This window comes from Rhinoraja longicauda, chromosome 3 (assembly GCF_053455715.1).
Source record: "Rhinoraja longicauda isolate Sanriku21f chromosome 3, sRhiLon1.1, whole genome shotgun sequence".
NCBI lineage: Eukaryota > Metazoa > Chordata > Chondrichthyes > Rajiformes > Arhynchobatidae > Rhinoraja > Rhinoraja longicauda.
In genome coordinates, this window is record NC_135955.1 from 84,049,483 (window position 1) to 84,626,198 (window position 576,716).

The window sequence follows — 576,716 nt, forward strand, 5'->3', positions numbered from 1 at the left end:
GAATACTGAAGTTCCTGGAGAAAACCCAAGTTGGTCATAGGGAGAAAGTACAAACTCCATGCAGACAGCACCCATAGTCAGGATCAAACCCAGGTCTCTGGCGCTGTAAGGCAGCAAGCCTACCACTGCGCCACCATGCCACATTTATTTAATCCGGAGTTGATACGCTATCATTATTTAAGAATCACACAGACAGACACAGGAACAGGGGGTATTTTGTAACTTTGTAATTGCCCATTATGGGCACTATTTGTATACCTTGGGTGTGCAAGCAAAGAATTTCATTGACTTGTCACATGTGACAATAATGTATTCAATTCAATTCAATTCTACCATCACCTGTGGCAGCACATTCAAGGCAAAGAATTTCATTGACTTGTCAAATGTGACAATAAAGTATTCAATTCAATTCAATTCTACCATCACCGTGGCAGCACATTCCAGGCACCTACCACCCTCTGTGAAAAACACGTGCATTGCAAATTGCCTTCACACTTTCCACCTCTCACATCAAAAGCCATGCCATTTGACATTTTATTCGAGGGAAAACTACTCCATCCACTCTCTCTCTCTCTGTGCCTTTCATAATCTTACAAACTTCTATCTCCTCACCCTCTTACACTACAGAGAAAACTATTCACATTTGTCCAAACTCTTCTTATGTCTGATACTGTCCGATCCAATCAAAATAGTGCTGAGCCTCTTCTGCACCCTCTCCAAATCCTCCACATCCTTCCCGTAGTGCGCCGACCAGAAGTGCACACAATAGTAGAATTGTGGCAGAGTTACATACGGATGCAACAGCACTTCCCGACTTTTATATTCAACGATAGACACAAAGTGCCGGAGTAACTCAACAAGTGAGGCAGCATCGCAGGAGAAAAAAAACATAGGTGATGATTCAGGTCAGGACCCTTCTTAAAACTCAGGGTCTGAAGAAGGGTCCTGACTTGAAACGTTACCTATCCTTTTTCTCCTGAGATTTTGCCTGACTCAGAGTTATTCCAGCACTTTGTGCCTATCTTTGGTATAAGCCAGCATCTGCAGGCCCTTCCTATTACATTTTATATTCAACACCCTGACTGAGGAAGGCAAGCATGCCATGTGCCTTCTTTACCACCCTGCGTACTTGTGTTGACACTTCCAGGGAACTATGGATTTGCACCTCACATCAACGGAGCCCCAGAGTTCAATCCTGACCTCCGGTGCTGCCAGTGTGGAGTTTGCATGTTCTCACTGTGACACTGTGGGTTTCCTCCAGGTCCTCTGGTTTCCTCCCACATCCCAAAGAAGTGCAGGTTTGTAGGTTAATTGGTCACTGCAAATTACCCCTAGTGTGTAGGGTGTGGATGCAACAGTGGGATTACAGAGCTACTGTGAATGGTTGATTGATGGTCGGCGTGGACTTGGTGAGTCGAAGGGCCTGTTTCCTTGCTGTAGCTCTTAGCCAAACTAAAGGAAGGAAGAACATTAATGTCAGACCAGCTGTGATTTATCAAAAACCCTTAGTTCATCGACAGGGATACAAAGCATGTGGTGATCCAGTGAATAAAGGAGAGGCAGTAATATGAAGTCCTGCTAAGATGTAATGAGACATTTGCAACAACCATACCAACCGGGATTTTGCTGAGTATGAAAGACCAATACCATTTTTTTTTAATCAAATGATCTGTAGAATGTGAATGATAATTAGAATATCCTATTTATTATAAGGGCATATTGGGAGAGACTTTGCAAATTCAAATAACACAATCAAAAGTTGTTTTTTGGGGGTTTTGTTATTATATTTCTTCACTGTATTTGCTGCAGGGAGATTTTCAGTAACATCTATAACTGTAATGAATAATAACTGCAATAAATGCAGCAACCTACTGTTGTTTTAATAGCACGTTAATGGCTGTTGACACACAGGGTTTCCAATGTTTAAAGGCTGGGCCTCAGCAGGGTAGTGCTGTGGGCTGTCCTTACAACAGTCTGGCACACGGCATTGACAAGCCTCCAGTTATCATCTCAGCTGGAAAAGTGAAACGGCAATGAGGCTATGGGAATGGAAAAAGAAATAGGGGAACGCATAGAATTGCCAAAGCCAAGATTCACTTTTGTATTCTCTGGAAAATGTTGAACTAGACACTTTGCCATTGCGGAAAACTTGAAACGACTGAAAATAACAAGTATACTGTGATTGAAACTGGATCACAGAGTTCACCACAGTAAATTGATTGTGTGAAATACTTTTGAGTTGGTTTTGTCAAAATGACAAAGCACAACATAAATGGAAGTTCTCTTTCCCGTTCTGGAGACCGATTTTACATCCAAAGTCTCCACGTGGCAAGTTCCAGTTCTCAACTAGCCTATTCTGGACAGAATCATTGAGTCATTGAGTCACTGCGCCATTGTTAGAAGCCAAATTCAGCCTAGGGTCCAGCAGTTTGTTAGGTATTCCACTCCATCCTGTTCCACTCTCTCCATCACCTTTCTTTCCCCATAACCCTGCGATTAGTTTTTCCTTCTAATCCCATCATGTTCCAATAGACAATATGGGCGGCACGGTAGCACAGCGGTAGAGTTGCTGCTTTACAGCGAATGCAGCGCCGGAGACTCAGGTTCGATCCTGACTACGGGTGCTGCACTGTAAGGAGTTTGTACGTTCTCCCCGTGACCTGCGTGGGTTTTCTCCGAGATTTTCAGTTTCCTCCCACACTCCAAAGACGTACAGGTATGTAGGTTAATTGGCTGGGTAAAATGTAAAAATTGTCCCTAGTGGGTGTAGGATAGTGTTAATGTACGGGGATCGCTGGGCGGCACGGACTTGGAGGGCCGAAAAGGCCTGTTTCCGGCTGTATATATATGATATGATATGATAATAGACAATAGGTGCAGGAGGAGGCCATTCGGCCCTTTGAGCCAGCACCGCCATTCAATGTGATCATGGCTGATCATTCTCAATCAGTACCCCGTTCCTGCCTTCTCCCCATACCCCCTGGCTCCGCTATCCTTAAGAGCTCTATCTAGCTCTCTCTTGAATGCATTCAGAGAATTGGCCTTTTGAAAGCCCTGTCAGACCATGTTTTCAGCACCTTTACAGGCAGTGATAACTGAGCTCACTACAACTCTCTGCATAACAAGAGGTTTTCACATATCCTATATATCATCTACCCATCACTTTAAATGTGTCACCTTTCTCTTGTCCCGAAATCTAATGGGAACAGCTTCTTGCTATTTACCCTACCTAAATGCATCATGAACTCATAGCCCTTTCCTTACAAACTTCCATTGCTGTGAGAAGAACAATCCAAGCTTCTCCAAACAAAAGACACAGAGCAGGAGTAAATCATCGGGTCAGGCAGCATCTCTGCAGAACATGGATAGGTGATGTTTCAAGTCTGGACCATTCTTCAGAAGAAGAAATGTCGCCGATTCATGTATTCCAGAGATGCTGCCTGACCCGCCGAGTTACTCCAGCATTTTGTTGTCTTTTTTTGTATGCCAGCAACTGCAATTCCTTATATCCCTATGCTTCAACCTCAATTTGTGGTTGAGATCTCTTATCCCTGCTGTGGTTCAAAGGAATTATGTGTGAATGGTATATCTCTCATAAATGAAAGGAAGAGGAAAGCAAATATCCACTCTGATTTGGTCAATGAACTTTGTTTTACCAATAAGCACAATAATTTTATTCCATGATTGCTACCAGATTGGAATGAAGGTCGATGTTTGGTGTAGTTTAGAGATACAGCATGGAAACAGGCCCTTCGGCCCAGAATCCGCACCGACCAGCAATCCCACACATTAACACTACCCTACACACACTAGGGACAATTTACATTTATACCAGCCAATTAACGTACGAACGTCTTTGGAGTGTGGGAAGAAACCGGAGATCTCGGAGAAAACCCACGCAGGTCACGGGAAGAACGGGGAAACTCCCTACAGACAAGCACCCATAGTCAGGATTGAACCCGGGCCCCTGGCGCTGTAAGGCAGCAACTCGACTGCTACGCCACTGTGTTCATCAACTGTATTGAGGCATTCATTTCAAAGATGAAATAGTAATGTTTGCCTTAGGGCAAAGGAAATCCAATAGTCTCCAACTTATCTGTATCTGTGTACACAGGTGAAGGGACCATTACTATGCATTGTGATTCCTGCCTCCTGTATTGAATAATGCTGTTGAACCTCTCTAGATGTACGCGTGACTCAGGACCCATAGCAATGGGGTGCACAATTAATTGCACTACAAACTGCTCTGGAAGCCCATTCAATTGCACTAAAACACAATAAGCACATGACTAGCTCATGACCCATCAGTCCATAAGACATAGGAGCAGAAGTAGGCCATTTGGCCCATCGAGGCTGCTTCACCATTCAAACATAGCCAATCTATGTTTCCCCTCAACACCATTCACCTGCCTTCTTCCTGTAACCTTTGATGCCCTTACTAATCAAGAACCGATCAAGCTCCGCTTTTAAAATACACATTTAAAAAAAGAACAATATATGATATAACAAAAATATATCAATCTCATTATATTTTTACTATACTCAAGGGAAAGGACCAGAATACAATCATTATTTGTGCAGAAAAAAATGTTCCCTGATTGTACTAAGAAGTGGCCCAGTTCTTATTTTCAGCAGAGAAGATAGTTAATCTTCAGTTAATCAGGAAGATTTATGATACCCCTTAGATGGAATCACTCTTCATTCTTCTAAAGACAATATAATACAATCAGGTTAAGGCAATCTTTCTTTTGTCAGCTTAACTCTTTAAGCCTGGACAATATTATGCACAGCAGCCACACCCCACATCTTAAAGCCAATATATCTTTCTGAGGGCTGCTCCCTACGATGTTCATCATGACAATTCAGGAGGGATTGTCTATATGAACAATGAGTTCTTTCCTTATTTATCCCAAATCTCATGTGATAAATGCCAGCATCCATTTGATTTCTTCTGGCAGCTTTTCACAAGCCTTTAGTGCTTTCTATCCAAGGATGCTTAAATCTCTTACCATGCACCAGGATTCAATCCTGACTATGGGTGCTGTCTGTATAGAGATTGTCCGTTCTCCCCCAGACCTGCATGGGTTTTCTCCAGGTGCACCGTTTTTCTCCCACACACCAAAGACCTACATGTTTGTAGGTTAATTGGTTTGGTAAAATTGTAAATTGACCCCAGTGTGTGTGTGGGGTAGCATCAGTGTGTGGGGATCGCTGGTCAGCACAGACAGTGGACCGAAGGGCCTGTTTCCATGCTGTATCTATAAACTAAGCTAAACTAAACTACATTTCCACAGTTTCTATTATTTCAGATAGGACACGTGTGGGCTTGCACCAGGATGGGTTTAATGATGATAAGTTAACTAAATAACTGAGAACTAAATTGACAACTTTGTGTTGGGAGAATATAAACACCAAAATCACACTAAGAGCACAAGAAACATGTTTGCCATATAACATATGAGTAATTGGAACATTGGAGTAAACGTTTGGCATGCTTGAAAGGAATATTCCACATGGATTTTCTACAGAAAATCAAGAGTGATTGCAATATCAATTATCCAAAACTTAATTCTCACATCATTAAAGTCACAGAATCATACCGCCCAGCAACAGGCCCTTCAGCCCAACTCATCCGCACCGAGCAACGTGTCCATCTGGTAGCTTTAAATCAGTCGTGTATGGGTTACATATTTCAATATACTTTGGCACTAAATGAGTAGAACGTCAAGTTAAATTCTGTTAACGTGCATTGATTTATAACAGTCTAGAGGAGACGAAGACAGTTTTTATTCTTGTCTCCTCTGTCATAATAATCAAAGTAGTTAATAAATCCTATCACTTCAGTTCAACTCCAATGACCCAAGAGCAGGAAAGTTTGTGCCCTCATTTGATCTTGAGAGATAAGTAAAATACATATAAATTATTAACAGAATAAAAGTGTCTTGACCAAACTAAAATAAAGTCACCCTCACTGTTTATAGAATGATGCACGTGAAGTTTGCATGATGCGATTGAGTGGGCTTTATGGCAAGCTAAGTTTTCGACGCATACGCCCTTTAATATGCTTCAGCGCTCTCACTTGAAGTTCACAATTGCAATATGTGTCCCAGCATGGAACTTTGCATTGAATAGTTGCAGGTTGTGCTGTTTAACAGCTGGACTTTGTTAGGCCGAATCTGCAATGATTTACCTGGAACCAGATCCAAAACCAATGCTGGGATTTCTAACTTCTTTCTTCCTCAGTCACCGCCGACAAGGCGATTACACACCTGTCTCGAACCAGCTCAGTTTCTCTTGTAGGGTGATCCTCTGGGAGCGCCACCAGTTTCTTCAAACACTTGGCGTTGCCAACTGGATTAGCATAGCCCACTGAAACAGACACAATTGATTGAAACATTATTAATTAAGACACAGTGATGCACCGCTTTGTCACCCAGAGAGGCGTTTTCCATCCTTTTTGATAGAGGGCATGGTAAGTGTGTATGTGTGGGTGCGCGTGCGCGTGTGTGCATGTCTGTGCATGTGTGCATTTGTGTGTGCGTGCACGTGAGGTGAGCATGTGTGTGCGCGTGTGTGCGCACATGTGTGAATATGTGTGCATATGTGTGTGCACGCACATGTGTTCATGCATGCATGTGGGTGTGCATGTGTGTGTGCCCGCAGGTGTATGTGCGCGCAAGTGTGCGTGCGCCAAGTGTGCACGCGCCCAAGTGTGCATGCGCGCAAGTGTGTGTGCGCGCAAGTGTGTGCATGTGTACATGGGTGTGCATCTTTGCATGTACACGCGTGCGCATGGGTGCTCGTGTGCATGGGTGCGCGTGCACATGTGTGTGTTGGGGTGGGGGGGCTGCTTCAATTTGTTCAGAGGAACACATTTGTCAGCTGCCTTTCATCGCCTGCAACTCATATTTCAGCACAATCATCCCCTCCAAGTTCATCAGCCAGCTCCAAGCGCTGGGCCTCTGCAAGTGGATTCTTGGCTTCACCATGGGCAGACCTCAATCAGTGTGGATCAGTGACATCCCCCCCGCACTGATCATCAATACAGGTGCACCTCAAGGCTGGGTGCTTAGCCCCTGCATTCCTCTCTATACACCCTTGACTGTGTGGCTGAGCACAGCTCCAATGCCATCTATAAATTTGCTGATACTACAGTTGTTGGCCAAATTAGGTGTGATGATGAATTAGTGTAAAGGAGGAGAGGTGGAACACCTGGTTCAGTGGTTCCACAACAACCTCCCGCTCAACATCAACAAAACCAAGGAACTAATCATTGGCTTCAGAATGAGTATGTCAGGAGACCATGTTTCAGTGTGTAGAAGGGTCCCGATCCAAAACGTCAGCCATCCTTTCCCTCCAGAGATACTGCCCGATCCACTGATTTACTCCAGCATTTTGTGTCTACCTTCAGTGTAAACCAGCATCTGTAGTTCTTTCCTACACCTAAACTTTCTTGAAAGTTTATGGATGTTCAGAATCTCATTGAATACTGTAACAAACCTCTACAGATGCAATATAGAAAGTATCCTGCTGGTGGCACCATGGACTGGTACTGCAATTCCATTGCTCAGGAATGCAGACTCAGTCCAGTCCAGTCCATTATGGACACACCCCACCCCTTCATGGAAAGCATCTATCTGCATGAGGCATGCTGCAAGAAGGCAACAGCTCTCATCAAGGAACGCCCACCATCTGCACCATGCCCTCTTCTTGCTGCTACCATCGGGTAGGAGGTACAGAAGCCTGAAGTCTCAGGCCAGAAAGTTTGAGAACAACTACTTTCCTACAACTGTCAGATTCTTGAAGAGACCTGCACAACCCAAAACTTGCCTCAGCCACAGAACACTGGGGACCACCTCTTGTTCTCTATTGTATTTTGCACTAAAGTCATATTTACTGCATTGTCATAAGGTCATAGGTAATAGAAGAATTAGGCCATTCAGCCCACCAAGTTTACTCCACCATTCAATCATGGCTAATCAATCTTTCCCTCCTAATCCAATTATCTGCCTTCTCCCCATAACCCCCGACAACCGTATCTTTTTTTATTTTCACTGCCTTGTATAATTTGTGTGGTATTTATATATAATTGTATGTTTTGTGTGTGTGGTCTGGATCTCCATGTGCCTGCGAAGTTCCTGCAAGTAAGATTTTCATTGTACCTGCATTTCGCCCCACTTGTGCAGACGACAGACAATAAAACTCGACTTGGCTTCATCAAAGGCTTTGCAATAACCACCATTACATTTGATTCACAAAATGCTGGAGTAACTCAGCAGGTCAGGCAGCATGTCGGGAGTTCACAAAATGCTGGAGTAACTCAGCAGGTCAGGCAGCATCTCGGGTACATTTGATTCATTCCCCTCCCCCGTGGGACAAAGCAGCGTGAGATTCCCACTGCGCAAAAATAAAACTGCTGGAGGAACTCAGCGGGCTGTTTGGTACCGAAGGAAATTTTCTCTCATCTATGCCAACAGCAAAAAATGTACATAGAGTCTATGTGGGGGAAACCATTTACTCTGTGATTCCGTACCCTCAGCGCCTCTCGCACTTTGCCAAGCTTTGCTATCATTTTTGAGCACTTGGGGCACAATAATTCTGTATAAACCATTTAAAGCAACTATATAACAAGAACGAATGCAGCGATCCTGTATGAAAAGGTACAAGAGGGTCCAGTGCAGCGGATTGCCCAACAGGGGGCAGTACACGCTAACCCGCCCACAGTAACCCCAGGACATGGTCTTAATCTAGTGAGCAAAAGGCAAACGAGGACTGATGTCCGATATATAAAACCAGCAGCGCCTGCCCCAGCTCACGCCCAATGAACCGCACCGGGGAGAAAACTTTCCTGACCGAATCTTGCGAGACTTTCAGTAACCAAGTTACACAAAGAAGCAGTTTTTCGTTTCAATGAGCCTTGCCTGTGCTGGAGTTTCTTATTAAAAGTCCTGTCCATTGCTTGCTGTCCTACGAGACGCTTGTTTTGTGTGCTCTTTTAATGTTGATTTGCATTCTAATGGGAATTTTACCCGCTTTCGCTGATCATTCACCCCCCATCCCCCTCCCCTCTTCCCTCCCCTTCAGAGTTGTGTAGATGTCAGAAAGACATTGTTACACAGAATGAGAGAGTTTTGAGAGAAACTGGACAGGGTTCCGAGTTTTTACTACATTTCCCCCAGATTATTACACACACGCTGAGTGTTAGCAGGCGAACTGATAATCGCATCCAAGTGAAGACGAGTACAAATGCTCGGAGCAACATTTATTTGCCCCTCAAATTTAAAAAAAACAAAACCTGCAATAATTTCCACAGCCAAACCCTGACGTCCGTGGGTGATGAGCGTCCAATTGATTCTAACTCTTGCAACTGAACTGGGTTTCCCTTCTCATCGCCAGCGCTTGCTAATTGTGGGTGGGCTGCGTCTGGGAAAAGTTTCCCGAATTCATGCTAAACAACGCTTTATTGTAGAATTTGATACCGTGCCCTGGTCGGTAAGTATCCTGTTGTAATCGCACATTTAATGAGCCTTAGAAGTAATGCTATATTGGATTCAAACTAAAGGGGTGGAGTGGGGGTAAAATCCGCCCAACAGTCTTTTGTTCATTGAGCCGCCCCCCAATTTGAACAAAAATGATTTATTTGAAACGGATTTCACTTTCGCATAATTTATTCTGTTCTAATTTCTGTTGCCACCAGGAACCCGCGTGTGCGCCAACAGAGATAGCCATTTGCCAAGATGACTTTAATAAGAGGTGTTTTATTCGCCCGTGTCCCCCCTGTATCCGAGGCGTGTCCCGAAAGTTAAACAATGCAGCTGTAGAGAAAGGAGCATTTTTTTTGTGTGTGTTGTCGGATCATCAATATAATTTGCTGTGAGAGGGTCTGCATGACCCGCTGAAAACATCTGCTTTAGTAGAGAGTTTTATCTTCCCGGATTCAACGCTCCTGCACCCATCAAGAGTTGCATTTGTATGTTCTCTCCCCTGCCCCCAAGTGACTCGACCAGTCTATGCTATCTAGGATCTTGCCTCGCCTCCGCGTCTACCGTCTCCTGCACAAGTAATGGATGCACTACTGCACACATGCAATGCAATGAACGAAACAATCCCAATCCTCGTTCTTCCTTCATACATTTCTGCACACAAATTACAGCGCTCCCTGTTAAAAGTCCCGTGCATCCATCCGCCCGCCACGGTCGCACACTCCACATACATGGATGCAAAACTTTTTTTTGTTTTTTTGTTCACCTATGCCCAAGCCGAGAAACATGCGCTCACTCAACCCACACTCACCTCATGCACTCGGAGCACACGCACGCATTCGCACCGCATGCATCAAATGCAAAGTTTCTCTCGCACCCCATAAATCTATTCGTTTCAGTCATACATTTTCAAACAGGACATGGTCAAAAGCGCGCGCACACACACACACACACACACAACCTTGTGCAACACACACGCCCTCACACTCTCTAAGAATCCCCGTCGCATTCACTCACAGAGCCCACGGTTCCTGCTTCTCACTTTCCTCATCCATACATTCGCGTTTTGCACCGATTAGTTGCCCCTTCTTTCCTTCACCAGTCCCTTCCCTGTCAGTCTGAGCCTTGTATTCCAATTCCCGTCTCTCACATCCCTTCTATTCATCCCCCCCCTTTAAATCCTTATCTCTTAACAACCTCTCAGCTTTCTGACATGCCTGGAAGTCTTTGTCAACCCTCTATTATAGAGGGGGTTGATTTTTTTTCTCACCAATTGCGCCAATTAAGCATAGACCGCAGTGCTGAAATTACTTTTAATAGGGTTATTCTAACAGAAAATCGACCTTACCTCTCAAGAGGTCGAGCACATGAGGCAGTCCTTTTTTTAATAAAAAAACGTGATTTATAGTCCCACGGCCAATATTGCGGTAGTTCCCGTCGAAACCAGTCGTTGAGAAGTCAAGAGTCGACTGACTGGAGCCCGGGCTCTGTTTCCCGGTGGCTCTTTAAAGACCCCTCCTGTTACAGCGTGTAACAGTGTCTGTTCTCAACCGGAGGGGAGAAAAGAAGAAAAATCTAGATTGCTGCAAGTTCAAATGCGAGATTTGACACCTATCATTATTCCGTCAGCATTCATAGAGGAGGAGCCCTCACGACTTCGGGGCTGGGTTGCCGGAAAAAAAAAAGGACATTTGAATCTCTGATGAATTACAGAGAGCCAATTGATGAAAAGACTCCCACGACTGCGTTTAACCCTTAAAAGGACAATGTCTACCAGATTGAAGTCTACTGTTTCTCAAACCGCTGAGCCACTTCGTCCCATAAAGTGACCTCTTTGATATATCTGGTCTTTGATGAAATGCATCTGGCCTATCGTTTCCTCAAAGATGTGCTTAAGTGAATGAAAAAAGGGGGGGGGCAGCATTTATAGGCATTGGTGGCTTGACGTGACAAGGCTGACTGCCCGGCAAATAGCCGGGAGTGCAGGTAACACAGGAAGCATTTGCTATTGCTTGGGTGCGTGGCTTCACTCAACATCTTGTGTGGGTTAGTGAGAATTTAGTATCAACTCCTCACACAGCCCCCCCCCCCCCCCCCCCGACTTCTCATTTCTGTTCAAAGGAGCAGGTACCTAGAGGGGCGGAAACCGGGCTATTCTCGAGTTATCGTCAAGAAGACCGAGAGCGTCGCGGTTTCCAAGTTAACTGGCCACAGCGGTGTAAAAACCGACGGCAGAACAATGGGGAGCCGAGCTTATGAAGTTAGCCTGTCTGCTAGGCATAATTGGCAAGCACAAGAAGACTGCTGATGCTGGAATCTGTGGCAAAAAAAAAAGAGGGGAGAGCGGGTGCAGAAACTTAAGAGCAGCATCTGTGGAGGAAAGTAGTCAATCGGCATTTCGGGTCGGGACCCTTCATCTAGATTGCTAATTGGCAGAGCATAATCGGCTAGTGTTTATAAGCGTTTCCTAGGAATAATTTACCTTAGGCGTTCTTTTTTGTTGAAAAAGCACGATATCCCAAATTACATGTGGCTTGGTTTAAACAATGAGAGTGGTTTCATTAAGGGGTTGGGAATAGTATTCCAGTTGCAGACTGGGTGTTGACAATGAAGAACAACGACCGGAGCTGATTTTTTTTTTCCCTGGAAGCACTAAACTATCACATAAGATTCGCTCCAGACTGAGGTGATAAACTATCAGCGCGCAGACCGCATTGGAATAAATCGCCCCACCAAATCTCGCAAACATCATTTTTGTCCCTTAAATTACTCCCAACATACGCTCGGGTTTCTTTAAACCGCAATAGTGTGCGCACTTTTTCAAGGAGGGTAAAAACGAAGAGAACCTTCTTCCCCAAAGAACTCCACACAATACATCAGCCACTGCTGCATACAAGCGCGCACACACACACACCTTCACATTCAGCTCCTGCTCCAAACTAATGGACTCCGGGGCGGAGATATAACGCTGAGATTCTGCACTCAAAACACATTGAAAATCATTCCCAGACAACTATATATATTAAAGCAAGGTCAACAGCACGTTTTTTCGACACGGGCTTCACTCTGGACAATCTGCAAAGGTTGCAAACTGCTCTTTAGCCCCTAGACCCAGCTCGCACCGCAACCTGACATGACGTCCGTTACTCGACTGTAACGATTCGGGAAAGATACACTGTACAAGCCGCATAACCGCAACCAATACCAGGGGTGGCACGGGGGGGGGCAATTACATTTGAAACGTCTTTTGGGAAAATAGCGCAATTTTAGCATATAAAGCCATATTGCTATCGATTTTATGCAATCATATAGTCAACGCCGATACTTCTGAGACAAGCGTTTGAATGGATTTGGGAGGTGTCACGGTTTATCGGGAACTGTGATCTGTGCTTGGAGATGATCCAAAACAGCAACCCCCCCCCCCCCCCCCCCCTTAGATTTAGAGTCGAAATAAGTGGGGAGGGATAGAAGCTGAACATAGTGGGTATCAAAGATAGAGACAAAATGCTGGAGTAACTCAGCGGGACAGGCAGCATCTCCGGAGAGAAGGAATCAGTAACGTTTCGGGTCGAGACCCCTTTTTTCAGAGATGCTGCCTGTCCCGCTGAGTTACTCCAGCATTTTGTGTCTATCTTCGGTTTAAACCAGCGTCTGTAGTTCCTTCCTATACGTAATGAGTATCATCTTGGTTTAAAGTTTTGAGGTGCGGAGAGAGTGATCTAGACTGGGCGTCGGGTTGGAGAGCGAGGTTTAGGGTTAACAGCGTTACGCTTTGGGTTTAGGGCGAAGCGAGTATAGTCTTTATTCCGGATTGGGTGGGTTGAAGAGAGTAGTGGTCGACAGAATTGGAAGGGACAGAGGAAGTGATTGCGGTTTGGGGGTGGGACGATTGGGAAAACGTTCTCCTTTTGGAGATGCGATAACGGGCACCGATCTCACGGTTGAAGAGGAAGGAACTGCAGATGCTGGTTGACACAAAATGCTGGAGTAACTCCGCTGGACAGGCAGCACCTATGGGCAGAAGAAATGGGCGACGAAGTCTGAAGAAGGGTCTCGACCATTCCTTCTGTCCACAGTCGCTGCTGGATTACTCCAGCATTTTGTATCTATCACCGATCTCACGATTGGATGGGGAGGTACCAGTCCTGGTTTCGAGTTGGAATGAAGCGGGGTGCGGAGTGGGTGGGGGGTAATTCTTGGTCAGGTATCGGGATGGGACTACGGGCGGTGCTGGCGCCTCGCAGCTCCAGCGACCGGGGTTGATCCTAACCTTCCCTGCTATCTGTGCGTGAGGTTTACGTGTTCTCCAGTGGGGTTTCCTTGTGGTGGTTTATGGGTTAATTGGCCATCTCGTGTGAGCCACGACGTAGGGAGAATCGGGGAAAGGGAAGTAATTACTGATCACCTGAGAAGGGAGTAGGTTACATGGAAGTGGGGTTGTTCTGAGACTTGGTGGGCCGAATGGCAAGAGGACTTGACTGTTCTCTGCTTGGGGTGATTGCGTGAAAGTAGGGATTGGGGTGAACTCGAGCTGATGTCGGTTTGGGACTGGGGTGAAAGAAGGAATGGCTTTGGTTTGCGAATGGGACCAGCGGTGTTATAAAACGAGAACGAAGGAACTGCTGATGCTGTTTTACACCGAAGATAAGACACAAAATGCTGCAGTAACTCAGCGGGACAGGCAGCATCTGTGTCTGTCTGCAGCATCGGCCTGACCCGCTGAGTCACTGCAGCATTTTGTGTCTTATCAGCCAGTTTCGCCACACATTGCTTGGACAAACATTTTATGAGCACCCTCTCTCGTTTCCCCTTTGTCCTTGAGGCTGGAGTCCACACGTACAACGTTCAGCTTTCTCGCAAACTTCACCCATTCGCCATTTTCACGTTTTAAGGATAGAAGTGTCCGAAGCAATCTTTGGTCCGAAGTAAAAGTATCAACTGGGGGAGGCATTTCCGAGGCAGGTGACGAATCGGAGCTGGGCTCGGGGAGTAAAGGAAGGATCCGTTGCCCCTCCTCTCTTGGCCGGCGAGGTCCCCCCTCCTTCGAATCAGGAGCCTTTGTGTCATTGAAAGCTTCATTCACTCTCCAGTGGTAGCTCGACTGTGATCTGTTCGAGCTTTTCCTCCGCGGTCGTTTCTCGCAACCCTGCGGTAAAATAATGAGCCTCCGTAAAGCAAGCAGACACACACATCACCGTGGCAAAATAAAATCTGCGATCTGAATATAATGCGCTCCAAACTGGAGCCCTGGTCAAATAAGTTTCAAACGCTACTGAGCTGCGCTCTCATTCCCCTGCACGAGTTCAGTTTCTGGAAGAGGGGGGAGGTGGAGGTGTCTTTAAGTTTAAGTTTTTCTGAGACCCGGGCCACAGTTTAAGAATAAGGCCATTTAGAACTGAGATGAGGAAAAGCTTGTTCAGTTAGAGAGTCATGAATCTGTGGAATTCCCTGCCTCAGAAGGCAGTGGGGGCCAATTCTCTGAATGCATTCAAGAGAGAGCTGGATAGAGCTCTTAAGGATAGCGGAGTCAGGGGGTATGGGGAGAAAGCAGGAACGGGGCACTGATTGAGAATGATCAGACATGATCACATTGAATGGCGGTGCTGGCTCGAAGGGCCGAATGGCCTCCTCCTGCACTTATTGTCTATTGAATGCAGGAAAAGTGCTCTAGTGAGAAATAGTGTCATATCTCGATTCATTTTGCAACCGTCGGTCAAAAGCACAAAAAAAGAAAGCTTTCAAATCGAGCAAGAGTGTGTGTGTGTTGGTGGAATACTCGGTACACTGGATCAAATTCCAAATTTCTCCCCGGCGCCGGGTTAACCTGCAATGGCTTTTTTTGTTAATGTTCCAAGTCATGGGGTATTGAGAATTGAGCTGAGTTTAAAAAAGAATAACGAAAGCTCTGCCGTGCGGTGTTGTCTTTCTCGCTTTAAGTACCATTTTGATTTGCAGATGCCTTTTCAAAAGAGTTTCCCAATTTCCTACGGACTTGCCCCTAACCAGCTGGAGAGGGGACGGGATATTCCACCGATTCGCGCTGATACCATTGCAACGTCGGAGCGTTTGATCTATGTTTTGAACATCTCCTTCGGGCTAAAGGAATCAAGGGATATGGGAAGAAAGCAGGAACGGGGGTACTGATCTTAGATGATCAGCCATGATCGTCTGGGTCTCGACCCGTAACGTCACCCATTCCTTCTCTCCTGAGATGCTGCCTGACCTGCTGAGTTACTCCAGCATTTTTGTGAAATAATAGCCATGATCATGTTGAATGGCGGGGTCGGTGCTGGCTCGAAGGGCCGAATGGCCTCCTCCTGCACCTATATTTCTCTGTTTGCTTGAACCCCCGCCCTTCGCTCAGGTTATTGGAGGTTATTGGAGGGACCGCTTTTTTCGCCTTTGTTTCAATTGTGCCAAGATTTCCTTTCCTGGGGCTAATTTCATCCAATTCCCGGAGTCGTGGGAGCAACGTCGACTTCCTACACAGTTTTTCAAATTTGTTTGCTTCCCCCTCCTAGCTCTGAGACCTTGTGAACTTCTGAGACGACAAAAAAAAGCATGTGGTTTTATGGGGGGGGGGGGGGGGCGGGGATGACGGGTCATTCAAGGCAAAGAGAATGTGTGCTTTTGTTGGTGCGCAGAGACAATGTTACCTTACACTTGTCGGTAAAGAACATTTTTGATGGGTAACCTGCTCTTTGATTTAATTTGAACCGGTGGTCGTGGGCGTTTGGTGGCGTTTGCTCATCCACAAGCCTCGGGATCTGGCGGCGTCCACAGTTGGTCTCCTTCTCGCAGTGCGGCTGATCAAGCGACGACTCCGCCAGTCCACGGGTCAAAATTTGGGTTCCAGTTTTAATCGAGTTATCATCATCTCCCCCCACCCGCCCCATTAACTGAGACTTGCAGTTGAGACTGCCGAGAGAGAGGGAGAAATGAACTGTGTTGAAAGGAAAAAAGAGGGGAAATGCACAGAACGACCTGAGAGGCAGAAGAATGAGCTGGATAGAACAATAAAGGGAAATTAGATGAAATGATGAAAAAACAAACTGGGTGGAAATTGGAACATCCAAACGTACTTCCAATGCTGCAGACACAAAGTGCTGGAGTAATTCAGCAGGTCAGGCAAAACCATCCTACCACAACCAGAGAGCAGTGCTGAACTACTATCTGTCTGAAGAAGGGTCTCGACCCGAAACGTCACCCATTCCTTCTCTCCCGAGATGCTGCCTGACCTGCTGAGTTACTCCAGCATTTTGTGAATAAATACCTTCGATTTGTACCAGCATCTGCAGTTATTTTCTTATACTATTTGAACTACTATCTACCTCTTTGGTGACCCTCAGACTATCCTTCGGGTAGGGTCCCTTCTTCAGACTGGGTCAAGTTATTTTACACATAGGTTTACTCACGGGTTATAAGTGCCTAGAACGCACTGCCAGGTCTGTTGGTGGAGGCAGATATGATAGTGGCATTTAAGAGACTTTTGGATAGGTACATGAACATGCCGGGAATGGAGGGATATGCATTATGTGAGGGTAGATAAGAGCAGGTCTTGGCATCATGTCCAGCACAGATATTATGGGCAGAAGGGTCTGTTCCTGTGTTGTACTGCTCCATGTTCTATGTAACAGTGCGAAAAGCTCTTCTGTAGAAACAGAAATAAACTGCAGGTGCTGGTTAATACACAAAAAGACACAATGCACTGAAGTAACTCAGCAGGTCAGGCAGCATCTCTGGGGAACATGGCACTCATGTTTCATGAAAATGTGAAATGGAGGTGCATTCCCGGCACAAACCATCTAGGGTTATTCCACTATTGGTTTATTTCATGCAGCAGGAATAAATATTTACCATGATAGAAGTCGTATTGTGCGGCTATAAAATTAGTTTTTTATACAACTTGGGAGTTAAATTTAGATGACCTGCTCATATTTTATTTGACTCTAGTTGCTGTGAATTCTGACTTCTAAAACGAACCAAAAATTACTACTTCTATGAATTTTGGATTTCCGACACTCATAAAAGGATAACTATAAGGTAATTGCCGCTATCCCAAATGTTTTGCAGCTGTTGTTATTTCCACATCTCATTTAACAACCATTACACATCCCAGAACTGTTCCAATAGTTCCAGTGCATACGTTTTTAATTGGATAGAAAGACCATTAGCTTTGTCATTCGAGCAGTTGCTGTGATTTATAGACAAATACCTGATGTAAATATACATCTTATTAAGCTGTGGGTGAGTTTATTCAGTGGAATAAATTTACATTTTTGCTCTCGTTCTATGTTTGAAAAAGTTACTGTTCAGAATTAATGAAGAAGGGAGAAATGAGGTAGAAATCAAAAGACTTAGGCTGGTGGTTGGATATGAGCCACGCCTCACTTTGCAGGTAATAATGTTATGTTATGTTGAAAGACTGGAGCGACTAGGCTTGTATACACTGGAATTTAGAAGGATGAGAGGAGATCTTATCGAAACGTATAAGATTATTAAGGGGTTGGACACGTTCGAGGCAGGAAACATGTTCCCAATGTTGGGGGAGTCCAGAACAAGGGGCCACGGTTTAAGAATAAGGGGTAGGCCATTTAGAACTGAGATGAGGAAAAACATTTTCAGTCGGGGAGTTGTGAATATGTGGAATTCTCTGCCTCAGAAGGCCGTGGAGGCCAATTCTCCGAATGCATTCAAGAGAGAGCTAGATACTCTTAAGGATAGCGGCGTCAGGGGGTATGGGGAGAAGGCAGGAACGGGGTCCTGATTGAGAATGATCAGCCATGATCACATTGAATGGCGGTGCTGGCTCAAAGGGCAGAATGTCCTCCTCCTGCACCTTTTGTCTATTGTCTATTGTTTATGCATCGCTGTTGTAAAAGGTGTAGATTGCTCTCACTATTGTTTCACACTCAGTTGTTCTCATTAGGACACAATGCATCACTGCTACAGGCCCTTCGGCCCACCATGTTTGTGGTGATCAAACTAAATGAATCTCTTCTGCCTGTACATAACCCATATTCCTATATTCCCTGCATATCCACGTGCCTATCTAAAAGCCTCTTAAACACAACTATCTGCCTCCACCAGCACCCTTGGCTGCACATCGTCTACGAACCTTACTTCTTTCACCTTAAAACTATGCCCTTGAATCTTTGACATTTCCCCCCTTTGGAATAGGTTCTGACTGTCTCCGCTATCTCTGCCACTCCTAATTTGATATACTTCTATGCAGCAAAAAATGTTCCCAATGTTGGGGGAGTCCAGAACCGGGGGCCACAATCTTAGAATAAAGGGGGGGCCATTTAAAACTGAGGTGAGAAGGAACTATTTCACCCAGAGAGTTGTGAATTTGTGGAATTCTCTGCCACAGAGGGCAGTGGAGGCCAAATCACTGGATGAATTTAAAAGAGAGTTAGATAGAGCTCTGGGGCCTAGTGGAATCAAGGGGTATGGGGAGAAGTTGGGCACAGGTTACTGATTGTGGATGATCAGCCATGATCATAATGAATGGCAGTGCTGGCTCGAATGGCCTCCTCCTGCACCTATTTTCTATGTTTCTATGTCTCCCCTCAGCCTCTGACATCCCAGTGAAAAGAATCCAAGTTTGTCTAAATTTTCCTTATAGCCAATACCCTCTAATCCAGGCAACAATCCAGGAAACTTCTTCTGTACCTTCTCCAAAGCCTTCATATCCTTCCTGCGATGGGGCAACCGGAAGTGTATGCAATGCTTCAAATGCGGCCAAACCAAAAGTCCTATAAAACTGCATCATGTCTTCCTGACTCTTATACTCAAAGCCCCAACCAATCAATACAAGCAATACAAGCATACCATGTTCATAAGTTACAGGGGCAGAATTAGGCCATTCAGCCCATCAAGTCTGCTCCACCATTCGATCATGGCTGATCTATCTTTCCCTCTCAACCCCATTCTCCTGCCTTCTCCCTGTAACTCCTGGCACCCATACTAAACAAAAATATGTCAATCTCCTCATTAAAAATATTCCCCTATCTGCTTGTGTTGCTATTTTCAAGGGACCCCACAAATCCTCTGTGCATTGATGCAAACATAATATTTTCCTCTCTTGCAGCAGTGAATCATCAGTATGCTCATTTAAACTGAATGATATTTTCTAGTGTTCCCTCCATTTCAAATTAACAATGTGGCTTTTCAGTTTAACAAGCATACATTTGAATTAAATTTTATAGCAGCCGTGTGATGTTCAGTGGTCTGCAGGATCAGATACACACAGAATTGGAGTGAAGATGGAGACCTTCCAATGTGCTGTCTCTTGGAGTTGAAATTCCCAGCAAAAATTTCCACTGAAGTATTTAGCCATTTCCCTTTTAATCGTTGTAAGTCATTGCATTTTTTTGTTCATTTGTCTCGCATTTGTTTTTTTTGTTAGGTTAGGCTGTCATTTTTTTTACTGACCTTTCTGTCCTTAGAAAGTATCACTGCTTAATCACTCTATCAAAACTTTTAATACATTAATCAAACTTTCTTTTCGTCTTCCCGGTGCCAAGAAACGCAAGTTCATCTTTCGCTTGGGCAGCTTACAACTCAGGAGTATGAACGTTGATTTCTCTAATTTAAAGTAACTCCTGCATTCCCTCCCCTCCTCTCTCTGCCCCCTCCACCACCCTAGTCGCCCTACCTGTCCAACTGGTCTCACCCTTGTGTCTCTCTTGTTATAACACCTCCCAGCCAACAATGGGCCAATGTGGCCTCTACATTCCTGAGGTCATCTGTTGCCGGCCTTGATTTGTCCTGTCCTGTCTTTTTCTCGCCTCCAGTTTATTTCTTCTCCCTCCCCCTCTATCTTCAGTCTGAAGAAGGGTTCCAACCCGACACGTCACCTACTCCTTTTTTCCGGAGATGCTGCCTGATCCACTCAGTTACTCCAGAATTTTGTGTCTATCTTCGGCGTAAACTAGCATCTGCAGTTCTTTCCAACGCAACGTGGCTTTCCAATTCAATCATTCAATTCAATTCAATTCAAACTTTTCAATGCAATGCAACGGGTTGCAGAGAGGAAAGCTCTTCAGCGGGTAGTCCATAGAGCTCAGAGGACCATCGGAACATAGCTACCAGCCTTGGAGGGCACCTACAACACACGATGCCTCAGAAAAGCCACCAGCATCCACAAAGACTCTTCACACCCCTGCAACAGTCTGTTCGAACTTCTACCATTGGGCAGATGATACAAGGCCTTCTACGCCCGCATCTCCAGACTCAGGAACAGCTTCATCCCCAGGGCCATAGCTGCTATGAACCGGTCCTGCTGAGCCGGATGGTCACATCGCACAGTGATCCGGCACAGATCTACTTGCACTTTATTCTGTTTTAAAACTGTTACAATTTGTTTCATTGGGTTGTTTAAATTAATACTGACTAGCTAATTAAATTATTGCATCGTATGGGAGGCGCATTCCCAATCTCGTTGTACCCCTGTACAATGACAATAAAGATATATTGTATTGTATTGTAAGTTTCTCAATCTGTCCATAAAACCTGTATCATTCACTGTGACTTCATTCATTCATTCAACCCAGATACTGGTCTAGTAAATCTCCTTTGCTCCATTTCAAGGAGTAACAAGTTTAAGCAACACAGGTACATGGATAGGACAGATTTAGAGAAATATGGGCCAAATGCAGGCAGGTGGGACTAGTGTAGATGGGAGCTGTTTGGCTGGTGTGGGCAAGTTAGGCCGAAGGTCCTGTTTCCTTGCTGTATGACTCTAAGTGATCTCATTGAAACATGCAGGATTCTCTGCAAGAGCAACATGAGGTATATGCTAAAAGGCTGTTTGTCAGGTTGGAACATCCTGTATTAGAGACAGTGTTAGCATAAGGGACAGTCTTTAATCCTGAGATGAGATTCACATTATAGTCTGGTTCAGTTTCAGATTAGAATGGAATGAAATAGCTGGCAGTAGAACAATGATTAGGTTAGGGACTGATCTTCACAATGGTGTGAGCAAATAGCCACTCATCCCATGGGCATCTGAGAGGTATTTTTGACACACAGAGAGTGATTGAAACCTGCAATGTCCTGACTGAGGAAGTGGTGGAGACTGAACACACACATTTAAGCATCCCCTATACCAGCATTTGGATCACCCAAGCATAAAAGCTTTTAATAGGAATCTGAGGGGTAATGTTTTCATGCAAAGGGTGGTGGGTGTATGGAACAAGCTGCCAGAGGACGTAGTTGAGGTAGGGACGATCCCAACGTTTAAAAAACAGTTAAGACAGGTGCATGGATAGGACAGGTTTGGAGGGATATGGACCAAACGCAGGCAGGTGATGCAGCTGGGACATGTTGGCCGGTGTGGGCAAGTTGGGCCGAAGGGTCTGTTTCCATGCTGTATCACTCTATGGCTCTATGTCTACGGGACAAATGCTGGGAAATGGCATTCGAGCCACAGAATGATACAGCTGAGAAACTGGCCATTCCGCCCATCTCATTCATGCAAATCATGGTGCCCAATTGAGCTAGTTTCTATGCTTGATCCTTATCCCTTTAAGGCATGTAACTATCCAAATGCCTTTTAAATGTTGTAGTTGCAGTAATCTGCCTCCACTGACTCCTCTGGCCACTCATTCCATATAGCTACCACTCTCTGAAAATGTTTTCCCTCATGTTCCCATTAAATCTTTCCCCTCTCACCTTAAAACTATGTCTGCTAGCTTTGGACTCCCCTACACTTTAATGCCCCTTATGATTTTATAAAACGTACATAAAATCAATTCTGATCCTCCTTCACTCCAGCGAAAATAGTCTCTACACTTCCTATACACTCACGACCCTACGGCCAAATTCAGCTATAATTCCATCTACAAGTTTTCAGATGACACCACTGAGGTGGGCCGGATCACCAACAACAATGGGACAGAGTACCAGAAGGAGTTAGCGAACCAACGCATCACTCATGAAACAGGGAGATTAGTTATTTTTCTTTCTGTCAGAGATACTTTTGAACTATTTGAAGCAGGGTCTTTCATTGCTTTAAGGCAGAAGTAGAAAGATACTTTTAAGTACGGAATAATCAGTGTTTCTACCTCACAGAACTACACTTAATTGCAAGGATTCTCAATAAATAGTTTTTCTTTGCTCTGCGCTAAGTAGCTCAATCTTTACTATGTGTTAAAGTTAACGTGAGCCCTACTCCTTGACCAAAAACGCAGTTTTATTTTCAATAATTTATGATTTTAACTTAACCGATAGTTTGGAATCTTAAAAATTATAGGGTCTCTCTGAGACTTTGTCTCCAATGTAAATATTCCCAACTTTTAGTATCATACCTTAAACCTCTAACGTCATGAGTATATTGATGTTCATGTCTCCATCTTCAGAACTAGGAGTTGCCTCGGAGTTTTCTTTGCATGGGTATTTGGCAACTCTTTGCCTTTAATCTAGCATTTCTTGTCAGTTGCACTGTTTAACTATCGATTACAGATCAGTGAAGTAATGTTAATGGAATCTTAGAATGTCAGAAGTAATCAATGGGATTTTGCTACTTTGTTGGACAACATTAAGGGCATGCATGCATCCCAGACTTCAACCTATGAAAAACCTGTAAGGAAATAAAATTAAATGTTCTGAAACCAATTCCCCTACATGACCTGCCACAAGGATACAGTTATGCACTTCATGGGACTTTGCACATCCCAAACAAATTGTTCTAATCGTCCAGCATGCTTTTTTTGTTCTGATGGACAAAGCCATGTGCTTTTGTTCCCAGAAGAACATGTCAATAGACAATAGACAATAAGTGCAGGAGGACGCCATTCGGTCTTTCGAGCCAGCACCGCCATTCAATGTGATCATGGCTGATCATTCTCAATCAGTACCCCGTTCCTGCCTTCTCCCCATAACCCCTGACTCCGCTATCCTTAAGAGCTCTATCTAGCTCGCTCTTGAATGTCAACATTGTGAGAAACCATACACAAGAGTTTATGCTCAAACTACTGAAACAATCTGCTTATGGTTTATCAGGACAATAAACAATATGAGAAAATAACTCTGCCCATCCTGAGAACCATGGAACTCCGCATGAAGATGGCCAAACTCTTCTGGCCAAACCTCCTTCAACTATCCATTTAAGATTCAAAATAATCCACAAAATGTTGGAGAAACTCAACAGGTCAGGCAGCATCTCTGGGGAACGTGGCCATGTGAGGACCCCTCAGATCAGGACCCCTTTCCAGACTGAGACATAGTCTGCAGAAGGGTCAAGACACAAAACATCACCTGTCCATGTTTTCCAGAGATGCTGCTGGTCCCACTGAGTTACTATAGCACTATATCTGCAGCTCCTTGTGTCTCTTGTGAATCCATTTAAGATACTGGTTCTGCCCATTAATATCCCGAAGAATGTGACACAACAACATTGTAAGCAGTTATACATGGACATTATGGGAAAACTATTAGCAGTCAACCTGTTTGAGGATTAGTTGGATATGAAATTGAAACCTGACCAAATCATGGTGCCTCTTGCATGTGGGCTCAGTGGACTATTTCTGTACTGGGCAGAATGGTGGTGCAGCAGTAGAGTTGCTGCCTTACAGCGCAAGCAGTGCCGGAGACTCGGGTTTGATCACGACTACGGGTACTGTCTGTATGGAGTCTGTGCGTTCTCCCTGTGACCGCGTGGGTTTTCTCGTATGTACGTAAATTGGCTTGTAAATGGAAAAAATCACTGCTAGATTGTGTGTACGATAGTGTTAATGTGCGGGGATCACTGGTCAGCGCGGACCCAGTGGGCCGAAGGGCCTGTTTCCGCGCTGTATCTCTAAACTAAACTAAACTAAATTGTTAATCGGGGATGGTGCGGCAATACTCTACTAGACCCTTTGTAAGAATATAATTTCACCGTGTATTTGCACTTCACAGATTTGTGACAATAATGCACCATTTTTGATTAATTGAACCATTGATTGATTGATTGATTGATTGATTGAACCCAACTGCCCACAGCCAATCTAAACCTAACTTGAGCCAACTCATTCACAACTTTTACTTACTTGACCCAGAGACCTGAGCGCTGACCCGGAATCAGATTTGATATCCACTCTCAACAGAGGTGCACCAAGCCTCGGTGATGTACTTTGGACACTCCATGTGCAAGATCATGGCTAATTTAAAACATGCTCCAAACTCAACAATGTTCCCCACCCATGCTCTTGCCAGATCTGGCGCCCTGCTACTTACACCAAGGCCACCTTGAAGCAGTTGACCAAGAATGAACTTTTCCAAGACTGTGCTAGATTCCCCCTTCTCTCCATCGCTGGGCGCCGAATAATACCACTGACCCTGCATTGGACACAAAAATTCAGCATCAAAGAAGAGCCAACATGGGCTGATCTGTTTCTCATTGGTCCGATAGATTTGTATTTCTCCTGTGCATGAAGTGCAGCAATGCAACAATAAATATTGGGAAAAGATGGAGGGGTAATGATATAGCCTTGTGTGACACAACTCCACATCAGGACTGGCTCTGTTATGCACCAAGATAGACACACAATGCTGGAGTAACTCAGCCGGTCAGGCAGTATCTCCGGAGAGAAGGAATGGGTGATGTTTCAGGTCGAGACCCTTCTTCAGATCCTTCTGAGGTTACTCCAGCATATTGTGTCTATCTTAGATTTAAACCAACATCTGCAGTTCCTTCCTACACATTTTGTCTGTTATGCAGCTGTTGGTTTGGATGATAGATTGCGCACCATCATAAAGCAAAGTAAGATTCATATTTATAAATTATAAGTAGGCCATTCGGCCCATCAAGTCTACTCCGCCATTTAATCATGGATGATCTATCTCTCCCTCTCAACCCCATTTTCCTGCCTTCTCCCCTTAACCCCTGACACCCGTACTAATCAAGAATCTATCAATCTCCATCTTAAAACTATCCATTGACTTGGCCTCCACAGCCTTCTGTGGCAATGAATTCCACAGATTCACCACCCTCTGACTAAAGAAACTCCTCCTCATCTCCTTTCTAGTGGAAACATCCTCTCCACATTCACACTATCCAGGCCTTTTATTTTGTCAGGCAGCTGAATTTGATCGGAACCTTCCCATTTGTGGAGTTAAAGGCATTATTTAGATCAAAAAGGTCCTGCGTGTGGTATTTGGTGCAGTGCCACTCATTTCTCATGGCACATGACAAAGATTGTATTGTTTATAGTACAGAAAGTGCTTAGGCTAAATATTTATCCCTCTTTCTACATTGTTATTTTTTGCATAGAAACAAAATGAGGCTTCATTTTTCAGCATTTCTTTTCATCTAAAAGAAAGGAATGCTACTTAATATCTATATACTAAAACTCTCGTTTGTTTGTTTGTTTGTTCCTGAACTACAGCCAAAGCGGGACACGCTGGCGTGACAATTTTAGGCCCACCTTACTCACCATCGTCCCTTTGGTGCTAATGGAAGAAGTTTCCCCGCTGTGGGACGAATAAAGGAATATATTATTATTATTTAATTGAAATCGGTGTTATATTTTTTAAGTTATTCATATTTTAAAGTTTAAATCTACCTCCTAGACATGGAGGGGAGGGAGGGGGGAGGAGGGAGGATAATGAGGGTTGAGTGGGATGGAGTGGGGGGGAGGAGAAGGAGGAGAGGGGGAGGGGGAGGGCGGGGAGTGGGGGGAGGGGAGGGTGCTGCACCAATGCAGGAGAGGTTTGGGCCCAACTTGGTCTAGTCTGCAAGATAGGTCCCTTTAAAACGTTCTAAGTTAATTTTATCAGTTTAATATATGATTGATATACAACATCACAAATCCTGACTTCCCCACTATTGAAGGGATTTGCAGGAGGCTTTGCCTCAAAAAGGCAACCAATATCACCAAGACTCATAACACCCTGGCCACGTCTTCATATCACTATTACATGAAATATTACGTATACTGGATAACACGCAACAAAAGCTTTTCACTGTACCTCGGGACACGTGACAATAATAATAAACTAAACATTGGGGAGAAGGTATAGGAACCTGCCAAACCGTGACCACCAAATTCAAGTACAGTTTCTCCCTCGCAACCATCAGGCTCCTGAACACCACAGAACACTAACATCAGCAACTATGAACTTTTGTCCAAAGATAGACACAAAAAGCTGGAGTAACTCAGTGGGACAGGCAGCATCTCTGGAGAGAAGGAATGGGTGACGTATCGGGTCAAGTCTCTTCTTCAGGCAGACCTTTGACTTTTTTTGGTTGGAGCTATGGACCTCAGCTGATGCACTATTATGGTTACCGAGTATTATGGTTATTAATGTCTTCTGATTATTATCTATTATTTGTGTGTTATTGTGTTTATATGTCTGTTAAGCTGCAGCAAGTAAGAATTTCATCGTTCTGTTGTTGGTGCATGTGGCAATTGACTCTTGACTCTCTTGACTCTTGAACATGAAGAATTGCCTGGCTGTGATTTGGGTATCTGCTTTAACTGTACAGATGATTGCTTTTATCCTTACTGGTAGCCACATATTATCTGAAGAGGTCTTGTGTTTTGTAAAGCCTCGAGGGTTATCTAGACTCCAACCAGGTGTAATTTAAGTTGCCTATAAATTAATTCTGAAACAATTTTATTCACTTCCACTTTGCCCACATATCTTGACCACAACTATTAGTTAAAATACTGCCAATTATTGAAATGATTTCAGCTCAGACGACTTGATGAATAGAATGGTGTTTCTTGCCCCGAGATTTGACTGAGCACTTTCTGTGCAAGATGGTGTGTATTTTGTACTTTAGCATATTTCATCAGCGCAGAATGATCGCCAAGCTTGCTCGACTTGGAGAGTTTCAAACATTTATCATGGTCAAGCCTCACTAAAAATGCAATTCGATAAGACGCCACTTGATTTTAGTGTTTTTATTTTAGTTTAGAGTTACAGTGCAGAAGCGGCCCTTCGACCTGCCGAGTCCGCGCTGACCAGCGATCCCCGCACACTAACACTATCCTGCACACACTAGGGACAATGTACAGTTTTACCAAGCCCATTAGCCTATAAACCTGTACATCTTTGCAGTATGGGTGGGAACCGGAGTTCCCGGAGAAATCCCACACGGGGAGAACGTGCAAACTCCGTACATACGGCACCCGTAGTCAGGATCGAAGCCGGGTCTCTGGCGCTGCGAGACAGCAACGCTACTGCTGTGCCACTGCGCCTTTTCGTTTGAGGTAAGTCACTTGGCAATTTCAGGGTATGTGAAACGCAGCAGTGACAGACACTGAACACAAGCCTGTAGTATCATAGTAAAGGGGCATGAGACCACCAGGAGCTATGGGGAAAGAGTGAGGGCGGTGATGGGTTTCTTGAAAAGTGAAACACTGTGAGGGAGTTAATGTGCATCGTTTTGAGATCGTGAATTGTTAAATGGGACGTTTTCTCTTCAGGATTCAGGATTCAGGATATCTTTATTTGTCATCCAAAAAAACAAGTTTTTTGGACGAGATTTCGTCACCCACAGTCCAACAATAAGAGCAATAAAATAAGTAAATTACACAACCCCAACCAACACAAAACACACAAAAAAGAAACATCCACCACAATGAGTCTCCTCCAGTCCCCTCCTCTCTGTGATGGAAGGCCAGAATGTCTTTTCTCTTCCCCTGCCGTCTTGTCCCGCGGTCAGGCTGTTGGAGTTGCCACGTTCCAGGCCGCGCCGGACGGTGAAAGGTCCGCAGCGGGCCACACCTTTCATTTGAGATAAAAAACAAAGTAGGTTCCCGACCCGAGACATCGTCTGTCCATTACCTACACAGTGGTTGCATTTTGTGTTTTGCTTGAGATCCCAGCATCTACAGATCCTTGTGCTCCCATTTAAACCCATTACTAGCCACTTCTCATTCTGCAAGGTGGGTGAACTCACCACTCTCCCAACCTTCAACAAGATGGCTTTGGAGCGCTAAACGACATACCATCATGATTTACTTGGGATCATATGTATTAACCCAGCAGGAATGCTGATGAATCAAACTTTGAGACTGACTGGAAAATTGTAGCTGAATCAAACCCCAAACTCCAATGAGTCTGAACAATAATAATAATATAATATTCATTTATTGTCATTGCAACGAGTACAACGAAATTAAAAAATAGCCAATCCTGACGGTGCGTACAAACATATATGCAATAAATGCAAAAACAAATAAATACATAAATACAATTAAATACAATTATATTAAGTACAAGATTTTTTAACGGTGTTGCCTAGTGCAAAGGTAGTGTTCAGTTCTCGTATGGCCCTGGGGTAAAAACTGTTCTTAAGTCTGTTTGTTCGGGATTTGATCGACCTGAAACGTCGACCAGAGGGCAGATGAACAAACAGACGGTGGCCGGGGCGGGATGGATCTTTTATTATTTTGCCTGCTCTACTGAGGCAGCGTAGGCTGAACAGGTGCTCCAGGGAGGGCAGTGAGCAGCCGATGATCTTCTGGGCCGTCGTGATGACCCGAAACGTCACCCATTCCTTCTCCCCTGAGATGCTGCCTGACCCGCTGAGTTACTCCAGCATTTTGTGATACCTTCGATTTGTGCCAGCATCTGCACGTTATTTTCCTACAAAGGTCCAACACAATATCAGCAATAGTTTAGTTTAGAGATACAGCATGAAAACAGTTCCTTTGGCCCACCGAGTCCGCGCCAACCAATGATCACCCATACATTAGTTCCATCCTACACACAAGGGACAATTAACCTGCAAACCCACACGTCTTTAGAATAAGGAGGAAACTGAGGCATCCGAAGAAACCCCACGCGGTTACAGGGAGAACGTGCAAATTCCATACATGCAGCACCCATAGTCAGGATCAAACCCGGGTCTCTGGCACTGTAAAGGCAGCAACTCTACCGCTGCACCAACGTGCCACCCTTTATTATTATTTATTGCAATATTTGTTTTACTATTTATTCCAATATTGGTTATGGAAAGCAATGTGTAGTGTAGTAAAGAGCTACAGATGCTGGTTTGCTCTGAAGATATATATACACAAAATGCTGAAGTAATTCAGCGGGACAGGCAGCATCTCTGGATAGAAGGAATGGGTGATGTTTTGGGTCGAGACCCTTCTTCAGACTCCGAAGAAGTGTCTCGACCCAAAATGTTACCCTTTCCTTCTCTCCAGAGATGCTGTCTGTCCCGCTGAGTTACTCCAGCATTTAATGAACTCTTATCGAACCTGTCCTCCAAAACGTACTTGCAGACCACCAATCTCCCAGATAAAAGGCAATGTGGGGCCTTGTTTGTCAAATAGAAATAAAGTGCTGGTTATTCATTGACTTCAACATTATTATTGTTGTCTGTGTCGTTTACATTAACATTACAAGAGTGACTGAATAATGTAGCTAATCAAAGCTCTTGTTTGCTTTAAGGTGCAGTTAGGTTCAAAATGTAACCTAGGCAAGGCAAAAGGTCATTGACCAATTCAATTATGGTTTAATGTGCGTGCAGGTGAATAATGTCCCGTATTGGAGTTAAAAGAAAGGGACTTTCAGTCCACCTGGTCACTTCCATTGTGTCTTCCTGACGGGATGTAAAGGTGAAGCTGAGTACAGGAAGCTCTTGAATGGGGTACTTCCTGCAACACGAGTTCGGTCCTTTGAAGTTCCCATTATTATTTCTTTTTGATCTCACAAGGATTTCCCTTGCATGAAGGCGTGCAGTTTGCATGCCAGTCATAACAAATGAAGTGTGCAGTGTTGCTAGTTTAGTAATAAGAACTCTGTTTGAGACGTTACATTAAGGGCAAGAAGCTTTTTTTTAAAATGACCATTCAAACCTCCAACATTCCCCCTCCCCCACCGGGTTCCATCTGCCCTCATCCCCTCTTCATCCGGTTCCAACTGTTATTTACCTCTGTTGTACCCCTCTTATTCATAGAAACATAGAAACATAGAAAATAGGTGCAGGAGGAGGCCATTCGGCCCTTCCAGCCAGCACCGCCATTCAGTGATCATGGCTGATCATCCACAATCAGTAACCTTTGCCCAACTTCTCCCCATATCCCCTGATTCCACTAGCCCCTAGAGCTCTATCTAACTCTCCCTTAAATTCATCCGGTGATTTGGCCTCCACTGCCCTCTGTGGCAGAGAATTCCATAAATTCACAACTCTCTGGGTGAATTCACTTCCATTTAGAGTTTAGTTTAGAGATAGTGTGGAAATAGGCCCTTTGGCCTAATGAGTCCAAGCCAACCATCAATCACCGATACACTAGTACTATATTATCCCACATTTGCATCCCGCACACTAGGGGCAACTTTAGAGGAGCCAACTAACCTACAAACCTGCAGGTCTTTGGAATGTGGGAGGAAACCGGAGCACCCGGAGGAAACCTACCCGATCACGGGGAGAATGTACAAACTCTGCACAGACAGCATCCGTCGTTAGGATCGAACGCAGGTCTCTGGTTCGGTGAGGCAGCAGCTCTACTGCTGGATATTTACCGGATATTTTCCCTCGGCACTCCCACTCCTGATGCAGGAACTCGACTGAAACATTGACTATAAGGAACTGCTGATGCTGGAACTTTAAATGAAACACAAAGTGCTGGAACAATTCAGCAGGTCAGGTAGGAGGGAATGGACCAGGGCCGTTTTTACAGCATTATGGGCCCCCGGGCAAAGAAGTGTACTCTCAGTGTACTACCGTTACTCTCCCCCACCCCCCTTTCCCTACCAGCCCCCCCCTGTCGTGCCGGCGAAAAGCACTTACCGAAAAGCACTTAGCGATGGTCTTAGGGTGCTACATTGTTGCGAAAAGCACTTACAGATCGCTGTGAGAAGCACTTAGGGACCGAAAATGTTGCGAAAAAAGCACTTATTGAACCTACATTTTTAAAGTAGTATTTATTTATTGCAAGTCACTTAACATACACAGATCAGCATGGGGCCCCTATGCTCGTGGGCCCCCGGGCAAGTGCCCATCAGGCCCATGCGTTAAGACGGCCCTGGAATGGACAGGTGGCATTTTAGGTCAGGACCCCTTTTCAGACCTTCCCTCAGCCTTCACAGATGCTGCTTGACTATCTGAGTTCTTGCAGCATCTAGTGTGGCTAATCTATTGAGTTTCCCTAAACATTTCACTCATCCTTTGTTTCCTTTTCAGTAAGTTTTATCTACAAGAGTAGAAAAGCTCAAAATTAATACAGTTGTGAACAATTGTGTCCAATGCACAAAGGTGTATACAAATTTCATAGGTATCTACAAGATTAATTATCAATTATTTCATCAACTCTTTGTCACTGGAAACAAGAGTATTAACATCAGAAACAAATAAAAATGTAGCTTTTAATCTTTGTCCCAGGTAGCGAATCTAAAACTAGAGGACACAGGCTTAAGATGAGAGGGGGGAGATTTAAGATGGACTTCAGGGGCATCTGTTTCTACACAGCGGGTAGTCAGTATCGGGAATGAGTTGCGAGAGGAAGTTTTGGAAGCAGATACAATTATGGCTTTTAAAAGATATTTGGATAAGATTATGGGTAGGAATGGTTCAGGGCAATGTGAGCCAAATGTAGGCAAATGGGACTCGCCCATTATTCCAAATTGGGCGGCATGGACACGATGGGCCAAAGGGCCTGTTTCCGTGCTGTATAGCTCTATGAATCTCTGGTCTGATAATAGCTTTAATATTCAACAGCGATCTATGGAATGTTATTTTTTGGAATTTGTCTGCCCTGTCCACTCCTCAGCGAAGTCATGAATATTTCGTAATGCTCACTGTCTCTTGACTGAATCTCACTCCCTGATAATGATGTAGCTCGAACAGATGCTATGATATCACCACAGCTGACCTTTCTACTCAAAACATCTGTATTCACACTGGGCATGAGGAACAGCTTATAAGGGAAGTTTCAAAATGGGAACAAGATCAGTTGAACCTTATCATTTAATGTGCAAATGGCACCCTTTCCTCGTATACATCATTCAATGAGAATTCTTCATTTCAATACAGCAAAGACCATACCAACCCAACAAATCTATGCCAACTCACAGAGCCATCCCATCCCCACTAGTTTCCCATAACCTATTCATCATCATCATCATATATATACAGCCGGAAACAGGCCTTTTCGGCCCTCCAAGTCCATGCCGCCCAGTGATCCCCGTACATTAACACTATCCTACACCCACTAGGGACAATTTTTACATTTACCCAGCCAATTAACCTACATACCTGTACGTCTTTGGAGTGTGGGAGGAAACCGAAGATCTCGGAGAAAACCCACGCAGGTCATGGGGAGAACGTACAAACTCCTTACAGTGCAGCACCCGTAGTCAGGATCGAACCTGAGTCTCCGGCGCTGCATTCGCTGTAAAGCAGCAACTCTACCGCTGCGCTACCGTGCCGCCCTTTTCTCCCCACACTCCCACTAACTAACCTTGCACCCTGACTCCAAACCCATTTCTATCACTATGTGTCGGAAGGAACTGCAGATGCCGGTTTACAACGAAGATAAACACCAAAGGCTGGAGTAACTCAGCGGGTCAGGCAGCATCTCTGGTGAAAAGGAATAGGTGACGTTTTGGGTTGAGATCCTTCTGAAGAAGTCTGTCCGAAGAAGGGTCTCGAGTCGAAACGTCACGTATTCCTCTTCTCCAGAGATGCTGCCTGGGTCAGCTGAGTTAAGTCAAGTCAAGTCAACTTTATTTGTCACATACATATACAAGATGTGCAGTGATATGAAAGTGGCAACGCCTGCAGATTGTGCTAAAACTACAAAACAGAATAGAATTTTTTTTTTAACACAAAAAATAAATTAATACAGTAAATTAAATTAGTACCTGGTGATATGAGAGTTAACAGGCCTGATGGCCTGTGAGAAGAAACTCCGTCTCATCCTCTCTGTTTTCACAGCGTGACAGCGGAGGCGTTTGCCTGACCGTAGCAGCTGGAGACGTCCATTGCTGGGGTGGTAGGGGTCCCCCATAAGTTACTCCAGCTTTATGTGTCCATTACTATCACTCATCGACACACCCAGGGCAATTGACGATAGACAATTAAGAACCAAACCACACGTCTTTAGAATGTGGAAGGAGACCAGAGGACCTTGTGGGGACTCATGTGGTCACAAGGAGAACTCTGTACAGACTCTGTACAGATAGCACCAGAGGTCAGGATTGAACCTGGGTTACTGAAGTTGTGAGGCAGCAGCTCAACTAGCTGCATGGCCATGATTGCCTCTGGAATAACTTGGATTGCCTTTCGTTGATTAAATCCATGTGGCTGTATTGTAGGCCCAATGCATTCTCAATAGTAGAATTTCCCACTTGAATCACCAAGTAAATTGTTTACCGAGAAATTGTACTCTGTAGCACCACATTTTAATGTTATCTATTGTGGTCCTTTGTGTGTTAAATGTGCTAACACATTGGCACAGTGGTAGATTTGATGCCTTACAGCACCAGAGACCTGGGATTGATCCTGACAATGGGTGCTGTCTGTACGGAGTTTGTACGTTCTCCCTGTGACTGCTTGGGTTTTCTCCTGATGCTCCGGTTTTCTCCCACCTTCCAAAGATGCGCAGGTGTGCAGGATAATTGGCTTCTGTAAATTGTTCCTAGTGTGCAGGATAGAACTAGTGTTTGGGTGATCGCTGGGCAGTGCGGACTCGGTGGGATGAAGGGCCTGTTACCAGGCTGTATCTCTGAACTAAACTGAAGCTAAACACATAAAGGACCTCAGATGGGACAGTGGAGCATCCTATCAAGCAAAGATAGACAAAAAAAGCTGGAGTAACTCAGCGGGACAGGCAACATAGAAACATAGAAAATAGGTGTAGGAGTAGGCCATTCAGCCCTTCGAGCCTGCACCGCCATTCAATATGATCATGGCTGATCATCCAGCTCAATAACCTGTACCTGCCTTCTCTCCATACCCCTGATCCCTTTAGCCATAAGGGCCACATCTAACTCCCTCTTATATATAGCCAATGAACTGGCCTCAACTACCTTCTGTGGCAGAGAATTCCACAGACTCACCACTCTCTGTGTGAAGAAATGTTTTCTCATCTCGGTCCTAAAAGACTTTCCCCTTATCCTTAAGCTGTGACCCATGGTTCTGGACTTCCCCAACATCGGGAACAATCTTCCCGCATCTAACCTCTCCAACGCCTTAAGAATTTTATATGTTTCAATAAGATCCCCCCTCAGTCTTCTAAATTCCAGCGAGTATAAGCCTAGTCTATCCAGTCTTTCTTCATATGAAAGTCCTGCCATCCCAGGGATCAATCTGGTGAACCTTCTCCGTATTCCCTCTAAGGCTAGAATGTCTTTCCTCAGATTAGGAGACATCTCTGGAGAGAAGGAATGGGCGACGTTTTGGGTCGAGACCTTCATAACAAGCAATGTGCATCTTGATGCCATTTCCATTATTTGTCAGCAACCCGTGCCTGGCCCACAGGCAGATGGATTCCTTTAGATGTGCGATTTAACAGTGCTGTAGTTTTCAAGGTGCCACCTTTCAGATGAATCATCAAATTGAAGCCCAATCTATTCATTCAGCTTGAAATAAAAGGTTCCAAAATTCAAAGAAGGGCAGGGGAAATTCCCCCAGTGGTCAATATTCGTCCATTAATTATCTACGAAACAAGTACTTGATGATTATCTTATCAATACGTATTTGCGCTTCCTATTAAAAGTCGCTGCAACATTATTTGTATTTGTATTTGGGCGGCACAGTGACGCAATTGGTAGAACTGCCACCTCATGGAACCAGAGACCCAGGTTCGATCCTGACCTCGGATGCTGTCTGTGCGGAGTTTGCACTTTCTCCCTGTGACCATCTGGATTTCCTCTGGGTGCTCCAGTTTCTTCACACATTCCAAAAAAGTGTAGGTTTGTAGGTTAATTAGCCTTTGTAAAACTGTCCCTAGTGTGTAGGGAGGCAAGGAGAAAGTGGGATTATATAAAACTAATGTGAATGCATGATCAGCGGTCGGCATGGACTCGATGGGCTGAATGGCCTATTCCCATCCTGTATCTCCAAAAATAAAAGTAAATTAAACAGCTTCCAAGTTTCAAAAGTGGTTCACTGACTGTTACTTGGTCATAGATATGACCAAGAGAATGAGAAAGATTTATATTACTGTCGTTACACCCGGAAACCGATGAAGTGAAAGTTTGTGTGAATTTGCAATATTTTAAAGGAATTTCATTTTCTCCCCTCTGCAACGTGAAGTCTGGCCAAAGGTTAAGTTTCATTATGGTTTTGTGTGCTGACTGCAGGATAATAATTCTGTCTGAAGAAGGGTCTCGACCCCGAAACGTCACCCATTTCTTCTCTCCAGTGATGCTGCCCGTCCCGCTGAGTTACTCCAGCATTTTGTGTCTATCTTCGGTTTAAACCAGCATCTGCAGTTCCTTCACACAGATAATCATCTGCATTAAACATCTTTCATCATATAATTGTTAAAATGTTATGATTTAAAAGGTTTAGAAATTAATGCCTGCTTTATCTGCTGCTCAAATAAACAGGTATTTAACATTTACAGGCAGTGACATCAGGCTGTTTGTTTAGTTAATTCTTGACAGTTGTTTTACATACAAGTGTTCCCATGTGGTCATTTACAATCCTTTTGCCCAGAGGGATTATAAAAGAACACCAAGTGGTGAAAGGGCTTTTATTTTCCCTTGCTAACCAAACCTATGAAGGTAATAACTAAGTCCCACCAAATTTATAATTGTGTAAACAAACCTGAATTTTATTTTCAATAGGAAACGAAATAATAACATGGAAGGGTAACCAGTATTCAGCCCTGGGAAGGGACTATAACTACATATCATTATCCAGGATAAAAACAAGGCAAAGATAGATACAAAATGCTGAAGTAACTCAGCGGGACAGGCAGCATCTCCCACAGAATTACTCCAGCATTTTGTATCTATCTTTGGTTTAAACCAGATTCTGCATTTCCTTCCTACGCATAGAAACAAGGCAATTAGCCAATTATCTATGTGCCAATTATCTAATATTGTCTACATACCTACCTTTTATCCCCAAATTGCTTTATATTTTTCTCCATTTCCCTTTACTCACCGTTGATTTGGTTTCCAGTGCTGTTTCATGTTGGAAACTGCACAATCTTCACAAAGATCTGCTTAAAAAGAATAGACCAACCTCTTTCATTGAATTGTGATGATTTTAAATTTAAGAGACCTAGTTATTAACTTAGTGATAGGAAGAGTCAGTAAGCCAAAATCAATATTTGGAACTTTGTGGCATTATTGCATGTAACAGAGTATTAATTATTCTTCTCATAGTCAGATATACCATGGAATAATTTGGAAGCTCTGATACCCTGGAATGGAAACCCTTGCTGCAGGTTGATTATAGCACGATTCTAGTTTTTTATAAAAAGCACACCAGAAATTTGGAGTGGCACAGTGGCGCAGCAGTAGAGTTGCTGCCTTGCAGTGCCAGAGACCCATGTTCAATCCTGACTACGGGTGATGTCTGTATGTAGTTTGTACGTTCTCCCCGTGGCCCTCGTGGGTTTTCTTTGGAATCTCCCGTTTCCCCCCAGAGTCCAAAGACCCACACTCCAAAGACGTACATGTTTGTAACTTTTGTAAATTGTCCCCAGTGAGTGTAGATTAGTGTTAATGTGCGGGGATCACTAGTCAGTGGGCCGAAGGGTTTGTTTCCGTGATGTATCTCTAAACTACGCTGCTGCCTCACAATGCCAGAGACACAGGTTTGATTCTGACCTCAGTGTGGAGTTTACATGTTCTCCCTGCGACTGCATGGGTTTCCGCTGGGTACTCTGGTTTCCTCTCATGCCCCAAAGGTATGTGTTTGTAGGTTAATTGGCCTCAGTAAATTGCCCCGATGTGTGGGCAGGGGATGGGAAAGTGGGATAACACTGAATAACATTGATAACATTGATTGATGACTGGTGTGAACGGTGGGCCAAATGGTCTGTTTCCATGCTGTATCTCTAAACTAAATTAATTCTGAACAAATCCATTTCTAAAACTTAAATACCATGGCAGCATAGTGGTGTAGCGGTAGAGCTACTGACTTACAGCGCCAGAGATCCGGGTTCGATCCTGACTACAGATGCTTATCTGTACGAAGTTTGTACGTTCTTTTTAGAGTTATATTTATATTTAGATTTAGAGATACAGCACGGAAACAGGCCCTTCGGCCCACCGGGTCCACGCCGCCCAGCGATCCCCGCACATTAACACTATCCTACACACACTACGGACAATTTTTTTTTTACATTTGCCCAGCCAATTAACCTACATACCTGTACGTCTTTGAAGTGTGGGAGGAAACCGAAGATCTCGGAGAAAACCCACGCAGGTCACGGGGAGAACGTACAAACTCCATACAGTCGGCGCCCCTAGTCAGGATCGAACCTGAGTCTCCGGCGCTGCATTCGCTGTAAGGCAGCAATTCTACCGCTGCGCCACCGTGCCGCGACTTTTCTGTGACTTGTGTGAGTTTTTTCCGAGATCTTTGGTTTCCTCCCACACTCCAAAGATATACAGGTTTGAAGATTAATTGGCTTGGTATAAATGTAAAAATCTGTCCCTGGTGTGTTTAGCATAGTGTTAATGTGTGTGGATCGCTGGTTGGTGCGGACTTGGTGGGCCGAATGGCCTGTTTCTGCGCTGTATCGCTAAACTAAACTGAACTAAGATATAAGCGATACACCATTGTGAAAGCTGTATTTAACACTAAGAACGATTTCAAAGCCAGTTTTAATAGACACTAGCCCACTGGCTTTGTTTAATATTCGTTTCAATATTGTCAAACAAATCTTGAACAGCAAGAAACTCTGCTGGATCAGTTGTGGTGTGGGTCAGCTGCTCATTTTAGAACAGTTTAGGGATCAAGGATATTGCTGAAAAAAATGTTGGATCCATTGGATATTCTAATCAGAAGAACTAAAATGACCTAAATTTCAACAGCGAGAACTTTATTTATTTTCTCAGCTTTTTGCATTCGTTATGATTTTCTACTTGCAGACATCAGATGTATAGCTGGATTATTAAATTTCAAATTAATGTGTATTTAACTGCTTGAGAAACACAAAAAGAGTATTGTTGCCACAGGTCTGTGACTGTTTTATTACCGCTGCAAATTGAACTCATGTTTCATGTTGAAAGAAATATGATCAGCCTCTATTTTAACCAGAAATTATTTTACAATAAAATAGAGTTACTAACTCTTCTTTGAATAAAAATGACACTATGTAGTTGAAATGGAAATGATGGATCTTGCAATTGGATCCGTATCCTTCACTTTACCTTTTCCGGCAAATGTCTGGAGCAGTCCCCTGCAAATCTGCATCAAATGGTTCATTTTAATTTTGGAGTTCAATTACTGTGTGCATTGCACTGTTGGACAGGGAAACCTGGATGGGCACAAAATGCTGGAGTAACTCAGCGGGACAGGCAGCGTCTCTGGAGAGAAGGAATGGGTGACGTTTCGGGTTGAGACCCTTCTTCTAAACTAAACTTCTAAATTGGAATAAACTTCTTCATGCCTGTCTGAAGAAGGGTCTCGGCCTGAAACGTCACCCATTCCTTCTCTCCGGAGATGCTGCCTGACCCGCTGAGTTACTCCAGCATTTTGTGTCTATCTTCGGTGTAAACCAGCATCTGTAGTTCCTTCCTACACACCTGTCTTTTCCAAATTGCTTTTCTCCATTGATGAACAGATAACTAGGACATGCAACACCCAGCTACATGATAGAGTATTATTTTTATTAAATATGAAAGCCTATTACCGAGGAAAATATATTTTCCAACGAGCAGAGGCATGGAATTTATCTTCTCGAGTAAAAATTGCAGTTACTGGAAATCTGAAATAAAATTAGACAGAAAATGCTGGAAACATTCAGCAAATCGTGCAGCAAGTACAGGAAGAGAAATGATGATTCAAGTCTAGGACCCTTTGGAGAATTTACATTCCCTGAGTTTTAGTTTCAGGGTAAGGATGCAGCATGGAAATAGGCTCTTCAGCACACCAAGTCCACACTGACCATCGATCATTAGTTTTCACAAGTTCTATGTTATCCCACTTTCGCGTCCACTCCTACAGAGTTGGGGCAATTTACAGAGGCCAATTAACCTACAAACCCTCACGTCTTTGGAATGTGGGAGGAAATAATGGAGCACTCGGAGAAAACCCACAGGGAAAACATGCAAAATTCACACAGAATGCACCCGAGGTGAGGATTGAACCCTGGGTCTCTGGCACTGTGAGATGGCAGCTCTATCAGCTGTGCCACTGTGATATCTATCAGCATTCTCCTGCAACTGTTCTACTCGACCACGCTCCACTTCCCCTCATCGACGTTTGACAACAGGCTCATCGAAAGGCGAAGTTGCCAAACCTTAAATGAACAGTCATTTCCACGAGACAACTTTTGATTTATCTTGTTCATGAATTCTATCTCATCAGCTTTCCCTTTCCACATTTTTAAAAACCTGGTTCCTTGACAAGATTTAAAAATCGACTCATATCTTATACCTCATTGGTGACCTTCTGACTATCTTTGTCCAGACTTTACCAGCTTTACCTTGGACTAAAAGTTATTCCTTTATCATGTATCTATCCATACTCTGTAAATGGCTTGATTGGAACCATGTGTTGTCTTTCCGCTGACTGGATAGCACGCAACAAAAGTTTTTCACTGTACCTCGGTACACGTGACAATAAACCAAACTGAACTAAACTGATATCTTTGTCAAAACAATAATCTATGTCTTCAATTGCTCTAAGCAAAAATCAAAAGAGTCACAACCTAAACCTTCTTCAAGTGAAGATGTTTTTTTTTAAATATATTCTTTCTTCCCAAATTTTGAAAACAGTTGCAATGGTTATGTTTTCACAAATATTTGGATATTTTTTACTGAATTCAATTTCTTACTCCAGAGCAAGATTTTCGACTGATTATTTGCTTTGATATGTCTAGCAGGGGAATGGATTAAGCCAGAAGAATATGAGGCAAAATTAGCCAAGGGCTTTGGCTCTGGCACCACAAATGGTGTGAAACTTGTATTGTGACAGCCAGTTTTGAACTCTCTCTGATGTATTTGTTTTGCTGAACACACTAACAAATGGTCTGATACCAGGATTGTCAACAAAGTATTGTAAGCAATAAACTTGATGGCTTGTAAGGCAGAGGGGGCAGTTGAATGAACAGCCCACGGCTTTTGAATGAATAGAAGCAGCAATAAACAAAACTCGTGGAGCCTGGAGAAACTGTGCTCCTTGGCAGGTCAATTGTATTTTCCTTTATCTGCAGACAGACACTTCCATGCTACCTGTCTTCATATATACATCAATATTGGTAACAAAACGTCCAAGCAAATATCAGTTGCACCCTCAATGACTCATTGAATTATGAAAACTGAGACTTGGAAATCTACTGTTGAGGTACTTAGTGTAAAATAATTAGTTTCAGGCACGTTTTATATCTGAAGGGTTTTAAACAAAAAAATACCAAAACAACTTTAAGTCCATTTAGATTACACAAAGATAAAGTAACACACAAGAATTGCTGAACTCTATCAACACCACATCATAGGAACACTTGACAGTCAATTGAAGCCCTTTGCAGATGATAGGAAGTGTGTGTACAAAGATATAGGACATAGAACATAGAACAGTAGTACATCACAGGAATGGGCCCCTTTGTCCACAATGTTTGCGCTGAATAAAATGCCAAGTTAAACTGATCTCATCTGCCTGTGCATGATCCATTTTCCATTTCCATGCACTTCCATGTGCCTATCTAAAAGCCTCTTAAACACCACTATCGTGGATGTCTGAAGAAGGGTCCCGATGCAAAACATCACTTTTCCTTTTCCTCCGGAGATGCTGCCTGACCCGTTGAGTTACTCCAGTACTTTGTATTTATCTTTAGTATAAACCTGCATCTGCAGTTCTTTGTTTCTACTATTGTATTTGCCTCCACCACCATCCCTGGCAACGCGTTCCAGGCCTCCACTACTCTATAGTGTAAATAAATCACTGACAATAAGCCAACACACATAAGGATCATTCTTTCATTTTATGAACCTTTTTCAGGTCAAGAATAAAACCAATTCATAACATCTTCAGTTCTAAACTCTTCTCCAAAAATGCTATTCTCCATTGTTTTGATTGATGGCTCAACTTACCTGATAATTAACAACTTCTTTGTTTCAGTTTGATTTGACCAGCAGTGAAAACATCAGGATCTTGCTTGTGTAAGAAAATAACTGCAGATGCTGGTACAAATTGAAGGTATTTATTCACAAAATGCTGGAGTAACTCAGCAGGCCAGGCAGCATCTCAGGAGAGAAGGAATGGGTGATATTTTGGGTCGAGACCCTTCTTCAGACTGCTTAGTTATTTGCCTGGTAGCTATCTATCACTATCTGAAGAAGGGTTTTGACCCAAAACGTCACCTATTCCTTCTCTCCAGAGATATTGTCTGACCCGCTGAGTTACCCCAGCTTATTGTGTCTATCACATTGAGACACAGTATATGTTAAGGAAAAGATTACTAAGTACATTGAGAAAAAGATTCAAGGATTTGCTCATTGCTTTCTTGAATAAAGCAACATCCCCACAGACTCCTGGAAATATCTATCCCAAGACCACTCAAAGTGGAGAAAGAACATTTGGAATGATTTTGGGAGCTTCAACTCAATGAATCACGAGCAGATGAAACCCTCTAAGTAATTAGCAGAAGAAAAGCCACTCGTAAACCAACCACTCGTCCGCCCTATCATACATAGAAACATAGAAACATGGAGAGTAGGTGCAGGAGTTGGCCATTCGGCCTTTCGAACCAACACCACCATTCAATATTCAATATGATAATGGCTGATCATCCAGAATCAGTATCCTGTTCCTGTTTTTTCCCCATATCCCTTGATTCCATTAGCGCTAAGATCTATATCTAACCCTCTCTTGAAAACATCCAGGCTTGTATACACTGGAATTTAGAAGGATGAGAGGGGATCTTATCGAAACGTATAAGATTATTAAGGGGTTGGACACGTTAGAGGCAGGAAACATGTTCCCAATGTTGGGGGAGTCCAGAACCAGGGGCCACAGTTTAAGAATAAGGGGTAGGCCATTTAGAACGGAGATGAGGTGAAACTTTTTCAGTCAGAGAGTTGTGAATCTGTGGAATTCTCTGCCTCAGAGGGCAGTGGAGGCCAATTCTCTGAATGCATTCAAGAGAGAGCATCCAATTTGCGGTGGGCCTCACTATGACAATGGAGGAGGCCCATGATAGAAAGGTCAGAGTGGGAGTGGGCGGGGGAGTTGAAGTGCTGAGCCACCGGGAGTCACCGGTAGTCGAGGCTGGGACTATCCCAACATTTAAGAAACAGTTAGACAGGTACATGGATCGGATAGATTTGGAGGGATATGGATCAAATGCTGGCAGGTGGGACTAGTGTAGCTGTGACATGATGGCCGGTGTGGGCAAGTTGGGCCGAAGGGCCTGTTTCCACACTGTATCACTCTATGACTCTGTCACAGTACTTCTTTTCTTTGCACTGTCTGCTGTACTTCTTTGGACTGTGGTTTTGTCTGCACTTCATACTTTGGTTTTGCAATATTATGGCTAGCTAGCATTACAGTTCTTAATTTATTGTGTTATTGATTATTATATGTTTATTTGTATGTTACTACATTGATGGGCTAGTTAAGCTGCAGCAAATAAGAATTTTATTGTTCTGTTGCCAATACATATGACAATTAAACGCTCTTGACTTGACTTTTGATACTTGTGCATGGATTGATTGTACTCATGTATAGTATGATTCGAAGATAGACACAAAAGGCTGGAATAGCTCAGCAGGACAGGCAGCATCTCTGGAGAGAAGGAATGGGTGACGTTTCGGCTTGAGACCCTTCTTCAGACTCAATCGTAGTAGGATTCGACTGGATGGAATGCAAACATGCACAGTATGTCAGTGCACGTGACAAAAATAAACCAAATCCAATACCAATATCAATACAGCAAACTCAATGTGTAGGAAGGAACTGAAGATGCTGGTTTAAACCGAAGATAAGACACAAAAACCTGGAGTAACTCAACGGGACAGGCAGCATCTCTGGAGAGAAGGAATGAGTGATGTTTCGGGTCGAGACCCTTCTTCAGGCTGAAAGGAATGGGTGACGTTTTTGGTCGAGACCCGAAACGTCACCCATTCCTTCTCTCCAGAGATACTGCCTGTCCTACTGAGTTACTCCAGATTTTTGTGTCTATCTTCCATACAGTGAACTGCAAGCCACAGAAGGAGGAGACATAAGAGTTGACAATCCCCTGGAGGGGTGTGACATTTGTATCGAGGAATAAGCCTGGAGCCTGATGTGCATTTCAACAACCTTCATGTTTCATGACAAGGGCTTTTGTAACCCTTGTCTTTGAAATTCCGCGCACAACTGACAGGTGAAAAGATTTCTTGCAAGGTGTGAAGCCTCACAGGCTAATGCCCCACACCCTATTTTGCATTAGCACAGCGTTGTGTGAAAGGCTGCGTCTGATTTTGGTGTTAATGCAGGGGTGAGGGGAGGAATTAGTCATTGATTTGGTGGTGCTGTTTGGGTCACATTTGTTCTCACGTCTTATACCTCCAGGCTACCATGGTCTAAAAATCGCACCCTGAGTGACTTCTGTGACACCCCGCTGTGTGAACCCAGATGAAGCACTTTGCCACAATGGCTCGAGGACATGTTCAAAGCAAGGGCTATTACCAAGTAATTGCAGTGCAGGGCAAATGAGTAGGACGGAACTAAGCGGCACCGGGAGCTTCGGTGGCGGTGGGGCCTTGCGGTCGATGAGCGAGAGGGGGGAGAGGAAGACACTGGGGACCTGGCGTGGGGGGACCGCTGTGATGAACAATGGGAGAACAAAGGGGGACCCATTGTGGGGGGGAGGGCACTCCTGTTTAGAATCCTCTGACAGGGGATAAGCCTGTGTTCGTTTGTTTGTTTGTACATTCATTCCGGTGAAGGCACTGTCCACACGGCAGGCAGCCAGCCACAGTCGCTTGTCTTTTTCTTTTTGTTTTCATTTTTAATTCCAAGTCTTTCGTGTACCTTGTGTGTTGTGACGGATATGCAGGAAAATAACTGCAGATGCTGGTTCAAATCGAAGGTAGACACAAAATGCTGGAGTAACTCAGCGCGTCAGGTAGCATCTCAGGAGAGAAGGAATGGGTGACGTTTCGGGTCGAGACCCTTCTTTTGTGACTGGCGGCAGACCAATTTCCCGTCGGGGATGAATAAAGTTTTATCGTATCGTATCGAATTGCAGATGCTGGTTTAAACCGAAGATGGGCACAAAAAACTGGAGTAGCTCCACGGGTCAGTAAGCATCTCTAGAGGAAGGAAATAGGTGACATTTCGGGTCGAGACCCTTCTTCAGACCGAGAGTCAGGGGAAAGGGAAACGAGAGATATAAAAGGTGAAATAGAGAGATAGAGAACAAATGAATAAAAGATATGCTAATTAGTAACGACGATAATGCAAACAGGCCATTCATTGTTAGCTGTGGGCTAGGGTGCAACTCGTTCTCCCTGACTCTCGGATTGAAGAAGGGTCTCGACTCGAAACATCGCCTATTCCTTTTCTTCAGAGATGCTGACTGACCCGCTGAGTTACTCCAGCTTTTTATGTCTATCTCCAGTGCAGGATAATGAATTTTCCAGCTTTTTGTATCTATCGTCGGTATAAACCAGCATCTGCAGTTCCTTCCTACACATTTTGTCTGCTCCACTCCCAAATCTCCTCGAGGTGTGCCTCCGTTGAAGAAGTTCTCCTCCTCCATCCGACGAGAGTTCTGTGACACCCTCTCTTGCTGCTCCCACTCTGTGATTCCTCCTGCTCTCTGACCCATCATTGCTTTTTGCATATCTTTCATTCGTCTGTTCTACGTACTTTCTATAATCTCTCATTTCCCTCTTCCCCGGCTCTCAGCCTGAAGAACGGTCACGACCAGAAACGTCACCTATTCCAGATGCCGCCTAATCCGCTGAGTAACTCCAGCTTTTTTTCCATCTATCTTCAATGCAGTTTTGTCGATGTTCCTCACAAATAATAATCCGCTTGTGACCTAAGCAGGTTATCAGTACGGCACTCATTTCTGCAGGAAAATATGCTGCTTGGTACTCTACATCAGTGATCAGGCCTGAGTTGGAGCAGTGAAGGCTTGTGGAGCATAGTGTGTGGGGATCACGTCAGTCTGGTGAAGAAGGGTCCTGATCTGAGAGTGATCAGCCATGATCGCATTGAATGGCGGTGCTGGCTCGAAGGGCTGAATGGCCTACTCCTGCACCTATTGTCTATTGTCTATTGTCTATTGATCTGAATCATTGACTATCCATTTCTTTCACAAATGCTGCATGATCCATTGAGTTAATTTATGTTTAGCTCAATGTTTCATAATGTTTGATAAAGTTTATAAAGTGCTTCATAAATATAGTTTAGTTTAGTTTCGAGATATAGCACAGAAGCAGGCCTTTAGCCCATCGAATCCGTGCTGTCCAGCGATCCCCGCATACTTACACTATCCTACACACTAGGGACAATTTGTAATTACGCCAAGCCAATTAACCTACAAACCTGTACATCTTTGGAGTATGGGAGGAAACCGGAGCTTCCTGGAGAAAACACATTTAGGTCATGGGGAGAACGTACAAACTCCATGCAGACAAGCACCCATAGTCAGGATCGAACCTCGGTCTCTGGCACTGTAAGGCAGCAACTCTACCGCTGCGCCACAGTGCTCCCTTTTAATTATCGACGGTTTGCATCATGGCCTGGCTCTGCAAACCGACTGCCCAGGAATGAAAAAGATTGTAACAAAGTGGTCAACACTGCCCTGTCCATCATGGTTACTGGCCTTCCCAACATCAGAGGGATCCACAGGAGTCACTGCCTCAAAAAGGCAGCCAGCATCACCAGAGACCCACACCCAAGCTCCGGTTTCCTCCCATACTCCAAAGATGTACAGGTTTGTAGGTTAATTGGCTTGGCGTAATTGTAAATTGTCCCTAGTGTGTAGGATAGTGTAAGTATGCGGGGATCGCTGGACAGCGCGGATACGATGGGCCACGCTCTCATTTCACTCTTGCCGTCGGGAAGAAGGTATAAGAGCCGGAAAACTAAACTAGTTTTCAATGACGTAATAAAAAACAGTGTTGTGCTCATGAATTTCTCAGGACAAAAGCTTCGTAAGCTTCTTCCAGGCTTGTAGCAAAAGGAATGTGTTATTTGCAGAACATTTCTTCGAATAACTATTTCAAGGGGACAAATACATCTCCTCCAGAGCAAGAAAAGATTCTGCAAAGGACAGAGTTCCCCTGGTCCTCACCTGCCACCCTACCAGCCTCATCATTCAACAAACCATCTTACTCAACGTCTGCCTGTGCCCACAAGGTTCCACCACCAAACACGTACATACCTCCATATCTGGGCTCTCTGTTGTCACGGGCTCCTGTCGTTTTCAGCATTTCATAGGGATCGGCCCCTTCATGATTCCCAAGTCAAGCTATGTTCTGCGTACAAGTATAGTGTGGCACAGGAAACAAAGAAAATCTTGCTTGCACCCAGCATCGCAGGCATTTAAACTCCGACAACACACAATAACATAAACCGTACGTAAATTACACATAAATTCTACAAGATAGTGAAAAGAAAAACAATACCGTGCAGAAGAAAACCAGACATCAGTACAAAATGCACTTGGAAAAAAGTCCATGGTGGTGAAAGACTGTTCCATTGCCATCGCTGAGGTAAGATTAAGGTTGTGCTGGTGGGCTCAGGAATCTGATAGTCGTTGGAAAGAGCTTTTCCAGCTTTTTTCTCCACCTCCCTCCCTCCCCACTATCAGTCTGAAGAAGGATCTTGACCCAAAACGTCACCTATCCATGTTCTCCAGGGATGCTGCCTGACCTGCTGAGTTACTCCAGCATTTTATATTGAATATAAAATCCTAAATATATCAAACTACTCTTTGAAATTGCTCCATCAGCTCTCTTCATTCTCCTCCAACTTTATCTCCTCATAAGTTCTAGGAGCAGAATTAGGCCATTCAGCCCATCAAGTCTACTCCACCATTCAATAATGGCTGATCTATCTTTCCCACTCAACTCCATTCTCCTGCCTTCTCCCCATAACCCTTGACACCCTTACCAATCAAGAATCTGTCAATTTCCACCTTAAAAATATCCCTTGACTTGGCCTCCACAGCCTTCTGTGGCAATGATCACAGATTCACCACCCTCGGACTAAATAAATTTCTCCTCATCACCTTTCTAAAGGTACGTCCTTTCATTCTGAGGCTATGGCCTCTGGTCCTAGACTCTCCCACTAGTGGAAACATCCTCTCCACATTCACTTTGTCCAGGCCTTTCAGATACATTTCAGCTTTGAGATTCCACCTTTTTGTGGACTACCCTCTGCGTGCCCCTCGTCTGAAAGGGCCTTTCATGGTCTCGGCCTGACTCACAGTATCTCTCTCGCTAAAACACCCTGCTGCTCTTTTTCTCTCTTCACCTTTAATGTACCTTCTCAAAATCTATCAAGCCAGCTTTCATTCACTCCTAATGTCTCTCTCTAAGGCTGGGGATCCATTCCCTTACTCATTCCTATTAATATTTTTCTTTCCACCCTTGACCTCGTGACCTTTTATATGTTAAAGAAACCATATGTAGGTGCAAGTTGCTGTTGATTTCCAGGGGGCAATTTTCCCCTGCCAGTGTCCAAAGGGCAATTGCTGCAAAATGCTAATGTACTAATAGCATTCAAACGTTCTTGGGTCAGCTTATTCAGCTAATTGTTCACAGCAGGGCAGGCAAAGTGGATCATGGTGAAAATGGAAAATTGTGTACACTTGAAACTTAGAGTGAAGAGAGGCAAGTAAAGTGGATTGTAACAATGGGAGACACACAAAACAAAATCTGAAAGGCTTTCAAAAAAAAGGGTCAAAGCACATTCTAACACATTTTCAGCCTTTGTCAAGACTGAAGAAGCACGGAATTAAAAAGTGACAGACAAAATTAAAGGGAAAGCAAGCAATACACATGTGTGGTCTTGACCCGAAACGTCACCCATTCCTTCTCTCCAGAGATGCTGCCTGTCCTGCTGAGATACTCCAGCTTTTTGTGTCGATAGAAACATAGAAACATAGAAAATAGGTGCAGGAGGAGGCCATTCGGTCCTTCGAGTCAGCACCGCCATTCATTGTGATCGTGGCTGATCGTCCCCAATCAATAACCCGTGCTTGCCTTCTCCCCATATCCCTTGATTCCACTAGCCCCTGGAGCTCTATCTAACTCTCTTAAATCCATCCAGTGATTTGGCTTCCACTGCCCTCTGTGGCAGAGAATTCCACAAATTCACAACTCTCTGGGTGAAAAAGGTTTTTTTCACCTCAGTTTTAAATGGCCTCCCTTTTATTCTAAGACTGTGGCCCCTGGTTCTGGACTCACCCAACATTGAGAACATTTTTCCTGCATCTAATCTAGCTTGTCCAGTCCTTTTATAATTTTATATGTTTCTATAAGATCCCCTCTCATCCTTCTAAACTCCAGTGAATACAAGCCCAGTCTTTTCAATCTTTCCTCATATGACATTCCCGCCATCCCAGGGATCAATTTCGTGAACCTATGCTGCACTGCCTCAATTACAAGGATGTCCTTCCTCAAATTAGGAGACCAAAACTGTACACAATACTCCAGATGTGGTCTTACCAGGGCCCTATACAACTGCATAAGAACCTCTTTACTCCTATACTGAAATCCTCGTGTAATGAAGGCCAACATTCCATTAGCTTTCTTCACTGCCTGCTGTACATGCACGCCAACTTTCAGTGACTGGTGTACAAGGACACCCAGGTCTCACTGCACCTCCCCCTTACCTAACCTAACACTATTAAGATAATAATCTGCCTCCTTGTTTTTGCCGCTCAAGTGGATAACCTCACATTTATCTATATTATACTGCATCTGCCACGCATCTTCCCACTCACTCAACCTGTCCAGGTCACCCTGCAACCTCCTAACATCCTCTTCACAGTTTACACTACCACCCAGCTTTGTGTCATCCTCAAACTTGTGAGTGTTGCTTTTAATTCCCTCTTCCAAATCATTAATATATATGGTAAACAGTTGCGGCCCCAACACCGAGCCTTGCGGCACTCCACTCGCCACTGCCTACCATTCTGAAAAAGACCTGTTTACTCCTACTCTTTGCTTCCTGTCTGCCAACAAATTTTCTATCCATGTCAACACCCTACCCCCAATACCATGTGCTCTCATTTTAGTCACCAATCTCCCGTGCGGGACCTTATCAAAGGCTTTCTGAAAGTCTAGATACACTACATCCACTGGCTCCCCTTCATCCATTTTACTTGTCACATCCTCACAAAATTCCAGAAGATTAGTCAAGCAGGATTTCCCTTTCATAAATCCATGCTGACTTGAACTTATCCTTTTACTGCTATCCAATCCAATGGTAAACCGATCTTCGGTTTAAACCAGCATCTGCAGTTCCATCCTGCACATGTGCAATCTTGAAGTTACAGACGATTGGTTTTTGTTACCGTTCTCACCAGTCCTCTGGAGCATATGTTTTTCCAGGACATAACAGATCTCCATATCTGTCTCTCTGTTGCCACTGGCTTCCGTCATTTTCAACAAATAAAGAAAATCAGCCCAGCTGCTCCATCTCTGCAAACACAGCCATTCCTTAGAAGTATTTGGTGACGTGCCGAATCTCTTTAAAATTTCTTAGAATTTAAACGCACGAGGTTGCAGAGATTTTGAGTTTCAGTTTTAGTTTACTGTTTACTTTAGTTTACTAGTTTAACTAGTTTAGTTTACTGAAAAGCTTTTGCTGTGTGCCAACCAGTCAGCGGAAAGACAATACATGATTACAATCGAGCCGTCCGCAGTGTACAGATCCATGATAAAGGGAATTAATGTGAATAACGTTTAGTGCATGTTAAAGTCCAGTAAAGTCCGATCAAAGATAGTCCAAGGGGCCCCAATGAAGTAGATAGTAGCTCAGGGCTGCTGCCTAGATTTTAGATTTTTTAGATTTAGAGATACAGCGCGGAAACAGGCCCTTCGGCCCACCGGGTCCGCGCCGCCCAGCGATCCTCGCACATTAACACTATCCTACACACACTAGGGACAATTTTTTTTACATTTACCCAGTCAATTAACCTACATACCTGTACGTCTTTGGAGTGTGGGAGGAAACCGAAGATCTCGGAGAAAACCCACACAGGTCACGGGGAGAACGTACAAACCCCGTACAAACTCCATAGTCAGGATCGAACCTGAGTCTCCGGCGCTGCATTCACTGTAAGGCAGCAACTCTACCGCTGCGCCACCGTGCCGCCCCGTCTAGTTGTTGTTAGGATAGTTGGTTCAGCCAGGTACATGGCGGGTACTGCCCTCCCCACCATCTAAAACATCTATGCAAGGCGCTGCCTCAAGACAGTATCATCAAGGATTCCCAACGTCCGGCCATGCCGTCTTCGCTGCTACCATCAGGCAGGGTTACAGAAACATGAAATCTGACACCATCAGCTTGTGGAACAGTTACTTTCCTACATCAATCAGGTTCTTGCGCTGACCTGCACAATTGTTGTACAGGGCCCTAGTGAGACCACACCTGGAGTACTGTGCGCAGTTTTGGTCTCCAAATTTGAGGAAGGACATTCTTGCTATTGAGGGAGTGCAGCGTAGGTTCACTAGGTTAATTCCCAGAATGGCGGGACTGCCTTATGTTGAAAGACTGGAGCGACTGGGCTTGTAATGTAGAAGTGTAAGTGTAAGAAAATAGCTGCAGATGCTGGTACAAATCGAAGGTATTTATTCACAAAATGCTGGAGTAACTCAGCAAGTCAGGCAGCATCTCAGGAGAGAAGGAATGGGTGACATTTCGGGTCGAGGCCCTTCTTCAGACCTGAAACGTCGCCCATTTCTTCTCTCCTGAGATGCTGCCTGACCTGCTGAGTTACTCCAGCATTTTATGAATAAATACCTGGAATTTAGAAAGATGAGAGGGGATCTTATCGAAACATATAAGATTATTAAGGGATTGGACACGTTAGAGGCAGGAAACGTGTTTCCAATGGTGGGGGAAGCCCAGAACCAGGGGCTTAAGTCAGAGAGTTGTAAATCTGTGGAATTCTCTGCCTCAGAAGGCAGTTGAGGCCAATGGATGCTTTCAAGAGAGAGTTAGGTAGAGCTCATAATGATAGGGGGTATGGGGAGAGAGCAAGAACTGATTGTGGATGATCAGCCATGATCACATTGAATGGCGGTGCTGGCTCGAATGGCTGAATGGCCTCCTCCTGCACCTATTGTCTGTTGTCTATTGTCTATTGTCTAATCCCACCTTGGAAATGGATACAATGGGCTCACTCTGTACCCATGACTGTGTAGCGGGACACAGTTCCAAATCCATCTTCAAATTCGCCAACTGGTGTTGGATGAATTACGGGTAATGAAAAGTCAGAGTACATTAGATTATTCGTCTAATTGAATGGTGCCATAACAGCAACCTTACACTCAATGTCAGTGAGACCAAGGAATTGATTGTTGACTTTAGAAGAGGGTGGCCAAGGACCCATGAAACTGGGTTCATCGGCGGGTCAAAGAGTCAAGTTTCTGAAGATCTGTCCTGGGCTCAGCACATCGATGCAGTTATAAAGAAAGCCCATCAATGCCTCTGGGGCAATCCGAGTATGCCCATCTCAGACTCTCTCGAATTTCTACAAGTGTACGTAAATAGTATATTGTCTGGTCGTATCACGCCAGCTCGAATGTCCAGGAATTAAGGAGATTACGGAAAGTGGTGGACACCGACTGTCCAGTTCATCACGTGTACTAACCTTCCCACCATCGAAGAGATCTAGAGGAAGAGTTGCCCTCAAAGCACAGCCAGCATCATCAAGGCCTCACACCAGCCTGACCATGTTCTCAACACATTTCTGCCTTTGGGAAGAAGGCATAGGAGTCTGAAAACTGTGACCACCAGGTTCAAGAACAGCTTCTTCCCAACAAATCAGGCTTTTGAACATTACAAACGCCAACTAAACTAAGAACCACAGATTGTCTTGGTTGCACTAAGGACTTTGGCATTTTTTTACATTAATATTGGAGTTTTTAAAAATTTACTGAACTTCTTTTGTTTATTATGTTATCTATAATACTGCATTTACATGGGAATGGGAGTTTCAGTGTGGGAATGGGAGGGGGAGGTCAGTGTGGGAATGGAAGGGGGGTTAGTGTGGAAATGGGAGGGGGAGGTTAGTGTGGGAATGGGAGGGGGAGGTCAGTGTGGGAATGGGAGGGGGAGGTTAGTGTGGGAATGGGAGGGGTGGTCAGTGTGGGAATGGGAGGGGGAAGTCAGTGTGGGAATGGGAGGGGGGTTAGTGTGGGAATGGGAGGGGGGGTTAGTGTGGGAATGGGAGGGGTGGTCAGTGTGGGAATGGGAGGGGGAGGTCAGTGTGGGAATGGGAGGGGGAGGTCAGTGTGGGAATGGGAGGGGGCGGTCAGTGTGGGAATGGGAGGGGGAGTTAAAGTGTTGTGTATTGAGTATTTTGCACTAATATCTTTTTACTTGCACATTCTTTTCTTTTCACTACTTTCTCGTATTGATGTATAATTTATGCATGAATTACATATAATTTATGCTTTTGTGTGTTGTCTGAGCCCATCGGTCTGTGATGCTGCAAGCAAGGATTGTCATTGTACCTGAACCTCACCGTACTAATGTATATGACAAAAAACTTGACTTGACTTTTAATCTTTGCCCTACAATGTTTAATAGGGAAAATATTTTTAAGTTGAGGCTCCTGACGGTGGCCACTAAATCATTTAAACAATCTTATGCAGACACCAGATCCCTGAAATAGGCAATAGGCAATCTATTATGAGCTCTGTCATAAGAAGAGGTTATAAAAAGAGATCATAAAAAGAGATTATAAAATGACCAGAGAGAAAGATTCAAGGATGTGCTCAAAGGGCTCCTTGGAAGAAATGCAATGTCCCCTCTCACTAGCGAGCGTTCAGAGACTCGTCCATCCATTGGGACCACATAGAAGCCCTGCCTGAGTGGCATACACCTCTTGGACTATCCACCCATTCTGTCATACATCACCTGCTCCATCTGCTGTCTGCAGTCTCCGACATTAATCACATTAGTCACCTCAGAATCCACAAAGGCAGAGTGAGGAATGCTGAGGAAATGCTTAGAAAGAAACAATAGGGAGTGGCTGGTAAGAAAGAATGGATGGCTATCAGCAAACAATACAATACAATACAATACAATATATCTTTATTGTCATTGTACAGGGGTACAACGAGATTGGGAATGCACCTCCCATACGATGCAATAAATCAATTAGCTAATCAGTATTAATTTAAACAACCCAATGAAACAAATTAGAACAGTTTTAAAACAGAATAAAGTGCAAGTAGGTCTGTGCCGGTTCACTGTGTGATGTGACCATCCGGCTCAGCAGGACCTAGCACTAGCCTACACACTGGGGACAATTTACAATATTATCGAAGCCAATTAACCTACAAACCTGTATGTCTGTGGAGTGTGAAAAGAAACCGGAACGGCTGGAGAAAACCCACGGAGGTCACGGGGAGCACATACGAACTCCATACAGACAGCACCCAGACAGGATCGAACCCGGGTGTCTGGCGCTGTAAGACAACTCCACCCCTGCGCACTGTGCCACCCTTTGATTTGAGGCAAATCTTGATAATTGATTATCAGACAGAAAGCAAAGAGTGGGGAAACGGATCCTTCTCAGTCTGGCAGGTTGTGAACGAGTGAGGTGCTGCAGGGAGTGTTCCTTGGACTCCAGCTTCCACGATTCATATAAATGACTTGGCTGAGAATTGTATTTCCAAGTTTGGTGATTATACAGACTAGGTGGGGAGGATGGAGTTAGAAATAAGCAAGGAAATGGCAAAGGCTGAATATTGTGTAAGAATTATGAAGTTATTTACTTTGATACACACCGACAGAAGAATGGTAGGTCAAAGGTTATACATCCTGCATTCAAAGGAATCGGGGGATATGGGGAAAAGCAGGAACAGGGTACTGGTTTTAGATAATCAGCCATGATCATAATGAATGGCAGTGCTGGCTCGAAGGGCCGAATGGCCTACTCCTGCACCCATTTTTCTATGTTTCTATGAATCTGTGAGCCCTAAGAGTTATATCTAACTCTCTCTTGAAAACATCCAGTGAATTGGCCTCCACTGCCTTCTGTGGCAGAGAATTCCACAGATTCACAACTCTCTGGGTGAAAAGTTTTTCCTCATCTCAGTCCTAAATGGCCTCCACCCTTATTCTTAAACTGTGACTTGAACCATAATGGAATACCTACTTGAACGAGTGCATCATGAACAATTATCAAGAAGGTTCAAAACTATCCACAACAAAGTGACTGTTTGCTTGGTACATCTCTCATCTCGAACGTTAACTCTTCCATTGTCAGGGCAGTATGGCCGTGGAGCGTATCATCGCTGATCCTTCAATTCAGTCAGTCAAGATTCTGGTGGTCCTTGAGCAAGATTCTGGTGGTCCTTGATAGATGAGATATATTCTGCATTTTTATGGTATCATCACACATACTGTTCCCCCAAAACACAGATTTCACTGCGAGAACCATAGCGGACGGCGGGCTTTGCCTACTAAAATGGCTCCTTTGCGTACTACACTTCAGTGTTGGCGATTTCAACGGAGTGGTCCATCTTGCTCCTCTAGTATCTCTGGTCAGGATCCTTCTTCAGACTGATGGAGCAGGGAGGTGAAATCTGGATAAGAGGGGTGGGAGGAGGTGGTGGGTCAATGTTCGGCAGGTAGGGAGGTAAGGTGTGGGTGTTGCTGGGCAAATACTGTAGATGGAGAGAGTGACAAAGGTCAGAGGCAAAAAGGAGACCAAAGGGTGTCAGATATGGAAAGAGTTGAGGAAGGGGACAGGAGAGAGGGGAACAAAGGGGGATAAAAGGGAAATGGGGAAGGTAGGGGTGGGAAATTAATATAGGGAGGAGGGTCAAGGAACAGGGTGATGTGGGTGTTGGGAGTTAATGTGTGCACCCTGGGGTAGGGGGGTGGGGAGAAAAGAAGTGAGGGTAGGGGGGTATTACTTGAAATGGTAGAATTCATTGTTCAGGTATTAACAATGTTATATTGTTATAGGCTACCCAAGCAGAATATGGAAGTCCTTACCTCTGATATGTACTCATCGGTCTGAAGAAGGGTCTCGACCCAAAACGTCACCCATTCCTTCTCTCCTGAGATGCTGCCTGACCTGCTGAGTTACTCCAGCATTTTGTGAATAAATACCTTCGATTTGTACCAGCATCTGCAGTTATTTTCTTACACTTCTTGTACTCATCGCCATCATCTCAGAGAACCCCCTTCAGGCATGAACATATTTGACAGCCAGTGTGTGCATGGTATAAAGTCACAGAGCGTAGAGTCATACAATGTGGAAACAGGACCTTCGGCCCAACTTGCCCACACCGGCCAACGTGTCCCATCTACACTAGTCCCACCTGCCTGTGTTTGGCATCTTCCCATTAGCTGGACATAACCATGATGCTGATTTGAGGGATAGATGTGGGAGCCGCTGTGAGGGATGGTGAGAGAACAAAGGGGGAGCCGGGGAGGGGGAGAGGGACACTCTAGTTTAGAATCCTCTGCCCAGGGGATACGTCTGTGTTTGTTTGTTCATTTACTCCGGTGAAGGCGCTGTGCACAAGGCAGCCAGCCAACAGTCACTTGTCTTTTTCGTTTTGTTTTCACTTTTAATTTCAAGTTTTCGTGTACCTTGTTGTGTGTTGTGACTGTTGGCAGACCAATTTTCCTCCGGGGATGAATAAAGTTTTATTGTATCGTATCGTATCGTATCTTACGTATATCAGGAAGGACACTCGAAAAACCTCCTTACTCTCCGCTAAAATAACGCCACGGAATCTTTTTGTATTCAGTTGAGAGGTCGGTAAGCAAGTTTAGCATCTCATCCAAACCAAAAGGGATCTGTCGTGGGGTAGCCACTGAGAGAATCAAGAGGGAACCAGCAATTGGGAGGTTGGGGGAGCTGAGAGAACAAAGAGGGGCCATTGGGGACTACATTGAACACTTTGTAACTTTGTCGGCGCCCTATACATGGTGACTCTATGCATACTTAGTTTATGGTGTGCATGTCCCATTGTGGCATGTCATAAAGTATCATTCATTCATTCATTCATCCAAAACATAGAACCTTCATCAGTACAGAATCCCTTCCACACTTCAATTAAATATTAGATCATCTCTCTGGTGTGGGATTTAGCCCATGATCTTCTGACTGTAATTGAGGATACATACATAGATAGATACATAGCAAATAGGTGCAGGAGAAGGCCATTTGGCCCTTCGAGCCAGCACCGCCATTCAATGTGATCATGGCTGATCATCCACAATCAGTACTATCCATTGAACCACAACTGACAATCCCTTGGCTGAGGCCATGAGGGCTGGTCACTGAGTTGGAACTCTGTCCCAGTCGCTTTGCTTACAGTCAAGCTTGCATTTGGATTCATGGGTCAGTGTACTCTGGATTGCTCCTGGCATTATCTCAAGCCCAGTAGATTATCAGAGAAGCTCTTTGTGAGTTTTTGATAATTGCGGAGTTGAGCAGACGCCACCCTTCATAGTTGATCTCTATCTAAACACAGAAAAGATTAGCAGATATCATCACCCTTATGCTTTCCCAGTTGTGAATGTTGTGCGATTAAAATTAGATTCTCTTGGCCAAGGGGCAGAAAGCATTTTATTCATGATACTGGAAATAAAATAGCATGCTAACAAATGTACTGTGCAACAGTTTTTAAGCCCGGTACAGGCTTGATTTTGTAGCAGACATAACCTTTGCATATATACATGGTAAGTGAGTCTGTACATGGTTAGGGTTAGCATCTTGCTGCAGGGTTCTGGCAGTCACAAATCTGCAATACCAAACTTCACCTGATGATGGCATCGTGAGGAGATTAGTTCCGAGCCCATGACATTGTGGATTAATAACAATACGTCTGCTTGCGTAGGAAATCAATTTTTCCACATCTTGGACACTTCTCGAGAAGGATATGTTATCCAAATTGGCTGCTTGATTTCACAAATTGTTAATGTTATAGCACTGAATTGCCTGAATACTGATGACCAGAATCTGGAGTTGGTCCATCCCTTTTAAAGAAGTTAGCTGTTTAACAGCTTCCAGACATGGTTGTACTCTTTGTGGTATCTGGCACCACTTTGACAGCAGTGAAGTTAATGACCCTCAGCACTATCTGCGCACAGAAAGGCATGGCAGCTTGAGGCGGGAGACAGATACAAGGTTTAATGCAGATATCCAAATGTTGCCATCATAAGGTCATAGGGAATAGGAGAAGAATTAGGCCATTCGGCCCATAAATCTACTCCACCATTCAATCATGGCTGATCTATCTCTCCCTCCTAACCCCATTCTCCTGCCTTCTCCCCCTAACCTCTGACACCTCGCTTTCCAAAAACACATGTTTGGCTCACTATTGAAATATATTGAATGGTATTTGGAAGCTGCATTTGTTTGGCACAAACGCTAAAATTCAAGCCATTTCTCCTTCAGACTGAATACCTATTGACTGACCCAATAAATGTTAAGGTGTGTAGAAAGGAACTGCAGATACTGGTTGTCTGAAGAAGGGTCTTGACCCGAAACGTCACCCATTCCTTCTCTCCTGAGATGCTACCTGACCCGCTGAGTTACTCCAGCATTTTGTGTCTACCTTCAATTTGAACCAGCATCTGCAGTTACTTTCCTGCAGATACTGGTTTATAGACACAAAGTGCTGGAGTAACTCAGAGGGGTTCAGGCAGCATCTCTGGAGAAAAAGGATGGGTGTCATTTTGGGCTGGGACCCTTCTTCGGACTGAAAGTAGAGTGGAGGGAACTGGAGGTGAGAAAAGGCCAGAACAAAGCAGGGTGGGTATCAGATGACCAAGGAAGGGTGGAGTCCATAATGGACCATTGCTGGCAATGTGTTAAGTCTATGTGCCAGTGATGCTGCTGCACATTATAATCTGAACCTCACTGAACTTGTGCATATGTCAATAAACTCCATTTGACCAGAATACGGAGTTTCACCTTTCTGGCACTAACAATGAACTATTGCAAGTGCCGAGTCACATCTTTTCAACTTCCAATTGTTGAGGAGTTCAAAAATGTCAAAATTAAATTTATTTTGTTCCTTTTCTTTCAATCCTTCCCCTCTTCAATTAAAGCTTTGCATCTTCAGCACCTAATTTCACAATGAGTTTCCCCACTCTCATTTGGACGTTAAGGATTCTGAAAATATTTATTGCTTGGATATTGCGAGTTTCTCCCAGAGTCCGAACCTGGGGAACGTTGTCCCAGGCTTAAAGGATGGACATTTGTCTGAAGAAGGGTCTCGACCTGAAACGTCACCCATTCCTTCTATCTGAAGATGCCGCCTGCCCCACTGAGTTATTCCAGCATTTTGCGTCTGTCTTGGGTGTGAACCGGCATCTCCAATTCCTTCGTACACATTTATGATAACATTTCTGAGGGATGTGAATCCATGGAATCCCCCATAGCAGAAAATTGTTCTAAGATCTCGGGGTTTTTGGAGAGATCAGGCGTGAAAGGAAATTGAGACTTGATCTTGAGATTCAGACTTGTTCATATCATATCATATCATATATCTACAGCCGGAAACAGGCCTTTTCGGCCCTCCAAGTCCGTGCCGCCCAGTGATCCCCGTACATTAACACTATCCTACACCCACTAGGGACAATTTTTACATTTACCCAGCCAATTAACCTACATACCTGTACGTCTTTGGAGTGTGGGAGGAAACCGAAGATCTCGGAGAAAACCCACGCAGGTCACGGGGAGAACGTACAAACTCCTTACAGTGCAGCACCCGTAGTCAGGATCGAACCTGTGTCTCCGGCGCTGCATTCGCTGTAAAGCAGCAACTCTACCGCTGCGCTACCGTGCCGCTTGTCAAATGATGGGGCAATTTGAAGGGTCAGATCATTTGCCCCTCCGCCCCTTTCGAGGAAAGAGCTTAAACTAACCAGTCTGGATAGACTGGATAGACTCGGCTTGTACTCGCTGGAATTTAGAAGATTGAGGGGGGATCTTATAGAAACTTACAAAATTCTTAAGGGGTTGGACAGGCTAGATGCAGGAAGATTGTTCCCGATGTTGGGGAAGTCCAGAACAAGGGGTCACAGTTTAAGGATACGGGGGAAGTCTTTTAGGACCGAGATGAGAAAGTTTTTTTTCACACAGAGAGTGGTGAATCTGTGGAATTCTCTGCCACAGAAGGTAGTTGAGGCCAGTTCATTGGCTATATTTAAGAGGGAGTTAGATGTGGCCCTTGTGGCTAAAGGGATCAGGGGGTATGGAGAGAAGGCAGGTACGGGATACTGAGTTGGATGATCAGCCATGATCATATTGAATGGCGGTGCAGGCTCGAAGGGCCGAATGGCCTACTCCTGCACCTATTTTCTATGTTTCTATGTCATCTACCAGCACAGGACGGTTTTCTTTGAAAAGCACAATAACCAAATTCCATTTTAGTTTGGGAATCTTTTCTCTATTTCTTGCCTCAAAAACAGCTGGGCTGTTCTGGGATCAAGAGTGACCAGGGTATTGCCTCCAGCACCTTCAAGGTCGGCTGCAGGAGGTGCCCCCAGGATACAAAGGCTGTTGGGTGTGGAGACGGACGTCGATTTGCTGGTTGAGGGCGATGGAGGAGGCCCTGCAGTGGCCTGGGGCTGACCTGGATCGGGAGCCGCTCCAGTACATTGAGCGTGTTGACCGGACTTTGGACTTCTTCTAAAGGGTGCCAAAATATCAGTTCAATTTAGTTTATTATCACATGTACCGAGGTACAGTAAAAAGCTTTATGGGGACCCATGCATGTGTGATCTATGCAAAATGAATTTCACGGTGCTGTACACGTGACAATAAAGCATTGAACCATTGAACCGTTTCTTGGTCCTTAGTGCAGTTCAATGGCAGCTTCTTGGAGCCCTTCGACTTACGCAGTGGCGTCAAACAAGGCTGCGTTCTCGCTCCCACACTCTTTGGGATTTTAATCGCTCTGCTCCTGAAACATGCCTTCGGCACCGCAACAGAGGGGATCTACCTGCGTATTAGATCAGACGGCAGGCTCTCCGAGCCAAGACGAAATTACGTGAAGCTCTCATCAGAGACATGTTGTTCGCCGATGACGCAGCAGTTGTGTCCCACACCCAGCAGCAACTAGTCACTGATGGACCGCTTCTATCAGGCTTGCAAGGACTTTGGGCTGACCATCAGCCTGAAGAAGATGAATGTCCTGGGGCAGGATACAGAGGCACCGCCTGTCATCACCATCGTCGATTACGAACTCGATGCCGTCCATCAGTTCGCGTACCTCGGCTCCACAATCACCGACAACCTCTCCTTGGACACAAAGATTGACAAGAGGATCGAGAAGGCAGCTACAACTCTCGCTCGCCTCACAACTCGAGTGTGGACCAACCCAAAGCTGACAGTGAAGACAAAGATAGCAGTCTACAACGCACGCTGCTGTACGGCAGTGAGACATGGACTACATATGCCAGATTGGAGAGAAGACTCAACACCTTCCACCTTAGAAGCATTCGCCATATCCTGGCTATATCCTGGCAAGACAGAGTGTCCAACGCTGAGATTCTGTCTCGCGCTGGCCTTCCCAGTATGTACACTCTACTCAGGCAGCACAGGCTGCGGTGGCTGGGCCATGTCCACCGCATGGAGGATGGCCGTATTCCAAAAGACGTCCTCTATGGAGAGCTGACATCAGGGAGGAGAACCATCGGCTGCTCCCAGCTACGTCACAAGGATGTCTGCAAGAGAGATATGAAGGCGCTCGACATCGATGTGGAGTCCTGGGAGAGCCTTGCAGCTGACCGCACGAGGTGGAGCGGTACCCTGAACCAACATCTCAAAACGGGGGAAGAGAAACTGATGAACGCAGCGGCAGACAAGCGGGCACGCAGAAAGGAGCGCAGCAACTTCAACAGACCAGAGACCACACACAAATGTGGTCCCATTTCTTCTCTCCCGAGATGCTGCCTGACCTGCTGAGTTACTCCAGCATTTTGTGAATAAATCGATTTGTACCAGTATCTGCAGTTATTTTCTTATACCACACACAAATGTGGCCTTTGCGACAGAGACTGTCACTCCCGCATTGGTCTCTTCAGCCACAAGCGACGCTGCTCTAGCCGAAGTTTGGAGCAAGCAGCCAACAACTTGGATGCATCACCCATGGTCAGCTATGACCGAGGGGGCCTAAGAAGAAGAAGAAAAGGATCTCTCATGCATACTGTCTCAGTCCTTACAGTGGTAATCTCTCAATGCATCAATCTGATGCCTTGAGGAGGCACAGTTTTCTTGCCCTGGTGAGTTTGGTGCCAGATGTCCACTTTCACTCGCTGTGATTTAATCAGCAACTTGGCACGCTCAACATTTAAAATCCAAACATCCATGGGCTAATCTAATGGAAGATTCCCCCCAGCAGAAAAATGTGGCCAATTATATTTTTCAACTCTACTGCTGTGTCTAATTCAGTGCCGGGCAAGGGGGAAGTGTAACTTATTTTCAAAAGTCTTATTACTCTCCTGTAATTCCAGTTACAGGAAAACCAGTATCCAATAACGTCTGGAGTCCATTTCAAAACTGAAGTCTTCAGCAAACATTGTAGTATTTATACAAGGAGATTGAAAGATCTGAAACAGCAAAGAGCCAAAATGTACGTGGGCTATCAATGGAAAAAAAGAAAAAGAGAGGGCCTGAATAAATGCAGACAGACAGCTTTTATGGACTTCCCCAACATCGGGAACAATCTCTGTACTCCCTCCATGGCAAGAATGTCTTTCCTCAGATTAGGAGACCAAAAATGTACGCAATACTCCAGGTGTGGTCTCACCAATGCCCTGTACAACTGCAGCAGAACCTCCCTGCTCCTATACTCAAATCCCCAGACAACCCGCTGAGTTACTCCAGCATTTTGTGTCTCTCTTCAATGTAAACCAGCATCAGTTCCTTCGGACACAACCTTCAAAGCATTGACAATATCTATGAGCTTTGGGTGTTTTGAACCCAACAAAATCAAATTATTTGCAAAAGTTCTACTTATCATTCCAATCCTAATATTTGTAATTGGAAGAATAAGTGGAACTTTTGCAAATAATTAGCAAATAAGAGCTCATAGATAGTTAGTACTGGTCTGCTCTGCAGCAGGGCTTTAGCTTTTGGATGACAGTGAAGGAAACAATGCATCTTTTCAAACAACTATGATCAATAGACTTGAGTTAATCATCACAGCACATTCAGAGGCCCCAGGAGTAAATTAATGTCAGTGCAGATATCTAGTCTGGTCAGTGCCAAAGATCATCAGATTGCGGAGATCAAAAGGACTATAACAATTAACAATGTTCAAACACAATGTCATCCATGTTTAGTTAAGGCTTTGCACTTAAATAGTCAGTTTGATAGTCACTCGTGGAAATGTTAGGTATTATAAAACATCAAGGCTGCTTATTGCATGATCTTCGACCACAAGCAGACTAAAAGCCAAATGCACAAGCTGAAGAGTATTAAGACATGGCTGCTCGCCACCTTTCAAACTAAGAATTAAGGGACACTCTGTCCTATATCTTCACAAAAAATGCCAAATTTAGGATCTTTTTCTGTTTTATAAAATAACGGTCATGCCTGCAAACTTTGCCTACAAGAGGTATCGAATATGCTGAAAATAAATGTTCCGTGTGGACATTTGCATTTTGTATAATTTTAGGTATCACAGCAAAAATGCTTGAAAAAATATCAATATGAATGCCAGTAAAATAATGAAGGGGTTTAAGCAAGTAATGATGTCAGAAAGACAATAGTCTGAAGAAGGGTCTCGACCCGAAACGTCACCCATTCCTTCTCTCCCGAGATGCTGCCTGACCTGCTGAGTTACTCCAGCATTTTGTGAATAAATCGATTTGTACCAGCATCTGCAGTTATTTTCTTATAAGACAATAGAACACTTTGTAACTTGAAGGTCAAATCTTTATGGTAATTTACAAAGACTGCCATTTTGACAGCACCAAGCTGGAAAACAAAAGTCACTGTTTTGTTGCATTACATAAACTTCTTAATTATACAATGAATATATACAGTGAATTATACAATTGATATTTCCAGTTATACAATTAATACAACTATTGTATACAAACATTTTCTAGAGTTTAATTTAGTTTAGTTAAGAGACACAGCGTGGAAACAGGACCGTCAGCCCAATGATCAGCGATCACCCTTACATTAGTTCTGTCCTCCACACCAGGGACAATTTGTAGAAGCCAAATAACCTTCAAACCTGCACGTCTTTGGAATGTGGGAGGAGACTGGAGCACTCAGAGAAATCCCACGTGGTCACAGGAAGAATGTACAAACTCTGTATAGACGGACCTGTGGTCAGGATCGAACCCGCGTCTCTGGCGCTATAAGGCAGCAACTCTACCTCTGCGCCACCGTGTCGCCCCCTATCTTCCATCAAGTCATATAACAAGTGAAGAGAAAGTTAAAGTATTTACTTTTGAAATAGCAGTAACAATTCACCATCCAATGAGGTATAGCGAAGTGAAATTAAAGATAAATGTACTAAACGTTAATTAAAATGAAAGCTCTGTGAAAGCTGCAAATCTGAAATTAAAAAACTGAAAGTGATTAATTTAGTTTAGTTTAGAGTCAGGCCCTTCGGCTCGCCGAGTCCATGCCGACCAGCGATCCCCGCACATTAACACTATCCTACACACATTAGGGACAATTTACATATATACCAAGCCAATTAAAAATCTATCTCTGCCTTAACAATATCCACTGACTTGGCCTCCACAGCCTCCTGTGGCAATGAATTTCACAGATTCACCATCCTCTGGCTAAAGAAAATTCTCCTCATCTCCTTCCTAGAAGAACGTCCTTTAATTCTGAGGCTATGACTTCTAGTCCTTGGCTCTCCCACTAGTGGAAACATCTGCAGTTTTCTTTTGAATTTCGTGGTGGCACAGAGGAATCTATTTTTAAACATTGGGTTTTCAGTTTCTCAAGTACTCTTGATTTGAGAGGAACATCTTTACATTGTTGGTGACCTTCATTCATTGTGCTCTTGAATAAAAAGTGCATTGCTGTATCTCTTATCAATATTGTACATCATGCTGCTTCTTTCTTTTCATGAAAATAACAAAGTTTTTCTGCCTTTTTTTCTCCCGTAAACCATTGTCAAACAATAACTTCGCATTTAGCCTTTTGATCACTTTACATGTTTTCAAATATATACCACGAAGGGAAAAGGATGATGAACAGCTTAAAAGCTAATTGTGAGCTAACAGTTAAAGCCAATTGTGTTCTAACAGTCACAGCAGATTTTGAACTGATTAAAAAAGGTGTTTGATAATCAATGAAAAGTGTCTCCTTTTAAATGATGTTCCTGTTAACAATACGATTGAATGCCATCAAGCCATGTACCATTTAGAGCGGCACGGTGGCACAGCTGTTGTCCTGCTGCTTCACAGCGCCAGAGACTTGGGTTCGATCCCAACTATGGGTGCTGTCTGTACGGAGTTTGTACATTCTCCCTGTGACCGCGTGGGTTTTCTCCGGTTTCCTCCCAAATTTCAAAAATGTGCAAATTTGTAGGTTGATTTGCTTCCGTAAATTGTCCCTTGTGTGTAGAATAGAACTAATGAATGGGTGATCAATGGTCGGCACGGGCTTGGCGGGCTGAAGGGCCTGTTTCCATGCTGTATCTCTAAAACCCAAAACTACAATTTGGCTGGATGGAGAACCTAGTTAAAAATGAGTACATCTCTCTGTTGGTAGCTTAGTAAGCTTGCAGCTGATCTTTTATCTCTCCAACACTTTCCTTGCTTCCCCTGATGTTCCATGATTTCCTTAAAATCTAAATATCTAGAGAAACAATGAACTGCAGATGTGGTTTACAAAAAAAAAGATACCAAGTGCTGGAGTAACTCAGCCGGACGGTCCCGACTCAAAACATCAACTATCCATTTTCACCAGGGATGCTGTCTGACCTGCTGAGTTACTCCAGCACTTTGTATCTTTTAAAAAAACCTAAGTATCAGTTTCTGCCATGAAGATATCAGTAACCAGGCTCCAATGCCCTCTTGCTTTGAATCTTCTCTCTACATTTCTTCTCATTTCTGCTGTGAACAGCCAACAATATTATGAGACGCCTAATTCTAGACACACCAGGCAGAGGAAAACCTCCACCCAACATTTATCCTGTCAAGCCCCAGAAGAGTTTTGTCTGTTTCAATGAGTGGCACGTGAACATGAATACATTGCTTTGTTGATGCAAAAAGGAATTATATCCCCATAGTGAGGGGGGGAAAGATTTAATATGAATCTGAGGGGTAACCTTCTTCACACAGAAGCTGGTGGGTGTGTGGAACGAGCTGCCGAAGGAGGTAGTGGAGGCAGGTAGTTTTGCAATGCTTAAGAAGTATTTGGACAGGTACATGGATAAGACAGGTTTAGAGGAATATGTAGGCCAAACGCATGCATGCAGGACTAGTGTACTTCTTCTTGCGTTTGAGGCAGCAGAAATTATGAAGCTGCTTCTGCTTCTGCTGTCTCTGTTTGTTGTCGTTTGCCTGACTGAGGTCAGTTGATAGGGCTCACCACGGGGAGGTCGACAACGTGAGCCCCAGGACTAGTGTAGAAGGGACATGTTTGGCGGTGTAGGCAAGTTGGGCCGAATGGCCAGTTCCCACACTGTATGACTCTTTGACTGTGGTGACTTGAGTTTTTTGAGTTTAGTTTATTGAATTTAGTAATAAAATATTAGCTGGCAAGCGAAATAGAAGCTCTAAAATTCTGAAAGAAAATTCTGAAAGGGCGGTACAGTTGTGCCAGAGACCTGGGTTCAATCCTGAATAGGGGTGTTTGTCTGTGCTGAGTTTGTACATTCTCCCCGTGACCTGCATGGGTTTTCTCCAAGATCTGCAGTTACCTCCCACACTCCAAAGTCGTACAGATTTATAGGTTAGTTAATTGGCTTGATATAAATGTAAAATTTTCCCTAGTGTATGTAGGGTAGTGTTAGTGTGCGAGGATCGCTGATTGGTGTGGATTCAGTGGGCCGAAGGGCCTGTTTCAATGCTGTACCTCTGAACTTAACTAAAAAAACTAAAACTGCATATTGGTGTTGATTTATTATTGTCATGTGTACTGCTTTTAAATTTATTTGAACAATACCGACACATGCCTTTGGCAGTCGTGAGTTGAACAGAGGCCAGGCTAGCACCCCTGGGAAGAGGGACATAAAGAGCTGGAGTAAGTCAGCGGGACAGGAGGCATCGCTGGAGAGAAGGAATGGGTGACGTTTTGGGTCTGGGAAGAGGCAGAGTGGGGGGGGGGATCCTGAACTGCTGCAGTTTATTGCAGCCATATCGGCCACCCAAAACATCACCTATCCATGTTCCCCAGGGATGCTGCCTGACCCGCTGAGTTACTCCAGCAGAAACCAGGAACTGCAGATCCTGGTTCACCAAGCAAAGGCACAAAGTTATGAGTGGGTCAGGCAACATCCCTGGACCCTCTCCAGTCTGAAGGAGGGTCCCGACCCAAACCGTCACCCATTACATTTGTCCAGAGATGCTGCCCGACCCACTGGGATACTCCAGCATTTTGTGTCTATCTCTGGAGGACATAGATAGGTGACGTATTGGGTCGAGATCCTTCTTCAGACTGATTGAAAGTCCTGTAGCACAAAGTACTCCAGCACTTTGTGACTTTTTCTGACCCAGGGCTCCAATGTGGGGAGCGGGTCAGTCTGAGTGGGATTTGGCTCAGTGATTGTGAGAGTGGTTCACAATGATATTATCAGTGGACCTTAATGTTGTGGATCCAAGTCACATTCCAAGCTGTGTACAGATAATGTCGACTGTGCTGAGAATACTGTTTTGTTGAAGGTGTGAGACTCTGAATGCTATACAAAGGCTAATTAGATTAATGTACTTGATGTACTCTTGATCTTGATCTGCTATAATTGGCTGTGGAATTTTGCCTGCATAACAAAAACTGCACTTAAAGAGCGATTAATTGACTGTGAAGTTCAATTCCTTCAGGATGAGATAATTTGCAACATCTTTCCTGGTTCAGTCTTTTTTCAAGGGTTTCCACAAGTCCATGTAAAATAACAACATAGTTTAGTTTGTACTGGACATCACATCAACAAACGAGAGCAGAAAAAACCCAAGTGCTAAATGTAAGTCATGAAGTCTGAAGGATGATCCCGATATGAAACACCATCTATCCACGTCCTCCAGGAATGAGCGGGTTCACCTATGATGAGCGTTTGTCAGCACTGGGCCTGTACTCGCTGGAGTTAAGAATGAGGGGGGACCTCATTGAAACGTACAGAATAGTGAAAGGCTTGGATAGAGTGGATATGGAGAGGATGTTTCCACCAGTGGGAGAGTCTAGGACTAGATGTCATAGACTCAGAATTAAAGGACGTTCATTTAGGAAGATGAGGAGAAATTTCTTTAGTCAGAGGGTGGTGAATCTGTGGAATTCTTCGCCACAGAAGGCTGTTGAGGCCAAGTCAGTGGATATTTTTAAGGCAGAGATAGATTCTTGATTAGTACAGGTGTCAGAGGTTATGGGGAGAAGGCAGGAGAATGGGGTTTGGAGAGAGAGATAGATCAGCCATAATTGAATAGAAAAATAGGTGTAAGAGTAGGCCATTCAACCCTTCGAGCCAGCACCATCATTCAATATAATCATGGCTGATCATCTAAAGTCAGTACCCTGTTCCTGCTTTTCCCCCATATCCCTTGATTCCTTTAGCCCTAAGAGCTAAATCTAACTCTCTCTTGAAAACATCCAGTGAATTCCAGATTCACAACTCCCTGGGTGCAAAAAATGTTTCCTCATCTCGGTCCTAAATGGCCTACCCCTTATCCTTAAACTGTGACCCCTGGTTTTGGACTCCCCAACATCGGGAACATTTTTCCTGCATCTAGCCTGTCCAATCCTTGAAGAATTTTATATGTTTCTATAAGATCCCCTCTGATCCTAAATTCCAGTGAAAACAAGCCCAGTCGACCCCTTCTTTCATCATATGTCGGTCCCGCCATCCCGGGAATTAACCTGGTGAACCTACGCTGCACTCCCGCAATAGCAATAATGTCCTTCCTCAAATTAGGAAACCAAAACTGCATACAATACTCCAGATGCGGTCTCACCAGGACCCTGTACAACTGCAGTAGGATCTCCTTGCTCCTAAATACAAATCCTCTCGCATTGAAGGCCAACATGCCATTAGCTTTCTTCACTGCCTGCTGTATCTGCATGCTTATTTTCAGTGACTGATCTACACGAACACCCAGATCTCGTTGTACTTCCACTTTTACTAACTTGACACCATTCAGATAATAATCTGCCTTCCTGTTCTTGCCACCAAAGTGGATAACCTCACATTTATCCACATTACACTGCATCTGCTATGCATCTGCCCACTCACCCAACCTGTCCAAGTCACCCTGCATCCTCATAGCATCCTCCTCACAGTTCACACTGTCATTCAGCTTTGTGTCATCTGCAAATTTGCTAATATTACTTTTAATCCCTTCATCTAAATCATTAATGTATATTGTAAATAGCTGCGGTTAGCTTAGAGGCTACTGATGGCAAGATCAATGAATGGATATTTGATCAGCTTAGTTAACAATTTTCATCCATTAATTAAGTTAGAGATTATTACTTATATTGAATGCATTAACTCCAATATCAAAAAAGGCAAGTCACAGACTCATAGCATCCTCCATACAGCATGGAAACAGGCCCATTGACCCAACTTGCCCTCATCGACCAACATGTCCCATCTACATTAGTCCCACCTGCCTGTGTTTGGCCTATATCTCACTAAACCTATCCTATCCTTCAGATAATAATCTGCCTTCCTGTTCTTGCCACCAAAGTTGATAACCTCACATTTATCCACATTAAACTGCATGTGCCATGCATCTGCTCACTCACCCAACCTATCCAAGTCACCCTACAGCCTCATAGCATCCTCCTCGCAGTTCACACTGCCACCCAACTTTGTGTCATCCGCAAACTTAGAGATGGCACATTTAATTCCCTCGTCAAAATCGTTAATATATATTGTAAATAACTGGGGTCCCAGCACCGAGCCTTGCGGGACCCCACTAGCCACTGCCTGCCATTCTGAAAAGGACCTGTTAATTCCTACTCTTTGCTTCCCGTCTGCCAACCAGTTCTCCATCTGTGTCAATACCCTACCCCCAATACCATGTGCTCTAATTTTGCACACTAATCTCTTGTGTGGGACCTTGTCAAAGGCTTTTTGAAAGTCCAGATACACCACATCCACTGGCTCTCCCTTATCCATTCTACTTGTTACATCCTCAAATATTCCAGAAGATTAGTCAAGCATGATTTCCCCTTTGACCGATCCTGTCACTGTTTTCCAAATGCGCTGGTATAACATCTTTAACAAATGATTTCTAGGGCCACCTCCTTGAGTACTCTGGGATGCAGACCACCAGGCCCTGGGGATTTATCTGCCTTCAGTCCCAACAGTTTATCAAACACCATTTCCTGACTAATGTGGATTCTCTTCAGTTCCTCCCTCCCACTCGATCCTCGGTCCCCTAGTATTTCTGGGAGATTGTTCGTATCTTCCTTAGTGAAGACAGCACCAAAGTACTCGTTTAACTGTCCTGCCATTTCTTTGTTTCCCATTATAAATTCACTGTCTCTGATTGTAAGGGACCTGCATTTGTCTTCACTAATCTTTTCCTTTTTACATATCCAAAGAAGCTTTTAGAGTCAGTTTTTATATTCCCCACAAGCTTTCTTTCATGCTCCTTTCCCCCCTCTTAACTAATTGGCAGAGTAGACTTGATGGGTCAAATGGCCTAATTCTATTCCTATCACTTATGAACTTACGACATGACCTCCAGCGACGCTGGCTGGCCCACTGAGACACTCCAGAACGTTTGGCCATGCTCTAAAGACAAAGAATGATTTTTACGTTTTGGGTCGCGACTCTTCTTCAGATGGGGCTGTGTTCCATAGCAGACCGTTCGAGTTGCTGGGCCAGGCTGGAATGGAATATTACTGGCAATGAGGAAGTATAAGAAAATAACTGCAGATGCTGGTTCAAATTGAAGGTAGACACAAAATGCTGGAGTAACTCAGCGGGCCAGGCAGCATCTCAGGAGAGAAGGAATGGGTTACGTTTCGGGTCGAGACCCTTCTTCAGTCTGAAGAAGGGTCTCGACCCAAAACGTCACCCATTCCTTCTCTCCAGAGATGCTGCCTGACCCGGTGAGTTACTCCAGCATTTTGTGTCTACCTTCGACTGGGATTGAGGAAAGTCGTTTCATGTCATGGCCCCATCTCCTTGTTTTCCATCCTCCTGTGAGTTCTTGCAAAATTATAGACATGTTTGGCTGGCACATCTGGGTGGTGGCGAATGGGTTGAAGGCAAAGTCTTATCTTAATGATCTATCCAAATACGTATTTGTAAAGGTTTGTCCAAGTTATCAGGTTGCCAAAGTGGCTGCTCAGTGAGAGTTGGTTTAGTTTAGAGATACAGCACGGAAACAGGCCCTTCGGCCCACCGGGTCCGCGCCGACCAACAATCCCCATACACTAATACTATCCTACACACACTCGGGACAATTTACAATTATACCAAGCCAATTAACCTACAAACCTGTATGTCTTTGGAGTGTGGGAGGGAACCGGATGTCACGGGGAGAACATACAATCTCCATGCAGACTGCACCCATAGTCAGGATCGAACCCGGGTCTCTGGCGCTTTTAAGGCAGCAACTCTACCGCTGCGTCACCTGGGTGTAGGATAGTGTTAATGTACGGGGATCACTGGGCGGCACGGACTTGGTGGGCCGAAAAGGCCTGTTTCCGGCTGTATATATATGATATGATATGAAAAAGCTGGAGTAACTTCAGTTTAATCTTCAGTTTAAACCAGCATCTGCAGTTCCTTCCTACAGTCTGGAAACATGTTGGGGTGTATGGAACGAGCTGCTGGAGGAGATATTTGAGGCTGGTACTATCGCAATGTTTAAGAAATATTTAGACAGATACATGGATAGGATAGGTTTAAAGGGCTATTGGCCAAATGCAGGCCAATGGGACTAGTGTCGATGGGACATGTGGTCGATGTGGACACGTTGTGTTGAAGGGCCGGGTTCCATACTGTGTGACTCTATGACCTTCACCTGGCCCCTTAACTGTCTGGGGATACAAGAGACTACAGATGTCAGAATTCTAAGCAGTAAAACAAACTTCAGAGGAACTCGGCGGGTCAGGCAGCATCTGTGAAGAGAAATGGTTACTGAACTGTAGAGAGTGGGGGTTTGGTGGGCAGTGGAAGTGGCTCAAATTGAAGCCTTGGTAAAACATGGTATCACCACGCACAGTTTACACCTGCTTGGTCCAAGTTACGGCTGCAAATTGGACAAAAGCAGTTCATAAAATCTATCCTAAATAAAGCATCTTCAATAAATAAAGCATCTTCAAGGACACCACTAAATCCTCTCTATGATAATAAACCCTTTCACATCAGCTCTTTCTCAAAACATGACATTCAATGCCATGCATTTTCTCAGGTCACTTTTATACTGATTAATGTCCATTTAATGGCTGCAGTAAGCATTGCAAATTGTACATGGAGTATTCTAAAAGTGGTCTTATCAATGAGTTATACGCTAACCTGCTTTGAGTTATAATTAAGCACCCATGATCCCAAGGTCTGAATGGCTGACATTTACTGTGCACATTTTCCATACAAAATTCTTGCTGCCAATCTTAATTTATTCCGACTCCTTACATTGCTACAAATCTCCCCTGCACCGGTTATCTTGGCACATAGCTTGAAGTCCACGACATCCTTTAAAGCTAGAAGTGCCTGCTTCCAGATTAACGCTCATAACATAAATATCAAGAAACCGTGAACAGATTCCCGTGGAATTAAGACCACCGAGGAATGCCGCTGTCATTTTCAAATGACAAATGATGCTATTCCCCCTACATTATATTTTGCATTTCATGTCAAATAAACTCTCACTGGAAGATAAAACCTTTAATGCAAAAATCCCCTCTGTGATATAATTAATTTTTCCCGGGTCCATAGATTTTTAATTTTTTCTTCTTTAGCGAATGAGCACAATGCATACAAAATATTTGTCTGTCAACAAATTCTAAAAGATAGAGGTTACTTGGTCAAAGAAGGCAATGATGTGTGGAATACCTACAGAATGAAGCCCAAGACCAGAAACTACTGTTCTCGAAAAACAATTACCGATTGGGTTACTAATAGATTTCAACTAATTACTGTGTTCTTTATGGATACTGGCCATATTACAATGTAAAGGTAAGTCTTTTTGCACACACACAAAAAAAAATTGAAAATAATTTTCTGGGAAATTTACAGATCCCGTAGAGTTTTCATGAATACAAATTAACACAAATACATATAATTTCTAGATTTTACATTAAACGGTTGATATTGGAAAATGTTATTTGTATTCAAATGTTAAATGTTATCTGTTATTTGCATTTTAGAATTAAATGCAGCTTCAGTCTGTCCTGTTTCCGGTTGTGAAAAAAAGAAGAGAATTCTTTGCATACAGTAAGTCCAAAATCTTTTTTAAAATACTAAAAAGTAGAAACGAAGAACTGCAGATGCTGGATTATCCCAAAGATGGACATGAGTGCTGGAGTAACTTAACGGGACAAGCAGCATCTCCGGAGAAAAAGGACAGGTGACACTTCGGGTCGGGAAATACTGTTGTAATAGATTAATATATAAAATGCAATTGTCTCAGTTGGCCTATCTGTCCTTTTGATCTTCACTGAGATCATGGCTGATCTTCTATCTCACTGCCATTTTCCAGCACAATCACCACATGTCTCGTAATTCCTTTAATATCCTGAAATCTATCAATCTGTTTCGAATGAATACAATGATTGAGCCACCACAGCCCTCAGTGCTAAGTAGCTTTTAGTTTAGAGATGCAGCGTGGAAACAGGCCCTTCGGCCCACACCGACCAGCGATCCTCGCACACTAACACTATCCTACACACACTAGGGACAATTTACATTTATACCAAGCCAATTAACCTACAAACGGCAGGAAACCTAAGATCCTGGAGAAAAATCTCGCAGGTCACGGGGAGAACGTACAAACTTGGAACAGACAAGCACCCATAGTCAGGATCGAACCCAGGTTTAGGGCGCTACAAGGCAGTAGCTCTACCGCTGCGCCACTGTGCCACCCAGACTGTATCCTCTGTTTCCTTTAATCCGAGTCAGTCAGTGGAAACATCCTCTCTGTACCTTACCCTTCCATTTCTTTAACATCTTTGTGAGTTTCAGTTGAATCAGTTGTACCATAAGGGTCTTCCATTTATCTTCAATCTACCATTTTCTATTATTGATTTCTGGAAAATATTTTGCCAAATTAAATAATCAATTTTGAAAATATCATCATTGAATAAATTTAAATTTATCCATTCAGCATTCTAAGCTCACACATATGTAGCTTTGAATTTTGATGGAAACCACTGTACAAGGAGGAAAATCACAAAATGATCCTTCTCCAAGTAATCACCCAGCAATCAAACCACCAGCTTTTTATCCCTCTTTAAAAAAAAAACATTTTTATGGACAGGATTAAAATTGGCGACATGGTTTATCAGTCTACTCACACTTTTCAGCTATTCTCAACGATAAATAATGGCCTTTGGCCAAAGTGCTAGAGAGTTCAAAATGAGCAAATACCACAAAAAGAAAAGAGGAACACACAAGGTTAGCAAAGAAAAATTGGTGAAAAAAAATCAAGAGGTCATGAATCTGACAGCCATATCTTCACCTGATACCCGACCCACTAATTCCATTATAATCTCACCACCTTGATGCAAGCTTTGGTATAGCTTTCAACCCCACCTCTTTAAGCTCAATGAAGATAAACATGAATGGAGAAGGGTCTTGATCCAAAATGTCACCTACTCTTTTTCTCCAGAGATGCTGCCTGACACGCTGAGTTACTCCAGCATTTTGTGTCTATCTCCAGATCTGACTGAACCTTATAAAGCAACATTGGACTTTGCTCTTGCCTTATTCCAGGATCATCCTCGATTGTTTCTTTCCTGTAATACGACCAGTCTTCTTAAACCTCTCTTCTGTGTCTTTCTCTTCACTTCTGGTTGTCAATGCAAGCAACATATGTGGTTCTTTTTGATCATGTATGGTCAGCTATTTTCTTTCCTACTCTGAGACCCATTAACCAAAACTTCTAAGATTCCCATCAGTCGTAGATCCAAAATTGCTCACACTTTCGTCACTCAATTCAGTTGACTCCTTGAAAGGAGGTCATCTTAATTCTGATAAAACATAGTGTTCTTTCAGTTTGTATCAAAATTGAACGGATATAACTGGAGAAAGACATGTTCCAAGATTGGTTTCTAAATTGCATTGATTACTTTAGCTTATTCTCATTGTTATATCTTACTGTTGGGATGACCGGAAAGGTAAATCACTTGGGTAAACACAAACTACTGGTAAGCCAAATCCCTTGCAGCAAAAGTAGACATGAAAGAAATTTCAGTAAGAGCATATCATGCCCGTTTATACAAATGTGTGCCTTGTTGATGGTAATTTGAGTATCATCACCAAGAAAAAGGATTGACTTTACTTTGGAACAATAGACAATAGGTGCAGGAGTAGGCCATTCGGCCCTTCGTGCCAGCACCACCATTCACTGTGTTCATGGCTGATCATCAACAATCAGTACCCCGTTCCTTCTCCCCATATCCCTTGACTCCGTTATCTTTAAGAGCTCTATCTAACTCTCTCTTGAAAGCATCCAGAGAATCGGCCTCCACTGCCTTCTGAGGCAGAGAATTCCACAGATTCACAACTCTCTGGGTGAAAAAGATTTTCTTCATCTCCATTCTAAATGGACTACCCTTATTCTTAAACTGTAGCCCATAGTTTTGCACTCCCCCAATATCGGGAACATGTTTCCTGCCTCTAGTGTGTCCAATCCCTTAATAATCTTATATGTTTCAATAAGATCCCCTCTCATCCTTTTAAATTCCAGTGTATACAAGCCCGGTCGCTCCAGTCTTTCAACATATGACAGTCCTGCCATCCCGTAAACCTACGCTGCACTCCCTCAATAGCAAGAATGTCCTTCCTGAAGTTTGGAGACCCAAAATTGCACACAATACTCCAGGTGTGGTCTCACCAGGGCCCTGTACAACTGCAGAAGGACCTCTTTGCTCCAATACTCAACTCCTCGTGTTATGAAGGCCAACATGCCATTAGCTTTCTTCATTGCCTGCTGTACCTGCATGCTTACTTTCAGTGACTGATGTTCAAGGACACCCAGATCTCGTTGTACTTCCCCTTTTCCTAATTTGACACCATTCAGATAATAATCTGCCTTCCTGTTCTTTCCACCAAAGTGGATAACCTCACATTTATCCACATTAAACTGCATCTGCCATGCATCTGCCCATTCACCCAACCTGTCCAAGTCACCCTGCATCCTCATAGCATCCTCCTCACAGTTTACACTGCCACCCAGCTTTGGTTCATCTGCTAATTTGCTAATGTTTCTTTTAATCCCTTCATCTAAATCATTAATGCATATTGTAATAGCTGTGGTTACCTTAGAGGCTACTGATGGCAAGATCAATGAATGAATATTTGATCAGCTTAGTTAACAATTTTCATCCAATAATTAAGATAGAGATTATTACATATTGAATGCGTTAACTCCAATATCAAAAAAGTCAAGTCACAGTCATGGAGTTTTCCAGCATGGAAACGGGCCCTTCCGCCCAACTTGCCCATACCAACCAATACGTCCCATCTACATTAGTCCCACCTGCCTGTGTCTGGCCTATATCTCGCTAAACCTGTCCCATCCATGTACCTGTCTAAATGTTTCTTAAAAATTGTGTGACAGCACCTGCAATTGCAAGTACCTGCAAAGTGTGTTTTTCCAAACATCAGCAACTGTAACAATTAATGTTAGCCAGCTTCCTGGAGTTAGAGATACTGATTGGGTACCAGAACATCTCTAAATTTAGACTTTGAAAAGGCTTGCGTACTGCATGAAGGTATGATGCACAAAGTAGGAAAAAGGTCCACAATAATAAACACATTAAGGTTGTGAGCATTTTCATATTATATGTGCCTGCATAAGAAGCCCTTTCAAAGGTGATCTGGTTTTCTTGCAAATCACTTCAGGCACAGTAGGGTGGCAAGACAATCATGGTGGAGCTAATTAGCGTGTGAAGCATAATGGGTGGAGAGAAAATAAATAGGGGGAATGGGATTGATGGATTTGGTCTGGAAGCCAACATGGATGAATGGGCCAAATAGCCTCGCCATGTGTGAGAAAATAAAAGCATGAAAGTGGTCCACTTAGGCACCCCTTAGGCCTGCTTCACCATTCAATAAGGTCCTAGCTGATCTGCGTGCAATTTCAACTATACATTCCTGTTAACTTGCAGTAACTTTTCAAATATTTTTGCATGTTGTGGGAGATAACATTAAGGGAATATGCGGAACAATTACATTAATTTAAAATTTTATTTAATATTAATTAAAATTTAATTAAAAAAAAAATCAAACCCAATAGAAAAGCTTAAATTGCATGGATTTTCTGGAGCACAAGTTTATAATGTGAGTCGCAAGTAACTACATTTGCCAGAGAATTAAGAGCTATGTATATCCATCATCGACAAAGTTACCTATTTTTTAAAAGTCTTGTATATTCAAAAATTGGACTATTGCACAATCTCAACCAGCTATATCAACTATTCCATAGCCTCTTCAAATACTGTCTGACCTGCCAAGTTCCTCCAGCAGCTTGTTTTTTTTTGGCTCCAGATTGCAGCCTCTTGCCTCCAAATGTTGCACGCCATCAAAATTTCCCATGTGTTTTTGTGAATATTGCCTGGTTTAGGTCATACGGTCATGTATTAGGCCATTCGGCCCATCGAGTCTACTCCGCCATTCAATCATGGCTGATTTATCTCTCCCTCCTGGCCCCATTCTCCTGCCTTCTCCCCATAACCTCTGACACTCGTACTAATCAAGAATCTATCTATCTGATTCTGCAAATGTGTCTGGCATGCCACTTATTGTATCTCACAGAATGGCTGCATTTTAAGATTGAGTTTGTAATTTAATGCATTTACTTTATTTGGATTTCCTTGTGCACATCATTCTTTTATAAAAGAAAAATAATTTAGATTTTGTCAAAAAGATTATCTGGCTCAACAGTGTTGGGTAAAGTTGACAATGATTCTTCTTGTTCTGCTTCACCCTGATTACCAGTTGATGATGCTGAACTCACAGGGCATGTCCTGCAAAATAATAAGAAATATGAATTATAAATCATTACAATTTTGGATGATTTTTGTATTTATTGCCAAATAATTGCCTCTCCTAAATAGTTAAAATTGTATTGATGTTCAATATTTGTTACTGAACTTTACAATATTATAGCATAAAAGCGTTCCTATTAAAGCAAAATTGCTAACTCTCAGGAAGTGTCTGGAATCTAAACAGTTTATTTATTCACTGAACCCTCATAAGCAATTTGATCGTACAGGTCCACCTTCAATTTTCCGGCCCTCTTGGTTCCAGAGCCTCTCTGGATTATCCATTTCGGAGGTCACGGCCTTCGGGAGGAGTCCGATGGTACCGGAACGGTCCACCTAGGCCGCCAGGGAGCCGAGATATCGACCCACAAAGTTTGCCTCAGGAGTTGGCTATGGGAGCGGATCTGCCAACTCTGGCCGGGCCAGAGTTCCAGAACCCCGACCGCAAGGGGATAATTCGACCTGTTGATAGGTGTGGAAGTCCCGATGAGGTCGAGGTTGGCCGCCTCAGCCGGGGAGGCCTCTGGGGGGAAAGGGGAATTTAATGTGTGCTCTAGTAATCTTGGCCCAATTAAAATAAGTGCCGGACCATCAGTTGCTGGTAAATTGCTGGTGGACCTGCCCCATAATAGCTCCATCAGCCACTTTTGATGCATTCGACGGAATTTGCTATCGAATCAACAGATGATTCCCAGATGGGTTGGGTGCATCGATGGAAGAGAGGTCTGATCCTGGACACACAGGCTCGTCACTCCCTTCAATCCAATCCAGTCCATTTTCTCCCTTCTACCTTCTGGAAGAAAATGCAGGAACTTGAAAGTCCGGATGCTCAGATTGAAGAACAATTCTTCCCCACTGCTATCAATCATTTATCTTACACCCCCAATTCCAGGAAGTGCTGCCATGTGCTCTTACCAGCCAACACCCACACACACTCACTTCACCCCTGCCATCGGGAAGAAGGTACAGGAAGGAGCCTGAAAACATCCAGGTTCTGGAGCAGCTTCTTCCCTACAGCTATTAAACACGACAACCTCCAAATAAGCTCTGAACTACATAGACTATTATTGTTATTATTGCACTATTATTTTTTTCTGTGTACGTAGGTGCGCGTGTGTGTCTATATACATATAAATAAATAAACACACACACACACACACACACACACACACACACACACACACACACACACACATATATATATATATAGATATCTATATATGCTGAACTTTTTTTCCATTTATATAAACATAGCACAAAAAGTAAGGAAATTTGTGTTTGGTAGATTATTTCTTTGTTGTAACAATGCTTCTTGGCAATAAATCTTATACCGTTGGAAAGCCTGTTTATTTCCCTTTTAAATGGTGCCACATTTGTAAGGAACATACATTTGTGGGATGAGCAGCAGAGCTGAGTATATGGGTTGCGCCCATGAAAAATTTGCCAAATCTTCTCTGCCAATGCCAAACAGCTTATTCTGCTGTTGCTATTGACTCTTGTTTTGAGCTTCTGGTACCCCCAGGTGCTGACAAGAATGGGATGCCATCCCACAACAGTGTGTGACCAGGCTGGTGACCTGCATGAGGAGGAGGTGCCAGGCTGTTGTGGCTGTGTATGGTTCTTCCACACGCTACTGTGGCTCCTGTTTATTAAATGAATAAATTGTTAAATTGCCAATATGTCTTGTTTCTTCAGACTTCAATCATCCAATCCACCAAACAACACCGAACAAGAGTCAATGGCAGAATAAGCTGTTTGGCATTGGCAGAGAAGATTTGGCAAATTTTTCATGGGCGCAACCCATATACTCAGCTCTGCTGCTCATCCCACAAATGCATGTTCCTTACAAATGTGGCACCATTTAAAAGGGAAATAAACAGGCTTTCCAACGGTATAAGATTTATTGCCAAGAAGCATTGTTACAACAAGGAAATAATCTACCAAACACAAATTTCCTTACTTTTTGTGCTATGTTTATATTATATAATGTAATATTACATAATAATATATAACCGGGAGCACCCGAAAAGCCAGTCGTCTGGCCATAACAATTTGGCCCTTGTCAAAGTCGCTCAGGTCTTTACTCCTGCCCATTTCTTCTGCATCCAACACATCAAGTTCAAAAACTGACTGTTCACTCGCTGCCTAATATATCCCACCCCTTGACAGGTGTCATTGTAACAAGATAACCAATGTTATTCAGTTCACCTGCCAGTGGTCATAATGTTTTGGCTGATTGGTGTACATACGTATGTAAAAACATAGCACAAAAAGTAAGGAAATTTGTGTTTGGTAGATTATTTCTTTGTTGTAACAATGCTTCTTGGCAATAAATCTTATACCGTTGGAAAGCCTGTTTATTTCCCTTTTAAATGGTGCCACATTTGTAAGGAACATGCATTTGTGGGATGAGCAGCAGAGCTGAGTATGTGGGTTGCGCCCATGAAACATCTGCCAAATCTTCGCTGCCAATGCCAAACAGCTTATTCTGCCATTGACTCTTGTTCGGTGTTGTTTGGTGGATTGGATGATTGAAGTCTGAAGAAACAAGACATATTGGCAATTTAACAATTTATTCATTTAATAAACAGGAGCCTCAGTAGCGTTTGGAAGAACCATACACAGCCACAACAGCCTGGCACCTCCTCCTCATGCTGGTCACCAGCCTGGTCACACACTGTTGTGGGATGGCATCCCATTCTTCAACCAGCATTTGTCGCAAGTCAGCCAACGTGGTTGCGTTGGTCACTCTGGCACGAACAGCACGCCCAAGCTGATCCCACAAGTGTTCAATGGGGTTGAGGTCAGGACTGCTGGCAGGCCATTCCATCCTTTCCACTCCCAAATTCTGGAGGTAGTCTCTGAGAAACCCTGCTCTGTGGGGGCGAACATTGTCATCTTGGAGGATAGATTTCGGTCCCAGACTGTGGAGATATGGGATTGCCACTGGTTGCAGAATCTCATCTCGATATCTCTCTGCATTGAGATTGCCTCCAATGATGACACGCTTCGTTTTTCCAGTGAGGGAGATGCCGCCCCACACCATCACACTGCCTCCACCAAAAGATGATACTCTATCGGTGCGGCAATCAGCATAGCGTTCTCCGCGTCTTCTCCACACTTTGACCCTATGATCCAACTGCCGTAGGCAGAATCTGGACTCATCGCTGAACATAACGTTCCTCCACATGTTCAGGTTCCGGTGCACGTGTTGCCGACACCAGCGCAAACGGGCCTGACGGTGAAGGGCAGTCATGGCAGGCCTCCTGGCAGCCCTATGAGACCGGAGATCGGCTGCGTGCAGTCTGTTCCGAATTGTCTGGGCAGAGAGCCGTCGGCCATATCGTCCTGCAAACCTTGACTGCAAATCTGTAGAAGACAGCCTACGGTTCCTAAGTGCTGACAGGGTGAGGAAACGGTCTTCTTCGGGTGTCCTCTTCTTGGGACGCCCACTTCGCGGCCTGTCTCTGACATCCCCCGTTATATGGAACTTGGCCTTCACTTTGGAGATGGTACTAGGGCTCACTCCAAATAATGCCGCAACTTGGTTTTGCGGAACACCAGCTTGAAGTTGCCCTATCCCACGGGCCCTATCCAGATCAGTCAAACGTGGCATGCCGATTCTTGGAGCAGACACCTACTGACCACTGTAGCAGGGCCCATGCTCACAGATGCTGCCAATCAGGTGCCAATCAGGCACCTGATTGTCAGCACCTGGGGGTACCAGAAGCTCAAAACAAGAGTCAATAGCAACAGCAGAATAAGCTGTTTGGCATTGGCAGAGATTTGGCAAATATTTCATGGGCGCAACCTATATACTCAGCTCTGCTGCTCATCCCACAAATGCATGTTCCTTACAAATGTGGCACCATTTAAAAGGGAAATAAACAGCTTTCTAACGGTATAAGATTTATTGCCAAGAAGCATTGTTACAACAAAGAAATAATCTACCAAACACAAATTTCCTTACTTTTTGTGCTATGTTTTTATATATGCTGAACGTTTTTTCCATTTATTATATTGTTTACCATATACTATGTTTACATATTCAGTTGTGCTGCTGCAAGTAAAAATGTCATTGTTCTATCTGGCACATATGACAATAAAACACTATTGAATCTTAACTAACTTATTTGGTTACTCCATAATAGCACTTTAGTCTTTTTTAACTACAGCAGATTGGTGTACAATCTTTACCTATTCTGTTGTTTTGTCCTTGTGTTTATTGTTGCATCTATCATTGCTGTGTATGCTTTTAAGCCTATGTGCTTCAAGCGAGCAAAGAATTTCTTTGCATGCTGGTGCATATGACAATAAACTCAGCAAGCTAGCATACATGGCTGTGTGCATCACAATGAAACCCAGATGAGGCGGGCAGATGTGTACTTACCAGCCAGGTGCTCCACAGTAAATTTAGTTTCATTCAGAACAAACTGGCGGTTTTTCATTCCGAACAATCAGTGGTTGTCTGCTCTTAGATGTTGTGCTTAAGGTTACAAAATCACAAGATGGCTTTGCACTATTTCAGCTGACAACCTCGAGGGAAATCTTGACTGCTACTCAGATACAACTCTCAAGAGTACATCAAAAGAGCAAAGCATGTAGCCATTGAACAGCATTAAGAAAGCAATGTGCTGCGAACTTCCTGTTCAAAATTCTCTGTTAACCAACAACATTTCTCGCTGCTAATCAACAACATTATAAGAACGAAAGGCCATATCAGAAGAGACAAACTGATTGAGGCTTTTAGTCAAAATAGACTGTGCAAATATACCTATAAACTTACAGTTATGTGTGTTCACAATCCAGATGTTCCCAACAGCCTGGGGCTACATAATTGACTGCATGTTGTGGGTTAGGTTCAAAGTTATGTATTGTGTTGAATAACACCGAAGAGAACACTTTGCTGTACTTGTAACGTCATGCACTGGGTTTGTAAAACAAATAAAACTGCAGATTCTGGACATTGAAATATAAAACAAAAGTGATGAAAAGAATTCAGCTTGTCGAGCAGCGTCTGAGAAAGGAGCACCCGGATAATGTTTCAGGTCAGCGGCCCTTTCTCAGAACTGGGCCGAGAGTGGAGGATTTACAGCTTTCAGTGCAGAGGCGGGAAGAGGCGCAAGGTGGATGAGGGGTGTTTCACACTCCCCTCCTCCTTCCAACTCTGCTTTGAACAACATGAACGACTGTCCATGCTGGATGGAGTAAGCCATGATCTTGTTGAGTTACGTGCAGGGCGGGACCGGGCGGGACCCGCCCCCTCCCCTCCCCTGACATCAGTCTGAAGAAGAGTCTCGACACGAAACGTCACCCATTCCTTCTCTCCTGAGATGCTGCCTGACCCGCTGAGTTACTCCAGCAATTTGTCTCTATTATGGCGAGTCTGGAGGCTCGTTCTTTGTCGAAGAAGTTTATTGCGACAGCAATATCCGATTACAAAGTTTTCTTAACGAGGTGACAGACAACCATTAAAACTAACTGTTCTCTTCGAAGACGTCTCACAACTGACTCTTTTCGGGCGCCAAAAGCGCACGTGACCACGCTGTCCAATCAGCGGTCTCGCTCTCTGGACCAATCCCTACGGTCGCACCCACACGTGACCGTGCTGGCCAATCTGAGGGTTCGACAACCAGGACCGCTCTCTATGGTCGCTACACTATCTTCGATTTAAACCAGCTTCCGTAGTTTTTTTTCCTACCTATTTTCTATGAATGGTGGAATCAATTTTAATGGCAGAATGGCCTTCTTCTAATCCTGTTTTGGTTAGTTTAGTTTAGTTTAGAGATGCAATGCGGAAACAGGCCCTTCGGCCCACCGAGCCCGCACCGACCAGCGATCCCTGTACATTAACACTCTCCTACACACACGAAGGGCAATCTGACATTCTTACCAAGCCAATTAACTTACAAATCTATACGTCTTTAATGTGTGGGAGGAAACCGAAGATCTCAGAGAAAACCCACGCGGTCACGGGGAGAATGTACAAACTCTGTGCAGACAGCATCTATCGTGGGGATCGAACCTGGGTCTCTGGCACTGTAAGCACTGTAAGGCAGCAATTCAAACTCTGCGCCACTGTTTCTATTATCAGTAATAGTTAAAGGCCGCACAGTGGCGCAGTTGGTAGAGCTACTGCCTCACAGTGGCAGAGACCCGGGTTCAATCCTGACCTCAGGTGCTGTCTGTGCGGGGTTTGCACGTTTTCCCTGTGACCCCATGGGTTTCCTCCGGGTGCTCTGGTTTCCTCCCACATCCCAAAGACGTGCAAGTTTTTATGTTAATTGGCACCTGTAAATTGTCCCTAGTGGAGGGAGTGAGTAGAACTAGTGTGTGCATCAAGGTGATCGATGGTCAATTTCCATGGTCCATCTCTGCACTAAACACAAATTTAAAAATATATAATATTTAAATTTATTTACACAACAATATTCGACTTAGCGAGGATGATCCTCCTGACCTAAAAAGTGGGATGTCTATTCCCTCCCCAGATGTTGCCTAGCTCACTGAGTTCCACCAGCTCTTTGTGTTTTGATTTAAAAAAACTATAGTTTGTTGTTCCATTTGGAAATTAAATGCAAAACATGACCTCAGCTCTAATTGGCCTACTGTTTGGAAAATGCGCATAGTGCAGATATAATCTGACTTGGATTGTGAGTTCCAAAAAAACAGTATCATAATGGTGTTTAAGCCCCTCAAGAAGAGAGCCTTATTCAGGATATCTTACTTTAGCTGCTGGGGACTCTTTGTTCGAATGCTGAACATCATAACCAAATACAGATTGTAAAACTAAACAAGCAATGGTGAAAAAAAATGAAAACATGACAAGTTAAGAAAAGTTCCTTTAGAATTGAGCCTTAATTCGGTATTTTTGCCTTTGACTAAAATGCAAAGAATAAGCTTTAAGATTATCAGTCCAGTACAAAACTAAGTCATTTTGCGTGTGTCTGCACATTCCTTACATTTTACATATATATAAAGGAACACAATGCTATAATTCTTGGTCACCATTCAATGTTAGCTAACTGAAAATGTATTAATTCACGCAATGAAACTAAACACCAGCCTAATTCATCAACTGTCATAAGTAAGGATTTGGTCGAGTGAAAGTTTGAAATGACAGCGTCAATCCGTACTCAATTAAAATTAAAATACCACTTCATTAAAATATTAAAAAGGTTGAGGGGGAAGGGAAATTATGCCTCAACTATTTATCAGCAGAATTGCTGACGGGAATCTCAGATAGCAATTGTTGAATTCAGGTACACTTTTGTAAAGAGGCTGTCATTCAAGGTTTCATGGTCAGTTTCTTGTCACATGTACCAATTAAGGTACAGTGAAATTCGAATTAAAAACTGGGGTACTTGAGAATGGTACTTGAGGCGACCTAGTGGCGCAGCTGGTAGGGCTGTTGCTCACAGCGCCGGATGTCCTCTATGTGGAGTTTGCACGTTCTCCCTGTAACCGCATGGGTTTCCTCCAGGTGTTCCGGTTTCCTCCCATATCCCAAAGATGTGGAGTTTGTAGGTTAATTGGGCTCTGTAAATTGTCCCTAGGGATGTTTAGGGAGTGGATGAGAAAGTGTGATAACGTAGAACTAGTGTGAACAGGTGGGATTTGTGGTCGGCGAGGACTCGGCAGGCTGAAGGGCCTGTTTCCATTCTGCATCTCTAAACTAAACCTCCTGCAGAGGGTGGTGAATAGGGTTGCCAACTGTCTCATATTAGCCGGGACATCCCGTATATTGGGCTAAATTGGTTTGTCCAGTACGGGACCGCCCTTAGGCCCGGGGGGGAGCTGTAGGCCCGGACACTGTAGCCCGGACACTGTCGGCTCGGGGGGAGCTGTAGGCCCAGACAGTGTGGATCGGAGGCCCGGGCGCCGCATTACGGAGGTCGCGTAGCACCCGCCTCCCGGCCTGGGCGGCCGCCATTGATCGAGCGGGAGCACCTGGCCGCTGGCTGGGTGAGGTCACGTGGGGCGTGGGGCGGTGACGTCACCCTTTGTCCCTTATTTGGGAGTGAGAAAGTTGACAACCCTAGTGGTGAACCTCTTAAATTCTCGTGCCTGAAGGATTGTGAAAGCTTAATAATTGGAAGTATTTAATGAATAGGTGGATACATTTCAAAAGATTTGGGAATTGAGGGCTGGCACAGAAGCGGAGGTGAAACCCAGGTACACCAGCCATGCGTATATTGAATGGTGACACAGACTTCAAGGGTCGAGTGGCCTATTCCTGTTCCTATTTTCTTAAGGGCAGCACAGTGGCGCAGTGATAGAGTTGCTGCCTTACAGCGCAAGAGACCTGGGTTCGATCCTGACCACGGGTGCTGCTTGTACACTCACAGAGTACGTTGTTGTACGTTGTACGGAGTTTGCATGTTCTCCCTGTGATCGGGTGGGTTTTCTCCGGGTGCTTCGGTTTCCTCACACACTCCAGAGGGAGTGGGAGGAAATTGCAGAGGTTATAAATGAAGTGGAAATCTTAGTTTACGGTTGATTAAGGTAGGAAGTTGGTTGGTGAAGGTAGTTTAAGGTTAACAACAACAACAACCTGATGCATATATTGCATTAGATTTTGACTTGTAGATTGACAAAATAGTCATGGAGGAAGATTATATTTTGTGATGAGCTAATGGCATTTGTGATTGGGCTAAAAAATGAAGCTTTGTTTTCCCAATGATTAAATTGCAGGTAATTCTGGCCTATCATAGACTGAGCTAGGGAATATACAAAGAAAATGGGCGGCACAGTGGCGCAACGGTAGAGTTGCTGCTTTACAGCGAATGCAGCGCCGGAGACTCAGGTTCGATCCTGACTACGGGTGCTGTACTGTAAGGAGTTTGTACGTTCTCCCAGCGACCTGCGTGGGTTTTCTCCGAGATCTTCGGTATCCTCCCACACTCCAAAGACGTACAGGTATGTAGGTTAATTGACTGGGTAAATGTAAAAATTGTCCCTAGTGTGTGTAGGATAGTGTTAATGTGCGGGGATCGCTGGGAGGCGCGGACTTGGAGGGCCGAAAAGGCCTGTTTCCGCGCTGTATCTGAAATATGAAATAAAAAATATAAAATATAAATATGAAAATTCTGATAGGGTCTTCAACCTGAACCGTTAGCTCTGTTTCTCTGTCCTGCCTGACCAGCTGAGTGTTCCCAGCATTTTCTGCTTTTATTGCAGATTTCCAAAAAAGAGGGTAATGTGATCAACATGTCAGAGGGTGGTGAATCTGTGGAATTCATTGCCACAGAAGGATGTGGAGGTCAAGTCAAAAGATATTTTTAAGGTGGAGATTGATAGATACTTGATTAGAAAGGGTGTCAGAGATTATGGAGAGAAGGCAGGAGAATGGACTTGAGAGGGAAAGATAGATCAGCCATGATTGAATGGCGGAGTAGACGATGAGTCGAATGGCCTAATTCTGCTCCTATAACTTATGATAGGAATGGTGCCTTCAGCTGCTTATCTCCTATGTTCTGGCTCTCAAAATATTCGGTGAGTTTAACCAGTCACAGGCGCTCAAAAAGGTCCCTGGGCCACGTAGACCCATGCCGAACCAGTGGCATACTGCACCCACAACACTGCTGGAGGATGTGGTCCAAAGGGACAATGACCAGTGAGCTCCATCTCATATACAGTATTTTCAAAAAATGCCTTGAAATAATTAAGAAACAAAGAACTGCAGATGCTGGAATCTTGAGCAAAACACAAGGTGCCGGTGTAATTCAGCAGGTTCGACCCGAACAAGTTCTCGTTTTAACCTGAAACGTCACCTAACAATTCCCTCCAGGTATATATATAAGAAAATAACTGCAGATGCTGGTACAAATCGATTTATTCACAAAATGCTGGAGTAACTCAGCAGGTCAGGCAGCATCTCGGGAGAGAAGGAATGGGTGACGTTTCGGGTCGAGACCCTTCTTCAGACTGATGTCGGGGGTGGGACAAAGGAAGGATATAGGTGGAGACAGGAAGATAGAGGGAGATCTGGGAAGGATGAGGGGAAGGGAGGGACAGAGGAGCTATCTGAAGTTGGAGAAGTCGACGTTCATACCCTCCAGGTATATGCCTGACCCACTGAGTGAGTTACTCCACACTTTGTGCTTTGATTTTGAAATAAGTCTATGAAAAGTCATACAAGCAGTCGGAGGGAACGCTGCAGAAACCAGAGCTGGAAATTAAGGTGCACTTATTATTTTCCTATTTGAAATATATCCCAGAATCATTGAATTCTATGGTAATGTAATCCAGAAAATCTGTGGCAAAGTTTTACTTCAAGAGTCATCTTTTCTGCTTTCTCCCTGCTATCTTTCATATTCCTCCTTATAGAAGAAAGTTTCAAGGGCCTTCTGAAAGAAAGAGCTTATTGTCTCCGATTCTAAATTCCATAATGCCCTGTGAAAACTTTCATTACTTTTAATTTGGGATTAAATTAAATCCCCCCACTATTATGATCATTAAGGCTTTCACTATTTGCCTCGTCATTACTTTTTTCATAACCTTGAAAATCTCCATGAGGCTGTCACTTAGAAAAAAAAATCACTTTTCATAACTATAAACCCCTGTTATTAAAAAGAAACATGGTTAAAGCTATTATTACTTACACAAAAAAAAACCCCAACATTAATAGACCACAAGTAAGTATACCAGACAGCAGGTGCAGTGAAGGTGAACTCAGCACTCAGCAAGTCTGAGGCTGCTCACAGTGCAGCCAATATGTCCTTGAAATATTTCAGGTTTTTAAAAAATCTTGCTCGCACCACCTGGGAGCCCCTGTGTTTAATTATTTATGTACAAAGATTTTCTTGAAAACAGTTCCCAAATTTACCTTTTCCAACTTGGAATCACCAGCTGTTTAATTTGAAATACTTTCCACACTCCAGATTCAGAATCTCTTGCCCAGAGTAGGGGAATCGAGGACCAGAGGACATAGGTTCAAGGTGAAGGGGAGAAGATTTAATAGGAATCTGAGGGGTAACTTTTTCACGCAAAGCGTGGTGGGTCTTCAGAACAAGCTGCCAGATGAGGTAGTTGAGGCTGGGACTATCCCAAAGTTTAAGAAACAGTTGGACAGGTGCATGGATAGGACAAGTTTGGAGGGATATGGACCAAGCGCAGACAGGTGGGACTAGTGCAGCTGGGATATGTTGGCTGGTGTGGGCAAGTTGGGCTGAAGGACCTGTTTCCACACTGTATCACTCTATGACTCTATACTCTTCCATATTCGATATATTTCTGTGACAATCTTTATCAGCCGTGTCATTTCAGACTGTTTTCTATCTTTCTTTATAACCCGTTGCTCCGACAGTCATGTTACTCTTACGCGGTTTCCCTGCACAATGTCTACGGCTTGAAGGATTCCCACACGCTTCAGAGACCAGATTTCATTCTACAGTATTTATATTGGCTTATACACAAAAAATTAAATCCTAGTTAAATTATTCTAATAGAACATTGCACAGCAGAGAGGATTTGCGAGGATGTTGACTGAACTCGAGGGCCTGAACGACAGGGAGAGGTTGAGCAGGCTGCAACTCTATTCTTTGGAGCACAGGAGGATGAGGGGTGATCTCATAGGGGTGTACATAATCATGAGTGGAATGGATTGGGTAAACCAGAGGACATGTCGGGAGCCACGACCGCCCCAACGTGCAGCGGCAGCGTCTTCGCCCGGGTCGGCCCGCTGCGGACCTTTCACCGTCCGGCGCAGCCTGGAATGTGGCAACTTCAACAGCCTGACCGTGGGAGAAGACGGCAGGGGAAGAGAAAATACATTCTGGCCTTCCATCACAGTGAGGAGGTGACTGGAGGAGACTCACTGTGATGGATGTTTCTCTCTTTTTTTTGTTTTGTGTTGGTTTGTGATTGTGTGTGAAATTGCTTATTTTTATTGCTCTTATTGTTGGACTGTGGGTGACAAAATCTCGTCCAAAAGACTTGTTTTTTTGGATGACAAAAAAGGTTATTCTGATTCTGATTCTGATAGGTTTAAGGTGATGGGCGAAAGTTTTAAATAGGAACCTGAGAGGTAGCTTTTTCACACAAATGGTGGTGGGTGTATGGAACGACCTGCTAGATGAGGTTATTGAGGCAGGTGCTCTCGCAATGTTTAAGAAACATTTAGACTGGTACATGGATAGGACAGGTTTAGAGGGACAAGGGCCAAACGCAGGCAGGTGGGGCAAGTGTAGCTGGGACATGTTGGTTGGTGTGGGCAAGTTGGGCTGGAGGCCCTGTTGTCCACACTGTATCACTCTATGAAGACAGGAATAGGTCCTTCAGCCCACGAAGCCTGTATCGAACATGATGCCAAACTCAACCAATTATTTCTACCTGCACGTGATACATTACTTAAGATTGTTATTGTCATGTGTACAGAGATACAGTGAAAAGCTTGTTCTGCATGCTATCCAGTCAAATCACACTGTACATGACTACAATAGATCCTCTTCTGGAACAGCATGCAGAGACTTGCCATGGTCCGGCGCCATCTTGCAACTTCCAAGCCTGTGCAAAGTGTGAACATGGTCTAAGGAGATAGCATAGTCATATAGACACAGACAGCTGGAGTAACTCAGCGGGCCCGCTGAGTTACTGCAACCTTTTAATATCTATCTTCGGTTTAAACCAGCATCTGCAGTTCCTTCCTACACATAGAGTAGCATATTCATATGCCTATCTAAAAGCCTCTTAAATGCCACTATCCTATCTGTTGCCACCAACACCCCTGGCAGTGCAGTCAAGGCACCCACCTTGGACTGAAAAACTTGCCCTACATGTCTCCTTTAAATTTTGTCCATGAAATTATTATATTGTATCAGCACCAGGGCACCTCAAGGCTCCGTGCTCAGTCCCCTGTTCTACTCACCCCGAAACCCATGGCTGCGTAGCTGGACATAGTTCCAACTCCATCTTTAAATTTGCCCACAACACCACCATTGTTGGACGAATCCCAGATAACGATGAGTCAGAGTATAGGAAGGAGATTGTGTGACTGAATGGTGCCAAGACAACAACTTTGCTCTCAACGTCGGTGAAACCAAGGAACAGATTGATTACTTTGGAAGAAGGAGAACAAGGATCCAAAAACCTATCTTCATCAACAGAACGGTGATGGAGAGAGTCAACAACTTCAAGTTCCTGGGCATGCATTTGTTCGAAGATCTGTTCTGATCAGTAGATCTGTAACGTCCAGGTTCAGGAACAGTTTCTTCGCCATGACCATCAGGTTATTGAACACTACAAACTCCAAATAAATTCTGAACTGGGCGGCATGGTGGCGCAGCAGTAGAGTTGCTGCCTTACTGCGCCATAAACAGAGTTTGTACGTTCTCCCCGTGACCTGCGTGGGCTTTCTCCAGGATCTCCGGTTTCCTCCCATACTCCAAAGACGCACAGGTTTGTGGGCTAATTGGCTTGGTAAAATTGTAAATTGTCCCTAGTGTGTGCAGAGTAGTGTTAATGTGTGGGGATCGCTGGTCGACACATTAGCTGAAGGGCCTGTTTCCGCACTGTATCTCTAAACTAAACTAAGAACTGCCTTGGATGCTAAAGGGACTTTGGGCTTTTTGTTTTTGCATGATTTTAAAAAAAAATATCGATTTTGTTACAATTGTTTATCATATTATCTGTTGAGTACTTTGTTTATAAACCTGAAGAAGGGTCTCGACCCGAAACGTCACCCATTCCTTCTCTCCCGAGATGCTGCCTGACCTGCTGAGTTACTCCAGCATTTTGTGAATAAATCAATTGTTTATAAACCTGTTGTGCTGTTGCAAGTAAGAATTTCATTGTTCCGTTTCTGTATTTCTCACAATAAAATCCTCTTGAGTCTCTTGAGTCCTCTTGAGTCTCTTCCTTCAGACTGACACAGATGCTTGGAAAGTGTAAATCAGACATTTTAAATCAGGGAACCATATAAAATCCTGTATCTGTACACTGTGGGCGGCTTGATTGTAATCATGCTTTGTACAAAAAAGCTTTTCACTGTACCTCTGCACACGGGACAATAAACTAAAGTAAGAGATCCACGCAGAGCACAACATACATATAGGAAAGTAGGAAAGAACTGCATGTAGGAAAGAACTGCAGATGCTGGTTTAAATAGAAGGTAGACACAAAATGCTGGAGTAACTCAGCCGGACAGGTAGCATCTCTGGAGAGAAGGAATGGGTGACGTTTCAGGTCCAGACCTGTCTCGACCCGAAACGTTACCCGTACATATTAAGTAATTGGCCTTCAGACAAACCAAAGAAAAATTACTAAGCTTTACTCTGTAAAATCAATTTCATTAGTCTCTCTACAACCTCACAGATCATTCTGTCCCTTAAATTAAACAAATGTTCCTTCTCACCAAACCCAATTAAAGTAGTAATTGCACAGAGTAAGAGAACTTGCCAGATTTACGAGGATGTTGCCAGGACATGAAAGTCTGAACAATAGGGAGAGGTTGGGCAGGCTAGGACTTTATTTCTTGGAGCGCAGGAGGCTGGGTGAACTTATAGAGGTGTTTCAGACCATGAGGGGAATAGGGTGAAATCACAGAATTCTTTACCCAGTGTACAGAAATCAAGAACCAGATGGCATTGGTTTTAAGGTGAGAAGTGAAAGATTTAATAGGATCCTGAGGGGTAACTTTTTCACGCAGAGGGTGATGGGTATAGGGAACGACCTGCCAGGGGAGGCAGTTGAGGCAGGTAGAATAACAACATTTAAAAGACATTTGAACAGGTACATGGATAGGGAAAGTTTAGAGTGATATGCACCAAACGGGCAGGTGGGACTAGCGTAGATGGAGCATGTTGGGTGACATGGGCAAGTTGAGCCGAAGGGCCAGTTTCTGTCCTGTCTGACTCTATGACTCTATACCTAATATAGCACAGGTAATCAATGGGAGGAAGATGTGAACAAACGCAAAGTGCTGGAGGAACTCAGTGGGTCCGGCAGCATCCGTGAAGGGAATAGACAGATGCCGTTTTGGGTCTGGAGATAAGAAGAAGAAGAAGCAAATCTATTTTTGTTAATAGAAAAGAAACAAAGGTCAATTTAAGTATCCAATAAAAGAAAACTGGATTGAAATTGTTTTCAAAAATAAAGTCAGAGAATTGTAGAGTCTTACAGTGTGGAAACAGCCCTTCGGCCGAACTTGCCCACACCAACCAACATGTCCCACCTACACTAGCCCCGTTTGCCTGCGTTTGGCCCATATTTCTCCACACCTGTCCTATCCATGTACCAAATGTACAAAGTTCTAGTTACTTTTTAACCACTATTTTACCCCAATTCTTCCATGGTTTTCAGCTGCTTATGCCACTCGCTTTTCTTAAGACCCTTCTTGTATGATCCCCAGGCATTAAAGAAAACAATTTTATCAGAAATTGCATATTTAACAATACACACTTGTTCCCTCGATAAATTCACCTAAGTTCCTAGAGAGTTATAGAAACAGAGTTATATAGCATGGAAACCGACCCTCCGGCCTAACTTGTTCATGCCAACCAAGATATCTGTCTGAGGCAATCCCAATGGCCTGGTTTGGCTCACTTCCCTTTCAACCTTTCCTATCCATATCTTTCAGACATTGTAAATGTACCCTCCTCTACAGTTCTCTCTGGCAACTTATGGTGTGACGCACCCTCCTCTGTGTGCAAAGGTTCCCCTCATGTCCATTTGAAATCTTTTCCCTGTCACTTTAATTCTATGCTCTCTAGTTTTACACTCCTCTGCCCTGGGACAAAGGCTGTGAGCATCCACCTTATGTAGGTCCTTCATGATTTAATATACCTCTATAAAGTCACATCTCAACCTTGTACCTTCCAGAGAAAATAGCACTAGTTTATCCACCCTCTGCTTATACCTCAAACCCTCCAGTCCCAATAAAGTTCTTGGTGAAATCTTGACTGCACTCTTTCTAGCTTAATGGCGTCCTTCCTATAACTGTGCAAACGGGTGTGCACACTGTAGACTGCGAGGTCTCACCAGTGGCTTGTACAATGGTAACATAGGCTTGTATACACTGGAATTTAGAAGGATGAGAGGGTATCTTATCGAAACATATAAGATTATTAAGGGGTTGGACACGTTAGAGGCAAGAAACATGTTCCCAATGTTGGGGGAGTCCAGAACCAGGGGCCACAGATTAAGAATAAGGGGTAGGCCATTTAAAAAAGAGATGAGGAAAAACTGTTTCAGTCAGAGAGTTGTAAATCTGTGGAATTCTCTGCCTCAGAAGGCAGTGGAGGCCAGTTCTCTGAATGCATTCAAGAGAGAGCTAGATAGAGCTCTTAAGGATATCGGAGTCAGGGGGTATGTGGAGAAGGCAGGAACGGGGTACTGATTGAGAATGATCACCCATGATCACATTGAATGGTGGTGCTGGCTCGAAGGGCCGAATGGCCTACTCCTGCACCTATTGTCTGTTGTCTAACATGAGAGTAAACTCCTGTAAGAACAATGGCGGACCCGGCGTGGGGGGAACGCCGTGAGGGAGGGGGAAGACCAATGGACAATGGAGGACGCTGCGTGGGGGAACCACTGTGGGGGGAGAGGGGGGGGGGGGGAAACAAAAGGAAGAGCCGGTGTACTTTGTGACTTTGTCTGTGCCTAGGATGGCCGCTATTTGTATACCGAAGATAGACACGAAAAGATGGACTTCCATAGCATCTCTGGAGAGAAAGAATGGGCGATGTTTCGGGTCGACAGTGCACCCAGCACCAATCCCTGCGCCACTGGCCTCCAATCTGATTGGCAACCTTCCATTTCCACCCTCAGAGTCCTACCATTACTCTAATTTTCTCAGTATTTGATCTACTGCTGATCAAAAGGACAGGTATTTTTACACCTTTTGAGGTGACGTTCCTCCTCAGGTGCCATCAAGATCTACACATCATGTTTATAAGAGCAAAAAAAACCCCAGAGTTTTACTTTTCTTTCTTGAGAGGCATTGGTCATGCTGGGTTATGTTTCTATGATAAACAGTACAAGATGGATAGTACATTGTCCAGTAATACAGCATGGCGGCTGAGACTTCATAGTTTACAGTCTATTGAACCACCAGAGGGTGGGAAGAAGCAGAAAATCATATTACAGCCAAACACGTCCTTATCTAAGATTCAAACCACATTCAAATCAAATCTGTGAATCTGTGGAATTCTCTGCATCAGAAGGCAGTGGAGACCAATTCTCTGAATGCATTCAAGAGAGAGCTAGGTAGAGCTCTTAAGGATAGCGGAGTCAGGGGGTATGGGGAGAGGGCAGGAACGGGGTACTGATTGAGAATGATCAGCCACGATCACATTGAATGGCGATGCTGGCTCGAAGGGCCGAATGGCCTCCTCCTGCACCTATTGTCTATTGTCTACAAATGTTAGCAGGGATTTGTACATAATACGCCACAGCGGGGCAACAGTAGAGTTGCTGTCTTACAGCGCCACAGACCCGGGTTTGATCCTGACTGCGGGTGCTGTCAGTATGGAGTTTGCACATTCTCCCCATGACCTGCGTGGGTTTTCTCCGGGTGCTTCGGTTTCCTCCCAAAACTCCAGACTTACAAGTTTGTAGGTTAATTAGCTCCGGTAAAATTGTAAATTGTCCCCAGTGTGTGTATGGTGGTGCTAGTGTACGAAGATCACTGGTCAGTGGGCAGAAGGGCCTGTTTCCGTGCTGTATCTCCAAAGTCTAAGGTAAAGTCTAAAAATTAAATGCAGGAACCCTCATTAGTGGTTTTCATTCCTGCACTGGGACACTGAAGCTAACTGCAGCATTTGTGTTCCTCTGCTGCTTGAGATTAACTGAACCAGTTTAGGATTCCCAGGGACGAGATCAAAGGTAGACGTTCTTGGATCAGTGCAGCTCAGGCAGTCAACGTGTCAACTATCTGAGCCGCTGAGAGACCCCGGGGAAGTGGCACTAGCAAAGGTGATGCAATGAGCAGATGTAAAAGCTGCCACATTATATGCTGATTGCAGGATGCCTGAACACTCCCAACAGTCAATTCCAATCAGAATACTGTGTTCCTGTTTGAGGGAGGAAACTTATCTCTTGCTCTTGGGGTCAATTCAGTCTAAAGCTATTGTCAATGAAGTTGAAGAGGGAGGTCACGTTCAAAATCCATCTCCCAACGTTGCAGTTATGGCTGGGTTGAAAGCATTTTAAATAATTACTCCTCGGACAGGACATTTAGTATTTAAGATTTAAACTGCGTGCTCATGTAAAGAATACAATGGTTGTTGAAGCTGAACCTCATATGTTCTATATCAATGTAGGAATCTCTCACAAAAAGCAGTGGTGGAGCTTTGGACACTGTTCCTTTTGTGCGTGAAACTCCTTCTCGGATGTCGTCAATTTCTGGAACTTGTGCACACAAGTATAAAGTTAAACCATCACTTGCTGAATCTAGTTTGGCAAAGCACACGTTGGGCTGTGGGAAGTTTCTCTTCCTTGGCCAAATGACCTCCCTGAAGGAATTAGCCTATTGCTCGAATTTGATTCCACCGCGATCATTTTCCCTCCAGTGCTTTGCTCAATCATTATCTATCTGTGAAACTTTCACTCTTTGTGTCAGTGGACTATTTCACTTCTGGAAGCTTCGTAGCCAAGCCAGATATAACATGCTTAAACACAGGCCAACCGTTTCTACCAGCAGGGCCGATAGGTAATGGTCCTTAATACTATTCCTTCTCCTTACCTTGGGCTGCTGAGGCTATTGTGCAAGAAGGAACTGCAGCTCCTGGTTTACACCGAAGATAGACACAAAAAAACTGTAATAACTCAGCGGGACAGGCAGCACATTTGGAGAAAGGAATAGGTGATGTTTCGGGTTGCGACCCTTCTTCAGACTCAGCCAAGAGTGGGTTGCCCTGAACCGGCTCCGCACAGGGGTCGGCCGGTTCTATGCCAACATGCATCGTTGGGGGTTGCGTCCATCAGCAGCCTGCGTGTGTGGAGCAGACCAGCAAACAGCGCGGCACGCCATTTTCGACTGCACTGTCCTCCGTCCCCCTGGTGGAGGGGTAGACCTCACGGCCCTTGACAACAGCACATTGCACTGGCTACAGCGCCTGGAGGGCGTTACATAATTTTCTGCTGCCTCAAACGCAAGAAGAAGAAGACCCTTCTGAGTTACTCCAGCTTTTAGTGTCTATCTCTGCTGAGGTGAATGGAGAGTCCCACCATTACCATCCAGCTATGATTATTTAATTCAGTACAGTTTATAAGGCTGCAACTTCCGAATCTATATGGTTAGCTACAAGGATGAGGGGGGATCTTATTGAAACATATAAGATAATTAGGGGATTGGACACATTAGAGGCAGGAAACATGTTCCCAATGTTGGGGGAGTCCAGAACAAGGGGCCACAGTTTAAGAATAAGGGGTAGGCCATTTAGAACAGAGATGAGGAAGAACTTTTTCAGTCAGAGAGTGGTGAAGGTGTGGAATTCTCTGCCTCAGAAGGCAGTGGAGGCCAGTTCGTTGGATGCTTTCAAGAGAGAGCTGGATAGAGCTCTTAAGGATAGCGGAGTGAGGGGGTATGGGGAGAAGGCAGGAACGGGGTACTGATTGAGAGTGATCAGCCATGATCGCATTGAATGGCGGTGCTGGCTCGAAGGGCTGAATGGCCTACTCCTGCACCTATTGTCTATTGTCTATTGTCTATTGTACACAATGCATAGATCTACTAATATTCAGAGTAAATTCAAGGGGTGTTTAAAAACAAATGAGATCCTTTGTTTTATAACGGATGTACAGAAACTAGTAATGCAAGCGTTTTATTCTGTGGAGCAGATAAGGTTAAGATTGACAGGGCTATTCAAAATCATATACGATTTTGATGGAGAAGTAGTTTTTCCAAGGGTAGCAGATTTGTTAACCTGTATAGAACGTGGGTACTCAGCAGTAGCCCAAAGGGACCTACCTTGTGTGTCAGGTTTAGGTAGTGTATTCTGATAAAATATTCAGATTTGGAATGGTCTAAATACTCAATACTCACTTTATACTCAAACAGTTCTCCAATTCAGATTTAATATACCTGGCAAAAGAACTGTACATAATAAACATAACACTAAAATATGCCTTTTGGTTAACAGAGTCTACTGAACATCTATGCTTTATATGAGTCATATTCATCTGACTCCATCAAATTTTATTTTTTTTACACATAGGTTTATACAAACCTTTTGTGTAAACCAGCATCTGCAATTCTTTGTTTCTACATTTATACAACCTCCTCTTACATGCATCTATATTATTGTAAAGAGTTTCCCTTTTGAGCTACTCTCTGGGATACAGATGCTACTTCTGACAACTCTAGTGAATTTTAGTGGCCATCCTGTATTTATGGCCTTTATATCAGGTCTTCCAGCAAGTACAAACATCTCTCTGCCTGTACTATCAAACCATTCCAAGCACTTTCAGGGGAATCGATAGTGTGAATGCATAGTCTTTTATCCAGGGGAAGAGAACCTAGAACCAGTTTGCTGATGACACTGTGGTGGTGGGCCGGATCTCCAACAACGATGAGAAGGCCTACCGGGAGGAGGTGGCTGATCTGGCACTCTGGTGTCAGGACAATAGCCTCCTCTTGAATGTCACTAAAACAAAGGAGCTGATTGTGGACTTCAGAAGGGCTAAACATCCAAGGACGTACACGCCACTGGAGATAGATGGGTCTACTGTGGATAGGGTGAGCAGTTTTAAATACTTGGGAGTCCGCATCACAGAGGATCTGACGTGGGCAACGCACATTGCCGCACTGGTGGGTAAGGCTAAGCAGCGCCTTTACCACCTTAGATAATTGAGGAAATTCAGAGTGTCTCTGAGGATCCTTCATTGCTTCTACTCTGGGGCTGTAGAGAGCATCCTGTCCGGCAACATTACAGTCTGGTTTGGGAACAGCTCTGCCCAGGACAGGATGGCCCTGCAGAGCGTAGTGCATTCGGCAGAACGCACCATGGGAACTACACTCACCCCCCTGCAGGACCTATACATCAGGAGGTGCAGATCCAGAGCAAGCAAGATCATGAGGGACCCCTGCCACCCCAGTAACGGACTGTTCCAGATGCTACGATCAGGCAAACGCCTCCGCTGTCACGCTGCGAAAACGGAGAGGATGAGACGGAGCTTCTTCCCACAGGCCATCAGGACTGTCAACTTTTATAACCCCAGAGACTAAATGTTTGTCGACACTAATAGTAACTTATTAACTTTATTTATACGCTGTAACTGTAATTCTTTTTTGTGCACAACCCGCAGGCATTGCCACTTTCATTTCACTGCACATCGTGTATGTGTATGTGACAAATAAATTTGACTTGACTTGACAGAGAACATAGGTTTCAGGTGAGAGGGGAAAGATTTAATAGAAAACTGAGGGGCATCTTTTTCATTCAGAGGATGGTGGGCATATGGAATGAGTTGCCAGAGGAGGTAATTGAAGCAGGTATAATAACAGTATTTAAAAGATAAGTACATGGATAGGAAAGTTGAAAAGGAATTGGGTTAAATTCGGGCAAATGAGACCAGCTTAGATGGGGCACCATGGACGAATGGGGCCGAAGGGCCAATTTCCCAGCTGTATGACTTTATTTCTATGATACCATGACTATGCTCATATCACCATTCAATCTTCTCATTTCTGGCAAAGAGACCCAGCCTGATCCACCTTTTCTGACAGTTTTAACGTCTGATTTTACATTAGCACATTTTCCTGGGATCTTCTCCAGTATAATCTTTCTACAATGTGGAATCTGGACATTTTTCACCATTCTCCAAGAGTGATCTATCCGAGGTTTGATACAAATTTCACGTTACTGATTAATCCCATTCCTTTTGAAATTGACCGAGGTATTTTGCTTAGTTTATAGTCTGATTAAATTTCATCACAATTTCAGTGACAAGAGGGGTCTTGAGGATTTTTCTTTACGTTGCAAACTACCTCAATCAGAACCCATTGCCCTAAAGATCAAGCATAATTTTCAGCAAGAAATTTGATAACGGGGCACAAAAATTACAGTACTATTGGGAAAAAGCAAGAAGGACTAATTGGACAGCTATTTCAAAGAGCTGGCACAGGCATGATGGACTTCTCAACAATATGATTCCCAAAAGGAATGGCTTAATGAAACAATTGCCCTTAATGCAAATTGTCTGTAGTTCTTGCCATCAAATTTACAAAATATCAATAAATTGTGCTCCCACTAGGCTCTCTTATGAAATAATTAAAAGTACAAAACCAAGGTTTATTTATTTTAATTTTTCTCTGTTCAATGGCCGTCTTAATACGATAGAAATGTAATTTTGTTTGGCCACGTTGAGGCCACACACATAGATTTCGCATTTTTCTAATGTCTCATTAATTAAGAGTGAGCTTTTGTTCAGACCATGCTTTAATCTACATTTATTCCCAATTTATACCCTTCATCTGAATCGGAGCTGGCTGAGAAAATGACTGCAAAAGAACACAAAGGAAAGAGGCAGAGCCATACATCTGCAACAAGAGTTCTTTATGAGCTAACTGCAGACGTCAATCACTGCAAGCAAACTATTGTACACATGTGAACCAGATGCTCCTTCTGTAAAACAACCCAGGGTGTTACACAGATGAGTCATTGAGAAGTTAATTACCCATCAGTCTTAGCTATTAGTCTGGGCACTTTTTTTTCTAATTCCATCTGCTGCAATCCAGCCCAAACTATATGGAAAAAAAGGGGAACATTACAAATGAAAATTTCGCAAGCACAAAAGCTCTTTTGAGGTTCTGAATTTTTGAAAGAACAATTTTCAATTGTTCTCCTTGCTGGTAGCTCAGAATCCCAACAGTCAACAGGTTTGCATTTAGATGGTATATTATTTCTCATGTGCCACTTTATGAATTATGCTATTAACTTCTGTCAGTCAAACATTTATTGAGCGGCATTGGCACGGTGACTTTTAATAAATCACCACGGCAAATATATGTTCGGGTCTATGCACAGTTGATAGCAAACATCAATTCCGGTTTCATACTATATTTGTGTAAAGTTTTCTTGGGATGCTTTTGAAGGAATGCACTGCATGAAGCAGGCCTGCTTACTTGACCTGATGTGCACTCCTTGGTTGCTAACTTGGCTTCCAATAGAGTCCTGAAATCTGGGTCCACTTAAGAATTTGGTGGGAAGAGCAGATGAGAAGACATTGATTCATGTCGGGGATCAACAAGCACAGAAATTGCAAAGTTGGAGTTTGCCGTTGAACTTTCATTTGGGACTGCGATTGGGATTTCATCTGGTAATTATTCATTATCCAGTTCAACATCATCATTTGGTGCTTCAGTAAATTGTTTCATCTTTCCCTTCCCCCACTTAATGAAGGATTGAGAGGAGGAGCTTTATCTTGTGGTTTTGATTTGCACAGAAATCTCTTTACCTGAGGTTAAAGCTCTGCTACAATTTAACTCACCTTATCCATGTAGACAAAACTTCCCTTCATATTTTGTTTTTCCATGTGGTCATGGAGAAAAATCAATTTTCTACCACAGAGCTCCGCAGAATCTCCATTGTTGTTCTCAGAATACCATGAAAATGTTTACTTTTTTTATCAAGACTCCAGGTGAAAGTTTGAATCCCACGGGGCAAGCCAGCAGCAGACAGAAATTGGGAACTGAGTTGAGTTTAGTTTAGAGATACAGCGCAGAAACAGGGCCTTTGGCCCATCGAGTCTGCGCTGACCAGCGATCCCCGCACATTCTTACTATCCTACACACACTAGGGACAATTTACACTTATACCAATCCAATTTACCTGCATATCAGTACGTCTTTAGAGTGTGGAAGGAAACCAAAGATGTCAGAGAAAAGCCACGCGGTCATTGGGAGAACGTACAAACTCCGTACAGACAGCACCAGTAGTCGGGATCGAACCCGGGTCTCCGGTGCTGCAAGCGCTGTAAGGCAGCAACTCTACTGCTGTGCCACTGTGCCGCCCTTATGATGAAGTGTATTTGGTGCAGTCAGCCACAGTGAACCACGAGCTGCTTTGATTGTGCCATGTTGAACCACTGGCGCAGTCTTAGACGTTGATGCATTTAAAACGTTGCAAATTGATGTTCACTCCAGGATGAGTGGAAGATTCAAAAACCTGAGCGATGTAGTATTGAATGGCTCCCAGTGCCAAAGATAAGATTGGGTTAAGATTCTAAATCCACTACTTCCAGCTTACGTATGTGTTTGGGGAAATATATCAGCCTTAGTGTGTCAATCGCAAATCGCAGTATAAAAGAGGTTGCGAAAAGGAGCCAAATGAGACAAAAAAACTATGATTCAGTGAATTCTTTCCAATTGTAACAGAAGAACAGTGGTATTGGAGATGTAACTGACAAATGCATTTAGCCAGCACCACCAGATTCACATCATATTTTCTGCTATATATAGTCATTCTCATTCTGGCCTTTTTAACTATGTGGCAGCTTTTCTTTAAAATCCAAATTCCCAATTCTCTCTTTTTAGAAAATTTATTTTCTTTCTATCTTTCTATCTTTCTATCTTTCTATCTATCTATCTATCTATCTATCTATCTATCTATCTATCTATCTATCTATCTATCTATCTATCTATCTATCTATCTATCTATCTATCTATCTATCTATCTATCTATCTATCTATCTATCTATCTATCTATCTATCTATCTATCTATCTATCTATCTATCTATCTATCTATCTATCTATCTATCTATCCTTCTATCCATCTATCTATCTATCTATCTATCTATCTATCTATCTATCTATCTATCTATCTATCTATCTATCTATCTATCTATCTATCTATCTATCTATCTATCTATCTATCTATCTATCTATCTGGAATAATATATACACGTGTATGTTATATATATATATACACACACACACACACACATATATATATATGTGTGTGTATATAATGTATATATATACATTTAAAAAAAATTATATATTTTATATATAAAATGTATATTATATAAATATGTACTCCATTAGGGGTTAGCAGTCTACAAGAAGAAAGGAGGTCTAAATTCAGAACATTTTATGTTAGGCTTACTGGGAATACTGCCATCAGAATCCTTTGTAATGTCAGCAGAGTCAGCAGTGGGTTCTTATCTGTGAAGAGATTGAAATAGCAAGTCAACGCAATTGACTGGAGGTTTTAAGCTGAATGCACTGAGGATTTGTGTAGGTAATTATATCATCTGGAGCATCTGCAGCAATGGAACATCAACACAATCGTGTCTATTATTCTGTTTAGAGAGCAGATAAATGTTGATGCTGAAATAAATCCCTGACATCCCTACAGTAAAGACTTAATGACTAATATGACCAACAGGATCTGGATGAAGACCAATTGTGAACAGAACAATCAGTCTTCCTGCAGAGTGCTGGAGGCACTCTTCCTAACATTGCTCACATTGACAGAACACCCTTTTGAAGTCTCCAAATTTTCCCCTCTCTAGCCAATAGCACATCCTACATTTTATGATATTGCTTTTAAACAGCAGGCTTTATCCTTAATCCCATCTAAAAGGGTTTCACTCATGCACTGCTGCAAAATGGGTCCAAATCAGAGGTCAATACAAGAAATATTCTGAAGGTATGGCGTAACTTCCAAGGTATTCTACCATTCTCACCATGGATCTCACCATATACGGATACCTTTAACTGTTAGATGTGCACACTGCAGAACTCAGGATAATCTATCAAAAAGCGAATTTATCGCAAAATGGTGTGCTTAAAAATAATATTTATATAATTAGTAAAAGCTCTTGTCTATTCAGCACATTTTTTCTCATTTTCTAAAAGAATCAACTCACTTGTGCACTTGGTATGATGAGCCACATTCAAACGTATGGTCTTCAAGAGACAATGCTTCATAGTGAATGGCCCAGAAAGGAACTATCATCGGGCTTTGCGATGGACGACCCTCAACCATCCATGCATCTCGCATTGTGGCAGATGTAACCACTTTGTGATCAGGAGCCAGGAATCTGGCTGAAGTTTCTATTTTCAATCTTAAGGCAACTAAAAAGAGACACAAAATGCTTGAGTAACTCAGCGGGACAGGCAGCATCACTGAGTTTCTCCAGCATTTAGTGTCTATCTTTGGTTTAGTCATAGTCATAGAGTGATATAGTATAGAAGCAGGCCCTTTGGCCCAACTTGCCCAAACTGGCCAACATGCCCCAGCTACACTGGTCCCACCTGCCTGCATTTGGTCCATATCCCTCCAAACCTGTCCTATCCATGTACCTGTCTAACTGTTTCTTAAATGTTGGGATAGTCCCAACCTCAACTACCTCCTCTGGCAGCTTGTTCCATACACCTACCACCCTTTGTGTGAAAAAGTTACCCCTCAGATTCCTATTAAATCTTTTCCACTTCACCTTGAACCTATGTCCTCTGATCCTTGATTCCCCAATCTGAGCATTTAATCCTCTCATGATTTTTGTGTCTATCTTCAGTTTAAACCAGCATCTAGAGTTTCTTCCTACACCTTAAGGTTAACTCGGCCAGTTCTCGTATCTAAACGACTCTTCTGGCACAGACTGTACCTTGAGACTTGTTATTCGTGGCTCTGTTTTCGTTAATGGTGTAGGAAGGAACTGCAGATACTGGTTTACCCTGAAGATAGACACAAAAAGCAGGTAGTATAATGGAATAACTTAGTGGGTCCAGCAGCATCTCTGGATAAAAGGAATAGGTGATGGTTCAAGTCGAGGCCCTTCTGCATTAATGGTGCACTGACCAACTGATATTGACCATTCATGACAAGGTGCAACTGACTTCCAGTTAAGTATTCATCTATCTAGAGCAGAGGGTTTTTCTTAAACATCAAAATGTGAGATCAGAGAACGATTTTGACTGGATTCTTTTTCTTGCAGGCCAGGAGTGTTGTGCTAATTGTGGTGATGATCCATTTCAGGTCCTTGCACCAAGTGACTTACTTTAGACTTCAGAGATATGGTGCGGAAATAGGTTCTTCAGCCCACCGAGTCCGCACTGACCTGCAATCACCCCGAACACTAGCAAAATCCTACACACTCGGAACAATTTACACCGAAGCCAATTAACCTACAAACCTGCTCGTCTTTGGAGTGTGGGAGGAAACCAGAGCACCCGAAGAAAATCCACGCGGTCACAGGGAGAACCTACAAGACAGCACGAGTAGTCAGGATCGAACCTGGGTCTCTGACAGCAATCTATTGACTGTTATGCAACATGTGCACCTCATGCAACAGCTAACATTACTAATGGCTGTATGATGTATTGTTTAATACTGTATTGTTGCAGAGGTATCAATAGTTTGCTGTCGGTTTCAATGGCCACCCACAGTTATTGTGTTTTTAAGGGACAATGGTATTACAGCAGGGAGGTTACATCTAAACAGAATTTTTGTTCCTCTGTGCTGTTTAAATCCAAGACAGCTTTTTCCTGCTTGTCAATTTCCAAAATAAATTTTAATGGTTCCCTAGTTCCCAATTGAAATTACATTGTAACCAATGTGGCCTGTGTAATGGAAATTGTGTTCTTTAATTCATTGCCCACATTATATCCAATTTGTGCTTTGGAAAGATGTGTTATTGCAGAACTATCTGTACAATCAAAGTCGTTGCTTTGCAGATTCCAATGGAAAATTTGAAGGCCCATCTGCAGACTCAGATGGATGTGAGCTATTTAAGAACAGGAAAGTCCTGACAATATTTATCCCTTGTCAATATCACCACAGATTATCTGGTCATTAAAGCATTGCTCTTTGTGGATCTGTGCTCTTTGCAAATGGGTGCCATATTTCTTTAGTACAACGAATGCATATTAAAAGTATTTTATTGTCTGTAAATGACATTTGGGGCATCCTGAGGTTTGAAATGCATCATATAAATACTCATCTTTTAAAACTTAATTTCACTCTCCCACTGCAGTACCGAAGTAACATACTTTTAAAAGCACTGAAAAGAGTTTAATGGTTTAATACAGCTGGAGACCGACCGCTCAGCATTAAATTAACAAACTGAGAAGACTTCAATTTCCTTTACGTAGGAAGAGTGGAAAGCAAATCTGCTTCCAGATGTACAGAATAAAGAGCCGCACAAAATGTATTCATCCACTGGAAGCTATTAGAACTTTAAGCAAGCAAAATCTTGAAGACATTTCAGCATTTCATAAATAATTTGGTTAACTGGACAGTTACGTTTTTTTTTTAGCAGGTTAAAGAAAGAAACTTGGCATCATATGGTAAAGGGACAGTCTTGCTGAACAAAATGTTTGGCAAACGTTTTAGCTTGTAATAAGCCCTGATAAAACACATGACTGTGCATGTTCATGCTATGTGAATAGGTTATGTAGCTTCTAGCCTTTTTATTCAAAAGAAGAAGAACTGCAATTTTTTAAAATGAAAGCAATATGAATTTCAGAATTTAACCGTTTGGGTTAAGGGAAAAAAAAAGGACGTCAAAGATACTCTTTAAGAAAACACAGGATGGCATGGTGGCACAGCGGTAGAGTTGCTGCCTGACAGCGCTTACAGCTCCAGAGACCTGGGTGCGATCTTGGCTATGGGTGCGTGTATGTAGGGAGTTTGTACGTTCTCCCCGTGACAGTGTGGGTTTTCTCCGAGAACTTCGGTTTCCTCCCACACTCCAAAGACGTACAGGTATGAGGGTTAATTGGCTTGGTGTAGATGTAAGAATTATCCCTAATGTAGGATGGTGTTAATGTGCGGGGATCGCTGGTGCTGTTTCCGCACTGTATCTCTAAACTAAACAACTCTTAAAACAAGATTTTAAAAATTAACCCGATAATAATGCACTGCATTTGAGATGTTAAAACAGTTCAGGTGAGCATTGCATTTTCTATAATATGGTCACAAATATAAATATTTTATTCAAACGAACAGTTGCAAAGCCTATTTAACTACAAAGTGGCAGCTAAAGTCCTCAAATAATCTACTCATTTGATACCCTTTCCCTTTCAAGCTTATTTGTTCTAGTATTCAAGCTGAAATAAGAATTAAGAAGGAACAGCAGAGCTCTTAACTCATTCCGGCCCTGATCTTAAATTAATACAGGTTCAGGCTGGCTGGAACATTTTCAGCAAACATCTGTCTCTTTTGATGTCCAGTTAACTGACTTGAGAGTCAAAAGGTCAATGTAAATTCAACAGTATATTTAGACATCTTTACCCTGAAAAGTTTACAGTTACTTTGATCTGTTTATTACTGTATCATTATTTTCAGCTGTTTCATACTGTGGAGAATAAAGTTGCTTTGATTTGTTGATCTTTAGGCTCAGAAATATATTTTGTTACCTCAATGGACTGGGAAGGGTTAATCTGTCAGTCAGTGGATTTATTTTGAAAAAGGATTACAAAGGCATTGAATCAAACCCTTTTTGCACCAAGTGTGTGGTCTACAGAACTGCAGAATAACATCCATGCAATAACATCGCAGTTGGATCTATTTATTATTGATGGTCTTTGTGTAAGTCTGGCACTCTCAGTGAGAGAGGAATGACCACAGATTAATTGTGCACCCAGCAATTTAAACCACAGTGTTGGCTCAGCAACTCCCCTTCACATTGATCAGCGCTATTTCAAAACTCCTTCATGCATTTCTCTAGCGTACCCATCAATGTCTGCAAGCCATGTGATCATATGTGGAAGCCATGGTTTCTTGGCAAGAAACCCTTCCCATCATTATTGTAGTGAGGAACAAACAACTGGTACGGTATAGAAACATAGAAAATAGGTGCAGGAGTAGGCCATTCGGCCCTTTGAGCCAGCACCGCCATTGGTCATGGCTGATCATCCAAAATCAGTACCACGTTCCTGCTTTTTCCCATATCCCTTGATTCCTTTAGCCCTAAGAGCTAAATCTAACTCTCTCTTGAAAACATCCAGTGGATTGGCCTCACAGATTCACAACTCTCTGGGTGAAAAGGTTTTTCCTCATCTCAGTCCTAATTGGCCTACCCCTTATTCTTAAACTGTGACCCCTGATTCTGGACTCCCCCAACATCGGAAACATTTTTCCTGCATCTACTCTGTCCAATCCTCTAAGAATTTTATGTTTCTATAAGATCCCCTCTCATCCTTCTAAATTCCAGCAAATACAAGCCCAGTCGACCCATTCTTTCAACATATTGCATGTCAGTTCCACGATCCCGGGAATTAACCAGGTGAACCTATGCAGCATTCCGTCAATAGCAATAATGTCCTTCCTCAAATTAGGAGACCAAAATTGCATACAATACTCTAGGTGCAGTCTCACCAGGGCCCTGTACAACTGCAGTAGGGCCCCCTTGCTCCTAAACTCAAATCCTCGTGCAATGAAGGCCAACATGCCATTAGCTTTCGTCACTGCCTGATGTACCTGCATGCTTATTTTCAGTGACTGATGTACAAGCACACCCAGGTCTCAATGCACCTCCCCTTTCCCTAATCTGACACCAGATAATAATCTGCCTTCCTGTTCTTGCCACCAAAGTGGATAACCTCACATTTATCCACATTATACTGCATCTGCCATGCTTCTGCCCACTTACCCAACCTATCCAAGTCACCCTGCAGCCTCATAGCATCCTCCTCGCAGCTCACATTGCCACCCAGCTTTGTGTCATCCGCAACCTTAGAGATGTTGCATTTAATTCCTTCGTCTAAATCATTAATATATATTGTAAACAACTGGGGTCCCAACACCGAGCCTTGCGGCACCCCACTAGTCACTGCCTGCAATTCTGAAAAGGACCCGTTAATTCCTACTCTTTGGTTCTTGTCTGTCAACCAGTTCTCCCCATGTCAATACCCCCCCCCCCCCAATACCACGTGCTCTAATTTTGCACACTAATCTCTTGTGTGGGACCGTGTCAAAGGCTTTTTGAAAGTCCAGATACACCTCATCCACTGGCTCTCCCTTATCCATTCTACTTGTTACATCCTCAAAAAATTCCAATAGATTAGTCGAACATGATTTCCCTTTCATAAATCCATGCCGACTTTGACCGATTCCATCACTGCTTTCCAAATGCGCTGCTGTAACATCTTTAATAATCGACTCCAGCATCTTCCCCACTACCGATAAAAGGATAACTGGTCTATAATTCACCATTTTCTCTCTCCCTCCTTTCTTAAAAAGAAAAGCTACCCTCCAGTCCACAGGAACTGACCCAGAGTCGAGAGAACATTGGAAAATGATCAGTTATGCATCCACGATTTCTACGGCCACGATTTAACGATTTATCTGCCTTCAGTCCCCACAGTTTACCTAACACCATTTTCTGATTAATGTGGATTCCCTTCAGTTCCTCCCTCCCACTAGATCCTCAGTCCCCTAGTATTTCTGGGAGATTGTTTCTGTCTTCCTTAGTGAAGACAGAACCAAAGTACTCATTTAACAGTTCTGCCATTTCCTTGGTCCCCATTATAAATTCACCTGTCTCTGACTGTAAGGGACCTACATTCGTCGTCTCCAAACTTTTCCTTTTTACATACCTAAAAAAACTTTTAGTCAGTTTTTATATTCCCCGCAAGCTTTCATTCATACTCTTTTTCCCCCTCTTAATTAACCCCTATGTCCTCCTCTGTTGAATTCTAAATTTCTCCCAGTCCTCTGGTTTGCTGCTTCTTCTGGTAAATTTATATACCTATTCCTTGGATTTAACACTATCCTTGACTTCCCTCGTCAGCCACGGTTGAGCCGCCTTCCCAGTTTCATTTTTTTGCCAGGCAGATATAAATAATTTCTGGAGTTCATCTATACAGTCTTTAAATCTTTGCCATTGCAACTCTACTGTCAACCCTTTAAGTATAATTTGCCAGTCGATCCGAGCCAATTCCCGTCTCATACCTTCAAAGTTTCCTTTCTTTATGTTCAGGACCCTAGTCTCTGAATTAACCATGCCACTCTCCATCCTAATGCAGGATTCCACCATATTATGGTCACTGTTGTCCAAGGGGCCTTGCACAACAAGATCGCTAACTAATCCTTCCTCATTACACAATACCCAGTCTAGGACAGCCTGCCCTCTAGTTGGTTCCTCTACATATTGGTTTAAAAACTCATCTCGTATACATTCCAGGAAATCCTTTTCCTCAGCGCTGTTACCAAATTGGTTGGCCCAATCTAGATGCAGATTAAAATCACCCATGATAACCGCCGTACCTTTGCTACACGCATCCCTAATTTCCTGCTTGATGCAATCCCCAACCTCCCTACTGCTGTTTGGTGGTCTGTATACAACTCCAACAAGCGTTTTCTGCCCTTGGCTATTTCGCAGTTCTACCCATACCGATCAGACAATAGACAATAGACAATAGGTGCAGGAGTAGACCATTCGGCCCTTCGAGCCAGCACCATCATTCAATGTGATCATGGCTGATCATTCTCAATCAGTACCCTGTCCCTGCCTTCTCCCCATACCCCCTGACTCCGCTATCCTTAAGAGCTCTATCTAGCTCTCTCTTGAAAGCATTCAGAGAACTGGCCTCCACTGCCTTCTGAGGCTGAGAATTCCACAGATTTACAACTCTCTGACTGAAAAAGCTTTTCCTCATCTCTGTTCTAAATGGCTAACCCTTTATTCTTAAACTGTGGCCCCTGGTTCTGGACTCCCCCAACATTGGGAACATGTTTCCTGCCTCTAACGCGTCCAACCCCTTAATAATATTATATGTTTCAATAAGATCCCCTCTCATCCTTCTAAATTCCAGTGTATACAAGCCTAGTCGCTCCAGTCTTTTAACATACGACAGTCCCGCCATTCCGGGAATTAACCTAGTAAACCTACGCTGCACGCCCTCAATAGCAAGAATATCCTTCCTCAAATTTGGAGACCAAAACTGCATTCAGTACTCCAGGTGCGGACTCACTAGGGCTCTGTACAACTGCAGAAGGACCTCTTTGCTCCTATACTCAACTCCTCTTGTTATGAAGGCCAACATTCCAATGGCTTTCTTCACTGCCTGCTGTATCTGCATGCTTCCTTTCAGTGACTGATGCACTAGGACACCCAGATCTCGTTGTACGTCCCTTTTTCCTAACTTGACACCATTCAGATAATAATCTGCCTTCCTATTCCTACCACTAAAGTGGATTCTACAGCATCCAAGCTAATGTCTCTCCTTGCTATTGCAATAATCTCCTCTTTAACCAGCAATGCCACCCAACCTCCACTTCCTTTCTGTCGATCCTGCATGTTTAGCTCCCAGCCTTGGTCACCCTGGAGCGATGTCTCCGTAATTCCAACTATATCATATCCCTTAACTACTGATCAGCGCATTCAATTCATCCACCTTATTTTGAATGCTCCTCGCATTAAGGCACAAAGCTTTCAGGTTAGTTTTGCTTATCTCCCTTCTAGCTTTCGCTTCTGTCCTCCTTTTATGGCCCTCTGTCTTGGGTTGGGTCCCAACCCCCTGCCCTGTTAGTTTAAGCTGACCTTGCCAGCACTTTCTTTCCCGTTGGCTACAAGGATACGCTTCCATGTTGTTGACTCTACCCCCCCACCCCACTTTTTAGTTTAAACCCACCCATGTAGCACAAGCAAACCTGCCTGATAGATTATCGGTCCCCTTCCAATTAAGATGCAACCTGTCCCTTTTGTACAGGTCACCCCTGCCCCAGAAGAGATTCCAGTGATCTCAAAATCTCAATCCCTGCACCAACTCCTCAGCCACACATTCAGATTCCCCATCTCCCTGTTCCTACCCTCACTAGCACGTGGTACTGTAAGCAACCCAGAGATAACCACCCTAGAAGTCCTGCTTTTCAGCCTCCTGCCTAGTTCTCTGTACTCACATTGCAGAACCTCCTTCCTCTTCTGACCCACGTCATTTGTGCCTGCATGCACAACTACTTCCGGCTGCTCCCCTTCCCTCTCGAGGATGTTCTGAAGTCAGTCTGAGTACTGGAACTTTATTTGTCACATGTACATGTACATGTACAGTGAAATTCATTTTTGTATGCAGTTCAGTGCAAGTGTCACTATGCATAAGCACTTAGATACATATTAGATAGGCATCTCAGATACAGTACGTGTGTTGCAGTAGTACACTGAGACAGTATACAAAGTCGCCGGTTTGGCGCCATTTTCAAGTCCCCAGGTCAAGTGCAGGGATCTTGACCTGACCATGAAGGCCTGTTGTCCTGCATGCAAGGTCGGCCTGGCCAAGCGTAGCCATTGGTGTCCTCCATCGCTGCTCCACCGCTATAGGCCATGTGCGGTCCACGTGCTCGGCCTCTTGGAGTGGCGCTCGGTCTAGTCGTGCCCAAGGCAGCTGCAGGGCTTCCAGCCATCTGTATAAGAGTCTGAATGAAGCAGGGTCTTCACCTGAAACATCATGTATTCCTTTTCTCCAGAGATGCTGCCTGACCCACTGATTTACTCCAGATTTTGGTTTAAACCAGCATTTGCAGTTCCTTCCTCTACAATCAACTGTATAATCCTGTCATAACGTCCTACACAATCAGCAGCCCTACCAATCAACATACTACTTTTCATCAGTCCTAACTGCTCCCGAATAGTATTACTGAGCATACCCGTATACACAAGCTTCATAAAAGTACGTGTCAGCTTCTACACATTTATGAAGACAGATTGATTGAGAACTTGTGTAAGAAGGGACTGCAGATGCTGGTTTAAACCGAAGACACAAAACATTGGAGTAACTCAGCGGAACAGGCAGCATCTCTAGAGAGAAGCAATGGGTGACGTTTCAGGTCAAGACCTTTCTTCAGACCTGATCTTTGATTGAGAACTTGCTGTAAGAAGTTACAGTGATGTTCTTCGTGCTCACAGAGATCACAGCAACTTTTGGATTATGCATTTGCACTGTAAAACATGAACATTTACAAATTGCTGTGTGACTCCCTGCTTATTAACAGGGAGAGCTTTTAACAGCCTTTTGAATTTATGAACGATTGTTAAAATGCTGAAAATGTAACCTGTTGTTACATGAGGTGTAAAAGAATGTTTAATGGTATACTAATTCTTAATTGCAGTTTAATAATCTCTCTAATGTCTCAAATAATTTGAAAAATTCACCTTTTTATAATAAAAAATATACTTCATTTTCTGCCTTAATCTTAGATGTATACAACGATTTTTATTTTACCTGCCGTAAAAATGGTTAACAAGTTGGGTCAGTTTATGCTCTCTTTCTGGCTTGTTGTGTTAGAATTCTTCAGTGGAATTGGTTCTTTAGTTTGCCTCATGACTTCATAACTAATGTTGGAACCTTAACATCCCCTAAAGTTCATGCCTATTATTGGGAAAGGTGCACCACGGAAATCACTCATGGACCTTAGCTTTCTTTGACATCAGAGGGAAACACAAGTGCTTCATACATGACCACAAAATCTGGATTGGTGAAAAGTGACCATCAGTGATACGGGCTCAGTTTTAATTCTTAATTGGCGCAGTCTGACCTGCTTGGCAAATCTTGCAAATCTGCATTTCACAGTTTTAACTTTCCTTTGTGCGTTCTAATGCTTAAATAGACAATAGGTGCAGGAGTAGGCCATTCGGCCCTTCGAGCCAGCACCGCCATTCAATGTGATCATGGCTGATCATTCACAATCAGTACCCCGTTCCTGCCCTCTCCCCATACCCCCTGACTCCGCTATCCTTAAGAGCTCTATCTAGCTCTCTCTTGAATGCATTCAGAGAATTGGCCTCCACTGCCCTCTGAGGCAGAGAATTCCACAGATTCACAACTCTCTGACTGAAAAAGCTTTTCCTCATCTCCGTTCTAAATGGTCTACCCCTTTTCTTAAACTGTCCCTCATTTCATGGCCCTCATTTCATCTCTTTATTCTGATTTACTCTCTCTCTAACGGTCTCCAATAGTCCATCTCTGGACGACCTTATTCAGTTTATACCAACCATAGAAACATAGAAAAATAGGTGCAGGAGTAGGCCATTCGACCCTTTGAGCCAGCACTGCCATTCAATATGATATGGCTGATCATCTAAAATCAGTACCCCGTTCCTGCTTTATCGCCATATCCCTTGATTCTTTTAGCCCTAAGAACTAAATCTAACTCTCTCTTGAAAACGTCATGTGAATTGGCCTCCACTGCCTTCTGCGGCAGAGAATTCCACAGTATCTCTGGTCTCATTTTATCACTGATTTCGCTTTGATCTATATAACCCTCCCCACCTTCTGTGCAAACTAAAACAAACTTGTTTTCTCTCTATCCCACTTCTGAAGACGGCTTCAATCTGAAACCTTGACCCTGTCTCTCTTTCCGGCACTGTTCAATCATTTTCAATCAGTGATTACATATCATTTTAAATGAATCCCAACATATATTATTTGTCTGAAGAAAAGGATGGTGGGTGTGTGGAACAAGCTACACGAGGAGGTAGTTGAGGCTGGGACTATCCCAACATTTAAGAAAAAGTTAGACATGTACATGGATAGGGCAGGTTTGGAGGGATGTGGACCAAACGTGGGCAGGTGGGACTAGTGTAGCTGGGGCATGTTGGCTGGTGTGGGCAAGTTGAGCTGAAGGGCCTGTTTCCACACTGCATCACTCTATGGACTCAGGGGGAATGGGGAGAAGGCAGGAACGGGGTACTGATTGAGAATGATCAGCCATGATCACATTGAATGGCGGTGCTGGCTCGAAGGACCGAATGGCCTCCTCCTGCACCTATTGTCTATTGACTCTAAGAGGGGTCCTGACGCGAAATGTAACCTACCCATGTTCTCCAGAGATGCTGCCTGACACACTGAGTTACTCCAGCACTTAGTGTCCTTTTTTGTAAACCAGCATTTGTAATTCCTTGTTTCTACTTATTGTTGGTGCAGTAAATTTATTCTTGCTGAATTTTTAATTTATTTCTCATGATTTTAAATTAGCTGATCCGAATTAGCTGTGTTATTCTTAGGAATGGTCTGGGTGTTTTGTGAACATTTACAGTGGCACGGTGATGTAGCGGTAACTTACAGCGCCAGAGAACCAGGTTCGATCCTGACTAGAGCTGTCGTCTGGCCAGTTTGTATGTTCTCCCCTTGACCTGCGTGCGTTTTCTCCGAGATCTTCGGTTTCGTCCCACACTCCACAGACTTACAGATTTGTAGGTTAATTGGCTTAGTGTAAATGTAAAAATTGTCCCGAGCGCTTGTAGGGTAGTGTTAATTTGCAGGGATCGCTGGTCGGTGTGGACTCAAGTGGGCCAAAGGGCCTGTTTCCGTACTGCATCTCTAAACTAAACTAAATTTAACCAATTTATACCTTAACGTTAAAAAATATCATTGAATCCACTTTTTGCTGGATTGGAGAGCTTCAGTCTCACAAAGCTTTCCTCACCGCTGGTCTCCTTCATGTTATAGGTCAGACTGGTTGCTTGTTTTTACACCTGCCGAGGGATTGCATTTGTTTTTATGGCATTGTGACCAGATTTGAGCAACGCAATTCGAGTAGCAAGATCAGACTTTCTCCATTGCCTTTCCCACTGTATCACTCTGCTGCTTTTCATACGTACAGCTGTGCCCAAATGAGTAAGAACACACAAAGAAAACAAGGAAACAATGAAACTCAAGATAATGCGATTCAAGATTCTGTGATATTTATGAATTCTGGCACCCTTAAAAATCTCCAAGGCGGTCTTTATCATGTTTCCTGTTTCAGCACAGACCGTCTGGGTCACAGAGATATCCACAGGTTCAGTCATTGGTGCTTGTGTAAGCTCAAATAAACGGAGACTAATCTATTGCACGTTTCCATAATTGAGATCCTGTCTCTCGGTAAACCTGCCTGTCTTTATGGGAATACATGTTAATGGGTAACCTAGTAATCCTCTGTATATCTGCCAGGTTTAGCACTTACTCCTGGAGAAGTGAGAAACAATGTTAAAACAGCTGCAGTTCTTGATCAAAACTTTCGTTGTTAAGTTTTGAGAGTAAGTAGCAGTTTGTCTACAGATACCAATGGACAATAGACAATAGGTGCAGGAGTAGGCCATTCGGCCCTTCGAGCCAGCACCGCCATTCAATGTGATCATGGCTGATCATTCACAATCAGTACCCCGTTCCTGCCTTCTCCCCATGCCCCCTGATTCCACTATCTTTAAGAGCTCTATCTAGCTTTCTTTTGAAAGCATCCAGAGAGTTGGGCACTACTGCCTTCTGTGTCCAACCCCTTAATAATATTATATGTTTCAATAAGATCCCCTCTCATCCTTCTAAATTCCAGTGTGTATAAGCCCAGTCGCTCCAGTCTTTCAACATACGACGACTCACTGTAGGGTATAGTTGCATTGTTTGAAAAATCCAAAAACCGCAGATGATGAAAATCTGAAACAAAATCCAGAGAAAGTAGACTGGTGAGGTAACTGCAAGGTTCGGTTCTTGTGATCCAGCTATCTACAATCATCAGCGATAATTCAGCTGAGGAGACTAAATGTCACATTCCCAAATTTGTTGGCAAAACTAAAAAAGGTGAGATTGAGAGTATGTAGGAAGATACAAAGAGGCTTCAAGGGATAGACACACAAAGCTGCAGTAACTCAGCAGGACAGGCAGCATCTCTGGAGAGAAGGATTGGGTGACGTTTCGGGTCGAGACCAGCCTGAAGAAGGTCATCAATTCCTGCTCTCCAGAGATGCTGCCTGCCTGAGTCACTCCAGCTTTTTGTGTCTAACCGGTTGAAACCAGCATCTGTATTTCTTTCCTACTCGGCTTCAAGGGATTATGGACTAACTGAGTGAGTGGGCAGGAATGTGACAGACGGAAATATAATGTGGAAGCGATGAGGTTATCCAATTTGCTGTACAATAATAGAATATTTATAAAAAGGTGAGAAACTGGGTGTTGTTGATGTGGAAAGGCACCTTGGTGAGCTTGTGCACAAGTCATGAAAGACAAACAAACAGATGCAGCAAGTGACTGAGAGGGAAAATTGTACGCAAGCCTCAGTTATGAGAAGATTTGGATAGTGGAGAAAATTGGCGTTACTGCGCTTGTACAGATCTTGATGAGGCTGCACCTGGACTTTTGGTTTCCTTATCTCAGAAGGGATGTACTTGTCATAGAGGACGTGCAGCAAGGGTTCACTTGACTGGTTACAGGCAGGGCAGATCCGCTGTATGAAGAAAGATTTAGTAGGCCGGGGACACAATCTTGAGCAAAGCACAAAGTGCTGGAGGAACTCAGTGCATCAGGCAGCATCTTGAGAGGGAATGGACAAGTGGCATTTCGGGTCGGGATACTGCCTCAGAAAGTAGTGGAGGCCAAGTCTCTGAATGCTTTCAAGAGAGAGCTAGATAGAGCTCTTAAGGATAGCAGAGTGAGGGGGTATGGGGAGAAGGCAGGAACGGGGTACTGATTGAGAATGATCAGCCATGATCACATTGAATGGTGGTGCTGGCTCGAAGGGCCGAATGGCCTACTCCTGCACCTATTGTCTATTGTCAGACATGATCACATTGAATGGCGGTGCTGGCTCGAAGGGCCAAATGGCCTACTCCTGCACCTGTTGTCTATTGTCCATTGTCTATTCAGACTGATTGGGACAGTATTCTCTAAAGAATGGGAGAGACTCATCAAAATACATGTTACTCTTAAGGAGCTTGACATACTGAATCCAGGAAAAAATGCTTTCCATGACTCAGGAATCCAGGACCAAGGTGCAAGGTTTCTGAATCAAGATTGAGCTGAGGAGAAATGTCTTTATTCAGAAGGTAGTAAACGTTTGGAATTCTCTATCCAAGAGAGTTGTGGAGCCTCACGGAGCCACAAGAACCGCACGGTGGCGCAGCGGTAGAGTTGCTGCCTTACAGCGAATGCAGCGCCGGGGACTCAGGTTCGATCCTGACTACGGGCACCGTCTGTACGGAGTTTGTACGTTCTCCCCGTGACCTGCGTGGGTTTTCTCCGAGATCTTCGGTTTCCTCCCACACTCCAAAGACGTACAGGTATGTAGGTTAATTGGCTGGGCAAATGTAAAAATTGTCCCTAGTGGGTGTAGGATAGCGTTAGTGTGCGGGGATCGCTGGGCAGCGGACCCGGTGGGCCGAAGGGCCTGATTCTGCGCTGTATCTCTAAATCCAAAAAATCGAAATCTCATTTGTTGCGCAAATTCAAAACACAGATTGATAGACTGCTGGACAATAGGGGCTGAGGTAAAAATCACCCACAAGTAATGAAAAGCAGAACTGCTTCAAAGGTCCTCTTGCTAATTCTTATGTTCTGCTGAGGCATTTGATAAGGACTTGATGAGACACTTAGATATTAGAGAAACAGGCCCTTCCTTCACCCTACCGACCAGCAATCACACCGTACATTAGCACCATCCTACACACTAGGGATCATTTACAATTTTACCAAAGTCTATTAACGCACAAATCTGTATGTCTTTGGAATGAGGGAAGAAACTGGAGCACCCAGAGAAAACCCACGCAGACAGCACCCATTGTCAGGATTGAACCCGGATCTCCGGCGCTGTAAGGCAGCAACTCTACCCCTGCGTCTTCATGCCACTGAGGATTTAAGCCAATATATTCCCAATAAAAGTAGAGAACTCCCAATTCTACATGTCATGGAATATTGAAGGTGGGATAAGGCGAAAATGGGAAACATAACTTGTACCCAAAGTTAAATATCAGGGAGAAAGCCCAGAGAACAGTAGCAGGTGAAATGAAAAAAGAAATTAAGAAATTAAGGAGAGCATGAAAACATACTGACAGATGAAAGGTATTTTCTAAATACATGGAAGGAAATAATGTAATGAAACTAAGAGGAGGTCCAATTATACCGCAATGTTTGTGGAAGTGGAATTCATACTTATTTCCAAATTAATTATTTGCGTTTGTGTGGTCAGAAGTGGGGAATGTTGCACATGGTTGTTTTCCAGATGAATGTGTGAAGGTTTAGAAGTGATAAAAAGGAGATGAGACAACCTAAGGAGGCTTGTGGCCTAACGAATCGAAAATTCGCAGACTCTGAGAATTCCCAATTCTCTTTGTCTACAGCTATGTTGCTGGAGAACTGGGAGAAGGTGAATATGGCAATGTAGATTAAAAAAGGAGAAAGAGTTAAGACTGTAACTGAAAACCAGTATGACTAACGTCTGCAACAGGCAGGTTTTGGGGAATAAAAACCAGAGGAACAGCATAAATTAGCATTTAGACAGTCAAAATAGATTTGTTAAGAGAAGGTCATGTTTGATCAACTTGACTGAATGTTTCAGGAGGCAACTCAAAGTTTGATGGTAGGAGTACATACATATGATGCAATCTACTTGGATTTTAGCAATGTGTTTGATAAGAGCTCACATGACAAATTAATCAGGAAAGTAATTGTTTATAAGCAAGGGAATGGGGCATGATACATTAAAAGAGAGAGTAAAGCACGATCAGGGAGATCATGTTAAAACTGAGCTAGTTAGACCAGCTAAACATTGCATACCATTCTGCGGTATTGCATTTATCGTTGTTGCAAACCAATTACTCTGTGAACTTTATATTGTGGTCTCTGTCATTATCATGTATACTGTTTAATCTTTGAGCTTCACGAGAACAAGGAAATTCATTGCACCCTGGTCGCCACACCAGAAGAAATATATTATAACGTAGGGCAGGCCACAGAAGATATATGACTGAGAATGACAAGCAGAGAGGTTAACCAGAGTGGCATTTTCCTCTTTGTAATAGGAGAATTAGGCATGACAATTTTAATGTACAAAATTCAAGGCAAATAATAAGGATTGATTGGAATAGTTCAAAAACGACACATTGCCACCCTTATTATTATGAAAAAATGAAATTAAAATTAATCACTCTCTGTCTTGAATAAATTGAATAAACTCAACCTCCACTGTGACCGTGGGAAGTGAATTCCAAAAATTCACTCCACTCCATGTAGAGACATTTCTTCTCATCTCTGCCCTGAAAAACCAACCCCTTCTATGGAGAATGTGATGACTGACCCAGACAGGGGAATGTGTAGTTTTATCTCAGTTTGCTTTGTTGTTACCTTCTCCCAGCTAACAATGATCTACTGTTATAAATTTCCCTTGATCTCCATTCCCTTTGACCTGTTTTCACAACTTACACTTCCTTATCTATGTATCTCCCTCTGCCCATGGCATCAGTCTGAAATGTCACCCATTCCTTCTCTCTAGAGATGCTGCCTGACCCGCTGAGTTACTGCAGCATTTTGTGTCTATCTCCAGACAGGGGAATATCAGGCAAGAATATTGCACCAGTCTGAAGAAGGGTCCCGACCTGAAGCGTCTGTCCATTCTCTCCACAGATGCTGCCTGACCCGCTGAGTTCCTCCAGCAGTTTATTTTTTGCAGGAGAATATCAACCCTGCTCCTCCCCTATCAAGCCCTTTCAGAATTTCAAATGGCCCTTCAAGTGGTCATCAGGTACATTTTAAAATGTAATGAATTCCAGACCCTCATTTCTTTGTATGATTGTTTGGTTTCACATCACCTCTCCAATAATTCCATAAATAAACTTAAATCTATGTCCCCCAGTTATTGTCGTCTCTACCAAAGGAAATAGTTCCTTCCTGTCTGGGCTCCTGAGAATTCTGTACAACACAATTATATATCACTTAATTCTCCGCTCCAAAGAAAACAACCCATTATGACCCTTTGCTGCACTCCATCTATTTGTGATATATCCTTTCTTAGGTAGGGGGAACGCGATGTGCTCAGAATATTTCAGTGCCATCTATTAGAACAGATGTTAAGCAGAGGCCCTGTCTCCTCTCAGATGGACCCAACAACTTGAGAAAATAGGTTAAAAGAGAAAATCAATTCTTCCCTATATACTGGCCAATATTTACACAAAAATAATCTGTATTTTTTCCATGAACAGATTATTTGATTGTTATCCAATAACTGTTGATGGGTCCTTCTATGCTTAAACTAGCTGCTGCATTTCCCACAGTTAAATACTGGTTACATTTTGCAAAGTTATTCACTGACTGTAAAGCATTTTGACAATTTCTGGAAGGGTCTTTAAAGGTGTTAATTAAATACAATCCTTTCTTGCTTTTATTTTGGGTTGACAACAACTTGTTTCTTGTTCAAGACTAGGAACAGAGTTGTCTGTCCCTAAATACCACCAAGACCAAGGAGCTGATCATCAACTTCCGTAGGTCACATAACGGGGAATATGCCCCGATCTCTATCAACGGGGACAGTGTGGAGAGAGTGTCCAGCTTCAAGTTTCTGGGCACTCACATTTCGGAGGACCTAACATGGTCCAATAACACTGCTGCGCTGGTCAAGAAGGCACAGCAAAGACTGCTCTACCTAAGAACACTGAAAAAGTCTGGTCTACCCCAACAACTGCTGACGACCTTCTACCGCTGCACCATAGAGAGCATCCTAACGCATGGCATCCCTGTGTGGTACCTCAGCTGCACGGAGGCAGAAAGGAAAGCTCTACAGCGGGTAGTCCATAGAGCTCAGAGGGCCATCGGAACACAGCTACCAGACGGAGGGCATCTACAACACACGATGCCTCAGAAAAGCCACCAGCATCCACAAAGACTCTTCACACCCCTGCAACAGTCTGTTCGAACTCCTTCCATCGGGCAGACGATACAAGGCCTTCTACGCCCGCACCTCCAGACTCAGGAACAGCTTCATCCCCAGGGCCATAGCTGCTATGAACCGGTCCTGCTGAGCTGGATGGTCACAACGCATAGATCAACTTGCACTTTACCCTGTCTAAAACTGTTACAATTGTTTCGTTGGGTTGCTGTTGTCTAAATTACTTAAATTATTGCATCGTATGGGAGGCGCATTCCCAATCTCGTTATACCTCTGTACAATGACAATAAAGATATATTGTATTGTATTGTATTGTATTGTTTAGTTTAGTTTATTGTCAGGTGTACCGAAGTAGCGTTTCTTCTTTTCCAGGACTAGAGATGCTGAGGTTCAGTTGTATTGGCACAGATGCCACCTCACCAAAAGATAGCAAACTAAAGGGTGGCACAGTGGCATAATTAGTGGTGCTGCTGCCTCACAGTTCCAATTCCTCGGTTCAATCATGACATCCAGTGTTGTCCATGTGGAGTTTAGTTTTAGTTATAGAGTTATAGAGTGATACAGTATGGAAACAGGCCTTTTGACCCAACTTGCCCGCACCGGCCAACATGTCCCAGCTACACTAGTCGTACCTGCCTACGCTTGGTCCATATCCCTCCAAACTTGTTCTATCCATGTACATGTCTAACTGTTTCTTAAACGATGGGATAGACCCAGCCTCAACTACCTCCTCTGGCAGGTTGATCCATACACCCACCGCCCATTGTGTGAAAAAGTTACTCCTCAGATTCGAATTAAATCTTTTCCCCTTCACCTTAAACCTATGTCCTCTGGTCCTCGATTCCCCTACTCTGGGCAAGAGATTCTGTGCATGTACCCGATCTATTCCTCTCATGATTTTATACACCTCTATAAGATCACCCTCATCCTCCTGCGCTCTAAGGAATAGAGACCCAGCCTACTCAACTTCTCCCTAAAGCTCAGACCCTCTAGTCCTGGCAACATCCTCGTAAATCTTCTCTGAACCCTTTCAAGCTTGACAACATCTTTCCTACAACATGGTGCCCAGAACTGAACACAATACTCTAAATGCGGTCTCACCAACATCTTATACAACGACAACGAGTTGGGAGGTCATGTTGCAGTTGCATAAGACATTGGTGAGACCGCATTTAGAGTATTGTGTTCAACACAGCATGGAAACAGGCCCTTCAGCCCACAAAGTCCATGCCGACCACTAGTGTTGCAGTGCTAATTTTTTAGGTCCTAGAGCTGTCACTGGTGCCAACCACTCTGTTAAAATTCCCCGCTGTTTATTTATTTTATTTTTTTACAGAGGTGCTGGAGCGGTGATCCGGTGACCTCCGGCAGCACAGCACCCCTGACAACCACTGGTTAACTGTTCACACTAATTCTATGTTAGCCCACTTTTGAGGTTTGCAGCTTCTCCATTTGACTGTGTGGGTTTCCTCCTGGTGCTTCGGTTTCCTCCCACCACTCCAGTTTCCTCCCACCTTCCAAAGTTATGCTGGATGGTTAATTGGTGACCATATATCGTCCCAGGTGTACAGAAAAGCGGCATAATCTGTGGGGAGTTGATTGGAAAGTGGAGAATGAAATATAATCAGTGTAATTGCATTCTTGCTGGTAGATATGGACTCATTGAGAACAAAGGCCAGTCTTTACAATGTGTAACTCAATGGCTATGACCACACACTGGGTAAAGATAGCAACAAGACTGGCCTTGCAGGGGCAAAGTGGATACTGTTGGGGGGGGGGGGGGGGGGGGGTGGACTGGTCAGGGGAGAGCAGTAGTAGCAGTCCGGTCCATGTCAGACAGAGCCAATGTGACAGGAGACACCTTAGTTTGTGGGGCGGACAGGAGATTCTGTGGCAGCAGACAAGACTCCAGGATGGTGTGTAGAAAGGAACTGCAGATGCTGGTTTAAACCGAAGATAGACACAAAACGCTGGAGTAACTCAGCTCAGCACCTCTGGAGAGAAGGGTTGGTTGACGTTTCGGGTCGAGACCCTTCTTCAGACATTTAATACATTCAGACACAGGGAAGGAAGTTGTTAGGATCTGAAGAAGGGCCTCGACCCGAAACGTCACCCATTCCTTCTCTCCAGAGATGCTGCCTGCCCCGCCGAGTTACTCCAGCATTTTTGTGTCTATCTCCAGGGTGGGATGTTGCCTCCCTCTTGCCAGGTTCCAGCATGTCTCTGAGCGGTTACAAAACATTCTCAAGGGGAAAGGCGAACAGCCCAAAATCATTGAGCACATTGGCACAAATGACATAGGTAGGAGAATAAATGACGTCCAGCAAAGTTCACATTGGGGGTTAAGCAGAAGATTAAAAAACAGGAGCCCGGGGGTAGCACTCTCTGGATTACTCCCAGTGCCATGTGTTTGCGAGGGTTGAAATAGGAAGACAGAGAGTGGTGAAGGTGTGGAATTCTCTGCCTCAGAAGGCAGTGGAGGCCAGTTCGTTGGATGCTTTCAAGAGAGAGCTGGATAGAGCTTTTAAGGATAGCGGAGTGAGGGGGTATGGGGAGAAGGCAGGAACGGGGTACTGATTGAGAGTGATCAGCCATGATCGCATTGAATGGCGGTGCTGGCTCGAAGGGCTGAATGGCCTACTCCTGCACCTATTGTCTATTGTCTATTGTCTATTGTCTACTGAATGCAAGGTTTAGGAATTGGTGCAGGGGGCATGGTTTCAGAATTTTAAACCATTGGGAAGTCTCGTGGGGCAGGGGTGACCTGTGCAAGAGGGACGGGTTCCATCTGAACTGCTGGAGGCCCAATATCCTTGCAGGGAGATTTGCTAATGTTACCCGGGAGCATTTAAACTAGAGAGACAGGGGGTGGGTACCAGAGTAGAAGGTAATAAAGTGGAAGGAGTAATGGGAAGGTAGAGGTTAGGAACAGTGAGTCTAAAAGGAAGGGCAAACAGGGAGAGATAAAGGAATATGGTGATGCTGATGGGCGGTGTTCATTTTATTGCAATGAGTATAGGAAAAAACTATAGATGCTGGTTCAAATCAAAGATAGACACAAAATGCTGGAGTAACTCAGTGGGATAGGTAGCATCTCCGGAGAGAAGGAATGAGTGACATTTCGGGGTCGAGACCCTTCTTCAGACTGAATGCAATGAGTATTGTGGAGAAAGCGGATGAGAGAGCCTGGATCAGTGATTGGGACTATGATGTTGTCGCCATCGCAGAAACATGGTAGCACGAGGGACACGACTGGCAGCTCAATGTTCCAGGGTTTCGATGTTTCAGACATGATTGAGAGAGAGGTAAAAGAGGTGAAGGAATTGAGCTGTTAAACAGGGAGACTGTCACAGTGGCACTCAAGGAGAACATACTGGAGGGTTTATCCACTGAGGTGATATGGGTTGAGCTTAGAAACAAGCAAAGTAACTGGACTGCACTGCAGGCCAATAGCAAGCAGGAGATATAGGAACAGATATGAAGACAGATTACTGAAAAATGCCAAAGTAACTGGGTTGTTTTAGTGGATGACTTTAACTTCCCCATTATTGACTGGGACTTGCTTAGTGCCAAAGACTCAGACAGGGCAGAATTTCTGAGATTTCTGAGGAGGTAATGAAGGAGATCAATGAGGATGGTGGATGTTGTCTACATGTATTTTAGCAGGGCAAGTTTCTCATGGTAGGCTGATCCAGAAGATGGTCGTATGGATTCAGAATGGACTTACTGACAGAAAGCAGAGAGTTGTGGTGGGAGGACAGTGTTCAGAGGACAGTGAGGAAGGTCTGGGACCAGTGAAGTTCCAGAGGGATCGGTGCTGGGACCTCTGTTGCTTGTATATAAATAACTTGGAAACAAGCGTAGATTGGTTGGTTAGTAACTTTGCACATGACACCAAGATTGCAGGCCCCCACTCCCGCCTGGCAAAATATGCAGCGAGAAATAGATCAACTACAGAAATGGGCAAGTAGGTATGAGGTGTGTATGTGAGGTGTTGCACTTTGGGAGGTCAAATAAATGTAAAGGGAAAATATACAATTAATGGCATGCCCCTTAACAGCATTGATGTACAGAGCGGTTTTGAGTTCCACGTAACTCCCTAAAAGTGGCAACACAATAAATAGAGTGGTAAAGAACGCATATGGTTTGCTTACCTCATTAAGTCGGGGCATTGGGTAAAAGAGTCAGGAAGACATGACGCAGCGTTTTAGGACTTTAGCTAAGCTGCATTTGGAGTATTGCATGAAGTTCTGATCACCACATTACATGAAGGTGATTTAATGTAATCTTCATTAGTTTAGAAAGGAGGTCCACCAGAATGATGTGTAAGGAAGGAACTGCAGATGCTGGTTTTAATCGAAGATAGACACAAAAAGCTGGAGTAACTCAGCGAGACAGGCAGAATCTCTGGAGAAACGTCGCCCATTCCTTCTCTCCAGAGATGCTGCCTCTCCCGCTGAGTTACTCCAGCTTTTTGAGTCTATCTTCGGTTTAAACCAGCATCATCTGTAGTTCCTTCCTCCACGGCTTCAAGTGGTTACGGACTAGCTGAGTGAGTGGGCAGGAATGTGATAGATGGAAATATAATGTGGAAGCGATGAGGTTATCCAATTTGGTGTACAATAATGGAATATTTATAAAAAAGGTGAGAACCTGGGTGTTGTTGATGTTGAAAGGCACCTTGGTGAGCTTGTACACAAGTCATGAAAGACAAGTAAACAGATGCAGCAAGTGAATGAGAGGGAAAATTGTATGCTAGCCCCGGTTATAAGAAGATTTGGATAGTGGAATAAATTGGCGTTACTGCACTTGTACAGATCTTGATGAGGCTGCACCCGGACTTTTGTGCGCAGAGTTGGCGCGCAAGGTAATACACTGGCCACAGACATGGCGCGTAAGGCGATACACACAGCGCTATCAGCTTGGCACGCAAAGTTTTAAACATAACGCTACAAGCCACAGCGCCATCAGGCACTGACTGTTCGGGAAAAACTCTCACTATTAGAGGGCATGGCTTTAAGGTGAGAGGGGCAAAATATAAAGGAGCTGTGCAGCGCGGAGTGTGGTATCATATCATATCATATCATATCATATCATATCATATCATATCATATATATACAGCCGGAAACAGGCCTTTTCGGCCCTCCAAGTCCGTGCCGCCCAGCGATCCCCGTACATTAACACTATCCTACACCCACTAGGGACAATTTTTACATTTACCCAGCCAATTAACCTACATACCTGTACGTCTTTGGAGTGTGGGAGGAAACCGAAGATCTCGGAGAAAACCCACGCAGGTCACGGGGAGAACGTACAAACTCCTTACAGTGCAGCGCCCGTAGTCAGGATCGAACCTGAGTCTCTGGCGCTGCATTCGCTGTAAAGCAGCAACTTTACCGCTGCGCTACCATGCCGTCCTGGTAGGTGCCAGGAACATGCTACTGGGCTTGGTGGTTGAGTCAGATTCGACAGGAGCATTTAAGAGGCTTTTGGATAGGCACATGGATTTGCAGAGAATGGAGGGATATGGATTGCATGCAGATAGATAAGAGATGGTCTTGGCATCATGTTCGGCACAGACATTGTGGGACGAAGGGCAAATTCTTGTGTTGTACTGTTCTATGTTCTAAAGCCAAGTTCAGGATTTCAATTACCCAAATATTACTCAAAAGTTGAATTATATTTAATGAAACATCGAAAATAATCAGCACATGTTGTGAATTCTACATCATATGTGGCAGGAACAATTAAAAGAAGCATGATGGCACAATTTGCTCTTGTAAGAGTATCCGTTGACACTAACTCAAAAGACATGGATGCTTTCTTTATAAATTTGTAAAAAAGGATGAAATAATTACATGCAGCAAGCTCTGGATCAGCATGAAAGTCAGTTTCCTGACACAATATATTATCTTACAAAATGTAAGCATGAAACTGGGTGCAGCTTGAACATACGGTACAAATGAACTTCCCTACAAAGCTCACAGTTAATTGATGCTGGCAAGAAGGAAAAGAAAGTATTCCACGGACCACAGAGGTTTCATTTGAGAAACCGAACCCTTGGAACACATGCTGATGTATCAAAATAATCTTTTTTTAAATGAATATTAAATATCTTTGGCAGCAACTGACTTCAACAGAACTGTGCAGAAGGAAAAAGTTAGCTTGGCATAAGGCTGTCATAATTAATCACAAAATAGGTCTAAATCCTCCTGAAATCAATTAGGCCATGCTTTACCTGAGCTAACTTTAGTCAGGAAGTGATAGGAACACTAGTCTCACCTGCCCGCGTTTGGTCCATATCCCTCCAAACCTGTCCTATCCATGTACCTGTCTAACTGTTTAAATGTTCCCAGCCTCAACTACCTCCTCTGGCAGCTTGTTCCATACACCCACCACCCTCTGTGTGAAAAACTTACCCCTCAGATTCCTTTTAAATATTTTTCCCTTCACCTTAAACCGATGTCCTCTGGTCCTCGAATCACCTACACAAGGCAAGAGACTCTGTGTATCTGTGCAAATGCTATTGAAATAATCTAAAATGAAACAGGTTTCCAATACAGATATACAGTAATAGACGGACGATAAAATAGCTCAATGCACCCAGTGCATTGGGCCAACCTTTTAGTGCTTCATAGCTCCTTGATTAAAGGTAAACTAATACGGGCCTCAAAATTGAAAGGCAGAGTTTCACTGCTCCAGCAACTTCACCTCTCAGGCTGTCTTTGTGGAGTTTGCACATTCTCCCTGCAATTGCATGGGTTTTCTTTGGGTTGTCTACTTTTCTCCCACATCCCAAAGATGTTGTCATTTGTAGTTAATTGGCTACTGTAAATTGTCCCTGGTGTATGTAGTTTGGAGGAGAATTGGGGCAGGGTCCTCATTGAAACTTACCGAATAGTGAAGTGGATAGAGTGAACGTGTGAAGGATGTTTCCACTAGTGGGAGAGTCTAGGACCAGCTGCCATAGCCTCAGAATAAAAGAACGTTCCTTTAGAAAGGAGATAAGAAAGAATTTCTTTAGTCAGAGGGTAGTGAATCTGTGACATTCATTGCCACAGATGGCTGTGGATGCCACCAATGGATATATTTGATGCGTAGATTGACAAATTGTTGATTAGAACAGGTGTCAGGAGGGAGTTATGGGGCGAAGGCAGGAGAATGGCGTTGAGAGGGAAAGATAGATCAGCCATGATTGAATGGCAGAGTAGATTTCATGGGCTGAATGGCCTTATTCTGCTCCTAGAACTTATGAACATGAATTGTATCTGCGTACACAGTATTCTGTGTACAGTTTTGGTCTCTATATTTAAAGGAGAAACTTACATCAGAAGCACTGCAGATGTTGATTCTGGGATGCTGGGGTAGATCTATGAAGAAAGGTTGGGCAGGTTGGGTTTACACTCACCGTAAATTAGAGGAATGAGGGGTATTGAAACAAAACCCAGAGAGTTGTGTATTTGTGGAATTCTCTGCCACAGAAGGCAGTGGAGGCCAATTCACTGAATGAATTTAAAAGAGAGTTAGATGAGCTCTCGGGGCTAGCGGAATCAAGGGATATGGGGAGAAGGCAGGCACGGGTTACAGATTGAGGATGATCAGCCATGATCAAATGAATGGCGGTTCTGGCTCGAAGGGCCAAATGGCCTCCTCCTGTACCTATTTTCTATGTTTCTATGTCCATGTTTAAAACAGATTCTGAAAGAAAGTGTCCTCAAATATGGTTAGCTGGAATTGGGGACAAAGTTTCAGATTAGTGATTCACCCATTTCAGATTTAGATGAGGAGGAATTTCTTCTCTCAGTGGGTGGGCAATATTTGGAATTCTCCAAATATGGAGAAAGGATCTGGAGGAAGGATCTTTGAATATACTGAAGGTTCGGATTGATCGTCATTTTAACTACGAGGGATCAAGGAATAAGGGGATAAAAATGGTGTAGGAAAATAACTGCAGATGCTGGTACAAATCGAAGGTATCACAAAATGCTGGAGACAGTGGGAGAACTGGGAAGGGGAAGGGAAGAGAGGGACAGAGGAACTATCTAAAGTTGGAGAAGTCAATGTTGACTTCTCCAACTTTAGATAGTTCCTCTGTCCCTCTCTTCCCCTCCCCCTCCCCCTTCCCAGTTCTCCCACTGTCTTCCTGTCTCCACCGATATCCTTTCTTTGTCCCGCCCCCCTGACATCAGTCTGAAGAAGGGTCTCGACCCGAAACGTCACCCATTCCCTCTCTCCTAGATGCTGCCTGACCTGCTGAGTTACTCCAGCATTTTGTGATACAGGGGATAAAAATGGGATCTGCCTTGATCTTATTTATTGACCGAGTGGCCTTGATGGGCTCATTAGCTACCCCCTGTTCCTGCTTCTTATGTTTTTAGTGCTATTTCAGTTTAGTTTAGTTTAGAGACACAGGGCGGAAACAGGCCCTTACGCCAACCGAGTCTGCACCGGCCAACGATCTCCGCACACTAACACGATCTTACACACACAGTAGGGGCAATTTACACTTATAGCAAGCCAATGACCCTACAACCTCTATGTCTTTGAAATGTGGGAGAAAACCAAAGATCTCAGAGAAAACCAACATGGTCATGGGGAGAATGCACAAACTCTGTACAGATAGCACCTGTAGTTGGGATCGAACCAGGGTCTCTGGCGCTGCAAGTGCTGTAAGGCAGCAACTCTGCCGCTGCGTCACCTTTGCCCTTAATATTGCAATATAACTTAGCGTATATTACAAACTTGAAGTGTCAGTCTGAAGAAGGGTCTCGACCCGAAACGTCACCCATTCCTTCTCTCCCGAGATGCTGCCTGACCTGCTGAGTTACTCCAGCATTCTGTGAATAAAAGTCTTTGAGAAAGTTTTTTTCCCTACTGATGATGAATGATGGTAATGGATTTTCACACTATGTGCAGGATTAATTTGATCTTTGTTGGAAAAGTTTCTGGGGGAGGCATTATTAAGATTATGTATTGAATTCTGATTGAGCATGTGGAGAATTATTAGTAAATTGAGAAACGACAACAGTTTAAATACCTAGCCTTAATTTTCAATGCTGCCTATGAGATCAATACATGTTCAGCATATATTGAATAAACAAAAATGTTTTTATTATTACAGATGCTAAATTGGTTACCAAGTTTCTTTCAAATCTGAACATCCTGAGAATCAATATCCAGGGCAATTATACCTGCAATGCTAATAGCAAAGGTTATTGAAGTATCAAGAACATACAACCACAGTTATCAAATGCAGCAGCTGTTAGTAAAAAAAAAAGATAAAGTCTTTAAATAATAATGTAGTCTACATTGAGAATAATGAAATCCACATTTTATTTGTGAACTAACTGAAGCGGGAAGGTCCAGTACAGAACGCCATACAAAAAGAGGAAACAGATGGGATCCTTCGCGATTGCTTTGAGTTGGTGGGCTGGTCCATATTTAAAAGCCATACTGAGCCACTGCAGTCACTGACTTCATCAGTAAGTGTAGAGAAATACGTGCCAAAGAAGTCAATACGAATGTTCCCATTGATGGACTATGAGAAAAGGAATTGCAATGCTGGTTCACACTGAAGATAGACACAAAATGCTGGAGTAACTCATGCTGGAGGAACTAACTGGCAGCATCTCTGGAGAGAAGGAATGGGTGAGGTTTCTGAAGAAGGGTCTCAGCCTGAAACGCCACCCATTCGTTTTCTCCAGAGATCCTGCCTGACCCGCTGAATTACTCCAGCATTTTGTGTCTATCTTCTATGGACTGTGAGGTCCATTCCTGTGTGCAGTTCAAGTCTGCAGCATTCAAGTCAAACGATCCCGAGCGGTCTACGAGATCAATGTATGACTTTCGCAAAGCCATCAAGGATGACAACAGGGGATGCCAGACCAAGCTAGAGTCCCAGGATAACCGCACGGACATCCATCGATTGTGGCAGGGCAGCAGTATCACTGGCAACAACACTTTCTTCCTCGCGAGGTCAATGCTGGCTTGGAAAGAAGGTTGATGGCTTGACGTCATCAGTACCCACCGATACTGCTACAAGTGTCCAATCAGCCTTGCGAAGCCGCGGAAAGCAACTAGCCTGGATCGTTTTCTTGGCCGCATCCTCAGAACCTGTTTAGGACCATCTGGTAGGAGTACCCGCGGACATCTTTAATTGAGGTGCCCACCTGCTTCAAGATCCCTATCATCCCATTGCCAAAGAAAGGAAGGTAGCGTGCCTAATGACAACCACCCAGTGGGTCTGAGTTCAACCATCATGGAAATGTTTTGAGAGGCTGGTCATAGCAAATATTAACTCCAGCCTCCCAGAGAACCTTGATTCACTGCAGTTCACCTGCCACTGCAACAGGTCCATGGCAGACTGTCCCCCGTCCCCCCCCCCCCCCCAACACCCATCCCTGGAACAATGTCAGAAAGGCAAAGGAGCTTGTAATTGTTTTCAGGAACCATGCTGCACACGCTAGAGTCGGTATCAATGGTGCCGACGTGGAGATGGTCACGAGTTTCCAAATTCTTAGGCCTAAATAACACCAACAGATTGGCCCAAACCAACCACCTTGAGGCACCTGGATAAGAGAGACACCTACGTAAGACTCCTATTCATAGACTACAACTCTGCCTTTAACACCATTATACCATCCAATCTCAACACCAAACTCGCGGGATGTGATGTCTGCACTCATCTCTGCAACTGGATCCTCGACTTCCTGAACAACAGGGATAGGGCACAAATCATCCTCTACGACAATCCTCAACACTGGTGCTCCACAAGGATAGGTTCTTGGCCCCCTTCTTTTCCACCCACGACTGTGCAGCCATGTACAAATCCAATTCAATTGACAAATTTGCAGATGACACCACCATTGTGGGCCGGATATCAAATAATGATGAGGCAAAGTATAGGAAGGAGATCGACAACCTCGTGTCGAGACAATAACCTTTCTCTCAATGTCAGCAAGACAAATGAGATAGCGATTGACTTCAGGAAGCGCTGAAGTTTGCCCCATGCCCCAGTTTGCATTGACGGTGTCGAAGTAGAGATTCCTAGGTGTAAATAGCACCAACAACTTCTCCTGGATCACCCGTATTGAGGCAGCGACCAAGAAAGCACACCAATGCCTCTACTTTCTTATAAGGCTTAGGAAGTTTGGCATGTCCCCAACAACTCTCACCAACTTCTACAGAAGCTCCATAGAAAGCATTTTATCGGGATGCATCACAGCTTGGTTTGGGAACAGCTCCATCCAGGACTGTAAGAAATTGCAGCGAATTGTGGATGCAGCCCAGACCATCACACAAAGCAATCTCCCTTACATTTACTCCATTTATACCTCATGCTGCCTCAGCAAGGCCAGAAGTCACACCCTGGCCACTCTCTCTTCTTCCCTCTTCTATCAGCCAAAAGGTATAGAAGTGTGAAAATGCACACCTCCATATTCAGGGCCAGTTTCTTCCCAGTATTATCCGGCAACTGAATCATCCTATCACAACCAGAGAGCAGTGCTGAACTACTATCTACCTCATTGGTCACCCTCGGACTATCCTTGACCGGAGTTTGCTGGCTTTACCTTGCACTGAACGTTATTCCCTAAGGTAAACTAAGGCGGTTTACTGTGTCTCCAATGACTCTTTCCAACCTCTGTAGATACACTGTAGAAAGCAATCTATCAGGATGCATCATAGCTTGGTTTGGCCAGAGCTGTGCCCAAGATTGTAAGAAATTGCAGAGCGTTGAGAATGCAGCCCAATCCATTACACAAATCAGCCTCCCCCCTATTGATTCCATCTATACTTCATGCTGCCTCTGGAAACCAGCCAACATAATCCAGGATCATTTACACCCCGGTTATTCTCTTTCTCCTCTCTCCCATAGCGCAGAAGAAACAAAAAGCTTGAAAATTTGAGAAAGCTAGAATTTTATGCAGTTTAATATAACTTGGATTCATCTGGTCGCAGAGTAATACAGCGTGGGAAAAGGCTCTTCGGCCCAACTTGCCCATACCAACCAATATGTCCCATCTACACTAGTCTCACCTGCCTGTGTTTGGTCCATATCCCTCTAAACTTGTCCTATCCATGTTTCTTAAAAGTTGTGATAGTACCTGCCTCAACTACCTCCTCCGGCAGCTCGTTCCACACACTCACCATCCTTTGTGTGAAAAAGTTGCCCCTCAGGTTCCGATTAAAGCTTTCCCACTCACCTTAAACCTACGGTATGTCTTCTTGTACCACCAGATTCAGGAACAGCTTCTTACCTGCTTTGATCAGACTACTATACCATTTTCCCATAAGCTCGTGGCGTAGCCCTGATCTCCTAACCTAATTCATTGCAGCCCTTGTGCTTTTTTGTTGTCTGCACTTGCTCTGTAGTTGTTACTCTTTTGCACTGTAACACTACATTCTGCACTCTAGTATTTTTTTTTTTCTCCTTGCATTACCTTGCAAGACCATTACTTATGGATGGTCACAAAATGCTGGAGTAACTCAGATGCTCAGGAACTGCAGATGCGGGTTTTAGCCGAAGATAAGACACAAAATTCTGGAGTAACTCAGCGGGACAGGCAGCATCTCTGGAGAGAAGGAATGGGTGACGTTTCGGGTCGAGCTGGGGTGATTGCACTCGTGCACAGAATGGTATATCCGGATCGCATGCAAGCAAAGCTTTTCGCTCTGTCTCGGTTCACGTGACAGTAATAATAAACCAAACCAAAATAATCTTCCCCCTTTTGGTAATGTTCGAAGCAGTGAAACATCATTGATTTAGACAATATAACTTCAAGAAGTTAGTTTTGATCATAGATTTTGAAGATTTATTAAGACCATAGACCTACGTATAAAAAGCTTTGCTATTAATGTTGTATCTAAAAAATTACCAACTTCAGTACTGTTTATGATGGCACTGAAATCTTTATGTGTCGAGTTATATCTACTTGCTGAAAGTTAACTGTATGGGTTTCCAGTTTTCACATTATGCAAGCTTTCCAGTTATAAAATCGTTATTAACTTTAAAGGGTATTGCGGGTCACCAATATGATGAACAAATTGGACTCTCTCTCATTTTCCTTTGAGCTCTTCAAGTGTCCAGCTGACCTTTTGTGACCTCAGCAGGATAAAGGCTGTCAAATCAAAGGATTTGCATGAAAGATACTGGTGCAGGTAACAAAGGTTAAACTGGAGAGAAAATTAAAGGTTGCTTGAGTTAAACTTGAAAGAACAAGATAAATGATATCTCGTTCACCCATCTTATTATACATATTTTTTCAAGTATGTATATACACGAGTTAAGAGACTGGCTCGTTTTCCAACCTGTTCGACTTTTATTGTGTACATATGGTTGTTGAGAGTCAACATGATCTGCTCAAGTGACATTTTTGCTTCCTGCCAAAGATGATCACACAACCTTAACCAGTTGGCTAGAAGTACTGAAGGGAGTTAGATGCAAAGTGGTGGTACATTCTCAGAGTGGATTTCTTACTAAAATGTCCAAATGCTGAATAAATATACAGTTCCATCTAGATCAGGAATGCTTTAGGGTCGATCCAGTGCTTGGGCCGAGTTAACTAATCTAGGAAGTTGGGAAGATGGACACAAAATGCTGGAGTAACTCAGCGGGCCAGGCAGCATCTATGGAGAGAAGGAATGGGCAGCGTTTCGGGTTGAGACCTTTCTTCAGACGGTTCAGTCTTGACCCGAAACATCGGCCATTCCTTCCGTCCAGTGATGCCCCCAGTCCCGCTGAGTTACTCCAGCATTCTAGATTTTTTTGAATTTTTTTAGATTTTTAGATTTACAGATACATCGCGGAAACAGGCCCTTCGGCCCACCGGGTCCGCGCCGCCCAGCGATCCCCGCACATTAACACTATCCTACACACACTAGGGACAATTAACCTACATACCTGTACGTCTTTGGCGTTTGGTGACTCTCAACAACCATATGTACACAATAAAAGTCGAACAGGTTGGAAAACGAGCCAGTATCTTAACTCGTGTATATACATACTTGAAAAAATATGTATAATAAGATGGGTGAACGAGATTTTGTGTCTATCTTTGGTGTAAACCAGCATCTGCTGTTCCTTCCTACACATGGGAAGTTGCAATTCACCTCAGTGTCACTTAGACTTGCTGGAAGATGATGGCAGGATTGACCTTGGGACTGTGGTCACAGACGGTCTGTTGACATGTACTGTCCATGGTCACACAAGAGGTGTCAATCTTGGAGAAGGTACCATAGGACAGCTGGCAAACGGCAGTCAATGACATGATCCTCTCAAGCATGTACTTTGAAGAAGCAAGAAAGCTGGGGAAGTATCTCCGCTGCCCAATATCCAGAAATAATGGACTACTAGTCTTTCTAAAATCACAAAAGGAGTGAATGACTTACAGCTCTGATAATTGCTGGTTGCTCAAAGTGTTTCTCTTTCAGGGGGTATGGATGCTTGGTAGTCCAGGGTCTGGGATAACAGAGCTCCTGCTTTCCAGATGGTCTTCAGGCTGCACATACACATGCTTAGACATATTCCCTACACTGGTCATCACAGCTAAGGTAAACTGCTCCAGGGAAAGGAACTATTAAAGAATGATTTTTACAGCATCCTGCCATGTGTGAAAATACTAAACTTACAGAAATTACTCATATAAAAACACAGAAGAGCTGCAGCATAGCTTTTGCTGACTTTAAGATGATACGTGCGAGGAATGGCAAAAATTGCTAAGTTTACGCTGTATAATAATGTTCTTATAGTTTCCATGCATTCCAATCAATGGTTTGGAATATTTTACAGTATTAAATATGAGCATGATTGTTCACTCAGAACGTATACTGTAAAATCCAGATTTGTGAACCAAACCATAAATTGCACAGTATTGTTTGTAGATGTAAAAGGGGCTATCATCAGTTCCAGATTGCGAGCTGAATGTGGCTGTAAGGGATGTGAGAATGTGACAAAGTGTAAAAGTCAGAACGTGAAAGAGTACGAGTAAGGCGTGGGAGTGTCGAAGACTTTACTTGGAGAGAGTTGAGAGAGAGAGAGAGAGAGAGCAATAATGACTGTGTGAGACTGAAAGGATAGTTTAGTTTGAAGATAGGCACACAAAGCTGGAGTAACTCAGCAGGACAGGCAGCATCTCTGGAGAGAAGGAATGGGTGACGTTTCGGATCAAGACCCTTGTTCAGTTTAGTTTAGTATATGTGTACTGAGGTGTAAACCAGCGGAATGCATGTCTTGCGTGCGAACCAGTCAGCGGAAAGACAATACATGATTGTGAACTGTGAGAAAGATGCTATGAGGTTGCAGGGTGACTTGGACAGGTTGTGTGAGTGGGCGGATGCATTGCAGATGCAGTTGAATGTAGATAAGTGTGAGGTTATCCACTTTGGTGGTAAGAATAGGAAGGCAGATTATTATTTGAATGGTGTCAAGTCTGGGTGTCTTAGTGCATCAGTCACTGAAAGGAAGCATGCAGGTACAGCAGGCAGTGAAGCAAGCCAATGGAATGTTGGCCTTCATAACAAGAGGAGTTGAGTATAGGAGCAAAGAGGTCCTTCTGCAGTTGTACAGGGCCCTAGTGAGACCGCGCCTGGAGTACTGTGTGCAGTTTTGGTCTCCAAATTTGAGGAAGGATATTCTTGCTATTGAGGGCGTGCAGCGTAGGTTTACTAGGATAATTCCCGGAATGGCGGGACTGTCATATGTTGAAAGACTGGAGCGACTAGGCTTGTATACACTGGAATTTAGAAGGACTAGAGGGAATCTTATCGAAACGTATAAGATTATTAAGGGGTTGAACATGTTAGAGGCAGGAAACATGTTCCCAATGTTGGGGGAGTCCAGAACCAGGGGCCACAGTTTAAGAATAAGGGGTTGGCCATTTAGAACAGAGATGAGGAAAAACTTTTTTAGTCAGAGAGTTGTGAATCTGTGGAATTCTCTGCCTCAGCGGGCAGTGGAGGCCAATTCTCTGAATACATTCAAGAGAGAGCTAGATAGAGCTCTTAAGGATAGCGGAGTCAGGGGGTATGGGGAGAAAGCAGGAACGGCGTACTGATTGAGAATGATCAGCCATGATCACATTGAATGGCGGTGCTGGCTCGAAGGGCCGAATGGCCTACTCCTGCACCTATTGTCTATTGTCTATTGTCTATAAGACTTGTCTATTGTCTATTGATTACAATTGAGCGATCCACAGTGTACAATCTACAGTCTACTTGATAATGGGAACAATGTGAATAACGTTTAGTGCAAGATGAAGTCCAGTCAAGTCTGATCAAAGATAGCCCGAAGGTCTCCAATGAGGTAGATAGTAGCTCAGGACTACTCTCCAGTTGGTGGTAGGTTGGTTCAGTTGCCTGATGACAGCGGTCAGAGAGAATGAGAAATTGAGAAAGGTTGTTTGTGCGTGTTTGTGCTTACAAATATATGTGGGTGAGTACACAAATATATAAACGTGAACACATATACGTGTGTACGTGTGAGTTGTGCATGCGCGCACATACATGATTTGCATAGAAATCACTTCTGAATCTTAGTAATAAATGTGAGAGTGTGAATAAGTGCAAGGTTATATCAGTTTCTCTTATTTCCCGAGCTCAGTTCTGGACAGCTGTTGGAATCATTGAGGCCAGGATACACACCTTAAACATTCATTAAATCTGTTTATATTCAAAGGACGTCAAACACGGGACCAAATAAAAAAGCTGTTGCAAATATTTTCTTGAAAATAGACTGCATTTCTATATGCAGTGCTTAGTTTAGGATCAAAGCACAGGCATCTGTTTTAAAATGCAACTACTGCCTGCAGAAAATTAAATCCCATGATAGAGGTACAGAATCCTCTGTTGTTGTTTGACTTGAGTAAGATTTTTTTAAATAAATGGAAGGCAGATTTATATGGTAGGCATCTGCTAAAAGATTTAATTTCTTGCAAATTTTAGATACTGCACAATTAAGCAATGAAAGGGGCTGTGTAACCTTCTTATTTTACAACATAGTTCAATTTTACAATACCTAAAATTGGCAGAAAGCAAATTTCAATGGGACTCATTTAATGGCAGTCCCGCCTGAAAAGGGTGACCATTTGGAAAGTCAGGTTAACTATTTAGGCACTACATTCGTTCTGAAGTGACACTGAACTAATTCCCTAGTAGTACATATTAAAAAAAGACACAATTAACTATTGGTATTGGCGTAAGATGCTTATACCATGAGACAGACACAGATTGCTGTCTCCACCTGAAACGTCACCCATTCCTTCTATCCAGAGATACTGCCTATCCCGCTGAGTTACTCCAGCATTTTGTTCCTTCCTACACATATCCCATGAGTGAATTCATTTTCAAAATTATTTCAGCATTTTGCAAATGTCACCACTGCTTGAAGAATTCCAAATGTTGTTTTGTTTAAGTGTTTGTAAGCCTAGATAGGTGGATTGAATACATTGCAGCAAAAGGATTTGAATGCATCTTTTGTACACAGTCATCTAACTAAGAAACTGCAGGTAGCAGTGGTTAAACAGTGTTATCTTAATGGACGTAGGGGGAATTTATTTTTTGGGATGTGATGAATATCTGGCTGCCAGTGTTATCAGTTTAGTTTAGTTTATTGTCACGTGTACCGAGGTACAGTGAAAAGCTCTTGTTCCGTGCTAACCAGTCAGCGGAAAGACAATAGACAATAGACAATAGGTGCAGGAGTAGGCTATTCAGCCCTTCGAGCCAGCACCGCCATTCAATGCAATCATGGCTGATCACTCTCAATCAATACCCCGTTCCTGCCTTCTCCCCATACCCCCTCACTCCGCTATCCTTAAGAGCTCTACCCAGCTCTCTCTTGAAAGCATCCAACGAACTGGCCTCCACTGCCTTCTGAGGCAGAGAATTCCACACCTTCACCACTCTCTGACTGAAAAAGTTCTTCCTCATCTCCGTTCTAAATGGCCTACCCCTTATTCTTAAACTGTGGCCCCTTGTTCTGGACTCCCCCAACATTGGGAACATGTTTCCTGCCTCTAATGTGTCCAATCCCCTAATTATCTTATATGTTTCAATAAGATCCCCCCTCATCCTTCTAAATTCCAGTGTATACAAGCCTAATTGCTCCAGCCTTTCAACATACGACAGTCCCGCCATTCCGGGAATTAACCTAGTGAACCTACGCTGCACGCCGTGATTACAATACATGACAATACATGAGTACAATCGAGCCGTTTACTGCATAGATACATGAGAAAGGAATAACATTAGTGCAAAGTAAAGCCTTGGTACGGTTTGTTAAAACAAACGTCTGAGCTTCAACAAATTCTTAATATATATATATAATTAGTAAGCTGCATTCTGTAGTTTAAAGGAAAACTGACTGAGCAATGATTGTGCTACAATGGTGCAATCATTATGACTTCATGACTGTGAGGTGAAGTCAAAGAAAAGGTAATTATTCAAACATGAGGTTTGAGGGGAGACTTCATGGAGGCGAGGATTATAATGATTTAAATCGATTTATCTCAGAGAGGCAGATGTGTCTGTGCCTAATTCCAGTGATTAGCTTTTATTTTCAGCACTTATACATTGATGGAGGTGACAAATCTTTGCAAATACTTAATTTGCCTCAGTTGTATTCGAATGAATCATTTGAGAAAAACAATGACTATGGGCTCAGTTATCTTTATTACAAATGAAAAACAAATGTACATGCCCACAGGCCTTACTGACCCTCGAGTAAAACACTCATGTTACCTTTATGAATGGAAAGTACTATTAACTGTGGTTAACAAACGCACATTTGAACACACTGCATGGTGTGAAATATCAAAAGATAAAAGGGAAATGTTTTGAACCCAGAGAAAAGCATTGGTTAACGCTTACTAATTGGATGTCAGTGACTCAGCTGTAAAAGCAATTTTTCAGTTGGCTCATAAACGAGCTGAGTGATGTTTTTCGACGCAGATTTTCTCATGAATTGCATTGAGAAATTTTCCTAAAAGGGGAGAGAGGGGAGAGGATTTAAAGAAATTCCTCCAGGATTGATAAGTGGGCTCAGAGATTAAGGTTCCACGATGGTGTAAGAAAATAACTGCAGATGCTGGTACAAATAGAAGGTATTTATTTCACAAAATGCTGGAGTAACTCAGCAGGTCAGGCAGCATCTCAGGAGAGAAGGAATGGGCGACGTTTCGGGTCAAGACCCTTCTTCAGACGATGGGATTCAACGACAAGGTTCAACGATGGGATTCTTACTGTCAACTACCCCTAAAGCACATTTGGACAGGTATCCCTGTACATGAATGGGAAAGGTTTAGAGGGATACCGGCCAAAAATCCATGATTCTGGTGACCCAACCCTCCAAATCATGAGAGGAATAGATCGGGTAAACACTCAGTCTTTTGCCCAGAGTAAGAGAATCAAGAACCAGAAGCCATACGTTTAAGTTGAGGGGGGAAAGGTTTCATGGGAACCTGAGGGGGTAACTTTTTTACACAAAAGGTGGTGGGTGTATGGAACAAGTTTCCAGAGGAGGTAGGTGATGCAGGTACTATTGCAATGTTGAAGAAATATTTAGACAGATACATGGACGGATAAGGTAGATTAAGAGGGATATGGTCCAAAAGCAGGTAGGTGGGACTAGTTTAGATGGGGCATGTTGGTCAACCTGGGTGGGCCTGTTTCCACTCTGTATGACTCTATGACTATGACTCCAATCCCTTCTCCCAGTCAGCGACCCTAATTGCATCTGGTTGCATTTCCACCTCACAGAATCTTTGGGTTGCAGCCACAAAACCTGTTGGATTTTTTTTTAAATATTCCTGCTACTAAATACAGCACAGCATTCAGAAAACCCTTATTTTTGGACTTCGCTAATCCAGCACCCATCTGTCTTCCTGGCTCCAAGTTATTTCCAGATCCTATGCTTCCAGATAACTTTTGCTGTGTGTAGTTAATTTGTTTTCTTTCAAAATTATACATTATTCATAAAATTAGTATGTAGATAATAATAGCTATTTATATATCACTGCCCACAGTTCGAGATATTCCCTTTAATATATTTACAATACGGCAACATAATATCAATAGGAAAAAAAACTGCAGATGCTGGTTTAAATCGAAGGTAGACACAAAATGCTGGAGTAACTCAGCGGGTCAGGCAGCATCTCAGAGAAGAAGAAATGGGTGACGTTTCAGGTCAGGTCTTTGCCCCGCCCCCGCCCCCTCCCCTGACATCAGTCTGAAGAAGGGTCTCGACCCGAAACGTCACCCATTCCTTCTCTCCAGAGATGCTGCCTGTCCTGCTGAGTTACTCCAGCTTTTTGTGCCAATCTTCAGTTTAAACCAGCATCTGCAGTTCCTGGAGAGACGGAATGGCTGACATTTCGAGTTGAGACTCTTCTTCAGACAAGGGTCTCGACCCGAAATGTCACCCATTCCTTCTCTCCAGAGATACTCCAGCATTTTGTGTCTATTTTATACACCACCTTCACCACCTTGTCTACCTGTATCTCCACTTTCAAGGAACAACACTACCCACCGGAAGTGGCGGCGCCTAACGGCTGCGGCTCGCTAGCAGTCTGTTTGTCTTTTTTCCTTTTTTTTTGTTGTGTGTCGGTGTTGGGATGGTTTTTGTATTTTTTTTTGGTTGTGTATGTGAGGGGGGGGGGGGGTGGTGGTGTGGGTGCGGGGGGGGAGAGGGGGGGGAGAGGGGGTGGAGAGGGGGTGGGGGAAACTTTTCTCTTCCTCATGGCGCGGGGTGCGGCTCGGCTGCGGGGCCTAACATCGCCCGGTGCGGCTTGGCCGCTGGACTTTACATCGCCCGGTGCGGCTTGGCCGCTGGACTTAACAGTGCCCGGTGCAGCTCGGCCGCGGGACTTAACATCGCCCGGTGCGGCTCGGCTGCGGGACTTTACATCGCTGGTGCGGCTCGACCACGGGACTTTTCATCGCTGGTGCGGCTCGACCACGGGACTTTTCATCGCTGGTGCGGTTCGGCTGCGGGACTTTACGTCGCTGGTGCGGCTCGACCACGGGACTTTACATCGCCCGGTGCGGCTCGGCTGCGGGACTTAACATCGCCCGGTGCGGCTCCGCTGCGGGACTTAGCTGCGCAAGGCTTGGTCGCGGGGCCTTTCATCGCCCGGCTCGGCCGCGAGACGTTTCAGCGTCCGGTGCGATTCGGCCGGGGGGACTTCCATCCCCTTGCGGGGACTGTGCGGGTCGGTCGGGGACGAGCTGTCTGTCCGTGGGCGTGGGGAAGAGAGTGGAAGTTTTGTTGCCTCCATCACAGTGAGGGGGTGTTTGGAGTCACTGTGATGGACGTTTGTGTTGGGGCTATGTGTCTTGTGTTCTTTTTTTCTATGACTGCTATGTAGTTTCGTTCGGTACTTCGGTACCGAATGACAAATAAAGCTCTGTTATATATATATTTACTGTGTGAATGGAATTATGGGAATGCAAACATCATTGACAAGTGCAGCATTGCCCAACAATAATAGCTTCTGGGGTGGGAGCCACTGACTTGCACTTCTTCCTCCCTCCCGATGAAGTCGCTCCCATTGTTGTTGGATAAAACTCTAGGATCAACCACCAGTGACAATTAAGTTAGAGTGTTGTGCGATTTTGAGAGGATTCTGGAGGTGTGAGTATTCCTTTCTCTTAACTCAATGTTGGAGAAAGACCATGGATATTAATGGTTACAAATATCTAAACCTAAAATTATTGAACTTTTGTTTGGGTATGTTTTTAGATCTAGAAATGGTGCTGAGCAGGATGTACAAAGCTCAATTGGATGGCACAACACTGGGCCTCCAGACATGTTTTTATGCCTTAGACAACCTTGTGTGCCACATGATGGTCATTGTTACTGTTGTGGAGAGTAGACACTTAAAGCATTTGTTGGAACTGGGCCTGTACTCGCTGGAGTTTAGAAGGATGCAGGGCAACCTCATTGAAACATACAGAATAGTGAAAGGCTTGGATAGAGTGGATGTTGGAGAGGATATTTCCACTAGTGGGAGAGTCGAGGACTGGAGGTCATAGGCTCAGGATTAAAGGACGTTCCTTTAAGAAGGAGATAAGGAGGAATTTCTTTAGTCAGAGGGTGGTGAATCTGTGGAATTCTTTGCCAAAGAAGGCTATAGAGGCCAAGTCAGTGGATATTTTTAAGGCTGAGATAGATAGATTCTTGATTAGTAAGGGTGTCACGTCAGGGGTTATGGGGAGAAGGCAGGATAATGGGGTTAGGAGGGAGAGATAGATCAGCCATGATAGAATGGCGGAGTAGACTTGATAGGCCGAATGGCCTAATTCTGCTCCTATCACTTATAGAAACATAGAAACATTAACAATTAACAAAAATCAGTGCTGCAGTTTCACAGCCACCTTTACCAATACCAGAGAATCCTATTTCTAGCCTCTTTATCTATATACTAAAACTCTTGTTTGTTTGTTTATTTGTCCCTGAACTACAGCCAAAACGGTACACGATAGCGCGACAATTTTAGGCCCACCTTGCTCACCGTCGCCCCTTTGGTGCTAATGGAAGAGGTTTCATTGAAATCGATGTTATATTTTAAAAGTCATTCACATTTTAAAGTTTAAATCTATCTCCTAGGGAGGGAGGGGGGAGGGAGGGGGGGTGGAAGGGAGGGAGGGGGGGAGGAGGGAGGATAAGGGCGGTTGAGGGGGATGGAGGGGGGGGAGGGGAGGGGGGGAGGGGAGGGGGGAGAAGAGGGAGGGGGGGAGGAGAGGGTGCTGCACCAATGCAGGAGAGGTTTGGGCCCAACTTGGTCTAGTAAAATATAAAATCATATTAATATCGCAAACATAATTGAAATCAGGACCTGAATTATTTGCAATAACCAATCAACATCATCTGAAAATCTTTTATTTCTTAAAATTTGAATGCTACCAATAAAGATTATTTTAATATTATTTATACTTTGCCAACCAGATGCAAACATTTATCTTCCCACTAACTGCTGCTAATTCCCAACTAATTGATAATCCTGCCCAGAGGAAGATTGAGCATTATTGCCCACATGGAAACATTACACTTATAAGCTTAGGATTAGATTCAGTTTGAATTTTAGATGGATTCAGGTAGAACATGATAACAATTACTGTTACCTGACCCTTTCTTTGTTTGGTGCTGACACTCAATGTTAAAAATGAAACCGTCCCACTGGGAAGTATTGACTTCACTCATCATGATATGCACAGAATTAATCAAGGGCGGCCACGGTGGCGCAGCAGTAGAGTTGCTGCCTTACAGCGCTTGCAGCCCCAGAGACCCGGGTTTGATCCTGACTACGGGTGCTGTCTATACGGAGTTTGTAAATTCTCCCCGAGACCACGTGGGTTTTCTCCGAGATCTACGGTTTCCTCCCACACTCCAAAGACGTACAGGGTTGTAGGTTAATTGGCTTGGTGTATGTGCAAATTGTCCCTAGTGTGTGTAGGATAGTGTAAATGTGTGGGTCGGTGCGGAATCGGTGGGCCAAAGGGCCTGTTTCCACGCTGTATCTCTACAACTATAAACTAAAAGAAAACTTTTCTAAACTTGAAAAACACCATGCAAAACAATTTTGTTTCTTCAAGATTTCATCATATTAAATTACAAGGATGTAAGTTTTTCTCAATGATCAGGAATGATAGTGCAATGAAAGTTTAAAGCCGTCAATATAATATTTGTTTTGGTGAATTATATTTTCTATTTAGCATTAATCTGGTGCTGGTAAAGAGTGATCCTTTTGAATTCCATGTTATTCCAGAACTAAAAGTACTGAAAAGTAATGAACGCTCCTTGCTGGATTTGCGACTGGTGGCAAATTCCTTTGAATAAAATCAGGAATGATAGCCTGACTAATGAAAAGATCCTTTAATTGCTCATAATACCCTATTTTCTCCTTTGGAATAATTCACAAGCACCATGGCTTGTGAAACTTCACACAATTGGTGCAGTTTTACACTGCATTGAACAAGATTTCTCAGACAGAAAACTCACTTGTAAAACTCACCAAGGTGATAGAATTTTATTTTTGATTACTTCTGATTAGAATCTTAAAATAGATCACTGCTGCAAGTATTTAGAATGCCTGTTCTGAATTCTACCCTTAAAATTACTGTCCGGTTGCCATTGTGCATTTCAATGTTTCTACCAAAATTTAGGTTCAGAAGAGCAAACATACAAGATTAAATATTTTCAACAAGGTAGGCAATGGCTCCCGAGTTACTTGCAAGTTCCTCGGTTTTTAATCAATACATCCCAGTCACAGAAGGAAATCTGACATTTGGTTGTGAAAGCAGCATTTGGCTCTGATGCTTACAATTTCTAGCTTAGACTGGGTGTATAATACCCATGAAATGTTATGAACTTATTTATCTCTTAACGGTATTTATTCACAAAATGCTGGAGTAACTCAGCAGGTCTGGCAGCATCTCAGGAGAGAAGGAATGGGCGACGTTTCGGGTCGAGACCCTTCTTCAGACTGAAGAAGGGTCTCGACCCGAAACGTCGCCCATTCCTTCTCTCCTGAGATGCTGCCAGACCTGCTGAGTTACTCCAGAAATTTTGTGAATAAATACCTTCCATTTGTACCAGCATCTGCAGTTATTTTCTTACACTATCTCTTAACGGTAAATAACAGTACCCCAGAGACATTGGCTTGATTATAAAAAGGATGTATTTTTCTAATTCTCCCACCTCACCTAACTTATGCCGTCTCAGCTTCTGATGTTCTAAATTCCCTCTCAAAACCTCTCACGATTCTTGGTGTGAACTAAGATAATGAAAAATTAATTTATTTAACCTTTAGGATTTTGCAAATCACCCTCTGTTGGCATGGGAAACGTAACTTTGCTCCGGGAGTGGGCAGAAGGGATTCAAGGAGAGGTGTAGAAATGGAACAGGCACAATTGAGTGCCGGTGGAGGGGAATCCACAGTTGAGGAGAGAGGTCTTCATTAGTATGAAAGATTTAATCATTAGAAGTGATGTACTGGATATGAAACTGCTGGGAAAGTGGAATTGGATCCTTCTTATGGGAAGCTGGATGGAAGGAAGTACCATAAAAATTGAGTGGAAATCATTGGAGTTGAAGAAGACACTAATCTCTCCCCTGAAGTAAAAGAGAAGAAATCTAGGAGGAGTCAGAATGGATTACGTGCAGGCGAAAACTGGCACCAAAGGTTTCGACCCGAAACGTCACCTATCCAAGTTCCCCAGAGATGCTGCCTGACCTGCTGAGTTACTCCAGCACTTTGTGTCCTTTTGTTTACCTAAGGTAATGACATTTTCTAGTTCAGGGGGACAGCAGGAAGCAAAACAAACACAATCATCTATGTCCCTTTCTAGAAAAGGTGGTGAAGGAAGGAACTGGAGAGGCACTGAAATAGAATATGTTTCACAAATCTTCCAGAAAGATCAATTTAGTTTGAACTAACTAATGTGGGTTTTCCGAGCACCAATTTTTTGATTGAAGCCTTTTAGATGAGGGAATAAACTCCTAGCAAAACGTCGTATCATTTTTCCATGTGGTCTTGTGCTTTTTAAGGCAAGTTTAAGATCGCCACATCGCTATAGTACTTATAGAAGCAACTTAAATTCAGGGGCGCCCATCTGCTTGTCATTCTGTCGTTGTTTCACAACAACAAAAAATGTGATTGTAAATCATGCTCAAATAAATGTTTCCCTTGTTGCTGCAGAAACTTTTTTGAAAGATCTCACATTTCAACATGACTCTTCCCCCTGACTAGGTCTAACATGACACGGCCAAAGTTCATGGCAATATAACCTTGGCTGCATTGCATCAGGTCTGCGCAGACTGACTGAACAGAGCTTTCACAAACATGTTTTGACACTGTTTTTAATAATTGTATTCAGTTGCATAGTAATAAATCCGTTAGCTTTTAATTTCTGGCAAAGAGTATTCTCCTTATTAGCCTTCCTGCTGTTATCATGGGAGCTATTGCACACACGAGCAGCAAAGGTTCCCCTTTTCTCAGCTTAGCCTGTAAGTGCTCAGGGATTATGTTATGGCAACAAATAAACACTTCCAGAGAGCTCACCAAGAAAGCCAAATAAGAGGCAAAAGTTCTAAACATATATATATAATTTTTGGCATGCAAGTAGAGTGCACACTGCCGGTTAGCTCAAAGATAAGTCCATTGGAAACAGCTGAGATGTGAGCCAAGCACTTATACCATGGGACAGGGTGTTGCAATATCTCTCTGAGATACTGGAAAATACTTGGCTATCCAAAGTAGCACTTTGTGAAATGACGCTTACAGTGAAAGACTGCATCTTTGCTGTGGCTGTGCACACAGGCAGGCCTGTTCAGCTCAAAATTACACGAGGACATTTGGAGCTAGTGATTCCATGCCCAGAACGGAACTATTTTAGAGCAAGAGAAGATAGACACAAAATGCTGACGTAACTCAGTGGCTCAGGCAGCATCTCTGGAGAAAAGGAAGTGGGTGATGTTTCGGGTCGAGAGCCTTCACATGAAGGGTCTCGATCCGAAACATCAGCTGTTCCTTTTCTACAGAGATGCTGCCTGAGCCGCTGAGTTACGTCAGCATTTTGTGTCTATCTTGGGTGTAAACCAGCATCTGCATTCCTTCTTACACTATTTCAGAGCAAACCGGCATCAAGCAAAGCTGAGCCATTGCCCCAATCATTTTTTTCAATTTATCTCACTGCAATACCGTCACTCACTTCCAATGGACATCCAGCTCGACAGAGCAAATCTGTAGGTCAAATGGCAAAGAGCGCAACATACAAAGCCTTGGATCCCAATTTAAGGTCACTCCAACTTTGCTGGTCAATCTGGAAGGTGCAGATGACACTTGCGTGAGTGAACTCAACGAGAACAAGTTTTTGGTCAGTGGTTCACCATGCCATTTGAAAAATTGGGCTTTGCTAACCTGCACAACACTGCCCTCTGACAGTAAAGGTCCGTGAAGAGACCATAGGAACATCTGGGAGAGTCCAGACATCGAAGATTACATTCAGCACCAGCTCCAAGGTGCCAGCAGAGCCTTTGGCTCTCTGAGGAAAGGAGTGTTTGAAGATTAAGACCTAAACCTTGAGACAAGGTTTTATAGTCTATTATTTTAGAGTGATCCCCATGTGGCTGCTGCCATATCAAATTCTTGCTATTGAGGGCGTGCAGCGTAGGTTTACTAGGTTAATTCCCGGAATGGCGGGACTTTCATATGTTGAAAGACTGGAGCGGCTAGGCTTGTATACACTGGAATTTAGAAGGATGAGAGGAGATCTTATCGAAACGTATAAGATTATTAAGGGGTTGGACACGTTAGAGGCAGGAAACATGTTCCCAATGTCGGGGGAGTCCAGAACAAGGGGCCACAGTTTAAGAATAAGGGGTAGGCCATTTAGAACTGAGACGAGGAAAAACTTTTTCAGTCAGAGAATTGTGAATCTGTGGAATTCTCTGCCTCAGAAGGCAGTGGAGGCCAATTCTCCGAATGCATTCAAGACTGAGCTAGATAGAGCTCTTAAGGATAGCGGAGTCAGGGGGTATGGGGAGAAGGCAGGAACGGGGTACTGATTGAGAATGATCAGCCATGATCACATTGAATGGCGGTGTTGGCTCGAAGGGCCGAATGGCCTCCTCCTGCACCTATTGTCTATTGTCTATTATCAATGGAGAGATAGCATCAGGTCTGTCTTTGCAAAACCTTCAAGTACAGTGATAGGGTAAGTGAAGAAACTGCAGCATCCATCATCCCTATTATTGAAGCTCCAATTACATTGTCCACTCTACTTGTCAGGCCAAGTCGCTCACATGCCTCACATCAGTCAACTGAAACAATCTATTCTAAACTCCAGCAAGGGAAGATATTACCGGGAGGACAATGAAATCATTGATCACTTTTCCCAAAAGGTCTCCTTAAGATGGTGTAATATCGGGGCTGTAAAGCCACAGCGAGTAAGAATTTCATTGTTCTGCTGCCAATTTATGTATCGTACTGCCAATAGCCTCAGAATAAAAGGGACGTACTTTTAGAAAGGAGATGAGAAAGAATTTCTTTAGACAGAGGGTGGTGAATCTGTGGAATTAATTGCCACAATCAGCTGTGGAGGCCAAGTGAATGGGTATATTAAAGGCGGAGATTGGTAGATTCACGATGAGTAAGGGTGTCAGAGGTTATGGGACGATGGCAGGAGAATGGGGTTGAGAGGGAGGGATAGGTCAGCCATGATTGAATGGCAGAGTAGACTTGATGGGCCGAATGGCCTAATGCTGCTCCGAGAACTTATGAACTTATATGGCAATTAAGCACTCTTGATTATCTCGATTTTAGACCATCCTAACCAACTCATGAGAATCTCCAGCTTACAGCCACACGCAATAGAGTTGCTGCTCAGATAATGGATTAATACCCAACAAGACCAAAGCGAATTGCAAATTCACTGGAGCCTGAGGACGTATACATTTTTGCCAGATTCTAATCTGACCTGACCCAGCACCACTTGTAGAAATGTGGAACAACAGGAGGATGAGGGGTGATAAAACCATGAGAGGAATAGATCGGGTAGATGCACAGAATCTCTTGCCCAGAATAGGGGAATCGAGGACCAGAGGACATAGGTTCAAGGTGAGGGGGAAAAGATTTAATTGGAATCGGAGGGGTAACTTTTTCACACAAAGGGTGGTGGGTGTATGGAACAAGCTGCCAGAAGAGATAATTGAGAAATACTAGGAGACCGAAGATCAAGTGGGATGGAGGAATTGAAGGGAATCCGCATTAGTCGGGAAATAACAGTATAACAGTATAACAGTATAACAGAGCTTTATTTGTCGTTCGGTACCGAAGTACCGAACGAAACTACATAGCAGTCATAGAAAAAAAAAAGAACACAAGACACATAACCCCAACACAAACGTCCATCACAGTGACTCCAAACACCCCCTCACTGTGATGGAGGCAACAAAACTTCCCCTCTCTTCCCCACGCCCACGGACAGACAGCTCGTCCCCGACCGACCCGCACAGTCCCCGCACCGGGCGCTGAAACGTCTCGCGGCCGAACCGGGCGATGAAAGGCCCGCGACCAAGCCTTGCGCAGCTAAGTCCCGCAGCCGAGCCGCACCAGCGGTGAAAAGTCCCGCAGCCGAGCCGCACCGGACGGTGTTAAATCCCGCAGCCGAGTTGCACCGGACGGTGTTAAATCCCGCAGCCGAGTTGCACCGGACGGTGTTAAGCCCCGCAGCCGAGTTGCACCGGACGGTGTTAAGCCCCGCAGCCGAGTTGCACCGGACGGTGTTAAGCCCCGCAGCCGAGTTGCACCGGACGGTGTTAAGTCCCGCAGCCGAGTTGCACCGGACGGTGTTAAGCCCCGCAGCCGAGTTGCACCGGGCGGTGTTAAGCCCCGCAGCCGAGCTGCACCGGGCGAAGTAAGTCCAGCGGCCAGCCGCACCGGGATGTAAAGTCCAGCGGCCGAGCTGCACCGGGGGATGTTAGGCCCCGCAGCCGAGCCGCACCCCGCGCCGTGAGGAAGAGAAAAGTTCCCCACACCCACCCACCCACACCCCCCCACACCCCCCACCCCCACCCCCCACACCCCCACCCCCCACACACCACCACCCCCTCCCACACATACACAACCAAAAAAAATATATAAAAATCATCCCAACACCGACACTCAACAAAAAAAAGACGGACAGACTGCTAGTCAGCCGCTGCCGTTAGGCGCCGCCACACACTGTTGGGAATGGAGGTAGATAAATCCCTGGGGCCTGATGGTCTGCATCCCAGAGTACTCAAGGAGGTGGCCCTAGAAATCGTGGATGCATCGGTGATCAGTTTCCAATGTTCACTCGACTCTGGATCGGTTCCTGTGGACTGGAGGGTAGCCAATGTAACTCCACTTTTTAAGAAAGGAGGGAGAGAGAAAATAGGAAATTATAGACCAATTAGCCTTACATCGGTAGTGGGGAAGATGCTGGAGTCGATTATTAAAGATGTCATAGCAGCGCATTTGGAAAGCAGTGACAGGATCGGTCAAAGTCGGCATGGATTTGTGAATGGGAAATCATGCTTGACTAATCTTCTGGAATTTTTTGAGGATGTAACGAGTAGAATGGATAAGGGAGAGCCAGTGGATGTGGTGAACCGGCCTTTCAAAAAGCCTTTGACAAGGTCCCACACAAGAGATTAGTGTGCAAAATTACAGCACATGGTATTGGTGGTAGAGTATTGACATGGATAGAGAACTGGTTGGCAGACAGGAAGCAAAGAGTAGGAATTAATGGATCCTTTTCAGAATGTCAGGCAGTGACTAGTGGGGTGCCGCAAGGCTCGGCGCTGGGATCTCAGTTGTTTACTATATATATTAACGATTTAGATGAGGGAATTAAATGTGACATCTCTAAGTTTGTGGATGATACAAAGCTGGGTGGCAGTGTGAGCTGCGAGGAGGATGCTATGAGGCTGCAGGGTGACTTGGATAGGTTGGGTGAGTGGGCAGATGTATGGCAGATGCAGTATAATGTGGATAAATGTGAGGTTATCCACTTTGGTGGCAAGAACAGGAAGGCAGATTATTATCTGAATGGTGTCAGATTAGAAAAAGGGGAGGTACAACGAGACCTGGGTGTGCTTGTACATCAGTCATTGAAAGTAAGCATGCAGGTACAGCAGGCAGTGAAGAAAGCTAATGGCATGTTGGCCTTCATTGCGAGTGGATTTGAGTTTAGAAGCAAGAAGGTCCTACTGCAGTTGTACAGGGCCTTGGTGAGACCGCACCTGGAGTATTGTGCGCAATTTCTCCTAATTTGAGGAAGGACATTATTGCTATTGAGGGAGTGCAACATAGGTTCACTAGGTTAATTCCCGGGATGGCGGGACTGACATATGATGAAAGAATGGGTCGACTGGGCTTGTATTCACTGGAATTTAGAAGGATGAGAAGGGATCTTATAGAAACATATAAAATTCTTAAAGGATAACATAGAAACATAGAAAATAGGTGCAGGAGGAGGTCATTCGGCCCTTCGAGCCAGCACCCCCATTCATTGTGATCATGGCAGATCATTCACAATCAGTACCCTGTGCCTGCCTTCTCCCCATATCCCTTGATTCCACTAGCCCCTAGAGCTCTATCTAACTCTCTTTTAAATTCATCCAGTGAATTGGCCTCCACTGCCTTCTGTGGAAGAGAAATCCATAAATTCACAACTCTCTGGGTGAAAAGGTTTCTTCACACCTCAGTTTTAAATTGCTTCCCCTTTATTCTTAGACTGTGGCCCCTGATTCTGGACTCCCCCAACATTGGGAACAATTTTCCTGCATCTAGCTTGTCCAGTCCTTTCATAATTTTATACATCTCTATAAGATCCACTCTCATCCTTCTAAACTCCAGTGAATACAAGCCCAGTCTTTCCAATCTTTCCTCATCTGACTGTCCCGCCCTCCCAGGGATTAACCTCCTGAACCTACGCTGCACTGCCTCAACAGCAAGGATGTCCTTCCTCAAATTAGGAGACCAAAACTGCATTGATACACTACATCCACTGGCTCTCCTTCATCCATTGGACAGGCTAGAATAGATGCAGAAAAAATGTTCCCAATGTTGGGGGAATCCAGAACCAGGGGTCACAGTTTAAGAATAAGGGGCAGGCCATTTAGGACTGAGATGAGGACATTTTTTTTCACCCAGAGAGTTGTGAATCTGTGGAATTCCCTGTCACAGAAGGCAGTGGAGGCCAATTCACTGGATGTTTTCAAGAGAGAGTTAGATGTAGCTCTTAAGGCTAACGGAGCCAGGGGACATGGGGGACAAGCAGGAACGGAGTACTGATTTTAGATGATCAGCCATGATCATATTGAATGGTGGTGCTGGCTCGTAGGGCCGATTGGCCTACTCCTGCACCTAATTTGCTCTGTTTCTATGTTTTATTACAACATAGCAAGCCATTCAATCCATTGCAGCTCCTGCAGAGCAATCCTACCAAGGCACATTCACCCACTCCTGGTTACCTCTTGATTGCAACTTACACTCATTACATACCCTTGAATCTTTTTTAAAAAATCACTAATCTCAGCCTGTCTTTGGGATGTCAGAGGCTATTTACCAGAGTAACGGGCTGCACGGTGGCGCAGCGGTAGAGTTGCTGCCTTACAGCGAATGCAGCGCCGGAGACTCAGGTTCGATCCTGACTACGGGCGCCGTCTGTACGGAGTTTGTACGTTCTCCCCGTGACCTGCGTGTGTTTTCTCCAAGATCTTCGGTTTCCTCCCACACTCCAAAGACGTACAGGTATGTAGGTTAATTGACTGGGTAAATGTAAAAATTGTCCCTAGTGTGTGTAGGATAGTGTTAATGTGCGGGGATCGCTGGGCGGCGCGGACTCGGTGGGCCGAAGGGCCTGTTTCCGCGCGGTATCTCTAAAATCTAAAAAACAAAAAAAGTACCTGGTGGAAATCTAAGCGGCTGAAGTGAGGAAGTGCAAACTGAACAAGTCAGGATAGACCCTGGGTCACTGGAACTACCATGCAGCAATACTACATCACCCATGGCGCCCATTTTGGGCAACTTGGACAACCACACAGTTGGTTCCCACTGAGCACATCTCTCGTACTCCTGGTCCAATGTAACCGTGCTAATGTGCTGTGCAGGCTGTCCCCAGGTTACAGCAGTGTTCCGTTCACAAGAACTGTTTGCAGCCCAAATCGTTCGCAAGTCAGAAATGCACCTGCAAAACCGAGTTCCCACTCGGCACAAGATGCTTGCAGAGATGGGTTGATCCATATGTTGCTGGGGAAGGATTTCAAATCTCATTTTACTATTCATAATAAGAAAGGTGAGATTAACAGGCCACTCGAGTCTTCACCAGCCATTCGATCACGGCTGATGTTTCTTCCCTCTCAACCCCATTCTCCTGGCTTCTACACCTAACCTTTGACACCCTTACTAATCAAGAACCTATCAATCTCCGCTTTAAAAACACCCAATGAATTGGCCTCCACTGCCTTCTGTGGCAATAAATTCTACAGATTCACCACCCCACAAACTTGTTGTTACAACCTGGACAGGTGTAGATGCAATGATGATGGTTCCCCTGACAGGAATGTCCAGAAGCAGGGGTCACAGTGTCAATGTAAGTCAACCAGTTAGAAATATAGAAAATAGGTGCAAGAGTAGGCTATTCGGCCCTTCGAGCCAGCGCCGCCATTCACTATGATCATGGCTGATCATCCAAAATCAGTACCGAATTCCTGCTTTTTCCCCATGCCCCTTGATTCCTTTAGCCCTAAGAGCTAAATCTAACTTAAAATTTAGGACTGAGAAGAAATTTCCTCACCCAGAGGGAAGTGAACCTTTGGAATTCTCCATCCCATCTTTCAAGACTGAGATAAAAAGACTTTCAGATATTAAAGGTATCAAGGTACAGGAAAGTGGGACTAAATCGCAGACGATCTGATTAAAAGGTAAAGTGGACACGAGTAGCTCCACTGCCTACTCTTACTTTTATTTCTTATGTTCGTACATTTTTTATCATCAGATGCAATTTTTTTATCATCCTGTATTTGAGATAGATTGCTATCAGGATTTCATTGGTTACAGATTTTATCGCCAAACAATTTCCAGATGGCGACTGTATCAGGTTTGAATCTTTCAACGTCGATTTATCACCCAAAATTATATATATGATAGGCAAAAATGTCTCCACTAAGCTGTTTGCAAACTAATTTTCATCAAAGAACAATGCAATAAAAGTACACATTTTCAAAATCACATGCAGCATGATGTTCAGGACTTCTTTGCTGCAGCAGCCAAGCTGTGGTCAACATTCAAAGAGGACTTTGAAAACTGCCTCAGAAGGCAGTGGAGGCCAATTCTCTGAATGCATTCAAGAGAGAACTAGATAGAGCTCTTAAGGATAGCGGAGTCAGGGGGTATGGTGAGAAGGCAGGAACGGGGTACTGATTGACAATGATCAGCTATGATCACATTGAATGGTGGTGCTGGCTCAAAGGGCCGAATGGCCTACTCCTGCACCTATTGTCTATTCTATAACACTTGGAAAGATTACAGTTCCGAGGTTATGGAGAAAGAGTGGCTGAAAGATTAACTGTGTGGCCCTTTAAGTGAGGAGAAGAAGCATGTTCAGTCTAGAGGCCTCTTTCCATCATTCTGTGATGACTCCTTCATGTTACAAAGGGAGCTCACATGTAACCTCAAGAATGTTTCAAATAAAGGTCCAAACCACAAGGTGGCCCCAGGTTAAAAAGCTAGTCTGTATTGAATTAGTTGATCTCAGCTGGTGAGGGACATTACAAATGACCTTCATCCAGTTCGCCAGGTTTTCTGCCACATGACCTCTGCAGTTAAATAGTTTCATTGATACTCAATGTGAAGTCAGGAACTGGATGCCACCTGGCACCACTGGATATGTTTTTCAGCAGGTTTTCAGGATAAGAGGTCAAAAGCTGACAAGAAAACAGGAAAAATACATTACTACATGACTTGCAATGAAAGCTGCATTATTGTCTGCAGATGCATGAAGACAAATTTACTGTATGGAATGTGTAAGAGATTCAAGAATCTAGAGTGTATAAGTGTTGTATGTACTAATAATAAAACGGTGAAATTCTTGCTGCAGCTTATCGAACTCGTAAACACAACTGCACACTGATAATATTTTGTCATCAAAAATATAATAAATCAATATTATGGTATTATGGGTTTGTGCAAAAACCCAAGTCCGTGTTGCAACCAAAGGCAGTCCATAGAAGATCATAGTTGCTGAGGTTAATGTGTGTGTAGTGTTCGAGAGCATAATCATTGCTGGGAAGCAGCTGGTCTTGAAGCTGGTGATCACAGTTTTCAGGGTCCCTTACCTTCTTCCCATTGGTGGTAGGAAAATGAGAGCACGACCAGGTTGCTGTGGGTCTTTGACGACATTAGCTGCATTTTTGAGACAGCGCCTTCTATAAATCCCTTCAATGGTCAGGAGTCCGTGAGGTTTACCGTTCACTGCCATCCAGCTGCTCAGAAAAGGACAGGAAGGCCCTTCAGAGGGTCATCACGACGGCCCAGAAGATCATCGGCTGCTCACTGCCCTCCCTGGAGCACCTGTTCAGCCTACGCTGCCTCAGTAGAGCAGGCAAAATAATAAAAGATCCATCCCACCCCGGCCACCGTCTGTTTGTTCATCTGCCCTCTGGTCGACGTTTCAGGTCGATCAAATCCCGAACAAACAGACTTAAGAACAGTTTTTACCCCAGGGCCATACGAGAACTGAACACTACCTTCTGCACTAGGCAACACTGTAAAAAAATCTTTTGTACTTAATATAATTGTATTTATTTGTTTTTGCATTTATTGCATATATGTTTTTACGCACCGTCAGGATTGGCTATTTTTTAATTTCGTTGTACTCGTTGCAATGACAATAAATGAATATTATTATTATTATTATCTATTTTATTCTCGGGCGTTTGAGTTGACAACTAGTCAGTATGCTCTCTAATGTACACCTGTAGAAGTTAGAAGAGAGTATTTGTTGACATACCAAATTTCCTCAATCTTCTCAGAAAGTAGTGTCGTCGATGAGCTTCCTTTGTGATTGCATCCCTTGTGTTTAGTCCAGGACAGATGATCAGAGTTATACGTGCCGGGGAACTCAAAGCTGTTCACTCTCTCCACTGCCGTCTCATCGCAGAATCCATTGTGGATCCCTGGCATTCTCCTTCTGAAGTCAAAAATAAGCTCTTGGTCTTGCTAACATTGAGAGCAAGTCCTGGCACCATTCAAATAGATTTCCAATCTCTTCTCTGCACTCTGACTCGTCGTCATCCATTATTCGTCCAACAACAAAAGTTGGTGTTGGAGTTGTGTCTGGCTACATGAGTATAGAATGGAATGGAATGGAATACTTTATTGTCACATGTGACGAGGCACAGTGAAATTCTTTGCTTGCATACACAATGTATACAAATAGCGGCCACCTACAGTGCTGACAAAGTTACAAAGTACGCCGGCGCCTCTTTAGTTTTCTTCCCACCGCCCACAGCAGTTCCCCCCACACTGGGTCCTCCGTTGTTCTTCCCTCTCCCTCACAGCGGCTCCTCCACGTTCTCATCGACCGTGGGTCGACCTGCGAGGCATCGCCGCCACGGCCGCGAGGCTTCACCGCCGCCGAGGCCCCATCGTCGCGAGGACTCACTGTAGATCAGTCACTATATTCCTGATCCATGACGGGTATTCGTTTTAGACTGTTCCTGGAGTATCTTATCCAGCGCATGCGTGCTATCGAGGTTCAGTCAGACAGGGAGTGATCCGGAAGAATGTAGGGGCTTTGTCTACGGTCTGCAGCCTCGTGGTTAATAAAAGCTATTATAAAGTTAAACAACTTGTTGTTATTCACACAACTTCATACACGCACGGCCACCGCCGCCGAGGCCTCACCGCTGCCAACGTCCCACTTCACGTGCTTCCGCCTCGTCCATTGATCGACGGCATCATCGGCCGCTGCACCGACCTCTCCACCAATGTTGCCGGGTCCTCATTGGAGGCCTCCGTGGTGTCGACCCGGGCCCCAGCCGCGGGCTCCGTCAGCCGCTCCGCCGACCCAACCCGCGGGGCGAGGCTCCTCCAATCGAGAGAGTAGTGCAAGGGACTGAGCTCATCAGGTGCTCTTATGTGGAGGAATTGAGTTATCGAGGAGGAAGTATTGTTGTCAATTCAGACTAATCGTGGTCTGCCAATGAGGAAGCCAAGCATCCAGTTAGACAGGGATGAACAGACACTCAGTTCTCTGAGTCTGGTTGCAAGTTTGGATGCAATGATGGTGCTGAATACCAAGCTGTAATCGTTGAACAGTCTGACCTACATGTTCTTGTTGTCCAAGTGGTCCAGTACAGAGTGGAGAGCCTGCTGAATAGAGAAGATTGTATTCTCCACATTGTTCATAAGCTAAGGGACATCAATGTTCTCCCAATGCTGTAAGATTCTGATTTCATGGCGTGTTACCAGATGCCCACCGCTAGGGGATGGGGAATGATACACGTCTAAAATGATACTGATGAGGCCATTGTGGGATCAGCGGACTCGGTCATAGGTGGGCAGGGGGTCTTGGCCGGAGTTGAATAGATAACTGGGGAGTTCGTGTCCTCCATCATTTATCCTGAACTTTCCTGTGCACTTGATGAACGAGGTTCTTAATACCATCCTAAATGCTCCTCCATTTTGAGCCGTCATGGTCCAGAAATTCAGATTAGTCCATGACTTTGTTACATTTTTAAGGAGGCATTGAGAACAGCCTTAAATCTTATCCTCTCTGCACTCAGTATTAATATGTTAGTTTAGGAGAGATTACTGATGCAGGTTTGCTTATCCTGCCAGTGTATCTGGATGATCTTGTGGAAAAAGGTGGAATCTGGAGATATTCCACATCTCAGAAGACTCAACTCCAATTGATTAGCTTAAGGAAAAAGGAGATATGATCTCTTTGATCATGTACCAATTCATATTTCAAAGACAGACACAAACTATCAGGGAAGTAGTCTGAAATATCAGTCTGAAGAAGGGTCTCTACCCGAAACATCACCCATTCCTACTCTCCAGAGATGCTGCATATCCCGCTGAGCTACTCCAGCATTTTGTGTCTGTCTATACTGTAAACCAGCATCTGCAGTTCCTTCTGACATATCTCCTTTATTTCAGTCTGAAGAAGGGTCCCAACCCAAAATGTCATCTGCCCACTTCCTTCCAAGACCACTGAGTTCTTTCTGTAGTTCATTTTTTGTCATGGCCAAGGAAAGTATTCATCAAAGATTCACATGCACCTCCTCTAACCTCATGTACTGCATTTGGGGCTTGTGATGTGGCCTCCTTTATATCGACAAGACTAAGCAAAAACTAAGCGACCGTTTTGCCAAACACTTGCGCTTGGTCTGCCTAGGCCAACTGGATCTTCCGGTTGCGAACCATTTTACCATATTAGTCAAGATAAAACTGTCCGATGAACTTCTCGGCACCAGAAACGTGGCCTCTCTTGTGTACTGCCTCGGTGAGGTTTGCTGTACGATATTACCAGGTTGTATGCAAAACAATGCATTTCACTGTACCTAGGTGCATGTGACAATAGAGTATCATTGAATCCTTCCCATTCCCATAGCCACTTTTCTGTCCTGAGTCTCCTCCATTGCCAGAGTGAAGCTACACGCAACATAGAAACATAGAAAATAGGTGCAGGAGTAGGCCATTCGGCCCTTTGAGCCTGCACCGCCATTCAATATGATCATGGCTGATCATCCAGCTCAGTAGCCTGTACCTGCCTTCTCTCCATACCCCCTGATCCCTTTAGCAAAAAGGGCCACATCTAACTCCCTCTTAAATATAGCCAATGAACTGGCCTCAACTACCTTCTGTGGCAGAGAATTCCACAGACTCACCACTCTCTGTGTGAAGAAATGTTTTCTTATCTCGGTCCTAAAAGACTTCCCCCTTATCCTTAAGCTGTGTCCCCTGGTTCTGGACTCCCCCAACATCGGGAACAATCTTCCCGCATCTAGCCTCTCCAACCCCTTAAGAATTTTATATGTTTCTATAAGATCCCCCCTCAGACTTCTAAATTCCAGCGAGTACAAGCCCAGTCTATCTAGTCTTTCCTCATATGTAAGTCCCGCCATCCCAGGGATGGCCCTGTACAACTGCAGCAGAACCTCCCTGCTCCTAAACTCAAATCCTCTTGCTATGAATGCCAACATACCATTCGCTGCCATACCAACCTGGAAGAACAGCTTAGGTAGCTTGCAACCCAATGATTTGAACATTGAATCCTCCTATTTTAGGTTACAACACAAACCTCCATCCCTCTTTGTGCACCCCCTCCTGTTCCCTGTGCCCCACCTGGGTGTGCATCCATTTCTCCAGCTATCCCATCCCTTTCCCCTTTCACCTATATCCCTTCCTCATTTTCACATATCACCTTCTCCTCACCTTACCCTACACAGCCTTTCTGTGGCCTTTGTAAATTTCCCCGGTGTGGGACGAATAAAGGAATATATTATTATATTATATTGTCCAGTCATCTGCCAATGAACCTCCCACCTGTATCCACTTATTGCTGACCAGGCTTTGACCCAGCCTCACCTTTTATCCCCCCGCTACAATCAGTAGAAAGAAGGGTCCCAACCCAAAATGTCGTAGAGTGATACGGCGTGGAAACAGGCCCTTCGGCACAACTTGTCCACACTGACCCAGCTACACTAGTCCCAGCTACACTAGTCCCACCTGCCCACATTTGGTCCATATCCCTCTAAACCTGTCCTATCTATGTACCTGCCAAACTGTTTCTTAAACATTGGGATAGTCCCAGCCTCAACTACCTCCTCTGGCAGCTTGTTCCATACTACCACGACCCTCTGCGGGAAAAAGTTACCCCTCAGATTCCTATTAAATTTTTTCCCCTTCACCTGAAATCTACATCTTGTTCTCGATTCCCCTACACTGGGCAAGAGACTCTGTGCATCTACCCGATCTATTCCTCTCATGGTTTGAAACACATGTACATGTCATCCAACCATGATTTCCAGCAACCTTGCCTGACCGTCGAGTTACTGCAGCACTTTGTATTTTTATTCATCGACGTACTTTGGATATAAATAGGAAAAAAAACACAAATTGCTGTATTTTTAAGTTAAAATAAACTGATATTGATACTTTTCCCAGCTTCAGATCTCCACAAAATGACTCAAGACCAATAGCGTGATTTGAGTGAATACAGTAAAAGAAGAAAATGTTATAGACAACCATTATACATTACGTAAGAACTCATAAACAAGATAAGATTAATGCAAGGCAATATGTTTCGGTTTAGTCGATAAGGAGTACAGTTGACCAGAAGTCTGGTAAACACACATATTGCCCTCAGAACACTTGCATTCAAAGGATCTCAATTTCACGCCTCATCTATAAGGCAGCACCTCTATGATTGCAGCATTTCTTCAAATGTCAGCCTACATAATGTGCTCTCTCTCTATTTTGACACTTGATTCTATGAATTTCACATTTAGAGGTGAGACTGTTGCCAGATAGCCAGAGAGCTGCAACTCATTTACAGAAAAATTGTTATATTTTCTCTCTCTGGGGATCTTATATTTGGAGTCTCCCTTCAAACCAAAGAGTTGCTCAATTTATGCTAGATATGGGAATAAACAAACAGATCTGTGGGAAATCTCTATCATGATTTTTGAGCCAGGAGAATTTTGTGTTGGCTGTCTGTGCATCGTTACTTGTTATTTATTTACTGTTGTAAAACTGGCTATTGCTACTTTTGTAGGTCTCTAAACATTATCGACAAAGTCCCGACGAATGGATTGGAAGCGCTTCTATGGTTAACCTAAAATATTAATAAACAAAACATTGTGTACTCAGCATCTACATCATAAATTGATTGACGAGGAATACTTCTTTCAACAACCGTTTGACTCCAGAAAACTACACAACAATAACTAAACTACGATCTATGGACTGTATTTGGTTGCACGATTGACAATAGACAATAGACAATAGACAATAGGTGCAGGAGGAGGCCATTCAGCCCTTCGAGCCACCACCGCCATTCAATGCGATCATGGCTGATCATTCTCAATCAGTACCCCGTTCCTGCCTTCTCCCCATACCCCCTCACTCCGCTATCCTTAAGAGCTCTATCCAGCTCTCTCTTGAAAGCATCCAACGAACTGGCCTCCACTGCCTTCTGAGGCAGAGAATTCCACACCTTCACCACTCTCTGACTGAAAAAGTTCTTCCTCATCTCCGTTCTAAATGGCCTACCCCTTATTCTTAAACTGTGGCCCCTTGTTCTGGACTCCCCCAACATTGGGAACATGTTTCCTGCCTCTAATGTGTCCAATCCCCTAATCCCCAATCCCCTAAAACGGCACACAGTACTCCAGGTGCGGTCTCACCAGGGCCCTGGTGAGACCGCACCTGGAGTACTGTGTGCCGTTTTGGTCTCCAAATTTGAGGAAGGATATTCTTGCTATTGAGGGCGTGCAGCGTAGGTTCACTAGGTTAATTCCCGGAATGGCGGGACTGTCGTATGTTGAAAGGCTGGAGTAATTAGGCTTGTATACACTGGAATTTAGAAGGATGAGGGGGGATCTTATTGAAACATATAAGATAATTAGGGGATTGGACACATTAGAGGCAGGAAACATGTTCCCAATGTTGGGGGAGTCCAGAACAACTGTAGAAGGACCTCTTTGCTCCTATACTCAACTCCTCTTGTTATGAAGGCCAACATTCCATTGGCTTTCTTCACTGCCTGCTGTACCTGCATGCTTCCTTTCAGTGACTGATGCACTAGGACACCCAGATCTCGTTGAACATCCCCTCTTCCTAACTTGACACCATTCAGATAATAATCTGCCTTTCTATTCTTACTTCCAAAGTGAATAACCTCACACTTATCTACATTAAACTGCATCTGCCATGTATCCGCCCACTCACACAACCTGTCCAAGTCACCCTGCAGCCTTATTGCATCTTCCTCACAATTCACACTACCCCCCAGCTTAGTATCATCTGCAAATTTGCTAATGGTACTTTTAATCCCTTCATCTAAGTCATTAATGTATATCGTAAATAGCTGGGGTCCCAGCACCAAACCTTGTGGTACCCCACTGGTCACTGCCTGCCATTCCGAAAGGGACCCATTTATCCCCACTCTTTGCTTTCTGTCTGTCAACCAATTTTCTATCCATGTCAGTACCCTACCCCCAATACCATGTGCTCTAATTTTGCCCACTAATCTCCTATGTGGGACCTTGTCGAAGGCTTTCTGAAAGTCGAGGTACACTGACTCTCTCCTGTCAATTTTCCTAGTTACATCCTCAAAAAATTCCAGTAGATTTGTCAAGCATGATTTCCCCTTCGTAAATCCATGCTGACTCGGAATGATCCTGTTACTGTTATCCAAATGCTCAGCAATTTCGTCTTTTATAATTGACTCCAGCATCTTCCCCACCACTGATGTCAGACTGACTGGTCTATAATTACCCGTTTTCTCTCTCCCTCCTTTCTTAAAAAGTGGGATAACATTTGCTATCCTCCAATCCACAGGAACTGATCCTGAATCTATAGAACATTGAAAAATGATCTCCAATGCTTCCACTATTTCTAGAGCCACCTCCTTAAGTGCCCTGGGATGCAGACCATCAGGCCCTGGGGATTTATCAGATTGACTTCAGGGTTTTTTACACTAACATTGGGATTACTAAATTATTGATCATTGTTTATTATGTTATGAATATATGTTCTGTTGTTGGTACATATGACAATTAAACATTCGGGACTCTTGAATTAATTTTACCTTGAGGTTTGATAATTGTTGCACGAAAAAAACTGAACAATGAACAGCCAATTCCCAAGGTAGATATCTTATCCCAAGTATGGCAGATAATCACAATGGACTTGTGTTGCACATCAGATAGCCCCAAGATGTCTTAAAGCAGACCATAACAAATTAAAGACTTACAAAATATAGACTGGTGTTTTAGTTTAGTTTAGAGATACAGCGCGGAAACAGGCCGTTCGGCCCACCGAGTCCATGCCGACCGGCGATCCCAGCACATACACACACTGGGGACAATTTACACTTATACCAAGCCAATTAACCTACAAACCTGGTCGTCTTTGGAATGTGGGAGGAAAACAAAGATCTCGGAGAAAACCCCCTCGGTCACGGGGAGAACGTACAAACTCCGTATAGACAGCACCCATGGTCAGGATCGAACCTGGGTCTCTGGCACTGAAAGGCAGCAACTCTACTGCTGCACCGTGCCACCCTGTGTTGTAAAACATGAAGCTGAGTTATACATCCAAAGTTCCCATAAATAGAAAAAAAAAAAAAATTTGTGTTTGATAATGTTGTTTTAACATAAATATTGACCAGCGTTAATCTGAGAAATCCAGCTACAGCCAAAATTGTGGCACTATGGGGACTCAACTGGACAAGTGGGGTTCAGCAAGGGCAACAGAGGTGAGAGATTTGATAGTGAGGGACCTGGATAGATGTTTCCGTAGCAATGTACATGAATCCAAGATGGTATATTGTTTCCAGGGTCAATAATGTCACAGAACAGTTACAGGGCAATCTGATGGGGGGAGGGAAAGTTTAGTTTAGTTCAGAGATTCAAGTCAAGTCAAGTCAAGTCAAATTTATTTGTCACATACACATACACGATGTGCAGTGAAATGAAAGTGGCAATGCCTGCGGGTTGTGCACAAAAAGAATTACAGTTACAGCATATAAATAAAGTTAATAAGTTACTATTAGTGTCGACAAAAATTTAGTCTCTGGGGTTATAAAAGTTGACAGTCCTGATGGCCTGTGGGAAGAAGCTCCGTCTCATCCTCTCCGTTTTCACAGCGTGACAGCGGAGGCGTTTGCCTGATCGTAGCATCTGGAACAGTCCGTTACTGGGGTGGCAGGGGTCCCTCATGATCTTGCTTGCTCTGGATCTGCACCTCCTGATGTATAGGTCCTGCAGGGGGACGAGTGTAGTTCGCATGGTGCGTTCTGCCGAACGCACTACTCTCTGCAGGGCCATCCTGTCCTGGGCAGAGCTGTTCCCAAACCAGACTGTAATGTTGCCGGACAGGATGCTCTCTACAGCCCCAGAGTAGAAGCAATGAAGGATCCTCAGAGACACTCTGAATTTCCTCAGTTGTCTAAGGTGGTAAAGGCGCTGCTTAGCCTTACCCACCAGTGCGGCAATGTGTGTTGCCCACGTCAGATCCTCTGCGATGCGGACTCCCAAGTATTTAAAACTGCTCACCCTATCCACAATAGACCCATTTATCTCCAGTGGCGTGTACGTCCTTGGATGTTTAGCCCTTCTGAAGTCCACAATCAGCTCCTTTGTTTTAGTGACATTCAAGAGGAGGCTCTTGTCCTGACACCAGAGTGCCAGATCAGCCACCTCCTCCCGGTAGGCCTTCTCATCGTTGTTGGAGATCCGGCCCACCACCACAGTGTCATCAGAGCAGTGATACAGAGCAGAAACAGGCCCTTCGGCCCACAGAGTCCATGCCAACCATTGATATCCTGCACACCAGTTCCTTGTATTCCACTTTTGCACCCTACACATTAGTTGCAATTTATAGAAGCCGGCCTACAAACATGTACGTCTTTGGAATGTGGGAGGAAACCGGAGAAAACCCACGCGGTCACAGGGAGAACGTACAAACATGTACGTCAGCCCCTATAGTTAGCCCCCATAGTCAGGAGCAAACCCGGGTCTCTGTCACTGTAAGGCAGCAGCTCTAACGCTGTGCCACTGTGCCGCCCGAAAGGGCTTATCTTTGTGCCCGAATGCCCTGCAATAGCTAATAGAGAGAGGAATTGTAGGTGAAACTAAAGATTGTTTTGGTAGAGAGTCAGTACAGAGGGACTGAATGGCTTCTTTCTTTGTTGTAATCATTTCAGTCTCATATCACCAGCATAGAATTTATGCAATTTATCTTGGACAGGTTTTGATTTGGTGGATAGTTGATCTTAAGTCTACAGCACAAACATGTCCATGATTTGCAATTTATAGAACCTAAGTAATGATTAAGATGTCTGACATTACGGTTATGATAAAACTAAATGTTATTTCTTGGTGGCACAGTGGCGCAGCGGCATAGTTGCTGCCTTTCAGCGCCAGAGAACTGGGTTCAATCCTGACTAAGGGTGCGATCTGTATGGAGTTTGTACGTTCTCCCTGTGTCTCCGTGGGTTTTCTCTGGGTGCTCCGTTTCCTCCAACACTCCAAAGACTCAGGTTTGTAGGTTAATGGCTCCTGTAAATTGTCCCTAGCATGTAGAATAGTGCTCGTGTACGGAGTGATGCCCGGTCGGCGCAGACTCGGTGGGCCCAAGGGGCTGTTTCCACGCTATATCTCAAAGTCTAAAAAGTAAAGTAATTTAAAAGGGGGATACCAGCAAAAAATAATGGACTTGACTTCTGGAAAATACTGACAGAAATCTCGAATTCCATATAACAGAAAATAATGTCAAAGTAGGTAACATGGCCTTAATTATTGCATAATACGGAATAAGCATTTGACAGCAATGTTTGCATTGATGTATGCAGAAAGAGCAATTAGCTTGTCATCAGCACCATATATTTAGTTATTGTCACAAAAGGCCTTTTGTCTGGTGTATTCACCAGGATTCACTAGGATTCCCACTTTAATAACAGAGCGAGACAACTTTAAATACCATGAATTTCCTGTCAGTATTGTACAAAGAATTCAGAATACACCATGAGGGGAATATTAGAAAATCTATCATTTGTTTCAAAATCACACTAGAATGTTTCCATCAGCTGCCAAAGTAAAGATCCGTAGGACACAGTTCTAATGTGCAACTTCAGAAGCAGCCGTAATGTCTTTATTTTTATCATCTGGATTATCACTCATAAAAGCACAGGTCTTTCGCTTTGAATAATGATGTTATTTGAGACAATGACAAGCATCTTTTAAACGTCTTGCAGGCTTCGATGCCAGATGCATGTGAAGGATTATAAATTAGGTGAGAGAACATGCTCATAAGATCCAGTCCTAAGGATAAGGTGACACACATACACAGTTAGTCCTAGAGAAAAACAAGTAATACATATTCCCAGAATTCAGAAATGGGGAAGTCTTTAAATCATTTAGGAGTGTTAGTGTTTAGCAGCCTTGTACAAGCAGTAATCCATGTCTGGTAATGATTTAGCATTGTGAAATCCACCACAAACCATTGGGAATATAACAGAGGCACACGGAAGTCTTAACAGTGAGGCTCGTTAATGGCATTTTTAATATAGGCAAATTAAATTGTATTTGAACCTGGGGCTTGCTGCTTTTCCTCTTTTAAAAGGCTGATGTCTTACTGATAACTTTGAAGACAGCATAATTCCAGTAGAAGTGGATTCTGTCAAAGAATAACATTTATTTGAATTGAATAAAGAAAGTAATCTTCTGTTTAAAAAAATGAGCGCAAAACCTCTAATTTGCACATCTTTTGATGTTTTCAACAAAAGAGAGCACGGTTTCATTTATTCTTGAGGATTCTATCAGCTGTAGAATGCAAGGTTTGTAGATTTTTTATATTATTTCTGTTTATACAGTTATATTTTTAATTTATTCTGGATATAGATTCCATGTCAGTTATCTGCAGAGTACACTCCTTTTATGTTGCTCTTGACGGTAATTGGTATTGGCATAAAAGGAGCCCATCAGTTCAAAAAATACACCTACACAGGTGTTGATCAATTGATCATTACACAGAAAGGCTAGCGGGTATGTACATAGTTTTGCAGTTGGAAATTGGTTAAGACTGATTAAAGATTAATCATTGTATGAAGCACACTGATGAATTAATGAAGGAACACCAAATGGTTAAGATTTTTTGTCAGTATAGCTTCATACAATGCTTGTGCTGAAACAACAAGAAATGTGTAGGAAGGAACTGCAGATGCTGGTTTACACTGAGGATAGACACAAAATTCTGGAATAATTCAGCGGGACAGGCAGCATCTCTGGAGAGAAGGAATGGGTCTGAAGATCTCAACCCTAAATGTCACCCATTGCTTATCATCAGAGATGCTGCCTGTCCCGCTGAGTTACTCCAGCATTTTGTGTCCATCTTCGGTTTAAGCCAGCATCTGCAGTTCCTTCCTACACATTTGATCTACCATGAACTTTATATAATCATAATCATCATAATCATACTTTATTAGCCAAGTAATTTTTGCAACATACGAGGAATTTGATTTGCCATACAGTCATACCAATAAAAAGCAGCAAAACACACAAAATACATTTTAACATAAGCATCCACCACAGCGACTCCTCCACATTCCTCACTGTGATGGAAGGCAAAAAAAAAAGTTCAATCTCTTCCCTTCTTTGTCCTCCCGCGGTCGGGAGCCTCGAACCTTCCATTGACGGGATGATCTTGGCTCCCTTAGCTGGAGGTTGGGCCCTCCGCGTTGGGGCGATCAAGCTCCCGCATCGGGTGGATCTCAGCTCCCCTGCGCCGGGCCATCGGACTTCGGGTCGGAGCTATGCAAACCTCTTGCGACTTTGGAGCTTCCCGACATCAGCCTCTACCCGAGACTGCGAGCGCCTCGATGTTGGAATCCACAGGCCGCAGTTGGAGCGTCGATCCCAGGCAAGGGATCGCAGGCTCCGATGGTAAGTCCACGACCCCGTGGTGGGGCTCAGTCCGCCTCAAGCAAGGCTTCCAGCTCCATGATGTTAGGCCGCAGAGCGACCGGAGATACGATCCGGAAACAATCGCATCTCCGGCAAGGTAAGAGATTGAGAAAAAAGTTTCCCCTGACCCCCCCCCCACCTCCCACATAAAACAAAGCAGAGAACATTAACACATACTTTTTTTTTAGAGATACAGCGCGGAAACAGGCCCTTCGGCCCACCGAGTCCGCGCCGCCCAGCGATCCCCGCACATTAACACTATCCTACACACACTAGGGACAATTTTTACATTTTACCCAGTCAATTAACCTACATACCTGTACGTCTTTGGAGTATGGGAGGAAACCGAAGATCTCGGACAAAACCCACGCAGGTCACGGGGAGAAAGTACAAACTCCGTACAGACGGCGCCCGTAGTCAGGATCGAACCTGAGTCTCTGGCGCTGCATTCGCTGTAAGGCAGCAACTCTACCGCTGCGCTACCGTGCCGCCCACTTTAAAACACACTAAAAATAACAAAAAAGACGAAAAGACAGACAGACCGTTGGCGAGGCTGCCATCGCTGACGGCGCCACCCGGATATAGGTTGCATCATTTAATTTGGTTTGCATTATTATAGTTTGGTTATCCAGTATTACTGATAATTTATTGTATTATTGATTATTGTGTATGTATTTGTTGTGTTGTTGGGTTATTGTGCCAGTGAAGCAACAGCAAATAAGAATTTCATTGTTCGGTGCATATGACAATTAAACTAGTCACAGAATGGCAAGCAGTGATTAGTGGGGTACCGCAAGGGCCTTGCTTATTTTGGCTACTTTTTAAATGATGCTGCAGTAAACAGTGCGAAGTGCGATTTGCATTAAATGCATTTGACCACCTGCAGTACACATCTTTGTTTAAATGTCTGTGAAGACTCCTTTGGCCAATTCACTCTATCATTTTCTTTGTCATTTGCAGTCGCAGCTCAATGGGAACTGAGCCAAATAAGATCTCTTCCACTGTGACTGTTTGGTTTGATGTGAAAGCTGCCCAGTGCTTTAATTGGCTTCTCCACAGGACACCTTCAATTAGCACCTCATTATAACACAGACATTGCACTTCAGCATAATCAGTCTCGGAGAGTGACATTGCAAAGGACAAAAAGGCAGAAATTCTGAAACAATTCCAGCCCTATGAATGGGATCCAGGAATCTGTGCAATCAACATGATAGTAGACCAACAATTTGCTTTTCTGTGGATTATACCCTGGTGTTGAATAGCTCCATGTTTATTTTAATTAATGTAAATATTACATGCAAGTAGTTGCATGATTCATTGTCTAATTGTTCGCTCTCGTTATTAATCTTCTTACTCGAGAATAATAAATAATTTATGATTTGTTTTAATTTTTCTTATTACGAATGCATCTGCAGCATCTATCTGCAGTCTCTATCTGCAGGATATATCTGCTCCTATATCTTCCCTATATGAAAGTGTAAGAAAATAACTGCAGATGCTGGTACGAATCGATGGTATTTATTCACAAAATGCTGGAGTATGGCGAGTCCGAAACTTGCTAGTTGTAGACGAAGTTTATTGCAGCCGCAATACACGAATACAGAATCAAAACAACAAGTTACAGGACAACCAATATAAACTTACTGTCTTCCTTGAAGACTTCGCCGAACTGGCTAAAACGGGCGCCAAACGCGCACCTGACATCGCTGGCCAATCAGCGATGTCGTTTGCTGGACCAATCCTCATGGTCGCGTTCCCACGTGACCTCGCTGGCCAATCCGAGGGTTCGACGACCTGGACCATTCTCTATGGTCGCTACATGACCCCCCCCAGAACCCGAGGTGCGGAACCTAGCAGGGAGCCGGATTTCGCGACCATAACGAGTACGGAGAGGGACAGCCTGAACCACAGGAGCCGGAGGTTCCGGACTTGGTGGAACAGCCGGAACGGGAGGTTCTGGAGGAACTACCGGAACGGGGGGTCCTGGAGGAACTGCCGAAACGGGGGGTCCTAGGGGAACTGCCGAAACTGGAGGTCCCGGAGGAACTGTCAGAATGGGGGTTTGTGGACTGGGCGGAACTAACGGAGGTCGGCCTCTTCTAGGGGTTTGACCGACCAGGACTGGTTGATCTGGGTCCAAATGGGCAGGTTTAAGCCGGGACACCGAGACGAGTTCACTCTTGCCGCCCATGTCTAAGGTGAAAGTAGCCGTTCCCTTACGTAAAACCCGAAACGGCCCTTGATAGACCCTCTGCAACGGGGCGCGATGGGCATCTTTACGCAAAAAAACAAACTCACAGTCCTTCAGGGAAGACGGTTCATGTACCATGGGACACCCATGACGTGAAGTCGGCACTGGAGCCAGGGAGCCCACCCGTTCCCGGAGAGCTGCTAACGCTGATGGGACTGTAGGGAGCAGGGCTGAAGTGTCCGGAAACAGATCTCCAGGTACTCGAAGGGTCGAGCCATATACCAGCTCTGCGGACGACGCACCGAGATCTGGCTTAGGAGCCGTCCGGATGCCCAACAGAACCCAAGGGAGTTGGTCTACCCAGTCTGGGCCTTCAAGCCTTGCACAGAGGGACGCCTTAAGTTGGCGGTGGAACCTTTCTACGAGTCCATTTGCCTGGGGGTGATATGCAGTTGTGGGTTGCAATTTGGACCCGTACAGTTCCGCCAGCGCGGCCCAGAGGGACGAAGTGAACTGTGGTCCTCTGTCAGTTGTAATAACTGCCGGGACCCCGAAACGAGCTACCCAGTGAAGGGCCAAAGTCCTAGCACAAGACGCTGACGAGATATCACACAATGGGAAAGCCTCTGGCCACCGGGTGAACCGATCCACCACCGTGAGGAGGTGGGTGTAGCCCCGGGAGGAAGGCAAAGGCCCGACCAAATCCACGTGGATGTGGAAAAAACGAAAAGCCGGGACTTCGAAATCCTGTACAGGGGGCTGGACGTGGCGCTGGACCTTAGCGGTCTGACAGGGCACGCAGGAACGTGCCCATCCCGCTACCTGTTTCCGCAGGCCATGCCAGACAAACCTCGCTGCCACCAAGGCAGAGGTGGAGCGGATGGACGGGTGTGCCAGCCCATGAATAGCATCGAAAACCCGGCGCTGAAGGGAGGGCGGTACTACCGGCCTGGGGCGAGGAAGAGAAACATCGCACCAGACTTTCGTGCCCTCCGACCCACAAGCTACCTGGGCCAACTTCAATCCCGAAGTGGTGGACTGGTACGTCGAAACGGTATCCGCCAGGAGCTGTGCCTCCGCGAGCTCCTGGGGATCCACTTCGCAGTCCACCGCCGAAATAGGGGGAAAAGCAGGTCTAGACAGGGCGTCAGCAACGGCATTCAGCTTACCCGCGATATGACGGACATCTGTGGTAAATTCTGAGATAGCAGTCAGGTGCCGCTGCTGGCGGGCCGACCATGGGTCAGACAATTTCAAAAAAGCAAATGTTAATGGCTTGTGGTCCGTAAATGCCACAAATGGGCGGCCCTCGAGGAAATACCTGAAATGACGGACAGCTAAATGGAGAGCTAGAAGCTCTCGGTCAAATGCGCTATATTTCAGCTCGGCCGAATTTAGTTGCCGGCTGAAAAACGCTAAAGGCTGCCAACGGCCACCAACCTGCTGCTCCAGAACCCCGCCCACCGCCACGTCAGAGGCGTCAACCGTCAGGGCCGTGGGGGCGGAGGGGCTCGGATGGACCAGCATGGTGGCGTCTGCCAAGGCTGCCTTAGCTGCCGTAAAAGCCGACTCTGCGGCCGGGGACCACAACAACTCTACCGGATTACCTGCAAGGCATTGGAAAAGTGGGCGCAGGACTCGCGCCGCTGCCGGAACGAATCTATGGTAGAAATTAACCATGCCTACGAACTCCTGCAGCCCTTTTACTGTGGTAGGCCTGGGGAAAGCCCGGATAGCCTCCACCTTCTCTGGCAAAGGGACAGCGCCGGCAGAGGTAATTCTGTGACCTAGAAAATCGAGAGCAGGCAGGCCGAATTGACATTTGGCGGGTTGAATAATGAGCCCGTGGTCTTGGAGCCGCTGGAACACGGTCCGCAAATGGGCCTGGTGTTCTTGCACTGAGGGGCTGGCTACCAGGATGTCGTCTAAATAAATAAACACAAAGGGTAAACCCCTGCCCACGCGGTCCATCAGTCGCTGGAAAGCCTGTGCCGCGTTCTTTAAACCGAAAGGCATACGCAACCATTCAAACAACCCGAACGGAGTAATAGTTGCAGTTTTTTGTATGTCCTCCGGTCGCACCGGAATCTGATGGTATCCTCGCACCAAATCGATTTTGGAAAACACCACCGCTCCTTCCAGTCCAGATGAAAAGTCCTGTAGGTGCGGTATGGGGTAGCGATCAGCCGTGGTGACAGCATTGAGACGCCGATAATCGCCACATGGCCTCCACCCCCCAGATGCCTTGGAGACCATGTGTAACGGCGAGGCCCACGGGCTGTCGGACTGACGAACAATTCCCATTTCCTCCATCTTCCTGAACTCCGCCCGTGCCACCACCAGTTTGTCTGGCGGTAGTCTCCTGGCCCGAGCGAAAACGGGAGGGCCTTCAGTGCGGATGTGATGGACTACACCGTGCTTAGCTGAAGGTGCGTCAAAACGTTGGACGAGCAGCTCTGGGAACTCTGCCAGAATCGCAGCATACGAGTCGGGGGCCGCGACGACGGCCTGGACAGTAGGGCTGGGCGAGGAGGCGATTGTCGGAGCGACGTGCTCGTCTTCAGCAGCGGGTCGGAGGTCGTTACCGCGGACATCAGGAACCAGTGAAAAAGCCCAGAGAAAATCTGCGCCCAGGATCGCTTGTTTGACGTCGGCTATGATGAATGGCCATTCGTACGTGCGGAGGCCTAAAGCAAGGGACATCTTCCGTGTGCCGAAAGTGCGAATTGGGCTGCCGTTAACCGCGATGAGGGTGGGACCTGTCTTACCCGATCTGGTTTCGAGGTCGGTCGGCGGCACTATGCTGACGATGGCTCCGGTGTCTACCAAAAATTCTGTGTCCGTGAATCGATCATGGACATAGAGGCGCCGGTTCTGGCCAATCGTAACTGCCCCTATGTACGATCGGCCGAGGCATTTCCCGCGAAGGTACAAGGCAAACGACAGTTGCGGGATTCGTTACCCCATCGTAGGTGATAATAGCACCAGCTGCGCTTGTGCGGATCTTTTTGGCGGGCTTTCGGGGAATTGGCGGGAGACGTGGCGCCATCTTTCCGTCGCTGTGGCGTGGTCACCGATGTCGAGACTTTGTTGATGGAATCACTGGCCTTGTTTTTTCCCGCTATGAGCGCGTCCGCTTTCGCTGCATATGCTTCGGGGTCCTTAAAAGAACAATCCGTAAGCAGCAGTCGGACGTCCTCGGGAAGTTTCTCGCGGAATGCCTGTTCAAACATCGGGCAATCCGTATGCTCACCGGCTAGCACCATCATTTCAGCCATGCGGACGGAAGGCAGTTGGTCTCCAAGCTCCGGTAGGTGCAGAAGTTTTGCCGCACCACCATGCTTATTTAACCCGAAGGTTCGCAGTAATGCCTTCTTCATGGTTTCGTATTTTTCTTCCGCAGGTGAAGTTATGATAAACCGCATCATGCGCTTGGTTGTGTCCGGCGATAGAGCGCTGACGAGGTAGAAGTACTTCGTGGAATCGTCCGACACCTTCTTTATGTGGAATTGAGCCTCGGCGTGGATAAACCAAGCTTGCGGTGCGTACGTCCAAAATAACGGAAGATGAACGCCTGCCGCGCCTGACTCCGGTGTGCCCTGCTCGGTCATCGTCAACGAGGCGTCGGGTTCCTGCTCAGTTGGTGATCGTCCAGATCACGTCGGGGTCACCAATATGGCGAGTCCGAAACTTGCTAGTTGTAGACGAAGTTTATTGCAGCCGCAATACACGAATACAGAATCAAAACAACAAGTTACAGGACAACCAATATAAACTTACTGTCTTCCTTGAAGACTTCGCCGAACTGGCTAAAACGGGCGCCAAACGCGCACCTGACATCGCTGGCCAATCAGCGATGTCGTTTGCTGGACCAATCCTCATGGTCGCGTTCCCACGTGACCTCGCTGGCCAATCCGAGGGTTCGACGACCTGGACCATTCTCTATGGTCGCTACAGGAGTAACTCAGCAGGTCAGGCAGCATCTCATGAGAGAAGAAATGGGTGACGTATCGGGTCGAGACCCTTCTTCAGACTCGTCTGGAACCGGAGCTGGAAACCCCGAGGCAGAAGATGGAGGCGCAGGCAAGTTCCAAGAAAGCAGATGTGGCTGTGGTAGCGAGTCTGTGTCAAAATGTGGTCGTAGAGCAGGAGGGCAGTAGAAATCACAGAGGGGGAGCAGCGAGAGAGCATGTTGCTAATTTACTCTCGTCGAAGAGAGGAGGAGAACCTCTTCAAAGTAGACATACCTTGAGGAGAAATCGCAGTGGAGCAACAGGTAGCGTAAGAAAATAACTGCAGATGCTGGTACAAATCGAAGGTATTTATTCACAAAATGCTGGAGTAACTCAGCAGGTCAGGCAGCATCTCAGGAGAGAAGGAATGGGTGACGTTTCGGGTCGAGACCCTTCTTCAGACGGAAGATATGAAATATGTATTTTAAATTTCCTCATCTTCCAATTGATAACACTTCTTAATTATTGATAATGTAGCTGGGCCCATAAACTGCTAACAAACACAGAGGTATCTGCATGTGAAACTGTCTTCAGTAATCTTCCTTAAGATTACGAATTTTGCATTGATTTGTAACCGATGGTGTAGCATTTTACTTGCGATATCATTACAAACAGGTCGGGGGAGGGGGTGGGGCGAGCCTTTGTTTCAAGAATACAGAGGGCAGGCCAGGAGCGGCACCAAATGTACTTAAAACCTAGTAAACAACCTAGTGAAGGTGCAACAAAGGACAGCATGTTTACTGAACAGCAAGATAGCATGTGAAAGGCAAAGCTTAGTGATCAAAGCTTTGTAGTCCTGCCATATCTGGTCATAAATGGTGATAGGCAATTAAACAGCTAACAGGAGGAACAGGGTCAAAGAATATCCCCATCTTACACGTTAGTGGGACCCACTATGTATGTGGCTGAAGGCAACATTGAAGCATGTGCAATCACGTTCATCAGAAGGAAGGTTCAGCTTGAGATTGCCACCATCACAGAAGCTAGTTTTAAGTCCATTCAATTCAAACGCATAATAACAAGAAATGGCTGAGAGAATTGGACACCGCAAATGCCATGGCACTGATACCACACAGCTGTAATTTGAATACGTACTCCAGAACCAACTAACCCAGGTGTGCCCTGCCAGAAAAGCCAGGATAAATCTCATCTGGATAGTTACCGCTCAAACAGTAAACAGTCTGTTCTCAATCATTACAAATGTGACATCAAAAATGCTTTCAAGTGGCACTCGTTGACTACTTTTAACTAAACTGGACCAGAACCAAATTCTTCAGACCGTTCTGAAGAAGGGTCTCGACCCGAATCGTCACCCATTCCTTCTCTCCAGAGATGCTGCCTGTCCCGCTGAGTTACTCCAACATTTTGTGTCTTTATCTTCCTGCAACCTATAAATACTACATGGTTTCCAAGGCCTGGACTGAGAAAGACAGCAGTCCTTCTGACAATTTGAAGGTGCTGTTTATTTTACCTTAGCGGGTCCTGTCCCGCTAAGGCACTCCAGCATTTGGTGTCTATCTTCGACAACCTCCGCCTCTCTGTCTGAGTGCTTCTACAACAACACTCAAGAAAGTCATCGCCATCCAGGACAATTCTGTCAATTAAAGCACCGGACATCTTTCTCATCAAACACTTGACTGCCACCTCATCTACACCATATTTACTCATTCCCTACACCACAGGAACATTTTTACTGCAGTGTGTCCTATCTACTACATTGACTGTAGTTATTCACCCAGGCTATTCATAAGTTCTTGAGTGATAGAAGTAGAATTAGGCCATTCGGCCCGTCAAGTCTACTCCGCCATTCAATCATGGCTGATTTATCTTTCCCTCGTAACCCCATTCTCCTGCCTTCTCACCATAACCCCTGACACCCGTGCTAATCAAGAATCTATCTATCTCTGCCTTAAAAATATCCATTGACTTGGCCTCCACAGCCATCTTTGGTAATGAACTCCACAGATTCACCACCCTATTCAAACTGCATCATTCAAAGTCATGACTTCAACCAATGAGAAAGATAAAAAGATTTTGTCACACTGATGTTTTTCTATCCAAATTGCACATTTTTGTAACTTGGAATATATCATCATTCTTTCACTGTTGCTAGGAGTAAGTTCTGGGCCTTCCTACCGAACCACAGTGTGGGAACACCCACAGCAGAAGTGCAATGGTTGGAGAAGGTAGCCCACCACCATCTTCTCAGAGACAGTTGGGGATGGGCTATATATGTTGGCCTTGATAGCTGTAAACACATCATGAAAATTAAAGAAGTTAAAAAGAAAGCGGGTCAGATACTCCAAGCAGGGAAAGAATACCATCCAACTTTGCCGTGATTTGTAAGATACTGGGCCAAGACATCATGTAAGAAAATAACTGCAGATGCTGGTATAAATCGAAGGTATTTATTCACAAAATGCTGGAGTAACTCAGCAGGTCAGGCAGCATCTCGGGAGAGAAGGAATGGGTGACGTTTCGGGTCGGTGGCCCGAGTCCTCAGGCCGCCGAGGACAAAGGGGGGTGTGTTGGAAGGAACTGCAGATGCTGGTTTAAACCGAAGATACACACAAAAAGCTGGAGTAACACAGCGGGACAGGCAGCATCTCTGGAGAGAGGAATGGGTAACGTTTTGGGTCGAGACCCTTCTTCAGAAAGGGGAACCCGGAGTGGAGGGCTGCCGAAAACTAATGGGGGGGGGAGGGGAGGGGGGACTATTGGGGCAAAAAAAGGGATACTTTGTAACTTTGTCAGAGCCCGCTGCATGGCCACTCTTTGTATGCCTAGGTACGCAAAAGAAAGCATCTCAATCTCAGTCTCTCATTCTCAATCTCACGTCCTTCAAAGGAAGAAGTCCATCATTGATCAGAATCTGAACTCGACCATGGTACCAAACTGGATCAGAGGCTGGGTGTTCTACGGCAATCCAATAAATGTCAAAAGCTTGTAGCTTATATCAAAATCAAATAATTTAACCACAATAAAATAGACATCCATCAGTCTTGCCAAGACATATGATCTGGATCATAAGATGCCCACTCAAATTCATTAGGTACATATTAGTCACCTATTGCCCATATAGTCAAACACTAATTAAAATAGACAATAGGCAATAGACAATAATTGCAGGAGTAGGCCATTCGGCCCTTCGAGCCAGCACCGCCATTCAATGTGATTATGGCTAATCATTCTCAATCAGTACCCCGTTCCTGCCTTCTCCCCATACCCCCTGACTCTGCTATCCTTAAGAGCGCTATCCAGCTCTCTCTTGAATGCGTTCAGAGAATTGGCCTCCACTGCCTTCTGAGGCAGAGAATTCCACAGATTCACAACTCTCTGACTGAAAAAGTTTTTCCTCATCTCAGTTCTAAATGGCCTACCCCTTATTCTTAAACTGTGGCCCCTTGTTCTGGACTCCCCCAACATTGGGAACATGTTTCCTGCCTCTAACGTGTCCAACCCCTTAATAATCTTATACGTTTTGATAAAATCTGGAATCTCCTTCAATTATTAAAATTGTGTATATTCTTTTTACAAATCTTGCTGAACTCTCAAAGTGCTCAATTACAGTGAGATTTTGACTTTCTTTATGAAGTAATTTAAGATCTTTCAACAAAGGAGAATGATTTTTTGTAGTTTGGGGGCGCTTTGAAAAATTGAAATAAAACTACAAGGCAGGTATGTAAATCATTTAATTTAATTTCATATGTGAAGAGTGTTGTGTTTTTTTATTGTTAGTACATAAGGCTGAGATTTGCAATGTAGCAAATGTAGTGGCCGAGCCAAATGAGAAGAAATGTGTTAAAAGTCTGGTAAAGGATATGCACTTTAAGGATGCTCCAATAGTTTTTCTAATGTGTAGGAAGGAACTGCAGATGCTGGTTTACACCGAAGATAGACACAAAATGCTGGAGTAATTCAGTGGGTCAGACAGCATCTCTGCAGAAAATGAATAGGTGACGTTTCGGGTCGAGACCCTTCTTTAGACTGATGTTTCTAATGTTACAGCTCGGCATATCCTTCCATGAGGCCAAGTGAAACGAGGGAACATTGTGGTTTAACAAAGAACACAGAAAGAAATGCAAGAACAGCAAGCATAAATGAGGTGCCAACTCGGTGGACAACATGAATGTTGAACAGTATAAAAGTAGGAAAATAACTGCGGATGTTGTACAAATCGAAGCGAAGCTGGTTCAGTTGGCGCAGCGGTAGAGTTGCTGCCTTACAGTGAATGCAGTGCCTGAGACTCAGGTTCGATCCTGACTACGGGCGCCGTCTGTACGGAGTTTGTACGTTCTCCCCGTGACCTGCCTGGGTTTTCTCCGAGATCTTCGGTTTCCTCCCACACTCCAAAGACGTACAGGTATGCAAGTTAATTGACTGGGTGAAATGTAAAAATTGTCCCTAGTGTGTGTAGGATAGTGTTAGTGTGCGGGGATCGCTGGGCGGCGTGGACTCGGTGGGCCGAAGGGCCTGTTTCCGCGCTGTATCTCTAAATCTAAAAAAAAATCTAAAAATGCTGGAGTAACCCCTAGATGCTGCCTGACCTGCTGAGTTACTCCAGCATTTAGTGATACCTTTGAACAGTATAGGCGTCATGTCACAGGCAGAGCATCTCATAACCAATCAGTGTTCTGCAGTATTGATGTACGAGGCGGTGAATAATAGATATGTGAGTACATAAACAACAGGAAATAAAGCATGCACACACAGCTTCATACTCTATATGAGCAACACAATCTAGAGGTGATAAGAGGCCAGGAACTTTTGTATTACAACACAATACAATACAATACAATATATCTTTATTGTCATTGTACCCAGGGGTACAACGAGATTGGGAATGCGCCTCCCATACGATGCAATAATTTAAGTAATTTACACATCATACAGCGATCGAGCAGGCCTTTTGGCCCAACTGGTCCATGCTGACCAAGTTGCCCAACCGAGTTACTTCCACTTGCCTATTCATGCCACCCATGTTCTTTTCTAAATTGTTAACAGAAATAACAAAAATCAGTGGACTGGGCATTTGTCAATTACCATCTTTAAAAGGCCTTTAAAAGGAACAGGAAGTGGCAGCGCTGTGCAGCAGCTTTGGCTCACCTGCAGTCCGTTTGCCTTTTGTGTTTTTTTGTGGTTTTTGTCTTAATTGTAGTGTTTGGATGTGATTTCGTGTTTTTTGTGGTTGGGTGGTATGTGGGGGGGGGAGTATTAAAAAATCCGTACGGAGTCTCTTCTGAACGGAGACGCGACCTTTTTTCTGGGTTGTGTCTCCGTTCCCGCTGCGGCCTACCATCGGCCAAACACCTGGAGCTGGTGGCCTCCAGCTGGGACCACCTGGGGCTCTGGTTCGCAGAGCCCGCGGACTGTACTCACCACCTGCGGAGCTGGCTGCCTTCGGAGGCTGTGGTGGCGCTGCGAGTGCGGCTGCGACTCGCCTTCAGAGGCTCCGGAGGCTTCGGCCGCGGGCCGCCTGGACCTCGGAAGCTTGCAGGCCCCTGAGTGGGGGCCGACCTCGGCAGCTCTGGCAGTGGCAGCGCCTTCATCCGTCCCGAATCGCGGGGCTTGGGTCGGCCCGCTGCGGACCTTCACCGTCCGGCGCGGCTTGAAATAGGCCGCAGGATTTTCTCCGCCCGGCGGGGGCTTCGATGTCGGGAGCCCCGACGTGGCAATTTCAACAGCCTGACCGCGAGAGAAGACGACAGGGAAGAAAAAGACATTCTGGCCTTCCATCACAGTGAGGAGGTGACTGGAGGAGACTCACTGTGATGGATGTTTTTTTTTGTTTTATGTTGGTTTTGTGATTGTGTGTGTTATTGCTTTATTTTTATTGCTTCTTATTGATGGACTGTGGGTAACGGAATTTCATCCAAAAACATGTTTTTGGATGACAATAACGGCTATTCTATTCTATTCTTCTTCTATTCTTCTGTCACCTGCTATAGCACCCATCAGCATTGCTAGTTGCAAACAAGTATTTTCTTGATTCTCAAAGTCTTGCTCTTAATTAATAAAGAATGATCCAGGAATATGGGTGCATGCACCATCTACAATAAGAAGATAGACACAAAATGCTGGAGTAACTCAGTGGGTCAGCCAGCATCTCTGGAGAGAAGGAAAGGGTGACGTTTCGGGCCAAGACCCTCCTTCAGACCCGAAAAGTCACCCATTCCTTCTCTCCAAAGGTGCTGCTTGTCCCGCTGAGTTACTCCAGCATTTTGTGTCTATCTTCGATTTTAGCCAGCATCTGCAGTTCTTTCCTGTACCATCTACAAGATGCCTTGCATAGCTTACCAAGACTACTTCAACAGCGAATGCAAACCTGCAACCTCAACCACCAAAATAGACAAAGGCAATCATGTAACTTCCATGACCTCCAAACTTCTCTCCAAGTGACACACCATCCTGAACTGGCAGTACATCATCACTGCCAGTCATATGTTTACTCGTCTTATTTTAATATCTCAGCAGAGGGTCAAAAAAACATTAGGCTGATAAATTAAATTGGAGGATTAGAAAGGAAGTAAGGAAAATATTTTACTCTGGAACTCTCTGCCTGAAAGAGTGGCAGTGGGGGAAATGCTCATCACATTTAAAAAATACCCTTTACACATAAAACCTTACAGTTTAACAAAAATGGCTTGACACCCTATTTTCAACAGTGCTTCGGTTTGTGCAATAAATATTAGCTTGCCAGAGGCATGCACGCAGCACAAATGGTTAAAAAAAACAAAAAGAACTTTTAGTTTAGGAGTTTGTAAATCCTCCCCATGACCCACATGGGTTTTCTCCGAATGCTCCGATTTCCTCCCACACTCCAAAGACGTACAGGTTTGTAGGTTAATTGGATTCTGTAAATTGTTCCTAGTGTGTAGGATAGTGTTAGTGTGTGGTAATCGCTGGTCGGTGCAGACTCGGTGGGCCGAAGGGCCTGTTTCTGCGCTGTATCTCAAAACTAAACTAGACAAAAGTGCTGACATGCCAGATTTAGAAGAGGGAATAGCAGAAAGTGAGATCTGAGTGACAGAAGGCCTGTAGTTTGTGGGGTAATGGGAGTGCTTCATAAAAGTTAAAGGAATGGCTTGACAATCAGAGGACACAGAAATAGGCCAAAGCTTATGCCTATAAATAGATATATCCATGTTTATGCCTAGAGGGAATCAAGAACCAGAGGACAGAGGTTTGAAGGTGAGAGCGGAAGGATTTAAGAGAAATCTGAGGGACAACTTTTTCCATTCAGTGAGTGGTGGGTATATGAAAAGAGGTACATGGAGAGGTTTAGAGGGATATGGGTAAACACGGGCAAATGGGACAAGCTTAGATGGGGCATCTTGGTCAGCATTGACGAGTTGGGCTGAAGAGCCTGTTTCCGTGTTTATGGCTCTATGACGTAATGTAGCCAATGATGTAGGTATAGAGCCTCGAACTGTAAAACTTTGCCATTGCTCAAATTCAAGCTCAACCTGTGCCCCACATTTACTCCTGATTTCTTTCACTTCCATAAAAATCTCCATTTGTGTCCCTATCTTGTCATACTTTCCTGCCTAAAGCCAAGGTCTTGAATCTCTCTACCTTTGATTCCATAGTACCTTCATTGATCCTGTTCATCACAATCTCCAGTCAATTTAAATTATTCCAGTCTGCATCTTCACATGCCTTGACTTCTAAACTCTTATCATCCTAACCCTAATCAACTCTAATTCCTCCTAAATTCCACCAGCTCTGAGCCTCAGTTAGTTGACTTCAAGGTTCTCAACCCAAATTTCCAATGCCTCTGTGACCACATTTCATCCCTCCTCATCCTAACCAGAAGCTTTTTTCCCCTCATCCTTTTAAATACAAGCCACAAAACGTGGCCTTTCTGCATCCCAACACTATTCTTATCTCCCCTCATTCTCCTCCTGCTAAGTGATCACAGCTTTGTCCTTTCTAAATAGATTGCTTTTTGATGTCTTTATAATCTTGAATAGTGATTGCTGTTTTGTGGCAGAAGGTCAATTATTGATCTCTCCATTTCTTTTATGATTTCTGACATTAAAATTGTTGAAAACATTATTGCTCCAAGGCCACAAACAAGAAACACGACACAGTAATTCGTACTTTAACACATAATTACAAATGAAAGCAAGACTGGTTAGGCAGGGAAAAAATGTCATAATTTAAGGCCAGATTATTTGATCCAATTTCCTTTCACATCCTAAAAATGAGCGAGTTAGTAGCCTAGTTTAGTGTACTTTATTATTGTCACGTAAAATAGAGAAAAGCTTTTGTTTATGTTTTGTCCAGTCAAAAAGACGATACATGATTATAATCAAGCTGTCCACAGTGCACAGATACAGGATATAGGGTGCAAGATAAAATCTGATTAAAGGTCCATCAAAGGTCACCAATGGGGTAGATGGGAGGTCAGGATCGGACTCTAGTCGATGAGAAGACGGTTCAGTTGCCTGGTGATAGCTGGGAAGAAACTGTCCCTGAATCCGGAGGTATGCGTTTTCAAACTTCGGTACCTCTTTGCCAGATGTGAGAGGGCAATGACTGGGGTGAGACTGATCCTTGATTATGGTGGTGGCCTTGGTTTTCTACAGCGCATCTGTAGAAGTTGGTGAGGGTTTTTGGGACATGCTGAATTTCCTCAGCTTTCTAAGAAAGTAGAGGTTTTGGTGTGCTTTCTTGGCCATAGCTTTGATGTGGTTGGTCCAGGACAAATTGCTGGTGACATTTAGCTGTAAATTGTCTCGAGTGTGTCGATGTGTGGTAAGATTTTTGGGTAGAGGGAATTGATAGGAATGTGGGGAGAATAAAATAGGCGAGGGTGGGAATAGACTTGATGGTTCAAAGGGCCTGTTTCTGTGCTCTGCCCAAAGAGTCAAGCTAAGAGGTACAAGACCAAACTACTCATCCTCAACAGAATTAGGGGAATTCTCTGCCACAGAAGGCATTGGAGGCCAATTCACTGGATGAATTAAAAAAAGTTAGATAGAGCTCTAGGGGCTAGTGGAATTAAGGGATATGGGGAGAAGGCAGGTACAGGTTACTGTTTGTAGATGATCAGCCATGATCACAATGAATGGCGGTGCTGGCTTGAAAGGCCAAATGGCCTCCTCCTGCACCTATTTTCTATGTTTCTAGAACCTGGTGTCTTCTTAACCAGTATTGTACTGTCTATTATTGATTTCAGGTCCTCAGGAGAGGAAAAATGGCAAATTACTGATTTTAGAAATTATATTTTGAAGCAGCATTTTCCATAATTCTACGAAGGGTTTCCGTTAATGAAATTCAAAGGACTAATTGCTTCTCTGCAATGGTCTGTATAACGAAATCATCGCGTTTTAAACGTTGTTTCGAAACTGCAACTCAGTGTGGGTAAGCAGTAACGGTTTAGCTTTGAGTTTGTCCGTTCTCATTGCTCTCCGGCCAGTTTAAACAAAGAGTGGGGTATAAATAAATGTTGTGGTGTTAATACAAGTGCTGGGACGGGACACGTTGCTATAATATCATACCAAAGATAGCAATACGCACATGTTCTGGGCAGTGAAATGGCCCAGGCCTGCAGATGACAATGATAGAGCTGGGGCAAAGCCCAAAGAAAGAAAGGACAAGCCAAGAATATCAAGATCATAACCTAGTTAATCAACATTTATTTAAAATTATCAGGAACAAAACAACCTGGAAAAGAATTAGGAAGCAGATTTGGGAGATTTGCAAGCATATGAAAAGTAACAATTGCAACGTACTATCTAAATATGGAAAGTACTAGTCAATGCATTTGTTGTTTTTGTACTGTGCATCATATCGGCTTTTAATGAGTACAATGCTGGTTAAGACAGAAGAGCTTGTTTCTAGATCTCTCCCATCATGATTTAAGTATATGCCAAACGGGACAGGCTGGACAGAAGAAAATAAAGAGACCATTGTTTCCCAAAACTGACATCTGGTAAATAAGCCCTGTTGTACAATAACAAAAAATGAGTGCTCACATTTTAAGCACTGCTGTAAGCAGCCATGGATCCCTTTGTTCCATGCTCTGACACTGATTTACTTCCATTTAGATACTAGCCAGTGACCGTCTTGATAAAATTGGCCACCTCTCCTCCCCTCTCACCCTTGCGATGTGGTTTCAAGGTAAACAAAAGTAGCTCCATTCAAAACAAAGAAAGAGGTTGGTTTGGATTCCTGAACCTCATTAATCAAGCTTAAGGCTTGGCAAGCCCTCCTGTTTGGATCAAATGTAGACATTCAATGACAAAAGTTTGCAATGCTTACAAAATCAAGTGGGAATTCACTTGGTTCAATCTAGAAATTCTTTCTGGAAATAAAAGAATGAACAAAATCCCAAATATGATTTTTGTTGGAACTTTTTTCATACTCCATATGATCACATTTCGCAAGAGTATTTGAGGTGAGCTGCCAGAACTCCCGAGGACTGCAGTTACGTTAAGTTTGTCACATAAATTGCATCCTCTATATTGGGAATGGGGAGGGAGAAACAAAGTTGGGGAAATTACAGGAAAATTACACTAACCAAGGACGTGCCAGTATAAAGTGTCAATATGCTTTCACGCGCTGATGGACTTCATCCTAGTGTCTTAAAGAAATGGCTGTCTTGAACTCGCCAAAATTCCCCAAATTTAGGGAAGGTACCATTTAATTGGAAAATGACCAAAGACATTTCTAATGACTAATGACTAACCTCTTTGTTCCAAAAGAAAAGATAGACAGAAAGCTGGAATCTACAGTCCAGCTACCTTAACATTTGTAGTAGGGGAAGGGTTAGCACCTATTATTAAGTACTTTGTAGCAAGACACTTAGAAAAAATCAACAATCAGACAAATGTGTTGCACATTTGTGAAATGGAAATCTTTGACTAAGTTATTGGAATTCTTTGAAGAGGTAACATGGGCCATAATCTCAGAATAAGGGGTAGTAGACCATTTAGGACTAAGATGAAAATCCTTTGCAATCTCTACCCTGGAGGGCCATGGAGGCTCATTCAATGGGTTCCTTCAAAACAGAGGTCAACATATTTCTGGAAATGAAGACAATCGAGGGATATATAGATAGTGTAGGAAAATGGAATAGTGTGGATAGTGTTGGATATGTGGATAATGTACAAAATTGGAATCAAGGTAATAAGATAATTAAGGTAATCAAGGCAAAGAAGATAATCCATGATCTTGATGAATGGCAAAGCAGGCTTGCAGTGCCAAATAAGTTTAACTTACCCTTCCATATCTCTGTGTCTCCCTCTCCCCTGACTCTCAGTCTGAAGAAAGGTCTCAACCCGAAACGTCACCCATTCCTTCTATCCAGAGATACTGCCTGTCCCTTGGCGTTACTGCAGCATTTTGAGTCTATCTTAAGTTTAACTCATGTTCTTAATTCTTACGTGTAGGAAAGAACTGCAGATGCTGGTTTAAACCGAAGATAGACAGAAAATGCTGGGGTAACTCAGCGGGACAGGCAGCATTTCTGGAGAGAAGAATGGGTGACATTTTGGGTCGAGACCCTTCTTCAGTCTCCAGTATTTTGTGTCTATCTTCGTAATTCCTACGTTCTGTTGTGAATAATGGGGAACTAGCAGATGTGCCATACTTAGATTTCCTGAAGCATTTGATATCGCTAAAAGTTGATGGTGCCGGCGGTAACATATTGGAATGGATAGAAGATTGCAAGCAAACATGAAAGAAAGAGTGCATATTAGTGGATTGCTTTTTTGGATGGCAAGACATAATGAATTGCGTGCCAGAGGGATTGGGACTGGGGCCTCATTGTTTTTACAAATTACATCTATCAAGGCACTGAATGTACGGCTGCTAAATTTGTTGTGACACACAGATAATAGGAAAGTATATTATGAAAAGGACATGACGAGGCTACAAAGTATAAGTTATTATTATTATTATGGATAGATTAAGTGAAGAGGCAAAGATCTGGCAATATCTGAGGTATTGACCACGAACATAACTGGACCGTCCATGTAAATATTATGGCTGGAAGGGCAGGTCAGTAGCTGATATCATGGGTCAAGTGACTATCCTGTTGAAATTCCAAACATTGTCCACCATCTGCAAGGCACATGTTAGGAGTATGATATATCGGCACTTGCCTGGATGAGCACAGCTCCAACAAATCTCAGGAAACTTGTCAAGACAAAGCAGTACAGTTGATCAACTCTCTATTGACTCTTCCACTCTACACAGACACCTATATATATTGACTAAATCTGTGGAATTCTCTGCCTCAGAAGGCAGTGGAGGCCAATTCTCTGAATGCATTAAAAAGAGAGCTAGATAGAGCTCTTAAGGATAGCGGAGTCAGGGGGTATGGGGAGAAGGCAGGAACGGGGTACTGATTGAGAATGATCAGCCGTGATCACATTGAATGGCGGTGCTGGCTCGAAGGGCTGAATGGCCTCCTCCTGCACCTATTGTCTATTGTCTAAAGCTCCATCTGCAACATGAAGATTCCAACCAAGCCCCTCTAAAAACTCCTAGACCCAGGACTTGGCACTCTTCTCTGCAATGCTATCCATGACCTCCCAAATCAGCAGGAATAGTCGACAAAATGGTCCTCCATGAAAATTCTCAACTCCAAAGCCCAGCAATACTCAACAACCCCTTACTATGCTTTCTATACACTCATGACAGTGCAGCCAAATTCTGCTCTTACTCCATTTAGAAGTTTGCAGCTCACACCACCATAGTAGGCCAGATCTTGAATAACGATGAGATGGGACGAGTGACCACAGTTCGATTAGGTTTAAGATAGTTATGGATAGGGAAAGAGAGGGCCCAAGTGGTAAAATGCTCAGGTAGACACAAAATGCTGGAGTAACTCAGCGGGATGGGCAGCACCTCTGGAGAGAAGGTATGGGTGACGTTTCGGGTCGAGACCCTAAAATGCTCATCTGGGGTAAGGCCAACTTTGAGGGAATGAGAGAAGGTCTCGCTCAAGTTGGCTGGAGCAGGTTATTTGAAGGGAAACGAGCATCGGCCAAGTGCGATATTTGTAAAAGTGTGCTAACAACAGCTTAGGATACGTACGTCCCCATCAGAGTGAAGGGCAAAGCAGGCAAACGTAAGGAAGCTTTGCTAACGAGGGAAATTGACGCATTGGTCAAGAACAAGGATGCATGGGACAGGTATAGGCAGCTGGGATCAAGTGCATACCTGGAGGAGTTTCGGGAACTCAGGAGTAAACGGAAAAAGGAGATCATTTGGGCAAAAAGGGGCCAGGAGATAACTGGCGGTTAGCATTAAGGACAACCCCAAAATACTTTATAAATATGTAAGGGGGAAAAGGGTAACTAGAGGGAGAGTGGGACCTCTCAGGAATTAAAGCGGTCATCTCTGTGTGGAGCCACAGGAGATGGGCAAGGTCCTCAATGAGTATTTCTCCTCTGTATTTACCGAGGAGAAAGACAGTAGGACGGAGGAACTTGGGGAAGTCAATGGAAGTGTCTTGAGAGAAATCAGTGTTACTGTCGAAGAAGTAGTGAAGCTACTGTCATGTATGAAGGTAGACAAATTTCCAGGGCCTGATCAGATATATCCGAGGACATTGTGGGAAACCAGGGAGGAAATTGTGGGAGCCCTGGTTGAAATTTACGTGAAATTGGAGATGGCGGACATATCATATCATATCATATATCTACAGCCGGAAACAGGCCTTTTCGGCCCTCCAAGTCCGTGCCGCCCAGTGATCCCCGTACATTAACACTATCCTACACCCACTAGGGACAATTTTTACATTTACCCAGCCAATTAACCTACATACCTGTACGTCTTTGGAGTATTGGAGGATAATATGTTGTATGCTACGGCTGATGGGGTGGAAGGTGAGGACAAGGGGGACTCTGCCCTTGTAACGAATTGAGGGAGAGGGAACAAGAGCAGAGCTGAGGGATATTGAGGAGACCCCAGTGAGAGCCTCATCTATAATGGAAGAAGGGAACCCCCGTTTCCTAAAGAATGAGGACATCTCCAATGCCCTTATCCTGGAAACAGGGTCCAATACATATTTCAGTTTGCATCAAGGTACCAAAGTGGAGATGGTCGAGAGCTTCAACTAGGTATAAATATCACCAGCATTGAGTCTGTCCTCACCTTCTCCATCATGGTCTAGTTTGGCTCAGCCACCAAGCACAACATCCGAAGCTGCAACGGATCGTTTGCACAGCTGAGAAGGTTGTTGGCTACAACCTTCCCCCCATTGACGAACTGTACACTGCAAGGGCCAGGAAGCGAGCGGGCAAGATCATCTCTGACCCCTCTCACCCTGGCCACAAACTCTTCGAAGCACTTCCCTCTGGAAGGCGACTCCGGACTGTCAAAGCAGCCACAGCCAGACATAAAAACAGCATTTTTCCTTGAGTGATAGTTCTACTCAATAACCAAAGTCCGTAGTCTCTTTTTTGCCCCGGTTTATTTTCACCCACATGTTTAGACCGTAATGTTGTATCTTTATTGTTTTGATGTGGTTATGCTTTATTCTTTATTGTTAACTGTATGTTTGTGTTGTCATTTGTGAGCGTAGCACCAAGGCACATTCCTTGTATATGCATACTTGGCCAATAAACATATTCATTCATTCATTCATTCATTCATTCAATTTGACCTGATCCAACCACATCGACTATGCATCAAAGAAAGCACACCAATGCCTCCACCTCTTCAACATCTAGGGAAATTTGGCATGTTCCCAATGACTCTAAGCAATTTCTATAGACGCACGATAGAAAACATCCTGTGTGAATGCATCACAGCTTGGCAAGGCAACTGTTCTGTCCAAGACTGCAAGAAAACACAAAGAGTCAAGGATACAGTCCAATCCATACCCCCCATTGACTCCATCTACACCACGCTGTCTCGGGAAAGCAGCCAAGGATTGCACACAGTCATCCTCTCTTCTCCCTCCCATCAGATAGAAGATACAAAAGCTTTAAAGCAATCCTGCCAGATTCAAGAACTTTGCTGTCCCTGCTGTTATCAGACTCTTGAATGGACCTTCCAAATGCTAACATTCTATTCCTGATTTTCCACTCTAACTTGTTATTGCTCTTGCACTTTTTTTTTAACCTGCAATTTTTAGATACTTATATACTGCACTTTTATTTTCACGTTTGCACTACTTCTGCAATCGCGAATGGTGTGATTTGGGTGGGTGGCATCTGTATACTAAAACTCTCGTTTGATTGTTTGTTTGTTTGTTTGTTCCTGAACTACAGCCACAACGGTACACGATAGCGTGACAATTTTAGGCCCACCTTACTCACCGTTGTCCCTTTGGTGCTAATGGAAGAAGTTTCATTGAAATCGGTGTTATATTTTTAAAGTTATCGTTTGGGCCCAATGGGTCCACTTGGTCTAGTACAAAATAAATTTGTTCTCTGTATCTCATTACATGTAACAATAAAAAAAACAATATCAGTACCAAACATTTGATTCCCTCAAACAATGGTCCCTAGTGGTTGCAAAGTCTATCACATACAAAATGCACTGCAGGTAGTCCTTAAGCCACTTCATGAACACTTCAAACCTGCATCCGCCAGCACCAAGATAAACATGGGCAGCAGGCGAGCAACTGAAGCCACCACCTGGCACTGGGGCGGCAAGGTGGCGCAGAGGTAGAGTTGCTGCCTTACAGCGCCAAAGACCCGGGTTCGATCCCGTCTACGAGTTTGTACGTTTTCCCCGTGACCTGCATTAGTTTTCTTCGAGATCTTTGGTTTCCTCCCACACTCCAAAGACGTCCAGGTTTGTAGGTTAATTGGCTTGATAGAAATGTAAAATTGTCCCTAGTGTGTGTAGGATAGTGTTAATGTGTGGGGATGGTTGGTCGGTGCAGATTTGGTGGGGCGAAGGGCTTGTTTCCACGCCGTATCTCTAAACTAAACTAAACTAAACCTGTAGGTTCCCCACTCAATTTCCGGGCTTAAATCCTGGAACTCCTTGCCCATCAGCACTTTGGCTATACCCTTGTCAGAAGAAATGCAGTAAGTAGTTCATGAATGAGGCTCATTAGCAACTTCCCATGCGCAATTGAGGCTGGTCTTGCGAACTATACTTCTGATCTTGGGAAATTAATCTTTCAAAATACTGTTTCCTAATTGACTCATATCAACCAATTTCACCTGTAGAATCTTGCATTTTCTTTTGTATGTCTCTCCTGATTGTTTTGTAATAACCACTCGAGTCTTGAATATATTCTTTCTCTGTATCTGTCCCAAAACTGAACTGAGGCACGAAAGATTGAATAACAGCATAATTCCAACTGAATCCGTCTCAGCCATTTGGCACCATCAACTGTTACGAAAATAGAACATTTAGGCTGGTGTGCCAGGTAAAACTATCCCAGGAAGCCAGCAAGAATCAGGAGGGAAGTAAAGGGAACTTCAAGATTGCAATGGCTGGAATTTTCAATGCATTAGTATGACACAGCACAGTGGAAGGCACAGTGGCACACCTGGGTTCTATCCTGACCTCGGGTGCTGGCTGTGTGGAGTTTGCATGTTCTCCGTGACCATGTGGGTTAACTCAGGTCCTCCAGTTCCTGATATACCACAGGTGTGCAGGTTTGTAGGTTAATTAGCCTCTATAAATTGTCCCCGGTGTGTAAGGAGTGGATGAAAAAGTGGGATAACATGGAACTATTGTGAACGGTTGATCAATGGTCAACATGGAATCAATGGGCCGAAGGGCTTGTTTCCATACGGTGTCTCTAATACTAAAGTAAATAGAATACTGAAGACTTAGGCAGCACAGTGGCCTTGCTTTAGAGCTGCTGCCTTACAACGCCAGAGACCTGGGTTCGATCCTGACTATGGGAGCTGTCTGTCCAGAGTTTGAACATTCTCCCCGTGACCGGCGCAGGTTTTCTCCGGGTGTTCCGGTTTCCTCCCACACTACAAAGACGTATAGGTTTGTAGGTTAATTGGCGTTGGTAAAAATTGTAAATTGTCCCTAGCGTGTGTAGGAAAGTGTTAATGTGCAGGGATCGTTGGTCGGCCCCGGAAGTGGTGGGCCGAAGGACCCTGTTTCCATGCGGTATCTCTAATGTCTAGAGTCTAAAGACTGCAGTCTTTTCGGTTTACATTAAGCAAGATAACATCGTCTATAGTTTACTTATGTGACAAATCATTGAATCATTGGAATCATTTGGAACTCACGCGGCTTAATTCATTTGGACTTCAACTTTTAAACAGAATGTAGATGTAAAAGCAAAAAGCAGCACTTGATCAATGAACAACTGGTACCCAATTATAATATTTTGGCATTATCTCTGCACCATTTAAAATCATATTGGAAATTAGACATTTGAGAATAGATTACACAAGAGCAGTGCTTCAGACTATAATTAGTAGCTGAGTAGCAATCTTCAAAGACAATGGGTCCACACAGCTGGCCGACTGAAAGGAATGAGCTTCTCCTTTGTTCTGCTTCTTCATTAAACGTGCTTTTTGTCTTGCAATCAAATAGCACATTATAATCAGGGCAACGTATTAAACACAAATTATCTTAATTTTGCTAACTCCGCAGCTTTATTTAACAGAGTACTACCCCAATTTATCAAAAGGCCATTAATGTGTTCTGTCCCAGTGTACGTGCTACATTTACATTGAAGCTAATTACTCCTGTTCTCATCACATGCTGATCATCAAAATGCATGAACATTAACTTTTGTACAGCGAGAATACTGCTCTTTGTCAAATTCAAATTTAAAAACCTGGGCTTACTCTTATAATAGAGTTAAATTGTCCTGTTCGTCTAGAGTAGAGGCTAAACCCCATAAATTAGCAGGAAATCTATCAACATATTTATGCAGCTAATTATCCGTGACTGCTATCCATACAGCCTGCAGGCAATGTATGGATATAAATTTTATGCTTCTATAATAAATCAGAACATAACAATCCTTACTGTTGAACACAGATTTTGAATTAAGGGGGTAAAAGTTGGATTACATAAACAAATCATTAAATAAAATTAGTAAACCAAATTATTACTAGTCTGAGAGAGGCTTTTGTCAATTCCTTTACTGGTGATTATATTTTTCTCTTTCTCCTTTATTTTTAGCTTCAGTTTTCTTTTTGGCACAGCTTTACATTGCTTATCTTCAAATTATTGGCATTCTTTCAGATGCTGGTGACTAGTTTAGTTTAGAGATACAGCACGGAAACAGGCCGTTCGGCCCATCGAGGCCGCACCGGCCAACGATCCCTGCACGTTAACACAATGCCTACACGCACTAGGCACAATTTACACTTATACCAAGTAGGCAAACCCAAGCCAATTAACCTACAAACCTGTACGTCTTTGGAGTGTGGGAGGAAACTGAAGATCTTGGAGAAAACCCACGCAGGACATGGAAGAACGTACAAACTCCATACAGACAGCACCCATTGTCAGGATCGAACTCGGGTCTCCGGCGCTGCAAGTGCTGTAAGGCAGCAATTCTACTGCTACGCCACCATGCCATCCTACATGCAATGAATTAAGATACTTAACTCTAAAAGTCGTCTCCACATCACAACACATGCCATCGGGTCTTCTTAAAAACCAACATATGAATTTTGTTTATCATATATCATCTATGGGTATTGTATTTACAGGCCTGTTATGCTGCTGCAAGTAAGAATTTCATTATTCCACCGTCAGTTCTTATGACAATTGAACACACTTGATTCTGATGTTTTTATAAAGTTGTACCATACCCTCACTAGATCAGCCCCTAAAACCCCAATCTGTTATCTCTCCATCCATATGTGTCCAGTCCCAGCCTCCCCAATGTACAACCAGTCACCCAGGTATCAATACATTGTACTTTGTGCATTATATTCAAGTGCTGTAAGAATTTAACATCGACCTGCCTTCTGCATTAATTAACACAATACACAAACATTAAGAATTTCACTTAGGACACAGAGTGCTGGAGTAACTCAGCGGGTCAGGCAGCATCTTTGGAAAACATGGATAGGTGATGTTTCGGGTCAAACTGATTGTAGGGCATGGGGAGAGAAGAAAGCTGGAAAAGGGACGGAGCAGAACAAAAGTTGGCAGGTAATAGGTTGACATGGGGGGAGGGGGAGGGTTGACAAGCAGATGATTGGAACAAAGATCAGAGATAAGAACAATAGATGTGAGACAGGTTTCAAGAATTGCAGGTTGTGAAGTCAGAGGGGGAATGGGGGGGGGGGGGAGAAATAGGTGGGGCACAGGGGACGCCGCCTTCCCTGACCCTCTCCGCCCCTCCCCCCCCCCCCCCCCCCCCCTCTCCCTGCCAAGACTTCCATTTGCTTTTTTTTAAGTTACCTGTGTGATTTCTCTCTTCAAAGATAGAAACAAATGCTGGAGTAACTCAGCGGGACAGACAGCATCTCTGGAGAGAAGGAAGGGGTGACGTTTCGGGTCGAGACCCATCTTCAGACTTCAGAAGGGTTTCGACCTGAAACGTCACCCCTTCTTTCCTTCCAGAGATGCTGCCTGTCCCGCTGAGTTACCCCAGCATTTTGTGTCTATCTTCGGTTTAAACCAGCATCGGCAGTTCCTTCCAACACATTGATTTCTATGTTCAGTGACTTGTACGTGTACCAATATATTGATAGCACTGGTGTTCTGGTAACTTTAACACTTCCCTATTTGCCGTGCAGTTCCTCTCTTATATTTCTTTCCACAATGCTTTGCAATTTTCTACACTGAACTGAGGATCTGCTAAATCCTGTCTTCTCCAATTTTACCTGACAGCAGCCGGTTAATCCATAATTCTGTAATCCGAGCTCTCTCTCACACAAAGTCATGAACATCCAACATTGAGCTCACCTCCAGGAATCACTGGTTCAACTCATTCCTAAGGAATGCAGACATTACCCAATTGTACAATTCTTACTTTTTCTGGCTTTCCATTCCTGGAATTCAAATTCTTTTATGGTCTTGCTCTACTTTGAGTGATCCATTCATCCACTTCTGGAATATTGCTAGTTCCCTGCTTTGCTTAACCAATTGCTGGAGATTACATTTTCTGGCAAAATATGCATGAGAATTGTTTCCCTAAACCACAATGTCTTTCCACCTCAGTCCCTTTCCTCAAAAACCTTTCAAAACGCTAGCTTTGTAACAATGATTCTGCACCATTTTTAATACCACTTATCCCTACATTGGACATGATTTTTTAAATACTCTTAAGTTCTCTATTTGCCCTTTGCAGACATTTTTTCCACGAGTGTCGAACTTGTGAGTGCATCAGAAGATAGACACAAAAATCTGGAGTAACTCAGCGGGACAGGCAGCATCTCTGAAAAGAAGGAATGGGTGACGTTTTGGGTCGAGACCCTTCTTCAGACTGGTTAGGGATAAGGGAAACGAGAGATTTAGATGGTGATGTGGAGAAATAAAGGAGAGTTGAAACAGTTGTAATTGCAACAACTGTTTCATTAGCATGCTTTCTTTTTCTTTCTTAAGCCCTTTGCTCCTCTAGGAAGCATAGGCCATTGACAAATGTTCTCCACCTCACTCGGTTGTTGGCGGTTACATGCTTTACATGTTATTAATCACAAGAATGGATTTCGGCAGATGATTGGGAGATGGTTAAGCAAGAGAGACAATACAATCTTCAGCATCAGGTCATTGTAATGGGACTCGAGTGAGTCAAAACAAGTTAAAGATGTCTAAGGCAGCACCTTGGTAACTATAGGTATATATAGCCAGCTGCTGACGACATTCTACTGCTGCACATTCTACCGAGCATTCTAACACATGGCATCCCTGTGTGGTACCTCAGCTGCACGGAGGCAGAGAAGAAAGCTCTTCAGCGGGTAGTCCATAGAGCTCAGAGGACCATCGGAACACAGCTACCAGCCTTGCAGGGCATCTACAACACACGATGCCTCATAAAAGCTACCAGCATCCACAAAGACTCTTCACACCCCTGCAACAGTCTGTTCGAACTTCATCGGGCAGACGATACAAGGCCTTCTACGCCCGCACCTCCAGACTCAGGAACAGCTTCATCCCCAGAAATTGGCAGGAGTAAAGACCTGAGCGACTTTGACAAGGGCCAAATTGTTATGGCCAGATGACTGGGTCAGAGCATCTCTGAAACGGCAAGGCTTGTGGGGTGCTCCCGGTCAGCAGTGGTGACTATCTACCGACAGTGGTCTGAGGAGAGACAAACCACAAACCGGCGACTGGGTGTTGGGCGCCCAAGGCTCATCGATGTGCGAGAGCAACGAAGACTATCCCATCTGGTCCGAACTGACAGAAGGTCTACTGTAGCACGTCACAGAAAGTTTTAATGGTGGTCACGGGAGGAATGTGTCAAAATACGCAGTGCGTCGCACTCTGCTGCATATGGGGCTGCACATGGAGAACCAACAGCATATTAGGCAGGTGGTCATAATTTTTGGCTCATCAGGTCATAATGTTTTGGCTGATCGGTGTATTTGTCTCTTTATCTGATTATTTCATGCCACAATGGAGATTACCATTTAGTAATTCCTATCATGGGCATTTTGGTGATATTCTGGAGGAAGAATCTGCCTGAAATGGGTTATTACATTATTGATAAATTGTGGCCAGGGAGAGAATACTGTTTTCTGTTTATTTAATGCAGGCGTGTATGCAAAATAAGGTATGAAAATATATGATAGAGAGACTGATAGAGTAAATTGTAACTTGGGTCATAATGTTCTTCTTATCCAAACAAGTATTTCATAAAGATAGACACAAAATGCCGGAGTAACTCAGTGGGACAGGCAGCATCTCCGGAAAGAAGGAACGGGTGACGTTTCGGGTCGAGATCCTTCTTCAGACAATGTGCTTTGACAGGGTACAAATCACGTGCACCCATCCAAACCATAGATGGGTCGATAGTCAGAATCTGAGTGTTTTCTCTGTCGTTAGTCTTAACAAAACTGTAATGCACATACAGGTTCTTCTTCCTACAGAATTAACCCACAAAAAGTTTTTTTGGGGGAAAATGTTACCTATCTGGAAACACCACTCTTTTGATATGGATGAGTGTGAAATGGTTATTGTTGCATTTAGTACTCAGAGATTTTGATAGCACTGAAAAGATAACTTCATTCAGAAGTGTAATCTAATAGCCTATTGCTGAATAATATTGAATGGGAAATACTGTAGCAGATCATGTTTGTTCATTAAACTAACATATTAATTCTTACAGACAGGTTTAAATTTTCATCGTAAGAATTCAAAGATTTGTTATACAAAACAACGGTTCATAGTGCCAAGACTAATTAAATGTGGTGGAAAATTAAGGAAAGCTGAACATAACTGGAATTAATTGTATTTTAAATTAGTACTGTGTCAATAAAATTTGTTCCATGCAAAGTAAACTTTACTACAAAATGTTTGCCTTTATACAATCGTACTAAACTTCTCCGCTGATTTAAATCAACGTTGGACGGCACGGTGGTGTAGCAGTAGCGCTACTGTCTTACAGCGCGAGAGACCCAGGTTCAATCCTGACTATGGGTACTGTTTGTACAGAGTTTGTACTTTCTCCCTGTGACCTGCCTGGGTTTTCTCTGAGATCTTCGGCTTTCTCCCACACTCTAAAGACTGTCTGAAGACGTACAGGTTTGCAGGTTAATTGGCTTCGTATAAATGTAAAATTGTCCCTATTGTGTGTAGGGTAGTGTTAATGCGCGGGGATTGCTGGTTAGTGTGGACTCGGCGGGCCCGTTTCCGCGCTGTATCTCTAAGCTAAACTAAACTTGCAAAGAAAATAGATTTGCAGCTACGATCTAAAATACAATGTAAACATTGTTATTTTGGAAATAAAACAAATTATGATGTTTACTGTCATGACTTTTACACCGTTACTTTCCACTCAGTATTTTTATAATGCATAAACCATTTCAATATTTTTTTCTCAGGAAGACACCTAGGAATTTACCATATCTCAAGGCATAGTGGTAGAATTGCTGCCTTACAGCGCTTGCAGCGCCGGGTTTGATCCCGACTACAGGTGCTGTCTGTACGGAGTTTGTACGTTCACCCTGTGACAGTGTGGATTTTCTCAGACATCTTCGGTTTCCTCCCACACTCCAAAGACGTACAGGTATGTAGGTTAATTCGCTTGGTGAATGTGTAAAACTGTCGCTAGTGTGTGTAAGATGTGTGGGAAATCGCTGGTCGGTGCGGACTTGATGGGCCGAAGGGCCTGTTTCCGCGCTGTATCTCTAAATTAAACGAAATATACCATTTCTCATCCAATATTTACTTTAAATATACCTCAGGACCAAATTATTTGTGTACATATTTCTCTTAATTTGAACGCTAAAATAGGAATTAAAATCAAGACAATTAGTTGCATACATTTATTCATACTGCATCATATTCTGATTAAATGGAAAATACCAAACTGTGGTTGATGAACATTATATGTCTGCCACTAAAATCAGATGAAAATTCATTAGAAAAAAACTTTTATCTGTTAACAGTACGTTAGTGAACTCATCGCCACACAACTCCAACAATACAGGTTTAATCCTAACCTCAATGCTGTCTCAATAGTGTAGTAGAATTCTCTCTGAAACTACATCCTTTTTTTCCTGGAGGCTTTGTTTTTCTCCCAAAGATGTGTGGGTAGAATAATTGGCTTCTGACAATTGCTCCCGATGTATTTGGGTGGCAGTGGAAGCAGGGGACGGGCAGGGGACGGTTTATCGACATGTGAGGCAGTGCAGGTTTCAGGGAAAAATGGTGGGGGGGAAGGCTTTGATGGGTTTGCTCTGAGAGCCAGCACAGACTTAATGGGCCAAATGATCTAATTCGACATTGAAACAAAATGTGTAAAAGGAGAATAGCGGATGCCATGAGGACAGGCCCGAGTGGGTGCCGGAGGTCGGATTTGCTGCCGTGAACCGCCAGGAGGGTGAACAAAGGAAGACCCACCCTGGGGGAACAGCTGAGAACTAAGGGGACCACAAATGGATTGTGTTAAAAATGGGATAAATGGGATACTTTGTAACTTTGTTGGCGTCTTTTATGTGGCGACTCTTTGCATACCTTGAGAATGCAAAACAAAGAATATAACTGTGACCAGAAGACTCTCCAGACAAACACTCTGATAAGAATGATAGGAGATGGCAGTGGCACAAGTCAAGTGCTAATACACGAAGACACTGGGAAATGGGAGCACGAGTAGCACACTTGGCCGCTCAATTCTACTCTGTCTTTCGAAATGATCATGGCTGATCTGGTCCAGCTCAGAACTCCTCTTTTTGAGCCAGTTACCCTTGGTCTTTGAATTCCTTGATCTTTCAAAAAAATTATCTCCTCTTTAAATACCAATAAGTGCAATAACCTCACCAAGCATGGCGACAATCAATGTCCACCAAATATATCACCAACTCACTGGACCATACAATGTCGCTCCCCTATTGAGAACGTCTGATCAAGCAGAATTTGTACCCAACGGTTGCAGGCTCAGCTCATTTCACACAACTGTGAGCCTCACAAACATGTCTCAAATGCTGTGCTAAAAACACCACATGCATACATTGTGCGATATCCATTGGCAAGCTACCCAAACCCTTGCCATAGAAGGTGACAAATAATCATCGGAAGCATCAGCAGATCTGTATGGGACAGACATGACTACATGGCCATACCTGCATGGGGGAAGAAAGATTCACCATAACTGGGACAGTGGATTAGTTTAGTTTCGCTTTGTTTATGATCACGTGTACCGAGATGCAGTGAAAAGCTTTTGTTGTCTGTTAACCATTCAGCGTGATTCTTGCTATTGAGGGCGTGCAGCGTAGGTTTACTAGGTTAATTCCCGGAATGGCGGGACTGTCATATGTTGAAAGACTGGAGCGACTAGGCTTGTATACACTGGAATTTAGAAGGATGAGAGGGGATCTTATCGAAACGTATAAGATTATTAAGGGGTTGGACACGTTAGAGGCAGGAAACATGTTCCCAATGTTGGGGGAGTCCAGAACCAGGGGCCACAGTTTAAGAATAAGGGGTAGGCCATTTAGAACAGAGATGAGGAAAAACTTTTTTAGTCAGAGAGTTGTGAATCTGTGGAATTCTCTGCCTCAGAAGGCAGTGGAGGCCAATTCTCTGAATACATTCAAGAGAGAGCTAGATAGAGCTCTTAAGGATAGCGGAGTCAGGGGGTATGGGGAGAAAGCAGGAACGGGGTACTGATTGAGAATGATCAGCCATAATCACATTGAATGGCGGTGCTGGCTCGAAGGGCCGAATGGCCTACTCCTGCACCTACTGTCTATTGTCTATTGTCTATTGTCTAACACATGATCACAATTGTTTGTGTTAAATGGGATACTTTGTAACTTTGTTGGCACCTTTTATGTGGAGACTCTTTGCATACCTTGAGAATGCAAAACAAAGAATATCACTGTGACGTGTCACATGTGACAATATCATTTGTTCATTCAAATATCATTCACAGTGTACAGATACATGATAAAGGGAATAACATGGATAACGATAAGTTCAAAATAAAGTCCAGTAAAGTCTGATCAAAGATAGTCCGAGGGTCGCCAATGAGTAGTTTAGGACTGCTCTCTAGTTGTTGGTAGGATGGTTCAGTTGCCTGATTATTAAGGTTTTTATTATTAAGATTAAGATGAATAATAATTAAGACTATTATGGTTATTACGTGTTACCAATACAGTGAAATGACAGATAACAGCGTCTTCAAACCTGTTTTTCCCTCATTATCCCTTAATCTGTTTATTTACCATCTACAAATGGTACAAGAATCTATTCATTCCCACTCCCTTTTCCTTTTACCCAATTCAGCCTTTTTCCTTCCACATAGGTAGGAATTGTAAAATGGCCAAGTAACGGTGAAAAGGAAGGAAGAATCATCATCTCCCAATTTAATACCAGGACTCACCAGCTCAATAACCGGAGGAGCTGCTGAGAACAATTGAGGAGATGCTGAGAACAACTGAACTTGCAGCCAGGAAGCTTAGTGTTGTGCAAATTTAATTCAGTGGAGCTGCGCAATGTGAGGAAACACATAAGGATTTCACGAGGCAGCTGACGGCCATTAAAAATGAAATATTTTGCGCTTTGGTAGGTCTGACAGCAAGCTTGAGGGACAGAGAGGAATCCAGGACCAAATGTACAAAAGGCTTTAGACAGAGCTGATCTTTTCCATCTGGATGGTGCAATAGAAGTGTAGACCTCTGCCAGTTAAGCTCAAAATACACCTGGCTGTGGCTCAGTTGGTAACATTATCATGTGAGTCAAAGGACTGTAGCATCAATTACCACTCCAAAGACAAAATCAACGCCAGCACTTTAGTAGTAACTCCATTAATACCTTTATGGAAACTACGTGGACACTGGAAACAACTGTTTCCTGCACCATTGAATGTTTAGGTAAGACAAAATCAAGGCTATTTTTGGCCTCAGGATGAGACATAAAACTTTCAATGGCACCATTTTGAAAAAATGCAAAATGCCAATGACAGTGTTTCTTAATCAATCCACATTAGAAACAAAGAACATAGAAAATAGGTGCAGGAGGAGGCCATTTGGCCCTTTGAGTCAGCATCGCCATTCAATATGATCATGGCTGAACATCCAAAATCAGTACCCTGTTCCTGCTTTTTCCCCATATCCCTTGATTCCTTCAGCCCTAAGAGCTAAATCTAAATCTCTCTTGAAAACATCCAGTGAATTGGCTTCCAGTGCCATCTGTGGCAGAGAATTTCACACATTTACAACTCTCTGGGTGAAAAAGTTTTTCGTCATCTCAGTTCTAAATGGCCTATCCCTTATTCTTAAACTGTGACCCCTGGTTCTGGACTCCCCCAACATCGGGAACATTTTTCCTGTATCTAGCCTGTCCAATCCCTTAAGAAGTTTATATGTTTCTATAAGATCCCCTCGCATCCTTCTAAATTCCAGTGAATATCACCAGTCGATCCATTCTTGAATTGAATTGAATACATTTTGAATAAGTTCTGTTGGCCATGTATGTAAACATACAAGGAATTTGCCTTGGTGCTTTGCTCGCAAGTAACGACACGACATACAGTAAACAATTAAGAATAAAACATAAAACATTAAGAATAAAACATTATACTTTAAACATGTGAATGAAATAAAATACCAGAGCAAAGGGAGGCTATAGACTTTTGGTTATTGAGTAGGGTTACTGCTCGTGGAAAAAAGCTGTTTTTATGTCTGGCTATGGGGCTTCCTTCATCATATGTCAGTCCCGCCATTCCGGGAACTAACCTGGTGAACCTACGCTGCACTCCCTCAATAGCAATAATGTCCTTCCTCAAATTAGGAGAGCAAAACTGCGCACAATAGTCCAGGTGCGGTCTCACCAAGGCCCTGTTCAACTGCAGTGGGACCTCCTTGCTCCTACACACAAATCCTCTCGCTATGAAGGCCAACATTCATTCACATTATTAAATAGCAGATAGAAACATAGAAAATAGGTGCAGGAGTAGGCCATTCGGCCCTTCGAGCCTGCACCGCCATTCAATATGATCATGGCTGATCATCCAGCTCAGTAACCTATAGAAACATAGAAAATAGGAAAATAGAAACATAGAAAACATAGAAATAGATCTGAACATTATGCCAATGTAATTTGTGGGAATGTATTCCACACTAATTGGTTGTTATGGCTCTTACATGGCAAAAAATACAAATCTGAAATGAGTGCACAACAATGCTTTCACTCAATTGGCACCTGGCATGAAAGGCTACAAGCAGCTTCTTAAGGTATCACAAAATGCTGGAGTAACTCAGCTGGTCAGGCAGCATCTCAGGAGAGAAGGAATGGGTGATGTTTTGGGTCGAGAACCTTCTTCAGTCTGAAGAAGGGTCTCGACCCAAAAAGGTCACCCATTCTTTCTCTCCTGAGATGCTGCCTGACCCGCTGAGTTACTCCAGCATTTCGTGATACCTTCGATTTGTACCAGCATCTGCAGTTATTTTCCTACACAAGCAGCTTCTTAAAGCTGATTTGGTACCCACACCACCAAAGAATTGGGCACTTTAAAATCAAATGTTACTGCCCAACAACTTAACAGGACTCTAAAGGCAAGCATGATGAGTAAATCTCACAGAAACATAAGAATATAATTTGTACGTCTGAAATTTTATGGATAAATGGAATAAAAGTATAGTTAACATATGTTAAACAGAGGGAAACCGTGACTCTTCAGAATCACTCTGATAAACCAGTTACAAGAAAATTTGAATCATTTAGGGTCCATTTCCCAAGTAAAATTCAAAACGTTTGTCGTCAGAACATGAACTCAGATTACCACAGAGATGGCAAAACTTCTGCAGGAGATCTAATAGATCAATTACTGCAAGAAATTACTAAATAGATTAAACCATCATAATTTAAATCTCACACACACATATATATATAAAGCTTATAAACAATCAATTATCAAATTAACACAATTTTGGTTCCAACTCACCAATGCAAATAGTTAATAACTGAAAGAGTTGTATGATATTTTTTAGCTTTGAAATAACAGTGTAATAATTGCATACGAATGCTTACTCTGCATGAAATTCCTCTGATCGTTTCCTCTAAAGGAGTTGTTGTTATACGGCTTTCAGCTCATGACTTCATTTTGAAATCTCAGTTCTTATAACAATAAACACCACATGCATACATTGTGCGATATCCATTGGCAATTAGAAAATTCATCCATGGCATGTGTGCGATGATGACATATCTGTACGTTGAGCTTCCACTCAGAAAATAGTTTCCATTGAAGTTCAAGTTAATGAACTTCCAAAGTGGAGTGCAATGCATATAAACCATTGCACGCAGCCATGGATGAATTTCTTCCCAATTGTGACTGCAGAAAGGGTCTCACCTCTTATCCTCCAAAGCTTCTGGGGGTTTTGCCACTTCAACCGTCTGCTTTGGATTTCGATACCGTCGCTTTCGACATGGTGCTATGTCAACCATGTCATGCAGACCGCTGTCAATGGGATCACCTTGGGATGGATCTAAGATCAGGAGACAAATGAGATGAATATCTGTATGTTAAAGGGGAGGGATGTTAAATGAAAGGGAAAACCAATCTCAAACATAGAAAATGCATTGAACATGTTGGATACTGTGTTGAATTACCACAAGGGAATGTGTGCCATTTCTCAAGAGTCAAGAGTGTTTTATTGTCATACTAGACCAAGTGGACCCGTTGGGCCCAAACCTCTCCTGCATTGGTGCAGCACCCTCTCCTAACCCCCCTCCCCGTCCCCTCCCTCCCCCCTTCCCCTCCCCCCTTCCCCCTTCCCCTCCACCCCCACCATCCCCCTCAACCTCCCTTATCCTCCCTCCTCCCCCCTCCCTCCCCCTCACTCCCTAGGAGATAGATTTAAGCTTCAAAATGTGAATAACTTAAAAAATATAACACTGATTTCAATGAAACTTCTTCCATTAGCACCAAAGGGACGACGGTGAGTAAGGTGGGCCTAAAATTGTTGCGCTATCGTGTACCGTTTTGACTGTAGTTCAGGAACAAACAAACAAACGAGAGGTTTAGTGTATAGATGTCCCAGAGAGAACAATTAAATCCTTACTTGCAGCAGCACAACAGGACGTACACACAAAAACAAACAATAAAAGTGCAATAATAATCTTTGTAGTTCAGAGCTCATTTGAGGTTGTAGTGTTTAATAGCTGAATGGCTGTAGGGAAGAAGCTGTTCCTGAACCTGGATGTCACAATTTTCAGGCTCCTGAACCTTCTTCCCGGTGGCAGGGTGAAATGAGTGTGTGGCCAGGGTCTCTGGCATATTCTTTGGTAGCATCATTGTAGAAAGAGGTGAAATAAAGAAAAAATATCTACCCATAAATTTAAGACTATCTCTCCTTGGACAAATTGAAAGCAATATGTTGGATGAATATATAATTGTACAGATAACCGGAAAACATAAATGTATAATACTAAAACATGAACTCCTCTGCTTCATTGGCTAATTTCAAAGAATTCAAACACTTAAAAAACCCCAACCCATTTCCCTCGTAACAATCGCCCTCCACTCAAAAGAATGTACTCACTTTTTTAAAGTCAGGTTTAACCTTTCACATACAGGATTCAAATCTAATCTTATTGAGAACGCCAGCATTTCAATCAGAAAGAGGGGACAAACAATTCAACGTCTCTGGTCCATCCAATCTCCCTCTGAGTGGCATTGCTTTGAGTAACAGCCTCAGCCTCCCTCAGTCTGAAGAAGGGTCTCGACCCGAAACGTCACCCATTCCTTCTCTCCCGAGGTGCTGCCTGACCTGCTGAGTTACTCTAGCATTTTGTGAATAAATCGATTTGTACCAGCATCTGCAGTTATTTTCTTATATCCCTCTGAGTGGCATTGTGCTTACATCATAGACTGTCTCTGCCTTTTAACTAACATCCCAATTCACCTATGCAGCATCCCCTACTGCGGTTTTACATATAAATAATTATTTGTTCGTAGGAAAAGGTCAATTGACCGATTGAAAATCTGCTGTTACTCAAAGCAATTCCATTTTCCCTTTTGTTTCCAATAATCTCATACTTCAATCAGCTCCCCAACATCTGCACTGGGTGTAAATTTACAATGGTCAATTACCCGACAATCAACACAACTTTGGGACGTGGGAAGAAATCAGAGTACCCAGGGGAAACTCACATAGTTATAGAGAACATGCTCAATCCATGCAGATATCACTGAGGTCAAAATAGAACCCTGTTCATTGGAGACAGTGCACTATCTACAGCATCATCATGCTAGCCTAGTCAGATTACTGATTATTTATTTACTTTAAAGTACAAAGCATCCTTATTAATTAGATCGAAGGTTTTAGAGGCATGACGTTTTCACCTAGTTAAAAAGTTTCCGACTGTCTAACCCGTCTCTGCCTCTCATAATTTTATATACTTCTATTAGATCTTCCCTCAACCACCGACGTTCCAGAAAAAAAAATCTAAGTTTATCTATCCTCCTTATAGTTAAGTAATGTAAGAAAATAACTGCAGATGCTGGTACAAATCGAAGGTATTTATTCACAAAATGCTGGAGTAACTCAGCAGGTCAGGCAGCATCTCAGGAGAGAAGGAATGGGTGACGTTTCGGGTCGAGACCCTTCTTCAGACTGTAGTCTCCTTATAGTTAATACACTCTAATCCAAGCAGCATTCTGGTAAACCTCTTCTGCACCTTCTCCTGCAAGGGAGTGACGAGAACTGTACGCAGTATTGCGGTTTAACCAAAGTCCCATAAAGCTGCATCATGATTTACAGACTCTTATATGCTAATGGCATGTTGGCCTTTATGACAAGAGGAGTTGAGTATAGGAGCAAAGAGGTCCTTCTGTACTGGGCCCTAGTGAGACTGCACCTGGAGTACTGTGTGCAGTTTTGGTCTCCAAATTTGAGGAAGGATATTCTTGTTATTGAGGGCGTGCAGTGTAGGTTCACTAGGTTTATTCCTGGAATGGCGGGACTGTCGTATGTTGAAAGACTGGAGCGACTGGGCTTGTATACGCTGGAATTTAGAAGGATGAGAGGGGATCTTATTGAAACATATAAGATTATTAAGGGATTGGACACATTAGAGGCAGGAAACATGTTCCCAATGTTGGGGGAGTCCAGAACCAGGGGCCACAGTTTAAGAATAAGGGGTAGGCCATTTAGAACAGAGATGAGGAAAACCATTTTCAGTCAGAGAGTTGTAAATCTGTGGAATTTTCTGCCTCAGAAGGCAGTGGGGGCCAATTATCTGGATTCTTTCAAGAGAGAGCTCTTAAATATAGCGGAGTCAAGGGGTATGGGGAGAAGGCAGGAACAGGGTACTGATTGTGAATGATCAGCCATGATCACATTGAATGGCGGTGCTGGCTCGAAGGGCCAAATGGCCTACTCCTGCACCTATTGTCTATTGTCTATTGTCAAACATGCTGATTTTCTTTTACACTGCAGCACCAATAAAAACTCTATCAAAAACTTCAGATTGGACCACAATGATAAAAGGCGTCAAGAATTGTGTAATAATACAAAATTCTTAGAACTATGTAAGAGCGACACAGTGGCGCAGCGGTAGAGTTGCTGCCTTATAAATCCAGAGACCTGGATTTGATGCCGACTACGGATGCTGTCTGCACGGAGTTTGTACCTTCTCTCCGTGACCTGCTTGGGTTTTCACTGGGATCTCCAGCTTCCTCCCACACTCCAAAGATGTACAGGTTTTCAGGTCAATTGGCTTGGCGTAAATGTAAATGGTCCCCAGTGTGTGTAGGATAGTGTAGGTGTGCGGTGATCATTGGTCGGTGTTGACTCGGTGGGCCGAAGGACCTGTTTCCGCGCCGTATCTCGAAACTAAACTAAACTGTCTATTTAGCTGCTTTATGAGTTGATTTAATTTTCTTGTAATGATCTTGTGAAGATGGATCCCATATTTGCGACGGTATGTTGGCGAGAATCCCTCACCAAATATGTACATTTTCACAGCATTCAACTAGTATTTAAATTGAATAACATTAGGAGAAAATGTGTGTCAGATTTTGCTGTAGTAAGAAATCTCTTGACATTTGTCACTAATTAGACATATCCCAGCACCTTTCAGCTCAGAACATTTGTTTCCATTATTCACAAAATGCTGGAGTATCTCAGCAGGTCAGGCAGCATCTCAGGAGAGAAGAAATGGGTGACGTTTTGGGTCGAGACCCTTCTTCAGACTGATGTCAGGGGGAGGGACAAAGGAAGGATTTAGGTGGAGACAGGAAGATAGAGGGAGATCTGGGAAGGAGAGGGGAAGAGAGGGACAGAGGAACTATCTAAAGTTGGAGAAGTCAATGTTCATACCGCTGGGCTGCAAGCTGCCCAAGCGAAATATGAGGTGCTGTTCCTCCAATTTCTGGTGGGCCTCACTATGGCACTGGAGGAGGCCCATGACAGAAAGGTCAGACTGGGAGTGAGAGGGGGGTTGAAGTGCTCAGCCACCGGGAGATCAGGTTGGTTAAGGTGGACTGAGTGAAGGTGTTGAGCAAAACGATCGCCGAGTCTGCATTTGGTTTCGCCATTTGTTTCCATTAACTCACTGGAGGTTTTATCATATCATATCATATATATACAGCCGGAAACAGGCCTTTTCGGCCCTCCAAGTCCGTGTCGCCCAGTGATCCCCGCACATTAACACTATCCTACACCCACTAGGGACAATTTTTACATTTTACCCAGCCAATTAACCTACATACCTGTACGTCTTTGGAGTGTGGGAGGAAACCGAAGATCTCGGAGAAAACCCACGCAGGTCACGGGGAGAACGTACAAACTCCTTACAGTACAGCACCCGTAGTCAGGATCGAACCTGAGTCTCCGGCGCTGCATTCGCTGTAAAGCAGCAACTCTACCGCTGCGCTACCGTGCCGCTAATTCATTTTAGCTGATAATAACATAGATAACTGGGACCCGAGGAAAGAAGGCAGGTAAGTGCTTCTCTCCCTTACTAATCTGATAAAAGTATTGAAAAATAAACAACGCATGGACAGAGAAGCAACTGCAAAATTGGAGCATATTGAATTAAGAGTAAAATCAGCTGTGGGAAGAGAAATAAAATGAAAGATTTGATTAAGGAAGGGAGAAGAAAAAAACATGAGACATCTAAAATTTGAAAAACATTTAATATCTGAATGGTTGAGGCTCCAGTTTTGTAATAATTCATTTTTCGTGAGAGGTCAATTTATATTGATTAACAATCATCACATTGTTAAAAGGGTAGTCAAGCTTGAAATTATGTTTCTGTGGAAACTTTGCTTTCACCATGAAAATATAGCAACTTCAAGCTATTCAGTCGATCAAATCACACAAACGAAAGGTTTTAACTGTATCTGGGTACACATGACAATTATGAACCACAACCAATCAAAGATGAGGCATACGGCATGATGATGTTTTTAATGATACTAACTAATGCAGAGCAACAACCTTTAGGTTTTTGGATAAAAAGCACCTAATCAGACATAATCTGGAGTTGCATTTGCATTTGTGCATGAATAGTGATGAATACCATTAGCTGTGTCATAGTTTTGGTGGCAAAATTGAGCTCGTAGTTTAAAGAAAGTCGCTGCAGCAGAGATCAAACTTCTAAAACTCCATGTTTAGCTGCATTGATGAAGTCATTTACCTCCTAAAACAGTCCTATCCAATAATGGCTGAAAGTACAAACTAGCTAGAGAAATGCTGGGCCACACGATCTTCCGAGAAAGCCCTGGATCCACAGGCTGATGAACTCGTAAGCAGACTTTCATGCAGTTTTGAGTTGCAGAGATTGAAATAGGCCTTTGATTAACATCCTCAACAACCCTGAGCACAGAACCAGGGAACTTCCTTCAGTTGCAAAGGTTGAATGAACAATGGTGATTCTGAATACAGTGAAACCTGTCAGTTTGCTCTGCCACCTGCAGTTCATTAGGCAGGGACCGGTCTCATTGGGATTTGCCTCCATTACATGCTGCAGAATCCAACATCCCATTGATTGTATGATTAACCGGATGCTGAGATTTTTCCAATATTCCACTCTTAGCAAATACTGAAAACAATTCAGAACAAAATTCAAAAATTCAGAACACGGTGGCACCTGTAGAATTGCTGCCTTACAGTGCTTGCAGCGCTGGAGACCCAGGTTCGATCCCGACTATGGGTGCTGTCTGTACGGAGTTTGTACGTTCTCCCCGTGACCGCGTGGGTTTTTCCTCCTAGATCTTCGGTTTCCTCCCCCACGCCAAAGACATACAGGTTTGTAGGTTGATTGGCTTGGTGTATGTGTAAATTGTCCCTGGTGTGTGTAGGATAGTGTTAATGTGCAGGGATCACTGGTCGGTACGGACTCAGTTGGGCCGAAGAGCCTGTTTCCGTGCTGTATGTCTAAACTAAACACAAAAAAGTATGATATGGTGTACATATACATTATTAAAAATCTACTCATTAAGCTGATAACTTGGGAAAAATTAATTGTAGCTAAAAGGGTTTGTAAAATTCCATGTTCCATAATATAGCTTTAGAGTCCTACTGTTACTGTGACTGATGACCGATGCCGATGCATTTTCTCTGGAAGGAGTTACTTAATTTACTTTTGCTCAGCCGTGAGAATAAACTATAACTGACTGCATTTTTACAGCATCTAACATCGTATTTTAAATATACGGTTTCAATTGCAGCCCATGGATAACTTTGTTAATTATTATATAGTGGAGCATGTATTAATTTTGTCATTAATCTTTCTTTTTCTCCACTAGTTACTAATACTATGGATAGTGTTAACTAATACATGTCAGCCAATCTGCGTTCTGTAAAGTTATGTTTTGGCGTGTGAAGGAAGTGCTACCCTTGGTAGAATGGAGTCTGAAACACCTGGAGCGCTGCGTCAAACAAAAGCAGCAATTTTTCTCTTAATTACTTCAAACATCAATACACATCTGACGCTCAGCCCCAAGGTCTCTCGCAACGCCCCGGACCAATTCAAAAGCTGCATTCACACGGGAAACTCCTTCTGCTCCCATCCCCCCTCGGTGTTTCCGACCACGTTATAAGACAATGAATTTGCTGTCAAACGATCGGAGGAAAAAAGTGTTGGAAGATTTCAGGGAATGGTTCACATTTTACCAGAGACGTGGAATTGTAATAGATGAAGTACTACAAACCTCACAAGCTCGCTTGTCCATTCCTGCATTTAGCAGGTTATGGAAATCAATAATTTCCTTATTGCGTTGTTAGTTTATGTTGAAGTGCTCTGGAACCGTTGCACATTAATAAAGCTGATAGAGGGGCATAACTGAGTTATGTGCCCTACAATAACCATGCTAAATAGAAAAACTAAACTACATAATATTCAGGATGCAAAGCATGCAACAGAAAAGCAAATATGTTATTTCTTGTTTCTTAGTATTTATTTTTGATTATCTTCATTATTTTTGTTTCCTCTTGCTTTCTTCTGCAGTAATGTGCAGTCAATCGGTGAGACAAGTGGCTTGTGACTGATTACCATTCAGAGGTTCCTCTGTGGTAGAGATTAAGTGATGGATATCTGTTTTGTGTTCTCTCCGGATTTCACAGCTGAAAATGAGGAAGTGTCCGAAATCTCTCGGGAGCTCTCAGCAGTGCTTTTAACAGATATACAGGGCAATCACACCTCCTCCTCACTGGCTATCAGCACAGGAGCCCCTCAGGGTTGTGTGCTCAGTTCCCTGCTCTACTCTCTCTATATCCACGAATGTGTAGCCAGATATAGCTTAAATGCCATCTATAAATACGCCAGACACCAATGTCATTGGATTAATAATGGGTAACGAGAGATCGACAACCTGGTTGAGTGGTGTCAGAACAACAACCTTGTTCACAGGATGTTCCAGGTGTGGACTCCTATATATCGGCAAGACCAAGCGCAGGCCCGGCGATCGTTTCGCTGAACACCTCTGCTCAGTCCGCCTAAACCCTACCTGATCTCCCAGTTGCTAAACACTTTAATCCACCCTCCCATTCTCATACTGACCTTTCTGTTCTGGGTCTCCTCCATTGTCAGAGTCAGGCCCAGTGTAAATTGGAGGAACAGCACCTCATATTTCGCTTGGGAAGCTTACACCCCAGCGGTATGAACATTGACTTCTCTAACTTCAGTTATTCTAAGTAAACTGGACGATGGTAGTACAAAAACCAAAGCAGGTAGAGCCAATATTATAGCAAGGTTCATACTGACTCGGGAGGGTTGGGTAGAGTTATGGTTAAGGTGGTGCAGGATGGTTCAAGAACCAGATAATTGATTAAAAAAAAAGAAGCTGTTCTTGAACATGGCAGTAATGGTTCTTCGGCTCCTATGCCACCTTCGGAGACAGAGAATTCCACAGATTTACAACTCTCTGACTGAAAACATTTCATCACTGTACTTATTAAATATCTGCCTTAAAAATATTCCAAGACTGCTTCCACTACTGTTTGAAGAAGAATTCCATGCAAAGATTCACGATAAACTGTTGGTTAGTTAGCTGGTTTAGTTTATTGTCACATGTACCGAGGTAGAGTGAAAAGCTTTTGTTGCATGCTAACCAGTCAGTGGAAAGATAATGTGCAGGAAGGTACTGCAGATGCTGGTTTACACCAAAGATAGAGAAGTGAAAGTTAGTAAGAAGTTAGAGAAATCAATAATCATACCGCTGGGTTGTAAGCTGCCCAAGCGAAATATGAGGTGCTGTTCCTCCAATTTGCGTTCCTCCAATTAATTTCAAGTAACCCTTGCTTTCCCTCTCTCTCTCTCTGTCCTCCCCCTCCCCCATCCTTGCTCTCCGACTAGTTTCACTGATTACATTTTACTGATTGTATGCCTCGTTGTCACTTTCTCCGCAGCTAACAACGAACCATTCTGCATTTTCCTTGACAGCATCCCCTTTGATCTGTCATTTTCACACCTTACCCTTCTATATCCCCATGTCTCCCTCTCCCCTGACTCTCAGTCTGAAGAAGGGTCTCGACCTGAAACAACACCTTTGACCACGTCCATCGGGCAGTGGTCAGCACGGAACGTCCTGCAGGCACTGCAGGGTAATGACTCCATGGATACTGTGGCGTGGTTCCCAGAGCAGACCGCCCAGCTTGTCTGGCAAAATGCTTCATAGCCAGAACTCACCAACAAGAACCATGACCTGGCTTGGCTGGCGGTGAGGGGAGCCTTCCCAGTCAGATCCTTCCTGCACCGCCGGAACCTCGCTACCAGCGCACGCTGCCCTCGGGACGGCTGCTATGGAGAGGAGATGGTTGCCCACCTCTTCACAGAGTGTGGATTTGCCAAGAGAGTCTGAAGAGGTTTGCACGGGTCCCTGTCATGAGTTATTCTGAGCAGCTCCGTCACAGAGGACTCTGTGATCTACGGACTGTTCCCAGGGACGCATTCAGGGACTGACATCGAGTGCTGCTGGAAGGTCATCAACTCGGTGAAAGACGCTCTTTGGTCTGCCCGAGCTTTGTTGACCACCCAGCAGAGCGAGCTGTCCGTCGGGGAATGTTGCCGACTGGCCCGCTGCAGACTGCAGGAGTACGTGCTGAGGGACGCACTGAAGCTTGGTGCAGCCAACGCCAAGGTTCTGTGGGGGAGGACCACAGTCTAGGGTCCTTCCGCTGCTGGACATGGGGGGCAGGGTGTGGTGGAGACGCCCCTCCAAATAAGGGATTCTGTGTAAATTTGGCAATAAATATCTGCATTGAATGTATAACCTCCGGGAATGTCGGATGGAGTTTCTGAAAAGAAAATGTTTTTGTAAATATTTATTATTGGAATAATGTGGCGGTCCCGGTGCCTTTTCTCTGGCCTCCGCCAGGCCACTACAATAACGTATTTTTTGATATTAAAAAAATATATAAAATCACCCATTCCTTCTCTCCAGAGATGCTGCCTGTCCCGCTGAGTTACTCCAGCATTTTGTGTCTATCTTCAGCGGAAAGATAATACAAAATGATTACAATCAAGCATCCAGGGTGTACAGGGAAAATCAAAGAGAATGTTCCTCCATTTTTTAAAGTCTCAAAAATCGGCAATTCCCCAATGATGAGCTGATGTGGCCAGTGCAGAACTGACTTAAACAGAAAGGACAAAACCCCACTTGAGTAAAGTACTGAAGGACTGCCGTACAATACTTCAATTTAATAAAGCTTTAAAATTGACCGCGGAACTTTCAGTTCAATGAATCTTTTAATCTACATGATAAAACAACATTTATTTTCTCTAGACAATAATGGACAAAACTTTCCACTTAACAATAGCAAAGCACGGAGGGGTATAAAACTACTACAGAGCTGCGATGAGATAAACTGCTTTCCTTGGCAGCTTCCACAGCGAATCAATTGCTTAGTAAAAGATTTGACAGGGTATTGAAACCTTAAAATACAATGATGTTATCATGTTACACCGAGCCCGATGGAAAATACTGTTCCGCATCAAACAATGAGGTTTATGGAACTACTACTACTTCAATAGATGACAAGGCTTGTAAAGCAATAAAAACTGATATGAAGGGGGGCAAAAGGAAACAGATTACTGACTGGAAAAGAAAATCGCACCCTGAATTGTGGTGTGACCAGGGGAAAATCTAAAGGTCCTTTGTTAAAGTCATCCTTTCTTAAATTAGCTGGTGACAGTTATCTTGTAAGAGATTACATTCTAACTGAGCTCCTTTCATTTAGGAGATGCCACAATGTCGGAACTAACTTCCCTTTACCATCCAGGGACCAAATGTCTATTATCCACTTGAGGTATAGGTACAAAAATAGCTTGACCGCTGCAATTCGGGAGATTCATAGCCTCTCTGTCAAGCATTGCAGTGACCCGCACAATATCGCAGGTCGCCTGGGAGCTAGCTGTACTCTGACTCCTGCCTAGCAACCATGGCACTTCCCTATTGAAAGGACCCAAAGAGCTCTCAAGGTTAGTTATCATAAGCATATATTAGCCCGGATCTTTACACCGGTAGAAACCCCCCATTATTTTTTTTTAAATCTGAGAAACTAACAACTAATTAGCCTCATTGAAGCGAGAATTCCTCTTGTTTCAAAAAAAGAAAACCAATCTTAACAGCAAAATATTTTTTTGCAGGCCACAGGGCATGCACACGTTTTTAAACAATAGTATCTGAAATTTGAATCAATATTTAATTATTTTAATCACTTTATCTGAATGTTGAATAAACAACACTAAAAAAGGCAACTGAGAAGGTAACACACCATCCTCAGTAAATTCTAAAAGTATTTATTTTGCAGATGGAATACATTTTATGTAGCTCATTCTATTTTTAGCACCTTTTATTTATTATGAGTTTTTGGATACTGTTGGTTCTGTCAAGGGAAAATGATAATGTGCAATATATTCTGCTTGGCTTTTCACTTTTATTGCTACATGTTACTAATTCCATGGTCTGCTGTGGAGCTTTGGTTTGATACACTTGTTTTGGGAAAACACACTATATTCGCAGATCACCTTTTGCAAAGTAATCCATGTACTTCTACTATTTTTCAAATTACAGATTCCATCTCTTTAATTGTACAATTACTTACATATGTTTTTACAATCGCCGTCATTACAAAACCAGTTTACAAACTAACACGAAAAAATTAATTTTAAGTCTGGATTTTTTTATCATCCTATTGAAATTCAGTAAATGCTCAATGGGTCAATAAAAGCGATTGTTCTTTATCAGCAATGGAGTTGCAATGTATTCATGCTGACAAGTTTGCAACATGTTAAATGCTATCAGCCACATGGCTATTGACAGCATGAACAAGAACGGATCGTGTCATTCACACCATAAAATAATTTCACTCCCCTTTTAAGTGCTAATCGAATAATTATGCTGCTGGCAGTGGTGAAACATGGCATCCCCACCTCCTTTCCTTTGTACACTGCTTTTAAATGCATAGGAAGCATTTTGTCAGCACGCCCATCTACATATTATTCCCAAATAGAGGATTTCACGGGAACATGGTTTAAAACAAAGTTGTCTGTCAGTCTAGCTTCCTTTATTACTATTGTTGTCTTAAGCAAGTCCGTGCCACACAATGTCTCTTTTAAGGTGGAGCCTCAGTACAAATTTTATATTTGATGTACTTGTATTTCCTCTCAGATTAGTTGCATCAAAGCACTGTGCAAAGAACATCAAAGGCTGTAAATCTTTGGAGTCAAATAAATCAGGTACTAAATTAATGGCAACTGAAATACATAAAATAAAATACTGAGATGAAAGTTGGATTCAATTTGTGAAAATAGTAGTGCTGTTTATTAAATTTAATTAATAGCATTTTTTTAAAAGTTGCAAAGTGTAAATTGAGGGTTTAGGATCGTACTTAATGACATGAAAGATCTCAAAGGACCAATAATATTGTTTCTGCGTGAAACATTGGATACGGTAGCATATTGGAAGGACACAGAGGTTTTTGTTGTTTGGAGGATTAATTCCCCACTGTAAGCAGCCAAATAAGCAATGTAACATTAAGATGAGACAAGATAAATCTGATGGTGAGGAAAAATACTAGTTCATTCAATCACTGAAACCTGACCTGCAAGATGTAGCTTCTAAATTGAATATGGAATTGATTGTTATTAGAACTCTGCTCCATTTTACCTCAGTCAAAAAGTTGCAAAAAACAAAACAGGTTTTTGCAAAACAGATACCTGTAAAAGCTCTTTCTATCTTCCAGTGAAATAAATTAAATACAGACAAATTGCATTTGAGATTGATGCAAGAGATACAGCTTTTCTCAGATCAGTCAGCAATGTTACAAATCACTGATGGGTTATCGTTGTCAATTGCAGAAAAAACCTGATATTCTTGCAATAATTCAAGGAATGATCTGACAAGTCACAAAACATAACATTTTGATTGAGGAAGGGAAAGAATCACAGGGATGGGCCAGTGCAGGGAAAATATTCAATGGACAGAACTACACATAATAAATATCCAACTTGATAAAGAATTTTACATAGAGTCAATAGACAATAGGCAATAGGTGCAGGAGTAGGCCATTCGGCCCTTCGAGCCAGCACCTCCATTCAATGTGACCATGACTGATTATTCTCAATCAGTATCCCGTTCCTGCCCTCTCCCCACACCCCCTGACTCCGCTATCCTTAAGAGTTCTATCTAGCTCTCGAATGCATTCAGAGAATTGGCCTCCACTGCCTTCTGAGGCAGAGATTTCCACAGATTTACAACTCTCTGACTGAAAAGGTTTTTCCTCATCTCCATTCTAAATGGCCTACCCCTTAATTCTTAAACTGTGGCCCCTGGTTCTGGACTCCCCCAACATTGGGAACATGTTTCCTGCCTCTAACGTGTCCACCCCTTAATAATCTTATATGTTTCGATAAGATCCCCTCTCATCCTTCTAAATTCCAGTGTATACAAACCTAGTCGCTCCAGTCTTTCAACATACGACAGTCCCGCCATTCCGGGAATTAACCTAGTAAACCTACGCTGCACGCCCTCAATAGCAAGAATATGTTTCCTCAAATTTGGTGATCAAAACTGCACACAGTACTCCAGGTACGGTCTCACTAGGGCCCTGTACAACTGCAGAAGGACCTCTTTGCTCCTCAGTGTGCATTAACTGAGCACAGTTATTATTTTCATTGACACAGAAAACAATAAACGTCCATTTTCTTGGGCTATCCCTTGGAATAGATTCATATCTACGGGCAGTAATTAAGTCAGGCATTTGTAAATTGGGAAGGTCCTATATGTACAAAACGGGTTGCATCTCAATGTTATACCCTTGATGTCAATGCCTCAACTACAACATTTCAAATGAAACAAATGCGTTCTGATGAATTGTGACACAGACTCAAAATATTGACTCTTTCCTTTTCCACGGGTGCTGCCTGACATGCTGAGATTTTCCTGCATTTTCAAGAGTCAAGAGTGTTTTATTGTTATATGTCCTGAAACGGAACAATGAAATTCTTACTGATAGCAGCACAACAGAAATGGAAACATATTAATCTGTAAAACCCATAATAAACAAAAAAGGTTCAGAATGTACAAAAAGCAGACAAAAAAATTGACAACAATAATGCAAAGTAAAAAATAATGTCCCCAAGTCTATATAGTTCAGAGCCTATTTGGAGGTTGTGGTGTTTCATAGTCTGATGGTTATAGGGAAGGAGCTGCTCCTGAACCTGAACGTTACAGTTTTCAGGTTCCAACACATTTTTCTGTTTTTATTTCAGATTTCAAGCATCTGCAGTTGTCTTGAACACTGAATACCGTCACACGGCAGGGTTGTGTACTGAGCCCCATCCTCTCCTCCCTCTTCACACACGACTGTGTCCCCGCATTCGCCACCAACACCATCGTCAAATTTGCGGATGACACAACGGTGATCGGGCTGATCTCCCGGTGGCTGAGCACTTCAACTCCCCCTCCCATTCCCAGTCTGACCTTTCTGTCATGGGCCTCCTCCAGTGCCATAATGAGTCCCACCGGAAATTGGAGGAACAGCACCTCATATTTCGCCTGGGCAACTTGCAGCCCAGTGGTATGAACATTGACTTCTCCAACTTTGGATAGTTCCTCTGTCCTTCTCTTCCCCTCCCCCTTCCCAGATCTCCCACTGTCATCCTGTCTCCACCTATATCCTTCCTTTGTCCCGCCCCCCTGACATCGACCCGAAACGTCACCCATTCCTTCTCTCCCGAGATGCTGCCTGACCTGCTGAGTTACTCCAGCATTTTGTGAATAAATACCTTCAATTTGTACCAGCATCTGCAGTTATTTTCTTACTCTTCAACGACGATGAATCAGTCTACAGAGCGGAGGTGCAGAACCTGGCGTGCTGGTGCTCAGAGAACAACCTGTCCCTAAACACTACTAAGACCAAGGAGCTAATTATCAACTTCAGAAAGTCACAAAATGAGGAATACGCTCCAGTCCTCATCAACGGGGACGAAGTGGTGAGAGTGTCCAGCTTCAGGTGTCTGGGCAAACCTCAGATGGCCCACCAACACCGCTGCACTGGTCAAAAAGACACAGCAACGGCTGTTCTTCCTGAGAACACTAAAAAAGGTCGGTCTGCCACAACAGCTTCTGACGACCTTCTACCGCTGCACCATAGAGAGCATACTGATGTACGGCATCTATGTGTGGTATCTCAGCTGTACGGCAGCAGACAGGAAAGCTCTTCAGAGGGTCGTCGGCAGAGCGCAGAAGATAATTGGGGCACAACTGCCAGCCCTGGAGGACATCTACAACGCACGCTGCCTCAAGAAAGCCACCAGCATCCTCAAGGACTCCACACACCCATGCCACCGTCTGTTTGAACTACTGCCATCTGGCAGACGTTACAAAGCCTTCTACGTCTGCACCTCCAGACTAAGGAACAGCTTCATCCCTAGAGCTATAGCTGCTCTGAATCGGAACTGCTGAGAGCCCGCCATGACCTGTCACTGCCCCCGGGGACATCTGGCACAACTGACCCCTGGATGAACCTTTTTTTTTGCACTTTACCTTGTTCCCCCTTTTTCTTTTTCCTTCCCCACCCTTCTTGTTGTTTACATGTTCGTCGTGATTTATTTAATATTTGACTTGATAGCATCGATATGGAAGCGACAATCAAAATCTCGTTGTACTTGTACAATGACAATAAATGATATTGTATTGTATTGATTTTCGGTGACAAGTGCTTTCACGTCTATTGCACCTGTAGTGTCAAACATGTCTAAAGCATTTTAGTCTGTGTCATTTTGAGACTTGACCGCAAGAGTCCAGTCTGATACCTCAGTGTGGAGGAAGTGCTACATTATCACGTAGGCTTTATTGTGAACAAAGGCATTGAATCAATGCCCCATCTGCCCTTTCCAGTAAAGAGAAAAGGTTCATTGGTAGGAAGGAAATGCAGATGCTGGTTTTTACACCGAAGATAGACACAAAATGCTGGAGTAACTCAGCAGGACAGGCAGCATCTCTGGAGAGAAGGAATGGGTGACATTTCGGGTCAAGACCCTTCTTCAGTCTGAAGAACATCTGAGAAACATTTCCAGAGGTGCTGCCTGTCCCGCTGAGTTACTCCAGCTTTTTGTGTTTATCTAAAAGGAATATTGGGGAAACATCCCTCAAACAACCTCACTAAAAAATATCAGCTGGATTTCACAATCACATGGCTGATATTGGCAAATTACCTTCATCCGTTTGTGGCATCAGAGGGGATGTGCCAGAGGATGTTGTTGCCAAGAGCCAGTGTGTACAGTGTGTGTGAACAGTGTGCCAGTGTGTACAAAAGCCCAGGAAAGCCCAGGAGAGAACTCCAGTTAATGGTGCAAATGCAAGAAAAACAGCCACTGTTACACATGCACCATTACAATCTGTTTTTAATGGTGACTGAAGTTCACCAATGAACTATTGACTACTGCGATTTAAATGCATTTGGTTTTAATCGATGGTTGATTGCAGGGAATTAAAAATCTTCATTCAGAAACTATACAAATTGGTACAGTGACACAAACCTGGACACCTGGGTTTAATACTAACGCCTAGTGCTGGAAGTTGCACATTCTTAGAAACATAGAAAATAGGTGCAGGAGGAGGCCATTTGGCCCTTCGAGCCAGCACCGCCATTCATTGTGATCATGGTTGATCATCCACAATCAGTAACCCGTGCCTGCCTTCTCCACATATCCCTTGATTCTGCTAGCCCCTCGAGCTCTATCTAACTCTCTTTTAAATTCATCCAGTGAATTGGCCTCTACTGCCTTCTGTGGCAGAGAATTCCACAAATTCACAACTCTCTGGGTGAAAAAGTTTTTTTCTCATCTCAGTTTTAAATGGCCTCCCCTTTATTCTTAGACTGTGGACCCTGGTTCTGGACTCCCACAACATTGGGAACTTTTCTCCTGCATCTAGCTTGTCCAGTCCTTTTATAATTTTTTACATTTCTATAAGATCCCCTCTCATCCTTCTAAATTCGAGTGGATTCTTGCTGTGACTGTTATGGTTTCTCCTGGATGCTCTGGTTTCCTCGTACATACCAAAGACATACTGGTTGGTGGGTTAATTAGCCACTGCAAATTGCTGCTTGTGTAGGTAGATAGGAAGGACATTGCAGTGTGTACTCTCCGTGGGGGGAAATATGTTTGAGTCAAGAGGTAAAATGGGATTAATGTAGATGGCTGCATGATGATAAGTACAGATGTGATGATTTGAAAGAACAATTTCACTGCTGTAACACTCACTGACTCTCTGTGACTTTAAAGGAGTAAAAGTTCATTGATGCCAATTGGAAACGGCACATGTTTGAGAACGGCGGATGTTTAACATTGTTTTATATAAAACAGAAATGCATGGAATTAGACAATCATATTTCAAAATAGAAAATATTCCAAAATATCACCGGCATCATAAAAGAGCATCACATATAAAGATGCCTCTCAAAAGCCTGGAGTAGAGCACTTTAGAGGGATATGAGCCAAATGCAGGCAGGAAGGACACAGAAGGATGTGGAGGCCTATCAGTGGATATTTTTAAGGCAGAGATGCACAGATTATTGATTAGTATGGGTGTCAGGGGTTATGAATTTAGAAGGATGAGGGGGGATCTTATTGAAACATATAAGATAATTAGGGGATTGGACACATTAGAGGCAGATAACATGTTCCCAATGTTGGGGGAGTCCAGAACAAGGGGCCACAGTTTGAGAATAAGGGGTAGGCCATTTAGAACGGAGATGAGGAAGAACTTTTTCAGTCAGAGGGTGGTGAAGGTGTGGAATTCTCTGCCTCAGAAGGCAGTGGAGGCCAGTTCGTTGGATGCTTTCAAGAGAGAGCTGGATAGAGCTCTTAAGGATAGCGGAGTGAGGGGGTATGGGGAGAAGGCAGGAACGGGGTACTGATTGAGAGTGATCAGCCATGATCGCATTGAATGGCGGTGCTGGCTCGAAGGGCTGAATGGCCTACTCCTGCACCTATTGTCTATTGTCTATTGTCTATGGGGAGAAGGCAGGGGAATGGGGTTAAGAGGGAGGGATAGATCAGCCATGATTGAATGGCAGAGTAGACTGGATGGGCCGAATGGCCTAATTCTGCTCCTATCACTTATGAACTAGTGTAGATAGGGCATGGGCAAGTTGTGGCCAGAGAAACAGTTTCCATGCCCTATGACTCTATGACTTGATCAGTTATAACCGACCCAATCAAACCAGAATTTGAAAACTGACATTTTATTGTGAAACAAGATTGTTTTCCGTTTCAGTTTAGTTTATTGTTAGGTATACCGAGGTACAGTGAAAAGCTTTTGTTGCATGCTAACTAGTCAGCAGAAAGACAATACATGATTACAATCGAGGCATTTACAGTGTAGAGATACATGATAAGGGAATAACATTTAGTGCAAGGTAAAGCCAGCAATGTCCGATCAAGGATAGTCTGAGGTAGATAGTAGATCAGCACTACTCTCTGGTTGTGGTAGGATGATTCAGTTGCCTGATAACAGCTGGGAAGAAACAGTCTCTGAATCTGGTGGTGTGCATTTTCATACTTCTATATCTTTTGCCAGATGGGAGAGGGGAGAAGAGGGAGTGGCCAGGGCGCGGCTCGTCCTGTTGCCGAGGCAGCGTGAGGTATAAATGAAGTCAATAGAAGGGAGGTTGGTTTGTGCGATGGTCTGGGCTGCGCCCACAATTATCTTAAGATCATTTTGTAAATTATACCTTCCTTAACCAAACCTGCTAAGAAGCAAAACTCACGTCCAAGAAACTCATCATTCAAAATGAGTTTAGGCTGTCTGTAATGAAATTAGTTTTTGCAAGAATAGATTGTAACTGTACTGGAACACAAGCTGGAAAGGGTACAAAGAAGATTTACGAGGATGTTCCCAGTATCATAGGGTGTGAGCTATAGGGAGAGGTTGAGTCGGCAGGGACTCTATTCCCTGGAGTGCAGGAGGAAGAGGGGTGATCGGAGAGAGGAATAGATCGGGTAGGTGCACAGGTCTCTTGCACAGAGTAGGTGAATCGAGGACCACAGGACATAGGTTTAAGGTGAAGAGGAAAAGATTTAATAGGAACCTGAGGGGTAACCTTTTCACACAAAGGGTGGTGGGTGTATGGATCAAGCTGCCAGAGGAGGTAGTTGAGGCTGAGACTATCCCAATGTTTAAGAAACAGTTAGTAGGACTTCCGGTAGACAGCAGAGCATGGTGGCTGATTAGACAGAGAGCACCATACAGTCGGACAAATAAACCTCCCCTAAATTCAAAGTAAGCGAGTGTTTAAGTTTTAAATGAGTACAGTATGAGTGGGGGAGTCAAAACAAAGAGCAGAAAGAAGCAAGAAAAGCAAGAAACAGAAGGACAGGCTCGAAGCGACACAAACGAAGACAAAAACAAACAAGTTGGCGGAGACGATGCAACAGAGGCCCTTCTTGAGGGATTAAAAAGCATAAGTACACAAATCAGCAACTTGAGAAGAGAATTAAAAGCGGACTTCATATCATTCAAAGACGAATTCAAGCGGGATATGAGAGAAGAGCTGGCCGAATTGAAACATGAAATGAATCATCAGATGGCGGTGAACACGCAAGTAATACAAGACCAAAATAAAAAAACGGAAGAACCCGCCGCCCGAATAGAGGAGCTGGAAACATGGAGTATTGCTGGAAACATGGAGTATTGCTGCAAACATGGAGTATTGCTGCAAACATGGAGTATTGCTGCAAACATGGAGTATTGCTGCAAACATGGAGTATTGCTGCAAACATGGAGTATTGCTGCAAACATGGAGTATTGCTGCAAACATGGAGTATTGCTGCAAACATGGAGTATTGCTGCAAACATGGAGTATTGCTGCAAACATGGAGTATTGCTGCAAACATGGAGTATTGCTGCAAACATGGAGTATTGCTGCAAACATGGAGTATTGCTGCAAACATGGAGTATTGCTGCAAACATGGAGTATTGCTGCAAACATGGAGTATTGCTGCAAACATGGAGTATTGCTGCAAACATGGAGTATTGCTGCAAACAACGTACTCCAAGAATCACTGAAAGATCAGAAGATACTTGTCGACAAACTGAACGATCTGGAGTCCAGATCCCAATACACTACACTCCAGTTGCCAAAGGACAAAGGTGGAATGGCACTTCCAAATTGTAGGATATATTTCTATGCAGCCAAATTTCAACCACTAATTAATTGGTGTGAGGATAGCTACATAGCTAGGTGGAAAGAGATTTAGACATATATCCCTGGCTTCCACATCCAAACACCCTTGGGAGAAAGAGCGCTTCCTGGACATATCAGGAGTATAATCGATCCAATGACGATATTTACTTTAGAAACCTGGTTCACTCTTACCAGACAACTTAAATTGAATAAAGGACAAAAAGTGTTAAGATGCATAGCTTTGGATAATGAATTTAAACCAGGGATGTATGACTCAACATTTAAAGAGTGGATGAAAAAAGGAATGACTGCATTTTGTGCTGTTACTGAAAATAGAGACCGAAGAGGTTTTCAAGATTTGAAGGACAGATTTGCACTTCGGAACCAAGACTTGTTTAGATACCTCCAGCTGAGAGAATATTACAACAATAAAGTATAAAGGGAGGCACCAGAAGAAAATAATCCAGCAGTAGAAGTGATAGTCAATGCGTGTCATCAAAAAAACATCAAGGATTATTTCTAAACTTTATCATAGTTTAATGGAATGTCAAGCTAAAACTACATTTTATGTAAAATTTAAGTGGGAAAAGGAATTGAACATCATAATTTCAGAAGAAGAATGGCATCATATGTGTGTAACACTACAGACATCCACTAATTCACAAAAATGGAGAGAATTTAATTGGAAAATTTTGATTTGTTTCTTTATTACGCCTAACATAAAAAGCAAGCAAATTCTAAGGCAACAAACATGCTGGAGGCAATGTGGCCATACAGACGCAAATCAATAGACAATAGACAATAGGTGCAGGAGTAGGCCATTCAGCCCTTCGAGCCAGCACCGCCATTCAATGCGATCATGGCTGATCACTCTCAATCAGTACCCCGTTCCTGCCTTCTCCCCATACCCCATCACTCCGCTATCCTTAAGAGCTCTATCCAGCTCTCTCTTGAAAGCATCCAACGAACTGGCCTCCACTGCCTTCTGAGGCAGAGAATTCCACACCTTCACCACTCTCTGACTGAAAAAGTTCTTCCTCATCTCCGTTCTAAATGGCCTACCCCTTATTCTTAAACTGTGGCCCCTTGTTCTGGACTCCCCCATCATTGGGAACATGTTTCCTGCCTCTAATGTGTCCAATCCCCTAATTATCTTATATGTTTCAATAAGATCCCCCCTCATCCTTCTAAATTCCAGTGTATACAAGCCTAATTGCTCCAGCCTTTCAACATACGACAGTCCCGCCATTCCGGGAATTAACCTAGTGAACCTACGCTGCACGCCCTCAATAGCAAGAATATCCTTCCTCAAATTTGGAGACCAAAACTGCACACAGTACTCCAGGTGCGGTCTCACCAGGGCCCGGTACAACTGTAGAAGGACCTCTTTGCTCCTATACTCAACTCCTCTTGTTATGAAGGCCAACATTCCATTGGCTTTCTTCACTGCCTGCTGTACCTGCATGCTTCCTTTCAGTGACTGATGCACTAGGACACCCAGATCTCGTTGAACATCCCCTCTTCCTAACTTGACACCATTCAGATAATAATCTGCCTTTCTATTCTTACTTCCAAAGTGAATAACCTCACACTTATCTACATTAAACTGCATCTGCCATGTATCCGCCCACTCACACAACCTGTCCAAGTCACCCTGCAGCCTTATTGCATCTTCCTCACAATTCACACTACCCCCCAGCTTAGTATCATGCACATATCTTCTGGAGTTGCCCAAAAATAGAACCATTTTGGGACAGAGTGAATTCAGTATTAAAGGAGGTATTGGGTCTCCAAGAAGTGTTCCATTTTATACCTGGGTAATATAACTACAGTGGTGCTGAAGGAAGATAATTACTTGGTTAAAATCTTACTTCCAGCTGGCAGAAAGGCCATTACAAGAAACTGGCTTGTAGCGGACACACCCAGACTTAGACAACGGTTAGACATAGTGCAGGAAATATTTGTGATGGAGTAAATGACATATTCTCTAAGAGTGAAAGAAGACGAGTTTAACAGAAAATGGGAAAAATGGATTAGGTATAGAAATAAAGACATAAACACCGTATAATTTTATTGACAATAACGTAAGTTATTGGAAAATGTTTTAATAAGAAAAGTTCTGTATACTGCATCATTAATTGTAAACTGAACTGTTGTAAGTTTCGTTGTTATATGTGTGTTTTATTTATGCATGTATAAAAGCAATAAAGATTAAGGTGTTCAAAAAAGAAACAGTTAGGAAGGTTCATGGATAGCATAGGTTTGGAGGGATATGGACCAAACACAGGCAGGTGGGACTAGTGTAGCAGGGACATGTTGGCCGGTGTAGGCAAGTTGGGCCGAATGGCCTGCTTCCACACTGTATGACTCTATGGCTCTACTGGAAGTTAGCAGCTGCCTGTAAACACTAGCACTCAGTCTGAAGAAGGGTCTCGACCCGAAACGTCACCCATTCCTTCTCTCCAGAGATGCTGCCGGTCCCGCTGAGTCACCCCAGCATTTTGTCTCTACCTTCGATTTAAACCAGCATCTGCTGTCCTTCCCTGCACACTACAACTTGCTTTCCTCTTGGTAAGCATTAAGTTGTACTTGCTGAGCTGCAATGAATGAAAACCTCACCAGCTGCTCCCATGCTTAGAATGCGAACAAAGACTATGTCCCAGGAGTTTACAGCACCATGTTCAAATTATATAAGAAAACAATTGGAGGAAGGAATAGAGTTTTACTAGTTTATTTGGTAATTATTTATTTTAGTTATAAATTAACATACATTAAACATACTAATGTGTGCCAAAAAAGACTGAACCTAGCAAACAAGCACTCAAGAGTCCAATGGGTTAGAAAGATAATATTTCAGCACGATTAAAATTTACTGCAAACAGAAAATAAAATTCTTTTTATGAAGAAAAGGTCTTAGTTTAGTTTAGTTTACAGATACAGCACGGAAACAGGCCCTTCGGCCGACTGAGTCCACACCGACCAGCGATCCCCGCACATTTTACACATGCACACATACACTGGGGACAATTTACACTTATACCAAGTATACAAACCCAAGCCAATTAACCTACAAACCTGTACGTCTTTGGAGTTTGGGAGGAAACCGAAGATCTAGGAGAAAACCCACGTGGTCACTGGGAGAATGTACAAAAACCGTACAGACAGCACCTGTAGTCGGGATCGAACCCAGGTCTTTGGCGCTGCAAGCGCTGTAAGGTAGCAACTCTATCACGGCGCCACCGTGCCGCCATTGCTAACATATTTTTCGCTCAGGTTCATTACAAACTGCATATTTATCAGGACTGTTGATTTGGGAGTGCAGACAGCTCTAACTGGCTGAATAAGAACAAGAGTTCTTAGATGCTCTGCAGGTGCACATACTTAAACAGAGCAGCTCTGATATTAAATCTGGGATACAGGTCCATCTAAATTACCAGTCTGACTGAAAATTTGCCCCAGGGCATTGAAAATTCCCAGACTGTAAATGTGATAATAAGCTTTCGGTCTGACTGAATCCAATTTTTTTCAATTACTCTACTTTGATTCTTCATAGTATCATACAATTAATTGTCAAATCCGCTGTTTCTTCTTTTCATTTAAATTTCTATCTTACAATCTTCACACGTATTGGCCAAAGACAGTAACGCATGAAAACATTTTTAAAAGTTGGCACATAAATGAACCTTTTATCAACAAATCATTTGACTCTTTCACCAACAATTCCCTTCTGTATCCATTTCAGGTAGAATCGTAGCATCTTCGAGCCATAGAGGATTGCAACAGACCCTTCAGCTCACCGAAGATAGACACAAAAAGCTGGAGTAACGCAGCGGGACAGGCAGCATCTCTGGAGAAAAGGAATGGGTGACGTTTCGGGTCGCGGCCCTTCTTCAGACTGCTCAATCTGAAGAAGGGTCTCGACCCGAAATGTCATCCATTCCTTACCTCCAGAGATGCTGCCTGTCCTGCTGAGTTACTCCAGCTTTTTGTGTCTATCTTAGGTTTAAACCCAGTATCTGTAGTTCCTTCCTGCACATTCCTTCAGCTCATCTAATCCATTCTGACCAAGTTGGCATTCTGCACTTGTCCCACTTGCTCCATATCCCTCTAAACCTTTCCTATCCATATATTTGTCCAAATTGTCTTTTGAATGTCGTAATTGCATCTGCTTCAAAGAGCTTCCTCTGGCTGCCCATTCCAGGCACAGACATTCTTTTGAGTGAGAAGGTTTCACCTGAGATTACTGATAAATCTGGCCCGGGGTTTCAGGTACGAGGTTCCGCCAAGAACAATGGGGGACCCAGGGGAGGAGGCCTGTTGTGATGGCAGGCAGGAGCTAAGGCTGTTCAGTACTGTTTTGTAACTTTTGTCAGCGCCAAAACGTGGCGACACTTGAGTAATGCCAAGTCAAGTCGTCAAAAAACTAAGGAGCTGATTGTGGACTTTAGAAGGGCTCAACATCCAAGGACGTACACGCCACTGGAAATAAATGGGTCTGCTGTGGATAGGGTGAGCAGCTTTAAATACCTGGGAGTCCACATCAAAGAGGATCTGACATGGACAACACACATTGCCGCACTGGTGAGTAAGGCAAGGCAGTGCCTTTACCACCTCAGACAGCTGAGGAAATTCAGAGTCTCTCTGAGGATCCTTCAATGCTTCTACTCTGGGGCTATAGAGAGCATCCTGTCCGGCAACATCACAGTCTGGTTCGGGAACAGCTCTGCCCAGGACAGGAAGGCCCTGCAGAGAGTAGTGCGTTCGGCTGAACGCACCATGGGAACTAAACTCGCCCCCCTGCAGGACCTATACATCAGGAGGTGCAGATCAAGAGCAAGCATGATTATGGGGGACCCCTACCACCCCAGCAATGGACTGTTCCAGCTGCTACGGTCAGGCAAACGCCTCCGCTGTCATGCTGTGAAAACGGAGAGGATGAGACGGAGTTTCTTCCCACAGGCCATCAGGACTGTTAACTATTATATCTCCAGGGACTACATTTTTTTCTGTATTAATTTTAATTTTTATGCTGTAATTGTAATTTTTTTGCACAATCCGCAGGCATTGCCACTTTCATTTCACTGCACATCTTGTATGTGTATGTGACAAATAAACTTGACTTGCCTGGGTTGTATGCATGCCTATGGGTGTAATGTTGAGGCTCTATAAAGCGCTGGTCAGGCCACATTTGGAATATTGTGAGCAAATTTGGGCACCATATCTGAGGAAGAATGGGCTGGCTCTGGAGAGGGTTCAGAGGAGGTTTACAAGGACGATACCAGGAATAAGTAGGTTAACATATGATGAGCTTTTTACAGCACTGGGCCTGTACTCGTTGGTGTTTAGACAAATGAGGGGGGAACTCATTGAAACATATAGAATAGTGAAAGGCTTGGATAGAGTGGACGTGGAGAGGATGATTCCACTAGTGGGAGAGTCTAGGTCTTTCAGGAAGAAAATGAGGGGGATTTTTTTTTAGTCAGAGAATGGTGAACCTGTGGAAAGTCAGTGAATATATTTAAGGCAGAGATAGGTAGATTCTTGATCAGTACGGGTGTCAGAGGTTATGGGGAGAAGGCAGGAGAATGGGGTTAGGAGGGAGAGATAGATCAGCCATGATTGAATGGTGGAGTAGACTTCATGGGCCGAATGGCCTAATTCTGCTCCTATCACATGATCTTATGATTAATTCATTCCTCTCACCTTAAGCCTATGCACTCTAGTTTTCGAATTTTCTAACTAGGGAAGATGACTTTATTCAAGCCCCCCATGACCTTGTACACCTCAACAAGGTCATCTTTCAGCCTCCAACACCCCAAAGAAAAACGTTCCAGCCTCTCCTTGAACTGCAAGCATCTTTTTTGGTGAATCTTTTCTGCACGGTCTTCATCTCATTAAGACACTTGGACATCCTTGCTCACTGCCTGCCAAATCACCAATTTTGGTGTCTTCTGTAAATTTGTTAACAGCGTTAACTACATTGTCATCCAAGTCCTTAATGTATCTAATAATCAGCAGGGGACCCAACACCAACCCCTGTGGCACACTGCTGGTCGCAGGCAAGGATGAGGAGGGATGTGCTGGCATTGGAATGGGTCCAGAGGGTTTACCAGAATGATCCTGGGGATGATTGTGTTAACGAAAGATGACCGTTTGACGGCTCTGGGCCTGTATTCACTAGAGTTTAGAAGAACGAGAGGGGGGATCTCATTGAAACTTACCGAATAACGAAAGGACAGGATAGTGTGGATGTCAAGAGGAGTGTTTCCACTAGTGGGAGAGTCTATGACCAGAGGACAAGGCCTCAGAATAAAAGGACATACCTTTAGAAAGAATTTAGAAGGAATTTCTTTAGCCAGCGGGTGGTGAATCTGTGGAATTCATTGCCATAGACGACTGTGGACGAAGTGAAGATGGACAGGTTCTTGATTAGCAAGTGCGCTAACGGTTACGGGGATAAGGCAGGGGAATGGGGTTGAGAGGGAAGTATAGATCAGCCATGACTGAATGGCGGAGAAAACTCAATAGGTTGAATGATCTAATTCTGCTCCTAGACATGAACTTACGAGGGATGGAAAGAATGAGAGAATTGAGAGTTGAAAAAGAGAAAATATGAAATGCAGAGAAGAAAGCTATAACCAGGGAGAAAAGAGCAATAAGAAAGAAGTGGGATAGAGGTTGTGAGAACAGGGATACTGGGAAGACTGTTGGAGAGATGTGAAGAAAAGGAGAGAGACTGAGAAATTGGCACTGCAAGTTGGAAATAAAATACCATTCATGTTAGTCTAGTTTACAACTTTTATTAGATGCCCTGCTTGTATATTCAGTTCTGCCCTCCAGGACTTAAGCATAATATATTAACATCTTAATTTATTTTTAGATATCAAATTTCCTTCTGCAGTTTGTGTTTTTAATAACAATGTACATTCAGAAATACATTTGGACTTCAAATTCATAATCCTCTTGCACTCTTGTCAGACAAGTTATTTTGAATACCCTCATCATTGCTGAAAGAATTGTAGAATCAAACAGCACAGAACCTTTCGCTTCATCCGACCTAAACTCCCACTCCTAAATGCCCCCCCCCCCCACCTCATCCATGCCGCCTGTGATCGTCCTGCAGGCACTGCAGGGGAATGACTCCATGGATCCTGTGGCGTGGTTCCCAGAGCAGACTGCCCAGTTTGTCTGGCAAAATGCCTCATCGCCAGAACTCACCAACAAGCACCAAGACCTGGCTTGGCTGGCGGTGAGGGGAGCCCTCCCAGTCAGATCCTTCCTGCACCGCCGGAACCTCACTACCAGCGCATGCTGCCCTCGGGACGGCTGCTATGGAGAGGAGACGGTTGCCCCCCTCATTTTGACTGCCCCTTGTGTAAAATGCTTTGTTAAAGTTTTTCTCAAAGCATTTGCTCTAACTTTAAGATTATATTTGCTCTATTTTAAGATTATATTCCTCGTTTTATTTAGGTAATTTATTCTTAGAATTCCTGTTGTCTCTGTAAAAGCCGTGGTTAAAGTACAACTTAAACTGTAAAACACAAAGCCTTACCAACTAGGTTTCTGCAATGTCTCACACCTTAACCTTTTAAGCCTTTGCACCATTCTCGGCTCTCTCTTCCTGAAGTCAACAATCAGGTCCTAGGTCCTTATTCACAAAATGCTGGAGTAACTCAGCAAGTCAGGCAGCATCTCAGAAGGAATGGGCGACGTTTCGGGTCGAGACCCTTCTTCAGACTGAAGAAGGGTCTCGACCCGAAACGTCGCCCATTCCTTCTCTCCTGAGATGCTGCCTGACTTGCTGAGTTACTCCAGCATTTTGTGAATAAATACCTTCGATTTGTACCAGCATCTGCAGTTATTTTCTTACAAGTCCTAGGTCCTGCTAACATGAGAGCATGAGAACATAAAACAGTACAGCACAAGAACAGGCCCTTTGGCCCACAATATCGGTGCTGAACATGATGTCAAGAACAACTTTATCTGCCTGCACATACTTGCACAAACCTCGTTCACCATGTCCATATTAGGCCTCTTATTTTGCATGTTGGAAATGCACATTTGAGTGAACCCAAGACAGTCCCATCTATGACAGGCTGCTTAAAAATATTTTAACTTCCTTGAGTTCAGATACATTGTTATTGTACACTGCAAATTTGTGATGAATGCACATCTTTTCTTCCAACTTCATTATGTTACTAGCTGGGGGTAAATCTGCTGGAGCTTTTAAACAGTTGACTGCTTACAATATCTATCTTTCATGATGTGGCAGTCACAAATTCTTAAAGTGCATTACACAAGTGCAATTTCCAGTATCTCACCCGTCTTATGATGTGGCAGCCCACAGATTCTGATGTATAACCTGTGTGAGTCTCGTCAGATATGGGGCTAGAGTCTGTTTTACCTTCAAATGGGACTTGAAGTAATTAACTATTTGGAGTAATGAATCAGTCTCTCAGACTTCAGATGTTTGGGGTATCTTCACAATTAAGTCTTACAACTGGCTTCTCAACTTCCTTTGATAGGACTCCCTTTGAACAGTATCTAATCATTTTGATGAATTGTAAGCCAAATGTCTTTATGGTACTGGTTAGTACAACAGTCATGGCATTCAGAATCGTAGATGCAGAGCCTTTTCAGAGCCTGGAGATTTAAGCAGTTTATTATCCTTCCACATACATTTGAAGTATCTCATTCGATTTTCTTCTTAGAAATTTGGCTTTTTTGGGGAAAAAAAGATACAAAACTAATCTAATTTTCCTCTTCCATTTTTAATTTCTTATTATTCATCTCAGACCTCCCTCCTCCATCTCACCCTTCTCAGAAAGCTAATCTTCTCAAATTCCTAGCCTACTGTAATCGCTCCTCCACTGTTGCCATGACTAAAACTCTGAATTTCCTTCTGATTGCTGTGTTAAAAGCATTTATGAAATTAAAATGATTGCTGCTGTGTAAAATGGCAGGTAGTGTACGCTAAGTCAACTTTTGGCTCACTGCAATCAACAGCTTCATTTTAATACTTACATCCAGCTTTACATGTTATAGTAGCAGAATTAGGTCATTCGGCCCATCAAATCTACTCTGCCATTCAATCGTGGCTGATCTTTCTTTCAACTCCATTCTCCTGCCGTCTCACCATAACCTTTAGCGGTGCTTTAAAAATACCCAATGGCTTGTCCTCCACAGCCGTCTGAATGAATTCCACAGATTCACCACCTCTGACTAAAGAAATTCATCCTCATCTCCTTTTTAAAGGTACATCTTTTTATTCTAAGGCTATGCCCTCAACTCTCCCACTGGTGGTAATATCCTCTCCTCATTCACTCTATCCAGGCCTGGTTGAACCTTTGATTGGACCTTTTCATTGGAGACCTTTGAACTATCATTTATCAGACTTTATCTTGCACTAACCAATATACCAAGGGGCCACAGTTTAAGAATAAGGGGTAGGCCATTTAGAACTGAGATGAGGAAAACTTTTTCAGTCAGAGTTGTGAATCTGTGGAATTCTCTGCCTCAGAAGGCAGTGGAGGCCAATTCTCTGAATGCATTCAAGAGAGCTAGATAGAGCTCTTAAGGATAGCGAAGTCAGGGGGTATGGGGAGAAGGCAGGAACGGGGTACTGATTGAGAATGATCAGCCATGATTACATTGAATGGCGGTGCTGGCTCGAAGGGCCGAATGGCCTCCTCCTGCACCTTTTGTCTATTGTCTATACCCTTTATCCTTATCTGCACATTGCACGGCTTGATTGTAATCATGTATATATTTTTTTGTTGACTGGATAGCAAGCAACTAAACCAAATTGGTCTTTAGCCATTCTCACCTCTGTTTCTCTTTACAACAATATGTGGTACAACACTAAAATATAGAAACAAGGAACTGCGGATGCTGGTTCATATAAAAAAGACGCATAGTTCTGGGGTAGAGTGGATCAGGCAGCACCTGTGGAGTACATGGATAAGTGACGTTTCGGGCCGGGGTCCTTCTTCAGACTCTGTCTGAAGAAAGGTCCTTACCCAAAATGTCATTATAATACTGGAGAAATTACTCAGCTTTTCACTGCCATTCTTGTTGCTGTTCTAAAAGAAAACGTCTTTGTAATGTGGAAGAGAACCAAAGCACCTCGAGAAAATCCATGTGGTCACATGGAGAAAGTACAAACTTTGTACAGACAGCACCCATAGTCAGGATCGAATCTGGGTCTCTGGCACTGTAAGGCACCAACTCTACCGCTGCGCCACTATGCCGCCCACTTTAATACCTTCTCACAATGTCCAATCTCATCCCTATTCAAAATAATCTTCAAACTTATGGAGTTGTGATAACTATCCCCCAAATGCTCGTCACTGAAATACCAGTCATCTGGCCAAGCTCATTTCCCAACACAAGGCCCAATATGTTTCCTTCTCAGGTTGGACTATCCACATACGTATTCAAGAAATGCTCTTGGATACACCTAACCAATTCTGCACCATCTAAACCTTTGACACAGAGCAAGAAGGATCTCAACCTGAGAGGTCACCTATTCCTTCTCTCCAGAGATGCTGCTGAGATGTCCCGTTGAGTTACTCCAGCATTTTGTGTCTATCTTAAGTCTCAGTCAATACTGGGCAGATTAAAGTCACTACTGGGACAACCCTGTTTTTTTGGCATCTTTCAGTAATCCATGTACATGTCTGTACTGTTCGTCCATCTCCTGCTTGCTATTGGGGGAATCATAGTATGATCCCATTGGGGTGCTTGCATCTTTCTTATTTTTAAGCTTGGCCGATATCGTCAATAATGATGGGTGGAAGACATGGTAAATGTGTTGGTGAGCAGTAAAACTATGATTGTTTGGAGAAATTTGTTCGGAGCATGGAACAGCTGGAGATATCCTGAGAGAGAGGTCCCAGGAGATGATACAGAACAGAAATAGCATTGCCATATGTGAACAGAGAACAGGAACATAAGAAAGAGATGGGAGGCCATTTGGTTCCCCTGTGTCTACTCCACCATTCATAAAAATCATGGCTGATCTTTCACCTCACTGCCACCTTCTCGCACCAGTCCTACATTTCTCTGTTTCTCTTCGATGATGTCTATTTCTGGCGGAAGAAAGAAAAATGTGGGGAAACTCCAATAAATTTATTTGTGCCCTGAGAATTTTTAAGGATCATTTTAATCCAACGTTTTAGAGCCTTCACAAGTTGCACATTTGGTCTGTGGTCTGGCTGAAAACCTGCAACTTCTGGATTCATTTTAGATCAAGCACTTATGTCTATGATGTAAAACTTGTTACAAGTGAAGGATATGGTATGAGTTATTTATTGCATGCATTTGTATCAAAGGCACATAATGTTAGATTGCTAAATTTATAATGTTATGCTGTGGTTAATAGGATTGGAAAAATATTAGATTTATACTTAGCTAACTTGATCATAGCTGGCTCATAGAAACATAGAAAATAGGTGCAGGAGGAGGCCATTCGGCCCTTCGAGCTAGCACCGCCATTGTTTGTGATCATGGCTGATCATCCACAATCAATAACCCGTGCCTGCCTTCTCCCCATATCCCTTGATTCCACTAGTCCCTAGAGCTCTATCTAACTCTATCTGGCTCGGTATTTATATGTTCTGCAAGTTGTTTCTCTAATGCTGTTGTTGTATGTAACTAGTGAAGGTCATTAAAATATTCTTTCCGACAGGCATAGATTGATCAACAGGCATCTGGTCCCGAAGAGTTCTCAGGAAAAGTGGCATGACATAGAACAAGTACCCTTTGGCCCACAATGTCCATGCCAAACATAATGGCGTTAAACTAATCTCTTCTGATCCATATCCCTCCAACCCTGCATATCCATGTGCTTATCCCTCTTAAATGCCTCACAATTTTATGTACATCTATCAGGCGTGGCACAGTGGCGCAGCACCGGAGACCCGGATTCGATCCCGACTACGGATGCTGTCTGTACGGAGTTTGTACATTCTCCCCGTGACCGTGAGGGTTTTCTCCGAGATCTTCGGTTTCCTCCCACACTCCAAAGACGTACAGGTTTGTCGGTTAATTATCTTGGTAAATGTAAAAATTGTCCCTAGTGGGTGTAGGATAGTGTTAATATGTGGGAATTGCTGGTCGGCACAGACCTGGTGGGCCTGTTTCCATGCTGTATCTTCAAACTAAACTAAGATCACACCTCACCCTCTCAGTCAAAGACGCTGATAGCCAAAGCTCTTTGACTGAAGTATCTGGTAGAACAGGCCTTATAACTCAATATCTGCAAGCAAATGTCCTCTTCCAAGCTGTCTCTGCTGCACCAGGCTTGCCCGCTGACAATAAGGTTTATAGCAAAACCCTGGTAAACCGGCGACTACCCACATTTAAAGACCCACCTTTTGTACAGACAGTAATTAGTCATGGGGACATACAGAATTGGAACAGGCCATTCAGTCCATCACGCCATCCACTGGGAACCCACCATTCTCCAGTACTTGGCCAATATTATTCTATACCGAGGCGACTGAAGTGCCAGTCTGGTCATTAATGTTGCAATTATAATGTTGTTAACGACTCTGCTTCCACCACTATCTCTGGCAACGTACACAATACTCAAGCTGAACAACTCTCACTCAGGTCTCCTCCAAATCTACTACCCCTTACCTTAAATGCATCCTGTGGCCACGCAAACCCTCTGAACAAAACTGTCAGTTAATCATCAGGAGCCAACAATCAAAAATTTGATGATGAGAATGATGAGACTTTATTGTCACTTGTACCTAGGTACAGTGATATTCTTTGTTTCTGCGTAAAAATTACATGATCGCCACAAAGGTACCGTCAAAGTTTTAAAAAGTTCTCATCCTGTCTTTGTGGCGTTTCTCCCCCCCCCCCCCCCCATTAGCTAGGTCCCCCTTAGTTTACGTTATAGTAGAATTAGGAAGAGAGAGAGAGAAGGAGGGAGGGAGGAGGAGAGAGGGAGAGAGGGAGAGGGTGAGAGAGAGAGAGAGAGAGAGTGAGAGTGAGAGTGAGAGTGAGAGTGAGAGGGAGAGGGAGAGGGAGAGGGAGAGGGAGAGGGAGAGGGAGAGGGAGAGGGAGAGGGAGAGGGAGAGGGAGAGGGAGAGGGAGAGGGAGAGGGAGAGGTTCTGCTAATCCACGTGCACTACATCTAATGTTTCTCTGTCACGTACCCTGTTTGTTACATTCTCAAAATACACTAGTTAACCTGGGAAATATTTTTTTCTCTCATAAAACTCTGCCTACTCTACTTGACTGTCTTATAATTTGTCTTGATGACTTCCTGTTACCTCTCTAATAATGGATTCCAGTATTTTCCCATTCACAAATCTCTGGCTAAATGACTTACAGATTCCTGTTTCCTGTCTTTCTCCTTTTTTTAAAAATAGTGCAATAATATTTGTAGCCTTCCAATCCACCAGGACCTCTCCAATGTTGGACATGCAAAACAAAATTCTGGCAAATCTGCAACTTTCACACTTACACTCCTTAATTCCTTAGGGTGGAAACTATCACGTCATGTGGATTTATTGGTGCTTAATGCCAATAGCATTGATAAAAGTGTTTTCTTGCTCTCTTTGACGTCAGCCCTGATTCATGATTGTTTCCTGAATTAGATATATTATCCACTTCCTCTATTCAACAAGGCACAGTCACTATTCAACAAGTTTGTTGATTCTTTATTTTCCTTTGCAATATTGAATGATTGCATTCAATTGTTACCTTTCCTGCTCTAATACAACTCAAAATAATATCTTGTGTAGGAAGGAACTGCGGATGGTGGTTTAAACCGAAGATAGACACAAAATGCTGGAGCAACTCAGCAGTCAAACAGCATCTCTGGAGAAAAGGAATACTGATGTTTCAGGTCAAGACCCTCCTTCGGATTGAGCATCAGGGGAAAGGGGAAAGAGAGATATAGACGGTGATGTAGAGAGATATAAAACAAATGAATGAAAGATATGCAAAAAAATAATGATGATAAAGGAAACAGGCCATTGGTAGCAAGGAGCAAGGTGAAAATGAGTTACAGACAATGAGACTCAACAAGATGACTTTGAAGCTAGTACGACTTGGGTGGGGGAGGGACGGTGAGAGGGGAATGCACAGCTAACAATGGCCTGCTTCCTTTATCATCGTTACTTTTTTCCATATCTTTCATTCATTTGCTCTATACCTCTCTATATCATCATCTATATCTCTATTCCCTTTCCCCGACTGAGGGGTCTCAACCCGAAACGTCACCTATTCCTTTTCTCCAAAGATGTTGTCTCACCCGCTGAGTTACTCTAGCTTTTCGTGTCTATCAAAGAATATTTTGTTTCACTCTTTTTCCTTGTTCATTACTCTTGTTCTCACACACAACTTACAGCTTCTCTATCTTGAAATATACCATTGTTTGGAAATCCAGATGGTCTGGCACCTGGCTCATGGGTGACCCTTTAACACAGCCAGGTCCTGCTTCCCAGGCTCCTTTAAAACTGAAGTCTGAGTCTGAAGAAGGGTCTCGACCCGAAGTGTCACCCATTCCTTTTCTCCAGAAATGTTGCCTGTCCCGCTGATTTACTCCAGCATTTCCTGTCTATCTTCGGTGTAAACCAGCATCTGCAGTTCCTTCCTGCACATACTGGCGGCACGGTAGCGCAGCGGTAGAGTTGCTGCTTTACAGCGAATGCAGCGCCGGAGACTCAGGTTCGATCCTGACTACGGGTGCTGCACTGTAAGGAGTTTGTACGTTCTCCCCGTGACCTGCGTGGGTTTTCTCCTAGATCTTCGGTTTCCTCCCGCACTCCAAAGACGTACAGGTATGTAGGTTAATTGGCTGGGTAAATGTAAAAATTGTCCCTAGTGGGTGTAGGATAGTGTTAATGTACGGGGATCACTGGGCGGCACGGACTTGGAGGGCCGAAAAGGCCTGTTTCCGGCTGTATATATATGATATGATATGATATGATACTCATTTAAAACTTACCCGGTTCCATTTTCTCATGCTTTCTTTAAGTTTAGTTAGTGTGCTGGAAAATAGATACCACTATGGAACATCTTATTCACAAAATGCTGGAGTAACTCAGCAGGTCAGGCAGCATCTCAGGAGAGAAGGAATGGGTGACGTTTCGGGTCGAGACCCTTCTTCAGACTGAAGAAGGGTCTCGACCCAAAACGTCACCCATTCCTTCTCTCCTGAGATGCTGCCTGACCTGCTGAGTTACTCCAGCATTTTGTGAATAAATACCTTCAATTTGTACCAGCATCTGCAGTTATTTTCTTACACTATGGAACATCTAATAAAGTGTATTAAAAATGTGTTGGAGTGTTAATGGAATATCATCCAATCGTCTGGAAAATCTCACCAAAGTCAAGAGGCATGCCAGATTAATGGAGTTTTACTATGTTTTGGCAGTTCATCTGCTAGATAGTTCTGGCATTTATGTAGTGTTCTCTTAGGCGTCAAGCCAATTTCAGCAGCTTATCATCAATTGAGCAGTGTGCATTACTGCAAAGAGTGCAAACACCTAGATATTCTTTGGCACCATTATTAAGGCTGCAAACAAATTATTTCCTCTCATTCACTTCCAATTAGATAACATCTAATTGAAGATTTGTGCTACATCAGAAGATTGCAAAATTATTTAGAAGTCAGCAAAGAACCTCCAAAAAGGTGGATTATTAAATTACTATGAAAACAGACAGCAACAGCTGACAAAAACAAAATGAGGAGTAGCTCTAAGGTAGACATTGATTCCTTAAACGGTATTACTGGTGAATTAATAATGGAAATTTTTTTTTTTTACGTCACTGTTGGAAACATTAAAAACATTCAAATAACAATAGAAAATCCAGGGGCAAAAAGAAACTTAAAACAATCAATTGGGGAAAGAACTCGGGAAATTAATGGGCAGTAAAACTGACCAAAGTTCCCTCATCCTTAGGGCTTGCATCCTTGATTAGCTGCATATATATATAGATTGTGGATGCATTGTTAAAGATCTTCTAAAGTGTTCCTATAACCTGGATGTATCTCATTAATGAGGAAAACTGCGTTGCAATGACTTTATGTGAGAAAAGTGGAGGGTGGAAAGCAGGACTACTGTGATTGGGAAACCACTGGCGACTATTATTAAGGAAATTGCAACACCACAGGAAGAAAATCTTACATCAATCAAGCAGAGTCAACAAGGATTTATAAAAGTTAAACCAATGCTGAGGCCCTCAAGTGCTTACAATCTTTATTGATGATCTGGTTGAATGTAGTCAAATATGCTGTTGATAGAAAAGGAGGTGGGAAGGTCAATTGTGAGCAGAATGCAAAGAGTCTGTAAAGGAATATTGAAAGATTTATCAAGTGGGCAAAAAAAAGAGTAGAGGTAAGAAAATGTGAGATTTTCTACCCAGGCAGGAAGAATAGAGAAAGAAAATATAGTTTAAATGGAGGCAAGGTAAACCTACTGCATGATAGAGGGATGCGGGTATCTTTCTGCTTAAAACATAGACATTTAGTGTGGAGGTACAGCTAGTGATAAAGAAGGTAGAAAGAATAGTAGCCTTAATTGCAAAGGCAAAACAGCATAAAAGTAAAAATGTGTAGGAAGGAAATGCAGATGCTGGTTTAAACCGAAGATAGACACAAAAAGCTGGAGTAACTCAGCGGGTCAGACAACAAATCTAAAGAAAAGGAATAGGTGGCGTTTCGGGTCGAGTCCCTTCCTCAAATTCTGATAAAAGTAGAGGAGCCTTGGTAAAACTGAACAGGGTGTTGGTGAGACCATACCTGGAGTACCATGTACAATTTTGGTGCACAGCAACGATGTACTTACATTAGTAGTTCGGAGAAGATCTGCTTCAATGATTCCTGGGTTAATTTGGCCTACACTCATTGAAGACTAGAAGGTCAGGCAATCTCATTGAGGGAGGCTTAAGAAGGTAGATGCTACAAGGATATTTCTCTTTGCAGAAGGGGGTATGGGGAGAAGGCAGGAACAGGGTACTGATGGAGAGTGATCAGCCATGATCGCATTGAATGGCGGTGCTGGCTCGAAGGGCTGAATGGCCTACTCCTGCACCTATTGTCTATTGTCTATTGTCTAGGACAAGCGTATAAATTGTAACATTGGTACAAGTGTGATTTAGGTTTCTAATTATAGTTAAACTAATCATCAGGCATGCCCAGGACCTTGGTGGTGCTGGACGAGCAGATTCTATGGATTATTGGATATTATTTCTAATAATACACTTTGAATTCACTTTTTTGACCTGAGTCGTATTCTACGGCAGAATAAGTGTTTTACTGCACCCCCAGTAAAATTTCTGGAAGATTGTATTTCAACAAGGAAACAATCAAAGTCCCCTCCCCAACATTTTACTGTAGAAACAGAAAATAGAGGAAACGCAGGAAAATAAGCAGCATCTGCAAAGAAAAGCCAAGAACTCTGATAAAATGTCACAGATTTGAAATGTTAACTGAAATGTTAAATTTATTTTATCACCAGACATTGCTTGATCTGCTAAGTTGTTATTAGCAAATTCTGTTTTTACTTTGCCAGGTTAACTAAATCGTTACATGTGGAAAGGAATTTCAGATGCTGGTGCTGTATATATCAAAGATAGACACAAAGTGCTGGAGTAACTCAGCAGGTCAGGCAGCATGTCTGGAGAAAAAGGATGGGTGACATTTCAAGTCAGCCTGCCCAGTCTGAAGAAGGGTCCCAAACCAAAACGTCACCCATCCATTTTCTCCAGAGATGCTATCTGACCCGCTGAGTTACTCCAGCAATTTATCTAGCTAAATTGTTACTATGCTGGAAAGTTATAGTAGAGGTAGCAGAAGACTTCTTTTTACACATATTGATTTTTAAACTTTTTTTAAAAAGGGAGGAATTTAAAATCAGCAGTCACACGGGTTATATTTCAAAGGAAATGCCATAAATCTATGCACAGAAAAGGTTGAAAACACTTAGTAGGTCAGACTGTATCTAAGGAGAGAAATAAGTATTATTTAAGAGTAAATTGGATAGGTATATGGATAGGAGGGGATTAGAGGGTTATGGTCTGAGTGCAGGTAGATGAGACTAGGTCAGGGAGAATGGTCGGCGTGGACTGGTAGGGCCGGACAGGCCTGTTTCCATGCTGTAGTTGTTATATGTTATATGTTATATATGTTTCAGATCGATGTCCTTTTATCATAACTAGCTCTTTAAACATCATAAAACCCACTGCAAGGAGAAAAATACCTCTAGAACATACTTATCTGTTACATCTTAGTATTTAAAATAACAAATATATTGTAACATTACAAAATATGGCAGAGTGTATTAAGTTTGATAAAGTAGCTTTTTTAATGGTTTCTAATTATAGTAAAACTAATAATCAGGCATGCTCAGGACCTTGGTGGTGCTGGACGAGCAGATTCTCTGGATTAATGGATATTATTTATAACAATACTTTTAATTCACTTTTTTGACCTTGAGTAGTATTATAGGGCAGAAATCGAAGGTATCACAAAATGCTGGATTAACTCAGCCAGTCAGGCAGCATCTCAGGAGAGAAGGAATGGGTGACGTTTCGGGTCGAGACCCTTTCTTCAGACGAAGAAGGGTCTCGACCCGAAACTTCACCCATTCCTTCTCTCCTGAGATGCTGCCTGACCCGCTGAGTTACTCCAGCATTTTGTGATACCTTCGATTTGTACCAGCATCTGCAGTTATTTTCCTACATTATAGGGCAGAATATCAGTTTTACTGCACCCCCCCCAGCCAAATGTCTGGAAGATTGTGTTCCAACATGGAAACAATCAAAATCCCCTCCCCTACATGAGGTTGTCCGAGATACCACTGAGTTAAGTGTCAAACATCATAGGCCATTGTCAAAGATTGGGTATACAGTTAATTTAAGATAAAGGCTTTTTCTTTCAGTATATCTTCAAAGCCTATCGAGTCATATATCTAGCCTGACAGTTTGTTGTGGAGGTCATTTTCAACTTTCCATCCAGTCAGAAGGTTCTGTTTTGCTGGTCACATAGATATTAAGACATTGAAACCGTAGCATAAATTACAAACTAGCAGAGTAAGGATCTAGTTGAAAGCTTATGGGCAAAGCAATGTTTTATTAAATAAATGAAGATTAATATAAAAACAATTAATTTTAATATAAAGTGGCACTAATCAAAACACAGGTTGTATTCATGTTACTATGTAGTATTCATGCTCAATTTGTGTGATGATTTCAATAGTTTGTTTCCAGAGTGGACCTACAAAAACACTAAATATTATACATGCATCTATATACTACAACTCTCGTTTGTTTGATTGTTTGTTTGTTGCTCCTGAACTACAGCCAGAATGGTACACGATAGCGTGACAATTTTAGGCCCATCTTACTCACCATCACCACCACTGTTATTTGGTGCTAATGGAAGGTTTCGTTGAAATCTGTGTTGTATTTTAAAAGTTATTCACAATTTAAAGTTTAAATCTATCTCCTAGGGAGGGAGGGGGAGGGAGGGTGGGAGGAGGGAGGATAAGGGGGGGTTGAGGGGGATGGAGTGGGGGGCAGGGGAAGAGGGGAGGGGAAGGGGGAGGGGGAGGAGGGAGGGGGAGAGGAGGGAGGGGGAGAGGAGGGAGGGGGAGAGGAGGGAGGGGGAGAGGAGGGAGGGGGAGAGGAGGGAGGGGGAGAGGAGGGAGGGGGAGAGGAGAGGGTGCTGCACCAATGCAGGAGAGGTTTGGGCCCAACGGGTCCACTTGGTCTAGTATTCTTTGAAATTCTGTAATTCTTTAAAATGTAAACTATCGAGAATGTTGTTAATAATTGTTCTTACTGTATCAATAGTCAATAGACAATAGGTGCAGGAGTAGGCCATTCGGCCCTTCGAGCCAGCACCGCCATTCAATGTGATCATTCTCAATCAGTACCCCGTTCCTGCCTTCTCCCCATACCCCCTGACTCCGCTATCCTTAAGAGCTCTATCCAGCTCTCTCTTTAATGCATTCAGAGAATTGGCCTCCACTGCCTTCTGAGGCAGAGAATTACACAGATTCACAACTCTCTGACTGAAAAAGTTTTTCCTCATCTCCATTCTAAATGGCCTACCCCTTATTCTTAAACTGTGGCCCCTGGTTCTGGACTCCCCCAACATTGGGAACATGTTTCCAACCTCTAACGTGTCCAACCCCTTAATAATCTTATACGTTTCGATAAGATCCCCTCTCATCCTTCTAAATTCCAGTGTATACATATCATAAAAACTTGAAATGCAATCATCATGAACGCAATCAAAAGATAGAAATCAATCAAGAGTGGCACAGTGGCGCAGCAAGATTGCATTGTGGCGCAGCGGCAGAGTTGCTGCCTAACAGCACAAGGCACCGGGATTCGATCCTGACCTCGGGTGCAGTCCGTGTGGAGTTTGTATGTTCGCCTTGTGACAGCGTGGTTTTTTTTTCCGGGTGCTCCGGTTTCTTCGCACATTCCAAGCACGTGCAGGTTTGTAGGTTAATAGGCTTCTGTAAAATTGCCCCGAGTGTGTTGGGTGCGAAAGTGAGATAACATAGAACTAATGTATGGTCATAGAGTGATACAGCGTGGCAACAGGCCCTTCGGCCCAAACTTGTCCACAACAGCCAACATGCCTCAGCTACACTAGTCCCACCTACCCGCCTTTGGTCCATATCCTTCCAAAACTGTCCAATCCATGTACCTGTCTAACTGTTTCCTAAATGTTGGACTAGTCCCTCCTCCAGCAGCTCGTTCCATACATCCACCAACCACCCCAGTGTATGGTGATTGATAGTCGGTGCAGGCTCGGTGGGCCGAAGGGCCTGTTTCCTCACTGTATCTCTAAAACAATCAACTCAAAACAATTTATATGGCAGTAAACAGAACATCTAACAAGGGGAACTGATCTGGAAGCTCTTCTGCAATGATGAAGACCGAGGGTGTGTAAATACTTAAATGGTAATTAGGAAACACTGCGTAATACTTGTAAAATCGAATCCAAATTATCTATCCTAGCTCTCAACAACCAATACTGTAACATTATCGTTTTATGGTTGTAAAGTTAAGAGCGAGGAGCCTAACTAAGCAAACTCTTGACGAGACTTCATGAATTAGTTCATTTTTTTAAAAAACCTTTGAGGCTGAAGTCTAGTTCAATAGAGTTTTTGCACTGTTGGTAACCCAGCTGCCAGCCATTTTTCTAGCCAGTAACTGGTATAGGACCGTGGGTCTTTTAACTCGTGTCAAAATGCTTGCTTTAGGAAAACAAGACCCCTCCGTTTATTTATTTGAACACTCGTCAGACACCTGTTAATGCCAGAAATACATTTTCAATAACAAGAGAAATGTGTTTCTCTTGTTATTTGAGTCAACACAGAGAAAACATCGCCAGCAACAAAAGTCTACTTTTCACTAGTTTGTGTCTACATAAATCAAATTGGTGTGAGACTGCAGATGGAGTTCTCCAGAACAACACGTCTGAACAGAATATGCCCACATTTTACCAATATCCCTCGAAAATATCCCTCTAAAACTTTCTGATGCATGTACTTGTCCAAATGTTTTTGTAATGTTCTTATTGTACCTGCCTCAACCACTTTCGCTGGCAGCTTGTTCTATGTGTACATCAACTTCTATGTGAAGAAGTCGCCCCTCAGGTCTTTTAAATCTTTCCCTTTTCACCTTAAACCTTTGCCAACTACTTTTTGATTCCCCTTCTCGCGGGAAGAAAAGACTATGACTATTTATATCATCAATGCTCCTTGTTATATCCACAATGTTATTCTTCACTCTCCTATGCTCCAAGGAATAAAGTCCTGCTTAACCTCTCCCTATAATTCGAGCCCTCGAGCTCTGGAAACATTCTCGTAAAAGGAATTTGCACTCTTTTCAGCTTAATGACATCTTTCCTTTTGCAGGGTAACCAAAACTGTACACAATACTCCAAGTGCAGGCTCACCAATGCCTTGTACAATGTCGATACTCAGTGCCCTGACTGATGAAGCCTAGCTTGCTAAATGCCTTTTTCACCATCCTGTTTACTCTTGATGCCACTTTCAGGGAACTCTGTACTTGTACTTTTAGATTCCCCTGCTCTGCAAGACTCCCCAAGGGCCTACCTTTCACGGTGAATTTCCGACACTGGTTTGACTTCCCAAAATGCATGTTGCATTTGTAATTTGGACAACATTTTTTCACTGTCTGTAATACTCCCTATTTTAGTACATTCTGGATCCCATGTGATCTACCTTTCGAGACCAGCAGAGCATGTGGGACCTTGCCAAATACCTTCCTAAAGTCCATACATCCATTGCCAATCCTCTTGGTTGCCTCTTTTAAAAAAATACCAAAAGAATTGTGAGACACGATTTCCCACGCACAAATCCATGCTAACTATCCCAAATCAGTCTTTGTCTATCAAAATGGATAGGAAAGGACAAGGACCAGAAAGGAAGGATGATATAGATGAAGGGGATATAGGTCAGCCATGGGCAAACGGGTCTGGCTTTGAGGGGCATCTTAGTCCGCAGAGACGAGTTGGGCTGAAGAACCTGTTTCCGTGCTGTTTAACTCTGACCCTAAAATGCTGGTAGATCACTGTCCCTCAGAATACTCTTCAGTAACATACCCACCACTGATGTTAGGCTGTAGTTCCCTGAGTGCTCTTTGCTGCCTCTTAAAAAACAGCACAACATTAGTCACCTTCCAATTTCTGGATCGTCATCTGTGGTTGAACTCACCAGTTCTTGATTCACCAACCCTATGAAAAAGACTGAGCATTCACCATATCAACGCCCTTCATGATTTTACACACAAAGGCAAGATCCATTCCCCTTGATCATATGGTCAAATTCTTGATGAACTCCCATTAAAAGAGTAAGATATAAAGTTAGAGATATTTACAAGAAATAACCAGGTTACACAAAACAGCAATTAATCTTTCAAGATTATTGTATGTTACTTCATATGTTAACATTTTCTGAATCTATAATTCAGGATCATGTAATGTTGGGCCGTGCGGCCAGAAGGCTTCCCGACGGGCCATGGCTGTGGACTGGGAATGCAGCCGGAGGCCTTTATTGAGGTGCCACGGTCTCGATGGCTCCCGGATCGCCGCGTAGCAGCCTGGGTTGGGGCCCGGCCGGGGCCTCGCGGGTCGGACGGAGGAAACGGACCTCACGGGTCGGGGTCCAGGTCGGCGGAGTGGCTGACGCATCCCGCAGCTGGGGTCCGGGTCGGCACCGCGGAGGCGTGAAGTGGGGCGTCGACAGCGGTGAGGCCTCGGCGGCGATGGGGCTTCGGCAGTAGTGAAGCCTTGCAGCGGCGGCGATGCCTCGCGGGTCGACGAAAGCATGGCGGACCATCGTGAGGAGGAGGGGAGAAGAACAATGGAGGACCCAGCGTGGGGGGACCGCTGTAGGGGGGGGGGGGGGTGGAGAGAGGACAAAAGGAGGAGCCGGCGTGCTTTGTAAGTTTGTCAGCGCCGTAGGTGGCTACTATTTGTATACATTGGGTATGCAAGCAAAGAATTTCACTGTGCCGAGTCACATGTGACAATACAGTATTCCTATTCCTATTCCTGGATTCTGACCTGAAATGCCTCCAACACTGTTTTGCTCAAGATTCCAGCATCTGCAGTGTCTTGTGCCTTTGACCCAATACTTAATATATCAGTTTCACTATCTGTAACTGTTCTGTTCTGACAATCTGCTTGCACTGTGCTGACTGATTTGAAACAAGACTGCTTTTAATCTTCAAAGCAAACCAAGATCATGCCTGATACACTGATATAGTCACTGAATTTTGTTACTGCCACTTGCAATCTGCTAACCAGAATGCTGGCAAAAAAACACAGAACCCCATTTACAGGGCACTGTTCCAATGTCACAAAATTCTCTCACAGAATTGAAACATGTAGCAATACTAAACACAATGGATTTTTTTTCTCTCCAATTCCAGATATCATCATCTGTAGTGAAGACAAATGGTGTCGGGCTGGATAGCAAAGAGATCACGCTTCAAAGACAAGGTAACATTAAGAGATTCTCTTTACAATAGTGCAAAAACCTAGTAGAGCAAACATATCTACTCGACTCCACTATGGGCTTAGGAAGTTCAGCATGTCCCCTACATCTCTCACCAACTTCTACAGATGGACCATAGAAGGCATTTTATCGGGGTGCATTACAGCTTGGTTTGGGAACAGCTCTATCCTGGACCACAAGAAACTGCAGCAAATTGTGGACACAGCCCAGGCCATCACACCAACCAACCTCCCTTCTATTGACTCCATTTATACCTCACGCTGCCTCGGACTATCCTTGATCGGACTTTGCTGGCTTTACCTTGCATTAAACATTATTCCCTTATCATATTTCTATACATTCTAAATGGATCGATGATCATCATTTATTGTCCTTCCACTGACTGGTTAGCAGGCAACAAAAGCTTTTCACTGTACCTCGGTACACGTGACAATAAACTAAACTAACTATGGTTCATAAGTTCATAAGTGATAGGAGCAGAATTAGGCCATTTGGCCCATCAAGTCTACTCCACCATTCAATCATGGCTGACCTATCTCTCCCTCCCAACCTCATTCTCCTGCCTTCTCCCGATAACCCCTAAACCCCTGCTGATCAAGAATCTATCTATCTCTACCTTAAAAATATCTGTGGCAAGGAATCCCTGTTCCTGTGTGATAATGATGATATTGATATCACTGCATAATGATGATATAATATTTGTGCACCATTTAATCTTCACTCAAATTAATCGAAGCTTCCTGTCCATTCACGGAAATTGTAGAACACCTTATACAATCTAAAGTTGAGAGTGAGCAATTATAAGATTGTAACCGAATTTAAGACTCATATAACCCAAGTAACCCTTTCGGACTATGTCCTCGTGATTTAAATTAACAGAATCTCAGAGTAAATTACAACCTTGTTATTCATTGCCGACATGTCATTATTCTAGATTTTTTTGATGATTTATACTGATAATCAACAGGCTATTGATGGGTTTACATAAATCAATAGTAAGAAAAATGGTCCATTAGATGAGTGTTTCCAGGATCTTACAGCAATCTACCGTATTGAAGAAAAAGAACCATTTAACAGAGCTCCCATTGAACAACTGCTCATATCTTTGAAATGAAGTCCACCGCTGAATACAAGAAGCTCTCTCATACTCCTGTTGTAATTTTGCCTGAAAATTAATAGATATATATTTTCCTGTCTAATACCCGTGGACGATGATCGATGAGAGCGTGGGGTGATCGCTTTGAGGGAGGAAGAAAAATGGAGGGCCCAGCATGGGGGAACCGGTGGGGGGGGGGAGAACAAAATGAGGAGCCGGCGTACTTTGTAACTTTGTCAGCGCCGTAGATGGTCGCTTTTTGTATACACTGATGAGCCAAAACATTATGACCACGTGCCTACTATGCTGTTGGTACTCCGTGTGCTGCCAAAACAGCGCCGACCCGCCGAGGCATGGACTCTACAAGACCCCTGAAGGTGTCCTGTGGTATCTGGCACCGAAACATTAGCAGCAGATCCTTCAGGTCCTGTAAGTTGCGAGGTGGAGCCGCCGTGGATCGGACTTGTCGATCCAACACATCCCACAGGTGCTCAATCGGATTGAGATCTGGAGAATTTGGAGGCCAGGGCAACACCGTGAACAATTCATCATGTTCCTCAAACCATTCCCGAACAATGTGTGCAGTGTGGCAGGGCGCATTATCCTGCGGGAAGAGCCCACTGCCATCAGGGAATACCATTGCCATGAAGGGGTGTACCTGGTCTGCAACCATGTTTAGGTAGGTGACATGTGTCAAATTGACGTTCACATGAATAGCCGGACCCAGGGTTTCCCTGCAGAACATTGCCCAGAGCATCACACTCCCTCCACCGGGCTTGTCGTCTTCCCACAGTGCATCCTGGTGCCATCACTTCCCCAGGTAAACGGCGCACACGTACACGACCATCCACGTGATCTAAAAGAAAACAGGACTCATCGGACCAGGCGACCTTCTTCCACTGCTCCAAGGTCCAGCTCCGACGCTCGCATGCCCAATGTAGGGGCTTTCGATGGTGGACTGGGGTCATCATGGGCACTCTGACTGGTCTGCGACTACGCCGCCCCACACGCAGCAGGGTGCGATGCACTGTGTATTGTGACACAGTCCTTCCGTGACCACCATTACAATTTTCAGTGACTTGTGCCACAGTAGACCTTCTGTTGGTTTCCGACCAGACGGGTTAGCCTTCGTTACCCTCGCGCATCGATGAGCCTTGGGCGCCCAAAACCTTGTCGTCGGCTTGTGGTTTGTCCCTCCTTGGACCACTGTCGGTAGATACTCACCACTGCTGGCCGGGAGCACCCCACAGGCCTTGCCGTTTCACAGATGCTCTGACCCAGTCATCCGGCCATAACAATTTGGCCCTTGTCAAAGTCGCTCAGGTCTTTACTTCTGCACATTTGTCCTGCATCCAACACATCAACTTCAAGAACTGACTGTTCACTTGCTGCCTAATATATACCACCCCTTGGCAGGTGCCATTGTAACAAGATAATCAATGTTATTCACTTCACCTGTCAGTGGTCATAATGTTTTGGCTCATCGGTGTACATTGGGTATACAAGCAAAGAATGTCACTGTGCCTCGTCACATGTGACAATAGAATACTCCATTCCATTCACATTGTTACCTCCACGCACATTTGGAACAGGCAAAGTATCCTCAGCCATGTTTGCAGATTCTGAAACTGCCAAGTCTGCAAAAAAAACACTACACCCAACTTCTTTTAAGTTTCAGCTTTGCTCATTTTCAAGCTTTTAAATCATGAACTGAAGCATATTGTCATTTGCGGCGATGCTTTCAACACACCTTTTAAAACTTAAGAGTTCAGCTTAACCTTCGAATCAACTTCAAAGTCGTCCCACTGCATTTTGTTTAATTCTAATTATTTTCAACATTTGCACTGTGATATTAAAGCAAAAATCTCAACATTATAAAGATCAAATGTCATTAATAAGTTTCAGATTTTTTTAGATTTAGATTTAGAGATACAGCGCGGAAACAGGCCCTTCGGCTCACCAGGTCCGCGCCGCCCAGCAATCCCCGCACATTAACACTATCCTACACACACTAGGGACAATTTTTTTAAACATTTGCCCAGCCAATTAACCTACATACCTGTACGTCTTTGGAGTGTGGGAGGAAACCGAAGATCTCGGAGAAAACCCACGCAAGTCACGGGGAGAACGTACAAACTCCATACAGACGGCGCCCGTTTTTCAGGATCGAACCTGAGTCTCCGGCGCTGCATTCGCTGTAAGGCATCAACTCTACCGCTGCGCCACCGTGCCGCCCTTTCATCTTGTATATCATTATATGATGTGTCCCATTACTCCATTTTTCTTTGGAAATCTTTCATTTTTCTTTTCTAAGCTAATGTTTTCTTTTTTAATAAGAAATCCACATTGTCATAATGATGCAGCAACAAGATAATAAGATCGTTAATCATTTCTTATCTGTAAATAATTATCTGTTGTTATCTTGAAAAAATAATCATATTGATAGTTTGCACAGGGTTTATTATTTTTGTTTGAGAACTGCATAGTGTATAAGAATGTGTATACATCTAACAACAGCGTGGTTGTTAAATACCATGCGGTATGACTTTTGATATTCCATTGTATCAGATGCTGTTATTTTAATTGTTGATTGTTTTCAATACATGAGTGGAGCAGCTGGTAGAGTTGCTGCCTCATGGTAACACAGGTTCGATCCTGACCTCGGGTACTGTCTGTGTGGAATTTGCACACTTTCCCTGAGACCGTGTGAATTTCCTCCAGTTTCCTCCCACATCCCAAAGTATGTAGGTTAATTGACTGGGTAAATGTAAAAAATTGTCCCTAGTGTGTGTAGGATAGTGTTAATGTGCGGGGATCGCTGGGCGGTGCGGACTTGGTGGGCCGAAAAGGCCTGTTTCCGCGCTGTATCTGAAATATGAAATAAAATATGAAATATAAAACATGTGGGTTTGGAGGTTAATTGGCTGCTGTAAATTGCTCCTAATGTGTAGGGGTGAGAAAGTGGAATAACATAGAACTAGTTTGAATGGGTTGAAAGTATTGTTCATGTTGGTCAGCTTGGTTAGGCTGAAGGGACAGTTTCCACGCTCAATCTCTAAACTAAAATGGTAGGTTCATTCTTGTCAGAGCTCATGGAATTAGCAGCAGAAAAAAAGATATAAAGACACTATTAGAGGCAGCACAAAGGAGCGGCAGAGTGGCGCAGCAGTAGAGTTTGCTGCCTTACAGTGCCAGAGATCCTGGTTCAATCCTGAGTACAGGTGCTGTCTGTACAGAGTTTTCACATTCTCTATGTGACCGCGTGGGTTTTCTCCGGGTGCTCCGGTTTCCTCCTACATTCCAAAGAAGTGCAGGTTTGTTGGTGAATTGGCTTTCGAAAAAAAATTTGTCCCCAGTGTGTAGGGTAGAACTTGTGTATTGGTGATTGCTGGCTGGCGCGAATTCAGTGGGCCGAAAGGCCTGTTTCCACGCTGTATCTCTAAACTAAACTAAACATTAAATCTTTGCATATTTCACATGCACAAATACATTAAAAAATCATAAAGTGATAATTATATTTTGCATATTGAAACGTGAGAAGGTGATGCTTGCACCACTTTGTGAAGTACAACTGTAATCAGAGAAAGCTGGAGAGCACTAAGAACTGAGGGAAGTAGATCATACATTAAGGTGCCATCTACTGACATTAAATCAGTGTTGAAACATAAAGGAAACCATAAAAGTGTGGTCGCTGAAATATTTAGAATTATTCTCAAACTCCACTTAGAAATGTTGCCAAACACGACTTTGATTTATTTAAAATTTCCCCAAAGTAGCCTTTTGTTTACTCTAAAATGTCATACTACAGCACTTGGTTCAAGGGCAATCAGGGTGTGTATTAAATGCCAATATTGCCAATAATGACTAGGACCTGGAAAATGAATTAATTTTAAATAATTATTCTAAAGTATATGGAAAGAAGCCTGGCAATAAAGTCTAATTAATGTTTGGAGACAGAAGGAATCGCAAATGGTGGAATCGCCCGGAAACCTAACAAAAGGGCACTGGAATCTTGGGCAAAAAAACAAAGTGTCGGAGGAATTCAGCAGGTCAGGCATCATCTGTGGAATTGACGTTTCAGGTCGAGAGCCTTCTTCAGACTGGTTAAAGTTTGTATGGTTCAATTTAATATTTGTTATCAGTGACCATACAGATAAGTTTGTAAGTTGTAGGAGCATAATTTAAGCATTCGGCCCATCAAGTATACTCCGCCATTCAATCATGGCTGATCTATCTTTCCCTCTCAACCCCATTCTCCTGCCTTCTCCCCATAACCTCTGACACCCATACTAATCGAGAATCAAGATAATCCAATGCAGCACTACGTTTATAGTATACCAGTCCCATAGTAGAAACAAGCAAATGCCTGGTGCCGATAATAAAGCAGAAAATGTTGAAGCACTCAGAAGATCAGGCAGCACCTGTGGATAATTAAAGAGTTAACATTTCAAGATCTCTCATCAGAAATAGGAAAAAGAGTAAATGAGTTAGCTTTAAGTTGCAGAGGCTGGTGGAAGGGATGGAAAGGGTGGCACAGTGGTTCAGCGGTAGAGCTGCTGCTTTACGGCGCCAGATCATGACTGTGGGTGCGGTCTGTACGGAGTTTGTACGTTCTCCATGTGATCGTGCGGGTTTTCTCCTGGTGCTCCCGTTACCTTCCACACTCCAAAGATGTGCAGGTTTGCAAGTTAATTAGTTTCTGTAAATTGTTCCTAGTAAGATAGTGCTAGTGTCTAGGGTGATCGGTGGCCATCACGGATCCGGTGGGCCGAAGGGCTTGTTTCTACGCTGTATCTCTAAAGTCTAAAGTCAAAGCAACGGGGTGAGACTGAATGAACATAGCAGTTAGAGACAGATTATGCTTCTTTGTCTCTGTTAAACTGGCTAATTGCAGGGGTGTGGGACATGTCCAGCGATTCACATGGTACTAATGGGGAGAGAACCAAGTTAAAATCATATCTGAATAGAGATCTGATGAGATGGGCAGTTCTGACAAAGACAGAAAAAACAAGATGTCTAAAGTTGGAGCAGTCAATATTAAGTCTATATGATTATAACATGCATAAATGGAGGAGAAATGTTGTTCCTCAAATTTGCATTGGGCCTTGTTGTAGCACCACAGGCAAACAGTCAGACTGGGTGTGGAATAGAGAGTTAATGTGGCAGGCAAGGATTACCTCTGGACCACTCCTGTGGACTGAGTGCAGGTAGCGTGCAAAACAGTCACAACGTACAAAACCATCAGCATTAGGTTTTTCCTGAGCAGAGGAGGCCACATTGTGAATACCACATGCACTGGACTAGATTGGAAGAAATCAATTGCTGCTTTAACTAGTACGACTAACATAGGCCTTTAAATGGGATGGAAGAGCCAAAAGCTCAAGTGTTTCCAATTCTGAGGTGTTGCCTGGGAAAGTGCAATGTGGAGGAATGGTTGGCAAACATGAAAGATCAGACCTGCAAGACAACAGGAGTGATCACTTTGTAACGCTGAAAGGATCAAGGAGGGGAATGTACAGTATGTATGGTGGTGGAACTTTGTTGGAACTCCGCTATCCTTAAGAGCTCTATCTAGCTCTCTCTTGAGTGCATTCAGAGAATTGGCCTCCACTGCCTTCTGAGGCAGAGAATTCCACAGATTTACAACCCTCTGACTGAAAAAGTTTTTCCTCATCTCAGTTCTAAATGGCCTACCCCTTATTCTTAAACTGTGGCCCCTTGTTCTGGATTTCCCCAACATTGGGAACATGTTTCCTGCCTCTAACGTGTCCAACCCCTTAATAATCTTATACGTTTCGATAAGATCCCCTCTCACCCTTCTAAATTCCAGTGTATACAAGCCTAGTCGATCCAGTCTTTCAACATACGACAGTCCCGCCATTCTGGGAATTAACCTAGTAAACCTACGCTGCATGCCCTCAATAGCAAGAATATCCTTCCTCAAATTTGGAGACCAAAACTGCACACAGTACTCCAGGTGCGGTCTCACTAGGGCCCTGCACAACTGCAGAAGGATCTCTTTGCTCCTATACTTAACTCCTCTTGTTATGAAGGCCAACATTCCATTGGCTTTCTTCACTGCCTGCTGTACCTGCATGCTTCTTTTCAGATCTCGTTGTACGTCCCCTTTTCCTAACTTGACACCATTCAGATAATATTCTGCCTTCCTATTCTTACCACCAAAGTAAGTATATTCTTATATAGTCCAGGCAATATTCCTGCAAATCATTTCTGCACCTTCTCTAACTTAATCACATTCTTCCTATCATGTGGCTGCCAGAAGTGCACACAATGCTCTAACTACAGCACAACCTATAATTTCTACAACATGACCTCCCAATTCCTATACTCAATACCTCAGCCGATGAAGTGAAGCATACCCTGCACCTCCTTGATTCCTCTGCCTATCTGTGTTGTCACTTTGAGGAAACTATGTACCCCAAAATATTGCTTTTGAATAACACTCCACAGGTCCTCGACATTCACTGTGTATGTCCTGGGCTGGTTTAACTTCCCATTTCAGATTTTTATTTGGGCATGCAACTTTGTTTCTTGAAATGCTTTCCTTTTTGCAGTGTGCCTGCATTGTTGCACCAGAATTGTGAAAGAAATTGATAATTTGTTTGCAGTATGGCGAGGCTGGAAACTTGTTCTTTGTTGAAGAAGTTTATTGCGACAGCAATATTCGATTACAAAGTTTTCTTAACAAGATTACAGACAACCATTAAAACTAACTGTCCTCTTCGAAGACGTCTCCCAACTGACTCTTTTCGGGCGCCAAAAGCGCACATGACAACGCTGTCCAATCAGCGATGTCGCTCTCTGGACCAATCCCTACGGTCGCACCCACACGTGACCTTGCTGGCCAATCTGAGGGTTCGACGACTAGGACCACTCTCTATGGTCGCTACATGACCCCCCCCAGAACCCGAAGTATGGAACCTAGCAGGGAGCCGGATTTCGCGACCAGAACGAGTAAGGAGAGGGGCAGCCTGAACTATAGGAGCAGGGGATTCCGGACTTGGTGGAACTGCCGGAGCGGGGGGTCCTGGACTGATCGGAACTGCCGGAGGCCGGCCTCTCCGAGGTGGTTGGCCGACCAGGACTGGGCGGTCCGGATCCAAGTGCGCAGGTTTAAGCCTGGACACCGAGACGAGCTCACTCCTGCCGCCCACGTCTAAGGTGAAGGTGACCGTCCCCTTACGCAAAACCCGGAACGGCCCTTCATAGACCCTCTGCAACGGGGAACGATGGGCTTCCTTACGCAGAAATACAAACTCACAGTCCTTCAGGGCAGGTGGTTCGTGTACCATGGGACACCCATGACGTGAAGTCGGAACTGGGGCCAGGAAACCCACACGTGCCCGGAGCGATGCTAAGACTGGCGGGACTGGAGGCAGCTGGCCGGAGGGGTCCGGAAGCAAATCCCCGGGTACTCGAAGTGGCGAGCCATATACTAGCTCCGCGGACGAAGCACCGAGATCCTGTTTAGGAGCAGTCCGGATGCCCAGAAGGACCCAGGAAAGTTGGTCTACCCAGTCCGGGCCTTCTAGCCTCGCACTGAGGGCCGCCTTGAGTTGACGGTGGAACCTCTCTACAAGCCCATTAGCCTGGGGGTGGTACGCTGTAGTGTGTTGTAACCGGGAACCGTACAGCTCTGCTAGCGTAGCCCAGAGGGTCGAAGTGAACTGTGGCCCCCTGTCGGTGGTAATAACAGCCGGAACCCCGAAACGTGCTACCCAATGGAGGGCCAAAGTCCTGGCACAAGAGGCAGCAGAGGTATCTGACAATGGGAAAGCCTCTGGCCACCGGGTGAACCGATCCACCACCGTGAGCAGATGGGTGTAGCCCCGGGAGGAAGGCAAGGGCCCGACTAAATCCACGTGAATGTGGAAAAAACGGACCGCTGGGACCTCAAACTCCTGTACCGGGGGCTGGACATGGCGCTGGACTTTAGCAGTCTGGCAGGGAACGCAGGAACGGGCCCAAACAGCTACCTGTTTACGCAGGCCATGCCACACAAACCGAGCGGCTACTAAAGCAGAGGTGGAGCGGATGGACGGGTGCACCAGCCCGTGAATGGCATCGAAAACCAGGCGCTGAAGGGAGGGCGGCACTACCGGTCTGGGACGGGGAAGGGAAACATCACACCAGACTTTTGTGCCTTCCGACCCGCAGGCTACCTGAGCCAACTTCAACCCCGAAGTGGTGGACTGGTATGCCGAGGCGGTATCCGCCAGAAGCTGTGCCTCCGCAAGCTCCTGGGGATCCACCTCGCAGTCCACCGCTGAAATGGGGGAAAAAGCAGGCCGAGACAGGGCGTCAGCAACGGCATTAAGCTTACCCGCGACATGACGGACATCGGTGGTAAATTCGGAGATGGCAGTCAGATGCCGCTGCTGGCGGGCCGACCATGGGTCGGACAATTTGGAAAAAGCAAAAGTTAATGGTTTATACAATACAATACAATATATCTTTATTGTCATTGTACCCAGGGGTACAACGAGATTGGGAATGCGCCTCCCATCCGTAAAGGCCACAAATGGGCGGCCTTCAAGGAAATACCTGAAATGACGAACAGCTAAATAGAGGGCCAGAAGCTCTCGGTCAAAGGCGCTATACTTCAGCTCAGCCGAACTCAGTTGCCGGCTGAAAAACGCCAAGGGCTGCCAAAGGCCACCGACCTGCTGCTCCAAAACCCCACCCACCGCCACGTCAGACGCATCAACCGTCAGGGCCGTGGGGGCGGAGGCGCTTGGGTGGACCAACATGGTGGCGTCTGCCAAAGCTGCCTTAGCTGCTGCAAAAGCCGACTCCGTGGCCGGGGACCATATCAACTCTACAGGTTTACCCACAAGGCACTGGAAGAGCGGGCGCATGACCCGCGCAGCTGCCGGGACGAACCTATGGTAGAAGTTAACCATACCTACGAACTCCTGCAGACCTTTCACTGTGGTGGGCCTGGGAAATGCCCGGATAGCCTCCACCTTCTCGGGCAAAGGGGTGGCGCCGGCAGGGGTGATTCTGTGCCCTATAAAATCATGAGAAGGGAGGCCGAATTGACACTTGGAGGGTTGGATAATGAGCCCGTGGTCTTGGAGCCGCTGGAATACAGTCTGCAAGTGGACCAGGTGTTCCTGCACTGAGGGGCTGGCGACCAGGATGTCATCTAAATAAATAAACACAAAAGGTAGACCCCGACCCACACGGTCCATCAGTCGCTGGAAAGCCTGTGCCGCGTTCTTTAAACCGAAAGGCATGCGCAACCATTTGAACAACCCGAACGGAATGATCGTGGCAGTTTTTGGTATGTCCTTCGGCCGCACAGGAATCTGGTGGTATCCTCGCACCAAATGGATCTTGGAGAATACCATCGCACCTTCCAGCCCAGACGAGAAATCCTGCAGGTGCGGTATGGGGTAGCGATCAGCCGTGGTGACAGCGTTGAGACGCCGATAATCGCCACATGGTCTCCACCCCCCAGATGCTTTGGAGACCATATGCAACGGCGAGGCCCACGGGCTGTCAGACTGACGGACAATTCCCATTTCCTCCATCTTCCTAAATTCCTCTTGCGCCACCACCAGCTTGTCAGGCGGCAGCCTCCGGGCCCGAGCGAAAACGGGGGGACCCTCGGTGCGGATGTGGTGGACAACGCCGTGCTTGGCCGAAAGGGCGTCGAAATGCTGGATGAGCAGCTCTGGAAACTCCGCCAGGACCTCAGCATACGAGTCGGGGGCCGCGACGACGGCCTGGACAGTTGGGCTGGGCGGGGTGGCGGTTGTCGGAGCAACGGGCTCATCGCTGGCGGAGGGTCGGAGGTCGTTACCACGGACGTCGGGGACCAGTGAAAAGGCCCAGAGAAAATCTGCGCCTAGGATCGCTTGGCTGACGTCTGCTATAATGAATGGCCATTCATACGTGCGGAGGCCTAAAACCAGGGACATCTTCCGCGTACCAAACGTGCGGATGGGGCTGCCATTAACCGCAATGAGGGTAGGACCTGTCTTACCCGATCTGGTCTCAAGGTCGGTCGGCGGCACTATACTGACAATGGCTCCCGTGTCCACCAAAATTTCTGTGTCCGTGAATCGGTCTCGGACGTAGAGGCGTCGGTTCTGGCCAATCGCAACTGCCCCTATGTACGATCGGCCGAGGCATTTCCCGCGAAGGTACAAGGTGAGCGGCAGTTGTGGGATTCTCCACCCCATCGTAGATGGTAATAGCACCAGCCGCGCTTGTGCGGATCCTTTTGGCGGGCTTTTGGAGAAATGGCCATTGTTTTGCAACTACTGAATTCAATTGCATTCTAAATTTTCAAAATTCACTTCCATAGAATCAACAAGAAACAAATCAAATATTTATTTCAATGTGCCTTTTGACACAGATTTTTATATGTTTGCTCATAGGTAAAAATATAAAATGGCATTTCTGGTGATCTTAGAACATTAAGAAAATAACTGCAGATGCTGGTACAAATCGTATGGTAGCGCAGCGGTAGAGTTGCTGCTTTACAGCGAATGCAGCGCCGGAGACTCAGGTTCGATCCTGACTACGGGTGCTGCACTGTAAGGAGTTTGTACGTTCTCCCCGTGACCTGCGTGGGTTTTCTCCGAGATCTTCGGTTTCCTCCCACACTCCAAAGACGTACAGGGTATGTAGGTTAATTGGCTGGGTAAATGTTTTAAAATTTTTTGTCCCTAGTGGGTGTAGGATAGTGTTAATGTACGGGGATCGCTGGGTGGCACGGACTTGGAGGGCCGAAAAGGCCTGTTTCCGGCTGTATATATATGATATGATATGATATGAAATCGAAGGTATTTATTCACAAAATGCTGGAGTAACTCAGCAGGTCAGGCAGCATCTCAGGAGAGAAGGAATGGGTGATGTTTTGGGTCGAAACCCTGCTTCAGTGGAATTAAGAGAAAGGAGGGAGGAAGTGGTTACTTTCTCCTCACAAAAGATTCTTTACATAACAATCTGCACAGGACATCAAGTGAAAATAACAAAAAACCCTGCAGATACTGGAAATTTGAAATAAAAACAACGTGCTGGCTCGAAGGGCCGAATGGCCTACTCCTGCACCTTTCATGAACATGAACAAAGATTGGCAAAATATTACATGGATTTTGGGACGCTTCCCTAGTGAAGTGGCTGTTGTAGTGGTTTGCAGGAATGAGCCCAGTCCTGCAGATGTTTATGAGTGTGCTGTAAACACCATATAGGAGAAAAGGTGAGGAGAGCAAACGGGGAGACACACCAGGAACAACCAGAGCAAATGACCTTGAAACCTGAAAAAAACGAGATTCTTATCCAGAGAATGATAATTTATGGGTGGACCATCAAATGGCAGCCAACAAGATAAGATGACTCAAAGTTGGGAGGAGAACATTAGCAATCCAGTTAGGAATGCAGTAGCAATAACACACTTGGTATTTAGAGGGGTGAACAGTATCTATTGCTGTCCAAAATAGTAATCATACATTTTTTGAGAAAGACAGGAAATCATTTCAGAAGGTGGGAAGAGCACTCAGATAATTCACACACCAATAAAATACAGGAAAGATTCAGCGTGGGTTTTCTCCGAGATCTTCGGTTTCCTCCCACACTCCAAAGACGTACAGGTATGTAGGTTAATTGGCTGGGTAAATGTAAAAATTGTCCCTAGTGGGTGTAGGATAGTGTTAATGTACGGGGATCACTGGGCGGCACGGACTTGGAGGGCCGAAAAGGCCTGTTTCCGGCTGTATATATATGATATGATATGATATGATATGATATGATAATAAACAAAAGTACATGAAAGTGGGTGCGATTAAACTGTGGCAGTTTAAGGATAATTACTCCACACCCGTTCGCTGGTAAGAGGAGAGGAATTAAAGGGTTAACCATGTGAACATAACTACGGTCTTCGTGATGTGCTCTAATCTCTTCTTTCTATCCTAACAGTATATATTTCCATTTTGACTGATAATCAAGTATCATATGATAACACAAGTGATCGCAGATGCTGGAGTCTTGTGCCAAAAACAAACTCCATATCTCTCGATTCCCTCTCCCCTGACTCTCAGTCTGAAGAAGGGCCTTGACACAAAACGACACCCATTCCAGAGATGCTGCCTGTCCCGCTGAGTTACTCCAACATTTTCTGTCTATCTTCGGTGTATACCAGCATCTACAGTTCCTTCCTGCACACACTGCTGTTGGAACTCAGCAGGCCAGACAGCAGCAGTGGAGGGAATGGACAGTCAGTCAACTCGCCATTTTTCTCGACTGAATTCCTCCAATGGTATGTTTTTTGCAAGAAAATAATATCAGTGAGTCCCAATGAGCTGTGTGCACCAAACCAGGTAAACAAATTACAATGGTGTACATCTCTCAACAGTTTGGAGCAGTGACTCTCAACTATAACATTTTATGCAGGCTTGTCACACATTGAGCAAACCAGCAAGACTAATTCCTACCACACCATCATCGTGAAATGTTTTTTTAATAGTTAAAACTACTTTTAAACAAATAGTTGGACCATCCATTAAACACCTAGTCTGTCAGAAACTAGCCTCCAATTTCAGTAATCATGCACAATTTACGGCAGGAGCGGGAAGAGGTCATGCAACTCCAGGAGTCTCCTCCATGATGATCAATCTTGATCTGATATTGGCCTCAGCTCCATGTTCCTGACCGAACCCCCTAATCCTTAACTCCCAAATATAGCAAAACTGTGGACCTACTGTGTTTTCACATTTCTCCATATTTACAGTATAACCATCTGCTAATGCCTCCCCGCCTCCCGTGGTAGTTGAGGCTGGGACTATCCCAAAGTTTAAGAAACAGTTAGACAGGTACATGGATAGGACAGGTTTACAGGGATATGGACCAAGCGCAGGCAGGTGGGACTAGTGTAGCTGGGACATGTTGGTCGGTGTGGGCATTTGGGCCTGTTTCCACACTGTATGGTTCAATTTAATATTTGTTCACAAAATGCTGGAGTAACTCAGCAGGTCAGGCAGCATCTCGGGAGAGAAGGAATGGGTGACGTTTTGGGTCGAGACCCTTCTTCAGACTGATCTTTTTAATATTTGTTATCAGTTTAATATTTGTTTAACAAATTTAATATTTGTTATCAGTGACCATACAGATATGTTTGTAAATTGTAGACAATTAAAAATAAAATATTATAATTTAAAGATGTGAAGAATTAAATAAAATACCAGAGCTCAAGGAGGCTACAGACTTTTGGTTGTTGAGTGGAAAAAAGCTGTTTTTATGTCCGGCTGTGACGGCTTTAACAGTCCGGAGTCGCCTTCCAGAGGGAAGTGCTTCAAAGAGTTTTTGGCCAGGGTGAGAGGGGTCAGAGATGATCTTACCCGCTCTATTCCTGGCCCTTGCAGTGTACAGTTCGTCGATAGGGGGAAGGTTGCAGCCGACAACCTTCTCGGCTGGTCGAATGATGCAGCCTCCGGATGTCATGCTTGGTGGCTGAGCCAAACCAGACCATGACGGAGAAGGTGAGGACAGACTCTATGATGGCAGTATAAAACTGGACCATCATTGCCTGTGGCAGATTGTGTTTCTTCAGTTGCCCGCAGAAGTACATCCTCTGTTGGGCCTTTTTGACTGTGGAGTCGATGGTGGCCCCCCATTTAAGGTCCCTGGAGATGATGGTTCTAAGGAACTTAAATTACTCCACAGATGTGACTGTGGTGTTGTTGATGGTGAGTGGGGGGAGGCGAGGGGGAGCTCTCTTAAAGTCTACAATCAACTTCACCATCTTAAGAGCATTGAGCTCCAGGTTGTTGCAATGCCACCAGGACACCAGCTGTGTCACTTCCTGTCTGTAGGCAGATTCCTCCCCATCCTGGATCAGTCCAATCAGGGTAGTGTCATCCGCAAACTTGAGGAGCTTGACAGAGGAGCCTGTGGAGGTGCAGTTGTTGATGTATAGAAAGTAAAGGAGAGGGGAGGGTATGCAGCCTTGCGGTGCTCCTATGCTGAGGGTCTGCGGGTCCGAGATGAGCTTTCCCAGCCTAACATGCTGCTTCCTGTCTGTCAGGAAGTTGATGATCCACTGACAGAGGGGTTCAGGCACAGTCAGCTGGGAGTTTGGAGTGCAGTAGCTCTGGCACAATGGTGTTGAATGCAGAGCTAAAATCCACAAACAAAATCCTTGCATAGGTCCCCTGGCGGTCTAGGTGCTGGAGGATGAAATGCAGGCCTAGGTTGACTGCGTCATCCACTGATCTATTTGCCCGGTATGCAAACTGCAGGGAGTACAGCAGGATTTTAGATTTTTTTTAGATTTAGAGATACAGTGCAGAAACAGGCCCTTCGGCCCACCGGATCCGTGCCGCCCAGCGATCCCTGCACATTAACACTATCCTACACCCACTGGGGACAATTTCTACATTTGCCCAGCCAATTAACCTACAAACCTGTACGTCTTTGGAGTGTGGGAGGAAACCGAAGATCTTGGAGAAAACCCACGCAGGTCACGGGGAGAACGTACAAACTCTGTACAGACGGCGCCCGTAGTCAGGATCGAACCTGAGTCTCCGGCGCTGCATTCGCTATAAGGCAGCAACTCTACCGCTGAGCCACCGTGCAGCGGTAGTTTTTCAGCTGCGCCAGCACAAGTCTTTCAAGGGTCTTCATGACTACAGAGGTCATTGTGACAGGCCTGTACTCATTAAAACCAGTAATCCTTGGCCTTTTGGGTACGGGAGCAATAGTGGAGACTTTGAAGCAGGCAGGTACAGTGCAGGTTTGCAAGGACTGGTTGAAAATATCTGTGTAGACAGGTGCCAGTTGTTCGGCACAGAGCTTGAGGGTAGAAGGGTTACAAATGATGTTATTGTACCTGCCTCAACTAGTTCCTGCTGGGTTCCATATACCACCACCCTCTGTGTGAAAATGGTGTCCCTCGGGTTCCTATTAAATATTTCCCCTCATCTTATCCCTGTGCTGTCTCGTTATTGATTACCCTACCTTGAGAAAAAGATGTGTGAAGCTGTAGAACTGTCTGGTGCATGACTGAGGAACAAAAATTGCCCTTCAGTGTTAATAACATGGCTACGCATGCATTTAATAATGAGCTTAACTTTGGTTGTATGGACGCAACTGCATACAATAAGACAGAAATAAAGGACATATGCCTGCCATTTAAACAGGAAGGACAGCAATCCAAATAAACATCCTTACTATTAATGACCTTTTCTAGCAATAAATCAGGCAGATGTCAGAGCGTCGCTTAAAAAATTACAACATATTTTCAAATATATTGTCAAATAAGTATCGATAATCAAACATATTGGATAAACCAAACCAATGAAACAAACTTCTTCAACAGATCTAATACAAAATTATATTTGCAATCCTAATCCAATGAAAAGGTAGCTGCAAATAAAAATATGTTTTAATTATTTAATTATTTAAAGTCACTTAAAAAAGTGCTTTAATCAAATCTCCCCCTCGCTAATCCATGGCATTTTACACTTGAATGCAAGCAGCTTTTGTCTTTAGCAAAAAATAAATTGCTGGAGGTACTCAGCAGGCCAGGCAGCATCCTTGGAGGGAAATCGACAGATGCCATTTCATGAGAAGGGCAACAAAATGCTGGAGTAACTCAGCGGGACAGGCAGCATCTCTGGAGAGAAGGAATGGGTGACTTTTCGAGTCAAGACCCTTCTTCAGAAGGGCCCTGACCCAAAACGTTGCCTGTCCATTTCCCTCCACAGATGCTGCCAGACCTGCTGAGTTCTTTGCACACAATAGACAATAGGTGCAGGAGGAGGCCATTTGGCCCTTCGAGCCAGCACCGCCATTCAATGTGATTATGGCTGATCATTCTCAATCACAATTCCAGCATTTACAGTCTCTTGTGTCTCTAAATTTGTTTTTAATTTAATGAGTGTTTGTGAATGTGTACACAGTTTCATGTGTTTTACAGGATTGCTTTTGGTTTGTATTGTTGCTAAAAATAGTCTTTAAAAAATATTAAATGTATTTCATAATTTGTAAAAAGAACTTCAGCATGCAATAGTTCACTTACTGAAAATATATGAATTATTCAAACTATTTAACCTGATTCAAGTTATAATTAACATCTCTCCATGTGGGGAAAAAACATACTATCAGTAATAAAAATACATTTGACTGCAATTAACAATTTTAGGTAGAAGTGTCATGAATTGCACAGAAAGATAATTTCTTTAAAAAATATATATATTTCTGTGAAATACCATTAGAATTTGTTTAAAATCTTTAATCAAGAAACCTTGCCATGTAAACATCTGTATAAACTATTGTATGTGATTGTTGAACACTAAAGGGAAGTACAATTGTTTATGGACACTGGAAAGGTATTGCAACTTAATTAAATGTCTCGTTTCATTAAATACAAGGAATCCCCATGCCTTGTCAGGACTAAATAAAATCAAAAATGGGAAACACTTTGGGCAATGTGATGCACAGTTTCTTTCTGCAGAACAATCATAATCAATAATGATGTCTGGAAGCCTGTCATTGTTGAAAATAATCAACTCTATTCTTTGACAATTATACATAGAAGTGCTATGAATTATACAATGGCTGTTAAATTGCAGTCAAATGTGCAGTCACATATTATTACTGATAGTATATTTTTCCCACATGGAGTGAATGTTAATTATAACTTGAATCAGGTTAATTATTTTGAATAATTCAAATATTTTCAGTAAATAAACTTGCCTGCTGAAATTCCATTTTTACAAATTATGAAATACATTTAATATTATTTAAAGACTATTTTTCGCAACAATACAAATCCAGTGAAATACATGCACAATCACTCATTAAAATGAATACCACAGTATCTTTTCACAATGAGTAACATTGCCTGAGCTGTTTTGCACAGAATGGGATCTCTTTTAAATGTATTTTTAATTATTTTGTGAAAATGCACAGGTGATCTTCTTTATTTTCCAGTGAATCATGAATCGAACAATCAAAATTTTTTTCCCCCTTGCTAACTTTTAAAAATGCCTTAATAAATCTTAAGTTCTGAAATAATGTGATTTAAATCTATAGATCATAATTCAAAAGCTTTAGAGATACTTACGTTTTGACATCTGCAATAGGTGTGGCCTTATTAAAGTCCGCCTTATATGCCTGCCAATGTACGTAGTGATAATATAATAATAATAAATAAATACACAAATACAATTTTTTTAAAAATGGTGGCACAGAAGAGTTGCTGCCTTATAGCGGTAGAGACCCGGGTTCGATCCTAACTACGGGTGCCTGTCTGTGCAGGTGACCATGTCTCTGCCACAGAAGGCAGTGGAGGCCAATTCACGGGATGTTTTTAAGAGAGAGTTAGATATAGCTTTTACAGAATCAACAGATATGGGGAAAAAGCAGGAATGGGGTACTGATCAGCCATAATCATATTGAATGGCGATACTGTCTCGAAGTGCCGAATGGCCTACTCCTGCACCTATTTTCTATGTTTCTATGTGGGTTTTCTCTGGCAGCTCCGGTTTGCTTCCACATTCCAAAGATGTGCAGGTTTGTAGGTTAATTGTCTTCTGTAAATTGTCCCGAGTGTGTAAGATAGAACTTGTGTGAATGAGTGATCACTGGTCGACACACTCAGTGGGCCAAAGGGCCCATTTCCACGCTGTATCTCTAAACTAAACTAAACATGGTCATTAATGGCTATGAGTAGCTTTCACAAATAACTTTGCAATTGTTATGCCTAATAAATCAATAGCTTGTACCTTTAATTTCTGTAAAATTATTATAATTTGTTTCAATGGGCTGCATTTTGAGAGTAAATTCCAACATCTGTCGGATTTTTGTTTACTTGAGGTCAAATATGTAACGTTAATGCTGAATTGTCAATAGTCACACACATTGTCACTGAAGGGTGCGTTCCTGTGTAACACTGTTCTTTGTTCTACAAGAGTGCTGAGGCATTTTTTTTACATACAGAGGGTGGTAGATGCCTGGAACACTCTGCCAAGGGAAGTGATAGACAATAGACAATAGACAATAGGTGCAGGAGTAGGCCATTCAGCCCCTCGAGCCAGCACCGCCATTCAATGCGATCATGGCTGATCACTCAATCAGTACCCCGTTCCTGCCTTCTCCCCATACCCCCTCACTCCGCTATCCTTAAGAGCTCTATCCAGCTCTCTCTTGAAAGCATCCAACGAACTGGCCTCCACTGCCTTCTGAGGCAGAGAATTCCACACCTTCACCACTCTCTGACTGAAAAAGTTCTTCCTCATCTCCGTTCTAAATGGTCTAAATGGCCTACCCCTTATTCTTAACTGCAGATGCTGGTTCAAATTGAAGGTAGACACAAAATGCTGGAGTAACTCAGCGGGTCAGGCAGCATCTCAGGGGAGAAGGAATGGGTGACGTTTTGGGTCGAGACCCTTCTTCAGAATTACATTAGTGATATTTACAAAGTATTTATACAGACATGTGAACAGGCATGGAATAGTGGACCAGTTAGTACTTTGATGGTGTCCTTTAATTTGAAGATGTAGAGCATAAAACGTTTGAATTTTAATTGTGCAAACAGATGGGATTAGTTTAGCAAGGAATTGCAGATGCTGGTTTACATCGAAGATAGGCACAAAATGCTGGAAATAACTCAGTGGGATAGGCAGCAACTCTGGATAGAAGGAATGGGTGATGTTTCGGGTCGAGACTGAAGAAGGGCCTGAAGAAGGATCTCGACCCGAAACGTCACCCATTCCTTCTATCCAGAGATGCTGCCTGACCCGCTGAGTTACTTCCGCATTTTGTGTCTATCTGAGATTAGTTTAGGTTGGCATCATGGGCTGAAAGACCTATTCCTGTGCTGTACTGTTTCTATATGCTCTAGGTGATGTTATTCAGGTCTTGTCCTGTTAGTCCTTCGTGCATATGGGCGTGTTGTGCCCAAGGAAGATGAGCCCATTGCAGCACAAATCTGGCTTTGTAATTTTAACAAATTATGCACAGATTACACAGCTCCTTTTCATCAGTTTAGATCCTGTGAGTCATCAACATTGTACGTACATACCAATGAATGATGGTTGGGTTTTTATTTTGCTCATGAAACAACATCTGTTTTTCCCATTCCCTTGGTGAGATATTGTCTGAACTGGGTTCCTTTCAAATGAGTAGACACATTTTGTTAAAACTCTGAGAGATATGATCACACCACGAGAAAAGAAGTTGAAAGCTCACAGCAAGTTAAGAAAGAAGTAATTTAGTAGCAAAGATGTGGATAGTACCAGACAGCAAGAACAGAGCAGAATGTAGCTTTTCATTGCAGCCCAGTGATAGTTAGAAAGGCAGTTGAACAGGTCAATACATTGATGGTACCATTTAATTTGAAGGTGCTAAGAAAACTAAGTTCTGCAGCAGAAATCATTTTTAACTGTAATTGTAAATGATTTAGTTAGTCTTAGTTTCCTAGGCAAATTTCAGATCTTCCTGGGTTATCTACTCAGAAGATCGACACAAAAGGTTGCAGTAACTCAGCGGGACAGGCAGCATCTCTGGAGAGAAGGAATGGGTGATGTTTTGGGTCGAGACCCTTCTTCAGTCTGAAGACCTTTTAGAACGGAGATGAGGAAGAACTTTTTCAGTCAGACAGTGGTGAAGGTGTGGAATTCTCTGCCTCAGAAGGCAGTGGAGGCCTGTTCGTTGGATGCTTTCAAGAGAGAGCTGGATAGAGCTCTTAAGGATAGCGGAGTGAGGGGGTATGGGGAGAAGGCAGGAACGGGGTACTGATTGAGAGTGATCAGCCATGATCGCATTGAATGGCGGTGCTGGCTCGAAGGGCTGAATGGCCTCCTCCTGCACCTATTGTCTATTGTCTATTGTCTATGTCTATCTTCGGTTTAGACCAGCATCTGCAGTTCCTTCCTACACATTATTTACTCAGAAGCTTGGGACACTGCTAGAACTACTCAGCAGGAGTGATAATGAAGTGCCTCCAGCTTAAATAAAGTCTGACGGCAATTCATTTCAATGTAGTTGCTTGTAATCCTATTGCAGCATGTTTGTCCGGCTGGAGGCTTTCCCATTTTTGTCTTGTGCTCCTGTGTTGACCGTTCTTGTCATTCTTTCCTTCTGCCACCTTCTATTGTACCATCCTGATGGACTTGAGAAATGTTCTGAACAGACTTTAGACCAGAGAATAAAAGGATAATTTATCATCTATTCTGACAATATCACACCACAAAACCTAGCCCCAGATTACTCATCTTTAGCATAGTTGCCGAATCTTACTCTCTCCTGCTGTTCAAGCTTTTTAAAGTCACCACACATGAATGAATTATCTGAAAATGTGTATACATAACCCAATTGAATTCAATTACTTACCCTAGGGTGGCCATTAGAAGAAATATGCTGCTGAGCAGTGAGTATGGTGCGTCAGCAGGTGAAAGAGAAGAAATAAAAGCTGTACTGACAAGTTAACAGGAGAAACCGAAGGAGAAAGCAGAAAGAACAGTGCTGGCATTACAGTGGTGAATGGAGAGATATAGTTGCTCCTGGAGAATGGAGAGATATCATTGGAACCGGCCAGCAGGCTGGCATGAAACCGGGGAAGGGGGATGCATTAACCACAATGAAACGATGGGAGTGACGCACCACTTGCAGAGACTGAGAAAAGATGGTGCATGACGTTTTGAGAAGAAAAAGGAGTAGTACCACAGATACAGATGCAAAATGCTGGAGTAACTCAGCGGGACAGGCAGCATCCCTGGAGAGAAGGAATAGGTGACGTTTCGGGTCGAGACCCTTCTTCAGACTGAGGGTCAGGGGAGAGGGAGTCTGGACAAATAGAAGGGTAAGGTGTGAAAACAATAGATCAAAGCAGAAGGTGATAAGGAAATGTAGAATGGTTCATTGTTAGCTGAGGGGAAGGTGACAACACGGCATACAATCAGTTCCTGCTGGAACGACCGCAGGCAGTGAGAATGGGCCCGCACCTGTCCTCCACTATCACCCTGAGTACTGGCACACCACAGGGCTGTGTTCTGAGCCCCATGCTCTACTTCCTCTTCACACACGACTGTGTTCCTGCATTCGACACCAACACCATTGTCAAGTTTGCAGACGACACAACGGTGATCGGGCTTATCACCTACGGGGATGAAACAAACTATAGAGCGGAGGTGCAGAACCTGGCGGACTGGTGCTCGGATAACAACCTATCCCTAAATACCACCAAGACCAAGGAGCTGATCATCAACTTCCGTAGGTCACATAACGGGGAATATGCCCCGATCTCTATCAACGGGGACAGTGTGGAGAGAGTGTCCAGCTTCAAGTTTCTGGGCACTCACATTTCGGAGGACCTAACATGGTCCAATAACACTGCTGCGCTGGTCAAGAAGGCACAACAAAGACTGTTCTACTTAAGAACACTGAAAAAGTCTGGTCTACCCCAACAGCTGCCGACGACCTTCTACCGCTGCACCATAGAGAGCATCCTAGCGCATGGCATCCCTGTGTGGTACCTCAGCTGCACGGAGGCAGAAAGGAAAGCTCTACAGCGGGTAGTCCATAGAGCTCAGAGGGACATCGGAACACAGCTACCAAACTTGGAGGGCATCTACAACACACGATGCCTCAGAAAAGCCACCAGCATCCACAAAGACTCTTGCAACCCCTGCAAGTCTGTTCGAACTCCTTCCATCGGGCAGATGATACAAGGCCTTCTACGCCCGCACCTCCAGACTCAGGACCAGCTTCATCCCCAGGGCCATAGCTGCTATGAACCGGTCCTGCTGAGCCGGATGGTCACAACGCATAGATCAACTTGCACTTTACCCTGTCTAAAACTGTTACATTTGTTTCGTTGGGTTGCTGTTGTCTAAATTACTTAAATTATTGCATCGTATGGGAGGCGCATTCCCAATCTCGTTGTACCCCTGGGTACAATGACAATAAAGATATATTGTAGATTGTAGATTGTAATATTTAATCAGGACGACAGTAGAACTAGTCAGAGAACTGGGACGGGGGAGGGACGGATAGCAAGGGTTACTTGAAGTTAGAGAAATCGAAAATATGAGAAAGCAAAATATGAGGTGTTGTTGCTCCAATTTGCGTTGGACCTCACTCTGACAGTGGAGGAGGCTCAGGACAGAAGATCAGTATGAGAATGGGAGGGGGAGTTAAAGTGTTTAACAATAGGACCACTATGAAGAAGAAAACCTCCTGCGCAATGGTCAAATGGAGAAGAGAATCATTTAGAATTGGAAGACCAAAGGGGGAAGGAGTGTTGAGGTCAACTTTAAATGGCAAAAAACTCAACCATCCTGCACTGGTTTTCAAAATTGTGGTGTTGAGCAGATTTTGAGATGAAGCCTACCCCAGCCTTTTCACTTCTGCAAATAAAAAGATAAAAGTGCTGGAGAAAGTCAGCGGGTCAGGCAGCAACCCTGGAGAACATAGATAGGTGAAGTTTCTGGATGGAAATCCTGATGGTTTGGCATCTAGTCCACCAGATTATGTTGCTCATACTCCCTTGAAACCATATGGGCTCCTTCACAACTCTTAAAATAGACCACAGCTCCAGCTACCTTGAAACTTGTTCACTCTTTAAAAACAAAAGTGTATTGGGATATTAAAAGGAATAACAACCAACAGCCTGTAAAATCTGCCAAAGGTATTACCAAAGTCCTGAGTGTGCTGGATTATTGGAGATTTATTATACTTGAACTGCCCTAGCTCCAGTACAATTGCCTGGTACAGCTGTCTGTACGGTGTTTGCACATTCTTCCTGTGACCACGTGGGTTTTCTCCGGGTGCTCCAGTTTCCTCCAACACTCCAAAGACATGCATGTTTATGGTTAATTGGCTTCTATAAATTGTCCCTATTGTGTAGGATAGAACAAACTAATGTACGGGTAATCACTGGTTGGCGAGGACTTGGTGGGCCGTTTCCATGCTGTATCTCAAAACGAAACGAAACTTAGCTTGAAAGCCTGGACTTAAGAATATCTTCATCCTCGTTGCTATCAGCCTCCTGAACCATTCACACCTTTCACACTTTGTAAAGGTGCTGCCATGCACTCTTACTCTTAACACTACCTAATTTGGTTGATTCACTTTTGCACTTTAGTGTTTTCTTTTACACTGCTTCAAAATGCACGACAATCTTTGTACCATTGTACTGCTTTACTCTTATCATTTATTAGCAGGATTTATCACTACCATGTATGTGTGCTGTCTCCTCTATGAGCTTCATTTGAACAAGGAATTTTATTGCATCATGTTATAGATGACAATAAACGAATCGGAATCTTTTTCTGCAAGAATAATCCACTTTGCCTGCAGAACCTTTGGAATACAGTGCTATCGTTCAATGACAGATTTAGTATATTATACGCCATGTCAAAACAAAATTAATTGAAAGAATAGCACCATGTTAATGCTGTTCTGCACTGGAAATACATTGATTATTTTCTTGCAAATACAGTTACTTATCTTAACACTTGCTGACAAAATGGTTTCAACGATCACAATTTTAAGTCAATATTCAAGTTTTGAAACTGCCACAATTCATAACAGCTGCAGTCAATGTTCCTCTGTTTAACTCTGAGTACTTGTAAATAATTTGTTACATTTAGCGTGAGCACAAACTCATCTTATTCCAAAAATGAGTAATCTTAAAACAAACTCTTAATGGTGTTGGGGAAATCTACTCTGTCTCACAGGGTCATGCAGCCAACAGCACAGGGAATAATGAGTCAGATTTACTGTTGCAAATCAACTCCAAAAACAGGAAACTTTCTTTGCAGTGAGCAATCAATCAGTTGGACAAACCCCTGGAATATGTGGCCAAACTATGTCCAAAGAACACTATCATCCTATTAAACACTATCGTGTTTAAAGACACAAGAATACCTGAAAGGAAGAATTATCTGAAAATAGAACCCAGAGCAACGTTTGAACAATATTTCGACAAGAGCTTCCAAACCTTCATTCTGATCACTCTGTTGAGCCTCTTGTTGCTAAATTGATTTTAACTATAGGCAGACAATGGATAGACAATAGACAATAGGTGCAGGAGGAGGCCATTCGGCCCTTCGAGCCAGCACCGCCATTCAATGTGATCATGGCTGACCATTCTCAATCAGTACCCCGTTCCTGCCTTCTCCATACCCCCTGACTCCGCTATCCTTAAGAGCTCTATCTAGCTCTCTCTTGAATGCATTCAGAGAATTGGCCTCCACTGCCTTCTGAGGCAGAGAATTCCACAATTCCACAGGCAGAGGATGTCTCAATTGCCCCAGTATCTCCAAACAGAAAAGTCATTTCTTAGCAATAATACTTGCAGCTGCAAACACACTATGCAATTTGTAACAGAATGAAGAAAGTTAATGCAGAAGCAATCAAAGTGATAAATGAGAACCTTATGATCTTGTCAAGTTCCAACTTTTCTTATGAAAAACATTTTAACAAAACAAAGGAAGTAAACCCATGGTGATACCACTTTGTTTTGCCAAATTAATTGCAAGCTAGAAAAAGTGATAAACATACTAAATATCAACAGACATGAAATAGACGACAGAAAAAATCCAGCTGGACCATCCCTCATCCAACAGTTTTGCAAAAAAAGATATTCAATGTTACAGTTTCACCGTATCATTCAATGTTACAATTTCTCCATGAAAAGTTAACACCCAAACATAATGTGTAGGAAAATAACTGCAGATGCTGGTACAAATCGAAGGTAGCACCTGACCTGCTGAGCTACTCCAGCATTTTGTCATACCCAAACATAATGTGTAGTTCTAGGTAAGAAGAGAATTCATAGAAAATGTCACTTTGATCCGAAGAGGATTTAGAAACAAATTACAGGAGAAAACAATGACAAATAAAACAAAGATTACATCTTATTCATCTCCTCCATGCAGCAGTGTCAGTGTCCTCCAGCGATTTTGTTTTCCAACTTTCCCTCCCTATTACGGTCTATGAAATTAAAGACAACTTTTTGATGCAGTTAGGAAATTTCTGAGTGGCAGGAATGTGTTGGAAAGACGGATGGGTATTGGAATAGGTAGAACAACACCACTATGAAATTATGCAAGGCAAAGATAGGGGAGACAATCAGGAATTTCTTCCTCAGAGTGGCAATGTCAAAGACTAGAGGACACAGCTTGAAGGTGAGAGAGGCAAAGTTTAAAGGAGATGTGTGGGGTAATTTTTTTTTTACATAGGGGGTGGTGAATGTCTGGAACGTGCTGTGTGGGGTGGTGGTGGAGGCAAATACAATAGTGGTGTATAAGAGACTTTTAGATGGACACATGGGTATGCAGTGAATGGAGGGATATGGACCATGTGCAGGCTGATGAGATGATTGTCTCTTGGCATCGCTGACATTGTGGGCTGAAGGGCTTGTTCCTGTTGGTGTACTTTTCTGTGTTCTGTGGTGAACGGCACAAAATCAATGCTGGAACTGCAGCTCCATTCATTAGAAGTAAATCATTTTGATGATAGAATAGTAAATGATGTGCTGTCAAAAGATAGACGGAATAATGACAAGCATGGGTGGAATAAGAAAATGAAGAAGTATTGACAGAGACTTAATATAATAACTAGAAAACTGATTTCAATATAAAGAGGCTTGACGTTACGACTTTAGAACAGCATGCTATCTCCATGTTCAAAACCTGGAAATAGGGTTGGTCCAATGTACCTTAAAGAGTCCACTTACAAACTCTTTAAGTATCAAGGACAGATACAGAAATTAATCAAAAGGATTAATGGAAAGTCATCCTCCAAATCAAAGCATCTGGATTATATGTGTGTATTAAATTTGGTACATCTATACAAAAAAAGTTAGATCGTATTGAGAACAGTACAGATTTACCGGAATACACTGTACAAATTACAACGAGACTTTACATAAAATTAGGACTGTATCCCATTGGATTTAATTAGAGTAAAATAGCCATAGAGCCACACAGCAAGGACACAGGGCCTTTGGTCCCACCTGCCCATACCGACCATGATGCCCCATCTAGGCTAGTCCCAACCACAAACATTTGGTTCATATTCCTCTATACCTTTTCTATGCATGTACCTGCCCAAATGTCTTAAATGCTGTTATAGTAACGTCCTCCTCCTGCAGCACGTTCCATATACCCGCCACTCTAGAAACATTTGCCTCTCCGGTTACGACAAAATCGTTCCCCTCTCACCTTAAACATTATGTCCTTTGTTCTCGATTCCCCTATTTTCGGTAAATGACTGCACATTCACCCTATCTATTCCCCTCATGATCTTTTACACCTCTACAAGATCACCCCTCAGCCTCTTGCACACCAAGGAATAAAGTCCCAGCCTGCCCAACGTCTCCCAGTGACCCAGGCCCTTTAGCCCTGGCAACATTCTTGTAAATCTTCTCTGCACTCTTTCCAGGCTTAACGACATCCTTCCTATAGCAGGGTGACCAAAACTGAGCACAATACTCCAAATGCAGCTTCAACAAGGTTGCGTACAACTGCTACACAACATAACATAACATAACAACACTTTATTGTCACTCGGCACAAACACCGAACGAAATTTCAGCAGCCACAAGACACAAGACACAGCAAAAAAGAAAAGAACACAGGACACCCGACCCCAACACAAACATCCATCACAGTGACTCCAAACACCCCCTCACTGTGATGGAGGCAACAAAACTTCCCCTCTCTTCCCCCCGCACCCACGGACAGGCAGCTCGAGGCAAACGACACGCACAGCCCCCGCAAGGGGATGGAAGGCCTCGCGGCCGAGCCGCCCCGGGCACCGAAACGTCCTGCGGCCGCACCGGGCGATGTTAAGTCCAGCGGCCGAGCCGCACCGGGCACTGAAACGTCCCGCGGCCGCACCGGGCGATGTTAAGTCCAGCGGCCGAGCCGCACCGGGCACTGAAACGTCCCGCGGCCGAGCCGCACCGGGCACTGAAACGTCCTGCGGCCGATCCGCACCGGGCGATGTTAAGTCCAGCGGCCAAGCCGCACCGGGCACTGAAACGTCCCGCGGCCGAGCCGCGCTGGCGATGTTAAGTCCAGCGGCCAAGCCGCGCCGGGCACCGAAACGTCCCGCGGCCGAGCCGCACCGGGCACTGAAACGTCCCGCGGCCGAGCCGCGCTGGCGATGTTAAGTCCAGCGGCCAAGCCGCGCCGGGCACCGAAACGTCCCGCGGCCGAGCCGCACCGGGCACTGAAACGTCCCGCGGCCGAGCCGCGCTGGCGATGTTAAGTCCAGCGGCCAAGCCGCGCCGGGCACTGAAACGTCCCGCGGCCGAGCCGCGCCGGCGATGTTAAGTCCCGCAGCCGAGCCGCGCCGGGCGATGGGAGGCCCCGCGGGCGAGCTGCGCCCCGGGGAAGAGACCTAATAAAAGAAAGGTTTCCCCCGCCCCACCCCACCCCACACCCCCACCCGACACCCCCACCACACATACACAGCCAAAAACAGAAATAAAAACCATCCCAACACCGACACAAACAAAAAAAAAGAAAAAAAGACAACAGACTGCCAGAGAGCCGCAGCCCAGTCTGAAGAAGGATCTCGACCCGAAATGTCACCCATTCCTTCTCTCCAGAGATGCTGCCTGTCCTGCTGAGTTACTCCAGCATTTGGGTCTATCTTCAGTTTAAACCCGCATCTGCAGTTCCTTCTGACACATCCCAACATCTACACTCAGTACCCTGGCTAATGAAGGCCAATGAACCGAAAGCCTTCTTGATAACCCTATCTCCCTGTGACACCACTTTCAGGGAACTATGTAACTGTACTCTAAAGTCCCTCTGCTCTACAACACTCTCCAGGACCCTGCCATTCACTGTGAAGGTGCTGCCCTGGTTTGACTTCAAATAATGCAGCATCTGACACTCATCTCAGAATTATGATTCGACCGACATTTTCAAAACATTAAGAGAATCTGATGGAATAGGTGGCAAGAAACCATTTCTGCTGGTTGGAAAATCTACCATTGGGGAGCATAGTTGTCATACAAATATGAAAGCCAGACCTTTCAGGAGATAAACTTTAAATACATTTACATTAAATTATTGATTGGCTCCGACCTCCCGCTCGACGCCCGATTGGCCGGCGTCCCCACGTCGGGTTGAATGATTGGCTCCGACCTCCCGTTCGACGCCCGATTGGTCCGCGTCCCCATGTCGGGTCGAATGATTGGCTCTATCTTCTCTCCTATCTACTCTCCCATGTGCCTTGACACCCTTACCAATTAAGTCAATGAAGGTGTCAATTGTGATTGACAAAGTCTCTAACATGCCTACTGAATAGGGAAAGGCCTGCATAGAGTGGATGTGGAGAGGATATTTCCACTAGTAGAGGTCATAGTCTCAGAATTAAAGGATGTTCCTTTAGGAAGATGGGGAATTCTTTTAGTCAGAGGTTGGTGAATCTGTGGAATCCATTGACATTGAAGGCTGTGGAGACCAAGTCAATGGATATTTTTAAGGCAAAGATAGATAGATTCTTGATTAGTACAGGTGTCAGGGGTTATGGGGAGAAGGCAGAAGAATGGGGTTAACAGGGAAAGATAGGTCAGCCATGATTAAATGGCAGAGTAGACATGATGGGCCAAATGGCCTAATTCTGCTCAATCACTTATGAAATTACGCCTGCAGCATTTGACACCTGACTACTCCACAATCCTCTGTTCCTCGGCCATCATCTAGCCGGGAAGGGTCACACTCCATTCTATCTATTCGGTGGTAGCTACAGGAGCACCAGCAATGGTTCCTCTCCTGATGCTAACACAATTTCCCCAAGAATGTTTCCTTGGACACTGTTTATTCCTCAGCTTCACGTTGCCTCCTGTCAACAACATCTGTCACCATGTAGTCAGTTTCTATGTGTTGCTGATGAAACCCAGCTCCACGTCACAACTACCTCTCCCTTAACTCTGCACTGTGTTGTGTTTGACATCCTATTCTGGATAAGCAGAGTTTTCCTCAAACTAAAGATGAAAGCCAATCTCATTAACTCCTATCAACAAAACTCCAGTCTCTATCCAATGACTCCCTCTTCCGATCAATTATCAGAAACTGAACCACTCTGTCCATGATCCTAATGTTTTATTTGACCCTGAGATGAGCTTTGGGACACGTACACGTCATCACCAAAACCATTTACTTCCACCTTCATTATATCATTTGACTGCTTCAAACCAATCGCTGCTGAAATCCCTTATCCACGTCCCTTTTACTTGTGAACTTCACAATATTAATGTGCCCTTAGTTAACGATGCATTTTCACACTTTGCAAAATCAAAGTGATCCAAAATTAGTGTCTTGCTCCTGTCTCACATCATAACCAAATCAAAATCACTCTTCAACTCGATATTGTGTACTTATATGAACTTTCAGTAAAACAATGCTCGCAAACCCAACGCAAAACAATAATTTACAGGTATTTCAAGAGGCTAGAATACAAAAACAGAAATGTAATGCTGAGGACGTATAAGACATTGGTCAGACTGCATTTGGAGTATTATGGGCAGTTTTGGGCACCGTATCTGAGGATGTGCTGGCTCTGGAGAGGGTCAGAGGAAGTTTACGAGAATGATCCCAGGAATGATTGGGATGAGCGTTTGAAGGTACTGGACCTGTAACTTTCTGGAGTTTAGTAAGATGTGGGGGGACCTCATTGAAACTTACTGAAAGTGGATAAAGTGAATGTGGAGTGGATGTTTCCACTAGTGGGAGAGTCTAGAACCAGTGGACATCGCCTCAGGATAGAAAAAAGGACGTACCTTTAGAAAGGAGACGATAATTTATTTAGTCAGAGTGTGGTGAATCTGTGGAATTAATTGCCACAGACGGCTGTGGAGGCTAAGTCAATGGATATTTTTAAGGCGAGATTAACAGATTTTTGATTAGTAAGAGTGTCAAGGGATATGGGGAGAAGGCAAGAGAATGGTGTTGAGAGAGAAAGATAGATCAGCCATGATTGAATGGCAGAGTAGACTTGATGGGCCGAATGGCCTAATTCTGCTCCTAAAACTTAACAACAATGCATTGACTTTAAAATAATTATTTTTTTCTCAATTCAGTCCTTGTCTTCTTGCCTTTCTACCATGAGGAAAACCTTTTTTTTGCAGTTCTCTAACACTGGTCTGTTAACAATATCCACTAAGAGCAACAACATCAGTACCTAGATTCCACCTATAAAGTTCTCACTTCAGAACCTCTGCAGTCCTCCCCATATCGGAGCTCTTTGACAAAGTGTCATGTCTTCTGAATACTGCCAGAGCACTGCTCCCAACAGTATATTGTTTTAAAGGTCAACAATCCTTGAGTTAAAATAAAACCTAACATTCTGCAACTAACGTACCCAGGAACAAAGGAGAATACAAAATGTGGTGCACCATCACCAAGTCCATCATGAGCACTGACCTCCCTACTATGGAAAGGATTTATAGGAGGCGCTGCCTCAAAAAGGCAACCAGTATCATCAAAGACCTACACCACCCTGGCCACGCTCAAATTTCACTCCTGCCATCGGGAAGATGGTATAAGGGTCTGAGAACTGTGCCCACCAGGTTCAGGCACGGTAGCGCAGCGCAGCACGGTAGCGCAGCGGTAGAGTTGCTGCTTTACAGCGAATACAGCGAATGCAGCGCCGGAGACTCAGGTTCGATCCTGACTACGGGTGCTGCACTGTAAGGAGTTTGTACGTTCTCCACGTGACCTGCGTGGGTTTTCTCCGAGATCTTCGGTTTCCTCCCACACTCCAAAGACGTACAGGTATGTAGGTTAATTGGCTGGGTAAATGTAAAAATTGTCCCTCGTGGGTGTAGGATAGTGTTAATGTGCGGGGATCGCTAGTATTGGGGTTATTAATTTATTGAATTTTGTTTATTGTACATTATCTACATATATTGTGTTTACAGGCCTACTATGCTGCTGCTGCAAGTAAGAACTTCATTGTTCCATTGACGGTACATGTGACATTTGAACACTCTTGACCAGCTCTGTCCTTTGATGCATAACTTGTTCACATGGTAAATCATCCTTCCTGTCTGATATACGTAAAACAACCCATCTGCACGTGCACTCTAATTTCGTCATCCTTTGAAATACTTCACCAAAGTCTAGGCATCTATGATGAAGCGACCAAGCTCACAAAATTTGTGTTTTGCTTAGGCAACTTCTGAAATGATTCGACACTATCTTTACGTCCTGTTATGTTACAGGACCAGAACTGGACACAGTATGCTAGATGGAGCGAGTCAAGATTTTAAACAAGGAGAGTACGGAGTTCCTTGCTTTATAAAGTCATGACCTACTTTCATTTTGTACACCAGGTTAGCTTTCCGTAAGCAAAACTGGTTGTTGAACTTTAAAGTTACATGTACATTCATAACCAGATTGTTACTCCTTTCAACAAGCTTAATTATGACCCTGGTGTCATTTAAGCCTGCCTGACATTAGCTACATTTCCATGGATCACTTTGGAGGCAAATGCTGTCAGATAGCACGGTAGCGCAGCGGTAGAGTTGCTGCTTTACAGCGAATGCTTCGCCGGAGACTCAGGTTCGATCCTGACTACGGGTGCTGCACTGTAAGGAGTTTGTACGTTCTCCCCGTGACCTGCGTGGGTTTTCTCCGAGATCTTCGGTTTCCTCCCACACTCCAAAGATGTACAGGTATGTAGGTTAATTGGCTGGGTAAATGTAAAAATTGTCCCTCGTGGGTGTAGGATAGTGTTAATGTGCGGGGATCGCTGGGCGGCACGGACTTGGTGGGCCGAAAAGGCCTGTTTCCGGCTGTATATATATGATATGATATGATGATATAGGCCTTCCCTTCCTCTTCCCCCCAAAAGCATCTTGATCATATTATGATTTATTCTGCTGAAATCTTCATGCCATCTTTAAATTTATGAACAGTTTTCGGAACACCTTCCAAAACAATAACCTATCTTGCAAAGAATAAATTCTTATACCAATTCGAGTGGGATTGCCATAGTAACTATCATCATACAGAACTACTTCAATTAATAAGGAAACAATGAATTCTCCCTTATTATTTCACTGTATGTTTCCTTTTATTGCCTCAATTGCTCTATAAAGACATGGAAAATAGTCCTGGAATGATCCCAACATCAATTAAAAAGTGCCTTTCCTTATTCTTTCCTTACAAGCCTTTCTTCGTCTGAAAAACATGGGAATTGCCATTTTGTTGATTATATAACCTTATTCATCTTATTACATTTTAAATATTTCTCGTTATAAAACATTTGTGGTTGGAGGAAGGGAAGTAGGTGGGGAAGGTGAGTGTGTGGAGGGGGGTGGGGAGGATCGAGAGAGGGGGTGAGAGAGGGGGCGAGAGGGGGGAGAGAAGGAAGCTTGGAAAAAGGGGAATGCGGTGTGCTGATTATTTCTCCAGCTAAATTAATGCAAATTATTTCCTCTTCATTATATTTGGACAAAATGCACGGCAGAAAAAGCAAATGACTTGTGGAATCTCTTGTGAATGTAATGTTGACACTAATTGGTAGATTTTGCTTGCTTGAAGGCCAGAAATAACATTGTTAACTTCTAATGAGGAACACCAGAAGATTCAAATGACTGTGAATAAAGTTCATGGCACGTGTTGTATCTGCTGTGTGTTCAAGCTGGGCAATCGTAAAACATTTATACAATAACATTTATTGAATGTAATCTACCATGTTTTCTTCTTTTTCCTATCTTCTGAAGGTGGTGAATGCTTGCGGATCACCTGAAGTCTAAGACCGTGTCCGCTTTTCCATTCTTTGAGGCTCAGGTCTATTCGATCATATTCTTGGCTTTAATACATTTCATATTTTGCTCTCCACAAAACTGAAGTTCTTGCAGTAAAACATTGGGCCGGCTCTTGCTGGCATAGAACTGCTGATTGTAACTGTCACGCATGGGATGCAGAAGGCCTAGCCTACTGGCCTATAATATCACAGACTCCATTGGTATGGACTGAACATTGACAGGGCACCTCACAGTGCAGTGGGGAAGGTTTAGTTTGGTTCATTGTCATGTGTACCGAGGTACGGTGAAAAACCTTTGTTGTGTGTTCACCAGTCAAGTCAAGTCAAGTCAATTTTATTTGTATAGTACATTTAAAAACAACCAAAGTGCTGTACATCAGTTCAGGTACTAAGAAAGGAACATACAATGGCACACAAACATGACAGCACATACATAAACAGTTCACCAGTCAGCGGAAAGATAATACATGATCACAATCGAGCCATTCAGTGTACAGATACATAAGGAAATAACATTTAGTGTAAGATAAAGCCAGTAAAGTTCGATCAAAGATAGTCCGAGGGTCTCCAATGAGGTACATAGTAGCTCAGGACTGCTCTCTAGTTGTGGTAGGATGGTTCACTTGGCCGAAACACAGTGCAAGCAAAAAAAAAAATGTACTGCCAACAGCTTTACCACTTGTCAAAGCTGTGAATGTTTCCGAACGGCACAGCACTGTGGCACAGTGGTAGAGTTGCGGTCTTATAGCGCTAGAGACCCGGGTTCCATCCTGACTAGGGGTGTCTTCTGTGTGGAGTTTGTATGTTCTCCCTGTGACCACGTGGGTTTTCTTCGGGTGCTCCGGTTTCCTCCCACATTCCAAAGATGCACAGGTTTGTAGGTTAATTGGCTTTGGTAAAATTGTAAATTGTCCCCAGTGTGTAGGGTAGTGTTCATGTACAGTTGATCATTGGTCGGCGTGGAATCGGTGGGCCGAAGGGCCTAGTTCTGCACTGTATCTCTAAAGTAAAGTAATGGCTTGCATTTAAAAAAAACTAAAAATACTTTAACTAACATTTATGCACATTCATATCCAGGATGCTATCCCTTTCAACAAGCTTTAATTCTGAACCGATCATGGTATAAGCCTGCTGAACATTAGTTCTACCATGAAATAATATTTTTTTATTTGTCATATGTAGGTTGGCACAGGGTCAACAGTACAATGAAATGTATTTGACAAGACAATGGGTCACCTCAGCAGTAAAGGTCACATTAGAGGTTTTGTGTTGAAATATAGGCTTTTCCCTCTTCTTCCCCCCAAAGCATCTAGATCGTATTATCATTTACTCCTATGAAGTCTTCCGGTTTCTCTTTCCAGATGCTCCCTGGTCTGTTGAGTGTCAGCATTTTCAGCTTTTTGTTTCATTTTTCCAGCATCTACAGTTTTGTTTTTGATTTTTGAGAAGGGAAACTATATTTTATTAATAATTCTCTCCGAGCCCGTAAAAATCTCAGTCAAATCACTACTTAACCTTTTAAATTTCAAACAATGCAAGACTCATTTTTGCAATCTCTCCTTGTAAATCAGCCTTTCTTGTTTTCCTGAGTTAGGCAGTTCCCTGGATATTGAGGACTAACTTCCACTGCAGTTCCGTGGGTTCGGAGGTGCACAATGTTAGCCATAGGTGGCAGAGAAGGTAACATATTTCGCTTAGGGCAGCTTAAACCCCAGCAGTATGAACATTGACTTCTCTAACTTCACGTAGCCCTTGCTTTCCATCGCTCTCCATCCCCTCTTCCTTCCCAGTTCCCCGACCAGTCTTACTGGCTCCGACTACATTTTGTCCCTGTACCGCCCACTCCCCTGACATCAGTCTGAAGAAGGGTCTCGACCCGTAACGTCACCCATTCCTTCTCTCCAGAGATGCTGCCCGTCCCGCTGAGTTACTCCAGCATTTTGTGTCTGCTACTCAAGCATGCTCTGCCATTCAATCGGATCACAGTTAATCCAACCTTCACCTCCGTGTCATTGTTTTAAACTTTCTTCCCATATCCCCATAACAAAAGCTGTTCACAGTACCTCGGTACACGTGACAATAAACTAAAACTGATAAAAGTTATATCCTCTGACTCCCTTGCAGTTTAAATGTGTGCTCAGCTGCACCGTAAATATATTTCAATGGGTCTGGCACCATACCTCTGTGAGATACAAAATTACAAAAAGCCATAACCGTCTGAGAGAAGAAACGTTTCTCACTTCCACCTTCTGAAACTTTGCCCCCTAGTTGTAGACAAGTACACAAAAGAAGAGAGCTCAACACTAACCTTGTAAACCAACCTATCTTGACCCCTTCACCACACTCATTAATATGGATTTTAAATAACTAAGGCCCCCTTATTGATCCTTGAAGCACCTCACTGCTTATTGATTATCAAACCAAAAATGACCCATTGATCATGGCTCTGCTTTCTCTTAGTTAACCAATTTCCTATCCATGCACCTAACATGGTCCACTAACACTGCTGCGCTGGTCAAGAAGGCGCAGCAACGACTGTTCTACCTAAGAACACTGAAAAGGTCTGGTCTACCCCAACAGCTGCTGACGACCTTCTACCGCTGCACCATAGAGAGCATCCTAACACATGGCATCCCTGTGTGGTATCTCAGCTGCACGGAGGCAGAGAGGAAAGCTCTTTAGCGGGTAGTCCATAGAGCTCAGAAGACTATCGGAACACAGCTACCAGCCTTGGAGGGCATCTGCAACACACGGTGCCTCAGCATCCACAAAGACTCCACACCCCTGCAACGGTCTGTTCGAACTTCTGCCATCGGGTAGACGATACAAGGCCTTCTACGCCCGCACCTCCAGACTCAGGAACAGCTTCATCCCCAGGGCCATAGCTGCTATGAACCGGTCCTGCTGAGCCGGATGGTCACATCGCACAGTGAACTGGCACAGATCTACTTGCACTTTATTTTGTTTTAAAACTGTTCTAATTTGTCTCATTGGGTTGTTTAAATTAATACTGATTAGCTAATTGATTTATTGCATCATATGGGAGGCGCATTCCCAATCTCGTTGTACCCCTGTACAATGACAATAAAGATATATTGTATTGTATTGTATTGTATATCTTCAAATTTCAGTACACTATATCTAATAGTTCTCATTTATACTCCCCGGTTATTACATCCTGAATGTATTCCAAGTCCATGAAGCATGTTTTCTTTTTATAAACGTGTTATTCTACTTAATTGTCTGATGATTTTCTCAATGTCCTCCCATAACCCCTTTTTTAATCGATTCTGGCATTTCCCCAATACTAAACAGTCTGCAATTTCCCGCTTCCTGTCCTTTTCTTTCTTGAATATCTTCCCTTTTACTTTCCTCTCCCCCATCCTGTAATCCATAATGAAATCAACTGGGGCACAGATCCAGCTAAAGCTCTAATCTGGCACAGGATCTTAGAGCTAACTCCCCAATGAAAATGGTGGGGAATCTCACAAAACTGAGCTCTGCTGCTAAACACCGCACGGACCTCAGCAACAGAAGGCTTGACAGATACGTCCTCCAGCTTTATTCAATAAGCTTGAGTCTTGTGCACTTACCCTGAATTTACTGTTAGTTAACGGAAAAGTTTGGTTTCAAACTGCCTGTCTTTACCAATAAATCCCATGTTATCCCCTTACTCTCCAATTTGCTTTTTTTTTGCTCTTTTCCCAAAACTGCTGGCTCCTTGCTGGATTACTTTTACACAGGCTCCAGGAGTCTTTTGGTTATCACCTTCAATTTAGCGTACTCCAGACATCAATAAACTTTTCATTTGCAGTGAGCATTAAGTTTAAGCTGTATTCTAAACGCACAGCTACAGCAGTTCAACAGAGGTACTGGATAGTGACCAGGAGTAATATTATCTCTTAAACTTCAACACAGTAGCTCCCGTGATATCATCAAGGATCGGGTTCTGTGCGACAAGGGTACCATCGGGTTCTGTGCGACAAGGGTACCACATGTACATCAATCTCATCCACACAGAAACTGAGCAAAAACAGGGCATAATCCATGATATGTTCCATCACTCTCATGCAATTTAAAAAAGTCTCTGTAACACGATGATGGTGGTCATGGACAAAATAAATGGATAATTTCTCTCTCAATGAATCTTGGCGTACATAATGTTACAAATGACTGAGTTTAACTATATGCACATAATTTCCATGCAATCGCCTTTTGTTCACTGCATTTTTCAGGAAAAGATATTCTATATTTACCGCTGGTAATAAATATTGCTTAAAAATTACAAGCAAAAAGTTTGTTCCAGATACCAGTGCCGTAACGCTTGAATATACAAATGACTCAAATATCTTAAACTCCCATTAACAGATCCACTGTCCAAAACTTTCTGTAAAAATAATACAGAACTTGTCAATATCTTAGAAGATTCTTAGTACAATATAAATTAATTTTAACAACAAAGGATCACATTTTAGATGCAGCACCTCTTGTCATGTATTCAAACATTGGAGTCCGTTTAGACATAAGGCCCGGCAAATGAATTAATTCAAGTTCATCTGTTGTTGAAAGTCAAGTATGAGGGAAGAACATTTGCCAGCAAATTAGGAGAACTCTCTCTGCCTGCAGAAATAGTGAATCATTTATGTCCTCTTGGCTTTGGCTTACTATCTTGGACATAACACTGCACCTTTGGCAATGCAGCACTGCACTGAATTGTCAGACTTAACTAAATTTGAATCCTTAAACTTGGTTCAGTTATTATCACTTACTCCAAGCTGCCATAGAGTCATCGACTGATACAGTGTGATACTAACTAACTGTTTCTTGAACGATGGGATAGTCCCAGCCTCAACTACCTCCTCAACAGCTTGTTCCATACACACACCACCCTATGTGTGAAAAAGTTACTCCTCGGATTCCTATTAAATCTTTTCCCCTTTACCTTGAACTTATGTCCTCTGGTCCTCGATTCCACTACTCTGGGCAAGAGACTCCGTGATCTACCCGATCTATTCCTCTCATGATCTTGTACACCTCTATAAGATCTCCCCTCATCCTCCTGCGCTCCATGGACTAGAGACCCAGGCCTACTCAACCTCTCCCTATAGCTCACACCCTCTAGACCTGGCAACATCCTCGTAAATCTTTTCTGAACCTTTTCAAGCTTGACAATATCTTTCCTATAACATGATGCCCAGAACTGAACGAAATATTCTAAATGCGGTCTCACCAACGTCTTATACAACTGCAACATGACCTCCCAACTTCTATACTCAATTCTCTGACTGATGAAGGCCAAAGTGCCAAAAGCCTTTTTGACCACCTTATCTACCTGTGACTCGACCTTCAAGGAACCATGCACCTGTACTCCTAGATCCCTCTGCTTTACAACACTACCCAGAGGCCTACCATTTACTGTGTAGGTCCTGCCCTTGTTTCAACATCCCAGAATGCAAACCTTACACTTTTCTGTATTAAATTACATCAATCATTCCTCCGCCCACCTGGCCAATCGATCCAGATCCTTCAGCAATCTTTCACAGCCATCTTCACTATCTGCAAAACCATTTGCCATTACGCATATTTAAATCTTGCTTTAAAGTTTACATGGAGTATGACATCGTTTTGGGAGGATCACTTGAGGATTATCTGAAATGCTCCAAAATTTGTCCACCACTAATTCATACCTGATTCAATTAAGGCAGATTTTACAGACTACAACACTAATACTGTACTCTGCCTTTAATAACTTCACCCCATAATAGCATCGGCTTTGGGCAAGAAATGCAAAGAAAAGATAGTTAAGGCAGCACGCAATTTGGAAAAATAAGTTACATCCTCAGAATTTCGATGAATATTGTTCATATTAGTCAAACAGAAGCAAACCACCGCAGTAAATACTTTTATTTTAAATTCATTGAATTATTGCTGGGAACGACTGATAAGAGTTTTAAAAAGCAGCATGTACAAGGAAAGCTATGCTGATTCCACCTTCCTAATTTTAGTCTCACCCCCCTTTTTGCAATTGTGGTGGGCACTCATCGAGAACTGCTATCCTCATCTTCCATTGCCTAGAAATGTAAACTTCATAATGGCATGAATGAAAAGAATGGCCGGTGAGTATTTAATGGTGCAGGTTGGTAGTTGGGCACAGCACGGGCAGACTTCAGGAAGTGAATATAATCCATTCCCTTTAGCCGTCCATGAACACGAAAAAGGGAAAGGAATAAATTACTGAGAATAGAACAGTTGAAAGAATAGGAAACATCTGTTTGCACTTGCATTGGCCTTTGTTCTTTGTATTTCCGATATGTTTCTTGTTCCTCCTACTACTTTTTCTCCTGCATTTACCCGTATTCAGAACATGCAATTTTGCCTGTCATAGGATGAAAGGAACCATCATTTTTCCCTCTAGTAAATTAATTCTATCTGGGATAACTATTCTACACCAATGTTGGAATAGATAAGACTTGTATGCACCGGGTACTTTTCAAGGCCACATAATATGTCAGGGATGTCAGGGGTTATGGGGAGAAGGCAGGAGAATGGGGTTGGGAAGGAAAGATAGATCAGCCATGTTTGAACGGCGGAGTAGACTTGATGGACTGAATGGCCTAAAGCTGTTCCTATCACTTTTGAACTTAGGGACTTGTATCCCGAAGTATTACAGTCAATGAAGTACTTTTGAACTGCAGTCACTGTTGTAATATTGGCTCATGATGAGGGTGATTGTGAATGACCATTGTGGTGGCAGTCTCAGTCCCATTGAACTCAACTGCCTTTGGCATTTGCTCCATCTTCTGAATTTAACTCTATCAATTGACAAAATAGTTGCCTTATTTTGGGAAGTTGCGAAAATTAGGCCGATAAAAATACTTTAATTCCTGATCCATTCATCCTAATCAAGCTCCTACCAACGTACTCTATGTCTCTCTTGCCTTTAGCTGATTCACCAATATCCACCTTTGTAGTTGTAGACAGCAATGGTTCTGTCATCCTTTGCTTTACAAATCAAATGTCACAATCTGACTCACAGCTGTATTTTAAGTTCAGTACTGAATCATACATATACGGTCTGAGGTGGGGTAGCACAGAACCAAATGGATCTTTGTGAATTGAGAACAGATGGCACTGAAATAAGGATTTGCATGTGGCCTTTGAGGAAGTAGTCTAGTTCAATCCCAGAGGGGGCTTGCTGAACACAGGCCTTACTGTGTTGCTCTCCGAACTCACTTCTAGTTCTATTACATTCAGGATCTTAAATCATACCATGGAAAATAAGCAAGAGGTAAGTCATTGAACAAAATGCTTGTAATTATGATCAAAGGCTTTTGAAATAAAATAAAAAAGCTGCAGTAATTTTGAATCTTCACTGAGAACCGAGACAAAAAAACACTGGAATAAAACAACACAAAGTGCTGGAGTAACTCAGCGGGTCAGGCAGCATCTTTGGAGAACAGGGAAAGGCAACGTTTTACATTGGGACCCTTTTTCAGACCGATTGTAGTAGAGGGGAGAAAGCTGGAAGAGAGGTGGGGGGTAGGGGTGGGGACATTCTGGTATGTGGTGAGTGGATACAAAAGTGAGGTTGGACAAAGGCCAGAGATGAAAAGACAAAACATGTGAGATAAGGAGACAAAAGGAAGCGGCATGAAAGGGGAAGCCAGAGGAAATAATATAGGTGGAAGGGGGTGGGGGAAGAGGAAAGGGAGAAATGAGAGCTCATCCAGGTGAGGCACAGGGAGGAGAGGGGGTAAAGAGAGTGGGAAAGGGAGGAGTTTATTTACCTAAACTTGGAGAATTCAATGTTCATACTGATAGGTTGTAAGCTATCAATTGGATTCTCCAATTTTAGGCTGGAACAAGATTTCACTACTTTTATACCCCATCCCTTTCCTTTTTTCCTCCACTGGCAGCACAATAAACAGCAACAATTCACTTCCCTTACTAACTACTTGCTCAGTAATTACCAATTATGAAGTGCTTTGCAGCATTTTTAATCATGTTTTAAACTACCTACTATAATTGTAATGGTTTTTAAATGTTTCTGAATGTCTAAAGCCCCTGCAGTCCTTCTATTGTAGGCACTGCCACAATGCTGCAGGATAGAAAATTGGTTGACAGACAGAAAGCAAAGAGTGGGGATAAATGGGTCCCTTTCGGAATGGCAGGCAGTGACCAGTGGGGTACCGCAAGGTTCGGTGCTGGGACCCCAGCTATTTACGATATACATTAATGACTTAGACAAAGGGATTAAAAGTACCATTAGCAAATTTGCAGATGATACTAAGCTGGGGGGTAGTGTGAATTGTGAGGAAGATGCAATAAGGCTGCAGGGTGACTTGGACAGGTTGTGTGAGTGGGCGGATACATGGCAGATGCAGTTTAATGCAGATAAGTGTGAGGTTATTCACTTTGGAAGTAAGAATAGAAAGGCAGATTATTATCTGAATGGTGTCAAGTTAGGAGGAGGGGGAATTCAACGAGATCTGGGTGTCCTAGTGCATCAGTCAATGAAAGGAAGCATGCAGGTACAGCAGGCAGTGAAGAAAGCCAATGGAATGTTGGCCTTCATAACAAGAGGAGTTGAGTATAGGAGCAAAGAGGTCCTTCTACAGTTGTACCGGGCCCTGGTGAGACCGCACCTGGAGTACTGTGTGCAGTTTTGGTCTCCAAATTTGAGGAAGGATATTCTTGCTATGGAGGGCGTGCAGCGTAGGTTCATTAGGTTAATTCCCGGAATGGCGGGACTGTCGTATGTTGAAAGGCTGGAGCGATTGGGCTTGTATACACTGGAATTTAGAAGGATGAGGGGGGATCTTATTGAAACATATAAGATAATTAGGGGATTGGACACATTAGAGGCAGGAAACATGTTCCCAATGTTGGGGGAGTCCAGAACAAGGGGCCACAGTTTAAGAATAAGGGGTAGGCCATTTAGAACGGAGATGAGGAAGAACTTTTTCAGTCAGAGAGTGGTGAAGGTGTGGAATTCTCTGCCTCAGAAGGCAGTGGAGGCCAGTTCGTTGGATGCTTTCAAGAGAGAGCTGGATAGAGCTCTTAAGGATAGCGGAGTGAGGGGGTATGGGGAGAAGGCAGGAACGGGGTACTGATTGAGAGTGATCAGCCATGATCGCATTGAATGGCGGTGCTGGCTCGAAGGGCTGAATGGCCTACTCCTGCACCTATTGTCTATTGTCTATTTCTCTATTGAAGGTCCCAGGCTCTACATTCAGCAACACTGACAGAAATATTGGAAGTAATTTGCGACTTAAAGAGACTCATGTGGCGGCAGTGTTTCCACGTTCATGAAGACCTCGTCTTATCTTGGTAGCCAAGGTCACAGGTTTGGGAGGGATCGCTTTGCCCTGAATGGTGTCAAGCATCTTGTGTGTTGTTGTGGAATCCCGGACAAATGAAGAGTATCCCATGACCAACAGACTTGTGTCTCCTGCATTATGGAAAGGCTTTGGGGCTTCAGAAAGTGACTCACTTTCCGCAGGATACTTAGTCTCTAATCTACTGGTGTAGCCACGGTATTGATACTGCTAGTCCGGTTGAATTTCTGGTCACTGGTGACAGCCAGGATATTGATAGTGATCATCGACTTCTCCAACTTTAGATAGTTCCTCTGTCCCTCTCTTCCCCTCCCCCTTCCCAGATCTCCCACTGTCTTCCTGTCTCCACCTATATCCTTCCTTTGTCCCGCCCCCCTGACATCAGTCTGAAGAAGGGTCTCGACCCGAAACGTCGCCCATTCCTTCTCTCCTGAGATGCTGCCTGACCTGCTGAGTTACTCCAGCATTTTGTGAATAAATACCTTCGATTTGTACCAGCATCTGCAGTTATTTTCTTACACTTGACAGTGATTGAAGTCTCCAAAAATAATATTTTATACCACTTCTCCATCAATCTGACAAGGACGCCGACAAAAAGCCTTCTTCCCAATGTCAACCGTACGAGCAACATTTGGATCTTCTACTAACTTTTTTGATGTCCACTATATTACTTTTAATGCGTTCAATTAAAAGTAAGAGATGGGACTTTTTTGCCTGAGTTCAGAGTAGCGTACTCTGTAAACAATCATAAACATACCCAACAAACATTCACCTTTACTTTTTGCCACTGGGCAAGTTTTGTGTTTAATTTGGGTCTCTTCCTTGTCCCTGGATTTTTTACTTTATTGAACAGTGTGTCAAGTAGGGTCACGATATCAGTGATATTTTGGTGGCATTCTGCCAGCAATAACCACCTCGAGTTTGCGATTCTACAGTATGTTAATTCAACTGCCTTTCCTATTTCTACTGCACTGCCATGGTGAGGGTAAATGCACACTAAAGAAAAGCACCTCATATTCCGGTTATATTCCACTACCTTCTGCACTCTTTTAGACTTAAGAGATACAGCGTGGAAACAGGCCCCTCAGCCCACCGAGTCCGCACCGACCAGCAATCACCACGTACACTAACGCTATCCTACACACGAGGGACAATTTATAATTGTTTTTACCAAAGCCAGTTAACCTACAATCCTGAACGTCTTTGGAGTATGGGTGGAAACTGGAGCACCTGGAGAAATCCCACGTGGTCAGAGGGAGAACATACTTACTCCGTACAGACAGCACCCAAAAGTCAACATTGAGCCTGTGTCTCTGGCGTTGTAAGGCAGCAACTTTACCGCTGTGCCACTGTAACCGCCCAAAGCATGCTTGTATTTTTCTCTTTACTCTACCTCTTGTACTTGTGTATGGCTTGATTGTATTCATGTCCAACCCTAATCGTTTGAAGAGAATGTTTTTAGCCAGCACCTATGTTCTCATGCAACCAAAACAACCAACAGATTAGATCCAAGCTCTGTAGTCCTGTCACATCCACCCAAAATAACAGGCACTACAAATATCTTCATTATCAACAATGGGGGAGCCCACCACATCAGTACAAGAGAGAAATTTGAAACATTTGCAAGACTCTTCAGTCAGAAGTTACAAAGTGGATGAGCCAACTTGGCCTCCCCCAGTGGTCCCCAGCATGGCAAGATGCCAGTCTTTAGCCAATTCAGATCACTCCACGTGATAGGAATAATGGCAAAAGGTACTAGATACAGCTAATGCCATGGGCTTTTAAGGCATCTGGGAAGATTCAACATGTCCATGAGCATTCTCTCAAACTTCTACAGTTGTGTTTACAAATGTATTCTGAGATGTATCTGTTATGGCAACTGCTCTGCTCTGAGCTGCAACAGCAAGACTGGAAGAACCCTCCAGGATGCGGGACACCCTGTCCATTCCCTCTTCCCAGAAAAGATACTGGAGCTTGAAAATCCAGACGTCCAAATTTCAGAAAGCTTCTTCCACATTATATCAGACTAAGGAACCATCACTTCTTTCACTCCACCTTCACGGAGGTGCTGTCATGTATTCTTATTCTTAACTCCATTTCATTTGCTTATTATGTTCGTCTTTTGCGCTATTTCACATCGCATTATAATCTTTGCACCGTGGAACTGTTCTTTATTGTCATATTTATCATTACTGTATGTATAATATTTACTTGGAGATTCATGTCAACAGGGAGTTTCATTGCATCTCTAATGTACATGACAATAGAGACCCGACGTGCAGCAGCAGCAGCAGCGTCTTCGCCCGCCCCGGATCGCGCGGCATGGGTCGGCCCGCTGCGGACCTTTCACCGTCCAGCGCGGCCTGGAACGTGGCAACGACAACAGCCTGACCGCGGGAGAAGACGGCAGGGGAAGTGAAAAGACAATCAGGCCTTCCATCACAGTGAGGAGGGGACTGGAGGAGACTCACTGTGATGGATGTTTCTTTTTTTTGTGTTTTGTGTTGGTTGGGGTTGTGTAATTTGCTTATTTTATTGCTCTTATTGTTGGACTGTGGGTGACGAAATCTCGTCCAAAAGACTTGTTTTTTGGATGACAAATAAAGATATCCTGAATCCTAACCTGAATCCTGAATACCTTAATTTGAATCTGACCACCTAAGATGATAGTATTGGTCCGTGGACAAGGCCTGATTATCAATTTCATTCTTGTATCTGGAACGGAGGAATATTTGATCTGTATTTTTCCTTGTCGGATTTCCAGTTTTTTGACTTTGCAGAGAAATTTTACCTCCACCCAACAAACCCACATCATTACCACCTTACCCCACCCCCTACTCACCATACTCCACCTCACCACTTGTGTTTGACAGGGTTCTCAACTGTTGTATAACAAATGCTCTTGCATAGTAACTGAGTCTTTGCACTCCAATAACATAACATGCAGCAACCTTTCTGATCGACATTCTAGTCGGGTGCAAAGATAAACCTAACTCTTCCTTGGTCTCCTTCACTTTTGATTCAGGCAAGTGCTGCCCTGGTTGATCAGTGTCATGTCAGATGTTCCCTGCAGAGAAATCAGATAGTATGGAATTTATGTTCTGCACCTGCACAGCATGAGTTGAAGTTTTATTAAGAAAATATGGAAACAACTAAAATCAAAGAGAGAGAAATTAAGTCTTCTGCTTTTTAAGAATGTGAGTTGGAAAAATAAAATGAGGATAAAAGAATATTTATTCTTTCTAGAAGTTTTATTGACCTTAACTGCTGATATGTATGGGGAGATAAGGACAGACCGCAGGGTCAAAGTTATTCTACCAGGGTGATCATTCACAAGCTTAGGAGAGCTTTCCTTTTAGATGTTTTAAAAAACTAAATGTGCAATCAGAATGTGCTTCTTCGTTGAATTCAAAGGATTAAATGTAATATTCACACAATAGCCAAGAACTCTAATGGATCCATGTAACTTACTTTAATGCTTGCGTTAAATGCATTTACAGCAGGACTTTCTCAGAACAAATGCGCTTGAAATCAAAATCAGCTATTCAAAGATTTCCTGAACTTGAATATGTGCTGCATATTTCAGGAGGATTGGGCTGTTCTCCACAATTCAACAATTCAACAAATCTGGTGCAACCTTGTAAAATAGTTTTATTGCTCATCCACTTTACACTATCCACCAAAGAAAGAAAAAGCTATGTTTAAACAATATGCAACAGAGTACAGCTGGGAGTTCTATGGGAATAAAATCACCCTTCCTTACCATCTGGTCCGAATGTGACAAAAGAATGAAAGGGGGAGGGGCAACGAGAACACAATGGGGGCCCGATGTGGGGGGCACAAAGAATGATGGGGTACCCGACCTCCCAAGAGCGACACCCCACATTTGCTCAGATTAAACCCCATCTTTTTTTTCTGTTCAATTTAGTTTATTGTCACGTGCACCAAGGTACAGTGAAAAGCTTTTGTTGCGTGCTAACCAGTCAGCAGAAAGACAATACATGATTACAATTGATCCATTTACAGAGTACAGATACATGATAAGGGAATAACGTTTAGTGCAAGATAAAGCCTGCAAAGTCCGAACAAGGATAGTCCGAGGGTCACCAAAGAGGTAGATAGTAGTTCAGCACTGCTCTCCGCTTGTGGTGGGATGCTTCGGTTCCCTGATAACAGCTGGGAAGAAACTGTCCCTGAATCTGATGGGTGTGCCATTTCTCCGCCTATCTCTGCAGTTGACCTATACCACGCTGTATATTTTGGCCTCCTTCCACACTATCTACAACTCCAAGAATCTTGTTGTCATAGAGTTATAAAGAATCAAGAGTGGTTTATTGTCATGTGTCCCAGATAGAACAATGAAATTCTTACTTGCTGCACACAACAGAATACGTAAACATGGTGCAATGTAAACAATATGATAAACGAGAGAGAAAAAAGTTCAGTGTATGTATATATATATATATGTGTGTGTGTGTGTGTGTGTGTGTGTGTGTGTGTGTGTGTGTGTGTGTGTGTACTTGTGGGTATGTGTGTGTGTGTGTGTGTGTGTGTGTGTATGTATATATATATGCCACCCAGCATGGAAACAGCATGGAGCCACCCAGCATGGAAACAGACCCTTAAGTCCAACTTGAACCATGCCGACTAAGATGCGCCATCTACACTGGTCGCACCTGCCTGTGTTTGGTCCATATCCCTCCAAATCTTTCTTATCCATGCACCTGTCAAAATATCTTTTAAATGTTGCTATAGTGCATGCCTCAACTACCTCCTCTGGCAGCTCGTCCCATATACCGACCACCCTCTGTGTGAAAAAGTTGCCCCTCAGGTTCCTATTAAATCTTTCCCCTTGCCATGCTGTATGATTCTATGACTTGATAGACAATAGACAATAGGTGCAGGAGTAGGCCATTCGGCCCTTCGAGTCTATTGTCTATTACCACCATTCATTGTGATCATGGCTGATCATTCTCATTGATCTTGATGTACTTTCTAACTGCAGCAACAGAATCGGTTAGAATGACACAGAATGACCACTACCCTGGCACCGTGACGTGATATCAAAATGACCATTATACTCCCTACTTGATAAGGGTGCAGTCTCAGATTGAGCAATCTTGAGAACATTTATTTAGATAAATGGATCTGATTAAGCCAATGCGAGCAATTTTCAGGTGCCTTTGTAATATTTGTTGTTAGTATATATTAATTAATCGACTCCCAACACTTTAATTTACTCGCAATTTACAGAGGCCAATTAACCTTCAAACCCGCTTTTAAACAAAAACTTTGGTGCTTTCATTCTGTAAAAACTGGTGTTCGGAGAGGAATTTCCACAAAGTATAAGTGGATTTCATTGAGACATGCAGATAAATGTAACACTCAATGTACATTATGGTTATAGTTGAGTCATGCCTTATGCTCTCTTCTCTGTAGAAAGTTCACTTTCCTATCTTAAGTCAGATGTTCACACATTGCGAATTGAAATTGGATATTCTTTTCCTCTAAAATCTCCGCGATTACTTTTTAATTACAATTCATTGACTGTAAAATGCTTTGGGACATCCTGAAGATATAATATCCAGAATATTCATTCATTTGCATTTGATCTGTTTGGTCAACTTTCTTTTTCTTTGCCATTGCCGTTACATTTCATTTTTTCAATGCAAGTTATTTACACATTTCTTTCATTGTGGAGACAAGCGTGAGAAAATAGTCATTGGTTAACAATCACAGACAGACAATGCTCATTGCTTCACCAAAGTAACTGTAAATTAAATGAGAACAACATGCAAAAAATAACATTACACGCATCGAGAAAATGTCTACTTACTTTGGCACTGCTCATTTTTTTCCACACAATCAGCATTTTGTATTATTATTTTCCAGTAAATTTAGTTCAGTTTAAAGATACAGTTTGGAAACAGGCCCTTCAGCCCACCGAATCCGCATCGGTCCAGAAATCCCTGCACATTAACACTATCCGACACACACTAGGGACAATTTATATTTGTACCAAGCCAATTATCCTACAAACCTGTACATCTTTGGAGTGTGGGAAGAAACCAAAGTACTCGGAGAAAACACACGGAGAGAATGTACAAACTCTGTACAGACAGCACCCATAGCCAGGATTGAACCCGGGTCAATCAGCAGCAACTCTACCGCTGTGCCACCGTGCCACAAAAGTTTGTACAAGTCAATAGGTTTATTTCCTGCTCATTCGGGTATTAAACTCAGTATACCATAGCTAAATGTAGATTGTGTCTAAATGTATTGCACACAGAAAGTGAAGTTGCTGTTATTGGATGGTAATTGAAGATACTTAACATGAAGAGAGCCTGTAAAGAATCTTAATGCCCAGCAGCCAGGAAATCAGGCCTTACTTTCTAAATATGAAACTGATGGAGGGACTTCCTCTTTGAAATAGAGAGTGTAAAAGGATTTGGTGATTAATAGTTTTTCATTTAATTCCACAAAAAGCTGGAATTATTTAAAAACTACAAGTATGTAGTCACTGATTTCAAATGCAACTCGCTGGACACGTACAAGTAGTTTAGAAATCATGTTCTTGGTTAAAACGTTGTCTTTTCCTGGGCACCCTGTATAAATAATTCTGTGGTACTGAGGCATTTGTACTGGGAGAAATTAAATGTCATTAGCAATGGTTAATTTAGCCAAATCTTAATTAAGAACTGCTAAGATCATCTCTAAAGGTCCAAGGGCATCCCTTCTAATTGCTATCATTCCTTGTTACAAGAAACTGTACATGCAAATGATAGACATGAAAGAGCACAGATTAATTTATGATGTTCTGCTCGTCCTTCCATGGTCACATAGTTTAATATTATCATTCGATGATATGCATAAGGCATACGATAAGGCTACTGTGGGAAATAAAAGCTCACGATGGTGGAGATAAGGTGAGAAATTAGTCGGCTAATAAGAAACAGAGTGTCGTTGTAAATGGGTCTTTTTCTGAAAGGCAAGATGTAACACGTGTACCACAGGACTGTGGCCCCAGCTTTTTGAGTCTGAAGAGGAAGGGTCTCGACCCGAAACATCACCAATTCCTTCTCTCCAGAGATGCTGCCTGTCCCGCTGAGTTACTCCGGCATTTTGTGTCTATCTTCGGTTTAAACCAGCATCTGCAGCTCCAACCTACACCAGCTTTTTACCACTCGCAAAAAAACTTGGATAAGACATGAATACTAATTTTAATATGGGCAAAGATGCTGAGCAAAGATGTGAGTGGACAAACACCCAGTGAAGGGAATATTCAGTGGAAACTGCTAAATTATCCATTTTGGCTGAACAAATTGAAAATCATGTGCCTATTATATAAATGGTGATTCGCGTCAGGACTCCAAGAAATAGATGGATCTGCAGACCCTGGAGCATGATTTGCTGAAGACTGCTATTCAGGTACAAATGAAAAATAGAACAGTACAGCACATGAACAGGCCCTTGGGCTGCGAATGTCCATGCCGAACATGATACCAAGTCAAACTAATCTTCTCTGTCTGCACATCATCCATATCCCTCTATTCCCTGCATTCCCATGTCCATATCCAAAAACCATCCAAATGTCACTGTCGTATCTGCCTCCTTCACCGCCCCTGGTAGCGTTTTCCAGCACCCACCACCCTCAGTGAAAAAAAACCTGCCCCTCACATCTCCTTTACATTTTTGCCACTCTCACCAGCAATAAACAAGTCATATGAAAAACTTGTTTATCACTGGGGAAATTGAATACAAAAGTAAAGAGGTGATGCTTCCATTATGTAGGACATTGGTCAGACCATACTTGGAGTACTGTGTGTAGTAATGGTTTGCTTTATTAAGTAAGGACATAACGCATTGGAAGCGGGATACAGAAGGCTCAACGTACCGATGCCTGGAATGGACATGTTGTTTTATGAGGCTTAGCTTGTATTCACTGGAGTTAGAAACAGTGAGAGATGAATTGTAAGATCCTGAGCTACGGAGGATACGTAGAGGTTGTTTCCATTCTAGGAGAAATGTGTAGGAAGGAACTGCAGATGCTGGTTTACACTGAAGATAGACACAAAATGCTGGAGTAACTCAGTGGGACAGGCAGCATCTCTGGCTCCCGAAATGTCACCCATTCTATTCAGAGATGTTGCCTGTCCCGCTGAGTTACTCCAGCATTTTGTGTCTATCCTTTCTAGGAGAATCTGGAATCAGGGTGGGCTGGGTGGCACAAGGGGAGGAGGAAATCACAGTTGTAAAATAAGGGGCAGCCCACACAAGACAAAAAATAAATCACATTTTCCATCTTTCCTTACGACATTTGGCCCAATAAATTTATGCCAGTTCACACAACAATCCTTTCCCCCCCCATTGATTTCCCTTGTAATATTTTCTCCTCACTTTTACATCAATTCTATTGAACACTGAAATCACCTAACGATGGCCAATTAACCTACCAACCTACACATCTTTGGGATGTGTGAGAAACCAGAGTACTGCGAGGAATTTCATCCGATCACAGCAAAAACATGGAACCTCCATGCAGACAGGACAGGAGATCAGGACTAAACCGAGTCATTCTAGTTGTGAGGTGGCGGCTCTATTAGCTGCACTACTTGCCACCTAGAGAAATGAAATGTTTTTTTTTCTCAGAGGGATGTCACTATTGGAATATTTAAAAGTCAGAAGCAGATAGGTAATTGATAAGCATGGAGGTGAAAGATCGTAGATAGAAACATAGAAACATAGACATAGAAAATAGGTGCAGGAGTAGGCCGTTCGGCCCTTCGAACCCGCACCGCCATTCAATATGATCATGGCTGATCGTCCAGCTCAGCAACCTGTACCTGCCTTCTCTCCATACCCCCTGATCCCTTTAGCCACAAGGACCACATCTAACTCCCTCTTAAATATAGCTGATGAACTGGCCTCAACTACCTTCTGTGGCAGAGAATTCCACAGACTCACCACTCTCTGTGTGAAGAAATGTTTTCTCATCTCAGTCCTTAAGCTGTGACCCCTGGTTCTGGACTTCCCCAACATCGGGAACAATCTTCCCGCATCTAGCCTCTCCAACCCCTTAAGAATTTTATATGTTTCTATAAGATAGACACAAAATGCTGGAGGGACAGGCAGCATCTCTGGAGAGAAGGAATGGGTGACGTTTTGGGTTGAGACCCCTTCTTCAGACCCTCTTCTCCCTGTTTTTATATTCTAGGCATCTCAAAATGAATGCTAGCATTGCATTTGTCTTCCTTACTACCGATTCCTTTACTGCCATTTCTGGTCGAGACATGAAAGCCTACAGAAGGGTCTTGACCCGAAATGTCACCCATTCCTTCTCTCCAGAGATGCTGCCTGTCCCGCTGAGTTACTCCAACATTTTGTGTCTATCTTCGGTTTAAACCAGCATCTGTAGTGCCTTCCTATACAGGTGAAAGATGGTCTTCGGTCCACATGAATGCAGAGACAAGATGACAGATCAATCGGGATTTTTTTTAAATGGTGGATTCATTGAGCGATTGAGTGATCCACTACTCCCAAATTATGTGTCTATGCACAAAAATAGCCAGAAGAGTAGAGTTTGCACTCAAGAAATCAGAACACAGTATCCATCTATCTCCTTTAACGAGGAGTAAAATCAGTTTCAGACACAATACCAGGACCACCGAAACAAAAGATCCTTATACTTGGTTTCAGCTAGTATCAGAAGTGGAGGAGGTGGTGCTCACGGAGGTACTGACTGCTTTAATCCATAACAATGGCACTTAACTAATTACACATGGGTGAAGAATCCACATCCTACACCCTGACTGCATTCATCAAGGAAAAAAGACGATGTTGCAATTTTTTTTACCTCGGGTCAATAATCCATCAATATTGAATACTTTCCTTTTCTTGTCGTGCTTAAATGCAAAGCTTCTTTGTTATTGTGCCAAGGTTTAGGAAAAAAACATTTGCAAAGGAGAACTTAATTAATCACAGGCAATTGAACAGCTAATTTTATTACAAATAGCAATTATAATCACATTTATATCCAAAAAACTGCATATTTAAGCAAAAGGAAATGCTGAGTCATTAAAATTACGCATTTAAGCACATAGCCACACCAATTATTATCAAATAACAGAACTAGAATGGTCACATAAAGACTGAAAATCGAACAACTGTGAGCAAAATTTATACAAATGAATTTTAGAAATTGGATTATGCTGGTGAACCTCCAGGGTGGTCTACTATCAGATGTTATTCTGCATTTGTTGAGTTGTTGGCACATTGTATTTTTAAGAGCAAACGTGGATACCAATCAGTGGTTATACTGTATGATGGACGGGTGGCATAGTGGAATTGCGGGAACTGTTACTGCATCAAGCTCCATCCACTCAATTTAAATCCTGATATCCAGTGTTGTCCTTGGTGAATTTGCGCTTTCTCCCTGCAACTGCATGAGTTTTCTCAGATACTTCAACATCCCACCGCATAGTAAAGACATCATGGCTGATGGGTTAATAAATTACTCCTACGGTAAGAGGGAGGTGCGAAAATCAGGGTGAAGTTGATGGCCATATGAGAATAGGTTATCAGGTAATCAGTGGGGGAAATTAATTGATGGACTTGCTCTGACAGTGGACATAAACTCGATGGGTCAAATGGTCTCATTCCATGTAGTGAGAAGAAAAGAAACAAGAACACTGGATTTCTTCCTATTTCTGCATACCAGGATAGATGACCAATATTATTAGATCATGTGACCAGGGACAGACGGTCACGGAAATATGTTGATATTTACCACATGTCCCTGTCACTATTTAATGGCATTAATACAAAGATTTTCAGAGCAACAGATGTAAATCTCCATCTGCTTCTGATGCAACTTCAGTTTGCATTTCAAATTTTCTATCTTCAACACTGCATTTAAGAGAAATTATGAAATTAAAGTTTGGCTTTGTAACTAATGATTTTTATAATTGAAATAATGAAGTGAACTTGCATTCCTTGTCAGATTAATTTGAAACACTTTGCCCCAATAATTAGCTATAAGACGTTTGTTTAGTGCATCATTTCCCAGACTGCAATAACAGTGCGGGAAAGGCTTTTCTGACACGCCAACAAAAGACAGCTCCCTCTCCATCAAGACAACATGTAGAAAATAGCATGACCAACCAGCAGATAGAGTAGCTCAGAAAACAATTATTTATAAGATTATTTTCCACTGTGCCATCTCCTTTTTCATGTTAATGTTTCACTTAATTAAACGTTGATTTTGAATCTTGCATGTATATTTTCAGTTCAAAGCCATACAGTTTGATGTGAAAAAGCTGATTATGTTTGCAAAGAAATTGTTAATCAAAGTCCAATCTGTTTCATTATGGATTGCCCGAATTTGTAATGAGCTTTAGCCTCTATGCTAAATGTAAAGTATATCCACTTACCAATGGCTGACTTGGAAGGTTGCACCAAGCTTCTAGTTTCAGAAGTTTGGCCTTTGAGCTCTTCATCAGTGTTGGAATCAAAATCTTCCTTGGTTAATAATGGAGTTTCCTGGCTGGTGGTAACTGCACTCCTAAAGGAAGAAATCCACAGAAATCATTTGTTTACCAATAATCACTGTTCTTGAAATCTATGATGCCCGATAAAAAGCATTTTATCAAACCTCATTATGGCTCTGCTCAATGTAATCATAATCAGTGCATCCAATCATAGATAGACACAAAATGCTGGAGTAACTCAGCGGAACAGGCAGCATCTCTGGAGAGAAGGAATGGGGGACGTTTCGGGTCAAGACCGTTGTTCCAGACTCTTCTTGAGCCTGAAGAAGGGTCTCGATCCGAAACGTCACCCATTCCTTCTCTCCAGAGATGCTGCCTGTCCCGCTGAATTATTCCAACATTTTGTGCCTGCCTTCGGTGTAAACCAGCGTCTGCAGTTCTTTCCTACACATCCAATCATAGAGTCATACAGCAAGGAAATAGGCCCTTCGGCCCAACTTGTCCATGCCGACCAAGATGTCCCATCTACACGAGTCCCAACTACCCAGGATTGGTCCATATACCTCTAAACCTTTTCCATCCATGGACCAAACCAAATGCCTTTTAAATATTGTTATAGTACCAGTCTCAACTACTTTCTCTGGCACCTCTATGGTATTAGTTCCATATACCCACCACCCAATCATGTACTCAAACAAGACTATGCTAAGCCATGATATTTAGTAGTGAAAAAACCCGTGTACTAATTTACTTTTTCAGATCTCAGTAATATTAACATGCTCAAAGAAAGCAAAAGATTAAATCTATATGAAGAGAGCCAGCATACGCCCCTTATTACCACAGAAAGTACACATAATAACTTGGCTAATGTGCAATGCAAAGGCTAACTTTATATCAGGACAAATGTAAATGCTTTCAAAATGGAAAGCACAAATAAGCAGATGGCTATCTATGCCGTATTCGTTCTGTTCTGGATTAGCCATTTGTAACACAAACACAGTTTTTTCCCTCTCCATTCACACTGCCCAATTTGCTGGGTAATTCCTACAAATCTTACCTATATTCCACAGCATTTACATGTCCCCTTGTTTGCTTTCTCCCTCACCAACTGTACTCATTCTTGCATGAACCAGTTAGTTTAATAACAACATATCCCCATTCCATTACTGGTCTGACTGCATCAGAGATATTCTCCTTTTCCTATCGATGTGGAGCAAGCAGCCAACTAGGATGCATCATCCATGGTCAGCCATGACCGAGGGGACTTAAGAAGAACTATCCCTCCCTCGCCTATCAAAGTAACTCATTTTTTTCTGCTTTTCAGTTCTGATGAAGGGTTTTCCAGCTGAAATGTTATTCATGTGTATAAAAATTATGAAATAAATAGACCAGGTAGATGCACAAAGTCTCTTGTCCTGAGTAGGTGAATTGTGGACTAGAGGACATAGGTTTAAGGTGAAGGGGAAAAGATTTAATAGAAATCTGACAGGTAACTTTTTTCACACTGAGGGTGGTGGGGGTATGGAACAAGCTGCAAGAGGAGGTAGGACAGGTGTAGCTGGGATTAGTGCAGCTGGGGCATGTTGGCCGGTGTGGGCATGTTGGCCCGTGGGGCCTGTATCCACGCTGTTTCACTCTATATTTCTCTTTCCACAGATGCTGTCGGATCTGCTGAACGTTTCCTGCATTTTTTCCAATCAATGGAACACAGGTGCTCCCAAATTTAAATACTCGAATGGGGATCCTCAGCAGAATAGTGAAAGGCTTGCAGAGGGTGGATGTTTTCACTAGTCAGTCAGGGGGTAGTGAATCTGTGGAATTCTTTGCCACAGAAGGCTATGGAGGCCAAGTCAGTGGATATTTTTAAGGCTGAGTTAGATAGATTCTTGATTAGTACAGGTATCAGAGTTTATGGGGAGAAGGCGGGAAAATGGAGCTAGGAGGGAGCGATAGATCAGCCATGATTGAATGGTGGAGTAGACTTGATGGGTTGAATGGCCTAATTCTACTCCTGTCACTTGTGAGAATTGAGCTGTGCTATTAGACACCACAGGAGGTTTTGATTGCAGAGGGACTTGACAAATGCAGCATCCTGCTTTGGTCAATAAGTTTGAACTTTGCACATTTCACAATGCACATGAAGATATCATTGACTTCTTATCCTTCTTTGACTTGAATTGTTAACCCTGCTTCTCTTTCCGGAGATGTGTCACGACTGAGTTATTTCTGTTGTGCGGTTGCAGTGAGAAAGTACATGGAGAGGGGGCGGTTTGGATGGGAAGGGATGAATGAACCAAGGAGTTATGGAAGGAGTGATCTCTGGGGAAAGCTGAAAGGGTTGGGAAGATGTGACTTGTAATGGAATCACATTGAAGGCGACAGAAGTGTGAGAGAATGATGTGTTAACTGCAGAAGCTGGTGGGTTGAAAGGCAAACACCTGGGGGAGCTCTGTCCTTGTTCTGTCTGGGGTGTTGCGAGAGCAGAACCAGTGGACACAGAGAAGACACAGGTGAGGGTTCCATCTGCCACAGCCACGTTTACTAAAGAAGGAGGACCTCAGATGTCCAAGAGGGGAAAGCCTTATCTTGGACACAACTGCGGCAGAGATGAAGAAATTGACGGTAGGGTGTGGCATCTTTGCAAGAGGCAGGTGGGAGGAGGTGTAGTCCCGATAATATAATAATAATAATAAACATTTATTTTATATAGCGCTTTTCCAAGTGCTCAAAGACGCTTTACAAAAACAGTCATGACATAAAAACAAACTGACGAACTGTCCTGAGGAGAAGCGGCGAACAAATAGCGCCAGCGTCCTCTCACGTCAGGGTCTGGCAGTAGACAATAAAGAACACAAGACACACAATTACAATTTTAACACAAACAGCCATCACAGTGATTGCTCCAGGCACACCCTCACTGTGATGGAAGGCAAAGAAAAGTCTTATCTCCTCCTCATTCTTCTCCCGTGGTGCCACGAGGCGATCGAGGCTCCCGACTTTTGAAGCCCCCACCGGGCGATGGAAAGTCCCAGGGCCGAGCCGAGCAGGCCGATGAAGGTCCTGAGCCCCCACCGGGCGATGGAAAGTGCTGCGGCCAGGCCACGCAGGGCGATGAAGGGCGCAGGGCGATGAAGGGATAACTGTGGGATAACTGTGGGAGACGGTGGATTTCTGGTAGATACCAGTCACAAGTTCACAGTCACCAGTCACAAGTCCATCGAGTCTACTCCGCCATTCAATCATGGCTGATCTCTGCCTCCTAATCCCATTTCCTGCCTTCTCCCCATAACCCTTGGCACCCGTTCTAATCAAGAATTTGTCTATCAAAAGAGAAGTTGCTGAGGGCGAGGACAAGGTTTTTATTTTTATAGAGATACAACGTGGAAACAGGCCCACCAACAACACGCGTAGTCGGGATCGAACCTGGATCTATGGCGCTGTAAGGCAGTAACTCTACCGCTGCACCACTGTGCTGCCCAGGCGGAAGAGAGTGTTGGTAGAGGGGAATGATTGGGTCTCTGTTCAAGGAGCAACCAGAGGGCCCTGAGATCTTCCTAGGGGAATGTAGGTGTAAAGGGACTGGATGTTCGTGTAAAGATGAGGCAATGGAGGTCTAGGAATTGAATTTTTGAGTAACATGTGCGATGTCTTGGACGTCGGTCGGAAAGGACTGGACATGCGGTACATGATAGAATCGGTTTTTGGAGAAGAGTTCAGTGTGGCAGGAGCAGGCAGAAACAATGGGTCTGCTGGGACAGTCCTGTTTGCGGATTTTGGGAAGGAGATAGAAATGGGCACCAAGGGGCTGGGGAGCCATTAGATTGGAGACAGTGGAAGGGAGGTCACCACTCAGATGTCGGCAGAAGGGACTGAAGCAGTGTTTGTTTTGTTTCTTTGTCTTTACCAGAATCAGCAGTTTTGATCTGAAATAAACCAAAGCTGATCGACAGCTCCAAAGACCAATATACAACATTCATGGCCTTTCAATACATTGGACTGAAATTGCAATAAAACTCAAGGTTTAAACAAATACCTGTCTTTGCTCCTGGCTTCTGTCTGTTCATGAGCACACTTTACTAGTTGTCTAATCTTGGCTTTCTTTTCATTTAGCACCAAGATGAAACGAGAATAGAGATCTTGCTCCAGGTCTTCCTTAGCCTTTACATATTTCTCCAATCTGGTGAAAAAGGACCAGGAAACATGTCAGAACTTAATTAAAAAAAATAAACAGGAAATCAATTTTTTCTAATAATTTGCAGATTTGCCAAAAACCCAACTACATAATGGCTCAAATTATTAATGCTGCGTGATAATTTAGATTCTAAATGCATTAATAAGCCAATACTGTGCTCACTGCAACGACTATCAAAAGTTCCACGGTAGTATAGAGTGCAACTTATTATAACCAAAAACAAATACAAAATGGTCTAAAATCCACAATTTAACTTAGGACTCAGTTGGTTGACTGAGTAAACAATCATATAAAAGCTATTGAAAATAGTCAAGAAAACATAAATCTGGAGAATTACGACACAATTCTGGGAGTTTGGTAGTTGATTATAGGTTTAACACCTGTAAAAGGAATATTTAGGAAGGATAAAGAGGCTTTTTCTTACTCACCTCCTATCTACCAGATATGAACTTTAGCAGAGGTCAGTGGCTCATCGGCCATCATTTTAAACATGTATAGTACAAAAAAAATCTCAGTAAAATGGCAGGCGAGAGAAAATAAGCAAAACAGCTTACCAAGAAAAACAGGTCCTGGATAACTTTTTTTTGGAAAAAAAAATGCTGCCAACAACTGTTGAATTCTCAATTATTCACAAAACCAATAATTAAGATCAGAGATTATGTGAATAATTTAAAAATCTGGTATCAATTAATAAACAAGTTCAACCACATTGTTCCTGATTTTAAAAACTTGTTCAACTATCTGCTTTAAAAATATATATAAATGTATTTAACCCTGTATTTAAGATTAATTATTTCGTAATGTATACACAACAATATACAATTCTCTATGCTTCAACCAAGCTCAACAAAGAAAGGTTCCAAATTCAGATTGTGGACTAACTTTGACCCAAGTATATAATTCACAGATGTTTTCTTTGAAATGAATTAAAAATACATTATTAAAACATTCCCACACGAAATCAGTCAATATTAAACAGATTAAACCAATTCTGTGGCAATTACTAACATAAAATATGTTTAGTGTTATTAAAATAAAAGAATCTTTGATAATTCAAGAGACAGTAAGAAAAGTTTACTTATTACTACCAAGGTCTTCCTGATCTGTGGGTTTAAATGGCTCAGAAATTCCAGCTGGTTCATATTCTTACATTATATCACTCCATAACATGACTTAAGATTTCCTTCAGATACTCAAGGTCATTCTTTTAAAGGCACTAAAAATATTACTGTTGAAATAGACATGGTTTTGATGTCCATTGAAAGATAGCCATGTGTGAATAGTGCACAGATTTTGTACCTTTATCAAAAGAATATGATTGTCAAAATACACCATGACCATTTATTTATAAAAGTACAATTCTAACCTGCTAACGTTGAAAGGGAAATCTGATTAATGCAACCATCAAAATAATTCAAAATAGCCATCTTTTTTGCAAGATTTTAATGTCATTCAATAACCTTTGCCTGTCACAAGCCAAAGTTTACAACTGAATTTTGTCAAGTAACAAGCTGACCATTGAATGTTATGCTTATATACAAATAAATTAATTCAATTTAAAGCACCTTATTTCCTTCAAATAACAGTTTAAAAAAAACCTTGGCCTGCTCTATTATTAACTCACCATAAAAAGAAAACTAAAATGTAGCCATTTGAGTGATATGCCAAGAATCAGAAATTTTATGCAACACCTAGAGAGCAGTCCTGAACTGCTATCTATGTCATTGGAGATCCTCGGACTATCTTTGATCAGACTTTACTGGCTTTATCCTGCACTAAACATTATTCACGTTATTCCCATCATCCTGTACCTATACACTGTGGATGGCTCGATTGTAATCATGTATTGTCTTTCCGCTGACTGGTTAGCACGCAACAAAAGCTTTTCACTGTACTGAGGTGCATGTGGCAATAAACTAAACTCAGAACTCAAAGATCACAAAAGTGAAAGAAATGATTGGTAAGATGTGCCACTTTATACTGTGAATGGAGACTTAATTAACTGTATAATTTTCATTGAAGAGCTTATGCATTCATTTAAAACTTTTAAAGAGGAACAAGTACTTTCAAAGTAGGAAATGTATTTGACAGATTGTGAGTTTAAAGGGCAGGAATACAAAACAAAAAAAATGTTGAAGGCATTTATTAAGATACAGTCATACAGCATGGAAACAGGCACTTTGGCCAAACTCATCCATACCAAACAAGATGCCCAAATATGCTAGTTCATTTGCCCACATTTGTTCCATATCCCTCTCAACTTTTCCTTTCCTAACATGTCTGAATGTATGTAGTTAGAAATTTGATTGATCAAAAGGAAAGACCAAATATGGAAAATAAAATGTTCATGAGTTGTTGGAACTGTAGTGAACTATAATGAGCTATTATTCACTAATACAGTTCAACTTCTCATTTGCATTAGTTTAGTAAGCTCAGCAGTCCAACTGTCAGCTGTGTTCTTAAGCTAAGATTTAATGCTACACAATTCATAGAGCCCAAAGTCAAGGATCCCCAGTACCACTCCCTTGTAACTGTCCACCATGATGCTGCCAATGCTCATAGATCTGTCTTGGCAGCAGGACGGGATATTCCATGGCTGGGATGGAGGCCTTTGGCACTTTTACTGGCTAGATATCAGCTGCTTGATTGATCTATGGGACATATTTCAAACGCAAGCAAATTTCCACAATTTTTAATGAATAATATTTTCCAGGGTAGTCTGAAACAATGAGTGTATCTTTTACAGGGATGAATTTAGTGGAGAGGCCGGTTGTATATACTGTCAATGTCAGGAAACCATTTGACAGAGAGTGTATGCTGGGTCTAAAGGGTAAGAATATAAAATGGAAAAAGTTGGAGATACTAATTTATATATATATAGTTTAATTCTTATTACAGCTCACATAGAAACATAGAAAATAGGTGCAGGAGGAGGCCATTTGGCCCTTCGAGCCAGCACCACTGATCATCCACAATCAGTAACCTGTTCCTGCCTTCTCCCCATATCCCTTGATTCCACTAGCCCCTCGAGCTCCTTGCAACATTTTGCTCCAAAAGAGTTACTTGGCATTCACGACAGGGCTAATGGACAATTACAAAACAAAAGGCAAGACTGAATAAAAATCGAAGGCTTTTTAGTGAGATTGTTGATGACAATCAGGTCATTTTATGGCCACCCACAAAGGCTGCAAGACTTTTATAGCCAGATTTTTAAAATTTCCTGAATATAAATTCAATCCCTTGTGGTATTTGAACCTACATCTCTGGATTATCACAACAGTCTTCTCTCCGATTACCTATCGCGCAACATGATCATTGATCGGCCCAAATGTAAAAGAAAAATAACTTGGCGATTTAAACATCTTGCTCAAGTTATGACCAAATTGAATTGAGAATTTGCACTCTGCCATCAAGAATAGTTCAGCTGGTAGAATTACTCAGTGCCTAATTCCTAAAATCATTATCAAAAGAGTTCAGAAAATCTCTTACAACCTTTCATTCTTCACTTTCAAAGAAACTTCACCTGAGCTTCAGTGTCAAGAAGCTCCACCTTATAACTTACTCTTCCAAGCTGTTGTTACGCTCACACAAAAGTCTCTTGTTTTCCTGTTGCAGGTAGTCATTCTTTCCCTGTAGCTCTGCGTTGCGATGGAGCACAAAGTTGATGAGCTCATTGATGACTTCTGTTGAGTCAGAGACGGCTTGCAATTCCACAGAGCCAAGCTTAAACTGAACAGGAAATATAAAAATGATAATTTTCAATTCCAACACGCAGTTAAATCGTTTTTTTAAGCACAAAATATCAGGCTAGAAACTGGTAGATCAGTGCATGTTGAGACAAACTATTGAACTGGATATTTTCCACCTATTCTATCAAAAGAGAATATGAGAAAAAGAAACAGGAGGCACCCGCTCTTCATATCTCATTTGCCAAGTCAAGTCATTGTACCTGTCCCTCAGTCTGAAGAAGGGTCTCGACCCGAAACGTCACCCATTCCCTCTCTCCTCGATGCTGCCTGACCTGCTGAGTTACTCCAGCATTTTGTGATACCTTCGATTTGTACCAGCATCTGCAGTTATTTTCCTACAGTACCTGTCCCTCCACATATCTGTGCATATGATAATAAAGTTGACTTGTTATTCTCTTACTTCAGGGTTATTTTCCCTGCACTAACACAATTCTCTTCATAGCTTAAATTCTATCCATCGTTAGTTACAATCTATCAGCAACTAAGCCTCCGCTGACATTCTACACAGCAAATTCAAAGGAAACTCTACTTTCTGAGTGAAGACTTGTTTTTCTCATCTCAGTCATGAGCAAAGATACTAGAGGAGCAAGATGAACCACTCCGTTGAAATCGCCTATACTGAAGTGTAGTACACAAAGGAGCGTGACGTCCGCCATTTTAGTGGGCAAAACCCACCGTTCGCTATGCCTCTCGCAGTATAATCAGTGTTTTGGGGGAACAGTATGTGTGATGATACCATAAAAATGCAGAATATATCTCATCTATCAATTCACAGATTTCTGTTATTTTTCTTTTAAAATGTTTCTGCAAGTTTCCGCCTACTAAAATGGAGCCATGACATACTACGGTTTTTAGGGTCGAGTGGTCTATCTTGTTCTGCTCTATTATCTTTGGTCATGAGACTCTGCCCCACAGTTTTTGGCACCCCGGTTGGAGGAAACATTATTTCTGCATCCATATCAAGACCCTTAAGAATTTTATGTAGTTTAATATGATTTGGAGTCATAGGGTCATAGAGTGATACAGTGTGGAAACAGGCCATTTGGCCCAACTTGCCCACACTGGCCAATATGTCCCAGCTACACTAGTCCCACCAGCCTGTATTTGTCCCATATCCCTCCAAACCTGTCCTATCCATGTACCTGTCTAATTGCTTCTGAAACATTGCGATAGCACCTGCCTCAACTACCTCTTCTGGCAGCTTGTTCCATACACCCACCACCTTTTGTGTGAAAGAGTTACCCCTCAGATTCCTATTAAATATTTTCGCCTTCACCTTAAACGTACGTCCTTAGGTCCTCGATTCCCCTACTCTGGGCAAGAGACTCTGTGCATCTACCCAATCTATTCCTCTCATGATTTTATACACTTCTATAAAAAATCATTTTCAGGATGTCACCGCAAAACCATGTATTTATTATCCATTGCTGGTTGCCCATTCACATTTATTATCCATCACCATTTGTGAGTAAATATGGTAGGATAGCAGAAATTCGATCTGAGCTGTTGGTTGTGAGGTTACTCAGTTTGGGGTATTGCATGCTGGTATTTGTTGCTTCACACATATATAATCCTATCATAACTTCAACTCTTTTAGTTTAGTTTAGTCTCATTCATCATCGCTTTGTTCTGAACATAGGCCCAGACAACACAACCTGTTAAAGACACAAAATACTGGAGTAACTCAGCGGGACACATTTTGTGTCTATCTTCGGTTTAAACCAGCATCTGCAGTTCCTTTCAACACAACCGGTTATCCCAGGATAATTCTTATGAACCTTTACAGCTCTTCATCTATCAGTGATGCATCCTTCTTCAACTAGTATGGGCAGACATACACAATATTACAGATGCAGTCGCACAAGGGCTCTGTAAAACTAATACATAATGTCTCTTCTCTTGCACGAGAATATACTTGCACTAAAGCCCAACTAATGGTGCCTTTTTAATTACTTACTTGCACTTTGCACATTAACTTTGAGTGATATATACTGGACCAAGTGGACCCATTGGGCCCAAACCTCTCCTGCATTGGTGCAGCACCCTCTCCTCCCCCCTTCCCCTCTCCCACCCCCACCCCTCCCTCCTTCCCCACCTCCCCCTTCCCTCCCCTCTCCCACCCCATCCCCTCCCCACCTCCCCCTCCTCCTCTCAACCCCCCTCATCCTCTCTCCCTCCAACCCCCTCCCTCCCTAGGAGATAGATTTAAACTTTAAAATGTGAATAACTTTAAAAATATAACACCGATTTCAATGAAACTTCCGCCATTAGCAACAAAGGGACGACGGTGAGTAAGGTGGGCCTAAAATTGTCATGCTATCATGTACTGTTTTGGCCCGTAGTTCAGGAACAAACAAACAAACGAAAATAGTTTTAGTATGTAGATCACAAGGGCACCAAGGTCCCTTCCTCTAAATATCAACAATTTCAAGACCCTTCTTCAGACTGGGCGGGACAAAGAAGGATGTAGTTGGAGACAGGAAGACAGTGGGAGAACTGGGAGGGGGGAGGAGAAGAGAGGGACAGAGGAGCTATCTAAAGTTAGAGAAGTCAATGTTCATACCGCTGGGGTGTAAGCTGCCCAAGCGAAATATGAGGTGCTGTTCCTCCAATTTGCGGTGGGCCTCACTATGACAATGGTGGAGGCCTATGACAGAAAGGTCAGACTGGGAGTGGGAGGGGGAGTTGAAGTGCTGAGCCACCGGGAAATCAGGTTGGTTGAGGCGGACTGAGCGAAGGTGTTGAGCGAAACGATCGCCGAGCCTACACAACTTGGAAATGGATTCTTATGGGTAGAATTTAGCTGCGTTTTTACAAGAAAATGAGGTAAGTGGTAGATGCCTGGAACCCGCTGCCAGGTTGGCAGTGGGAGCTGATATGATACTCGTGTTTTAGAGGCTTTCAGATAGACACATGTACATGCAGAGAATGGGGGGACTAAGGATCATGTGCAGGCAGAAGGGATTAGTTTAGTATCATGCTGGGCACAAACATCATGGGCTGAAGGGTGCCAGGGGTTATGGGGAGAAGGCAGTAGTTAGCACTAGTTGACAGTAGACGTGATGGGCCAATTGGCCTAATTCTGCTCCTGTAACTTATGAATTTATGAAGAGTCCATTCTTGTGCCGGAACTGTTCTACATTGCATCCAAATAACATAGAGATAAAGAGCAGGAAAAAAATAGGTTTTGGTTTGGAAATAAAAATATATGCCTAAAGGAAAATGAAACCGAAAGATTAAAATTTAAAATGCCTCTGGGAACCACCGAGCCAGCTGTAGAAATGAGACTTAGCAGTTTCAATTTTTTCTCTTTCAGGGATGAGTTTCACATGGGGGTTGAAAATTAAGACATAAACTGAGACTTTAAGCCGTGAACCTTCAACCATAAGTCTTTGCAACAAGATTCACTCTTCATCACTATTCAATTACAGCATTTTCATGACACTAAGGGGAAGTTAGAAGGTAATGCGATTTCATGAGGCCAGCAACAGAATGGTGTAAATCAGTCACTAAATCAGTCACAACTCACAGAAAATCTATAACTTGCTTGAAATGCTGGATTATTTATGCACTAAAAAAAAAATTGGTGATTGCTAACCTTCCAGCTATTTCTGGGATATTATTTCCCAATCTATGAGATTTTTCAATACACTTTAAATAAAACATATTTGCAAATTGGTCACATCTTCAATTTAGAATTACAGCAAAATATAAAGATATCACTGCAAATTATCTGCTGCAGAAATTTTAAAATGTATTTATGAGAATGGCATATAGTACCAGAAAACCTGTTAGAAAACATTACATGTTCCGTGTAATTTCTTTTATAGATCCAAAAGTTTGCAAAAAGCCCACAACGAGTTAATGGAAATACTAAATGCTACAAAAAAGGAAAGTAGTCACATATGTTGAAGCTGACTTGTGCTATTGACTGGCACCTTGAGGTCTCACATTTAATTTTGACATACAGAGAATGAGCTGTGAAACCCCTAAAAATAACCTACTACTTGATAGTTCTGGTCAAACAGAAGCACATTCCAGTAAACTCCTGGAGGAACTTCAGGCTTGGCACATAACATAGAACAGCCTTTCAGGAAGCAACATGCAAGAGATTGAAGAAAAGAAATCTGAAGTCTAGAAATTTTATTGCATCATTTTTCAGAACAATAAAACAGTGTGAAAAAAGCATGGAGACATTAAGTACTAATGGTCATCTGCATTACCCGCAAAGAAAATCACAGAAACAACGAAAATCAATTTGAAGCCGTAAGCATTGCTGCCTTACAGTACTTGCAGCGCTGGAGACCAGGGTTTGATCCCGATCGCGGGTACTGTCTGTACGGAGTTTGTACGCTCGCCCCGTGAGTTTTCTCTGAGATCTTCGATTTCCTCCCACACTCCAAAGACACACTGGTTTGTAGGTTGATTGACTTGGTGTAAATGTAAATTGTCCTCAGTGTGTGTACAATAGTGTTAATGTGCGGGGATCGCTGGTTGGTGCGGACTCGGTGAGCTGAAGGGCCTGTTTCTTCATTGCATCTCTAAACTAAACAATGAAATTCTTACTTGCAGTCTTTGTTTTAAAATTCAAGGGTTTAAAAATATATAAACGACTCCCGATCATTTTCAAACATTCATTAACACTTGTGAAGTTTAGAACAAAGACGCATGGAACTGTTTTACTATTCTTCTAAATATCTCAGAAACATTTAGTGTTCTGTTCATTCAATCATTCCGTAACAGTAGATAACTTTGGCCAAGCTAGGAGATACACACATCTCATCAAACATCTGATAACAATTCATGAATTTTATGCAGTAACTACTTGCTACAAATGATCTATAAGCACTTCTTATTACACTGACATGTTATTTCACTGTGGTCAGAATGTGACATCAAGGGTCAATTTTAAACCAGAAAGGAACATAAAATCAGCCATGACTGAATGGCGGAGTAGACTTGATGGGCCGATTGGCCTAATTCTGCTCCTATCACTTATGACCTTATGACCTAATAAGCTGAAGATTTTATTGTGCTTTGAAACAAGAGTTTAAAAAATATAAGTTTTTTTACTTCAGATGTTTAAATTTTAATTGAAGAAAGCTTTATTTTAAAAGCAATCAGCTTCTTGAAAAGGAACCATCAAGCCATCTGAAGTAATTGGAACAAAGAGCACTCGGTCATATATCAAGGCATTAGATTATTTTGTTCATTAAATTTACTCCACAGATATATGGAATATCACAGATATAAAGATGTGGTAGGACTGGATTCATGTGTGTGGGCAAGCAGGGTATTTTAATCTATTTGACCTAGTTCTTTGGCTCCAATTACGGCTGCATGGTGGCGCAGCGGTAGAGTTGCTGCCTTACAGTGCTTTCATCACCAGAGACCCGGGTTCGATCTCGACTACGGATGCTGTCTGTACAGAGTTTGTACAACCTCCCCATGACCGTGTGGGTTTTGCCGAGGTTTTCAATTTCCTCCCACACTCCAAAGGCGTACAGGTTGATAAGTTAATTAGTTTTGTATAAATGTAAATTGTCCCTAGTGTGTGTAGGTTAGTGTTAATATGCTGGTCGACGCTGGTGGGCCGAAGGGCCTGTTTCCGCGCTGTACCTCTAAGCTAAACTAAACTAAATTACAGTTTAGTAGCAGACTGTAAAGGATGGCTGCTGGCCTAGATTGCTGCTGTTTTAACGTTGGAAAGCAGCAGGCTGTAAAATAAAATGGTAGCTGGTAGCAGTGTAGGCCAGAAACAATCAGGATGGAAAGAATATTTTGGAAGCATCATGCAAGCCAAGAAAGAGACTTAATGACAGGGTGGAGAGAAAATAATAGTCTGGAAGTGCGAAGGGAGATGAGGAATGGCCAAAAGCAAGAGTCAGCAACAGGGCGGAGTAGAAAGGACAGTGCTGAATAATGTGGAGAAAGACATTTTTTCCAGTTGTCATGGTGGTAACAATTGTAACAGATGTGAAGAGCACCATGAAAACTATTTCTAAAAAACCCCAGGAATTTCCATTTTATTTGGCATGAAATCCAATTAATTTGAAAAAGATCTTTCTATTGTAAAATCTCATTGCAGATTGCAGCATTAACAAAAGAGAAAGTTAATTAAATGATACACAGGAAGGAATTAATGAAAGTGGAAATAACCACTGCATCTGACTCATATATCATGGTGCCACTTGAGGTTTATCAGGCCAATTCTGGACATTGTCGAGGTCTTTCTGCATTTGGGGATTTCCACTATGTTTTCAACATTTAATGTATCATTCTTTTAAAAAGTCACTTGAATTGTGGCAAGTTGGCGCAGTGGTAAAGTTGCTGCCTTACAGCGCCCGAGACCCGGGTTCCATCTTGACTATGGGTGCTGTCTGTACGGAGTTTGTACGTTTCAGTTTAGTTTATTGTCATGTGTACCGAGGTACAGTGAAAAGCTTTAACCTGTCAACAGAAAGACAATACATGATTACAATCGATCCATTTGCAGTGTTTGGATACATGATAAGGGAATAACGTTTAGTGCAAGGTAAAGCCAGCAAAGTCCGATCAAGGATAGTTCAAGGGTCACCAAAGTGGTAGATAGTGCAGCACTGATCTCTGGTTGTGATTCTCTCCGTGACCTGCGTATAGGTTTTATCCCGGGTGCTCCAGTTTCCTCCCACACTCCAATAGACAATAGGTGCAGGAGGAGGCCATTCGAGCCAGCACCGCCATTCAATGTGATCATGGCTGATCATTCTCAATCAGTACCCCGTTCCTGCCTTCTCCCCATACCCCCTGACTCCGCTATCCTTAAGAGCTCTATCCAGCTCTCTCTTGAATGCATTCAGAGAATTGGCCTCCACTGCCTTCTGAGGCAGAGAATTCCACAGATTCCAACCCCTTAATAATCTTATACGTTTCGATAAAATCTCCTCTCATCCTTCTAAATTCCAGTGTATACAAGCCTAGTCGCTCCAGTCTTTCAACATATGATAGTCCCGCCAAAGACGTACAGGTTTGTGGACTAATTGGTTTGGTAACATTGTAAATTGTCCCTAGTGTGGGTAGGATCGTGCTAGAATGCGGTGATCCCTGGTCAGCACAGACTCCGTGGGGCCAAAGGGCTTGTTTCCGCTCTGTATCTTTACTTTAAACTAATTGTAATTTATATATACTTCAATGACGTTCCCCCTCAAATCCAAAAAAAAGCTGTCCAGTCTCTCCACTGAACTAAAGCACTCCATTTCAGGCAATATACTGATGAATATAGACACAAGATGCTGGAGTAACTCAGCAGGACAGGCAGCATCTCTGGAGAGAAGGAATGGGTGACGTTTCGGGTCTTCGGTTTAAACCAGCATCTGCAGTTCCTTCTTATACTGATGAATATCCTCTGCACCCTCCACAATGCATGACCAACCTATAGTGTGGAGACTAGAAGTACACACAGTACACTAATAGCCTAACTAATGTTTTATATTCGTAGACTAGTATTTCCCTGTTATAGACAATAGGTGCAGGAGGAGGCCATTCGGCCCTTCGAGCCAGCACCGCCATTCAATGTGATCATGGCTGATCATTCTCAATCAGTATCCCGTTCCTGCCTTCTCCCCATACCCCCTGACTCCGCTATCCTTAAGAGCCCTATCCAGCTCTCTCTTGAATGCATTCAGAGAATTGGCCTCCACTGCCTTCTGAGGCAGAGAATTCTCATATTCTATACCATCTAATGGAGGTAAATACGCTCTACACACACCAAACCACCTAATGTCTCGATGTTGCCATCTTTAAGGACTCTTGGCCTTGTATACTGAGGTCCTTGTGATCCACAATACTCCCGAAGGCTCGACGATTGATGGTGTATGTACCAGTCTTATTAGACCTCCCAAAACGCAGCATTTCAGTCAACAAAATTACATTTAATCTGCCACGATTCTGCACGCCTCAGCAACAGATCAGCAAGCAACTCATTATTAACACTATCAATTTTCATGTCATGTGTAAACTCACAAATCATATCTTCTCTGATCCATCCATTTTATTAACATGAAGAAATAAATCGTATGAGTCCAAACAACAATTGCTGCGCTGGCTACAGGCTTCCAATATCAAAGCTAATTCGCAACCATCACCAAAGATAAACATAAAAGGCTGGAACGTCTCAGTGGGCCAGGCAGCCTGGAGAAAAGGCCAGGTCAAAGAAAACTAGACGATATCAACAGCATGCTCTTATCAAACACATTGTTACCAATGGATTACTCTTCAGCGTCTCATATGGGAATAACGCCAACATTATGCAAGATACTTAGCACAACTTCGAAAGCATGGCTTACACTGGTTCATGAGAGCTGCCCACAAAGGAAATTATGGAGTCTAATGTACAGTAACAATATCAGGAAAATAAATAAAAGCAGTTTTTCAAATAGCTGAAGTGTGTATTTTAGTCAAGGTACTGTTTCCCAGATTAATGTACTAGCTTTCATTTTATCAAAGACTGTAGGGCTTTGAAGCACTTTATTACGTACATTAATAATTAATATGAATATTGTTTTATAATAATGAAATGGGAACTGTTAAAAAAATAAAGATTAACTTTAATGGTTAATGTTATCAGAGAAAACAGAACCTGCAATACATATTCTTTAATTGTGGTAAATATTTTATTATGAGCCATTTTAATTAAATAGTAGATCACTGAACTTGTATCCAGTGAGGCTTTCTTTTCACTCCCCTTTTAATGTCTGTATTCATATCAACTGTTATTTTTACATGCACAAAAACAGGCTTGCCTTTATGTAGCACTTTTCATACATCTTTCAAAATAATTTAGCACTAGAAAGCTGATGAAATTGTTTGGAAGTGTGTTTCTCTGTTATACAAAATGTGACAGCCAAACTCTTACAAATTGCAATGTGATTATAGCTAGATAATCCACTTTGGAACTGTGATTGAGAGATTGTTGCTGATAATGGGGAACAGGGGGACTACAAATATAGTTTCTGTAACTACAATTAAGAAATCTGGGCAACTTCCCAAAAATATATTCCTAAGTCATTCAAGTGAAAACAATGGTAATTAGAATTAGTGAAACGTATTGATCAAGGCCAATGGATCCATGCCCCAATGGACATTTTCAATCTTTGTAATAACATTATGAAACTTTATATGTTGATGCACGAAATAGCATTCCAATTAACAATGCATTAAGAATTGCAGAATCATGAAGTTGTTGTAGCTGAAACATAGTAAATAGGTGCAGGAGGAGGCCATTCGGCCCTACGAGCCATTCATTGTGATCATGGCTCATCATCCACAATCAGTAACCTGTGCCTACCTTCTCCCCATATCCCTTGATTCCACTATCCCCTAGAGCTCTATCTAACTCTCTTTTAAATTCATCCAGTGAATTGGCCTCTACTGCCTTCTGTGGCAGAGAATTCCACAAATTCACAACTCTCTGGGTGAAAAAGGTTTTTCTCACCTCAGTTTTAAATGGCCTCCTCTTTATTCTTAGACTGTGTCCCCTGGTTCTGGACTCCTCCAACATTGGGAACATTTATCCTGCATCTAGCGTGTCCAGTCCTTTTATAATTTTATATGTTTTGAAAAGATCCCCTCTTATCCTTCTAAATTCCAGTGAGTGCAAGTCCAGTCTTTCCAATTTTTCCTCATATGACAGTCCTGCCATACTGGGGATTAATCTCATGAACCTACGCTGCACTGCCTCAATAGTAAGGATGTCTTTCCTCAAATAAGGAGACCAAAACTGCACCCAATACTCCAGATGTGGTCTCTCCAGGGCCCTATACAACAGCAGAAGGACCCCTTTACTCCGATACTCAAATCATCTTGTTATTAAGGCCAACATGCCATTAGCTTTCTTCACTGCCTGCTGTACCTGCATGTTTACTTTCAGTGACTGGTGTACAACACCCAGTTGCATAAGAAAATAACTGCAGATGCTGGTACAAATCGATTTATTCACAAAATGCTGGAGTAACTCAGCAGGTCAGGCAGCATCTCGGGAGAGAAGGAATGGGTGACGTTTCGGGTCGAGACCCTTCTTCAGACTGATGTCGGGGGTGGGACAAAGGAAGGATATAGGTGGAGACAGGAAGATAGAGGGAGATCTGGGAAGGAGGAGGGGAAGGGAGGGACAGAGGAGCTATCTGAAGTTGGAGAAGTCGACGTTCATACCACCGGGCCGCAAACTGCCCAGGCGAAATATGAGGTGCTGCTCCTCCAACTTCCGGCGGGCCTCACCATGGCACTGGAGGAGGCCCATGACAGAGAGGTCAGACTGGGAATGGGAGGGGGAGTTAAAGTGCTGGGCCACCGGGAGATCAGTTGCGTTAATGCGGACCGAGCGCAGGTGTTCAGCGAAGCGATCGCCGAGCCTGCGCTTGGTTTCGCCGATATAGATAAGTTGACATCTAGAGCAGCGGATGCAATAGATGAGGTTGGAGGAGGCCAGTTGCACTACCCTTTTACCCAATCTGACACCATTGAGATACTAATCTGACACCATTGAGATAATAATCTGCTTCCTTGTTCGTGCCGCCAAAGTGGATAACCTCACATTTATCTACATTATACTGCATCTGCCCACTCACTCAACCTGTCCAGGTCAACCTGCAACCTCCTAACATCCTCTTTGCAGTTCACACTAGCACCCAGCTTTGTGTCATCTGCAAATTTGCTAGTGTTACTTTTAATTCCATCACCCAAATCATTAATATATATTGTAAATAGGTGCGGCCCCAGCACCGAGCCTTGCGGCACTCCACTCTCCACTGCCTGCCTCCCAAACAATTCCCTATCCATGTCAATACCCTATCCCCAATACCATGTGCTCTAATTTTGCCCACTAATCTCCTGTGTGGGACCTTATCAAAGGCTTTCTGAAAGTCCAGATACACTACATCCACTGGCTATCCTTCATCCATTTTCCTTGTCACTTCCTCAAAAAATTCCAGAAGATTAATCAAGCAGGATTTCCCCTTCATAAATCCATGCTGACTTGGACCAATCCTTTTACTGCTATCCAAATGCGCCGTTATTACTTCTTTAATAATTGGCTCCAGCATCTTCCCCACCACCGATGTCAGGCTAACTGGTCGATAATTTCCCATTTTCTCTCTTGCTCCTTTCTTGAAAAGTGGGATAACATTAGCTACCCTCCAATCCACAGGAATTGATCCTGAATCTATAGAACATTGGAAAATGATCACCAATGCGTCCACAATTTCTGGAGCCACCTCCTTGAGTACTCTGGGATGCAGAGCATCAGGCCCTGGGGATTTATCCGCCTTCAGTTCCATCAGTCTACCCAATACTATTTCTCGCCTAATGCAAATTTCTTTCAGTTCCTCTATCTGCCTAGATCCTCTGTCCTCTAGTACATCTGGGAGATTGTTTGTGTCTTCCTTAGTGAAGACAGAACCAAAGTACCTGTTCAACTCTTCTGCTATTTCCTTGTTCCCCATAATAATTTCACCTGTTTCTGCCTTCAAGGGACCCACATTTGTCTTTACTAATCTTTTTCTCGTAACATACCTAAAGAAGCTTTTACTATCCTTCTATATATACTGGCTAGCTTACCCTCGTACTTCATCTTTTCACCCCGTATTGCCCTTTTTGTTAACTTTTGGTGTCCTTTGAAAGTTCCCCAATCCTCTGGCTTCCCGCTACTCTTTGCTATGTTATACATTTTTTTTTTGTTTTATTCCATCCCGAACTTCCCTTGTCAGCCACGGTTGCCTCTCGCTCCCCTTAGAATCTTTCTTCCTCTGGAATGAAATGATCCTGCATCTTCTGGATTATGCCCAGAAATTCCTGCCATTGCTGTTCCACTGTCATTCCTGCTAGGATCCTTTTTCCAGTCGACCTTGGCCAGCTCCTCTCTCATGCCTTCATAGTCCCTTTTGTTCATCTGCAACATTGACACTTCTGATTTAACCTTCTACCTCTCAAATTGCAGATTAATCATATTAATTATCATATTATGGTCACTACCTCCAAGCGGTTCCTTTACCTTGAGTTCCCTTATTAAATCTGGTTCATTGGACAACACTAAATCCAGAATTGCCTTCTCTCTGGTAGGCTCCAGAACAAGCTGCTCTAAGAATCCATTTTGCAGGCACTCTACAAACTCCCTTTCTTGGGGTCCAGAACCAACCCGATTTTCCCAGTCTACCTGCATATTGAAATCTCCCATAACTACAGTGGCATTACCTTTGTGTCATGCCAATTTTAACTCCTGCTGCAACTTACACCATATATCCAGGCTACTTTTTGGGAGCCTATAGATAACTCCCATTAGTGTCTTCTTACCTTTACAATTCCTCAATTCTATCCACAGTGACTCCACATCGTCAGTCCCTATGTCACCTCTCGCAAGGGACTGAATTTCATCCCTCACCAACAGAGCTACCCCAACACCTCTGCCCACCAGCCTGTCCTTTCTATAGGACGTATAACCCTGAATATTCAGTTCCCAGTCCCGATCCTCCTGCAGCCATGTCTCTGCAATCCCCACGATGTCATATCTACCAATCTCTAACTGAGCCTCAAGTTCATCTACTTTACTTCTTATACTTCGCATTCATATATAATACTTTTAATCCATTACTCACTTCACCTTTCACATTGATTCCTATTTCACTTAGCCATACGCTCCTATACCTTTGTGAGCTATCTGTCCCGTTAATTCTGGGGTCTTTCTTAACTTTTCCTATACTCTTTCTCTTTAACTCCATCCTTGGCTTTCCCATTTGTCTCCCCCCCCCCCCTCCCCCCCTCCCCCCCCACTATTTAGTTTAAACCCACCCGTGTAGCAGTGGCAAACCTGCCTGCCAGAATGCTGGCTCCCTGCCTGTTGAGGTGCAACCCGTCCCTTTTGTACAATTCCCCCTTACCCCAAAACAGATCCCAGTGGTCTAAGAATCGAAATCCCTGCCCCCTGCACCAGCTCCTCAGCCACACATTCAGATCCCGTATCTCCTTCTTCCTGCCCTCACCAGCATGAGGAACTGGAAGCAAACCGGAGATAACCACCCTGGAGGTCCTGCTTTTCAGCCTTCTTCCGAGCTCTCTAAAGTCACGCTGCAGAATCTCTTCCCCCTTCCTCCCAACGTCGTTTGTGCCGACATGCACTACCACTTCCGGCTGCTCACCTTCACCCTTGAGGATGCTCTGCAATTAGTCCGTGACGTCCTGGATCCTGGCACCAGGGAGGCAACACACCATCCTTGAATCCCGCTTGTTGCCGCAGATACCCGTCTGTACCTCTCACGTGGGAGTCCCCTACTACCACAGCTCTGCCTGACGTTTGTCTCTTCGGCTTTGCTCACGTTTTGACTCGCAGACTGTCCGCCGCTCAGACTGGCAGTATCTTCTGTCCCGACAGCTTCCAAGAGGGTGAACCTGTTTTCAAGAGGTACAACCCCCCGGATCTCCTATACTTCAAGCTTCCTTCCCTTCCTCATCGTCATCCACCTTCTCTCTTCCGGTATCTTCGGTGTAACAATCTCACTGTTGGTCTTGTCCAGGAAACTCTCGTTTTCTCGGATGATCCTGAGGTCGTCCAGTTGTCTCTCCAGTGCCCCAACACGGTCCTTCAGGAGCTGAACCTGGACACACTTTCCACAGTTGTAGCAGCTGAGGAGGTAGTCAATCGGCCCATCGAGTTCTCTACTTGTTCTGGTACAGCTATCCTATCGGCCCAACGAGTTCTATGCTTGTCCTGGTACAGCTATCCTATCGGCCCATCGAGTTATTTCATATTATTTTTTTTATTTTTCATATTTCAGATACAGCGCGGAAAAAGGCCTTTTCGGCCCACCAAGTCCGTGCCGCCCAGCGATCCCCGCACATTAACACTATCCTACACACACTAGGGACAATTTTTACATTTACCCAGTCAATTAACCTACATACCTGTACGTCTTTGGAGTGTGGGAGGAAACCGAAGATCTCGGAGAAATCCCACGCAGGTCACGGGGAGAACATACAAACTCCTTACAGTACAGCACCCGTAGTCAGGATCGAACCTGAGTCTCCGGCGCTGCATTCGCTGTAAAGCAGCAACTCTACCGTTGCGCCACCGTGCCGAGTTCTATGCTTGTTCTGGTACAGCTATCCTATCGGCCCATCTAGTTCTGCAACTTAATCACTCTCAAACACCTGTTCCAATTTTCTTCTGTCGACACTGATTAATTTTGTTTCCACCATGCTAACCGGAAGTGAATTCCAGATCCCAACCATTCTGAGTAAAACATGTAATTCCTCAAAAAACCTTTTACTTAAAATGGTGCATGATCTGGTTTCTTAAACCATCTGCTATTGAGAATAGCCTCTCAGCTAATCTGAACCAGTCACAATCATGCAAACCTCTACTAAACATCCTGCCAACCTTGCGCAGGAAGGAACTGAGGATTCTGGTTAACACCAAAGATCGGCACAAGAAGATGGAATAACTCAGCGGGTTAGGCAGCATCTCTGGAGAAAAGGAATAGGTGACGTTTCGGGTCGAGGCCCTTCTTCGGACATCAGTCTGAGATAACATCAGTCTGAGGAAGGTATTTATTCACAAAATGCTGGAGTAACTCAGCAGGTCAGGCAGCATCTCAGGAGAGAAGGAATGGGTGACGTTTCGGGCCGAGACCCTTCTTCAGACTGATGTCAAGGGGGCGGGTCAAAGGGAGGTTATAGGTGGAGACAGGAAGATAGAGGGAGAACTGGGAAGGGGGAGGGGAAGAGAGGGACAGAAGAACTATCTAAAGTTGGAGAAGTCAATGTTCTCGACCCGAAACATTACCTATTCCTTTTCTCCAGAGAGGCTGTCTGGCTCACTGAATTACTCCAGCCTTTTGTGTCTATATCCTGTCAACCTTCTTTGATCCAAGGAAAAGAACCACTGCCTCTCCACAAAAAAACAGATTTAAAATTCCTCACCCCTGTAACCATACTGGCAAATCAGAAAAACAAATGAATTGCGCATGAAAATTAAAATGTTTACAAATCAGCATTAAAGGATAGACCACTCTTTCCTCAGATTATGCCCCATCTACGATACCATTACTGGCCTTCAGTATTTTTAATAGCCAAGGTGCAGATGCTAAACAAATGTTCTCCAACCCATCAAAGACAAACAAGAAAATTTGCAAAGCTCCATCTCTAATCCGGAACATCCTCTTTTCTACCTACACAGCACAGGAGCTTGTGTATCACATCACATTCTCATTTAACTGTCCCCAAAGAATCTATCTTAGTTTAGAGATACAGCATGGAAACAGGCCCTATGGTGCACCAAGCCCGCGCCAAGCAGCAGTCCGCATACACTGGGACTATCCTACACATTGGGGACTATTTACAATTTTTACCAAAGCCAATTAACCTACAGACCTGTGCATCTTTGGAATGTGGGAGGAAACCAGAACACCGGGAGAAAACCCACACAGTCACAGGGAGAACATACAAACCCCGTACAGAGAGCACTTGTAGTCAGGATCGAGCCTGGGTCTCCAGCACTATAAGGCAACAACTCTATCAGTGCACCACTGTGCCGCACTTATAGTAGTTAAACGTAGAGAATTGATGGGGAGGGTGTGGTTACGGAGAGACGGGGAAATACCTTGGTCCTATTGTGTTCTAAGCCAATAATCGTTTCAACATGGAAGATAGACACAAAATGCTGGAGTAACTCAGCGGGTCAGGCAGCATCGGCGGAGAAAAGGAATAGGTGACGTTTCGGTAAACCAGCATCTGCAGTTCCTTCCTACACCTAATCGTTTCAACCTATTTTCTGCCAAATGCTTACTGTACAAACAGGGAATGTCGGGAATAATTAGCAGGTCAGCACATCTAATAATAATAATAATAATGCATTTTATTTATATAGCGCTTTTCATATACTCAAAGACGCTTTACAGAGATCTGTGGGAAGAGAAACAGAACTAATATTTCAGGTTGACCCAAAATATAAACTCTATTTCTCTTCCTGCGGTTCTGGCTTTTTTCTTTGTTTTAGATATCCAGCATCTGCAGTTATCTCTGATTTTAACCTCCTTGGTAAGGGTTCTTCAGTTGATTTTCCCTTTGATCCAAAAAATGCTAATTCCAATTCAAGAACATTCATAGTTTAGTTTAGAGATAGAGCACGGAAACAGGCCCTTCGGCCCACCGGGTCCGTGCGACCAGCGATCCCCACACATTAACACTATCCTACACACACTAGAGACAATTTTTACATTTACCAAGCCAATTAACCTACAAACCTGTACGTCTTTGGAGTGTGGGAGGAAACTGATCTCGAAGAAAACCCACGCAGGTCATGGGAAGAATGTATAAACTCCGTACAGCCTTCACCCGTAGACGGGATCGAACCTTGGTCTCCGGCGCTGCGTTCGCAGCAACTCTACCGCTGCGCCACCGTGCCGTCTGAAACGCCACTTACAGCACAAAAATACATTCTCTATGGGCATGACCAAATCATGTATCAACAGGTTCAGCTATTAACATCTTTTAAGGACTCATTTCTATTTAGTTTTGAACCCTAACCCTAACCATAACTGTAATTATCTGATTGTCACTTTCTATTGTCTCATTCCCATCTTGTAATTTTAGAATGGTCTGTTGATTTAGAAATTCCTCTTAACTTACTCGCTGTTATTCTTTACTATATTTATTTTCCCTATGCCCTGAATTAAATTAAAAACTCATGACACTAGTACAATATTATGTCTTGCCAAAATCATAAAATAAGCTGCAATCCACCATAGCAGCTAACTAACTTAAGATATGGGGAGAAAGTCTAAAACAATGACACTGAGGTGAAGGTTGGATCAACCGTGAGCTGATTGAATGGCAGAGCATGCTTGAGTAGTAGACACAAAATGCTGGAGTAACTCAGCGGGACAGGCAGCATCTCTGGATAGAAGGAATAGGTGACATTTCGGGTCGAGACCCTTCTTCACTGTGAAGAAGGGTCCCGACATGAAACGTCACCCGGGCATTTTTAAATATTGTGACTATATGAATGGGATTGATAATTCCTGTCAATCAGAAGGGAAAAAAAGAATCTTTGTTCACTGGAAACTAATCTGAGATGGTCCCAAATTAATTTGACTATTCGACTTTCATCTTATTATAGACAATAGACAATTGCAGTATGTTTAGAGGCTCAGTGGCGCAGTGATAGAGTTGCTGCCTTACAGCGCCAGAGACCCAGGTTCGATCCTGACTACAGGCGTTGTCTGTACGGATTTGTATATTCTTCCTGTGACCGCGTGGGTTTTCTCCGGGTGCTCCGGCTTCCTTCCACATTCCAAAGACGTACAGGTTTGTAGGTTAATTGGCTTTGGTAAAGATTGTAAATTGTCCCTTGTGTGTGGGATAGTACGAGTGTATGGGGATGCTGGGCGGCGCGCACTCGGTGGGCTGAAGGGCCTGCTTCCACCCTTTCTCTCTAAACTAAGCTAAATTAATCATTGCAGATCTATTGAATTTTACTGTATAATGTTGGGAAGCATCATCATGGTGTGTAATAAATAATGACCAAACATATGTTTCTCATCACTTTAATTTCATTTTTTTTAAACAGATGACATTTGCAATAACATACAATTGAAATAGATGGATACTCAGAATACGCTCCCAAGAACCAGACAGTGGAAGTTAGCGTTGAGCTTGCGATCATGAAGATATCGCTGGGCTAGGAAGGGCTGCGCAGTAAAACAATGAAAGAGAAAGACAGCAATTGCCAGCACATCCAACAGGCGGAGTTGAGAGAGATCAGAGGGCCTGGGTGGTCTGTCTATGGACAGAGCAAGAGGCAGTCACCAGCAATGGCCCACACTCACCCTCCCTGCCCCACGTCTCAGTGTTGAGCAGCAGCCACCTCTCTCTCTCTCTCTCTCTCTCTGTCTCTGTCTCTCCCATGCTGAGTTCTGCTGCAATGAGAATCTGACGTGAATCCCTGCTGTCTGCTGGTGCCCGAACAGCAATAAATTAACATGGGCCTTCACGGGCAGCCACTCCACACCAGGCTAGAGACGATTTATTGCTTTGGGAGTACCAGTTGATAGTAGAGATTCACAGCTGGTTCCTGGCACGGCAATGCTCAGCATGCAGCCCAGACCAGACGTTGTTTTTAATGTACAGACGGGTACATACCTGTGAGTTTTCAAGTTTGGAGGACCAAGGGCACTATAACAAATCAGCACCCTGCAGTGTAACGCTAAGCTGGGTATCAGTGAAGCTATAAATATTAACTTCTTTCAAAGCTGCTCAAACATATAAATTGTCAAGTTTGAAGCAAAAGATTACAATCTTCTGTTTATTTTTCTTGCAACTAGTTGATAGATGGAGTATCATTGGTTATGACAAATATGAACGAACCTGTCAATCTTCAAGCAATATAAAAGAAGTGCACTTTATGAATAGGTGATTTCTGCAAATTAAATTCCGATAAAGGGGGAAACTATATTCATGGTTAATTTAATCTATTATTATATTTGATATCCAGAAGTAATCTAACATTAAATTTTCACATTAGAATGATCATTGATGAATGTGTGATATTGGAACTGTACACTATAACAATTAAACCATACCAAATATAATTTTTTAAGCTGCTGTTACTGGTTTTATCCTTGATTGAATTTACTCCTTAATTTGTTACATTTTTCTAGAAACTGATGGAGTCTAATCTAGTATCTTCAGAGATTATAATGATCACACTCCTACACTGTGACACGTTAAGCATACTTAACTTGTTTTAAGACATCATTTACTATAAAATATAATCTTCTTGTGTAGCAGCCCGTATCCCAAAATTCAACAAGTTACAAACTTTGAATATTTTTTTTTAATTCAGTTTTTGGAATCATAGAGTGATAGTCATAGAATGATACAGTGTGGAAACAGGCTCTTCGGCCCAACTCGCCCACAATGTCCCCGCTACCCTAGTCCCCCTTTCCTGCAGTGCGTGCAGCGTAGGTTCACTAGGTTGATTCCCGGAATGGCGGGACTGTCGTATGTTGAAAAGCTGGAGCAATTAGGCTTGTATACACTGGAATTTAGAAGGATGAGGGGGGATCTTATTGAAACATATAAGATAATTAGGGGATTGGACACATTAGAGGCAGGAAACATGTTCCCAATGTTGGGGGAGTCCAGAACAAGGGGCCAGTTTAAGAATAAGGGGTAGGCCATTTAGAACGGAGATGAGGAAGAACTTTTTCAGTCAGAGAGTGGTGAAGGTGTGGAATTCTCTGCCTCAGAAGGCAGTAGAGGCCAGTTCGTTGGATGCTTTCAAGAGAGAGCTGGATAGAGCTCTTAAGGATAGCGGAGTGAAGGGGTATGGGGAGAAGGCAGGAACGGGGTACTGATTGAGAGTGATCAGCCATGATCGCATTGAATGGCGGTGCTGGCTCGAAGGGCTGAATGGCCTACTCCTGCACCTATTGTCTATTGTCTATTGTCTATTGTCAAACCTGTCCTTTCCATGTACCTGTCCAACTGTTTCTTAAACAATGGGATAGTCCCAGCCTCAACTACCTCTTCTGGCAGCTTGTTCCATGCACCCACCACCCTCTGTGTGAAAAAAGTTACCCCTCGGATTCCTATTAAATCTTTTCCTCTTCACCTTGAACATATGTCCTCTGGTCTTCGATTCCCCTACTCTGGGTAAAGGACTGTGCATCTACCCGATCTATTCCTCTCATGATCTTGTACATCTCTATAAGATCTCCCCTCATCCTCCTACACTCCATGGAATAGAGACCCAGCCTATTCAACCTCTCCCCATAGTTCACACCCTCTAGTCCTGGCTACATCCTCGTAAATCTTTTTTGAACCCTTTCAAGCTTGATAATATCTTTTCGATAACATGGTGCCCAGAACTGAGCACAACATTCTAAATGTGGTCTCAACAACATCTTATACAACTGCACCATTACCCCCCACCTCTATACTCACTCTGACTGATGAAGGCCAAAGTGCCAAAAGCCTTTTTGATCACCCTATCTACCTGCAACTCGATCTTCAAGGGACCATGCACTTGCACTCCTAGATCCCTCTGCTCTACAACACAACCCAGAGGCCTACCATTTACTGTGTCGGTCCTGCCCTTGTTCGACGTCCCAAAATGCAACACCTCACACTTCTCTGTGTTAAAGTCCATCAACCATTCCTCCGCCCACCTGGCCAATAGATCCTGCTGCAATCGTTCACAACCATCTTCACTATCTGCAAACTTTCATTAACTTTTGTATCATCAGCAAACTTGCTAATCTTGCCCTGTATGTTCTCATCCAAATCATTGATGTAGATGACAAACAGTAATGGGCCCAGCACCGAACACTGAGGCACACCACTAGTCACAGGCCTCCATTCTGAGTAGCAACCTTCCACCATCACCCTCTGCTTCCTTCCATGGAGCCAATTTGCTATCCATTCAGCTACCTCTCCTTGGATCCCATGAGATCGAACCTTCCAGAGCAGCCTACCATGCGGCACCTTGTTGAACGCCTTACTAAAGTCCATGTGCACAACATCTACAGCTCTGCCCTCATCAACCTTTTAGCTCACGTCTTCAAACAAATCAATCAGATTTGTGAGACACGACCTCCCACGTACAAAACCATACTGACTGTCCCTAATCAGCCCTTGCCCATCCAAATGCCTGTATAACCTATCCCTCAGAATATTCTCCAGTAACTTACCAACTACAGATGTTAAGCTCACCGGACTATAGTTTCCAGCATTTTCCCTGCAGCCCTTCTTGAAAAGAGGCACAGCATTTGCCACCCTCCAATCCTCTGGCACCTCTCCTGTATTTAAGGATGACTCATAAATTTCAACCAGGCTCCTGCAATTTCCTCTCTAGTTTCCCGCAATGTCCTCGGCATCACTGGAGAGAAGGAATGGGTGACATTTCGGGACGCAACCCTTCTTCAGACCCGAAATGTCACCCGTTCCTTCTCTCCAGAGATGATGCCTGTCCCGCTGAATTACTCCAGCATTTTGTGTCTATCTTCGGTGTAAACCAGCATCTGCAGTTCCTTCTACACACAATGCTTGTTACACCTGTTGCATAAAGGACTAGGGCATCTTTTGAGGAGTTGAATACTGTAAATACCTTTGAGTATTAGCTGGGGTTTAATACTTAACCTTCTTGCCTCTCAGACAGTAAGTTGTATGTTAAGTTTGAAATGGGCACAAAATCCCTTCCTGGTGCAGTGCTTCTCTTTCACAGCTCCAACCTTTCAAACAAAATATTAAACTAGAGCACCATCTAAACTAAAAGACCAACAACACTATTTTGATAATTATGACTAAATATTAAACCATTATCCTTGTTAGAGATGATCTTGAATGCAAAAATACAAATTGCTGGAGAAACTCATGGGAATTCATTGCCACAGAAGGCTGTGGAGGTCCTCGATATATTTTTAAGGCAGAGATAGATGCTTGATTAATACGGGTGTAAGGGGTTATGGAGAGAAGGCAGGAGAATGGGGTTGAGAGGGAAAGATAAATCAGCCATGATTGAATGGCGTAGACTTGAGGGGCCGAATGGCCTAATTCTGCTCCTAGCACTTATGAACTTATGAAACTCAACAGGTCAGGCAGCATCCATTCTGGGAAATGGACAGTCGTCCTTGTGAGTCAAGACCCTTCCTTTGGACTAAAGGAGGATGGGAGATAGCCGGTATAAAAGCGTGAGGCGATGAGGAAGGACGGTAGGATGTTAATGGGGAAGGACATGAGTGGGAGAATCCAGAGAGTTCAGATGCATAGAGGGACCAAGGGAAGCAGATAATCTGAAAGTAGAGTATTCAATGTTCATACCATCAGTTGTACTTCACGAGGCAGAATATGGGGCGCAGTTCCCTTTGTTTGCATTTGGCCTCACCCTGGCCGTTGATGGACAGGTCAACATCGGCATGGGGAGGATAATTAAAATTGCTTGCAACCAGGAAGTCCTTATGTCCACAGTGGAAAGAACCCAGGTGCTCGACAAAGCACTTAGTCTGCGTTTCAACAAATCGTTGTAGAGGGGGCCGCATTGAGAGTGCCTAATATAATAGATGAGGTTCGAGGAGGAGCATGTGAATCTCTGCCTCATCTGGAAGGGCTGTTTGGGTCCATGGATGGTGGTGAGGAAGGAGGTATCGGGCAGGTAGCTAGTATCTAACGTGCATCATATTGACATTTGGGAAAGCGAGCTGAGTCCAAATTGCTTGTTTAATTTCCTATTATTCGTCTGATGGGAGAGTTCCTCAGGATCAGTGGTGACTTATTTCCACAACCCTATCTCAGCACCGAATCACAGTGGAATTTGCACTATTATGGTTGCTCGACATGCTTTATATTTTACACTATCATGGTCTCAGAGACTTAGAATAACTGATCATTTATCTTATTGATTGAGTGTATTTATTTCACAAAATGCTGGAGTAACTCAGCAGGTCAGGCAGCATCTCAGGAGAGAAGGAATGGGTGACGTTTCGGGTCGAGACCCTTCTTCAGACTTCATATTGATTGAGTGAATTGATTGATTGAAAGATACAGCATGGAAACAGGACCTTTGGCCCACCGAGTCCATGGCGACCACCGATCACTTGTTCACACTCGTTCTATGTTATCCCACGTTTGCTTGCGATTCCTACGTACTCGGGGCAGTTTACGGAGGCCAATTAGGGACAACCCAGCATGTCTTTGGAATGTGGGAGGAAACCAGAGCTCATCTCCAAACTCGGAAAACTTGGGAGTCAGCACCCCTTTCTGCAACTGGCTTCCTGACCAACAGACTGCAATCAGTGAGGATAGGTGACTAATCATCCTCTACGATAATCCTCAACACTGGTGCCCCATGAGGATGCATTCTCAGCCCCTTGCACACTCGTGACTGGGCAGCCAAACTCAATTTACAGGTTCGCATTTACACCACCATAGTGGGCTGAATATCAAATAACAATGAGACACAGTACAGGAAGGAAATTGAGAACCTCGTAACCTGGTGCCAAGACAACAACCTCATCCTCAATGTCAACAGGACAAAGCAAGTTGTAATTGACTTCAGGAACTGAAGCAGCACACGCACCCAAGTCCACATTGTTGCTACCGAATAAGAGATGGTCGAGAGCCTCAAGTTGCTGGGAATAAATATCAACAGCAATTTGTCCTGAACCAGCCACGTCGAGGCTATGGCCAAGAAAGCACACCAATGCCTCTACTTCCTTAGAAGGAATGGGAGGTTGGGCATGTCCTCAACAACTCTCGCCTAACTTTTACAGATGCACTGTAGAAAGCATTTTATCGGGATGCATCACAGCCAACATCCAAGGATGCAAACGAATTCTAAACTCCAGTAAATATCGCCCAATCAATCCATTTAATTTCTTCTGATATATCAGTCCTGCCATCCCAAGAATCAGATTAGTAAACCTCCTCAGTACTCCCCCAATGGCAAGATCATCCATTCTCAGCTGAGGAGGCCAAAACTGCACATCAAACTCTTGAGAGCACCTCCAACAAGGTCCTGCACGGCTGCAGCAAGACAATAGACAATAGACAATAGGTGCAGGAGGAGGCCTTTCAATGTGATCATGGCTGACATCCTTGCTTCTGTGCTCAAATTCTCCAACAATGAGGGCAAACAAACTAAATACTTTCTTAATCTTCTGCCTTCTTTTCACCCGCCATCTGTGTTTTAGGTGACGAGAAATATTTTTTGTTGGACCTCGGTCTTCAGGTGACTGTGGAGCTGTGTTTTCCCCCCCTTCGAGGCACAATGGCATTCCAATCTAAGAACACGCTAAGTTTTATGGTTAATTAGTTCCTGCAATACCTCAGTGACCACACTTTAAGAACATTTAACTGGCTCCAAATAGCTTTGACATGACCTGAAGTAATGGAAGGTGTTATGTAAACATGCTGTTGGCATTACATACACTTTTCCACCACCACCTTCATATTGTTTTAAATCCACCACCTTACGCTTGCAGGTAAACTCTGCAGGCAGCCAGGTTTTGCTGCAATAATTTGTAATACACTTCATATCTACCTATGTACACAGGCTGCATATAGATTCCAGTACATACATCTCTCTAATTCATACTTTGAAGACAGTAAATTGATTGGATTATTCTCTGCCCTCTTAAGAGATTCTTCAGGTTCAAGTTAAGGAAGATAAGCTGTTTCCACTTTGATTCTATGGTGACTGACGAGGCCAATGAGAAAACCACACTCTTTTGTATTGACAGAGAGGGCAATTCCTGATGGGATAGGCAGTTGTGCAAGTTTGTGAGGACCACTGTCCTTCCAATATTTGCACTGAGCTTCTTTGTGCTCCCAATGAATAACACTACAACCTCAAATAAGCTCTGAACTGCATAGACTAAGATTGTTATCATTGCACTACTATTGTTTGTTATTTATGTGTACGTATGTGTGTGCGTGTGTGTGTATATACACACACTGAACTTTTTTTTCTCATTTATTATATTGTTTACAGTGTACTATGTTTACATATTCTGTTGTGCTGCTGCAAGTAAGAATTTCATTGTTCTATCTGGGACATATGACAATAAAACACCCTTGACCCTCTAATTTATGGATTTGTGCTTCTTAGTGCAGTCACAAATGCACCTTGTCCACATCAGGTGATTACAGGTCACGTGATGTACTATGCTGCATCCATGACAGGGGAAGATGGATTGCCATTTTGATCAAGGAGTAGTAGCTACTGCGCCTAGAGAGGATATTCTTCGGGGATCAACCAGTGAGGCTATATTGATAGAACTTAGAGACAGGAAGGGCATGATCTTTTTGATAGGACTGTATTTATAAGCTCCCCCAACAGCCAGCAGGAATTATAGCAGATGTCTGGGGAGATTGCAGATAGCTGTAAAAATAAAGGCTCGTATTAGAGGGAGATCTCAAATTACCTAATATTGACAGGGTCTCACACAATGTAAAGGGGTGGATGGGCGGGAATTTATTAAATGCATCCAGGAGAGTTTCATTAATCAAAATACTTACGCGTAGCACTTGATCTCTTGGGGAACGAGCTAGAGCCAGTGACTGGTCAGCGGGGAGCACTTTGGGACCAGTGACCATTATTCTATTAGTTTTAAATTAGTTGAGCCTACAAAGGATTTTGGATGTTGCAATGAGATAGCAAATCCAATTAATAAAAGCATAGGTTTTGTGATTTATTAATCAATTAGAACGAAGACCGTTTGACTATTCAACAACGCAACAAATATCCACGGTTTGGCGGGATGGGGGTGGGGGTCGCACTCCTACAAAACAGTCCTATCATCTGGTGAGGCTATATGGATAGAACTTAGAACAGGAGCACAGTTTTTCTGTGTTCTTTAATGGTATCTGCACAAATCCTCATCCAAGTTTGTTCTAATACCATGGTGGTGAGTGACCAATTGATTTGCAAAAGAACTTGAGTGCAGAACTCACAAAGGATTTATGGCGAACATCACATCATTGTGCCTGACAGTTGCATGTGATCCGATTTTATCGACCATAAGCAAAACCGCTTCAGCGTGGTTTAGGTGGAGCTTTTCTGTTGAAGAAAATTAAAAGGTCTCAAATTCATCACTACATTTTTTTCTATTTATTCATTCATGGGATGTGACTATTTGCTGTCTCATTCTGTATGAACTGTGCGTATGGGTCTGGAGTAATTTAAAGGCCCAGACTGGGTAAGGATGGCAGATTTCCTCCACTGAAAAGCATTTGGGAACCAGGTGGTTCTTTACAATAATCTAATGGTTTCATGGTCACTATTACAGATACCAGCTTTATACCAGATTTATTTAGTTACTCGAATTTAAATTTCCAGATGCTATGGTAAGCCTTAAAACGTGGGACGTGGTGAGTTGATAATTATCGTGATATTCATCATGGTTCAACACAACAAAAGCATTTATCTCATTAACAGTAGTATCAGTACATGCAACCATTTGCTGCTTAATTTTAAGTTTTAAATTTTACTCTCCCCCAGCACCCCCTTCAGTTCTTTTTTCAACAGATTATTCCCTGCCTGACTATGCAGGAAATCAAATCACTCCTGGTTTTCTTCCAATGAAGTTATTAAGCTGGCAATGAGTTGCTTTCTGATTTTGCCTCCATTTCCTGTGGGTCTGCATCTGGCTTTCTCACATCTCGTCCAAACTGCAAGAAAGATGTGGAACCAAATCATGGAACAAAATTTGTGGCCCACCAATGAAAGTCTTTAGTTAATTGTTACAACCTTAATAGATTAATGATAAAAAGTGCAAACATTGGTTTTAAACCCTAAAGAAATACATTACCTAACCTTTTAACAGGAAGTAACACAATCCATAAACACTATCATAGAGCAAATGAAATTGGCAATACTCAAGAACACTGCTAACATTAAGCACTGTTATAATACAGAGACACAATTGTTCGCAATAACAGCTGGTCTGGAAAACATTATAAATCTTTATTTTTCTAATCAATTACTCTGTGTTTTTGAGAATGCGAATGTTTTCATAAGTGATGCCATTTCTGTCTCTGGGGGAGCTCGTGCAGAAGAACCATGACGTCCAGAGGCACGTCACAAAGGCAGAGACCAGCAGCGATCATGATTTCATGTGGCATTCACTTTACCAAATAGCTGGCAAAGTTAAATGGTTGATATGGTTAAAGACCAATAGACCAATCCAAGATGATGGCCAAATCCATTACTGCAGAACAAGTACCCTCGACAATCAAGCAACCAAGATAATGTGTTTCACCAATATGTTGTACAGAAGATTAAGGCTGGTTCAATACAATTCACAGAAGATCACGGCTGGTTCTCTTGACACTAAAACTTGACCTTCTGCCATCACTGCATTGCTTTTTAAAAAAAACTTTAAATCATTAAGTGTTCATTTAAAAAGAGTGCATAGCAGTCAGGACAAAACAGAGATCAATTTTAATGTGAAACTAGACCAAGTGGACCCGTTGGGCCCAAACCTCTCCTGCATTGGTGCAGCACCCTCCCCTCTCCTCTCCCTCTCCCCAACTCCATCCCCCCTCAACCCCCCTTATCCTACCTCCTCCCTCCACCCCCCTCCCTCCTCCCCTCTCCCTCCCTAGGAGATAGATTTAAACTTTAAAATGTGAATAACTTTAAAAAAATAACCGATTTCAATGAAACTTCTTCCATTAGCACCAAAGGGACGACGGTGAGTAAGGTAGGCCTGAAATTGTCGCACTATAGTGTGCCGTTTTGACTGTAGTTCAGGAACAAACAAACAAACGAGAGTTTTAGTATATAAATTTAGGTACTTGCTCATCAGCATCATCATTGCTGGATGACGGCTGTCAAGGTGACTGTTAATAACTATTTACCCCTTCCTATTGCTGAATGCAGCAGTGCACCAAGATCAGAGGCATTCATATTTAGTGTTATATCATATCATATCATATATATACAGCCGGAAACAGGCCTTTTCGGCCCTCCAAGTCCGTGCCGCCCAGTGATCCCCGTACATTAACACTATCCTACACACACTAGGGACAATTTTTACATTTACCCAGCCAATTAACCTACATACCTGTACGTCTTTGGAGTGTGGGAGGAAACCGAAGATCTCGGAGAAAACCCACGCAGGTCACGGGGAGAACGTACAAACTCCTTACAGTGCAGCACCCGTAGTCAGGATCGAACCTGAGTCTCCGGCGCTGCATTCGCTGTAAAGCAGCAACTCTACCGCTGTGCTACCGTGCCGCCCACATCTTCAAGGCAATTAGACATTCCCTCCTAGCCATGTTTAAGACAAGTAGACATCTATATCCTTCTCGAGATTGTGTTCTGATTCACTTGGAGGTATTCAAGCAAAATGTATAGGAAATAATTCATTGGTCGTGTACATTAATTGGTAGCGTATATTCAAGACAGGAATTTTACAGCAATTCAACAAAGCTTCTTCAACAAACTCTCCAAACCGATGATCTATGCCTCAGTTTGTTTATCATGCAGCTGGAGGTTATGTTGTTCCCCAGGGGTCAGTGATACAGACAATGACTTGGGTGGAGCATAGTTACATTTCATAATTTATAGAAGGCCTTAAGTTTGAAGGTGTGGTGAATATGGTCAAGAATATAATTGGATTCAGGAAGAGATAGTTTTGCTGTAAGAATGGAAAGATAAATTGCAGCTAAAATTCATAAGATCAAAAGATCATAAGAGATAGGAGTAGAATTAGGCCATTTGGCCCATCAAGTCTACCCCACCATTAAATCATGGCTGATCTATCTCTCCCTCCTAACCCCATTCTCCTGCCTTCCCCCATAACCTCTGACAACTCTTAAACCTCTTAAAATAGAAATGCATGGCAATATATTTTGGGAGAAAGAACTCAGAGGGGAAATATAGGGTAAATATCATTTTTGTAAAAGGTATGCAGTGGGGTACATTAATCTTTGAAACATAGAAAGTATACATAACCCTGGACTTCATAAGCTGATACATAGAGGTCAAAGCAAGGATATTATTTTGACCATCATAAAATTGTTGATAAACAAGAAAGTTTCTACCATGTATCTGTGGAAGTTGATAAGAGTCACTGAGGCATGCTGAACTTCCTTAGTCTTCGAGGAAATAGAGGCATTGCCATACTTTCTTGACCGTAGCTTCCAATGTGGTTGGCCCAGGCCAATTTGTTGGTGATATTTAGGCCTAGGAACCTGAAGCTCTTTACCATCTGCACTTCAGCACCAATGATGCAGAATGGGGCATGGTTTCCTGAAGTCAATAACTACCTCCTTTGTCTTGTTGACATTGAGCGAGAGGTTTTATACTGGTAGCCTCGACATAGGGTGCAAGATGAATCAGGAGATAAAATTGGCATGTCAAAAATGTAATGCTATGGTGGTTATGGGAGATTTCAACATGCGGGTAGACAGGTAGACTGGGAAAATCAGGTTGGAAATGGACCCCAGGAAAGAGAGTTTGTAGAGTGCCTTCGAGATGGATTCTTAGAACAGCTTGTACTGGAGCCTACCAGGGAGAAGGCAATTCTGGATTTAGTGTTGTGTAATGATCCTGATCTGATAAGGGGACTAGAGGTAAAAGAGCCATTAGGAGGCAGTGATCACAACATGATAAGTTTTACTCTGCAAATGGAAAGGCAGAAGGGAAAATCGGAAGTGTCGGTATTACAGTATAGCAAAGGGGATTACAGAGGCATGAGGCAGGAGCTGGCCAAAATTGACTGGAAGGAGGCCCTAGCAGGGAGGACGGTAGAACAGCAATGGCAGGTATTCCTGGGAATAATGCAGAGGTTGCAGGATCAATTTATTCCAAAGAGGTGGAAAGACTCTAAGGGGAGTAAGAGACACCTGTGGCTGACAAGGGAAGTCAGGGACAGCATAAAAATTAAGGAGAGGAAGTATAACATAGCAAAGAAGAGTGGGAAGACAGAGGATTGGGACTCTTTTAAAGAGCAACAAAAGTTAACTAAAAAGGCAATACGGGGAGAAAAGATGAGGTACGAGGGTAAACTAGCCAATAATATAAAGGAGGATAGCAAAAGTTTTTTTAGGTACGTGAAGAGGAAAAAAATAGTCAAGGCAAATGTGGGTCCCTTGAAGACAGAAGCAGGGGAATTTATTATGGGGAACAAAGAAATGGCAGACGAGTTAAACCGTTACTTTGGATCTGTCTTCACTGAGGAAGATACACACAATCTCCCAAATGTTCTAGGGGCCGGAGAACCTAGGGTGATGGAGGAACTGAAGGAAATCCACATTAGGCAGGAAATGGTTTTGGGTAGACTGATGGGACTGAAGGCTGATAAATCCCCAGGGCCTGATGGTCTGCATCCCAGGGTACTTAAGGAGGTGGCTCTAGAAATAGTGGAAGCATTGGAGATCATTTTTCAATGTTCTATAGATTCAGGATCAGTTCCTGTGGATTGGAGGATAGCAAATGTTATCCCACTTTTTAAGAAAGGAGGGAGAGAGAAAACGGGTAATTATAGACCAGTTAGTCTGACATCAGTGGTGGGGAAGATGCTGGAGTCAATTATAAAAGACGAAATTGATGAGCATGAGGATAGCAGTAACTGGATCATTCCGAGTCAGCATGGATTTACGAAGGGGAAATCATGCTTGACAAATCTACTGGAATTTTTTGAGGATGTAACTAGGAAAATTGACAGGGGAGAGTCAGTGCATGTGGTGTACCTCGACTTTCAGAAAGCCTTCGACAAGGTCCCACATAGGAGATTAGTGGGCAAAATTAGGGCACATGGTATTGGGGGTAGGGTACTGACATGGATAGAAAATTGGTTGACAGACAGAAAGCAAAGAGTGGGGATAAATGGGTCCCTTTCGGAATGGCAGGCATTGACCAGTGGGGTACCGCAAGGTTCGGTGCTGGGACCCCAGCTATTTAAGATATACATTAATGACTTAGACGAAGGGATTAAAAGTACCATTAGCAAATTTGCAGATGATACTAAGCTGGGGGGTAGTGTGAATTGTGAGGAAGATGCAATAAGGCTGCAGGGTGACTTGGACAGGTTGTGTGAGTGGGCGGATACATGGCAGATGCAGTTTAATGTAGATAAGTGTGAGGTTATTCACTTTGGAAGTAAGAATAGAAAGGCAGATTATTATCTGAATGGTGTCAAGTTAGGAGGAGGGGGAGTTCAACGAGATCTGGGTGTCCTAGTGCATCAGTCAATGAAAGGAAGCATGCAGGTACAGCAGGCAGTGAAGAAAGCCAATGGAATGTTGGCCTTCATAACAAGAGGAGTTGAGTATAGGAGCAAAGAGGTCCTTCTACAGTTGTACCGGGCCCTGGTGAGACCGCACCTGGAGTACTGTGTGCAGTTTTGGTCTCCAAATTTGAGGAAGGATATTCTTGCTATGGAGGGCGTGCAGCGTAGGTTCACTAGGTTAATTCCCGGAATGGCGGGACTGTCGTATGTTGAAAGGCTGGAGCGATTGGGCTTGTATACACTGGAATTTAGAAGGATGAGGGGGGATCTTATTGAAACATATAAGATAATTAGGGGATTGGACACATTAGAGGCAGGAAACATGTTCCCAATGTTGGGGGAGTCCAGAACAAGGGGCCACAGTTTAAGAATAAGGGGTAGGCCATTTAGAACGGAGATGAGGAAGAACTTTTTCAGTCAGAGAGTGGTGAAGGTGTGGAATTCTCTGCCTCAGAAGGCAGTGGAGGCCAGTTCGTTGGATGCTTTCAAGAGAGAGCTGGATGGAGCTCTTAAGGATAGCGGAGTGAGGGGGTATGGGGAGAAGGCAGGAACGGGATACTGATTGAGAGTGATCAGCCATGATCGCATTGAATGGCGGTGATGGCTCGAAGGGCTGAATGGCCTACTCCTGCACCTATTGTCTATTGTCTATTGTCTATTATCATCTTTGTTAAGCCTGCGAAGTTGAAAAAAAAAGGCTTATTGCCACCTTCTCAAGCCGGACTTTGACTGATGCTCAAAACACATGAATGAATGCATTTTAAATGTCCCTTGTATTTTTTGTGATTTCATTCTTTATATGCACATGAGCCTAGAAAGTGGATTTCATCCTATTTTGGGTATACAAATCACGTTGTGCTTACAGTGCTAACGCCTCAGAAAAATCATAAAACTGGCCACAAAGGTGTTAAAAATTGTGGTATGGAGCTTATAGCCAGAATCTTGTGCAAAAATGGAAGCTGGATGGTTCTTGAGTGGAACTCACCCAATTCTGCACAGCTGGAAACATGTTACTGTGCAACTTATCAAAAAAGGGTGTTAGCCCTTAAAGTAGAAACACCACCTTAGCCAAGGGATAATGCTCAGTGTTTCATTCCAGAAGGACAATGAAGTCCTGGTGATAAGATAAAGGCTAGGAGAGGTACCGGAAGAACAACCAGCAGTACAGCACAGTCTGAAGAAAGGTTTAGACCTGAAACGTCACCCATTCCCTCTCCAGAGATGCTGCCTGTCCCGCTGAGTTACTCCAGCTTTTTGTGTCTATCTACAGAATAACGAGCGTGTTATGAGATTGCTACAACAGTTCTTTTCAGAGGAGAGTATCCCTGGATCCATAAGAAAATGCCAAAAGAAAAAAAATTACAATCTCAGCAAATGTCAGGCCGAGATCAGGAACAACAGAAATACTGCCTTCAATCCGATTTAAATGATATTATCATCATCATCATCATCATATATATACAGCCGGAAACAGGCCTTTTCGGCCCACCAAGTCCGCGCCGCCCAGCGATCCCCGCACATTAACACTATCCTACACCCACTAGGGACAATTTTTACATTTACCCAGCCAATTAACCTACATACCTGTACGTCTTTGGAGTACGTCTTTGGAGTACATACTCAGTCTTCTAGACAAAACTTGGAAATTACACATAGATTAAAGTAGAGGCTGAAATACCAAATTCACACACAAAGATAGTATGGATGTCAGGGGTTATAGGGAGAGGGCAGGAGAATGGGGTTAAGTGGGAAAAATAGATCAGCCATGCTGGAATGACGGCATACACTTGATGGGCCGAATGGCCTAATTCTTCTCCTATCACTTATGAACATAAACAAATTGCTAACATCAGAGGATTCAGATGAGGACCATGATTGGGATGCTTTTATGACAAGGCTGGGACGGATACACAAGGAGATGCTTAGCAAGCTGTAAGCCCTGCCCAGCTAAATACAGGCAATGACAAGGACCATGAAGGTTGTGAATACCCAGACGACCAAGGCATCCATTCTGGGTGTCACTTGCAGTGCATTGCTGCATATCAGCAACGATCCCATCACACAGCATCAACTGGCTTATTTGGAAGACACACAAAGCTTAATTGCTTCCATCCTACTATACGTCTGAAGAAGGGTCTCGACCCATAATGTCACCCATTCCTTCTCCCCAGAGATGGTGCCTGTCCCGCTAAGTTACTCCAGGTTTATGTGTCTATCTACCGTACTCTGCCACATGGAAGCAACTTAAACCTCTGATGTTACAACCTCCCCACCCCCAACCACCCTGCTTTGAAATCTTCTAAATAATAACAGAATTTGTGGATGGGGCAAAATGATAGCATGTTTAGTTGACCTCAAAAGAATCTTCTCCACACGGATGTAGTGAACTCCCTGACACGAATTTCCCTTTTCCGACGCCTGTTGCTATCAGGTGTTAGATCAAAAGGATCCCTCATGCCAACAGCTGTGATGACAAACTGGCTGAGCAACATAATATACGAATGAATTCTCACAGACAACATAATCAGAAGCAAGAAACAGCTTAAAATTCACTTTTTTAAAATGATATTACTCGGTCTTCTAGACAAAACTTAGAAATTACACATAGATTAAAGTAGAGGCTGAAATACCAAATTCAAATTTATAAATTTTGAAATATTTGCATGATGAGAAAACAATACATGACCAAATAATTTAAGCCAGGAAATATAGGAAGGAACTGCAGATGCTGGTTTACACCCAAGAAAGACACAAAATGTTGGAGTAACTCAGCGGGTCAGGCAGCATCTCCGGAGAAAAGGAATAGGTGATATTTCGGTTCAAAGCCCTTCTTCAGACTGAATGATAGAGAAGGCCAGAACAAAATAGGGCCGGGAACAGATGACCTCAGAAAAGTTAAACGATAGCGCAGCGGTAGAGTTGCTGCTTTACAGCGAATGCAGCGCCGGAGACTCAGGTTCGATCCTGACTACGGGTGCTGCACTGTAAGGAGTTTGTACGTTCTCCCCGTGACCTGCGTGGGTTTTCTCCGAGATCTTCGGTTTCCTCCCACACTCCAAAAAAAGACGTACAGGTATGTAGGTTTATTCACAAAATGCTGGAGTAACTCAGCAGGTCAGGCAGCATCTCGGGAGAGAAGGAATGGGTGACGTTTCGGGTTGAGACCCTTCTTCAGACTGATGTCGGGGGTGGGACAAAGGAAGGATATAGGTGGAGACAGGAAGATAGAGGGAGATCTGGGAAGGAGGAGGGGAAGGGAGGGACAGAGGAGCTATCTGAAGTTGGAGAAGTCAACGTTCATACCACCGGGCCGCAAACTGCCCAGGCGAAATATGAGGTGCTGCTCCTCCAATTTCCGGCGGGCCTCACTATGGCACTGGAGGAGGCCCATGACAGAGAGGTCAGACTGGGAATGGGAGGGGGAGTTGAAGTGCTGGGCCACCGGGAGATCAGTTGCGTTAATGCGGACCGAGCGCAGGTGTTCAGCGAAGCGATCGCCGAGCCTGCGCTTGGTTTCGCCGATATAGATGAGTTGACATCTAGAGCAGCGGATGCAATAGATGAGGTTGGAGGAGGTGCAGGTGAACCTCTGTCTCACCTGGAAAGAATGTTTGGGTCCTTTGATGGAGTTGAGGGGGGAGGTAAAGGGACAGGTGTTGCATCTCGTGCGGTTGCAAGGGAAAGTGCCCGGGGTTAGGGTGGTTTGGGTAGGAAGGGACGAGTGGACCAGGGAGTTGCGGAGGGAACGGTCTCTGCGGAATGCAGAGAGGGGAGGGGATGGGAAGATATGGCCAGTGGTGGGGTCCTGTTGTAGGTGACGGAAATGTTGGTGGATGATATGTCTCTTCCAGGTATGTAGGTTAATTGGCTGGGTAAATGTTTTTTTTTAAAAATTTTAAAAATTGTCCCTGGTGGGTGTAGGATAGTGTTAATGTACGGGGATCGCTGGGCAGCACGGACTTGGTGGGCCGAAAAGGCCTGTTTCCGGCTGTATATATATGATATGATATGATATGATATGATAAACTACCAGCCTAAAAACTCTTTTTGCTTTGTTAAATTAAAAAGTGATATGTGCTATAGATAGAAACACAGAAAATAGGTGCAGGAGTAGGCCATTCGGCCTTTAGAGCCGAAGATGTAGTACACTTAGATTTCCAGAAGGCATTTGATAAGGTGCCACATCACCGGTTGTTACAGAAAAAAAGCTTAGGATATAGAAGGCAATATATTGTCCTGGATAGAAGGCTGATTAACAGGTAACACACAATGAGCATAAATAGATCAGATTCTGGTTAACAAGAGGTGAGTAGACTGACTCCCCCCCCCCCCCCCCCCCCCCGTTGGCAGATCAACTTCCCTCCTGGGATAAATAAAGTTCTATCGTATCGTACCATATCGTGGAATAATATTGGCTTCAGCCGATCACACCATTTCTTTTATTCCCAACTTTTTAAGTACCACACGCTTTGATCATTTCCCAGAACATTTTCTTTCAACTGTTTCCCAAAAGCATCTCAATGTTACCACTTCCTGAGAGAAATGTTCAGAGGACAAAAATTCTAGTGTTCAGTTAACACTTATCCATCTGGATTAGAGGGTATTAACAAAAAGAAAAGATTGGACAAACTTAGATTTTATTCTCTGAAGCGTCAGAGGTTTATAAAGTCATGAGAGGCATATATAAGGTAGACTGTCAGAATCTTGTATTCCCAGGGTGGAAATGCCAAAGACTAGAGGGCATAGCTTTAAGATCAGAGGGGGAAGTTAAAAGAAGATGTACCAGACATCATTTTTGGCACAGACATTGTTGGTGGAGGGCACATTGCTGTGCTGTATTGTTCAAGGGTCAATATTCTATGACTGAACCCACTGTCTCGTGTACTTCAGTGGAATAAACAAGACAATGAACTTCAATCAAAGACAATATCAAACAAAGCTTTGTCATTACATTATCCTGACATTTTTCTCAATCTGCCTTGTGCAATTTTCACCCCTAACTACCAACTAACTTTCTGCGAGACTAGGGCTAATCTACAGAATTAAACATAGAAACATAGAAAATAGGCGCAGCAGTAGGCCATTCGGCCCTTCGAGCCAGCACCATTCAATATGATCATGGCTGATCATCCAAAATCAGTACCCCGTTTTTTCCTGCTTTTTCCCCATATCCCTTGATTACATTTGCCCTAAGAGCTAAATCTAACTCTCTCTTGAAAACGTCCAGTGAATTGGCCTCCACTGCCTTCTGTGGCATAGAATTCCACAGATTCACAACTCTCGGGGTGAAAATTAAATTAATGGGAAGATGTTACATCTTTTTAAGGTAACTTGCCTTTAGAAGCATAGTTTCGCAAATGTCAGTAATTGATTTGCAATGTGTAGATGACACTTGCATTTGTAGATGCTCAGAAGCACTGTTAATGACTTCCCTGAAATAAACAAGGCAGTGGGCCTCAATCAAAGAAACAAAAATGTTAATAAAATACGATTAGTCAAGGCTAAAATAATTTTTCCCCTCAAAACATTATCCTCAAAAGATGGTAATAATGAGATGCTTTTGAAAACAATTGAAGGAATTGAAAATAACATTAATTGATCAGAGAAAGACACATTAAATGCACAGGAAAGAAAGAAATGACCCTACTGAAGCATTACTATAAAAAACCTTAGCTTTAGTTTCAGAGAGACAGCACGAAAACAGGTCCTTCGGCCCACCAGCGATACCCCGCACACTAACACTACCTTACTAGGGACATTTTACATTTGTACCAAGCCAATTAACCTACAACCTTTGGAGTGTGGGAGGAAATTGAAGATCTCGGAGAAAACCCACGCAGTCACGGGGAGAACGTACAAATTCCGTACAGACCTTGTATACACTGGAATTTAGAAGGATGAGAGGAGATCTTACCAAAACGTATAAGATTATTAAGGGGTTAGACACGTTAGAGGCAGGAAACATGTTCCCAATGTTGGGGGAGTCCAGAACAAGGGGCCACAGTTTAAGAATAAGAGGTAGGCCATTTAGAACTGAGATGAGGAAAAACTTTTTCAGTCAGAGAGTTGTGAATCTGTGAAATTCTCTGCCTCAGAAGGCAGTGGAGGCCAATTCTCTGAATGCATTCAAGAGAGAGCTGGATAGAGCTCTTAAGGATAGCAGAGTCAGGGGGTATGGGGAGAAGGCAGGAACAGGGTACTGATTGAGAATGATCAGCCATGATCACATTGAATGGCGGTGCTGGCTCGAAGGGCCGAATGGCCTCCTCCTGCACCAATTGTCTATTGTCTATTGTCTATTGTCAGACCGCACCCGTAGTCAGGATCGAACCCGGGTCCCTGGCACTGCAAGCGCTGTAAGGCAGCAGCTCTACTGCTCTTTAGATGGCTAGCCTAACTTGTTAATTTATCAATTAGGGCACTTCCACCAGTGAGAGTGGAAATAACAGTTGATATATGTAAAAAAAATAACAGCAATTCAATTCTAGCATGTACCTACCAATTATCAAGGTTCCAGAAGCTGGCCTTGCTGTGTTGAATGTATCACACTAAACAATAATTAAAATAATGGGAAAAGCATTGTTATTTTTTAAACTACATACTTCTAACACAGAAATTTGATTTACTTGGAAGACGCAAGAGACTGCAGTGTGGGAATCTTGAGTAAAAAACAAACTGCTGGATGAGCTCAGTGGGTCAGGCAGCATCTTTGGAGGGAAATGGACAGACGTTTCAGGTTGGGACCCTTCATCTTTTACTTTTATTTCACATACTTCTGTCAGACTTTTGAGGCCAAGTCAGAAAAAAAATATTTTTAATTGATCATTCAAATGATAAGTCTTTGATTCAGTTGATCACTAAATTTGAAAAAAATCATGATTAATAGACTTGCTAAAATGCTGAACTGGGATTTAATTCCTTGTTCTTTGCACTGTGTCCTTTGAACAGTCAAAGTAAAATTAATTAACTTTGCGAATGTACTTTCAATAGGACAGCATTCAAAACAGGAACACTGCAGAGCAATAAATGGAAAAGTTGGTTGGATAATAATTGGTAGGAAGGAACTGCAGATGCTGGTTTACACGACACGATACGATGGAACTTTATTTATTCCAGAAGAGAAATTGATCTGCCAACAGTCATAAAACGCAAGATATATGAAATTAAAGTGACGAGAGGAAAGGATTGGGAATGTACAAAGATTTGGGGAGGGGGGTTGTCAGTCTACCCCACAACAGAAGGTGGATGAGTTTGATAGCCACAGGGAAGAAGGATCTCCTGTGGCGTTCTGTCCTGCATCTTGGTGGAACCAGTCTGTTGCTGAAGGTACTCCTCAGGTTGATTAGTGCGTCATGGAGCTGTATTGTCCAGGATGCTTCGCAGTTTGAGGAGCATCCTCCCCTCCAAGACCACCTCCCATGAATCCAACTCCGCCCCCAGGATGGAGCCAGTCTTCCTGATGAGTTTGTTAATCCTGTTGGCGTCCGCGGCCTTCGCTCTGCTGGCCCAGCACACGGCAGCGAAGAAGATGGCACTGGCTACCACTGATTGGTGGAACATCTGCAGCATCTTGCTGCAGACCTTGAAGGAGCGGAGCCTTCTCAAAACGTACGGCCGGCTCTGTCCCTTCTTGTACAGGGCCTCAGCGTTCCAGGACCAGTCCAGTTTACTGTCCAGGTACACTCCAAGGTATTTGTACTCCTTGATAAACTGCACATCCACACCATTGATGGAGACGGGACAGGAGTGTTCCTCTCCTCCTAAAGTCCACCACTAACTCCTTTGTCTTGTCATTGTTAAACTGCAGGTTATTCAGCCCACATAATTCAAACCACTGGAGAAGTAAAAAAACATGCTTGCTTCCCGGCTTATCCAGGTGGGCACATGGGGAAGGTAGATGATGGTGTGCTCAAACCCTATCTTTGTTTGGTAAGCGAACTGCAGGGGGTCCAGGTAGGGTTTAACCAGGGGAAGCAGGTGAGTGAGCACCAACCTCTCCAGGGACTTCATAATGTGTGAAGTCAGCGGTCTATAACAGTTTAACAATATAACAGTATAACAGTATAACAGAACTTTATTGTCATTCGGTATAAATACCGAACGAAATTTCAGCAGTCACAAGACACAGCAAAAAAGAAAAGAACACAGGACACACGACCCCAACACAAACATCCATCACAGTGACTCCAAACACCCCCTCACTGTGATGGAAGGCAACAAAACTTCCACTCTCTTCCCCCCGCACCCACGGACAGGCAGCTCGACCCCTACCGAGGCAAACGACACGCACAGCCCCCGCAAGGGGATGGAAGGCCCCGCGGCCGAGCCGCCCCGGGCACCGAAACGTCCCGCGGCCGCACCGGGCGATGTTAAGTCCAGTGGCCGAGCCGCGCCGGGCGATGGAAGGCCCCGCGGCCGCCGCTAAGTCCCGCGGCCGAGCCGCACCGGGCACTGAAACATCCCGCGGCCGAGCCGCACCGGGCACTGAAACGTCCCGCGGCCGAGCCGCGCCGGCGATGTTAAGTCCCGCAGCCGAGCCGCGCCGGGCGATGAAGGCCCCGCGGCCGCACCGGGCGCTGAACCGTTCCGCGGCCGAGCCGCACCGGGCGATGGAAGGCCCCGCGGCCGAGCCGCACCGAGCGCTGAACCGTCCCGCGGCCATACCGGGCGATGGAAGGCCCCGCGGCCGAGCCGCGCCGGGCACTGTTAGGTCCCGCGGCCGAGCCGCGCCGGCGATGTTAAGTCCAGCGGCCGGGCCGAGCCGCGCCGGGCGATGTAAGGCCCCACGGGCGATGGAAGGTCCCGCGGCCGAGCTGCGCCCCGGGGAAGAGACCTAATAAAAGAAAGGTTTCCCCCCCACCCCCACCCCCACACATACACAGCCAAAAACAGAAACAAAAACCATCCCAACACCGACACAAACAAAAAAAAGAAAAAAAGACAAATAGACTGCCAGAGAGCCGCAGTCATTGGAGGAGCTGAGACACATTCCCTTTGGTGCAATAACCAGGCAGGATGTCTTCCACATCACAGAAACCCTCTCCAGACAGGCTCAGGTTGAAGATATGCTGGAGTACTCCGAATAACTTGACTACCCTGGAATGACACCATCGGGACCGAAGATAGGCACAAAATGCTGGTGTAACTCAGCAGGTCAGGCAGCATCTCTGGAGAAAATAGGTGACGTTTCAGGTCGGAACACTTCTTCAGACTGAAAGATAAATGTCCGGGAGGAGGGTTTAATAATTGGTCTTGATATCATGCTCGGCATAGACATTGTGGGCCGAAGAGTCTGTTCTTGTGTTATACTGTTCGATGTGCTATGTGTTCAAAAGTCTTTTCGCAATACTGCAGAACTTTGAATCTGCACATTGCATTTCATTGCTGAATACGTTGATGAAATTTTATGATTCCTTCACTGATTTTTGTTCAATGGGTGTGGTTGGAGAACTGTTAATCTTGTAATGTTCCCTTTATTAAATGAATCAATTAAAAATTACAGATGTTGTCAATTCTGACCCACTGGCATTCATGCACTTATTTATGTGAATGTTCTGGCAGAAATGGTGTCAGACTAAATGTGCCCCCGCAGGAACTCCATTGAATCAATAAAATTGATGTTGTTACCACACCGCACTGTTGAGGCACAACCTGAGAATACTCAATCGGGGAAATGGATGAGTGATTGGATAGATTTGGCAGAAAGGGGAAATTTAAAATAAGAAGGAACAAAAGGTTTAAGCAGTACCAGAATTACAGGAATGTTAAGAGTTCTTTGACATTTCCTAGCAAATGGCAATAATGTAAAGGGATTTAGAGTCATAGAATCATAGAGTGATACAGTGTGGAAACAGGCCCTTCGGCCCACCTTGCCCACACCGGCCAACAATGTCCCAGCTACATTAGTCCCACCTGCCTGCGCTTGGTCCATATCCCTGCAAACTTGTCCAATCCATGTACCTGTCTAACTGTTTCTTAAACGTTGGGATAGTCCCTGCCTCAACTAGCACCCTTTGAGTGAAAAATTTTCCCCTCAGATTCCCATTAAATCTTTTCCCCTTCACCTTGAACCGATGTCCTCTGGTCCTCGATTCCCCTGCTCTGGGAAGGGATTCTGTGCATCTACCCGATCTATTCTTCTCATAATTTTATACAGTTTATACAAAATACATATATTTAAATATAAAAATTAAAAATTAAAATTTAAAATTAAAAAATTTAAAAAATTAAAATAATAAAATTTGACATGTGGAGGGGCAGTGGATAAATGATAAGTAGGTGAAAACGTACAAGTACACCATTCAGCACGGTTTTAGATGAGCTCATGTTCATAGATAAGACTAGAGCAAATTATTAATTTTAACCTGGAATTGACAAAGGCAAGGATAAAGCAGATGGGACAAAGCTAGTCCAGGGTGTTTAATTTGCATATGTAGGGTTCCAACCTGAAAGATTGCCTGTCCATTCCCTCCAGCATCCAATTAACCATGCATCCAAGATTCCAGCATCTGCAGACTCTTTCAAATTAAATTCCTATGTGCTGCAATTTTAGAAGCCCATTAATGCAATAATACACAATAACTATATAATAATCATTAATATAATATATGAATAATCAATAATACTAGTTAACCAGTCTATAATAGTACAAAATCGAAGACCATAGCCCAACTGAAACAAGATCCATCATTGATCACAGTTGCTGATGTAGGTGAGGCAAGAATAGAGACAGTAGAAATATGGAGGAATTGGATATATTATGGAGAACATTTTGGATCAAAAATACAAATTTCAATCAAAAAGATAACTAAAGTTGCATCCCTTCTGGTTCCATCTAACACAACTGTCAGGGAGAAAGTTAGTTTGTTGACTTGGGATTGGAATTAAGGGGGAAGGAGCTGGATACGTTAAGACAGTAGCTTACGATATGATACGATAAAACTTTATTCATCCCCGGAGGGAATTTGGTCTGTCGACAATCACAACACACAAGATACACAAAAACGTGAAATTAAAAGTGAAAACAAAAAGAAAAAGACAAGCGACTGTTGGCTGGCTGCCGTGTGCACAGTGCCTTCACGGTACAAATGAACAAACCAAACACAGACTTATCCCCTGGGCAGAGGCTTCCAAACAAGAGTGCCCCCCCTCCCCCACACCGGGTCCCCCTTTGTTCTCCCGCCGCCCTTCACGGCAGTCCCCCCACGCCGAGTCCCCATTGTCTTTCCCTCCCACCTCACGCTCATCGACCGCGAGGCCCACAGCCACCGAGGCCCACATTGCCGCCGAGGCTGCTGCCGGCACCGAGGCCCCACGTTGTCGCCGAGGCTCCCGCTGCCACCGAAGCCTCCCCTGCCACTACCGCTGCCACCAGAGTCTCCCGCTGCCACTGCCGAGGCTCCCCTCACCGCCACCACTGAGGCTCATTGAGCCCAAACAGGCCTCGCCGCCCAGCTTCACCACAGACAGGCCTCGCCGCCCAGCTTCACCACAGACAGGCCTCGCCGCCCAGCTTCACCACAGGCAGGCCTCGTCGCCCAGCTTCACTGTGGGGCGAGTGGGGCCTACCGGGGCGTGCCCGGGTCTTCGGTCGTCGTTCTGGTCGGCGGTGGCGCGGTTGTTCGATGGGTGGATCTTTACAGCTGGAGAAAATTGTTCATTCTGGACTGACTAAAGCCCATTGGAGATACTGAACAGATCAACTTTGGGAATTAGTAATAAAGCTCAAAGATGCAGTGCTTGACACGTTTTTCAATAAAATCAGTGGGGAGCATCATGTAAATGAGAAATAGAAGACAGTGCTGGGCTGCCGCACGTGAATCAGTGATTAGACTTAAAAAATAATTGATCTCAAATGATTCTGTGGCTAAGATCGTCTAGGAAATGCGGATCCATGAGAAAGCAATCCATTCATCAAGAAAATAAAAACTTTGAAGTGGAGGATGTGGTTTGATTGCAAGGTTACAGAAATTTAAGAAAGACAAGGAGGTTAGAAGCAGCATTACTGACAACAGAGCATTTGAATGGATTTTTATTGGAAGTATATCAGTGCTGTAGCCAGAATCCAGAGTCAAAAATTGAAAAAGGAATAGATTTGGTCAACAGCATATTCTAAATTTGGATATGAAAGTGACTTAGAGGTGGAGTGGTGGTTTGTAAGGTCAGGAGTATTTTTCTCTGGAGAGGATAATAGAAGTGTTTTTGAATGGAAGGCTGCAATACCTGAGCAAAGGGATCCATTTACAGTATATCTGTGAATTTCCTGGCAGTCATATCAATGTTTATATTCATTTTACTTCCCTGACAACACTAATGTTTCAGTTATCAATCAACAATGATTACGTAGCAGATAATGAAGCTAACAAATGAAGGTAATAAATTAAGCTGGTAGCAGCATCCAAGTCTCAAATGTTACCAGAATATTACCTTCAATAGTTATTCAAGACCAAGAGCGAAAACATATTTTCTGAGAAAAAAAATCTGCCTTTTCTTTGTACAGACACAAGCTATTTTTGTTGTTCTTTTGTGAACATTGTTTTCTTAGCATTATGTCTGATCTAGGCTTGTATTCACTGGAGTTTAGAAGGATGAGAGGGGATCTTATAGAGACATATAAAATTATAAAAGGACTGGACAAGCTAGATGCAGGAAAAATGTTCCAATTGTTGGGGGAGTCCAGAACCAGGGGCCACAGTCTTAGAATAAAGGGGAGGCCATTTAAAACTGAGGTGAGAAGGAACTTTTTCACCCAGTGAGTTGTGAGTTTGTGGAATTCTCTGCCACAGAGGGGAGTGGAGGCCAAAACACTGGATGAATTTAAGAGAGAGTTAGATAGAGCTCTGGGGGCTAATGAAATCAAAGGATATGGGGAGAAGTTGGGGTTACTTGATTGTGGATGATCAGCCATGATCACAATGAATGGCGGTGCTGGCTCGAAGGGCCGAATGGCCTCCTCCTGCACCTATTTTCTATGTTTCTGTGTTCCTATGTTTCTAAAATGAAATTTCTTGAAATCAAGAGTCAAGAGTGTTTTATTGTCATATGTCCCAGATAGAACAATGAAATTCTTACTTGCAGCAGCACAACAGACATTATGTAAACATAGTACACTGTAAACAATATAATAAATGAGAAAAAAGTTCAGTGTACAAACATATACCTACATACATATACACACACACAAACAAACAACAATAATACATAACATATATAGTTGTGTGTTTATTTTACTTTATCGTGAACCAGATGCATTGCAATTTTTAATCAGGTACACGCTTGTACAAAAGTTATTGTGCTTTGACAGGGTTAGGGTTAATTCAGAATCAAAGCCCTTATTATATAATGTAGACTGAAATGGTTACGTTAAAAAAACAGGGGAATAGGTTTCCAAATTATTTCCTAAAACCTATTGTACTGCAACACTTCCAGATGAGTTAGTGCAATGATTTCAATAAATCTGTGTTTCCTGGAATTTCAGTCAGTGACTTTCATTGCTGTCCATGCCAAAAGAAAACTAGCTTCTTCTATTGAATACTGAAAAGCAAGGGATTTTAACAAGCACTACCCTTATTTAACTCAATGTGTATTCCTAGTTTAAATCAGATAATAAAACTACATTCTTGTCTACATTGCAAATAATATTTTGAGGTGGGCACTATATAACCACTGATTCATGACATAGGAGGCCATTTAATGCATCAAGTGCATGCCAGGAGTTCGAACAATGCCACATATCTCATTCCCACTTATTTCATTATAACTCATTATCTCTTGCATATCCATCAGCTCCAGCCTCTTTCTCTTACCACCCACCTATACCAAAAGTAACTTATAGTAGACAATTAACCTACCAACGCATCCATCTCTTGTGGAAGAAAACAGGAGCACCTAACGCAAAGCTGGACAACTGGGAAACATAAAATAGAGAGTACCAGAATATATGGGATAGTGGTTCAGCATCTTTATTATTCCTCCTGCATTTTTTTAATTTTGGTTTCCTCTGGCAGTGGAAGACATACCCAGCCTGACCTGCCTGCTCTGCATTTTACAACTCCAATATTCCTTTGTCTATGTTCTCACGTACTGCTCCAATTCACTGATTGACCAAATCACTGAATTTACACTTGTCCTCATGGTCATTTTGCGATTTTTTATGCTTAACCACTTTGATATTATAGCAGGTAGGAGTCTGAAGAAGGGTTGCAACCCAAGACATCGCCTGTCTGTGTTCTCCAGAGATAGAAACATAGAAACATAGAAAATAGGTGCAGGAGTAGGCCATTCGGCCCTTCGAGCCTGCACCGCCATTCAATATGATCATGGCTGATCATCCAGCTCAGTAGCCTGTACCTGCCTTCTCTCCATACCCCCTGATCCCTTTAGCAAAAAGGGCCACATCTAACTCCCTCTTAAATATAGCCAATGAACTGGCCTCAACTACCTTCTGTGGCAGAGAATTCCACAGACTGCGTAACCCTGAGTTACTTCAGCACTTTGTGCCTTTTTTGGTAAATCAGCACCTGCAGTTCCTGGAGGATCCCTTTCGTCTGATGCCTGGCAGCAACCAATAACTGAAATGGAAAATTTACACCATAAAGATCATCTGATCATCGGTCTGAAGAAGGGTCTCGACCCAAAACGTCACCCGTTCCCTTTCTCCAGAGATTCTGAAAAGTCACCCATTCCTATTCTCCAGAGATGCTGCCTGTCCCCAGGGGCCAGGCGGACAGAAGGCTTCCCGACGGGCCATGGCTATGGACTGGGAAAGTGGCTGGGGCCTTCATTGAGGTGCTGCCGCGGTCTCGATGCCTCCCGGGTCGCCATGTAGAAGCCCAGCCGGGACCTCGCGGGTCCAGGTTGGCGGAGTGGCAGTCGGAGCCCGCGGCTGGGGCCTAGGTCGGCACCACGAAGGCGTGAAGTCCGGCAGCGGTGAAGCCTCACGACAGTGGGGCCTCGGCGCTGGTGAATTCCCGCGGGTAAACCCGTGGTCGATGGTCGATGAGAGCGTGGAGGACCACCGTGTGGGAGGTGGGGGAGAACAATGGACAATGGGGGGGAGGGGACAAAGTACAATGGGGACCCGGCGGGGGGGAACCGCTGTGGGAGGGGGGAGGGGGCACAAAAGGAGGAACCGGTGTACTTTGTAACTTTGTCAGCGCTGTAGGTGGCCACTATTTGTATACATTGGGTATGCAATCACAGAATTTCACTGTGCTTTGTTACAATAAAGTATACCTATTCCTATTTTGAGTCTATCTTTGGTTTAAACCAGCATCTGCTGTTCCTTCCTACACATCTGATCATTATTAATGCACTTATTCAAGTCTGTCGTAAGTACCAGCATCTCACTATAAAAACTCCTTGTCAGGTAGTCTCTCGGGCTCAAGCATAATTTGCTTGCACTCCTATTCTATCGGAGGCTAACATGGGAACCACACACGTTTGCACAAATGGGGCAGTGATGCATGACAAGGCAGTTGGATGGGTAATTTGTGAGGTGGTGCCGTCCTCCTTCTCCTCCATGCACTCCAGATACATGGACTCAAGATCCTCATTGCAATCCCAAATAATCTTCCACTTTGAGTGGCCATGGGATGGGGTTGCTTGCATTTTTTCAAGAAGACTTTGAGCACACCCTTGAATCTTTTCTTCTGTTCACCCAATAATCTCCCTACCTCTGACAGAGCAACAAAGTTTAGATTTTAGATTTAGAGATACAGCGCGGAAACAGGCCCTTCGGCCCACCGAGTCCGCACCGCCCAGCGATCCCCGCACATTAACACTATCCTACACACACTAGGGACAATTTTTACATTTACCCAGTCAATTAACCTACAAACCTGTACGTCTTTGGAGTGTAGGAGGAAACCGAAGATCTCGGAGAAAAACCACGCAGGTCACGGGGAGAACGCACAAACTCCGTACAGACGGCGCCCGTAGTCAGGATCGAACCTGAGTCTCCGGCGTTGCATTCGCTGTAAGGCAGCAACTCTACCGCAGCGCCACATGCTAACTTGGCGCTTTGCCCCAACCGAGTGCACTTAGGATTATAATGCCGGGTAGTTAGAGAACCCAGTGATATTTCTTGGCTATCACTGGCATGCGATGATGAACTTTATCTGTCAGCGAGCTAGCTGAATTCATGAGATATCACTTGCATGTCCAACTGTGTTGGATTCCAGATGAGTTTTGCTCCATAATCCAAAGTCAATGGGCCCAATAGTAGCACACTTGATGAGCATCCAGATGAACAGAACTGATCCAGCAAATTTCAGCCTTTGAATTTCTCAGCTACTTAAAAGCAAAGCCATCATTATAGGGGGCTGTCCCAGCCAACTTAAAACAGCTGTGCAGCTTTATTCAGACTTCTTGAGAAGGATGTAGGGCACAAAAGGTAATAATGAACGAGGAAGCCAATATGATTAAGAAGAGTATTATATTGGTCCTATGAGGAAACACCATTTGATTCTAAATTGTACATCTAAAGCTGTTTCTTTCACAGGGTTAACAAATAGACAAAAATAGATTGTTAGCCACCTTGTAACTTTGGCAGCATCGTGAACTTTAATGGGTTCTAGGTTAAATCCACTGCAAACTGATATTCCCTCTACAGAGACAATAATTCTGTGCATGTGAAGAAATCTGACTGCAAAAAGAAACTGCAAGTGAGACAGAATTACTGGACAGCTATATAAGAAAATAACTGCAGATGCTGGTACAAATCGATTTATTCACAAAATGCTGGAGTAACTGGAGTTGAAGTGCTGGGCCACCGGGAGATCAGTGGCGTTAATGCGGACCGAGCGCAGGTGTTCAGACTAGGGCTTCGGAGATGTCCTCGTTTTTCAGAAAACGGGGCTTCCCCTCCTCCATTATAGATGAGGCTCTCACTAGGGTCTCTTCTACATCCCGCAGCTCCGCTCTTGCTCCCCATCCCCCCACTCGCAACAAGGACAGGATCCCCCTCGTTCTCACCTTCCACCCCACCAGCCAGCGGATCCAACATATCATCCACCAACATTTCCGTCACCTACAACAGGACCCCACCACTGGCCATATCTTCCCATCCCCTCCCCTCTCTGCATTCCGCAGAGACCGTTCCCTCCGCAACTCCCTGGTCCACTCGTCCCTTCCTACCCAAACCACCCTAACCCCGGGCACTTTCCCTTGCAACCGCACGAGATGCAACACCTGTCCCTTTACCTCCCCCCTCAACTCCATCAAAGGACCCAAACATTCTTTCCAGGTGAGACAGAGGTTCACCTGCACCTCCTCCAACCTCATCTATTGCATCCGCTGCTCTAGATGTCAACTCATCTATATCGGCGAAACCAAGCGCAGGCTCGGCGATCGCTTCGCTGAACACCTGCGCTCGGTCCGCATTAACGCCACTGATCTCCCGGTGGCCCAGCACTTCAACTCCCCCTCCCATTACCAGTCTGACCTCTCTGTCATGGGCCTCCTCCAGTGCCATAGTGAGGCCCGCCGGAAATTGGAGGAGCAGCACCTCATATTTCGCCTGGGCAGTTTGCGGCCCGGTGGTATGAACGTTGACTTCTCCAACTTCAGATAGCTCCTCTGTCCCTCCCTTCCCCTCCTCCTTCCCAGATCTCCCTCTATCTTCCTGTCTCCACCTATATCCTTCCTTTGTCCCACCCCCGACATCAGTCTGAAGAAGGGTCTCGACCCGAAACGTCACCCATTCCTTCTCTCCCGAGATGCTGCCTGACCTGCTGAGTTACTCCAGCATTTTGTGAATTACTGGACAGCTAAATAGGACTAATGTTACTGGCTTTCAAACTTGCATGTGCTATCTCAGTGAGCATATATCCAGCATTTTGATATTGCATTATTTTATCTGGTGGCCCCACAATCAAATGCATGTTGAAATTTCAAGATTCAAGAGTCAAGAGTGGTTAGTATCTCAAAATCATAAGATGTAGGAGCAGAATTAGGCCCATCCAGTCTGCACCGCCATTCATGGCTGATCCATTTTTCCCTCTCAACCCCATTGCCATGCCTTCTCCCCGTAACCTTCAACACCCTTACTAATCACGAACATATTAATCTCCATAAAAATACCCAATGATGTGGTCTCAAGTCAAGTCAAGTCAAGTCAAGTTTATTTGTCACATACACATACACGATGTGCAGTGAAATGAAAGTGGCAATGCCTGCGGATTGTGCAAAAAAAAAGAATTACAGTTACAGCATATAAATTAAAGTTAATACAGAGAAGACAAAATTTAGTCCCTGGAGTTATAAAAGTTAACTCCTGATGGCCTGTGGGAAGAAACTCTGTCTCATCCTCTCCGTTTTCACAGCGTGACAGCGGAGGCGCTTGCCTGACCGTAGCAGCTGGAACAGTCCGTTGCTGGGGTGGTAGGTTGCTTGCTCTTGATCTACACCTCCTGATGTATAGGTCCTGCAGGGGGGGGCGAGTGTAGTTCCTTTGGTGCGTTCTGCTGAACGCACTACTCTCTGCAGGGCCTTCCTGTCCTGGGCAGAGCTGTTCCCAAACCAGACTGTAATGTTGCCGGACAGGATGCTCTCTACAGCCCCAGAGTAAAAGCAATGAAGGATCCTCAGAAACACTCTGAATTTCCTCAGCTGTCTAAGGTGGTAAAGGCGCTGCTTTGCCTTACCCACCAGTGCGGCAATGTGCGTTGCCCATGTCAGATCCTCTTTGATGTGTCTGTGGCAACGAATTCCTCAGATTCACCTGGTTGAAGAAATCCCTCCTCACCAACAGCAATGAACAATGACTTTCTTACCTGCTGCAATACAACATTTTGATATTCACATATTTGGAGTAATGTACAATATTTATTTGGAAAGAGTTAATGATTTTAGTTAAGATAATTAAGCAAACCATGAGCCAGCAAAGAAAATTAAAGCTATTTTTTCTCATTAGAATTCTTAAACATTGTAGAAATTATGCCTAGCAAGAGGTTTTTAAAAATATTCCAGTTGACCAAAGATGATCTTGAATCAATGATAATGAATGCAGTATCTTTTTATACCTGAATCTGGTATTTGTCAGGTTGGAAATGTAAAGGTTAGAAGGGACAGCTTTAAAGTCAGAAAGGAAAAGATTATGTGTGGTTTTACACAGAGATGACTGAATGCCTGGAACACACTGCCAGAGGTGGCGATGGTGTAAGCAGATACCATAATGCCTTTATTTTAGATGCTTTTAGATTGGCACATGGATATACTGGGAAGAGATGGATATAAGATTATTTTCGCATCACGTTTTGGCACGGACATTGTGGGCTAAGGGCCTGTTCCTGTGCGGTACTGTTTAATGGTCTGTCTATTTCGATGACGCACTGAATCTCCTCAATCTTCAATAGACAATAGACAATAGGTGCAGGAGTAGGCCATTCAGCCCTTCGAGCCAGCACCGCCATTCAATGCGATCATGGCTGATCACTCTCAATCAGTACCCCGTTCCTGCCTTCTCCCCATACCCCCTCACTCCGCTATCCTTAAGAGCTCTATCCAGCTCTCTCTTGAAAGCATCCAACGAACTGGCCTCCACTGCCTTCTGAGGCAGAGAATTCCACACCTTCACCACTCTCTGACTGAAAAAGTTCTTCCTCGTCTCCGTTCTAAATGGCCTACCCCTTATTCTTAAACTGTGGCCCCTTGTTCTGGACTCCCCCAACATTGGGAACATGTTTCCTGCCTCTAACGTGTCCAATCCCCTAATTATCTTATATGTTTCAATAAGATCCCCCCTCATCCTTCTAAATTCCAGTGTATACAAGCCTAATTGCACCAGCCTTTCAACATACGACAGTCCCGCCATTCCGGGAATTAACCTAGTGAACCTACGCTGCACGCCCTCAATAGCAAGAATATCCTTCCTCAAATTTGGAGACCAAAACTGCACACAGTACTCCAGGTGCGGTCTCACCAGGGCCCGGTACAACTGTAGAAGGAAGTATTTCGAAGGAAGTAAAGGTGTTGATGAACTTTCTTTGTGATCGCTTCACTATGCTGGGCCCAAGAAATATCTTAAAGTTCTTGACTCTGCTGCGGAAACATCAATGAAGACAGGGTCATGGATCCTTGGCTTTCCCTTCCTGAAATCAACATTCAGATCCTGGGATAGACACAAAAAGCTGGAGTAACTCAGTGGGACAGGCAGCATCTCGGGAGAGAAGGAATGTGTGACGTTTCGAGTCGAGACCCTTCTTCTTCTTCCCCTCCTCTTGGACTCCCCGGAATGGCCTTCTACCCTTTCTAGACCTACTGCGCCTTCAGATCCTGGGATCCTGCGTGTGAGTCCAGATATCCCAGGTGTCCTTCCAGATGAAACAAAAATTCACTTGTACTTCTTCCAACTTAGTATAATACATTAGGTGTGAATGAATACCTGGAACGTACTGTTGATACCTGTCGCGAAGGCAGATGCCTCCCGGCAGGCCGCAGTGAAACAGAGGCTGGAGCCTCACGGGTCGGAAAGCGCGGCCGACGGAGTCGACGGAGCCCACGGCTGGGGCCTGGGCCGGCGCCACGGAGGCATCTGGAGATGACCCAGCAGCAAGAGTGGCGAGGTCGGTGCGGCGGTCGATGATGGCGCCAACCGACGGACGAGGACGGACACGTGGAAGTGAGGGCGCCGCTGCTGAGGGAAGGAACAAAGGAGGACCCGGCGTGAGGTGACCTCCATGAGGGAGGGGGTGGGGGGGAGAAGAACAAAGGGGGACCTAGCGCCGATACTCCGTAACTTTGTAAGCGCCCTTTATGCGACGACTATTTGCATACCCGCAAGTAAAGAATTTCACCGTGACTTGTTACATGTGACGATAAAGTATTCATTCATTCATTTATTCATTTGTTTACCTCTACATTAGAGAAACCAAATGCAGATTGAGTGACTACTTTGCAAAGCACCCCCTCTATTTTACAGCGTAAGTTTCCTTTACAATAGATTTGAATTTATAAAAAGGTAATATAGAATATAAACATAAATAAAAAAACCTTGTCAGAAATATTCGCTTTGTTCCTCGCATCCCATTCCTCAAATTCTCTGCTACCTAAAGCTATTTTTATTTTCTCTCTTTACCAGTTCTGAAACATTACCTGCTTCTGTTTTCAATATTTGCTGCCTGAGCTGCTGAGTGTTTCCAGAATTTTATGTTTTTACTTTCTTTGAAGAACTGTTTTAAAAAAAATTATATTGTCCCAATGCTAGTTGCAGCACTAACATAAATATTGGATTTGTTGAATTTCAGGCACCGATTATTTTTAAAGTGTTACTATCAGCTGAGCATTTTGTAACTCAGCAGAGGTACTGTGATAAGCAGTGTTAAAATTGTCAGAGATTCATGCCTCAAGGGGCTTTCAAAGAGTCCTTCCCTGACAGGAACTTCACAGACAACAAATTGCTTAAAGCTGCATTATCTTGACTGTCTTGTAGCTTTAATGATTTTTTTGGATTTTTTTTAGATTTAGAGATACAGCGTGGAAACAGGCCCCTCGGCCCACCGAGTCCGCACCGCCCAGCGATCCCCGCACACTAACACTCTCCTACACACACTAGGGACATTTTTTACATTTACCCAGTCAATTAACCTACATAACTCTACATCTTTGGAGTGTGGGAGGAAACCGAAGATCTCGGAGAAAACCCTCACAGGTCACGGGGAGAACGTACAAACTCCGTACAGACGGTGCCCGTAGTCAGGATCAAACCTGAGTCTCTGGCGCTTCATTCGCTGTAAGGCAGCAACTCTACCGCTGCGCCACCGTGCCGCCTCAATGATTCTACCTCACTCTCTCTTCATTCACTTAAATCTTTCCATTTTTGCTCAAGTATATTTTCTCACAGGTAGGATGGCTTTTTTATCAATGGCAACTGGGATACAAAGATTAGTAAAAAGCCAATAAGAACCAAATGGATAGAACAGCAACACAGTGTACAAAAACAATTACTTCAGTTTCCACGTACACCGTGTTTTTTGCAAAATTGCCAAATGTCAATTATCCTGAGCATCAAAAAAATGTCTGCTATCTTTGCATGTGATAAATTTACAACTACCTAGTCAACAGGTCAAGCTTCGAAGATAAAATTGTGGAATTTCTTTCAGAACCCTAAAAGTATTTACATAAATACTCTCTGATCTCTATCTAATGTTTAAATTTGGAACTATGATCATGGATTCGTGGAGTGCATAAACATGATTTCAATGTGATTAGAACTAGTATCACCTAAAGTCTGGACTAAATCATGCAATCTTTAATCCTGTTTTAAACCAGGTATTTTTTCTGGTTTGCTTTGAAGGGTTTAACCACTTTACTAATTCTGAAAGGAAGCTAATCCACATATCTCCAGCCTATTTTAAACTTTCAAACTTCATAGTGGCCTGCAATCTTAGCTCAATTTAAATAACTTATTTACATCCACGTAATTTCAGAATTTAAAATAATTTTATCAATCCTTGTATTTCTAATGAGAAAAAATATTTCAATCTTGCCCCATAATTTGATGTTTAATTCTCATAACCACACATTGCATTTCTGGCTTATCACTAAAGCAACACTGATAAAGTTGACAACACTGCATACAATATACCATTGGTAATATATAAGCAAGTTATAAAATGTTAAATAACCCGTTGACATAGTTAAAAAACATAGATACCATCATCACTTGGCAGGTCTTCCAAAAGACAGACTCAAACTGACTGACTTGGTTTCAATAAATGGATCACAGTCAAATCTATAGTGACATTTTTACTGCTATTCCTAATAATTAGAAATAAATGTGATACTGTGGGCTAAATAAGTGTGCACACCAAGATGAAGTCAATTACTTTATTTTTAAATGAGAGAGAGATACAAATAGAGCCCAATATCTCTACATTACATATTTTATAATGGTCATTAAGGAAAATTGCTATTCCTCCCTTTCCAAGCACAAAATAACACCCTTGGTAGAATTTGATATTGAAAATGGGTACACATTCTTTCCCACAAGAATTCTGTTAACAATAAATTAAATTGAAAACAATATTACAAAAAGTTATACATCAAAAAGTTATTTTTTCATATAAACTGGTACAATGATAAACACAGCCATTTTAGGTTTGCATAGAAAGCTGAAAAATTGCAATGGTTTCTGTCCAGATACACAGGTTTCTCCAATAGCGCTACAACAAAATGATCAAATTTGTAAATACTTAGATGATAATGAGACAAACTACACAGAAAGTGGTAACAAATTTGAAAAGAACAGTTAGCATTAAGCTGTTCCCATTCAATAGGTTACCTACAGCCACTGCAGGTCCAAGACCTACCGCTGAGCAGCAGCCAATGTCCAGTCTAGCTAAGATTCCACACCATTAACTTGGGAAATTTGCCTCACTAATCCTGTGCCTGTACTCACAGGAGTTTAGATAGAAGAGGGGGGACCTCAGAAAAATGTGCCGAATAGTGAAAGACCTGGATAGAGTGGATGCGGAGAGAATGTTTCCACTAGTGGGAGATTCTAGGACCAAAAGCCTCAGAATAAAAGGAAGTACTTTCAGAAAGGAGATGAGGGGGAATTTCTTTTGTCAGAGGGTGGTGAATCCGTGGAATTCATTGCCACATACGGCTGTAGAGGCTAAGTCAATTGATATTTTTAAGGCAGAGATTGACAGATTCTTGATTACTACGGGTGTCAGGAGTTAAGGGGAGAAGGCAAGAGAATGGGATTCAGAGGGAAAGATAGATCAGCCATGATTGAATGGTGGAGTAGACTTGATGGGCCAAATGGCCTAATTCGATAAGAACTTATGAATCCTGTGCTAGTCAGAACCGCTGTAAGAAGGGAGACCGTACTCCACTGCAATGGAGCTTCTCAGCCTAACTTTAGTTCAACAATTTTATTGATTTGTAAGTACTTAAATGTCTATTTGAATCAATCTTCTGTTATGTTATATTGTTCTTGTTTACAATTTAGGTTACTTCCAAGTTCTGAATAATTCCAGCATGGCACATTGAAAACCGATAGATTATCAAAAAAAGTATAACGTGGAGCAAAAAACTGCTGCCTTTCACTCAATAATGGGGGAACCACCCTTGTACTTCCATGTACTGCTAAAGGCCCTACTATAAAGTTTAGGGGTAACGTGAGGGGTAACTTCTTTACTCAGAGGGTGGTGGCTGTATCGAATGAGCTTCCGGTGGAAGTGGTGGAGGCAGGCTCGATTTTATTATTTAAGAGTAAATTGGATAGGTATATGGATGGGAGGAGATTGGAGGGTTATGGTCTGAGAGAAGGTAGATGAGATTAGGTCAGAGAAAGTGGTCGGCGTGGACTGGTAGGGCCGAACGGGCCTGTTTCCGTGCTGTAATTGTTATATGGTTATTTGGTTATAAAATCTTGTTGCCTGTATTTCACAACCTGCAGTGTCTTGAAAAGGCACTAGTTTCTTTATGGACTAGACCATGAATTTTGTTGGTGATTAGGAATTTAGGTTTAAGGATTTCATACCATATTATCCTTTCCTCACCTCACTGACATCATGTAAAAAGGGCTGTCAAGAATTTCACCCTATCATAACCTACTTGGACATCTCCTTCAAACTATTACCATTCTTCATATATTTAATAAGTCAAGGGCGGCACGGTGGCGCAGTGGTTGAGTTGCTGCCTTACAGCGAATGCAGCGCCGGAAACTCAGGTTCGATCCTGACTACGGGTGCCGTCTGTACGGAGTTTGTACGTTCTCCCCGTGACCTGCGTGGGTTTTCACAGAGATCTTCGATTTCCTCCCACACTCCAAAGACGTACAGGTATGAAGGTTAATTGGCTGGGTAAATGTTTTTTAAAAAATTGCCCCTAGTGTGTGTAGGATAGTGTTAATAATGTACGGGGATCGCTGAGCGGCGCGGACCCGGTGGGCCGAAGGGCCTGTTTCCGCGCTGTAAATCTGAAATCTAAAAAAAAAATCTAAAAAAAAGGTATATGCTAAGCCTTGCATGGCAATGGCGACTAATTATTTTTCCTGAAAATATAATTCCCTTTCAAATGGGACGATTATTAATGCACAAATTGACCCAGATGCTCAGCAGATTAAAAGTCATATCTACAAACTGGTAAACTCTGGAAATGGTGCTTAATTTACAGTTTTGTTAGTCGATTAAATAATGTGTTTATGCCCACCCTCTCATTAGTTAATAAGTTAGACAATTTTCCACATTGTTTGCCTCATTAATTTTGCCACAGAATGTTAATAAAGACTGGAAATTAATAGAATGTGCACGATGCTAATGATGTGATAAATGTCAATGCGATGCTAATCAAACCCTCTGAGAGATGAGGAACAATGTAAACTCTGCGTGCAAGTAGCAAATCCAACACCATCCATAGGTAGACACAAAATGCTGGAGTAACTCAGCGGGGCAGGCACCATCTCTGGAGAGAAGGAATGGGTGACGTTTCTGGTCGAGACCTTTCTTCAGACCCATAAATAGGTATGTTTTGCCCCCATCCACAGGCATATTTTGCCCCACAGAAGATAAGCCAACCAATGCTGATTGAACTGATGCATACAGTGAAGTGGTCAAAAGCAACCAGCGTGGATAGCCTTCACAGTGATTTAAAATTCACGATTCATTCAGGCCGGAGGTCTATGACCAGTGAAGTTCCACGGAGATCTGTACTGGGACCTCTGCTGTTTGAGATTTCTTTTAATGACTAAATGAATAAATAAGCGTAGATGGGTTGCTTAGTAGGTTTGCAGATGACACCAAGATTGCTGGGGTTGCGGACTGTGAGAAAAAGTGTCCAAGTATACAGCGGGAAATAGATCAGCTGCAGAAATGGGCAGAGAAATGGCAGATGGAGTTTAATCTGAGCAAGTGTGATGCGTTGAACTTTGAGATTAAATGTAAAGTGAAAATATACAATTAACGGCATGATGCTTAACAGCATTGACAGTACAGAGGGATCTTGGGATCCAAGTGCATAGCTCCCTGAAAGTGGCAGCACAAGTAGATAACGTGAAAACAGAGCGCATATGGTGTACTTGCTTTCATAGGTCAGGCATTGAGTATAAGAATCAGGAAGTCACGATGCAGCTTTATCGAACTCTGGTTAAGCTGCATTTGGAGTATTGCATTCAGTTCTCATCGCCCCATTGTGGAGGCTTTGGAAAGGGTGCAGGGGAGGTTTACTAGAATGATGCCAGGATTAGGGATATTAGCTACAGAAAGATATTGGACAGACCTGGATTGTTTTCTCTGGAAATCCAGAGATTTTAGAGAGACCTGATAGAAATATATAAAATTATGAGAGGCTTAGATAGACAGAACTTTTTTCCAAGGATGGAAAAAACAAATACCAGAGGGCATTGCTAAGGTGAGAGGGGCACAGTTTATAGGAGAAACATGAGGCAAGTTTGTTTGAGGGTGGTGAGTGCTGATTGAGGCAGATACGATAGTGGCATTTCAGAGGCTTTTGGATAGGCATATGGATATGCAGGGAATAGAGGGATATATATTATGTGCAGATATATAAGAGTTGGTCTGAGCATCATATTTGGCAAAGACATTGTGGGCCGAAGGGCTTCGTTCTTCTGCTGTGCTTTTCTATGTTCTATGTTTGTCCTGCGATACTGCAAGGCATCAAAAATATAAAAGGTGACATTTTGCCAATTACAAATGACTACTCTTCTTGGGGTAATGAATCAGTGCTTGGACATGTTGAATGTTATTCAGTACAAGCTTAGGGGACAGCAAGGATACTCTTGAGTCGAAGGCTTCAATGTCTATCAGAAAGAGCGGAACAGTACCATCGTTGCTCGCCAAGTCATGAAGATGTAGCTTGTAGACTAAACCTAACCAGGGTGGTGAGGGACGGAGTGTAGGAAACTACTTTATCCTCACTAGTCTACTTGTTGCTGATAAATCAGTCTATGGTTAAGTACTGCCCACAGACGTAGAGATGAAATCCCAGTTTCATAATGACTCATGTCTAAATGTGAAAGATTCAGAACAGATCTAGAACTCAAAACCTAGCACCCAGGAGGTACTACAATCCAATCAGTCTCATAATCCCACGAAGATAGACACACAATGCTGGAGTAAGCCAGCGGGTCAGGCAGCATCTCTGGAGAAAGAGAATAGGTGACCTTTCAGGTTGGTACACTTCTTCAGACTGAAAGTAGAGGTGGGGGGGACTGGAGACGAGAAAAAGGCCGCAACAAATCAGGGCGGGCAAGAGATTACCTCAGGAATTATGGAGTCCATAATGGCCCATTGTTGGCTGGGGAAGGTGTCCATCTCTCAGTCCAACATTACCTTATATCAGAGCAGTACCAGTCACAACTAAAATGAGATACCAACTTTGATGAAGCCGTAACACAGGACTTTGTTCCTGCTAATCATCAGAAACAGTATGAAATAAACCTAGCTAAGTACCTCAATGTCTAACAGATCAAAGTTCTGCAATCCAATTATGAATGGTGGTGAACAGTTAAGAATTGATGAGAGGAGTATCCATGATACCCAATCCCCATGTATGAGAGAACAAGCAGTACTTAGAGGAGGCTAAAGTAAATACAATCCAGATGGTCTCTCATTAAAGACCCCAGTGTCACATAAACTTACACTTTAGTCATTTTATTTTGCTATGCATCATCAAGAAATGGTTGAACATGTCGTTAATAGCTTAGGCAATGGAACATAACAACACGGTGCTTTAGAACTAGTTTTGCCTCCAGCCAAACTACAATACTGGCAACAAATCAGTCAAGTTTTGGAAGGTATCAAGTTGCATCTGTCAATAAAGATGCATAAAACTGCAGAGGATGACATCTTGAGCAAAAAAAAATACAGTGATGGAGGAACTCAGCAGGTCGGGCAGCATCCATGGAGGAGATGGGGGGAGAGCATCTGTCAACAACCTGCTCAACAACGCTCAGTTTGGATTCAGTCAAGACCACACAATTCCAGATATTATGTCAGACATCGACCCAAACATGAAGCAATGAGTTAAATTCCAGAAGTGAAATCCAGCAGCTTTACTACCTTAGACAGCGGAGGAAATTCAGAGTGTCTCTGAGGATCCTTCATTGCTTCTACTCTGGGGCTGTAGAGAGCATCCTGTCTGGCAACATTACAGTCTGGTTTGGGAACAGCTCTGCCCAGGACAGGATGGCCCTGCAGAGAGTAGTGCGTTCGGCAGAACGCACCATGGGAACTACACTCGCCCCCCTGCAGGACCTATACATCAGGAGGTGCAGATCCAGAGCAAGCAAGATTATGAGGGACCCCTGCCACCCCAGTAACGGACTGTTCCAGATGCTACGGTCAGGCAAACGCCTCCGCTGTCACGCTGTGAAAACGGAGAGGATGAGACGGAGTTTCTTCCCACAGGCCATCAGGACTGTTAACTTTTATAACTCCAGGGACTAAATTTTGTCTTCTCTGTATTAACTGTATTAACTTTATTTATATGCTGTAACTGTAATTCTTTTTTGTGCACAATCCGCAGGCATTGCCACTTTCATTTCACTGCACATCGTGTATGTGCATATGACAAATAAACTTGACTTGACTTGTGTGAGAGCGAAATGGCTTGCCCTTATGGGAACTTCTGACCAAAATTAGCATTATGCAGCCTCAGTAAGTCTGACCAGAAAGGAATATGGTCAAGATTGCCAGAGGTAAATTATTCCAGCCCATCACATGACAACAAATGGTTCTGTCCCACGACCAACCATCTGCACAATACACGAATGACCTTCCTCCAACGATAAACTGACTGTTTAAATACTCAATGGTCACTACATAGTGGTCACTTCTGTGGAGCAACTTGAAGAGCATTAAGGCAGATACAAAGAAAATTCATAGAGCTTCATCAAGGTGGCCTGCAATCTCCTCTCTTGCCTCTCTCAGTAACTTGGGATAGATCCCAGCAAGTCCTGGGGATTTTTCCATCATAACACTTGTCAAGAGACCCAACACCACCTCATTCTTGATAGCAAAGTGCACTCTATCATTTATGCACCATGTTTACAGACACAGACAGGAGAATTATAAACCAGAGGCAATAATTGATCGAGGGAACCAAATGTAATATTTCCAGATCTGTTGTTCACACGAGACTAAGTGGGAAGCGAGCACAGGTACTCCCCAACTTATAAACATTCAATTTACTAATTTTTGCTAAGTGATCATTGACTCTTTAAGTTATATTTCATATGATTTATGAAGCTTTCTAACTTTCATGAACATTCCTGAATAGTCGGGGGCTGAGAGTGAGGTACGGTCAGAAGATAGTTAATAGGAGTCATTACCTACAATGGTGGTGGCCCGTCCTAGATGACGATATCATGGTGGGCAGTCTCATGTCTTGTGGGATCGAGTGTGGCTCACGGGTCCGATGCGCGAGCCACACACGCAGGAGCAGTGGGGGCACATGAAGGCCGCTGTGGAAGATTTAGGAGGGGTTGCAGCCTTCCTCCTGTCTCTGTCTTTAGTCAGAGGGTAATTAATCTGTGGAACTCATTGCCACAGAGGGCTGTGGAGGCCTAGTCAGTGGATATTTTTAAGGCAGAGATAGACAAAGTGGCGGCACGGTGGCGCAGCGATAGAATTACTGCCTTACAGCGAATGCAGCGCCGGAGACTCAGGTTCGATCCTGACTACGGGCGCCGTCTGTACGGAGTTTGTACGTTCTCCCCGTGACCTGTGTGGGTTTTCTCCGAGATCTTCGGTTTCCTCCCACACTCCAAAGACGTACAGGCATGTAGGTTAATTGACTGGGTAAATGTAAAAATTGTCCCTAGTGTGTGTAGGATAGTGTTAATGTGCGGGGAACGCTGGGCGGCACGGACTCGGTGGGCCGAAGGGCCTGTTTCCACACTGTATCTGTATCTCTAAGGCAGGAGAATGGGATTTGGAGGTAGAGATCAGCCATGATTGAATGGCAGAGTAGACTCAATAGGCCGATTGGCCTCATTCTACTCCTATAACTTGTGACATTAAAGAGTCGACTTTGGCGATTAGTCTTCGAAACTGCTGACCACTTTCCTAGTAGTTGTATTAACAATAAACAAGCACTAACCCACATTAACATTGTAAGAGCCTTTATTCAGCACTATTGTAAGTTACAAGCTACAATTGAAACCAAAGGTGTAGCCGTGTAAACACGATCGCCATCCATCAGGATTACAGCTGTATTGTATTGACACGTGGACCAATGCCACTTGACATAACGGATTCCACTTTACATAATCGATCCTTGAAAGTAACCACAGTATTTTGGAAGAGGATGAACTCATGCACATTCACCTCAAGGATTCAGGCTTCAAGTCAACTGAAAATCACCTTACTCTTCTCCACTCAGAGAGTCCGAAGAGTCCAAAGGGATATTCAAAGGCCAATCTTCCAGAGGTGGAGCAATCTAACTAAAACATTTTTGATGACTTTGTAACTTTCCCAAGATTGCATCATGTCATTTCTCTCTTCCCTCGTTGAGTGATTTTGTGTTCTCTCTCCTCTCGTTGAATGATATTGTGTCTGGAAAATCTGCCCAGCGGTGTCTCTTTTATCTTAGACATCAAGGACACAGCTGATAAGTAGAATTTTCACTCTAATAGAATAGTGTGCTGTTCAAGGTTTACGATCCAAGGCATGTAATTGAGTGTTTAATTTTGCAGACAAGCAGCTGTAACAACTCATTCAAATGTGGAATAAATGCAATATAGAGATAGCAACAGACATCAGTTCCTCTTGGGATGACACAATCCATGTAGCAATTTAAGCTGCATGAAGGAAATAATGCACTCAATGTGGACAGAGTTGCTGCCTTACAGCTCCAGAGACCCGGGTTCAATCCCAACTACGGGTGCTGTCTGTACGGAGTTTGTACGTTTTCCCCATGACTCCATGGGTTTTCTCTGAAATCTTCGGTGTCCTCCCACAATCCAAAGACGTACAGTTTTGTAGGTTAATTGGTTTGGTATAAATATAAATTGTCCCTAGTGCGTGTGGGATAGTGTAAGCGTACGGGTATCGCTGGTCGGTGTGGACTCGGTGGGCCAAAGGTCCACGCTGTATCTCCAAACTAGTTTAGTTTAGTTGTAAATGGATCGATTGTAATCATGTATTGTCTTTTGGGTGACAGGTTACGTGTATCGAGGTACAGTGAAAAGCTTTTGTTGCGTGCAAACCAGTCAGCAGAAAGACAATACATGATTACAATCGATCCATTTACAGTGTATAAATACATAAGGAAATATGTTTAGTGCAAGATAAAGCCAGCAAAGTCCGATCAAGGATAGTCCGAGGGTCATCAAAGAGGTAGATAGTAGTTCAGGACTGCTCTCTGGTTGTGGTAGGATGATTCAGTTGCCTGATAACAGCTGGGAAGAAACTGTCCCCGAATCTGGTGGTGTGAGTTTTCACACTTCTATAAATAGAAACATAGAAAATAGGTGCAGGAGGAGGCCATACGGCCCTTCGAGCCAGCACCGCCATTCATTGTGATCATGGCTGATCATCTACCATCAGTAACCTGTGCCTGCCTTCTCCCCATATCCCTTGATTTCACTTGCCCCTAGAGCTCTATCTAACTCTATTTTAAATTCATCCAGTGAATTGGCCTCCACTGCCACTACCGCCTGCGCAGAGAATTCCACAAATTCACAACTGTCTGGGTGAAAAAGTTTCCTCTCACCTCAGTTTTAAATGGCCTCCCCTTTATTCTTAGACTGTGTGTCCTGGTTCTGGACTCCCTCAACATTGGGAACATTTTTCCTGCATCTAGCTTGTCCAGTCCTTTTATGATTTTATACCTCTCATCCTTCTAAACTCCAGTGAATACAAGCCTAGTCTTTCCAATCTTTTCTCATACGACAGTCCCTCCATCCCAGGGATTAACCTCTTGAACCCACGCTGCACATAAGTTTGCCTGGTGGGAGAGGGGAGAAGAGGGAGTGTGTGGTATAAATGGAAAGAAACTAAATTGGAAATAGACTAAACTAAACCAGAGTTTAAATCCAGAATTTCATAAACCTGTAAAATCTCCAAGGCATTAACTGGTTGCAAATAAGACTGGGATTGAGGAAATCAATCAGGTTGATGTGAAAGAGTTATTGCAATCAAATGGGAAGAATAACACAAATAGAAAGGGTGAATGCACAGTCTTTTTTCAAGGGTTGGAGAATCAAGAACTAGAAGGTATCGGTTCGAGGTGAGAGGGTGAAGATTTAATAGGAACCCATGGGCAATTTATTCACACAGAGGGCAGCAGGTATCTGGATTGAGCTGCCAGAGAAAATAGTTGAGGCAGATACAAGAACAACATTTAAAAGATATTTGGACAGGTACGAGTTCAGAGGATAGGTTTAGAGAGATATGGGCCAAACGTGGCAAACGGGCCTAGCTTAGATGGAGCATCTTGGTAGGTATGGATAAATTTAATCAAAAGGCCTGTTTCCATGCTCCATGATTCTATGGCTCAAAATGGGGACTTATTAGAGCCTAAATAAAAGAAGACATGAGAGGAATAAGAATACACCATTACCCAGAGGAGGGGGTGGGGTGGGGGGGGACAGTAGGGGGCGGCAACCTGAAGCAAGCTCCACCAGAAGAATGTATAAGAAAATAACTGCAGATGCTGGTACAAATCGAAGGTATTTATTCACAAAATGTTGGAGTAACTCAGCAGGTCAGGCAGCATCTCAGGAGAGAAGGAATGGGTGACGTTTCGGGTCGAGACCCTTCTTCAGACTGAAGAAGGGTCTCGACCCGAAACGTCACCCATTCCTCCTCCTGAGATGCTGCCTGACCTGCTGAGTTACTCCAACATTTTGTGAATAAATACCTTCGATTTGTACCAGCATCTGCAGTTATCTGCAGCCGGGAGAGAAGGAATGGGTGACGTTTCGGGTCGAGACCCTTCTTCAGACTGAAGAAGGGTCTCGACCCGAAACGTCACCCATTCCTCCTCCTGAGATGCTGCCTGATCACCAGGAGAATGTCCTCAGTGGCTATAACGCGAGCTGCAACAACAGCCATATCACTGGAGCGTGCCATGGGTGAAGAAGGGCTCGCTGGTGCACTTTGTGAGTCAGGAGTGCCCTCGGAAGCCGGGACTCTAAACGGCCGGGGTGACGGTGGGGGCACGGGATGGGTCAGCATGTCATTCCATTCACAATCTGTTTACATGTTGTATTTGTGTAGGAAGGAACTTCAGATGCTGTTTTACACCGAAGATAGACACAAAATGCTGGAGTAACTCAGCTGGACAGACAGCATCTCTGGAGAGAAGGAATGGGTGACGTTTCGGGCCAAGACCCATCTCTCAGTCCGAATAAGGGTCTTGACCCAAAACATCACCAATTCCTTCTATCCAGAGATGCTGTCTGTCTCTGCTGAGTTACTCCAGCATTTTGAATCTACATTTTATATTTGTTTTATTTAAGCTTCTGGAACTCCATGGTGTTTTAGAGACATTGTAGGGGTGTCATTTGCAGGCCCAGGGTTGTCTTGTCTTTTCATTATCACATGACATCTGTCAGTCCAGAAAAACAGATAATGCAGAAAGGCTTTGGAACCGAGGGTGCCGGAAAATCGGTGTTCAACCTGTAATCAGCTGGGCTGAATGTTTCCTTTCTATTCTGCAGAAAGTTGACGTTTTGTTATTTAGGCTCTATCTATTTAATCATTTGTTTGACTGCAGTCAGAATATTATGAGCACATTTGGTTTTCAGTTGAATAAGTCTCCACTACCCTTTTCATTATCAGGCGCTCCTTGAGCATCCCTATCGAACTCATGGCTCTCCATGCCAAATTCCACCACCAGAGGGAATAATTTTCATCGTCTCAAACTCACTAATTATGTCACAAGTTCTTCAGCACTAAAGATAATACAACCACAATCCAGGCAATTTCCCTTCACAATCCAACACCCAAGTCTCAAGTCTTACTGTAGAGAATCCACATTGAACTCAGATTGTTAAAATATTTTTTCCCGTGTTGTATAACTTATTAACCTTTGTAAACAAGCCACCTTAACATGAAAGCCAAAAAATCTCTGTGTGATTGAGTTTTTTTTCCCTTCCGCTTTTTTTCCAGTAATATCTGTTACTGGATCCCTAAATTCCTCCTCTTATCCGTCGTGATATCAGGGATCAAACCAATCATGAATAACAACTAAATCTCGTAGGAAGGAACTGCAGATGCTGGTTTAAACCGGAGATAGACACAAAATGCTGAAGTAAATCAGCGGGACCGGCAGAATCTTTGGAGAGAAGGAATAGGTGACTCATTCAGAGTCCGAAGAAGGGTCTCGACTCGAAACGTCACCCATTCCTTCTCTCCAGACATAAAACTGAAACTCTTCCTCTTCAAGTCTGACATAACTATCTCAAGAAACCCTTCCTCTCCACTAAAACAAATGGACTCTCTGAACTGGGTCCAACCTGCCACGGGAACCCTGGGTATAGTTCTGGCAATTTGTAAAAAGAATGGTGCTTCATCACGAGATTTCATGAAGAGTTAATGAGAGAATGCAGTTCAAATGACAGCAGCAAGAATCCCCTAGGAAGTTTAGGCATGCATATTCACACGAATAATCCTAAACAGGGGTTATCCTAAATCAAATGTGAATAACATTTACGTAGGGGAAGTTAGACTGGGCTTGTATTCACTGGAATTTAGAAGAATGAGAGGGGATCTTAGAGAAACATGCAAAATTCTTGAGGGATTGGACAGGCGAGATGCAGGAAAAATGTTCCCGATGTTGGGGGAGTTCAGAACGAGGGGACACAGTTTAAGAATACGGTGTAGGCCATTTAGGACTGAGATGAGGAAAAACTTTTTCACCCAGAGAGTTGTGAATCTGTGGAATTCTCTGCCACAGAAGGCAGTGGAGGCCAATTATGGCCAACCATAAGCAGTCTCGCTCATTCCTCAGGTCTCGCAGCCGCTCCAGGTCAACTGATAGGAAGTGAATCTGAAGCATAGTTGCCTTTGAAGATCTCTGTACAGACTGTCGGAGTTGTAAAGAATGTGATTTGCGTTTGTTTAATAGACTCTTAAGACATGTAGTTAAGCATTTTTTACCCTGTTTTAACTGTTCATTGTTTTTTCTTTTCATGTATTTTCACTGGATGTTTTCAAGAGAGAGTTAGATTTAGCTCCTAGGGCTAAAGGAATCAAGGGATATGGGGAGAAAGCAGGAACGGGGTTGGACTGCTTTTGGATGATCAGCCATGATCATATTGAATGGCGGTCCTGTCTCAAAGTGCCGAATGGACTACTCCTGCACCTATTTTCTATGTTTCTATGTTTCCATGACACAAAAGGTTGGGAGTAACTCAGCGGGTCAGACAGCACCTCTGGAGAAAAATGACTAGGTGACCTTTGGGGTTGAAACCCTTCTTCTGAAACGTATTCTTTTTCTCCAGATATGCTATGAAACCCGCTGAGTTACTCCAGCTTTTTGAGTCTATCTTCGGTTTAAACCAGCATCTGCAGTTCCTTTCTATAGATTTAGTGTGGCAAGCTGTCAAAATTGCACACGGACATGTAGTTTCCTTGCAAACTTTGCCTTCAATAATATGGTTTGATTAGAGAAATTCTCAATCTGTTTGTAATCAAAATTGTTCTCATATTGGTTGGTTGGTTAACGCACGAGAGAACATTCTCAATGTTCCAAAAGTGAATTTCTTCAAATACCGAAGTACAAAAATGTGTGAATACTCCAAATTGCGGAAAAAAACCACTCAATATTGCCCAGTTCATGTCACCTTTACTCCCATTTTAATGTGAGCTATTTCAATCTTTCAACAATTTTTGCCTTCCAATACATGAGTGCTTTGCACGACTAGTATAGTGGACAATCCAAGTTGCTTTTGATCAACCCCATTGCAATAAGACAATGAGCTCTTAGACATTTTCTGTCATCAACCCAGTCTTTTCTGATGAAATCCACATTTTTCCAGAGAAGTTCATATTGTTTGCCAGAAATATCAAAAAATGCTTTCAATGCATTAACATAACACGGAAATATAATTCAATTCATCCACACGTATCCTAGTAGGAAAACACTTTCATCATTTACAGTATCCAGAAGTTGCTATGCGGTTTATTTTCTCCCTTCCCGGAATCAAATTAATAAAATGGATTAGACAATGTTCTAAACAATGCTTTAAAAACAATGCAACTTGCACTAATCCTGAAAACAGGTTTCTGCTGTGACTGTCACAAATGTCTTGTTGCACAAGATCAATCGAGTAAAGAAGATCACTCGAGCTTTCTAAATTCAACCATTTGTAAAGATCTTACAGCTAATCCCTAATTCAGCCAGTAATAGCTCTAGCAGATAAGATTAAGGGGAATCCAAAGCATTGTATCACTACATTAAGGGGAAAAGGGTTATTACAGAGAGAATGGGGACCCCCCCCCCCCCCCCAGAATCCAAAGTGGTCATCGATGCGAGGAGCCACAGGAGATGGTCACGGCCCTCAACGAATGTTTCTCCTTACAGTGAAGAAAGTTATTAAGATAGGGAACTTGGGAAAGTTAAAGGAGATGTCTTGAAGATGGTCCATATTATAGTCAAGGAGATGCTGGACATCCTAAGGTAGATGAAGAGAGCTACATCCCGGGCATGATCAGATATGTTTTTTTAGAGACACAGCAAGGAAACTGGCCCATCAGCCCACCAAGTCCATGCTGACATGTGATCACCCATACACTAGTTCTATCCTACACACTAGGGACTAGATTTTTACAGAAGCCAATTAACCTAGAATTCTGCACGTCTTTGGGATGTGGGAGGAAACCCAAGCACCCAGAGAAAACCCACGCAGTCACAGGAAAACGTACAAACTCCGTGCACTCAGCATCCATAGTCAGGATCAAACCCGTGTCTCTAGCACTGTAAGGCAGTAACTCGACACTTGCGCCACTGTGCTGCCCTAATCCATATAATTCAACGATACCCGTGGGAAGCTAGAGAAGAAATTGCAGGAGTCCTGACTGAGATATATGAATCAACATTAGGGGCCGGAAGACTGGAGAATGGATGGAGAAATATTGTGCCTCTATTTAAGAAGGGCTGCAAAGAAAAACCTCGGATGGTCAGTCCCATGGCGGGACTGTCATATGTTGAAAGACTGGAGCGACTAGGCTTGTATACACTAGAATTTAGAAGGATGAGAGGAGATCTTATCGAAACGTGTAAGATTATTAAGGGGTTGGATATGTTAGAGGCAGGAAACATGTTCCCAATGTTGGGGGAGTCCAGAACAAGGGGCCACAGTTTAAGAATAAGGGGTAGGCCATTTGGAACTGAGATGAGGAAAAACTTTTTCAGTCAGAGAATTGTGAATCTGTGGAATTCTTTGCCTCAGAAGGCAGTGGAGGCCAATTCTCTGAATGCATTCAAGAGAGAGCTAGATGGAGCTCTTAAAGATAGCGGAGTCAGGGGGTATGGGGAGAAGGCAGGAACCGGATACTGATTGAGAATGATCAGCCATGATCACATTGAATGGCGGTGCTGGCTCGAAGGGCCGAATGGCATCCTCCTGCACCTATTGTCTATTGTCTATTGGAACAACATACCAGTAAGCTTAACATCTGTGGTTGGAAAATAACTGCAGAGGATTTTAAGGGTTAAGTTATAGGTTTAGGTTTATTATTGTCACTTGTACAGAGGTACAGTGAAAACTTTTGTTTAGCATGCTATCCAAACAGGTCAGATATACCATATGTAGAATCAGTTCAAACTCAAGTACAATAGAGTAAGGTGGAAGATACGGAGTGCAGAGTATCGTTCTCAGCATTGGAGCGCATCAATTCCTTAGACAAAATCTTGAACACTCATTTGGGTAGAGGAGGATCAAACAGTACCCCAGCTTACGGAAGAACTGTTCAGAAGCGCGATAAAGGAGGGAAGGAAGCTGTTCCTGAGTCTGGTGGTGAGCACTTACATGCAAGCATACATGCATTGGGAAAGGCAGAGGTTGATTACAGATTGTCAGCATGGTTTTGTGCATGGGAAATCGTGTCTCACAAACTTGAGTGAATTTTTTTGAAGAAATAACCAAGGAGGTTGGTGAAGGCACGGCCATTGATGTTGTCTATATGGACTTTAGCAAGATTCTGCATGATAGGCTGCTCTAGATAGTCAGGTCGCATGGGATTCAGGGAAAGCTGACCTACTGGATACAGAATTGCCTTCCTGGTAGAAAGCAAAGAATGGTGATGGAAGGTTGTTTTTCAGAACTGGAGGCTTGTGACTAGTGGTGTGCTTCTGGGAACACGATGCTGAGTCCATTGCTGTTTGTCAAGTCACGGAGTCATATAGCGTGTAAACAGGCCCTTCAGCCCAACTTCAATGGCGCTTTTATTATCACATGTGCAAATGGGCCATGATCATATTGAATGGCTGTGCTGACTCAAAGGGCCGAATGGCCTACTCCTGCACCTATTTTATATATAAGAAAATAACTGCAGATGCTGGTACAAATCGATTTATTCACAAAATGCTGGAGTAACTCAGCAGGTCAGGCAGCATCTCGGGAGAGAAGGAATGGGTGACGTTTCGGGTCGAGACCCTTCTTCAGTCTGAAGAAGGGTCTCGACCTGAAACGTCACCCATTCCTTCTCTCCCGAGATGCTGCCTGACCTGCTGAGTTACTCCAGCATTTTGTGAATAAATCCTGCACCTAATTTTCTATGTTTCCATGGACAGTGAAATTCTTCTCTTATAATAATAATAATAATGCATTACATTTATATAGCGCTTTTCAAACACTCAAAGACGCTTTACAGGGATTTCTAGAACATAGAGAAGTGAATAGATAGATAAATAAGTAAACGAACAGAAAAAGGAGACAGAAGGTGAGGTGACCTTCAGTGGTTGAAGGCAGTGCTGAACAGGTGAGACTTCAGTGATCTTTTGAATGTGGTGAGTGAGGAGGAGTCTCTGACGGTTTGAGGTAGTGAGTTCCAGAGGGTGGGAGCAGCGATGGAGAAAGCCCTGTCCCCCCAGGATCTGAGTTTGGTCCGGATGGGGGGGGACAGGAGATTGGCAGCAGCAGAGCGGAGGGTGCAGGTGGGAGTGTGCCTGTGGAGGAGGTCAGTCAGGTAGGATGGGGCCAGGTTATGGAGGGCTTTGTAGGTCATGAGGAGGATTTTGTACTGGATTCTCTGGGGGATGGGGAGCCAGTGGAGTTTGTAAAGGACAGGGGTGATATGGTCACGGATCGGGGAGTGGGTGAGTAGAAGGGCAGCGGAGTTTTGAATGTATTGAAGTTTACTGATGATTTTTGAGGGTGAGCCATAGAGGAGGCTGTTGCAGTAGTTCAGACGGGAGGTGATGAAGGCGTGGATGAGGGTTTCTGCAGCTGTGGGGGAGAGGGATGGACGGAGATGGGCAATGTTTTTGAGGTGGAAGAAGGCTGTCTTTGTGATGTGTTTGATGTGTTTGTCGAAGGAGAGGGTTTGATCAAAGATGATTCCAAGATTCCGGATGTGAGGGGAGGTGGATACTGGGAGACCATCAATATTGAGGATGAAGTTTTGGGTGGATTTGGTGAGCGTTTTTGGACCAATGATGATGATTATGTACAGTCCAGTACAGTATTTCCACACCTAAGCACATCCTCGATTAGCAAATGTAAAGAAATAATCTACTGAGTCCGCATGCAGGAGGCGCCATGTTTTGGTGCCATTTTCAAAGCCCGGGCCGTGCTCTCGTTCATATGAGCGATGACCGATCCGGGCAAGCCCCAGGCTGTTTCAGGTCTCCAGACATCATCTTTCTTGGATGCAACGGCCCTCTTCTCGCCCATCCACTTTTGTGCCCCGGGGCGACCTACCACAGCCGACCTTGAGGGCATGGTAGGCCAGACACCGTTTCCCTCTCCTACCAGCCTTGCTCCTCACCCGTTACATCCGTCATCATCGTCACTGAGTCCTTCCGCCCTATCTATTCCTCTCATAATCTTCTACACATCTATAAGATCACCCCCATCCTCCTGCACTCCAGGGAATAAAGTCCTAGCATGCTCAACCTCTCCCTATAGCTCAGGCCCTCTAGTCCTGGCAACATTCTCGTAAATGTTCTCTGCACCCTTTCCATTTCCACATCGTTCCTGTAACAGACTGACCAAAACTGAACACAATATTCTAAAAATGGCCCAACCAATGTCTTGCACAACTGTAACATAACCTGTCGACGTCCATACTCGATCGTCTGACTAATGGCCAACGTGTTTTTAACCTTCTTGACCAGCCTGTGGCGCCACTTTCAAGGAACTAGGAACTACTTTCATGTATCTCAATGACTTAAGGTGAGAGGGGTGAGATTTAATCTTTAATTGATATGTATTGCAGCTTCTTTTGGTCTACAAAAAAAAAGCACAGTGCATCAAAGACATCTAGCACAACATGCAGACAATGTTTATATACAAAAGTGAAAAATGACCATAATCACAATATAAACAAAAATTATAGACAATAGACAATAGGTGCAGGAGGAGGCCATTCGGCCCCTCGAGCCAGCACCGCCATTCAATGTGATCATGGCTGATCATTCTCAATCAGTACCCCATTCCTGCTTTCTCCCCATACCCCCTGACTCCGCTATCCTTAAGAGCTCTATCTAGCTCTCTCTTGAATGTATTCAGAGAATTGGCCTCCACTGCCCTCTGAGGCAGAGAATTCCACAGATTCACAACTCTCTGACTGAAAATTTTTTCCTCATCTCTGTTCCTATTGTGGATTAGCAAATGGAATGTACCTGCAATCTCATTGTGTGGATCAGAATGCAAGTTAAATTTCATCTGAAATAGATAATGTGATGACAGATTCAATATCTCCTTTATCAGTGGTAGTCTTGTTGGAAATCCATTAGTAAAGGGAAATTAAACTAATCACTAAATTTTAATTTTCCCACTTTTCCCCCACAGTGGATCTAAGCCTTTTTAATGATAGTTGGTTATAATGGGAAAACACATGTTATTGCTATATTCATTCAGAAAATTAATTTGGGAGCATTGAGGCAAATCAAGACAAAGATAGCTGGGCTTTAAGGGAGTAAGTACCTAGTTATCTTCAGTACTTAGCTTTGCTTTCAATCTCCACTGGCCAGTGTTAATAACAAAACGCAGACTGTTCACTTAAACTGGCTCCTATTCATCATCCTGTGTCGATAGAAATGGCTAAATATCAGGCAAAATACCACGTTACCACACACAGCGTGCACGTGGCTATGTTGCCCTGACACTATTAAAACGTTGTTCGCAGATGACAACAAATATATTAACATGTCTGGTAAAAATTCTGTTCACATTGATCGTACAATGTAAAGAACATTAACAGTTCCCAAAGTTATCACAAAATATTACTCCTTCAAGAAGTCTGCTTCTGATTGTAATAGTCTAAACTTGCTCCCAGTTGTTTAATTTATAGTCAGAGGAGATATGTAATTTTATACCAAATAAAGCCCCCTGTATCTTTGAACCTGCAGCTTTAGTGGAGAGGTTAGTAAATATATATTCAGACGATTATCAGGCTAAACCTTAGAGTATAGTTAAATTGTGAGTGCAATACATATTCAGAAAGGTTTAACCACAATTGTAAAACAATATGGAATCAGTTCCAGAAACAGACCAGGAAATATATATTCTTTAACATCCAAACAGTGTCTATAAGACACTGGTCAGGCCGCATTTGGAGTAGTGTGAGCAATTTTGGGCCCCATATCTGAGGAAGGATGTGCTGGCTCTGGAGAGGGTCCAGAGGAGGTTTACGAGCATGATCCCAGGAATGAGTGGGTTCACATATGTTGACCGTTTGACGGCACTGGGCCTATACTTGCTAGAGGTTAGAAGGATGGCGGGGGACCTCATTGAAACTTACCAAATAGTGAAAGGCATGGATAGAGTGGATGTGGAGAGGATGTTTCACTAGGGGAGAGTCTAGAACCAGAGGTCATAGCCTTAGAATTAGAGGACTTTGCTTTCGGATGGAGATGAGGAGGAATTTCTTTAGTCAGAGTGTGGTAAAACTATCAATGGCCAAGTCAATGGATATTGTTAAGGCAGAGATGGATAGATTCTTGATTAGTACAGGTGTCAGAGGTTATGGGCAGAAGGCAGGAGAATGGTGTTAGGAGGGAGAGATAGATCAGCCGTGATTGAATGGCGGAGTACATTTGATGGGCCGAATGGCTTAATTTTGCTCCTATCACTTATGAACAAACTACAGAACTTGTGAATGAAAGGCTTTTGGCTACATCTTAATACATTATATACATCTAGTTAACCCCCTGGAACTGCAAGTATATATTTGAGACCCAAAGACTTTGAATGGAAAAAAAACGCGGGAACAGGTGCGTTCAATTTACAATTCTGTTGTACTGCTTTTTTTTTAATGAATGAATGCAGTGGCTTGTTGTACTCAAGCAGCCATTCAGGCCTTTGTTCAGATGTGATCTACATAAATAGAACCTGTTCTAGTCTTGTAACATAGAGTTGGTTTCACATTACTGGCATTTCCTTGATATTTTGTACAGTGCATATATCTGTGCCAATCATCTGTACCATTTAATTTGAAGGAGAATGTACAGTAGCAGAATTGATCTCAGAGACTACGGTAGTATTATGGCAGTCTTTCAAAAGAATAATATCCCAGTATCAACAACACAATCCATTGTATAGGGCGGCACGGTTGCGCAGCAGTAGAGTCGCTGCCTTACAGAGCTTGCGCTACGCTGCTACATCGGTGAACATAGAAACATAGAAAATAGGTGCAGGAGTAGGCCATTCGGCCCATCGAGCCTGCACCGCCATTCAATATGATCATGGCTGATCATCCAGCTCAGTAACCTGTACCTGCCTTCTCTCCATACCCCCTGATCCCTTTAGCCACAAGGGCCACATCTAACTCCCTCTTAAATATAGCCAATGAACTGGCCTCAACTACCTTCTGTGGCAGAGAATTCGACAGACTCACCACTCTCTGTGTGAAGAAATGTTTTCTCATCTCGGTCCTAAAAGACTTCCCCCTTATCCTTAAGCTGTGACCCCTGGTTCTGGACTTCCCCAACATCGGGAACAATCTTCCCGCATCTAGCCTCTCCAACCCCTTAAGAATTTTATATGTTTCAATAAGATCCCCCCTCAGTCTTCTAAACCCATGAACGTCCCTGGCCAGGACCTGCCCCGAAAGCAGTGGTTAACCCTCAATCGCTTGAGGACAGGCGTCGGACGCTATGGAGTAGCGATGAAGAGGTGGGGTCTCGTGGACAGTGCCTTCTGCGAGTGTGGGGACCCAACACAGACAGTGGAGCACACAGTCACCAGTTGCCCCAAATACCGGTCACCGAAAGGTGAACGAGGTCTGATTGACCTGGACGATGACACGTTGGCCTGGCTCGCCTCAACGGAGCTGCAGGTCTAAAAGACATACGACAGAAGAAGAAGAGCTTGCGCCGGTGGGCCAAAGGACCAGATTCCGCGCTGTATCTCTAAACTGAACTAACTAAACACAATTAGTATCCACAATTAGTTCGACAACATTTTACTTTAGTTATGTTATATGCTGGATTTTCCTATCGTCTCTGAAGACGCATCATTCTCTGAAAAAAAAAATCCAGAATTAATTAATTCATACAGGAGTAAGTAAGTCAATGAAAATGATTAAACAGTTCCCAGAAGCTAATTCAGCCCAGAAGTCTGGGCACTAAATCAAAAAAAATTTTAAGCCTAAGTAACCTACTAAAAAAAAATATTTTTGGATCAGGTTACAAGTGCGCACTCTTCTCAAGGACCATTTTCTTTTCTGTAAACTACTAATTATACCTATCATCTTCCAGTTACAATGAATATATGTCAATGGTACTTTAAGACTATTATTCGAATTATCACAATATTGGCAGTCGTCACTTAGCATCCTCAATTAATCTAAAATCTTTTTCAAAAATACAAAGATATTGAAGGATGTGAGGCAGAAGTGAAATATCATAAATTATTTTGTTCAGTTATAAATGGTACTCAATTGGCTGATTAAACAGACTTTGGCCCAACAGAGACTGATGTAAAGTCTGTGTCGTTTTAAACCATAATCGGTTCAAGCCTTCTTTCTATGGTCCAAACAATCTACAACCACTGCTTGCCAGAACAGATGGAGTTTTCATTTATATTTGGAACCACACATAGTTTGCTAAATATTTGCATTTGACTTGCCTCAAGGGAAAAATGGCAGACAAAAGTTTACTTTAAAGAGTGTGAGGTAGAAAGTTACCAAAAACAAAATAGATGTAAATCAAAAAACCATAGGCAGAGGTTACCATGAAGAGCTACCACATTCTTTCACAATCATTCCAGTCTATTAGTTGATAGTAATTGATTAGAATCTTCTTTTGCAGAGAATGTTTAATACATATTCTTTGAATTGAATTCAAAATTAATTAGCAAGGGTGTCAAAGGTTATGGGGAGAAGGCAGGAGAAAGGGGTTGAGACAAGGGCTGTGATCAAATGGTGGAGCAGACCCGATGGGCCAAACGGCCAAATTCTGCCCCTGTCTTATGAACTTATGAATTGTACTGTCAATACCCAGCATACCTAGACAATCCAATTGAAAACATTACCCAGTGTAAAAAGCTTGACCTACCTTACTCATCGAATTATTAAATTATCCCTGGGAAGTATCTCCACATGAATCAAATCAACTTGCACGAGGCAGAGAGTAAATGTGAAAATGGACGCGGAATGGAGAAAAAGAGAGTTTTATCATAGCACATTTTGCACCTGGACTACAGTAAATTATTAATCCTTTTCAGTTGGAGGTTAAAGGCAAGGGGAAAATCACAACAAAATTAAACATAAACATCAATTATTTAAGCTCTAAGGCAAGGCAGAATGGGGAAAAACCACAAAGAAGAGCACTCTAAATTGCAAGATGGTATGCAGAAATGCGTAGTTGTATCCCATTAGAAAAAGCTACTTATAATCTGAGAAATAAATATGATTTCTTTTTGAAATTTTGGAACCCATTCACTTTAAAACTAGGATTAAGAATTGGAAATATTTAATTTCAGGATTGTTTTGATACCCCTAAAAAGAATTTAATAAGAAATTAGCCGGAAGTGTTTCCTTCTTGTCTCCAGGTTTCCTTCTTTCTTCTTTCTTTCTTTCTTTCCTTTTTTTTCTTTATTTGTTTTCATCTTTCTTCTTCTCCTTTTTCCTCTTTTTTCTAACTGGGGGGTGGGGGGGAGGGGGGTTGTGGGTGGGGAGATAATACAGAACAATACAAGTATAATCGAATTTAAAATGTATAATCGAATTTATAATGTAGGTACCATCGCGTATTATGAGTTCATACATGTATTTGTTTTGTTAAAATTTAAATAAAATTATTTTAAATAAAAATTAAAAAAAGAAGCGCACTCTGACTATGAAGTACCCTTGCGCAAATAAGGTTAATTCAAAATGGATGGGAAGAATAGTTTATTGCTCAGAAATAAAATTCATATGTAGAGGAAACTTAGTACAGGATCTTTGTTTATATCAATATTTCCTCTGTAAGTCTCACGTTTATTTTTCAAAAATTACTTTCCAAAATTGAGTTTAAAATATTACATTGCTATCTGCACAACATCCGATTTCAGAGTGTGAGAGGGTATAAGAAGCTAAGAAGGATCTTTTGGTTGCACTTACACCAAAGGACTGTGCCTACATGGTTGGTGAACATCATTTTGCAGCTGCATAGGCTTATGAAAGTGATGCACATCTTAATGTAGCACACATCCCACATGACCTACAAACCATACAGGAACTAATGTCAGTTTTAACTGCAAGATGTGAACAAGGTGGCTGTGGTCTGTTTTACATCTTCCTTCTCTTTCTACAACACCTCCATTCTCCAAGCTCGAGGGAATTTAAAATTCACCGTTGATGTCAGGACATGTTCCTAATTGTAAACTATTTTTCTCTGATCTCCAGGTTTGATATCTAATTGTGCACCATTTTGCTTCACTGCTGTTGCGTTAGTTTGCTTGGAAAATGTTGAGGAATTCAGTTGAAAAGCTTAGGGTTCTTCAATAATTAACATTCAGCTTCAAAAAGATTATTGCTTTCGAGGATTTGACACGACTAATTGGGTGATGTGAAAAGTTGTTTTTCAAGTATAACTAATTTGCTGCAGAGTCATAAATTAGAAGATCTGGAGCATTTAACACTGCTGGCATATTTGTCGTCACTGCTGATACAGCATATACAATGAATTCACAGATTAATTGGAGGGACAGTAAAATAGTTACATTTAGTATATTGAATACCTCATACTCATGACGTAAGCAGCGAAGTTTTTCCTAGCATGCAAGGTGAACAGTTCCCCACTATACATTTTATTTATGCACGTGGGAATAATTTTATTTAAATGACCATTAACATTGTATAAGTTGTTAACTTGAGCAGGGATTATTACAAATGCAGGCAGGTGTTCAAATATTCTTATTTATTTAGTTATATGAACTACCTTTCATCTCAGTCCAAAGGTGACCAGCTGGCAAATTTTAGAAAACTTCATTTTATGGGAGCAAAGTTTTAAATACTTCTTGACTCACTTGGAGCCAAATCCAAGTCAACTGTAATGTTTGGTAAATATTTGGGCTTGTGCCCTTACAAATGTTAAACAAACTTGATTATTAATTATGAACAGGCATCATGGTGTACTTGTATGTATTCGGCTTGAAGTTATGAAGAATGTTAATGTTCAAAGTGTAGAGTTTGATTAGATAACCATTGCATTTATATTGTGCCTTAAAATCTTAAAACTTTGTTTAAGTATTTTTGGCATCTTGGAAAGTGTAGAACAAATTCCATTACAACCACTAATACCAGTTTTGTTATCCTCTTCCCAAATACAATCAAACAATTAGCCTCATGCCTTTCAAAAGCGTTCCTGAATTCAACCTAGTGCTTCAAGTGTGGTCTTGCGGCAATTCATTTCCTAATAAACATTAAAAGCCAATGTCTCTCCGTCCATTAATTAACTAATTTTGGGGTACACTGACTGTGATTATGTGGGGTTATCACAACATCAGGGGTGCCGTTATTTGAATGTTGGGGTGCAGTCATTAACATTTAGAAGCACCAAATACGAGAAGTGATTCCATTTGTAGGCATGTACCTATTTCTCCAAAACCCCATGTAACATTCATGTGTCAAACGCTGTAAATATTAATCCGAGTAGAAAATTACTTCAGTTTACTTTGGAGGAAATACAAATAAATTAGAAATTATGATACAATCACAAGATTATTTTTCAACATTCACAAAAAATTCTACTTCGCACATTACAAAAATCTGTTTTGTTACGTTGAGTGATATCTCTGTTTAATATTTGGAGTAAATTTGTTTCTCTTTCATGTAAAATTGCCTCTGCAGTCTCTGCTTGAAGCAAAATATTGTTTCTATACCTGGTGTGTGGTCTGATTTATTTCCTTTTTGTCTGGGTCATACAAACTTTCTATTTTAGTTAAAATTATCATATTTGCTTTAAAGAAACGAAAGCAAAGCTAAAATCAAACTAGCAATTTGGTGATGTCATCATGACAAGTGTTCGCAACAGTGATCCAGAAAGTAGCTGCACCATTGCTGCTATGGTTAAGATTAGCTAAATCAGTAGATGAGGATAAACACAAAAAGCTGGAGTAACTCAGCGGAACAGGCAGCATCTCTGGAGAGAAGGAATGGGTGACTTTTCGGGTCGAAACCAATCTGAGTCTGAAGAAGGGTCTCGACCCGAAACGTCACCCATTCCTTCTCTCCAGAGATGCTGCCTGTCCCGCTGAGTTATAGACAATAGACAATAAGTGCAGAAGTAGGCCATTCAGCCCTTCGAGCCAGCACCGCCATTCAATGTGATCATGGCTAATCATTCTCAATCAGTACCCCGTTCCTGCCTTCTCCCCATACCCCCTGACTCCGCTATCCTTAAGAGCGCTATCTAGCTCTCTCTTGAATGCATTCAGAGAATTGGCCTCCACTGCCTTCTGAGGCAGAGAATTCCACAGATTCAAAACTCTCTGGCTGAAAAAGTTTTTCCTCATCTCCGTTCTAAATGGCCTACCCCTTATTCTTAAACTGTGGCCCCTGGTTCTGAGTTACTCCAGCTTTTTGTGTCTGTCTTCGGTTTAAACTAGAATCTGCAGTTCCTTCTTACACAGTAGATTAGGAACCAGACTTGGTCTCCAGGGCTAATAAGGAGACAGATCTGGCATGATTTGTACTCCCACATCTGATTGTTAATCAGTGACAGTAACAAGAATATGCTGAGGCAACCTTGTGATTAAACCAAGAGAGGAACATAAGTGAGCACATATGTATGACCCTTGACGAACATAGGATTACTTCTGACAGCGAAGAGTTCTTTGCCTTAATACCTGTATTGATTCTTACTCAAATACACATATAAAGAATGAGACTTGTGGGAGGATTAGATAAGGTAATTGCACAGTCTTTACCCAGAGTAAGTGAATCTAGAGCCAGAGGACATAGGTTTAAGGCGACTGGGGAAAGATTTAATAGGAGCCCGAGGAGTGACTTTTTCCACACAAAGAGTGGTGATGGAACAAGCTGCCAGAGGAGATAGTCGAAGCAAGAACTATCACAACATTTAAAAATCATTTGGACAGGTACATGGATAGCAAAGGTTGAGCGAGATATGGGCCAAAACGCAGACAGGGACTAGAGTAGATGGGGCACGTTGGTTGGCAAGTTAGGCCCAAGTGCATGTTTCATGTTGCATGACTCTAGGATTAGTTCAGAAATATAAATGTCAGTGATTTTGTTTCCCATTGCATGATACTTAGAGTCATAGAGTGATGCAGCATGGAAACAAGCCCTTCGGCCCAACTTGCCCACACCAGCCAACATGTCCAAGAAACACTAGTCCCACCTGCCCGCGTTTGGTTCATATCCCTAAACCTGTCATATCCATGTACCTGTCTAACTGTTTCTTACATACTCTGGCAGGTTGTTCCATACACCCACCACCCTTAGTGTGAAAAAGTTCCCCTCAGATTCCTATTAAATCTTTTCCCCTTCACCTTAAACGTATGTCCTCTAGTTCTCGATTCACCTACTCTGGGCAAGAGACTCTGTACGTCTACCCGATCTATTCCTCTCATGATTTTATACACCTCTTTCAGATCACCCCTCATCCCCCTGCACAGCACGGAATACAGTCCCAGCCTACTCAACACCTCTGCCTATTGCTCAGACCCTCTAGTCCTGGCAACATCCTTGTAAATCTTCTCTGTACCCTTTCCAGCTTGACAACATCTTTCCTATAGCATGGTGCCCAGAGCTGAACACATTGGCCGACTAAATACGGCCTCACCAATGTCTTATACAACTGAAACATGACCTCCCATCCCCTATACTCAATGCTCTGACTGATGAAGGCCTTATGAAGCAGCAGCAGCAGCTACATTTAGCAGCAGCAGCTACACTATCAGGTTCAGTCGTTTTTGGAGGGTGCACCCTCCTGAAGGATCTTCTGATGTCGGCTTCGGTGATTGAGATTGCAATATCATTGAGGGCTATGGGGCCTTGAGAAGGCACATCAGTGTTCTCTCTGTCGAACCGTGTGCAGAACGCATTGAGCTCATCCATGCTTCACTGTCACTTGAGCTGCCACTTAGTTTCTCTTTGTAGGGAGTGATGGTGTGCAAGCCCTGCCACATATGATTTATCCACCTTTATTCCCTTTAAAATTACCAATAGCTCCTTTTCCGTAATATTGAAATTACTGCAGACATAAGCGAAAGAAAAGAGAATAAAATTGTCAGTGTCCTTACTGGTTTAAAATATTCTTAAACTATATTAAGTGACTGGTTTATTCACAAAATGCTGGAGTAACTCAGCAGGTCAGGCAGCATCTCGGGAGAGAAGGAATGGGTGACGTTTCGGGTCGAGACCCTTCTTCAGTCTGAAGAAGGGTCTCGACCCGAAACGTCACCCATTCCTTCTCTCCCGAGATGCTGCCTGACCTGCTGAGTTACTCCAGCATTTTGTGAATAAATCGATTTGTACCAGCATCTGCAGTTATTTTCTTATATTAAGTGACTGGTGTGCTCTCTGTATTCTTCTAATAAATAGATCAACTTCAGCAAAAGAAAAAGAAATGTCTTGGTTTAAGCAATATCCAGCTGTAAAAAAAAAAAGATTTGGTTCATGATTCCACATCATATAAGGGGATACAAAAGTAAAGCTCACGATATACTATTTGCCAGAACTACTTCCCAATCAAAATCTGGGCTTCAATACAAATTCTATAATTGTAAGATATGCTTTTTACTGCAACACAAAAAAAAATTGCTAACAGAATCTTGCAGCTGGCAATCAATGGATGTCTGGCAGCTACAAGATCATAGCAATGTCCTTCCATATAAAGCAACTTAAAACTATTTTCTTTTTTTGTCTCACGCCGACTCTCAGAAAAGAGTCTCGGCAATCTCTTTGTCTCTAAAGGTGCTGCTTGACCCGTTGAGTTCTTCCAGCAGTTTATTTTTAGCTGTACATGCTTCTTTTGTCTTCTTTACAATGCTGATGAAGAGTCTCTAACAATAGACAATAGGTGCAGGAGTAGGCCATTCGGCCCTTCGAGCCAGCACCGCCATTCAATGTGATCATGGCTGATCATTCTCAATCAGTACCCCGTTCCTGCCTTCTCCCCATAGCCCCTGACTCTGCTATCCTTAAGAGCTCTATCTAGCTCTCTCTTGAAAGCATTCAGAGAATCTAAAACATTGACTCTCTTTCTCTTCCCACAGATGTGGCCTGACCCACTGAGTATTTGGCTTGATTTATTTATTCTCACCTGTAAAAAAGACAGCAAAAAGCTTGCTCTGCATGCTAACCAGTCAATTCATACGACACATGGGAACAATAGTTCCACTTTTGGAACAGCACGCAGGGTGTCGCCCTATTCCACCACCGTCTGCCAAAGTCCAAGACTCTGAAAACTCCAATCTTGTAGTTCAATGTCTCATACAGGTCCACCACCTATTTTCGAGCACCCTTGATTCAAGAGGTTGCCGTATTATCCATTTTGCCGGACCAACAGAATTTGGGGAGCTGATTCCGACCGGCCGGCCCGCCAATTCGGCCTCAGAAGCGGATTTGCCAGTTCCGGCTGGGCCAGAGTTCCAGAGCCCAGGCCGCAGGGAGCAAATTCGACCCGCCGATCGGCGCAATAGGTCCAGATGAGGTCACGGTCGACCTCCTCACCCGGCCTAGGTACCATAGGGGGGGGGGGGGGTTTCCATTGCACTCTGAATAAAGAAGTGAGAACCTGACATATTTTTCCTATATTTCCCAGCCCAGGAAACATTAGGTCAATTGTTCACAAGTTATAGGAGTAGAATTAAGCCATTCGGCCCATCTCATCTACCCCGCCATTCAATCATGTCTGATCTTTGCCTCCTAATCCCATTTTACTGCCTTCTCCCCATAACCCTTGACACCTGTTCTAATCAACAATTTGTCTATCTCTGCCTTAAAAATATCCACTGACGGTCTCCACAGCCCTCTGTGGCAATGAGTTCCACAGATGAACTACCCTCTGACAAAAGAAGTTCCTCCTTTTTAAAAGAGCGGCCTTTAATTCTGAGGCTATGACCTCGGGTACTAGACTCTGCCAACAATGGAAACATCCTTTCCACATCCACTCCATCTATGCCTATTGTTACTGGCATATCAGCGAAAATCAGTTAACTCACCACAAACCAGGGATTAAACCTGGAAACATTGTGATCCAAGTAAGAAGCAAATTCAATCATTCCAAAATATTGCTGAGAAATCAATCGAATAAAGCCAAGGGCATGCTCCTTTAATGGAGACTTTAGCTATCAGGCAATGATTAATGTAGTGTCAGCAGTAATCTCCCCGATCTAGCTCCATAAGATAGCAAAAATGCAAGTTACGTATTCTTTGGTAGGATACAGGAAACACTCAAAACTTGCAGGGATGAGTTCTAGAGAAAATCCTGTTAACCTTCCATCTGCTGAAGGTATTCACATGATAAGAGTAGAATTGTGAAAGCACATAGTGGGCTAACTACTTCTCCATTATCAGCAAACAGACAACATTCGCTGGAAACAGCCTGAAATAAAACAGAGCACATTTCATCTCAGACTCAGCAAGTCCCACCCAATCTGCTTCTATAATAACACAAGTTACATTAATAACAGCGGTTCTTCTGTATGACCCATTGAGAGCCACTCTGCTTCATGGAATAGTTGTTCACTCGTATAATTTCTTACTTAGTCCAATACTATAATTGTATCTTAAAAATGTTCAAAATCTTGGTCTAAAACTTTTAAACTTATTACATATATTACCAGAAAAAACATGGAACTTTAGCAGTAGTGGATTAATGCAGGATCAAACAAGTGAAATTTACCAAAAGGAGGATCTAATCACAAGATGCTAAACACCAAGGGCGCCAGGTCTGGGGACCATTTAAGGATAAGCCCCTTTTAAGTAACACCAAAGCATACCTCGTTTCCACTTAAATCTAGCTTTTGTGTGAGAGATCCACATCACTGCAGGCCTCAAATGCACAAAAGATGGTTCTGCACATACCCATGGCCAACTATCCAGAATACACGAGCACAAAGGACCAGATTACCTTCAGCAATCAAGGTTTGAATGGAACGTGTGATGAAGAACAAAATAGTGTGTGATACAAGAGTATTTTAATCCATTTATCTCTTTAATTCCAGTAATATCTGCTGTGTGGAGGTTGTGAACACCTAAAAATTGAAATCTTGCCAAATAGCTCATTTAACAATGAAGATCGTGTCAGATGAAGTCAATTTACATTAGGTACTGTCTTTTAGTTTAGTTTAGTTTAGAGATACAGCGCGGAAACAGGCCCTTCGGCCCACCGAATAACGATTCCCGCACATTAACACTACCCTAGGATAATTTTACATTTATACCAAGCCAATTAACATACAAATCTGTACATTTTTGGAGTGTGCGGAGAAAGCTCACGCAGGTCATGGGGAGAACGTACAAACTCCGTACAGATAGCACCGGTAGTCAGGATCGAACCCGTCGAGTCTCTGGCGCTGTAAGGCAGAAGCTATGCCGGGGGGGGGGGGGAGAACAGTTGGGGGATGGGTGCAGGGCAAAAGGGGGAACCGGCGTGCTTTGTAACTTTGTCAGTGCTGTCGGTGGCTACTATTTGTATACATTGTGTGTGCAAGTAAAGAATCCCACTGTGCCTAGTCAATAAAGTATCCTATACCTAAATTCTTATTTCTTCAAATGGCATGTAAGCCATTTGTAACTTCACTGGCCAAAGAAAATTAAAGCTTTAACCCAGCTGCTCGTGGGATGTACATAAGGGACTGAATAATGGCATCTTATTTCTTTTCTGCTATAATAATGATTCCTTTGACAAGTTTTGTTAATCCATGAAATTTAATGTACATATAATTATTTTCAGACTACTGCAGACATTATCTTCACTTTTTTTCAAAAATCAGATTTTAAATGTTATTATGTACTTAAAATATGAAACCAATTAAAATATTTGTGTGCGATAAGAAGACATTAATGATACATGCAAAAAATTCTAAACAACCCAAAAACATTCATTTGCTCCACTGTAGTTAATTTAGCATTAATCCAGTGTTCTCCCAATAAAATTGTGCATAAATACCATGGGAGAAAATAACCGGATATGTTGCTAGCTATGGACTGACTATAACATTAGTTATAATTTGCACTTCTTACTCATAATTTAATTGTTATCTTGAACAATAGTTCTGTATTCAACCCAAGTTATACTCAAGTTTCTCATTGAGAATGAGACAAAGTAATGCAGTGTGGACCAAGGACACCTTTCTGTTGCACTTGAAAAAAACATCCTCAAACACAGTGTTGCAGGGCAGGATTGAATGTGGGAATGTAAAGCTGCTTTCTGAAAACATTCACATGATCGATAAATGCAAGCTGCCTTTTTTTAAAGCTTCATCCCTATTAAAGTAGTATTTTCTTTGCTCAGCATATGTTATTCTTCCCTTTACTGCAAGATATTCAAAGACTTGGTTTTGGCAAAATGTACGTAGTTGTTACTCAAGGGCACTAAAGAATGAGTGGGATCTCTGAACCAATTCAACAGCCCTCATGCCATTTTCTAATACCAGGCCACAAATTGACATTTAAAACAAGTATCATTGGCAATTCCAATGTTAAAGTTCATGACACAAAATCAAAAGAATGTTTCTGGACCATGTGTAATCTTGTTGCAGGTTATTCAGATTAGGTTCCAGATGCTGGAAATCCGAAATACAGAAAATTGTTCAATAGTTTCTTTGTTGTCGCATGTTTCAGGTGCAGTGAAATACATTTTTGCATACAGATCAGCAAGACTATCCCTGTACACAAGCACAATCCTCCGGTCAGTACAGAATGGGCAGAACATCCCACTGAATTACAGATGCAAGAGGCACCATTTTGGCACCATTTTATAGTCCCAGCTGCAGCCGGCTACAAAAGCCCGTTGAACCCATCTCCTCCTCCATTTCAGTCATCCTGCGAATAGTAGTCCTCCTCCACGCCTGACCCTCTCCAGCCCTTCGTTTCCAGGGAGGGGTGGGTGGCTCCCGCAGCCAACTGTGGGTGCGGAAGGTAAGATTCGCCCGATTCCTCTCACCGGGCCCTTTGACACTTTTCCAGTGTCCGCCACCGTCTTCTTCCACTTTCCGATTCCGGATCCACGGGGCAAGCATGGGCCGGGCTCGGCAGCCTTCCCTCTCCGGGCCACTGGGCCAAGCCCCAGGCTGCTGCAGGGCCTTCAGAGCCCCTCTCCACAGTCGGGGCCCTGCCCTGCTTCCCACAGCCGGGCCGCTTACCGGCCCTCTGTTAGACCTCGTCCTCTCCGGTGCGCAGGGTGAGCAGAGGTCGTGCTCGGTGACAACCTCTCTGGGCTCGTTCCCGCTGCCACGGCAGCAAGCTGGAATCAGTCAGCAGGTCAAGCAGTATTTATGGAGAAAGAGAGTCCATGTCACTCTTCGAGCGCTTGCAAAGAAATTGCATTTCATCCTGGAGATTTGTTCAATCTCTTGTTTCTTGCATCATTGTCAGAACTTTTCAATTAAAGTTGGAATATTTCCTTCTTCAAACCCCAGTTTGGAATTCTTCAGGAACCAAAATGGTTGATTCGTACCTGAAAATGGGGCAGGATGTGATTATTGCAGCTGGAGATGAATTACTGCTCCATTGTGCAAACTACTTTAATCTAAAATCATACTACATAAATTAATCAACTTTAAACTCCGAACAATGGCATTGAAACCAGATTTTGGAACAAAACCAGTGCATCCACTATGAGAGACAAAGTACAGCCAAAAGTCATTTTTCCCAGGAAAGAAACAATCAAATAACTACAAATTAAATGCTGTGAGAGTTCTTTTAAAAGCATGTTGCAGTCATAGTGAAATCTTGAGGGTTTTCAATTCAATTCCATTCCAACTTTTTTTGGCCTCTTGGCAAATATCGTCTCTAAAATATAGTCTCTGTAGACACAATGTACATTTTAACTATTGATTTCGTTGTCCATCTGGATTTTAAATGAATTTCTTTTCACAGAATTGATGTCAAATACCGGAGGTAAAATGGAAAACCATAGAAGTAGTACTCTTGAATGACTTTTCACATTAATTTGTCCCAGTGGGAAGACTTGCATGGCAACATTGATACAAGGCACAAAACATTTAATAGAATGTTTGTGGTGACTTAAGCACATGGCCAAAGCCATTTCAATTTAGTTTTTGTTTAGAGATACAGCGTGGAAAAAGGCCCTTCAGCCCACCAATTCGGCACCGACCAGCGATCTCCACACATTAACGCAATCATACACACACTAGGTACAATTTACATTCATACCAAGCCAATTAATCTACAAACCTGTACATCTTTGGCGCGTGGGACAAAGCTGAAGATATCGGAGAAAATCCACGTGGTCATGGAGAGAACGTACAAACTCCGTACATACCACACCATTGTGGGGATCCATCCCGGGTCTCTGGCACTGCAAGAGCTGTAAGGCAATCACTCTACTGCTGCGCCACCGTGCAGAAATACTATTCCTTAGAGTTTGCCGTTGGACAACTAGCATTCATGTAATACCTCATCATATCATCAGTACTTCTCAAGCTTTCATATTCAGTTACTCGCTCCAGAAGAACTGTAATTATTAAATGGCAAAATCGTTCTTTAGATCCGAAATGTCACCCATTCCTTCTCCACAGAGATGCTGCCTGTCCCGCTGAGTTACTCCAGCATTTTGTGTCTATCTTCGGTTTAAACCAGTTTCTGCAGTTCCTTCTTACACTGAACAATCACTTGATCTTTTCTAATGGTGATGGAGAATAATGTCGACCAGAACTAAATGAAAACTCTTTCACTCACCATTGTCAGATGTTTAGCTTGAGCAGTAAGGAGCCAAATATTTAAGGGAACATGAGAGGGCAGTGGGGAAAGGAAAGGAGAGAGGGAAAGAGAAACGACAATAGTGGAAGGGTATATAGCAAGGAAAAATTGAGGGGGAAAGAAAGATAACAGTGGGAGAAGGGGTTTGAAAAGAAACACTAACTGCAGAGAGGCAAAGAGAGAGCGAGGGATGGCAACTGTGGGATGGAGAAAGGAAACACACAGCGGAAGAAGGCTGTGACAGAGATGTAGACTCATAGATTCCTAAAGTTTTGCAATATAGAATCAGGCCCTTCAGCCCAATTCATTCATGTCCTATCTATGCTAATCCTATTTGCATGCGTTTAGCTCATATCCCTCTGAATATTTTCCATACATGGGCGGTACGGTGGCGCAGCGGTAAAGTTGCTCCCTTAAAGCCTTTGTAGTGCCGGAGACCCGGTTCGATCCCGACTAGGGGTGCTGTCTGCACGGAGTTTGTACATTCTCCCCGTGACCTGCATGGGTTTTCTCCAAGATCTTCGGTTTCCTCCCACTACTCCAAAGACATACAGGTTTATAGGTTAATTGGCTTGGTGTAAGTGTAAAGTTGTCCCTAGTGCATGCAGGATAGTGTTAATGTGCAGGGATTGCTGGTCGGTGCGCCGAACGGCCTGCTTCAGTGCTGTATCTCTGAACTAAATGCACCTTTCCAAAAAAGATGTTGTGCCTCTATCACCTTCTCTGGAAGCTTGTTCCATATACCCATCACTTTCTATGTGAAAAACCTGTCCCTCAGATCACCCTTAAATCTTTTCCCTCTCAGGTTAAACTTATATCATCTATTTTCAGACAACTGTATCCTGGGAAGAAGATTGTGGCTATCTACTCGAAGCGCCAAATGGCACCTATTTTCTATGTTTACCCTATTTATGCCCCTTAATTTTCTAATTTTCATTAAGGTCATCCCTCAGAGTCCTTTGTTCCCATGAACAAACTGCTTTAAAAAGTGCTTTATCTTGCATTAAACGTTATTCCCTTATCATGTACATTGTAAATGGCTCGCCTGTAATTATGTATGGTCGTTCCGCTGACTGGATAACAGGCGACAAAAGCTTTTCACTGCACCTTGATACACATGACAATAAACCAAACTGAACTGAATAAACTAAACTAAACTTAAACCAGTCCCAGCCTATCCAATCGTTCCTTTTAACTCAAGCTATTCACATGCTTTTAATAGCTATATGACCACAACAGTACACATGCAGACACATATGCACTTGGCAAACAGAGATTCATACACAGTGACACAGTCACTTACACATTGTGTGTGCGTGCATACGTGTCTGTGTACCCATGTGACCATCCCTGTGTCAATGTCCTGCTGTGAACTTTCCATTCCCAGAAGTAACAAACTGATCCCTCTTTCGGAAGTTGCCTGAGCAACATAATGAACTGGCTGAGGGAAAGGGCCTCAACTGGCTTATGATACCAGAATTCCCTAAAAATGAATTTGAGCTCAAAGCCATCCTCTATCCAGATTAATAATTTAACTGCTTGCAAGAGGAAAGCTTTCGAGTGTCACCATTCACAATATTATGAAAGGGCTTTTCACAGTAGTATGTTTCAATAGATCTGTGAGGAAATATATACATGCTATGGGGCAAAAATCACCCAATGCCATGTTTCAACTCCAGCCCCCATTGCCACTACTACCCACAGTGACTCTGCAAGATCCTAGTGCTAAACTTTTGACTATTGATTGAACTCAAATACAAAGCCGATCGTCGAACCGGTCAAAAGAACACTTAAAAGTGTTTTAAAAATAGCGAGCAAGACACTGGATTCTTTGCAAAGGTACAAAGGAACATCAGCGACAGCAAGAAGTGAGTGAACATGAGGGCACAGTGGAGACAGCGAAAAACAAAGAGACACCAGCAGTAATAAGGGGGCAGAGATACCAAGGTTTCTGAGTAAAGTAAGGGACTTCAAAAGACAACGAGGAACAAGAGTACAGTGAGAAAGTAGAAAGGCAGAGAGGATGATAAATGAACAAGACAGCTCTGAAGATAGAGATTGTTTTGGCCCAATAGGATAAAAGTAGTGCAGGAGTGAAAAGGCAAAGAAGCAACACACCAATGGGAAGCACTGAAAGTTCCAAAAGGCCTGAATTTTAAAATAGTGCTTTCAGCTGCAGGCGATTGAAAACATGTTTAACTTGGAAAGGGAAAACTGCAGACCAAAAGGAATTCTACTTGAACTGGGATAACAATATCAAGCATTCCCAGATTAATAAATTTACAAGCCAATGTACAAAATGAATTGTGCACCAATGCGAGTATTCTAAATAGATATGATTTTCAACTCAAAATTAGAAGAATGTCAGAGAAAGGGAAATTCATGAAGAATTAGAGTGGTATAATGGCACAGGTGGGTACTGGCTCAGTGCCAGAGACCCAGCTTTGATCCAGATTCCGGTGCTGTCAGTCTGCATGTTCTCTCATGGGATTCCTCCAAATGCTCGGTTTCCCCCCACATTTCCAAAGACGTGCAAGTTTGTAAGTTAATTGGTCTCTGTAAATCGCCCTCTGTATGTAGGGAGTGGATGTGAAAGTGGGATAACAGAACTAGTATGAACGGGAGACTGATGGTGGGCCGAAGGGCCTGTTTCCTTGCTGTATCATTCAAATCAACTTTATTCCCCTTAACATTTTCCCCCCAAAAAAAAATTCACTACGTTGGTACATGTGACGATAAGGAACCCATCGATTCTCAGCGGCTAAACGATTATTTCCTCTGTTCCCTTGAAGACTAGGTTACATTTTTTGTTAGCTGAACAGATTCATAACCATTATATTCAACACAAATATTAAATTAATTCATTAGAGCATTACAATGACACAACAGCTTGGTGTACAATCGTTTTGTCACTGTGACACAACAAATAATTCACCAAAGAGCAGTTAAGCACAGGTAGAGAATGTAATTCTGCACCTGCTAGTCTGTGCCACGTCATAAAATGGATTTAACTTGCTTACATATTTCAAGCAATCTACTTGAATTTTTTGGAAATAAAAACTCGGTAGGCAATAGGAAAACGAAACTGATGAGTAATGCAAATAGTCTAATCTGGGGGTCTTGTGGAGTCTCACGGGGAACATCTGTTAACACATTTGCAAAAAATATAATTGAAAGCAGTCTGTGTGGGTTATAAAATATGTTGATGGGATAAGAGGACAAGTAAAGGTAAACACTTTTAGACTAATTGTTCAATTAAAAATGAGACTTACCTACTTCTATTCCAAGCCCAAATGACAAAAGCAGATGTGTTTTAATGTAGAATATATTAAAGCAATGAGTTCTTAAAATAATCAAAAACTGAAATATGGGAAACATTTGTGTTCATCAATAGCCAGGAAAATTAGACTGATTTATCCCTGTTTTTCAATTCATATCACGTATGAAAATCATTTTGCCCATTTTGAAATTATTGCACTCATTGGAAAAATTTGACTCAGGTAATTCTGATCGTAATTTATCCAAGCACGACTTTCATTTCCCCATTGCAATTTGCACTCGATGACATCAGCCTAGTTCAGTTTATTATTGTCACTTGTGACAGTGAATACCTTTTTGTTGCATGCTATCTGGTCATCGAAAAGACTATAAGTGATTATGTGTACACACACACACACACACACACACACACACACACAGGATAAAGGGTATAACATTTAGTGCAAGGTAAAGTCCAGTAAAGTCCGATTAAAGATAGTTCAAAGGTCTCCAATGAGTTAGATAGGAGGTCAGGACCACACTCCAGCTGGTGAGAGGATGGTTCACTTACCTGATGACTGCTAGGAAGAATCTGTCCCTTGAATCTGGAGGTATGCATTTTCAAACATATGTATGAATGCATAATCAACATTTATAACTTACCAACAAAAATAGGATCAAAGTCACAACAAACGACCATCATTATTCACTCCCTGTTATACAAAGAACTAATTATGCAGAAAATCAAGAAACATACTTGATTTCAAGGGTCGAGACCCTTCTTCAGACTGATTTCAAGGGACTGTGCTGGGACACTGATACATGTCCATTGAATTCCCTGTACTCATGCCGTTATACTACCCTTAGATTACATCCTCCCATGTTCTGAATTTAAGAGAATGACCAATCCAATGTCCAGAATAAAGGGCCACAAGACATGGAATTATATCACTTAAAGCCATCGACAGTGGCTCTTGCATTACGAAATGCTTGATCAAATTTCCAAAGTGACATGAAAGAATCTAGAAATGATTGTTATTGTGTTTTCTGCAAGCTCTTCAGCGGTTCGTCTGCAGAGCGCAGAGGATCATTGGGACACAGCTGCCAGCTCTGGAGGACATCTACAACGCACGCTGCCTCAGGAAAGCCACCAGCATCTACAAGGACTCCACACACCCATGCCACCGACAGTTTGAATTACTTCCATCTGGCAGACAATACAAGGCCTTCTACCCCCGCACCTCCAGACTAAGGAACAGCTTCATCCCTAGAGTTATAGCTGCTCTGAATCAGTCCATCTGAGAGCCCGCCATGATCTGTCTCTGCCGCCAGAGTCATCCGGCACAACTGACCCCTGGATGAACCTTTATTTGCACTTTACCTTGTTCCCCCTTTTCTTTTTCCTCCCCCCCCTCCCCCAACCTTGTTGTTTACATGTTCGCCGTTATTTATTTAAATATTTGATTTGATAGCATCGATATGGAAGCGACAATCAAAATCTCGTCGTACTTGTACAATGACAATAAAGGATATTGTATTGTATTGTATTTTAATTGTGTAGCACCAACATTTAAAAAAATTAACAATTGTATTTTTAAGCCATAGAGTCATACAGCGTGGAAACAGGCCCTTCGGCCTGGCAGTTTTAGAAAATACTAGACCGTGGACCCGTTGGGCCCAAACCTCTCCTGCATTGGTGCAGCACCCTCTCCTTCCCCACTCCTCCCCCCTCCTCCTCCACTCCATCCCCCTCAACCCCCTTTATCCTCCATCCTCCCTCCCTAGGTGATAGATTTAAACTTTAAAATGTGAATAACTTTAAAAATATAACACCGATTTCAATGAAACTTCTTCCGTTAGCATCAAAGGGACGACGGTGAGTAAGGTGGGCCTAAAATTGTCACGTTATCGTGTACCGTTTTGGCTGTAGTTCGGGAACAAACAAACAAACAAGAGTTTTAGTATATAAATATGACTCGAGAGGGAGGGTAAGCAGTCAGAAGTTGTTGTACACATTGGTACCAATGACATATGTTGGAAAATGGATGTGAAGCAGCAAAATGAATTTAGGGGGTTAGGAATGACGTTAAAAAGTAAGACCTCAAGAGTTGTAATCTCCGGATTACTCCCAGTGCCATGTGCTCGCGAGGGTACAAATGGGATAGACTGCCAGAATGCGTGGTTGAAGAGGTGGCACATTGGCAAGAAATTAACAATTCTGGATTGTTTTTCAATCATACGAGAGACAGGTTGCATTGAACTGGCCGGAGAACAAATAGCCTGGCAGAGAGAGCTGCAAATAATTTTCAGAACACTTGAAACTAGAGTGGCAGGGTGATTAGAAAGGAGGTAGATAGGAAGTTGAGGGATAATACTATACTCAATGGGCATACGATTAGCAGACAGGACATACAGGAGCATGGCAGATGAAGAGGAAAGACTGATGATTTAAACTGCATTTATTTCAATGCATGCGGTTTAACAGATAAGGCAGACAATATCAGGGCACGGATTGGCACAGAGGTCTGGGATATTATAGCCATAACTGAAACACATAGAAACATGGCTAATAGAAGGCAGGATTAATAGTTCAATGTTCCAGGTTACAGATGCTATGCACACGATAAAGATACAGAGAATAGAGAAGTGGAGCAAGATTGTATTTTTCAAAGCACAACTACAGTGCTTCGAGAGGATATTCTTGGGGTATTGTCGGGTGAGATTATCCTGATAGAATTTAGAAGCAGGAAGGAAATTATCACTTTGATGGGACTGTTTTAGAGCAGCAGATGTACAGGGAGAATGCAGATATAGTGCCCTCCATAATGTTTGGGACAAAGACCCATCATTTATTTATTTGCCTCTGTACTCCACAATTTGAGATTTGTGATAGATATAAAATCACATGTGGTTAAAGAGCACATTGTCAGATTTTATTAAAGGATATTTTTATACATTTTGGTTTCACCATGTAGAAATTACAGCTGTGTTTGTACATAGCCCCCCATTTCAGGGCACCATAATGTTTGGGGCACATGGCTTCACAGGCATTTGTAATTGCTCAGGTGTATTTAATTGCCTACTTAATGCAGGAATAAGAGCTCTCTTTGCACCTAGTCTTTCCTCCAGTCTTGTCATCACCTTTGGAAACTTTCTTTCGCTGTTTATCAACATGAGGATCAAAGTTGTGCCAATGAAAGTCAAAGAAGACATTATGAGACTGAGAAACAAGAATAAAACTGTTAGAGACATCAGCCAAACCTTAGGCTTACCAAAATCAACTGCTTAGAACATCATTAAAAAGAAAGAGAGCACTGGTGAGCTTACTAATCGCAAAGGGACTGGCAGGCCAAGGAAGACCTCCACAGCTGATGACAGAAGAATTCTCTCTATCATAAAGAAAAATCCCAAACACCTGTCCGACAGATCAGAAACACTCTTTAGGAGTCAGGTGTGGATTTGTCAATGACCACTGTCTGCCGAAGACTTCATGAACAGAAATACAGAGGCTACACTGCAAGATGCAAACCACTGGTTAGCCGCAAAAATAGGATGGCCAGGTTACAGTTTGCCAAGAAGTACTTAAAAGAGCAACCACAGTTCTGGGAAAAGGTTGTGGACAGATGAGATGAAGATTAACTTATACCAGAGTGATGGCAAGAACAAAGTATGGAGAAGAGAAGGAACTGCCCAAGATCCAAAGCATGGGGGTAGGGGTATTATGGCCTGGGCATGTATGGCTGTTGAAGGTACTGGCTCACTTATCTTCATTGATAATACAAATGCTGATGGTAGTGGCATAATGAATTCTGAAGTGTATAGACACATCCTATCTGCTCAAGTTCAAACAAATGCCTCAAAACTCATTGGTCGGCGGCTCATTCTACAGCAAGACAATGATCCCAAACATACTGCTAAAGCAACAAAGGAGTTTCTCAAAGCTAAAAAATGGCCAATTCTTGAGTGGCCAAGTCAATCACCCGATCTGAACCCAATTGAGCATGCCTTTTATATGCTGAAGAGAAAACTGAAGGGGACTAGCCCCCAAAACAAGCATAAGCTAAAGATGGCTGCAATTCAGGCCTGGCAGAGCATCACCAGAGAAGACACCCAGCAGCTGGTGATGTCCATGAATCGCAGACTTCAAGCAGTCATTGCATGCAAAGGATATGCAACAAAATACTAAACATAACAACTTTCATTTACATGACATTGCTGTGTCCCAAACATTATGGTGCCCTGAAATGGGGGGACTATGTATAAACACTGCTGTAATTTCTACATGGTGAAACCAAAATGTATAAAAATGGCCTTTATTAAAATCTGACAATGTGCACATGTGATTTTTTTTCTATTACAAATCTCAAATTGTGGAGTGCAGAGGCAAATAAATACATGATGGGTCTTTGTCCCAAACATTATTGAGGGCACTGTACCTTCAGAATAACAGGGCAGTATTAGTTGAGAATTCAACTTCCCAAATATTGCCGACATCTCCGCTAACATTATTTGAAGAGGGCAGCAAGGACAACCCAGGGAATTACAGGGCTAATGAGCCTGACATCAGTGATGGGAAAGTTATTGAAGGGAATTCTTAGGGACAAGATCTACCAGCATTTGGACAGGCATGCACTAATTAGAGATATAGTGTGTCTTTGTGTATCAGAAATCGGTTATCAAGAATCTGGTAAAATGATTTGAGGAGGTGTTTTGATGCGGGCAGAGCATAGGCTTTGTCTATTTGACTTTCGCAAAGCGTTTGACCGAGACCCATGTGGTAGGCTTGTCTGGAAGATTAGATCAAATGGAAATGAGGGCGAGCTAGCTGCTTGGATACAACACGAGCTTGAAGGAAGGAGTCAAAGGGTAAACATAGAAAATAGATGCAGGAGTAGGCCATTTGCCCCATCGAGCCAGCACCGCCATTCAATATGATCATGGCTGATCATTCAAAAGCAATACCCCATTCCTACTTTTTTTCCCATATCCCTTGATTCCCTTAGCCCTAAGAGCTAAATCTAACTCTCTCTTGAAAACATCCAGTGAACTGGCCTCCACTGGTCAAAGTGAGAAACTGCTGAACAACACTCATTAAAATTCACTGAAGACTAAGTGGTTTCACCAACCAGGGATGTAGGATTCAAACATTAATTAGTACAGCCGATGTTCTTTGCTATGCTGAATAATACCTGAACATCAAAACAAGTGGGATTGAAGATTAAGCCGAGGATCTGCAACAATATCCCCAGACTGCTGGAAGCCCATGATAAATTATTTTCTACAGACCTTCACAACAATTCCCTGGGGAATCTCCGAAAAGCCTTCCGGCTAATAAAACAAGATTTGCATCAAAAGACAAATACAAAACCTCTTGTATAAATGATTAATAAGAGATCTTGGAAATTGCTTGGGCATGAGATTCAAGAATCTCAGATGCTTGGAAGGAAATCATGAAAGTGGGCAATTTAAAAATCACTGTACAATCATCATGTTTATTTTCATATGAACTACAAGGTAGTATTCCCTCAACTTTTATTTTGTTCTGGTTACCCTGCCAATTATTCTGGTTTCCAGCCAATTATTCTGCCATTCCAGGTTGTTGCCTTTCCGAAATGGCTTGGAAAATTCAAATATCCTTGAAGACAAAGCTTCTCTTTGCTGTTCAAGAAATATTTAAGGCATTTACTTGACATTGAAATATTATTAGAAACCAGCAGTAACTAGGGTTATTTGGCTTAGTTATGAGCAGATGGATTTTGCATTAATTTATTTTATTACAACTACATTTATGTTTGCTTTAACAGTATATTACATCAAAGAACCTGTTCAAGCACATGGCGCTAAAATGTCTGCAAGAAGTCGAGCTTATGCAGAATTGTATTTGCAGGTGACACCTCTGCAATATATACTATTTAAAAGCCATGTGGTTTGTAGGTCCTTCTCCATTAGAGAGGAAAATTAATTTAATGTCTTGATCTTAATTGCCATGAGAATAGCAATTTATAATTTGTTTGGTTTGACTTTAGCTCATTACAATGACTTAAAATCACTATTTGTCTAAACATTTAATTGATGTTAATTTACTTTATGTACTTGCGACTGCAAATGCATTCAAGTTGCATTTATGGTCAAGTACACATTATCTTAAATATCACAATAATCAGACCTTATCGAGAGTAGAAAATTTGGTTGCAGATATACTCGAGAACCCTTAGAAGGGGCCAATAAACAGCTACAGGCGACTTCAATAGAACATAGAGGTGACAGGGGGAAAGTTTAATGGAGATGTGGAGGGCAAGTTTTTTTTCCCCACACAGAGAGTGGTGGGGACCTGGAACGCATTGGTGGTGGTGGAGTGGTATACAATAGTGGCATTTAAGATGCTTTTAGATAGGCACATTGGTGCAAAATTAGGGAGATGTGGATCATATACTGACAGACAAGATCAATTTAACTTGGCATCATGTTTGGCACAAACATTGTGGGCTGAAGGGCTGGTTCCTGTGCTGAACTATTTTATATCATAAACATGTGCAATAACATTTTAACAATTCAATTGTTTACCTCACAATTAAAAGTTTGTGCCTGGTGTAGTTTGGGCCATAATTTAATGGCGTGATTCAGATGAATTTCACTTGTCACCCAAACAAGATTTCATTTCAGCTTCAGAGTCTATTCGGTACAGTATTGAACAGCAATATTTTCGCTGTAACCTATGTTGCAACAAGTTTGTTCAAGCTTTGTAATAGAAATGGGACAACAGCAATTTGGTTTCCTCTTCTCTACATTACACACATGTGAGCTCCATTACATAAATGGTCATTGAAATCTTGTATGCAATATTTGCATACAGAATTTCACATAGATATATCCACATATTCAGACTTTATGTGCACATTTATAAAACAGGGTCGCCATATTTCATAGAAACAAGGAACTGCAGATGGTGGTTTACAGAAGAAGACGTAGAGCGTTGGAGTAGTTCAGCAGGTCAGGCAGCATCTCAGGAAACATGGATAGTGCACAGCAAATGCAGTGCTACGATACGATAGAACCTTATTTATCCCAGGAGGGAAATTGATCTGCCAATAGTCATAAAACACAATAATAATAATAATAAACATTTATTTTATATAGCGCTTTTCCAAGTGCTCAAAGACGCTTTACAAAAACAGTCATGACATAAAAACAAACAGACGAACTATCCTATCCAGACGAACTATCACAAGATACATAAAACATGAAATTAAAGTGACGAATAGAAAGGATTTGGGATGTGCAAAGATTTGGGGGGGGGAGGGGAGTCAGTCTACCGCTCGACAGAAAGGGGAGGAGTTGTCCAGTTTGATAGCCACAGGGAAGAAGGATCGCCTGTGGCATTCTGTACTGCATCATGGTGGAACCAGTCTGTTGCTGAAGGTACTCCTCAGGTTGACTAGTGTGTCCCATGCTGAACATCCCAACACCTCACGATATGATGCGAGAAGCAGGCGGCACTGTCTGAGGGGTTGGGAGGGGGGGGGGGGGTTAAGACAGGGGCGGAATGACAACGTGCACACGCGATGAAGGACTGGCATCTTTAGTGTCTGTACTGTCATATCAATGGTAGGTTTTGCCTGGCTACTGGGGACACATTTTGTGAACCTCGCCAAGCAGAACATCTGCTGTGGGATATAGTACATCAACCAGAGATTGTCCATGAAAAAAAGCAATACAGGTTCACTTTATCATAAGGCACCTTCAAGTTTCCCAAATTAGATCATTTTCCTTTTGGAATTAAAATCAATACTTTCAAACTGAAATACCTTTCTGTATTCTGAAAAGTAGTCTGTTGACAGTGTCAGTTCATTTGCAAGCAACTATTTGTTTTTCCGAGTCTTGGGAAAAAAAGTTACCCCTATCTCATGTTGTGAGATAAATAACTTTTTCACCTACTTAGATCATAGACCAACACTGTGGTTGTGCTCTGGTGTTTGTTTAGGTGGCAATGGTTTGACTGGTCAGTGCAGAATCTTTGGCAGCCCCTCACTGAGCTTGTGTGTGGGTGGTTTAGTTTGCACTGCAGCTGCTTGTGACACACATCTACCTTTCTGTGCAGCACCCCCAATAAACCCACTGTTGTTTTAACATTTTGAAAGTTTGTTTTTTTTAAAAGAGAAAAAATAATGCAATTCATTCCATATATTATACCGTGAAATACCATTTTTAATACAGGCAGTAGATGACCTGCAATATTTTCTTCATAATAAGGCCGTGCGTAATATTTAAATGAAAATATCCTCCATGTTAATTTTAGCACAAGACCCAGTCCCCATTTAATCGTAGTTCCATTTCCTCTTACACTGGAATTGCTTCTAGGTTAAACAGGTAAATAGCAGCAGTGCGCATGATTTGTGGTCAAAAGAAAACTTATCTTACTGCTGCCTGTCCAAAAGTTATAGTTTTGAATGAAAAGGAGCTTTTCAGTTTTGGAAATTAGCCCCTAAAACAAATCCCAATATTCCATTTATGAAAAGAACAACGGAGAAAAATGGGAGACAGAACACGATTATTGCAAAATATAGTGTCACGATTCATCACAAGCGCGTACTACTCTCAACAAGTCTATTTGTAAAACAAAATAAAGTTTTGAAATAGGAATATCCCTGATAAAAGTATATAATGGCACATGTACAATATATGCACTCTCACTTCATTCCTGAAAATATCCTGGCGCCTGATGGAAATCTTTCTCAAATAAAGTTAAATTATGATATGCTTACATAAAACACGGTATCACAATAAATTGGCAAATTATTTTTCCAGAAATCCAGATGACCATTTCAATAAAGACAAAACATCCTTCACAGGAAGAAATCTGCCTTATTTACAACAGCAGATCCACAACTGAAGCAGATCCTTAAACGACTCCTCAGTTGGGATATGGGATACATAAGGATGGACAATACATTGCCAGACATGTCCACATCCCATGAATAAAAACAAAATAAAAAACAGATCCGACACTCTAGGCAAGACTCTGAATTCCGATTAACTCTCTGTTTAGAATATTGAGATACTTAGAAACATAGAAACATAGGAAATAAGTGCAGGAGTAGGCCATTCGGCCCTTTGAGCCAGCACTGCCATTCAGTAGAATCATGGCTGATCATCCAGAATCAGTACCCCGCTCCTGCTTTCTCTCCATATCCCTTGATTCCATTAGCCCCAAGAGCTATATATCCAACTCTCTCTTGAATACATCTGAGGATGCGTCCCAGCGCACCCAGAGGATGTATCTTTCACATTGAAATCTGGCTCAGCCAGTGGCACCTAGGAATAGATTGGATGACAACCAAGAATAGTTTGGTGACTACTGGAGAGACAGTTGACGGCACAGAAAGACGGCACCCGGGACAGGATGGGTTAGCACCCCAGTCTGTGTCTTTCGTGAGAAAGAAACCCAATAAGCTACGGAAAGGCCTTATGCCATCAGGCAAGAATGAAATGCTCAGAGAAGGAGAAAGAGGTGCAGCGCACAGGCCTTGAACCCGGTGAGACGCAGGAGGAGCCCGGCCAGGACTCACCCCACAGAGCCCAGTCCCTCCACGCACCAGAGTCTCCCAACCCCTGCAGAGTAGTTCTGGGCACTCACATTTCGGAGGACCTAACATGGTCCAATAACACTGCTGCGCTGGTCAAGAAGGCACAACAAAGACTGTTCTACTTAAGAACACTGAAAAAGTCTGGTCTACCCCAACAGCTGCTGACGACCTTCTGCCGCTGCACCATAGAGAGCATCCTAACACATGGCATCCCTGTGTGGTATCTCAGCTGCACGGAGGCAGAGAGGAAAGCTCTTCGGCGGGTAGTCCATAGAGCTCAGAGAGCCATCGGAACACAGCTACCAGACTTGGAGGGCATCTACAACACACGATGCCTCAGAAAAGCCACCAGCATCCACAAAGACTCTTCACACCCCTGCAACAGTCTGTTCGAACTCCTTCCATCGGGCAGACGATACAAGGCCTTCTACGCCCGCACCTCCAGACTCAGGAACAGCTTCATCCCCAGGGCCATAGCTGCTATGAACCGGTCCTGCTGAGCCGGATGGCCACAACGCATAGATCAAACTGTTACAATTGTTTCGTTTCGTTGGGTTGCTGTTGTCTAAATTACTTAAATTATTGCATCGTATGGGAGGCGCATTCCCAATCTCGTTGTACCCCTGGGTACAATGACAATAAAGATATATTGTATTGTATTGTATTGTATTGTAAGAGGACTGATCCATGGGCGGTCGCTGCTGGGATGCAAGTCGGGGCCTGATCAACCCCGGCTGGGTCGCCTGGGCGAGGGTGTCTGATGTTGTGAGACCCGAAACACCCCATGACCCCAGGTCACATCACTGAGGATGCGTTCCAGCGCATCCAGAGGATGTATCTTTCACATCACATTGAATAGATATCTAAATATATTTTAAAAATATTTTTTTGGAACAAAAAAAAACATAACCTCTAATCACACAATATTTTACAACTAATGAAATATCTTAAGTATTACTATGGTTTGTGACCGTAAGCTGTCTCGTCAAAATGAAAAAAAATTGGCAAAGGCTTTAGGACCAACAAGAAACGAAGAACAGGTGTGACCAGACTAGAAGAGTGGAGATGAGGAGAGGTAAGAGTCAGAAGGAATAATAATGGCAACCCACTGAGATTACAAGACTCTTTAATTAAGAACTATTATCATCTTGCTAGAATTTGAATTGATAAAATCAATTGAGTTCTGACGCACAAATGTTTTTAAAATGACCTTGCATGTTTTACATATTTGGGGAAAAGAAACAATACTTCTCCTGATCCTACATGTGTTGACTGGGAAATCTGATTCAAATATTATGGTTGAATTACTGTAGGAAAGAAATGTGGTCCATTTTACAGAGATTCAAGCCCACCGCTGCAAAATCAGGAGATACGGAGTAATATCGCTGTATGTTCTCCATGGTTCAGAAGCACAATTATCCATTTATACTTTGAAATATTAATGCAGACATCAGTTTAAAACCAAATTATAACTGAACATGACAATTACAACTTTAATATTGTACTATTTTTATCAGAACATTCTTAATTTGATACAGAATAATTATTTTGATACTCACTGAGATGTCTTGTGAGACCTTGTCATATGAGAAATGGAAAACTTTTTTTTCGCTGTCCTTAATAAAGTCAAAGCTGTAATTTTTTGTGTTTTCTTCCCACATTGTTAATGCTCTTCGAAGGTCTTCTACATATTTTTCTCTGTCCATTTCAGCCTCATTTGCTTCGGTTGTAATTTGATCACTCGACACTAGAAACAGAATTGGCAACTAATTATAGCAGATAACGGACTAATAAACTTTCTGTCAGAATTTTCATTTACAATTTAAGTCCAATTGCGTAAATGTTGGTGTAAAACAGTATCTCTAGTTCATAGAGTCATAGAGTCATGACCTCCCAACTTCTATACTCAATATTGACTGATGAAAGCCAAAGTGCCAAAAGCCTTTTTGACCACCTTATCTACCTGCGATTCGACCTTCAAGGAACCATGCACCTGTACTCCTAGATCCCTCTGCTCGACAACACTACCCAGAGGCCTACCATTTACTGTGTAGGTCCTGCCCTTGATAGATGTCCCAAAATGCAACACCTCACACTTCTCTGTATTAAATTCCATCAACCATTCCTCTGCCCACCTGGCCAATCGATCCAGATCCTGCTGCAATCTTTCACAACCATCTTCACTATCTGCAAAGCCACTCACTTTTGTATCATCAGCAAACTTGCTAATCTTGCCCTGTATGTTCTTATCCAAATCATTGATGTAGATGACAAACAATAACGGGCCAAGCACCGAACCCTAAGGCACACCACTAGTCACAGGCCTCCAGTCCGAGAAGCAACCTTCCACCATCACCCTCTGCTTCCTTCCATGGAGTCAATTTGCTATCCATTCAGTTATCTCTCCTTGGATCCCATGCGATCTAACCTTCCAGAGCATCCTACCATGCAGAACATTGTCGAATGCCTTACTGAAATCCATGTACACAACATCTCACGGTAGCGCAGCGGTAGAGTTGCTGCTTTACAGCGAATGCAGCGCCGGAGACTCAGGTTCGATCCTGACTACGGGTGCTGCACTGTAAGGAGTTTGTACGTTCTCCCCGTGACCTGCCTGGGTTTTCTCCGAGATCTTCGGTTTCCTCCCACACTCCAAAGACGTACAGGTATGTAGGTTAATTGGCTGGGTAAATGTAAAAATTGTCCCTAGTGGGTGTAGGATAATGTTAATGTGCGGGGATCGCTGGGCGGCACGGACTTGGAGGGCCGAAAAGGCCTGTTTCCGGCTGTATATATATATGATATGATGATATGATGATGATCTTCAGCTCTGCACTCATCGACCTTTTTGGTAAAGTCTTCAAAAAAATCAATCAGATTTTTGAGACCCGACCTCCCACGTACAAAACCATGCTGCCTATCCCTGATCAGCCCTTGCCCATCCAAATCCCTGTATAACTTATCCCTCAGAATACTCTAGTAACTTTCCAACTACAGATGTTAAGCTCACTGGCCTATAGTTCCCGGCATTTTTCCTGCAGAAATTCTTGAAAAGAGACACAACATTTGCCACCCTCCAGTCTTCCGACATCTCTCCTGCATTTAAGGATGTAAATTTCAACAAGGGCACCCACAATTTCCTCTCTAGTTTCCCACAATGTCCTCAGATATATCTGATCAGGCCCTGGAGATTTGTCTACCTTCAAACACAACAGTAACACTGACTGCTCTCAAGACACTTCCATTGACAGCCCCAAGTTCCTCCGTCCTACTGAGTTTCTCCTCGGTAAATACAGAGGAGAAATACTCATTGAGGACCTTGCCCATCTCCTGTGGCTCCACACAGAGGTGACCGCTTTGATTCCTGAGAGGTCCCACTCTCTCTCTAGATACCCTTTTCCCCCTTATGTATTTATAAAATCTTTTGGGATTGTCCTTAATGCTACCCGCTACTGCTACCTCATGGCCCCTTTTTGCCCTTCTGATCTCCTTTTTCAATTTACTCCTTGGTTCCCGAAACTCCTCCAGGGATGCCCTTGATCCCAGCTGCCTATACCTGTCTCATGCAACCTTCATGTTTTTGACCAACGCCTCAATTTCCCTCGTCAGCCAAGCTTCCTTACGTTTGCCTGCTTTGCCCTTCACTCTAACGGGGACGTACATATCCTGGGCTTTCGTCAGCACTCTTTTAAAAACATTCCACTTGGCCGATGTTCCTGTTTCACCAAAATAGACACAAAATGCTGGAGTAACTCAGCGGGATAGACAGCATTTCTGCGGAGAAGGAATGAGTGACTGTCGTATGTTGAAAGACTGGAGCAACTAGGCTTGTATACACTGGAACTTAATAAGAGGGGATCTTATTGAATCACAAAAGATTATTAAGGGATTGGACACGTTAGAGCCAGGAAACATGTTCCCAATGTTGGGGGAGTCCAGAACCAGGGGCCACAGTTTAAGAATAAGGGGTACGCCATTTAGGACGGAGATGAGGAAAAACTTTTTCAGTCAGAGAGTTGTAAATCTGTGGAATTCTCTGCCTCAGGAAGCAATGGAGGCCAATTCTCTGGATGCTTTCAAGAGAGAGCTAGATAGAGCTCTTAAAGATAGCGGAGTCAGTGGGTATGGGGAGAAGGCAGGAATGGGGTACTGATTGTGAATGATCAGCCATGATCACGTTGAATGGCAGTGCTGGCTAAAAGGGCCGAAAGGCCTTCTCCTGCACCTATTGTCTATTGTCTAATTCAGGTCAAGACCCTTATTCAGACTCTTATTCTTCAGATCTGAAGAAGGGTCTCGACCCGGAATGTCACCCATTCCTTCTCTCCAGAGATGCTACCTGTCTGCGGAGATACTCCAGCATTTGTGTCTATCTTCGATTTAAACCAACATCTGCAGTTCCTTCCTACACATCTTGTTTCTCCAATTGTGTGTAATGATTCCCTCTTTTGTACCTCCCTTTTGATTCACTTGTTCATCCTTCAAGGTATCAGCCATGCACCAGACCTGGCCAAGCCCCTTTCTGCATTGGCCTTCCACTACTACTGCAAATATTGGTTTGGAGTACAGTAATTCCGAATCTTAACAAGAATAAGAGTCTGAAGAAACGTCACCCAATCCTTCTCTCCAGAGATGCTGACTGTCCCGCTGAGTTACTCCAGCATTTTGTGTCTATCTTTGGTGCAAACCAGCAACTGTAGTTCCTTCCAATACAAGAGTTCCTTCACACTTGCTAAGTGAAGGCCGTGCTCAGGGAAAAGAGTGGCTTGCTCAGTGGTAGACTGGAAGGGTAAGGTGAGATATTGACAAGGTATTTGGTCGTTAATGATCAAAGATGAGGCAGTAACTGACAATATGCTTGGAAATAGACTGAAAAATGGAAAACTGATTTGATGAAACAACTTGAAGGGTTTCTTAAGAATAGTGCCTTGCAGTTGAAACAGGTGGGGGGGGGGGGGGGGGGGGTCATAACTCTAATGCAAGGTGATTACAGCATATTTATTTGGGAGCAATCTTCTAATTTCTGATTATCTTGCTGAAGTGCATGCAACAAGGTTAGAGACACCGGCACTGACAACAAATCTTATCCAGGGAACAAAGATGTGATTTTTGCGACATGGAACAAAAATAAGTATACCTTTTCCACTCCAAGCGTGTTCTCCATTGCAGAGAGTTATTGTGAAACCATTTCCCAGATCTTCATCCCAATTCATCTTCAGGTAGTGCACGATGTCTGGTGTTGACAGCGGCCAGATTCTGCAAATACGTGTTTCCATCACTTTGGTTGATTTGGTTTCTAAAATAGAAGATGGGAATTAGCTGAAACATCCACACTGCAGGCAATAATAATAACGTCCAAGAAAGCATACCAATGCATCTACATTAGGAGGTTCGGCATGTCCCCAACAACCCTCACCAACTTCAAAAGATGAGCTGTAGAAAGTATTTTTATCAGGATGCGTCTAAGCATGGTTTTGGAACAGCTCCATCCAAGACTGCAAGAAATTGCAGATAGTTGTGGACGTAGCCCAGATCATTACACAAACCAACCTCCCTTGCATTAACTCCATCCACACTTCACGCTGTCTCGGCAAGGCCACCAGCATCATCAATGACCAGTCTCACCCCGGTCAATCCTTCTTCTCCCCTCTGGTAAGAGGTACAGACGTTTGAAAAGGCATACTTCCAGATTCAGGAAGAGTTTCATCCCAGTTGTTATCAGGCAACTGAACTGTCCTCTCACCAGCTAGAGTGTGGGCCTGACCTCCCATCTGCCTCATTGGAGACCTTCGAACTAGCTTTAATCAGACTTTTTCTTACACTAAAAGTTGTACCCTTTATCTGTACACTGGACGGCTTGATTGTAATCCTCTATAGTCTTTTCTTTGACTGGATAGCACACAAAAGCTTTTCACTATACCTCAGTGCACGTGATAACAATAAACCAAACTAATACTGGAACTATGAGACAATACAATTTCTTCCCACATGGTTTTCCTTTTATTAACAAAGTTCCAGAGAGGTCACAGCTGTCGTCCTGACTATTTATTTATGATACAGTATTTACAGATTGAGAAGAGTTTAACAATTTATCCAAATAGTTCAGGCCTGTTGAATTCCATTCATTAACAAAATAAGCCTTTCGAGGAACTTATTTATCCACTCAGATTAGTCAAACATCTCCAACGTAAGGTCTGAATGTGCTGCATTCACTCCAAACATCTCAATGCTTTGATTTTTTGCTTGAACGTTTACAAATGTCAGAGTTTTTTTTAGTAATTTTGAAAATCTTCGACCGCCTTGAACTAACACCACCCACTTTTTTTCTCCAGAGATGCGGCCAGACCTGCTGAGTTACTCCGGCATTTTGTGTCTGTCTTTGGTTCAGGCCGGGGTCTAATTTGACCAAGTGATAAGGAATAGCCGTACATGGTAAAGTCAGAAAAATGAGCAAGTTTATAGCTGATGTTCCATCCTTCACGGTGGTTGAGACTACGAGCTGGGAAGTACTGATAAAATCTCTTTGGCAATGCATTTAATAGTTTCTTGTCGATCAAGGAGCCTGCTGTGTTAAAGATATTGCTGAATTTCAAAGTATTGCTTGAGATGTTTCTATGTACACAGAGAGTAGTCATTGATGAAACTACTGGTACTTTCCTCCCTGGTACTGCCTATCCATGATCCCACAGATGTGCACCAGGCAATAATCTCACAGACCATTTCTGATTTCATCATTTCTGGCTGTCTGCCTTCCACAGCCTCCAACCTTTTCGTTTCCTAGCCCCAGTTTTACCCTCTGAGCCCGCTGAGTTACTCCAGCTTTTTGTGGTACTTTCCTCAGTGGGTTTGGAGGCTTAGCAGCCACCAGGTTTCTTTATATTTTCAGCATAATGCAGGCCCCATAGCAGAAGCGTCCACGTCGCGGGGCTGGAAACTGCAAGTGTCCTGAGCTAATTCTGTTACCACCATCATCTATTGTACAAGTGATGGCTCCCACTGTGTCGCCGGAACCTTACGCCCTTTTCAGGACGGACGATGACAGTGATGTAACATTTAAAACATGGATGATGGACACGAAAGAAGAAGAAGAAGAAGAAGCATAATGCAAAATTCAGCCAACATTGTTTGCTCAAGCCCTGAAGTGATTCCCGAATGTGAAACATTCTGAATCAAAGATGCTTTTCCAAACTTTCATCTAATCTGGCACAGGGGGCTAATCAACCTCAAGCCTCAACTTCATTCTGCATCTTCTTCTTCGTGCGTTTGAGGCAGCAGAAATTATGTAACGCCCTCCAGGCGCTGTAGCCAGTGCAATGTGCTGTTGTCGAGGGCCGTGAGGTCTACCCCTCCACCAGGGGGACGGAGGACAGCGCAGTCAAAAATGACGTGCTACGCTGTTTGCTGGTCTGCTCCACACATGCAGGCTGCTGATGCAACCCCCAACGATGCATGTTGGCGTTGAATCGGCCGACCCCTGTGCGGAGCCGGTTCAGGGCAACCCACTCTTTGCGGGGCGTGTCCGAGCCGGGTGGGCCTGTGGTGTTCGGTGCGAGAGTGAATTGAGGAGGTCGCGATGTCTGTTCCCAGCTGGTTCTCCATGCTCCTAGTATGTTGAAACCGGAGCCACAGAGGGTCGCTGCATGACGGGAGAAGGGGCGACGAGACGACAGGCGTTGAGGTCCCAGTTGCTGTGAATCCTGGGCGAGGTAGTGCAAAGGATGTTTGGCATCCGATGGGGCCTTGCACACCAGCCTAGGAGTGAAGAACTCTCTGCAAAGCTTGGCAGGTGTGATACCTGCGAGCACCGGCAGGAGATTTGTCGGAGTAGGGCGCAGGCAGCCAGTGATGATCCGAATGGTGTCGTTGAGGGTGGCGTCTAGCTTGCTAGTATGTGCGCTGCTGCACCATGCTGGGGCGGCGTACTCAGCGATGCTGTACACGGGTGCAAGAGCACAGGTTCGAAGAGTAGATGTCCTTGTGCCCCATGACGATCCGGCCAAGCAACGCAGGAGATTGTTCCATGCTGAGGCTTTAGCACAAAGAGCTTCAAGGTGTTGCTTTTAGGTCAGCTGCCGATCTAGTTTCACCCCGAGGTATGTGGGAATTATTTGATGTGTTCTGCATCATTCCTCTGTAATATCCATTACGTCAATACACCTATGCTTCATGCTGCCTCGGCAAGCCCACCAGCATAATCAAGGACCAGTCTCAGCCCAGCCCAAATAAAATTGACTTGACTTGACTTGAATTTAAGCCTATTATTTTGAAGCTCGAAATATCACTTATTTTTATGCTCTTTATAAATATCCTCACTAAGTTTTACATTTCTCTGTGTATACTACTGGCGGAATGTTACCACTAGCAGCCACATGACCAGTTTTTGTGAAGGAACAAAGTTTTATGTTATGCACCATAATTACTGTGTTCTCATTATCGAATACCATTTGGAAGGCAATCATTTAATCCAGTATTAAAAATCACCAATAAAGTGGCAAAAGTAATACATAAACTGTACAAGCAGCATAAGGAACATTTATATCTTAAATTATAGGGTGAGGCAATCAATTCGTATAGTATAGTTTTGAAAATGGTTGTGTAATGAGGCTTGAACAACATGCCTCGATTTTGGGCAGTTGTCATCAAAATCTTACCCAACGAAAAAAGCTGAGTCTGTGTGGTTTGCGACAAATGAGGTACAAAATAGAAGGGGGGAAGATACAGTTTTTCTGTTGACTGGATAGCGCACAAAAGAAAAGCTTTTCAACGTAGCTCGGTAGACATTACATTAAACTAAACGGTAGCGCAGCGGTAGAGTTGCTGCTTTACAGCGAATGCAGCGCCGGAGACTCAGGTTCGATCCTGACTACGGGTGCTGCACTGTAAGGAGTTTGTAAGTTCTCCCCGTGACCTGCGTGGGTTTTCTCCGAGATCTTCGGTTTCCTCCCACACTCCAAAGACGTACAGGTATGTAGGTTAATTGGCTGGGTAAATGTAAAAATTGTCCCTAGTGGGTGTAGGATAGTGTTAATGTACGGGGATCGCTGGGCGGCACGGACTTGGTGGGCCAAAAAGGCCTGTTTCCGGCTGTATATGATATGATATGATATGATAACCACACAAAAAAAGTTATTATTTCGCCAAGGAAAGACTCAAAATGCTGGAGTAACTGCAAGTCAGACAGTTTCACTGGAGAAAGTGGATCGTTGATGTTGCGGGTTGGGACTGATTGCAGGAGGGAGAAGGATAAAAAGCTGGACAAGAGAAGGGGCCAGACAAATCATGGCCAGCTACAGATGACCTCAGGTGGTCCCCCTACAATCAGTTTTTTTTGCACCCACTCCCCCTGCAATCAGTCTGAAGAAAGGCCCCGAAAGCACCCAAAACGTCACCCATTCTTGTTCTCCAGAGATGCAGTCTGACCGGCCGAGTTACTCCAGCATTTTGTCTCTTTGGTCAGCCAGCATTTGCAGTTCCTTGTTACTATACTTATCTAGCCACGAACGGTAACATTTTACCAAGTACTCCAACCTGTCGATGATATCTTCTGCAGTCATAGTGTGCTGATGATAGAAGAGGTGAATTTTTAATGTGGTGGATATTGTACCAGTCAAACAGCTGCTTTATCTATGGATGGTCTCAGGTGGTGCATCTGTAGAAGATTGTAATGGGTCATTGGAGAGATGTCAAATGTCTTCAGTCTCCTCAGGAAGTAGAGGCGATGGTGTGCTTTCTTGGCTGTCGCTTCAATGTGGTTGGTCCATGGCAGATCATTGGTAATATTTACACCAAGGAACATGAAGCTCAACCATTTCTATCTCAGCACCAGTGATGCTGATTGGAGCCTGTACATCACCAAACTTCCGGAAGTCGCTAACTGGCTCCATCATTGTGCTGCCATTGAGGGAGAGGTTGCAGTTTTGGCATCATGTTACATTGTTCTCTATCTCCTTTTTATACTCCGTCTCATCATTGCTTGTGATTATAGTCCACCACAGTGGTGTAATCTACAAACTTGTAGATGGAATTAGAGCCGAATGTGGCCACAGAATTGTGAGTATACAGGGTGCTCTGGTGTTGAGAATTATTGTGGACCAGGTCAGCTATCCTCAATGATTGTGATTTGTGGTTTAGTATGTTGAGGATCCAGTGGCAGAGGGGGATGAGGGGGGGTGGAGGGGGATGCTGATTCCTAGATCTCGAAGTTTGGAGATGTTTGGATGGGATTACGCTGTTGAAGGCAGGGTTATAGTCAAAAATAGGAGTCTAATGTAGGTCTTTGCTGTCTAGGTGTACAAATGTGATAAGTTTAGGGCCATGGAGATGGCGTAAGCTGTAAACTTGTTGGGATGGAAGGCAAACTGCAGTGGATCAAGGTTAGCTGGGAGGCTGGAGCTAATATGTCTCTCGAAGCACTTCATGATAGTGGACATCTGAGTATCTGAAGGGTGGCACGGTGGCGCAGTGGTAGCGTTGCTGCCTTGCAGCACCAGAGACCCGGGTTCAATCCCACCTACGGGTGCTGTCTGTACGTAGTTTGTACGTTCTTCCCGTGACCATGTGGGTTTTCTCCAAGATCTTTGGTTTCCCCCCATCCAAAGACGTACAGGTTTGTAGGTTAATTGGCTGAACCTAATGTGTGTGTAGGGCAGTGTTAATGTGCAGGGATAGCTGGTCGGTGCTGACTCGGTGGGCCGAAAGGCCTATTTCCGCGCTGTATCTCCAAAATAAAAGGTTGCACTACTTTTGGCACTGGGATGGTCATCTGAAAGCAGGTGGGGATCCCAGAATGGAGTAGTCAGAGGTAAAGAGGTCAATGAATACCTCTTGACAACTGGTCCGCACATGTACTCCACCAAGACCAGTTGCTTTCCGCAAAACCACAAAGGCTGATCTTGTGTCTGCCACAGTAATCTTACCTGGACTCCTTGTAAATTGGCAGAGGGAAATTAAGGTTAGAAAAATAAATACATGGCTCCAAGATCACTGTGGGATAAAGAAGTTACAATCGATGGGGCGATGTCAGTACTCAGGGAAGAGAGAACTGTCCCTTAAGATGGATTCCATTTGAACTGTCCTGGCAAATTGTATAACAAGGGTTATAGACAGTGCTCTATATTAGTTGGGGATATGGGAGAAAGGGTGCAAGTGACAGGAAGCTTCATAAATCAAAAAGACAGGAGAGAGCAGTGACACAGAGTAGTGAAGGGGTCAATGAAAATCAAAGCATGACAGGAAGGGTCAGAGAGCATAAGCAAAAGGGTGCAGCAGAAATTGGAACCAGAGTGAATAACTGTCAACAAAGAGCTTTCAATTGACTTAAACAGACAAAAGTACATTGAGGAGAGTTCTTTGGTTGATTGTAACTAATAAAGACCATCACAGTAAATGTTAATAAAGCCTTAGTCTCAGCTGGTTGGCACATTCAATGAAACTAATGATTTACAACTAATGATGTGGCGAGACTGCTATCACCTGCAGTCTGGATATAGAACTTCAATTCTTCAATGGTGCGATGTGGTTATCCAAATTACTTTATTTTCCACACAAAAAAAAAATTTGAATGATCTTCTAGATTTAATCTATTTTACTGTGGTGGCACTAAAAGCTATTGTAATGCTGCCTCCGTTCATAGAGTTGGCAGGAATAACGAATTAATGGAGTTCAGTCGCTGCTTTGTGAACAGGAACCTACAAGATGTGATACAAAACAAATGTTGATAATGTTTGGATGATAATTCCTATTTACACGTACATAGACACATAAATAACTTATCAGGAATGAATTAGTTATTGTCCAAATTAATGCCACCAGGTCACAACCATGCAATGTAATTTTCAACCATAAATTCATCATTTGTCAGTTATGCAATGAAATTGATTTGCACAAAAATATGGCAATTTGTCATTCAGGAACCCACATCGTTTCCATTTTCCAGAAAATGAAATTTGTTTTTCCAATATATTTTAAATCTATCATAATCCATTGCAAGTTAATACTTGGATTCAAGAGGTAGCGCAGCGGTAGAGTTGCTGCTTTACAGCGAATGCAGCGCCGGAGACTCAGGTTCGATCCTGACTACGGGTGCTGCACTGTAAGGAGTTTGTACGTTCTCCCCGTGACCTGAGTGGGTTTTCTCCGAGATCTTCAGTTTCCTCCCACACTCCAAAGACATACAGGTATGTAGGTTAATTGGCTGGGTAAATGTAAAAATTGTCCCTAGTGGGTGTAGGATAGTGTTAATGTACGGGGATCACTGGGCGGCACGGACTTGGAGGGCCGAAAAGGCCTGTTTCCGGCTGTATATATATGATATGATATGATATGAGGCTATTTGTCTGGAGATGGAACTAACAATACGAGGGTTTTTACTGTTTTGATGCTTCTCATGGATTCAGCATATGCAAGCTGCTTGTAAAATTCTTATGTTAACGCCGCAAAGGGCATTGATACACTAGCCCCAAAAAAACAGTAGATGGATCTCCTGCTTCACCTGTCTGAGAAAGATACATATGGCAGCTTTACATAAAGCTTGAGAGATCTGCGCTGCGAGATTCAGTCACTGACTCGGAGGTTTTACATTTTCACAAAATCCAGTAGCCAAAGAAAATACGGTGGTGCAGCGGTAGAGTTGCTGCCTTACAGCGAATGAAGCGCCGGAGACCCAACTACCCGTGCTGTCTGTATGGAGTTTGTACGTTCTCCCCGTGACCTGCGTGGGTTTTCTCCGAGAACTTCGGTATCCTCCCACACTCCAAAGACGTCTAGCTACGTAGGTTAATTGGCTTGGTAAATGTAAAAATTGTCCCTAGTTGGTATAGGATAGTGTTAATGTGCGGTGTTCGCTGGTCGGCCCGCGCTGTACCTCTAAACAAAACTAAGACTAAACTAAAATATCAAAATACAAAGATAATAACAAAACACAGATATAGGTAATTTTTGGTAACTTTCCAACAAAAAAGATTTGTGAAACAAACTTCATAGGACCGTAATTTTAATCAGAAATGGAGACAATCTTTAAGCCATCACGACTTTCATGCATCTCACCAATTGGCTCTTTCACACAGCTAGCCAATTAGCTCTGTGTTTTTCCCCCCACAGCCTTGCAAAGTTTGCATTGCCCATCAATCCAATCCAAAACTTCGACTAAATCAATTCCATCACACTTTCAGGCAGTGCATCCCAAATTACAATATTTCATTGTGTAACGAACTGTTTCTTCATGTTACCTCTGGTTCTGTTGTCAATCATCTTAAATCTGCATTTAATGTTGATGCACTTGGCCTGTGAATTGAAAGTCATGATGCCAGAAATATAAATATAAATTCTGGAAATACTCAACTTGTCAGACTGCATTTACAGAGAGGGAAGTAGGGTTAATGGTTCAGACTTTGTTTTTTGCTCAAGATTCCAGCATCTGCTATTTCGTGTATTTCCTCTTTACTATAGTCAATGTCGACTTTGAAAGTCTGTAAGATTGAGACAAAGATGTCATTGAATAGTGTTACAATATAGATGGGTGGGCAAGTAAGTTGAAATGACAATACAAAGTGCTTGCATGGGATAAAAACAGGTAAGCTGAAAGAGCCAAAACTGGCATGTATAATATTGTGAAGAAATGTGAGGTCATTCACTTTGGTGGACAAAGAAAAGTAGACTATCCAAATAGTGTAAAACTACTGAATGCTAGTATTCAAAGAGACCTTGGTACACTTATCCAAGAAACACAGAAAACTGGCATGCAAGAGAACAAGTAATTTAGAAAGCAAATAAGATGTTGGCTTTTATTGCAAGGAGATGGAGTATGTACAGTGCCCTCCATAATGTTTGGGACAAAGACCCATCATTTATGTATTTGCCTCTGTATTCCACAATTTGAGATTTGTAATAGAAAAAAAAATCACATCTAGTTAAAGTGCACATTGTCAGGTTTTAATATTTTAACATTTTTATACATTTGGTTTCACCATGCAGAAATTACAGCAGTGTTCATCAATGAAGACAAGTGAGCCAGTACCTTCAGCAGCCATACATGCCCAGGCCATAACACCCCCACCACCGTGTTTCACAGGTGAGGTGGTATGCTTTGGATCTTGGGCAGTTCCTTCTCTCCTCCATAGTTTGCACTTGCCATCACTCTGGTATGTTAATCTTCGTCTCATCTGTCCACAAGACCCTTTTCCAGAAGTAGTTGCTCTTTTAAGTAAAAAAAAAAGGCAGCCAGCATCATCAGAACCCACATCATCCTGGCCACACACTCATTTCACCACTGCCATCGGGAGGAAGGTACAGGAGCCTGAAAACTGTAACCGGTTTCAGGAACAGCTTCTTCCCTACAGCCATCAGGCTATTAAACACTACAACGTCTAATAAGCTCTGAACTACAATAGATTATTATTAGTATAATCTCCATCTCCATCTCATCTGCTCCTTCATTTGAACACCTGGCTTTCAAACTCTCTGGCCACACACAATTAGTCATGGCAGTTGTCTACCGCCCTCCCAAACCACACCCATCATTCCTTTCTGACTTCTCTGACTTTCTGACCCAGCTCTGTTCTCTCTCCCCCTCAATCCTCCTCCTCGGTGATTTCAACATCCATATGGACTCCACTGACTCCACAATAACCGCTGACTTCACTGAAATACTCAACTGCTTTAACCTCACTCAACACGTCAATTTTCCCACCCATAACCGTGGGCACATTCTGGACCTTGTCTGCTCCACTGGACTAAATCTACATCACCTCTCTGGCTCCAACCCCACCCTCTCTGATCACTTAGCCATCACCATGTCCGTCAACATTCCCACCCCAGCTCCAAGGCAAAAACGCAAAATCAACTTCCGTAAGCTGAACTCTGTTTTACCTACCTCGCTCTCATCCTCCCTCTGTGAAATAATGTCCGCCTCTCCCTTCGTTGACCTCCACAGCCCCTCTGACCTCACTGACTACTACAACCACACTCTCTCCTCCTGCCTCGACCAGCTTGCACCGATAAAAACCAAAACAGTTTCCTTCACCCACTCTGCTCCCTGGTTTACCCCCGAACTCCGCATGATGAAAACTCATGCCCGCCAACTTGAAAGACTCCGCAACAAAACAGGTCTCACAATTCACTCCCAAGCCTACAAAGACCACCTGCAGCACTACAAAGATGCCCTCTCCCGCGCCCACTCCACCTACTACTCTCAAATAATTCACTCTGGCTCCGGAAACCCAAAAGCACTCTTCTCTACAATAAACAAACTCCTCAGCCCCCTGAACACCATCTCCCAATCAGTCAGTTGACAAATGAACCACTTTCCTTTCATTCTTCCAAAGCAAAATAGACAGCATCTACAGCACCTTAACCACCAACGCACCTGCTCCCCCTCAAACCACCTGCCCCCCCTTATCCTGTCAACCCCTGCCTCAGTTCTCCCCAGTCTCCACCACCGACCTCTCTGACCTCTTCACAGGAATAAAAACTGCCACCTGCTCTCTGGACCCCACCCCCTCCAGCTTTGTCAAGGCCTGCCTTCCTGCTCTCTCTCCACTTATCACTGCAACAATAAACTCCTCCCTGTCCACTGGCATCGTCCCGCCATCCCTCAAAATCGCTGCTGTCACCCCCATTCTGAAAAAACCTGGTCTCAACCCTGACACCCCAAACAACTTCAGACCAATCTTCAACCTACCATTTCTGTCCAAAGTTTTGGAACGTGCTGTAGCTTCCCAACTCAAATACCACCTCTCTACCAATAACCTGTATGAAACTTTCCAATCCGGATTCCGCTCCAACCACTGTACTGAAACTGCGCTCCTCAAAATCACAAACGACCTTTTCCTCTCCTCCGACGCTGGCAACCTCAACATCCTCATCCTACTTGACCTCAGCGCCGCCTTTGACACCATAAATCACTCCATTCTCCTCACCCGACTTGAAACCTCCTTTAACATCACCGGCACAGCCCTATCCTGGTTCAAATCTTACCTCTCTGACAGGCACCAGTTCATCTCCATTAACAACTGTAAATCCCCCACCGCTCCCCTCCCCCAAGGTGTCCCCCAAGGCCTTGGCCCCCTCCTCTTCATCCTCTACCTGTTCCCCCTTGGTCAATTAATCCGCCGTCATGGTCTCAACTTCCACTGCTTCGCCGATGATATCCAGCTCCTCATCTCCACCAAGTCAATATTATAAGAAAATAACTGCAGATGCTGGTACAAATCGATTTATTCACAAAATGCTGGAGTAACTCAGCAGGTCAGGCAGCATCTCGGGAGAGAAGGAATGGGTGACGTTTCGGGTCGAGACCCGAAACGTCACCCATTCCTTCTCTCCCGAGATGCTGCCTGACCTGCTGAGTTACTCCAGCATTTTGTGAATAAATCCACCAAGTCAATCTCCACCACCACACACTCTACACTGACAAACTGCATCTCTGAAATAAAATCTTGGCTTCAATCAAATTTCCTCAAACTCAACTGCAACAAATCTGAAATCATCATCATTGGTCCAAAAACGCTCACCAAATCCACCCAAAACTTCATCCTCAATATTGATGGTCTCCCAGTATCCACCTCCCCTCACATCCGGAATCTTGGAATCATCTTTGATCAAACCCTCTCCTTCGACAAACACATCAAACACATCACAAAGACAGCCTTCTTCCACCTCAAAAACATTGCCCATCTCCGTCCATCCCTCTCCTTCACAGCTGCAGAAACCCTCATCCACGCCTTCATCACCTCCCGTCTGGACTACTGCAACAGCCTCCTCTATGGCTCACCCTCAAAAATCATTAGTAAACTTCAATACATTCAAAACTCCGCTGCCCGTCTACTCACCCACTCCCCGATCCGTGACCATATCACCCCCGTCCTTTACAAACTCCACTGGCTCCCCATCCCCCAGAGAATCCAATACAAAATCCTCCTCATGACCTACAAAGCCCTCCATAACCTGGCCCCATCCTACCTGACTGACCTCCTCCACAGGCACACTCCCACCTGCACCCTCCGCTCTGCTGCTGCCAATCTCCTGTGTCCCCCCATCCGGACCAAACTCAGATCCTGGGGAGACAGGGCTTTCTCCATCGCTGCTCCCACCCTATGGAACTCACTACCCCAAACCGTCAGAGACTCCTCCTCACTCACCACATTCAAAACATCACTGAAGTCTCACCTCTTCAGCACTGCCTTCAACCACTGAAGGTCACCTCACCTTCTGTCTCCTTTCTCTGTTCGTTTACTTATTTATCTATTTATTCACTTCTCTATGTTCTAGAAATCCCTGTAAAGCGTCTTTGAGTGTTTGAAAAGCGCTATATAAATGTAATGCATTATTATTATTATTATTATTATTATTATTATTATTATTTACAGTGTACTACGTTGACATATTCTGTTGTGCTGCAGCAAGTAAGAATTTCATTGTACTATCTGGGACATATGACAATAAAACACTCTTGACACTTGGCAAACTGTAACCGGGCCAAGCTATTTTTGCAGCTAACCAGTGGTTTGCATCTTGCAGTGTAGCCTCTGTATTTGAGTTCATAAAGTCTTCTCCGGACAGTGGTCATTGACAAATCCACACCTGACTCCTGAAGAGTGTTCCCGGTCTGTCGGACAGATGTTTGGGGATTTTTCTTTATTATAGAGAGAATTCTTCTGTCATCAGCTGTGGAGGTCTTCCTTGGCCCGCCAGTCTCTTAGCAATTAGTAAGCTCACCAGTGCTCTCTTTCTTCTTAATGATGTTCAAAACAGTTGATTTTGGTAAGCCTAAGGTTTGGCTGATGACTTTGACAGTTTTATTCTCGTTTCTCAGTCTCATAATGGCTTCTTTGACTTTCATTGGCACAACTTTGGTCCTCAAGATGACAAACAGCAATAAAAGTTTCCAAAGGTGATGGCAAGACTGGAGGAATGAATAGGTGCTGAGAGCTCTCTTATACCCACATTAAGGAACCAATTAAACACACAGAAGCAATTACAAAGGCCTGTGAAGCCATGTGTCCCAAAGATTATGGTGCCCTGGGGGGGGGGGGGGGGACTATGTATAAACACAGTTGTAATTTCGACATGATGAAACCAAAATGTATAAAAATGACCTTTAATAAAATCTGACAAAGTGCACTTTAACCACACATGATTTTTTCTTTTAAAAATCTCAAATTGTGGAGCACAGAGGCAAATAAATAAATGATGGGTCTTTATCCCAAACATTATGGAGGGCTCTGTAAGTAAGTTATGAGGCAACTGTGTCCACACTTCACATGGTTGTGCTCTTCTTATTTAAGGGAGGATATAACTGCACTGCAGGCATGCAGAGAAAGGTCATTTGATGGATTCCAGGTATGAAGAGGTTACCTTATGTGGAAGGATTAAGTAGATGGTGCCCAAAAGGACGAAATCTTCTTGAAACATATTCAGTACTGGAGTGGAGGGGAGAAAGAGTGCCGGTAGGGGGAGACTTGACAGAAAAGATGGCAAGAGGAATTCCTCCAGTGGGGAATTGTAAAACTGGTATGGACCAGCTGAGGAATAGTCATGTTTATGCATGAGATGAGGACCAAATTCCTTTCAAATCATTGGAAATATTGACCGCAGATAGCTAGGAAGGTTGTCATGATCTATCTCAGCCTTAAATATATCTAGATTTTTAGACTTTAGGAGAAACAAGGATTATGGGACCAAGTTGGAAGGTTCGTATGAGATCCAAATTAGATCAGCAATAAATTTATTGAATGGCTGAACAGAATCAAGGAGCAGTATAGTCATAGAAAAAACCTTCAAAAAGCCATTCATCCCATTTTCCCTCTGTCCTTCCTCTTGCTCATTTGCCTTTCATAATGTTGTATATACCCTCCATTAAGTCAGATCCCTATTCCAAAGGGAAAAAGTTGATCTAATTTTTATTCTCGACTATTTGACCCACTGGCTGTTTCCAGCATTTGTTTCCATTACAATTGTTTTGATTTTTAAATTGTAACTCAGAATAGATTACAATAATTTACCACCCATCAAAGTCAAACCTACTGGCTTTCCCCCTTTCAGAACCACAAAACAACTTTAGCAATCCTCCAATTCTCTGGTATCCTGAGGTCCAGATACAATATAAAAATAATGATCAGGACTTCTATTCATTCAACCCTCGATTCTTTCAATAGTAAGGATTACGTTTCATGCTTGCCTAGTAATTTATCCATTTTAAAGGATCCTAAATGATTATATTATCGATTATTATATATTTATTTGAGCATGATTGCATTAATGGGCCTGTAAAGCCCATGACCTCACATACCTCCACCTCTGACACACATAGTTTAACTGTTAGGCCTAATTATTTCAGTAGTCAAACTACAATCTCTTATGTACTTACAAAATATCTTTGGGATTTTCTTGGATTCAATTGCAGGAATTTTTTTCAAGCCCTGTCTTTGCCTTCCTAATCCTCTTTCAACTTTCACTTTCATGCTTCCTCTTCACACATTCTGTGTTGTTAAACACTGGTGCCTGGCATAAGCTTCCCTTTTTGGTCTTATCCCACAGCCTTGATTTGCCATACCACCGTTTCTCTTTGTGAAAACATGTTTACCTTAAACCCCTTCAATCTTCTACCAATGTCTCCCACTATTCTGACAAACGAGGGTCTATTCTTGCTCAGGAAAGACACAAAGTGCTGGAGTAACTCAGCGGGTCAGGCAGCATTCTGGAGAACATGGACAGGTGATGTTTCAAGTCGGGACCCTTCTTCACTCCTACTCTTGCTTCTTATATTTTTTAAGATGTTTCAGATTGAGCAATTAATTATCATGGTCATGAATTTTACAGATGCATATCATAAACCAACAATGAGGATCCCAGTAGGATTAAAACAAAGAAAGTTCCACATATTACACAAAGAGACAGTCACAGTTTGGACCCATGCAAGTTCCCCATGGCAACACTCACTTCTTCCAAATATTGCTCACTACTTAATGAATACTTCAAAACCATTATGTTGGCAACCTATTAGTCCAACAAGAGGCCTGATAGGATTACACAACATGTCTCTCAGGAACAGAAGATAAAACACAAAAGCTACAAGCTAGTCTTTGAAACTGAATGTTGCTTTCAGTTATTTGGGCAAAAAAAGACTGCATGTTGATTTGGGTCCAAAAGAGTGTAATCAGAAATCATTTAAATTCAAACAACACCAATGCTGTTGCGAAACGTCCAGTATCTTCTTTATTTCTATTATGTCCAACTGTTTTGTGTTGAGTAAAAAATGTTTACTAATGAATATATAATATATATTTATTATGTCTCAGTATGTTAAATTGTAGTCAAATAACATAACCTATCGTTGATATCAAGATTTGCCTGGAAAAGTATTTGCTCACCCTTCCCTTGGACAGATTCAGTGTACATGGGGAAACGAGAATGCTGGGATTAGATTTGATTCATTTATTGTCATATCCACCAGGATGCCATGAAATTCTTTTCTCACATGAAGCTCAGTGAGTAAACATGATGACAGATACAACAATAAATTGAACGCCGAATGCAGCAGAGTGGTGCAAGGAAAGACGCATTACAGACCAGTAAATGCAACCTCAGCCGTGGGGAAACTTTGCAGAAACCATTTTATAAACGATGCAAAAGCCGGGCACAGATAAAGTATTGCAAAAAAAGTCAGCATGCCTTTACGAAAAGGAAATCATGCCAAACAAATATACAGGAGATTTTTGGGGGGATGGAACTGGCAAAATAAGCAAGAGAGAACTACTGGACATGGTGCATTGGGACTTTCAGAAGGTTTCTGATAACTCTGCAAAAATGGAGACTTGGAGTACAGGTTAATATGCTTGCATGGATTGAGAATTTGCTGAAAAAGAGGAAGCAGAGCGCAAGAATAAATAGGTATTTTTCTAGGTGGCTGGCAATGATTAGAGAGGTGCCAACAGGTCAAAGCTTGGGCAACAACTACTCATAACATAAATCAATGATTTTGATGAGGAAACCAAATGCACGTCTCTACGTTGAGACCACACAAAGCTGCATGGGAGTGTGAACTATGAGATAAATGCAAGAAGATTTGGAGAAGTTGGACAAGTGGGCAAATGCAAAGCAGTTGCAGTACGAGCAGAAATAAATCAAATGAATGGTTATAAATTGGAAAAAAGAGGGGAAAAAAACACTTAAATGCATGGTCGAAGGTATCACAAAATGCTGGAGTAACTCAGCAGGTCAGGCAGCATCTAGGAGAGAGGGAATAGGTGACGTTTCGGATCGAGACCCTTCTTCAGACTGATGTCAGGGGGGCGGGACAAAGAAAGGATATAGGTGGAGACAGGAAGACAGTGGGAGAACTGGGAAGGGGAGTTCTCCCACTGTCTTCCTGTCTCCACCTATACTTAAATGCATGGTCAGTGAATATGTGTAGGAAGGAACTGCAGATGCTGGTTTAAACCGAAGATAGACACAGAATGCTGAAATAACTCAGCGGGACGGGCAGCATCTCTGGAGAAGGAATGGGTGACTTTTCGGGTTGAGACTGAAGAAGGCTCCAGCTTTTTGTGTCTATCTTTGGTCAGTGAATATTACTGAAAGCAAGCATTCAAGTGCAGCAAACAATTAGAAAGACTAAAGGTTTTTTGAAAGAGGATTTGAGTGCAGCAAAAAAAAGCTTGTTGGTGCTTTTGAGGGCCTTGGTGAGACTGCAGTTGCGTGCATGTTTGTATCATGAAATAAGTGCAGGTTTATTAGACTGATTCTCAGGGTTGCAAGGCTGACATACAAGGGAAGATTAGGCCTATGTTCACTGGAGTATTAAAGAATAAGAGGAGATCCTACAAAATGTTTTTCAAGTTAACAGGATGAGACAGACTCGATAGAGGATACATGTTCTCAAAGGCTGGGGAATCCAGAACCAGATCACAGCCTCAGAATATGGGCCAGAGCATTTAGACTAAGAACCAGAGAAACCTCTTTTTGTCTACAGTGCAGTCAGCCTGTGGATTTCTTTACCACAGAAGTCAGTGATGACTAATTAAATATCTGTAAGAAGGAGAGGGAGTAGGTAGGATCAGAATATTGAGATAACCGGGATCGTGTTGAATGGTGGAGGGAGCAAAAAAAATTATGCTTTGCATCTAACAATGAATCAATTTTGCCATGGAAGATTATTTTCATTATTAACTTTATCCACATGAAACCTGCATTCATTAGTACAAGTACAGCTTCACTAAGATAACTCCAACCTCATAAAATTAAAAATTATCTTGCCACGAGTGCAATCTCACCGTTGTGTATCAGTATGAATACTAACAATTTTTAGCTTGTTTAGTACATTTTTAATGTTCTTGCTCAGTGGCCCAAAATGCGATATTATAGGATGGAACTTGAAAAACATTGGGTTTGGGCCACAGGCTTTCCACACTGACAAGTTTCTCATCTTAGCCATTGGATAGCTTCAAGCATAAACCAACAATTTTCAAGCAATGGGGGAATAAATTCTCAGGAACTGTGGCACTAATTACTACCTTGTAGTTAGAACAGGTGTTTGTTTGCAAAATAGCTCCTGGGTGAATTCATCTTCCTCTCGACTATTCTGCCAGAAAGACAATGTTTTCTAAAAACAAACGCTTCCATGAACAAGAACTATCAAGAGCCAGTTTAGGGTGGCAGTCAAAAATATGAAAAAGCAGTGATTAAATAGATTTGAGGAAAATACAAAAAAATCATAAATTATTGACATGTTCCACTTGCAAGGCCTGTTCACTCACTGATGAACAATAGAGAGCAATAGGCAGTAACCACAAATGTAAATGTTGCAGACAGATCAAAGTTCTCTAGTAAAAATCAGGTAATTAAGCTACAGAATTAAGTATTCCTTTATGTCACTCTGGTAAATTAAAGATACCAAAAGCAAACACACTTAGTCACAGATTCATTCAACACAGAGACAGGCCCTTCAGTCCACCCAGTTCATGTCAGCCATTAGCTGCCCAAATACACCAATTCAATTTACCAGCACTTGGTCTGAAGCCTTTGATGGCTTCACAAGTTAAATGCTCAGCTCTATTCCCCTTAAATGTTGTGAGAGTCTCTGCCTCTACCACCCCCACAGACAGTGCATTCCAAACTCCCACCAGCCTCTTGAGCAAAACAAAATCTTCCTTACATCCCTCAAAATCTCTTAACAACAATGTAGCTGAGAGTACCAAATGTAATACTTCCGAGTTTGCTGATTCACAAAACTAAGTGGAAATGTCAATAATGATAAATGCGCAAGAGGCCTCAATGTGTTGGAAACAGTTCAGAGACGTTTTCACTAAATAATATGTAAAGTGGGTGGATCGTCTTCTGATGAGTCTTAACCGGTTGGATGTGGAGAGGAAACTTGCCTTTGTGGGAGAAAATAGAACAATGTGGTAACTGATTAAAGTGAAGGATCATCTACTTAAGTGAGATGAGGTCTTTTATCCCCTCAAGAGTGCTGCAAGTATTTGGAACTCTCTTAGTTAAAGGACATTGGAAACACTCCTTGAATATTTTTAAAGCAGAGGTAGACAGATTCTTAAAAGCCCAAGGTTAGTACAGGTGGAAGGGAATGAAGAGTTACAATCTAGACAATAGACAATAGGTGCAGGAGGAGGCCATTCGGCCCTTCGAGCCAGCACCGCCATTCAATGTGATCATGGCTGATCATTCTCAATCAGTACCCCGTTCCTGCCTTCTCCCCATACCCCCTAACTCCGCTATCCTTAAGAGCTCTATCTAGCTCTCTCTTGAATGCATTCAGAGAATTGGCCTCCACTGCCTTCTGAGGCAGAGAATTCCACAGATTCACAACTCTCTGACTGAAAAAGTTTTTCCTCATCTCAGTTCTAAATGGCCTACCCCTTATTCTTAAACTGTGGCCCCTTGTTCTGGACTCCCCCAACATTGGGAACATGTTTCCTGCCTCTAACGTGTCCAACCCCTTAATAATCTTATACGTTTCGATAAGATCTCCTCTCATCCTTCTAAATTCCAGTGTATACAAGCCTAGTCGCTCCAGTCTTTCATCATATGAAAGTCCCGCCATTCCGGGAATTAACCTAGTAAACCTACGCTGCACGCCCTCAATAGCAAGAATTACCTCTAATTACCCGTTATCTAATCATATGGAAGAGCAGCCTTGAGAAGTTGAATGGCCTGTAATTCATGTGTTCAAATGGTCAAAGACAAACTGTGGGAGGGAGCAGCAACATGGTAGATGGACCCTTGTGTGGAAAATCTTCAGGATGTCCAGTTCAGTGGATAAAACAAGGATACTGAACAGATTTTACATTGCGAGATTGAGAAATGCTGGAAAGCAAGTTTAGCTGGAAATTAGTACGGTGAAAAGGAATGTGTGTTTTAGTGCTAGAGAATTTGAGTACAAAGGAATGATATCTTACTGCATATAGGGCCTTGGAGCGAGCATACATGGGATAATGCACACAATTGTGGTCCCCTCATCTAAAAAAAGGATATATTTGCTATAAAGATGCAGTGAAGATTCGTCAGATTGATTCCTGGGGTGATGCAAATTTCCTGAGAGACCAAGTAGCCTAACCCTTTATTCTCCAGAGTTTAGAAGCACGATGACTTCATGAGAAAATTACAGATTCTTGGAAAGACTCGGCTGGATGGATGCAGAGAGGATGTTTCCTCTAGCTAAGGAGCCTCGAACTAGGGGGTCACGGTCTCAAAATAAGTAGTGGGACATCGAGAATTGAAATGAGAAGGAATTTCTTCATTCAGGGGGTGGTGAATCTTTGGAATTTTCTACCAAGAAGGATCGTGGAGGCTTAATTTTTAATGACATGCAAAACAGAGATCAGTAAATTTCTGGATATTAAAGTGGAGAAAGGGATATGGGAATTGGGCAGAAAGCCGGTGGTTGAGGTAAAAATCCCAGCCACGATAGTAGAGCAAACTCAAGGGAACAAATGGCCTATTTCTACACTTTTTTGGTTCTTATAGATAGGTTCCAAAAATGATTAATAATCAGTAGCTGATGTTGTTGTAGAATCCAGATTTGAAATAAATAATAAATCATTTCACCTCTGTACCTAATATTTAAATAATACCATGTATTTTTTGTTATACCATCTGAACAAGCAGACACAATCTTGGTCCACCATCTCAAATAATGTTGCTTTTGTCTAGGTTGACAGGTCAGCCTCCCTCAGTCTGCACTGATGTAGGATTCATGTCCTTTAATGAAAATTAAGAAAATGTAGGGGCTGGACATCAGAAACTGAAAGTCCTGGCAAAATTCAGGTCAGGCAGCAACTGTGGACAGAGAAAAAAAATTCTGAGGAAGAACAATAGACAATAGGTGCAGGAGTAGGCCATTCGGCCCTTCGAGCCATTCAATGTGATCATGGCGGTGCTGATCCGAAATGTTAAGATTTTCTCTCGTCTCAGATGCTGCCTAATCTGCTGAACATTTCCAGCACTCTCTAGTTTGTGACGAATTAAAATCATACAAGGTTCTGAGATTTCAAACTCTTTTATTGGAAAAATGTCATGTTCTTCAAATGAATGCCTTTGAATCTTTAGAAATCCAATAAAATCTTGGAATTATCCCTGTTTCAATTGTATAAAATTTTCTTCATTCAGCACTTCAATTTTCAAACATCTATGTCCTATTATTGATTTTCATCCACAGCTCAGTGATTTTTTTCCCCTTGTTATAATTGTTTACGAGTGCTACACTTACTCAGTAATTACATTAAATAATACTATCACTCTTGTTGACTACATGGAATGTAAATTTCCATGTTCCAGTAAAAAGCTCACCAGATTTTAATTTCTGTTTCACCATCATCCCAATTCTAATGACTTACAATCCCCAAAATAATGAGAACCACATAGCTATAACTTTACATGTTGTTAAACAACCCACAATTTCAATTTATGTAAATTGAATAGAATTAAAACGACCTCACACAAATTAGCCGAGTGTTTAGATCATTACCATTGGAAACCAAGTGTAACTCACTAAATCTTCAACTTACACTCTGATCTATAAGTCAGCTTCAAGTCTATTTCTTCAAATCTGAGAAGGATATTTGTAATATCAATAAAGTGGCAATAATAATATTGAAAGTACAACAATATTGTTAAACTAAACTGCTTTACACCAGAACGCCCAATGAAAACATGTGGCTAAAATTATACTAATTTTGTCACATTACTGTATAGAGCACTGTTTTATGTACATTTGCTGAGCAAATGCCTCACGCAATTCTGTCATCAAGTAATATTATGCCAAAAAAGTCCTACTATCTGCTTTCATGTGTTACCAGCAAATATACAGAAAAGGAAAATACCACATCAGTACATCAGTGAGAAACTGAGTGCTGATTATCATTAGCATTACAGTTATCCATTTTAATTTCGTTTTCAGAAATACAATTAGTCTCATCTGGACTCCAGTTAAACCACATGTGGATAGTGGCTAATTTGTTGGCCAACATTGCTTTGTAAAACAATAGGAGTTGTTTTAAAGTTCACAAATTCATTTTGGCATGCAGACAATTGGACCCACTTGAGCAATCTTACACGAAAGATACATAAAACCACTTGTACTGATCTCGAAACAATGAAAGTTACATATCAAATCAATAAAATGATGCCATTTCTCGATTTTGTGTGGATTTGTCTTTAATAGTTTGCCAAAATATTAAATTACCTTTTGGGCGTATAAATATATTAAGGCACAAAAAAGGAGGCCATTAGGTCCATTGTGCCAATGCCGTCTCTTTTGCAGAGGTTTTCCGTTCAATCCAGCACTTTTTCAACAGTCCTGTAAATATTTTGCCTCAAAATATTCATCAAACTCTTTTGAAAGGTGCTGCTTAATCAATTTCTATATTTCTTCACAAAATGCAATCCCAATACTTTGACACATTTCATAGCTCATGTCTCTTAGACTTTTTTTTAACCATTAACCTTAAATAGGTTGTGTTCACAGATCCCTCTGCCAGTGAAAATAGTCTCACTTGAGATCTACAATCATGAACAAAATTCCTCTTAACTTTCTCTGATTTAAGGAAAATAACCCATGCTTCTTCAGTCAATCTACAGTAGTTAATTTCCACACTTCTGGTACCAGTCTACCAATATTTTTTTTCTGCACTCTTCCTGATGTCTTGATGTCCTGCCTCGAGTCTGATTTCCAGCAAGGAAATCAATGCACCAGCTGAAACCCAAAACCTTTGGCATAACTTTTTTGTATTCTGGTACACACCCTAAGCGCATCTTTTAAAAAAAAAAGTTAATCTGTAATATATAGCATTTAAAAGGAACTTGAACAAGTACATGGATAGGAAAGCTTGAGAGAAATGTGGGCCAACTGTGGACCAAATGGGACAGCTCAGATGGGACATCTTGGTTGGCATGGCTGAGTTGGGCCGATCGCTGTTTCCATATTGTATGACTATGAATGCCCAATTACCCATAAAGATCCGAACCCATAAAGTTCTGAAACGTCACCCATTCCTTCTCTCCCGAGATGCTGCCTGACCTGCTGAGTTACTCCAGCATTTTGTGAATAAATCGATTTGTACCAGCATCTGCAGTTATTTTCTTATAAGATCTGTGCACACATAGCCTGAGATTTTTTTTTTCTGCACCATATTTTTCATTTCATATTGCAACTCCTCATTCTTCCTACCATACTGCACCAGTTTGCACAGCACAGCATGACATTTAATCTATCAAGTATCTCCTGTTTTATCCTGGGTTTTGCTGCTGATAAGTCTTTGATGAACTATATGGCGAATGTAGGTATTGCAGTTTTTCCTCACGATAGTTACTTGAAAAGGAGGATCTTCACAATCTCAAGACCTTGCTTATCGCATTTATTCACTGCAAGACAAATGAAGGGGATCATTGAAAAAAAAAAATCAAACTGGGACTCGAAATTTAAAACTCTGCCCACATTAATTTCAAAACATGCAAACGCGTCTCAATCAATATTTAGTACCAAGATTCTGGGCTTTCAAACTTTACATGGGATTATGATGGAAGAGTCCAGCACATGAGTGAAAAGATATGAATTAATAACAATGAAAATGTCATTGCTATTAATTCATATCTGTTAGCTTATGTGCTGGACATTTTTCCATCATAATCCCACGTAAACAGGCAATGGGACACTGTTACAGTCAGAAGGATGGGCCCTGGGCATTCCAAGATCAAACCCAGGTAATACCATTTTTATCCATTGCTGCCTCAGTCTCCCTTCTCCGATGAATCAATAATCATCAACGTTTTAACAAGGCTTAGAAGAACAGAGTAATGTTATGCTTCCAGGGATGTGCATTAAATGCACGGATTGTCAATGATGTGCATTTCCAAGAAACTTACAAACACAATGAGGAATGATTTGGAAGAGATTTTGAAACAATTTTGCATACATCACTGAACCATTGAATTAGATTGCAAGAAAGTACTCAGAGTGGTAGACATCTGTGTTATCTGGCTAAATGATAAGTGAAATCATTTGTATTTTTCCTAAACCAATGTAATATGATTGTAATTACAGCCAGATTGATCGTGAACAAAGACTTATTTTGCCAGCTATCATACAACTTGTAATTTTTTGTCCATGTCAAATGATTCATAGGTTTTATACTTCCCACTTGCCAACCATTCAGCCAAAACCTTAAAACGGCCCAGGTTCTTTCAAGTGGGCAGCACTTATTTTTCACTTTAAACTAATAACCAGTCACAGATGTATGATTGGGCATTATTCTCCTGTCCCCTTCTTTGTTAAATGGGTGGCCTCCCAGCTCATTTAGCAGACAAAAACAAACTGCCCTTTTATGTCATAGTCATTGGGAACTATCTCATTTGTAAAAACAACTATGAAATAGTTGGGACAAACCCAACCCCATTCTCACATGACCCGCATTACGTTTTTTTCTCCCTTCCCTACTACCATAAACATCTTATTTAGCTACATCTCAGCTTTTCCACCGAAACAGGTATACTGAAGTCATGATTCAAGTGGCTGAGTGGCAGTACAATACAGGCAAGTTCTCTTGAGAATTCTTACTTCAACATAGCTAATCTCAAGATGAATTTCAAAATCAGAAATAACAAAGACAGTACTGTTTGTATATGTTACTGAGCTAAATTGAAATATTTGCTTCTCCCAGTCTGAAAATAGAATTCCTTCTCTTGCATTACAATATTACAAGTTGCAAAAAGCAGTCTCACTTGATCACAAGTACACAAAATGCTGGAGTAACTCAGCGGTTCAGGCAGCATCTCGGGAGAGAAGGAATGGGTGACGTACCGGGTGCTCACTCCCCCACACTTGCCGGGTGTTCACCACCCTCACACTTGCCGGGTGTTCACCACCCTCTTTGACCTCCCCCTTTCTGGTAAAAGTCCTCACGCCCCCCTCCTCTCTGAAAGCCAACCATCCCCCCACCCGGCATCGCCTCGGCTTCCATCGACTCGCCTGGCTTCATCCGACCCCAACCCCCACACTTGCCGGGTGTACACCATCCCCCCTGACCTCCCCCTTTCTGATCTCACTGCTCTCACTCCATCACAGATTAGAGATACAGCGCGGAAACAGGCCCTTCGGCCCACAGGTTCCGTGCCGACCAGCGACCCCCCCACATTAACACTATCCTGCACACACTCTCCAGCTCTGCAAGCGCTGTCAGGCAGCAACTCTACCGCTGCACCACTTGGAGTTGCAATTCTATTACTTTCAAGATGCTAGCCATGGGAACATTGTTTCCCCTTATATCAAGGTTTACATCAATTCTAGCCTGTGATAGAAATTCCGAAACCAAGTCTTCTGCTGCAAGTTAATGCTCACTCTTCAACAGAAGCCAACGATCCCAAGCTAGCCTTTCTCCACATCTGCTACCATTCTTTGTTTTCAAATTGTCATCCGGATCCTTTCTAAAATAACATTATATTTTCTGAAATATTATTTCTCTAAAATGTGATTCAATTCTATGATCATGAAGAATATTCAGTGGATGTGGAATTAAAAAAAAGAAAAAAAATCTACAATCAATTATGAATTGTTTAAAAATATGCAAACAATAAAACAAACTGATGTCAATAACAAGGGCCATAAGGATGACAGATTTTGTAAAACTTTAACCAAACAAAGACGTCATCTGTAATTTTGGCCAATGCAGGCCAGAAGCTGGACTGGGAGTATCTTAATGGACAGTATTGGGAACATTGTAATAAGCAAGCGTACAGATTTTATGATTTTGGAAAGAATGGGAAAGATAGATAGGCTGAATCATAGGAAAGGTATCAGTATTATCTTTACCTTCTGAACCTTACGCACTTTTATTATTTTCTAAAAACAAAGTAGTTCTGACATGCTTTGTTGATATGGAAACAACATTTTCACCATATTGCCTACATTGAGAATCTATATTTAAAAAAATGTTAATCATAAAAGTGCTTAGAAGACAAGAGATAAGAGCAAGATAGGATAATGGATAAATAATCCCTCAAAATACAAACTCCTACTTCAATAAAATAAATATGAATTGTCTTTATATTCAAGGCTGAATGCTTGTTCATAGTTTAGATACTTCCTTCTAATCCCTCCACACAATTTAAAAAGGCAAAATATTGTGAGCACAATGTATTTCCAGTATATTCTGTTTATATCTCTTTTAAGCAAGCAATCAACATTGATACTCTCAAAAACACCTATTCGGCACAGTATTATAGGTACCATATCTACCTAAAAGTAAATTAGTAGTCTCTACAACCTTCTTAGTAAATCAAAAGGTACTTTGCTCCCTTACAGTTGCTAAAGATGAAATTCACTTCTCCTCTTTATTCACACAAATGGTTTTGAAAAAATGTAGTCACAAAATTCAGCATACAGCATCTGATGTCAGTTTAACTTTGAATCATAGACACCTTTGAGAAATTGCAAATTTCCTGATCTAATCAAATTGCTAAATCTTTGTAATGGTCCAAAGTGCACTAACATTATCTTAAGCATGTGTTACTGCTCAACTAACGGTTTCAATTTCTAAAAAAAATGCACGACCTTTAACATTGACCTCAAGTTCCAACAACATAACAACCACATGGAAACTGTATGCCGATTATTGAAAATGATAAGGGAACACGAGTGTCTGCTCTACTTGCATCCAGAACTGGAATCATTTTCACAACAAGAAAGTCATTTGTCTTTGAGGATTCAGGTGGAAAATTATTTTTCTTCCTGAAGGTAATGCATCTTTGGAACTCACCCCACCCAAGATGGCAGTGAAGCCTCAGCCAAAACCTCGAGTATATTCAAATCTGACATCCACCGATTTATGGATATTAATGGAGTCAAGAGATTTGGATCCAATGCAGGAAAATAGCACTTATGTCGGGGACAATCCATGATTTCAATAGACAATAGGTGCAGGAGGAGGCCATTCGGCCCTTCGAGCCAGCACCACCATTCAATGTGATCCTGGCTGATCATTCTCAATCTGTACCCCGTTCCTGCCTTTTCCCCATATCCCCTGACTCCGCTATCCTTGAGCTCTATCTAGCTCTCTCTTGAATGCATTCAGAGAATTGGCCTCCACTGCCTTCTGAGGCAGAGAATTCCAGATTTAGAACTCTCTGACTGAAAATGTTTTTCCTCATCTCCGTTCTAAATGGCCTACCCCTTATTCTTAAACTGTGGCCCCTGGTTCTGGACTCCCCCAACATTGGGAACATGTTTCCTGCCTCTAACGTGTCCAACCCCTTAATAATCTTATATGTTTCGATAAGATCCCCTCTCATTCTTCTAAATTCCAATGTATACAAGCCTAGTCGCTCCAGTCTTTCAACATACGACAGTCCCGCCATTCCGGGAATTAACCTAGTAAACCTACGCTGCACGCCCTCAATAGCAAGAATATCCTTCCTCAAATTTGGAGACCAAAACTGCACACTGTACTCCAGGTGCGGTCTCACTAGGGCCCTGTACAACTGCAGAACGACCTCTTTGCTCCTATACTCAACTCCTCTTGTTATGAAGGCCAACGTTCCATTGGCTTTCTTCACTGCCTGCTGTACCTGCATGCTCCCTTTCAGTGACTGATGCACTAGGACACCCAGATCTCGTTGTACGTCCCCTTTTCCTAACTTGACACCATTCAGATAATACTCTGCCTTCCTATTCTTACCACCAAAGTGGATAACCTCACTTATCCACATTAAACTGCATCTGCCATGCAACCACCCACTCACACAACCTGTCCAAGTCACCCTGCAACCTCAAAGCATCTTCCTCACAGTTCACACTACCACCCAGCTTTGTATCATCTGCAGATTTGCTAATGGTACTTTTAATCCCTTCATCCAAGTCATTAATGTATATTGTAAATAGCTGCGGTCCCAGCACCAAGCCTTGTGGTACCCCACTAGTCACTGCCTGTCATTCTGAAAGGGACCCATTTATCCCCACTGTCAGTACCCTACCCCCAATACCATGTGCTCTAATTTTGCCCACTAATCTCCTATGTGGGACCTTGTCGAAGGCTTTCTGAAAGTTGAGGTACACCACATCCACCGGCTCTCCCCTGTCAATTTTCCTAGTTACATCCTCAAAAAATTCCAGAAGATTAGTCAAGCATGATTCCCCCTTCATAAATCCATGCTGACTCGGAACGATCCTGTTACTGCTATCCAAATCCTCCGCAATTTCGACTTTTATAATAGACTCCAGCAACTTCCCCACCACTGATGTCAGACTAACTGGTCCATAATTTCTCGTTTTCTCTCTCCCTCCTTTCTTAAAAAGTGGGATAACATTAGCTACCCTCCAATCCACAGGAACTGATCCTGAACCTATAGAACATTGGAAAATGATCACCAATGCATCCACAATTTCTAGCGCCACCTCCTTAAGTACCCTGGGATGCAGGCCATCAGGCCCTGGGGATTTATCAGCCTTCAGTCCCATCAGTCTACCCAACACCATTTCCTGCCTAATGTGAATTTCCTTCAGTTCATCCGTCACCCTAGGATCTCTGGCCTGTAGATCATCTGGGAGATTGCTTGTATCTTCCTTAGTGAAGACAGATCCAAAATACCGATTCAACTCGTCTGCCATTTCATTGTTCCCCATAAATTCCCCTGCTTCTGTCTTCAAGGGACCCACATTTGCCTTGACTATTTTTTTCCTCTTCACATACCTAAAAAAGCTTTTACTATCCTCCTTTATATTATTGGCTAGCTTACCCTCGTACCTCATCTTTTCTCCCCGTATTGCCGTATCTTCTGTTGCTTTTACCTTCAGGCCCCATATCAGATCAGGTTCATTACACAACACTAAATCCAGAATTGCCTTCTCCCTGGTAAGCTCCAGTACAAGCTGTTCTAAGAATCCATCTCGGAGGCACTCCACAAACTCCCTTTCCTGGGGTCCATTACCAACCTGATTTTCCCAGCCTACCTGCATGTTGAAATCTCCCATAACCACCGTAGCATTACATTTGCGACATGCCAATTTTAGCTCTTGACTCAACTTGCACACTATGTCGAGGCTACTGTTTGGGGGCCTTTAGATAACTCCCATTAGGGTCTTTTTACCCTTACAATTCCTCACTTCTATCCATACTGATTCTACATCTCCTGATTCTATGTCACTCCTTGCGAGTGAATATCATTCCTTACCAACAGAGTGACTTACCCCTCTGCCCACCTGTCTGTCATTTCTATACGTTGTGTACCCCTGAATATTCAGTTCCCAGCCCTGGTCCTCTTGTAGCCATATCTCTGTAATTCCCACAACATCATACTTGCCAATGTCTAACTGAGCCTCAAGCTCATCCACTTTATTTTTTATACTTCGCGCATTTAAATACAACACTTTAACTTCGGTATTCACCTCCACTCTCACACCAGTCACAATTGGCCCTGACCTTACTCTTTTATCCCATCTAGAACTTCCCTTCCCATTTATTCGAGAGTCTTTTGCAATTTCTCCTGTATTCGCTTCCCCTTTAACTTCATCTTCATATTCCCAATTTGTCAACCCCTCCCCCCCCACTACTTAGTTTAAACCCATATGTGTAGCACTAGCAAACCTGCCTGCCAGAATGTTGGTCCCCCTGCTGTTAAGGTGTAACCCGTCCCTTTTGTACAGTACACCCCTACCCCAGAAGAGATCCCAGTGGTCTAGAAATCTAAATCCCTGCTCCCTGCACCAGTCCCTCAGCCATACATTCATATCCCCGATCTCTCTGTTCCTGCCCTCACCAGCACGAGGTACAGGTAGCAGTCCAGAGATAACCACCCTCGACGTCCTACTTCTCAGTCTTCTTCCCAACTCTCTAGACTAACGTTGCAGTATCTCCTTCCTCTTCCTCCCGACGTGCCCACGTGCACAACCACTTCCGGTTGATCGCCTTCCCTCGCTAGGATGTTCTGAAGCCGCTCCGTGATGTCTTGAACCCTGGCACCAGGGAGGCAACAGACCATCCTCAAGTCCCGCCTGCGGCCACAGAATCTACTGTCTGTACCTCGGACAATGGAGTCACCCACTACTATGGCTCTTCCTGACTTCGGTCTCCCCGGTCGAGTCTCCTTGCCTGGATTAGAGCCACCGACCTGTCCGTCGCTCGGACTGGAAGTGCCTTCTGCCCCGACAGCTCCCAAGAGGGTGTACCTGTTTGCAATAGGCACAGCCACCGGGGTCTCCTGTAGTCCACGTTCACTCCCCTTTGAAACGGTCTCCCACATTTGCTCGACCTGGTCCCTTGCCCTGACAGCCTCACAGTAGGTCCTGTCCAGGAAACTCTCGCATTCCCGGATGGCCCTGAGGTCATCCAGCTGCTTCTCCAACTCCACAACACGTCCATTCAGGAGCCGCACCTGGACACAATTCTTGCAGGTGTAGCTCCCGGAAGCTCCAGCAGTGTCTCTACCTTCCCACATCCTGCAGGAAACACACTGCACCAACTTGCCTGCCATTACAAAAAACAAATCAGGCTCAAAAACAAGTGTATCCTCCTCACCTCAGCCTCCTCGGCGAAGACTCGCAGCCAAAGACTTGCACTTTTCTCACACTTTTCTCACACTTTTCTCACAGGGCACTTCCCTCGACAGGGCCGCACCCAGACAGGTTTCCCACCCAGATTTCATTGAATAGTGCAGCATGTAGGGGCTGAATGAATTGAACACAGAACATGGAACAGTACAGCACAGGAACAGGTCCTTCAGGCTCAGTTTAGATTATTATTACGTGTCGCGAGGTATAGTGAAAAGCTTTTGTTGCGTGCTAACCAGTCAGCAGAAAGACATAACATGATTACAATCGAGCCATTTACAGTGTATAGATACATGATAAGGGAAATAATGTTTAGTGCAAGCTAGCACACAAGGTTGCACGAGGACACAAGTTTATCGATCTCCTTCCTGTACTCCGTCTCATTATTATTTCTAAACATGTCACGGTAACCAAATCTCCTCCACCTGCATATCCCTCCATATCCTTATATAATCGCTTCTTAAATGCCACTATTGTCTCTGCCTCCACCACCCACTCTGGCAGCGGGTTTCAGGCATCCGCAACCCTCTGTGTAAAACTTTCCGAACAAGTATTTTATGTTGAGCCCCCTGACAGCATCCGCCACCTAGTTTAGTTTATTTTCATCATGGGCACTGAGGTACAGTGTAAGGCTTTTGTTTGTATGCTATCCAGTCAAAGAAAGGACCATTCATGAATACAATCAAGGCATCCACAGTGCACAGATAAAGGGTACAACATTTAGTGCAAAGATACAACATTGAAGTCTGAAAGTCTGATTAAAGATAGTTCAATGGGGTAGATGAGAGGTCAGGACCACACTCTAGCTGATGACAGGATTGTTCAGTTGCCTGATAACAGCTGGGAAGAGAACTGCAGTGGAAACAATGCCTAAGGACTGTCTAAGAAGAAGAGGTGGAAATTTGTGGGCTATGTGAAAGGAAACTGAAATTAATCAATATTCACGAGGTTTCAGCAGTCAGTCAAGAGAGAGTCAAATGATATCATTAACTATGAAAGGTTAAACTGCTCTACACCCAAATCCTTAATTGCCAAGATCTGATTGCTCTTTTGAAATCACTGCACTTTATTTCCTTCCTGTTGCAGTAACTATATAATGTTACTTGTCTGCTTCTCAGTCGAGGCCACTTTGCTGCCAACAGCAGCTGGCCTCTCGTGAAGACAGTCAGTGTTCTCCAGGTCATTGGTAAGAACACTAAAGAATTAATGCTTGATGTTTGCAACCTTTATTGCCAATTTATCAACAAAATCGCCGTAAGCTGATACTTTTTTTTGTGCAGTTTGGTATTGCACAGTTCTACACTGCATTTTCAGGAGAGATCAGTGTTTTGCAAAAATCCTAATTGTAAAAGGATTTCAAAATTAAATAATTTTGTGTGGCACGGTGGCGCAGCGGTAGAGTTGCTGCCTTACAGCGAATGCAGCGCCGGAGACTCAGGTTCGATCCTGACTACGGGTGCAGTCTGTACGGAGTTTGTACATTCTCCCCGTGACCTGCGTGGGTTTTCTCCGAGATCTTCGGTTTCCTCCCACACTCCAAAGACGTACAGGTATGTAGGTTAATTGACTGGGTAAAATGTTTTTTTTTAAATTGTCCCTAGTGTGTGTAGGAGAGTGTTAATGTGCGGGGATCGCTGGGCGGCACGAACTCGGTGGGCCGAAGGGCCTGTTTCCACGCTGTATCTCTAAATCTAAATCTAAAAATCTAAAAATAATATTTACACATTTACATGGTCTTTTAACTAAATAAAAGTAGCTTTCATGTGCAATTGATAAGCATTTAAAATTTCTAATTTTTTGCCTGTCATTTTTTATTTTGGGAGGTTATGATTAGTGGGGTGCCCCAGGGATCAGTGCTGAGGCCTAATTGTCTCTTATTGATAACACTGATTTGGATAAGAGGGCCAAATTAACCGTCTCTAAGTTTACAGAAGATGTAATGGGAAGTTACTGTTGCGAGGAGGAACGTTTTGCGGGGGGATGTAAAAACAGAAAATACTGGAAATGCTGGACTGTATTCATGGGAAGGGAAACTAGGAACTGCATCAGGATGGGGTGGGATGTTTATTCCCTGTGCCACTGTGCACACCAATCTACACTCCAGTTCCCACAGGAATGAACCCATTGCTGTGCTTCAACTGTGGGAGACATTTTGAGGAATACAATGATCGATGAATGATCTTCATCCTAAAAAGTGAATTCTGCTTCTCTCTCCAAAGATGCCACCTGACCTGTTTCCAGCATTTTATAATGAATCCAGAATAATGAAAGGCCTGGATACAGTGGATGTGGAGAGGATGTTTCCAGTAGTTTAGGACCAGTAGTTTAGGCCTCAATAAAAGGACATACCTTTAGAATGGAGATGAGAAGGAATTTCTTTAGCCAGAAGTCAGTGAATCTATGGAATTCATCGCCACAGACACCTGTGGAGACCAGTTCATTGCCTTATGATCTTATGAAATGATTAATAACACTCATATTAAAAATAGTAATGCAACATTTTGTTGTTCAATATGGTGGAAAACGTACCACTGTGTCATCTTTTCAAATATTTAGTAAGCAAACAAAAACATGAGTGTTTCAAAAGGTGGCATTACCAAGTAAGTCTGAGGTGAAGATTTGTTAACCACAATTGAGCTGACTCAAGGAGATGTAAAAGGAATGTAATAATTGAGGTCACAGAAAAGAGAAAGATAATACTTACACTATGGGATACAGTTGCTGGAAGTCTGACATACAAAGAGAAAATGCAGTAAATACCCTGCAGGTATTGCAGAGAGAAAAAAAAGTTAACATTACAGGTTGATGACATAAGAACTGGCTTCTTTTAGTCGACACAAAATGCTGGAGTAACTGAGCAGGACAGGCAGCTTCTCTGGAGAGAAGGAATGGGTGATGTTTCGGGTTGAGACCCTTCTTCAGCCAAGAGTCAGTGGAAAGGGGAACGAGAGATATAGATGGTGATGTAGAGAGATATAGAACAAATGAATGAAGGATATGCACAAAAGTAACAACGATGAAGGAAACAGGCCATTGTTAGCTGTTTGCTAGGTGAGAATGAGAAGTAGGTGTGACTTGGGTGGGGAGGGATGGAGAGCAGGAGAATGCCGGGGTACTTGAAGTTAGAGAAATCAATATGAGATGCTGTTCCTCCAATTTGCATTTTGCCTCACTCCAACAATGGAGGACGCCTAGGACAGAAAGGTCAATGTGGGAATGGGAAGGGGAAATAAAGTGTTTGGCAACTGGGAGATCAGATAGGTCCAGACGGACTGTGCGAAGGTGTTCAGCGCAACATACGCCCAGTCTACGTTTGGTCTCGCCATTATACAAGAGTCCATATCATGAACAATGGATACAGTAGATGAGGTGGGAGGAGGTGCAAGTGAACCTCTGCCGAACCTGAAAGGGCTGTCGGGGTCCCTGGACAGAGTCGAGGGAGTTGGTATAGGGACAGATGTTGCATCTTCTGCAGTTGCAGGGGAAGGTACCTGGGGGGGGGGGGGGGGGGGGGTTGGTTTGGGTGGGAAGGGATGAGTTAACCAGGGAGTTGCGGAGGGAACAGTCTCTGCAGAAAGGGGTGGACATGGAAAGATGTGACTAGTGGTGGGATCCCATTGGAGGTGGCGAAAATGTCAGAGGATTATGTGTTGTATGCGATGGCTGATGGGGTGAAAGGTAAGGATTAGGGGGAATCTGTCCCTGTTGCAACTAGGAGAGGGAGCATGGGCAGAGTTGTGGGGTACAGAGGAGACAAGTGTGAGGGCATCATCTATGATGGAAGGGGAATTCCCGTTCCCTTATGAATGACATCTCGGATGTCCTGGTATGGAACACCTCATCTTGGGCACAGATGCAGTGCAGACGGAGGAATGGGGAGTTTGCAGGAAGCAGGGTGGGAAGAAGTGTAATTGAGATTGTGGTGGGAGTCTGGGTTTGCAATAGACTAACTTCAAATAGCCCTTGCTTTCCCTCTCTCTCTATCCCCTTCCCACAAGGCGGAGGAGAGTGTTAGTAGAGTTTCAATTCTAGAAGTTTGGTTCCTGGGAAGGGTAGTTATCTGCAATTGTTCAATTATTTGTAAATATTTACAATGTATCCCTTCTCTTAAAGGTTTGTTTGTAAAGTCATTCTTTCTGTTTTCATGCCAGTTATTGTCATCCACTTGAGAATGATCAGCCATGATCATAGCAACGACTGTTCTACCTAAGAACACTGAAGAAGTCTGGTCTACCCCAACAGCTGCTGATGACATTCTACCGCTGCACCATAGAGAGCATCCTAACACATGGCATCTCTTTGTGGTACCTCAGCTGCACGGAGGCAGAAAGGAAAGCTCTTCAGCGGGTAGTCCATAGAGCTCAGAGGACCATCGGAACACTGCTACCAGCCTTGGAGGACATCTACAACACACGATGCCTCAGAAAAGCCACCAGCATCCACAAAGACTCTTCACACCCCTGCAAGTCTGTTCAAACTCCTTCCATCGGGCAGACGATACAAGGCCTTCTACGCCCGCACCTCCAGACTGAGGAACAGCTTCATCCCCAGGGCCATAGCTGCTATGAACCGGTCCTGCTGAGCCGGATGGTCACATCGCACAGTGATCCGGCACAGATCTACTTGCACTTTATTCTGTCTTAAAACTGTTACAATTTGTTTCGTTGGGTTGTTGTTGTTTAAATTAATACTGACTAGCTAATTAAATTATTGCATCGTATGGGAGGCGCATTCCCAATCTCGTTGTACCCCTGTACAATGACAATAAAGATATATTGTATTGTATTGAATGGCGGTGTTGGCTCGAAGGGCCGAATGGCCTCCTCCTGCACCTATTGTCTATTAAAAGTAACATTGCAATGATTTAATAATTAGATTATATAAGGAGGCCAAACCATTGTAAAATCTGAATGCAAGCCTGTTACTAAACTAACCAGCCAACACTGATTGGAGATATTTACTTTCCAGAAGAATCATGGTTTAATTACAGGTGTTATTCACTGAGATAGAGTCTGGTCACCGTTCTACCAAAGGTTTTGCTCCCAGTTAACTGTGAAATGGAATTTTCTCATTGGCCAGAAATGCCAATCAGGTGGCTCAAAGGGAAGAGAATGGTTTCAAAATTTCAGTACGAAATAGGCCTCAAATTTACTATTGGAAAAAGACTCGGTGATTTGTATTGCATTTTATTCTCCTATGTAGCCACAATTAATTTTGGCCAGTATAACAATCGTCTGTTTAAATTGATTAATTCAAATAGAGTAATGAACAGATTTTGGTAAATTTTGGTATACACAAAATGCTGGAGTAACTCAGCGGGTCAGGCGGCATCTCTGGAGTGAAGGAATGGGTGACGTTTCGGGTCGAGACCCTTCTTCAGACTGATGTCAGGGGAGGGGGCAGGACAAAGATAGAAACTTGTTGTTTTGCTGCAAGCAGGTATTGATGCTTTCAGTAAAGATAATCTCCATGGAAAAAAACTGGCATAGTCAACAGGTACAAGGGCAATAGCTTTCCAGGTGTTTAGCAAGATTAGCAAGGAGGAGTAACATTTGAGAAATAAAAGCAGACAATTGGTTTCATGGCGTTTTAAAGTTATATATACACCATTTGAACAATTGTGCCATATTACTCGTTTTCATCGCAATAAAGTTTCCGAGGAGTCAAGGGAAGGCAAGTGCGATGGGATGAATGGCTTCCTATTTGTCTTCAGTCTGTGGATTTACTGGCGTCCTCTATTTGGAACGAGTATTGCTGGTTTGTGATTGTATGTGTTATTGCATTTTTATTGATTATTCTTATTGGTCTTATTGTTGAACTACGGGTAATTTTTCATTTCACTACACATTTATGTGTATGTGACACATAAACGACTATTGACCATAAAAAGTGTAAACCCTCTGCAAATGCAAACTCTATCATCACCTTCCAGGTGAAGAGGTACAAGCCTTCAAAATAAGGTCAAGCTAAAACCTTGGTGGGGGGGGGGGGTAACCAGCCACAACAACACTCTATGGGGATACTTCAGCTTTTGTTTGTAACTTCGAAAGGCAAACTACAAGATGTTTTTCACCTGGTGCCGCAGCCCGACTGCACTGAGCCTCAGCGACCGCGCCGTTCGTATTTGCCGCCCAGACAGTCTCCCCGCTGCAAATCTCCTCTCCTCACATCCACACCAACTCTAGGCCCACCACACAACCAATGCCGCCGCGCGTCACCGCCGCTATGACGTATGCACGGCGCAGCCCTCTGCGGACGGAAGCGTGCGCGTGAAACGTCATCACTTCGTGCCGTAGTGACGGCTCTGTGGGAGGGAGAGAGCAAGAAGAGCGCAGCGTCACTTCCAGCCTGGGCGGAAATGTGATGTGGCTATGAAGGGTGCACGATGGTGAGTGAGGTTTTATCATTTGCTTCCGAGGAAGGCCTGTTAGCCCCTAATACTGCGTACGACTGGCATTCTGCTGTTTTCCACTGCGAGCCCGCTGGCTTGGTATTTATTTTAAATGATTGCTGTGGAGCTGGAAGGTGACGTGGTCAGTGGTTGAGGATGCAGGTTGTTGGGTGAAGGAAGGATGCTTAATTCTGCACAGTCTTTACTCTCTCCAGGTAAATACAACTCCGGGCTGATCATTGCTGGATGCCAGACGTGGAAGTGCCAACAAATTATGAAACTTAGTTAGATGCCAAACAACACTAGTTTCTCGAAATCCATTTAAAAAAAAGCGAAAAATACCACAATTCCAGGTTCCTCATTTTTTAAGTATTAACTTTCTTATTCTCTGGTTTCTATGGATAGGTTTAATAAACGTACTGAAGAAGACTCTTGACAAGTCAGGAGATATAGTGTTATACAACATAGGTTCAAATAGTTGATGGGTAAAAAAAACCCCATCAAAATAGTGATCATAGAGATAAAATTATGACCGTGCTTAGGATAATTACCATTGTAAACACCATTTGTCTGATAAATTTAACTAAACTATCCCTCCATTGAAGAAGGGTCTCGACCTGAAATGTCACCCATTCCTTCTCCAGAGATGCTGCCTATCCTGTTGAGTTACTCCAGCATTTTGTGGCTACAATTCCTTCCTACACCTTTCCCTGCATGTCCATTTGCTTCACTAAAAGCTTCTCAAAAACCATCTTAAACACCAAGTGTAGGAAGTCTGCCTGAACCTACCTAATCTTAGTTTAGTCTGCCTTGGCCTATGTGATTCCCTGATTGCCGAACACTTTAACTCCCCTTCACTTTCCCGTACTGACCTTCTGTCTTGGGCCTCCACCACTGTCAGAGTGAAGCCAGATACATATTGGAGAAACAACCCCTCATATTTCACTGGCCAGCTTACATGGAACGAATATTAATTTCTCTAACTGCGTAACCCTTGCATTCCCTCTCTCTCCGTCCCTCCCCCACCCTGGTTGTCCTACTAGTTTCACTATCATCCTGCTTAGTTTAACTGTTTCACTTGTCAGTTACACTCATTATCACCACCTCCACAGCCAACAATGGACCATTGTGGGCTCCACCTTTTCTTGATCATTGTTGAGGGCTTTGATTTGTCCTTTGGCATACCCTGCATTCATTTTTTCTTTGTACTTCTTCATATCTCTAGTTACCATCTCCCCTGACTCTCAGTCTGAAGAAGGGTCTCGATCCAAAACATCACCGATTCCTTTTCTCCAGAGATGCAGCCTGACCTGCTGCGTTACTCCAGCATTCTGTGCCTCTTCGGTGTAAACCACCATCTGCAGTTCCTTCCTACTTATTTTGTTCATTTGTTGGGGATGTTGGTGCCGCAGGAAGGGCCTTTTATTGCCTTTTTCCAAAATGCCCTTGATATTGTGGTTTTCTGGAACTGCCACTGTTCTGCTGGTCAAGAGACTTGCACATGGTATTTGCAGATATTCCTAGATTTGAAGCCAGGAACAATGGTGGGGGATAGTGTTTCAGTTTCCAGATCATGATGGCATATGACTTAGAAAAGACACGTGCAGGGCATGTTGCTCCCAAGTGCATGAAGACCTTGCCCTCCTTGAGGCCAAAGTTGAGTTTGTGAGTTACTGTCAGGGTAGCCAATATTATTGGTCAGATTGTAGCCGTTTTACTGTGGTGGTAGAATGAATGAAAAGGTGGTAATTCAGACATTAATCGTCTGCTGCTTGGAGTGCTATATTTCTGACTTAAGTTGCAGATGTCGGAGAAGCTTTGGGGTTTGAGGATATATATCGCTCATCAACCTTTGCTATAATTGCAATATTTATGTTGCAGGTCTAGTTGAGTTTCTAATCAATGGTAACAACCTACCCACTAGACCTTTAGAAGGTTGGTTGTGTCTTGGCAATAGTAATGCAGTTGAATGTTAAGTTTAGGTGAATTGGCTTTCTTGTTGCAAATTATAATTTCATAACACTTCTGTGGGAAAAATGTTATTTGCCGCTTATCAGCTTGAATGTTGTTTGACTACATGCAGTTTTGGACTATTTTGTTTCAAGACGAATGCAGTTGAATATTGCAGACATCTTGGCATCTGGTCTTTTGATAGAAGATGTGCCATTGACTAAGTAGCTGAAGGTGGTTGGTTTGAGGACTCGGGCCTGAGCTGCTTCTACTGTAATTCTGGGGTTGGGATGATTGATCTCTAACAATCATAGCTGTCGTTTTCTGTGTCAACTTTAGCATTCCCATGCTGTGGCCTCGCCTCATTGACATTGTGATTATGATTTATTGTTTAATTATGCATCACTAGTTGTTATATGGCTGCTTAGAACTGATTCATAAAAACAAAGGGACAAAAAAAAAGGATGGGCCAGCCATTCGTCTCCAAATACTCAATCCTGTGTTCAATACCATTATGGCTGTCATTAACCTTGGCACCACTTGCACAAACTCAACCTACCTCACTGACTCGCTCACCCACTCGCTTCCACCTACTTACAATACATGGTGGTCTCCAGGAGTCATGAAGCTATACAACATGGAAACAGCCCCTTTGACACACCTTGCCCATGTTGACCAAGTTGGCATACTGGGCTAGTCTCATTTGCCTGCATTTAGCCCATAGCTTTACAAACCTTTCCTCTCCATATATCTGTCTAAATATCTTTTAAAAGTTGTCATTGTATCCACATCTGTGGCTTCATCTAGCAGTTTATTGCAGATGAACTCGGTACACGTGACACTAAACTAAAACTAAAATCCATGCCTCTCTTGATCTTATCCACTTCATTAAGGCCATCCCTCAGCCTCTTATGCTCCAAAGAACGAAGTCCCAACTTAATGAGCCTCTCCCTATAATTCAAGCCTGCAAGCCCAGATAGCATTTTGATGAATCTGCTCTGCTCTCTTTTGAACTTAGTGATATCCTTCCTATAGCTGGGCAACCAGAACTGCACACAGTACTCTAGGTGTGGTCTCACTAATATTTGTACAGCTACATCATGATGTCCCGACTTTTGTACTCTATACCCGCCCCAAAAAAGACAAGTATGCCAAAAGCCGCCTTTGCCTGACTCGCCACTTTAAGGGAGTCGTGCACTTGTACTCCCAGATCTCTCTGTTCTGCAATACCAGTGCTCTACCATAAGATCATAAGTGATCGGAGCAGAATTTGGCCATTCGGCACATCAAGTCTACTCCGCCATTCAATCATGGCTGATCTATCTCTCCCTCCTAACCCCATTCTCTTGCCTTCTACCCAGATGGAGAAATTTCCACTCGTACCAGTCCTGAATATTCATCGATTTTTAAGACATCCGATCTCTGGTTCTGAACATTAACTCTACTCTCGATCAGAAACGTCACCCATTCCTTCTCTCCAGAGATGCTGCCTGACCCGCTGTGTTACTCCAGCATTTTGTGTCTATCCTCTAGGAATTGTGTTTCAATAAGCTTGGTTCAAAAGGACATCTTTCATCTTTCCTCATCAGCCCCCCAAATAATCTGCTGAACACTTCCTCCACAACCTCATTCAAGTATTTCCTTCTGTGGGCATGGAAACCAAACACTTTTTAGTTTAGAGATACAGCATGGAAACAGGCCCTTCGGCCCACTGAGACCGCGCTGACCAACGATCACCCGTGCACTAGTTCTATGTTATGCCGGTTTCGCATCCTACACACTAGGAGCAATTTACAGAAGCTGATTAACCTACAAACCTGCACGTGGGATGTGGGAGGAAACCGGAGCACCTGGAGAAAACGCACGCTGTCACTGGGAAAACGTACAAACTCTGTACAAACATCACCTTAGTCAGAAATAAACCCGGGTCACTGGAGCTGTAAGGCAGCAACTCTACCACTGCACCATTGTGCTGCCCTTGATTCTGTACACTATTCCAAATGTAGGCTCAACATTGATTCATATACTTGTATAGTGTTGTCTCCTTTTACCTTTCAAATCATTGCTGCCTCTTGACCTTCATTGACTTCTGTTCATGGACACCCAAATCCTATCCGACATCAACACTTACTTTTTTTAAACGCCAGTCTTGCTCTTTTTATAAATTCCACATTTCTATTCTTCCCACGTCTTTCATTTGCTGTGTCCCCGTTCATTGACTTAGCTTGTCAATATCTCCTTGAGGTTCGTCTGCTTCCTCCTTCTAATCCAGACTGCCACTGATCGTTGTATGATCAGAAATTTTGACTATGTTATGATTGAGACAATAGACTATGTTATGATTGAACTCTCTTCAAATCGTTGGTCTGGATGTGAACAGCTAGGGCCTCGGCTGCAGTTTCAGGACACCCCTCTGGTCACAGCCTCCCAAATCAAAATGATCTGTTTTCTGCTTGTCAGCCACTCTTAATTCATGCCAATATATTACCTTCAATGCTGTGAATAATCATTTAAAATAGTTTCTTGTGTAACATCTCATTGAAAGCCGTTTGAAACAAGGAATAAGAATGTTAACTGCACGTATGTCTCCTAGAAAATCCAATAGTTTGTCAAGCATGATATATCTTTCATAAATCCACATCATGAATTCATGTTTTGAGAGACCTAGTTCAACACAGAAGCAGGCTCTTTGGCTCACGTTGTCTGTGCCGAACACAAGGCTAAATTAAACTAATCCCTTCTGCCTGCACATTATGCCCATCCCTCCATTTCCTACATATTCAACTGCCTAGAGAAAAGCCTCTTAAATGCCACCTCCAAAAAATCTTGACCCACCGTCTCCTTTAGACTTTAGAGATACAGCGTAGAAACATGCCCTTCGGCCCACCGAATCCACGCCGTCCAGTGATCCACCGGTAAACTAACCTACACACACCGGGGACATTTTATTCCTTATCAAAGCTAATTAATCTACAAACTTCTTTAAACTCCCCCCCCCCCCTACCCCCCCCTAACACACACTTAAAGACTCTCTCGCCCTCTAGTCTGACATTGATAAGAATCACCAACTCGCATTTGAGTACTGTATACAGTTCTAGTCACTTGCCTATAGGAAGGATGTCAATACACTTGAAAGGCTGCAAAAAACATTTGCGACAATACTACTGATCTGGAGCTTTTGAGCTGTAAGCTTGCTTTTCTTTTCCCTGGAGCGTGGGAGGCCGAGGGGTGAACTGACAGATTTATAAAATCATGAGGGGCATGGAGCACGTGAATAGCTGCAGTCTCTTCCTCAGGATAGGCGAGTCATAAACTGGAACATATTGACATACGGTTAGAGGAAAAAGATTTAAGAGACCTGAGGGGCAGCCTTTTCGAACAGGGTGGTGCAGACATGAATGAACTCCCAGAGGAAGTGGTGGAAATAGATTCAATATTGGCATTTGATAGACAGGAAAGGTTTGTAGAAAGATTGGCCAGGAGACGAGTGGAATTAACTCAGTACAGCAACTTGGTTGGCATGGATGAGTTAGACCAAAGGGCTTGTTTCCATGCTTTATGACATTGTCTCTGCCCAGTCTTCGGCACACAATGCTTTGTGCCGCACTTGATACCAAGTTAAACTGATCTCATCTGCCTGTACATGATCCATATCCCTCTATTCCTTGCACTTCCATGCATCTATCTAAAAACCTCAAACAAAATTATCATATCTGCCACCACTACCCCTGGCAATAATAATAATAATAATAATAATATTCATTTATTGTCATTGCAACAAGTACAACGAAATTTTAAAAATAGCCACTCCTGACGGTGCGTAAAAACATATATGCAATAAATGCAAAAACAAATAAATAAACATAGCACAAAAAGTAAGGAAATTTGTGTTTGGTAGATTATTTCTTTGTTGTAACAATGCTTCTTGGCTATAAATCTTATACCGTTGGAAAGCCTGTTTATTTCCCTTTTAAATGGTGCCACATTTGTAAGGAACATGCATTTGTGGGATGAGCAGCAGAGCTGAGTATGTGGGTTGCGCCCATGAAAAATCTGCCAAATCTCTGCCAATGCCAAACAGCTTATTCTGCCACTGACTCTTGTTCGGTGTTGTTTGGTGGATTGGATGATTGAAGTCTGAAGAAACAAGACATATTGGCAATTTAACAATTTATTCATTTAATAAACAGGAGCCTCAGTAGCGTGTGGAAGAACCATACACAGCCACAACAGCCTGGCACCTCCTCCTCATGCTGGTCACCAGCCTGGTCACACACTGTTGTGGGATGGCATCCCATTCTTCAACCAGCATTTGTCGCAAGTCAGCCAATGTGGTTGTGTTGGTCACTCTGGCACGAACAGCACGCCCAAGCTGATCCCACAAGTGTTCAATAGGGTTGAGGTCAGGACTGCTGGCAGGCCATTCCATCCTCTCCACTCCCAAATTCTGGAGGTAGTCTCTGAGAAACCCTGCTCTGTGGGGGCGAGCATTGTCATCTTGGAGGATAGAGTTCGGTCCCAGACTGTGGAGATATGGGATTGCCACTGGTTGCAGAATTTCATCTCGATATCTCTCTGCATTGAGATTGCCTCCAATGATGACAAGCCTTGTTTTTCCAGTGAGGGAGATCCAGAGGGATCAGGCACCTGATTGTCAGCACCTGGGGGTACCAGAAGCTCAAAACAAGAGTCAATAGCAACAGCAGAATAAGCTGTTTGGCATTGGCAGAGAAGATTTGGCAAATTTTTCATGGGCGCAACCCATATACTCAGCTCTGCTGCTCATCCCACAAATGCATGTTCCTTACAAATGTGGCACCATTTAAAAGGGAAATAAACAGGCTTTCCAACAGTATAAGATTTATTGCCAAGAAGCATTGTTACAACAAAGAAATAATCTACCAAACACAAATTTCCTTACTTTTTGTGCTATGTTTACAATTATATTAAGTACAAAAGTTTTAACAGTGTTAACAATGTGTTCCAGGTCCCCACCACTCTCTGTGTATATATCTCCGTTAAACTTTCCCTACTCAACCGTCTCTAGTTAGTTAAGAGAATGCTGACCCTGTGTGTTGCAAGCATAATTTCTGCTGTTTGGTATTGTTGAGGCCTGCCTTTTCTCATTCAATGAAACAGAGTTGAATCCCTGCTTACTTAGTATGGTGGAGTGCGGGATGTGCTGGGCCATAGTTACAGATTGTTGTGCTGGACATTTCTGTTGCGGGTGGTCACTGCATATTCTGGGTATTGAGTTTTGAGCTGTCCAGATCTGTTCAGCTAGTCCCATTTAGCATAATTATGATACCAGGATATATGGGGTCGTCTTTGTGAAAACTTTGAAAGGGAAGTTGCAGGTAGATAGGGTGGTCAAAAAGGCTTTTGGCACATTGGCCTTCATCAGTCACAGTATTGAATATAGAAGTTGAGAGATCATGTTGCAGTTGTATGAGACGTTGGTGAGGCCACATTGTGTTCAGCACCATGTTATAGGAAATATATTGTCAAGCTGGAAAGGGTACAGAGAAAATTTACGAGGATGTTGCCAGACTAGAGGGTCTGAGCTACAGGGAAAGGTTGAATACTCTGGTACTCTATTCTTTGGACTGCAAGAAGATGAGGGGTGATCTTATAGAGGTGTATAAAACCATGAGATTAATAGATCGGGTAGATGCACAGTGTCTCTTGCCCAGAGTAGGTGAATCGAAGACCAGAGGGCATAGGTTTAAGGTGAAGGGGAAACTATTTAATACGAATCTGAGGGATAACTTTTTCACACAAAGGGTGGTGAGTGTATGGAACAAGCTGCTGGAGAAGATTGTTGAGGCAGGGACTATCTCAACATTTAAGAAACAGTTAGACAGGTACATAGATAGGATAATTTGAAGGGATATGGACCAAACGCGGATAGGTGCGACCAGAGTTGGCCGGTGTGGGCAAGTTGGGCCGAAGAGCTTGTTTCCACGCTGTATCACTGTGGCTCTATGACATTGGTTATGTCACCATGTGAGTCCTGTTTACAGTTTTGATCACTCTTACAGAAAATATATATGATGCTGGAACAGGGATTGAACATTAAATATGTTTATGAGATATGCAGGGCGTTTTCTTACGCATAGGATGGTGAGACGGATATGGGTTGTGTGCGGACAGGCAGTTGGTCTTGGCATCATGTTCGGCACAGACATTGTGGGTTGAAGGGCTGCTCCAGTGTTGTACCATTCTATGTTCTAAGTGAATTTCTTAACATTTAATAAGTGCTGTGTTTATTCCCCAATTTGTCTCTTCTGACATACACTGAAGGTTTTTGAAAGTTCTCAATAGCCTTTTGTTGGCTGGCGTCTACACAGTGGGTCGAAAGCCTTCTATACTAATGTCTTATGATTCAACAAAAATGAGCAAATTTCCACATTGTAATGGGGTTGTAAATGCTGAAGATGTAAAGGTGCAGCTTGGCAAAAAATGAGGCAGTAATACTTGTTCAACACTTCAGTCAGAATGTTCTGTGGAGCTATTGTCCTTTGCTGTGTTTGCTTTCCCTCCATGGCCAATTTCTTAATATCATGAGAAAATAATTTGTCAGTAGTTCTATGCATCCTAATTAAATGTTATTTTGTTTTATTAAATTTTATTTAAATCCTATTTGGAATCGTCAACTTGCCATTTCTGAATGGTTACCGCAATTTTGTGCTGGGTTGTGTCTGTGTTTAAGTTCAGGATGTTTTTGGAACTGTTAATTGTTGAATTGCCCTTCACAATTTACTTGGAGTAGTCACAACATGTAAAACCAAGAAACACTAATTAAACAATTACAAATATTTCCTTTGAAGGATAAAACTTTCAACTTGAGGAGATTTTGAGTTAAATTAAGCACGATTCAAATCATAGAATGCATCTTGGAATATATCTTGTATTTTCAGGAGGATGAGGCACTGCTTTATTTCAGACCATCACTCTGTATTTGATGTTTAAATTACTGGCATATTTTGAGGTGGTTTGACAAATACTGTTGTCCTATGTAATCTCTCGCAAGATTCTTTGTCCTCCAAGTTACGGAGTAATTATAATTTTCCCAAATATCAGTCACTGCTTAAAAAGAAATTACCTCTGTTTCATAGCTTAATCTGAGATCTGATGTGATTAGTTATACAGCATGGAAACAGGCCCTTCAACCTAACTCATTCGTGCCAAACAATGTACCTTCTGGCGTTAGTCCTATTTGGCCCATAACCATCCAAACCCTTTCTATTCAGCAACTTGTTCAAATGTTTTTTAAAATGTTGTAACTGCACCTGCCTCAACTGCTTCCTTGGGCAGCAGTTCCATATATCAACCACCCACTTTGCCCATTTTGATTTCCCCTACCCTGGGAAATAGACTGCACATGCATGCTATCTATTCCCCTCCTGATCTTGTGCACCTCTGTAAGATCTCTGCATCCCAAGGAATAAAATCTTAGCCTGCCCAACCTCTCCCTCTAGCTAAGGCCCTCAAATTTAGGCAACACCCTCGTAAAGCTTCTCTGTACCCTTTCCAGCCTGATTGCATCTTTCCTATAGCCAGGTGACCAAAACTGAGCACGATACTCTTACAGACACAAAGTGCTAGAATAACTGAGCAGGTCAGGCAGAAGGGTCTCGACCAGAAACGACACCTATCCCCATTCTCCAGAGATGCTGCCTGATCTGCTGAGTTACTCCAGCACTTTGTATCCATTTGTATATTGACCAGCATCTGCTGTTCTTTATTTCTACAATACTCCTACTACTTGTACAACTGTAACATAACATCCCAACTTCTGTGCTCAATTTCTTGATTGATGGCCAATGTGCTAAAAGCTACCTTCACCACCCGATCTATGCTTGATGCCACTTACAATTAACTATGTACCCCACTCTTAGATCTCTTAGCATTCACTGTGAGTGTCCCACTCTAGTTTGGCTTCTCAAAATGCAAAACCTCACAATTATTTGAATGAATCCCCCATTTGCCATTCCTTGGCCAACTGATCAAGATCCTGCTGTAATTCTTGTTCATCATCTTTACTGTCTCTGATACCACCTTTTATGGGGTAATATAGCTAATTATGCCTTGAGCATTCTCATCCAAATTGTTCATTTGGATAACAAATTGACAACTGATGCACACAGTAGTCACCAGGTCTCCAGTCCAAAAAAAACAACCTTCCACAACCACCTTTTGCTTTCTACCATGAAGCCTATTCTGTATCCAGTTAGTTAACACTTCCTGAATTTCATGCACCTAGGATGAGCAACAATGGCTAGAGGTGAAAACGAGACAAACGTGTCAGAAAAAAAGAAATAATGGGGGATTGAAATGTAAAGCCGGAAGTAAGGATCTTGGTCGAAGGGGACAGGGGAGGGATGAGTGGTGGGGGGGGGGGGGGGGAATAAAAGGGAACTGAGACATGGGGATGGGAGATGAGTGCAAGAAAGAACAGGATCACTGAGATGGTGAGGGAAACATGGGAAAAAGAGGGAGAAGTTGGGGAAATATTGAATGAAGTTGTAGAATTCAGTGGTCATGCTGTTAGGTTGTAAACCACTCAAGCAGAACACGATGTGCTGATCTCCCATTTTTTTGTGTGTGGCATCATCTGGCAAGGTCAGTAAAGAAAGGAGAGTGAAAATAGTCATCAACTGGGAGCTCCAGCAGGCCTTGTCAGACAGACTGCAATTATTTGGACACATCATCATGTGTATTGTCTAAAAGACATAGGAACAGAATTAGGCCATTGAGGCCCATCGAGTCTACTCCTCCATTCAATCATGGTGGAGTAAACCTGATCGGCGAAATCTTTTTTTCCTTCTCAACCGCATTCACCTGCCTTCTCTCTGTACCTTTGACGCCCTTACTAATCAAGATCCCATCAATCTCCGCTTTAAAAATACCCAATAACATGGCTTCCACAGCCGTCTGTGGCATTGAATTCCACAGATTTACTAATCTCTGGCTAAAGAAATTCCTCCTCATCTCCATTGGAAAGGATGTCTGGGGCTCAGGTCTTCCATCAAGGAGAAGATAAAAATCAGCAGTTGACATACCCTCTCTAAATAACTGCTAATGTTGACACATAGATTCAAGCAAATGTGTTCTTCTGCTTCTTACCTTTACCTATCACCCCTCCCAGGTTTTCAACCATCCTTCAGTTACCAGTGTCTCTTCCTTTTTCTCTCTTTCCAAAAGTTAAGCTGTTTAATCTAATACTGCTGATGCCTAATGTTAATATTGTGATTTACTTGCCTATGATTACTGCACATCCTACTGGTAAATATTGTCAGCCTGTGGTTTTAACTGGTTCCCTTCCATTTTATACAACGTGCTGTTCCCTTACTCAATACTTCTGGGAGAGAATAAATTGTCAGAAGTTTGATGTCTAACTTTGGGAAAGACTGAGTGAGGTAACAGTCGTCCACATAATCCTCTGGATTGAGGCATTTGTAATTGCTTTGCACTTTTTTCTACTGAGCAGTGCCATTGCTAAAGATGGAGATGTTTTGGGAACTGTTGGCTGTGGTTGAAGTGCTCTTCACCATTTACTTGAAGTTGTAGCAACGCTGTAACTGGGCAACGTCAATAAACAGAGCAAAAACAAAAGGCATAAAAATTTCCATAATAGAATAGGCTGTTTTGTAACCTTCCAGTTTGGGGAAATTTTGAGTTGGACTGAGCACAGTGAGTGTCATAGAGTCGTACACCATCGGAACAGGCCCTTTAGCATAACTCATCCACGCTGACCAAGATGCCCCAATCGAAGCTAGTCTCATTTGCTGATATTTGGCCCATTTCTCCTCTAAACTTTAACTGTCCATGTACATGTCTAAATGTATTTTAAATTTTGTTATTGTACCTGCATTGGCTCCTTCCTCTGGCAGCTCATTCCATGTACCAGCTGCCCTTTATGTGGAAAATGTTGCCTTTGGGTTTCTATTACAATATTTACTTCTCGTCTTAAATCTGTGCCCTCTGGTTCTTGATTCCCTTAGCCTGGGGAAAAATAATGTGCATTCACCCTATCTATTCCCTTTGTAATTTTATACATTTCTATAGTAATAATATATCTAAAACTAAAACTTAATAGCATCTTTCCTATGACCAAAGTCATTCAACAAGTGTGGTCTCGCCAGCATCATGTACAAGTGTAACATGTGTCCCAACTTCTATACTCAATTCCCGAACTGATGAAGGCTTGTGTGCCAATAGCCATGGTCACCACACTATCTATCTGTGACACCACTCTTTCAGGGAATTATGTGTCTCACTGCCCTGCTACATGCACCACCCTACCATTCAAGGGAAATTCCTGCTCTGGTTTGACTTCCCCAAATGCAACACCTCACACTTGTCTGAATTAAATTCCATTAGCAATTCCTCAGTCCATTTGCCCTGCAGTTCAAGATCTTGCTGCAGTTCTTGATAAGCATCTTCACTATCTATGACATAATCCCAGAATATATTTTAAATGTCTGATAGTACCTGCCTCAACTATCCCATTTAGCAACTTTTCCATATACCTACCACCCTTTAACCCTTTGTGTATTTTTAAAAAAAGTTGTCCCTTGGGTTCCTATTAAATCTCTCTCTCCCACCCCCACCTTAAAACTATGTCCTTTGGTTCCTGATGTGTTCTCTGGAAATATTCTTTGTCTTCCAAAACATTTTCAAACAAACTGAACGCATTGCTTCGAACAAATCCTCCATTTGATAACTTATTGATGGAGATCTGATCCTTGTGTAGCTAGCCAGGTACCATACTAAACTAATAGAGTCATTGAGTCATATAGCATGGGAACAGGCCCTTCAGCCCAACTTGCCCACACCGACCAATATGTCCCGCCTACATTAGTCTCACTTGCCTGCCCACATTTGGCCCATATCCTTCTAAACCTGTCCTATCCACGTTCCCATCTTGCAATAGTACCTGCTACAACTGCCTCCTCTGGCAGCTCGTTCCATACACCCACCACTCTCTACTTGAAAAAGTTGCCCCTCAGGTTCTTATTCTCCGAACAACCTCCATGTGTTTTATGCACATCCAAAAGTTCCATCAGTTTTCAAGCATAAGGCAATAAAATTTCCATCTGCAAATGAAGTAGGATGTTTGTATTTGGCATATGTTGACAGATATCTTATGCAGCTGTAATAACATCCCAACTTGTGTAAATGACCTGACTGATGATGGCAATCATACCATCTTCACCGCCTTGTCCACCTGTGTCACCAATTTCAAGAATCTATGTACTTGTACCCCTCAGACTCTCTGTTCTGCAACATGCCTCATAACTCTGTCATTCACTGTAGATGTCCTGCCATAGTTTTACTACCCAAAGTGAATCACTTTGCATTGCTCAAATTAAATTCCGTCTACAAATCCTTTGCTGGCATTCCCAGTTGATCTAGATCTTGTTGTAACCTTAGACAACTACCTTCACTGGCCGCCATATCACCAAGTCTGTCATTCACAGACTTGTTAATCATGTCACCTAATTAGCACTCAGAAACAGCCCAGCACCTATCCCTATGGTACACCACTGTTTATGGACTTCCAATACAACTTGATGGGGGGGGGGGGGGGGGGTATGTAATGTGATTCTTTCCATACACTTGATCCTGTAAACCACAGCAGGATGCAGTTGAATCTTGAATTTTGTCCAAGATAAATAAATGTTCCTCTTTTTGCTATTCCGTTTAATTCGGTTGCATTATTTTTTTTTAAGGTTATTTGTACTCCAGCTCGAATTTGTTACAATTGTTATCCTTTTATATTTCCACAGTCGGCAATTTTCAACTTTCAGAGTCTGCTGACGGTGATTCTTCTCCTAATTTGTACCTGTGCTTACATCAGGGCCTTAACTCCCAGTGTTCTGGACAAGAACAAAACTGGGTAAGTGCATTGTGTCATCAGTTATTTAACAGAATAACATTTTTGACGGTTGTTTTTGGAATAGCCAGAATAGTCAAGTATAATAGGAGTTAATTGAACTTCATAGCTTGATGGTACCAATTGATTCTTTTGGGAAGTTAACTGTCAAAGGTTTGTCGCTGACAACAATTTTATTCCCAAATTAACCCTGTTAATACTCCTGTGGAAATATTCAGCAGGCTTTTTAAATGTTGTTTTCATTTCTGATTTCAAGGATCTGCCGTATTTTGCTTTGATACTTTTCTGTTAATTCTGCTACTTATTTACACAGCACATACAACTTTAATTCAAGCCACTTTACGCATCGTGTGCTGCAATTTTAAATTAACATGCTTAAGTGAAAATGTGTCTAATTCTGGTTACTTTAGCATAACAAAATGCATTTGGATGTCACTCGCATGTAGATGTGGCTTCTGCTGAAATTAATGCATGATATTTGAGAATTGCATTTTGGCTGCTTTTTGGGCAGTGGCTGAACCGAGGTATTGGTAGAGATTTTGAATTGCGTTTTACGTCAAAAACATACTTTAGCCACCTTCAAAAACACACTTCAGCTACCTTAATCAAATTATCATCTTTTTTTTCCTCATAGCAATAATTAATGTACCAGGTTCATTCCCAGGATGGCGGGATTGACATATGATGAAAGAATGGATCGACTGGGCTTATATTCGCTGGAATTTAGAAGGATGAGAGGGGATCTTATAGAAACATAAAACTATTAAGGGATTGGACAGGCTAGATGCAGGAAAAAATTTCCCGATGTTGGGGGAATCCAGAACCAGGGGTCCCAGTTTAGGGATAAGGGGTAGGCCATTTAGGACTGAGATGAGAAAAACCTTTTTCACCCATAGAGTTGCGAATGTGTGGAATTCTCTGCCACAGAAGGCAGTGGAGGCCAATTCACTGGATGTTTTCAAGAGAGAGTTGGATATAGTTCTTCGGGCTAACGGAATCAAGGGATATGGGGAGAAAGCAGGAATGGGGTACTAATTTTGGATGATCAGCCATGATCATATTGAATGGCAGTGGCTAGCTCAAAGGGCAGAATGGCCTACTCCTGCACATTTGTTTTTATGTGCCACTTTAATATCGTACCGACTGTTTCTCAGGGAAGATGTTTCACTGCCCCAACATTGCCATTTTGTCTTCACTCTGTAGTATTGTTTGGTGTCCAAGTGATGTTTGGGAGGCTAAGTGGGAGGGCATCAGTGTAGAAACAAGGGTTTTTTGCATTTGGGTGGGCGGTTGAGTCGTCTGAAGAAGGGTCTCGACCCGAAACATCATCTATCCATATTCTCCACAATACAATACAATACAATACAATACAATACAATATATCTTTATTGTCATTGTACAGGGGTACAGCGAGATTGGGAATGCGCCTCCCAAACGATGCAATAAATTAATTAGCTAGTCACTATTAATTTAAATTTAAACAACCCAATGAAACAAATTAGAACAGTTTTAAAACAGAATAAAGTGCAAGTAGATCTGTGCCGGATCACTGTGCGATGTGACCCTCCGGCTCAGCAGGATCGGTTCATAGCAGCTATGGCCCTGGGGATGGAGCTGTTCCTTAGTCTGGAGGTGCAGGCGTAGAAGGCCTTGTATCGTCTGCCCGATGGTAGAAGTTCGAACATACTGTTGCAGGGGTGTGAAGAGTCTTTGTGGATGCTGGTGGCTTTTCTGAGGCATCGTGTGTTGTAGATGCCCTCCAAGGCTGATAGCTGTGTTCAGATAGTCCTCTGAACTCTATGGACTACCCGCCAAAGAGCTTTCCTCTCTGCCTCCGTGCAGCTGAGATACCATGAGATGCCATGTGTTAGGATGCTCTCTATTCACCAAAGTGGTATCCACCAAAATTGACGGGGGAAAGCCGGTGGATGTGGTGTACCTTGACTTTCAGAAAGCCTTTGACAAGGTTCCACATAGGCGATTAGTGGGCAAAATTAGAGCACATGGTATTGGAAGTAGGGTACTGACATGGATAGAAAATTGGTTGACAGACAGAAAGCAAAGAGTGGGGATCAATGGGTCCCTTTCAGAATGGCAGGCAGTAACTAGTGGGGTACCGCAAGGCTCGGTGCTGGGACTGCAGCTATTTACAAGATACATAATGACTTGGATGAAGGGATTAAAAGTACTATTAGCAAATTTGCAGATGATACAAAGCTGGGTGGTAGTGTGAACTGTGAGGAAGATGCTATGAGGTTGCAGGGTGACTTGGACAAGTTGTGTGAGTGGGCAGATGCATGGCAGATGCAGTTTAATGTGGATAAGTGTGAGGTTATCCACTTTGGTGGTACGAATAGGAAGGCAGAGTATTATCTGAATGGTGTCAAGTTAGGAAAAGGGGACGTACAACGAGATCTGGGTGTCCTAGTGCATCAGTCACTGAAAGGAAGCATGCAGGTACAGCAGGCAGTGAAGAAAGCCAATGGAATGTTGGCCTTCATAACAAGAGGAATTGAGTATAGGAGCAAAGAGGTCCTTCTGCAGTTGTACAGGGCCCTAGTGAGACCGCACCAGGAGTACTGTGTGCAGTTTTGGTCTCCAAATTTGAGGAAGGATATTCTTGCTATTGAGGGCGTGCAGCGTAGGTTTACTAGGTTAAGTCCCGGAATGGCGGGACTGTCATATGTTGAAAGACTGGAGCGACTAGGCTTGTATACACTGGAATTTAGAAGGATGAGAGGAGATCTTATCGAAACGTATAGGATTATTAAGGGGTTGGACACGTTAGAGGCAGGAAACATGTTCCCAATGTTGGGGGAGTCCAGAACAAGGGGCCACAGTTTAAGAATAAGGAGTAAGCCATTTAGAACTGAGATGAGGAAAAACTTTTTCAGTCAGAGAGTTGTGAATCTGTGGAATTCTCTCCCTCAGAAAGCAGTGGAGGCCAATTCTCTGAATGCATTCAAGAGAGAGCGAGATAGAGCTCTTAAGGATAGCGGAGTCAGGGGGTATGGGGAGAAGGCAGGAACGGGGTACTGATTGAGAATGATCAGCCATGATCACATTGAATAGCGGTGCTGGCTCGAAGGGCCGAATGGCCTCCTCCTGCACCTATTGTCTATTGTCTATGGTGCAGCGGTAGAAGGTCCAGAGATGCTTCCTGAGCCATTGAGTTTCTCCAGCACTTTGTGTCCTTGTGGGATGACATCGTTGTGGTCAAGAACTGCACACAGATTTGTTGTTCACTGCACTGAAAGAACTGTGTAGAATCTGCATGATATCCCTGTGGATCTGTGGATTTCCTCCCTAACCCCAAAATCATGCAGGCTGGGTGGTTAATTAGTCACTGTAAATTGCCCATAATGTGCAGGTGAGTGGTAGAATCTGGAGAAAATAAATTAAAATTAGTGTAAATGGTAGTTAATTTGTTAGGGAGAAGGGTCTGTTTCAGAGCTGAATGACTGAGTCTATGGAATAATTTCTACAGCCCATGAATCAACAGCCTCCATCATCAACTGTTAAACCTGTCGTTTAAATTGAATGTCTTTAACATTTGCAGACTCCTAAAAAACGCATAGACCCTGTTAATCAAGAATATTAACATTTTATCTTCAAGTTGATGCACTAAAATATCCCTGCATTCTCCCAGCAGCCAATTTTTTCACGTTCGTTTGATTGTGCCCACTGTGTTTCGGCCAACAGGGCCACACAGGTCTACTGTGGCTGGCAGTCAGCTGTACACAAGGCTGTGCGAGTGTATCTCGTGGGAATTGCCTAGTTATGGACTTTTGTGCTGCAGGATTACGCAGATCATTTGGTGCATTATCACTCAAGACATTTTATTGGGAGTATCCAGAGATAATCCTCCTCACTGACAATATGATGGATTGACTTGATGATTCAACTGATGTGAAAATATGGACGGTTGAATTTGTAATTTATTGTTTTGCATTGGAGTTCAGGGCATGCTGTTCGTTCAACAGAATTAAAAGCAGTTTCTGTCAAAATCTCTAACTTTTTTAGACTTTCCCAATTGTAGTCTCGAGCAACCAGCTTTCTTTGGCCATTCCTATATCTGAATTTGTGCTTTAACAGGATGTTGAAGTTATGTTGAAATAAAGTCTGTGCTTGCCTGAGGGGAAAATGTTTAACAGAAAAACCCGCAGTGCCATGACAGTGTATCAATGCTGTAGATAGATGGATGATCAGCCATGATCATATTGAATGGTGATGCTAGTTCGAAGGGCCGAATGGCCTACTCCTGCACCTATTTTTCTGTTTTCTATAGTCTTCTCCTGTAGATTGTGAGGACACAATCTATTTTATCAGGGGTTATAACGAGAAGGCAGGAGAATGGGGTTAGGAGGGAGAGATAGATTAGCCATGATTGAATGGCGGAGTAGATTTGATGGGCTAATGGCCTAATTCTGCTCCTATCACTTATGAACGTATGAATTTTTGACCAATCTGGGAGAAATATTTTCATGTACTTAAACAGGCCCTTTCAATTTTTATCAATGTACTCTTCTTTGTAAGTGAATTAATACAGCATCAGATTGTGGAAATAAGTAACATTTTACACAAGCTTCACAGGAGCAGCTGCTCCAGCATGTTGTAGTAGTTTAGTGAATCTCACAGTGAGCATTCACAAATACTCTGGTAAAAACATTAAGAAGGCACAATTGAAATGGATTGAGGAAGATAATGGTAGAAGGGATCAGCCTATTTGCAATAAAAGTCTGCACACACATCATTGTAATGACGCAGGGTGAAGGATGAGCACAATTGCTAATGTGAAATGAGGATCTGTTTGACATTTTACATTGAATGTAGAACTACCAGGAGGTAGTCTGCGACTAATTTGGCTTTTTACCAGTTTGGCTCTCCATCAGTAATACCGCAACTGGTACAAAGCTAACGTTTTAAGGTATACATGTGGTTATTGTCAAACCAGTGAGTGTAATTTTAACTACGCCCTTGCATATTACCTCCTGAGAATAAACTTTAAATTCAGCCCAGACCGATGGAGTAATACTCCCCTTTCCTGCAGCTGTGAAGATACTAAATTAAGTTTAGACAGTTGTAACTTAGTTCCTTGTAGACATGATTTCATAGCACAAAACTGTAATCTGGTGCAGACTAGCTGAGAAAGGGTGTAAGAACACTGACGTGGAAAGTGGAAAAAAGCGTAGTGGCACAGCTGGGAGTGTTCTGACATCGAAGGTGAGTTATGTTCTTGGGGCAAGACAGAAGTTCTGTTTGTGCCTATGTTTGGACCTTAGGCACCTAATCCTGAGAGTGTTTGATGACATCACTGGGTAGTAAATATGGAAAAAGAATTGTATTTTCTGAGTCTGAGGTTCGATGTGTGTGGGGTTTTTTTAAACTCCTCACCATGCTTAATAAAATATGACTTTTAACAAGCATTTTGTTAATTTGCCAATTTTACAATCCTAGATTGTCAAATTTATTCTTTTTGGCTTTTACCAGCCCTTCTCTAACTTCCTTTCTTCCTTTGGGCACCTTTTTAAAATAAATCTTTGCTGCTTCTATGCAGACTCTGATTCTATATTAAACTATTGAGTTTAATAATTGAATTGGGGAAGCACGGTGGCCCAGCGGTGGAGTTGCTGCCTTAGTGCCAGAGACCCGGGTTCGATCATGACCACGGGTGCTATCGGTACGGAGTTTGTACTTTCTCCCCGTGACCTGTGTGGGATTTCTCTGGGTGCTCTGGTTTCCTACCACACTCCAAAGATGCACAGGTTTGTAGGTTAATTGGCTTTGGTAAAATTGTAAATTGTCCCTACTGTGTGTAGGATAGCTTTAGTGTGCGGGGATCGCAGGTCGGCGCGGACTTGGTGGGTCGAAGGGCCTGTTTCCACACTGTATCTCTAAACTAAACTAAACTATTGCTACTCATTTTGATTTACAAATAAAAATATAAACAATTTCAAAGAAAACTTGTACACATGTGAAAAGATTATAAATTCCTTAGAAAGCTATCATGAACATCGGTAGTTGGAAGGCTGTTTGTTTTTGCTTCATGAAATGAATAATCCCAATGAATAATGCTGGTTAAAATCCATAGGATATAGCAACGGCCAGGAAAATATTACTGAGGTAGAAGATCAACCGTGGTAGAGTATACTTGCAGTGCCAAATGGGCTCGTCCTGATCCTATTTCTTGCAAGTGACTGTGTTTATGATTAAGGATGATAGAATTATTTTTATTGTTGCTATCGTAATGTTGCCAGTGCCACAGTAACAGGTTCTATTTATACAGAGCCTTTTTCATGGAGTAAATCACTCACGGTGTAATATGAAATGGTATTTAACGCTTAATCTACTGGGAGATGTTAGGCCGGAAGAGTCAAAGTTTCATCAAAACAGTATAGTTATTGCAAAAAGGAGGAGACAGATTTGGAGAGGAATCCAGATCTTTTGGCCTTTAGAATTTTAAAACCAATGCTGGAGCGATTTAAAGTTTTGGGAAAGCTCAAGAGAATACAACTGGTTGAAGGAGAATTTCTTAAAGGATGGTGGGGCTGGAGGTGATTAGAAAAATGGAAGAGGCATGTCATAGAGGGATTTGAAAATACAGATGCTAATCTGAAAATCAGAGCTAAACTAAATTACATGACATTAAACTAAATTAACGTGATTTCTGTTGCCTTTGAGAATGTCTGTGCCAATGCTGATATGTCCATTTTCCTGAAAAGAAAGTGAGGGGCTAACTGTCACAAGTCTCAGTACAGATGATGGGTCATGGACCCGAAAAGTTAACTGGTTGTCTTTTCACAACTTGAACTTCATTTACAATTCACAATTTTAATTTCAAATAGCCCTTGCTTTCCCTCTCTCTTTTTGAAAAACATGGCGAAGTAGTGTTATTGAAAGTTTGAAATGAAGTGTGGGGAGGTTTTAACCTAAGAATTGAAATTCCGCCATAGGTAGGGTAGCAGCGTAGTTGCATTACTAAGATCCAATTTTCTAGATCATTGAGCCAGAGAGGCAGCTGGGAAATTTTAACTCAATATTTAAATGCTTGAGCTGTACACCATTTATTTTTCCAATAATTAGTTTTATTCACTTAAGTATATTAAATTCATGTTTATTGTAGCATGCAGTTTCAAAGTGTGTGGATGTCTAAAATGAAAATTGGCCATCAGAAATCTTGATTGTATTAAAATCATGTCCACTTACGAAAAAAAAGCTTGGGAAAAGTAGATCTCTTGTGCCTGTTGCTCTGAATGGAATATGAAGGTGTTATTTGAGCAGTAAATATACTTTATAAGTTAGCAATTTCTAGATCTTCTGCATCACAGTCGTTTTTTTTAGTAAATCGACTGCTTTACCAGTCTGATTTGGGGTAAATTGAAGAGTTAAGCAGCATGGTTTGATAATTGTATGCTTTTAATTTGGCACATTACGTGTCTATTCCATTTCCTTTGCACACAAGTACAATTGTTGATTATGTAGACACGCTGTCTTAATGAGTCTGAAATTTTAACTTGACTATTCATGACGCATCTTTCCATTCGTAAATAAATCCACCAGCTGTGTTATAATGGTGCTGTAATTAAATGAGACTTTTGTTAATGCTCCAGCATCTATGTATTTGTCTGTCTAATTTTAGATGTTTGATAATTCATAATGATTCAAAGGAGTAAATTCTTATTTGTCTTCCACAATGATCTTTCAGTTTACTGACTTCAGTGCCATTCTACCTCAAGTCATACAGGAGTTCTTCACGAAAATTTAATTTGCACATTGCTTGCTAGTTACAGAAGCTAAATGCAATGAAGAGTACTGAATTTAATCATTTAAATTTCCTCTGTTTGATTTTTTTTTTCCGAATGTAATATCAATTGGATAAAGAAAAAATATTTGTTTTCCAGACTTCTGGGGATATTTTGGAAGTGTGCCAGAATAGGTAAGAAATAAAATCTATGAATGGTGTGTTTTCTGGTTGTTGGAAGCTTGTTTTATTTTTGGCGTTTTCTGATGCTGAAATCCTTGAGGCAATAATTAAGATTTATTATGAAGGATCACAGCTAAAAAGTGCTTGAATCCCCAAAATTCCCCACGTTTTTGCATGTAAAATTCTACCATCATCACAGCAAAACTCTGTTCCTGACTAGATTTTTATCTGAATTCTCAAGATGAGACTTGGTTTTTTTTCCTCTCGTTTCATCACTTTGAGCAAATTCAAATATTTTTACAGAAGAAGAAATAGAAGCAGGAGTCGATCATTTGACCCCCTCGTTCGTGCACTGGCATTTATCACGATCATTGCTGATCTTTTAATACTGCACCGTTTCTTGCACTAACTTTGCATCATTCCATTCCTTTAAATAAAATTAAATTGGTGATCTCTATTCTGCACACACTCAGTACATCGCGTCTTCTCTGTTTTAGATTGCGAATTTCAAAGATTCATTACCCGCTGGATGCGACCTCACTTCCATCTTTATTCTGACATCTACGCATTCCTTTTCCTTCTTGCCACCTGCCTTCCCATGCTGCCAAAGTTGTAACAGCCCCTAGCCCTCTGTCGTTTTTCTTGACCTTAGACTTGAGTGTTAGTGGGGTGTTGATTATAGAACCAATGTTATCAATAGAAAGTTATTTACACTTTGAAAGCAACTATTGCAGTGTTACTGCATCCTCAAATCCTTGGTCTACCTTAGCACTGGAGAAACAAGATAAATTCATATCAGGTGTTAATGTCATTCTTTGAGTATAAAAAGTTTACAGGAACACAACAATCAGTTACTTTCTGTTCTGGCCTCAGTCCAAGCTATGGCTATTGATTTGAAATGTAGAGATGAATACTTAAAATTGGGGCTGCTGTCTTAAAGGGAACTTACAGTTTGGATATGGACCCATTTGAGCAGGGTTTAGACTCTGTTTTGTGTTCGTACTATTATTGTTTCTCTTGTCTTCTGAACTTTTGGTGTTTACAGAGTACTATGTTTACATCGTTGTTATGCTACTGCATGTAAGAGTTTCAATATTCTATTTTTTGGGACATATGATAAAAAAACACTTTTGATTCTCTCTTCACTCTTGACATTGTAAAATGTAGACCTGTGTGAGTTTATCATTGCTCAGTTTTGTTGATTTAAGATGAAAAGGCAAAGTAAATCATGACATAGGATGTAAAAGTGAAACTTATGCCTGTAAATTGATCTGGGGGTTTCAACAAGTTTAGCACCTGCTGAGGAAAATATGTTCAGCTGAAGATCAATCACCTCATTAATTAAGGTTCTTTGTTTGCCAAACAATACGAACAACTTGCAATAAACAGAGCTAAATGATTCCACAACCAATGGACCGAAGTTTTGCTGCCCAGTCACACTCAATCCAGAATGGTGATGGACAAATAAACGACTCCCTGAAAGAAGATAATCCATTAGATATGATTGGGGAGCCCAGCACATCAGTGCAAGAGAACGCTGAAACGTTTGTGAAAATCTTCAGGCAATGGATGATCCACCTCTGCCTTCTCCGGTGATCACCAGCACGATAGATGCTAATCTTTAGCTCATTCGATTCACCCCACATGATATTAAGAAATGGCCTAAAGGTATTGAATGGCCTAAAGGCACTATAAACTATGACCTCTGACAACATTCCTCAATTGTACTTTAATGTTCGACGCCGATATTATGTGCCCAAGAACCTGTTCTTGTGCTGTATCTTTTTCTGTTTATGGTCTATGAAGACATCTGCTCCAGAACTTGCCGTTCGCAAACTTCTTTAACCTCTCCCTACTCCAGTCTGAGGTTCCCACCTGCTTTTAAGAAGATCACTGTCATTCGGTGCAAACAAAAGCAAGGTTACATCCCTTAGTGACGACTGCTGTGGTTTTTCAAAAGAACTGTTGTTTTTGCCATATCTACCAGTGCTCTTATAAAGAATATTTAACTATTGGTATTATACTGCGAACACTAAGATCTGACTTTAGGCTTACAAATTAATTTCTTTTAATTCTCTTAATATGCAGATGCTTTTTGTCAAGAACTTGTTTAAATGAGTGGTTGTTCGGACAGCTGTGCCCTTGAAATATTAACTGCTAAAGGTTGATCATACTGGACCCTTTATTTCTGCAGAAAAATGAGCTCTCAACTACCATTTATTTTTTAAAACCTCCAACTCTCACAAAATATCCTTTGTGCTTATTAATATAAAACTTAACTATGCAATCTTAAATATTTCTGAAACAAAAGGGATCTTAAACAGAAAATCCAGACAGTCTGCGGTTCTCTTTGCACAAGGATCTAAAAGCATTATTTTCTTTTGTATTCATAAACGGAAATGGAAATAAGTGGACAATTTCAGTTTTCTGCGAAACAGCAGTCCAGTCATGGCGACCTTATAATATTTCATTCAACTTTTTTTTCATATTTCTAGACTTCAATAGATCAGACCCAAATGCATATTGAGTTTATTAGGAAGTGCACAGAGTTCTGGAATGCAATAAATGAAGTATATCAGCCATTTTAACGGCAAATTAAATTCCCTAAGAATTACTATAGTTATATCTGTAATCATATCATATCATATCATATCATATCATATCATATATATACAGCCGGAAACAGGCCTTTTCGGCCCACCAAATCCATGCCGCCCAGCGATCCCCGTACATTAACACTATCCTACACCCACTAGGGACAATTTTTTACATTTTACCCAGCCAATTAACCTACATACCTGTACGTCTTTGGAGTGTGGGAGGAAACCGAAGATCTCGGAGAAAACCCACGCAGGTCACGGGGAGAACGTACAAACTCCTTACAGTGTTAATTGTTGACCCATATAAAAGTTGGTCTGAAGAGCTATTTTGTTGGCCTTTTATTACGTAAAATTAATAGTAGTTTGTCAAAATTGTGTATATGGAAAATTCTTAAAATAATGTATCCAATTTTTTTCAAAAGTTGTTGAGAAAATCCCACGGCAATAAATTGGCTTTTTATTTTTAACTAAATGTTTAGCATCTTTGAATATTTTCCTGAAAGTATTGATTACTAAAACACTCCATTTAGAAAATCATTGTCGGCAAAATACTGCCGATTCTGGAAATCAGAAACACTGATTTTGACATTCTAGACACTGAATAGATTAGACAACATTTGTATAGGTAACAGAAGAATTAACTTTTTACAAAGATCCGTCTGAATTACAAAATGGCAAAATACATTTGGATCCTTTATGAAGTTTTTAATCAGTGGAAAAAAATCCAAGGATAGAAAGGTAAAGCTGTAATGTATGAATTCAACATAAAATGAAGTTCTTCTCATTCTTTTGTCTCAAATTTAACAAGAAAATGGGGAGAAAAGTGGCAAAATAGAAAGCTGAAATAATGGAAAGTGTCCTGAAATTCAGTGGGACGTATAGTGAAATCACCAGCACAAGGATAGTAACAATCGTAAAACCAAGTATGATAGATTTTAGTCAAAGATGAATATTCGGACATGGAAGATCATTAAGAATATTTCTTAAACAAATATAACACAAATCATAGAGCTAATTTCATGAAGAAACTAGGTTGTGATTTCAGTCGATTATTTTGTTATCTAAAAAAAACCCTGTGCCTGATTTCTTCTTTCATACTTGATAACAATGAAATGCCAATATTGTACTCCACTATTTAAAAATAGTGATAGGGAAGGAGGATAATTCATGGGCAGCTTCAAATATGTTGGTTTTTGCTAAACTATTATATCTACGTAATTGATTCTCAGTGGCCACATCTGCAAGATTGTTCTAGGCTTTCATTTTTCTTCAATGCTCGATTATCCCTGTACTACTCAGATATCTCATGCAAAATTTAAATCCTCAGTACCACTTCTACCTGCAAAGAAAAAATGACAAGTTTTTTTGTCTGCTTTATAATGGCTACTCAATCCAAAATGCAGGATTCTTGGGCTGAAGTTGATATTGTTTCATCGTGTTCCTCATTCAGACTAATGTAAACTCTGCCTTATTGCCTCTGTAGCCATAAATCTGTTTCATTCGTTTCCAGATTTGATAACTTTGTCATTCTTCTGATTGTCATCCTTCTCTGTTCTCTTTTCATGACCAATGTACTGCATGCATCCGATCTCACTCTAAGTGTGCTCATTGCTTTTGTTCTCACTTGTCAAGACCAGCTCCTAGTAAAATACAGTTGTAAATGAGCTTGCTTAAATCTCTCTGAAATCCTTAGCTTCTCTCACCTGAATGCTACTTCTGCCTTCCCCTCTGTTCACCATTCCTATGTCTTACACTTCATTCCTGCATTTGAAATCTAAGTATTAAGAAGTTAAGAGTTTGGAGGTTTGTGCAGGTGGTACATATCAACACACTGACCACCTGTATTCTTAATAACACTGCATTCAAACGTAGGATGTAATTAATCATTCAATGCCGTACTGTAAGAAAAAGAGTCCGGTGATGTGGATGTGGGTATGTTTGTTAATTGCGGCTTTATTATGTAAAGATTTATCCTTTTAGTTTAATTCAATATTTAATAGAAGTAATTCATTTGTATCACACAATCATTTTAATTCTATATTTGATATCCAATACATTATTTAATTTTTTTTCTTTTGCAGGTGAACGAAAAAGCCAGTATGTGGCCATATGTTGCATTGTGATGGCATTCAGTATTCTTTTTGTCCGGTAACAGTCGGCTTGAAATAACAGCACTATGGATAAAAGACATTGGTTAAATATAAGAATTTCCTTTTTAAGTATGAAATAATCCACGAATGCCTCAACCTCCAATCAATATTGTGCATCTTTCTTCGCAAGCTTTTCTTAGTGACGTAATTTTCAACTTTGTTATTGGACCAAGGACTGAGATGTTTGGGATGGGCCCCCACTGTGGCTATATTTTCTGATTGGACTAATCCAACCACCCTGCACCTGGAGGACTAGCGTTGCTATGAAAATCATCTGATTGTTGGTTATTATTGTGTGTAACTCTATTGTCAATAAAATTCTTCAAATTGATCTTTTTAAGCTTTTTTCTTCTCAACCAATATTATGCTTTAATAACCCAGGAAAGAAGGCAATGAAACATAGAAACAGAAAATAGGTGCTGGAGGAGGCCATTTGGCCCTTCAAGCAAGCACCGCCATTCATTGCGATCATGGCTGATCATCCGCAATCAGTAACCCGTGCCTGCCTTCTCCCCATATCCCTTGATTCCACTAGCCCCTAGAGCTCTATCTAACTCTCTCTTAAATTCATCCCGTGAATTGAATTGCGGGGCGGCACCGTAGGGCAAGCGGTCGAGCTGCTGCCTTACAGAGACCCGGGTTTGATCATGACTGCGGATGTTGTCTGTACCAAGTTTGTACGTTCTCCCTGTGATCGCGTGGGTTTTCTCTGGGTGCTCTGGTTTCTTCCCACACTCCAAAGACGTTTGAATTTGTAGGTTAATTGGCTTAGGTAATAGTCCCTAGTGTGTAGGATAGTGTTAGTGTATGAGATGATAGCTGGTCGGCGTGGACTCGGTGGGCCGAAGGGCCAGTTTCCACGCCGTATGTCCAAAGACTCGAGGATGTATGGTATTTTGGTGTAGTGGCAGATGGGTGATTCACTACCTGCACCAAAAGTGGATTTCTTCAAGTAGCCATCTCATTTTGGAACTCATTGTTACTGGCGCTCTGTGATGCTTGGCCATATTGCTTGTTAAATGGCTGCAATATTCTGTATCATCTTGCACATTTAATATGCTTTAGCTGACAAAATAACTTTTTCCCCCTCACTTTCCATCTTTGAGGCAAGACCTCTACTAGCAATGGCAAAATTTATTGCACACCCCAGTTGGCTTTGAATTGATAGTGGACTAACTACAACTACTCTAGGTGTACAGATAAAGGTCTTGCTGTATTATTATTAGGAAGAGACTTGCAAGATTTTGATCCAATAATTTATAGAGAATCTGAAAAAAATAGTAAATATTAGGTATGAATAGGAGGTAATGTTATTCAATATTCTGAATACTACTGGATTACTGAAAAGTTATTCCTCTGTTTCTGTAGTTAGTACACACAGGAATCGCCATAAACGGCAACAAAAGTGGTGCAGGTTGTAGGGGTTTTTTGTGTAAGCTGCTCAGTCGAAATATGAGTTGCTGTTCCTCCAATTTGCACTGGGCCTCACTCTGACAATGGAGGAGGCCCAGGACAGAAAGGTCAGTGTGGGAATGGGAGGGGGAGTTAAAGTGTTTAGCAACCGGGAGATCAGGTAGGTTTAGGCTAAACGATCGCCGAGCCTGCGCTTGGTCTCACCGATATACAGTAGTCCACACCTGCAACAGCGGATAAAGTAGATGAGGTTGTAGGAGGACTCGCTTAAAGACCCAATCCCCTACTCCCAATTCTTCCGTCTACGCCGCAGTGCACGCAAGATGAGGTGTTTCATTATCAGGTCATCGGAGATGCCCTCATTCTTTAGGGAACGGGGGTTCCCCTCTTCCATTATAGACGAGGCCCTCACTATGGTCTCATCGATATCCCGTAGCTCCGCTCTTGCTCCCCCTCCCCCTCCCCCCATTCGTAACAGGGACAGAGTCCCCCCTGTCCTCACCTTCTACTCCATCTGTCCTGTTTTCACACCTTGCACGTCCTTATCTATACACTTCCTTATCTATGTACCTCCCACTCCCATGACATCAGTCTGAAGAAGGGTCCCGACCCGAAACGTCACCCATTCCTTCTCTCCAGAGATGATGCCTGTCCTGCTGAGTTACTCCAGCATTTTGTGTCTGTCTTCAAGTGCTATTTTAATGTGTTAACAGTTTCTGTCTCTACCACTCTTACAGGGCAATGAATTCTGACCCCTTTCCATCCTTGTTTCCCACTATTTCTACAATGGCCATTAGATCGCACTTTTAAGTAAATGGGTCAGGGGGGGAGGGGGAGGCTTTTAGCATTTCAGAACAAACACATGATTAAAAAAGGTCAATCCATTGCAGTTAACCATTGGAAAACACCTGCCCTATGGAAAAGTGTTGATGGCCAGCTTCTCTCAATTCTGCACAATTGAGTGAAAATCTCAATATTGCAGATTTCTCCAGAGGAGGACAAAATCAATAACTGTTCAGGTGAGAGAATTAGGCTGCATTGATTGTTAATTAGGGTACAATGCACAATCAACTTGTATCCAGTGCATCGTGAAGCGGCCTTTAATCATTGAGTTGAATGGTTCACTGTTTCATTATAAAATTGATATTTATGCCTTATAACAGTGGTGCCATTGAAAGGGTTCTTGCATTCTTATTAAATGTCATTGAGATTTCTACCAGAGATTTGGGGATCAAATTCCATGACTTTCATTGTTGAGAAGCTTCGACAGCAAACTCTTATTTTGCATCCCAGTATCCCTTTAGCTTTGTATTTCATTGTCGTATGTCATTTTTGAAGCTGCAAGTACAGGTCACGTGATTATTCTGAAAGAAATTAGATGTCATCTGAAGTTCTGAAAGAAATTAAAAATGATCGATGACAAGTGCTGAGGCCAGGAGATTAAAGGACCAAAAGTAATAATGGAGTGTGATCGTATTTAGCCTGTCAATATTTGGCAGGGACAATCTAGATGCTGTGGCTGAATTGTGACAGGATGGAATTAGGAGAAACATAGTGGATGAGTCTGGAGCATGACATGGGGTCGTTCGCTGGATTTCTAATATTTATTTATGGAACTCAGACAGCTACACAACATAAACTGGAGAAGGGGTTTCCCAGCTTGTGGCTCTATAAATGAGGTGTTGCACTTTTTAAAATGGGATGAGATACATAGGACTGAGACAAGGACACATTTCTTCATCAAGGGTGTAAACCTGTGGAATTCTCCACCACAGAAGGCAGTGGAAACCAAGTCTCAGAATATATTTTAAGATGGATTTTGAAACACTAATTATCAAAGGGTGAAATAAGAGAGTGGAATATAGTTATGAGATAAAGGATTGATTGCATTTGAAGAGCATGCACACCACTTTGACTCCTGTTTTCTGTGTCTCCCAATATGGGGCCCAAGCTGGTGTATGTGTAAAATAAGCAGCATGGCTTGGGGTGCCCTGGAGTGTTGTCCTGGGGCTAGAATGGTTCTCTTTCAATAATCACAACCAACAATGCCAAGATGGCACTGGAATGTGGCAACCCTCTGAATGCTCTTCGCAATGGAGGATCTACTATTATCCATTACAATCAGCCATGATCATATTGAATGGCGGTGCTGGCTCAAAGGACCGAATGGCCTACTCCTGTACCTATTGTCTATGTTCCTCGACTCTTTCAAACCTCTTTCCCTTTTGCTCTACTACTATACTCGAGTTTGACTTGATTGTATTTTTGTATAGTATTATCTGATCTGTTTGGATAGCATGCCAAACAAAGATTTTTACTGCACCTCGGTCCACGTGACTATAATAAACCTAAACCAGTAGATTTACTGCATATTAACATCTGCCTCTGGCTGTAACAGTGGCATGGTCAAGCAAATTTTATAACCAACCATCAAGTGTAACCGAACGTGGGTAAAGAAATACATTTCAACCTCACCCTACTTCAAACTTCATTTCAATTTAGATTAATTTTGATAAATCCTCAAAGTAATTCTGTAAAATATAATGCCATGTTGCCTTAAAGTGATAACCACCTTGGCAGCTTCTTTGACAACCTTCAAGCAGATGAATAGTTAAACAACATGCTGATCAGATTTTTACATTTATTGCACAAATGTTGACAGTGGTGTTTAACATATAAATGATACGTCAGTCCATTGGACCTTCGTCCTTAACTGCAACCATAAAAAAAGAAACATTTCAGTTTGGAAATCAACTGATACCTCCAGTTCCTACACACTCTCATCATTTTTGTATTTGCTTGTTTTTTTATGGAGTACTCCGGGACACACAGAAATAGCTTTGGACACCCCTGATGGCTATAATAATCTGGCCTAACAATAGTTTCAAATGCTTCGTTTGAATTTGTCTTGTTGTGGAACTAGCACTGCAACTGCTGTTTTTTGGATTCTTGGACCTAAAAATCAGCTGCAAACAAAAGCTAAATATTTTTGCAGAAAAAAGCTTTAAAAATAATCAACCTCCCATTTCCTCTCCATTATATTCCACTCGTGAATTTACTCTCTGCCGACTATCAGATGGGCTGACCATAAAAAGACAAACCACGTAAAAGAAGGTACGACAGATACTGTACTAACAGTTTACCCTTGTTTCCTAAGTAGACAATAGGTGCAGGAATAGGACATTTGGCCCTTCGAGCCAGCACCGCCATTCAATGTGATCACGGCTGATCATTCTCAATCAGTACCCCGTTCCTGCCTTCTCCCCATACCCCCTGACTCCGCTATCCTTAAGAGCTCTAACTAGCTCTCTCTTAAATGCATTCAGAGAACTGGCCTCCACTGCCTTCTGAGGCAGAGAATTCCACAGATTTACAACTCTGACTGAAAAAGTTTTTCCTCATCTCCGTTCTAAATGGCCTACCCTTATTCTTAAACTGTGGCCAACATTGGGAACATGTTTCCTGCCTCTAATGTGTCCAACCCCTTAATAATCTTACATGTTTCGATAAGATCCCCTCTCATCCTTCTAAATTCCAGTGTATACAAGCCTAGTCGCTCCAGTCTTTCAACATATGACAGTCCCGCCATTCCGGGATGTGATACGTATGGATATTTGAGTGGCGTCTATTTCAGACTTGACAGTACACCAGAAAGAAAATCCTACAGAATGTGGAAAGAATGTCTTGGCACAGGACAGGATGGAAATAAAATTCACCAGGATGTAACCTGGGGTGAGCAATTCAGTTGTGAGGAGATACTGGAGAAATTAGGTCTGTGTTCACAGGAGGTTAACAGGAGACGTGATTAAGCTGTATAAAATAATGAGTGGTATAGATGAGGTAGATAAGGATTTGCAGGAAATTTACCCCATATTGGAGTTTTTTTTTATTTGTGTCATCACACAGCTGTTTGCCAATAGCGAGCAAATATTAGTGCCACGTCGTTGGACTCTGCAAGATCCTTTACAGTGCATGTGATATGCTGCATGACACATGCACAGCTCAGGAGATGTTCCATAGTCTGGAGGCCACGTCTGCACTCGCAGTCTGTCACATCTTCAGTATATCCCCATTTCAGCATGTTCGATTTGCTCCTCCCCATGCCTGTCCACAGTCTGTTGAGACTGCGCCAGGTTATCCACGGTTGGTCGGGACCTGGTGGGAGTTTCTCAGTGGGATCGATTGCCATGTGAGTGTCTTCCGGAGATCAGAGGTAGATGAAACTAAAGGGCATAGATTTAGGGTAAGGGGCAAGTGATTTACAAGAGACATGAGAGTGAACTGCCCGAGAGAGTGGTTGAGGCAAGGTTGCTGACAGCATTTAAGAAGTGAGTAGCTGAGCATGTGAATTCCTTAGGCACAGAAGGCTATGGACCAATTGCTGGGTGAATAATTTGTATTTGGTTTATTGTCACGTGTACCAAGGTACAGTGAAAAGCTTTTGTTGCGCGCTAACCAGTCAGTGGAAAGACAATACATGATTATAATCGACCATCGTATATAGATACATGATAAAGGGAATAACGTTTAGTGTGAGATAAAGCCAGTAAAGTCTGATCGAAGATAGTCTGAGGGCCTCCAATGAGACAGATAGCAGTTCAGGACTGCTCTCTAATTGTTGGTCAGATGGTTCAGTTGCCTGATAACAGCTGGGAAGAAGCTGTTGCTGAATCTGGAGGTGTGCGTTTTCACTCTTCTGTACCTTTTGCCTGATGGGAGAGGGGAGATGAGGGAGTGGCCGCAGTGCGACTCATCCTTGATTATGCTGCTGGCCTTGCCAAGGCAATGTGAGGTGTAAATGGATTCAATGGAAGGGAGGTTGATTTGTGTGATGGTCTGTGATACATCCACAATACTTGCGGTCTTGGATGGAGCTGATCCCAAACCAGTTTCAGTTTGGTTTATTGTCATGTGTACTGAGGTACAGTGAAAAGCTTTTTGTTGCGTGCTAACCAGTCAGCAGAAAGACAATACATGATTACAATCAATCCATTTACAGTGTATAGATACATGATAAGGGAATAACGTTTCGTACAAGGCAAAGTTAGCAAAGTCTGGTCAAGGATAGTCCAAGGGACATCAGGGTCATTCTTAATCACATGTGTGAGATGCAAATGTGAGTGCTCACAATCACGATGCTCGAGACAATCTAGAGAAACAAGTATAGTTTATTTGCAAGTCTGCAGAGTTGGGTGCCTCCCCTGTCGAGACACACCGAGGTCGGGAAAATCCCTTCTTTTTATTCACTTCATTTTACAATTGTTACACCTTTAATTCCTCCCCTTCGGGCTCCTTCCAATCGGAGCACTGAGGTGCACAATCTACCATCACCGCCCCTGTTGCCTTCCACATCACAGTAATATTCATTTATTTCATTAGGCTAGCGCAGTACAGAGTAGTTCATGCCCTCCCTCTCTCCTAGCTCTCTGATTATTTTGGCCTTCCTCCCAGTTCTGATTATCTTCTAACACTTGTCCTTGGACTGTCACCATTTGTTCTTGCGGTTTTTTTCTCTAGCCGAGCACTGTCTGGTCAGTTATTTCTCAGGGTCGTATTGTCGAGTCAGCTATTTCTCAGGATCCTTAGTCTAAATCAATTATCCCTTTTTACCCCTTTCTCACAATCCACCCTTTTTCTTATGCCACGCTACTTTGATTTATACTATTTCCTCCTTTTCTAATGCTAGCAGCAGAGTCTTTGCCTCTCTATATTCCTCCTGCTGGTCATGCTGTGCTCTAAAGGCCATCATGGCGATGTCGTTCTTTGTCAGAGCTGCCTCTATCAATCTCTGAGACAACCCCCGTATGCAGGGAATGATGCAACATCCGAATAGACACAGCAACCCCATCATAACTATCACTGATGTTAGGGCTGATGTAAAGATGTGCTTCCATTTCCCAAACCAGGAGTCTAGAAACTTGGTCCAGGAGGTGTCTACTCCTGAGTTCTGGGCCAATTCGATAGACAGGGAGGTGAGACTCGCTAGGGCCCTTGACACGGACCCATCAGGAGCAGTGTTGTTGGGGATGAAGGTGCAACATTGTTCCCCAAACATTACGCACACCCCCCCTTTTTCAGCCAGCAGCATGTCCAAGGCCTTGCGATTTTGACAGGCCATTAGGCTGGTAGCTGTCAGTTGTTCCGCTAATCCTTCAACCGCATCTCGAGTGTAATTTATAAAGCGTTGTTGATTGTAGTATAGGTAGTTGATCCAGTCCACATTTTTATTAATTGTGGACCACCAGAAGAGTATGGACTCAAAGCCAGCAGCTATCTGGTTTCTGGCTTTGAATTCATCGGGTACCCCTCTTGGCACCCCTATTGCATCTATATAGATGTGTGTGTCGAATGATCCTCTCACCTCTCTCCTTTGTCGTCGGCCTCCTTCATTGATTTTGACCGCATGCTCTACTGCTATGGTGAAGGGCATCATTAGTTGTGTAAGGGTACAGGTTCCCGTCCATGACCCTGGTAGCTGGGGCCACAGGGTATCCTCTCCGCACCACCACCAGACATCGGCTCTACTGACTATCTGCTTTATCAGCCAGGAGCTACTGAACAGTGACCCCTGTTCCTCAGCTGTTATGTTATACGTCTGATTGCAGTTTAGCACCTCCCCCATTTCCTGTCCATCTGGGTTATATCTTGTATAGCACTGAATCCCTCCTCCCCGAGGGGAATGGTAAATGGGGGAGGTCGAGGGTCTTTCCTTTGGCCCTTCGTGTTGTTGTTGCTAGCCGGGAATAGGTAATGGTAGCTCTGGCAGGTCTCATTCTTTGGTAGTATGGGATTCGTGAATAGTTGTAGTATACATGACATAGCCCCAGGTGTCCTACTCCAATTCAGGGGAAATGGTACTGGGACCAGCTGAGGCTTAGCTCCGGCGCAGGCGTAGCAATTGGTTTGTTGCATACTTCTGGCCGTGTACATCATCCAGGTAAGCCAGGTGTTGGTTCCCTTTCCCCTGTTGGTATTCCCTCCCCATACAATTGCATTAATTCTATCTCTCCTGTTACTATCATTATCTTCAAATCCTTAGGCTCATATTCCGTGGTGACATTGCTGACTACCGGTGGTGCTGGGGTTGCCCAGGGATCCCTACTCTGACTGTCATCTATCTGGAACATTTCTCCCTTATCCTCATATTTTACTATATATCCGTCCCGTTCTACCTCTATTTCAAACCTCAGGCATGCGTCCTTCCCTGTTCTATCTGCACATATCCAATACCTACCACTTTCCTTTATTTGAACCCTCTGTATGCTTACATATACACGTTCTGGCAATCCCTCGTTTGGGTTTTGATATACTCTCCACCTATCAGTTTGATAGGTGGACTTATGCCACCCTTCTCTGGATGAAGTGAATACCTCGCGCCAATTTTTACAGGGATGGGTGCATACATACATCCTATAACCACACCATCATTTTTCTTTACATACATCAAATGGGATGGTGGTGGCCCTTCTATTCTGTGGTATAGTTATTTTTATACATACTACATTACTCACAAGCTGGATAACCACCCAGCACCCGATCCACCAGCACGAAGTCTTCATTTTCCGTGCGGGGTCTTGGTGAATACCAAAGTCAATGGCTCCTTTCCTCCACGTACCGTCCAAGGGCTGATATTGTCTGGTGGGGCCTCCACGGGACCCTTAAATCGACTTGCGTGTGTCCACCCTTTTTCTTTTGTTCGTACTGCTGTCTCGGTGGTTAATAACACAAGGTAGGGTCCAGTCCACCTAGGTTGCAACTTTTCTTCCTTCCACGTTTTTATTAGTACCCAGTCTCCAGCCTTGACTGAGTGAATCGGAAAATCCAGTGCAGGCTCTGGGCCAGTAATCCTTTAGTTTTTAGTTCTGCAAGAGATTGGGATACTGCCAGTCAATAGTTCCTTAGGAACACGTCGTTCCCTGGTATTGTTCCCTTCTATCTTTCCTAAGTACGGGAGCCCGAATAACATCTCATATGGTGATACCCCTATGTCTTTCCGAGGTGCCGTTCGGATTCTTAACAAGGCTATCGGAAGGCACTTAGTCCAGGGGAGTCTCGTTTCCTCTATTAACTTGGTGATTTGGGTCTTCAAGGTGCCATTCATTCTTTCCACCTTTCCGGAACTCTGGGGATGCCATGGTGTATGCAATTTCCATTCAATCCCTAATGCTTCACATATCATTTTATGTGTTTTGGACGCAAAATGGGTCCCTCTATCCGAGTCTATTGTTTCCACAGAAAGCAAAGAGTGGGGATAAATGGGTCCCTTTCGGAATGGCAGGCAGTGACCAGTGGGGTACCGCAAGGTTCGGTGCTGGGACCCCAGCTATTTACGATATACATTAATGACTTAGACGAAGGGATTAAAAGTACCATTAGCAAATTTGCAGATGATACTAAGTTGGGGGGTAGTGTGAATTGTGAGGAAGATGCAATAAGGCTGCAGGGTGACCTGGACAGGTTGTGTGAGTGGGCGGATACATGGCAGATGCAGTTTAATGTAGATAAGTGTGAGGTTATTCACTTTGGAAGTAAGAATAGAAAGGCAGATTATTATCTGAATGGTGTCAAGTTAGGAGGAGGGGGAGTTCAACGAGATCTGGGTGTCCTAGTGCATCAGTCAATGAAAGGAAGCATGCAGGTTCAGCAGGCAGTGAAGAAAGCCAATGGAATGTTGGCCTTCGTAACAAGAGGAGTTGAGTATAGGAGCAAAGAGGTCCTTCTACAGTTGTACCGGGCCCTGGTGAGACCGCACCTGGAGTACTGTGTGCAGTTTTGGTCTCCAAATTTGAGGAAGGATATTCTTGCTATGGAGGGCGTGCAGCGTAGGTTCACTAGATTAATTCCCGGAATGGCGGGACTGTCGTATGTTGAAAGGCTGGAGCGATTGGGCTTGTATACACTGGAATTTAGAAGGATGAGGGGGGATCTTATTGAAACATATAAGATAATTAGGGGATTGGACACATTAGAGGCAGATAACATGTTCCCAATGTTGGGGGAGTCCAGAACAAGGGGCCACAGTTTGAGAATAAGGGGTAGGCCATTTAGAACGGAGATGAGGAAGAACTTTTTCAGTCAGAGGGTGGTGAAGGTGTGGAATTCTCTGCCTCAGAAGGCAGTGGAGGCCAGTTCGTTGGATGCTTTCAAGAGAGAGCTGGATAGAGCTCTTAAGGATAGCGGAGTGAGGGGGTATGGGGAGAAGGCAGGAACGGGGTACTGATTGATAGTGATCAGCCATGATCGCATTGAATGGCGGTGCTGGCTCGAAGGGCTGAATGGCCTACTCCTGCACCTATTGTCTATTGTCTATTGTCTATTGTCTATATCTGGGTATAATTTGCTCCAATAATACCTTGGCTACCGACTGTGAGGTGGCAGTTACTGTAGGGAATGCTTTGGGGCAACTCGGTGAAGTCTATCTGTATTCTTTGGAAGGGCCTTATTGCTAATGGTTGTCCTCCTCCTGGGACTGCTCTCATGATTTTTTTTGTTGATTCGCTGACATATTACACAACCCCCTATGACTTGTTTGGCCATGGTATACATCCCACGGCAAGCGTAGGTCCTGAGGAGGGTATCACAGAGGGCTTGGGTTCCCCAATGGCTTTGCCCGTGCAGCCTCCCTAATAACTCCCTTATAATTTCTTTGTTCAATAGCTGCTTTCCATCCGGTGTCCACCATTTCCCATTTGGGGTACGCTGGGCTCCCATTTCTCTCATGTGTTCCTGCTCTTTTTCACCAAAGATAGGTATCTTTTCCTCGGGTTCCCTTAAAGGTATCAGTGACATCATTTCGACCGTCTGATCTGTGGCTGCTCTCTTTGCCACCTCATCCGCTGCCCTATTTCCTCGGGCTTCCAGGGTGTTACCCTTCTGATGCCCTGACACATGTGCTATGGCTACCCGTTCTGGTTTCTGCAAGGCCTCCAGTGTCTGTCCTATCAATTGCTCATGCGCTAATTCTTTCCCCCCCGAGCTGTTATCATTCCTCGCTCTTTCCAGATCTTCCCAAAGGTGTGTACTACCCCAAAGGCGTATTTTGAGTCGGTATACACTGTTCCTTCCTTTCCCTCCAATAGTTCCAAAGCTCTCATTAATGCGTATAATTCACAAGATTGGGCTGACCAACCACCAGGCAGCAGCCTGCCCCTTTCAATTTCCTCCATAGTTTCCCCATTCACTATACCGTATCCACTATGTCTTTTTCCATCTATACATCTGGAGGACCCTTCTATAAACCACCGGCTACCCTCAGCCAGAGGTTGTTCTTCCAAGTCTTCTCTACTTTTTGTCTGTAAATCTATTATATCACTACAGGCTTCTGGCTTCCCTGTCTCGTTTTCTCTTTCTTCGGGCGGGTACAGAAACTGAGATGGGTTTAAATTTTTGTCTGTAATCATGGTCAAATCGTCCTTTTCCATCAGGATAGCTTCATATTTTAAAATTCTAGAGTCCGTTAACCATCTGTTGGATTTCTGAGCCAATATTGTTCTCACCGTATGTGGGGTGGAGACCACCAAAACCCCCCCGAAGGTCAATTTCCTGCTCTCCTCTACTAGGACCACTGTGGCTGCCACTGCCTGTATACAGACAGGCCATCCTCGTGACACTGGGTCCAATATTTTTGATAAAAATGCCACGGGCTGCCGGTTTCCCCCCCTCCTTTGAGTCAATACCCCAAAGGCTATCCCATTTTCCGCATTTACAAACAGATGTTGGGCAAGGCGTTTCTCAGCCCCTCTAGGTCTCGGGTCGCCCAAGGAATATACTGGGTTTGTCCTGCCTTTTTCAAAAGTAATGGCATCATTCTCCCCCTCAGCTCCTGTCTCTCGTTCACCATCTCCTGTTGTGGTTCTATCTGTATACTTTCCCACCTCATTCTTCTCTGGGCGTACCCCTGGCTTTCCTTTCTTTTCTTTCCATATCTTTTTCCATCTCCCTTATCTCTATCTCTAAGCACTTTATGGATGCTTCTATTTCCCGTCTACACTCCCTTGTTCTTTCCCCATCACTTTCTAATTCTGCTTCATTCTCACAGTTTTGCCTTCTCTCTGATGCCTGCTGATTACTCGCCTGTGTTTCTGTGTTGCTGTCTCCCTCATACTCCTCATTTGCTGCCTGACGGGTCCCATAAATCTTTCTGTCCCTGAGGTCCCTGAGGTCCTGCAGCCTTTTGATGTCTGCTTCTAGTTCCCGTGCTTCTTGCTTCATCCTTTCCTTTTCTCGCTGCCCCCTTCTCTGTCTATATTCCTTTATGTCTTGCTCATCGTTCCAAGTTGTGACTTCTCCCTCTATCTCCACTATTCCCTTTTACCAAAGGGCACTGCTTTGTTCCGTCCTGGCCGGAATAGGGAGGGGGATACCCAGGGTCCCATAGGCTGGGGTACAGAGTTGATTTTTTCTCCTAAAGCTCCTGACTTTCATGCTGTTTTGGGGGTCTTTCACCCTTGTTTGGGATGGTATTCTTTTCCTGCTATGCTATCCTCAGCCTTTCTCCTTCTATTCTAAACAATTTAAGTACGTCTAGTTCTTTTTCCTTTTTCGTTACGGGTTTCTGATTTATCCTTAGGCTTATAGTTCTTAATTAACACTCCCATTTCATCACACATGTTTATATCAAAATATAAATATATCAAAATTTATATAAAAATTTATATCAAAATTTATATCAAAATTTATATCAAAATTTATATCAAAATTTATATCAAAATTTATATAAAAATTTATATCATATTTATATCATTCCGTGGGCCATTTCGTAACCAATTTTTTTGTCTTTTTTTCTTCTTCCATTTCTCAGAGTGTTTTTTTTTAATATCCTCTTTGGATACGGGGAACTTCCTACTTAGTAGTTCAACTGCAGTTATTTTATTCATTGTATTCATCTTATGTTATGTTAGTGCACTTAGTCAGTCAGTTTAAATGCAGTCCTTGTTCTCACTCCGTTCCGTCTCTATAGTCACTGTGCTACCTATTACGCTATTTCTATCTTCTATAGTTCTACTATATTCCTTTAATATTTATTCCGAGGCATCGGCAAGCCTGTGATTCCAGCGATTCTTTCAGGATTTATTCTTCGCTTTCCCCTTACAAGCATAACAACTTTACTCCAGATTAGGGGAAGCTTTTGAATTAACAAACACATTTAATGCCTGCCGTACCCAATCCTCATCGGAGCCCAGTCGTGGCCACCAGACTGAACTCCCTTTGATCGGGTATTTCTGCCACTCAAAATAACAGAGTTGAATCATTTTTGTTTTCTCCAATCCCTGGGTTTTTCCCTGCCCCCAATGGCTCAGCATTCGCCCCAACGGACTATCAGGCGGAATGCGGGGGTTGGGCTTACCGCCTTTCCCCTCCCTTTTGGGCTTTGCGTTTTCACTGCCCATCCTCCCGATCGGAATTCCCCTCCGATCTTTTATCTTCCCGATCGGAATTCCCCTCCGATCTTTTATCCTCCTGATCGGAATTCCCCTCCGATCTTAGCTGTAATCGCCCGAGTAGTACTTAATAGTCAGTTTTCTTACCCGGGTCCTGTGCACAAGAATCACTCGATTTAGCTCCTCGCGATTTCCTGCTCCTCCCACTTGTTTCTCGAGTCTCTGGTCCAGGTATCACTCGCTCAAACCGCTGACGGCAAGCAAGGAGTCTGAGACCGCTGAACTCAGCGGGGTGCACCGTCCCTTCTTCCGTATACTCCCGTCAGCCGGCCGGAGTGGCGATCCCGGACGAGCCCCCAAGCTTGTGAGATGCAAATGTGAGTGCTCACAATCACGATGCTCGAGACAATCTAGAGAAACAAGTATAGTTTATTTGCAAGTCTGCAGAGTTGGGTGCCTCCCCTGTCGAGACACACCGAGGTCGGGAAAATCCCTTCTTTTTATTCACTTCATTTTACAATTGTTACACCTTTAATTCCTCCCCTTCGGGCTCCTTCCAATCGGAGCACTGAGGTGCACAATCTACCATCACCGCCCCTGTTGCCTTCCACATCACAGTAATATTCATTTATTTCATTAGGCTAGCGCAGTACAGAGTAGTTCATGCCCTCCCTCTCTCCTAGCTCTCTGATTATTTTGGCCTTCCTCCCAGTTCTGATTATCTTCTAACACTTGTCCTTGGACTGTCACCATTTGTTCTTGCGGTTTTTTTCTTTAGCTGAGCACTGTCTGGTCAGTTATTTCTCAGGGTCGTATTGTCGAGTCAGCTATTTCTCAGGATCCTTAGTCTAAATCAATTATCCCTTTTTACCCCTTTCTCACACATGTGTGACCAAAAATGTGAAAAATTGTGGAATACATCTCTTCTAATTCAGAAAGCATTGCAGGTATATTGTTTTGTACTGTATATATGACTTATGTATGTCGAAGTTTATCAAGTGACATTTCTATATATTATGCTGACAATGTTTGTTTAGGGTCAGAGGACAAATATGACTGGTCACGTGTGTGACCATGTGAGGTCACACACGCGAGTCATATTTGACCTCTAACCTAAACAAACATTGTCAGCATAACATATAAAAATTTCACTTGATAAACTTCGACATATATGTCATACACCGATCACCAAAGCATTATGACCACTGACAGGCGAAGTGAATAACATTGATTATCTTGTTACAATGGCACCTGTCAAGGGGTGGGATATATTAGGCAGCAAGTGAACAGTCAGTTCTTGAAGTTGATGTGTTGGATGCAGGAGAAATGGGCAGGAGTAAAGACCTGAGCGACTTTGACAAGGGCCAAATTGTTATGGCCAGACGACTGGGTCAGAGCATCTCTGAAACGGCAAGGCTTGTGGGGTGCTCCTGGTCAGCAGTGGTGAATACCTACCGACAGTGGTCCAAGGAGGGACAAACCGGCGACAGGGTGTTTGGGCGCCCAAGGCTCATCGATGCGCGAGGCCAATGAAGGCTATCCCGTCTGGTCCGAACCGACAAAAGGTCTACTGTGGCACAAGTCACAGAAGATTTTAATGGTGGTCACGGGAGGAATGTGTCACAATACACAGTACATCGCACACTACTGCATATGGGGCTGCACACGGAGGACCAACAGCATATTGGGCAGGTGGTCATAATGTTTTGGCTCATCAGGTCATAATGTTTTGGCTGATCGGTGTATATACAGTACATAACAATATACCTGTAATGCTTTCAGAATTAGAAGAGAGGTATTCCACAATTTTTCACATTTTCAGTCACACACGTGACTAAGAATGGCCCATCAGAGGTAGATGCACTGCTCTCTGGTTGTAGTAGGATGATTCAGTTGCCTGATAACAGCTGGGAAGAAACTGTCCCTGAATCTGGAGGTGTGTGTTTTCACACTTCTATACTTTTTGCTTGTTGGGAGAGGGAAGAAGAGAGAGTGGCCAGGGGTGACTCGTTCTTGATTATGCTGCACCCTGCAGCTGCGGCTCACCGGCAGTCTCTCTGTCCTTTTTGCCTTTGTCTATTGTTATCGTTTAAATGTATGTTTTGATTTATTTTTAGCTCTGTATATGTGGGGGGTGGTGGGGGGGTGGGGGAAACCTTTTTTTCTAATCTCCTCAACGGAGATGCGACATTTATCGTGTCGTATCTCCGTTCACGCTACGGCCTAACACTGTGGAGTCGGCGGCCTCCAGCTGGATCGACCTTGAAGACTCCGGTCGCAGGGCCTGGACTTACCATCTCGGAGGCTTCGGCCGTGGGCCCTGCAGACCGCAACATCGGGAGCTCGCAGGTCCCTGGCTGGCGACCGGCTTTCGGGAGCTCCAGCCGTAGCAGCTTCGACCGCCCCGAAGCGCGAGGTTCGATCAACCGGCTCGCAGGACCTCCATCGCCCTGCGTGGCTCGGCCGCGGCACTTTCCATCGCCCGGTGGGGGCTTAGGACCTTCATCGGCCTGCTCGGCTCGGCCTGGGACTTTCCATCGCCCGGCGGGGGCTTCAAAAGTCGGGAGCCTCGATCGCCTCGAGGCAGCAGTTTGACTGCCTGACCACGGGAGAAGAATGAGGAGGAGATAAGACTTTTCTTTGCCTTCCATCACAGTGAGGGTGTGGCTGGAGCAATCACTGTGATGGTTGTTTGTGTTAAATTGTAATTGTGTGTCTTGTGTTCTTTATTGTTTACTGCCGGACCCTGACGTGAGAGGATGCTGGCGCTATTTGTTCGCCGCTTCTCCGTCAGGACAAATCTTTTGTTTGTTTGTTTTTATGTCTTGTTTGCTTTGTAAAGCGTCTTTGAGTATCTTGAAAAGCGCTATATAAAATAAATGTATTATTATTATTATTATGCTGCTGGCTTTGCCGAGGCAGCATGAGGTGTAAATGGAGTCATGTGGTGGGATTAAAAGAGCTGAGCTGGGACAAATTACCTGTTTCGATACTTTTACGATTCTAGGAATCTATAAAAAATCCTGGCATGAATGGAACTTTGAGCTTTTGAGATTCCCGGCCTGTCAGATGCTACTTTCTGTCCAAGTCTGCCCTGAAGTTTTCAACATGGTTGAGAGACTTGGGTGATTGCAACAGCAATCTGCCAGACCCTCCACCACATCCATGAAGGCCAGGCAGATGGTTGATCTAAACTCCCGTAGCAGCCTTTAATTTATTATAATGTCTTTTAACTTCCTGTTAATATGTATATATAAACTTTAGCAACAAGGAACTGCAGATACTGGTTTACCAAGGAAAGACGCACCATGCTGGAGTAACTCAGCAGGTCAGACAGCATCTCTGGAGAATGTGGTTAGGTGACATTTCGAGTTGGAACCCATCTTCAGCGGAAGACAAATTCTGAAAGTTCAGATTTGCAATATCTTAATTTAGAAATACTTAAACAAGATGTTTTCTGTGTGGTCAAACAGTTCAGGCCAAAACAAAATCAACACTGGCGGAGATTTGGAACTGAAGTACTCTTTCACGTAGCATCTTCTTTCAAGACTTTAATACGCGTTCGCCTTCAGGAGTGTGCACAATCTGAAACATAATTCACAATTCATGAAACAAAATGTTTATGATAATGTATACTTGAATCATTCCACCATTAAAAAAAAATTATATGCACTATCTGACAAAGAAATAAAGGAAGTAAACTTGGATCTCTTCAAGTTTGCTCGGTATTGGAGATATCAAGACTGTTCCCCATTTTGTAATTACAAAAATGAAATGCATTTCATGAAAAGAAATTAACCCTGTCTATTACAAAAAACAAAATGCATTTCCATGAAAAGAAATCAATCCTTAGCTGAAGAGCTGAACGCAGTAAAGAAAACAAAGGAAATAGTGAATTAATATATTGGAGAGCAATTTGGGGAAAAAAAAGTACAGATAATTTAAAAACATAAGCATTTGTTGAAATCTCCTGGACCTATTCTCATTGGCTAATGTGCTTAGCCAATTAATGACAGTAAGCCTGTTACCTCCACTGCCCTGCACACCAAATCAGCCAGTTTGTTCTGCTACACTTAACATGGAGTCCCATCATTCTGATCTTTTTACAAAAAAATCATATCTTCACGGTTTGCCTTACTGTGACTAACTTCTCATAAACATAATTCAAAGTACTTTAGATTGAGCACCTGCCACAGGTAGATAGGATTTGAAATCAGATCTCTGGATGAATGTGCTGATTGTAGCTTAACCACTGTACACCACTAAGCCAATCTTGAAAATATAGTTTCAATTACAGTAGCAATCCCGGAGACTGAAAAATAGACGGAGATTTTGATCCAAACGACATTACATTATTCAATTTGAAATTTTCACTGCACGGTAAACTTATTGGATGTGGCAAACTACATCTCCTCCCTATGTATCACCATCCATGGTGCCTACCCATGTACTTGATCTGGACTCCAGTGGCATGGGCTACATGACAGCATGTCATCTGGCAAAGCAGTGAGCAGGTACAACCCTAAAACTGATCTAAAACTATGATTGTAAAACATCACCTTCAGCTTTTTTAATGATCTCACTCACAAGCATTATAACTCCTCAGGTTCCTATTAAATCTTTCCCCCCCTCACCTAAACCTATGTCCTCTGGTTCTTGATTCCCCAACTCTGGGTAAACATTGTGCATTTACCCTATTTATTCCTCTCATGGTCTTTTCAGGAGATGTTCCATAATGCCCGAATAGACACAAAGTGCCCGAGCAACTCAGTAGGTCAGGCCACATCTCCTGAGAACATGGATAGATGATGTTTCATGTTTGAAGAAGAATCTCGACCTGAAAAGTTATCTATTTATGTTTTTCCAGAGATACTGCATGAGCTGCTGAGTTAATCCAGCATAGATAGACACATATTTTTAGAGTAACTCAGCGGGCAGACAGCATCTCTGGGTAGAAGGAATGGATGACGTTTCGGATCGACCCATCTTCAGACTGAGATTCAGGGGAGAGGGCAACTAGAGATATGTAAAGGTAGGGTGTGCACTTTGTGTCCTTTTGTGCATTAACCAGCATGTGTAGATCCTTATTTCTACATGAAAATGCATAATTTCTTTGTAAAATCTCATTGATGCACTAATACCTTTCAAGGAGGAAAACTGCTATCCTTGCCCAATCAGTCCTCTATGGTACATCAAACCCAACAAGATGATCTACTTCAAAACTGTCTCCTTAACTGAGGGCAATTAGGAGTGCAAAATAATACAAGGAATGATTTCCAGATCCAGTGAAATAATAATGAAGCAAATATCATTAGCAAAGTAGACCTGACTGTTCTAGGCTTGTTTCCAAAGATAGGCCGAAGCCCTGCACTGCCATCCAGAGAATATAATAGCCAGATCAATAAATGGAACATTATTATTGAAAAATACTCCTTTGGAGGGCTGTTTATTTCTTGCTCCAACTTATTTTAGCTATTCATGACAGATTTTCACGAGGTCCAGTTTAGTCTCACATTGGTGCCTATCAGGTGTTTTGGGTCAATACCCAAAAAAACATCCCGTTGCTTCTAAGATAGATGCAAAAAGCTGGAGTAACTCAGCGGGTCAGGCAGCATCTCTGGAGAAAAGGAATAGGCCGTGTTGCAGTGCGAATGTTTTAGGTGCCGGAGCGGCTGCTGTTAAATTCCCCGCTGGTTAAAATTCCCCGCTGTTTATTTTTGCTTTTTCTTTTACAGAGGTGCCGGAGTGACACTCCAGTGAACTCCGGCAGCACTGCACCCCTGGGAATAGGTGATGTTTCTTCACACAGAGTCAGGGGAGAGGGAAACTAGAGGAATCTAATTTCTCCAGAGATGCTGCCTGACCTGCTGAGTTACTCCAGTATTTTGTGTCTATCTCCGGTATAAATCAGCATCCCCCATTACTTCCTACACATCCCATTGCTTCTTCTGTTTAACAAACCCTGTCAGAAGCATCCGGAGCACAATCTTCTATGTTCTACATGCCTGTACTGACAGCCATGATCACATTGAATGGTGGTGCTGACTCGAAGGGCCGAATGGCCTGCTCCTGCACCTATTGTCTATTGTCTAAAATAAGTTTGGAGGAACTCATTGGGTCAAAGAGCATCTGTGAATGGAATGAATAGATTACATTTTGCTTCGGGACTAAAGACTTCAGTCCTCCAGCACTTTGTTTTTTGCTTAAGATTCTAGCATCTGCAGAATCTTGGGTCTCAATTTAACTCCAGTTCCTTATTACATGTTGGAACTTAATTTATTTTCATCTCATTTCAATTGATATGTTATCCAATCTTAGGTTAAAAACTGTGGATACATTTTGAGTTAACAAATCCATTCGCATTTCGGCAGATCATTTGACAACTTTATTTAATACATTATTTATCTTTAGACTTTCTAATGGATTAATTCTTCAAACTAGTAACGGCTTAGTGGAAAAACTGCAAGCTTTCAACTGTGCTTGTATCTAATGCTTTGCTATGAAATTTGTAACAATTTGGAGCGGCACGGTGGCGCAGCAGTAGAGTTGCTGCCTTCCAGCGCTTACAGCGACGGTGATCCGGGTTCGATTTTGACTACGGGTGCTTGTCTGTACAGAGTTTGTACGTTCTTCCCGTGACCACGTGAGTTTTCTCCGAGATCATCGATTTCCTCCCACATTCCAAAGACACACAGGCTGTAGGTAAATTGGCTTGGTGTAAATGTCAAATTGTCTATAGTGTGTGTAGGATAGTGTGTTAGTGTGCGCAGATTGCTGGACGGTGCGGACTCGGTGGGCCCAAGGGCCTGTTTCCATGTGGTATCTCTAAATTCATAAACTGACGACTCCCTGTACTTCAATGTATCCTTCCTAGTTTATTTGCACTAAGCCTTTGAGGAATACTTTTGTTTACTTTCTGTCCTACCTTGCATTTTAGCACGTACCATAGCAGCTGATTCTACAGCAATGAATGCCCAGTTTGGTGTTTCAGTCTGGTGGCCTTGAGATAGGGTCAACTAATGGGTGTGCAAAGTCTGAGACTCTCCTGGGAACAGATGTAAACAAAAGTTAATCTTTGTCACAACTAATCCATGGACTATTTGCCAGCTCCTTCTGCTTAATGGTGCACGTTTTTTTATTTCACCAAATTAAGGTACATTACACCTGTTTAACCTTTTAATGAATAAGGTCTAAATGTCTGAACAAATTTAAATGTCTGTCATAATAACATACGAATATTTAACACAGTCGTATGACATTTTCCTTCACAAATTCTGCAGTGATGTTCACATTTTTATTTGACACTAAGGGTTGAGGGTCTAGAGCTCACTCCATAATATTACAAACAGCTTCTGGCCTTCAGTTTTAATAAACATTGTATTTGGGTCTTAATTAAAAATAGATAAAACAATTCCACACAGACCTTTAGTTCCACAATCATACTCCTGAGGATTAAAACTAGATTCATTCTCAGCTGCTGCTTATTTTGCTCAAATGACAAATTAAAGGGAAAATGTTCCTTTTGTTTCAAAAATGATATATTTGTGATTCAGTTGTTTACAAACAAAATTCACTTACACGCATTATGAGCTTTATTTGGCCTGACTATATTAGAATGTTACAAAAGTCATTGCCAGAATTAGAGAAAGTAATTTTATCTCAATTGTATAAACACTGCATATATTTTAATTCTCTCCAGCATTGCAATCAAACCACAACTCGAGAGCAGTGCTGAACTACTATTTACTTCTTTGATGACCCTCGGACTGTCCCTGACCGGATTTGTCTGGCTTTACCTTGCACTAAACGTTATTCCTTTATCATCAACACCAGGTGTCAGAAGTTATGGGGAGAAGGCAGGAGAATGGGGCTAGGAGGGAGAGATAGATCAGCCATGATTGAATGGTGAAGTAGACTTAATGGGCCGAATGGTCTAATTCCACTCCTATTCCTTATGACCTTATGTATCTATACACTATAAATGGATTGATTGTAATCATGTATTGTCTTTCTGCTGACTGGTTAGCATGCAACAAAAGCTTTTAATATATTCCTTTATTCGTCCCACCGTTAATATAATTAATATATTTTAATATATTCCTTTTTTCATGTACCTCGGTACACATAACAATAAACTAAACTGAAACAGTACCTTTATTTCTTTTGGAATAAATGCTCTGCGCCTTTTCCTTCTGTGATACTTGTGCCTCTTTGCTAGGACTCTGACCTTGAAGTCCAATGTTGGTGGGGTCAAGCCTCAAATTCTAAGCATAAAACTAAGTTTGGCTTTCCAATGTACTACCGAGGAAGTGTCAGACTATTGGTAATGTCACCATACAGAGGTGATATTAAACCACAGCCTCGTATGTCCTTGAGTGGAATCGAATAGGAACATTTTATTTAAGCATGCTGGTAAAGTTTATCTTTCATATAACATCAAAAAAATTGATTATCTGGCATCAAAGCTGTTTGCATGTCCTTACTGCATGGACGTGTACTGAGAAGACTGATGTTGTGAAAGGTGCATGCCTTTCTTATGAAAGCATTGGTTTCTGGTGTGGTACACCCTTGCAGGATATGCTTTGTTCTCTGCTGGCTTGTTCATGTGTTATAAAACCTTATTTATGACTACCGGGATAGTAGATTATTCCACGTATGGGCACGTCGCGGGTACTGACCTCCCCACTATTGAAGGGATCTATGGGAGGCACTGCCTCAAAAGGGCAAGCAGCATCATCTAAGCCCCACAGCATCCTGGCCTTGCCCTTACTTCACTCGTGCCATCAGTAAGAAAGTATATGAGTCTGAAAAACCGTGACGTCCAGGTTCAAGAACGGCTTTTTCCAACAACCATCAGATTTTTGAACAGTACAAACACTAACTAAACCATGAACTATGAACTATCTTGGTTGCACTAAGGACTGGCTTTTTTAAATTTATTGAACTTTTGTTTATTATGCTATCTATGAGTACCGTGTTTACACACCAATTATGCTGTTGCAAGTAAGAATTTCACTGTTCCGTTTTTTGTGCATATGACAATGAAACACTCTTGACTATCTCCAATGTAGAAGCCGCTACTTCTACTTTTACCCAATAATTCACATTTCAATGTTCCTTGTAACGACTGCCATCCAATTTCAAAATTTGGAGTCGCTGTAGAACTGAGGTTCTTCAGTAGAATCGGTAAAAGCTTTAAAATTAAAACAGAGGTGAAGCCCAGATCAGTTGCTTGACTTAAATAAATTAATAGGCAAAATTTGGAAACAGTCAATGAGCTGAATTAAATCCAAGAAATTATGCCTTTAAATCTATAAAAACCTAAAATATAAATGTTATACGTTTACTCAGAAGATAGAAAGGAAACGCTCTCCATTTTATTTGGTCAAGGACAGATCGGTTGCCATACTTGAGGATGAGATGTATCACATCAAAATACTTTCTCTTGTGCATCTATAGAAGTTCAAGGGAATCCTTGTGGACATGCTGAAACTTCTCAGATGCTCAAGAGAGTAAATACACAGTGGAGTTATGCAGCTTTTTGTGTCTACAGTGTAAACTAGCAACTGCAAGTGATGTGGATACGTATAAGGGAGGTGGATACGTATAAGGGAGGGGAGTGGATTGATTTGCAGATGGTTGGAGAAAATAACAAAGTTGAAAATGAGACCAAAGTGTGTCTGCTAATGAGAGAAGAGGAGTGAATTGTAAAGCCAGGGGGATGAATATGGGAAGGGAAAGAGAGGAGATAAAAGGGAAATGGGGGAACTCAGAATTTGGGAGATGAGTGCATAAAGGAGGGGTAAGGGGTTGGGGGGAGATGCTGGGTGAATCATGCACACTGCAGGGTGGGGAGGGTGGATCAAGGGAAAGAAAGGCGATGGGAGTATTACTTGAAATTGGAGAATTCAATATTCATGCCGTTGGGTTGTCAGCTACCCAAGTGGAATATGCGGCGCATTTCCTCCAGCTGCTGTTGGCTTCACTCTGGCAATGGTGGTGGCCAAGGACAGAAGGTCGGTATGGAAATTGGAAGGGAAGTTGAAATGGTTAGCCCAGGCGGAAGATCCAGCAGGTGTGGGTGTGCCTCCCCACAGCCCTCCCCCACCCTGGTACCGAGTCCTAATGCAGAACCTGGACCCAAAGTGTCGTCTGTCCCTTTACCTCCACAGATGTTGCTTGATCCAAAGAGTTCCTCCAGCAGTTTAACTTTTGGTCTAACTCGGTGTTGAGCTGCACCGCAGTTGTATGTCAATTGAAGCACATGCTGGCATTGCCTGAGCTTTTCACCAGACTTGCGCTGGTGCGGTTGCTGTTCATGATGCCCTTGGCATTCCTCTCCACAATGCAATGTTTGTCCCTTTGTCCCTCCGTCTTGCTGGAACTCTTGCTCCTTTATTTACTCTCATGCCTTCACTGTTCTTTATTTTTGTCTCTCGCTAGTGCAGATTATTTTACTTCATGCTTGCAGGCAAACAATTGCTCCACCATTCTAGTGCACTAACAATTCCTTTCTGAACCATTAGATAAATATTTAGCTGCATAAAAAATAAAAACGGTTTCAGTCATTTGGTAAGAAAATTAGGTGACATTTGAAACATTTGTGATTCCTCTCCAGTATTGTTTCTTTGATGCCATTTAAAAGTAATTATTGTCTACAATCATAAAATTCATAGACATTTCCTAGTTTAATGTAGAATATAAACTGTTTTCATCTTAATAGCCAGAAGTGATTTATAGACGATGTCTTTAAATCTATATTATATAGCAGTATTTATCTATTTTCAGCTCTGCATCAAGTGTCAATAAATCATGATTCCCAACAGAGCAATTTGTTTAAAATCTGTTTATAGTACAATACAGGTCCCACAGTATTCCTTTATTTCTCTTTGTCCCATAGACATTGTTTCCAATTTTATCTCCAAAAGAATCAAACATACATAACTCCAAAATAAGCCTTTCGGGTTCAGAAGAACAAAAATTAAAGATTTGGCATTAAACCTCTTGAGAAAACAAGTTTTTGGCAAAAGATACGAGATGCTGCCTGACCTGCTGAGTTACTCCAGCATTTTGTGAATAAATACCTTCGATTTGTACCAGCAATCAAATCTCTCCCTCTCCTGAAGTAAGGAACAGCATAAGTGATAATACGTTTATCAATAACACAAATCAGGTAAATCTAGCAACTGCCTCTTTAATGGCAAACAAAAGATCCAAGTGGCAGTGGGCCAGGGTGGTTAACCTTTGTTTGCTCTGGATTTGGTGATCAGTTTCACAAGTTCACAAGTTAGAATTAGGCCATTTGGCCCATCGAGTCTATTCCGCCATTCAATCATGGCTGATCTCTGCCTCCTAATCCCATTTTCCTGCCTACTCCCCATAACCCTTGACACCTATTCTAATCAATAATTCGTCTATCTCTGCCTTAAAAATAGCCACTGACTTGGCCTCCACAGCCCTCTGTGGCAATGTTCCACAGATTAACTACCCTCTGACTAAAGAAGTTCCTCCTCACCTCCTTTCTAAATTTTTAATTTAAAGGCTGGAGAGAATTCTGAGGCAGTTTCTTCTACACTATTACAGATAATATCTGCAATTAAAGCTAATCTTCATCTCAAAAGTAGATTTCAGAAAATTTGAAATCAACTCTGTTGGGAAGAGTGAATCTTCATTTTGTATTTTCATTTATGAACATATCTGGAGGGAATTAATCACGCATAGAGTCATGGAGTCATACAGCGTGGAAACAGGCCCTTTGCACCAACATGCACACACCAACCAACATGTCCCATCTACACTAGTCTCACCTGCTCGTGTTTGGCCCATATCCCTCTAAACCTGTCCTATCCATGTACCTGTCTAATTGTTTCTTAAATGTTGTGATAGTCCCAGCCTCAACTACCTCCTCTGGCAGCTTGTTCCATACACCCACCACTCTTTGTGTGAAAAAGTCACCCCTCAGATTCCTATTAAATCTTTTCCCCTTCACCTAAAACTTATGTCCTTTGGTTCTTGATTCCCCTACTCTGGGCACGAGACTCTGTGTGCCTACCCGAACTATTCCTCTCACGCAGTGAATTCTTCTTTGTTAAATATGGAAATTTCCTTCAGTGCTATTGCAGGACTATTATTGAAATTTGCCATTGAAATGTTGAAATTTAACACTTTCGGAAACAATATGAAAAAGTTTGTATTTTAATTTGTTCATGGAAGAACATTAGCAACTATAGTGTTTGTAACCATTTATTTTGTGGCAGTTGTGGCGAGTCGCCTTGAACCAATGCAGAACATGGGGTGTTCCAGAGATGACAGAGCCAGGAACAGCAATAATGTACGAACAAGGACCTGCAGATGCTGTTTTGTACCAAAGGTCGACACGAAATGCTGGAGTAACTCAGCAGGTTAGGCAGATTCTGCAGAGAAAATGAATAGGTGACTTTCTGGTCAGGACCCAAAATGTTACCTATCCATTTTCTCCAGGGATGCTGCCTGACCCGCTGAGTTACTCCTGCATTTTCATATCATATCATATATATACAGCCGGAAACAGGCCTTTTCGGCCCTCCAAGTCCGTGCCGCCCAGCGATCCCCATACATTAACACTATCCTACACCCACTAGGGACAATTTTTACATTTATCCAGCCAATTAACCTACATACCTGTACGTCTTTGGAGTGTGGGAGGAAACCGAAGATCTCGGAGAAAACCCACGCAGGTCACGGGGAGAACGTACAAACTCCTTACAGTGCAGCAACCGTAGTCAGGATCGAACCTGAGTCTCCGGCGCTGCATTCGCTGTAAAGCAGCAACTCTACCGCTGCGCTGCGCTACCGTGCGGTCTATCTTGTGTCTATTGTGACTATCTTTGAGGAAGAGCAAAGATATTTCTGTCAGGACGGAATCTGATTTTTTTTTAAGGTTAAACATGCGATAGCCAAGTTAAAATTCCATCATTTTCATAATGAAATATAATTCCTGGATTTTAAAGAATGGATTTAAAATGTTTGAGCCTTTTTGGCCTAAAATTATATATAAATTAGAATTCCCTTGAAAATGAAAGTAAGAATGTATGAACAGTCTAATTTGAAGATAAAAGTTACATCACAGTGAACATTATTGGGGAGTTTCAAATGAATATAAAGCTCGGTTTTGTTACTACCGTCTACAATTTTATGGAATGCCAATGAGAAAATGTCTGGTTCTAGTTTGATGTATAAATTATATTAACAATCTGATGAGAAAAAAATGACTTTGTAACTCACTACGATGGGGCATCTTATGTTTGGAGAATATGCAAACTGTGAAGGGAAGATTGAAATAATATCATCCATCAAAATGTCAAAACTTAATTCTCAATAAAAAAGTTGCACTCCATTACATCATTATCTTATAATTTTCCTACAATAAGTCCTTGTCTGATACTGTTAACTAGAGAAGAACAGTAACGTTGCTATCCCAATGATATCATGAACACGCAGGTTAAGGGGAGAACGTACAAACTTCACACAGACAGCACCCATAGACCCAGGATCGAACCCGGGTCTCTGGCGCTGTAAGGCAGTAGCTCTACCGTTATACCAGCGTGCAGTTTTCTGAACATCTTTTGCACAACATTTCATACAATACAAATCCAGATTGTTGATGAAACGGAGTTTTAAGTAAAAAATATCCTTCGCTATTAAGAGTTAATACTTGGATCCAGTAGGGTGTTTTCCTTGAAAGGTATTTAATTCACAATATGTTCTTATGTCATTGACCTTGTCATTAGTACAAGGCTCCGTTGATCTTGTTTTGCAGCTGTCACCTGATCACACTTGAAGGCTTGATAAAAGGATATTTGAGAATTCCCTGCACAGAAAGGTCGCAAGTCAGGATGTAACAAAATTTCAATAGGAGCTTAGTTAGAATTTAAGGCATTAAAGTTTTCAAAATAATTGTGATTGTGATTATTTTCATTTCCGGTATGTTCAGTTTAGTCCATTGTCACGCGTACCGAAGTACAGGGAAAAGCTTTTGTTGCATGCTAACCAGTCAGCGGAAAGACAATACAGTAAGTTATAAATGGCCTGAGCCATTTATCTCCTCCCCCTTCTTCCGGGAGTGTGACTTGAGGACCTCTTGTTCCCTGTGGAAATACTTCTACTGCCGTCCCCCTCCAACTCTCCCCTCCCATGTAGTCCCATTTGTGAATGATTCCCAGGTCATAGCTGCAGGCACGTCGTGCCTTGCCTTTAGGGGATGCAGGCTGACTTTAAAACCATGCAAGATTGCTTTTGGTGCTAGCCACTCATGAAATTGCCCCTCCTGCTGAGATAATAAGCTGATAAATTGTGTCGTCAGCCCGGGCAACATACTGGAATCACTATAATGAGCAAACAGCACACATTTGTTCCCCTGCCTGCTTCAGTCCGAATGGGTTGGTCACCCATTGTTATCCATGTGCCCATGTAGAGGGAGATTCAATTTTAATCCATTGTTTAAGACTCTTCATGAATTATATTGTTCAGTTTTGTAACACTTTTTCAGGTTTTAAAAGACGATACTGTGGACATGGTGCAAAACTAGCAGCAGTCACTGTGGGTATTTGGCTTCACCTTGCTCTCTGTGGTACTCTGAAAACACCTGGCAATGCACGAAGGAAGACTGAAACTGTACTCTGAATTACTGGTAAATAATTCAAATAATCAGTAAACAATTGCACTTTCATTATGTATTAATATTCATGTGTAAATGGTATCTTCAGAAGAGGGAGTATTTATATTTTAATCATTTCGAACTGAGATGAGGAAAAACTTTTTCAGTCAGAGAGTTGTGAATCTGTGAAATTCTCTGCCTCAGAAGGCAGTGGAGGCCAATTCTCTGAATGCATTCAAGAGAGAACTAGATAGAGCTCTTAAGGATAGCTGGAGTCAGGGGGTATGGGGAGAAGGCAGGGACGGGGTACTGATTGAGAATGATCAGCCATGATCACATTGAATGGCGGTGCTGGCTCGAAGGGCCGAATGGCCTCCTCCTGCACCTATTGTCTATTGTCTATTGTCTAAGGCCAGCAGCATAATCAAGCACGAGTCACACCCTGGCCACTCTCTCTTCTTCCCCTCTCCCATCAGGCAAAAGGTATTGAAGTGTGAAAACTCACACCTCCAGATTCAGGGACAGTTTCTTCCCAGCTGTTATCAGGTAACTGAATCACCCTACCACACCCAGAGAGCAGTGCTGAACTACTATCCACCTCTTTGGTGACCCTCGGACTATCCTTGATCGGACTTTGCTGGCTCTACCTTGCACTGAATATTATTCCCTTATCATGTATCTATACACACTGTAAATGGCTCGATTGTAATCATGTTTTGTCTTTCTGCTGACTGGATAGCATGCAACAAAAAGCTTTGCACTGTACCTCGGTACACGTGACAATGATAATAAACTAAACTAACGAAACTGAACTAAACTGAACGTATGTGCCACCTACATGGGACATCAGACTCAGCACGAGTAGACTGCACTTGATTCGGAATGGAAGTATGGTAATATTTGTCAATAGCAAGCATCAAAAGTGTTTAATTGTCAACTGAGCATTGAGATTTGAACTTGCAGCAGCTCGTTAACACAATACACACATATCACAGATAATATATATTTTTAATTCAATAAAATTAATAACCCGTGATATTAGTGCAAAAAGTCTTGAGTGTAACCAAGGACAGTCCATAATAGTTCACAGTTGCTGAGCTGTCGTGTCATGTTGTGTAGTGTTCCATTGCATTAGGACACCGAGGTCTTAGATAGTTATTCAGCTGCACAGGGTCTTGTGCAGTCCAGGTAAGTACGTACAAAGTTGTAGCAAGCATTTAAGATGGCAAGTGGAATGTTGGCCTTCACCGCTAGACAATTCAAGTACACCAGCATAAATGGAGACACGAGACTGAAGATGCAGGGATCTGAGAAAACAAAAAACACTGGAGAAACTCAGCGGGTTCGGCAGCATTTGTGGAGAGACACCATAATCCCAGCCAAACTCAACTTCAAACTCCTGCACCCAGGACTCAGCACCTTCCTCTGTTACTGGATCCTTGACTTCATGACCTATAGATCACAATCAATGAGGATGGGTGACAGAACATCCTCCATGATAATTTTCAACTCCAGAGCCTCACAAGGAAGCATTGTCAGCCCCTTACTATATTCTCTATGCACTCACGGTTATGTAGTCATATTTTGCCATAATTCCATTTACAAGTTTGCAGATGACACCACCGTAGTGGGCTAGATCTTGAACAATGTCGGGACAGCATACAGGAAGGAGATAGAGAGTTTAGTAACATGGTGGCAAGCCAACAACCTCTCCCTCAATGTCAGCAGGACTTCAGGAAGCATGATGGAGTACACCCCCAATCACCATCAATGGTGACAAAGTAGAGATGGTTGAGAGTTTCAAGTTCCTACGCGTGTATATATCAGCAACAATTTACCAACCACATTTGACAAGGCTATGGTCAAGAAAGTACATCATCACCTCTACTTCCTTAGAGATCTAAGGAAGTTCTGGAATATTCTGGGATTTTTTGAGGATGTGACAAGTAAAATGGATGAAGGAGAGCCAGTAGATGTAGTGTATCTGGACTTTCAGAAAGCCTTTGATAAGGTTCCACGTGGAAGATTGGTGAGCAAAATTAGAGCACATGGTATTGGGGGTAGGGTATTGACATGGATAGAGAATTGGTTAGCAGACAGGAAGCAAAGAGTAGGAATAAACGGGTTCTTTTTAGAATGGCAGGCAGTGGCGAGTGGAGTGCCACAAGGCTCAGTGCTGGGGCCATAACTATTTACAATATATATTAATGATTTGGATGATGGAATTAGAAGTAACAAGCAAGTTTGCAGATGATACAAAGCTGGGTGGCAGTGTGAACTGCGAAGAGGTTAGGAGGTTGCAGGGTGACTTGAACAGGTTGAGTAAGTGGGCAGATGCGTGGCAAATGCAGAATAATGTCGATAAATGTGAGGTTAGCCACTTTGGCGGCAAAAACAAAGAGGCAGATTATTATCTCAATAGTGTCAGATTAGGTAAAGGGGAAGTGCAACGAGACCTGGGTGTCCCTGTACACCAGTCACTGAAAGTAAGTGTGCAGGTACAGCAGGCAGTGAAGAAAGCAAATGGTATGTTGGCCTTCATAACGAGAGGATTTGAGTATAGGAGCAAAGAGGTTCTTCTGCAGTTGTATAGGGCCCTGGTGAGACCACATCTGGGGTATTGTGTGCAGTTTTGGTCTCCTAATTTGAGGAAGGATGTCCTTGCTATTGAGGCAGTGCAGCGTAGGTTCACGAGGTTAATCCCTGGGAAGGCGGGACTGTCATATGAGGAACGATTGGAAAGACTGAGCTTGTATTCACTGGAGTTTAGAAGGGTGAGAGGGGATCTTATAGAGCCGTATAAAATTATAAAAGGACTGGACAAGCTAGATGCAGGAAAATTGTTCCCAATGTTGGGGGAGTCCAGAATCAGGGGCCTCAGTCCAAGAATATAGGAGAGGCCATTTAAAACTGAGGTGAGAAGAAACGTTTTCACCCAGCGAGTTGTGAATTTGTGGAATTCTCTGCCACAGAAGGCAGTGGAGGCCAATTCATTGGATGAATTTAAAAGAGAGTTAGATAGAGCTCTAGGGGCTAGTGGAATCAAGGGATATGGGGAGAAGGCAGGCACGGGTTACTGATTGTGGATGATCAGCCATGATCACAATGAATGGCGGTACTGGCTCGAAGGGCCCAATGGCCTCCTCCTGCACCTATTTTCTATGTTTCTATGTTTGCCTGGGGAAAGCAGCCAAAGTAATCAAAACCTTTTTCACCCCAGTCCTCTTATGCCCTTTCACATACAGGCAGAAGATACAAAACCATGAAAGCACATACCACTAGATTCAGGAGAAGCTTCTTCCCCACACGTATTAGACTAATTAACAGTCCCCCCATAAGCTATGAGTGTAGTTCTGATCTTCCAACCTACATTCTTCTCTGTAACTAACACTGTAATTCCTGAAACACTATATTTTGCGCTCTGGCATTTTTCTCTTTACACACTCCCCTTTGTACTTACATAAGGCTTAATTGTACTTATGTAGAGTATGATTTGTCTGTTTGGCACACAAAGGTTCTCACTGTATCTTGGTACATGTGACAATAATATGCCAATACCAGTCAGTGTATTCCAGATGAAGGATCTCGGCCTGAATTATTAAATGTCCAGTTCCCTAAACAAATGTTGCCTGACATGCTTAGCTCCTTCGGAAGTTTGTTGCTTGCTTCAGGAGCATGAATGCCTTTGCTGCAGCTGTACGAGCCATGATCAGGCCACAGCTTGAATAATGTGTATAGTTTTGATCTCCAAATCTGCAGCAGGGTGAGCTTACGATGGAGGAAGTGTAGTGAACATTCACCAGACTGATTCCAAGGATGGGAGGAATGATGAATGAGGAAAGATTTGAATGATTTGACTATGAAAGGGGGTCTCATTGAAATTAATAAAATCCTGATAGGACTTGTCAGAGTAAAATGCAGTAAAGATGTTAGGGGAGTTAAGAACCAGGCTTTAAGTTACTTGAGCGCCACTTAGTATTGAGATGAGAAAATGCCTTCTCTTGAAGAGTGGTGATTTATCAGGAGTGCCATGTCCATGTAAATTGACCAATTACTGTTTTTAGGTTTTTTTCCAGTCATCAGTAACATCATGAAAGGAACCATCACCAGTATGGTAAAGGAGCATCCATCTTAACTATATATTGATCTTGACCGAGGCTAGAACCTTGCAGCCTAATCAGATCAGGGTGGGAGCTGATTATATGTATTGCGTTCAGGTCAAGTGGGATGCATTTTGTGCTGCAACATTCAGTTTCAGTTGTCTAAATCAAAAACAGGAAATGCTCTAAATATCTAGCAGGTCAGGCTGCATCTGTGGGAGGAGTCAAGATCCCTTCATTAGAATTGAAGGGGAGATCAAAGAAGCTCATGAAACCTCAAGGAGGGCAGGGAAGGGGATGTCTCTGATGAGGTGAAAGCAGACTGAGTGTGGGATAAGCTGTAAACAGGCTTATCTGGTCAACAAGGAAATTCGGAGGCTGCAACGGATCGTTCGATCAGCTGAGAAGGTTGTTGGCTGCAACCTTCCCCCCATTGACGAACTGTGCACTGCAAGGGCCTGGAAGCGAGCGGGCAAGATCATCTCTGACCCCTGACCCCTGACCCCTCTCACCCTGGCCACAAAATCTTTGAAGCACTTCCCTCAGGAAGGCGACTCCGGACTGTCAAAACAGCCACAGCCAGACATAAAAACAGCTATTTTTCCATGAGTAGTAGTTCTATTCAATAACCAAAGTCTGTAGTCTCTTTTTTGCTCTGGTTTATTTTCACCCACATGTTTAGGCCCTAATGTTGTATCCTTATTGTTTTGATGTGTTTATGCTTTATTCTTAATTGTTAACTGTATGTTTGTGTTGTCATTGGTGAGCGGTGCACCAAGGCACATTCCTTGTATATGCACATACTTGGCCAATAAACTTATTCATTCATTCATTAGAGTAGTTCAACTCTGCCGATTGAGTTTGGCGGATTATGCAAAGAAAGGGCTGGCGCTACCTCAAGCCAAGTCGAGTTTATTACATGCACATGTATAGTGAGTCACGAGCACAATAAAAAATTTTCTTGCAGCAGCCATCGCTTTTGACACAGACATCGCACAAAAACAAAAACATAAATCATACATAAATTGCACACAGCTGTGATCTTGTCAACTGACAGCAAGGGCCTTACTCTATTACAGCGTAAAGAAAAAGCTATGGGAAAAGAACAAGACATTAGTGCAAACATACACGAGTGGAGGTAAAACAAGTGCATGGTAGTGCAAGAGGTGGTCCCGAGTGTTTGTTTGCTGAGGTAGGAAATATTAGGGTTGTGCAGATTATTTGAAGGACCTGATAGATGTAGCAAATGAGCTTCTTGATTAGTACAGGTGTCAGAGGTTATGGGGAGAAGGCAGGAGAATGGGATTAGGAGGGAGAGATAGAACAGCCATGATTGAATGGCGGAGTAGACTTGATGGGCCAAATGGCCTAATTCTACTCCTATTCCCTGTGACCTTGTGAACTGTTCTTGAACTGTGTGATGTGGACCTTCAGGCTTCTGTACCTCCTGCACGACAGGAAGAGGGCATGGCTGGATGGTGGGGATTCCTTGATGTTTGATGCTGCCTTCTTAAAGCAGCATCTCACGTAGATGCTGCCAATAGTGGGGAGGGTGCTGCCTGAATTGGAACAGGGTGAGCCCTCTAAGTGTTGCTGTGTGTTAGAATTGCTGCACCAGTCCATGATGCAGCTAGTCAGGATACTTCCTACAGTGCATTCGTAGAAGTTTGTTCAAGTATTCAGCGACATGCTGAATCACTTTAAACTTTCAACTCCATTGCTTTGAGGTGATGTAAGTAGTCCTACATAGACGCAAAATGCTGGAGTAACTCAGCGGGTCAGGCAGCATCTCTGGAGTGAAGGAATACGTGATGTTTCAAGTCGAGACCCTTCTTCAGCCAATCTGTGATTTTATCACTTCTGGCTGTCTGCCGTCCACAGCCTCCAACCTTATTGTTCCCCAGCCCCGCACGGTCCGGTTTTACCTTCTCCTTAAAATCCAAAAAATTAAAGCAGTCTGAAGAAGGGTCTAGACCTATTCCTTTTCTCCGGGGACACCGCCTGACCCATTGAGTTACTCCAGCATTTTGTGTCAATCTTTGGTGTAAACTAGCATCTGTAGTTCCTCCCAAAAGATAAGCAGTCCTAGTCTGGGATGCATTTGAAGGGCACTGCTGAGTAGACAGTGAATTTTGTTTTTATGGCTTTTTATATTTTGAACTACAAATTCCTTTTTCCTCAGATGACCATAGACTGCCCTGATGCACTGAAGGCAAAAGTAAATGTCATTACTGATGTCTGTGTTTGTCAAGAGGAGGCTCCTGAGAGACACTCACACACACACACACACGATATGTATACACCGATCAGCCAAAGCATTATGACTTGATGAGCCAAAACATCATGACCACCTGCCTGATATGCTGTTGGTCCTCCGTGTGCAGCCCCACACGCAGCAGGGTGCGATGCACTGTGTATTGTGACACATCCTTCCCGTGACCACCATTAAAATCTTCCGTGTCTTGTGCCACAGTAGAACTTCTGTCGGTTCGGACCAGACGTGATAGCCTTCATTGCCCTCGTGCAGCGATGAGCCTTGGGCGCCCAACACCATGTCGCCGGTTTGTGGTTTGTCCCTCCTGGGACCACTGTCGGTAGGTACTCACCACTGCTGACCGGGAGCACCCCTCAAGCCTTGCCATTTCAGAGATGCTCTGATCCAGTCGTCTGGCCAAAACAATTTGGCCCTTGTCAAAGTCGCTCAGGTCTTTACTCCTGCCCATTTCTCCTGCATCCAACACATCAACTTCAAGAACTGACTGTTCACTTGCTGCTTAATATATCCCACCCCTTGACAGGTTCCATTGCAACAAGATAATCAATGTTATTCACTTCGCCTGTCAATGGTCATAATGTTTTGGCTGATCGGTGTATATGTCTCGATGTATATGCATGTATGTATATTCATATGCATGTGCCTATATATGTGTGTTTATATGTATGTATATACGTTTGTGTGTGTATTAATGTATCTCGCTCTCTCTATATATATATAGAGAGAGAGAGAGGGAGGGATATGCAGAGGTTATATAATCTCTGTATATCTCATGGCCACAGACGACATATGAACTTGTACGAACATAAACTTTCTTCACCTTCTTGTCATATGTTTACTTCCACATAAGCCTCTATTTCTGTCTTCTCTTTCCCACAAACAGCATCTACCACTGGACATCAGCATAGTAAGATAATAAAACAGTAATGTATTAAGATCTACAACAAATATTTTTAAAGATTCTGATCCGGCAGCATTTGCACAGCCACCATCACGGTTTCTATTGGAATGCTGGGCCTGTGAACAACCTGAACTTAGTCTCTGTTCAAGTTTATCGACTCATCGCTGTGAACCAAAGAGAATCAAGCTACAATAAAATTACTGCCATCAGCATTTATAATGTCTAGACGTTTTGACAATTTTAAGCAAAGCTGATTCTACAAATACGTCAGTACTTGACATTTTTAAGACTGCTCTTTCCGTAAGATCATCGGAAGTAGAGCAATAAGGAAATAGAGCAAAAAGAACCATAAAGCCCTTCCTGTTATTTGACGAGATCACAGCTGATTCTCCTCAACCCAACTGTTGTATGTGATCCCAATATGTTTTGACTTCCCTGGACTCCAGAAAATGATTGACTCGGTCTTGAAAGCACTTGATGGGCAATCCCTTGGGTTCAGGGAGCACTTACTTACATTCTGGTTTCATGGGAAGCAAGGTGGTTAATGAGGCCACTATGGGAACTGCAGACCCCCCCACAGATTGGGAGAATGGTGGCTGTGTAGGTTAGTTCAAAGAACTTACAGTGTGGGTGGATAGTTCATGACTGGGACATGTGGGTGGATAGTTTATGAGATGATCTGTTTCTTTTGTTGCTTAGGAAACATCTCTGAGGCTCCGGATGTATGGCCTTGAGGTTCTCAATAACATTCCAAAAGCTTCTTCTCCACTTTGAGCAAGAAATGTGGGTAGCAAACACATTTAGCACTAGGAAAAGGAATTAACTGGACGGGACTGATAGATTTGCTGGAAAGCTGATAGGCTAGTAATCGGTATTATTGATGGAGATTATTCATAACACAGGAAATATTCTAGTAAGGAGGAAAGATTCAAAGGGAAAGATGAACGAAAATCCTAACCACGAAAACTAAAGTTGAAAGCATGAACGTATGAGAGAAAAAAATAATAGTAGGCTGAATGACTGGAACAAATTCACAATCCACGGAAAATATACAGTAAATTAAACTTAATTTCACCAGTGGGGTACTACTGTGCAATTTATATCTCTGATGGGTTTTACTTTTTGTTGTCTGAAAAGGAACGTAAAATTGATTATGTTTTTTTTTTTTATTACTTTATTTTTATGATGATTTGGCTGGATGGGAGATTTTACCGTTGACTCTGGTGGGAAGAGTAGAAACAGTCAGAATGAATATATTGCCAAGACTGTTGTTTTTGTTCCAATCGTTGCCTATTATGATCTCGGGAGCTTTTCTAAAAAAACTGGATAAAATTATATCGAAATTCTTATGGCAAAGTAAAAAAGCAAGAATTAAATACCAGACGCTTCTTAGCAAAAAAGAAAAGGGAGGGTTGAACTTGCCTAATTTAAGAAATTATTATTGGGCAACGCAACTCAGAGCCTTAATCATGTGGACCACTAAAGAGAAAGATTCAATGTGGGTGGAGATGGAGCAAAACGCTTGTAAAAATTTGCCTTTAGAATCACTCCCATTTTTAAACGAGAAGGCCCTGAAGAGGCTCAGGATGGGCAACGAGTGGATTAGGGTAACAATGAAAATCTGGTCAGCAGTAAGAAAGAAGCTGAAGCTGTCAAATTCGGTAAGCAGGGCTACTAGAATAGCAAAAAACCCAGACTTTGTACCATCTACCATGGACTCAGGATTTGACAGATGGGCTGACAAAGGGCTAATATACATAGATCAAATGTTTCAGGGACAAACAATGAAAATATTCACACAACTTCAAAAAGAATTCAATTTACCTGCTCATGACTTTTACAAATTCTTACAGCTAAGAGATTACCTACAGAAACATCAGGAATGGGAGAACATCTGCAAGACTCCATCTAAATTAGAGGAAGTGTTGTGGGGGTTCTCGGAAGACAAGTCAAAAAAAGGGATTATATCAAAAATTTATGAAGCACTACAACATGAATCCAAAGAGAACAACTTACATATCAAAGAAAAATGGGAACTGGAAGCGAATATCATAATATCAGAAGAAGGGTGGGAGGAATCATTTAAAGAGGGACATAAACTAACTAAGAGCCCAACATGGAGGGAATTTGACTGGAAAGTTAAAATGCGTTACTTTTATACTCCATTCATTACATCGAAATATAGTAATACAACTGATTTATGTTGGAGGGAGTGTGGAGAAGTTGGGGACTCCACTCATATATTCTGGGATTGCCCAAAAATACAGGATTTCTGGAAGAATATTCAAAAGGAAATTAAACAGATTATGGGCATTAACTTCCCTCTGGAACCAGCACTTTACATTTTGGGTATAATTCCTGACAGTATGACAGATAAGAGTTCGAAACATTTACTGACAATCCTGCTGCTGATAGCAAAGAAGACGATAACAACTTCGTGGTTGAAACCACAGCCTCCAAGCATAATGCAATGGAGAGATAGGGTAAAAAATGTGTATATAATGGAAAAAATCACAGCAAGGTTACAGTTGACAACAGACATGTTTGATAAAAGATGGTCATTATTAATACAGGCAATGCCGGGACTCGAGTCTCTTCCGTTTTTGGGAACTTAAAGTAAGGGTATTTACATTCAATATGCATCTCCTATGTTTGTTTAGTTTGTGTTTGTATGTATGTAAAAAAAAAAATAATAAAAATTGATTATGTTTTAAAGGTGAAAAGTGGCTTGTTGAAATAAATCCTTTGCTTGAAATATCAACACACTTAAAACTATTGTATTAACTTTCAACACATAAGGAGTGCCATAAGAGTAACACATTGCTGCTGGCTTTTGTGTGGTCTTTCACTGAAGCCTCTGTGTGATTATTGTCCAGCATCTGAAGATTGCTTTCGACCCACAGCCCCAGAGTAGCTGTTTTGGACAGGCACTGCAAAACAATGTCAGAAGCTCCGATGTTGAGCAACTCAGCACAGAAACCCATAAAAAGCTGTCAATGCATTCGCATTGAAGCTCTTAAAAATTTCCCTTTCAGTTCCAATTGAAAGTAAGTCATTGAAATAGATAGTTGCCTAGAACACCATAAAAAAATGTTCGCTGCCCATCAGGTGGTAACTAATACTACAGGCTTTTGCCTGAGGAGTTGCATGGTAAAGAAAACACTGGTCTCAGCTTTAAATACTTCAGCCACCGAGCTGTGCAAGGCTTCCATCGAAGCTGGAAGAGTCAAAGTCATGCTATGTTTGGGTTCCTGAATGAAGACTTAGTTGGCAGCCAATTACTCCAAAAATGTGGAGGTCGGTTATTCTTGCCCTTGGTTTGCCTCTGGTTCCTTTTGCTATTGTATTTTAATACAGCTAGTTTACTATGTAAAAGAAGGTTCAAGACAACTGATAGTAAATTTCCTGGATATGTCAAAATATCAGCGTTGAAATGTCACATTGCTACGACCTGGTCTCAAATCCTCACCTAAAAGACAAAATCTGTTGAAAATGCTCAGCAACTCACGTAGTATCTGTAGAAAGGGACACAGTGTCGGCAATTCATCTTTTTTGATGTGCTTTCATCATAAATGTTCTGCGAAGGATCATGAGACTTGTCTAAAGATACCTAACCTCCAATATAACAATTTGATTATCATATCATATATATACAGCCGGAAACAGGCCTTTTCGGCCCTCCAAGTCCGTGCCGCCCAGTGATCCCCGTACATTAACACTATCCTACACCCACTAGGGACAATTTTTACATTTACCCAGCCAATTAACCTACATACCTGTACGTCTTTGGAGTGTGGGAGGAAACCGAAGATCTCGGAGAAAACCCACGCAGGTCACGGGGAGAACGTACAAACTCCTTACAGTGCAGCACCCGTAGTCAGGATCGAACCTGAGTCTCCGGCGCTGCATTCGCTGTAAAGCAGCAACTCTACCGCTGCGCTACCGTGCCGCCCATGATTAGTACCGGTGTCAAAGGTTACGGGGAAGAGGCAGGAGAACGGAGTTAGGAGGAAGAGATAGATCAGCCATGGTTGAATGGCGGAGTAGACGTGATGGGCCGAATGGCCTAATTCTGCTCCTATCTCTTATGATCTTATGATCTTATGATCTTACGAGCTCAAAGCATGATCATACTCGATCTATATTGAAAAATATTGACAGGGTTGAATAAAGTTTTCAATGATATACTGTATTCAGCAACAATGCACAATTTGCAATAGTACCTTTATGTATATTCATAGCTCTAAAGATTTTGATAAAAGTTATATAGGAAATTGAGTACAACACGAGGAAGGAGTAGTTGCAGGAGCAGACCAAAATCTTAGTTAATGAAGTGAGGTTTGAATTAACGTTTAAAAATGTGTTCGTACGATGAGGGTGATGTTGGCAACAGCAATATTTATTGCACATCTATAAATGAATTCAACAAGGTGTTGATGAGTTGCCTTCCTTTCTTCCTATAGTTTGATTTATTAACAACAACCCTTCATGCTTTCGGATAGACGAAGAAATGGCCATATGGTTTCCAAGGTAGTATAGGGAACACGTTGCCATGCAAAAAAATAATTGTTGGAAGTACTTTTCAAGTACTGAAGGATCATGGTGGAGTCAAATAGTTCTATGCACCTGTTGCCCTTATCGTTCTCAGTCATAGAGCTGGGAGAGATGTCGAAGAAGCCTTGGTGTCTTGCTGTGTGCAATGTAGGTGGGACAGTAGTGCAGTGGCTACATCACTGCATTAGCATTCGACAGCCTGGGTTACTGAAAAAAAAATGCATAAAGTGCAGGATTAACGCAGTGGGGTCAGGCAGCATCTAAGAAGAATATGGATAGGTGCCGGGAGCTTTCTTCAAAGATAGGCACAAAGTGCTGAAGTAACAAAGCGGGTCAGGCAGCATCTCCGGAAAAAAAGGAGGGGAAAGGAGGGGTGATGTTTCGGGTGGGGGACCTTTCTTCAGACTCAGAAGGTCCTTCAGACTTTTCTTCAAAATGATTTTAGTTGGGGGGGGGAGAAAGCTCGACGAGAGGTAGGTGTGGAACAAACCCAGACAAGTGATAGGTGGATAAGGGTGAAGGGAAGGGGTTTCATTGGCAGATGAACAAATGCCAAAGAAGGTGAGAAAACGAAAGAATGTGAAATAAATAAAGAAGAGTCGTGAAATGTGAAGCCAGAGGATGGGATAAATGTGAACGGTCATGGGGGAAGGGAAAAGGGAGTCGGGTTAGCAGGTGAGCATGTAGTTGGGGCACAACTAAGAGAGGGGGGAGAGGGCTGAGAGTGTTGTTGGTTAATTGCATGAATCTGATTCCAATCAAGTGAGGTGTTTCCCATTGTATTCTTGTATGAAGATGCTGAATACCCTTGGGGGCCAGGAGATCAACGATTTTCCCCCCAAAACACAGCATCTGGCCAACTCGCGTCGCTGCAGTTCTAAAATGTTTGGACTAACCAGGCTCCTGGTCGATGATAATGAGAATTGACAATGTAAATGACTAGCACTTGCCACTCATGAGATCATGCCAATATGTTTCCCATGTCTTAATGCAGGTGGGTACTTCTGCTTTATTATGGCGGAGATATGAAGATACAATAAAAACTAATAATAAAATAAAAAACACTGCACTCATCTGCAAAAGGACAATGATGGAGCAACTGGAGACAGCTGGGATTTGGATATTCTCCTGAGGAGCTGGCGCAGTGATGATCACGGCTGAAAGAGCTGTGAAAAATGGAAGTTTAATGCAAGCTAGATACCTCAGGGGCTTCCAGGAGATGCTGTGAATGGTGAAATATAAACACAGGAGTCAGGGAACAGGGAACTCATGAAGGCTCATAGATCGCGATGAAGGATAGGTGAAGCCATGGATGAAATTAAATGTAAGGTTAAGGATTTTAAGCTGTGGTGAAGGAAAGCAGAAAGCCATTGTGGGCCAGGATAAGGTATTGGATTTGTGACAAGATTGAGGCTTGAGAGCATGGTTTAGTAAACAAAGAAAAAATGGATTTTATGTTTGTATAGGATAAAAATAAACATGAGTGAACACTCCAACAATTTATTTATTTTTGGCATATGATCTTTGGAAAATTTCCAATTTAAAACTGACAGTGACTTGCTTCACTGAACGGCAAATCAGACTTTCAGTATCTACAATAAAAAGTTAAGGATGCATTTGTGGAGAGATGAAATAAATGTTGCGTATTGATACTGACGCATTGTATTCGCATGTGGTTTAGTTTAGTTTAGTTTAGTTCAGTTTAGTTTAGTTTAGTTTATTGTCATGTGTACCGAGGTACAGTTTTGGTCTCCAAATTTGAGGAAGGATATTCTTGCAATTGAGGGCGTGCAGCGTAGGTTCACTAGGTTAATTCCCGGAATGGCGGGACTGTCATATGTTGAAAGACTGGAGCGACTAGGTTTGTATACACTGGAATTTAGAAGGATGAGAGGGGATCTTATCGAAACGTATAAGATTATTAAGGGGTTGGACATGTTAGAGGCAGGAAACATGTTCCCAATGTTGGGGGAGTCCAGAACCAGGGGCCACAGTTTAAGAATAAGGGGTAGGCCATTTAGAATGGAGATGAGGAAAATCTTTTTCAGTCAGAGAGTTGTGAATCTGTGGAATTCTCTGCCTCAGAGGGCAGTGGAGGCCAATTCTCTGAATATATTCAAGAGAGAGCTAGATAGATCTCTTAAGGATAGCGGAGTCAGCCATGATCACATTGAATGGCGGTGCTGGCTCGAAGGGCCGAATGCCCTAATCCTGCACCTATTGTCTATTGTCTATTGTCTACAGTGAAAAACTTTTGTTGCATGCTAACCAGTCAGCAGAAAACCAATACAGGACTAGAATTGATCCATTTACAGTGTATAGATACATACATGATAAGGGAATAACATTTAGTGCAAAGTAAAGCCAGCAAAGTATGATCAAGGATAGTCCGAGGGTCACCAGAGAGGTAGGCAGTAGTTCAGCACTGCTCTATTGATTATGGTAGGATGATTCAGTTGCCTGATAACAGCTGGGAAGAAACTGTCTCTGAATATGGAGGTGTGCGTTTTCACACTTCTATACCTTTTGCCTGATGGGAGGGAGAGGAGAGAAGAGGAAAAGGCCAGGGTTCGACTTGTCCATGGTTATGTTGCTGGCCTTGCCGAGGCAGCGTGAGGTACAAATGGAGTCAATAGAAGGGAGATAGACACAAAAAGCTGGAGTAACTCAGCGGGACAGGCAGCATCTCTGGAGAGAAGGAATGGGTGACGTTTCGGGACGAGACCCTTCTTCAGACTGGTTAGGGATAAGGGAAACGAGAGATATAGACTGCGATGTGGAGAGATAAAGAACAATAATAATAATAATAATAATGCATTACATTTATATAGCGCTTTTCTAACACTCAAAGACGCTTTACAAGGTTTACTAAAACATAAAAGAAAATAAATAGATAAATGAGCAAACGAAGAGAAAAGGAAAAAGAAGGTGAGGTAACGGTCAGTGATTGAAGGCAGTGCTGAACAGATGAGACTTCAGTGATGTTTTGAATGTGGTGAGTGAAGGAGGAGTCTCTGACGGTTTGGGGTAGTGAGTTCCAGAGGGTGGGAGCAGCGATGGAGAAAGCCCTGTCCCCCCAGGATCTGAGTTTGGTCCGGATGGGGGGGGACAGGAGGTTAGCAGCAGCAGAGCGGAGGGTACGGGTGGGAGTGTGTCTGTGGAGGAGGTCAGTCAGGTAGGATGGGGCCAGGTTAAGGAGGGCTTTGTATGTCATGAGGAGGATTTTATACTGGATTCTCTGGGGGATGGGGAGCCAGTGGAGCTTGTAAAGGACGGGGGTGATATGGTCACGGGTCGGGGAGTGGGTGAGTTGACGGGCAGCGGAGTTCTGGATGTGTTGGAGTTTGTTGATGATTTTTGAGGGTGAACCATAGAGGAGGCTGTTGCAGTAGTCCAGACGGGAGGTGATGAAGGCGTGGATGAGGGTTTCAGCAGCTGTGGAGGAGAGGGATGGACGGAGACGGGCGATGTTTTTGAGGTGGAAGAAGGCTGTCTTGGTGATGTGTTTGATGTGTTTGTCGAAGGAGAGGGTTTGATCAACGATGATTCCAAGATTCCGGATGTGAGGGGAAGTGGATACTGGGAAACCATCAATATTGAGGGTGAAGTTGTGGGTGGATTTGGTGAGGGTTTTTGGTCCAATGATGAAAGATATGAATTCAACAATGAATGAAAGATATGCAAAAAAGTAACAATGATAAAGGAAACAGGCCATTGTTAGCTGTTTGTTGGGTGAATGAGAAGCTAATGCGACTTGGGTAGGGGAGGGATAGAGAGAGAGGGAAATGCCAGGGCCACCTGAAGTTAGAGAAATCAATATTCATAAAACTGGGCTGTAAGCTGCCCAAACGAAATGAGATGCTGTTCCTCCAATTTGCATTTAGCCCCACCCTGACAATGAAGGAGACCTATGACAGAAAGATCTGAGTAGGAATGGGAAGGAGAATTAAAGTGTCCAGCAACTGAGAGATCAGGTAGGTTCAGGCAGGTGTTCCACAAAACGATTGCCCAGTCTGCATTTGTTAATATGCGGGAATGGCTGGTTGACGTGGACCCGATGGGCCGAAGGGCCTGTTTCCGCGCTGTATCTCTAAACTAAACTAACCTAAAGGCATTGGTGCGCTTTCTTGATCGGTGCTTGAATATGGGTGGTCCAGGAGAAGTTGTTAGTGATATTGACTCCTATGAATTTGAGGTTTTCAACCATCTTTACTTCGGCACCGTCAATGCAAACGGGTTTACCGAGATACAGTGAAAAACTTTGCTTTGCATATTAGACAGGCAAATCATGCCATATATGAGTACATAGGATAATGCAAAAGAGAAAATAGAGTGCAGAATATAATATTACAGCTACAGAGAAAGTGTAGATAAAAAAAAGGCCAAGGCTGTAATGAGGTTGATTGGAAGTTCGTGAATTTATCCATAAAATATGAGAGGTGTACTCAACTGTTTACTAAAAGTAGCTAAGCGCTATTCTTCACAGGTTCACAAATTCACAAGTTATAGGAGTAGAATTAGGCCATTCGGCCCATCAAGTCTACTCCGCCATTCAATCATGGCTAATCTCTGCCTCCGAATCCCATTTTCCTGCCTTCTCCCCACAACCCTTGACACCCATTCTAATTAAGAATTTGTTTATTTCTGCCTTAAACATATCCACTGACTTGGCCTTCACAGCCCTCTGTGGCAATGAGTTCCACAGATTAACTACCCTCTGACTAAAGAAGTTCCTCCTTATCATCTTTCTAAAAGAGTGCATTTTAATTCTGAGGCTTTGACCTCTGGTCTGAGACTCTCCCACCAGTGGAAACATCCTCTCCACATCCACTCTATCCATACCTTTCATCATTCTGTAAGTTTCAATGAGGTCCCCCCTCAACCTTCTAAACTCCAGCAAATACAGGCCCAAATGCTGTCAAACGCTCATCACATGCTAACCCACTCATTCCTGGAATCATTCTTGTAAACCTCCTCTGGACCCTCTCCAGAGCCAGCACATCCTTCCTCAGATATGGGGCCCACATTTGCTCACCGTACTCCAAATACAGCCTGACCAACACCTTACAGAGCCTCAGCATTACATCTCTCTTTTTGCATTCCAGTCCTCTTGATATAAAGTCATAAGTGATAGGAGCAGAATTAGGCCATTCGGCCCATCAAGACTGCCATTCAATCATGGCTGATCGATCTCTCCCTCCGAACCCCATTCTCCTGCCTGCTTCCCATAATCTCTGACACTGTACTAATCAAGAATATATCTATCTCTGCCTTACGAAATATCCACTGACAGCCTCCACAGCCTTCTATGGCAAAAAATTCCACAGTTTCACCACCCTCTGACTAAAGAAATTCCTCCTTGTCTCCTTCCTAAAGGAACGTCCTTTAACTCTGAGGCTATAACCTCTAGTCCTGGACTCTCCCACTATTGGAAACATCCTCTCCACATCCACTCTGTCCAAGCCTTTCACTATTCTGTATGTTTCAATGAGGTGCCCCCTCATTCTTCTTAACTCCGGCGAGTACAGGCCCAGTGCAGTCAAATGACATATAAATGCTACCATTCAATTTGCCTTCCTTACTACTGATTTGATTTGCAAATTAACTTTTTAGAAGTCCTGCACCAGCACTCCCAAGTCCCTTTGCACCTCCGATTTAGACAATAGACAATAGACAATAGGTGCAGGAGGAGGCCATTCGGCCCTTCGAGCCAGCACCGCTATTCAATGTGATCATGGCTGATCATTCTCAATCAGTACCCCGTTCCTGCCTTCTCCCCATACCCCCTGACTCCGCTATCCTTAAGAGCTCTATCTCGCTCTCTCTTGAATGCATTCAGAGAATTGGCCTCCACTGCTTTCTGAGGGAGAGAATTCCACAGATTCACAACTCTCTGACTGAAAAAGTTTTTCCTCATCTCAGTTCTAAATGGCTTACTCCTTATTCTTAAACTGTGGCCCCTTGTTCTGGACTCCCCCAACATTGGGAACATGTTTCCTGCCTCTAACGTGTCCAACCCCTTAATAATCTTATATGTTTCGATAAGATCTCCTCTCATCCTTCTAAATTCCAGTGTGTAGTGGGTGCGGTCACCGCGGTAATCAGGCCAGACGCCAGGTGAGTAGTTAATAACTTTATTACCTGGTGCACCAAACACCGCACTCAAGAACTCGTGAGTCGACACACCCAAAACCTTTTATAGTCCCAGACCACCTGACCCAAGAGGACTGACCCAGGAAGTGACCTAATCCCTCCCGTCCACTGAGTGCCGAGTGGAATGACCAAGGGAGTGGCCTAGCCCCCGGGTGCCGCCACAGGACCCCCCCCCCAAGAACCGAAGGCACGAAACGGACAGGGGGACGGAGGAAATGGCCAGCCCGTGTGTGCGCCACGGCGGGCGCAGGAAGCAGAACCACCCCGCCAGGGGAAGGCACCCGCGGGAACTCCGGGTGTAAGGGCCGGGACGCGGGACGACCCCAAGGGCGAGGCTGCGCCAGTAGGACCGGCTGGCTAATGTCCACATGCGCCGGCTTCAGCCGTGAAAGAGAGACCGTCTCAGGACGACCCCCCATGTCCAACACGAAGGTGGCAGAGCCCCGCTCAAGCACTTTGAACGGTCCCTCATAAGGCCGCTGAAGGGGTGGCCGGTGGGCATCCCGACGCAGGAACACAAAAGGACAGTACTGCAGGGCGGAAGGGACATGTGACCGCACCGAACCGTCGCGAGACGTCGGCACTGGCGCCAGCGAGCCCATCGTCTCCCGAAGGCGTTGCAGGGCGGCCGAGGGCTGTTCTGCCTGACCCTGGGCGGAGGGAACGAACTCCCCGGGCACCGTCAACGGAGCCCCGTACACCAATTCCGCCGAGGAGGTGGCCAAGTCCTCCTTGGGGGCGGTGCGGACACCCAGTAAAACCCACGGCAACGCGTCAACCCAGTCCGGGCCAACGAGCCGGGCCTTCAGAGCGGCCTTGAGCTGGCGGTGGAAACGCTCCACCAGGCCGTTCGCCTGCGGATGGTACGCTGTGGTGCGGTGCAGGTTAACCCCCAGCAGTTGGGCCATGGATGACCACAGCTCAGAGGTGAATTGTGGCCCCCTGTCGGACGTACAAGCCTAGTCGTTCCAGTCTTTCGACATACGACAGTCCCGCCATTCCGGGAATTAACCTAGTAAACCTACGCTGCACGCCCTCAATAGCAAGAATGTCCTTCCTCAAATTTGGAGACCAAAACTGCACACAGTATTCCAGGTGCGGTCTCACTAGGGCCCTGTACAACTACAGAGGACCTCTTTGCTCCTATACTCAACTCCTCTTGTTATGAAGGCCAACATTCCTGGATTTCTGGATTTTCTCTCCATTTAGAAAATAATCTACGCCTTTATTCTTATTACCAAAATGCATGACTCCTCACTTTGCTATACTGAATTTCATCTGCCACTTCTCTGCCCACTCTCCCAACCTGTCCAAGTCCTTCTGCAGAGTCCTTGCTTCCTCCACACTGCCTGCGCCTCCACCTATCTTAGCATCATCTGCAAACTTGGCCACAAAGCCTTCAAGCCCCTCGTCCAAATCATTAATATACAACGTGAAAAGAAGCGGCCCTGACCCTTGCCATTAGTCACTGGCAGCCAACCTGAAAATCGCCTTTTATTGCAACTCTGTCTTCTGCCATCCAGCCAACCTGCTATCCATTCTAGTATCTTCACTTTAATACCATGGGCTCTCATCTTCCCTAGCAACCCAAGCACCTTATCGAAGGCCTTCTGAAAATCGAGGTAAACAACATCTACAACCTCCCTCTGTCTGTCCTGCTATTAACTTCCTCAAAGTTCTTGAACCTGGTTTGTACATTGGATTGAGCTGCATCTACAACTCCCCACAATTCCTTGCAGTCTTGGGCAGAGCAGTTGCCTTAATAAACTGTGATACATCAGTGTAGGATGAGCTGGCTGTGTTAACGTATAAAACTTACATGAACAACAACACTTATGGCATGAGATGCAATCTGCACTTGCTTAAGGCTGATGTGCGAAACTGCTTCACAAATTTCTTTTGCAAATATAATTTTTACCGACAGCTTTCATAATGTAAATGCTCGTAAAGTACTTTATGACCAAATTTAAAACAAGCGGGATCACTAATATAATTTCTTACCACTTTTCACGGTAATTATGATCTGGCCATGTATAATGGGCCTAGTTTGCAGATGGAGAAAATTGATGTAATAGGATACAGAAGCCCATTAATCCAGCTCAACAAACGTGAAGAGTTTTACTCCATGTATTTATGAAATGTAATCCGATAAGAATCTATTTTATGATGGAGTTATGTTATCTTGGTTAAAATGTTTCACTGATGGCCCAGGGCATTGCAACAGAGGTATACAAAGTCACTCACAATATTAGTTCATTTGCTTCTATTCTTTCATGTTAACTAAACGACACATGATCTCACCCAATCGAAGATGAAAAACAGCTGCTTTAATATTTTAATCTATCGGGGAAGACGGGCAGATAATTAAACCCACCTATAAACAGAAATGAAAGTTAAATGCAGGGACTGAAAGAAAAAATAGCTCTCGTTATTTCCCCCCTTAACTGTCCAATTTACCCTGATTTAGAACTGAGATGGCAATGGAAAACTTCTTGAAAATATATCTTGTGTTTATCTATCATCCTTCACCAGTCTCCCCATTCCCACCCCACACATTTTCGTCCACATTATCTTAACAATACACTTTAGATAAATAAATATCCAGTCCCTACGATACAGCTGTTTCTCATAATAAAAGCAGAATCTGCAGTTTCTAAAGCAGATCATGTGCAATAATGATGTCACAGTGCAGCAAAGCTAATCTCCACCAGCCAGTATGATTGATTAAAAAGAGGCACAATGCTGATTAGAGGCCAAATGAGTTTTCCAGGAACATGGAGAAACATATACATCTGTGTGGTGTAGAGTATCAAGAATACCCTCTGCAACCTGAAATTAAGCCCAGTGGAGGCAAAAAAAACTTTCCTGCTTGTAGTGCCTGATAAAAATCGTAACTGAAAGAAAGTAGACAGGCTTACAGTTCCACTGTTGCAAGCAGTTTGTCAGCTACAGCATGTTGTAGAATCCATATATCTCAATCAGATGATTATATACTCAAAGACAGAGACTTGAGCACATAATCTAGGTTGACATTTCGCTGAAGTAATAAGGGAGCGCAGCACTGATGGACGTTCGGTCTTACAAGATCAGATAAGGCTGCATCTCCCTTCTCGAATAGAGAAAAAAGTTCTCGTTGCGCTGATCACTGGAGCTCCATAAATGTCTTGGGCAATTTTACCTGCTAATGAACAAAGAATAGAAATCTATCAAAGCCATCTAATTTCTGTTTTGTGGAGTTTTCCTTGTGTAAAGTTGTTGCCACATTTTGTGTTTTATAATAATGATGACACTTCGATTTTTCATTGCCTTGGTGGGTCCTGAAGATTCCATATAGTCATGGAATCAGAGGCATTGAGTCATACAGCATGAAAACAGGCCCTTAGGCCCAACGTACCCACAAGGACCAACATGTCCCATCTACACTAGTCCCACCTGCCTGCATTTGGCCCACATCCCTCTAAACCTGTCCTATCCATGTACCTGTCTAAATGTTTCTCGCACATTGCGATAGTACCTGCCTCAACTACCTCCTCCGGCAGCTTGTTGTATACCGCCTTTTGTGTGCAAAAGTTACCCCTCAGGTTCCTATTAAATCTTTCGTCCCTCACTTTAAACCTATGTCCTCTGGCTCTCGATTCCATACAAAGGCTTTATTTTCTTAAAGCACAAAGGCATTGTGTTAACTGTTGGAAGACAACAAGATGACACATGCACCTGCTTGTATGCTCTATTGCTGCCCCTACTGGAGTGTTTGCTCTGAGTTGAAGTCCAATATTAAGGGTAAGTTGTGAAATTATACTTGTAGGTGCACACGTTTGTAGACCAAAGATAGACACAAACTACAGTAACTCAGCGGGTCAGGCAGCAACTCTGGTGAAAAGGAATAGGTGACATGTTGGGTCGGAACTCTTCTTCCGACTTAGAGGGCTTTGTAGACCAAGTTCCTATTCATTGTTGACTCATTCACTGAAGCACACCAAAGAATGGGTCTTTACATTCAACACCCTCAAGACAGATATGCTTTATCAATCAGCCTGTGCTGTACAATACTGCCTTCTGACAATTAAGATTCACAGTAACACCCTGCAATTGCAGATTGCTTATCATATCTTGAGAGCAAATGCAGATATCATTGATGAAATTCACCATCACCGTCAATGCACCAGTGCAAACGTTGAACAATTGTGAAAACAAGTATCTGAAGACCAGGACAAAAGGACGGTAGGAAACAGATGGCCTCAGGCAGGGTGGTCCCCAATTACTGGCAAGGGAAGGTGTGATCTCAAGAGGGATACATTGTTCTTGAGATCACACCTTCCCTAGCCAACAAATGGAACCACACTGCCTGAAGTCATCTGCTGTCAATCCTGATTTGTCATGTTCTTTTCTCGCCTCCAGTTTCTCCCCCACCCCCACCGCCAATTTTAAGTCTGAAGAAAGACCAAGACAAGGTAACTATGTCGCTAGTTTTGTGATAAATCAGAATCGCCTATGCATTTGTGTACTTGGATCATATAGGCGCAGAATTAGGACATTCGGCCCATCAGGTCTACTCTGCCGTTCAATCATGGCTCAAACATCTTTCCCTCTCAACCCCATTCTCCTGCCTTCTCCCCATAACCCCTGACACCCGTACTCATCAAGGGCGGCAAGGTGGCGCAACGGTAGAGTTGCTGCTTTACAGTGAATGCAGCGCCGGAGACTCAGGTTCGATCCTGACTACGGGTGCTGTACTGTAAGGAGTTTGTACGTTCTCCCCGTGACCTGCGTGGGTTTTCTCCGAGATCTTCGGTTTCCTCCCACACTCCAAAGACGTACAGGTATGTAGGTTAATTGACTGGGTAAATATAAAAATTGTCCCTAGTGTGTGTAGGATAGTGTTAATGTGCGGGGATCGCTGGGCGGCGCGGACTTGGTGGGCCGAAAAGGCCTGTTTCCGCGCTGTATCTGAAATATGAAAAATATTTTAAAAATATGAAATCATGAATCTTTCCGTCTCCAGTAAAACCGTCCAGTCTTGAAGTGACAATGAACAGCAAGCTGGAAACGATTAATGACAAAACTGTCTGCTGATGGTCTGGGTGTTGAAGAGCTCCCGCTGTTGGTTAATCCAAAAGTCTTTGTGACATTGTTCTCCAAGAAGTTTGCTGGATGAGACTGGGACTGAAGTCCACAGCTGGGGTACAGGGGAGTGCATGGATTCATACTCAGAGCTTCACCCAGCGATCCTTCACGTCACGACCCTGACCCATTCATAGGCTGTAAGATTGTTTCTTTAACATTCCCAACCGAATGACCAATGTTGTCTGAAGAAGGGCCCCGACCCAAAACATCGTCTATCCATGTCCCCCACAGATGCTATCTGACCAGCTGAGTTACTCCAGCGCTTTGTGTTTTACTAGAGATTCAAGCACCTGCAGTTCCTTGCGTTTTCTTTGTTACATTGGTGGTACAGAACATGTTCCAGCAAACCTCAAGGTTTAGCCTCCTTGGCTATGAGGCTGCTACAGCAGTCCATAGTATTCCTAAACCAAACCTGAGTGATGAGTTGAGATGGGAGAATGGTGCTAGGTGGCTGGTTGAGAGGTAACGTTTGGGAAGGGATCAGTGGGTTTGAAATCAGCTAAACAGAACATTACTTGAACCCTACATTGGCAAATAGTTTACTGTACTCTGTTTATTTTCTCTTTTACACTACCCGATGTACCCATGTGTGGTATGATTTGCCTGGATAGCACGCAAAACAAGGTTTTTCACTGTATCTCGGTACACATGGCAATAATAAGCCAAAGCATTTTGTTTTAGTTTAGTTTAGTTTAGAGATACAGCACAGAAACAGGCCCTTCAGCCCAACGAGTCCACGCCAACCACACTTACACTATCCTTCACACACAAGAGACAATTTACAATTTTACCAAGCCAATTAGCCTGCAAACCTGTATGACTTTGGAGTGTGGGAGGAAACCGGAGCTCTCAGCCAAAACCCACACAGGTCACGGGGAGAACGTGCAAACTCCGTACAGACAGCACCCGTAGTCAGGATCAAACCCGGGTCTCTGGCGCTGTAAGGCAGCAACTCTATGGTTGCGCCATGTGCGCTGCCCTAGCAGCTGCGGCTCACCTGCAGTCCGTCTGTCTTTGTGTTTTATGTTCTATTTTTGTCTTGATTGTAGTGTTTAGATGCGATGTAGTTTTTTGTGGTTGTGTACTATGTGGGGGGGAGGGGGGACTGTAAAATTGTCGCTTCCGAACGGAGACGCGACCTTTTTCTGGGTGGTGTCTCCATTCCCGCTGCGGCCTACACCTGGAGCTGGCGGCCTCCAGCTGGGACCACCTGGGCTCTGGTTCGCAGAGCCCGTGGACCGGACTTACCATCTGGACGTCGGAAGCTCGCAGGCCCTGCCCTGGGTGGGGGCCGACATCGGGAGCTCCAGCAGCGGCAGCGTCTTCGCCCGCCCCGGATCGCGGGGCTTGGGTCGGCCCGCCATGGACCTTTCACCGTCCAGCGCGGCCTGGAACGTGGCAACTTCAACAACCTGACCGCGGGAGAAGATGGCAGGGGAAGAGAAAAGACATTCTGGCCTTCCATCACAGTGAGGAGGTGACTGGAGGCGACTCACTGTGATGGATGTTTCTTTTTTGTTTTGTGTTGTATTGGTTGTGATTGTGTGTGAAATTGTTTATTTCTATTGCTCTGTTGCTGGACTGTGGGTGACGTTTCATTTCACTGCACATCATTAGATTTTGTTTTAGATTTAGATCTTGTATGTGCATGTGACAAATAAACTTGACTTGACTTCATTTAAATTCATCTCCATGCAGGTCCAGAAGAGTAGCATACATAGTGCAGGAGGTATAACTTAGGATGTACAGTTAAACCCTCGATAAAACGGACCATGGTGGGTGGGGGGAGAGTAAAATGTCTTTAATAATCTATGATGACGTGCTGGTCAGGGCATTTAAATGATCTTGAGCAATTCATGGTAAAATCATGATTAAAAATATCAGTCATTATTCTTAGTATTTTGAGGGAAGAAACAATATTTCCTTGGTGGTTGAAGCAAGTGAACACTGTCGTTGTGTCTTTATTCACCTAACTGAAACTTTCAATGATTGCTTTTGTAAGGTTAAGACAAAAGATTTACCCTCCAAAGAGGTTTGGATTGTTAGTCAAGCAAGAAAATTGTGCACTAATGTTATGGGTTGGGAAGTAAATAGATGCAAAACCACAAAAATTACATGAGAAACAATTGATAGTTTGTTTTTAAAAAGGTTAATTTTTTTCTCTTTAAACTCTATGGTATTCATCAAGAGTTACATTGCCTGCAGAAGTAGCTGTCACTACTTTCTAGTAAGAATCTCTTTCTGCCTCAAACCCTACTCAGATTTGTGGAATTCTGGGCTGGGGACTAATTCCCTGCACTTTCCCAGAAAACAAACAAAAAGCCATCATAGTTTAATACAAAATCTGAACCATTTTTTCTGGATTTTCTTGCTCAGATTTGGAGTAAAAATTGAAACTCAGGCTGCCTAAGTTGCCAATGAACTAAATATGATTGCTGAGTTTCCTCAGATTGTAGTTGATAAACAAAATGTTTAGTGGTCTTCGTCCACAATAAGCACAAGTGACCAAATTGTTGGTAAGGTAGTCACAAAAAGCTGGAGTAACTCAGCGGGACAGGCAGCATCTCTGGAGAGAAGGCATGGGTGACGTTTTGGGCCGAGACCCTTCTTCAGACTGGTTATGGATAAGGGAGACAAGAGATATTGACGAAGATGGAGAGAGATAAAGAACCATGAATAAAAGATTTGCAAAAAATTAACAATGGTAAAGGAAACAGGCCATATGTCAACTTCTCTACATCGGCGAGACCAAACGCAGGCTCGGCGATCGTTTCGCTCAACACCTTCGCTCAGTCCTCCTTAACCAACCTGATTTCCCGGTGGCTGAGCACTTCCACTCCCCCTCCCACTCCCAGTCTGACCTTTCTGTCATGGGCCTCCTCCAGTGTCATAGTGAGGCCCACCGCAAATTGGAAGAACAGCACCTCATATTTCGCTTGGGCAGTTTACAGCCCAGCGGTATGAACATTGACTTCTCTAACTTTAGATAGCTCCTCTGTCCCTCCCTTCCCCTCTCTCTTCCCAGTTCTCCCACTGTCTTCCTGTCTCCACCTATATCCTTTCTTTGTCCCGCCCCCCCTGACATCAGTCTGAAGATGGGTCTCGACCTGAAACATCACCAATTCCTTCTCTCCAGAGATGCTGCCTGACCCGCTGAGTTACTCAAGCATTTTATGATACAGGCCATTGTTAACTGTTTGTTGGGTGAAAACGAGAAGCTGGTGCAATCTGGGTGGGGGAGGGATAGAAAGAGAGGGAATGCCGGGGCTAACTGAAGTGAGAGAAATCAATATTGATACCACTGGGCTGTAAGCTGCCCAAGCGGAATATGAGATACTGGTCACACAATTCCTTGTTGCCGTTAGCCCTAAGAGCTATATCTAACTCTCTTTTGAATACATTACTGTGTAAAATACTGTAAAATGTGTTCAGTTTTGGCCACCTTGCTATAGAAAGGATGTTGTTAAGCGTAAAAGAGTGCAGAGAAGATTTACCAGGACTTGCCAGGATGAAAGGGCCTGAACTATGGAGGGAGGCTGGACTTTATTCCTTGTAACACAGGAGACTGAGGGCTGATGAGGGGAGTAGACAGGGTGAACGCATAGAGTCTTTTACCCAGAGGAGGGCAGATTAGAACCAAAAGATATTGGTTTAAGATGAGATGGGAAAGATTTAATAGGAACCTGCGGGGCAACGTTTTTCACACAGAGGGTGGTGGGTATATGGAAGTAATGAAGGCAGTGGCTATAACAACATTTTTAAAAAATTGGAAAGGTTTAGAGGGATGTGGGCCAAAAGCAAGGAAGTGGGACAAGTTTAGATGGGGCATCTTGGTTGGCATGAACAAGTTGGGCTGAAGGGCCTGTTTCCATGCTCTATGACTCTATGAATCATGCAACACTTCGAACAGTCAATTTTCTTTTTCAGATAATTGAGTTGCCATTTACCCTCTACAGACATATCATTAATATTTGAGAAAAAAACACAAAATAAATCATGAGAACTCTGTGAGAGCTATTTCCAAGCACATCATTATTTTTGGGGGAGTCTTATCTGCACTATGTGAAAATAACCAAAGAAATAAAGAAACAAAATAGAAAGTTGGGCTTATCTTTAAGTAAATCACGGCCTTGTTTCCATTCCGGTCACATTGTTTCTGGTAACAAGAGTGCATGATCAGACACAGCTAGTCTTCCCTTCCTGTCTGGTTGAAAAAAGTACTGAATGGTGCAAACCTTTGATTCCTTACTTTTGCTTGGCTCAGGACTATGCACCCTGCCGTGTGACAGTGCCTGACCTTAAAATGAGATGCAATGTACGTTTTACAGGATGTTCAAACATACTCTTACTTCAATCATTTAATGGAGTGGGATGTTCATTAATATGGAGGCACTTAAATGATAATCTGCACACAAGCACATAATTGCCTTGTAACCTTCCTACTCTAGCCGATAATAAAAATGTCTAATGCATGTAACGTTTTAATGCATTGCTGGTTAGCACATTTCAGCTCAGGCGTCTATTTATTACAGGCCATATATCCAAAAGGTTTCAGTACCGGAGCGCATCATTAATTCATCACATATTCCCAGATAAAAATTCTGTCAATTTATGCATGAAATAGATATTATGGATCCTCTCACGTTCACACCATTTTTGCTGCTCTTGAAACTGTTTCTCCTGTCCAAAAGAGAGGTAGGATGATTTTGCTCTGTGGTAGGATGATTTAGTTGCCTGATAACAGCTAGCAGCTGGGAAGAAACTGTCCCGGAGTCCAGAACAAGGGGCCACAGTTTAAGAATAAGGGGTAGGCCATTTAGAACTGAGATGAGGAAAAACTTTTTCAGTCAGAGAGTTGTGAATCTGTGGAATTCTCTGCCTCAGAAGGCAGTGGAGGCCAATTCTCTGAATGCATTCAGGAGAGAGCTGGATAGAGCTTTTAAGGATAGCGGAGTCAGGGGGTATGGGGAGAAGGCAGGAACGGGGTACTGATTGAGAATGATCAGCCATGATCACATTGAATGGCGGTGCTGGCTCGAAGGGCCGAATGGCCTCCTCCTGCACCTATTGTCTATTGTCTATTGTCTATTGAATCTGGAGGTGTGCATTTTCACCAGGTATCTCTAAGACCTCAAAGCAGCAGTGGAAACAAATACAGTTTCACCTCCAAGAACTACCCAAGAAATTGAGTGAAATCAAACAGCTTACTGCCCGATGGTCAACAGAGGCCCTTCAAAGGACCAATGAAGCTGTGAAACTATAAAGAATGAGTATATTGTTCCCAGATTTTTAAAAATCCTTTTAAGTGATGTTTTTGAATTTCATAGAGAAACTATCTATGCCTTAATCCAAATCATTACTAAAAATTGGTGAGTTGCCAAAAAGTTCACTTGATGTTGTCCTGCCCCAACTTCAGTAGACCCTTAGAGAATCGGCAATCTGCATTTATGTTGCGATCTCTACCTCTTCAAAGGGATTCTATAATACAAACTTTGAATCTAAACCACAAGAGATGAGGCTGCAAGCTCCGTTTTAAGGAGATTTTATTTATTTATTTGTTTTTATTTAGTTTAACGTAGAGACATAGCATGGAAACAGGCCCTTCGGCCCACCATGTCTGTGTCGATCAGCGACCCCTGTACACTAGTTCCATCCTACAGACTAGGGACAAATTACAGTGGGCAATTAACCTACAAAACCTGCACATCTTTGGAATGTGGAGGGGGAAACCGGAGCAGCCGGAGAAACCCACACGGTCACAGGTAGAACGTACAAACTCCGTTGAGACAAACACCCGTAGTTAGGATTGAATTTGGGGCTCTGGTGCTGTAAAGCAGCAACTCTACTGCTGCGCCAATGTGCCGCCTATAGATAAATAGGGAGACGGCACTGAAATTATAAAGTCAATCCAGAGTTGAGGAGCTTGGTTGTCAAAGGTGTTACTGAAAATGGTGAGGCAATTAAAATCCAAGCTGCTCAAGAAACTAGAATTGAAGGAGTCCAGAAATCTCTAAAGATTGGACACAAAATGCTGGAGTAACTCCACCGGCCAGGCAGCATCACTGGAGAACATGGAGAGGTGACGTTTCGGGTGACAGGCGATGAATCAGACTCGTCGCCTGTCCATGTTCTCCAGAGATGCTGCCTGACGTGTTGAGTTACTCCAGCATTTAGTGTCTTTCCTTGGTAAACCAGCATCTGCAGTTCCTCGTTTCTAGGGCTGCAACAGATAGTGGATAACGGGGCAGCAACTTTAAAATTGAGGTTTTATTTAATCAAAAAGCTCATGTAGATAAGTTCAAACATGGTGATGGATAAATAAGGACCACACAGCAGTATTTTAAATGACTCCAGTTTTGCAGAGGGTAGAAAATGGGTAGAAGATGACAAGGATTCAACTTCAGCATCGAGGACTGTTTACAGTTATTTGCTTGGTTTCCTGAAGTATTGACAGAAGATCATGAGAAACTCGGGGAAATTTAAAGAATATCTGTACAATTTAATGTCTTCATTCTTTCAAAGCTGAAGGATTAATGTTTCTGCCGAAACAGGAATTTAATATGAACACATTAAACTTGGACTAATCTTAACAATGTCGTTTTAAAACCTGATGGGTCAATGATGCTGAGGAAGCAGTATCACCCCCTGGAAGCAATTTATTAGGAATGATTTGTATAAAACAGAAATTATTTGCTCATTCTTTTGACCAGAAACGTTACCACACAAGTTGAAAGTTCTTGAAGCAAACCAGCTGCTTGCCCTGGGATGCTCTGTTTCGAGCCTGATCGAGATTTATTTCCTGATTGTTACTTCTTCAGTGATTCAAAGCTACCATTACGAAATTTTAGTTTGTGCACCACGGTGGCACAGCGGTAGAGTTGCTGCCTTACAGCGCTTGCAGAGCCAGAGACCTTGGTTCGATCCCGACTACGGGTGCTGCCTGTATAGAGTTTGTACGTTCTCCCCGTGACCGCTTGGGTTTTCTCTGAGATCTTTGGTTGCTTCCCACGCTCCAAAGACATGCAGGTTTATAGATTAATTGGCTTGGGTTTGTATCCTTGGTATAAGTGTAAATTGTCCCTGGCTTGTGTTAATGTGCGGGGATCACTGGTCAATGAAGACTCAGTGGGCCGAAGGGCCTGCTTCCGCGCTGTATATCTAAACAAAACTACACTAAACTAAACTAAACTAAACTAAGCTTGCTCGCCTGAATGTACAATGCTGTGGACAGGGCTTTCAATAGGTGCAATAGAGAATCATAGCATCGTACAACACAGAAATGGGCTCTTTTGGCCCAATTTGAGCACATACTGACTGTAATGCCTATTCATACTAACCCATTTGCCGGCATTATGCCTGTGTCTTCCCTTCAAGGGATATGGGGAGAAAGCAGGAACGGGGTAATGATTTTGGATGATCAGCCATGATCATATTGAATGGCAGTGCAGGCTCGAAGGGCCGAATGGCCTACTCCTGCACCTATTTTCTATGTTTCTATGTTTCTATTCCTTTCCCATGTAAGCATAAATATATTTTAAACATCATCTTGAATCTGCCTCTACCATTTCCAGATCTCCTCAGATCTCCTTTAAATCTCTTGCCGCTCACTTTACACCCATGACATCGAGTTCCAGACTTCCCTGCTTTGAGAAAAAACTTTAGCCATCCATTCGATCCATAAAACATGGAACATAGAACAGCCAGCATAGGGACAGGCCCATCAGCCCATAATGTCAATGGGAACATGATGCAAAGTTAAACAGATCTCATCTCCCTGCACGTGATCCATGTCCCTCCATTCCCTACATATCCGTATGCCTATCTAAAAGCCTCTTGAATGCCACTATTCTATAAGCCTCCTCCACTACCACTGGCAGTGCATTCCAGGCTCTCTCTGTAAAAACCTGCCCCTAAAAACATCCCATGGAGTTGTGGTGTCATCTTTAAACGCTGCACTTTTCACCTTAAATCTCCTTAAGTCTTTTACATTCCATCTTGGGAAAAATGTTCAGACTATCTATCCTACCTATGCCTCTCATAATTTTATATATTTCTATCAAGTTTCCCCCCAGCCTCTGATCCACGTTGTATCTTTAAACTCTAAACTCTTAACCTCTGTGTTGTTTCCACATCCCTTAGAGTTTAGAGCGTGCACTATTTTGCATGTGTGGTCTAACCAATGTTTGTTGTAGCTGCATTATAGATGTCATTTTAAAGCAGATGGGGACCTCAGATCTAAGGACTGAGAACTCGAAGATGTCCAGAAAAACTCTAGCCCATTCGGCCATGCGTTGTAAGTATGCATTTAGGTACCACATCAGGGCCAGATGTAGGTTCACCCTCATGAAGGATCTTCTGACATTGGGCTCCATGAATGAGACTGCAGTGTCATTGGGAGCTATATGGGCCCATGATGTACTCAACAATGAGATGTTTGGAAGATTAGAGCAAGCATTTAACGGCCCATCTCTAGTTGCTCCTGAGAAGGCGGTGATGAGTTGCTTTCTTGAACCGCTGTAGTCCTTGAGGTCTGGGTTTACCCACAATGCTGTAGGGGAGCGAGTCCTAGCAATTTAATTCAGTGCCTTCAAAGGATTAGCAATTAAAGCAAAGAAAGAAAAGGTTTTAAAACATTCGAATCCTCAGCAATTATTAAAGTCTCAATGAACATGGTTTTTAGTCTTGTTAAAATGCATATTCAAAGTGCCATCGAAATAGTTCAACATTAACCAAGATTTATACTCTTAAACGGAATTTGAGTAGAAAAACACATGGTTAATTTTTCTAATAAATTTGATGCATGAAGCCAGGCGAATCTAAGGACTTCACACCATTGCCTGCATTTAAAGAGTGAGTCTCAAAGACATACTGTTATCACAAGACAGCTGGAAGTGCTGGATGGCTAAGACAGGAATTTGGGAGGACACTGATTGTTGTCCGCTTTACACATGAATAATGCTGAGGATTACTGGCCCTGTTCTTATTCTCACCACAAAATTCAATTTATGGCTTTCCCAGAGAAAAATATTGTGTCAGCTATTACGGACACCCATGAAAGCACTACTTCTGTACAAATTATCTGTCATTTCTGCTCTGGACTAATGTGTGGTCTGATGGCTTTTTAACACTTTTCAGACGTTCCATTGGTAAATGAGTGCTATTGCTGGACAGAGAGTGACTTTGGTTGGTGTTATTCACATGTTACAAATCTTGATGTTCATTAACTGTGAAGGTACAATGGACTTCTGCAGTTTTCACCCTTTACTCATGACATGGAACATGGAACATGCTCTCTTTTTAAAAAAAATGGAAGTTATTAAAATTCTTGTCTTTAAAACAAGTCTCCCCACATCCCATGAAAGATTAGGGCATAGTGGGTAACAAGGATCCCTGCCTTTGTCCTTTCAGCACCTAGTTTGAGTGCCCATGCACTGAGATGAGTGTGGGTGGGTGATGTTGTTGTGGGGTGTCACTGGATGTAATATAAGCCGGGGAGATTAGAAACCAGCAACTTGGTTTTGCAAAGAAAATCAGGTATGGTGTAAAATCAGATCTTCTTGGACAGGTTCTTGGCACTGAGGAAGTCTTGCTTCATTCAGTTTTGTAAGTTGTGAAGTAACAAGTAAGGCCACAAGATCCTATGTAATAGGAGCAGAATTAGGCCATTTGGCCCATCAAGTCTACTCCGCCATTCAATCATAGCTGGTTTATCTTTCCCTCCTAACCCCATTCTCCTGCCTTCTCCCCGTAACCCCTCACACCCGTACTAATCAAGAATCTAGTCTGAAGAAGGGTCTCGACCTGAAACGTCACCCATTCCTTCTCTCCAGAGATGCTGCCTGACCTGCTGAGTTACTCCAGCATTTTGTGTCTATCTTCGGTTTAAACCAGCATCAGCTGTTCCTTCCTATCACTGGAATCTACCTATCTCTGCTTCAAAAATATGAATTGACTTGGCCTCCACAACCTTCTGTGGCAAAGAATTCCACAGATTCACCACTCTCTGACTAACGAAATTCCTTCTCATCTCCTTCCTAAAGGAACGTCCTTTAATTCTGAGGCTATGAAAGATTCGTTCATAGATGGGGGAGGTGGAACCTGATCGGATGAGAAGGGTGTGGGGTGGTGTAGCTTGTGTAGTGGTGTGCTCTTTCTGCCATTTATACAGAACCTCTGCCTCCTCCCATTGCATGGTAGCAAGGACCTCAATACCATCCCGAATGCTCCTTCAACACTTTGATCAATCGTGGGCCAGAGGTTCTCAGGAGACAGTGAGGATGTTGCACTTCTTCAAGAAAGCTCATTTTTTCATCTCGTCCTTCACCCTCTAGGTAATCTCTTTCAAGGACTGAACATGGAATAGAGTGCCTTTTTTGGCTTAGATGGTGGTTTGGATGTCTGTGTGAAGCTAATGTGGTGACACATCTCTGTTGCATTGATCACTGCAATCCAATTTGCCAATAATATTATTGACCAATTTCTCTCGCAAAGAGTTTTTGGAATGAATTGAATTGAATTGAATTGAATTGAATTGAAGCATTTATTACAATAGACAATAGACAATAGACAATAGGTACTGGAGTAGGCCATTCAGCCCTTCGAGCCAGCACCGCCATTCAATGCGATCATGGCTGATCACTATCAATCAGTACCCCGTTCCTGCCTTCTCCCCATAACCCCTCACTCCGCTATCCTTAAGAGCTCTATCCAGCTCTCTCTTGAAAGCATCCAACGAACTGGCCTCCACTGCCTTCTGAGGCAGAGAATTCCACACCTTCACCACCCTCTGACTGAAAAAGTTCTTCCTCATCTCCGTTCTAAATGGCCTACCCCTTATTCTCAAACTGTGGCCCCTTGTTCTGGACTCCCCCAACATTGGGAACATGTTATCTGCCTCTAATGTGTCCAATCCCCTAATTATCTTATATGTTTCAATAAGATCCCCCCTCATCCTTCTAAATTCCAGTGTATACAAGCCCAATCGCTCCAGCCTTTCAACATACGACAGTCCCGCCATTCCGGGAATTAATCTAGTGAACCTACGCTGCACGCCCTCCATAGCAAGAATATCCTTCCTCAAATTTGGAGACCAAAACTGCACACAGTACTCCAGGTGCGGTCTCACCAGGGCCCGGTACAACTGTAGAAGGACCTCTTTGCTCCTATACTCAACTCCTCTTGTTACGAAGGCCAACATTCCATTGGCTTTCTTCACTGCCTGCTGAACCTGCATGCTTCCTTTCATTGACTGATGCACTAGGACACCCAGATCTCGTTGAACTCCCCCTCCTCCTAACTTGACACCATTCAGATAATAATCTGCCTTTCTATTCTTACTTCCAAAGTGAATAACCTCACACTTATCTACATTAAACTGCATCTGCCATGTATCCGCCCACTCACACAACCTGTCCAGGTCACCCTGCAGCCTTATTGCATCTTCCTCACAATTCACACTACCCCCCAACTTAGTATCATCTGCAAATTTGCTAATGGTACTTTTAATCCCTTCGTCTAAGTCATTAATGTATATCGTAAATAGCTGGGGTCCCAGCACCGAACCTTGCGGTACCCCACTGGTCACTGCCTGCCATTCCGAAAGGGACCCATTTATCCCCACTCTTTGCTTTCTGTCTGTTAACCAATTTTCTATCCATGTCAGTACCCTACCCCCAATACCATGTGCCCTAATTTTGCCCACTAATCTCCTATGTGGGACCTTGTCGAAGGCTTTCTGAAAGTCGAGGTACACCACATCCACTGACTCTCCCTTGTCAATTTTCCTAGTTACATCCTCAAAAAATCCCAGTAGATTTGTCAAGCATGATTTCCCCTTCGTAAATCCATGCTGACTCGGAACGATCCCGTTACTGCTATCCAAATGCTCAGCAATTTCGTCTTTTATAATTGACTCCAGCATTTTCCCCACCACTGATGTCAGACTAACTGGTCTATAATTACCCGTTTTCTCTCTCCCTCCTTTCTTAAAAAGTGGGATAACATTTGCTATTCTCCAATCCACAGGAACTGATCCTGAATCTATAGAACATTGAAAAATGATCTCCAATGCTTCCACTATTTCTAGAGCCACCTCCTTAAGTACTCTGGGATGCAGACCATCAGGCCCTGGGGATTTATCAGCCTTCAGTCCCATCAGTCTACCCAAAACCATTTCCTGCCTAATGTGGATTTCCTTCAGTTCCTCCATCAATAAATTTGAAGGAAATGTCTTTGCCATACAGTCATAACAATAAAGAGCACAAAACACACAATTACGTAAGTTTAACATAAACATCCATCCACTCCTCCAGGCACCTCCTCACTGTGATGGAAGGGAAAAAAGTCGTATCTCCTCCTTTGTTCTTCTCCCACGGTCAGGCAGTCAAACTGCTGCATCGAAGCGATCGAGGCTCCCGAATTTTTTGAAGCCCCCGCCGGGCAATGGACGATCCCGTGGCCGAGCTGCGCAGGGCGCTGAAGGTCCTGCAAACGGGCCGACCGAGCCTTGCAATTTGGGGCGGCCGAAGCTGCTACGGCTGGAGCTCCCGAAAGCTGGTTGCCAGCCAGGGACCTGCGAGCTCCTGATGTTGCGGTCCACAGAGACCGCAGCCGAAGCCTCTGAAGATAGGGTCTCAGCCGCAATCACAGCGCTACCACAGCCTCCGAAGGTCGGCCAGCTCAGAGATGGTACGTCCACAGGCCCTGTGACCGGAACCCTCAAGGCCGATCCCAACTGGAGGCCGCCAACTCCATGATGTTAGGCCGTAGCGCGAACGGAGATACGACGCGGAATAGGGTCGCATCTCCGTTGAGGAAGAGATTTAAAAAGTTTCCCCCACCCCCCACCACCCCCCACATAATACACAGCTAAACATAGGCTATTACATACATCTAACACCAACTATAAACAAAAAAAGAAGAAAGATATGCAGAATGCAGAATTGCTACTGCAAATGATTAAATAGAACAATATTTTTATGGTGGAATCCAATCAATTTTAACTATATACACAGCAAAGTGAAATGGCATGACATAGATGAGTTTAAAGGCTTTTAAACAGCAAAACCAATAATCATGGTTTACCCATATTTGTATGTCCTGAGGTTTTGAATACAATAGTGCATGAATCAAATACTTTCAAAACTTGCGTTTTCTTTTCACATTTCTTACATAAGCCACTTTTTGCTTTTATTTTATGGTAAATATGTTTCTATGTGTATAAGTGGGTTGGATGGTACTGCTAGATGCTGGTTGTTCTTTTTCAAGAAGCAAAATGTTGTTTGTAGCTTTTCCTCTCTTTCCGAAGAGTATAAACGAGAGAGCGTTCTTATAACAGCATTAAATGATTCACATTTTTTGAAAAAAATGCTATGAAATTTAGAGATATTAGTTTAGAGATGCAGCGAGGAAACAGGCCCTTCAGCCCACTGTGTCTGCACCAACCAGCGATCCCCACACATTAACACTACTCTACACACACTGGGGACAATTTCTACATTTACACCGAGCCAATTAACTTACAAACCTGTCCGTCTTTGGAGTGTGGGAGGAAACCGAAGATCTCGGAGGAAACCCACGCAGGTCACGGGGAGAATGTACAAACTCTGTACAGACACGCACCCATAGTCAGGATCAAACCCAGGTCTTTGGTGCTGTAAGGCAGTAGCTCTACCACTACGCCACCATGCTGCTCTGAAAGGCTGTTTTAAGACTCTTTTAAGAAACTGAATAATCCTACAAAATAACTTCCACAAACACAATTAAAATACTGATAACCTAAACATTAATCTTACTTGATCTATGTCCCCATAAATGATCAATAATGAATGCTTCCCTGACAAAATGAAGCAGCTCTGAATATTTTATACGGGCTGAGTTAACCTTGATTGTATGTCAAACTAGAACATGATGTGACTGCCATCATTTCCAACCCATGATTTAGATGTGAATTTCCTGCACACACTCCAGATATGACTGTGGCAGACGTGTTACTACAGCTTCCTTGATGAAGCAGAATAAATATGCTGCCAAGCATTGGGCTCCAACAGCCTATCATTGCAGTATAACTCGCAGTTACCGAGGACAATAACAGTGAAATAGTGAAAATAGTGAAAATATCCATTTACTGTAATCCTGGTAGTGACATTTAGTTTTGTTTAGTTTAGAGATACAGTGCAGAAATAGGCCCTTCGGTCCACCGAGTACACACCGACCAGCAATCCCTGCACATTAAGATAACCCAATTAACCAACAAACCTGTACGTTTTTGGAGTGTGGGAGGAAACCGAGGATCTCAGCGAAAACCCACGCAGGTCACGGGGAGAACGTACAAACTCTGTACTGACAGGCATCCGTCGTCAGGATCGAACTTTGGTCTCTGGCACTGTAAGGCAGTTGCTCTACCGCTACGCAAAACGTGCCACCCTTATGGCTTATAATAATATTTAAATTATTTCAAGATGTGAGGTATAAGCACACACCTTGTTTTCCATAGGTTACCTTCTGGTGAACCGGAGAGGTAGAGATAAACGACCATGCCAATGATTCCTGTATTAGAGCTCTTAAGGATAGCAGAGTCAGGGGGTATGGGGAGAAGGCAGGGACGGGGTACTGATTGAGAATGATCAGCCATGATCACATTGAATGGCGGTGCTAGCTCGAAGGGCCGAATGGCCTACTCCTATTGTCTATTGTCTATTGTCTATTGTATTCTGCACAAAATGTGTTGTTGGCTGAGATCTACTGGGAAGTTTTATGAAGATCACATGTAGGAGTGAATGCAGAACTGCTGCTGCAAATGATTAAAGTGAACAACATTTTATTTGGTAGGGGAATCTAGTCCATTTTTATTATATACACAGTAAAATAAAAGCAGACCATAGACTAGCACAGATGCTTTTTAAATTGAGATTGTGAAGACAGGGTGGTGGATGTTGTATAAGTGAGGCTTTTGATATGGTCCCTCATGGTTGGCTGATCCAGAAGATTAAGATGTACAGGATTCATGTTGACTTGGCCATGTGCATTTGGAACTGGCTTAGTCATGAAAGACAAGAGGGTTGTGGTGGAAGGTAGATATTCTGGTTGGAGGCCTCTGTTCAGTGGAGTGTGGGGTTCTGCAGGGATCTGTGCAGGGATCTCTGCTCTGCTGTGTAAATGACCTAGATGTAAATGCAGATGGGTTGGCAAGTAGGTTTGCTGACAAGAACAAAACTGGAGGAGTTGCAGACAGTGAGGAATGCTGTCAGAAGGTACAATGGGATATAGATCAGCTGTAGAAATGGGTGGAGAAATGGCAGATGGAGTTTAACCCGAGCAAATATGAGGTGTGGTGCTTTGGGAGGTTGAATGTGAGGAGAGAGCTTACAGCTAATGGATCTCTCTAGGACTTTGGATAGGTCGTATTTGGAGCATTGCATGCAGTTCCGGCCGCCTCATTAAAGGAAAAATGTGGAGGTTTATGAGTGCAAATTAGCAGAATGATGAAAAGATTGTAGTGTAACCTTAGGTAGTGCAAAAAGTTACCAAAGTGCACTAATGGAATAACTGAAAGAGGTAGAGTTAATAATAAAATTACATGGCAGCACCTCCAAGTTGGTTATTAGTTCAGGAGTCTGACAGCAGTGGGGAAAAAGCAAGCAAGTCTTGATGTCTGGTTTTCATGCACCCGTATCTTCTCCCGGATGCTCCCGGCAGGCAGCGGGCCAGGACACACCCAGCAGGTGGACCGTCGTCAGAGGACCCGTCAGAGGTATGCCTGGCCCGACCACCGCAGACCACGAATCAGCACCAAGCCACCGGTGTCGACGGAAACTGCCCCACTGAGAGCGAGGAGGGACCGAGAGCGAAGTGAGCCGGTGAGAGCAATGGGGGGACTGATGTGGGAGGGGGGAGGGGGGAGGGGGAGGGGGAGGGCGGGAGGGGAAGAGGGAGGGGAGGGGAGGGGAAGAGGGAGGGGAGGGGAGGGGAGGAGGGAGGAGGGGGAGGAGGGGAGAGGGGAGAGGGGAGGGGGAGGGGGAGGAGAGGGTGCTGCACCAATGCAGGAGAGGTTTGGGCCCAACAGGTCCTCATCTCCAGAAGTTTGAGAGAATCCTTGTGGGCATGCTGAAACTTCTCAGACACCTTAGAAAATAAATACGATGATGTCCTTGAAACTGTTGACCACCTCTGCAACAGCTTCATTGATAAGGGCAGGCCAGACTCTTTTGCTTTGCTGACATTAAGGCCTAGGTTGTTGTTCTGACACCATGACACAAGGTTCTCAATCTCTTTCCTCTGCCTGATCAGTGTAGGTTCACTAGGTTAATTCCCAGAATGGCGGTACTGTCGTATGTTGAAAGACTGGAGTGACTGGGCTTGTATACACTGGAATTTAGAAGGATGAGAGGGGATTTTATTGAAACATATAAGATTATTAAGGGATTGGACACATTAGAGGGAGGAAACATGTTCCAATGTTGGGGGAGTCCAGAACCAGGGGCCACAGTTTAAGAATAAGGGGTAGGCCATTTAGAACGGAGATGAGGAAAAACGTTTTCAGTCAGAGAGTTGTAAATCTGTGGAATTCACTGCCTCAGAAGGCAGTGGAGGCCAATTCTCTGAATGCATTCAAGAGAGAGCTAGATAGAGCTCTTAAGGATAGCGGAGTTAGGGGGTATGGGGAGAAGGCAGGAACAGGGTACTAATTGAGAATGATTAGCCATTATCACATTGAATGGTGGTGCTGGCTCGAAGGGCCAAATGGTCTACTCCTGCACCTATTGTCTATTGTCTATTGCCTATTGACCTGTAGACTGCCCCAACCCCGGGAGAATAAAGAGGAAGATTGGACTTTATTGCCTTCCATCACAGTGAGGAACGTGGGAAATCCGTTGTGGTGGAAGTTATGTTAACTTTTATGTAGTTTTGTGTCGTGTTGCTTTTTTAGTATGGCTGTATAGTTATTCGAATTTCACTGTACCTTAATTGGTACACGTGACAATAAATTGAAACTTGAAACCTTGAACCTTGAAGCAGGCTGATTACAGAAGGCTCGAAGGGCAAGTAAGGAATAAAGAAAGGAAATGAGAAAAGGAAAGAAAAAAACACAAGAAAAGTGCCAATTGAAATGAGATGTAACAATTTTAAAAAAGATGTAAGAACAGAGACACCAAGGGGTTAGTAGATCATTTAAAGTGTCAGGGAAGGTTGTGAAACTGGTGAAATGTAAAGCAAGGCTTTACAATTCCACTTGCAGCACTGTGTCACATTTTATTGGACAATGCATCCATGAAATGGTGTGGGCCATGTTTTTTGAACTACGTCAAAGGAGCCAAATTATTGTAATTCACTGTTAAAAATGAAAAAATAAACGCCTCTGCATTACTCCAGTTCAGTTTCAGTTTAGTTTATTGTCACGTGTACCGAGGTACAGTGAAAAGCTTTTTGTAGTGTGCTATCCAGTCAGCAGAAAGACAACACATGATTACTATCGATCCATTTACAGTGTAGAGAGTTAAGAGGGATTGTAATATCAGTTTGTAGACCTGCTTCTGTGGCTAGCAGGCAAATAACCGCCTGGGTTGGGCGCCATCTTGGAAGAGCCTTTTTCCATCCATCGAAACGTTAAAAGGATGGCATTTCATGTGAGTTTTGTGTTTGGATATGTACGGAGAGCAGAAACACTGTGCCAGCAATTGAAGAGACTTAGTTGTAAGTAAGATAGACATGTGACAACTGCGCTCTATCATAAAAATGCCAATCAATTCCTGTATGCAAACACATCTTGGATTATCATTATGCCACACACACAAATTTCCTGCCATCAGCCTGGTGGGAATAATTCAGCTGTAGCGAGAAAACCAATTAAATGTCGATGTTTTATTACTTTTTATGCAATTTTGTTTACATATATAGAATACCATCATGGCCAACTTCCACTATATTTCCTGCAGTTTGAATGGATTTTTATGGAATCCTTATGAGAACCATATGGTGTGAGCTCTGCAGTTTCCTTGGGCCCCAAATGTTTACCTTGATTTTGTTTGTTCGTGCTGAAGTTTATGTTCTAGTGTGTGCTAATGAGATCGATGGGAAGCTGAGGTAAAAATAAACACTGGAAATGTGAGTGCAAAATAACATAATTGCGGGCATAATCTTGAAAGCCAAATAAAATTCATAATTGTGAAGGATAAACGATGGGGAGATTATCCCGAAAGGAAAGGATGGAATTTCCTGTGTATCTACGCTTAACGACAAAAGAAATCCGATAGCTGGATGAACTGCTACTGAGTTTCATTGGTCTGTTTTACTAGTCCCACGTAATTAATTTCAGAAAGTTCTCGCGGCAAGCAATTCTTGAAATAATACTACAGTTATAATTCATGTACTATTGAGAATAGGACTTGCCATTCGGTCTTGAGTTACATAGATCCACACAGCATTGTGCTCAGCCTACATTAAAACATGTTTAAATGCACAAAAGGAGCTATTCAACTGTGTCTTGAATGGACGTATTAATGAGCGGATTGTCCATGAAGACAGCAAAGGAGGTTATACTTCAAATATTAGCAATGACGTAGGAAGATTAAAAAGTGCTTGGTAAAAGTGATCTTTATATTATTAAAGGCATATGTCATGTTCATTAAGCCAATATCATGTTCCCAGTGGCACTTGATTAGTCACAAGATGATTGGTTTTGTTCATTGCTACTCTCTTTTGGTTTCTGAGCAGTGGCCAATTCAACAGATGACAACTGGAAACAGATGTACAGAACTGGAAAACTTTCATATTGGTCTTGTATGGCTGACCAATTAATAAAAAATGAAATTGAATTGTTGCAATGTAGAGTTCATATCCATGAAAATCAACTTGTAAGTAAAATGGGCACAGAATTAGCTTTGCCTGTTTAGTTTTTTAGTTTAGTTTAGAGATACAGCACCGGAAAAGGCCCTTCGGCCCACCGAGTCTGCCCCGACCAGCGAAACCCGCAAACTAACACTAGTCCTACACACACTCTGGCCAATTTGCAATCTTTACCAAAGCTGATTAACCTACAAAACTGTACGTCTTTGGAGCGTGGGAAGAAAGCAGAGCTCCCAGAGAAAACCCATGCAGGTCACGAGGACAATGTACAAACTCTATACAGACAGCACAACTGGGGTTTAATTTGAAATGGGGAGGGGAGGAAATCGTGGAGCTAGGAAGCCAATGCTGGTGAGAGGATGTGGTCTTCTAACACATCAATAGAGGGGTGGGATTATCTATCACTACAAAGTCTGTTTTCTACGCAGAATAAGAGAGCAGAATGGACAGTACACAGACTCTGCACATCTAAACCTAAGTTTTATGTTAGGTCTTGGAACATGTGATTTTTGTGATAGGGAGTTCAAATAAATAATTAAAGCTCAGTATAAGGGCAAGGTTATGTTTTCAAGTGAGTGACTAAAGTTTGGAAATGGAAATGGGATGGATCCTGTAAGCCCAGTATAAGTGCAAGTTATGTTTTCATGTGAGTGACTAAAGATTGGAATTGGAGATGGGACAGGTCCCATAAAGTTAGTGTTGTTTATAATTTATAGTAATAATAGAGACTTTGGAATCAAAATCTGAATGACCCCAAATAGGGAAGAATAACAAATACTGAGGAGGACTGCAATAAATTAAAAATTTGGCGGCTCGGAGGCGCTGCGGCAGAATTGTTGCATTACAGCGCTTGTAGCACCAGCTACCCTGGTTCGATCCCGACCAAGGGGGCTGTCTTTACAGAGTTTGTACATTCTCCCCGTGACCTGCGTGTGTTTTCTCCGAGATCTTCGGTTTCCTCCCACACTCCAAAAACGTACAGATTTGTAGGTTAATTGGTTTGGTATAAAAATCTAAATTGTCCCTAGTGCGTGTAGGATGATGTTAATGTGTGGGGATCGCTGATCAACACGGGCTCGGTGGGCCGAAGGGCCTGTTTCCGCGCTGTATCTCTAAACTAAACTATACTGAACTAAATTAAACTAAGCAATAATATCTTTGCAGAATGTAATTCTTAACAATTAAGTTTTATCATAGATGGAGTGAGAAAAGAGGTTACATGTTGTAAAATAACAATCTAAATGGTTTAGAGGGTCTACAAGTACTAATACACAGGTCTGAAGAAGGGTCTCAACCTGAAACATCACCCATTCCTTCTCTCCAGAGATGTTGCCTGTCCAGCTGAGTTACTCCAGCATTTTGTGTCTAACATAAAGTTTGGATGCAGGTCAGCAGGGAGAAATTTGTAGTTTTTTGCAGCAAATTTATCATGGTGACTTTAACTGACGTGGTGATATTCAGCTGTCAATCCTAATAAATTCAGCTGATTGAGTGCAATGTTAATACCTAGTACCGAATCTCAGCTCTATCATTTGAAGACATACTATAGGCAAGATATTTGATAGATTCTGATATTCCCTATAGGGCAGAGGATAGAGAAGTAAACTCATCATGACTGAACCAACACACAGTGATGTCTTACTTGCTGTTATACAGTATTGGTGTTGCTTTATTATTGTCATGTGTACTGAGGAACTTTGCATGCTATCCAGGCACATCATACTATTCATGAGTACATCTGGTAGTTTAGCTTAGTTTTTTAGTTTTTGGTTTAGTTTAGTTAATTGTCACGTGAATTGAGGTTCGGTGAAAAGCTTTAATGTTGCGTGTTGTCCAGTCAGCGGAAAGACTATACACGATTACAATCAAGCCGTCCGCAGTGTACATGTACAGGTGGTGCAAAACAGAAAATAAACAGACTGCAGAATACAGGGTTACGGCAACAGAAAATAAAATGAAATTAAAATTAAATAAAAATGATTAAAATTAAAATAAAATTAAATTATTAAAATTAAAATTAAATTAAATTAAATTAAAATAAAATAAAATAAAATAAAATTAAAATTAAAATAAAATAAAATAAAATAAAATAAAATAAAATAAAATAAAATAAAATAAAATAAAATAAAATAAAATAAAATAAAATAAAATAAAATAAAATAAAATAAGGTATGTAGGTTAATTGACTGGGTAAATGTAAAAATTGTCCCTAGTGGGTGTAGGACTACTGTTGGTGTGCGGGGATCGCTGGGCGGCGCGGACCCGTTGGGCCGAAGGGCCTGTTTCTGCGCTGTATCTCTAAATCTAAAAAAAAAGAGCTCCATTGAAGAGCCTGACAGCAACAGGAAAAATGCTGTTCTTGAATCTGGTAGTACATGTATTCAAGCTTTTCTGGAGTTTGCTCCAAAGGCAGACCAATTTCTTGGGGTAAACTATTTCTCTCTTCACCCTCCCCCCCCCCCTCCCTACCATGTTTTCCCTTTTGTCGAGAAGAACAAAACTGGCTGCCAGCAACATAAGGTAATCTCAAAGAAATCAAATGTTGTGTTCAGAAGAATGATGAAAGTGGAAATTGGTTAATGCAAAAATTACTTAAGTGAAAGTTAAATAGCCCTGCTAGGTGCTTTTGCTGGTTTTATGAGATTAGGAAGGATGGACGAGGTCTCTGAGCTTAAGGAAAGGTTTAGGTTAATTGGGCTGAAAGGCCAGTTTCTGCACCTCGTTTCTGCACCTCAAGCACCTCGTTTCTGCACCGAGGGCAGCACAATGGTGCAGTAGTGGAGCTGTTGCCTCACAGCACCAGAACCTCGGTCTGATCCTGACTATGAGTGCAGTATGTGTGTAATTTGTACTGTGACTATGTGGATTTTCTCCGGGAGCTCTGGTTTCCTATATATTCCAAGGATGTGCAGGTTTGTAGATTAATCGGCTTCCGTGAAAATCCCCCAGTGTGTGGGATGCGAAAGTGGGATAACATAGAACTAGTGTATGTGTGATCGATGGTCGGCGTGGATGGAAGGGCCTATTTCCTCACTAAAACTAGTTTATGCAGAAACAAGGAACTGCACTTACTGGTTTTCAAAAAAAAGACATTCAGTGTAACTCAGCAGGTCAGGCAGCATCCCTGGACACATGGATAGGCAATGTTTCGGGTCGGGATCCTTCTTCATACAGAAGAAGGAGTCTGAAGAAGGATCCTGACCTGAAACATCACCTATGCAGATTATCCAGGGATGCTGCCTGACCCACTGAGTTACTATCGCACTTTGTGCCATTTTTAACTTAGTTTAGGCAATTGAAAGTTCAATAAGTCCTGAGCACTATATACATATGTCACAAGAGAAGGCAGATGGTGGAGAAAAAAAACTGCTGGAGGAATTCAATAGGCAATGCAGCATCTATGGAGGGAAATAGAGTCATAGAGTGATACAGTGTGGAAATAGGTCTTTCGGCCCAACTTGACCACACCGGCCAACATGTCCCAGTTACGCTAGTCCCACCTGCCCGTGTTTGGTTCAGTTCCCTCCAAACCTGTCCTATCCAAGTACCTGTCTAACTGTTTCTTAAATGTTGGGATAGTCCCGGCCTCAACTACCTCCTCTGGCAGCTTGTTCCATACACCCACCTCCCTTTGTGTGACAAAGTTACCCCTCAGATTCCTGTTAAACCTTTTCCCCTTTTTTATGATGTTGCAAGAATAACAACAAGTTGTTAACTTCAAGCGAAGTTTAATGACCACGAGGATGCAAGGTTACAGACAAAACTGCAGCTCCTGAACAAGATGACTCTCCCGGGTAACACACATGTGCAAGATAACTTCTTGCAGGAACAGCGTCTGCAAACACCCGACATGGACTGTGAATACAGTGACAGACCTACACCTTCACCTTGTCCTCTTTTCCATTCACCTGAGGAGCACCTTCAGCAACAGACTGGTTCCACTAAGACGCAGTACAGGGATCCTTCTTCGCTGTGGCTATCAAACTGTACAACTCCTCCCCCTTCTGTCGTGGGGTAGACTGACTCCCCTTCCCCCCTCCCCCCTTCCCAATCTTTGCACATCCCCAATCCCTTCCACTCGTCACTTTAATTTCATGTTTCATGTATTTTGTATTTTTATGACTGTGTTGGCAGATCAATTTCCCTCATGGAATAAATAAAGTTCACTCATGACATATCGTATCAATAGACAATAGACAATAGGTGCAGGAGTAGGCCATTCAGCCCTTCGAGCCTCGTATCGTATCGTTGTCATATCGTATCGTTGTCATATCGTATCGTTGTCATATCGTATGTCCTCTGGTCCTCGATTCACCTACTCTGGGCAAGAGACTCTGTGCATCACGGAAATGGACTGTCAACGTTTTCGTTCAATCCCTTTCATCTTGACTGGATGTAGATCAAGGTCTTGACTGGAAATGTAGACTGTGCGTTTCCCTCCACAGACGCTCCCTGGCCCACTGCGTTCCTCCAGCAATTTGTTTTCTGCATTAAATAAACATAAATTGTTGCTGAAGTTTGAAGTTGTTGATACGGTTGTGTTAAGTTGTTGGGCCAATGAAAACAACCAAACATTCCTTCATTGATACTGAGTCTGAATCCTCCTTCTCTTCCTGTGGGACCAGGAGGCCTTTATTGCATGGAAGGAGTTTGCTATGAATGTGGGAGTACCTTCCCCAGTGGAACTGCAGCCATTCAGGAAGCCAATTCACTACCAACTTCTCAAGGGCATTTAAAGGCGAGCCATAAATTCTGGATTTGTGAGTGATGCTCACATCCTAATGACTGAAAAAAAAAGTTTGGATCCCCGATGCTGTTCAGAATCAGTTTGTTGATCAAACTTTGGAATTCAGTGGCATTGAGGCCATTTCACATCAGAGACAACCACAATCAGAATTTCTCCGCTGTGTTTCCAACAGAAGGATTAGTTTAAACTACATAGTTTCATCGTGGGAGAGTCTAGAACTAGAGGTCATAGCTTCAGAATTAAAGAATGTTCTTTTAGGAAGTAGATGAGGAGAAATTTCTTTAGTTAGAGAGTGGTGAATCTGTGGAATTTTGTGCCACAGAAGGCTGTAGAGGCCAAGTCAATGGATATTTTTAAGGCAGAGATAGATAGATTTTTGATTAGCACGGGTGTCAAAGGATATGGGGAGAAGGCAGGAGAATGGAGTTAGGAGGAAGAGATAGATCAGCCATTATTGAATGGCAGAGTAGACTTGATGGGCCAAATGGCCTAATTCTACTCCTGTTCCTTATGATCTTAAGACCTTAAATACATCAACAAAATATCCCTTCAGTATTTAATTACAGACCCGCACATCCAGAGCACACAGAGGAAACGCACATGGTCACAGGGAGAACATGCAAACTCCATACAGGGAGCACCTGGGGTCAGGATCGAACCCGGGTCTCTGGCACTGTGAGGCAGCAGCTCTTCCAGCTTTGTCATTGTGCCGCCCTGGAGAGGCGGTTAAATCTACATCACAGACTTTGCTGATAATAATGTTTTGTGAATGGGACTTGCTTTGATTCCAAGAAGCTGTAACTGATTATCCTGTCATATGGTCAGAAAAATACAAAGGGTTCCAATAAGGAACAGGATTGTGAAGATCGACTGTGTGCAGGCGAGTGGAAGATGCATGAAAGGGTTCTGATCCCAGAAGATAGCTAATAAATAACACATTAGAAATTTGATAAAGAAATATCATGGGAATGGAAATATCATGTTTTGAAGCAACTGGACATGATTGAAAACCAGGAGGTAAAGGGTTTCCTTAATTATTAAAGCACATTAGGAGGCTAATCAGCATATCAGGCTCATGCTAGCTCTCAATAGAACACTCCCCATCATCCTTATTCTATCTCTCCGATAATCACACTCTGCTACATGGGTGGGTTTAAACTAAATAGTGGGGGGGAGGAGACAAATGGGAAATACAAGGATGGAGTTAAAGGGAAAGAGAGTATAGGAAAAGTTAAATAATATAAGAAAATAACTGCAGATGCTGGTACAAATCGATTTATTCACAAAATGCTGGAGTAACTCAGCAGGTCGGGCAGCATCTCGGGAGAGAAGGAATGGGTGTAATGTCCCGTCAGATCTGTTAGTCTTGTGTCATGTTCTGTGTTTAGATTCCCATTTCAGGTCCCTTGACTTCCTGCCATTGTAATTGTCAGCCCCGCCTTGATTGTTTCCACCTGTGTGCCCTTACCTCATGTATATATAGTCCACGCCTCCCTTTGTCCTGTGCCAGTTCGTATTGTGATTCATGTGCTCTCGGTCGTAGTATAGCTAGTAAGTAATTTTTGTAACTAATGTTTTTTGTAGCTGAGTAAGTTTAGAGTTTTTGGTTCGAATTGCAGTGTTCTTTAATGTGAAAATTAAAGAACGCCTTTATTTTCTCCAAATTGACTCTTGTGTGTGAGTCGTGCGTTTGAGTCCAGTTCCTGTGTGCCCCAGAGCATAACAATGGGTGACGTTTTGGGTCAGTCTGAAGAAGGGTCTCGACACGAAACGTCACCCATTCCTTCTCTCTCTCTCGAGATGCTGCCCGACCTGCTGAGTTACTCCAGCATTTTGTGAATAAATAGGAACAGTTAAGATAGACACCAGAATTAACGGGACAGAAAGCTCACGAAGAGATAGGAAAGTATGGTCAATTGAAATAGGAATCGATGTGAAAGGTGAGGTATGGATTAAAAGTATTATATATGAATGCACGAAGTATAAGAAGTAAAGTGGATGAGCTTGGGGCTCAGTTAGAGATTGGTAGATATGGCATTGTGGGGATTACAGAGACATGGCTGCAGGAGGATCGGTCTGGGAACGGAATATTCAGGGTTATATGTCCTATAGAAAGGACAGGCTGGTGGGCAGAGACGGTGGGGTAGATTTGTAGGTGAGGAATGAAATTCAGTCCCTTGCGAGGGGTGACATTGGGATTGACAATGTAGAGTCGCTGTGAATAGATTTGAGGAATTGTAAAGGTAAGAAGATACTAATGGGAGTTATCCACAGGCCCCCAAACAGTAGCCTGGATATAGGGTGGAAGTTGCAGCAGGAGTTAAAATTGGCATGCTACAAAGGCAATGCCACTGTGGTTATGTGAGATTTCAATACTCAGGTAGACTGGGAAAATCATGTTGGACACCAAGAAAGGGAGTTTGTAGAGTGCCTCCGAGATGAGGAGGTGGAGTCCAGGTAGGCGAGGAGTCGAGTGTTGAGTGTCCCGCCCCCCCTGACATCAGTCTGAAGAAGGGTCTCGACCTGAAACGTCACCCATTCCTTCTCTCCTGAGATGCTGCCTGACCCGCTGAGTTACTCCAGCATTTTGTGAAATAAGTGCCTCTGAGATGGATTCTTAGAGCAGCTTGTACTGGAGCCTACCAGAGAGACGGCAATTCTGGATTTAGTGTTGTCTAATGAACCAGATTTAATAAGAGAACTCAAGGTAAAGGAACCGCTAGGAGGTAGTGACCATAATATGATAAGTTTTAATCTGTTATTTGAGAGGGAGAAGGTTAAATCAGAAGTGTCGGTGTTGCAGTTGAACAAAGGGGACTATAAAGGCATGAGAGAGGAGCTGGCCAAGGTCGACTGGAAAAGGATCCTAGTAGGAATGACGGTGGAACAGCAATGGCAGGAATTTCTGGGGCTAATCCAGAAGATGCAGGATAATTTCATTCCAAAGAGGAAGAAAGATTCCAAAAGGAGTAAGAAGCAACCGTGGCTGACAAGGGAAGTTAGGGATGGAATAAAACTAAAATAAAAGGCGTATAACATAGCAAAGAGGATTGGAAAACTTTCAAAGGACAACTGAAGGTAACAAAAAGGGCAATACGGGGTGAAAAGATGAAGTACGAGGGTAAGTTGGCCAAGAATATAAAGAAGGATAGTAAAAGCTTCTTTAGGTATGTTAAGAGAAAAAGATTAGTAAAGACAAATGTGGGTCCTTTGAAGGCAGAAACAGGTGAAATTATTATGGGGAACAAGAAGACGGCAGAGGAGTTGAACAGGTACTTTGGTTCTTTCTTCACTAAGGAAAACACAAACAATCTCCTAGATGTACTAGAGGTCAGAGGATCAAGGAGACAGAGGAACTGAAAGAAATTTGCATTAGGCAAGAAATAGTACTGGGTAGACTGATGGGACTGAAGGCTGATAAATCCCCAGGGCCTGATGGTCTGCATCCCAGGGTACTCAAGGAGGTGGCTCTAGAAATCGTGCATACATTTGTGATCATTTTCTAATGTTCTATGGATTCAGGATTAGTTGCTGTGGATTGGAGGGTAGCTAATGTTATCCCACTTTTCAAGAAAGGAACGAGAGAGAAAATGGGGAATTATAGACCAGTTAGCCTGTCACCGGTGGTGGGGAAGATGCTGGAGTCAATTATTAAAGAAGTAAATACAGCGATAGCAGGAAAAGGATTGGTCCAAGTCAGCATGGATTTATGAAGGGGAAATCCTGATTGACTAATCATCTGGAATTTTTTGAGGATGTGACAAGTAAAATGGATGAAGGAGAGCCAGTGGATGTAGTGTATCTGGACTTTCAGAAAGCCTTTAATAAGGTCCCACACAGGAGATTAGTGGGCAAAATTAGAGCACATGGTATTGGGGGAGGGGTATTGACATGGATAGGGAATTGTTTGGCATAGAGGAAACAAAGAGTAGGAATAAACGGGTCCCTGTCAGAATGGCAGGCAGTGGAGAGTGGAGTGCTGCAAGGCTCAGCGCTGGGGCCGCAACTATTTACAATATTTATTAATGATTTAGATGATGGGATTAAAAGTAACACTAGCAAATTTGCAGATGACACAAAGCTGGGTGGCAGTGTGAACAGCGAAGAGGATGCTAGGAGGTTGCAGAGTGACTTGGACAGGTTGAGTGAGTGGGCAGATGCATGGCAGATGCAGTATAATGTAGATAAATATGAGGTTATCCACTTTGGTGGCAAGAACAAGGAGGCAGATTATTATCTCAATGGTGTCAGATTAGGAAAAAGGGAAGTGAAACGAGACTTGGGTGTCCTTGTACACCAGTCACTGAAAGTAAACATGCAGGTACAGCAGACAGTGAAGAAAGCTAATGGCATGTTGGCCTTCATAACGAGAGGATTTGACTAGAGGAGAAAAGAGGTTCTTCTGTAGTTGTACAGGGCCCTAGTGAGACCACATCTGGAGTATTGTGTGCAGCTTTGGTCTACTAATTTGAGGAAGGACATCCTTGCTAGAGGCAGTGCAGCTTAGGTTCACAAGGTTAATCCCTGGGATGGCGGGACTGTCATATGAGGAAAGATTGGAAAGACTGGGCTTGTATACACTGGAATTTAGATGAGAGGGGATCTAATAGAAACATATAAAATTATAAAAGGACTGGACAAGCTAGATGCAGGAAAATTGTTCCCGATTTTGGGGGAGTCCAGAACCAGGGGCCACAGTCTCAGAATAAAGGGAAGCCATTTAAAACTGAGATGAACATTTTCACCCAGAGAGTTGTGAATTTGTGGAATTCTCTGCCACAGAAGGCAGTGGAGGCCAATTCACTGTATGCATTTAAAAGAAAGTTAGATAGAGCTCTTGGGGCTTGCGGAATCAAGAGGTATGGGGAGAAGGCAGGCATGGGTTACTGATTGTGGACGATCAGCCATGATCACAATGAATGGCGGTGCTGGCTCAAAGGGCCGAATGGCCTCGTCCTACACCCTGGATTTTCCACCCTGGGAAAAGGTTCCGATCGTCTACCTTATTTATGCCTCATATAACTGTATATACTTCCATCAGGTCTCTCCGATGTTGCAGAGAAAACAATCCATTTTAGAACAATGCTGAATAATGCCAGAACCTATTTAAGATAAGTTCACTGAAAATATTGCAGAAGTCATCGCCACAGAAGTAATCTGCATTTTTGGAAGAAATTAAGTGTGTGGTGTTTGAGCATTTAAACGCAATGGTTTGGATCAGGCACATTGGGAACTGAAGGGAAATCAGTGCAAAGTAACTCCAGCTGTATTTTTGTTTGCACTATATTAAAATACTGGATTAGTGAAAGCTGAAATTTTCATTGCCTCTTTTGGTTTTGGCAATCTTTCCTCTCCAGCAAAACTTTTTGCTGGGAGCAGAATTCTGGATGGCGAGAATTTCCTCTGGGTTTTCCACACGTTTCCTTTGTTGATTGGAGAGAACAAATGAATGCATGTGAGACCATTCAAATAGCACTGTGAATGGACTACCTACATCTATTCTTGTTCATACCAATGTTTCCACAGTTCAGTTCAATTCAGTTCAGTTTATTGTCACATGTACCGAGGTACAGTGAAAAGCTTTTCGTTGCTAACCAGTCAACGGAAAGACAATACAAGTTCACAAAATCGATCCATTTACAGTGTATAGATACATGATAAAGGAATAACGTTTAGTGCACGGTAGAGCCAACAAGGTCCGATCAAGGATAGTCCAAGGGTCATCAAAGAGGTAGATAGCAGTTCAGCACTGCTCTCTGGTTATGGAAGGATGATTCAGTTGCCTGATTACAGCTGGGAAGAAACTGTCCCGGAATCTGGTGGTGTGCGTTTTCACACTTTTGCACACTTCCACAGAAGCATCAGCCAGGAATTGAAGGGGAAATTGCTGTGGTCTGGACATTACTTGACCATGGAAGCTGTGATCAAAAGTTCCCATTTGCTTGAATCTAAATCAAGGATGCCTACAACTCTTTATTTTTTGTCATTTGATGGAAAGGGACTGGCGTGGCCAAATGTGGCACTGTCCTGAGAAATGATAGTTCTTCAACACCTTCACACATTTCCTCTGCTCTCGCTCAACACTGGTGCTCTGCAAGGATGAACCTTCTTCTCCTGGATTCAAACTTCCTCTTCTAGTTTCAGTCAACATATCAGAAGCATCTTGGTGAATGCAAGGTGCTGACTTGGATGCAATAGCTGTCTGGTGTAGTAGAAATAAAACGGAGAATTCTGGCTGAAACGCATCATTCCAGACTGAGATTCTATGGTTAATATTGCCCTGGAATGTGCTTGCATAAGTAAAATCTGTGTATGTGAAGAAAGAACGCAGGGAAAAAATTACTTCATCCACAATTTTACGAAGATCTGCAGCTTTATAATTTTTTGTAGCACTTCTATATTCTCAGTCTGAAGAAAACATTTACTTTATTGAATTTTACTGGAGTGAAGTATTTTTCAGGAGTCAAAATAAACTACAGATGCTAGAATTTGAGCAAAACACAACTTGCTGGAAGCAAATACAATAGTGGCTTTTAAGAGACTTTTAGATAAGCATTTGGATATGCAGGTAATAGAGGGATATACATTATGCGCAGGTAGATATGAGATGGTCTTGGAATCATGTTTGGTACAGACATTGCAGGCCAAAGGGCCTGTTCTTGTAATGTTTTATATTCTAACTCGGGCAGCATCTGTGGAGGGAAAGGAACAGAAGATGTTGGAAGGGTCTCAATTTGAATCGACATGTCCATTCCCTCCACTGATGCTACCAGACCTGCTGAATTTCTACAGCAGGTACTTTTTTGACGAAGTATTATTCACATTGCCCAAGGTTGCACTGGTCATGTTGGTAGGTTTTTAATTCACCATTGTGGAAGTAATGATATAATTATAATGTGATAATAATTATTAGGATTTCTATCCTTTCGCCATAACGTTCCTGGTGGGGGTCCCACAATCAGGTAGGAATGCTTTCACATTAAAAAACATAATTTGCTACAAAGTTAGCGACTTTTCCAAAACTCTGGTTGTGAAGCCAGGCAATTTTCCCATCTCATGCCTTTTCCATATTATTTCCTTATGTCACTTCTGTGAGTCAATTTCAGTCAACGTAGATGATTAGATGATGAATATGGGGATGTCACTTCTGGTGAAAATATAGAAGCCACAACTATGTATCTTTGTCCGGTTTGTAAGAGTTATGCGAAGAGTTTGAAATGTTAGCGATCTTAACTTCCATCAGAAATAAAGAATAATTCAAAACAGATGACATTGATGGGCTAATTTCATGGAAATATGCTTTAATAAAGCTGGAGTTTTATGGTTCAGGTGTTAACATGTTTATTTTGCATGCTGAGTTACTTCCTCACACATTGAAACCAGAAATGTGTAGGAATAGCTGAGAAAAAAAAAAGAGTTAAACCTCACTTAAAGTCCTCCGCTGCAGTTACATTTTTATACTAATGTTAATGACAAGTTGTACAAAACATTGAATTTCCTGCCTCGGATGCAGCCCCAGTCATACCTTCTTCTCCCCTGTCCGACATAAGGTTCAGAACTTTGAAAGTGCATGCCACTAGGCTCAGGAACAGCTTTGTCCCCTCTGTTATCAGGTTCTGAATGGTCCTTCCATTATCTACGGTACAGTCCGATTCACCTCTACCATATTGTGGATAGTAGACTTTGTCTACGGAACTGGAACACAACAATGCTGAGAACTATAATCTGCTCTTTGTATCTTCCCTGTTGCTCTACCCTTTGTGCTTGAGTTTGACCTGATTGTATTTATGCATAATATTACCTGATCTGGGTAATATTAATTCAGACGTTTCGGGCCTGAAGATGGGTCGCGACCAGAAACGTCACCCGTTCCTTCTTTCCAGAGATGCTGCCTGTCCTGCTGAGCCACTCCGACATTTTATGTCTACCTTCGATTAAAACCAACATCTGCAGTTCTTTCTTACACATATTACCTGATCTGATTGAAACGCATACAAATTGGATGTCAGGGGTTATGGGTCGAAGGCAGGAGAATGGGGTTAGGAGGGAGAGATAGATCAGCCATGATTGAATGGCGGAGTAGACTTGATGGGCCAAATGACTTAATTCTGCTCCTCTCTGATGAACCTATGAAAACAACGCTTTTCTCTGTACCTCGGTACACATAATAATAATAAACCAAAACCTAAACCTAAACTGTCTCCTTGTTTGACCATCTTCTCCTCCACTCCAGATATGAATGAGAAAGGGATAAATGCACCTTAATCTACAAAATAAGCTGTAGAATTTGAAGCAAAGGTGAAAACACCCAACCTTCGGAACAATTAACAGCAGGTTGCGTCTGCATTTCCATCAGAGGAAAGAGTTAATGAAGAAATCAAATCACGTGAGTTAGAAACTTTAGAATCAAAAGTTTAGAGAGGTGGATAAAAATGAGATATTTTCTTTTCTTGTGGGTTTTTAACCAAATTAATTGGTTAAACTACCTTGCAAAAATCAATACAAATAATTGTAATTAAAAAAATCAACAGGCACAGATGATGCCAACTTTATGTAATTATATCCACACACAGCTGGTTGTGGACATTAAGTAGGAGAAAATTGCTTTCCCACATTTCTCCATTCTCTCCAGCTTCCTGGCAGGCAGAAAGTGTAATACAGAGGTTTAAGGGGGGAAAAAATCTGAGTCAGGGCAAAAACATATATGTCTCCAAGATTATATCGCGTGAGAACAGAATCAATTGTGCAATCTGGAAAATGTGTCATGTTGGTTTGATGTTCCCTGCTAAGCTATAGTTATAGACCAGAGGTGACCAAGATCAGATTGTAGTTTAAGACTGGTATTAAATGAGTGAAAAATCTTAGAGAAAATGTAACATTGTGATCGCCTGATGATCAAAGAGCATCTCAATAATTCTGTATGTGTAGGGAGGAACCGCAGATGCTGGTTTAAACCGAAGATAGACACAAAATGCTGGAGTCTGAAGAAGGGGCTTGACCCGAAACGTCACACATTCCTTCTCTCTGGAGATGCTGCCTGTGCCTTTGAGTTACTCCAGCATTTTGCGTCTATCTAAATAATTCATATCATATCATATCATCATATATATACAGCGCGGAAACAGGCCTTTTCGGCCCACCAAGTCCGCGCCGCCCAGCGATCCCCGCACACTAACACTATTAACACTATCCTACACACACTAGGGACAATTTTTACATTTACCCAGTCAATTAACCTACATACCTGTACGTCTTTGGAGTGTGGGAGGAAACCGAAGATCTCGGAGAAAACCCACGCAGGTCACGGGGAGAACGTACAAACTCCTTACAGTACAGCGCCCGTAGTCAGGATCGAACCTGAGTCTCCGGCGCTGCATTCGCTGTAAAGCAGCAACTCTACCGCTGCGCCACCGTGCCGATTTAAAAATATTTTAAAGTCTATTTAGAGATTTATCATAGAATTCCACAGTTGTGTTTCAAATGGAAGATCGTCCTTTCTGATCCATGTAGTTTTGCCTTGACCCAGCTAAGTTCTTTGTTCTTTTTAAATGCTGCAAGGTAATTGAGGGGAATGATTTAATGGAAACCTGAGGGGCATCTCTTTCACACAGAGGGTGGTGGGTATATGGAACGAGCTGCCAGAGGTAGTCATTGAGGCCGGTGCAATAACAAGATTGTTATGCAGTCTGAAGAAGGTTCCTGACCCAAAACATCACCAGTTATTTCCTTCCACAGATGCTGTCTGATCCGCCAACTTACTCCAGAATTTTGAGTTTTGCCCAACATTTAAAAGACATTGGACAGGTACATGGATGGACAGGAAAGGTTTTGAGGAAAGTGGGCCAAACATGAGTAAATGGGACTATCTTATATGGGGCATCTTAGTTGGCATGGATTGTTTCTCGGCTGTTTGACTCTATGACTGAGACATGAAGCAATAAAACGACAGTCTTATCTTTTCACGAGACATTTACTTCGCAAGGTACATAAGTCTGTTTCAGACCCGATAATGCACATTGTTGGAACGATTATAGATATTGTCCTGTAAGAAAATAACTGCAGATACTGGTACAAATCGAAGGTATTTATTCACAAAATGCTGGAGTAACTCAGCAGGTCAGGCAGCATCTCGGGAGAGAAGGAATGGGTGACGTTTCGGGTCGAGACCCTTCTTCAGACTGAGGAAGGGTCTTGACCCGAAACGTCACCCAATCCTTCTCTCCCGAGATGCTCCCTGCCCTGCTGAGTTACTCCAGCATTTTGTGAATAGATATTGTCCTAGTACATTAACAACAAAGTATTTATGGAAAAGATTTTCCAAGTAAGCACATAAATCATTCCAAAGTTCTAGTTTCTCATAAATATTGTGCTGTTCAATGGTTTCATTGGCCTATTTTGTGAGTACCATAAATGGAAATTATTCAAAGCCTCCATGAAAGTAGTCCATAAAAAATATAATTTGAGCTGTAGTTTAATGAAGAGTAAAAGTATTCTTTATGATTTTGTTGAATAGCTCTAAAATTGACTGAGATTCTGCCACAATCATTTGATTGCTGACTGTGATTAGTTCATAAGTGATAGAAGAAGAATTAGGCCATTTGGCCCATCAAGTCCACTCTGCCATTCAATCATGGCTGATCTATCTTTCCCTCTTAACATCATTCTCTTGCCTTCTCCCCATAACCTCTACACCCGTACCAATCAAGAATATGTCAATCTCGGCCTTAAAAAATATCCATTGACAGCCTCCATAGCATTCTGTGGCAATGAATTCCACAGATTCACCATAGAGTCATAGTCATACAGTGTGGAAACAGGCCCTTCGGCCCAACTTGCCCACACCAACCAACATGTCGCATCTACACTAGTTCCACTTGCCTGCCTTTGCCCCATATCCCTCTAAACCTGTCCTATCCATGCGCCTGTCTAATTGCTTCTTAATCATTGCGTTTGGATTGGGTGGACCACCCTCTCACTTGGTTAAAGTGAACTCATTCTAAATAGTTGGATCTTTATATTTTGCTTCTATAAACCAACAAAATCTTCTGATTAAATTAACAGAGTGGCTGGGAAAGATGTTCAATAACCAATTATACCGTCCAACACTATTTTCATTATTACGCGTCAAATAGCAAGCTAGGCTAAACTGCATTAAGAGCAAGTCAAGATTAACAACTACCAGTCGGTGCCTATTCTTTTCCATGCAACTAATTGCTTCTCTGTCAACACAGCAACTCATTCAGCACTCCACTTGCCTTAAAGTCACACGATTCGGACTCAGAGAAACAATGCTGTAACTGAGACCAGCTGAAAACTCAACCAGATGAGAACTTTGACCTTCTCTGGTAACCTGTAGGTTTTCCTTTTATATTGCTCCATTAATTTCATATAGCAATTACTTTAGCAACTATTAGGTCAGTGAAATCAAATGATCAAGTTCGTAATAAAAAACCTGCGCAACTGAATTAAAAGCAGCAAATGTTGGAACGGTATCTAATTGCATCCATTATATTATTTCAGGTGTGCGTTCTGAAACAGCTTTTGGGCTTTCAGTTCGAATACAGGGTAAAAACACAAAGCATCAAAATACAAAAGCAAATCAATGCAGATAGTGGAAAACTATGATAGAAGTGCAGACAACCTTCAGTAGTTCAGCCAATAGCTGAGAGAAATGAAGTTACTAATTCAGATCAATGACCTCTCACCTGAGTGGTAATTCACCTTTCATCAGATAATAAACAATGATTGACTTGAAATATTGGGCTCGATTCTGGTCAGGCCGGTCTGCTGCTTGCACGTGGAACCGGCCTTTGTTCAGCTTTCTCTTGCAACTGCACTTACCATTGAAAGCTCTGGGGAGCTGTAATGGGTCCAAGCCCTCTTAATCATGCTCCATCCGCTCACCTCTGGGCTACCTCCACATTTGCCTTCATTGTTCTGGCAGCAGAACACCTTGATTAGTAAGGGTGTCAGAGGTTATGGGGTGAAGGCAGGAGAATGGGGTTAGGAGGGAGAGATAGATCAGCCATGATTGAATGGCGGAGTAGACTTGATGGGCCGAATGGCCAAATTCTACTCCTATCACTTGTGAACTTATGAACACCGAGCAGGTGAGAAGGACCTCTTCCCCTGGTCACATGCCCAGAATACGGCAGGCAAGACCTCCTTGTTATACCAAAGAGCCTTCTGCCATTGCACTTTTCACATTCTGCTGATGAATAAACCAGGACGGATTGTGTCAGGCTGGTGAACAAAATGTCCGATCACACATGGTGGAACTGAAATCTCAAAATGAAATGCTGGCTGGGCAACCGTGCAATCCATAAACCTGTGGTTTTATCACCTGCTAATCCTGACATCCTCATCCACATTTTGACTGCAGGGAATGAGTCAGGAATAAGCCAGAATGTGAAATCCCGCAGATGCTGAAAATTCGAAGTAAAACCAGAAAATGCTAGAAACTGTTCCTTTCTACAAAGCTGCAGCTGGGACATTGAAAATGTCGCCAAAACCGGGTGAGTCTTGCACATGGTCTCAGTGGGCTGTTTCTATGCACTCTGTATTTAATCTGGGATTGTATTTATGCATAATTTACTGAATAATGCAAAAAAAAAGGATGTCACTGTGCCTTGGTGCATGAGATATTAAAGAACCCATTGATCTATTGAAATGTTGACCGACCCAGTGTGTATCTCCATTTACTTTTACTAATCCACTTCATAAAACCTTCATAAATCCATATTTTATTAACTATTCATTAACTTTTAGGAGCAAAATTAGGCCATTCAGCCCATCAAGTCTACTCCGCCATTCAATCATGGCTGTTTTATCTCTCCCATCTCAACCCCATTCTCCTGCCTTCTCCCCATTACTGACACCCGTACTAATCAAATGATGTGTAAATGGCCAGCTCTTCTTCAAACAAATCTTCATTTTCCAGTTACACAGGGAGCTGGTTTAACATTGTAAAAAAAAAAGGCAACCTCTTCAAACTCTTCAGCCTCTTCGTTCTGTGGCTGTGCAAGTGGGAGTCTTGTGACCTGGGCCGATCTTGGCTATACTTTCCTCCCTCAGAGGTAAGAGTTAAGATTCTGCGAAGAGCTGACATTGCTGATTTTCAGATTTCTGTGCATCTGAGAGAACATTATACTAAGTTGGACATGCTCTGGTTACAATTTTGTAATGACTTTCAGTCAGAATACTCTCTTCAGTGCTTGGGCATGATGTCTGATATTCTTGGCAGATCCAGCTCTCCACTGGGAAGGCAAAATTGGAAAATTGTCTCAAATTAATTGAGCGGCTGAGAATTGTTATTGGTTGCGAAATGTTACTTCCCTGAACCTCTGTACGCACACAATGTGTCAAAGATTTTGAGTGAGTGTATCACGAAAGTGAAATATGTCTAGTGCAAAAATATCCTGTTAATCGGTTTAATTTCATCTATTTCAAATGTACGGTGATCTCTGTGTGAAAAAAAACAGACTTTGCTCCATATAATTGACAACCTCCCCCCTCCCCCCCCCCCCCCCCCCCCCAACCACAACTTTGTTTCTCAGAACAGAAAGCTGACTACCCAACATCGCACAGGATGGATTAAAAAACGATAACATTTTCATTGGAAAATTATGCAAAATTAACAGATTTGTCATTAGGCTGCTGAATCTCCAGCGACACAATGTAAATCTTAACAAGGTCTGAAGTGGAAACAAAACGAGAATACATTCTCATACTGTGGAATCCAATCGCATTAGCAGTCCATCTGCAGTTTATGTAGCTTCTTTGTTGAGGAGTGGGGTATGTGTTGTGGTTGTATGATATTTGTGAAGGGGATCTTGTCAAAACATATAAGATTATTAAGGGGTTGGACACGTTCGAGTCAAGAAACATGTTCCCAATGTTGGGGAGTCCAGAACCAGGGGCCACAGTGTAAGAATAAGGGGTAGGCCATTTAGAACGGAGATGCGGAAAAACTTTTTCAGTCAGAGAGTTGTAAATCTGTGGAATTCTCTGCCTCAGAAGGCAGTGGAGGCCAATTCTCTGAATGCATTCAAGAGAGAGCTAGATAGAGCTCTTAAGGATAGCGGAGTCAGGGGGTATGGGGAGAAGGCAGGAACGGGGTACTGATTGAGAATGATCAGCCATGATCACATTGAATGGCGGTGCTGGCTCGAAGGGCCGAATGGCCTCCTCCTGCACCTATTGTCTATAGTCTATTGTTCACATGGAGGAGGGAATTGTTAAAAGTTACATAAAGCAGGAAGATGAGAATAATTAATTGGTGGTAGGATTTAACTTCGAATGTATTCAAAAAGATGTGAAAAGTTAAATGTGCAATGATGATTTAGTGCTCATCAAAAATTTGTTCTTTGTGTTTATGTTATTCGACTCTCTCTAGGGTGTTTCCTGGAGAGAGGGATTTAACAAGCAAAATACAGACGTCCTTTTTTGAGTGGATTTGCTTTTGCTTATTATACAGAATCCTGTTTCCAATTGTACATAACCTCATAACATCATTGCAGTTAATTCCAAATCTCTCATAGACTCATTTGCATTGGCAAATAATGTCTTACTCAATTGCTAATTTTAAAGTAGTTTTATGGGTTAATGAAATTATCAGAAGATATATTGTTTAAAACATCAGAAGTGTGTTAATGAAATTATCAGAAGATATATTGTTTAAAAAATTGAGTCAAAACCTTCAGAAGCGGACCGACAAATCTAATTTTGTTTTTATGTTGAAATTTCGAGAAATAGCAGTAAGTTGAGTCTGTTGTGTTATCATTATAGACAATAGACAATAGACAATAGGTGCAGGAGTAGGCCTTTCAGCCCTTCGAGCCAGCACCACCATTCAATGTGATCATGGCTGATCATTCTCAATCAGTACCCCGTTCCTGCCTTCTCCCCATACCCCCTGACTCCGCTATCCTTAAGAGCTCTATCTAGCTCTCTCTTGAATGCATTCAGAGAATTGGCCTCCACTGCCTTCTGATATGCCCCTTCAAATGAGGTTGTGGAATTAGAAGCTGCAAAATCGCTCCATGTAAAGTAAACTTAATCATGGGCAACAGATAAAAGACACTGGATTTAGATTTGTGAAGAACATCTGGTGGGATTGAGATTTCTACCCATCCCTCAGATTCTATTATGATATCTACTGAACAGGTAATCTCAACAGAGAAAAGAAAGGTCATTCAAATGGTAATGCAGTTGGAAAACCAATGCCAAAGCTGCCCTGGACTTAGTCCATGATTCATCTGTCAGTTCCAAAGGCAGTGACTACAAGGAAAAGAAAGAGATGGAATACATCGGCTCCCTTTCATGCAGGGAAGGGGGAAAGGCATTGAACAGAGCAGAGGTGAGGAGAAGAGCCATGGAGCTCAGAGGAGGAAGCTGCTATAAGCCTTTCCACCAAATTTTGCATTGTACCACCCAGCGCTGAGTTCTTGAATAATGAAGGTAGACACGAAATACTGGAGTAATTCAGCGGGACAGGCAACATCTCTGGGGAGAAGGAATGGGCGACGTTTCGGGTCGAGACCCGTCTTCAGACTGATGTCAGGGAAGGGGGCGGGACAAAGGTAGAAACTGTTTGTTTTGCTGCAAGCAGGTATTGATGCTTTCAGTAAAGATAATCTCCGTGAAAGAAAACTGGCAGTGCCAACAAGCAAGGGCAAAAGCTTTCTAGATGTATAGCAAGATTCTTCAGACTGAAAAAGGGTCTCGACCCGAAAGTCACCCATTCCTAGATGCAGGAGTAGGCCATTCGGCCCTTCAAACCCAGCAGTAGTGTTTTGCACGTGGAAAATATTGTTAAAGTTGTTCTGTTGAAAACGTGAAGTGCATGTTGCCAATGTGCCTGGCAGTACCTGGGGAGGGCAACGTTTGGGTTCATTACCCTTCTCTGGACCTTCTGAGTCAGAAGCAGAGTCTCGACTTGAAAATCCGCCTATCCATTTCCGCCACAGATGCTGCCTGACCTGCTGCGTTAGAAACATAGAAACATAGGAAATAGATGCAGGAGTAGGCCATTCGACCCATCAAACCCAGCATTAGTGTTTTGCACTTGGAAAACATTGTTAAAATTGCTCTGTTGAAAACGTGAAGTGCATGTTGCCAAACAATTCCTTGATGACAAAGTCTTCAACTTTTCATTACCAAGAGAGGCAGTTTTTCTGGGAATTGGCTAATATATATTATTTGTATGAAAAGCTATTCAGCTTTGAAATAGGGAATTGGACTGGTCTGTGGACGTGTTTATACTTTACATGAAAATCCTCTTAGCCTTCTTCATTTAGGCATTCCACACAAGATTTGCTATGAATAAAAGAATATGATTTCCAGCTGACTCTAGTCAATGTGATTTCCCATTGTAATCTGTTGTATTTTTCTAATACGCTCTTAGAAATCACTCGCCAGATCAGCATTTATTGCCCAACCATGTGTCCTTGCAAAGATGACATCGAGCTGCCTTCTTGATTTATCTCACTTATGCTGAGAGCCGTTAGCAGTCTGTTACACTGAGAGTTGTCCTGAACTACTATCTACCTCATTGGAGACACTCAGACTATCTTCAATCGGACTTTACTGGATTTTATCTTGCACACAACAAAAGCTTTTCACTGTACCTCGGTACATGTGATAACAAACTAAACTAAACTAAGCAGAGTGAAGCCAAACGCAAATTGAAGGAATAGCACCTCATATTTCGCTTGGCAGCTTACAACCCAATGGTAGGAATATAGATTTCTCTAACTATCAGGTAACCCTTGCTTTCCTTCACTCTCCCTCCCTCTCCCACCCATTTCTCCGACTAGTTTCACTGTCCTCCTGATTAATGTTACTGTTTGTATGCCTTTTTGTCACCTTCCCCTCAGCCAACAATTGAACCATTGTACATTTCCTTGTCTGCTTTAATCTGTTGTTTTCACACCTTGCCCTTCCACATCTTTAGTCTCCCTCTCTCCAAACTCTCAGTCTGAAGAAGGGTCTCGACCCAAAATGTCACCCATTCCTTCTTTGCAGAGATGCTGCCTGTCCCACTGAATCACTCCAGTTTTTGTGTCTTAAGCATAGGGTTGCCAACTGTCCCGTATTAGCCTGGACATCCCGCATATTGGGCTAAATCTGTTTGTCCCGTACGGGACCGCCTTTGTCCCGTTTTAGGCCTGGGGGGGGGTGTGCTGTAGGCCCGGACACTGTAGGCCTGGGGGCTGCTGTAGGCCCAGACACTGTGGGCCCAAACAGTGTAGGCTAACGGAGTGCGTTCGGGGAGCGGGGCCGAATGTGTTCGCCTAACGGATGTTGCGTATCAACCCGCCTCCCGGCCCAGGCGGCCGCCATTGGTGGAGCGGGAACACCTGGCCGCTGGCTGGGTGAGGTCACGTGGGGTGCGGGTGCTGATGTCACATTTTGTCCCTTATTTGGGAGTTAGAAAGTTGGCACCCCTACTTAAGCATCACACTGGGCTATTTCAGAAAGGAGTTGAGAATCACACACATTGTTTTGTATCTGGAGCTGCCCACAGTCTAGACAGAAACAGGATAGCAGATATCCTTCCCAAAACACATTGATAAACCAGTTGTTTAGAGGCCACTATTATTACTTCTACCTTTTACGTAAAATAATTAATTAACTGGCTTATATATCCCAGCTCCCTAGAAGGGATTTCAACTCATGCCCCTGAATCATGTGGTTCAGCTTCTGGACTGTTTCTTGGTTACTAGTCAAGCAACATAATCACGTTGCTACTGTTGCCATTATTTACTGAGGAACAGGAAGGAAAACCAAAGTGCTAAAAAGTAAATCTGGAAAATTTCTGATATCCTCGAATTTATTATATTCATTTGGGGACAGCAAAATGCAGGTTAGTGACTAGAAGCTAATTAAAATCATTAAATTACTGAAGCCAACAAATATATTAAATCTGGCCCTTGATTTGTTAATGTTTCTAACTGTTGTTACTTATTAACTGGAAAAGAATGTGATTTTCTGCAGAACTGCCCTTAACAATTATAAAGTAGAGTAAATAGACGTATTGTATTTCCAAAGGGATTCTCTCAACTTCATTTTTCTTTTTCGGGAAGTGCTGGCAGAAACGCTGGAGAAATAGTGCAAACTGTTTGCAGTTTTTGCACATCTGCTAAAGTAATGTGGAAAATCTAAACTTATCTGTATCTCTAAACTAAAATCAGGAGAAATGTGACAGAGTCTCTCTCCAATCAAGTATTAAAATAATTGCAATAGGCTCTCACGGAGATAGTATTTTAATTTAAATTGCATTTGGAGCTTAAAACCTTTGTGTGCTCTCAGCTTTCAATCGAAGTGGAAGCAGTCAAGCACTTAGCTGTAGAAAGTGGGAAGGTAGACACAAAATGCTGAACTAACTCAGCGGGATAGGCAGCTTCTCTGGAGAGAAGGAATGGGTGACGTTTTGGGTCGACACCCTTCTTCAGACTGAAAGTCACGGAAAAGGGAAATGAGAGAAATAGACAATGATGTCGAGAGATATGGAACAACTGAATGAAAGATATGCAAAAAAAGTAACAATGATAAAGGAAACAGGTCATTGTTAGCTATTGCTAGGTGAGAACGAAAAGCTGGTGTGGGGAAGGGATGGAGAGAGAGGAAATTCAGGGGTTACTTGAAGAAAAGTGGGAAGGTATTCTGGTTGACTTGAAACTTATCCACTTTGGGCTGCAGTATAAATTTCAGGTGGGATTAGCAGCACGGGAATTATTCACCTCATATGACCAAGGGCTCAAAGTAACTGGCAATCAAGTGGCCAATCAAAATAAATGACAGCTCGGAATTAAAATTGCCAAGGCCTTGTGTTTCAGTTCAGTTTAGTTTATTGTCACGTGTACCGAGGTACAGTGAAAAACTTTTGTTGCATGCCATCCAGTCAGCGGAAAGACAATATATGATTACAACCGAGCCATATACAGTGTGTAGATACATGATAAGGGAATAACGTTTAGTGCAAGGTAAAGCCAGTAAAGGCCGATCAAAGAGAGTGTGAGGGTCTCCAATGAGGTTGTAGATTATAGTTCAGCACTGCTCTCTGGTTGCGGTAGGATGGCTCAGTTGCCTGATAACGGCTGGGAAGAAAATGTCCCTCATTCGGGAAATGTACGTTTTCACACTTCAATGCCTTTTGCCCGATGGGAGAGGGGAGAAGAGGGAGAGGCCAGGGTCAGGGCCGTCTTAACGCATGGGCCTGATGGGCACTTGCCCGGGGCCCCACGAGCATAGGGGCCCCATTTTATCGACCATTTACATTTTTATTCCTGTGAGTAGTTGTCGTAGGGGCCCCAGTACACTGCTTTGCCCGGGGCCCATAATGCTGTAAAGACGGCCCTGGCCAGGGTGCGACTCATCCTTGATTATGCTGCTGGCCTTGCCGAGGCAGCGTGAGGTGTAAATGGAGTCATGCTAGGGTTACCTGCCTCCTGCATGCCTGATTCCAGCCTGTTAGATTTAGGCTTTGTTTATGGTGATGGCAGCTAGAAGACGATTGGTAGCTTATTGTTTCATTTTGCACTTTATTTCAGCTTAATTAGAGATACAACGTGGAAGCGGGCCTTTCAGCCCAATGAATCCATGCCTGTCGATCACCTCTTCACACTAATTCTATGTTATCCCACTTTCCCACACCCGACACACTCGGGAGAATTTACAGAGGCCAATTAACCTACAAACCTACACAACTGGAGCACCCGGAGGAAACTCAGGCAGACACAGACAGCACCTTTGCCCACCCTCTGCACCACTGTGCCACACACTTGTTAGAAGGTCGATCACCCTGTTATGCAGCACTCACGCACTACTGAAGTACCAGCACAGTGGCACAGCGGTAAAGATGCTGCCTTACAGCGGCAGAGATCCTGACTACGAGTGCTGTCTGTGCAGAATTTGCACATTACCCCTGTGACCACATGGGTTTTCTCCGGGTGCTCCAGTTTCCTCCCACAATTCCAAAGACGTGCAGGTTTGTAGGTTAGTTGGCTTTTGTAAATTGCCCCTATTGAGTAGTATAGAACAAGTGTATGGGTGATTGCTGGCTGGCACAGACTCAGTGGGCCAAAGAGCCTGTTTCTACACTCTATCTCTAAACTAAACTAAACTAAACTTAAATAAACTAAACTACATTTCTGGAATGTTATCTTAGTTTGCTTACTGGAATTCTGGAGTGACTTGAATATTTAACTGTCTGATTCATTGATAACAGCGCAATCAACTGAGTCACTTCATGACTTGATCATAAATCAGTTGCACAGTTATCGAATAAACCAAGTCTTAGTTCATTTGGGATCAGAAGAATAAGAGATGATCTCATTGAAACAGATAGAATTCTGGCAGGGCTTGTCAGACTGGACATGGGAGAACATTTACTTTGGTAGATGATCTAGGATGTGGCTTCATGGTCTCAGGATATGGGATTAAAAAAATGTTGTAAACTTAGTTTAGTTTAAAGATACAGTGTGGAAACAGGCCCTGCAGCCCAATGAGTCCACGTCGACCAACAATCCCCATGCATTAACACTAAACCTACACACACATGGGACAATTTACAATTTTACCAAGCCAATTAACCTACAAACCTGTACATCTTTGGAGCATGGGAGGAAACTGGAGCTTCCGGAGAAAACCCACGCAGGTCACAGGGAGAATGTACAAACTCCGAACAGACAGCACCCGTAGTCAGAATCAATTTGGATCTCTGCACTGTAAGGCAGTAACTCTACCGTGAGCCACCATGTCATAGAAACATAGAAAAATAGAAACATAGAAACATAGAAAATAGGTGCGGGAGGAGGCCATTCGGTCTTTCGAGCCAGCACCGCCATTCATTGTGATCATTGCTGATCATCCACAATCAATAACCCGTGCCTGCGTTCTCCCCATATCCCTTGATTCCACTAGACCCTAGAGCTCTATCTAACTTTCTCTTACATCCATCTAGTGATTTGGCTTCCACTGCCCTCTGTGGCAGACAATTCCACAAATTCACAACTCTCTGGGTGAAAAAGTTCCTTCTCACCTCAGTTTTAAATGGCCTCCCCTTTATTCTAAGACTGTGGCCCCTGGTTCTGGACTCGCCCAACATTGGGAACATTTTTCCTGCATCTAGCTTGTCCAGTCCTTTTATAATTTAATATGTTTCTATAAGATCCCCTCTCATCCTTCTAAACTCCAGTGAATACAAGCCTAGTCTTTTCAATCTTTCCTCATATGACAGTCCCACCATCCCAGGGATCAATCTCGTGAACCTACGCTGCACTGCCTCAATTACAAGGATGTCCTTCATCAAATTAGGAGACCAAAACTGTACACAATACTCCAGATGTGGTCTTACCTGGGCCCTATACAACTGCAGAAGAACCTCTTTACTCCTATATTGAAATCCTCTTGTTATGAAGGCCGAACTTGCCATTAGCTTTCTTAGTGTCGTCCAAGAATTTCCTTGCAGCAAGATTTGATCGGGATTTATAAGATTAGTCGTCCTGCCCAATTTTCTGCATACAGAAAAAAGACATGGAGAAACTCGACAGGCCAGTTCTATGGAGGGAAATGGACAGTCGGCATTTTGTATCGAGACCCTTTACCTGCACTGTAAGAAGAGCGGAGTGATAGCCCGTATAAATAGCTGACGGAATAGGGCAGTCAAGAGGTGGCAAGCGATCCAGGTGAGGATGAGTTGATTTGCAGGTAGAGTCAGGTGGGGGAGGGAAGGGTAGAGATAGGATGGGATTATGAGGGGGTTGGGGCATCAGCGAAGGGTTGCAGGTCATGGGATCTGATGGAAACAGTGCGGGGAGCAGAAGTTGGTGGAATGTGCAGGAGATGGCCAGATCGAGTAGGCGGTGAAGGGGAGAGATGAGGAGAATGTTTTCATTCGTAGGGTGACGAAGCGGTAGAATTGTATACCACAAAGGGCAGTGGAGGACGAGTCTTTTTGAAGATAAATATCTCAAAAGGAGGTAGATTTCGAGACACAGAAAGTATCAAGGAATATGGGGAGAGAGCGGGAAAAGAGTAATGAGAAAGGATCAGCCATGACTGTTCAAATGGCAGAACAGGTTTGAAGAGTGGCACATTAGCGCAGTGTAGAATTGCTGCCTTATAGGGCCAGAGACATGGGTTCGATCCTAACTACGGGTGCTGTCTGTATGGAGTTAGTACGTTCGCCTTTGACCGCCTGGGTTTTCTCCGGGTGCTCCGGTTTCTTCCCACACTCCAAAGATGTACAAGGTTTGCAGGTTAATTGGCTTCAGAAAATTTGTAAATTGCCTCTAATTGCCCTCTGTAAATTGCCCCAAGTGTGTATCATATCATATCATATATATACAGCCGGAAACAGGCCTTTTCGGCCCACCAAGTCCGTGCCGCCCAGCGATCCCCGCACATTAACACTATCCTACACCCACTAGGGACAATTTTTACCTTTACCTAGCCAATTAACTTACATACCTGTACGTCTTTGGAGTGTGGGAGGAAACCGAAGATCTCGGAGAAAACCCACGCAGGTCACGGGGAGAACGTACAAACTCCTTACAGTGCAGCACCCGTAGTCAGGATCGAACCTGAGTCTCCGGCGCTGCATTCGCTGTAAAGCAGCAACTCTACCGCTGCGCTACCGTACCGTGTAGGGCATGAGAAAGTGGGATAACATAGAGTTAGTGCGAAGAGGTGACCGCTGGTGGGTCGAAGGGCCTGTTTCTGCATTGTATCTCGAAAGTCTAAAGTCATCTGTCTATGACTCGGAAAATGACAAAGATATCACTGTCATTCAATTTATCTGAAGGATTAAAGCGGCATTTCGAGCTGGCTCGAAGGGCCGAATGGCCTACTCCTGCACCCATTTTCTATGTTTCTGAATCTGAATCTGAATTACCTTTATTGTCATTCAAAGTGAATTGAACGAAAATCATTTGCCATGCAGCCACAACAGTACAGAGTAAAAGACACAAGACACACAATTTTAACACAAACATCCATCACAGTGACTCCTCCAGATACCCCCTCACTCTGATGGAAGGCAAGAAAATTCTTCTCTCTTCCCCCATGCTTCTCCCATGGACAGATAGTTTGACTTCTGCCGAGGCGACCGAGGCTCCCGATTCGCGCAGCCCCCGCAAGGAGATGGAAGGTCCCGCGGCCGAGCCGCGCTGAGCAATGGAAAGTCCCGCGGCCGAGCCATGCCGGG

At 43.1% G+C, this 576,716-nt stretch overlaps 2 protein-coding genes across 3 annotated transcripts; one reads left to right on the forward strand and one right to left on the reverse strand.

Annotated features, from left to right (window-relative positions):
* Nucleotides 1–77,884: 77,884 nt before the first annotated feature.
* On the reverse strand, nt 77,885–451,656 carry xrcc4 (X-ray repair complementing defective repair in Chinese hamster cells 4). Of its 2 annotated transcripts, none has more exons than XM_078397044.1 (8): nt 451,539–451,656; nt 415,556–415,714; nt 411,978–412,165; nt 310,146–310,312; nt 306,425–306,568; nt 302,335–302,465; nt 203,882–204,017; nt 77,885–78,055 (listed from the first exon to the last, which is right to left on the reverse strand). In XM_078397044.1, the coding sequence occupies exons 2-8, from the start codon at nt 415,692–415,694 to the stop codon at nt 77,938–77,940; spliced, it is 1,023 nt and encodes a 340-aa protein (XP_078253170.1). In that variant the 5' UTR covers nt 415,695–415,714; nt 451,539–451,656; the 3' UTR covers nt 77,885–77,937. The 2 variants fall into 2 exon arrangements, with proteins under 2 accessions (XP_078253170.1, XP_078253169.1); XM_078397043.1 differs by lacking the exon at nt 451,539–451,656 and adding an exon at nt 424,433–424,518.
* A 105-nt stretch (nt 451,657–451,761) lies between these two features.
* Nucleotides 451,762–478,691, forward strand: tmem167a (transmembrane protein 167A). Its single transcript, XM_078397046.1, has 4 exons — nt 451,762–451,853; nt 465,602–465,711; nt 473,610–473,644; nt 478,314–478,691. Exons 1-4 carry the CDS (start codon nt 451,851–451,853, stop codon nt 478,382–478,384), a joined length of 219 nt encoding a protein of 72 aa, XP_078253172.1. The 5' UTR covers nt 451,762–451,850; the 3' UTR covers nt 478,385–478,691.
* Nucleotides 478,692–576,716: the final 98,025 nt, after the last annotated feature.

Bases quoted from the DNA above. Each gene is read 5' to 3' on its own strand.
- xrcc4 (XM_078397043.1), bottom strand. From the start codon at position 424,460: ATGGCCTGGGCATGTATGGCTGCTGAAG. The intron at 306,569-310,145 runs GTAAGTTATAAG...CTTTTTCACCAG, and splicing joins CGTAACAACAGCTTGGAAGA to ATTGGAGAAATATGTAAAGG. The intron at 78,056-203,881 runs GTGAGACCCTTT...ATTATTTTGCAG, and splicing joins GAAGCTTTGGAGGATAAGAG to GACATGCCCTGTGAGTTCAG.
- tmem167a (XM_078397046.1), top strand. The intron at 465,712-473,609 runs GTAAGTGCATTG...TTTGTTTTCCAG, and splicing joins CTGGACAAGAACAAAACTGG to ACTTCTGGGGATATTTTGGA. The intron at 473,645-478,313 runs GTAAGAAATAAA...TTTCTTTTGCAG, and splicing joins TTGGAAGTGTGCCAGAATAG to GTGAACGAAAAAGCCAGTAT.